General features: G+C 45.5%; 30 protein-coding genes, 6 long non-coding RNA genes and 1 other non-coding gene across 57 annotated transcripts; 16 read left to right on the forward strand and 21 right to left on the reverse strand.

Moving 5' to 3' along the window:
- Positions 1-14199: 14199 nt before the first annotated feature.
- On the reverse strand, positions 14200-147636 carry grin2ba (glutamate receptor, ionotropic, N-methyl D-aspartate 2B, genome duplicate a). Its single transcript, XM_076023587.1, has 17 exons — positions 147533-147636; positions 146691-146860; positions 135634-135741; positions 108676-109335; positions 69895-70038; positions 68316-68586; positions 61059-61251; positions 45085-45199; positions 41646-41854; positions 40971-41142; positions 33756-33909; positions 32998-33123; positions 28284-28513; positions 28034-28194; positions 26498-26685; positions 22388-22626; positions 14200-17194 (listed from the first exon to the last, which is right to left on the reverse strand). Exons 3-17 carry the CDS (start codon positions 135658-135660, stop codon positions 14909-14911), a joined length of 5175 nt encoding a protein of 1724 aa, XP_075879702.1. The 5' UTR covers positions 135661-135741; positions 146691-146860; positions 147533-147636; the 3' UTR covers positions 14200-14908.
- Positions 147637-147652: 16 nt separating this feature from the next.
- On the forward strand, positions 147653-149654 carry fmc1 (formation of mitochondrial complex V assembly factor 1). Its single transcript, XM_076023588.1, has 2 exons — positions 147653-147918; positions 149086-149654. Exons 1-2 carry the CDS (start codon positions 147790-147792, stop codon positions 149287-149289), a joined length of 333 nt encoding a protein of 110 aa, XP_075879703.1. The 5' UTR covers positions 147653-147789; the 3' UTR covers positions 149290-149654.
- A 2413-nt stretch (positions 149655-152067) lies between these two features.
- On the forward strand, positions 152068-159204 carry LOC142886584 (heme-binding protein 1-like). Its single transcript, XM_076023592.1, has 4 exons — positions 152068-152223; positions 156134-156272; positions 157452-157632; positions 158312-159204. The coding sequence occupies exons 1-4, from the start codon at positions 152146-152148 to the stop codon at positions 158487-158489; spliced, it is 576 nt and encodes a 191-aa protein (XP_075879707.1). The 5' UTR covers positions 152068-152145; the 3' UTR covers positions 158490-159204.
- A 470-nt stretch (positions 159205-159674) lies between these two features.
- On the reverse strand, positions 159675-164633 carry wbp2nl (WBP2 N-terminal like). The gene is made up of 8 exons (XM_076023591.1): positions 164438-164633; positions 163845-163953; positions 163594-163732; positions 163134-163226; positions 162788-162985; positions 162538-162651; positions 161913-161989; positions 159675-160967 (listed from the first exon to the last, which is right to left on the reverse strand). Exons 1-8 carry the CDS (start codon positions 164494-164496, stop codon positions 160911-160913), a joined length of 846 nt encoding a protein of 281 aa, XP_075879706.1. The 5' UTR covers positions 164497-164633; the 3' UTR covers positions 159675-160910.
- Positions 164634-164787: 154 nt separating this feature from the next.
- LOC142886581 (zona pellucida sperm-binding protein 4-like) lies at positions 164788-168568 on the forward strand. 2 transcript variants are annotated; one of them, XM_076023590.1, is made up of 13 exons: positions 164788-164961; positions 165462-165594; positions 165814-165938; positions 166197-166317; positions 166506-166640; positions 166759-166931; positions 167051-167127; positions 167214-167347; positions 167420-167603; positions 167788-167932; positions 168011-168080; positions 168157-168297; positions 168379-168568. In XM_076023590.1, exons 2-13 carry the CDS (start codon positions 165567-165569, stop codon positions 168525-168527), a joined length of 1482 nt encoding a protein of 493 aa, XP_075879705.1. In that variant the 5' UTR covers positions 164788-164961; positions 165462-165566; the 3' UTR covers positions 168528-168568. The 2 variants fall into 2 exon arrangements, with proteins under 2 accessions (XP_075879705.1, XP_075879704.1); XM_076023589.1 differs by lacking the exon at positions 164788-164961 and having other exon boundaries at positions 164969-165594.
- A 778-nt stretch (positions 168569-169346) lies between these two features.
- Positions 169347-171089, reverse strand: rrp7a (ribosomal RNA processing 7 homolog A). Its single transcript, XM_076023597.1, has 7 exons — positions 170952-171089; positions 170625-170767; positions 170395-170520; positions 170166-170289; positions 169877-169974; positions 169588-169795; positions 169347-169505 (listed from the first exon to the last, which is right to left on the reverse strand). The coding sequence occupies exons 1-7, from the start codon at positions 171013-171015 to the stop codon at positions 169420-169422; spliced, it is 849 nt and encodes a 282-aa protein (XP_075879712.1). The 5' UTR covers positions 171016-171089; the 3' UTR covers positions 169347-169419.
- A 689-nt stretch (positions 171090-171778) lies between these two features.
- On the reverse strand, positions 171779-177606 carry poldip3 (polymerase (DNA-directed), delta interacting protein 3). The gene is made up of 9 exons (XM_076023596.1): positions 177446-177606; positions 176811-176911; positions 176194-176648; positions 176020-176064; positions 175313-175537; positions 174548-174625; positions 174286-174415; positions 173054-173120; positions 171779-172884 (listed from the first exon to the last, which is right to left on the reverse strand). Exons 1-9 carry the CDS (start codon positions 177514-177516, stop codon positions 172668-172670), a joined length of 1389 nt encoding a protein of 462 aa, XP_075879711.1. The 5' UTR covers positions 177517-177606; the 3' UTR covers positions 171779-172667.
- Positions 177607-178038: 432 nt separating this feature from the next.
- On the forward strand, positions 178039-178192 carry LOC142887038 (U12 minor spliceosomal RNA). Its single transcript, XR_012926485.1, has one exon. It is a non-coding gene; the product is annotated as a U12 minor spliceosomal RNA (small nuclear RNA).
- A 521-nt stretch (positions 178193-178713) lies between these two features.
- fam234b (family with sequence similarity 234 member B) lies at positions 178714-188222 on the forward strand. Of its 2 annotated transcripts, XM_076023593.1 has the most exons (14): positions 178714-178928; positions 179854-180402; positions 181687-181800; positions 182774-182956; positions 183578-183693; positions 184411-184500; positions 184597-184747; positions 185080-185221; positions 185547-185741; positions 185970-186048; positions 186315-186482; positions 187061-187169; positions 187250-187482; positions 187575-188222. In XM_076023593.1, the coding sequence occupies exons 1-14, from the start codon at positions 178892-178894 to the stop codon at positions 187575-187577; spliced, it is 2169 nt and encodes a 722-aa protein (XP_075879708.1). In that variant the 5' UTR covers positions 178714-178891; the 3' UTR covers positions 187578-188222. The 2 variants fall into 2 exon arrangements, with proteins under 2 accessions (XP_075879708.1, XP_075879710.1); XM_076023595.1 differs by lacking the exon at positions 184411-184500.
- Positions 188223-189366: 1144 nt separating this feature from the next.
- Positions 189367-190403, forward strand: smdt1a (single-pass membrane protein with aspartate-rich tail 1a). Its single transcript, XM_076023599.1, has 3 exons — positions 189367-189642; positions 189866-190043; positions 190166-190403. The coding sequence occupies exons 1-2, from the start codon at positions 189487-189489 to the stop codon at positions 190001-190003; spliced, it is 294 nt and encodes a 97-aa protein (XP_075879714.1). The 5' UTR covers positions 189367-189486; the 3' UTR covers positions 190004-190043; positions 190166-190403.
- Positions 190404-190740: 337 nt separating this feature from the next.
- ndufa6 (NADH:ubiquinone oxidoreductase subunit A6) lies at positions 190741-192539 on the reverse strand. The gene is made up of 3 exons (XM_076023598.1): positions 192374-192539; positions 191493-191608; positions 190741-190962 (listed from the first exon to the last, which is right to left on the reverse strand). Exons 1-3 carry the CDS (start codon positions 192510-192512, stop codon positions 190831-190833), a joined length of 387 nt encoding a protein of 128 aa, XP_075879713.1. The 5' UTR covers positions 192513-192539; the 3' UTR covers positions 190741-190830.
- Positions 192540-193099: 560 nt separating this feature from the next.
- Positions 193100-208466, reverse strand: triobpb (TRIO and F-actin binding protein b). The gene is given in 12 exon segments (XM_076023600.1): positions 193100-194391; positions 195383-195469; positions 196005-196148; positions 196151-196364; positions 198235-198346; positions 199188-199452; positions 200958-201387; positions 202606-202715; positions 203606-203695; positions 203782-203850; positions 203996-204052; positions 208031-208466. Coding segments are annotated over 12 exon segments (1746 nt in total). The 5' UTR covers positions 208037-208466; the 3' UTR covers positions 193100-194229.
- Positions 208467-209511: 1045 nt separating this feature from the next.
- Positions 209512-214648, reverse strand: LOC142886591 (uncharacterized). Its single transcript, XR_012926432.1, has 7 exons — positions 214183-214648; positions 213491-213557; positions 213211-213353; positions 212811-212995; positions 210378-212433; positions 210165-210282; positions 209512-209735 (listed from the first exon to the last, which is right to left on the reverse strand). It is a non-coding gene; the product is annotated as an uncharacterized LOC142886591 (long non-coding RNA).
- A 1086-nt stretch (positions 214649-215734) lies between these two features.
- nol12 (nucleolar protein 12) lies at positions 215735-217622 on the reverse strand. The gene is made up of 6 exons (XM_076023602.1): positions 217449-217622; positions 216938-217043; positions 216799-216847; positions 216552-216697; positions 216343-216446; positions 215735-216228 (listed from the first exon to the last, which is right to left on the reverse strand). The coding sequence occupies exons 1-6, from the start codon at positions 217556-217558 to the stop codon at positions 216039-216041; spliced, it is 705 nt and encodes a 234-aa protein (XP_075879717.1). The 5' UTR covers positions 217559-217622; the 3' UTR covers positions 215735-216038.
- A 758-nt stretch (positions 217623-218380) lies between these two features.
- Positions 218381-237695, reverse strand: srebf2 (sterol regulatory element binding transcription factor 2). The gene is made up of 21 exons (XM_076023603.1): positions 237348-237695; positions 232484-232839; positions 231255-231441; positions 231023-231177; positions 230265-230414; positions 230020-230170; positions 229582-229730; positions 229352-229466; positions 228982-229133; positions 228651-228855; positions 228043-228218; positions 227489-227738; positions 226341-226504; positions 226060-226231; positions 225056-225173; positions 224715-224824; positions 224086-224218; positions 223576-223747; positions 222649-222849; positions 221223-221334; positions 218381-220700 (listed from the first exon to the last, which is right to left on the reverse strand). Exons 1-21 carry the CDS (start codon positions 237484-237486, stop codon positions 220483-220485), a joined length of 3585 nt encoding a protein of 1194 aa, XP_075879718.1. The 5' UTR covers positions 237487-237695; the 3' UTR covers positions 218381-220482.
- A 661-nt stretch (positions 237696-238356) lies between these two features.
- On the reverse strand, positions 238357-241735 carry LOC142886604 (uncharacterized). 2 transcript variants are annotated; one of them, XM_076023628.1, is made up of 2 exons: positions 241573-241735; positions 238357-240740 (listed from the first exon to the last, which is right to left on the reverse strand). In XM_076023628.1, the coding sequence occupies exons 1-2, from the start codon at positions 241580-241582 to the stop codon at positions 238936-238938; spliced, it is 1815 nt and encodes a 604-aa protein (XP_075879743.1). In that variant the 5' UTR covers positions 241583-241735; the 3' UTR covers positions 238357-238935. The 2 variants fall into 2 exon arrangements, with proteins under 2 accessions (XP_075879743.1, XP_075879742.1); XM_076023627.1 differs by lacking the exon at positions 241573-241735 and adding an exon at positions 240919-241509.
- Positions 241736-242919: 1184 nt separating this feature from the next.
- On the reverse strand, positions 242920-246045 carry LOC142886606 (GTPase IMAP family member 7-like). Its single transcript, XM_076023630.1, has 3 exons — positions 245737-246045; positions 244958-245073; positions 242920-244338 (listed from the first exon to the last, which is right to left on the reverse strand). Exon 3 carries the CDS (start codon positions 244317-244319, stop codon positions 243465-243467), a length of 855 nt encoding a protein of 284 aa, XP_075879745.1. The 5' UTR covers positions 244320-244338; positions 244958-245073; positions 245737-246045; the 3' UTR covers positions 242920-243464.
- A 4785-nt stretch (positions 246046-250830) lies between these two features.
- On the reverse strand, positions 250831-262363 carry ccdc134 (coiled-coil domain containing 134). 3 transcript variants are annotated; one of them, XM_076023633.1, is made up of 8 exons: positions 262216-262363; positions 261208-261302; positions 258378-258524; positions 258007-258128; positions 253982-254066; positions 253371-253552; positions 252641-252712; positions 250831-250979 (listed from the first exon to the last, which is right to left on the reverse strand). In XM_076023633.1, the coding sequence occupies exons 3-8, from the start codon at positions 258487-258489 to the stop codon at positions 250854-250856; spliced, it is 699 nt and encodes a 232-aa protein (XP_075879748.1). In that variant the 5' UTR covers positions 258490-258524; positions 261208-261302; positions 262216-262363; the 3' UTR covers positions 250831-250853. The 3 variants fall into 3 exon arrangements, with proteins under 3 accessions (XP_075879748.1, XP_075879747.1, XP_075879746.1); XM_076023632.1 differs by lacking the exon at positions 261208-261302 and having other exon boundaries at positions 262216-262350; XM_076023631.1 differs by lacking the exons at positions 261208-261302; positions 262216-262363 and adding an exon at positions 260796-260844.
- Positions 262364-262386: 23 nt separating this feature from the next.
- On the reverse strand, positions 262387-325317 carry mei1 (meiotic double-stranded break formation protein 1). Of its 8 annotated transcripts, none has more exons than XM_076023619.1 (33): positions 325198-325317; positions 324778-324934; positions 324447-324570; positions 322655-322753; positions 321751-321824; positions 321066-321171; positions 315929-316138; positions 313330-313493; positions 311834-311948; positions 311325-311444; positions 309652-309751; positions 306384-306518; positions 305259-305373; positions 304582-304673; positions 303732-303879; positions 302764-302875; positions 299916-299976; positions 298416-298513; positions 294810-294990; positions 292502-292652; positions 291720-291890; positions 291439-291546; positions 290014-290206; positions 283345-283461; positions 279973-280083; positions 277259-277437; positions 276860-276944; positions 275563-275747; positions 271863-271944; positions 271385-271491; positions 270186-270317; positions 264114-264229; positions 262387-263534 (listed from the first exon to the last, which is right to left on the reverse strand). In XM_076023619.1, the coding sequence occupies exons 2-33, from the start codon at positions 324916-324918 to the stop codon at positions 263486-263488; spliced, it is 3981 nt and encodes a 1326-aa protein (XP_075879734.1). In that variant the 5' UTR covers positions 324919-324934; positions 325198-325317; the 3' UTR covers positions 262387-263485. The 8 variants fall into 8 exon arrangements, with proteins under 8 accessions (XP_075879734.1, XP_075879736.1, XP_075879735.1 ...); XM_076023621.1 differs by having other exon boundaries at positions 322655-322705; positions 325194-325294; XM_076023620.1 differs by having other exon boundaries at positions 291439-291540; positions 325194-325294.
- A 2375-nt stretch (positions 325318-327692) lies between these two features.
- LOC142886594 (ankyrin repeat and fibronectin type-III domain-containing protein 1) lies at positions 327693-346649 on the forward strand. The gene is made up of 19 exons (XM_076023604.1): positions 327693-328167; positions 330254-330632; positions 331218-331482; positions 331582-331782; positions 333352-333465; positions 334782-334879; positions 335122-335212; positions 336073-336180; positions 336899-336998; positions 338731-338860; positions 339029-339148; positions 339360-339466; positions 340668-340782; positions 341535-341701; positions 342213-342381; positions 342478-342640; positions 343787-343953; positions 344063-344270; positions 344710-346649. The coding sequence occupies exons 2-19, from the start codon at positions 330477-330479 to the stop codon at positions 345423-345425; spliced, it is 3195 nt and encodes a 1064-aa protein (XP_075879719.1). The 5' UTR covers positions 327693-328167; positions 330254-330476; the 3' UTR covers positions 345426-346649.
- A 1466-nt stretch (positions 346650-348115) lies between these two features.
- LOC142886605 (GTPase IMAP family member 9) lies at positions 348116-349417 on the forward strand. The gene is made up of 2 exons (XM_076023629.1): positions 348116-348273; positions 348417-349417. The coding sequence occupies exons 1-2, from the start codon at positions 348240-348242 to the stop codon at positions 349415-349417; spliced, it is 1035 nt and encodes a 344-aa protein (XP_075879744.1). The 5' UTR covers positions 348116-348239.
- A 583-nt stretch (positions 349418-350000) lies between these two features.
- Positions 350001-354065, reverse strand: kdelr3 (KDEL endoplasmic reticulum protein retention receptor 3). The gene is made up of 6 exons (XM_076023634.1): positions 353875-354065; positions 353591-353734; positions 353056-353156; positions 352603-352761; positions 351937-352189; positions 350001-351227 (listed from the first exon to the last, which is right to left on the reverse strand). The coding sequence occupies exons 2-6, from the start codon at positions 353679-353681 to the stop codon at positions 351184-351186; spliced, it is 648 nt and encodes a 215-aa protein (XP_075879749.1). The 5' UTR covers positions 353682-353734; positions 353875-354065; the 3' UTR covers positions 350001-351183.
- A 7337-nt stretch (positions 354066-361402) lies between these two features.
- On the reverse strand, positions 361403-381545 carry LOC142886602 (uncharacterized). Of its 2 annotated transcripts, none has more exons than XR_012926435.1 (3): positions 381218-381545; positions 378985-379072; positions 361403-361496 (listed from the first exon to the last, which is right to left on the reverse strand). It is a non-coding gene; the product is annotated as an uncharacterized LOC142886602 (long non-coding RNA). The 2 variants fall into 2 exon arrangements; XR_012926436.1 differs by lacking the exon at positions 361403-361496 and adding an exon at positions 376645-376775 and having other exon boundaries at positions 378981-379072.
- Positions 365023-366943, forward strand: kcnj4 (potassium inwardly rectifying channel subfamily J member 4). Its single transcript, XM_076023616.1, has one exon. The coding sequence runs from the start codon at positions 365152-365154 to the stop codon at positions 366592-366594; it is 1443 nt and encodes a 480-aa protein (XP_075879731.1). The 5' UTR covers positions 365023-365151; the 3' UTR covers positions 366595-366943.
- A 1992-nt stretch (positions 381546-383537) lies between the features above and the next one.
- sox10 (SRY-box transcription factor 10) lies at positions 383538-390175 on the forward strand. 3 transcript variants are annotated; one of them, XM_076023615.1, is made up of 6 exons: positions 383538-383669; positions 386155-386586; positions 386619-387049; positions 388005-388273; positions 388404-388460; positions 388590-390175. In XM_076023615.1, the coding sequence occupies exons 3-6, from the start codon at positions 386622-386624 to the stop codon at positions 389246-389248; spliced, it is 1413 nt and encodes a 470-aa protein (XP_075879730.1). In that variant the 5' UTR covers positions 383538-383669; positions 386155-386586; positions 386619-386621; the 3' UTR covers positions 389249-390175. The 3 variants fall into 3 exon arrangements, with proteins under 3 accessions (XP_075879730.1, XP_075879728.1, XP_075879729.1); XM_076023613.1 differs by having other exon boundaries at positions 388404-390175; XM_076023614.1 differs by lacking the exons at positions 383538-383669; positions 386155-386586 and having other exon boundaries at positions 386596-387049; positions 388404-390175.
- A 99-nt stretch (positions 390176-390274) lies between these two features.
- On the reverse strand, positions 390275-390538 carry LOC142886601 (uncharacterized). Of its 2 annotated transcripts, none has more exons than XR_012926434.1 (2): positions 390363-390538; positions 390275-390321 (listed from the first exon to the last, which is right to left on the reverse strand). It is a non-coding gene; the product is annotated as an uncharacterized LOC142886601 (long non-coding RNA). The 2 variants fall into 2 exon arrangements; XR_012926433.1 differs by having other exon boundaries at positions 390275-390325.
- A 2875-nt stretch (positions 390539-393413) lies between these two features.
- On the reverse strand, positions 393414-394981 carry polr2f (RNA polymerase II, I and III subunit F). The gene is made up of 5 exons (XM_076023605.1): positions 394822-394981; positions 394549-394618; positions 394308-394438; positions 393954-394025; positions 393414-393871 (listed from the first exon to the last, which is right to left on the reverse strand). Exons 1-5 carry the CDS (start codon positions 394839-394841, stop codon positions 393781-393783), a joined length of 384 nt encoding a protein of 127 aa, XP_075879720.1. The 5' UTR covers positions 394842-394981; the 3' UTR covers positions 393414-393780.
- Positions 394982-395543: 562 nt separating this feature from the next.
- Positions 395544-398468, forward strand: LOC142886596 (uncharacterized). Its single transcript, XM_076023606.1, has 5 exons — positions 395544-395703; positions 396448-396549; positions 396648-396824; positions 397244-397369; positions 398151-398468. Exons 1-5 carry the CDS (start codon positions 395649-395651, stop codon positions 398333-398335), a joined length of 645 nt encoding a protein of 214 aa, XP_075879721.1. The 5' UTR covers positions 395544-395648; the 3' UTR covers positions 398336-398468.
- A 3034-nt stretch (positions 398469-401502) lies between these two features.
- Positions 401503-418543, forward strand: LOC142886597 (TANK-binding kinase 1-binding protein 1-like). 4 transcript variants are annotated; one of them, XM_076023607.1, is made up of 13 exons: positions 401503-401621; positions 409874-410114; positions 410254-410385; positions 410804-410908; positions 410992-411142; positions 411826-412019; positions 412676-412743; positions 412831-412937; positions 413382-413575; positions 413669-413965; positions 415651-415734; positions 415828-416010; positions 416960-418543. In XM_076023607.1, exons 2-13 carry the CDS (start codon positions 409884-409886, stop codon positions 417086-417088), a joined length of 1875 nt encoding a protein of 624 aa, XP_075879722.1. In that variant the 5' UTR covers positions 401503-401621; positions 409874-409883; the 3' UTR covers positions 417089-418543. The 4 variants fall into 4 exon arrangements, with proteins under 4 accessions (XP_075879722.1, XP_075879723.1, XP_075879725.1 ...); XM_076023608.1 differs by having other exon boundaries at positions 411829-412019; XM_076023610.1 differs by lacking the exons at positions 415651-415734; positions 415828-416010; positions 416960-418543 and adding an exon at positions 414843-414992.
- A 2982-nt stretch (positions 418544-421525) lies between these two features.
- LOC142886598 (oxysterol-binding protein-related protein 7-like) lies at positions 421526-433989 on the reverse strand. Its single transcript, XM_076023612.1, has 23 exons — positions 433798-433989; positions 432261-432481; positions 431999-432142; positions 431824-431877; positions 430937-431050; positions 430617-430784; positions 430180-430321; positions 429328-429446; positions 429103-429192; positions 428862-429015; positions 428550-428683; positions 427084-427176; positions 425762-425942; positions 425451-425525; positions 424925-425139; positions 424700-424837; positions 424388-424451; positions 424216-424294; positions 423525-423669; positions 423288-423438; positions 423033-423159; positions 422802-422924; positions 421526-422679 (listed from the first exon to the last, which is right to left on the reverse strand). Exons 2-23 carry the CDS (start codon positions 432438-432440, stop codon positions 422571-422573), a joined length of 2799 nt encoding a protein of 932 aa, XP_075879727.1. The 5' UTR covers positions 432441-432481; positions 433798-433989; the 3' UTR covers positions 421526-422570.
- Positions 433990-439706: 5717 nt separating this feature from the next.
- Positions 439707-448422, reverse strand: ube2z (ubiquitin-conjugating enzyme E2Z). The gene is made up of 7 exons (XM_076023636.1): positions 447498-448422; positions 446826-446898; positions 444746-444933; positions 444026-444137; positions 443535-443647; positions 443314-443404; positions 439707-442256 (listed from the first exon to the last, which is right to left on the reverse strand). Exons 1-7 carry the CDS (start codon positions 447956-447958, stop codon positions 442074-442076), a joined length of 1221 nt encoding a protein of 406 aa, XP_075879751.1. The 5' UTR covers positions 447959-448422; the 3' UTR covers positions 439707-442073.
- Positions 448423-449558: 1136 nt separating this feature from the next.
- On the reverse strand, positions 449559-453911 carry atp5mc1 (ATP synthase membrane subunit c locus 1). Its single transcript, XM_076023637.1, has 5 exons — positions 453762-453911; positions 452344-452391; positions 451507-451587; positions 451087-451265; positions 449559-450003 (listed from the first exon to the last, which is right to left on the reverse strand). The coding sequence occupies exons 2-5, from the start codon at positions 452380-452382 to the stop codon at positions 449889-449891; spliced, it is 414 nt and encodes a 137-aa protein (XP_075879752.1). The 5' UTR covers positions 452383-452391; positions 453762-453911; the 3' UTR covers positions 449559-449888.
- Positions 451183-451628, forward strand: LOC142886611 (uncharacterized). Its single transcript, XR_012926437.1, has 2 exons — positions 451183-451318; positions 451444-451628. It is a non-coding gene; the product is annotated as an uncharacterized LOC142886611 (long non-coding RNA).
- A 14680-nt stretch (positions 453912-468591) lies between the features above and the next one.
- Positions 468592-473078, reverse strand: eve1 (even-skipped-like1). The gene is made up of 3 exons (XM_076023557.1): positions 472861-473078; positions 472144-472400; positions 468592-469477 (listed from the first exon to the last, which is right to left on the reverse strand). The coding sequence occupies exons 1-3, from the start codon at positions 472862-472864 to the stop codon at positions 468986-468988; spliced, it is 753 nt and encodes a 250-aa protein (XP_075879672.1). The 5' UTR covers positions 472865-473078; the 3' UTR covers positions 468592-468985.
- A 20483-nt stretch (positions 473079-493561) lies between these two features.
- hoxb13a (homeobox B13a) lies at positions 493562-497169 on the forward strand. The gene is made up of 2 exons (XM_076023638.1): positions 493562-494589; positions 495560-497169. Exons 1-2 carry the CDS (start codon positions 493869-493871, stop codon positions 495805-495807), a joined length of 969 nt encoding a protein of 322 aa, XP_075879753.1. The 5' UTR covers positions 493562-493868; the 3' UTR covers positions 495808-497169.
- A 16405-nt stretch (positions 497170-513574) lies between these two features.
- Positions 513575-523293, forward strand: LOC142886542 (uncharacterized). 2 transcript variants are annotated; one of them, XR_012926423.1, is made up of 5 exons: positions 513575-514328; positions 517400-517641; positions 518214-518249; positions 520113-520189; positions 522445-523293. It is a non-coding gene; the product is annotated as an uncharacterized LOC142886542 (long non-coding RNA). The 2 variants fall into 2 exon arrangements; XR_012926424.1 differs by lacking the exons at positions 513575-514328; positions 517400-517641 and adding an exon at positions 517659-518070.
- Positions 523294-523421: 128 nt separating this feature from the next.
- On the forward strand, positions 523422-524170 carry LOC142886543 (uncharacterized). Its single transcript, XR_012926425.1, has 2 exons — positions 523422-523950; positions 524000-524170. It is a non-coding gene; the product is annotated as an uncharacterized LOC142886543 (long non-coding RNA).
- The last annotated feature ends 3330 nt before the right edge of the window (positions 524171-527500 follow it).

Here is a 527500-nt window from a genome sequence, read left to right on the forward strand (position 1 = left end):
GGAGAAAAAAAAAAAGCACCCAGCTCGCGCCCACATGAGCTTGTCACTCACGCTTACGACGCACATGCTTTCACACACTCCTCGCGCGATACGCCGATGACCTTAGACACTGGAGCTCCTTCGCTCTCCCTCCGTCCCCTCCGACCCCCCCCCCCTTCCCCCCCGTGGCTGCCTGTCATGTAAGGATGCGGCACGCAGATGCACGCATGACAGGCTCTGCGCGAGGAGTGAGCCACGCTTTGGCGCCGGCAAGAAAAACAACAGGGGCCACAGGACCGGATTGAACCGAGAGTTGAGCATCATCGTACCGTCACATCTGAGGACAGAGAAGAGTTGTTTTTTTTTTGACAAGGCAGACGGGGGTACAGTGATTTTTCATTTTGGACAGTCAGCCCCAATCACCTCTACACAATTAATTCTATATATATAAAAAAAAAAATCTCTAGCTTTCTAGAAAACAGTATATTTATCCCTCTGTTTACAGCCTCCTACTGAAAATGTTCCATTTTAGCTCCCCGCTGAAACTGATTCCCTGTTGATCTTACGCGGGGGACAAAAAAAACAAATAACAGCTGAACAGGCACCTGACTGAGAGTGTTTCCGCTAGCCCGGGAGAGGTGTCAGAGTCCTTTGTGACATCACCAGGGGATGATTAGATTTTAGAACTGTGCATTTTCTCTACAGCAGGAGGAGCAAAAGAAAAACACAGGCAAGACTCTGATCGTATCATTGTAAGAAAACGATGGTAAAGGAACATTTAGATGTGTTGAAACTAGGGCTGTCAAATAATTTATTTTTTTTTAAATCCCGATTAGTTACAGAATCTTCATAGTTAACTACGATTAATTGCAGTTTGAGTTGCATGTGTGAAAAAGTCTGTTATTTAGCATTTCAAGGCAGTTTTCACCCCATAATGTAAAGTATTTCTTACCAGAAACCAGAACCCGGCCTTACATTTTAAATGTGATTAAAAATATTTTTTTTTAAATAGCGTGTCATAGATTGTGTTTAACTAATCGCGATTAATGCGTTAATGCTGACGGTCCTAGTTTAAACGCAATGAGATCAGTGACCCTCCCATCAGCTGTCCTGTTCCTTTAAAGTGTTAGCATTCTCCTACAAATGCAGGTCAAGCGTCGATGCAGCGTCGCACAGAAAAAGTCACCTGCTGTATGCGCAATAGCATCAACAACAACACCCCACCCCCCCAAAAAAAAACATCAGCATCATGGCAACAACAAAACACGATATTTGATGAAGAAGAAGAAGAAGAAGAAGAAGAAGAAGAAGAAGAAGACAAAGCCTTTATTAAGCCCACATTGGGGACATTTTTTGAATTACAGCAACAATACAGTACAAAAAAAGGAAAATTATATTAATAACAAAGAAATAAAATAATTCATTTATAGACCAAGAAAGGGAAAAAAGCAAGATATTTACATTATATTGACAGTTGTATTGTTCAACAAGTTATATACATAATATTGACGTATAAATACGCTGAACGCTGTCTTTTGAAAACGTCAACCGGTTGATGACCGAACCTCAACGTTCTCACAGCCTCGTCAACAAAAAAAGGACGATTATCTGGGCTTGAGGATGGAAACCGGGGGTTGAGCAACCCTGGGACTGATATAACACGGCGGAGCTCATTGGTGGAGCGCACAGCACAAGCGGGCGTTCGTTTTCAAGAGTACACCGTGTGCCGCCGCCGCCGAGTGCTGCCACGGCAACAGGGCGAACGCATCTTTCCTTTTGAGGAGCTCGGAAGCGGGAGGAGGAGCCAAGGCACCGCCGGCAACTCGAACCCTGCACCCCGGCGGGCTCGCGAGCTGGTGGAGGTGGTGGTGGTGGTGGTGGTGGTAGTGGTGTGGGTTGTAGATGGCAAAATCTGCATGCGCGTGTTTGCTTTTCTTCAACGCCACGAAACGATGAAGCCGGTGATGGAGCCTCGCTGTGTCCCAGGCAACCGTCTCTTCTCGGCACCTCCATGTCACAGCCAACGCAGCTCATCTCGCACTCGTTTGTCCCGTCGCTCCATCTGTGCCTCTCCTGATCCTCACGCTGCCGTCCATCTCCCTCCCTCCCACCCGTCCCTGTTTTTTTTTTTTGCCACAGCACCTTCGCCCTCACGTCCAGCTCACCTGTGGTATGAGAAGCGTCAAGGGATACGTTTCTAACAGTGCTGAATTGTACTTTTGATCTGCAGGAGACTCAAAGGCATTTAGGGAAAATGGAAGGTCGGGAATTTGTGTTGTTGGTCTTGTTGGCTTCACAACTTGATGTGCAAAGCTTTCCTGGACAAAATTAAGAGCAACCCCACACTCAAATTTGCACTCTATGCTTACCCTCACGTCAGTTAAGTGAAAAGAACAGAGAGGCCACAGCATCGAGTTGATATTCCGAGCTGTCGAATCATCTCCGCGGCCTGTTGCAACGGTGCAAACTCTCGCCCCAACTAACCGCCAGGAAACTGAAAAGACACGTTAACGTGTCCCCCCCCCCCCCCCCCCCCGCACATTGAAAATGAACTGCACTGGAGCCGCGCCGCGCTATTGCTCTGCCTGGACCTCCCTCAACGTTCCAACTCTCCATTTGTGATCGTTAAGCTGAAAACATGAGAGGAGTTCAGTCCCATCTCTGTGAGATGATTCCATGGATTTCTGCCAGTTTCTATTATAAACCTCGGAGGTGAAGGAGGGGGGGAACGGCAGCAACCTTCCGCAGCTGCTGCGAAAGATCAATCGATATAAAAACAAGCTTCAAACCCCGTGAGCTACAAATTCTGGAAGACTCAAGGAAGCATGGTATGAATCATATTGTATTATTAACATAGCAAAATTCAGACACACAGCCTCAGCGTTCTTTTCCCTCCCGCTGTTAAATTCGCTGATGATCTTGTGCTGTCTTTACACCTCTTGGACTGCGTCAGCACTCTCAGACGTGAATGAATGAACATGAAAGGTTACGGCGATCAGCCAAGGCGAACCTAAAGAACGGTCAGTTTACTTGTGTTCTGTGGTCATTGCAGCTGCCGTGCACCCCCTCCCCAACACACACACAGACTTTAGCCGCCAGTCATTATCTTAGTAAATGAGGGAATTAAGTCCAATCAAACAGCGAGGCTGCCCCCGAGAGATGAGATTTAAGTGCACCACTGGCACGTAACAATATTACTTCAAATCGTAATAGCCTTCTTTACATTGCACCGCTGCCTCGCCGCCGTTTCCTCTCTTCCTTTGTGAAATAACATATTCTGTTGCTAGGTAACTGCTAATTGTTAAAAAAAAAAAAAAATGTAGGTATGTTCCGCAGTCGTAAATGAAGCGAAAGGCAGTGATGGGAGGGAGAGAGAGAGAGAAAAAAAAAAAGAGTCAGAGATGACCCGAGAATCGCAGAGTAGTGCCTGGCTTACCCAGGCACGAGGCCTTGTAAGATTATGGAATGGTTTGCAGAGGAATCAAGTCTTTTAAAGTTTCAAGGATAGGGTGAGTTCTGCCGATGAAAAGTGTTTTTTCTTTATGGACTCGCGGAAGCAGTGTAGCAGCTCCACTATTATCATCTGTCCTTTTTACCACTCTTCCCCCTCCATCCCGCTCCCACTTTCATTTCTCCATTATTCGCCGAACTCTTGCCCATAACTCACAGGCTCTGCCTCCCGTCGACGTGGCCGCGCTCCCTCTGCCGCCGCCGCCTCCATCCTAATATTTCAAAGTGGTGCGCGACAGAAGGGGGCACTGGACCGAGAGGCAGTCAAATGGAGATGGAGATGGTTAACGACGGGCCAGAGAGGGTGGAGGCGACGGAAGGAGGGGTGACAGTCAATCAAGACCCTTCCTCAGAACCTACCATTCAGGCGATCCGAAACGCTGAGCTCCCGTCTGCTTTCTGTCCTTTCTGTGACATCAGCAAAAAAAAAACAAAAGTGCAGTTATTTTTACATTTCGAGGTGAAGGTGGGGACATAACTCAGATGTTTGGGCCTCTATTTTACTAATATCTCTCATCCCATTCCCCCTCATACCTCACATCCACCATAAATAATTGAATAAGTCTTGCTTGCTGGCGTGACTGAAAAATTAATGTGCGCCAGGACTGATGGGGGCGCGCGCAGCTCAAAGGATGATGGATGAAGTGGTGGGTGTCATCATATCGGGCTTTGAGGGCAGCCTTGTGTAGGTATGGACGGGACGTTTACAGTGCGGAGAGAGAAGCGGGCTCACAAATCCAGCCCGAGGGGTACGTCTGTAAGTCAGTTACTGTCAGGCACCACTCACCCAGGACCGTCAGCAAGTTTATCTCGTCCTCCGGTGTGTCCTTGCGGTTAATATTGTGGATTTTTGTCACTCAATGCTTACATCACTGACCTACTTGGAAGGTGACTGGAGGGAAATTCTATCCAGGATGATCTATTAGGATCGACGCAACATATAGCAACATACATGCAATGTGTATTGCAAAAGCTACCCTTTAGCATAGTTGTGGGCATATTCATCCAGATATTGATAAAATTGATCCCGCGGTGATCTTGGTGTCAGGTAGGTATTAGCCGGATCCAGTTTTGTCCAAAAAATAGTCATGTCCAGTGCTCCCTTCATATCTTTCGTTGCACACCCTCCCCCTTCCCTTTCTGTTATTCACCTCTTTTGTCCTGTAGTCACTTGACTTAGCAGATGAGGGCAGCATTTAGGGAGATGTATGATCTGCAGCTTGTAGTAGAAGGGTAAAAAAAAGCAGAACCCAATCTGGAGTTGGTATTACTATAATTAAAACATTGATTTGATTCTCTCTAACATCAAGGTGGTACTTTTGTAAGTGAACAAGTATCTGTATTTATATCAGTATAAACAATACTGACTACTGTATGTGCTGGCTTCACATTTTTGAAAAAATTTGCACTTCTCTGCTTCATAGCAGACTTTTGTTCATCTCTTCCAGATCAAATATGCACAGATTAAAAGCAAATTAGATCCCAACTAATATTGGCAACCAATGATAATAGTTAAAAAAAAAAAATATCATTCAATATCTCTTATCTCCGTCCAGATAACATTATTGAAGTCATAGTAAAACCAAATACTTTTGCAAGGTGAGCAATATTAGGAGTCAGCTAAGGTGTGACTGTCCACACCTACAGTGCTAAGTCATTCAGCTAGCTTAAAAGTTTGCTGTCTCATGAAAGGAAGTAGGTCATCGGAAGTCTGACGTGATTTCATAAAAGCCATCAGTAGGCGTTTAGCAGGGCAGCGAGAACTAGTAACAGATAGAACAAATGCAGCATTGGTTGACTCTGCACAGCAAAAATGGAAGGAAAAACTACTTTTGATACTACATTACAATATATATCTTTGTTTCTACTGACCTTTTTAGCTTAGCTGGGAGCTATAGGTTGGAATGTCTCGCAATCTGTAAGACAGCATTGAAATTTAAATGCATTCACCAGATGATGTTTGTATTCTGTTTGAATTAAGGTTTAGTTCAATAGTCCACAGAGGACAGAGTCTTGGGAGGTTGAACTTTGTTAGTTATCTGTCCCACTACCGCAGTGATAATATATTATTACATCACAGCGCAAAGATGTCTGATGCTATTAGACAATCAGGAGAGTTAAATCTTCATACGTCTACTTATTTAGTCATATTGCAGCATTACACTTCCTGATGAGTACATCACTAATGTGAAGTGATTGAGCAAAAGAAGTGCAAACCTCTAAGCACAGAACTCCTTTTTTTTTTTTTTTGCACTTTCCAAATAGCACCAAGTACATTTTGTGAGACGCAGTCTTTCTTTTAAACCTTACAAGAGTGGCGACCTGGAAATTAAATGAATATTGATAAGCGTGGCAGAGCCCTGCTGACAGAACAGTGTCTCATCACATTGCGCTGCAATGTATGCTTGTGCACTAATCTCATTGTTACACTTGGAAGGAGGACAGCTATCTGGGAGGCGGGAAAGCCACAGACGCGTTGAGGAGATGATGTATCTTGACTCAAATAACACGACTTTGCTTTTTTGGCTTGGGACTGAGTCGTGTTCCTGGTTCTGGTCAAAACACGCACAGCAGCACTTTCTCCATCCGAGTCCATTTAGAGGGAGGGGAGTGGTGGATTAAAAAAGACTCGCTGGTAGTCACAATAGGCAAGTTGGCAAAGTCTATTCAAAAGTCACTGGTGTTAAACATTAATGGTGACTGATGTCTTTGCAACGTGAGCTCACCAAGTATCAAACGGCCGCATGGCTTAAAGGGATAGTTCAATATTTTGGGCAAATGCGCCCGTTGTCATAATCATGTATTCCTTTCATGTGTCATAATGTTACATAATGATTAGGGCTGTTAGTCGATTAACATCTTTAATCGCAATTTATCTCATTAGTGCCCTGAGTTAACTCGCGATTAATCGCAAATCAATTGCAAGAAAGAAGTTAAAAAGAGTTTGAGTCAACGTGTTAACTTCGACAGTCCTAGTAATGATACATTATTATTGTTTCGTATCTTGGTGAATGTCCAGGTCACAACTTATCCACAAGAGCATTTTGTTGGACAACAGTCACTAATAATTAAAGGGAATATACAGGGATTCTAGCAAAAGGGGAATTTGCCAAAATGTTGAAGGGTCCCGTTAAATGATACATATTGAATGTAGCTTACGTGGATATTTGATGGAAACCATGTTACAACAGCCCAGCTACTCACTATCACCTTTGAATTTCTCTGCTTGCTGTACAACTCAGTTTATTATTCATGTATGTAAATATATTTGCACAAGGGACAGGCCCAGGACAAATAAAGCATTTCGGCACTGGCAAATGAACAGCTTTGGAGGCTGCTGGTGGATAAATGCCCTTGTCAACTGTCAGCTTGATAGCAATGGCTGAGGTGGGGCCATCGCCATAAAGTTTCCTTTATTCTAACGTGCCTGATATATTCCACTGATGATCATGACGCATCCATCCAGTTTCTATCACCGCTTCTCCTGCCCTCAGGGTCACATGGGGGCCAGAGTCTGGCCCAACTGTCTTGTGGTGAAGGTGGGACGATAAACTGGACAAGGTGCCAGTTTGTCGCAGGGCCACAGAGAGAGACAAACAACTAGTTGCACTCCAGCTCACACCCACAGACAATTTGGAGTTATAAATGAGCCAAATGTGCACATCTGAGATGCAATTTGGGGGTAAACATTTTTATTTTCTGATTGTCAGCTAGGACATGCTGCAAATATTTTAAACTGATTGGTTGCAACGCTCATGTGGAAGACCAGACAAGGCAGACGTTTTAGCAGCAGAGAGCTGAAAGGGAGAGTTTTGTTGACGGATGTAAACGGAGGGCTAAATGCATTGCTGCCGCATGCCAATCTTATGAGGTCGTCCACAACAGGTTGATGGTACCATCGGGAGCGCTGTGGAGTAAAGGAGAGGAGGGAGGGCAGCCTGGGAGAACCCCCAAAGGCCTGGATGCCATTGGACAAGGCAGGGTGTAGTGCCAGCAGCAGTGCTCGCCCGTTGGGTGTGTGTGGGAGGGGGCTGGGAGTGACCCAGACCCAAGCACTCCAACATACAGTCACCATATGGCCCTCATTTCTCAGGCAGGACTTCCTGCCAGCCAGCCGGCACAGAGGGGGAGAGGAGGCCAGTTTGTGTGGAAGCAGGAGGGGATGTGTTTGAATCGTGGCAATGGAAGCGGGTGAGTCAGGGGTGCGGAAGAGGAAACAGAAGTGTGTGTGTTTTTGTTTCACGGTCAGGACCATCTTGAGTTTTAGGTCCATTTTGAAACTGGAAGATTAAACATTTGGATGTGTGACTGGTACTGGTTGCCGCCTCACAGCAAGAAGGTCATGGGTTCCATTCCAGGTACCTGGGACCTATCTGTGTGGAGTTTGCATGTTCTCCCTGTGTCGGTGCGGATTCTCTCCGGGTTCTCCAGCTTCCTCCCACAGTCCAAAAACATGCATGTGAGATGAATTGGGAACTCCAAATTGCGCGTAGGTGTGAGTGTGGATGGCTGTTTGTGTCTATGTGGCCCTGCGATGTCACCCTGCCTTCACTTTATGACAGCAGGATAGGCTCCACCTATCCACCTGCTGGTTACACGACTCCTGTAGGTGACTAAAGTTAAGCCACGCCCCACAACTTTGTGGCCATTTTTACTGAAAATTAGACCAAATCAGACTAAACAGACATTAGAGCCCTTTTGACAATGTCATTTTTTTAAAATGTAAATTTCAAGCATTTTGCAAACGTAAGAATTCCATGCTCCTTTCCGTATTGAGAGCCAGTCATGTTCTATTTTTTTTTTGCAACCAACTTCTGCAGTTCCCGCTGGCCAAAGGATAGAATGCAGGTCTATGGTACTTCCATCAATGCTCCTTTTCAAAACAGAATGCCTGTCTGTCTTTCAACACGGTCAGTAGTGTGCATGTACGTGTGTTTGTGTGTGCGAGTGAGAAAGACGAGGGGCATGAAGGTCGAGTACAGGGGGAAACAACGCAGCATAAAAAGACTCGGTGCCACGTGCCTGAAACTTAGTTTTTTATTATTAATACTCAACACTTCATTTTGTTCATCATGTACAAAGAGAAAGAATAGTCTTATTTGAGCACTTATAATCATAGATATCAGTATTATCCATTAGAAGTACCTTAGTGGGTTATCCCTCTTCTTTTTTGCAGTGTTGCCATGATGTGATTAATTTGTTATTGAGATAAAGTTGATCGCTTCCATACAAAAAAAAGGAAAGAAAGGTAAATGTAAGCCCCTCCCCGTCCCCTCGGTATTCAGTATTTACACAACCTGTACATTTATTTGTTTTTGTGTGGTTTTCTGGTTCGTTAGGTGTAAAAATCAGGGGATCGTCTCAAAGGAAAGGGCCACAGAAAGAGAAAAAAAAGAATGGCCAAGAATAAGAATATGTATATCGTTGTGTGCACATTTGATGCTGTTTGTAGCGCTCATATACATTTTGTATATTTGTCAACCCACAGCTAATTTAATCAGGTGCTCCGGTTCCATTAACCTGCCCGCTGTTTGAAATACATTTAGTAGCAACCCCTTACGTCAGTTAATGTCAGTCAAGCCTTGTTTAAATATGAAATAATGGAGGATGAAAATCTTCAGCATTTTCAAAAAAAAAAAACAAAAAAAAATTACCCACAAACTGTACACAGTTTAATAGGAAAAAAAATGTGTATGCATCAATATAAAGCAGCATCAATACATACTAATACACATACAGACAGGTGTAACTTTAAAATATTAGTAAGCAAGTTCTAAAAATGCATTAGGGTGATCCGCAAAATCAGAAGCAGCTAGACCAAGTGTCCCGTCACAACCAAGCCGTCACGCGGTGTCACAGTATAATTCTTCCCCCAGTGATTTTAAAAAATTAAGCGCGATTTGCGGTTAAAGTCGTTTTACGAAAAAAAACAAACGTGTCGATATTAATAATATTGCCACGCACTCGCACGCCCATATGTACATACATACATACATAAAAATGCATTTTCACAAGTCAGTGTCGTCGGTACACGGTTCCCTGTAGCTGATGGCTGTTATTTGGTCCCACGTGTCAGTTTTCCTGACAGGAAAAAACAAACAAACGAGCAAAGGAAAAAGAAAGCCCAAAGTCAGCTGACTTGATATTTCCATCCTCCAGGATGTTCCAGTCCACTAACTCACCACAGCCGTTTTCTTGTGTAGAGGGAGGGAAATAAATACACACGCACACCAACACACGCACACATGCTCACACGCAAAAAAAAAAAAAAAAAAAAAAAGACACAGTGTTTTCGCTCCTCGCGATGCATTTGAACAAAAATGTGTTGTGGCGTGCGATGGTGTGCACAGGAGTCGGGCCGGGACCGATGTAGCCGTGAGGGGAAATGAAAAAGGGGGAGGGAAAAAAAAAGGCTTCTGACGAGCCGTGTACAAAAACCCCTCCACCGTGGTCCCCGACCTGTGCATGGAGGCGGCACGACAGCTGCAGAGCACAACAGCTGGAGGTGGTAAAAGCCTGATAATAGCACGTTTACCACAGTGTCAGGTGCACCTTCCGCTCCCCACCACAACCCCCAACCCTCCTAACCTCAAACCAGCACTAGCTTGCCTGGCAGCGCATGACGATATAGAAAAAAAAAAAAAAAAAGGGAGGGGGAAAAAAAAAAAAGACAGGAAGTGATTTATTGGCACATACAGTGTACAGTAAGAGTGTTTTCAGCGTCAGCTGCGCTGCTGAAAACGACCAGGCAGCAGTAGGGTTGGCGAGGGGGAGAGGACGGTGAAGAGAAAGGGGGGGTGGGGGGGGGGTGAAAAATATGCAACCTAACAGAGTTTACACGTACACAGACACATTTTTCACTTTCCAATCAACCCTCAAGACATGAAAGCAGCTGAGGAGAGAAAACAGAAGAGGGATGAACGCTTCTCCCGAGGCCGGGGAGAAGATTATGGAGACTTATTGGAGTCGGTAACCGTTCCGAAGAAGAGCGCGCGGAGGAGATTCATTTCTAAACGCAACGGGGACAGAGTTGCATATGTACACGGCCAAAAAAAAAATGGGGAAAATAATATTAATAATAATAATAATTTACAAATTACACTTCCCGCCGCATCGGAGGAACAAGAGCGCACAAAGCTGCGCCCAAGTAGAGAAAAAAAATACAAATAAAAAAAGGAGCCTCAGCCGTCAGAGAGCACGCTTTAAGGAACATGTGAGCTAAAATACAGCAGCAGTAAATCCCACAACAATTCCCTCAAGCAAAAAGCCTACACAAAATGAGACATGGCAGAGGAACTGTTGCACCTTTTTTTTCCATCCTTCAATAAGGGGTTGCACAAATGCATTTCAGCCCCAAAATGGATTCCCGTCAAGTCGACAACATTGTGCTGAAAAATCCTCAGCAGTATAAACAAAGCATCAACACTGGGAAACGTCCAGTGTGTATTGTGTGTGTGTGTGTGTGTGTGTGTGTGTGTGTGTGTGTGTGTGTGTGTACATGTGTTCAACATGTATGCGTGTGCATGTGTACAAATGCACACATTATATATGTGTTTACATATATATTTATTTATGTATCTTTTTTTTTTTTCCTTTACCACAGTGATGTCTATCCCAAACACAGAGAGGGAACAGGATAGGCCGGGCTGACGATGGCTCTAAATTCTGTGTGCAATCACCAATAGAGCCCGGATTTATAAAAAATAAAAACAATCAAAAAAACAAACAAAAAACAAAAAACAAATAAAGAAATCCCAAACGTCAAAGGGCAAAAAAAAAGAGAAGAATTTTTGTTATGCCTTGGAAATGAAGGTTCACATTATACTGCCTCTATATGCAGGTATCATCTATGAATACATGTAGTATTGTATTACATAAATGTGTAGACAATCAAATTTTCATCTCAAAAAGCATGAAGAGTGCTTACCTTAAAAAGAGAGTCTAACACAATTCAGGGGTGGAAAAAAAATCAGCAAAGACCCCGACAGCTAAAACTTTCCCCCGTTTTTAATCAACAAACGTCTACACCTACAGTAAAATTATCCTCAGTTGTCAACACGTGAGTGAAATCATGAGAAAAAAAGCATAAACTCTTAACATTATCAGTATACGGATCGGTAAACTACCATAATTAAGTAAACGAGATCGAAAGAAAAAAAGAGGTTTAATTACATCACTCATGATTAGTAGTATACTTGTATCTTAACTATGTTTTGCATATTTTTCTTTTTTTTTCTTTATTTTTTTTAACAACTTTTTATTACCATTGTCTTATTTCTTAAATTGCTGTAAAACATATTGAAAGTTACATCCTGCCTGTCTGTTTACTATACAAAGTGAAAAGAGCTTTTTTTTCTCTCTCTTTTTAAATATACTGTATTATTTACAAGGAAAAGATTGGAACATACAAATGCTTAACACTGATTGATGCCCACTCCAGAGTCCTTCTGACTGCCCGCTCTTATTTCCTCGTCGCCACGCCGCCTCCGTCCGGCACCTGCCTTTTTATTAACGGTCGACCTGAACTTTCAAAGCGTGTGCGTATAAAAAATTCCAGAGATCCCAATTTATTCATTAGGAAGGGTGGCGAGGGGGCGGGATGGGTGGATGTTTGATTTAAGGCTAGCTCCGTCTGTCACGCTTTAGCGACGCCGTCTGCGAGGCGGCGGGAGGAAGAGAGGCGGCTGAATTCATGAATAGTCATCGGCGTAGTCAGCGGGGGTCGAGGGGGAGAGGGGGAGAGGAGGGAAAAAAAAGAAAAGAAACAGATGCTATCGCTTAGCCGCGAATCGCTTCCCCTCGAAACGCGGCGTCTTCGAAAACCTACGACGTCGGCGCATTCGGATCAGAGCGCGGGACGGTTTGAAAAAATGACGAAGATCACAACTCACAACACGCTCAAGGCCAGCACGTCCGTGCGATCTTCCTCCTGCAGCCCTTAAAAACTTCCCAACAAACCCGATCGACCTTTCGAAACAACCCCGAAAAAGAGGCTTCCTAATTCTGTACAGTAAAACGACGAGTCGTCATCAGACCGCTTCAGGGTGATGGGACGATATAAGGCATGTCTACTGAGAGCCAAAACCTACGCTGAGTCTCGAGAGGTGGTGGGAGGGGGGGGGGCAGTGAAGGGGTGTGTGTGTGTGTGTGTGTGTGTGTGTGTGTGGGGGGGGGGGGGGGTCCGTGTTCACTGAATGAGGTCTGTCTGGGTTAAAACAATAATAATAATAATAATAATAATAATAATAATAATAATAATAATAAAACAAGAAACTGTCTCTCTGCATCAGCCTAAGTAAAGCTTTCTGGAGGTGGCTGCCTTCCTTCACGAGGCTCGTCCCAAAACAGACTCGGTCCCCCCTTCATCCGTCACTGCCCTGTGGCAACTGCGCGGCATTCGTAGCCACACGTTTGTTAGCATTTTTTTTTTTTTTTTTTTTGCCTGTACAAACGACTTACATTTTATCACACACACACACTCACACACACACACACACACAGGCCAGACAAAAGCTTCTAGCGCGCGCGGCCTCCCGTCCCGTTTTTTTTTTTTTTTTTTTACGCGAGTGAAAAATAATGCCGCCTTCTTGCCAAACGCTAGCGAGAGTCTGGAAGAAATGGGTGGTGGTGCCCGGTGACTGTCGGTGTGTAAACCTGAATAAAAACAAGTGAAAAAAAGGCTGCCATGTAGTGTTGGAAAGTGGCGGCGCGACCTGAATGCTTCGTCTGTCCGTCCGTCCGTACTTGACGCGTCTGGCTGAAAAGAGGTTTTTACAAAACTTCTGCAACAGCATTCTTGTATTTAAACAGGTTTTGTTTGTTTTTTCTACACCGCAGTTTCATTTTTTTTTGGCTCATAGAGATGAGGAGACCCCACAGACTCCAAAAACACGCCGGTCCGCCCAGGGTGGTGGTGGTGGTGGTGGTGGTGGTGGTTGGGGGAGGGGGGGTCCCATGGTGCCAACTGGAGACCATTAAGGCACGTTCCTTCCTCTCGGTGTGTCCTCAGCTTCTGATGAAACGTGTTGTTCACAGTAGGGCGAGTTCAGGCCGACGACAACAAGAAAAAAAAATGAAAATGTAAAAGAAAAAATGCTGTGTTTTGTGGTGAAACGTGTGCGTGCGTGTGGGTGTGCGTGTGGGTGTGCGTGTGCGTGTGTGTGCAATTTTAACAATGTCTAGAAGAAGCATCAAGCGGGGGGGAGGGGTCTGACAACTCCAGATCCCGGCGTTCCACGAGGTCAAGGTTAAAATGCGCGAGCATCGAGTAAAATGTTCGAGGTGGAACGGAAAACGAAAAACAGGAGCTGAGGAGAATTCAGTCTTTCTGGCTTTGTCGGTTGAACGCAAAGGGAAAACAAGCTTCCCAGGGCAGCGCGGGGGGGCGGGGGGGGAACGAGTACAGATAATCAAAACAGCAGTGAAGTATCATACCAAACGGAACACAAAGCAAGAAGCAGTCTTATCGTAACCAGCACTAACATCTTTGTTATTCACAATGTTACCAATATTATTGTTTGTACTTATACCCTGTTGTTGTTTCTGTTTGTTTTTTTTTTCTATAAGAATATCTTATTTTCATCAATGATTGTATTTCTCATATCAAACAAGATCAGCTCTTTTGGCATTTGGGATGGGGAGGAGGAGGTGGAGGAGGAGAAGTAGAAGATGGGGCAAGAGGCGGGTGAGGAAGAGCGAGAGAGAGAGAGAGAGAGAGAGAGAGAGCAATGTGAGCAGAGCTGGCCAGGGCGAGCAAGCGAGAGCGAGAGCGAGAGAGAGAGAGAGAGGGCGAGGGGGAGAGAGAGGCACCAGTCGTCTCCCGTAAAGCGCGACAACGTCTCCTTTCCGCGGTGACACGTGGGCAGATGGGCAGTTCGCTCCTCTCTGGCGCTCCCGCCGAGCTCTCGGGGCGAATCCCGCCGCACAGCGCCGGGATCGCGTGTTCCCGCTTTCAAACCAAGAAACGAGGCGTCGCCTCGAACTCGGCGGGACTCGGGAGCTGAGAGCATGTCGAGGGAGAAATGTTGATAAATCAGCTGCGGGGGTGGGGGGATGGGGGGGGAGACATAAAAAGTAGAGTAGCTTTGGCCGTTTCTGAGAGAGGGTTAGCGTCACACACCTCCCTCAGGGTGTCCTGATTAGTTTATTTTAAACCCAGAATTCGCACCCCTACTCCCCCCCCCCCCCCCCCCCTCCTCGCTCTTTTCTCTCTTATCTTTTAGATTCAGCCTTTTAGTCCTCTCCTCCTCTGGCTCTGTCCTATTTTAACTCATCGGGCTGTCCCAATATGGGCTGCAAGTGTGTGGACAGTGTCTTTAAAATCATCCCTGATCTTCGAAAAAACAACAAAAAAAACAAACAAGCCTCTAAAACTCTGGTTCTCCTCTCCACACGGTCCATTCCTCCTTACCCGCCCCCCCTACACGTCCGACTCGATGCTGGAGAGTTTTTCGTACACATGGCCATTGCTTCCGTTGAAGGGACGAGGGGGTCCGACCCCCAGCATGGAGCCGTGGTGGTTCAACCCACCCAGGCTGAGCTCTTTCGGGAACCGGGGGGTCACGTTGGACATCACCCCGGCCGTGGCGGAGGCAGGCAGGTATGACGCCGTGCTCATCTGGCTCCTGAAGTCACTTCGGCTGTTTTTGGCAACTTGTTGCTGCTGCTGCTGCTGTTGCTGCTGCTGCTGCTGTTGTTGTTGCTTTTTCATGTAATACTGTTTGGCCCCATGCATCAAACACTGGTCGTCGCCAAACGTGGGTATAAAGGGGTTTTGGTTTACCCGGTCGGGGTAAAGAGATTTGGATAAAGAGAACGCTCCCCCTTCCATCAGAGACCTGTCCCGGTCTCTCATGTCTCTCTCCCCGATGGAGCGGCGGTGAAGCCCCTCGCCGCCCCGGAACAAGCCAAATGGTGAGCCGGGTCCTTTTCGTCCCTCGCCTCCGTAAAACAGGGGGTCCCTGTCTCTCTCCCTGTCTCTCTCTGAGCCGCCGTGACGCTCAAATATGTGTGCGAATGGGCTAGTGCCTTCCATGTAGCGCTCCTTCTCCTTCAGGCTTACACTCCGCGGTGGGGGCAGCATTCCTCCCAGACCCCCGCCCCCTATTCCGCCTCCCAGACCCATCAAACTTCCCATCCCACCTGAGTCCTCTTTCTGAAGGTCGACAAAAGCGTCATACGAGTGCTGCCGCCGAAGCGGTTTGCCCAGCCCTCCTTTCCTTCTCTGCTGGCCCTGAATTTGAGACTGGGGTCCAACGCCCATACCCCCTCCGCCACCGCCCCCTACTTGACCTCCTCCCATCTGGTCCAACAGGTGGTTGTTGTCCTCACTGATGTCATAGAGGTTCCCTGTCTTTTTACAGCCCTCGCAGCGCATGCAGGTGGCGGAACTGGGGCGGCTGTTCCCGCCACTCGTCGACCCGCAGCTCATGCCGCCATACCCGACGCCTCCGTGTATGGACATCTGCTTGCCCCCGCCTACGCCAGCCCGACAGTTCCTGCACTCCCACTCGCCCCCTGCCAGCCCAGATCCTCCCCCACCCTTGGAATCAGGCTTTTTAGGTTTACTCTTGAGAAAGTCGTCCACTGGTACGAGAGTGGTGCATGTCCCCACGCCTCCGTCTCTGCTCCCAGGTCCTTCTGTCAGATCAACGTGCTCCCACTGAGGCACACCTTCCTTGGGCCGAAACTGGTCCAAATAAAAGTCTCGTACGCTCTCCTTTTCTCTGAATAGGTAGTTTCCATCGTTGTTCCCGCCTACACCTCCACCTCTCTTCCGTTCCGAGGGTAGTGGTGGGGAGGCAGAGCGGTGGCCATGGTAGTGGTGGTGGCTGATGTGGTACGGTTTCCTCCTGTAGCCCAACTCAATTTCGTCCAGTTCCCGTCTGGACTTGGCAGAGGCCGGCCTCTTTTTCAGGCTATCGCGGTATTGTTTGCGCTTCTTAGCGTTACCCTCAAGATTTCCGTAGGTCACCGTGTGCGTGGAAATGTCGGAGACGTCCGAACGGATGTTCCCGTCGTCGTCTCCTCGCACTCCACAGTAGTTATGCCCTGGGATGTATGTGGAACTTGATGCACCGCCCTTGAACGAGAACTTTCCGTAAAGGTCCGGTAGGCCTCCCTTAAAGCTTTGGCCCGAGGGAGGAGTTTGTCCAGACAACAGGTCAAACTTACTCATGTTCCTGTGAGTCAGTGCTGAGCAGGGCTGGGTGGTGAAAATGGGAGCTACCGTCCCACCAATGCTGTCGCAATCAAACATGCCACCCTCCAGAGAACTTGCACTACCCAAACTATGAGGCCTGTTTGGGGGAGGTCCACTGAGCCCAAGTGTTGAGCCATGGTGATGGAGGTAGTGGTCCTGGTAAAGATTGCTGTCCTTCACGTGCATGTTCCCAAATGTCCTCTCCACCTCATTGATGTAGTCACTGAACATGTTGTCCTCGGGCAGGTATGGCGGCTTGCAGTCCGAGTGGCCCGCCAGGCTGCGCCGGTGTTCTGAGATGTCGTACACAGAGGATTCACGACGGATGAAGTCCAGGGCACTGTGCGGTGAGCCGTTCACCCCTGAAAGGGATGCCATGTTCTTGGCAGTACGCAAGAGGCGCATGATGTTGGAATGGGTGTTGTTCATGGTGGCTGATGGGGAGTTTAGTGCTGAGCTGCTCTTCTCTTCAATCTGCACTCCGTGGATACAGCTGTAGATGCCCTGTGAGAAGGAAGAGGCAAAAGTCAGAGTATTTCAAACAGCATACCAAACTGCATAATGTCGCAACAGAACGGAAGGCATACTCTCTACAAGAATTAGGTAACATTGGGTAAATAAGCTGCGGTAACGTAGTAGACGAGCGAGCAAAGACTCTGAAGAGCCAGTGAGGACATTGTGGTGGGATGATTGATAAAGGTAAAGGGGCTGTAAAAACCCTTGGGTCCCTCTGGTCAATACCTTAAATCAATGTGATTAGAATTCAGCTGAACAATATCCTCCGGCGGTTATTAAACACCTCTGTTCCACTAGTCAGTGCCACAGGCCACGGCGAAATCCCCTCCGAAGGGAGAGGCCACGCCAAGGAGACAGCGGCTGAGCGGCGCCCGTGACAGAAAGATAAACTGCGCCATTTGCATGCAGTGATGTACGATACAATATTCAGATAAAAATGGATGTAGCGTGGAACGCAGAAGCCGGCGTGACGGATGGGGACGGTAAAGGATGCGATCAATTCCAAAACAATGATTCCACAGCGTTTTTTTTTTCCCTGTCCCGCCTCACCCTCCCAGATGTGCCTCGATGACTGTGGGAAAACACACGTTTGCTGACCTGAGGCCAACCCACCTCCCTCCTTGCTGGACATCGCAGAGGTCGTGGCTCCGCAGAGAGGTCAAGGTTCAGCTGGTTGTCGAATATTCTGCCGCTGTTAAGCTACGACTTCTGTCCGGCCTCCTGATTTATCCACTAATATGACTCGTTGACCCGCAGCTCCCCTTTTGCGAACCACTTGTTTCTGCGAGATAATTAGCTTCTGGGCCGGCAGCTGCATTGCAGCAGGACGCTCGTCCCACACTCGCGCTTTGATAGATAACGTCATTAACGCTTTCAATTTCACAGTCTGTTAACGGCTAAGGATGCAAGTTCTGACAACAGTAAATAAAAGCGGGGGAAGCAACCATGAATGCAAAATGTCTCAAAAGTATCGGTGGAAAATGGGTGGAATCTTAAGCCCTATACCTCCGTCCACCCAGATTTTTCCAGTTTCATCTCCCACATACTCTGTTTGTCTTCCCTTCTCTGTCATCTGTGTTTCTCTTTTCCATCTGTCTGTTTATTCAATTTGTCAGCGCTTCATATCTCTTGTTTTTCTTCTTTTATTGTCCCAATTACGCCACACCTGCTGCCGAATCTGTCGCATCTCCCCTCCCGTGGCACTGACGACATCAATCCTGCATAGGACGGAATTTTACATCAGCGCCGACCGTTAATTACGGGTTGACGCTGCTCCTTTGTGGGCTTTACACGTGACAGCGACACAACAAACTGGTGCTCCTTTGGAAAAAAAAAGAAAAAAAAAAGCTAGCTCCCATCAGAGTAATGCACCGGCAGCCAACACATTAAACCTGTAGTGCATCAAATCTTGGACACTTAGCAATGCGACTGCTGCTTTGTATTCCACAGCAGATTTTGTCGACTCCACATGCCCACAGAATGTAACAGTTGGCAGATTGCTGCCGGCCCCCGGTGCTACAGTAGCTGATTATTTGGGCAGGATGTGTGAATAGCAATAACTGTGGCCTGAGGGTTCCCGAGAATTTTCAATCCACTGGGGAGGCAGGGCAAAATCTATAAGTGATTACACCACTACGGAGCGGCAGGAAATCAACAAACAGCTAGCAGCCTTCCCCTGTACGGCTGCGCCGGGCGCCTACTGTACATGCGGCAGCAGCGGCGGCTCATAATTCAACGCTACGGCAAAGTCGCACGGCGCTAAATACAATCGAACTTTGCCCGATGTGACACGGGGGGCTGTGAAAAAGTGACGTGATTAAACCTCTAATACATTTACTGTTCTGCAGTCATTAGAGGCCTTTTTTTTTAAATCGATATAATTAATTTCTTTCAGAGTTGCAGGTGGGACCCGGAGGAGCAGGTCACCAGGGGGAGAAGCTGCCCGCGAAGCTAACCGACCGAGACGCCATGACCCACGCCCACGTGACTCCGCCCGGCCGTAAAAGGATGTCTCACTCTCTCCTTTTTTTCCCACGCCGCCTTGCGAAAATGTTAATTGCTGCAATAACAATTAGGTTTATTGGATTACGCTATGAAATTAAAAAAGCGGAATCAATCCGAGAGGGGGGAACAGAGAGAGGAGGGGGGAATAGGCTGTAGATTGGAGACAAAACAATGGGGTAAATGAGAAGGAGACAATGTGAGGATGTGGCCGAGGATTATGGGCAATTTAGCCCCCTCTCATTGTCTTGCTACATGCAAAGCGAGGTGCTCGATATGTAAATGCAACTGCAATGAATATTTCTCCCCAAACATTCTAACATGCTGACAAACAGTGACAGTCAGCCCTAGGGGAGTAACGAGTTATATTTAACATTGTTGTGTTAAATACTGTGTTTTAAATACAAGATAAAGATAATTGTCATAATGACATAAATTACCAGAAAAATGTGAGATTAAATTACTATTACTTGTGGAATTATTCATGATTACAATTTTAATTACATCTTACCTGATCTGACTTTATGTTTAATAATTGTATTTTTGCTGCATGAACTCCGAGTGCACTGGGTGGTTTTATATTGTATTATTCTGATGCTTCTGATTGGTTCTGCTGCCAAGTCCTGTCTCTCTCTGCATCTGGAGTGATTTCGAAGTTGCAGCAACGACAATGTCGACTGAAAACGCGTTCCAGTTCTGGAAGTATGAAGAATATTTTGCAAATATTTTCCAATATGTCCATGTCGAACCTCAAGACGCCTATGACTGCATGTTGCAATCAAGCAGCAGCTAGTGCTCGTCGCATAAAAGAATATGTGGAAGATCCAGGCCTAACTTCTACATGCCACATTGGCTATGGTATATTGAGGATGTTATTTAGCCCTATGTTTTGCTTGGTGGATACATAAGTGGCTTAGCTATATTTAATGGTAGGGGGGAAAATGTGCAAATGAAAAATGTAGAAGATTGCATTTTCAATGGGGTTCACTCAGCGCTAAATGAAATGTTAAATGGTTGGTTGAGCAGGCATATCTTTGCAAAAATGTGGTAGATTTTGCTGATTTGAAAGATGGTAGGTTATGCTGCGCTGATTTGTTATGACTGGTGTGTATTGTTGTTGCTTTGAGCATTGCTGGAAGCTTAACACCGACAGGTCTAAACAGTTGAGCACATTGATTTAAAAATTTGGAAACATTATCCAAATGTAATCAAATGTAATTAGTTGCATAGCTTTGATAAAGATAGTTGAAATTGTTACACTACTAATACATTTCCAATAGTGTAACTTGTAATTGTAACCAATTACATTTGCAAAGTAATCTCCCCAACACTGGCGACTGTTGGTTTACGCCGCCAAGTCGGAGAAGAAAAGACCGAAATGGAAGAGAGGACTTTCTTTCAGATCCGGCATCCGTGCAACGACGCGACCAATCTCGAAAGAGCGACGCCTCCTCGGCTCTGGCCTCCTTTTTTCGGAAATGAGAAGTCAACTGGCGTTTTAACAACTGATAGTTTTACGCCTGGGTCGGCCCAAACAGATGCAGGCAGGCGCGCGCAGCCATAAACAAGGCCTCGGCAACGACGCAAAATTAGCACGGCGACAAAATAATCAAAGTTGAGCACTGGAGCGTAATATTAGAGCAGATGAGGTAAAGTGTTTTTTCTTTTTTTGTTGTTGTTGTTTTTTTCTTGCCCTGCTTTCCTGACACAAGCAGCTCTGGCACTACGGTAGCCATCACGAGGAGGCAGCAGCAGCAGCAGCAGCAGCGTGTGGCTCTCTGCTGTAAATTAGCCACGTGGTTCAGCCTGCAGCGGTTCACCTTCAGAGGCACACAGTTCATTACTCCAAAGCCATGTCAAAACAATTGGAATGCAAATCAAATACCTCGGGGGCAAGGAGGAGGAGCGGGAGGAGGAGGGGTGGTGGTGGTGGGGGGGTGACTTTGCTCTCCCGGGATCTGGTAATCTACCGTCTCCTGATTTCTGTGGCTGATGTTTTTTTTGGTTTTTTTTTCCCCTTGAGTGAAATATTGATTCGGGCTCAACATTTTGTAAATATTTACACGTCGGTGGGCAGAAGGGGCCTCCAAGTATCAAAGGGGAAGGGGGAAAAAAATGGCCCCAGTATCGGTTTAGACTTTGAAAGCGAGAGTCTTTGAGACACGATTGATTTTAAAACTGATCAAATCCTGGATAAAACCAGTTGGGAACTTCACTGATTTGGACGTTTTTGCTCGAGGTACATGCTGGTTTATGCTTCTGCAGGTAAAATCTGTCACCGTTTGTCTCTCAAGACCTTCACCCCCATTCCGGTCCGATTCATCGGCGCACAAAAAGGGATTCTGCGGAAAAAGAAGCAGGCGACGCTGGCCATTCATCAGCTGCTTTTCACAGAGCTGACGCTCCTGCAAAGTCGTCGTCGTCGTCGAGTGTCCAAACTGTCCAACAAGCTTTGCTAGAAAATGTTCCAAGAAGTACAAGACTTTTAAATGTGTCTGCTTGTTCAGGAAAGCAGACGCAGCTTTGCTATTCATTGGGATTCACTGGCGCTACTTTGTGCTACTACATTTTCATTCATGCCCGTGCACTATTTATAGTTTTGCATGTTCGCTCCTGTGGGTGCGTAGCAGCATGCTAAAAAGCTGTGTCACAGCGGCACGTCAGACTCGACCCAGTTATGCCAACGGCGGCGTCGCGACGGCCTCAGAGTGCAGCTTCTGTTATGTGAGCTTCAAAATAAAGTGCGTTGGGGGGGGCGGTTTATTGTTATCTTTTTCTAACAAGTCTGAAAAAAAACTCCCCCCCACCCCACTACTAATTTTTGAATTAGAAGGTTCAGAAACGTCAGAACCCTCAGATTGGGAAAATGCTGTAGCGGGTGGTAACATGATGATACTGTTCAACACGGAAAATGTGGCAAAGTTGAACTGCAGATTGGAAGACGAGTCTACCTGTGCGTGCTTTTACTGGACCATTGCACCATTTTTCCTTGATGTTCGAATCAAATTGAATCTCAGCATGACCAGAATGCATTTTTTTTTTTTTTTACATATTTTTTTCAATATCATTATATCTGTACATTCCGCACACCTTTCATGGAAAAAAAAAAAACAGGAACCTTTCACTTTACACTCCCAACCCCAGCCCAGATTCACCCGCCAGCCCCCCGCCGTGTCTCACCCTGCTGATGCTGAAGACGAAGCCCGGCTGGCCGGAGCAGACGCCCATGAAGCAGAAGCGCAGCTGCCAGTAGAACCAGTGCTCGCAGATGAAGGTGATGAGCGACAGGGCCATGGCGGCGCCCAGCATGTAGAAGACTCCGGCCATGTTGTCCACGTCCAGCTGGCTGGACATCACCTCGTTCTTCTCGTGGTGGCAGATCCCGGTCAGCCACAGGGACTCCAGCTCCTCCATCTCGCCTGGGTTGGAGCAGAGGCGACACCAGTGAGGGAGGTGGTGGTGGAGGAGGAGGAGGAGGAGGAGGGATAAAGAAGATGGAAGCGACAAAACAGGGGACGCGGCAAAGGGGGGGGCGGAGGGGGGTGGTGGGCGGCAGCGGTGGTGTTGTCACGGCGAAAATAGAGGAATTGGTTGGAACAAAGCGGGCGAGGGATGTAAAACATGAAGGAGAGGACGGGATGTGATGTAAGAGCGGGACGAGTGTTGGAGGACGCGGGGGAGGGGGAGCTGATGCAACCCAGGAAGAGGGAAAGCAGAGGGAGGCTGCAGTTTAGCAGAGTTCCAAGTCAAAGACGGACCCCAAAAAACGCCTCCAAAAAGTGCACGGGCACACGGGCACACACACACACACACACACACACACACACACACACACACACACACACACACACACACACACACACACACACACACACACCATAATGCATAATTGCGTACTATGCAGGTGTATATTGTGTGTTATAAGCTTCCAAAGTCTAAAGGTCCATAATAACAGAACTCCATAGTAATGATGGTTGAAGTTGCACCGGTCTCTGTGGGAAATAACAGCAATGTTATACATCATATTTTCCAACTTAACAGCCGCTTAGCTTAGCTCAGTGACATAAGAGTTGGCTGACTGCAGCAAACACCTTCTTTTTTTTTTTTTTTTTTTTTGGAGAGGGTTGACTCCATATTTTGAGGACTTGCACGATTGGATATCTTCCCCCCCCCCCGCTTCTTTCCCCTCTGGATCTGTTTGCCTGTTTTTTTGCTCTCTCTTGAGATTCACAGGTTTTTACCTCAGCCTGAACCACAGTCAGCTCTGCCTGCGGCATTCTGCATCTGTGTCCAAACGCCTTTACGAGAGCGCTCTTGGCACGGACGCCGACAGAATGGTGAAATGAAACAGGGTCCGCTGTGGACTCTCGCGGAGAAGAGAGCAGATTAGAGAAAAAAAACCTGCCTCTTTCAAAACGCGTTTCCCCAGGAGCTTCTCGCTTTCTGTTTCTGCGCGACACCGTCGCATGGAGGGCGCGCAACTTCGTCCCGAGGCGCCGCGTGCGCGCACTAAATCTGGAGGTTGAAAGTTGCATTTTGCAACTATGATTAGCCACCATTGATGAGGCTGATTTCAAAAATGACGCAACAGGTCTTTATAGGGATACAAATGATCAATTCATTCCTCAATCGTTAGTTGATTGACCTTATCGATCGAATAACGATTAATTGATCAGCGGCGATTTTTCCCAATGAAAAATGTGTAAGGAACACATTATTTACACATATATAGGTCTTTAATTTCGTCAAATAGCTTCAGGTTCAGCTGTGACATGTTTTTTGTTGTTGTTGTTTTTTTGCTCAGCACATATCCTGACGCCCAAACTTCACCCGGACCACCGACTGACAACTTTTCAGTTCGGCATTGCCGTCATCACAGGCGGAAAGTAAGAGGAGGACACTAACGAGGCTGCGTCTTCAACCGGGAGAGGCCGAGCGTCTTCTTGTTGTCAAGGGCCTGACCCACATTCAGGTTTGTGCCGTGCACAAGCCCGCGCACAGTGCATGAAAAACACCGGGAGCCATGCTGGCAACCGTAACTGGGACGCACTACAGCGGGCCCCGGAGGGCCCCTCGGTTCAGGATGCTCGCAACACGCTGGACTATGCCCAATTAAACACACACACACACACACACACACACACACACACACACACACACACACACACACACACACACACACACACACACACACACACGGGCGCACCAAAGGACCATCGCATTACCAAGTTGGAGCCAAGCTGCAAATGAAAAAACAGGCCATTTGGAATTGAGACTCGTCAAGTTGATAAAAGCAATCACAACAGTTTTGACTTAATTGTTTATGGTGGCGGGTTTTTGTTGGGATTTAAAAATGCCTGCGAGGACACCCTCTCTTTGACTTGATTGAACACCGCAATGCTCGAAAGCAGAAGGTTCGGAAGATGCTTCAGAAGGAGCAAAGGAAAGCTCAGCTCTTCTGACTTTCCTGACTGAAGTGGATTACATGCAGAGGTAGCAACATCGTTTACATTCTGTATTTAAGTAAAAGTACAGATACTTGTTTAAAATAAAAGATTCTGAAATGCAATTAAGTAAAATGTGAGTTTTTTCCCCTGCCATTTATTTGGTGATAGTTTTGGAAAATGAAAACGTTCTGACAGAATAATTTGGACTGAACTGACCAGAGGTCTTGCATGAGCATTGCTACTATATTTTAGTACTATACAATACTATATTCAGTACTATATTTTTTTACTTACTTATATTTTTTAAATATTTTTTTCTTTTTATAACTGCAGCACAATCAAACAGTAATTAGTGACCAGTGAACTATTGGATTAGGGAATATTTACAATGAAATTATTGAATATTTACACTTTTAATTATATTGAATTATTTTTCTCTGTACCGACAACAAGAAGTACGATCTTTTTTGTTATTTATCTCCACAACGTCATAGTTCAAATAGCTCCACTTCAAACAACTACAAAAATAAAATGTGATTTACTTTTAACAGAAATTTTATCTTTAAAAGATAAAAGTGACAAGCATGTTTTCTTTTCCAATGAAAGGAGTACAAAGTACAGATAACTGTGTACAAATGTAGGGAGTAAAAGTAAAAAGTCACCAGAGAAGAAATACTCAAGTCAAGTACAGATACAGGAAAAATCTACTGAAGCTCAGTAACAAAATACTTGTGCTTTGTTTCTTCCCACCACTGGACATCCGACTTGCGGAGCTAATTGACTTTTAACCGCCACGGTTGAAAGTTGTGGGCTGACAGAAGGGCAGTTTTGTAAGCGCCTCGACCAGTTTTGAAGAGAGGAGTGGGCGAAACCCTCAAATCCTCCTGACTGGGAGCGCTAGTATTTGGCACCGGCACAGATGAGAAATCAACTCAGCCCCTGTTATTTATCCCTTAAGCACGGCCCGAGGCGAAATTTGTTCATGCCATGCTGGCGGAGAGAATCGGGCACCTTTAATTAGCTCTTAGAGGATAACGCAGGTTAATTACACGTGGGATCCTGTACTTCATTTCTTTTCTTTTTTTCCTTTTCAATTTCACAGCGGCTCCACCGATGAATAAAAAATGAGCGGCCGGGGCAGACAGAAAGAGCGGGCAGATCTTTAGAGAGGCCGTCCCAGACCCTGGCTCATGGAAAATGTCATGGTCTATTGTTTTAGTATTCCCTGTTTTACTTTGATAGTCTGGTTCCCCCCTTGTGTTTTCTTTATTTTTTACTTCCTGTTCCCGTTTTCTGTACCTTTCTGTTGGACCGTGAATTTCACCTGTGTGGTTGTCGCTTCTACCCACTGATTGTTCTCAACTGTGGTTCCTTGTCCCTTTGTATAAATTGTCCTTATCTCTCTTTGTCGTCTCTTCCTGGTTATCTTATGTTGTATCTATGTCAAGTTCAGGTCCAGGTCCTGGTCTGTTCCTCTCGTTCTTGTTTCTTTTTGTCAGTGCCGGTCTATCGTTTTGGATTTGATTACTTGGTAGTACTGAGTACTTAATATTTTAATATGTTTCCTACACCTGGAGTTTGTCTGCAGTGGGGTGTTGGAGGCAGGACCCAAGTGCAGACAAACTGGAAAATGGATCTGCAGCATGTCAAGGTAGGACAAACAGAACCCATTTCTGAACAAAAAAGAAAGACCCAACCCTGGGAAACGTTTCACTTTGCACCTAAAACTTTACTGAACCGCTAACTGAACTAAATCCTCCAATCACCATTCAGCGTGACTCTACCTGACGAGTCGCACCATGTGTGACAAGCACCGGTACAAACTCGTGCTTGTTGGACTCACCGTCTCCAAACAGCTGCAGGATGGCCAGGTCCACGTGCCTCTTCCACAGCGACTCCTTCTGGATGGCGATGCCGTAGCCGGTGGTGGCGAAGATGTAGCCGCTGCCGATGGTCACCAGCTTGCAGCCCTCGTCCCGGCCCGCCATGTAGTTGAGCACGGCCGCGTCGTAGATGAAGGCGTCCAGTTTGCTGACGGGGGAGCGCCGGGAGACAAAGGATGGGCGGGGGGGCAGATAGGTTTGTAATTAATTAGCGGGTGGGGGAGTCGGACGTCGCAGCTACAACTTCCAATTAACCTGCTAAATAGCGGCTAAGCTGCTGATAAGTCTAATGGACTTCCACTTGGTTTGCCAAAGCCCGGCGCTGGCACGCAGGCTGGCGAGGAGCGGGGGGGCGGGGAGCTCACTCAAAAGAAAACCGAGGGAAAAGGAGGAGGGAAAGTTGTTTTTTCAGATTATTTGAGGTTTTCAGCAATTCTATCCTCAAACGGTGTCGAAGAAGAAGGAGAACAAGGGGAATTTTTTATCCGGTTCCCCTGAATAACGCGGACTCAGCGCTGGACTGATACCAAACAGCAGCGAAAACAGCATAAAAGACGCTAAAGACGGGGCTCCCCAAAGTGCATTTGTTAAGCCCGCCCACTGGTGTTGACTTGTGCGAAGCATTTACTTAAAATGTCAATGGTGAACGTGCCAAACAATCCACTTACAGCACCTTTTGTGTCATAAGTGGATTTCAATTAGGGAAATGATCAAAACCCTCTTCCACTTACCAGATTACCCTCTGAAGTAAAAGTCAAAGCTAATCCTTCTTTCCCTCGGTCATGTCAGAAGGCCTGAACTGTTAATCTACGAGTGTTAATCTTGTCGTTGGGAGGATGGACAGGATCAGGAATGAGGTGGTTAGAGGAGACAGAGAATGTTATATGTCTTGGAGATGAAGTCAGGAAGGCCGGACTGAGATGGTTTGGTCATGAGGAGAAAGACGGTGAGCATTGTGGGTGGTTGATAGTGGCAGGCAGGCGGCATGGAGGAGATTTATGGATGTGGTGAAAGACGACGTGAAGTTAGTTGGTGTGAGAGACAGATGCAGATTAAAGGGTCAGGTGGAGCCAGCTGATTGGCTGTGGCCACCCTTGACGGGATCAACCCAGAGGTGAAGGAGAAGAAGGTGCGTAAGTGTAAATTGTCCAAATTGAACTAAATCGAACCAACAAAGGTTTATAGACCCTTGTTAGGTCAGTTGTTTATTACTGCACTGGCATATGGAGACAGAGAAGGTCATATTTTTTCATTAGGTAGGGATGCTGTAGGTGAGTCCAGAGGTTGTCAGGACAGAAGAGGCAGAAAGGTGAATGTCTGGTCGCTGTCAATGAGGTCAGGAAAAAAAAGGCAGCAAAATACAAACTGCAGTGATCATCAATATCTTTAAGAAACAGTTTTTGTTCTCTTGTCAACCATGTTCTTCATCTTGCAAAAAAACACAACAGCTATTCTAAATTCAGACCAAACCTATAAACAATTTGCAACTTTCTTACCCAGCCTTGAGGCTCTGCAGGGCCTCGTTGACATTTCGCTGGTGAAACTTAGTCATGTAGGAGTGCATCTCCGGGTAGTTGTTCCTGATGTTTCTCTCGGTGCTCCCATTGGGGACAGTGCCGAAACGAAACGGAGGAGAGAAGTCGTTGGGGCTCTGGAACTGAGCGTGGAGAAGAGAGGATTGGTGAGCTAAAGCTGGGCGCCAAACGACGGCAACCCCAGGGACGGGAAATCTCCCCGCGAGCGTACCTTTTTGTCGGACAGGCCGGTCACCTGGTCCACGTACTCCTCCTGGATCATGAAGGCGGCCAGGTTGGCAGTGTAGGAGGCCAGGAAGATGACAGCGAAGAAGGCCCACACCGACACCATGATCTTACTGGTGGTGCCCTTGGGGTTCTGCACCGGCACGGAGTTGTTGAAGACCAGACCCCACAGCAGCCAGATGGCCTTGCCGATGGTGAAGGACGGGCCGTGAGGCTCTGGGTGACAAACGGCCGCAAAGCAGAACGGTTAGGGACGGAGCAGCGTTCGGCCGGGTCAGCGCTCAGCAATGGGCGACTGGACCTCTTCACCTGAGACCTGAATGCAAGACCTACACAGGCACCTAGGACACGCAGTTTAGCAGTTGGACAGATTCCGTGAAAAATCAATTAGCAGCTGTGTCATAAATGAGAATAAATATTATTTACTTTATTTCAATGTTTATTCAACAGGGACGATACATCCACCATTGCCACAGAAAAGGGAAAATTTGATGTATACAAGACATCTAGCTTTAGCTAATTTGCAGTCTTTGTCCCTGGTCAGGCTTTTTAAACTACAATGAGATGTACTGAAAAAACAGTTAATACAAATGCAGTGAATGATACAACAAAAAAAAAAAAAAAACACACATAATTGCAGTTATAAATTACAAAAATAAACCATTTGAATTTAGATGCTGTTATGTTGACAATGAATTAGGAAATTAATGTTCATATTTCTGCTGCTGATTGAGCCAATGTTTGACTTTCACAGTAAACAGTAAATTTCCGATGGTAGGGAATTCCATAGGAGTGGACTTTGCACTGCATCTCGGAATTTGACAGTTCAGCTTCAGAGTTGTCTATCTTTTTAAACACGTGACATCACTCATATTAGAATTCTTAATTTGATCAGATGAATTGTAGTTGAGTCAAATCATATTTTTTCTTCTTTCGTAATTTACAGTTCTTTTCCATGATTCCAGAACTTTGTTTAAAAAAAAAAACTGATTTCAACTGAATAGTGGAAGAAAAAAAAATCACCAATGGATTTATTGAGGATAAAAACAGTGTTTAGTTAAATGCCAGTTTTGTTGGAGCGAAACATAAATGTAAATGACCCTTTTGCGAAAGCACAATAGTGGCCGTTCAATTCATTCAGTACTTTTTGGTTCATTTCAGTCCTAAACTCTGTGATTGAGCAGTTGGTTCATAATGTCTGTGTGGGTATGTGTGACTGTGAGCGAGTGTGAGAGTTTGTGTGCGTGCGTGTGAGCGTTGCACGCGCACAAGCATTGTGTTGTAAGAGGATTTTGTTCATGGACACACACTGGTATTATGTAGCCAATTCTTTTCTCGTTTTTCTCTTTTTTTTTACCTGAAGTTTTGCAGGAAAGCAGTTAAAGTATTTACAAATGGAGCATTTACAAATGTGCAGCCGTTGAGCCATCGAAGCGCTTGCTGCGGCCGGTCCTTCGAGGCCAAACTTCGATCTGCACTCTTTGTGATACCAATCTTCCACAGCGCTACCGGCGGATAAAACAAGGAGACGCACAGAAAAGAAAAGCGCTTTGGGGAGCAACACATCTGCTCCAGAACATGAGGGATAAGAGGAACGGGAAAAAAAATGTCTATATATATCCACATCAGAGACAGAGTTGTGGGAAGACATTGATTTTTTTGTTTCTTCTTATCTCTTTTTTTGGGGTCGGAAAGATCTAACATGGTACTAACCCCTCGCTGTCAGAGCTGACACGTGATCCAGAGAAATATGGTAATGAATGCGAAAAGACTCGTCCAGCGTGCAGAGAGCAGCACTGGAGCAGCGTATTGAAGCCTGTGTATGGCATACCTGCAAATACCCTCTCTACTCTTCCTCTTCGGAAGACTAGAGGAGGAGGACGAGGACGAGGAGGAGGAGGGGTGAATGAAGTCACTGGGTCAGCAATGAAATGGTGCTATGGTTACTTCTCGCTAGTGTTTCGTGCTTTTGTCCATTCCTAAGGTTGGTGGACACACAAACTCAAAAAACGCAAAATCTTCTTTAATAATAATTTAAAAAAAAACGGTTAATCTTTCAAGGCTAAGAAAAAGCTTATTTTACCCCTTAACAATGACAAAATAAAATGTATCAAAGTGGGTGCCAGGATGTGTTCAAACATGAGTGAGAATTGAGTTTGAAAAGGTTAGAATTGTTTACGAGGTAAAATTATTGACCAGGTTTACAAGTGTAAAGGGGAGGAAGAATATATGAAAGGCAGAAAGGAGAGACGGTCCACAAAAGAAAACAGTTCTGCTCTTGGAGCAGAACAGTGAAAAACGGTGACCCAAGGAAAGAGTCAATGGATTACGCGACACAATTTCTTATTGTAGCACAGTCGTTGACTGGGGGAACTAAAATTTGAACAACAGATGTAAGAATATGTGATACAACCCAAGAGTGGGAGCACTTAGTTGAGTCCAATTTGCATAAAGCGTCGAAATTCATGAGTGAAAAGTTTGAAGGTAAGATTCCATCCCACTCGCAGCGATCGTTAAATGCGAGATGGAGGAAAGGAAACAGCCTTTGCAAAAAAAAAAAAAAAAAAAACTTCAGTGAAGGTCACATGTAAAGAAAGGGAGGAGACGCTGTGCGGTGCCGCTGACTCGAGGAGGGCTCAGCTTGCCAAGTTAATAGGCGAAAATGAATGAGATATGCCAGTTAATGGAGGATGGAGAGAAGACTTACGTAAGAGTAATTAAAAGCAAATTGATGATAAAATTCTATCCACGACTTGGAGACTTTTGCGAGTGGTGTACCGGAGTTGAAAGGACATTGGACAAAAATGCGTGAACCCGGTGAGGAAATGAGACGAAGACAGAGTGGGGTGGCTCGAGCCAAATCCCATCCAGTCCAAGGAATTTGTGGAGCACGCCGGGGGATTGGTTTGACAAGCTAAATCAGCACATGATGAATGCGGCGAAATGTGATAAAGAGGCAGAGCCGTCAGAGAGCATGTCCAATCCATCTGGGTATGCGGCCACCTCATCTTCGATGCACGGTTACAAGGCACCTGCCATATGTTCCCCTGGCTCATTAGCATACCCATGTTTGTCTGCCTTTCAGCAGGCATCGGTTCAACAATTGCTGGCCACCGGAGCATCAACGCTCAGGTGAAGACCATGAACGGGCAATCCAGGATTGAGAGAGTCACGTGAAGGGCAACGGTCGACTCACCCTAGAATGGGTTCTAACGTGGTCATTTCAAGCCAACCAAGACATTGGTAGAATAGGGTAGTAGACCTCCACATACAAAAACCGGGACACAGCCGGGAATGCACTTGGTTTCTGTTGAAGTGCACTTTAACCAAATCTTTAGGAATGTGTTTCTATCCAGTACTAAAAAATTCCCCAAATCCCAAATTAACTTCTTAAGTTGTGCAGAAGTTAATACAGTTAACATCATGTTCTCCCACTGGCACGGTCCAGTAGTGGCTCTGCAGCCTGATGGTGTGATACAGCATCTTGTGGTGATGCTGGCAGCTTCACATGTACAACTGATCCGAGTTCATTAAATTTCCCTGTCGGTATCAGGTCGTCACCGTCCCGACCGCAGCGGGGAAAACGCAGACACACCACGTCACTTTCTTTATGAATCCGTCTCTCGTCCTCTTTCATTTATGTGCGTGTGGGAGGTGCGATGCCTCATTTAAATTGTGCAACGGTCGTGGGAGCTGGTGTTGCGTGTTGAAAAGGAAAAGTTTAGTCTGCATCGCATGTTTTTTTGTGCTGCACAGTAAAAAGTCAGTCTGCTGTCATCTAATGACCGTATGTTCTAATTGAGAGATGGACAATTTCACTGCATTATGTATTTATATTGAAATCTGACTTTGCATTGAGTCCATGTAGCATTTTGATTAGCCTCACATTCATATACACTGTTCTGTCCGGGTCAAAACTTGATGTTTCAGCAAGATAATGTCTCTTTCTATAACACTCACATACAATTTAAGTTATTTTTTTGTTGTTAACAATAAACAAACAATCAAGTATTTTAGAATATTTGAGATTGTGTTCTTCTTCTACTTCTGTCACATGACAAAGAAGGCTGAAGTACTAGTGAAGAAGCTACGCAGTATCTAACTGTAACCACTGCATAAATGTTGTTAAGGCAAAATGCATTCAAGTAACAATAAGGGTGTTAATCCAGCTGCTACATCTGCTTTGGTGTGAGTGTGAAGTGATTATCACTTAAGGACAGAATAATTAAAACATTTCTTTTAGGTATTGTTGATTTTTTTTTTGAAAACAAGTGCATCACGAACCAACTTCCGGTAGTTGCATAAGCTCAGCGTGTCCGACGGGTAAGAAAAACAGTTCAAACTTGCTACCTGCGAGTGCTTCGCCGTCACAGATGATGAGACATTCTCTCTACGGCGCATCCAGTGCTGAAAAGTCTGACGCTGCCGACAAAGTACGAGATCACTTGAAGCGCATCATGCAAATGCGGAATTTTGTTGTTTTTTTCCCCCGCCACGATATTCAGCCTAACTGCGCTCTCCCATCTGCCGCGCTCGGAGGGAAAAAAAAGAAAAAAAGAGAAAGAGAGAAGCCTGTACATCGCCTTATATCCATATTCACTGACCGCGGTGCATTTTTTACCCCCTCAGAGGCTTCAGACCTTCATCTACTCATGCTTTTTTTTTTTCCCTCACGTGTGCCGGAGCTGAGTTTGACTCACCTTTGCCGTCGGCCAGACAGCGGTTGTAGCCCACGGGGCTGAAGTACTCGAATATAAACACGGCTATTGCTGACACCAGCAGCAGCATCACGAACATCATCACCCACACATCGGCACTGAAGGGCTCTGGAGAAGAGACACAGAGGGGGAGGAGAGAGGATGGAGGACCGGGGGCGTGGGGGGTGTAAGGGGCGGGGAAGGGGGAGAGAAGCGACAGCATAAAGGAAAAGGGTTGCGAGGAAGTTAAGGGTCGGGAAGACACGAGGGACATCAGAGGAGGTGGGGGGGGGATAAAGCCGGAGAGGGCAGCGGAGAAATGCAAATGCGGAGCGGGCAGATTGAGAGGAGGAATAGTCAGGGAAATGGAGTAGGTGTGGAAAATGTAAGAGGGCAAAGAGGCAGGGACGGGAAAAGAGAAGGCAGAATAAATAGTCGGTTAGCCACATTAGCATGCGCCGCGAGCCTGCCTCCTCCAACGCGCTTTAAAAGTTTGCCTCGAATAACCAGGCGCGCAAGCCACGAGACGTTTTGAGCTGGGGGTGGGGTGGGGGGGGGGGGGGGGGGTGGCGTGTGAATAATCTGTCTGATACTGAAATCAGATGCTAAAAGCAGCCAATCCAACTGTAACGCGACTAACGCTAACATTTAACGTTGAGTAAATCGAGCACAATGAGCACATAAAGATAATACGGCGAATAATCGTTACATAAGTCATGAATCAATATGAATGGGAATAAGACCCGCAAGGCGCCGCTCACCTAAGAAGGCTGAAGGGGAAACGGTGCCGTTGCTGCGGGACACCATGACGCTGATGCCGGTCTCGATGAACGGGACGGAGAAGTCGATGACCTCCGACCTCTCCTCATTGATGGTCAAGGAGCCCACGGCCATGTGGGCGTTTTTCAACACCACCTGCCGCAGAAGTTGAGAGAGAGAGAGAGAGAGAGAGAGAGAGAGAGGCGAGGATGAGGTTCATCCGTCACGAAACCGCCGATTTCTGTGAAGATTTGATTTTAGACGCTGGGGAAATCTTGTGTGTGCTTTGGAAACAACAAAAAAGTTAATGAAAAAAAAAAATCCAAAAAATGGATTCAGTCAAAGTAGTTAAGAATAGATTGAGTCCTAATATAGCACATCACAGCCTGCAATTTATTTGGACGTTTGTTTGCTGGAAGTCGTTCCAAATATAGACGGATCTTGTTGATAAGCTCAAACATCAAACCTTAGCTAGCGACTTTTTTCCCCCCCAACTACTTAATCAACCAGCAGTTCCACCATCACCCCTGGTCAGTGTTTCACTCGGACACTTTACAAGGCAGCTTTGATTGCTGTGATCTTTAAAGGAGTCAGCGCACCTTCAGCACAGCGGCTAGCAGCGGGTGGGAATAGCGTTGTGCGGAGGGCAGGACTCCTCCAATAAGGAAGGGCGGTGTAGTGGCAAATGCCATTGAAGAAATGACTGATTAACACGGGTTGAGGAAGTTCAATCAAATTATACGGCAAGTGTCTCACACTGCGTACAGGCTGTTTCCCGGTGGGCCAAGTCAAATATGTTTTCAGCATGTTTTACTTGGCGTGTCAGGTCAGTATAAACTCTCACTGGGCCGGATACCGAACCTCGAGTTTCTCTCCTAGATTCTCTGAAACGCGTGCGGCGCCCTACATCCTGTGGCACCCAAAAGCTTTTTTAAGATCGGCCCGGTGTGCCTCGGGAGTTTCTTCGGAACCACGGAGACGTACTGAAACACACGTCCACACACTCTCTGAGCCCTTTGGAATACTTCTGGTTCAATTCTAAATTCAAACTATTAAGACGTTTATGCCTGCCGTTTATCTGCCGTTGCTGCAGGAGGAAAAAATGCCAGCTGAGAAAACGTTGCACACTGAAGACTTGAAGCAAGAAGGCGGTCAGTCGTGAAAACTGTCGACAAATTCTGGAAGTTTTCACCTTGGACTGACGATAAGGTTTGGTTTATTTTGGTGCAGAACTGTGAGTGTGTCTGAATTTGCCCTTCTGGTCTTGCGAGAACTTAAATGTAACTTTTTCATTATTATCATTTCTTAAAAGGACAAACACAAACTTTATCCTAAATTCCAGCATGTCTAAACCTATAATCTATGTGCAGTAGTGTGTGTGTGTGTGTGTGTGTGTGTGTGTGTGTATGTGTGTGTTCATCTATATGACATATTCAGACTAGGGGTTAGCACGAACATTTTAATCATATTTTCAAATATCTCATTTATTTTCTCTCTCAGTTTTTTCATTGTCTTGCTTCCATGATTTTCATTTCTATACTACTACACTACTGAATGTACTGTAAAGATTTTACATTACATCACAAACAAAAAAAGACTGCGTTTAGCGCTGGGCTGAGGTGTGGGTTTGGGTTGGGGCTCCACGAAAAGAATGGAAAATGAACAGAAGTCAGTGCCAAGTTCTCACAAAGACGGAGAGAAAGAGAAAGCGCGCGCGTGTGTGTGTGTGTGCGTGCGTGCGTGCGTGCGTGGGTGAATGAATTTTAGGAGTCATTAAAGATGAAAGACGCCAGTCAATTTAACGCTTATTGTCTCCTTTGTTTGCCGCTGTTATTTTAAAGGATGAATGAGTAAGTGCGGCGGGCGGCAACGATCAAATGCATCAAAAGTGAGCATTAACTTTAAGTGACAAGCCTCATAAACACCGAACTTAAAAAAAAAAAAAAAAAAAAAAAAAAGCGGAACACCCTCCGCTAACACTGCGGCGTTCATGAAGAATTCATCGCAGGGAGAGAGAGAGAGAGAGAGAGAGAAAGAGCGAGAGAGCCGTTTTCCGGCAGTTTGCTCCAAGTTAAATGCCGTCACAGCTGCTCCCGCCTCCTCCATTAAGAGCCCGGCAACATCCAGACGTTTGTTCCCTCCGGTGAGTTTTGCTAAGAAAAAAAAAATCTGAAAAAAAAAAAAAATCGCTAAACGCAAGGAACAAAATCTGACACAATAGCGGCAGATGGGCCAGGTTAAAGGAGGAGGAGGGAGGGAGGTGAAAACCTGGGAAGGCCAAACAATGAGAAACTGGAGACAGTGGCAAGCAGCTGGTGCAGGTAGTGGGGGGGGGGGTCTCTGAAAAAACAGTCGGCCGGACGCTCGTGACGCTCGCCAGGGGAGACAAAAGGGGGGAGGAAATGGGAGAGAGAGAAAGAGAGAGAGAGAAGGGAGTGAGGAAAGTGGGTTAGCTCGCTGGGTTAAGGCTGCTGGAAATAGCCACTCCGACGCCTCCTCTCCCCTCTGCCCCTCCCCAACCCTCCCTCTCTCTCTCAGCACCTCGGCACAGGTAAAAAAAAGAAAAAAAGAAGAACATTAACAACAATTTAAAGGCCCACAGGGCAGGGGAGGAGTTTGGGGGGAGGCAAAGTGGGACGGGACCGTCTGGCCGCGCTAATCAGACCGTCTTGCGAGTGTGAGTCAAGGTAAGAGTGTTGCGGCTGCCTCCAAATGAGTCACAGAGGAAGAGGAGGGAGGGACGAGACGAGACGAGACGAAGGGACGAAGAGCCTTTTTGTTCTCCGACCCGTCGTTACGTGACGCTCACGCACCTGCTCTGCGCTTTGGCCCAGTTTCACGCGACGGCGGTTCCAAGGGTGAAGCACAAGAGAGACGCGAAAAGGTTTTGTTGCGTTTCGCCCCTCGCGTTCACGCGGCAGCAGCGCTTCAGGGAGCTGAGAGAGATTGTTTGTTTCGGAGTGGAGCTGCCTTCCAACCCAACAGCCTGTCGCATTGCAAACTGGAAGGGATGAGATTTTTTTCGCCCCCACTTTCAGGCGTGTGTGGAGTTCTTTCTGTGTCAACATGGTTTCGGATTTGTCCTGGCAAGTCCAAAAATATAAACAGGAGGCTAATTTGGAGCTCTGGATTGGCCGTGGCCCGCCTTCGTCCCAAAGACAGCTAGGATAGGCTCCACCACTCAGGCTTAGAAAATGTGTTGATGGATGGAAACCAGACAGTGACATTGCGATATACGGGGGAAAATGCTTTTTTTGGGCTCATTGATTTTTCTTTCCTGCAGTACTTCGAGTGGCCACTGGGGAAAATCACAGCGCCGCCATATTGCCAGTCCGGTATCCAGCTCTTATAATAGATCCATGGTCAAAATACGGCCAAGTAAACCAAGCCTGACTGCTGAAATGACAGCGACGGCCCAGAATGCATTGCAGCATGGGTGGCCAAACTTTTTTTGCAACGGGCCACATGACAGACCTGCATTGTGTCGGCGGGCCGGGGTGCTGGTTGGAAATTGCGCTAACGTCCAGGCTGTTTGTCGTTGACGGGGGGAGCGGAAGCACGCTATCGCTGTCGCGCTACGCTAACGTGTCTGCAAAGTTACGTGCCGCCAAAGTTTCGTTGGGGGGGCCGTAGTTTGGCCATCCCTGCTCTACGCAATCCCTTGTGGCCCGGCATGCTTACTACAGTGTTTCCTGTGTTAAAACTCCATCCGCTCCGTGGTTGGGGTAAATGTAACCAGGCAAAGGAAATACTTTTGTGTTTTCGAGTGAGTCGTCGTCGTCTGATCGGAGCCTCGACCAACCTGCAGTTTCTCCCAACGCGTCCGAGTCGACGAGTCCGACTGTGACTCCACTGTTAGGTGAAATTCCGGCGGAGACGGAGAACTTCCCGTTTTGTACGAGTTTCGCCTCCGTTTGTAAATGCATGCGCGCGTTTACAGCCTGCGCAACGTTGGAGCATCTTTCTCTCCTGGGAAGAGCGAGCTAGCGAGCGAGCGAGCGAGTTCATCCAGCAGTGTACTCACTTCCTCTCTCTCTCTCTCTTTCTCTCCCTTCGTCCGCTCCCTCCATCTTCCTCCTACGACTTGTTCTTCGCGTGTTATGAAAGTGACCCGTGTGGGTGTTATTGAGAATGAGCGAGCGAGGAAGCTGCGTTCGCGTGCGCGTGTGTGAGTGTGTGTGTGTGTGTGTGTGAGAAAATGCTTTTATGGGACCCTGCCAGCGAAGCCAAACTCATGTAATCAAGTGTATTGCCTCTAATATTTTAGATTAGGAGCATCAGGGGCAGCACAATTCAATGCGGCCTATGAAATTTGACACCAAGTGGCCGGATCGACTCGGGGACAAAAATTGCAAGCCGGCTTCCAGGCGCTGATAGATTTTTGCCTTTTTATCCGTTTGATCTCTTGTCTCTCCGGGGGCCGTGACAAATTGTGTTAAGGCACTCAGTGATCCCGTTGAGTGGCCAGGAGTGTGCACGGACACGTCCCGGACCCGTGCCACGGCGCGGGCCTCTATTACTTGTGGACGCGGCTCCATTAAGTGGCCGCGATATAGTAGAGATCTGGCCGCCCTCCAGCGCCGGGACGTGAGTCGAGTTTTCTCCAAGAACGCGGCACATTTGGACGAAGGCAGGGTTTCCGAGTTTCCTTTTCTTCACCTAGAAAACAGACCGCCAGGGTGCGTGCGTGGGTGTGCGTGTTTGAGTGTGTGTGTGTGCGCGCGCATACATCTCATTTCCAGAGGTGGGAAGTAACAGAGTACAAATACTACAGTGCATAAGTGGATTTTTTCATTTATCTGTACTTACTTAAGTATTTATCTTTCTGACGACTTTTAACCTATACTTCCTGCATTTGTGCACACATATCTGAACTGTCTACTTCTTACATTGGAAAATCATGCTGGTTACTTTTGAGTTTCAAAGTGTTTCAAAGATACAAATTCTGTTAAGTCATTCGCTTATTTATCATTATAGTTGAAGTGGAGCCACTTGAACGAAACTGTTGTGTAGTACAATATCCAATTAAACTAAACATCTATACATCCAATTGTCAACAGCCAATAATGGCTCATTGGTCAAAACTATCACTGATTACAGTTTGGTTGTCAGCAAATGTATTGTTTCATTAATGGCAAAAACCTTTTTGCTGAAGTACTTCCTCGCTTCCACTTAAGTAAAGGAGTTGAATCAGTACTTTTACCTTTGCACAAGTATCCATACTTCTACTCAAGTACAGGCCGTGAATACTTTCGCCACCACTGCTCATTTCTCTGTGTGCGATTGTGGGTCAGCGAGAGAGGGGACGAAGATGAATCACCCCCCCTCCCCTCTCCTAATGACCACTCGCTGGCGGACGCCAGACGGAAATGGCACATTACGGCACTTTTAGTCGGAGCGATGGAGTTTATTACAGGTGACCACAATTACGGCAGCGCGACCACTAAATACAAGAAAGGGGCCGACCAGCGGGATGGGGTCAGTTAAATGTAAATTGAAAAAAGAGAAAGTTTTTTTTTTTTTTTTAAGAGAAACTTCTGAAGGTTGTTCAAACTTGGCCGTCCGCAGCAGGAAGGCGAAAAATCACCAACTTGTGACCTTTAGTGGCCGCGATCGATCCGTCCGCCTTTCTGGCTTCATTATCAAAATAGCGAACGCCTGACGCGCAGCTCATTCCTCCCCGGGTTGAAGTATGAGGAGCGACAAGCGACCTTACCCTGGGGCCAATGTCGATCAGGAACTGTTTAGAGCCGAGAGTGAATTCTTGCAGCTGACTGAGCCGAGCCGAGCCAAGCAGAGCCGAGCCGAGCCGTGCCGGGCTGAGGCCGCCCTTGGGTGAGATGCTTTAGAGTTCATCTGACATTAAGTGCCAGGTCTGTTGGGCGGAGGGCTGACCCGGAAAGGAAAGCTCATAATTCAAGGTAGGAAAACACACTTGGCAGAGGAGGAAATGAGGCGTTCAGGTGGGCGCCCGTGGGTGTTAAATACAGTAGCGGGGGTGGAGGGGCTGAACGCAGGGGACTTGAACTCAGTCTCGCCAGATTAAGTGCTAAAAACAACAAGATTCATAGCATTACAACATTCCAAGGGAATGCGCTAGTCTCGTCAAATTCAGATGAATTTGATCTCCTGAAGGTGGCACTAAAGAGAGCAAACCCATATGAAATGATAAGCCTCTGACACTGTTTAAACCAGTGAATTACATGCAATAGAAAACTGCAAAAATATGGATTTTATTCTTATTCTAATCATGTCTGTACATGCTGCACGTACAAAGTCCTAAATAAGTTTCTCCTCGGAGACAAAAATTCAACCTAACTAAACCAGAGCACCAGGTAGGGCGCACTGACACTGACACCCCTAGGGTTCAGATGTACTGATCTTGCAATTGGCGAAGGTGTCAAGTAGCTCAGATAGGGGTTTGTAGCTTTGTCCAGCGACATTGAGTCTGGAGCGAATCCAGATATGGTTGGGGAGGTGTTCAGCAAATGACATCTGTATCCGCTCATTGTTTATTCATCTCATGCTCATGTTTATTCCGTGGTATGAAAGACTTGTACTCATGATGTTCGGTGAACAACTGCGTCGGACACCCGCTCGTCTCCGATACCCTTGTTCCTCTCGCGAGATCAAACACTTGCTTCTCATCAGCCAGACTTCAGAGCCATCCTTTCACTCACACCGCAGAGAAGCGAAACGCTCCACGACCACTATCTAATGTTGAGATCGAGTGTATTTTCTTTCTTCCAAAAACCCCTACATTGTGTCTCAAGAATCTGAAACTTGAGTTTTAGACAACTAACATTTGAATGTGAATGAACTGCACTCAAATCAGGCATGCAGTTGGATTATGAAGGTTAAAGGGGGCAAGAAGTTTTTTAGGAAGGTTTGTGCACGAACGTCTCTCGCGTCACCATTCAAAGAAGCAGGAAATGTCAAAAAAACAACAACAAAAAAACAAAAAGCAAAATACCACAACTACAAAAACAAACGTGTGACATAACCGGAGAGATTTACTCATACGCACACGCGACAAACGAGGCAGGCCGAGAGGCAGGTTTTCAGCGGTGGGAAAAAAGTCGAGACCGCCAGGTTGCGGCCTCGATCTTTTGTTGGAAACGGAAGCAGAGGAGCGGAGAAGAGGAGGGCGCGCTGCGACAAAGAGGCCACCGCCGGTCGCGGCGCGGACAAAAGACCTCGGGAGGCTCCTTCCTCACCTCTCCCACCATGCCGTTCCACGTCCCGTTTATCTTCTTGCCATGCTTGCCGTTGGTGACGAGGTAAAGGTCGTAGGTGAACTTGACCGTCTTGGCGATCTTCTTCAGGATGTCGATGCAGAAACCCTTGCAGCAACGCTTTATGTAAATCCCTGATTCCTTCGTCTGGTTGCTGCACGGGGGAAGGGAGGGGAGGCGGGGGGAGGAGGGGGTGAGACAAGGGGGTTACTTCACAGAATACACGGTTTTGTCTGAAAAAGATGTGATTTTCAGGTTGTTTCCCCCCCCCCCCGCCCGCCCTAAAATCGTGCGTCGCCGATTTGTTTGGTAGCCGTGTGTTCCTGGCTCCGTCACTCTCGCACAGACGAAGTGTGAACTGATTCTACCTCCGGCTCTGTGCAGCTGCCGTAGGAAATTAGCATCACTCGCAAGCAAAATTGAGGCGGTTGCCAGATTCTTTTTTCTTTTTTTTTTTTAATCCCCCTTTCATTTCTGCATTAGGTCATTTTTGCGGTGGGTGGATCCGTGATTTCCCGTGGCGGATGCGTGCCGTCCGCACGTTTTCCACATGACGTGCGTCGTAAAAATTCCCATTTTTTTTCCCAGACGTTTGGCGCACGCTCATTTTAACGCACGGGGTCGGAATGGGGTGTAGTCGGGCTTTCGGGGACTCACAGCGTTTTGATCTGTTTCCGACAGGGCACGGTGTTCCTCATGCACGTCCCGCTCAGTGGGTCCACGTCCTCCACGATGACGAACGGGGCCTCCTCCAGCGTCACGATGGACAGGTGGTCGTCCTCCCTGTTCGCTGCCCCGCCGTACAGTTCGTAGCGAGGCCACACGTGATACTTCATCGACAGGGAGCCGTTTTCCCATTTGCCCACCTGCAGACACAAGCGGAGCACAGTCAGACTCCTTGGAAAAAAACGTCACATATGGAATGGAATCTTGTGAGTGAAATGTGAGCTAGTTAAAGAGAGTACTAGGTGCTTTTCTGTGGGCCTCGCTTTCATTATGCGCTTCAAAGCAAAAGCAAAGCGAGCTGTTCATGCCAACAATTTAGTTGGATTTTCAGCCCCAAAATGATGGTTTAAAGGTCCAGTGTGTAAAATCTGGCCTCATTTATGAATCCTGTATTGGTAAAAGCTTAATTTACTGCTCATAAATACATTAATTAAAGTGTATACTTGCAGAACAATAAAAGTAATTTGGTTTTACTTCCAACACACACACACACACACACACACAAACACGCATAAACATATATATATTTAGGGGTGAGCACTCGTGTCCTCAAATAAACCAACAAAGAAGAAATTGGACGAGGTATCCAGGTTTTTGTGCGCATGCCACCATAGTTCACTGGCGAACTCGGGAGAGGGAGGGTGAGCGAAAGTCAAGGAAGCACTGCAATCTAAAATGTAACCACTGGATGTCACCATTTCTCCTCAAAATCTCCAAATATTACGCACTTAACTTTTGCCACCACGCGGACCCATTAGCCATTCTCAGCCTGTGGTTGCCTCGTGCTATCAGCATATGGTCGTGCCGACCCTTATTCAGTTCACACAGTCACACGCTGAGACGCAAAAGGCCACTGTAATAATGACTTGTTGGGGAAAAAAAAACAGAACAATTGCAAAACGTAAGTGTGTCATCGTGGAGGGCTGAAAGAGGCGTGGCCCAGTGGACACGTGACCCTGATGGCGAAGCGAGGACGAGGAGCATATGGTTGGACAGAAGGTATGTTACGTACAAGGCACAATGAAGCCTTGCGCCGAAGATAAAAGCTCTACTTCTTTCAGCTTCGGTCGCCGTGACCACAGATCACAGCAATATGTCGTATTTTCGATGCCATTTCTGGACCCGGCGCTTCCCTGATCGCTATGAATAAGTCTGGTTGCCTGGTTGCAGCGCTAGTTGTGTTAGCAGAGGCGAAGGGACGATCAAATAATCAGAAATGATTCTGGCACAGTACAATTCCGCTCCGTCTCGTGAGATGTGTTAAAAATGACTCATCCACAACCGTCATTCCATCAGTGCAGTATTGATCTACGCCGCACACCTTGAATGTGTTTTGTCTTTTTGTGCCAGATCGTCTGTATTTAGACGTGGATGTACACGTATCAGGTATTGTGGCACGAAAGCAACACTTCGGACAAACGATAGCAGCAGTTAAGTCACCGCGCAGGGCTTTAGAGACTCAAATCTCCAAAGAGTCAGGACACGTAGCTTAATTAATCACCTCTGAAGTCTTGTCCATCAAAAACAACCTCGGCTCGACGTGTAAAAATTCGGAGCGCCACGCCGAGGGCAGCGCGGGGTCTTATTGCTTGTCAAGCAGCGGCGCGAGCCCGCTGATTAGGGTTTCAAAAGCTCATTTTCTCAGTTTTGTAGGTTTTAATTGGAATGAGACTGTCGCTGAAAGAAAAGAGAGTTGCGGGATGGACGGGGATTGTTTTAAGATGAATAATAGAACGCTTATGTAAAATGCCGCCCGTGGAAGGAAGCGAGAGAAGAGGACCGGGGGACTCGGGGACCCGGAGTGGAGAACGAGAACAAGGTTAACATGAAGGACGGGACTGGAAGGAGGGAAAGAGCAGAATTCAGATGGAGAGGAGAGGAGAGGGGTGGGAGGGATGAGACAAAGAGGGTGGACGCAGAGAGAGATTAAAGAGGTCGAATGACATGATAAGTGTGCGCGCGCGCGCGCGTACAAACAAAGTGGACACGCCGTGGAGGGGAGGAAGCGCAATCGAGCTAAACTCGCAGAAGTAAAAGACTATTAATGGAACATAAGTCAGCTTGGATTCAGACGGAAGGCCGGAGACGGAGCTCATTCAGATGCAAAATGCTTCCGCGCTGCGCCCTAAGTGCCCCGCAGACCGTTTAAGTGCGGAGACGATGTGGGCAAGAGACGGACGTGGTCCATCACTTAAACGGACGGCTGAGAAGGGGAGCGAGTGCGTGAAGTTCGGGGTTCGCGCGACCATTAAATATGTAAACGCTCACGCGCCGGACTCGCAGCGGGGAACGCACCCCCCCCCCTCCGAGGGCCGATCGGAGCGGACAGACTGACGTAGATGCATAAAAATATGACGGTGACTTTGTCGAGGTGAAGAAGGGTCAAGAAAGCAAAGTTGGCTTTTCACTGGAAGGGGGGCAAATGTATCGTTGGGAGGACGGGTGTAGCGGCCCAAACTCATTAGGAACCAAGAAAAGAGGCCGAGTCGGGCTGAGAATTATACATGAGCGAGGGAACGAGGGGGGTGGTTGGGGCGGCAGAGGGGTCGGTGGTGGCTGCAAGGGCGGAGAGGAGCGGAGGGGGGTGGGGGGGACGGTAGCCGAGTGATTCACCTTGTTCTGCGATCAGAGGACGGAATGTAGATTAGAGAGGTGGAAGAAGAAGAAAGGGAGAAAACGGAGAGGAGGGAGAGTCAAAGGAGTCGGACTGCGGAAAACGGCGGGGGGTGGGGGGGTGGGGTGGACGACAGAGGCGATCGTCTGGGGACAGTTGCAGAGACCCTCACTGCCCCGAAGCCCCCCTGACCAACAAAGAACATGAATGTGTAACTCTTTCCGCACCTATGAAATGACATGATAGACTTACAGGTATCATACAAATTACCAGGGACCAACCGATGGAAGACTGCAGGTTGTCGACAACCAACCAATACAAGAGCGGACGACTCCGACACACCCGAGAGTGCCGCCCGCGTCTTTGTGCGTTTTCGCTGCTAATTGCTCCGTTTTCTGACAGGGTCCTCACTGTGGAGGCTGGTGCCGCCGCCGCCGCCGCGCAGCTGCTCAAAGGCACCTCTCATCTTATCAGATCATCTAATCGAGGTTGCACCTATAAAGAGTTGGCTTTAAAACGTTTCAAAAGTGGGGAGGGGGAAAAAAAAACAGAAGAAGAAGAAACAATCGCACGATCAGAGATTCAGATAACGAGTCGGACGGATGAACCAATCAGGCGGAGCACTTTGAGGGCACAGCTGACTCTGTCTGTGGCCTTACAAATGCCACATCTCCAGTGGGGTTTGTAGCAGTCAAACGCACTCACACACGCGCGCACGCACACGCACACGCACTCTCTCTGCTAGTCCTCACTTACCCTGTCCCACTGTCTCTCCTTGTTGAGCAGAATGATGACGAGCTTGGGGTGCATCTGGTATCCGTCCTCGCTGAACGACAGATTACGCCCCTCAAACGTCACATTCATCAGGTACCTGCGGAGCGAAGGAGCCAGAGAGGAAAAGTCACATTTAGGGAGGCGGGGAGAGTGGGTTGGGACGGTCGCATCCTTCCGCCCCCGCCTCCCCGCCGAGGGCGGCTCAGGAGAGTTTCACTTCTGTACAAGTGCCACGTCGCTGCACAGCCTTCCCCCGCTGACAACAGCGTTGCTCTCAGGACTGGAGGAAGGTTGACCGTCAAGTTCACTTCCTACACTTTCCTTCCTTCCGAGCATCGTTTTCATGGCTGACAATTACGGTTCTTTCCGTTGTTAACGAATGCTGGACATTCGTTGTTCAATAATTAACAATGGAAAGAAAATGAGAAAGAGTAATTGCACTATTTTGGTGGATTAAATGGTTTTGTTTTTAATTATGAGAAAACGCACTTAATTATGAGCTCAAGATCACACCCATAAATCACAAAAGGGCGGGCAGGCACGATTCTGTGTCAGCTAGTTTGCCATTAATGTGTGAGCCACAGGGAAATACTGATGTTTCTTTTGTAAAAATACAAAAAAAAACAGGAGCTGGATGGAGTCTGTCAACACTGCTTATGCCTCTGAAGTTACTTTTCTTTGGCTGCATGCCATGTGCAATTTATCAGAATAACAAGAATTAGAGTGTGTTGTTTATTGCTGATGACATGATTGTCAAAGAAAGAACAAAATTCAATGCAGTATTTGGGGATGTTTGAGGATGATTGTAGAAAAACTATTAGAGACAAACTTCTCTGTTCTTTATTTAGTTTCTACATTGGATTGTTGCACTTGAAAAAAAAAATACAAACAAGATCATAACATCAGAGTCACTCAACCAGAAATGACGACAGGTTCCGCAAAAAAAGCGGACAGTTGTCAGTTCTTAAATCTCGCTCATCCATCTCATGGACCTCTGGAGGCTCCACCCGGCCTTCAAACTGCACTTTTTCCACGACCGCATTGCGATCCCTTTAAAACTGCGACAGAACCACGGGGGCCGACATGCCGCACCCCAGAGGAAGACAGAATGGAATAGGGTGCAAGTGTGACAATGGCTGCCATTACCCCTAGAACAGCGCAAAACCTAAATAATAATAAAACAAACGTAAACATAATTCTCGTAATATCTTGCGGGACGAGATTTTACCAGAAATACGGCTTTACGCGCTTCACACCATTTAACACCTGCAAATCGCAATTGTGCTTGGACGAAATTTTAGAAAAATATCTTATAAAATATCTTCTGTTTGACTCCCGACTGGCTGAGTTGTAGCTACCTGGATAACTGGCAGGAACAAACAAACGCAATTGGTCGTGTTATTATTGCTTTGACGGCGGAGTCAACTTCCAAGTTCAGCCCCCCCCCCCATTCCAACGACTCCCTCCAGTGGGAACCTTTTTTTTTTTCCAGACGGATGCACGAAGTGGATTCAAAGAACTTCCATCCATCCGAGGTTACTAAAACCTATTGGATGGCTCCAATTTTACATTGGCAATTTTTCCGACCCATTAAACAAGCGTGATTCTTTTCCACTCGAGTGGAGGGGGGGGGGAGAGAGAGGAGGAGGAGGCTCTGGAAGGAGCGACGCAAGGGAAAAAGGGACAAAAATGGGCTAATGCAGTTTTGCTTCCAATACGTCACAGAAAGTATGATTTAATACACAACAGCACAACAACTGCCTGTCAGATTAGCGCTGCGCGCGCGCGCCGCTCTAGCGCGGCAACCGAGGAGAAACCGAGCGAAGGCAACATTGTTTCTGTCGGGCGAAATCACCTCACCTTCCTTCAACTCTGCGCGCGCGCACGCTGCGTCCTCGCACAGTGATTACCATTCGCGTGGGAGTGTGTGTGTGTGTGTGTGTGTGTGTGTGTGTGTGGGTGCGTGTACACGCGGATAGCGGTGTTTATGTCAGGTAAACTCAAATCGCTCCACTTTCATCCCACACACACACACACACACACACACACACACACACACGCACACACGCACACACACACTCAGAATCTCTTAACCCCTTCACTCCCTCACCCTTCAACTCTCTCTTCCCGTTCTACCTCTGACTGTTTCCATGGAAACACTGCCTCAAAACTGTGCACTGCACATACATGGAGATGAATATGAAAAAAAAATGTGAAAAGATGCACAAGTGTGCGTGCTTGTGTGTGAGCGAGAGAGAGAGAGAGATACAGTGTGTAGCTGGCCCGGTGCCAGCGTGGGGGGTCTGTGAGCAGGAGACTGCGTCATGTATCAGCACCAATAGAATCAGCGAGTCTCGAACCCTCCATTTCCTCTGCAGAGGACAATAAACGGCGACCTCGCCGCGGCACCGGATGACTGTTAACTAAATCACTGCGCTGCGCTCGCAAGTCAAGAGGGATTCATCCGCCTTGGCCAAATATTATTTATTTATTTATGTATTTATTTTTATTTTTCTCGGCCTCACAGGGACAAGCTTGCGACGGAATTTAGATCATGTCCAAACTATATCTATCTATCTATCTATCTATCTATCTATCTATCTGTCTGTTTGTCTGTCTGTCTGTCTATTTATCCGTCTGTCCATCTATCTATCTATCTATCCGTCTGTCCATCTATCTATCCGTCTGTCCATCTATCCGTCTGTCCATCTATCTATCCGTCTGTCCATCTATCTATCTGTCTGTCCATCTATCCGTCTGTCCATCTATCTATCCGTCTGTCCATCTATCTATCTGTCCATCTATCTATCCGTCTGTCCATCTATCCGTCTGTCCATCTATCTATCCGTCTGTCCATCTATCTATCTATCTATCCGTCTGTCTGTCCATCTATCTATCTATCTATCTATTCGTCTGTCCATCTATCTATCTGTCTGTCTATCTATCTATCTGTCTGTCTACCTATCCGTCTGTCCATCTATCTATCCGTCTGTCCATCTATCCGTCTGTCCATCTATCTAGCTGTGTGTCTGTCCATCTATTTATCTATCTGTGAGTCGATATATTTGTCTATCTACCTACCTACCCATCTACCTATCCATTCATCAATCCATCAATCCTAGTGTGCACGATTCACAGCAGACTTTTCCTCGATAATCCAGTAATCACTCTAATGCCAACTTCCTGCTATTTCCTGTATTAACTATTGACGCTTCCTCCAATGAGCCGCCTGCGTCCCGGCCGTCCTCAGCTGAGGCCACGTGTGTCCAGCCGGCCCGGTCGCTCGCTCGCTCGCTTGCTTGCCCCCCCCCCCGCGGAAGCCTTGGCACCGACGCACGGCTCCAGCTCGGGGATCCGCAGCATAAATCACAAAGCCATTTGCAAAATGACTCGACGCCGCGGCCGCCGTTTAATCTTTGCCGAGTGCGCCCGCTGCAACGTGCGACAATGGCCGCGTCGAGTGTGCGCGCGCGGATCCTACACAGGTTGTCGGGAGCGGAACACAGGCATATGTGTGCGTTGCCATGGCGCCCACAACCGCTGTGACTGCCGAGCCAATCTGCTGCGTTGCTATGGCGATGGTAATCTCGCCGAGGGTGGGAGAGCTGACAGAAAGAGAGGGGTGGGATTCGAAAATAAATAAATAAACAAATAAATAAACAAAAAAAGAGGAGAGAGAGGACGTGTTTACGACTTCAAACAATTCCACGTTTTTTTTTTTGCCCGTGCGCTCACATCGACTCTGAACTCCCGTTCGATGCTTGAACCCAAAGATTGGACCGAAAGGTTTAAGACGCTAGTTGACCTCAACCCACCTGCTGATAAAAAAAAAATAAGAAAACAAAATTTAAATAAAAGGCGCCGTTTGTCAAAGTGGCCATTAGCGCTGCTAATGAATTCACCGCTTTGGTCACAGCGAAGTTGATAAAGATTTCGATTTAGAAAGAAAGAAAGAAATGGAACTCAGTGAACTCTTCGCATTAGGTTTTTCTCAGTTATCACACATCGAAGAGGTTACTTTTCACATCAGGATCCCAAACCCGGCCCACAGTCACCTTCAGCGTCATTCACCCGCTCGGCCTCATGCAAACACGAGCGCCGCACACCCTAATCCCCTCCCACTAAAACCTCTTGTTCCGATATCCAGTGGAACGTGAGTGTTTTTTCCCGGCTCAGGATGGAGGGGAGGGAGGGGGGGCCTCGACACTCCACCGCGCAGCAGGTGAATTAAAATTCAAACAGCAGTGGCAACGGCGGTGGCGGCAGCATCTGTCTCCACCCGGCGAAACGAGCAGCTGTTCAGCAGAACTGGCAGGACTCCAGTCCGGCCTTCCCCTCCAATGACAGCCTGATGAGTGCGCTGACGTTTCAATCGGTTTATTTCAATCAATTTGTATTTTAGAGGGATTTTTGTCTGGGACTCGATGGGAGTCAAACCTTTTCAGTGACTCATCCCCCTCCACGCCTGTGGTGGCGCTGCAGGCGAAAATGACTGAATGAGAAGATGAGCAAAAACCGCAGAAAAGGGAAAAAAGATAAATGCTTATTTGTTTTATGGATGTATTGTCAGAACTTAATACTGGACTGGTAGTAGGGCCAGTATAGCGTCCATATAGTGGCCGATCGTGGTACTGCAGCCAAAAAAACAACAACATACAACCCCAAAAGCATTTTTCCCATAGACTGTAATACAAAAAGAAACACCTGTAAAACAGCTGACAGGATGGCTGCGACCTGAAACGTGGTTCATAATGAATATTTATATTGTGTATTTTTGAGTCATGGACTTTTAATCTTCATAAAAAATGTATAAAGGCCAGAAAATCCCCGGAAAAGGAGTTTATTCCTGGCGTGACATCACGGCATCGCACGTGCTGCTTGGCCTCGGCTCGTCGTTCTGATTGGCTGACGCGTCCTGGTGTATCACGTGTATTACAGAGGCACGATGGGAAGTAACAGCCACAGAATCCCAAAGAATCCGAAAACTTTTTCGGCATATTCGCTGGTTGAGCAACTACAGTGAAGTGAATGGGCCACCATACTGGCCGCTGGGGGCTTGGTTAGTCTAAGGGGTGCGCTTTTACCCACAACGCCCTGTGTCGTGGTCCACTTCCTGCATTTGGTTCTCGTGAAACAGACTACAAGCTGCATTTTTAAGCTGACCCGCTGTTAAACAGGTAGGCAGGCTGTGATTTTAACTGATCCCTCTGTACTTTGACCCCAACACCAAAAAAAAAAAAAAATACTGGTACTGTACGTATTGTGATGTATCATAGTCGTATCATAAAAACTCCCAGGTGTACAAATGCAAACAGTTTATTTTGGCCTCACAAGTGAGTAATGTGGGTTATTTACACACAAACGCACACACACACACACACACACACGCAACCCACGCCAACTGCATGGCCTGACACAGATACGTCCCGGCGCATGTTCTGCGGTGAATAATGGAGGAGTCGTGTGAAATATTGATAAGTCATTTTTAATAAATTAACCCCGGCATTAATTAGTCATGAATTACACTCCTTGGCAATTACTGTGTGGCGCAATGTACTTATTGGATTTGCGGAGGCAGGATGTACGTAGCGCATACGGGGGATGATAACATGCCCCATATGGCATTGTAGCAGACTGTAAAAAAAAAAAAAAAAAAAAAAAAAAAAATTACTGTATCCGAGCTTCAAGCGCTCGGGGGGGAGGAGGAGGGGTGTGAATGTGTGAGTGGGGTGTGTGTGATTTCGTTACATGAGCGAGCGTGCGTGCGTGTGTGTGTGTGTGTGTGTGTGTGTGTGTGTGTGTGTGTGTGTGTGTGTGCATGCGCGTGCGTACGCATCCTGTGGCACCCATGTGTTTTCAGAAAAAGAGAGTGGAATGTGCAAATTGTGTAATAAAGTGTGCTAATGGGATGACAGCTGAGAGATGACGGGACGGAGATGGAGAGGGGAGGCCAGGGAGCCCCGAGATGTCAGATCACAACACCGACATCTGATACGTTTCAGGAAGAGCTTTAAAATGCAATGACTGGGGGGGGGGAAAAACATATTTCAAGCACATTTGTGCATGTTACAGATAGATAGATAGATAGATAGATAGATAGATAGATAGATAGATATTTACTTACTGTTTCAGTGCAGTGCACTTACACACTGGACTCATAAAAAGGTAGCATAATGAAGTCAATAAAATACATTGAAAACAAACTCTCAGGAAGCGTCACATTTTATTGTTTTACTTTATTTTTGTTATGTTTATCTCTATTTTTATTTTATACCATAATTTTATCTCTCTTTACAATACAGTTTATATGTATATATCGTTTATGCTTTTATTTTATTACAGTACTTCCCCAAGCTGATGAAAATGCAAATTTCTGGAGATCAATAAAGTTTCTATTTATCTATCTCTCTGCCTGCCTGCCTGCCTGCCTGCCTACCTATCCATCCATCCATCCATCCACTCTCAGCGTCTCATTCGTTCAGTACATCAACATCCGTGCCATTGTGTGCATTGGGGATGACAAACAGAAATGCGAAAATACAAAGTGCAAAAACGGGTGCAGAGCAGCGTGAGGCTACAACGGTATCGGTCCAGCGCTGACAGTTTTCACTGGTTGCTTTTCAGGCCAGAGTTGAAGACGGCTTCGGGGTAGAAACTGTTCGTGTGTTCATCTGCTACGTGGTGCGCGTTTCGATGGACCTGCGACGCTTCCCTCAGGGCAACCGTTACAAGCGCCACGTCATTCAAAACTCACTTTTACTTTTCAGCCGTCTCCCGACGGCAACTCGCGTCTCCGACAAGTCACTGGCTGCGTTTCAAGGAGGGGATTTGCGTGAGAAATCGTACGTGGGCAGCAGGATTCGAAGCCGCTAATTCTACTAATTTGCAAATGAAGTGCGCTTGGCTGAAGGAGATTGGAGTGTTTTTTTTTTTTTTTTTAATAAGAGCTCACGTGAAGCGCAACATTTTTCACTTGCATTTCATAAAGGTGTAATAATACACTTACACACGTCACCACTATGTACATAACTTGGAAAATATTCCAACTGTCAATATAATGTAAATATATTGTTTTATTTCTTATGAGACTATAACTACTTGATTTTATTTCTTTATTTGTTTTAAGGTCGCTGTAATAACGCAAGTTTCCCCAATGTGGGAATAATAAAGGCTTCTGTTATTCTATTTATGGTTTCACCGAATTAACCCTGACAGAGCGAACATGTTTCTATCAGGAGCGATTGATGGATGTCAGCGCTGACAGGTCTGTCCAGATGGATGAGGAGTCCAAAGTGTTGCTCTGCCTCTTCCATGTAAAAAAAATAAATTCCATTGACAGCAGTTCCTGAAGCTTTATTTGTTTCACTTACTCCATCCCAAGGTGTAACCACTATTTATGTTGCCTCATCAATTCACATCAGTTCACTTAATGGAAATGAGGGACTGACTTTTTTTTTTTTTTTTTTTACTATTTTTTGTTTGTTTGTTTTTTAATTTTCAAAGTGAATTTTAAGAGACATTTCATGGAAACGCACCAAATAAACATTACAGTGATAACAAAAAAAGTTTGCCTTTTGCCTTTTCAGGAAGTCCAGGCTCAAGCAAATTCCTGGCAATCAGCCCTTTGTGATGTCACAGACCTCAAACCCCAGCCAGGAGCTTATTTAAAGCCCTCAGTTTTATCTGGCTCCCATTCCTTAACTCAACCATATCACCTAATCATCCACCATCTGATGGAACATTACAGTGCAATTTGACTACACAACACAGCATTAGGGTTTAATTATTTATGTATTTATTTATTTATTTTCAAATGTGTCGGCCCACATCTCGGCCTCATTGATTTGACCCTGACAGCAGAACTCGTGTTGAACGTAATGAACCATGAAAAGACATAATTTACCGTCCCGCTGGATGGTTCACCTGACCTCAAACGTGTCCAGTTTGTGCGAGAAGAACCCACACGCATCCATCTGCTCAAACAAAGATCAGATCCGCCGGGGGAACCAACAAAACAAACTCAAGACTCAAGAGTGATTCTTAACGCAAATGTATCACAACTGCACAGCCCGGCCGAGAACTCTTTACCGCCACTGCGCTGTATCTATGATATATGTGTTTACATCCAGAGCAGCAGCAGCAGCAGCAGGTTTCAAATCAGTAACAAGTGTTTGTCTGGCACCGAGAGCCTGGTGGCGGAGGCGCCCGCTTAATTTCACTGTCACGCTTCGCTGCTGTTCTGATTCATGACATTTTTTTTCCCTCCGCCTCACCTTTAATAAATGCCTTCGACATGCACATTAATATTTCATAATTGAAGTTACACTCGTTCCATCATCGTAAAAAGCGCTAGCGAGGAGGTTGTTAAGCTAATCCGTTTTGTTTCACCTTATATTTTTTATTTTCTTCATGCTGACTGACTGACCTGACACAAACGCGGCGACAGAGCGCTAGCCGTCTTAGCGCTAAAGCCTGCTGCAGGCTTTCAGTTTCTAGCTGGCCTACAGCAGGTAGCATTCAAGGGTTCATTTATTGAAGAAAACAGATTTGAAACAAATTAATCATTAAAAGGACCAAGAGCACAAAAGAAACAATAGCTAGTTTTTATACCTTGAAATTATAGTTCATCATATTATTGATTTTTGAAGGGGCGGTGGCAGGTAGCACCATGTGACCAGTGACATCTGGCTGACCTGTCATAGGACCGTATTACTTTGGCCGCCTGCCAAGCACGCCCTCTCTTTCTACCAGTACTTCACAAGCTAACATCAACAACTTTTTTTCCCCGTCAATGAAAAGTAAATCAACTAGCTCAAAGCTCTCCGTGTGCTTCTGAACGACAGAGGCGTCAAAAACAGTGCTTGAGGTGTTTGGGGAGGGTGGAGAAGAGGAGAGAGGACGGCCGACACGCTCCCGCGAGAGGGTGCTGGGCAGGCGACCAAAGTTACAGTCGCCCTGTGGTAGGGCAGCCAGGTGTGCAGAGTCAACAGCGGCGACGTCCATCTGCCCGTTACAAGTCAGTGAACCGTGTAGTGATGGGTTGTTCGCGAACAAACTGGTTGTGAGAGCAGGCTCTTTGAAGGCAACGAAGAGAGCCGGCTCCTGATTGGGCGGCGTTTTGTTTGTTTGTATGTTGCCGAACCGGAAAACAGGTTGATCCACTCGCTGTTGGAGTTGTAGAGTTGTAGAGAAATGTCAAAAATAAAATAATTATAAATACATAAATATATATATATATATATATATATATATATATATATATATATATATATATATATATATATATATATATATATATATATATATATATATATATATATATATATATATATATATATATATATATATATGGTTGGGTGATTGTTGGGGTATTTCATATTTATTTTTATAGCACTGCGTGCCATGTTGAGTGTATCAATAATACACATTTAATATTGTTGATATCATGAACATTAGTTATTAACTTTAGCACAGCATTTGGTCATAAAATAATACAGGCAACAAAAACAATCTAAGGAGCCGCTTGGGACCCAAAAGAGCCACTGGCTGTTTTCACTGAGCCGAAAGCCAAAAAAGAACTGGTTCTCTAAAAAAGAGCCGGAGTTCCCATCAGTAGAGCCGTCAATGTGTTTTTTTAAGAAGGTGTAATTTCACGTTGGAAAGATGCTGCAGTGTTGCTTTAAGTGACAGGGACCCAGGAAAAGCAAAGCGGTGGATGGGAGAGGAGGAGAAGAACGAGGAGCCTCCTGACCTAGATACAATCAAGCATTGTCACAAGTAGGTGACACACGCACGCACGCACACACGCATGCACACACACACACAGACCCACACCCCTGCAGGTGGCCACACCGTCCATCGAGCCGGCACGCACTCACTCGACCCCTTCGGCTCGATAAAGTCAAAAGCGTCACTCCGGGAGTGTCCTGTGGAACACACAGCTGCACACAAGCACGCAACCCTCCACGCAAAGACGGCAAAGGGGCGCAGACTCGCGCCAGCCTCGCCGGGAGTAAATTAAAAAAATAAAAAAAACGTCTGCAGAGCTTCAAAAAAAAAAAAAAAGAAAGTGCGCTTGACACCTTTGCCTCATTTGGAAGCCGTCCACGGCCGGCAAGGTCACGGCCGCTCCAGAGTCGCACCGTGTTGTCAAACACTCTTTCAGCTTCTTCTGCTCACCCGGCTCTCCTCCTCCTCCTCCTCGTCCTCCTCCTCCCCCTCCCCTTTACCACCACCCTCTCCTCCTCTTCCTCCACCAGTCAAGTTTTTATCAACCTAGAACCTGCTCTGTTTGCTCAGCTCTCCTCCTCCTCCTTCCCCCCCTCCTCCTCCTCCTTCTACTTCTTCTCTTCCTTCTCCTGTTCCTCCTCCCCTTTTTACCACCTCCCCCTCCTCCTCCAGTCAAGTTTTGATCAGGATGCTACCTGAAACCTGTTCTGTTCACTTGGCACCCTCTTCCTCCTCTTCCTCCTCCTCCTCCTCCTGCTCCTCATACCCTGGTCGTCCTCCTTCTCCCCCTCTTCCTACCTTTCCTCCTCCTCCTCCACCTTTTATTCCTTCTCATGTTCCTCCTCCCCTCCTCCTCCCCCAGCTCACCTTCCTCCTTCCCCTCCTCCCCTTCATTCTTCCCCTCCCCCACTCCTCCTCCTTCCCCTCCTTCCCTTCATCCTTCCCCTCCCCTCACTCCTCCTCCTGCACCTCCTCGTCCACCTACCCCCCCACATCTCCCCCTCCTCCTCCTCAGCCCCTTTTCTTCTCCTGTTCCTCCCCTCCTCCTCCTCTTCCTCCTCCTCCTCCTCCTCCCAACTCCTCCTCCACCCCCCGCTATCTTCATTTGACAGCCTCATACAGTGGCATTAGCCGGAATGTCACAGCGCCGGCTACAGTGGACTTAATTTACTTAGCCGAGCGGCGTGTCCTCCTCTTGTGCTCTTCCATCGAGCTCCAAGAGCTGGAACAAGGGGAGCGCTAAGCGGCGCCGGGCTCTCACAATGACTGGCTTACACAGCGGAGCAGATAGCCGTGACCGCGGCACAATCCTCCGTTACTAATCAGCGCAAGTAAATGTAAACTAGATAGGATTCAGACTGCGGGCCTTCAACGGGGGCCTCGCCGGGACCTCTGTCACGCGGAGGCTCGGGAAAAAACAAAGTCTCGTGCCGTCGCGTCTCGTAGTTCCGATCGCTAACAGAATTACGGATAAAACGATCTGCCACAATTTGGGTTTTTTTTTTTTTTGCTTTTTGCTTCTGTGTGTGCTACGGCTTTTCACGCATGTCTGCACGGGCGAGAAGGTTATCTTTCACCACTCATTTAGCTCCTCACGTTAAATGTTCCCACATTTTGCCAAATTGTGCCAAATTTATTTGAGCAACATTTTCTTCAACAACTTTGCGTCTCCTTCCTGTCAGCGAACTGGTCCAAAATAATGAAAGCTAACGTGCCGCTTGGTTCGCTCGCTAAACAAAGTGCGTGCGCTTTGCGAGCTTCAAGACAAAAAAAAGTTTATCGTAATTAGAGACAACACAAGGAGTTTTGCCGTAAGCCACAAACAGAGGGCTAAATGTCTTCATTTATGCAGCTTTCTACACAGTTGTGTTTTGTTCTTAATTCATTGTGTAGAATTAGTTGAAAAAACAAAGCATATTCTCATTTTGAAAATGGCAATTTAAGAAAAAGCGACAATAATACTGAGAAATATATATTGAGGAAAATGTTTAAACATTTAACTCATAACAAAATCTGATTTAAAGTAAAACTCAATTTCATCAATTCCTCTGTTACATCTGCTGTATTTTCACTCCAGCAGCTGGTTAAGGAGTCGGTTCTGATGCAAATGATGACACGTGAACATATGAATTAGCCAATACAAACAGTGATATGCTGTCATATTATTAGATGAGCCTTCCAGAGGCCAGTCCCCGCGGGGGTAATCTAACGCAGATGAACTCTTGCCTCCCGCCCCCAAACAAAAAGACCTCGGCCACCGACCGGCTGCCCTTAACCAGCCACCTTTTATCTTTCCATTCACTCACTCGCTCGAGCCGACCAGGCGGCGGGGAACGAGCCAGGTAAGCCGGCCACTTCATTGGCTCCTCTTGATATATAGACTGTAGCGGCCAAGCGCTAATCCCGTGATTGAACCCTCGACGATAAAGGTTATCGCCAAACAAATTTAGTTAAGGCGGCGGTGGGGGGGTGAAGGATCTCTGCGGCGCTCGCGGCTGATCGAATCACCAACAGGCCTAAGTTGATTAGGAAAAGTGTGGGAGACGGGGAGACGGGGAGACGGTGGGGGGAGGATGAGAGGATGTATGAAACGGATCGGGTGGAGGCTGAAGGCAGCGGCGGCGCTGGAGATGAACGAATGCACGCTCACCGACAGGAATAATCGGGCAAAGAAGGGCAGAGGTGACAGTGGCTGTTGTGGGGGGAAAAAGTTTCAGACACTTGAAAAATGTTTCTCAATCCTAATTATTGCCATATTTGCACGTGCCGTTATTTGCCTGGAGATTTTTTTTTTTTTTTTTAGGTGCATGTTTCAAAAAGTTGAAAACGGATGAAAAAATATTTTGTTTTTTGTTTATTGTGAAGGAGACAAAGCAAGAAAAGCAAATTCCTGTCGTCCCGTGCAACACTCCGGATGCGTTGCGAGGGACGACGCCTCGCTGAAACATCCACAGTTCTGAGCTGAGACGGAACAGCGCACACGTAGCATGTGGCTAAATGTTGTTGACTGCATGAAAACAAACACATATGTATATATATACACATAGATATACATATACATATATATATATACATACACACACATATGTATATATATACACACACATATATATGTATATATATACATACATACACATATATATATATTTATATATATATATATATATATATATATACATACACATATATATATATACATATACATATACATATATATGACTGACTCATTTCTGCATTGAACACCATTATAACCAGTTTCATAAAATAATCTACTGGAATGCTCCAAGAATATTACTAGTGTTGAAAATCAGGTAGAATGTGCTGAACAAACCATGGGAGAATGAATATCGAGCGTGCAATATGTGGCCATCATTACATGACGTCGGTGCTAAACCGCCGCTCATGATGATGGCGGAGCATTCGAGGTCATTATTTCATAAAACTGGTTATAATGGAGTTCAACGCAGAAACGAGTCAGTGACCCCAAACTTTTGAACGCTAGCGTGTATACATATATGCATACATGATGTTCACAGTGGATTATGCAAGCATGTGTTCCTCACTTGCTTCCTCACACTGCTGAATGAGTGTGAGCGCGTCTTTCAGGGAAAACAGGTGTGACTGGGATCAGCATTGAGTTTTGGGGGAATGAAACCCAGTCAAACACCTTTAAGGCCGCCGTGTGAGTTTACACACGCATCTGGACTTATCTGACGCTCTGCGTCTCTTGAGCACAATCAAAATACACACACACACACACACACACACACATGCGCACATGCGGCTGTAGAGCTGCATCGGGGGGGGGTCGACACACCTCCTGAATGTAATACGGCGGCTGAGGCTCTGGAGCACAACGCGACAAGGGCTTATGCTGGCCCACTGGAACGCCACTGGGACCAATTAGGCAGCGCTGAGAGCCCAGAGCCGCCCAACACTGCCGGTTCAAAAGAAGGGGGCTGCCGCCAAGGCGGACAGCTGAGGAGGCGGGGCCAGCTGAGGAGGCGGGGCCGACTTTCAGAATTTTGAAGGGGCGTGCGTTCGATGCCGTTGTCGCGCTGGGGTGGGGGCGTGGGGGGGTTGGAATTGGAGAGCCATGACAGCACGTCAGCATATGTGTGTGTGTGCGCGCGTGCGCACGCATCTGCTACACCCAGGATTGTGCTGATGGGAATGTTTCACCTCCTGAACGTGTGCCGTTTTCTTTTTTCTTTTTTTTTTTATTCCTCCCACCCTTTATTTACGAGCGCCGCGTGTGCGAGCGGCGGCAGCATCCATAAATCATTGCCATATTAATTTGAATACATTAGAGTAATCGCACATAAGTGACTGTAAACAAATGAGGCCACGGCTGAGGCGCACGGCCCTCTGCAGCGGCGCAGCCACTCTTTAATGGGGAAGCGCGGCGGAGCGCTCGGCTGCACAGGGAGCAGGGGGAAGAGAAAACATCTTCGCGTTTGACGAGCGAACGCGCGGCCAACTGAAATAAGTACAAAGTTAGCCGGAGCGAACTTGAGGTAGGCGAAAACTGAGGGGGGGAAGCATTACGGTTGGAGTTGAGGCCAACTCTTCGAGCCGTAGGTATCAAACTCTGGTCCGCAGTGTAATTATATTTGGCCTGCAAGGTGATATAAAATCACTACTAGAGCTAAGCCAGTACTACAAATCCCAGAATGCTCTGCTCAATCAGGACAGGATGTTCATTAAAGGATATTGCTATGACTTAATAAGTTTATTGTTGTTATTTTATTTCAAAATGTATTATTAGCCCGTTTAAAAAGCGTACTGTTGAACTTAGAATCGGAAGTCTGCAAACAAAAATGAGCAATACGATTTTTATTGACAGTTTATTTATTTTTGATGAGTTTTTCAAGCTTTGCTTGTTGCATATTTAGGTTGAAGCAGAATCTCTATGGGGTCCATATGAAAGGGTTCACTGTTATATTTTGAGGAAGGTCTTTTTATAATAAATATCAATTTTGGCGCTTATGCTTTAAGCTAAGTAGCTAAATCTTCTTGTACCGCCAAGAGTTTTTTTTTTTTCTTCTTCCAGTGCTGGACAAGCTGCATGGTGCCATTTTGAGTGGGTTGCGCTTTTATCAGGCTTCCTTTTCAGTCAAGCGCTTGTTTATGAGATTTGCTTCGGCACTTTTTCTTCTTTTTTTTTCTTACTGTACAGCTCCAAATTTATTTTTTCAGTCAACCAAGACATTTCAGGGTGGGAGTGAACAGCTAATGACTACATTTCCATTTCGAAGTGAACTGCTCTTTACAGGTGCATAATTTTTTTTTTTTTTCCTTACAAAAAACAACACATCATCCGTGGTTGGATTGTTGTCTGAGAGAAAAGCAACAGATTTTATTTGAGAGGGGGGCTTCTTGGCAAGTAATGAACTTAAAGGATGGATACCACTCTCCAGTCCTGGAGCGATTTCGGTCTTTGCGTTCAGCTTTTTGCCAACAATCTTGTTTTTGGCAAATGAAAAAAAAAAACCTTCTTGGAATTGCACAAAGTATATCAAACTATCATACAGTAGGTAAAAACTCTAGTTAACAACTGTATTTGAGCGCTACACTTCAGATCGGAATTTTGATTAAACTTGGCATTTAGTGTTTACACTCATGAAGAGGAACCTGAACATTGGTATGTAAAGTATCTGCCTACACGATGAATGTTGGTACGCTGGTTTCTGAACACTACAGCATCAGGCAAATGTTGATTATGTTGTAGCTCAGCCACAGCAGCAACAGCCATTTATCCCGAAGCTAGCAGGGTGGAGATGCCATGACGGAGATTGTGATTATCACAGCTTCGAAATTGTACACAAAGGGTGAAGTACAAAACTGGATGGGCCATCTTTTCCCCGGAAAGAGGGCTTAAAAAGTCAAGTAGCGTGAACTGGAAAATGACAACTTCTAGCATTATGCTAGTCTACACAACATGTTCATTCAAGTTCCCCGTCGAAGCTACGCTAAACCAGAGAAACTGACCTCTTCCACATGGTTGCTAACGTAGCACTGGACAGCAAGTGATCACATGACACTAATATCAAGTCAACATTAAAACTAGTTTTAAACATACTTCTTTTTTTGAGTTTTATTTAGTATTGTCACGCCATTCTGGATGCCATGACAACACCAGCAAACAGCAAAACACTGGCTTTCATTGTTTCCATTCCATGTCAACTGTACAGCCTTCGTTTTAGCTCTTTTTTGTTTTTACTCACCTGAGCACTTCGTTGGGGTTGCCTGAGATGGGAGTCTTCTTGTCGGGAGCTCCGTGGCACTCCGACTTGAGCAGCGTGTGAGGTCCGCGGTCCATCATCATGGTGGACGTGGCCATGGTGATGATGGCCACGCCGTCGCGCACGCGGGCCTCCAGGCCGTAGTCCCACTCGTCGTAAGACACCGACAGCAGACCTGCGTGGGGACGGCGAGAGAGAAAGAGGTGGCGGGTCAAACTCATAGTGCAGACAGAAAATAGGGCGCGGCGTCGGGAGGAAGGAGACGGTGAGTTTAGTACATGGATGGTCAATGGACTGCACTTATATAGCGCACCTTAACGATACCCCAAAGCACTTTACAATATTGTAATATTGTATATAATATTGTATACAACATTCGCTTACACATTCATACACCAATGGGAGGCTGCTGCCCTGCAGGGCGCTGCCAGCCCCATTGGGAGCAACGCTAGGGTTAAGTGTCTTGCCCAAGGACACAACCACAGACTGGGATGGAGCAGGATTTGAACCGCAAACCTTTAGGTCATTGGACAACCCGCTCTACCTCCTGAGCCAGCGTCACCTCCTTGATATATTATGGGAAGTATTATTGGCGGTTTTCCCCGGTGGCCACTCGAGGTACTGCATGTAGCATTTCTCCCGTCGATCGCAATACAAAAACAAACACCTATAAAATGGCTGATGCTGTTTATCATAAATCTTTCCATTAAAGACTTTTAAGTCGTCGACCCTTAATCTTAAAAAAAAAAAAACCCGATTAAGGCCAGAAAATCACCAGATTTTCCCAGCGTGACCGCAAATAATCGGACATGCTGCCGTGTCTCTCGGCTCATTCCGATCGGCTGCTGCGCCCCGACGCATCACGTGAGCTACAGAGGCATGATGGTAAATGACAAGACACTGCGACATCCTCCATGAGCCGCATAATTGCAGACAGCAAAAAACTTTTTGGGAATGTGCGCCGAGTGAGAAATGAATGGGCCGCCGGTAGCGGCAGACAGCGAAGGTGGGGGCGGTCTTTAGGAATCTGAGGTCCCCGTGGCGTGAAGAACAGGAAGCTGCACGCGGTGAAAAATACAAAAGACAAAAGGGAGAGCAGACAGATGGAGACTGTGGGTAGATGGAGGGACACGGGCTGTACAGAGTGTATGTTTTGAACCCGCTCCAACAGACAGAGCACACACTACGCGATGACTCACCGCCCGACCAAGAGTCTATCACCTTGCCGTGTTTGTCCATCTGTCTGTCTGAAGCTCTGTCTGTGTCTGTTTGCCGGCCTTTACCCTGCCTGCGTCTGCCTGCTAATCCGCCCTTCTGTCCTCTCTCCAAAACCGCCGCATTCATGAAAATTCGTTCCGAGGTCTCTCTCCGTCATAACAGTCGGATTTCAATTACGGTTTTGGCGTCCGACGGTGGGGGGAAAAAAACGCTAAGACAACAAAAGTTTAAAGGTTATTGTAGCATGCAGGGGGAGATAAGATGCATGCGCCACCAGTACGCCTCTTTCTTTGCTTCACTGCGTCAACAACAAGAACAGTAGGTAGCTTAATGTACATACTACTTTCGAAAAAAGGACCAAAATCTTGACTCATCCGAGGCTGAAGTGAGTTGATTATTCGAACGTCTGTCTCAAGTAAGGAAAAAAGGCAGGAAACTGTAGCACCTTTTGAGGCTACATGGATCTCTTGCTAGCGAGCATTAATTAAAAAGACAACTGACACTTAAAAACATGTTTTAGCCCATTACGCTGTGATTACAGGCAGCATGTTCCACTTGTGACAAATGGACTAAATTGAGCCCTATGCACGATACTTATCTAGTTGTAATCTCGGGTCATCTAGCGAACTTTAGCTTTAGCTAAGTTTGATTAAGACTTTTCTTAGCAGTCTAAGCATCGCGCCCCAACACATACATATACAGTATATGATAGATAGATAGATAGATAGATAGATAGATAGATAGATAGATAGATAGATAGATAGATAGAAAGATAGATTGGGAGGTGGATTTTTAAAAATATTTATGTGAGCAGTAACTGTAGGTTTTAAGTAGCCAAACGACTGTTGTCATCAACGTAAAACCCGAAAGTGCGGAGCCGAAGGACGCTGAACTGGTGGAAACAACCAGTACGTGCAGGGCAAATTGGCGGGGAAACAAAGGAAACGAAGGAAGCGTTTTTGACGGGAAAACAGTCACGAAATGCTGCAATTTACGAGGACGAAGGCAGTATTAGGCTGTCGCTTAGAGACTTGACAAGACTTTAATTTCGCCATCAGCTTTGTTTTGTTTCCCAGCCCACAACCTGCCACTTACACCGTTTGTTAAGTTGCGCAGCGCCACTTCAAGCAAAAACGCTCCGACCACGTGTTTTCAAAGCAGGCTTTCGCAAAAGCCTCGCCGAACTCAGTGGCGCCCCCTGTGACTTCGCAGGAACCGGCCTGTAGGTGGTTTTCATGTGAGGGCACACGGCACAGGCGGAGGACAGGTTGTTGAGGGTCTTTCATATTAGAAAAAAATGAAAAGATGTTTTGTGCAGTTTACGGTTGCTCCAATCGCTCTCTAACTGATGAGATTGGCTACGGTTCCAGGAAGCGGGCATTGAAAATGCATGGACGGATGAACCTACTGTCCATTTCTACTTCCTGCCCACCATCCAAATTCACACCCAGCTATCGGAACCCTATCCGTCCCCGTCTTTTTTGGTTCGGCTCTCCGTACCTCTGCGCCCCTCCCCCGCCCCCCAGACATCACCCCCGACTGCGTTCATCAGCTGGTGCCTGGTGTCTGTCTGACGGAGTATGACCGCATGTCAGCCACTCCACTACCATGTCAGCGTGTGCAGAAACAGACGGGCGGCCCCGGAAAAAGAAAAAAGAAAAAAAAACCTGCCTTCCTTCCTCAGGAGGCCTCGGCACTGACAGCTCCGGCCCTCCAGGACCACATCTAATGTCACACGCTGTTGACACGCTCTCAGCACTCACTCACTCACTCACTCACTCAATCCCACCAGTTGTTCTTTTTTATATCATCGTTACGATTATTATTTTTCACACTTAACCAGTGTGCAAAATTTGACTGGATTTATGATTTTTATATTGGAAAAAGCTTAACATGCTGCCCATAAATACATTCATAAAAGTGTGTAGTCCCAGCACAATAAATATTAGAGCAAAAAGGGTCTCGCTCCTAGTTAGCTGCCATCTTGCGCGGCCATTATTTAAGGAAGCCCGCCTGGCAGTCCCGTAAATACAATACTGTCGGGTGGGCCACCTTAAATACCCTTAAATACCAGACTTCCTTAAAAATCCGCACTGGACCTTTAAACGCGGCTGCTGTTTCCCCGGCAAGATTTCCGCGTGAGGAAGTTTGCAGACGTGCGCCGCGGCGCTAGGTGCAAGGGGTGCGGAGGTAAGGCGGGTGGCCGCGTGTGTTCCAAAACGTCTCTCGGGGCGTGTTCCGTGTCACAACACGGCCACGTCAACAGCAGCCGAACAGCGCTGCGCTGCAGAGGAGCCCTTTTTCTTCTCCTTATTCTTCTTCTTCTTCCTTTTTCAGGCCACAACCTCTGTTTCCAGGCAGGAGCCGTAACTCTGTCATGCAGAGACTGCCGACGCAGGGTTACCAAGCGGCAGACAAATTGATCGGAGGACGCAACTTTGGTGTCACCGGGTGGCGGAGGGGTTGCGGGGTGGGGCCGTTTTTGGAAAACAGCCCGTTCATGTCGGCGATGTCAGATCGGGCGCTTGCGTTCCGCAGGCGTGGGCTCAGGTCTCATCGGGAGGAAGAAGCAGGTAGTAAAAAGCAAAAGGGGACAGAATTAGGGGAGGAAGAAGGAAGGAAGAAGGAAGAAGAATTAGGGGAGGAAGAAGCGGAGAGACGGCAGCGGAGACACAAAGGAGGGAAGATGAAACGGGGGTGGGAGGGGAAAAAAGAGGGAGCTGGGAGTCGGATGGAGACGGAAAAAGCCCGCAAAGATGCAAGGGAACAACGGCGAGAAATAGAATGGGGTGGGGTGGTGGGTGGTGGGTGAAGGAACGGGGGGGGAGGTTGGGGAGGGGAGCGCCGGTTCCCCAGAGCGCCACTTAGGGAGGCGTCAGCCGAATTACCCGGGAGAATACAGGGCTCTTCATCACACACGGTGCAAATAATTAAGTACGCCGAGATACAAGTTGAGCCCACAGCCAGCTCACTACCCCCCTCCTGAACCTGCCGCATTCACTCACACACACACACACACACACACACACACACACACACACACACACACACACACACACACACACACACTCACACGGCATAGGCAGCGTGCTGCGATGCGACAAGCTCAGACGTCAGCAGGGTCGCCTGCCACCAGCAGGGTTGCATGGCTTTCACGGCACTGAACCTCTGAATTAGTATCAAGATGGATTTATTTTGCTTTGGTTTGGTTTTTAATTTTTTTTACATTTTTTTAAATCATACCTGACTGCGGTGAGGCCACACTGACAGAAGGCTTTGATAATGAGCACCTCAAAGACACTTTTCAAAGCTTTTTAAAAATCAACGTCTACTGAAAAACAGAAGTATATGAACACAGGAACCTGCGATAACACAGGATTCTCTCTGCGTTTTTCCTCTCAAGATTTATGCAAATTAAACAATGAGTAAATTAGGAACAACTGAATATAGACGTTGACCGATGATTTCTGATTTCGATTTTTATTGGCTCGTTTTTTTCGCGAGTTCTACTAAACTTTGTGCTACGTGGTGCCTGCAAGAAGTATGAAAAACTTAGTCAATGTGCTTTCTAAGAGTCCTATAAGGAAAAAGTGACATTTTTGGAGCTTGACTTTCTCCATCGCAAGTCGACGCTGATTGTCGTTATTTTAATGTAACAATCAGCTACGTTAAAGTGCGAGCAGTTTGATCGCAACGTAAAAAAGGGAGTTTTTTTACGACACTTCGCCCGTTACGGGGGGGCCTCCAGTCTCGTGCGATTAATTCTCGCTGCGTCTCGGGGGTTAGCAGAAAGAAGGGGCGCCGCTCTGCGCAGCTCCCACCTCGTAATCACCCGGGCAGCGCGAGAGCTCGTCTCAAAGATCTCCGTGGCAACATAAATCAAGAGGCAGGCTGTTGCGATATTTACATAACTGATAAGGTGATAAATCAAACAGTACAGAGTGGGACTCGAGATAGTAAAAAACACACACCCAGACACACACACACACGCGCGCGTGCGCGCTACTACTGCGGCGTTGCTCATCAACATCATAGCTAGCCTACAACTTCGGATACACGCGAGGAAAAAAAACACAATAATGCAACTCGCTTGAGGACACGTAAGCGTTTTTTTTCTCGTACGTATTCAACTGTGGCCCAATCACAAAGAAGACACGGAAAAGGAGCAACAAATTACGCAGGAATATATACACACACACACACACACACACACACACACACACACACACACACACACACACACACACACACACACACAAACACCCTTCTGTTTATAGAGTAAATCATCTGCGGGTGCCAACGAGGCAGCAGAGTGGTGCAAAGCGTGAGTTACGGTCGCGATCCCTGGTTTCCGAATGACGACTAATTTCCCCAGAAAGTGCTGAGGCGAACTATCTTCCCGATTCGCTGTACATCAAGTCGGCCAAACAACCAACAAATTACCACCCGGCTTAAAAAAAAAAAAAGAAAAAAAAAAAAAAAGGAAGGGTGTGGGGTGGGGTAAATTTAAGCTAAGTGTCAAAGTGTGAGTGGAGTAACACTGTGTTGAAGTTTTCACCAGCTAACAGCTAAATGTCTCCGGACCCTCAACCCCCCCTGCCAGGAAATGGCCTTTCCCCAAAAAAAAACAGCCTGTCCGCCCCCTCTCCCTCCTCCCCGCTAAAAGATGCTCGGAGTGAAGTTACGTGACGCGGCCTGACAGGTGTGTCTGGCGGACTTTGCGCGCGCTGGTTGTCCACTTGGTTTGACCTTCAAAGGTTAGGATGACCTCCAGTGGTGTTGCTGGGGAGGAGGGTCGGGGTACGGCGCTCCGGTCCTCCTGACTGCAAAAGGTCAGTTTGTTTGTTGTCTCGGGGAGGAGAGAAGAAAAAAAAACTGAGGAAGTTGAAGAGTTTAGATGCCGCCATGTTGGTCAACCCGGTTGAAATTTTTAGCTTTTGTCTAAAATTTTGAGTTTTGATGATTTCCAAAATCCTTTGGATTTATTTGACGCGTCCATCTGGTAAAGATCCCATAGAAAGCACTTTGGAACGGGGATGCAAAGCTTGGAAGGCGGACAAACCTTCTGTCTATAACAATCAGAGTGGATTAATCAGATTTTTTTTTTTTTTTTTAGAACTAACTTGACCATTTAGCCGCAGCCGGAGGCTTCCTGTCGGTGTGAGAGCGGCGCGACAGCGCTTTTATAAACGACCGCCCAGTGGGGAGCCGTGCCATGTAAGATCTTGCCAAAATGAGCCTCGGGTGACATCGAAGCGCTCAGCATCCAGTCTATTTAGCGTCAGCAAAAGCTATCGGTCACTTCCTGTTGATCTTTGTGTCTTGTGCAGGGGATTGATGGACTGCGGCAGCTGCTTCCAGCTGGTGGAACTAAATAGCAAGCGGACTGGCCCCGATCCAGTGGACTCTTGGAGCAGTGGCCGGCCGTGTGCTGCACGTCTAGGCCTTCAGTCATGTACTTAGTCCCAAGCTAAAGTCATGATAGCATCAACTTAGGAGGAGGAGGCAGGCGGAGATTCACATGTACAAAGATGCAAATAAAAATGTAAGCCAAAGGATAGAAAGGGCTCATAATCAATGGAGAGACAGAGGGTGAGGCAATGCCCCACACCAGACATGGGCAAACTACGGCTCGGGGGCCATATGCGGCCCATTAAGCATTCTAATCTGGCCCACCGAACAGAAATTATATTAATAGTAAGTATGTCATAAAAGCTTGAAAAAAATGTTCAATGTTTTAGGGCTTCAAAGACAGATATTTTGTTGTAACATTATTGTTCATTTTCAAATGACATGAAAGCACATGTTTTCTATACATCCCATGAGGTGGGTCACCAAAACAGTCCATCCATCTGCTACTGCTCCGGCCCCCCTTGGTCAATTTTTAGAACCCATCGGGTCCCCCACCAGTCAAAAACTTTGCCTAGCCCTGCTTTACAGGGAAGATGACGCAATGCTGCCACCCCAGAGTTTGTGAGCGTTTGAGTGCACGTCGAATCAGCGGAAGCCGTCTCCTCCTACCTGTGGGGAACTCGGCGGGCACCACCACGGTGTCTCCAGCCACCAGCGAGGGCACGATCCACGTGTAGCCGTAGCCGGTGATGCCGACCGAGTGGGCCACCTCGAAGATGGTGTTGGCCTCCTCCTTTGTGCAGTAGAGGAGGATGACGGGGCTCTGGAGCTTCTTCAGCTGGTTCTGGATCTTGGAGTCGCCGTCGTCCACCGACATGTCCAGCAGCAGAACTTCCTCCAGTTCCCAGCCCACAAAGCTGTTCTCGATGGTGCTACGGATCTGGATGGAACGGAAAAGAAGGCGGCAAATTTGACTGTTAAAGGTCTAGAGTGTAAAATTTGTGCTGATTTATGATTTTTATATTGGAAAAAGCTTAATATACTGCCAATAAATACATTAATTTAAGTTTATACTCGCAGTCATATACAGTACTCGTGTCATCTTGCATTTGTATTACTGTATATTTCTACGGAAGCCCAGTGTGGACAATCGAGATCACCTGACAACGCGTTTCACATTTAACGCTCCCGTCCTCAAATAAACCAACGAAGAAGAAGGTGAACGAGGTATTCAGGTTATTGCGTGCAGGCCACTGCAGCTCACTGGCAGCTCAGGAGAGTTCCCTTCCAGACCATGGAGCTTTTACATCAAAATTCGCTAGCATGAATTGTCTCATTGATAATTAAAAAAAAACAAGCACTCTGGGAAGGGCCATTGTTTCCCGCTGATGTTCTCGCCACCGCCGAGACAGTCGGTGCCTCCGCCTGCAGACGGGCTAACGTCCAACGTAACGCTGCTGTCAGAGTTCCAGTTGGAGGAAGACGTTACCGGTTGTGGCGAGCGGGACGAAAACGCGACAATCATCCAAATCTGCCAGTTGCATAAGCAAATAAGATGCAGGTTGCTCCTTCTGTGAATTTGAATCCGCCAGCAGAGCTTAGTTTTTTTTTTTCGGGGGGAGTCGTTTCCCGAAGATGAGGGGAGAAACCGACAAGGAGAACCGACGTCTATGTCAACCTATTCGGCTCTTCTTCGCTGTCATTTGACCTTTTTCTTCTTCTTTTTTTTTTTGTGAAAAAAACTTTTTAAAAGCAGCACACTTACATCAAAGGGAAAGCAATCCTTGCAGAGAACCAATCAAACTCCAGACGGTGTAATTTTCCCAAGTGCCACAGTAGCGCTACTTTAACAACCGATGTTTGATTTAAATCCGGAAAAATTGGGCTAAAAAAGCACCAGCTCATTAGCTGGCAAAATCAGAGCGGCCTTCGAACCCGTCTTCAGAGAGGCTCGCATTCACTTTCCGCATTTAAACTTCCGCTGGTCAGACTGCTCAGCAGAGGGTGGCAGTGAGCTCGACGTGACATTTAATGACAAGAAGCAGAAGCAGCTGATTCCTCTCTGTATATGTATGTATATATATATATATATATATATATATATGTACATACATACACACACATATATATATATATACACATATATATATATATGTACACATACATATATATACATATATACACACATATATATATATATATATTTTTTTTTTTTTTTTTTTTTTTTCCCCTGTGGAAGAGCTGTTACCTTGGTGACAAAGTCCTGGTAGCCGGGGTAGTAGGTGGTGACAATGGAGAAGATGTACCAGTCGTACTCCTCCATGATGTTGAGGATGACCGACGCCTGCTGCTCGATGGAGGGGCCGAACTGAAAGAACATGGAGTCGTCGTCCTGGAAACACACACAGAAACACACACGGTTACGCAACAACACTGGTCGGAGCATTTTTTATTTATTTTTTTTCACACACAGGAGAGCGGAGCCTGCTTAAAGAGCAAGCGGCGGTGGCAAGCGGTTCCGTAACATCGGCGTGAACATTAATTTTGCCGCCTTTGTTCCCTTGCAGGAGGAGGAGAGGGGGCGCCGGTGGGCTCGTAATGATAGCGGTCGTGATTTTCATTAGTTGACTCCTTTAATGACTTTGTACACGGGGGCAGGCCGGAGCGAATTCTGAGGCCGCTGCCATCACCGCTGCCATCATCACTTCAATCCCGTTCATCCTTTCCATCAATTTGTTTTTTTAGCCTCATTATTATTATTATTACAGATGTCGGAACAACACAATTTCGTTTTTTTCAGTCACGGGCGATAGATGGCATGACCTGCCTTCCCTTGGCCGCGCTTCACATGAGATTTGTTTTTTTTTATTAAGTCCCTTTGGTTGGGGGAGGCGAGTGGTGGATATGGCCATGGCCGCCTCTGATTGGCCGAAATATAGACAAATCCAATGGGCACATTGTGTGTGTCGCCATCCTGTGGCACCACCATTACTCTCACAAGCGCCAGTGGCAGCTGGCACGAGCTAGCATCGTGGCTAGTTGGGTGGAAGATGTTAGCGATTGCTTATGGAAATAGGCTGAAGGAGCGAAACAGGGACATAATTCATGACAATATTTGTTATCTGCTTATTTAGCAGGTAGCTAGCATTACTTTCACTAGCTAACATTTGCTAAAGTAAACTTAAGCCGAGGAGCAACCCATCAAGAAATTTCTTAACAAACATAAACATGTTCTGTCGCGCTGAGTGTATAAATTACCTTACTGTAAGCTAATGGTAGCTTCCAAGGGGAACACTTATTATGCCCAAACTTAAAATGATTCATTATTTATATACGCTTCACTGCAACATGTGAATAAAAGCTTAATTAATTCAGACATTTGTTCATTCCTTCCTTCAGAGGCATTCGCCGTGCAGTCGAGGCTTATGTATTTTGCATTCTTTCTTCTCCCACAGTTTTAATTTTTCATGCTACCATTAGCGCAGTTGAAAACGGCCCAAGTATTCCCACTAGACATCATCAGGTCAGTTTCACCAGATTTTCCTATAGAGCCCAGACAACAAGGTGCAGAACAGAAGTCCAGACTGGATTTTTTTTGCAGAAGCCAGAGATCAACAATGAAGCTAGCTGTGTTTTTACGACATCAAGGGCAGCAAATGCTAACGCAAATTAGGGTGGGCAAATAGGATTCCAGAGGGTTTCGTGTCTGACTGCGGACTCATGTTGGGGAGGGGGGGTATCGGTTTTAGCCGACAGCCGGGATGGAGTGGAGGGCGAGGTGAGGTGGTGTTGAAACCTCTGCTGGCTTCCTTAGAAAATTTCTCCCCGCTTTCACTCCACATCAAAGGCAGAACCTGCCGCTCCCAGGGGACGCGGCGGACGGGTTGATCCGTTACCTTGTTTTCTGCATTAATGAGATCAGGGCCCCATGCGCCACGCGCGGCGGCGCTAAGAGGCGCGCAAGCGATTTGCCAGGCGGCCTTCCTTGAGTGGCGAGCGCGATTGCGGGCTTGGGGAAAAAAAAAAACAAAAAAAAAACCTGTGTCATTATCACCTCCCTCCGCCTCTCCCTCCTTCCCCGTGCTGAGAGAAAGAGGGGAAAGGGAAGAAAGAAGAAAAATAAAAAGAAACACGAGCGTTCGAAAATACGCGGGCAGGAAACGTGAGCTACCGGTGGCGAATCCGAGGCAGAGGTTTTTCAAAAAAAAAAAAAAAAAAAAAAAAAAAAAATTGGGATTAAATAAATGGAGTGAAATGATGAACCAGACAGCAGTTTCTGTTTCTTGGCCTCCTGAAAATCCATCCTCCACACCCGCCCTTCATCAATCTACATTCATCTTCCCTCTTCCCCGCTCTGCCGTCCGTCCCATTTATACCGCCGGAATTACTGCCCGGGCACAGTTATAATTGAATTTCCAGATTTGCCCACCCCTCACTGTCCTCTGCGCACCCCTCCGCTCCACCCCACCCCACCCCCGCCCCGCATCTCTTTAAGAGCCGTATTAATGTAGTGTCCAACACGCTGGCTCACTCGGAGCGCCAGGGGTCTTCGCCGCTCCTCTTATTAGCCTTTGAGAAAACGAGCAAGACGGACAAAGCGGCGACATTATCGCAGGGGTTGGTTGGGGCTGGGGGGGAGGGGTGGGGGTGTTGGAGGTGGCGCGGGGTCACTGGAGGCTGCGGGCCGGACTGATAAGGCACCTTGAATGAAATGAAGTGCCGAAACACGGCTTCATTTACACCAACAACAATTAGAGTCTGGCCGCATTATCGCCTCGGCTGGCACGAGGCGATCGATTAGCAAGCATTAACGTTCCCCGGGGGAGAGGGGCCCGCTCAGCTCGGCCAGGCGCAGGGAGGAAGGGAATGAGGGAGAGAGGGAGCCATAGAGGAAGTGGTGGTGGCGGGGGGGGGGAGGAGTTGGGCAGTTGGGCCAAGACTGCGGATGGGAATCTTTTCTTTTTATCAAAAGAAAAGATTAAACCAACGGAAAGCGAAAGCGACGAAGCAAAGGAGGAGGAAGAGGAGACAGGCAAGGGGTGAGATGAGGGGTGGAAGGTTTGGGGGGGGTGAAAGCCGGGTTCCAGGTGGGGACGGAGGAAGGTGGCAGCGTGGGAAACAATGGGATGAATGGGCAAGGAGGTAACGGGGTTCCTGGATGGAGGCAGCGCAACCTGGGGAAAAAAAAAAAAGGAGGCGGGAAGCCAGCAGCGTGTGTGTGTGTGTGTGTGTGTGTGTGTGTGTGTGTGTGTGTGTGAGTTCCGCCATGTGTCTCGGAAAGTCAGCCAGCCATTCAGAGCGAGGAAGGCGAACCTAGACAGAGGGCCGCTCCTGTCAGGCAGGGGGAGACGGGACACGCGCAGCCACTGCAAAAACCGACTGTGTGTGTGTGTGTGTGTGTGTGTGTGTGTGTGTGTGTGTGTGTGTGAGTATGAGAGCCCGAGACTTTAGTTTAGCATGTTCCGTATCAGGTGCACATTTATTTGTCCTCATTTTGCCTCTTTATTCTGTTCTGTGTGTGTCAGTGTGCATTCGTGTGTGTGTGTGCGTGTGTGTTTGCGTATCTAGTCCACGGGCCGCCGAGTTGGCGCCGCTATCACCCCCTTAGCTCCCGCGGCTAGCTGTTTGACCGGGAGGGGAGCGCGAGTCAATAACTCAGGTATTTTCAATTACGCACACAGGGGACACATCAGCGGCTGCAATGAGAGAAAGCGCCACTTTCAATCCCGCTCCCAAACAACACAACGCGCGCACGTGCGTGCGGGTCGCAGCTTCCGGTGGATGAGGTGGCGGGGGGGGGGGGGGGGGGGGGACTAGCGCGCGCACGCACGCACCACTCGCTCTAATCTCGGTCGCGAGGCGCGGCGCTAATCGGCTGAGCGCGCCGTCGTGCGGTGACGTAGGACGGGCGGGGAGGTACAATGGAGCGCATCTTACACAAACACAGGCGTTTTGCATTCATTCATCACAGTCGCTCGTTGGCGACATCTGGGCGGCGACACCGGCGGAGGCACAATGCGCCGACGCTGGTTTGCTGACGTCATAGTGCGCCGCTGTTGCGGACGTATGCTTTGTCAGAGAGCGTTTTTTTTTAACAATTATGGAGGGGGAAATAAAGCTGTTTTAGTCCATTTCAGACAGTAGAGAAATACAGGTTTAAGGTCGGTATCCTCGCTCCAGTCGCTCGCCATGTGTGCGTCACTTTCCTGGAATAGCAACTCATTATAACCGTGAAGCAAACGCAAAAGAAAGAAAACATACTTAGAAATTGAAATGATCTTTTAGCTGTAAGTAGCTAAACTGGATGCAAAAGAAATCCTAACTTTATAGCTACAGCCTCAAAAAGGCCCCCTACAGGTGACATAGCAGGATGTTTTTTTGGCTAGCTAAAGACGGTATCCGCTAGGTCAGTGATTTCAACCACTGTGTAAGCCTAGTGCCACGATACACTATGCCAATTGGATAATTTTACACGGCACACCTGACATTATTTCACGATACACCAATGTGCCGTGTAAAATTATCCAATTTCACTGAGTGACTGAGTGACTGTGCTTTAAAAGGAACGCGATGTGTGCATTTAAACAGGCACAGGTTTCATTAAGAGACTATATTGTCATTATTAGGCTAAAAATGGCATTCTGGAATATTTTTGGTTGGTGGCGTACAATGGACTTTCAGTTTCAATGTAAAATGTCTCAAAAAAGGTTGAAAAACATTGGCCAAGACCCTCCTGTACGGGTGTAGGTACAATTTTTTTTATCATTGTGTTGAGCATTTGGTTTGTGTGTGGTGAAAATTGTGTGTCAAAATGCGGCAGAAGACAAAGAAGAAGGTTGTTGGGGTTTTTTGCGTTTTTTTGTGACGACATACGTGTAGATTGAAGAGTCAGCATCAGCAAGACGTATATATAAAAATTGTTGGATGCCACAAAAATAATATGACCGACCCCTGAAATTTTCAGTCCAATTTAAAGGTTAATGCTCAGATCACTGATAATCACTTATCCCGAAATACCACCGGGCAAAAGAATTAGCATGGATAATGTGGGGCTTACATCTTCATTAGACTCCTTTTTTTCCTGTTAAACACACATGCAGCCGTCCTTCAGCAAAACGAGCCAAAAATAAATATTTTTTTTTAAAAAAACGGCACTGGAATAAACCTTGAGTGCACCCCCTGCTGCGGCGTGGTGACTTTTTCCCTTTTCTTTCCTTTTTTTTGGGGGGGGGGTTGTTTTGTTGTTGCGAAGAAACAACAAAAGGCAGACAGAAACCGCGAGCGGAGAAGAGACAAAGGCTGAGGGGGGGTTTGGGTGGAGGGGGCGGAGATACAACACTCAAACAAGCCAAGGAGAGATGATGGTGTGTGTTGCTGGGAGGTTTTTTGGCAATGCATATTTCTATCCTTCCCATAAAGGAGAGACTCCTTTGAACTTGGCCCGCCGTGCATGTGTACGAGTGTGTACGGAGGACGGCGCTATTGACTGCCTGCCTGCCTGCCTGCCTCCACTGCCTGGCGGAAAGAAAAAAAAACGAGAGCTGGCCTGATAGGAGAGAAAGAGAGAGAGAGCGAGAGAGATGAAAAAGAAGAAGTGACTGAGTGGGAGGCGGAAGGAAAGCGGCAACAGCTGGCCTTCACTTGAATGTAGCGAATTTAAGAGGATGGAGGGCTGAAGGTTCGAAACTCAGCAGTCTTGGGCGCGCGCACACACACACACACACACACACACACACACACACACACACACACACACACACACACACACACACACACACACACACACACACACAAACGTTTTTTCTTATTGCACCTGCGAGCGCACGCAAGCAACGAGAGACCCAAAATGATGTATGTATTGACGGCAAGCTAGCCGCACCTTTGTTACTTCGCAGCCCTTCTGGTGCTTTACGTCTCTCCTTCACTTCACACGCGCTCGCGTGCGCGCGCACTTATCGTCTCTACCTCAATTAAACCTCCACTCGCTCGCCGCACGTCCCTTTTCCTCGCCGCGCTTCGCTCTCCTCGTTGCCTCATCATCACATTTCTTATCGTGGAAGCCTACTTATCTCTAATCAAGCACATACAAGCTTAATTAGCCGGCACATTTGTCGGACCATCATCTAATTAACGGTGACCTTATTCAAAGTACTATTTGAACCTCAGCTTTTTTTTCACACCCTTCTATCCCCCTCCCCACCTTTAGTCTTCTTTAAAAAAAAAAAAAAAAAAACACGGCTAGTTTTTAACGTATGGAGCTTCTTTTCTTTTGTGCCCGCGTGACTTTTGAGCCGACGCTACGGTGGACGGACGGTCGACGAATAGGGAGGGCTGTTTGGAAAAGGTGTTTTTCCTGTGGCACACAATCGCACCGCATCCGTGGCACTCAAACACAGCCGCAGGCGTGCCAAGGCACGGATGGTTTCTCTCTGGCCCGTTTCTGCTCTAACTATAGCCTCGCTCTTGCTTGTCCCCTGGTCCGTGCAGAACGGTTATATTTTGTGTGTGTGTGTGTGTGTGTGTGTGTGCGTCTGTGTGTCAAAGATACTAAATAGAGTGGCTGTAGGAAAGACTCTGAAAGATATACGAACACCACCAGGCTTTTGCAATTGCGCATTTGTCTGCGGTAACGTATAGATCGGACACAGGGGGCCTCAGGACCAGTGCAGACTGTACGGCCCATTGGAAGAAGATAATGAGATACTGGTACATGGTCAATATAGGGAGAAGAAGGAGGGAACGTTGCTCTCATAGCTTCAATTGGAATTGAAGGTTGTTTTTTTTTTAGTTCATAGGTTTGTAATGTATTGTACCAGAGCAGAAGGCATGAGATAAAAGCCTGATAAGAGAGCAAGTGTCAAACTTTAAGACAGTATTTCATCGGCCAAGCACGTCGATTTGTTTTTGCAACGCCAAAAACCATCGTACTTGCAAGCTGTTTGAAATACACGTGCAGAAATAAAGACAAGTCTGATACAACGGTCTTAAAAAAAAATAAATCCACAAGTAGCAGTTCAACATCCATCCATCCATTTTCTTTCCCCGCTTGTCTCACACTCTTTGTCCCCAGAGGTGTTGGAGTTAGCGCAGCCATCTCGGGGCGGAGGTGAGGTTGGACCCTGGACAAGTTCATTGCAGGGCCACGCAGAGACACGCGCACAACCACCCACTCTCGAGTTCACACTGCAGCCAACAGAGTTGCTAATTAGCTTAACGTGAAGAAGTTCTTTGGAAGGAAGGAAAAAGAGGAAAAGGAAGCCAGGGACACAGTGAGACGATGCCCAACTCCTGCCCAAAAAAAAGCCCCCTTGTATCAGGCAAACAAACCTACAACTGTTGTGTTATGATGAGGCGCAGGAGGTCTCAGGTCTCAACAGTGTTGTTGAGTGGGACTACTGGGAATTATAAGATGTTACCGGTAAAATACACAGCATCTGTTTAAATAAGTTTTAGAAAAGGTGAAATACGCACGCCAGGCCAGCAGTGGGCAGTGTACTGACAGACATCAGAGCAGAACGGAACCACTAACCGCATACGTAGATGGATGTCTCATGTCCATTTTGTCCGATTTTGTCTAATTTGTGGTAATTTGTTGTTATACTTCAGTAGCCAGGAGAAGTTGCGGTACTCGCTGCACTTGCGCTCCAATCATGGCTCACCTTGCTACCGCACTCCTTCAAATATGGATTTTTTTTTTTTTTTTCCCAATTTCACAAGGTAACTGGAAATTAGACACAAGATGGCACCAGCGGTGAAATTGGTCTCTCGACGTCCAAACGGGTATTCGTAAACCAACGGGTGACGCCGCACTGACTCCCTATACAAGACTGCAGCAAAAGATGTGAAATTACGTCTTAAAAGATGGGTGTTACCCATCTGCCTTTGTCACGTCAATGGAAGCAGCAACTTCTGTAAGGTCTACACCGGCTTTTCCTTCCAAACACTTCCTGTTTCTCTCTCCAGAAAGCAGGACACCGTCGATGTGGAGGTTCAGCAGGACTTCAAGGTGTTTCCGGGCAGCTGCTAAGTGGTTTAGGCAGGTTGGCAGGTGAGCGTGCCTCGGCGGCCTGAAAGCTTTTCTTTGCGACGGGCCGAAAGCGGCGGAGGGTCAAAGTTGACGGTACGTCACGCGGGAGACGAGTGGAGTGGAGTGGAGTGTGCGAAGACAACGAGGGAGGTTATTAATCCATTTAAGTCCTCTTCCACTCTCTGCACCTGTCCCCCGCTATCTCCTCCTCTCCCGTCATATCTGCTGATTTCAATCTCCTGCTCCGGCTCGCCCTCAACGCCGTCTCTCCGCCGGAGCGCTCCTCTCTACCTCTGCTCCACTCGTCACTCCTTTATCCTTCCCTTCGCTCTCCCCCGTGCCCTCCGTCTCCGCTCTTCGTCAATCTCTCTGACTCACTCCCTCCTTCCCCCACCAGCTGAGCCTCTCTTTCCCCTCACCTCTCCCCATCGCGGATCTCAAAATGCACCTGGACAGTGTTGTCAGGCGCAGGGTCGCGCTCGTACACTCGTGACGGTGTGCATTGCTATACCGTATATGTACCATACGGTATGACTCCGTACCATACCATATGGTATGACTCCGTACCATTCCGTACCATAGTTGTGCCGCCCTGAGAATATTGTGGAGGTTGTGGGTTCAATCCCCAGCCAACTCATACCAAAGACTTAAAAAATGGAACCCATTGCCTCCCTTGCTTGGCACTCAGTATTCGGGGTTGGACTTGGGGGGTTATATCGGTTAGTCCTTCGGGCTATGACAATCAGTGGGACTTTAGTACTACACTATACCACACTATCTAATACAAAAAGAGACAATGTGATACACTACCATACCACATTACATTGTGCCATTTGACACAATATGATACGGTGTAATGCAATCCAACACTATACGACACCACACTGCACTGTTTGATAAGACATGATACAATACCATACTATAGTACAGTATACCATACTATTTGATAAATTATGATACAATGCAGAACAATACCATATATACATACATGGTAGACATCATACTGCACTATACCCCAGCTTCCTCTTTGGTACGATAGATAATGATACTCTGTGATACCATACGATGGACATGAACGTATATCATAACATACCATACTGTACTTTTTAATATCGTGACCTTGTTCCCAAGGGGATTTTTTTTTCTAAGTCACATAAACAGAATTACATAACTAAAGTAAGTGCCTTTCAGAATGCACATATTGCGCGTGAAATAAATCATGTAAAATGCTCCAGCAAGCAAGCAAAAAGTACAAGCGCCGAAGCTTTATTGCAGAAGCTTAATGCAAATTAAACATCAGGGTTCTGTTGCGTCTCCGCCACCATTTACACTTAGTTGACAACGCGTTGCCCACTGCCTTCACCTCAACATTCACCAGTCGGTGGAGAAGAGGGAAAACGTGGGACCTCTAGGGCTTTTTAGAGGCAAAGCTATGCGGGTGAGGAGCTGCAGGAGGAGCGGCGAGAGAGGGGCGGGGGGGCGGGGGGGGGGGGAGGCAGTGCGAGAGGCGAGCGGCGAGCAAAGGGAAGCGGAGCTGCGAGCTCCGCTGATGTGTTGCGGCCTGTGTTCCTTTCCTGGCGACACGATAAAGGCACGCTCTCAGTCACTGTCAGCGGGCGAGACCACCCGCTCCACCTCCCCACCGCCATCACCACCACCTCTCCCAGTGCTGAGACTACAACTCTGGATTTCCTCTGCGCTTTTCTTTTTTTCTTCTCTCTCTCCCTCATCTGTCACCTCCCACGCTTGCACATCGGGCATTTGTGCGACATAACCGGCGAGAAGCCGTCTTCACTTTTTTTTTTTTTTTCCCACTCCTCCACCAGGAGAAGTGTGTGCGAGTGGACGGGTGGTGGTGGTGGTGGTGGTGGTGACGTGGCATCTCGCAGACAGATGTAACAAACGTTCCTCGTCGTGGAAAAGATGAGATGAGAGGGGGAGGGAGGGGGGGATTACAGGGAGGCGTGCCACCACTCTGGGGGGAACCGGGCTTATGTGCCCGCCCCCCCCCTTACCTCCCCACCACCACCACCTCCCACCAAGTACTGTCTCATCTCCCGGCCAGGCGGACCACCGCCGCCGCCGCCGCCGTCTCTCATCCCAACCTCTCCCACCGAGAACGCCTCCCGTTCGCTCTGATGAATATTAAAAATTCAAATCTGTTCCATTGGCAAAACACAACGGAACACGTTTAGAACGCGGGGATAAGACAATAAGCCAATCTGTACGCTCGCTCGTTCCAGGCCCCGCTCCCCTCCCCTCGCCCTCCTCCCCTTCTCTGCCCGCGTAAAGCCGCGCATCCCTCTCTCCCTCCCTCCGTTCTCACAGTTCCCTCGGGACACCGACGCTCAGCGACGCTGCCCGGTTGCGGCGCGAGCTCGCTCCTGGTCACCGCGCGTGTCGGGGAAGTTTCGCTCCACACCTTTTTGCGGCCGCGTCACCGTGCATGTTGGGCCGGTGGACGAGGCCGCACGCAGGTGTGTGTGTGTGTGTGTGTGTGTGTGTGTGTGTGTGTGTGTGTGTGTGTGTTTGGGGGAGGGTGGCGCTGTTTGGCTCGAGGACAGATGAAGTCACAGCTTGACGGTGAATATTTGAGGCAGAGCGGCGGCCAAACTTTTCAGCCTCGGCGCCGCTGTGCGTCACTCTCTCTCTCTCTTTCTCTCTCTCTCTCTGCCTCTCTTTCTCTCTTTGTCTTCGAAACGGATCGCATTTGCTTTCCTCTTGTGGACGTTTAAGGTTTTGCATTGTACTAAACTGACCCTGTCATTGTTTTTGGCGTGTCTCTCGTTTGTGCGGGAAGTGGCCAAGAATGAAGACGAGTCCGTCTTTTAATCCCTTTGCTCGCCCAATTTTTTTCATGACTCGTGTACAGTAACAAGCAGAAATGAGCCCTTTGTGATGTCATGAGGCCCACCGATGCCTCCCCATTTAACTTTTTTTTTTTAAAAAACAAACATGTCCTGAACACGTCTCAAAAAAAGCTTCATGCAGACGAAGTCGCCTTCAAAAAAAATGTTAGCATCGAGATGAAACCACTGAAAATGACCTAAACCGCTGCAGTACTTCTGTCAGACCTTAGGTGGCGCTGTAAAGTTACTTCCTGCATCATTCGCATAAGTTCAGAGCTATGACATAATCCCCCCCCCCCCGAAAAAAGAAAAATAGTGATCAGCATTGGGACGGCATTTTTTTTTTTTTAACTGAACTTGAACTTTTCCACTGAACGATAGAGGATTTCACATCTCACAGTGAAACCTGGCCTTGTGGAACAAGGCCTGAGAACAACATCCACGGCCACATCAGAGGGGAGCAACTGCAACTCTGATTGGAGGTGAGGACAGGATGCCTCAACAGTTGCTAGGATCCAATACCTTTCCAGATGCACAGCAGCCTGGCGTTTTTTTTTTTGTTTTTTTTTAAGCCCCTCCCCTCCTCTACCCACCCTCCGTTCCAGATCGCTCGGAAATGTCAACCCTCACAGCCTCCCAACACCCCGAGGATTAAAGAGCTTAAACATTTTTTTCCCCCTGCCTTTCTCTGCTCCCTCTCCATTCCTCTCCCTCTGCTCTCGCTGCTGTGTCCACTGCTCCCAAAGCCAGGCGCACCTGAGATTACACTTGACCTCTTGCTAGCAGACGGCTAACAGACGGGATGAAAAGTCTCCACGTGCGCACGTTTGGTTGAGTTGGTGTCCTCATCGCCTTGCACTGAAAGTTACCGTAAAGGCGAAGACCAAATGACAACGGGAAATTCAGCTGTGTGTTTAGGGCTTCCTGCTATAACTGATGGTTAGTTGGAAGTGTTTGGAAACCGGAAAAAACAAGGTGGTTCTCTGGTTGGAACCTGGAACCTTTTTATTGTGACGATGTGATGAGCTGTGTGTATGTACATATGTATATTAACATAAAACATGCAATTTAAAAATAACAATACTGTGTCATTCTGACGTATGCAACAACACTTGTGTCATAATTGTTTGCCCATATCAATGACATGATAAGAATATGTGACATGCCTTCCAGCTTCAGCAGCAATTCATATAATCAGTAATGAGTTGACACGGATAGAATAGAAAAGAATAGAATAGAATAGAATGTCTATATAAATCCCACATTGGGTAAATTTGCAATTTCAGCAACAATATAGTGCAAAGAGGAGAAAAATTATATTAATTAGAAATAAATAAATAAATAAAATATTTATAGTATGAGTAAGAAAGGGAAGATATTTACATATAATGGACAGTTGGATTATTTTCAAGTTATCAACACTGTGTACATAAATATACTTGGTAACGATACATTAAAGGGCGGCGTATGCACACAACTCAGTCGTGTGCGGACACACATTTTGCCTGCAGTGCAACGTCGAGCTGTTGTCGTTGCTCTTGCAAACATCATCTCATCAACTTGAGAATAAAACTATATACAAAAAAATTTGTAATTGGGGAGGGCACCTTTCTCCCTTCGCCCTTTCTGCCCTTCTACTTAGCTCGCTCGCGCACGCCACCCCACCACCACCACCGTGACAGGCCGCCTCTGGGGCTGCCAAAGCTTTTTAACCACAACAACAATATCTAAATGGCGCACAATGGCCCATTAGAGTCATCAAGCTGTTAAACCGGCAACCGGCAACCTTTCAAGCCCGGCAATTAGGAATATTTGATTCGCCCTCGCGACCCTTCGCGCACACACGAAGCACCGACCGACACGCCCTCTTCCTGTCTCACTCTTTCGTCCTCCCCGCTGCCATTCTCTTTCATCTCTTCCGCCCGGTCCCGCTCCGCTCGCCCTCCCCGTTCGCACGTGCACACCCTCGCTCACGTGCGCAACACCTCACGCTCAACCCGCCCGTCTTTCTCCATCCCTCCGGCTCACTCCCCCCTCCCCTCCCCTCCCCCCATCCCCCTCCCTCCCGCCACCACCTCCACGGCCGGGCCGCAATCAGTGTCAGCATCGATTAACAGCCTCGGCACCGCTGGAAGAGGATGACGTGAAGAGGAGGAAGCAGGGACGAGGCGACGGGCGACGGGAGGGGAGGCAGCGTTCGCGCTGTCGTGTCCTGCGCACGTGCGAAGGTGACGAGATGCCCCTTTCATTCAGATTTGTGGTTTGGTTCCCATGGTTCTCACGGCTAGTGATGTCCGATATTGACTTTTTTAACCGATATTCGATATCCCGATGTGGTCCAACTCCCAATCTCCGATACCGATATCAACCGATACCGATATATGCGGTTGTGGAATGAACACATTATGGCTAATGTGTATTGTGATGCCTCGCTGGATGATGACAACTTCAAGGTTTTCAAAAATAAATTTAAAAAACATTCTGGTCAAAATAATAGTCGGCAGTTGCGTACGAGCTATTTTGTTAGCAGCCAGCCACGACTGAAACCACTCTGTTTGATGACATCATCAAGCGTAGTAGAGATGAGTAAAGTAAAGTATCGTTATATACTATTTAGTGATACCAGGAAATTTGAGGAATTCATTCCTTGGCATCACTACTAAATTCGGGAGAATTTTTTTTTTTTTTTAAAGTCATATTTTTATATTTTTCCCTCCCAATACCGATATTTTCCGTTATCAATTTTTAATGCCTTTATCGGCCGATAATAGCGGGAGGCCAATAATATCGGACCTCCCTAGACACAGCATATCTTTTGGTATCAGTCACTGCAGCAGTGACTGTAATTTAACTTTTACGTGATTGCATTAATTTGAAAAAAAATGTATTAATAATGATTACAGCCGGACAGTGATATCATATCAACGCTCCCTGTGACGTCACAACTTGGCCAATTTCCATAGCAGAAATGAAGAATTAACTCTTTTTCCCCCCCTTTTTTTTTTAACTCTCTAAAAGTTAAATCCTTGTAATCAAAACTTTTGGTCACGAAGGCATTTTTTGAGGCAACATTCACACCAAATCATATTCATGTATTCATCGTATTCATGTAGCTGCCAAAAACACCTTCAGAAATTAAGCAAACGACTTGAAACCAAACAATATGTGCTGTTATGTAAAATAAATAAGACTCCCACAGCTCCACACACCTGCATTGGCTCAATGCCTCCGATCAGGCCTGATAGCAGTCTTAGAAAGATGAAATTTCTTATTTTCTTTTTTTCATTTAAAAAAGAATAATTGGTAAATACCTTCAATTGCTTACTGTTACAGATTCTAGATGAAGCTACTAGCGAATCTACTTGCTAATTATGAAGTTTTGTATTTTCATACTTTGACCAAATGAAAGATGCTAAAGTTTCACAAAGTTCCACTGGGTGCCTATAAATCGATGCTTCAGATCAGTTTATATTGCACTATACAGCAGTGACAGGCAAAGTGTTTTAGTGTGTAACTATGTTTATCTATGTGATATGCAGCATGGCATGTTCTCTATTTAATGTTTTAACCTTTGCCACGAGATGCAAGGAGAGACAGTTGGAAAATCTAAAAAGAAAACATTCATTAATATAGGAAGAAAAAAAAAGTCTACAGTCAGCTACATAATGTACAGGAAATATGTAAACATTACAAGGTGGGCGTATCGCAAATGGATTCTCACTTTTCTTTTAACTAAAGCCTCAAATTCTCGCAATGAAGCTACATTTACCACTTCTCACAAAATTCTGCTCATAAATTCTGCTCACAAAACTCTTTAAAAGACTCCCAGTAACCTGACTGCGGCATTTTCTATTCTTTTTAGAGTCTGTTTGAGCCACACGGAGCCCAGAGCAAAAAAAAAAAAAGCTAATTAATGAAAACAGGTTGTTGTGTTTGACCCTGTCGCACAAGGAGAATATAACCCCCCCCCCCCCCCCCCCAAACAATGGCTCTACTGAACGTTTTGAATTGGAGGCAGGTTTTAATCATCATGGATGATGATGATGATCATGATGATGATGATGATGGTGGTGATGGTGGTGGTGACGATGAGGACGATGATGATGATGATCGTGATGATGATGATGATGATGATGATGATCGTGATGATGATGGTGGTGGTGGTGGTGATGGGGACAATGATGATGATGGTGATCGTGATGATGGTGAGGATGATGATGATGGTGGTGGTGGTGGTGATGGTGATGGTGATAATGATCGTGATGATGGTGATGCCATTTCCTGGCCATAATCTCTCTCGCGATGTGATTTTCAAACGCACAAACCGCAGGAGGCGCGCGGTTTTCTACATCCGCGGTGACTTCACGCTTCGCGCTCTCATCCGCACCCCCTACTCACCCAACTCCCACCACCACCACCAACACGTCACCTCGCAACGTGCGCGACACCCCCCTAACCCCCCCTTCCCGCTTCATTCGTCTGACGGGCGGTTGTGGCAGCAGCCGCAGCAGCACGCACGCGCGTGTCGGAAGGTGCGAGCTGTATTCTCCCTCACACCGTCGCTTGCTCCCCTCTGCTGCGCGCGCGAGCGAGCGACACTCACGCTCGAAAGTTTTCCACGACGGACGTGCGTGCACCTGTGTGCGAGCGAGCGAGCGAGCAAAAAAAAACACAAAAAAAACATACCCCTTGCGCACTGACACGCGCGCACGCACCAGCTGTGGCAGTAAAAGCCAGCTTTTGGCAGTCGCATCTGCTCGCCTCCACACGCCAGCGCGCGCCTGCCTCACACAAACACACACACACACACACACACACACACACACACACGCTGTGTCACCGAACACAAGTTGGATTCCTGCATCTGGAGACTGAGCCGGTGACTCACACACACACACACACACACACATACACACACACATACACACACACACACACACACGCACACGCACACGCACACGCACACTCGCATGCCCACGCACGCAACACTAATGCACAAAGTGGCAAAAGCGTTTATCGGGCATGCGTGCAGCGCGCAAATAGGAAGCGGTTGTCAGAGAGCGTGTGTGTGTGTGTGTGTATGTGCGTGCGTGTGTGTGTGTGTGTGTGTGTGTGTGTGTGTGTGTGTGTGTGTGTGTGTGTGTGTGTGTGTAAAAAAAAAAAAAAAAACACCAAATATGGAATTTCAAGGGTTTGTTTTTCCAGCACGCACTCGTTATTACCTGCTCACCTTAATATCACTCTTTGTTCTCGCTCGCCTTTTGTTTTGCTTCAGCTTCCCCCCATGGCCCCCCGCCCCCGTTCCGCAGTCCCAAAACTCAGACTCTGAATGCTTAATTGCGATCTATTAATTTTGAAAAGATGCTAAAAATACCCGCCCGAAGACGGCACGGCGCATTAAGAGGCGCACGCACGCGCACGCACAAAGCCCATTGGGTTTGTTAAAAGAGAGCGCGTTACTTTTTAGAAAAAAAAAAAACAAAAAAAAACACAGAAACAAATGCTGCACACTAACCGCGTTGGCAGCCGTCGGCGCCTCGTTCCGCGATACGAACAGGGAGGCAAAAACACAGGTAACGGCATAACGTGCGTGTTGCGAAATGTGCGCGCCGCCTGCCCTTGAGCGTCATAAATGAGACGAGACGGGCTGCGCTCGCCAGACGAATCCCGCAGCGGGGCAGCGAGCGAGGTCCAGTGGAAGCAGGAGGAGGAGGAGGAGGAGGAAGGGGAGCCGTGCTTTGCATTGCAGTGGGTCTGCGCGATGACTTACCTCGCCCTCCGAGAGCACTTCCACGGTGCGAACTCGGAAAGCGGGAATAATATACGGCGCAATCAGCTGCGGAGGGAGGGGGGGGGGGGGGTAACAGTATTCATGGCGCAGGTAAACCCGAGCTTCCATCAATAGAGCGTGACACGTTAACGACGGCGTGCGTATTATGCGAGTTCTTTAGGGTTCCGCGGGGCTCTGTTATGGCCCCGTCAGCGCTCGCGGGACACCGGAATCGACCACAGGTTTTATGGAACACAACTATTTTTTTGGTCATTAGATTGTATTAATGGCTAAAAAAAAATAATAATAATACCTGAGTAATGTTTCTTCTTCTTCTTCCTGTCTCTGCTTTTCATTTTGATCAGTTGCAAAGTGTAAAACATAGCTTGATAGCTATTTAGCTTAGCCTAGCCCAGCTGACTTAGATCAGTTTATCACATTAAAGCAACAATTCGCGCTTAGGGACAATTTAGTTTATTCTTTGTGCGTTTCCCTGAGTGAGTTTAAGAAGACAGTTAGTCTAATAAAAAAAACAGTACATAAATTACTAAAATAATAAGTAAAAAGGCCAGCAAATAATAAAGAAGCTCACAGGAAACACACACACACACACACACAACATGGAGGAATAAGAGGACAAATCAGGCCATGTTACTCTCAGAGCCCATTAGCAGGTCAACTATAAAATAGCGTCTGACATTCTGCACTTTGATACATGAGTTTTAAAGCGGGATGACACAGCTCACACAGCTTCAAAAAGGCAACGACAAAAAAAAACATCTGTGGCCAAACGGCAGGTGCACTAACCGGGGGGAAAAAAATCTTTTTTTTATTTTTTTATTTTTTTAAAAGCTAAAGAGAACAGTATTCACACAGACAAGCGCATGAAAACTAGCACAGCCAGAGATCCAGAGACAGAACGCGAGGTAGGTTGGAGACCATCAGCCCAGTAGCCTGGCAGTGTAGCAAGCGTGTAGATCCTGCAGATTTATCACACCGACCAGCCAAAAGTGTTTACACTCAGGCTTGTGTACACGACACGTACGTGGCCTTTTTCTATGTACTTCCTCCACATGCAAACTTATTTTTAGTCCATGACAAGTGATGTTATCTCCAAAGGCAGCGGTGGATAAATGGCAGGTTTGTCCTAGAGAGCGCTAGCTCTTGAAGCAGGACTTACATTACATGTGCCTGGGTAAATGTATGTTTATTCTCTCACTAAACTGAGAGGCGTCACTTGGCCTTTTGCTGTGTTTTATTAGCATTGTATTCCAGTGCAGTACCGCAAAATAACTCAACTTTATTGCCAGTCGTTCCGGACATAAAGCTCCCTCAAGCGCTGCGCAATAGTTGCCGTAGCTGCTCAGCCTTTTGTGCGAACGGGGGCTTTCCATTGGCTGCCTCGTTTCCTCCCTCTGATTGATCAACACGACCTTTTATACTTAGAGATTATGTCACCATCTTTTGCTTTTGCGGCACCTGACAACCCACATACCGAGAACATCACTGTAAAACCCGCCTCGGCGTACGGGGATCCTGTTCAACTTGGAGGCAGGAAAAGGGGACGGGAAAAAAAAAAACAGCACAAGTCGTTGTCGACGACGCATTCGTATTCCGCAACTAATCAGCTTCTATTTAGTTGTAAACAAAGAGGCAAGCAGCTGCTGCAACCTCACGCTAAAGGAAACGCAGGAGAAGACAGAGGAAGCACGGGAAGAAAGTGAGGCTACGTCACCGGGGCTACGTCACAGATGCTGGGCTAGCAGCGGTTTTATCACCACAGGATGGCATTTCAAATCAATGTGGGGGTGAAAAGAACAGCAATTAAGGTTTAACTCGTCGGCAAAGACTTTTCTCACCCTGCGCCTTGATAAACGCTCTGTGCTTTTTACGGATCTGTCATTTTATCTTCTCTGCCTCTGCGTCCTGTATTCCAAATAGCTGTTTTTAGGTAATCTATCTGTCTGGGTTACTATCCAACAGAGCAATGCATCGTTCTGGTAGTACATTTTGCTTTTAAAATAATATACACGCATATGTATATACATACTGTATGTCTATACACATATATATATATATATATATATATATATATACATATACATACATACATTATATATACGTATGTATATGTATATGTGTGTGTATATACATGTATATATGTATATATATATATATATATATGTGTGTGTGTGTGTATGTATGTGTATGTATATATATGTTCGGCTTATGCTTTATGGACTTGTGTCTGCAATAAACTTCTTCATCTATTCAGTATGTTCATACATACAAATATACATGTATATACAGTGCACATGCATATATATATATATATATACATACACATACATATATGCACTTTACCCCAATTAGGGTCTCAAAGGAGAAACATAAAAGATGAAATGATGGTTAAAAAGAACAACTAGAGATTACGGACAAATCAATGACATTTCCGCGTCCACAGTCTCTAATCTGACATCGACTGAAATAACCCTGGCCGGGCGCAAATGGCCCTGGCTCCGCCTCCTCCTCTTCCTGCTTTCTCCACGGCGCTATTACATTAAAGCACCTGCGAGGGATTCTCATTAGACTAAGGAGGCAGGTGCTCCATCCTGTTTGTCGGCTGTAATGCGGCCGGCATGCGGCAGCGGAGCGTGACACGCGTGTTTGGCTTTGTTTGCCCGCCCACCCGCCTGGGCGGCGTGCAGTCACCCGGGCGTGGGAAGGTGTGCGGGGGAGGCGGAGGGGGTCACGCCCCCTCAATTAGGGTCGCAGGGGACGGAAGCCGAGGGAGGGTCTGGCTGTAGGTGGCGAAGGCGAGCGAGACGGTTTTTCTCCCCCCCCGCGTCTTCTCGATTTTACTTTTCTCCTCCGTCTTCCCGTCGCACGTCTCGTTCCTCCCGCTTCACCTCCGCCTCCCCCGCCCCACGTTCCCCACTCTCGTCTTTCCGTCCGCCTCCCGCCTCCGTCGTTGTACGCGGCGCGCACGCCCGCTCTCCTTTTCCCACGCTTCTCCTCCCGCGCCTCCCCTGTCCTCAAACGTCCTCCCCCTCCCCCTCCTCTTCCTCCTCCTCTTCCTCTTCCTCCACCTCCTCCTCCTCTTCCTCCGTCTCTGTCTGGACTCCCTCCAAACCCGCCGGCCCCATTTCTCTTTCAACTTGCAGCCGGCCGGCCCGCCTGCCTTATCTCTTTCCACCTGTTCCTGATTGGATTGTTATTACCCCCTCCCACTCCCCCAAATGGGTTTCTGACGACTCAGCATTCTGGGCGGGTGGTGGGGGGGTGCAAGTGGGGGTTTGGGTTGTATAAAGTGGAATTTCTAAAGTCCTCCAAATGGATTATTATGCACAGGACCCAGCTGGAATTTCTAAAGTGGAGTTTTTAGCGTGTTGGTTTTCTTTTCTTTTTTTTTTTCAATTTGGCAAGTCTTTGCGAGTCCCCTCAACCCCTTGATGCTCTCCCTCCTCCTCCTCCTCCTCCTCCTCCTTTTCCTCCTCCTCCCGCTCACGCGCTCCTCCCTTTTGTCTCTCCCCATCTCTCCCTGTCCTACTTCTGAACCCAGTTATTCTCCCTCTTTCGCCGTCCTCCCTCCAGACCCTCGCTCCCCCTCTCCGTGCCAGACCCCCCCCCCGCCACCACCACCACCACCACCCCCCGCCGCCTCACCCCACCTCACCCGTCGCCCTCCTTTCATTGCCTATTCTCGCTCTATCCCGCTATCGCTGCCTCGTCCCCCTTTTGCCCCCTCGCCCCCTTTAAATCACACCCTCCCCCCTCCTCCCTCCCCTGCAATGTTAATTCAGATTGCCTGGTTTGAGAGGACAGTACGCCTCCAATAATGCCGAAAGCACTTAGGAGGACATAATCAATCTCCCTCTTCGCTCGCTCTCCGTTCCTCCCCTCCATCTTTCTCCCGCTTCTCTCACCCTATTTTACATTCCCTCCATATGTGGAGCAGGACTCGGACTCGCTCGCTTCCTCTAATTTCGCCGCATCGCGACGCGCTCCTCTAATCAAGCCCTTACTTTTTTGGTCGGAATATTTTATCCCTGCTCTAAACATCTGTCTCCGGGTGAACTAAGCGCGATATTCTGCACTCGGTTGCCTGGTTTGCAATGCCAGGCAGTGGGTGCTCCACTGTGTTCTGACCGTGCAGGTTTGCATGAAAGAACTTGGTGTAGAAGACTCAATCTTGAATCTATCAGCTGTAACTCACACTGATAGACCTCAAAGTGCTGATACAGCACAGCACTGGTTCTGGCCCATTTAAAGGTTCAGTTTTTCCCCCAGTTTTTGGGCCTTTATTTTTAATGGCAGACCCCCGACAGAGTAGCATTACATGATGAATTAATGATTAAATGACTTTTTACCCCATAAAATATCTACGGAAAATTGCAGGCTAGCTCTCTGTTTACAGCCACCCACAAAAATATCAGATTCAACTTCCTGCTGTGCTTTGCTAAACCCTGCACAAATCAATAAGCATCTATATGTTGTAGGATTTTGTTGACCGTATTAGGCTCGATTACTGTTTTATTACCTTGTTACATTGCTTTTGTGTCAGCGTCGACATTTTTTCCCTACACTTTATTTACCCGCGCTAAGCCAGCTCCATTAAAAAACGTGTTTTCCATTTTTGCCCCTCACAGCTTCAGCCCCCTCCCGTTTAACCCACTGCTGACTTGCCAGGCATGCAGCTGCGTTTCACGATATTTAAATGGCTCGACGCAGGTTAAAAATCATTACCGCCACTATCATAAATGTCTGCTTTTATTTGAATTTTGATGGAATTGTGTTTCAGTCAAAAAATTGTTTTATTGCGACAGGAAGGATGTTGTCAAGCTTGATGCGAGTTTTATCATCCAAAGACCAAAGTGCCATACAGCAACAAATAAAAGTCTGTTGTGTCTCAAAAACATTTGTCTTTGAATTTAACATTTGTATTACCAGCTAAATAGCAGGTTTGCTGGTAAGGAGGTGACAATAATGCGCCAACGCATATTTACAGTAGCCCAGAATGTGGCTCTCCTGGTCATCACTTCGCACTGAGGTCACGGCTCACAAAAAGAAAAAAAATAATTTGCAATCTAATGAAGCGTCATATAATAGGGATTAACTTTAGCGACGTTTGCAATATGCTTTCCGACCATTAGATGTCACTACGTCCTACGCACCGGGACTTTAAGCCGCTCCTGAAGCGATTACTCATCCGCGCCCGTCAACCCGACAACTTTTGATCATCATAGTTCTCCCCGGTTAGTCACTGCGCCTTTCGCTTGAACACCTGGTCCACTGTTGTTCACCACCTCTCCGTCTTTAACTCCTTCTTCCTGGTTGTCTTCAGGCCAAAAAAAACCCCAAAAAAAGAACCCTCTAACTTATGAGCTCACCCTCTCCCTCTTGTCTTTCTTATCTGCTAGACAGCGAAGAAGACGAAGAAGACGAAGGTACAGGAGTCAGGGGAGGGAGGCGGTGGGGAGCGGGGGGGCGCGTGGAGAGCGCGGCAGAAAGTGAGAGATGGCAAGGTGGAGAGAGGAAGTGAAACGCGTTTCCGTGGCAACGTGGTTTCCATCGTAACAGCGCTGCTAAGGATGCCATTAGTTGGGGGAGTTGGGAGAGTTGGGGGGTGGGGGCACCGAAAGAGAAATGTCAGTCAGCGGCGGTGTGGCGCAGGCACAAGCGCACACAAACGAAAGAAGCGCGGCTCATCTGCGAGCATTTCGTACATCCTTCTGCGCTGGCAAAAAAAAAAAAAAAAATTCACAAACGCCCTGGAGATACCGTGCACACACAAATGTGTCCGCCGACACCCCCCCCCCCCCGCCCACACACACACACACTCTGCCGCCACTTCCCCGACTGCCCACACAGCCACTCGAACGCACGCAGACATATTCTAATCTGTCTCGCACCTGTGATGAATCCCTGCCGCCGCTCCTATAGAACGCGAGCGGGACGGGACGGCGCCACCGGGGGAGATGGGGGGTGGGGGGGGGGGGAGAAGTAGCGTCTGTGGCGTCCTAACGCCTGCTGAATCAAGCAACTAGCGGTGGATGGAGGGAGGGGGAAGAATAAAAAACGTCCTGGAGGGGACGTTAGGATCTTGTTGCTCGTTTTGCACCGCCGACCGCATGTGTTCACGCATTTGCATTCCACTCATCCGCCACTGCCACTGTTATCGGACGCAACAAGAGGAGGGGGGAGGAAGGAAGGGGCTGGGATGTGGGAGGGGAATCCAAGGTGGAGATTAAATTGAAGCGGACAAAAGACAAAAAAGGGGGGCCGCGAAGGTCGGCACCCAAAATATGCGAAAGAAAAGCAGACGTTCAAGTTTGAAGGTCGGCCTGGGACGGTTTCTTCGGCAGGAGTTCAGGAGACGGAGACGGCGATGGTTTAGGTTAATAAAGGGAGGCTTTGCACCCGGAACCTTTTGCGTCCACCTTGGGGATGCTCAGCAGCTCGTGTTGTAAGGCCGAGAGAAGATTGCGCGAAATTCGCCTTACCGACCGTTTTGTGACAGCAGCATCGTCAATGGACACTGGGAAAAATGAACACAAGTAAAAAAAAAGGAATCTTTTAGGTAGTGCCAGATTCCACCTTACAGCCACTTCATTTTCATCTCCTTCCAAATTGTTGAAGGTAAATCAAATCCCGATTATTATTATTTTTTTTTTAGCAGGAGGCTAAAACTGATGGCTTTGATGGTAAACAGAGGGAAACAGGTAAATGGGCAGAATGGGGGACATGTGAAGGACCACGCAGAATGCAACACCGCGAGACATAAAAGAAAAGTCGAATACGTACAAAAGTAAAAGTCTGACTCTTATTGTCAGAAAGCATAAAATCCCATCTCAATTGAAGAAGTTGCGATGCGACGCTGTTTAACGGGCTGCTTAAATCGACGGCGCGCACAATTACCCTCCCTGGCTCTCGATACTCTGCGGCATGTTGCGCTGCCATAAGCAGCAGGCATGTTGCTCACTCCCTGCTTTGCTCCGGGGCATCACAGGCAATAACCTAGTTTTCCACTGCAGGGCAGGGCAGCCAAGCTGGAGGATTTTTTGCTCATAACCTTGGGCACGTCCAACGCGGTCTCGTCCCAAAATAAAACGCGGTTTGTTCGTTTTCATTTTGGCAAAGCAGATCAAACAACAGTCTATTCACGCAGCTGAGCCGAGAGCTCTTTCTGAAAATACAGTGTGTGCCTTTGTGTGTGTGTGTGTGTGTGTGTGAAGTCCTGAACTGACCTGCATGTCCTGACAATGACATCGTACACAGGAGAAGTAAACAAGGAGCTGATAAATCACGGACTCCTGTGTTTGTCCTGCTGACGGCTTCACCTGCACATCGACACCCAGAGTGGCCGCTACACTCGTCCACACCGAGGTCTGGTTGAAAAGATCCTGCCTCTGACGTGCACGTGGAAACCACTCATGAAAGTGACAAAAAAAAAAATCTGATACCTATAGATCAACTCCAACGTGATATGCGCTGTGATCAGATACACCAGATTAGACATATGTATATACGTATGTATATACATATATATACATGTACTGCATGTATATACATGTACTGCATGTATATACATGTATATATGTGTATACATATACATACTGTATATGTATACATATATATATATATATATATACACACACATTGTTAAATCTATGTTTCCGTACCTTGCTGGTTCTCCTGTATGGTTGTGTTCGATATCAATAAAATTTAATGCAGACGTTGTTTTGTTTTTGTTTTTTTTCATAGGATGCAATGGAGCTGCCTTGAATTCACTGTGACACATCGGCGGTGCGGCGCCGTGATTTCATTCGCAGGACACCAGTGCCGGAGGAAGCGGCATATTCCTGACCTTCGGCATCTGTCCCTCGGGGGGGACGAGGGAGAAGGTCCTCACCCCCTGGAACAGACCGCGAGCCCAGAGTACACAAGTTCAGAACAGCAGGGCTGCGTTCAAGCATATGGGTCAGGTGTGACTGTAGTCGGCCGGCAGTCCACGCGTGTCAAGTGGCGAGGGAGTTTTTATGTTTTGTTTTGTTTTTTGCCGAGCGTTTCCCGTGAAGTCGCACGTGCCCCGGCCATCCATCATCGGCAAAGACGAGCCCGCTGATGCTGTTCACGGTTCCGTGGAGAAGGATGGGGGACCGGGGTGCGTGGTAGTGGTGGTGGTGGTGGTGGGGGGAGTTATTTTGAAAATAATGTAGTGCTAAAAAAAAAAAAGATACGGATGAATGGTTTCATATCTAGCGGAGGGTCCCGGAGGGCGCGACACAGACTGGAGTGAAGCTTGTGCGCGGAGATAGCCGAGCACTCCGGTCCGTCCCCCTGCTGACCCTGGATCAAACGCTGCCACAACTTTGCTCGCCCATCGCGGTCGGAACATGTCAACACGAATGCATTGTGTTTGTCTTTTTTAATGCTTCGGCGTCGCGATGCTCAGTGTTTCCAGAGAGGCGGATGAACCCCGAAAGGAAAATAATGCAGGTTGGGATTTGCGACAAGCCGACAAGACATGTGACAGTCAACGTTTTCGAGGCGCGATTTGAAGCGGAACGGCAAAAAATAGCGACGCAGCCGAGTAGATTCTATAGAGTATTGAGAAACAGCAGTTTCATGCGATTGTTTTCTAAAATAGGCAGTTAGGTTTCAAAGAAAAAAAAAGTCAAAAAATAATCAAATGTCTTTTTAAGAAGAGCAAGCGACTTAATATGACACAAGAAAATCTTCCTTTTAAAGGGGCCTTATTATGGACTTTTTCAGGTTGAATAAATTGGTTCAATTAAAAAGGTTTGTTTGGTCAAAAAAAAAACTCCTAACCTTGTCAAACAAGCATCTCTCTCACTCATCGTGAAGATGCTGTTTTGGCTTCCCCCTCCCCTACTTGCTCCATCTGTGGCAGCGTCTTGGCCAGCTGCACACTGCTAGCGCTAGCTAGCGGGGTAAACGGCTACTAGCTCTCACGCAGTGACACCTCGCACACAGAGGCATCACTCTGGTAATCAGATCGACTTGTGACGTAACGTAAGTCTGAAGTCAAAATCCAAAGCAAGAGTTGGAAAAGTCCATTTTCACAATAGGATTCTGAAAGGTCCAATCACATTCAGACTAACTGAACAAATGGTACCGGAAGCTAAAATTTGAAATCTCAGCAATCCGGCGGTTAAATTCCCCATTTGTTCTCGTGTAAAAAGGAATAAATCATGTTGCTCTACATTTAATTTTCTCTTTTTTGGCACCTACCAGTGCTGCTGGCACCTTGTACCAAGGATAAAAGATAAGCCGCAGTTTGTTGTGAAATCTACCTCATCAAATGCGAGGCACAACTCGCTGTGGGTAGGTGCTACTATCATCTGGCCTCCCTCCAAAACGAGCCGGGAATACAATGCAGGTCGGCTCCGCTACTTCCAGGTTCTTATCTGAGAAAATAACCTTGGCATATGTTGGAGGATTGCATAAACGCACCTGTGTGACAGCGTCGGCTGGGTCTCGCTGCCAACACTTTCATTGCAAAGTTTAACATTTTGAGCCTTGGACAACGTACAGAAGGTACCTACACATGTGTTGTTTTAATGAAGCAAGTTAAAGCTGACATGCTAATACGCACGTCTACGTTCCGTTTGGCAGAGTAATCTGCAATTTGTTGAAGACCTCCCCAAAATGTAATTATAGCTACATGCTAACGCAGATCACAGCAAAGGCTTTTTCGGAAGACGTTTTCAGGCTCTTGTGAGGAACATTGATGTGGCACTACTTAAACTCTAACCCTCATTAGACCTCAGGAAAACAGCATACTTAGCCCTCTGTTTACAGCCTCTCTCAAAAAGAGTCAGGCTCAGCTAAAACTGATGCTTTGTCCGACCTTCTGCTTGCTAAGTGGAAGTTGGAGAGGGGGGTGGGGGGGGGGCAGTTGGATGGTGGAACAAACAACTGGCGAAACTGTTCTCAGCAATCTGAGGCACCCAATGAGGCGTCAGCGCCCTTTGTTACATCACAGAGGGTTCATTTTCAAAGCTGCATGTTTTAGCACAAACCAAAAGATGGAGGGAGAAAAAGGAATAAAACTTGGTGGACTTTTGGCATCATTTATGGAAGTTCTTTGGTGGACAGCAGTCAAACTAACCACGCCATGAAACGTAAGGAACTGTCTTAACTGCATCTCCTATGTCAAAAAAATGGAGATGAAGTGAAGTATAAATGTCTCCTTAGCAGCGGGTAGCTGGGCAGGCGGCGGCTTCAGGCTCTGCGTGGAAATGTCACACATGTATAAATCAGCCGTGAGTCATCGTCCCGGCACTCACTTCAGTCGCTCGGTACTTGTTTTCTGTTATGTCCCCCCCAACCCCCCGTATCAACCGGCACCGTCAGAGCCTCGCCGCCTCCCGCCAATAAAAGTCCATCATTATGTGTTTGACTTTGCTCATGCAAATCAGTCATTGGCAAAGGAACGGCGGGGCCAAAGCTCTGGCCGCCGCCGCCGCTGCTGCGAGAGGACGGAAAGTCTCGTCACCGTTACGTAATTCTAGCCGGCCAGAAGTGAGAATGAGATTTTGTCCGTTAGCCCCTCGCCCGTCGCTCGGTCCAAGTTGCCGCTTCTGCCAAGATTTAATTCCCACGAAGCTTTAACACCCTAGCAAAGACCCATCACTCGTCGGCGGCGCTGAAATAACTCATCTTTCGGAGGGTTTGGCGTTTCTCTCTCGCTCTCTCTCCCTCTTAATCGAGTCACCCTCGCTGCGACGACGCCAAACTTCCTCCGCCGTTTTACAATTGTAAATACTTTTTTACTGCCACGTTTACGAGCTTCAGCTCTGCAAAAAAAAAAAGCTCTGCAGTGCATTAAATAAATCACATTTGCAATTTGTGTCCTTCCGAAATGTGAAACTCACGGAAAGATAGCTACTGATGTTTGCTTTTCACGCAACGCGTATAAAATATTTTTTTTTGAAAAAACTCCTGCTCGTCTTTGACACTGATTAATGTAACTGTCGGGTCGGGGAGCCGTCATAGTGTACGGAGACCGTCGGCACTGAGTAGCCGCCATACGTGCCGGATGCGTATCTCTAGTCTCGTCCGTTTTTTTCGAGTCTGACTCACGCGGTCTTGGAGCTCGCTGCGTGTGGAGCTGCAGGTAAAAAATAAAACAGAGCAGTCAAGACGGAGGGAGTGAGGGCTCGGGAAGGTGGTGGTGGTGTTTGCTTTAATTTAGGGGAACAAGGGCGGGGAGGGGCAACATTTACATTCATCGCGCGCACGCCACAGGAGCTCGCCTCGCCTCAACTCACATGACGCGAGGACGAAGGGGAAGAGGCAAAGGAGGAGAGCGGCGGAGATAAAGAAAAAAAAAAACAAGAACAGAAACAGGGAGGGTAGTCGGTGGGGTGGAGGAGGGGGAGGGGCGTGACGAGACAGAATGGGGTTGAGCCAAAAAGATCTTTTTTTTATTTTTTTTATGTCTCTATGTTTTTTCACGTTCCTCAAGTCGAGGCTCACGGCAAAGACGTTTTGTGGCAACAGACCTCTGGGCGCAAAGGATCTTTGTAGAGGAGAGCGAGAGAGAGACAGGGAGAGGGAGAGGGAGAGAGAGGGTGGTGGTGGTGGTGGTGTGGGAGGTCAAGGGGGGTGCTGATCGCACCTGAACGCACCGTTAGGTGAAGAACGCTGGGGGGGAAAAAAATAGAAAATGAGAATGGACAGAACTCCTCTGTCCGTCCGTCCGTCCGTCCGTCCGTCCGTCCGTCCGTCCGTCCGTCCGTCCGTCCGTCCTTCCGTCTCCGGGACGAAATCGCTACGAAGTCCTCACAATTGCGGAGTTTTGAACAATCACGGCACGCGGGGAGCAACACCGGAACACATCGGCGCGATGTCGCAGGCCCGCGGCGCGAGGACATCGCGCGGCACCGGTGAATAATTGAGCGAGTGCCGCGGCTCCCCGTCCTCGTCTTCATCTCGCTTCTTTTCTTCCTCCTCACCTCACCAGTCGCTCCCCGCTCTCGTCTTTTTGTTCTCCTGCCTGTTTTTTTTTTTTTTTTCTACCATCCCCTCGTCAACCCCGACATCCGTTTCGCCTCCTCTGTTCTCGCTGCTCCTTTGATGCGGCGGGGAATTAAAAGCGTCGCCAGAGAAAGCGGGAGAGCCGGCTGAGGGCGAGGCCGGAGCGGACGAACAAAAAAAAAAACAAGCCGAGCAAATACAAATGAGCAAAGAGGGATCGAGTTGGAAATAAAAGTGTCCCCCCCCCCCCCCCCCATGGAGCCTCCGACGGCATTTTTCGAAATCCACTGAAGCCATCCTGGGAGTTTCACCGTGGGAAACAATTCCTCCCAGTTTGAAGCCGACTGCAGCCAAGAACCTCAAAGTCTTGTCTCGAAACGGTGGTGTTTGCACTCGCCTAGGTATCTGCTGTAGCCAGCGACTACGTCCACCGAGACAAACTCAGTACTGTAGAGCCACAAGCAGCACTCTTGGCCGGAAAGCAACAGCTATTTTATTTTAAAAACGCACTGAACTGCGAGATTTTACTTGGAGGATAACACACGAGAAGTACAAACACGTTATATATATACATATATATATATATATATATATATATATATATATATTTTTTTTTTTTTTTTTTTTTTTTTTTTTTTTCCATTTACTATTTCTTTACATCTTTGACCATGAAAGACATCTAGCGGGTGGAATTCTTTCCGTCCGTGAAACTTAACAATGGTCATGTTGATTACGAAAAATCCAACAAGGTGAGTTCATGGTGAGTACAAAATGGGTGATTCTTTTTTTTATTTTGAAAAAATAAAAAAAACACACATATATATTTAATCTCCCCCTGTCAATTGATTTTGACTTACAAACTACCATCTGTACATGTACAACTTTAACCATCCAATAGAATTGTTTTAAAAAGTTATTAACATATTTGTTTTGTGAAAACTGTTTTGATCTTTAAGTATTTAGGTGAAACAGAACCTCAGGCACATATTAATAGTGACTTAAAAAAAAAACATAAAACAAAACAATCAATAAGCTCCCTAATTAAGATCAGAGTTGTGACAATACCACTGGCATAATTCCACTTTTTCCTTTTTACATATTTTAAAGTTAAATTGTTCGTCAAGGCTGCAAAAGCGAATAGAGCCTTCCGATCAGAAACAGCTTGTGCAATGGCAGTCACGACTAATATAACAATTGCCTCATTGGGACAGACTGATGCAAAAAAGAAATTGTGAAGAAAAATCCGACATTGACCTTTAAGTGGAAAACAGTCTTTTTGTCCATCTGCACTGGCGACACACTCACTGCGGGCCACAAAACTCCACCAACTCTGTCCAACCGCCCCCCCCCTCGCCCCGCCAAAAAACCCCATGGGCCTCACAGGCTTCTCGGATAAGGTTCGCAGTCGTCGCACCGTTGACACAAACTGAACGCGTCAACTGATTCCAGGAGGCCGGGACGGTCACAGTCGCCACCTTAAGGCGACGTTCGATCTGGAGTGGCTTACACTAAATTCTCACTCAATTAGATTCTCGCAGGAACAGGCTGGGTGTCGCGAGGGCTGTGACTGTGTCTTTACAGGATTATCTCGGCGCCCGCCACGGGACACACGAGAGATGGGAAAGGCCTGCGAGCGGACCGACGAAAACAGTTGGCGCTGACGCAGGCTTTGAGGGGGTTGAGGGTAGCGCGGTGTTCGTCCTTTAACCCTAACAAATTAACTAAGAGGCTATTTTTCTCCCCTCCACCCGCCGTATCTCTTCTCCGTGTGTGCTTTTAAAGAAAAGCACTGACTCATCTGAGCTCACGGTGGGGGAAAAAAGGAAAAGATAGGAGTCCATTCCCTCTTCACCCATGAATCAAGGTGGGGGGAGGAGGTGGAGATAAGGCTAATAAGGGTCCTGGCGAAAGGGCCGCTGTAAGGTCCCGGAGGGGATCAGGGAGAAGAAGAGGGTGTCTGAGAAAGGGAAGAAAAGAGGGCGGGCTCGCTTGTGTATCTTGACGGCGGTGGCATTAGCGAGAAAAATCGGCTGAAGGGGAGGAGAGGTGCGGACAGGGAGGGAAGGTGACGCCTGGGCTGAGTGTGACGGGAGGGGGAGGGGCAAAGGAGAGGTGAGGAGGAAGCGCCAGCTTAGCCCAAAAAAAGTAGCCGAGATTTGCGGGTATGGAAAGCAATGAATAGCTCATCCGCGTTCCAAACGGCTCGGCTCGCCCTCCCAAAGTACGCCCGGGCGGCGCAGGGCGAAGGAGAGAATCGGGGGTGAGGGATGGAGGAGGGTGGAAAGGGAGCGAGAGGTGCGGAGGAAAAGTTATGGGGGCGAGTTTAAAAATGGCCACATTCTAAATGGCCGGAGTAAATTGAGACCAACGGGGTTGGAAAATAGGACACATAAATTTAGTGCTCTTGATATGTTTCACTGCTTCTCCCGCTCCCGCTCCCCCCCTCACCCTCTCTCTCTCTCTCTCTCTCTCTCTGTCCCTCTCTTGCACTCAAATGCAAGCAAACACACACACACACACACACACACACGCACACACGCACACACGCACGCACACACACACATGCACGCACACACGCACGCACACACACTTGCCACATTTTCTAAACCAGGACAATAAAGAAGAAGTAAAGCAGAGACTATTAGTGGGACATCAGGCTATCTCCGACCCTGCAGTTCATAGCCTACAACAAGCACCTACAGACGTGGTTGTGCGTCTCCGAAGTTCTTGCAACTCCAAGTAACTACGCACATTTGCCCCCATCGATTATATTTTTTGCACCAATCGCCTCTGCGATGGTACCATCGGTGGATTTACTCGATGTGAATAAGGAAGCATGCTCCATGTGCTAACTGTCTCGCAAAAACGTGACATTTTAAGGGACAAGCAATCTGTGGTAAAAGACCATCATTTTCCTTGAGGTTTAGCTCCATGTGAAAGGAATCTTTAAATGGTAAATAAAGGGGTCGTTTTGTGCGTGTGAGTTCTATGTGCTACAAAAGTTTTAGCTTCTGACAGTTCGGGGTATTTTGGGCCAGGTAGTTCCTCAGGGATGTGTTTTTGGCCTCCTTAGTTTACGCGTCTCTCCAACTGGACACTTTATCTGACTTTTGTTCCACATTCCCCTCAAATCTGAGCTCTTTACCAATAAGTGAGCCCAATGCGAAACGGCTTGCCGACTTTACCGAGGAGCAGAGACTGGAAACACAACAGACCCCTGAGATTAAATTGAGGGGCAACAGGAGTTCTGGCCAAAACTGTCGAAAACACATGTTTCTCCAAAGTGCGTTAAACGTTTAATCTAAGTGGCGTTCAACGGAATCTACCCATAGAGCACTTGCACTATCCAGATAAGAGAATTTCCCCCTGTTTTTAATCGCCAAACCAAAAAAAGATAAGCAGCAGCAACGGCGAGAAACAAGGGAATTTGTTTGAGACTGTTGCCAGAGAAATTTGGAGAACATGTCCCAGATGAAAAGATAGATCACAAAGCTTTTTATGCAGGGTTTACTGTGTTTTAGAGGGGCGAAAAGATGAATAGAGTAAACAGCCGGGGAAGAGAGACGTGGCAGGGGCTGGAACAGAGAAATCATCCCAATAAAAAAAAAATAAAGACTGCGCTGCAAGAGGCGCCTAGGCACTGCAACACTCACTTTCTAGCTCTCTTATCATTTACAAATGCTCCTAATTGTCCCTATGTTTGTTTTTTTGGTTTTGTTTTGTTTTTTAGTTTTTGTTTTTTAAAGGCCGCGGTGCTGCCAAGCACCAAGAACTCCATGATTAGAATAACAATAGGTGCAATTGCAGGACATTAATTGGGAACATAAACACGGACGCATTCATTATCAAGGCATGGGGGGGGGGGGGGGGGGGGGATAAGAGAGTGTAGTGAGTGGACCCTGAACTGAAGGTAAAGCTTCTGGAAGTGAAAATACAGAGGGCGAGAGGGGAGGGGTTTTAGTTTAGTTTTGGTTTTTTCTTGTTGTTTTTTTCTCCCACTGGAAAATGATGTGCGGACGCTAATTGCGGCGCTGAAACAATCCCCCCCCCCCCCGTCCTGTGCGCCGTGATTAAACTGCACACGCGCACGTCCCGACGGCTAGGCGACAATTATCCCAGGACACAGTGCAACGACAACCCGACAACCACCATCGAAGAATGTCTCCTCAAACACACACACACACACACACACACACACACACACACACACACACACACACGTTAATACAAACAGCCGTGCCGGCCCAGCGAGCACAAAAGCTCTCGCTCGGCTCACAAAAGGCTGAGACGCCCCGCGGCTGGCAAGCCGGCACTTTTCAAACGGACGCTGAAACGGCCTCGAATTATTTGGGCAAGAGTTAATTGATCGCAACCTGCTCTTTGTGTCTTTTGTCCTTCTTTTTTTTTTTTTCGGCGGCGACGGCGGAAGCTGCCCAGTTGTAACAAAAGAGGGGCCCTTTTGGCGCGTTTGAGCGCCTGCAAAGAGCCCTGTGTGTGTGTGTGTGTGTGTGTGTGTGTGTGTGTGTGTGTGTGTGTGAGAGAGAGAGAGAGAGAGAGAGAGAGAGAGGGAGCGTGTGCGGCATTAGCATTGCAGCAGCAGCTCATCTTGTCGCCGTCCTTACATGTCTGCCATTATCTATCTAATATCCATCCATTAATTGCCCTTGTAAAGCGTCTTTCCGTATATTCATGAAGCCGTGCGCGCGCGTGCGCGTGTGTGTGCTTGTGCGTGTGCCCCTCCAAACGCATTTGCATGTGTTCGCACGTGCGTTCGAGTGTTGCTCATATCGTCGTCTATTTCCCTCAGGTCGCGAGGGCTTGGCTGCCGTTCCTCGCACCCTCTCGCCACCCCTCCTCCCCCCCTCCCCTCGACATTAATTGCCTGCGATCTTACGTTTTGAATCCGGCGCACAAGTGGATGTTATCCGTCTCCTCATCTCCGCGACGCCGGCGGCCCCCTTTCTGCAGATTAGTTCCTCTGTTCGTATTATGTAGCGAACCCCCGGGGGCGATCAGGCGACCGCCGCGGCTATTTGTACCACAACAAAAGCCACACCTTCCAGACAAGTGGTGGGAGGGGGGGGGGAGGCGGAGGGGGGCCCGCCGCCGCGTCTTGATAAGACGAGCATTAGCCAAAAGCTTTAGATCGGGTCCCCGATTGCCGCAGTCCAAGAAGAAAAAAGCGTGGAGCGGGGGAGGCGCCGGGAGCTGCAGCCACGTTGGCAAGGTAACGGCGGGTAAATATTCAACGAGGACGACGTGCGCGCCTTTTTGCAATTCTCGGATGTTCGTCCTTTCCTGGCCTGCTTCGCCATCTTCTGCCGATGTGGATCGGCTTTTTTTCTCCTTCACTCTTCCAAGGAGGCAGCCAACGTTTTTATGCGATTAGGTATTCATTATTCATATTTAATTACTATCATTATTATTAGTAGCAGTAATAGTAGTAGCAGTAGTAGTAGTAGTAGTAGTATCGTATAGAAGGAAAAAAAAGTTTTACTTCATAAATTAATTCCGTTTTCGTCTGAATAAATGAAACGGCAGCTGAACTGAATGTTGCTATATTTGCACCCTGGGTTTAGTCGTATTCGTTAGTCAGACAGTCCTTATGACTAGGAACCAAAATGGCTCCTTATGCCAGATTAGAAACACGTTGGGATTGCTGCAATTCCACCTCAGATCTTCCGTGACACTTGTGTCGGCCACCGCTAGCGCTCTAGCTAGTAGCCCTGCTAGGTCTACACAAGTGAGTAACGGCCGCTCGCGGGCCGATGCTAGCTTACCCGAAAGACCCTTTGCGCGCTGCCAGACAACCGACAAATAAGTTGAGTAAAGTTTACGCATTGAGGAGGGGAGACTTCCGATACTGTATGTTAAGAAATGTAGACATTGGTAGTCGTACATTGACCGATGGCATCAAGACACTCTTTTCATCATGACGCCGTTCCATTCCTATAGGCTGTGTTTTGGAGAAATGGCGTTCCATCCGGCTTCCCCCACCTCACTCTGCCTGGCTTTCTTTGTCAGCGGTGCACTCACCCTCTTGCTTCCTCACTCCACCATCCCCTTCATTGATATAAATGTCGGTGCCCTTTGCCTCCATCGGTCTCAGTCCGTCCCTGCTCTCCTCCCCTCCCGTTCCCTCCCCTCCCGCCCTCCGCCTCATCCCACATCCTAATGCTGGCTGTCGAGCTTTTTGCCTCTCCACCTCTTCATCTATTTAACACTCTCACCCTCAGGTTTACACACAGGTTCGCTCACTCTCTTCCCCCGGAGCGGTGACTACAGATAGTGCACAGCCTTCACGCCCTCCCCATCCCTGCCCCCGGCAACCTGTACAGATGCCACCAAAGGAGGTTGAGGCAGTGGGGAGCACGACAGCTGCCGTCTTTATCTGATGGCAAAAGGAATGTTTTCAGAAAAAACATACACAGATAAGATACAAATATATATGTATATACATATATACATATATATATATATATATATATATATATATATATATATATATATATATATATATATATATACATATATAAAGAATGAAGACAAAGAAAGGACTTCCCATTTTGATCTTTTGTATTATTTTTCCTTCCAAACCTAGACCCACTTATTGCCAACGCAATTTTACAGGAGTTCTAGTTTTGGTTCTTCCTCGGTGTCATACAGCTCTAGTTGGATTCTTCAGTGTACGTGCATTCACAGGTGACTCCCCACACTCTACCAGTGGTTTAGTTTATTTCGAACATGCATGTTGGTTAGATATTAGTTCATCACATGTCCAAAAGGGACGAGGAAGAAGAAGAGCTAGCTAACTAGCTCTGAAATGGTGGCTTCTGGCAAAGCGATGCCTCGCCAGTCTGACGGACGTCACCACAGTGACGCTCCACGTTGGACGCATTACGTGCAAGTGGAGAGAGAAACGGCCCTGATGATTCTGATTCGACTCGACTCTTCAACACGGCGCGGCTGCGGTCCACTCCGGCGGGTGCACTTTATGGAATTAGCTTGTACTCCTTCCTCCAAATTCTGCCCCCCTCTTATTCCGCCCGCACTCGAAATCAAAATGCTGTTTTCCCCGCCTCGTGCGTCGCTCCCTGTTATCATCCGTTGCTCGGATGGAGGAAAAAAAAAGAAAAGAAGGGGGAGAAGAAGAACGAGGGCTCGTCTCTCGCCGGCTGTAATAGCAGTTTGGCCTTCGCGCTACTTTTTTTTTTCCCCTATTTTCTTGATAGCAGGGGCATCTGAGCGGGGATTTGCACGGATGATGGAGTGAAGCCGCGGAAAAGATAAACACCTCAAAATTGTCCCCACCGCCGCCGCCGCCGCCTATTTCCCAGCGGCTCTCCGTCACCCGCGCGCCAGAATGCGGAGCCACGTTCCCGTCGTCTTTCTTCAGCTCACCGGGTCGGGCGCATTCAATTACTCTCCATCTAACGCCGTCCATTAGGAGGGAAAGCCGTCTCCTCTCCGATCCTCATCCACCGTGTCGCCTCACTTATTTTCACAAAGATTTTTTTTTTTTTTTTTCCTGCCCCACCTCCCTCCACTCGCCTCCCCTCCCTTCCTCCCCCACGATGAAGTGTCTCATTTTCCCGCAGCTGACTCAGCCCCTCTACCCTCTTCTGTCCGTCACCTCCTCGCCGGACCCCTCCGCTCACCCTCTCCTCGCCCACCCGCTCCCGCTCCAAGAGGAAAATTCTTCCGGCCAATCTCACCGCGGCGCCATCTCAATTTGTCCGCTCGCCGAGCATCCGTCTCTCTCTCTCTCCCTCTCTTTCTCTCATACCCTCTCTATCGTATTTTTGCCACTCCATTGTCTCGGCCCATTAGGCAGACACAAATCCGTTTGGAGTCTTAGCGCGGCCCCCTTCCTCGCTCTCCGGGGTCCCCTGGTGGCAGCCAGGAGGAGGCTCTCGTGACCGAAGGGAACCCTTTTTTTTTTATATATATAAAAAACCTCCGGCTGCAAAAACACGGCCCGTTCCGCCTGCCTGGTGCCGTTAGGCACGTGTGCTTTATGAGCGTTAGCGTCAACGCTTGAGCGCACGCACGCACGCACGCACGCACGCACGCACGCACGCACGCACACATGTACTGTTATCTGTTCTGCACCTCCTGAAAAAGAACATGCACTTACCTATGAGAAATGAGTGACGACGGGCTTTTAGGACGATGTTAGCGGTTTCCGAAGTACCGAGGTAAAGCGGATGCAAGCACATTTTAACTGAGAGAACGTGTTGGCGCAGCGTGGTGTGTGCGTGACGGAGCAGCAGTGAGAGTTCTGGGACAATCATCATATTGAAGAGACTCAGTCAATGTTTAGCAAGGTGCAGGAAACATGTTAACTATAAGGAAAAAGGCAGCTTTACAAGCGTTACCGTCACAGCCCGAACAAAACCTTTTTCTGGATTCCAATCTACTGAACAAAAAAAAACACTCACTTACCATTTAAAATTACAGGAATTTTAATATGAAATTGTAGGGGTTTTTTTTATCTTTTATGGTAAAATATATGGATTCGGGCACTACCTCCATATTTCAGGGTTTCAGTTGATATTTAGGAGAGGGTTTGTTATTAAAAGAAGAAGAAGAAGAAGATTCAAGCATTTTTTCATTACGAGAAAATGTTTGCGTAGCTCAGCAGCCTTTACATGTCTGCTCAGCCAAGTGCTTCCAATGTCTCCCAAAACCAGTGCACTTACCTATGAAAAAAGACATTTTCATACAAGATGCACAGAGCAGGGGTTTGACCGCTGGAGCGATGACGTGCTTTCAGGTTGCTAATCACGAAACTCGGTGGATATTTAGCAAAGCAAAGAAGATGTCAGAAAACGTTTTGCGCAGGTCAGCGGCACTCTTTTGGGCGGGGGTGCAGCGGCGGTGCAGATCCCCCCCCACCACCACCACCACCACCACCACCACCACCACCACCCTCTGCCCTTCCCAAATGTGAGCGGACTGCTCCCTGCCATTTTACTCCTTAATCCTCTAATAAGAAGGAGCAGAGAGAAGAGGTTCGCTGGCGGCCGCTGGCCTTGCCCTGTCGCCGCCAGTTACGTCTCCGCTGGCACGAGACCTGTTGACACCAGAGGCCCGGCGTGGCGGAGAAGAAACGGGGGGGCTTAGGTTGGCGCGGTTTGTGGCCGCCGAATTCAAACCCGCACAAAAAAACAAAAAACAAAAAAAAAGGTCCCACCCCTCCCTCGCCGTCACGTAACGACTTCCTTTGTCGCGCTTCTATTCATCTGCGGCGAACGCTGTATCACACAAAGCACAACAGTGACTGAGCTGATTTGGTAGGAACGGGGGCCCCTCGTCCCCAGTGGCACGCGGATAAAAAAAAACAGCTGTAGATCGCTTTATCCCATTAGCCGAAGCCCGGTCAACGGGCGGAGATCTCGCTCGCTTGATGCCCGGGCTCCCCGGCGCGGCGGACACTCAAACGTCAAAACAGACTCATCAAAGTCAAGCTGCAAGTTAAGCGCGGCAATTGATGGGTATTAGAGATGAACCGATGTATGAAGTGCGGCCCCCATCGGAGGACTAACTCCCGACGCGGCGCACGGTGATGTAATCCATCCTTGTCAGGAACGGTCACGGAGGCTGCCGAGGTAAATACGCCGATGACTGACAGCAAAGAGCGGCCAAACAAAATGAGAACGGATCCGCAGCACCGGGAGCGCAACAGGTTTGCGCGGGGGGCGGGGGAAGGGCCCGTTCGGTTTGAGGTCCGTCTTTGTGTCATTGACTCAAGTTTGTAGCCACAAACCTATCGCAGAGGTTGCTGGGCTTTGTCCTTCATCTTATTTGCAGGAGCGTATTGAGGCGATATCCGCGCAACACTGCCGTTCGCTGGGGGCACTGACTCATTTCTGCAGAGAACTCGATTATAACCAGATGGAGAATGGATATCAAGTGTGAAGTATGTCACCATTATTAAAGAAGTCGAATGCTTTAAAATTGCTGAAGAAAAATGTAAACATTTCCAAAACAAAGCTGTATTATTATCACACTTAGTTGTGTGCGCTAAGCCACAAAGGAGTGAACAAAGCATCGTGGTTTATATTTTACTCTCCTTAACACAGCCGACTCTTAGTGTGTTCACACGGAATTTTGCACACTTCTAATTAGACGTTGGAAATGCTTTTCATTAAACGCCAAAATGTCCCCACACTTGTTCAGCACATCTTGACTGACTCTTGTGCCCTCATAATGATGGCAGAGCATTCACGATCATCATTTCACAAAACTGGGCATAATGGAGTTCAACCAGGGAACGAGCCAGTGACCCCAAAACTTTTGAAGTTTTTGAAAAAAAAATTTTTTGTTTTTGGAACTGCTAAAAGCAGTGACACCCAAAAAAAAAAAGCGTCCTACCTTGGCAGCCATGATCATGGAGGAGCCCCCGCGGACTCCCAGGATAGGGATGTGGGTCTGGGCAGAGATGAAGTCGAGGATTTGGGCGATGGCCTCCTGGTCGGTGTCGTCGCCGAACACGACGCCCTGCAGCCAGTGCTCCGTCATGAGGTCGCAGATGCTCTTGATGATGCTCTTGGGGTCCGTCTCATTCATGGTCAGCACCTCCACGTTGGGCGCCAGGTGCAGGAAGTCCTCTTTCTCCCGGGCGCCGGCCAGCGCCACCTCGCTGGAGTTGCCCACCAGCACCACGGCGATGCTGAGGCCGCGCAGGATGTTGGGCAGCGCCATGTGGTGGGGAGGGGGCTGGGGGATGGGCACGTAGTGGCCACCGCCGCCCCCACCACCGCCGCCTCCTCCCCCGCCGCCCTTCTCTCGCCGCGAGTGGCAGGCCGGGGGCAGGTGGAGGAGGCAGAGCAGCAGCAGCAGCAGGGACAGGCAGCGGGAGGCACTGGTGCGGCGGTGGAGGGACGGCGGCGGCGGCGGGTGCACGGGTCGGACGCGCCTCTCCGCCGGTGCGGCCGAGGGGGTCGAGGTGGGGGAGGGGCCAGCTTGGCCACGGGGCGACGAGGGGCAGCGGTGGCCGCAGACAGGCATGGCGGACGTGTGGGAGAGTGAAACCTGGAAGGGGGGAGAAAGATATGAGACTGTGAGGGGGGATCCATAGGTTAGCATGGTTGAACGGCCAAGGGGGGCGACATGCATGGCGTGAATCATCCATCCATTGTCAATACCCGCTTCTTCCCGCACTCGGGTCAGCTGGAGCCTATCACAGCTGTCATAGGGCGAAGGCAGGGTGACACCCTGGACAAGTCGGCAGTTCATTGCATGGCCACGTAAAGACAAACGACCATTCGCACTCACATGCACACCAACGGTCAATTTAGAGTTTCCGATTCACTTCACATGCACGTTTTTGGAGTGTGGGAGGAAGCCGGAGAACCCGGAGAGAACCCACGCGGACACGGGGAGAATGTGCAAACTCCACACAGAAAAGGTCCGAGGCCAAGGAATCGAACCCACGACCTTCTTGCCGTGAGGCCACAGCGCTAACCAATGCAACACCGTGAATCAGTGCGTGTCAATGTCAGCTAGTCGGACTTGAGAGGACATGCAGCAAGCAGCGTATGCGTGCTGGGGGGTTAAAACCAAGAGGTCGTTCTCCATACGTATGAATACTGCATACGACACTCGGTTCACGCGAAATCAACTCGCGGGGCGTCAATAATTCATCCCGCGGAAGGATCTGAAGTGGCATCGCGCAATTGCTGGGTGGCGGGACGGGGGAGGGGTATTAAACTCTCCCTCCAGATGAGACGCCGGCTGCTCGGTAAAGGCAGGAAGGGAGGGAGGACGACGGGATGAGGAGAAAGGGCAGACGGAGGAAGGCGCGCGGAGGGGGCGGAGCCGATGCCGCTCGACTGACAAACAGAGCGGGGAAGCGTCGGCCGAGACTCGAGACAGACAGACAGACTGACAGACTGACTGACTGACTGACGGCGAGATTGATGGGGTGACTGACGCTGAGGCGCGACTCGGCAGCGCCTCTTGATATGATACCCGCCCTCCTCCCTCCACCCAACCCAACACACTGGCCTACTTTTCACACTTTGCTACATCCAGCCGCACCTCCCCGCGCCTGTTCTACTTGACCCGATCTCGCTCTCTCTCTCTCTCTCTCTCTCTCTCTCTCTCTCCGGGTCGCTACATTTCTCCCCACTCTGTGCTTATTTATATCTCTTCTCATCAACGCCGTTGAGGAGTGTAGGGCACGCAGTCGGCGGGGGGTAAAAAGAGGGAAACCATTAGGCCCCCTTGAATGTACACAAACACTCCAAGCCTAACGAGGGTGCGCAAATAAGACATCGTTGCAGATAAGCAGAGAGCATGGATGCCCACGGTCCCTCACCGGGTATTACGGAATATGGGCTTTTCCATTGTTCCGCTGTTATTTGCGCCGTTCCGCTTCTGTTGTCCATGACGGATTGCAAGGAATACCTGAGGCCAGGTAGTCATTCCTGCCTAATCGATGAACCAAGCTAGCCCCTGTACGCATCAAAGTCCATGTGCCAACAAGTTGCTTGATGCCTATGTAGCATCTGGGCATGTTTAAGGAAAACCCTGTTCAAGGACATAGGGAGAGGATTTTGTGCACTTGACGCTGACGTCCTGCCAACAACAGTCCAGTCTTCTTGTTTTAGTTCTTGGACTACCGACCACAATGGTGTGCATCGACACCACTGCGGGTTGCAACACCACAAGTAGGCATTATGTTGCTAGCATGCCGTCGATGCAACTGCACGTCAACATTTCGATGGGATGCTGATTGACACCGGCTTCGCCCAGTCAGAATCCAGGAAAGTCGTAACTTTGGTTGTTATTCAAGGGAAACTTGACAGACTAGCAAACGAACGGTCCCTCTGCATTTGGCTTCCCGTTTGGAGCTTACCAAAAGTGACATTCTTCCATAGATTCCTTTCCATAGACGCTACTTGAAGGGATCTGTCGAGTGAGACGGGCTGACTGAATCCAGAGGAGGCGATGCGGCGAGGAAGCAGACGTGTGTTCTCCACATGTTTACATCCCAGCGCGTGGGTGCGTCTCCTCCGCAGCGTTACGGTCGGCGGTAGGCGTGCGGCCGCTGGGGGACGGGTGTTCTCTTCTCGGAGTAGTGGGCAGAGACAAACCCATACCGGGTGGGCGTGCGGCCGCTCATAAAGTTGTCTCGTACGAAAGGGGGGAAACAATAACAGCCCAACAACGCGCATGGCGAGGGAAGCTGACAGCCGAGACGGGAAGTGACAGAGAGGAAGAAGTGGGGGGGGGTTTTGAGAGAGGAATATAAAGGGACGTGCAGTACGCGGACATGACAGAACAATTTTGCGAGGGAAGGGGCGGGGGCTTGCTGGGAGGGGCAGGGTGGTAATTAGCGGAAGCTCGTCAGCTCTAATTACAGGTCCCTGTGTTAATCGTCGAAGGACGGGAGAGGCGGGGGGGGGGACTTGGGCCCAACAAGACTTACGAGAGGGAAAGAAGGGAGGAAGACGCCTTTAAAAATCAAATTCATCGCCACAGCGTTCGGGAAAATCAGTTCATCAACACTGTATTGGATGGATCAAAAATGGTCCATCTCTTTGATTTCTTTCTTTCATTTTTTTGTAAACATTTGGGTCTCTGGACACTGTCAGACTTAGGTCAATTAAAAAAAAAGAAAAAAAAAAGTGTGCGGACAAGTAACCCCATATTAAAAGATGTGATTGATTTTTCTTTTTAAATAGGAGCTAAGCAACTGAGACCCACCTGGCACTTCTTAGAGGCAATTTTCAATTGATTGTTTGCGCAAGTAGCTAATTGACCAACCATACAGCTGCGGCTTAATGCATTCAGGCACATGGGGCCAAGAAGCTAAATAAATAAAATTAAGAAGGACATTAAGACGCTGCGGCGATGTAGCGGGTTGAATGGGGCCCGTCCAAAAATGCAACAACTACAGTACCATCAGATATGTGTTCAGATTCATTTCATTTGATTTAATTCCAAATCATGGAAACAATCGTTTTCATCCGTTTCACAAATAAATGTGATTTTAAACACATATTTTTCGAAAGCCCTTTTGACAAAAGTAAAAATCCTCCCTTTTTGAAACATCTCTTGTCGTATTTGCATCTTTCTGACAAGCGGCTCCTTGAAAGCCATCTGCTCGGCCCCCGGGCCACTATCACGCCACTGCCTTTGGCAAGGGTCGAAGATGCACAAAATAGAGATGTTGCCGGGCATCGGTGTGCATGTGCTTGTGCATGCGTGTGTGTGTGTGTGTGTGTGTGTGTGTGTGAAAGAGAGAGAGAGACGGGGGCCAAAATAAAAAAAAATAAAAAAAAATAAAGATAAATCAACGCCTTGAAGATTATCCCACTATTTTACCTTGGACCGTGTCTGGCGGAGGCTCGTGGGTGTGAAGGAAGGAGCGCCTCAGCGAGACACGGGAAAACATGAAAGCGAGTCGGGGAGGCAGGAGAGGGAGAGAGAGAGAGAGAGCGAGAGCGACGACGAGGAGAGGAGAGGAGAGGAAGGAGACGGCCTCTTTGAATCTGGACCCCGCTGGAAAGCTCTCTGTTTCCATGGCAACAATTAAAATAGGCCTACGTGCGCTTTATATACGGAACGCGGTTGATGGACGGAGAGATACAGTCACAGAGAGAGAGGGGGAGAGAGAGAGAGACGGGCACTTTTTATATTGGCCATTGATCATGTAAATGCGGCGCTGCAGCCCGGCGCAGTGCTCACTCAGCAGTGCGGCCCTTTACAATGGCTTTACATCGCACACGCTCACACACAGATTAGCGCCGAGACCTCTGACACACACACATACACACACACACACACACACACACGTCCCAAGGGTACAGATTATGTTAGCCAACGCACTGCGCCAGCGCCAATGATCACTCACAGAGACGAGGCCATTAGAAAATTCCCGCAGTCAGTCGACGGACGTCTCGGAGAGGAGACGCACAAAAAGGGCCGAGCGCCGAGCGCGGCCGGCGCCGGTGACCCCGTTTCCCCCCCGACGCCACCCGCCACCCGGCCGTTTGCCCGGCCCATTAGCCGCGCCAGCACAGGCAGGCGGGCGGGCGTTCGAGCCTCATTGCGCGAAACCACGCACACATGTAAAGAAGTTCTTAAGGGGCTCAGCGACACACTGACAGTGTGCGGCTGCAGGTTTTTTGGAACAAATGGGATCTATTTCCCCCCCCTCTGGTTGTGAACTGGTGAAAATTGTATTTTCCAAAAGGGAGGCAAAGAACTCGGCAAGTGATTTGACAAACCTTGTGTCTGTCAAAGCAGAAAAAAAAACACGGGTCGGCCACTTTTTTTTTTTTTTTTTAATGTCAGCAAAGCAAATTAGAGTCGGTGGCCTTGTTTGTTACCAGCCGACCCACGGTGTGCGACGACGGCGTGCATTCAACTGAACTTCGGCCTGAGGTGGGGGGGGAAGAGAAAAGCTTTTCATTTTGATCTCTGCTCTCATCTTAATGAGGAAATTGTCTCTGGATTTTGACAAAACTGCTGCTTTTCTCGGAATCACTTCCTATTTTTCTCACCGCGAGCCGAACGGCTCCCCCGAAAAAAGGCGCCGTCTGGCTCGGCCCGATTCCTAAAAGCTGGGTGCAATTCAGAAGACGAGTTTCCACCGCGGACCTGGAAGATTATCAGGGAGCTCGTCCCGATGACTCTTCGTCTCCCTTTTAAACGATCACTGAACAGACATCAAGAGCGGCGGCGCAAACAGAAATAAGGATCAAGGCTGACGAAAAGAAAGAATGATCACAAAAAAACATTTGCCATTGCCTCGTTATTTTTTTTATTTTTTTTTTTTTGCATGCATGCATGCATGCATTATCTCAGGCCAAATTAGGATTGGCAGGACAAATTCCCACCAACACGTCTCGGAGGGGAATTTTGATGATCGCATCTCGAAAAACTGGCGAAATCTGCAATACATCGTGGAACATCTCAGAGGACATGAGTAATTATTTTTCCGTTACGTGCAAAATAGATTTTATGTATTCCAGCCCCCATCCCCCCACTTCCTACACAAACACACACACACACCCAACCTACCCCGAGGTCATACATTATTGTAGAAAGCAACAACAGCAGGTCTCCCCACCCGACAAAAGGCAAGTACTAAGAAGCCCCGAATGGACAATAAAGCGGCTAATAGGCGTTAATGTCCACCACCGCCGTCTGCGTCGCTCGCTGCGATGCAAAGTTGTGAGCGCAGCAGTTGCGAGGATGCAGCATCCAGCCGTAACAGCTTCGGCCCAGCTGGCTGTCCAGCTTTATTTTTATTTTATTTTTTCCCCCCGAGTTTGTCAGTGATAAATTACACATTTTAACTACTATCCACCATCCACAGAGGACCTCCGAGCGTGCCCAGTGAGGACAAGCTACTGGAGGGCGCGTCGAGCAAATGTTGCAGTCGATGGAAAATACTTTGGCTGACCTTGCACACGCAAACGCGCACACAGAGACACAGCAGCTGCGTTTCCATTAGCCTCAGAATTGCGCGAAACCGAAATATCGCAATAAAAAAAAAGCTGGTGATGGAAACGCTTAAACTCCGAAAGATCTCCCGAGTGTCGCGGGAAAACGTTTTTACGCATCGATATCGAGGTATATCGCAAAAGTGTCACGGAAACACTTTTTTCACATTAACACGTCGCCGGGCGTGACGTACGTGGTCGCGCGACCAGTTGACTTCAAGCGAAAATGACAGCAAACAAACGTGAACGAGCAAAAGCAAACGCAATTCTTGCACAATATTGCGCGACGAGATTTTACGAGAATTACGGCTTATGCGCTTCGCACCATTAAATGGAAACACCTGTAAATCGCAATTGTACTTTGTTGAAATTTTAGAATGATCGCTTTTATTTGCGGAAAAAACTGAACGCAGCTACAGTCACACACACACACACACACACACATACATATATATATATATACATATATATATATAAATATATATATATATATTTCTGTATAGTTTTATAGTCAACTCTTCCTGGTGGCGACATCCTCATCCTCGGTTGAACAGATCATGCAATCTGACCTCTGACCTATACAGGTCGCTGTCAAGAGAATTGCTGCTAATCTAGAATTGCGTGCAAAAATATTTCAGAGGTAATTTGGTCCTAGTCAGGTTTTTTTTTTGTTTTGTTTGTTTGTTTTTTTTTAATGAAAAGTCACATGTACAACTGATCATCAGTGACAGCCACCGACTGTCATCACGTCTCATTTGTGTGAAACGATGACTGAACGGCACAAACTTCATCGAGAAACGCAACTTCGCATCGGCAGGCAGCGCGGGCGCCGATTTTCTAAACCGGGCGGCACGACGGGTCACTACGGCGCATGTTGATGAGCGGCGAGGTCAGTCGGCGCCCCCTGAAAGTGAAATCGCTGCCAAGTACATGCGGAATGTGTTGAATATGGAAGAGCAAAAACAAAAAAAGGCGAAAGTAAAAAAAAAAAAAAAAGAAATTCTAAACAGCTCCGATACATATTCATGCTGCCTGTCTGCGGAGCCTGCAGTGGAGGTGGAAGCAAGTGTGTGTGTGTGTGTGTGTGTGTGTGAGTGTGTGTGTGTGTGTGTGTGGGATGATGTGTTTGGAAACCCGCGTCGGTACACGGTGTTCCGGAGTGGCCACTCAGCGGCCCCCGCCAGGCTTCCCATCCTGGCCCCACCCCCTTAATGACCGCTAGGGGACACCGGCGAGCTCTTCGCCCATCTTGACGCTACCTTTCTTTCCTTTCCTTTCCTTTCCTTTCCGATCCTTCCTTTCCCTCTCCATCACTCCTCGCCGAAACAATGCCTCCTCTCTCAGTTCACTTCCCACTTATCTCTCTTGTGTGCTCACTCGCTCTCTCTCTCTCTCTTTCTCTCTCTCTCTCTCTCTGTCTGTCTTTCTCTCTCCCTCTCTCTCACTCATCGCCCTCTTATCATGTGGTAAGTGTTAGGTTTTCGCCGATGGTGTTGTTTCGCGGGGAAGGCGGGAAGGCTGGTTGGATGGTGATTTTTGTTGAAAAAAAAAAAAAGAAAGAAATCCCACATCCGACGCTGTGATACTCGAGGACGACGGCCAACGATGACACATGACAACGCAGGTGTGTTTGCCGTCCAATGGGATCATCGCGTGACACACTGTGCGAGGTGGATCCTTAAGACATCAAGTTTGATATGGGCCGACTGTACGATGACCGTTCACTCGTTTGATCGCAGGGCTACAACAGGCTACAACGCAATGCCACATTGTGACGTCTCCATCCAGCCAAACTACACTGCAACAACATGAAAACTCGGGTTCGAAACATTTGTACGGTTGCGTCCACGTGCGCGCCAAAAAAAAACAAACCCTCAAAAGTCGCCGCAACTATTTTGCTGGGAGAGTTGAAGGAGTTTGCTTCCACTCGCAGTTAGCATTTACGCTAGTAGCGGTTAAGAATGGCTCGTTACTGATATTTACCAACAGAAAGTCACCACGCGTATATTAAAAATAAAACGCAGACTTGAGAAGACTATGTCAATATCTACTCTATTTATCCATGTTGCCGTGAGCTGTCCAAGCTGCATTCCTATTGGTCGATTAGTATTCGTCAGTCGTACGGCTGTCGCATTGTGAGACGATCGACCCAAAGTCATCATGCAATTTTCGGACACTCTGAATTTTTTAATCGCAAGACGTTGGAGGACGGCCACCCGTGAACCAGTGTCACCGTGCAAGCTTAAATGAAATCGTAAAAAAAAAAAAAAAAAAATCGTAAAAAGACAATCACTGTTGTCTCCCCACACACACACACACACACACACACCTCCCCCCTCCACTTTTCATCGAACCAAGAGTCTGAAGAACTGCACGTGAGGCCACTTACATGCATAATTATTTTGGAGGTGGCAAGCTTGAGATTTCATTACGGGAGGCGAACAGATGGGGAGGCGCCGGAGCCGCGAGCCGCTCCGGAGGAGTCGGCGTTAGTGGCCTTTCCCTGACAGCTATGATCTAATGTGGCCTGGTCCGTTTGACACCGGCGCCCTCGCCGGCTCCTTTGTGTTTTGGCGAGGCGGAAGCCCCGCCCCGCCCCCAGCCCCAGACCAGACCCCTACCTCCACCCCTCCAAACCCACCTCGAGTGGCACTTTTTTTGCCCCCTGACCCGCGCCTGAGCGCTGACAGGTGATGAAAGGAAACGTTACCTGGACAACATCGCCGACTGCGCGGCAGCGAGACGCGGGGGCGGCTGATGGCGAGCGAGCGAGCGAGCGCACACTCAGGCAGCGGTGGGGGCGAGAGAAAGAGAGAGAGGGAGAAACACGGACGAGCCAAACGGGTCTCGTCTCTAAAACATCGCAGGAAAAAACTAAAGATCAGCGACGGTTGCACGTGTGCAGAAAACTGAAAAATTAGGCCTTTTTTTGTTGTTTTTTTGCTTCTTTTTGCGAAGTGAAGGATAATTGCACACGCAAGACGTATGTTACATAAGGAGTAATTACAGCGAAGGGAAATCAGCGGGAGGGTTTTTGCATAAGGTCTATGATTACGCCTCGGCACCTGCCCCCTCCTTATTTATAAGCCGAGCATCTGCAAGAGGCGCGACACGTTGGCTCTCGTGTCGCTCGCGATGCTCGGGGCCCCGAGTCGGGCAGAATGACGCGCTGCCTTAATCCTTACAAGGGCAAGGAACTAGAAATCATCACTCACAATGCAAAGCCTTTTGTTATCACACGGTACTGTAATACATACAGTAAATGGAACACTTATTGTTGTCTTGCTGACCACGAGAGGACATTTAAGTCTCTTTGTTCCAAAGCGAGGATGACTGAATCATAAAATCCAGAACGTTCAAAAGGAATTTAATGTTCAAATTATTTTATGATTTTTTTTTTTTGTTGAAATATACGTTTAGAAAAAAAATTCTAGATGGCTGTGCAACTGTATAATAGTGCAACTCATCTGAATCTGATTGAGCCCTGCAATGGAAAGTGTTTGACAGGATAGTGTTTTACGCTCCAAGATTTCCATTTTACGTTTCTAAATATTTCAGTGAGAGTCCGATAAAGGGAAGGGAATTATTCATTATTTGCGGTCTGTATTGTTTTCATCCGTCTTGGGTGTTTACTATGTACTGATACTGCATGTTCAAATTCAGCATCTGTGATGCCGTTGCTTCTTAAAACCTTTATTTTTAAGCTTTATTCCTGCCAAGCGACAGGTGACGAATGACCCGTATCTGTATCTTGTCCTCTCACAGCCCGACGTCAAAGCAGCTAGCTCGGGCTAATTACACTCTCCACTCAGGTTATACTAAGGGACACTTTTCCATCTGTTATTCAGTCTGTTGGAGTCTTACTGGGAAAAAAAAAGACGAAAAACAAAAAAACAAGCCGCCACTTGTTCCCGTCCAGAGTAGCTGATGCCAAGACAACAGAAGGCTAGCGAGGCGCAAAGTGGGTTCATTTATTAAAAAAAAACATTGTTGAACGCATCACAAGTCCTCGAACCCGCATGAACTGGGTTAGACGCTGACTTAATATGACGACGAGCTAAACGCATCCCGTGAGTCTCAACGTTTTTCCCAACTCCTTGGCGCCGTTCGAGGTAAAGCTCTCGAACAAATCCGGTCGCTCACCCGCGCCGTTCGCGCAAAGTGGTCACGTTTAATAACTTTCCGGAAAGTGGCAGGATTAGAGAACGGCAACTGGCATTTTGTCAACATCCCGTGAGACCCGATCCAAGAAGCTCGACGGCCACGCTCGGACCGGAACCTCCAATCCTGCGAAGGCTATGAAACACTAAATGGAACTAGACACCAAAAAATGTAGCTACGCCGGTTATCTCTTGGATGTTTAGCGTCAGCGCAATCTGTGAAAAGGGGTCAGTGTGAACTTCACCTCAGCAACAGTGTTTACCATTTGATTAAGGGGCTCAATCATGAATAGTTTCATGTACTCTAGTTGCAGCTGCACGTGACTGTTTAACAGCATGGCCATTATGTCCACTTGTCTTAAATTCCTGACCCTAACCTTTGCCAAAATATCTGCTCTGTATTTCCGGAAACAAAATATAATGTTAGGATGGGGCGAAAACTGCTGCATCTCTCTGAAAAAACAGAATAGAATAGAATAGAATAGCCTTTATTGTCCTTGTACAGGGTACAACGAGATTAGAATTGCCACTCCCTTTGGTGCCAAAAAGCAAAAACAGCAGCAAAGCAATAGCAAGAGCATGAAGAAAAACACAATAAATATATGCACATCTAAAACACAGTAGCAGCATGAGTGTGTACAGGTGCCAGAGTGATACGTGTCAGCAGATAAGAGAATGGTCATTGCACAATGAGTGTATTAGCTATTGACACAAAAGTACCATTTATTGTGTGGACGACGGTAGCGGAAAGCCGATAAAGGCGACAAAGGAGCAAAACGCTGCATCCGGATTACGTCCAGAAATTAAAAAGCTACAAATTTAAAGAGTGTCTGGTCTCCGCATAAATATTTTACTGCTCAGTAAAAATAAGAAGAGGTCAAGAACAACCGAGGACGTTTTTACATGGTGAGCAAAACCTACATAAATTAAAAAAAAAAAAAACTAAGATGATTACTTACGCAAGTTTACAGACACTGTGCTGCGTCGTGAGCGAGGTGCAAATTTCTCAGCCTTGCGCCCATTAAAATGCAAAAGGGAGAGGATGATTGGGGGGGGTGGAGTATGCATGGCGCTGGCAGAGCCCCAGACTTGTTCGGCGGGGGCAGACGCGATCACAGCGCCGAGCGCTCCCTCATCATTTTCCTGAGATGTGGCAGCTGCTGAACAGGTAAAAAGCCGCCTGCAGCTGTTTGATGATGGACCGCTGCCGCGGCTGCAGGACGGGCCGGGGCGACGCAACGCGCAATCAACTCACTCATCGACGCGCTTCCATCAAGGCGGGGGGGTCAAACGGTGAGGGAGAACGCTTTTGTGCGCAGTCTCAGGTGTCGGGTGTGTGCGAGTGTGTGCGTCTAGGCTTCTAGAGTTTCGTTATTTTTTTGTTGTTGTTGTTTGTTTTTTTTTTTGCATATCTCCTCTGCAGACACAAAGACACGTAAACATTTCAGGGTGACGAATGTGTTTTGCCAACACTCGGGCAGATAAGCGCTCCGTCTCTGCAGCATCGCTGCCGGAGACGCATTTCCACTCACACCTACACTCCCTCACGCGGGAGACACTTCAATCTTCCTCGTGTCCCCGCGCTCTGCTCCCTCCTGTTCTCCCATTCCGACCGTCCTTCCCACTTCCCATCTGCCTCGGCCGCTTTGCACGGCCCGTGTGACGGGCCTTTGCACGGGGGAGGGGCTTTAACCGGAGGGATTTGCTAATGACTTCATAACTTCTTCTTGTGTCCGCACAAGTGGGACTTTTTCACTTTTGGACGTATAAAAATGTCTTTGGTTGTATTGGGACTATTTCTTTTGTAAAAATATAAGGTTTTCTGATTTCCGTCTCAGTTTATCACTGACAACTGCTAGCTCAAATGTCTATTGTGTAAAATGTGGCTAGTTTGTGATTTATGTATTGTTAAAAGCTTAATATATTGCCCATAGATACATTAATAATAGCGTATACCCGCGGTACAATATCTATCTTCTACCTACCCTAAGAACATATATAAGAATATACATAGAGAAATAAGGGTGTTGCTTCCAGTTAGCTGCCATCTTGCGCCGCCATATTTCTAAGGAAGCCTGTTGTGGACAATCCAGCCCAACTGACAGCACGTTTTGTAAATAGTGCGACTGCTCAACGTCTTTAAAAGAAACAAACAAAGACGAAGCTGGATGAGGTATCCAGGTTTGGGTGCGCAGGACACTGTAGTTCACCGACAAGCTCAGGAGAGGGAGGGAGATTGAAAGACGCTGCAATCTAAAATGTAACTACTTGATGTCGCCGTTTCCTCTTTAAATTCTCCAAATATTACGCACCTAACCTTTAACTCGTCTGCTTCATTCGTAGCAATTAATAGTGGCTATTGAGAAGATTTGACCCCATTGTACCTCTTTTTTTGCCTGACACTTCAAACAGTCAGACACGCCTGTCACCTTTAGCGGTTTCATCCCAACTCCAGTGCAGGCAGGCGAAAAGTGCATTGACTACGTGTTACGTCGCCGCCGCAGTAGTTGTGTAAGTTGTCCAGCGGGCTGCATTGTGCGCGTGAAAGGTAAAGCCGGGGCTAGGAGCTACACGTATGGTTCACGGAGTGACCCTCATGCCAATAACAGCTCCATAATCACTTTAAATGTGTTTTATTGTCAGCTTTTCGTAGATTAGAGCCGCATAATCTGTCCGCCTCTATCCATCTCATCCCAAGCTGTTATTTTTGGCACCAGGATTCAGCCTTTTTGGATTAGTAGGTGTGTGTGTGTGTGTGTGTGTTGTTGTTGTTGATTTATTTTCTCTCTGTAGGTGCGGGGCGTGTTGTTGCACGGCAAAAGGTATCTTCTTCACCGGGCCCCATTGTGTGAGAGAGAATAATCTGGGGAGGATGTTGTTCCGGAGACTGAGACTCAGGTTCACGCTCGAAACGTCTCTTTGCGTGGAAACGGTGTTCCAGCCAAAAGTCTTGGCAGCAGTCTGGCCGTATCCTTGATTCTACTGCAAGGACAGCAAGCAAGTGCGTGTCCAAAAAGAAAAGAAAAAACACACCACACACTTAAAGGACCAGTGTGTAAAGATCTAAGGGCATGAAATGATAAGAACGTATAGCGTGCAAAAAATATTTCTGTATTTATTTACTTGCTATCTATTTAATTTACATTTTTCTTAGACCAGCCAATAAAATCACAAATGGCTCAGAAACAAACACGGCCAACTCCACTAGAACCCGCTTGTTATGTAAACGTAGATACATTATTAGCCAATTGAAATGCAGCCGGTAATTTACGTATTGAAGTGTTTACGCAGCTGAAATACAGGTGGACATTTTCTCCTCCACTCGGTGCCAATAAATCCAGAAAACTGACACACTGGGCCTTTAAAAAATAATGGAGAAAGCGATATTCTTTTAGCTAAGTTTTTGTTTGTTTGTTTGTTTTTTGTTTATAGGTTGTTCATATGTTTCAGATATTCTGAACGGCCACACGTGAATTACTTTCGCAAATTGTCAGGCCCATGTGACAAAAAAAAAAAGTCCAAAAGAAGGCGGTACCTTAAGCAGCGCAACTCTGATTCACACCAATCAAAAGAGTTCTTCTCCTCCGACTCCTCCACCTCTACTTCCTTCTGCTCCTTTTCCTCTTCCTCTTCCTTTTCCTCTTCCTCCTTCTGCCCTCGGGCCGAAATATTGACTGATGACTTCCATTTTCACCTATCAATTCCGCTGCTAATTTTACACTTTTCAATTAATTCCAGGTGCTCGCACACGGTGGGGGCCCGCTATGATTAGAAGGTGCCGGAGGAGAAAAGGCTTGAGGGTTTTTTTTTTTCTCTTTCTTTCTCTCTTTTTCATGTTGCCATTTCAAACAACATGGAGCACCCGTAACGTGCACGCCGGCCTCTGCTCGATCTGCCCGGTCATCACAATTTTCCTGCGGACTGACCTCTCTCTCTCTCTCTCTCTCTCTCTCTGGAGTGGCGAGCGCCAATCATGAGACCCCCCCACCCCCACTCCACAGGGATAACGACTTCCACGAGCGTCTCTCAGACGGATGTCCCCTGGATTAAATCCCACACAACACTTAAGCCCGAGAGAGTCGAGCGCCCCCGTTGAGGAGCGGCGAGGCTGCGGTGGACGGCCGCAAATTGCAGGTTTGCTTTTCTAGCACGGCAGCAGTAGGATGGGGGGGCCGGCGCACCTGCTGTGAAATGTACATTCGAAAACCGCACGGCGTGCAACCCGGATGAAAGTGTTTTTTCGGGCCCCACATTACGCTGACGTCCATGTACCTGTGTTTTCCAATAATAACGCCCGTCAGTGAACACAGAGAGTGTATTGCATTGATACAGAGCCGGGATTGAGTGTTCAATTTCTATTTCTATATTTCTATAGTATCTGTATGTTCATTTTGAAGCTAGCTTTATATTAGCTATATATGCATACACTCTTTGCCTTCAACTTGGGGAGATAGCATGGGGGAGGGGCATCAGTCCTAAACCTTGTTTCCTCATATTTGAGGAATATTCCCGCATATTTTCTCAGGGGTATGACATCCATAAGATTTTCAGAGTTGAATCAGGTCCGTGTCTGTTTTTTACGGAAAAATTCTGCAAGCAGGCAAACAGAATTGGGTGACAAAAGGGAAAACGCAAGAGGCTTTTGGGGCACTTCCACTTGGCCTAATTAGCCCTGAAGATACGTCGCCGTTAATCTTGCACACAGAACTTCAAGTTTAGAACTTCAATCCGTCGTCTGACGCAAAACGCGCAAGTCACGACTCAGATCCCGCTGCACAGGCGGATAAAACTCATAAAAAATCATCCTGGACGTCTGGTGCCGACGCGTCCCACCAACTCTTCAAACAGTACAGTGATGCACCAACTGCAAACAGATGACTCATGAATATTCATGAATGCAAATACAGCCAAATGGTGGCGCTGGGGCTGCTGGGAGCGTGCTTCAGGAAAAAAAAAATAAAATGAAAAAATAAAACAGACGATCCGACTCGGGCTCGGGTCAGCAGAACCTCCAGAGCCTGGACGCACCTGTCGCCATGGCTACCGCGGAGCCGCTCCGCTACCTTCAATTAGCAGGCCATTATCATTCATGAGTTTGTTTGTGCATAGCCGTGAGATTGCGATCGCAGTTCGCAGCTTCTTCCCTCCCAGCTGGGCCGGCGAGGAAGGCGGCGGCGGCGGCGGCGGCCTCTGTTAGCCCCGCCGCGCTCCACTGGGTAAATTTCTGCTCCGCCGAGGCTCCGGCTCATCCCCGTATCGCCCGGGAACGCTGTCGGTTGCGCTTGCATGACACGTAAAGGTCATAAATTAGCAATGGGGGCCCCTTGAAGGGGACACGCTGTTGCGCCTTCAACACGGCCGGCACTCCCTGAGAAGAGCTTTTAAGCCTCACCACTTCCGCCGTGAATACATACATACCTATTGGTTTAATCTATTTCGTTTAGGAGGCCGGGGGGCCGGGGGGCCACTGCGGAGGGCGACCCTGCGACCCGTGAAGCTGAGCAAGCAGAGATTCCTGCTGCGGTTTCCCGATCTGCCCGCCTTGTGTCCGTCTTAAAGAAGATCCCCAATCATCACATTGTTGTTATTCTTTGCAACAACACGCAACCTTTTCCGATACCCCTTATCAATTCTGACAATGTGCGACATTGGCAACTCTTGAATTGTTTACGGTGACGTAAGCTGTCCCCGGGATCCATCATGAATTTTCTAATTCTAGTGCTATTTTGTATTCATGTGTTATTTTTGTTGGGGTTAGGGTTTGTTATAATTGTTTGCGATTCGTGCCTGGCCTTTTTAAATTTCAGCACAACCATGCACAATTATTTATCCAGAAAAAAAAAACTACAATGAGGAAAACAGCACACTTAGCCATCCGTTTGCAGCCTTCTGCTAAAATATTAACACTCATGCTTTTGTGCTTATGTTTAGACGGAGACAGAAACAAGGCGAGTGGGGGGAATCTAAGGAGGCGGTGCGAAAAAACCCTGGATGTCACTAGCCTGGCAGAGGTAGCGCCGCCCTCTGTGACATCACAAGGGGCTGATTTCGAGTAAAACGTATTTCAAAAGAGACTTTTTGAAAAAGAGAAGAAGTGAGCTTTCTAATTTGTGTGGTGTTCACTGGCAGGCTGGAAAACATTCTGAATTCCGTGTAATAAGGGACCTCTGGCGCCGCCTTGGTCCAATATCACCAACAGACAAAACAACACTCCTCTTACGACTGAATGCTCTTTTTTCTTTCCTTGGATGGGACGGCCCAGCACGACAACGGCCTATTTTTACTCTCGCTATGACATAATTAAAGAAGTGGTGGTGGTGTGCGGTAAACAGAGCCGGCCGGCCGGCCTCTGAGCTTCGGCGTTGTGTTTCGTCCTCCTGGCTGTTTTGTGTAATATAATGGTGTTGACCCCGGTGGCACAAGAACCTCCATATTGAGTTATTAAATTTATGCAACCGCTAAGCTCCTCGACTATTTCATAATAACGGCAGCCGTCAGTGGCTTGCGCCGCGCAGCCCCGGCCGCCAACTTTCTCGATTTCTGGGGCGGGGGGACGGCAAGGGGACGGCGAGGGGGGGGGAATTGAGCAAGGGGGCGAGAGAGTGAGGGAGGAATGGACGGAGCGAGAGGAGGCGTCGACGAGGAGGAGCGAGTGTATATTTTATTCAGCGGCAGCCGAGTTCAATTCATAATCAGGGGCGGGTTGATTCACGGTTTTAATTAAAAAGTAAGCCTCACAGCGCCGATGCTAACATCTTGATTTATGAAGACCCCGCCGCTGGGCCCCATCCACCACAGAGACCGAGTCCGCTGCGGCGGCGGAAGTGGATGTGTTAGGGGGAGGTCTCATCTCACTCGTCCAGGTGGTTTCAGCCGTGCGCACGAGGAGGAGCGCTAGCACTAGCGGCGCGTCACGTGTAACGTTAAGACACACTTTGGGGTTGCGCGACGGCAAGTTCATTTTTCACAATAAACGTTTGAAGGGCATTTTACAGGGTTTTTGACTGCCCCCTACTGGACCGGAGTGGAAGACCGAGCTAGCAGGCTTTTCGTTTGATCGTGATCAAGATTTTTTTCTTCTCAAAAATCCTTGACCTCTTCTGAGCGCCTTCCTCGTGACGTCGTTCCCCTTTGTGTCCACTCAGCCTCTGTAATAGCCCTGCTACTCTCAAGCCCTTGATATGATCGAGCACGACCATCACTCAGTGCTGGATGTTAAAAAAAAAGAGGGAAGAAAAGAAGAATCTGCTGCACGGCCTGGTCCCTGTGTGGATGACGTAACGCACTTCACATATAGAGTTATATATAAATATAAAAAGCACTATATCCGAGGAGAAAAAAGAAGATGGAGTGATGTTATCGATATTGCTCCCCTTGAAATAAAAAGCCCGCTGGAAAACAGCCAGCGCTGCAAATTTAACCAAGGCTGATGGAATTTTGCTCCAGTCTGACAGTAATGTTACATTTATGGCAGCCCCCACCACCCCCATTTAAATCTACACTGTAGCAGAATTCCCCCTTGGTACAAAGAGGTTTTAATTAGAATTTTTTTTTTTAATTTTTATGTGCTAGAGAGGAGAGATAAATACAGAGGGTACACGTCCGAAAAATACGGAAAGATAAAGACAGGTGAAGGCAGAGGGAGGGAGGCGAGAAGGAGTGAAGCAGGAGGGGAAGGAGAGAACAGGAGGGACAGAAGAAAGGAGAGCGACTACAGTGGTGAGATTAGAGGGGAAAGACGCGCGGCCGCTTTTGCGTCAACGCGGAAGACGGGAAGACGTCGAGCGTCTCCGCTTTCCGCAGAACGGCTGTTTCAATGGGCCACTGCAGTCTTCCAGGGCTGTGCGTGCGTGTGTGCGTGCGTGCTCGTGCACGTGCGTGCGGATACTCCATTTACTCGTCACTCTCCGTGATTGAGTTTTTAAAGGTCTGGCTCACTCGCAATCATGACACAAAACACTTCTCTCTCTCTCTTTCTCTCTCTCTCCCCGTTTCACACACAGCCACAGGGTCACATGTGTACGTGCGATGGCGTGCCCGGCTCAGTCAAGTCACTCTCACACGCGCGTGGGGAGGACGAGGACGGCGCTGCGAGGTAATCCGTTGGTGTAGAAGGCACACGAGGCCGCCGTGCTAAATAATGAACACGCAGACAGACACCGTTTCTTTCCGCCGGATCAGTTCAGAGCGCATTGTAAGGAGCCCCGTGGAAGCGCCCATGCTATGTCAATGTATAATAAATGGAGGCGTGTTCGTCATGTTTTAGCCGCTGTACAGCACGTCATGCAAGCGTCACTGCTGGAAAGCTGGAAAAGACCAAATGAAAGTATTTGCAAGTGGGTAGACAAAAATTTGGAAGGTGCATCAGATTGTTTTTGAACTTGAGAGTCGTCATAGTTTATTACATCGAAACCCCAAAAGTTGCAAACAAACAACATCTGCGCTAATGTCTTTCACGTGTTTAGCATCCACTCGGCTCAGGGTCACTTCCCCTGCCTGTTGTTCTTGCTTTGCACTACAAATTTGAGCAACTAGTTTCTCGACAGCAACTGAAGTACTTTGCTCTAGTCACTAGTGTGACAAGCTACAGTTGGAAACACATCAGTTTGCCGCAGCTATGACCAACAATGAAGTGAACTACATTGCTGCTAAGTTGCTATTCCCTCAAAATGCAATGCAATCATTCATCGACATCGATGGTCTGACATTATAATTTATTTGCCTCTGGTGTACTGTGGAGTGAGTAGAGTCTTTCGTTTTTTTTGGGGGGGGGTAGGCTAGCAGAAACCATTGACTTGTGTTAGCCTAGCATCAGCGAAATCAGCTGAACTGACTTAACCAGCTAAACCACAAGCTAAACTGACTGGATTGGATGAAAATTGTTGAAACGGTCACAGCACACTGGCTAACTTGGGTCCGACGTCCAAAATTTGGAACCACCCTTAAAAGGGCAGTCTGCAGGAATTACTTCCTAGTTTTGATGAAACTAAAAGAAAGCAGCTAATGCTACAAACCTAAGCAAGCGACAAAAAAATGCTTTATATTGGAGTCTAGCAATAGGGACGATTTCTGAAGTGACTCTTTTAGTCACATACACTACACTAACAAAAGTGGTAAGTCATACGCTGAAACCAAGATGAACACGGAATTTTCAAACTCACAGCAGCTTTTGAGGGCGTTGCATTTGTTCCACATCATTTCAGTCGTCCTCGAGTTATAGACAGAACTCGCACTTCAATAATCTATGAGGCCTGGTGGGTGCACAACTAAAGTCTACAGCACAATTACATTTGATGGCTCCATTTCCCATGCAAAGTGCCTGCCAAGTCCTTTTTTTATTCTATGACAGTAACACATACTTACATGGCTTAAGTACTTTTCTCCGCGCAGCCTTCGAGGACGCGTCAATCATAATCTCACCTCCGTAATTGCGTCCCCCACTATCAGCGCTGCGATCGGCGCTGCGTCGCGTCACACTCGCTGTGCGGCTTAAGAGGAAGCCTTTGGGAGGATTTATGGGCGTAATTACAAGCTTTGCGTGACAAAAAAAATAAATAATAACTGCAAAGGAATCTGGGAGTTAATATGGGCTGTAGACGTCCTGTAGACCTACCGTAGACCTACTGGCCTGAGACGTTATAAGGCCGATTGCCTCTCTCTACCCTCGGCTGACTCTTATTATACTGTTAACTGCAACGCTGTATAAGTTTAATGGGGCGTCTCGCTGACCCAGCAGACCGATGTGCACGACGCGCACTCGAAAAACGTTTTGCAGGTTCTCTGCCGGCGCCGCGATGACGTCGCCAAATGTCTGATTTCTCTGATTTTTCAAAAACACCACTTGAGCGAATCCTCTTGCGGTGCTTCCCGGGTTAGTAAATTCAACTTGCTTATTTTGTCGCCTTGTTAATTGGCATCAGGACACTCATTGGAAACGGGGCACTCTTATTTTTGATTTCCTTTCTTCATTTCTTTAAAGACAACTTCAAACAACTTTAAAACCGCGTCAAATTCATTCGGCTCATTGTTTGATAAACAAACAAATGTGCATTGAGAGTAATGTGATGTCTTCTGGTTTTGTCGCTTGCTTCTTCTTCTTCTTTCTTTTTTTATGCCCTCCCCATTTTACAACACGTTGGCTTAATGAGACGAGTGGCGGTTGCAATTAAAAGTCCGTATCTTCGGGGGGGTTGGGTTTTATTAAAATCCCACAAGCCACGACTGAGATATGAGCGCTGACGCAGTTGTCGGGCAACTTTTATTCCCAGCATCTCTACCGGCGACGGGCCGCCGAAATTGATCCGTAATTGCTCCGTTTTTATGAAAATGTTAAGAACTTCCTGCCCCTCCTCCACACTGATGGAAACCAGAGCGAGCTCGGGGGGGTTGTTCCACAATTTCAACAGCTTCATGAACTTCTTCGACTCTGCCTTTTTTTTTTCCTCTAACAGGTCGATCGCGGAGGCAAACGGGAGCCGTTGAGCGAACGCGCAATCGTCACCGGGACACATTCTTTAGCCCCTTCTGCACCGGATGCAGTCCCGCTATTAATCGGCATTTGGTGGCAGTGGAGAAGGCTCACCGAGCCGCGCTGAAACCCGTCAAAACGCGTCAAACAACCCGGCAAGGGACCCGGGTTGAATTCGGCTCCGATCGGCTCGGCTCCGATCGGCTTGCGGTGGAATTGGGACACCCGCGACGACGTCACAGCTGTTACCTGCCGCACGGGATGACCGATCGATTGCGCGTCCCCCCCCCCGTCGACACCCTCATTTTAGCGGAGAAGAGGCTTTTGAGGCGCTTACAGCTTCGCATCGCACAGGTCGGCATCGTCCGGCCCCGACCCGGCGCAGAGATTGTGACCCGACGCAAGCGGGGTCCCGCGGAGAGACATCAACTCACATTTTCTAGCGAGGCCGAGTGAGAGACGCGGGGGCGGGGGGCTCGTCAGCGAGGCCAGACGGCGCACGGCGACCTGAAGCGAAGCGAGCATCGAGCGCTGACATTTGGACATTCGGGATGACGCCGCCGCCGCCTCGTGTCCGGGTCAGAGGACAGCCCAGTTTGGCGGAAGGAGCGGGGTGCTGCGGGAGCAGGGTCGGGAGGGGGGGGGGGTTCGCTGCCCACGCTTGTACCGTGGCAGCGCCTCAACAAACACAAAACGGGCCTTTTGAAAGGTCCAGTGTGCAATATTTGGCAAAAGCTTAACATACCGCACATTACTAAAAAGTCTAAACTCGTAGTGGATTAAAAGTAATTTGGTTTTCCTGCCCTCAGAACGGTGCTCATACACTGTAGATGGGAATATATACAGAGCAAGGGTCTTGCTGCTAGTTAGCTGCCATCTCGCGCAGCCATTTAATAAGGAAGCCCGGTATTTAAGGACAGTGTCCCAAGTACAAAACGCGCTGTCAGACGGGCTTCCTTGAAAAGATTTACACACTAGACCTTTAAACATCTTCCCATTTATTTGATTTTTCCCGACAGCTATTTTGTCGCGCATTATGAATACTGGGGAAGGGTGTAGCTGGCTAACCCCCCCGGGTGGAGGAGTGGTTGGTGTGGGGCCGGGGGCGGGGGGGCGGCGCAGCACTTCTGCTGCCGGCTGATTGATCGTCCGGCGAGGCTTTCGTAATGGGATACGCAAATGCCGCTCGGCGGAGAGAAAAAGAAAGTCCGAGCAGCCGCAGCTCCTGCAAAACAAGACGTTAATCAAACCGTCCGAGCGGGACATCAATCGCGCGGTGACACAGGTGCAATTATTCCGAAATTAAAAGATGGATTTGAGGGGGCGGGGGGGGCACCGGTAAATCAGCGACGACGTCTTCGAGAGTGATGCCAAATCTTAACTTTTGCCGGTCCCTCCCGCCGACCGCCAAAACGCGCACGTTCGGAGCATTGCGTCCGTTGTGTGCGATCGATGCCGCTTCAATCATTGTTTCTTCTTTTTAAACCGCCGCCGCATAAAGCAGGAACCCCCTCGCGCACTCTGTGTTATTACTCGGCTGCGCCCCGGAGGCGCACGGTTCCTGTCAATTTGCGGCCGTGCAGACTTGCTGACCTGTGGTATATGCGCACAAGTGTGCGCGCACGCACGCACACACACAAGCGTGCCCGCCAACAGGAATCATTCACCCTTTCCAGTGATGCAACCTCTAGGTGGCGGGCGGGGGAGGGGGGAGGGGCGGCGACAGCAACCAATCGGCAAGCAGCCGTGTGTCAAACAGGCATATTTGTCGAGTTGTTTTTTTCAGTCTCCGATCCGGAAAGATCTTATTTTTTCGGCAGCCCCAAGTAAAAGCTGTTTGTCTCATTGCGCAAAATTTGAAGTGAAGCATTTAGACGGGCAGATTAAAAAATGCTTGAAAACAGTTTCCTTCTGTTTAAAAGGTCCTTATTCTAAGTCCACACAATTCCATTCTGCAGAATCGGCATGCTGGTCTAGTGCCATCTTTTTACTCAGCGCTTGATAGTAAATAAAAAAAAATGATAAATGTGTTTACTCCCAAGTCGTGTTGCTCTAATTTATCCATTATATATAAAGTTAAAGTGCAAAGCATCCGTCATCCACACCCAGCAGATAAGCACTGACCTTGAGGACCGCTGCTCTTCAGACGGAGACAAAATAATATACTATAACTCCGAAGGCCGCTACACACTGTACTACGCTACGATTTTTGGCTCAGAGGAAAGGCGGCCGTTGTGGCGAAATCTTCGGCCGGGCCCCACAAACGGTGAGGTCTTACGTCGTACTTCGCGACACGTTCACGGACGGCAATCGTCGCGGTCTTGCGACCAAAGAATTTCTACGGTGACGTGACGAAGGTTGACCATCTCGCAATGGAATGGGATGACCATAGATAGATAGATAGATAGATGGATAGATAGATAGATAGATAGATAGATAGATAGATAGATAGATAGATAGATATCGCATGTAGTGACTGTTGGTGTCGAGAAATACTAGAAACAGTAGTAGTATCGTTAAGCGCTACTAGCGTACATGCTAATCGCTAGCAGAAGGGAATGAATACACACCTCCAACTCCCTTTGCAAAACAGGCCTCTTTTGCCAAGTCAGGACCGATTCCAAATTCTCCTTCTCTTCTTTTTGAAAGATTTTTTTTTCTGTGCACATGAACGCAACTACAAAAAGTGTTTCGAGCCGGAGCTCTCGTATCACAAAGAACCGCGTTGCCGGTGAGAAGGTTGGCATTGACAAAAAGACAGCGATGCCAAACGATTTACACTAATTGACGAGCCGTTCTTTTGTCTTGGACAAACCCTTTGATTTGCGTTATCTCCATTCCCGTCGGAGAATCTGCTCGCGCTATGCAACACTATTCATTTTTTTGTTTGTTGTCCATCCGCCAGCAACACACCGGGCCGAGGAAACAATGAATACGTACATCGGCAGTGACATTTTCCCGCAATTGGAGAATTCAAGTTCCAATAATCGACAAGGGGCGACGTCGCTTTCATTTCGGCCGTTGGTCTGAAGGTCCTGATCGTCTCCGACTTTGACCCCCAAAAAAACGGCCGAAGCCTCCTCGCAGCAGCGTCCCAGGACGTGCCGAAGAACAGCAGACGCCGCCTAAAGCGGGAAGTGATTTTCGGTACCGCGAGTGACTTACAGTACCGAGAAGGACGAGCGAAGCCGCATTTGACCCCCCGGCCCCCCCTTGCTGTTTCGCCAACCCCGATCAATGCCTTCCTCCACATCACCTCAGCTGCCTCCCAACCCACCACCCGCCCCCCGAAGGTAAAAGATCGGGTCGCCACACGCGAGCCCCGCCATCAATTACCAAAGCGTAAGCCCATTACTGCGGGATTAATGAAGAGCTTTCAATCGGAGGACGCCGACTCCGGCCGGGCGAGAACGAGAGTCGTCGAGGGAGCGAGGCGCCGTGGTTGCAGGACGGATCAGAAGTCGGCGCCTCCCTCAGAAACGCACAGCTGCACTCTTTCCACCCTCTGCTCCTTTTGACTCAAAAAAAAACGCAGCTTGCTTCGTCAAACCCCTCCCCCTCCGGACACCCCGGCTCGCGCATCTGCTCTGATTTGAAAAAAGCCAGTCAGAGGAGAGAGAAAAACGATTGAATTCCAAAAAGCAGGTTCGCTTTTTGTTTTTTGGGGTTTTTTTTTTTAAAGGAAAGAAAGAACGAAAAGTGCCAGTTGTGAGTTTCCTCACGGGAAAGCGAGAGCACGGTAGCAGCTCATTCAGAGAGAAGAGAGGGAGATGCAGCTCGTTTATCTCACGGTTGTGCCTCGATACATTAATCTGCCGTTAATTACGCGCGGCACGGCGACGGAGAGGCGGAAAGGTGAGCCTTAAATATTTCATACCACACGCTTCACATGTCTGAGAGCGCGTCGTCGACGCGTCGCCGCTATGAGCTCGTCGCTCCTGCCGTTAATTGGACTTAATTGAAACGCCATGGTAGGGAGTAACAGAGCGTGTGAGAGTACAGTACTTAGGTTGACTTACGTATTTTTTACGTATTACGTATTTCTCTTTGTGACGGCTTTTTACCTTTGCTACGGACATTTGTACACAAATGTCTGTACTTTCCACCCCTTACACTGGAAAAACACAGTCATTACTTTTGTATTTAGAATAATTTAAAAGATACAAATTCTGTTCAAAGTACTATTATTATTATCATTATTATTATTATTATTATCATTATTAATATTATTATTTTCGTTGTTGTTGGTTGAAGTTGAGCTATTTGGAGATTATTTTACTTCAGCTTTGAGGTACCTGCTCAGTATGTTTGCAGCACAAAAAATAGACAAGCAGGAAATAAGATTGTTAATTGATATTAAAAGCATCAACATCCAAAAATGGCTGACTGGTCATAACTATTGCTGACAACAGTTTGGTTGTGCTGCATTTGAAAATGAAAACAAAATAGATAGTATTGAGAGTAGCAGAGCTTTTAAGAACTTTTTAATGCTTGAAAACGTGTGTTGCTTCATTAATGGCAAAAAAGATTTTTAAAAACATTTACTTTTTACTTAAGTACATTTCAGAACCTGTACTTTTCCTTGGTTAAAGGAGTTGAATAAGTACTTTTACTTTTACAGATTATTTTTTTCCTTTCAAACAGGTATGGGTACTTTTACTCAAGTACAGAACGTGAATACTTTTGCCCCCTTTTCTGAAACATGAGTTGAGGGGGGTGGGGGGGAAACGTCAAGGCGCGTTTAATTAATAACACAGGTAGGGGAGGAGAGGGCGGTGACATTTAGGCTGGCAAACACAGCGGCTGGAGCTTTTAAAAACTGAGGGGACCTCATTATTTATTATCACTATTCCAACAGGTCCCCGTTTGAACCATTATTCCAGCCGGTGCAGCCCGTGTGAAAACACGACGGTCGGAGCCACAAACTCGTGGTCTGTAATGCCGTTGTAGCTCAACGAGGCGGGTGTGGGGGGCGGGGGGGTGAGGCTGAAGGGGGCTGCGCTCGCGAGCGAATCGATCTGCTGCGTCAGCGCTTGGGAGCGGGGGGCAGGGGGCTGCCGACTCCGAACCGCCGGTGTGGTGGTAGCGGTGTGACTGCAGCTGTTGGCTCCGCCCCATCTAACTCCAACACCCCCCCCCCCCCCCCCCCCCCGACCCCATCCCACCCACAACCAAGTCTGCAGCCCGCCTGCTGCTGGTGATGGCGGTCGAGTCCTTCCTGCTCCTCACGGCTGATCACTTTACTACTGGACTTCTTCATTTTAATAATTCCTTTTCTCTCTATGCACTTTTTATGAACTGATTGCCGATGACCGATTGTGCAGCTTAGAAACTGAATTTCCTTTGGGATAAATAAAGCATCTATCTATCTATCTATCTATCTATCTATCAAAAGCCTGTGTGGTGTGAGGAGCAGGTAAGAAAGGAAAGAAGAAGTTGGGGGAGGGGGGTGAAACGTCACATGGAAAAGATATTTAAAAAAATAAAAAGGGGCCCACCAGGGAGCGAGCAGATGTAAGTAAGTACAAGGAGGGAGAAAAAAGACAAAAGCAACACGGGCGATGGGATAATGGCCTCTCATGGGCCCTCGCGGCAAAATGCATTTTTGCTCTGCGTAATTCGTTGCCGGGGACAAAAGGAAGGATCGCGTCTCCTTTTATCTTATCGCGGAAAAACACAAAAGTCTTGCTCAGGCAGAAGGACAACGACACACACACACACACGCACACACACACGCACGCACGCACGCACACACGCACGCACGCACGCACGCACGCACACACGCACGCACGCACGCACGCACGCACACACGCACGCACGCACGCACGCACGCACGCACGCACGCAGCCACTGACGAACAAACAGCCGCGCGCCGCAAAAAAAATCTTATTCGACAAATCCTTTAAACGCTCGATCAATACGAGCATGCAGATAAACCCCCACGCCCCCCAACCCTCGGTCGATGGGGTGGGCGGGGCTTGTTCAGAGGGAGGGGGAAGCGGCCACCGGTCAAAGAGCAACAACAACGCGCTAAGAAGCCGTGGATTAGAGAGCTTCGTCTGCGGGCCAACACCTTGAACCGTCAAACCTGACCCCCGTCGCAGGAAAGGGGGGGCAAAAAAGAAGACCATCCATCACTGAGCCTTAGAGAAGGTGTGCAATAACTGGAGGTAGACACACACGCACATACACACACAAGAGTTTTGTCTTTCGGCCCGGCGGCCGTGCGTCAACTCTGTCTTACCGTGTGTTTTTCCAGCCAAAGTCTCATCCCAACATCTCAGAAGTGGCATGATGGTGCGGCCTGGGACTCCTCTCTCCCTCTCATAGCCTCAGACTGAGGGAGGCTCAACTGCAATCAAGCGGGGGGGGGACAGAGAGGGAGAGGGGGGAAAGAAGACACAGTGATTATTGATTGGGTCTTTAAAATTGCGCATCAAAATCTTTAAACATTTTTTTGTTGAAATCATCGTGTCTACGGTCTCTTTAAAAAAAGAAAAAAGACTAAATCAGATGGACCCGATTAGGAGTTTATACACGTAATTGCATTAGGAGGAAAAGAGGAAAAAAAATCTTGATGAAGATATTCTGAAACTAGCAAGCGCTTCTCCATCTCACGTCATCGGGTTTGAATTTCGAGACCAGAGTGTGTGTGTGTGTGTGTGTGTGTGTGTGTGTGTGTGTGTGTGTGTGTGTGTGTGTGTGTGTGTGTGTGTAAGTGAGGGACGCTCCGCTCCCCTGGGGTAGAACAACCTGTTAGCCAGCTAATAGAAACGGAGGTTTGATTTGTCTCCTCTATCCTCCTCCTTCTATTCTTTTTCTTTTTCTATTTATTTCACTCTTTTCTCGACATCATGACGGCCGTTCCGGAGACGTTTGCTTGAGGGGTTAGCGGCAGGTCGCACTCGCTTGGACGCTAATAAAAAAGAAAACAAGCTGCTCTTTTCCATCCGACCCCTCGCCCTCGCCGAATCATTAGGTCGGGGCTAAACGAGGTGGAGTTGGGAGGGGCGGGAGTGGAAGGGGGGCGGGGGGTAAGGGCACCAATCGGTGTCCCTAACAGGCGACCTGGCGGAAGCGTTTCGGAATTTGAGCTCGAATCCAATCCGACTCCCATTCCGGCTTTGCTGTGAACGCAGCCTTTGTCCTGAATTTGCTTCCACGCAAAACTCGCGCACGTGCCCGCGGACGACACTGGAGAGCGATGAATAAAACATTTCCGCCAAATGTGCCGTGGCGCCATATTATCTCGGCCTTTATTCCCCGGCAGCTGATCTAACCGCAGCATTGTAGATCAGAAGAATAATAAATGTCTTAACGAGAGTAATCCAGATTCTGCATAAGTCATGTATCGTGAGCACCGGCAGATGTGTATGTGTGTGTGTGTGTGGGGGGGTGGGGGAGGTGAAGGGGTGTAATCAGAGCCTTTTAGTTAAGGAGCCATCGACACGGCTGCGCACTTTTTGAAGCTCAAACTTTAATTAAAAAATTGCGGAGCGGAGGTCCAGCGAGGGGAACGAGTGCTCTGTAACGGAGGTGATGTACACCCAACAAGAGGAGCTCCCTGCTGCCTCAAGCATGAGAAGCTATCAAAAGGGTCACGACGGTACATCCATCAATATGACGTGAGGATTTTACAGTATGTTTTGGAAGTAAGGGCTTCATTTAAGACAACCATTAGTTCCAAGGCAAGCATTAGTTAACTTATTCTGACTTAACAATTAGTTAAGACAATTTGTTAACTTCCGTTTTCTAGACTTTACCAATAACTGAAAACATACATCATGGTAGGTGGGGACGTGGGGGGCGGAGGGGGTGTTGTCTATTAACAGGCACGACTCCCAGTCAACCTTAACGTGGACTTTTTAAGGCTTTGTGTTCTAAAGTAACTCGAAGTAACTTCTGTTCTCAGTGGCGCTAATGTTGTTAGCGAGCTCCTGCTTCTTTAAACACGCCACACCAGGCCTGGCATAGGTACTACATCCTTTCCAGTATCCGTGTAAACGGGATTTTTTTTTGATACGGCTTCGTGTAAACGGCCCCTAACTTTTTTTTCGAGAGCATTTTCGTAAAATGTGCGTTTACGAAAAAAATCCCGTCTCCGTGTGAACGGCCCCTAATTCACCGAGGCTGTGTGACGATTCAGGTGGCGTGCGACGAGGTACTTAAACTGTGTACTTACTGTAAGTACTTGAGTAAATGTACTCAGTGGAAGAAGTGTCAACACTGCGAGCGGGGGAGGATGGAGGGGTGGCGGAAGTGCGAGCCGTTCTATAAGTGAATAAATGATTAATTGAAATATGTCAATGAATAATAAAGCAGCTTCTGCAGGGTAACAGATTGCACCTTCCATATTTAATAGACTGATGGGCCACGCGCAATGCGCACACACACACACACACACACACACTGCCATGTAATCACAGGCGAGCATCACCCCCCCCCACCCCCAACCGCCACCCGCCATCACATGTCCGTGCGTTTCTCAGCCTATGCGTGCAAAACAAAAAGGAGGGGGCGAACGTGCAGCAGATTAGGACATCAAAGAGGCGTTCGAGACGTCGGGGACGTTTCGCCTTCTTTTTCCTCTTCGCTTCACTGTGATCCCACGAAGGAGCCTCTTTAAACGCTGCCTTTCCTCCCCGTAACCGGCCGCCGCCGCCGCCGCCGCCGCCACCCACCAACCCCACCGCCCCACCGCCTCCTTTTCCTGGCGGCCGGCGTCTGCATCGATACGGCTCTACCCTCTTAATCAGCTCGGATGAATTATTGAGAAGCACCCCCTTTTTCATGTCGGATCGTGGCCCATATTCCGCCGGCTCGACGTGAACGCGCTTGCCAATAAAAATTGAATACGTGCCTTTTAAGCCACCCCCAACTCCTCAACCCCCGCAGCCCCCGCTAGCTCATAAATGGCCGCGCAGGGTCAAGACGCGGGGAAAGACAATCAAAGCTTAAAAATGAAGGACCCGTGTCGTGCAGAATTGACTTTGCCGGAGTTTTCTAACAACCTTGCACGTCTCTAGTCTGTCAGCGCACTCATCACAAACATAGAAAAAGTCGGTCGTTGACTTCTTTTGTTCGCGCAACCGGTCAGAATGCGCGTGGCAAAACCTTTGATGAGGTCGCCAAGGGACACGATATCCCACTGACAGCGTTCCCCTAGCAGAGGTGGGAAGTAACCAAAGTACAAATACTTTGTGACTGTGCTTAAGTAGATTTTTCTCATATCTGGACTTTCCTTGAGTGTTTCTTTTTCTGATATATGTACAAAAATACATGTATTTTCTACCCCGTAGGTTGGGGAAGGGGGGGGACATGCTAGTTACTTCTGTACAACATGTACATACAAATTCTGTTCAAAGTAATTCACGTTATTTATTATCATCATTATTATTCTTGAAGTAGACCCATTTGAACTGTGCTGTTGTGTAGGCCAATATAAAAGTGGAGATTATTTTAAAGTACTCCTGCTTTGGTCACTGTTCAGTTCATTTCCAGTGCAGGGAAAATAAAAATGTGATTAAAAGTGTCAACATCCAATAATGGCTCACTGGTCAGAACTATTACTGATTACAGTTTGCTTGTCCTGCATAAAGAAAAACTAAAGTATTGAGAGTAGAAAAGCTGTTAAAATGATCCAGAAGCTCATTCAAGTCAGTTCAGGCCAGATTATTCTGTCCCAACTTTTTCAATTTTGCAAAAATACAATTGTTTTGTATTGTTTCATTAATTGAAAATAGAAAAAAGCATGTCTGAAACTGCTCTTTCTGCTCTTTCCTACTTTCAGTAAAGGGATTATATCAGTACTTTCACCAGAGTATTTTCCTACATCTGAAAGTATCTGAACTTTTACTTTCAGCACTATTCACTGAATGTCTATTTGTGTGTGAGGCAGCTCCACTGGAGTTCAGAATGAAAAACAAAGATCCGGGAATCTCGAACCGTGGTTTTCGCCGGATTGGTCGGGGCAGGTGCGAAGCTCAGAGCCAGACGGTGGAGCTGCACCATCGTCTCATTAGGCGGAGAGAGAGAGAGAGACGGAGAGAGAGAGAATGAGTGGGAAGAGGGGACGGGATTATGAATCTCCTCAGCGCCTGCTGTCTCCTCTCCTGGCCTGTTTATCAATGAAAATCTCTTAAGCTGCGGTTGGAGATTTGGGGGCAGGAAACGGCATCAAACTGTGTTTTTTCAGACTTTCACAGACTGACATAAAATAGGTGCCGAAGATTTCACGCTTGACAAAGGCCAACGTGGTCAAAAGTGGCCCGCACTTGTTTTCCTGCACCCTCACGGCGCTCAGACCCCGACACCGAAATTAGCAACGCTTTGACTCTCGGAATGGTCCTAACAGCGCGACTGCTCTGCAACTTCGGGCCGGGACGTGACCTCAAAAGAAGAAAAAAAATGTTGCCGTTGTTCACGAGTGGCATCTAGTAAATTGAAATGCGTCGCATCTTTGCCTTGCACGCTAGCGAGGCTCAGCTGGAGCTGCCGCGCTTCAACTCTTCATTTTTCACCGCGGCGGCCCACTCGGCCACCTGGCCTCGCTGTGAAGGACCGGCCAAAAGTTGTTGTTTTTTTCGTCCAACCGTCCACTTGCTTCCCTTCCGCCTCCTACATCCCGGGGATATGGTTACCGCGGCGATAATTTCTCCCCCCGCCCCCCCACGCCGCTGACGGCACTCGCCGTCCACCACAGTTAGAGAACAGCGGTGGGCGGCTTGTCAGCAGCAGCAGCAGCAGCAGCAGCAGCACAGGGACGTCCATTTTGCAAAGTGACAGCTGTGATGACGGCTCTCCGCTAGCTCTACCTGTTCTAAAGATAGTGGAGAGGGGAGGGGGCTCACACATGGTCAAGAGCGCCGAGCTCAGCGGGTAATGGTGCTAGCTTAGCGGGGAGGAAGGGTCCCAGGTGGGTTTCAAGAGCCGAGGAACCGCAACCTTGACTCTGCGCCCGGGGTTCACACACACACACACACACACACACACACACACACACACACACACACACACACACACACACACACACACACACACACACACACACCGCAAATTCGAGCCGGATGATTGGAAAGTTAATCAGAGAAAAGGGGTCAAACGCTGCCGTGCCAGTGATGGATGGAGAGACGGACAAAGTGAGCGTGCGTGCGCGTGTGTTTTGAAGAGATTGTGCGTTGAGCTTGCAGACCCCAAAATTACCCTCCCTGCCTTCCCCCGCGTTCTCCAACACACCCCTCCGGCAGGCGACGGCAGATATACTGTCGTGCCGCTCCGGTCAAGCACTTTCCCTTCGGTAGCAGCAGATTAAAAAAAATAATTGCCTCGAGGGAAAAAAAAAAAGTGGCGGCGCCGCCGATGCGGCCTGTGTCTTTGCGTAGATTACTTTATTGATCCGACTGTATATTTTCCTTTCGTCCTGCCGCACCCCCGCGCGCTCCACTCCTCCTCCTCCTCCTCCTCCTCCTCCACTTTGAGTGAGAGGACTGGGGCAGAGGCTCCAAAGTCGCCCGCAAATCAGGAAGAAGAGGCGCCGAGACGGAAGAAACGGAAAAAAAGGAAAAGGGGTTTGCGTCAGACCGAAGCCGACGAGCGAACGAACGCCGGCGGTTGCTGTCAACGGCGAGAGGATTAGAGAGCTAACGCAGTGGGGGGGGTGGAGGTTGGGGGGCGGGGGGGCTTCAAATGATGATGAGGTGTGAGAGTAACAGATCGGATCATCTAATGTGCCCCCGTATCCACTCAGATACTCAGCATGCCCCCCCCCACCTCCCCAAGATGCACTTCAACATGCAAAAATACCCCCCCGGATGGCAGAAAACAGAATAAATGAAAAATAAAAAAGAATCTAAATCCAGTCACCATCATCCAAATCATGCAGCAGCAATAGCATTTGTTGATGGATTTAAAAGCGCTGTACTCACCTATTTAAGCCTTATCATTAAGAGGGGGGCAAAAAAATTCTTTTGAGGGGGATTAAATCAACTTTTCTCAGGCTGGAGCAACGATAAAGGATCGCGGCTATTACACCGACTGATAGACAAAGATGCTTGAGTCGTTAATCCGTGTCAGTGAAATCCCATTAAGACTCATTAGTTGACAAGAAATACTAAAAATCAGTTTCAGTCCATTACAAAAAGAAGAATCAAAATGATTTTTTTTTTTTTTTTTTTTTTTTTTTTAAATAAATTGTTTGGGGCGGTTGTTGTTTTTTTTTCACTCCAAATCGAGTCCAGGATTTAAAGGGTAATTCCACAGGAAAGCAGCTAAATCCAGAGTGTCTTTATCATGGCGGCCGCACAGAAGTTCCGGCTCTTCCCTGTTTTTTGGTTGTTTTTTTTTTTTTATCTCCGTGTCGAGAGCGGGAAGCAGGCTAAATCTCCTCCGCGGGGGGGAAAAGGTGGAGGTGCAAAGGGAAGAGGAGATGGACGAGGGAATGAGTTGTGTGGATTTGCTTCACTTTGCTATGCATCTGTCTGAGTCGCCGTGCCCCTCTCCCTCTCTCTCTTTCTCTCTCTCTCCCACTCTCTCTCTCTCACACACAGCCACGCGCGCGCCCCAAATTATGCAGTCGGTCACAGGACCGAGATCCGTCCTTCCCCCGCCCCCACCCCAAGTCCCCTCGAAAAAGAAGGCGCGAGCGGCTAGCCGTCTGCCGAGCGCATCTGCAACCGGGGTCTGACGGGATCGTTGTTGGAAGGAAGAAAAAAAAAAAACAACCAACAAATTACGTCACCCTGATGCAAAATAAACGGCAACTCTTCGGAGTCGGTGATGTGCGAGCGGCGGCCCGGACCGGACCGGACGAGTAGTTTTTTTGTTTTGTTTTTTCCCCCTCTGTCGACGAAATGGGACGACAAATAAATCGATGGGCGGAATCGATTGGGAGGAGAGAGCGCGACGAAGGAGGAGGTGGAGAAGAAATGGGCCGATCAAAGAGAAGAGTGAGGGAGTGAGGGGGGGGGGGAGTGAAATGCGATGTCACGAGGTTGGGGGGGGGCTACTGGTGGGGGTCGGGGGGATTTGGGGGGAAGGTGAGAAATCCTCCGGTACGTTAAAGCCGGCTCTGTTCCGTTTGCTTTTCACCTGCCGCTTCCCAGTCCGTACTCCTTTGAGTGTCTGTCTCGGAGAGGGAGCATCAGTTCGGCCAGATTGGGAGAGGGAGGGGGAGAGAGAGAGAGAGAGAGAGAGAGAGAGAGGGGGAGTGAGAGAGAGAGAGAGGCTAATGAAAAGGAAGAAGAGGAGGAGGAGGAGGAGGGGCGAGCGAGCGCTTAAGCGGTGCAGATGAGCTCCCGGCAGGACGGACGGGTGCCGGCTTCAAGGCGACGGAGCTGCGGCTGACGGATGAAGCCTCGGCCCAGTTTGACCTTCGCCTGACAACATGACAACATGACAACATGAGGCCGGGTTGGGGGGGCAGGAGCGACTGGGTACCTGAACGCACCACGCGCAGCTCGCAGCCTACACGGCGGCGTCCAGGGCGCCTCTCGGCGGCGGGCGTGCCGGCAATGGTGCGACGAGGGCGGTGTTTCGTGTGTGTGTGTGTGTGTGTATGTCTTGGGAGGGGGGCTGGGGGGAGTTTTGGTGGGGGTTTTAGGGGAGCGGGGGGGGCCTCGGCCCGACGCTTCCAACAGTAAGAACAGACTTTGGCGGCGCAGACGTGACAATTTGGATCCCGCGACGGCGTCTGGAAGATTTGGGGGGGGATTTGGGGGGGTTCGATGAGTCACGGTTGGTTTTCAGGGGGGGGGGGGGGTGTCGAGGCGGAGGGGACGAGAAGAAAGTGAGAGAGAGGTGCGGAGGGAAACGTGGATCAGAGTGGCGCGGCGGAGCCAGCCGAGAGCCAGATGGGGAGGGGAGCCATGGTGCCCCCCCCCCTCTCTCTCTGTATGTGTGTGTGTGTGTGTGTGTGTGTGTGTGTGTACTTTTCGAAAATGTACACCCTACACATATATATATATATATATATATATATATATATGTAAAAAACAACAACCTCGCACACACACACACGGAAAAATGAACAAAAGACTTTGGAGACAAGACACTAAGAGACTCGATTGAACCTACCTATGGTTTAGAATTAAGAATCGGCCCCCCCCGGAAAAAGATGCATAGGATGGCGGGAGGGAGAGGGAGAAAAAAAGAGAGGTGGGGGGGGTCGGGGTGAGGCAGGAAATAGGAAGAGGTACAAAAAGTGGGAGGCAAAAAAGGCATAAAGTGGAAAAACGCAAGCAAGGCGGTTTAAAAAAAAATGAAGTCACTTAAAAAAAATGGAGAAGGGAGTTCAAAAAAAAAAAGTAGCCAAAGTTAGAGGTGGACAGTGAGTGGAGGGGAAGGAGGGGGAAGAAGGGAGAGGAGGAGGCGGGTTTGTTGGTGGTGGTGGGGGGGGGGGGGCTGGAAGTGATCGCGATGGAGAGGAGCGGGAGACGGAGAGATGAAAAGAGGGGCGTCTGGGCGACAAAAAGGGAATAAAAAGGGGGGAGGCGGCCGGGTGGGGGGTGGGGGGGTCCTGGGTGTAAAAAAAAAAAAGAAAGGAGAGAGGGAAAAAAATCCCCCTCCTCTGCTCTCCTCTCTCTGTGTCTGTCTTCCTCTCTCTGTCCTCTCCTCTCCCCCTCCCCCCCGCCAGCGCCTGGCTCATAAATGGCAGTAGAAATTGTTGAGCAGGTAGATGGCGAAGTAGATGAGGAGGCAGAGTACGGAGAGGGCGAGCAGGTGGACGGGCAGAGCGCCTCCCAGCAGCGCGATGAGGAAGAAGAAGAACAAAAAGCGGAAGATGAAGGCAAATACTCCGGCGGCCTCCGGCGTCTCCAGCCTGCGGGCGCGGGTGCGGGTGCGGGTGGGGGGGCGGCTCCCCTCCCCCCGGCCTCGGCCTCGGCCTCCGGACTCGGACTGGGTCGCTGTGGTGGCGGCGGCGGCGCAGCTGCTCCTCCTCCTCCTCCCGGAAAGACGCTTCCCATCCAGGTGGACGCGTAACCGGGCGGGCACGGCTCGTCTTCCTCCTCCCTTCCCCTCTCTGTCTCTCTCACTCTCGCGCTCTCTCTCTCTCTCTCTCTCTCTCTCTCTGTCGCTCTCTCAACTCTGCTGCTCTGAGTTGAGCCACTCGCACAGGTTAGACATTGTTGCGGCGGCAGCGGTGGATTGTGTCAGCGCTGCAGCCGGGTGGGAGGGCTAAAATGAAGGGAAAAAAATAACAAGAGACGGCGTCGGAGCTGCTGCTGCTCGTCGAGCACTGGCTGCCTCACGAGGGGAGGATACTGAGCTGGAATTGCTCTCTCTCTCTCTCTCTCTCTCTCCCCCCTCCACCATCACTACCTTCCCTCTCTCTCTCTCTCTTTCTCTCTCTATCTCTATCTCCCGCCCATCCCTGCAAAAAGAAAAAAAAGATGGGAGGGAGGGGAGGTGGGGCCCGCCCGCCTGCTCGCTGGCTGCATTAGTATTCATTGAAAGAGTGAGAGAGAGAGAGAGAGAGAGAGAGAGAGAGAGAGATGGGAAGGGGTTGGGTTGGGGGGGGGAGTAAAGGGGGAGTGCCACCCCCCCGAACAAATGTCGAGGAACCGAAGCGGTGTGTGAGAACTGATAAGAGGCTGGCTCCCCCTAGAGTCGGTCGTCAATAACCGCGGAAGCCCGAGCGACTGGCAACCAGTCACAACCAGTGCACCTGGCTGCCTCCGCCACCGGCGGGACCAACGCGCGACCAATTCTAGAATTCGAGACGCTGCATTTGTTTATTTGTTTATTTGTTTTTACGCGATCCGTCACAATTCGCAGCTTGAATCCGCTGCTCTCCGTCAAAGCCGAAGGTCCTCGCCGTTGGAAAAAAAAAGGGGGGGGGGGGATCGTCAGGCGTCGCGACAGAATAACGCAGCGATTCACGAGCCAAACTCAAGCTGTTGCCATGGTGACAGATGACGCCCCCCCCCCCCCCCCCCCATCTATGCCCCCCGAAACGATTCCAAATCAAAAGCCGGCGGCGCGCAGAAACGGCCGGTCGAACGTTCCCTTCGAAAAAGTTAACGGCTGTGACGCTCTCTCTTAAAAAAAAAAAAAAAAATTTTTTTTTTTTTTAACCGCCACGGTTCAATGTGTCCCGCCGGTTGGAAGGCGTCCAATTAGAGCGGGACGTAAAAGTTGCTTCTGGTTTGTTGTACACCGGCTCAAATGCGGCAGGGGTGCTTTGTTTATCCTTGTTTAAAACTATAAACTACTACTACTAAGGCCAGAGGTGACACAAATATTCACATTCTGTACTCCAGTAAAAGTGCAGATAGTGAAGAGGTGTAAAAAAAATAAATAATAATAATAATAATTAAAAAAAAAAAAAAAACTCAGGTAAATGTGAGAGTACTTATTCAAATCCATCACTCGGGTAAAAGTGATAAAGTACAGGTTTTGAAGTGTACTTAAAAAAAACTGCTACTCAGTTTTTACTTAACAGCTTTGGTACTCTCAGTACATTTGTATTGTTTCCTTATTTATTTTTTGTTATTTTCAACTGTAGCACAAATAAAACTGTAATCAGTTACCACCAGTGACCAGTGAGCCATTACTGGATCTTTACACTTTTAATAACATTCATTCATTCATCTTCTATACCTGCTTATTCCTATTCAGGGTCACAGGGGTCTGCTGGAGCCTATCCCAGCTGTCTTAGGGCAAAGGCAGGGTACACCCTGGACAAGTCGGCAGTTCATCGCAGGGCCACTTTTAATAACAATAACCAATATTATTTTCTATTTTTCTCTGGACTGAATAAGTAGTGGCCATAATGCCCAGGTGCTCTAAAATAACCCCCGTATTTGACTACACAACAGCATGGTGTGTTTACCCAATGTAAAAAGTACAGATATTTGTGTACAAATGAAGAGGAGCAGTCTTGCATGATTACTTCATCTACAGAAAACATCCCATCCAGCCCTCCAAAATATTTGAATTAATCTGCTTGGAAGCAAGGTTTAAAACAAGGCAACAAACATTTGCTTGGAGGATTGTAACTAAACTGGTGGAGGTATTGGAAAGGTAAAGGTGCCCTTTATGACTTCACAAGAGCCTTATCCCCTTGAACTGTGTATTTCTGTTCTCATTTCTGTGGGGTTCACTGACAGGTTCAAGTTACATATTATTGTTAGAAAATATGAAGTAAATTTAACATAACATGTCATAAAATGCTCAATCTTCAGTCAGGCTGAATTATAGGAGTCTTTACTGTGGCAAAATTGGGTGTTTTAGGTGGAGCTAAAAGTCAAACAATTACTCATCACCATCTAAACCACACAGACGCATGCTGGGTCATTATCTTACATTGAGCTGGAACAAGAAGTCGGTGTTTCTCGTGCTCTCTCCCTCTCTCTCTCTCTCTCTCTTTCGTTGCAGTTTTCCCCCTTAATTATGTGATGCTTTGATGAAGCCACCAAAACAAGCCTCCGCTTCATCCTGCAGCCTCTCAGTCGTGACCTTTTCGCAGATTTCATCTGCAAGTGCGGGTTTTAGATAAAAGATAAAATATTGCATAAAGTGAGCGAGAACATTCACTGGATAATTGCACTTGAAATGTCACAGTATTATTTATTTTTTTTACCATCTATGCGTTGAGGGAAATTACTGAGCAAACAAGTTATACATTTTTTCCCCCCTAATTGTAATTTAATGAGGAAATAAAAGGAGTGCAGAGACAGCACCTGTCTCAGCAGTGATTCCTGACCTGTTCTTTAGTTAAATGTCAAAAGAAAACAATGTGTCCCCGTCATCAACATCAATACTTACATCTCTAAATCACTCAATATGAAATGAACTGAAAGTGGGCATTACACGAACCGTTCAAAACTCGAGGGATATAATAATGAGTGTTACACACATTTCAGGTGAGTGAAATGTTACTGGTCATTTTTGTCACGTAGTCTCAAACCCAACAGTTCTTCTAGTGTTGTTATCAGCGAGCACGACAAACTGTGTTCACGTTTAGGTAACCTTTCTGTACCTATCTGTGAGATGTTACCATATGATATAGTTTTATACGATACTAATTGTGTCTTTCACAGGGGGGAGGGGGGGGGGAGAAAAAAAAGGCGCGACGTTAGCTTAATTCGCACATTGTTTGGTGTCATTAAGTACAACCCAACGCAGGCGCTTCCGTATCCACTCACGGTTGCTTTCTTTCGAAGGGAGGTACTTCGAAGAGTTGTTGCTATTCTTGTTCTTGTTTGGAGAAATGTACATGGTGTGTTCAAACTGTTGCAGCCGGCTTGAAGGCGAAACTCGTCGTCGTCTCCCATTGGGTTGCACCGCCACCTTGTGTTTGACTTTATACAGTAACTGAATCGACTGTTCTGGTGTAGATTAGTCGTGCCTTTGCTCGACGGAGAGCACCGAGCTGCACGATCACAACACCAGCGTTTTAGCCATGGCGACTCTGTCGTCGCCGCTACGAGTCTGCCGAGGAATTCTGAAGGAATTGCGTGCCATTCAAGGACGGAGTTACAAAAACTCATTGGCCTACAGCTATGTTATGGACCAGTTCCGAAAGAACAAGGCGAGTGTCCTCCGCCCCCTCCCCAGCCGAGTGCAGCTTGGTAACTGCCATTACAAACTGCACGTGAAGTGCCTGGCTAGCTTAGCTGTCATCGCAATAACGTTTGACATTATTTATAACATTACCAAAGCAAGTTTGATCACTTTAAAAGTGAATTCGCTAGAAACTTTGGGAATGCATTGAATGTACTACTCAGCAGAGTGTCAGAGCCAACCTTGAGGTATGTTTACATCCTAGGCAAGGTAAACACAAGGTTAGAGTGAGTCAGAAGGACAAGCTAACGTTAGCCTTGAGCTAATGAAGCATAGTATGTCCCAAAGCTGGAACCTGAGTGATAATGTTGCTGGTTCCGTCTTTTGAATAATTAACCAAATTGCATTGGATATGTGCTGGAATTGTTGTTGACATTTGGCCCTTTCAAGCGCTACATTTACACTTCAGTGCACTTGAAGTAACTTCAAAAATTGAAGCAATATGTATCATACCACCTGCACTTCCCAAAAGCTTAAAATGTTATTAATTTGATGTTCAATGAACCTCTTTTAGTCTACTGTCCCTATGAAATTAATCTCCTCATTCATTATTTGAATCTGTCCAACAATTTTTCTTTCCTAGAAAGACAGATTAGAAAATCCACACATCTAATAATAACAACAAACTAATCTGTTGTTTATATGTTTACCAAAACACAACCGTGAGTTGCACCATGAGCGCTTATTAGGCATGTAGGCTCAGAGCCTGTATTGCTTCTGCTTGGGAGAACATGGCTCACCAGGGTGGCTGGATGCATGTGCGGTCACCGAAGCTAAATAGCCGCCGGCAAATCTCGCTTGTCAGGGTTTATTTGTCCCAACCCTGAGTAGCCCTCGAGGCATTTCAATGTATACATGGAATGTTACATCGGATTGGAGCTAACACTTCAACTCCATGGAGGTCTGATGGATGTTGGAAGAAAAACCCACACACTGCTTGAAAAATGCTGTGATATAAGCACATTTGGTGCCTTTGCTGGTGGTTGGACAAATGCATTTCCTCATCCCCCTCTGGCTTCTGAAATGCTAATAAAATATGTTGGATATTTGACATTTTCAGCAAGCTGCATTTTCATTTTCTTATTTGTCCCACAGAGCCTCTTGTCAATCTCCCTTTTTTGTCTTCAATTTACAGGTAACAAGTGAGCAGTACTGCCGTGCCCAGCAGGAGGCCCACCATGACTCGCGCACGTACCTGTGTTTGCTGGCATCGACGAGGAGCCACCAGCTGCTGCACAATCTCTACCACGCCAAGGGAGAGCGTGACCCAGAGGAGGTGGCCGGCCTGGTAGGGCTCAGGTTGCCAAAACAGCCAGGAGGCAAAGGCTGGGAGAAGTGAAGCCATGGGAGGGCGTGATGCTGAAGGAAGATCGGGACTTTCCTCAGAAACGGCCCCGTTTGTGGCTGATTAATCTGCTCTCATGGAGCTCCGCTCATAGTTTTTTGGTTGTTGTTATTTTTGTTTTCGGAGTTTATTGCCATTTTCCTTCTGATACTGGAGTTCAAAATGAGAAAATGTGGTTGTAAGTTCCGTACGTCATGTACGTTGTGTGTTATTTAACTGGCAGAATGCTGGTAGGAGCTGCATTCGCACTCACTCAGCGTATGTTTTTCATTGTTTTCCCTAACATAACATTTCAATGACTGTATGTACATTTAATGTTTTTTTTCTCCCCCATTAAAATGTGACATGTTTAAATGTTATTGTATGTTACTCATTTCAAAAGCGCCATCCAATTTCTTACTTGCAGGGATTATAGCAACTAGGTAAAGATAAAAGGGATCGGACGATGATAAGCAAGAAATATTAAGAACATGCAAGATGGGATTCGCCTTGTTTTGGGTTAGTTAGCAATGTCTTTGACTCGACCATGTATCAATAGAAAATAGACAGAAGAAGGATACGCACATAATACGATAAAAGGAGAATAGTTTTTATTCAATGGCTGTAATTTAACTGGTCAAAAAGTATCCCGATCTCCAGAAAACAATAACAGGCTATGGTCATATCATCATAGAACTGCTATGTATGTTCTCATTAGGAGCTTGAAAAAAAACCTTTGCATTCAAAATTAGAGTGCAGATATTTAGGTCTGATGTTAAAGTCTCTGTGACTGAAAGAGAAATTTGAAAGACCTGACTGGGGTGAAACGCAGTTGCCCTGCACCCAGCCTGACCTCTCTGTCATCCAGCACCTCAGCTTTTCTCACCCACTATTATCCATCCTGCTCTTTTTTTTTTCCCTCCCATTACATCTACCCTTACTGCTTACTTTTGCTCTCCAGTGGTGACTAACGTTGCCTTCAGTGCGAGTTTAAATAGACTAACCCCAAAGCAAGCAACTCACAGTGACACGGGGAGTAAGACGGTGCACCCATGCGCTGCCCTGAACCCAGCACAAGCCCGGCATCGGAGGGGGAAACTCCGATGCGTAGTGACAGACCAACGGCTTGTGTCAAAATTTGTACAGCACAGAGGGTCGGACGTAAAAATGCGCTTTTCCACGGGCCCGCTGTTTTCCGCTTGCATCCTGGAGCCGAACGCACTGACGTGCAGAATTGTGGGATGGTTTACTCCCAGGGGAGTGGTTGCACTTGAAGGTTAGAGTCAAAAATGCAGAGTCGGGGTAGCTGATGGGGGAGGGGCTGGGGGCGAGTGGGTGATTCTCCAGGCTGCAATGCAATTTGAACTGCAAGTAGGAGGTCTATCGGGTGGGAAGGGGGGGCGGGGAGGTCAAATAAATGACTCGCCTCCATTAAGAAGTCCAGAAGGTAATGATGAGTAAGCGTTAGAACGCAGGTGTCAAACTCTGGCCCGCAGACCAAATTTGGCCTGCAGTGAAATTATATTTGGCCCACGATCAAATACGAAATCACTACTAGAGCTGGCCCGTCGGTATTACACAGCACACGTACTGCTAATACTACACAAATAATACAAATCCCAGAATGCTTTGCGGGTACTTCAATCAGGACAAGACGTTCACTGAAGGATATTATTATGACCAGTTTTGGCGAGTAATCTATTACTAAGTAATCCACTACTGTAATTAAACTACTTAACTACTACCTAGAGTAATGTAACTGGATTACTGTGGCAAAACTGGTAATCCTATCATAATTGCTTTATCAAGTCACGATCCCATTACTTTTCTGAAATATTTTGCAAGCTAAAAATATGTTTTCCTCAAAATGTCTGAAATTTAGAAAAACAACCGAAAACAACGATGTCGCAGATTGATGATGCAGCCGTGCATGCAACGTCATTGATGTACGACAACGCAGCAAAACCAGCATGACGGCCGGCGGCAAAAGAAAAAACAGCAACTGCGTTTGATAGCTGGAAATACGTTAATCTCGTCTAAATCAAAGAATACTGTGGTTCATTGTACGTTATGTGCAGGAAACAAGATGTTCTCAACTGTCACTTTATCTTTTTAAGCTAAAGTAATTTGTGATTGAAACAAAGTAATTTCAAGAAGTAATTAGATTACTTTTTAAGGCTCAAGCGAGTAATCAGTAGTTGGACTACTTTTTTGGAGTAATCCCAACACTGATTATGACTTACTTGGTTTATTGTTGTTAAATCATTTTTAAATTTATTATCAGCCTGTGGAAAAAGAGGCTTACAATTTTTTACTAAGATTTTATTTATTTTGATAATTATTTGAAATTAGATTTTGCATGTTTGCAATATTAAAGTTATTTATTGCATAGTATTAAACTTGTTTGGGTCCATACAGAAAGAAACTATTTTAGTTTTTCGATACATATCAATGTTGGCAAGCGACTTTGTCCAAGTTTTACATTTTGGCCCCACGGTGTATTTGCGTTTGACATCCCTGCGTTCGAAGGAGGGATTGGGGGTGGAGGGAGGGCGGAGACACCGTAGAGACTGACGCGCTCGCTGCTCACTGCTCGGGCCACCGCTGAGGAGAGGAGAGGAGTCAGCATCAGCTGCGAGCGAGAAAGAAATCCCACCATCACCTCTGGAGGAGGAGGAGGGGGAGGAGGACGAGGAAGCGGAGGAGGAGGAAGACGGGCTGCGCGTCGGAACATCTGGATCGCGGCGAAGAGGTTCATCGGGAGGCGTTTTATGACAGCGAGGGAGGGAGCGAGGAAAGTTGACTTGGACGTCTGAGGCACTCGGAGGAGGAGGAGAAGAGAAAGAGCGAGGAGGACGCGGAGGGAGCAACATGTTGGGCATGATCAAGAACTCGCTCTTCGGCAACACCGAGGAGACGGTGTACAAGCTGCTCAGCAGCGAGACCAAGGTAGGCGAAGGGGAGGCGAGGTGGAGCGGGGAAAGTTGTCTGTCGTCCTCCAAACGCCTTACGCGCCTCTCCCTCAATTCGAGGCTTTGATTACGCGCCCGTTTATCGCGCTTGTTGCGCCGTTACTTCATTCCCCGCTTTGGATAAAGGTTGAACAAAGGATTTGGCGTGTTATTGTTAAGTAAGTGAAAGAAAAATAAATAATAACAAATGGAGTAATAATCAATTTTATATCGTTTTAAACCCTCGTCACCAATAATAGGCAGTTTAAAGTGGCGAGCCAATGAAAACGGTCACAAATGAAGTCGGAGTGATAAATGCGAAAAGCGCGTGAGACTGTGCGTCCTCACGTCCTCTGACATTGAATTGGGGTGCGCGTGTTCCCCGTGCGCGCGTCAGAACATAACATCAGAGCGCAGCCGCCAGCCGACCCTGCCCTGTAAGAGGATGCCGGATCAATTAGTGTGTGTGGGTGTGCGCGCGCGAGCTCAGATAGGTCGTGGACGTGCGTGCGTGCACATCGCAGTGACAGAGCAGAGAGAGGGCACGACCTTTTTCCATGTCGGCGTACACACACACGCACGCACACGCACGCACACGCACACACGCACACACACCTCCCAGTTTATATTTACATAGGTTTATATGTTGCGCTCGCCCATACGCTGGCAGTGCTGGGGTGCGGCGAGCTCACTGATGTGTGTTGCTAAGTGAAGCAGTGCCTAACAGCCATTTCGAGGTCCTTCTCTCGTGCCCAGTTGACCCGCAGCGCGCCACTGTAAATGTGCACACAACCATGTAATGTTTCGCTTCGCCACGGGCTTTTTTTTTTTTTTTTTTTTGAATCGTGGCTTTGTGCGATTTATCTCTGAATTGGAGGTAACAGTTGACGGGCAGACGGGCTACACAGACAAAATAAAATAAAATTTTAAAAAAAGGGGACTTGTAATCCCTTGTGAAGCGGCCGGACGCGATGAGCCAAACTGACACTTTTACCCACTGACAGGCCGGCCGGACTCTGACTTTCCCCCGAAAATAACGAAAAACAACGGCTCTTGTCGTGCTTTTTTTCTCTATTCCAGCAGCTTCGCCTGACTCATTATATCAAAAAACATAGATCCTCAGAAAACGGCATATTTAGCTCGCTGTTTACAGCCTCCAGCAAAAACAATCAGTTTCAGCATCCTGTTAAAACGGACGCTTTTTTTTGGTTGTTGCTTCCACATGTTTGGAAAGAGACAAAAGCAAGGCCAGCTGTGGCCCAATCTCATAGGGCTGAACCCACCCTACCAGGCTGGGGTCTTTTGCCACCAACCATGGAAAGGTGTGACATCACAAAGGGCAGGTAGTGGCAAAAAAAAACACAGCCAGGTATTAATTTGGTCCACTGAAATCCCCAAATGTTTGTTTCCTTCCAACCATGCAGCTGATACAACAAACTAGAGGATAAAACTGGGCTTTTTCGAGGGAATGTAACAAGAGGCTAATATTTGTTTTTCTGGAGATCAATAGAATTGATTTTTTTTGTCCTTCAGTACAAGGCTCCCCAACAAGTCCAGAAGAAGGAAAAAACAAAGATCTGAAATGGGTATAATATGGGACCTTTAAGTCAGTGTTCATTGTGCACTTGACAGCCAAGAGAGGCCTTTTAGCAACATCCAGAACAAGTGGAAGTAGCATAAAATGACTTCGCCAAAGTCGTTTTTGTGATTTAAAGATGACTTCAAGTGAGAGAGAAAAAGTGGACCAAGACAATTCGAGCCACTCATTAGTCACTGATTCGAGTTGCATCACAATGCAGGTCAATGGAGTGGGGGCCCCGCTTCATTGAGCACTGGAATGAAGTCCGAGCTCCAAGCTTCATCAAATCTCTGGACTTGACTGGGTTTGTCTCAGACCGCAGGTATTGAAATCAGAGCTGGCCACCCGATCCGTGACGCACTCGGACACCTCGTGCTCTTAATTAAAGCTGACACAGAATACACACAGGCAGTCGGGCGGCCGAGCGGGGCCACGCCAACGCACGGAGCAGCCATGGGGGCGGAATTCAAAACGAACGCTGTGCTGCGACCCAGAATACCGAGTCGGAACACCCCTTGCGAGACAACCGCTGATTATCGCCGCCAGGCCTGACGCGAGGCTGCCGGCGAACGCACGCAGCCTCACATGTATGACAAGTAAATTAACGCACCAACTGCAGGCTAAGTCAAGGCGCACAATGCTAACGACGTTAATGACGGTCCCAACCGACAGGTCGTTCCGTAATTGCTGTGGAGGCGCCCGGGTACCTGTCACCAGTGTCGGGAAGATTACCTTGCAAATTTAACTGGTTACAATTACTAGTTACACTATTCAAGGTTCAAGGTAGCTTCATTGTCAATTGTACAATATATGTAAGATATACAGAGCATTGAAATTGTATTACTTGGCGGCCCGTGGTGTAAGGATAGCAACTACGTCAGTGTAGTGCAAATGAGGAATGAGAATGCAACATGTTATTGCAAAATGCCAAAAAAAATGTATCCGGAAAAAAAATGCAATGCAATGCAATAGTTGTGTAAGTATTTCAAATACTTTATTCAAGTAATGTAACTAATTACATTTGATTTCATTTTGACTACTTTTTCCAAATTTTGAATAAACATTCTCAACTGTTCGGACCCGACAGCGTTAAGATTCCACCAGTACTCAGAACACAAGACAGATCACAGATTGGAGCTTGCCGGGAGAGCCAATCAGAAGCTTCAGAATAGTATCAAAACTTTTGTCTGTAGAGGGGAAAATGAAAAGGACGGCTCTCATGTCGTGCGAAAAACATGCAAAGCAACAAGAATAAAATTAGAATTAACATAAAGCCCAGCCTTTTTTGTAGTAACTGGAATTTAATTACACGTTTGTTTTCCAGTTGCAGTTATCTTTATTTTGCACTGAAATCACTCAATGTTACACATAACTCGAAAATTCGCAGAAAATGCACAGATTGCTAAATCTTTCATGGTTTTGTGCACATGGTAAATCCAAGAGGTATTTTTCATTTTTGTTTTTGTTTTTCTCAGAGGAAGAAGGGAGTGTGCGCATTGGTGGGGGTTGGAGGGGGTGGAGAGGGGATTCGGAGAACACGGGGTGGAAATAATGCCCCCAGTGCTCTTTCTTAAGGTCGCTGCCGAACAAATCGCATCACGGGCAAACAGCAGCTTCCCAATAGATCGGCAGCGTTCAGGTGGAGGGACGGCGGTGACTTCGCAGAATTTGAATTCCGATGCTGAACGTCGAGCCAAAACAGTAAAAAAAAACTCAGCCGAGTCTGCATCGGTAACCTGTGGTGAGCACAGCGCCCCCGACTGAGGTGACTGCTTAGCAGCTGCATCAACAGACTCCACATTAGTCATGATTAATCATAGTTTTATGCTGAACTGTTGCATCACGTTAACGCTGTGTGTCTCGAGGTGTGTGTGGGGTGGCTGTGCGTGCGTGCGTGCGTGCATGTGTGTGTGCATGCGTGTGCGCGCACTGTTACGTAAGAGCGCGCCTCTATGGCCCATTATTCTCTGTAGGCTGACTGAACAACTGCAGAGCAGAGGAAGGAATTAAATCAAATCACTGTAAATATGTTTGGAGTGGCTCTCATTTGGCCGCCCGCATCGGCTTCACACTCCTCACACGCGCGCTGCACACATTCGCACGCACTGGAGCCCTTCAAGTGTAAGGGGCCTGCCATTTCAATGCGTTGGTGCTTTGGGAGCAGATTGTCAGCATCAGCGTGCAAGAGGTGAATCACGGGGGGGGGGGTTAAAATCTCCTCCGCCCGAATATCCACAGGGGGAAAAACAACTATGAGGGTGTGCGTGTGTGTGTGTGTGTGTGTGTTGTGTGTGTGTGCAGATTCTGATTTTGCCTCCTCTTGCTGTAGGATGGAGTCAGTTTTGAGGTTAGACGGTACGACGGAGCCAAATACGCCATCGTCTCGTCTGAGGGACGAACCTTCGACCAGGTTACTGGTGAGCTGGTGAGAAAACTGCTCATGTACATCGGCGGGAGCAACGAACAAGGTAAGCCAGTGTGATATAAATGGGGGAAAAAAAGTATGCAAAAAAAACATAGGACTACATTTAAGCAGTAGTCCTCTTCCAGTTTCTGTCTTGCTATTAGTCGAAGGGATTCTGGACAGACTGCAACAGCTCAACACTTATTTGCATGTGTGAGTGTGAGTGTGTGCGTGTAGTTGTAGAAAGCTCTATATTCACTTATCGCAATAACAATATGCAATAACTGCCATTCAATTTTTCTTTTTAAATTAAGGACTCATTGACATACAGCTGTGAGTCATCTGCGTAACAATATCAATTGACGGTTCAACACCTCATAACAAAGGCTAGCCCAAGAAGTTAAAATGAGAAAGAAAAGTTAGAAGAGCCCGAGGACGGATCCTTGAGGGATACCATGACGTTTCTCTGTCTAGGCTCTTCAATTCTAACTGACGGGAAGTCAAATGAGTCTTGTCAACTTGAATGCAAGTCATCTAACGCGAAGGCGGGGAGCCCTTGTCAATCTTTTTTTTTAGCAACATATCAGGGTTGAAAGAAAATATCATGTACAACTACAGGGAACCCTGCCACATGGACTCGGATTGGACTTGCTTTCAGACTCAAGACACACGTCAAGAAGGGAGGAATTAATATTGGAACCTTGCGTTGAGTGTTTGACTCCTCAGCAGACTTGTGACGGTGCAATTGTGGAAGGGGTACTGCAGTTACAAGGCAAAACAAGAACTGACTCAAGATTATAGAGCTACGGAATTAAATAGAAAAAAATCTTCATAAAGGTCACAGACAGCAGAGGCAGCAGACTGTCGTCTCAGGGCTTCTGTCTCAGTGTGTGGTGCAGCAAAGAAACAAAAAGAATGAAAAAAAAAAATTACATAATTACATTTATCTTCTTTCTTTCTGCCTTCGGTTTTTCTACCATTACGTGGCCAGTCATTCCTCCCCAATGCCCAACACCAAAAAACACCAAACAAGAAAAAAAACAAAAACATTCTGGCTGTCTTAGATGGCCAAGCAAATATTTTTCTTTTTGCAGCTTTGCAAAAATATGTAGAGAAATTCAGAGTGGGGAGACCTCAATGTGCTGCAACCCAAACTGACCTTTCGAGTTGCTCTCTTTGCTGTAGGGTGTCGTCCTCTGTGGTTGGGCTGTGTGCTTTAAACAACGCGGCTGTCTGCTCTTAGGTGAGGCGATGGGCACTGCGGCTCCGATTATCATCACCGTCTATCCTCGCAACGACGGCGTGCTGTCTCGCCGCTTGACGGTGGCCATCCGCATCCCCTTCGCCTACCAGCAGAGCCCGCCGGCCCCCAAGGACAGCGCCATCAGGGTGGAGGAGCGGCCCGGCATGACCGTCTACGCGTTGTAGGTGTTTTCCGACAAAAAATGTCATTTGTATGTACAACGTAAAAATACACGCAAAATACACATTGGGGCCAAAATTTAAAACCTGTCAATCAGGACAGGACGTCCTGTCCTGATTGACGTGCCAAAATACCAGCAGAGCATTCTGGGATTTGTAGTACTAGCGGTACATGTGCTGTAAAATCGCGGCGGGCCACCTCTGGTAGTATTAGTAGTAGTTATGTATGCATATATATATATATATATATATATATATATATATATATATATATATATATATATATATATATATACCTTTTTTAAGAAAAAAAAGGAGGGGGGATGTGTATACACGCTAGTCTAAACAGTACAGACACGATGAATGTTATTGGAAAGATTTAATTGGAAAGATTTAATTGCCAAACTACGCTCTTCAGTTTTCACTGGGGCTGTTAAACAATTAATTTTCAAAATCGCAATTAAGTTCTGAATTTCCATAGTTAACCACAGTTAATCGCGTTCTGATTTGTACGATTGATTTTTTCATTTCATTTCAATTTCATAATTCTGTCAAGCAATTATTACCAGAGTTTCTTAATTGGGAACCAAATGAACGAGTCTTTTCTTTCAAAGATGAAGCTTCTAACTTTGAATACAATCATCACTGACTGCCCTGGTGCGTTATCTGTCTTGCGTTCAGGCAGTTTGGAGGCTTTGCGGGCGAGAGCGAGTACCGAGCAGAGGCCTTGCGTCTGACGCGCACCCTTGGCGAGACGGCCCCCTTCCAGCGCAAGCAGTACTTCTGCTGCAGCTACGACCCACCGCTGAAGCCTTACGGACGCCGCAACGAGGTGTGGTTCCTCCAGGAGGAGCCCTAGGACGAGTTCGCGCTGAAGACTTGACTCAACGAAGAAAAGAAATACACATACATGTATATATAGATCTCTATTTAAAAAAAAATCAGTCATTTCATGAGTGGCAACCCTGTAGCTCTAACGGTATCGATTGGTGAGAGCAATCTTGGTGACTTGACAAACCCTTGAACCCACATGGAGAAGAATACAGGATACCCATGTTGCCTTTATTCCCCTTTAACCATCTGCTCAATACATGAAGCCTAGGACTGTTTGAACACACATGTAGTTTAGTATTTTGTTGTTTTTGTCGCATTCACATTCTAATCTGTGTTCTAATTTGATTTAGGCCGACATTGTCGACCAAGTCCCACTGGAGCTCTTCGCCCCCCCATCCTCCCGCTGAAGAACGCCAAGTGAGACTTGAATGACATGTAGCTATTAACTAAACATTGTGTGTACATGGTATTGAGAAGCACACTTCCTTTCCCCCCCCCCCCCGATGTATGGAATTGGAAGTCATTAGGAGCCGAGCCATAAAGTAGAGTTAGTCATTATGAATTAACGGATGGAGTGCCGTGAGTGGGTTACGATAGTTTTAGGTGTAAACAACGTGTGGTTACTTTTTGTTGTGTTTTAGTGCATGATAGATTCATTTATTCAGACTATTACGACCGTCTTGTAACATTTTTTTTTCTGTACAGTGTGATTTCCTGTGAAGGGGTGAATATAATGTTGCGGTTTGATAGTGTTTTACGATCAATATGTTATTCCGGGCAGTCTCAGTTTCGGGTGTCGTGCAATCCTGTCTGGGATATTTTGATTCCCGAGTTTGCCACAGTGTTAATCTTCTGTGTTGACCAATAAAATGAAGGGCATTAGCTTCGAAATGTCCACTATTTGTTGTGCAATAGGACTGAGGGACTAAGTCGTTTAATATGAGAGCAGCAAATGTATTTTTGTTATATAACTCAAACGGTAACAAAACCAATCAAAAAAGGAGAAACACTTGAATAATCAGGTTTAGGTGAAAACAAATACACATCATACAGTGAATCGATGATCTGGTCAATGTTGAAAAAATATCTTAAAGCCAATTTTATGAACTTAGTGGATTCACTGTTGGTTACAGTTAAATAATAATTAATAATTAATGTTTGAATAATTAAAAAGTCATAAATCCAACACAAAAAAAGCAAAAAGCCAAACTCAATTACTGGGATATTTATTAGATTTTAGAGAGGAAAATTACTGAAACAGAATATAAAATAGAGCAATCTGATTAACATATGCAAACCAACAACCCCTCAAAAAAACCTCTTCTCTCTCTCTCTCTCTCTCTCTCTTTCTCTCTCTCTCTCTCTCTCTCCACCACACCTGAGTGCAAACATTATCCAGGTGATGGGTGCTGACTGATCATCTACAATGAGGAAGGGGCCAATCAAACGACCAGCTGGCACCTCGATCAGTAATAAATGTGTTACGCTCAGATGTTTCAACGGCAGGCAAAAAAAAAAAAAAGAAAAAGAAAAAAATCCAGCGAGTCTGTTCATGTAACACGATGGTCCTGTAACCTCACACTGGTGTAACGACACACACAGAGCAGAGTTTCTGCTTTCAGCCCCGGCTTTGCATGCATGAATACAATAGAAGCTGGGAGCAGAGCACAGGGTCACTCGAGCAGCTTCGGCCCGTCACTGGGGGCTGAAATATTGCACGTATACAAGTTTTGTTAGTTAAGATTTCTAACCGATCCTCTCCCGCCTCCCTTCCAACTCAATTTGTCTTCGTAAACATTTGCCTTTGCAATTTTGGGCATCGGTCAGTGAGTGAAAGATGCCTACAAAGCGATGCAGTCTGACCAGAGTGGCACTAGCTAGTCGAGCTGGTTGTAACCGAGCTGAACCTTCTGGTCGTGACGTGAGGATCGGGGCTATTTGTTTTCTACTGGAGAAAAATAAGCAATGTACCATTAGTGAAACTGCAAAGATGACGTCTAATATCGATAACAAGAGAAACTGGAAGTGAAACGCTGCTGCCAAGTGTTTTGGTACTTGATCTGTCCTGGAAAGTACATTCTCGAAGCTGCCTCTCCCCCCCCCTCACCTCCCAACAAGGAGCGTTTTTGGTGTCCGCGCGTCTACATGGGGCCTCTAGGTGGAACGTCATTAAGTTCCATTAACGATTGATTCTAAGAAAACATAGTTACACACAGTCAATTTGGATCAAAGCAAAGCAAAGAACGCGGCTCTCGCCCCCCCCCCCCCCCCCCCCCCCCCCATCGCGCTCTCTCTGGTGGATCATCGGTGGCATCTTTTAGCCCTTCACTACTTGCGTTTTTGCTTTTCTGTGTCCGACAGACGAGTTAGTATCCCTTCGGTGTTAGTCCTCGGATTGGATTAGATTTTAAGGGACAGAGGAAGAGAGTGAGGAGTGTCGCAGGCTTCAGTTTTGTTTCTTCTCAGGGGTGTTGGAGTTCGGTGCGTAGGGTGGAGGCCGCTCCTGCATGGGAATAGAAAGAAACGGAATGCAAAGCTTGTCAAATGTCAACTCAACTGTGCGTAAAAAAAAAAATATTGGAGGAAAAAAACAAACAAAACTAAACACCTGAAAAACTTGCCAAAGAAGGAATTTGTCTCTGCTAAAAAAGATGCTAAAAGAGCAAGGACGCATCAGTGATTATGTAGTATGACTACAAGACCCTCAAACAATTGTGCTAAATTTAAATGGTCACATATTGTGCAAATCCAGTGTGTTTGTGTGTGTATTGTGTTTGTGAAATCCCCACAAATGACAAAAGTCCTTCCTGTACTTCTTCTGCTTTGCACCAATTATCAGAAATTGTGCGCCAGGAACCTCAGTTGAGAGAACCTGCACTTTGTGACATCACAAAGGGCACTGATACACCCAGCTCAGTGACTCCTTAAGTCATTGAGCCTCTGCAATCAGAGGGCTAATTCAACAATTTCTGCAAACCTAAAGGCTTTTTTCATTTTCATGTTGTCTTTTTGGTCTATTGTTATTGGCTGTAGGGGTGCAAAGGTCCATTGCAGTGCGATCCTGAAAAAAATATGGGACCTTCAAATATTCTCCCTAACCTCCATATTATGATAACAAATCTGACGTACGTTCAGCTAAAACAATTAGAAACTCACAATGTGACAGAAGTCAGGTTAGAAATGACAGTAGAAATATACCAGATATACTACAGAGGTGGGGGAAAGTATTAGAACACATATATTGGAATATATATTTTCATTAAAATGCTTATAAGACAAATTAGCTGTCTCCAAAGCCAATATGTTCTGCAAACCACAGGACAGAGGAATAAAAAAAAAAAAGATTGATGTTTGTTTTCATGCCATCAGGTGACTGCATCCCATCCCTAAATTGTTTTTTGAGGGGGAATTTATTTGGCTTCTATTAGAAGACCGTAGAGGTCCTTACCATGGGCATGTAGATGTTGTGTGGATTGCTGGGATTGTAATACGCAGTGCCTGCTGCCTCGGCTGCCTTGGCGTTGCCTGTGGAAAAAAAAAAAGAATTAGAAAAAAGAAAAAGAGAGGGACGGCTGAAGTCAGACAGGAGTTGCTCGCTGAACATATTTAGGAACAGACGCTCCGGCTCCCGACGTTGTTGGCAGAATTGATGCGAGGGAGTCAGTGTTAGTCATTTGAAGCACGACAACTGACAGCTCCAGGAATCCTCAAGACAAAAAAAAAACCCAACCGCCGGACTGTAGGGCTGCACGGGGGAGGCACGTGACTCAAACTCGCCGTGACATTTTGACAGAGGACAAAACCCGGCGCATGTGAGACAGTTTCCAACCGAAGTCCGTGACGTGTGAGAAAATAAAACGTGAATGGACGGGGTTGGGTTGTTTATCCTCAGCGGTTTTGACGTGCAGCCGATGAGACGTCGGCACCCTTCCGGTTTTTTTTTGGTGGCGTGATTCAAAGTGATTCAGTGGGAGACCAGACGGATGGGATGTGACGGGTGCACTGACGCAGACGGACGGACGGAGAGGGGAAAAGGGGAAGAGGGGTGGAGGGAAAGTGAGGGAGGAACCGACCTGGAGGTGCTGGTGCCGCCGCCATCCCGTTCTGGGAGGGTGCCGCCCAGTTTTTGGGAGGCCCAGGATAGGGAGGAGGCGGGGCCATGTAATCAAATCCAGCTGGGTACATTCCTGGATGGCCAAAAGATCAAAACACAGACAGAAAAAAAAAACAGTTGACTGAGAATTTATGAAGAAAGTACTTTAAAAAACAGTAATATATTTACTGAGGCGCTACAGAAATGATTAGGTTTGGTCAGTTCTTTACCTGCAGCGGCCGCTGGATAAGGGTATCCCATGTTGCCAGGGGGAGCAGCGGGACCCGGGTAGAACCCATTAGCCTGGACAGGTGGTTGGTAGGTATAGCCAGGTGGAGCGGGCGGCGCTGGGCCATAGCCATTCATCACGCAAGGTGAGGGGTAGCCGTAGGCAGAGGCGCCATTCTGTGCAGGAGCAGCGCGAGAGGCTGCGGCAACATCACGGTTATTACAGCGATTGAGATGGAACTTCCCAAAAAATGTAAATGTAAAGTTCCCCTCATCTGAGAAAACATTCCTGGATCTTCAATGAAGGGACTGCTTGTGAAAGTGATGCAGGATTTTGCATGAACTCACCATTTGAAGCAAGTTTGAAGAGATGCTGTCCCAGCTCGATGGCGCCACCGTGAAGAAACGTCATCTTGAACTGAGCCTGACCCTCCCAGCCGCCTGACAAGATACAGTAAATGAGCCCATTTGTAACAGAAAAAAAAAACTTGGATGTTCATTGTACGTTTCAGGAGAAGAACTTCTGACCAAAATTACCCAACTAAGATGTTGCACGATCTTTTACAAAATTAAATATACATCAGATCTCTAGAGCCAATCAACATTGCGTTGCTGATGACGCTTGGTATTGTTGGGTTAGCGTTTACAATGAAACGCTTCATCAACCCTATGACCATGTCTGTGGCTGGGTTTTCCGTGTTTTTTCCACAACCGTGGTGCTTCTGCTTTACACATAAAAAAAATACAAATGTACATCAACCACGGCAAAAAAAAAAAGTAGTACTGAAACAATAAAAGAGTCACTCACCACCGGCCTCAGCTGACACGATCCCTTTGATGTAGTTGGCTCCAAAAACAGGCTGCTCAATGCTGCAGCCTTTCATCAGATAATAGGGGAACATAGCTGAGCCCAGGCAGTCCTTGGTGTTACTGGACACAAACAACAACTGTACCAGAGAATCAGATTGGGGGGGGGGAGTGAAGAGTGTTACAGCAGGTTTCAACAAACTATAGCAACCAGAAAAATTCATAAAATATGAAAGTAATTCTGGCCTTTACCCTGTAAGGTGTGAGGTAAACTGTGCCCTTCTTGGTCCCTTTCAGCAAGTCCGTCTTGCTGGTGACGTCACTAAATGCCAGCTCCACGTTCTTACATTCCCTTAAAACACTGATAAAAAACAAAAAAAAACTATTATTATACATGTTAATATGAACGCATTTATATAAATGTTCAATTACCAACACGTGTATGTGTAGTCACCAAAGGACATGACACGCGTGTTAAGTTTTTACAACATGACAACATACTGCCCCAAAACTCTCAGCTACTTCCTGTTTTGACAAGACGGCTAACGGAACTAGCTAGTCATTATGGTTACGTAAACCGCTCAAACAACGGGCGTTACAAAATAGCCGACACTAAAGGCAATATTTCTGTTGACGAGAGGAACATTTTTGACTGTAAACCAGCAACAAAAAACGCAACATACGCAGGCTGTGCTAATGATAATCAGGTCAGCTAGCAGTTAGCAGCTGGCTAGCATTATCTTGACTACGCACTGGGTAGTAGAAGGTAAACAATGCAAGAGGAGATGCAAAAGCTGGCTAATTACTTCACATTTTTTTACAGATTGTCGGTAAAATAAACTCACCTTTCTCCGTTAGTAATCAAAACACCTCCGTTGTGCGAATGATTCCTATTTAGAGCCATGTTTTGCGAAACGTTTTCAAGCCCTCCTGTTGCCTGCGTTAAAATTCTGTCGGTCTGACGAAGGGGAGCCCTGAACACGTCATCGAGTAGCGTCACAGCATCATGTGATAACTTCTGATTTGCCTTGTGACAGACGGTCAACTAATTCAATTCACCGGGAGCTGCCACAGCCATCACTGTCAGAAAGCATCCATTGTCATTGCCGAAGGGCCTTTTAATCTCAGAATGTTGGCGTCCCGTTCCTTCAATCAGCGTATCAGATGATTATATCACCGAGACGTTGTGTCTTCAATGGCGAAAACTGAAGCCGTGTATTGATGATAGCAATGTTTTGTCCTGCTGACCAATTATCTCTCTCTCTCTCTCTCTCTCCCTCTCTCTTTCTCTCAATATATATATATATATATATATATATAGCTTGCGTAATGGCGATGGGTACAAGTGTCGCCACGGGGAAACCGGGAGGTGATGTTCGAAAGACCTTTAAGTTACGCAATGATTTAATTCCGCAGCACCCCGAGGAGGAGCGAGGGCTGAGCCACGGAAGCGCGCTATGTATTATTTAAACATCGACCTTTGGCTAATTAGTCGTCGTGAAACCCCAGTGTGTTCCACTGTTTTTTTGTTAATCATTATGAGGGTGGTCGTCTCTTAAATATGATTTCCAATCCGATTTATATTTATAAAAAAAAAAAAAAAAAAAGAAAGAAAGAAAGAAAAACTTTTCTAAAGTGCACAAAAGACAACAAGGCCATGCTCGCGCTCGGCTCATCGCTGCAGGCTGCAACTTAATTAGCGCTAATTAACAGAAGTCACGTGACCGCTGCCTGCTTCAAAGAAAGCGCCCGGTCGAATCCAAGGTTTAAATCGCACGAGCGAAAAACCGCGTGGTATCCATTGGCGAGATGAATTGCCTTTGCGCCAGACTATTTTTGATCACCCTCGTTTGTGCCTTCATGGAGCAGCGCTGTTGCTCTTCCTTGGAGGTCCAGGTGAAGGGAGCCTTTGAGCAGCTCGCCCTGCCGAGAGTCACCTGCTACGACCACAGGATCAAGGCTGTTTTCGGACCAATGGTTCAAAGTAATATACATGGTCAAGGTAAAAAAAAAATAATATATATATATATATATATATATATATATATGTGTGTGTGTAAAAAAAAAAAAAAAAATTTAAAGTCACAGCTGAGGTCAAAACGTCAGGCAATGACCTCATCAAAGTAAAGAAACTGTATTGTTTAATGTTTGAAACAGTTGAACGGTACCCACCCGAATATTATGTCCGTTTAGTTTTGTTTTTGATTTTTGTCACCCTCAGACATCACAGGGGCCACAATCAATGTGCTTGATTCCGAAGATTCCTGTGGAGTGACTCTGACCAGGGAGAAAAACCAAAGCCTCGCCTTCCTCAGCAGATATGACAGCTGCTACGCTCAGATTGAGGTAAATAAAAGGATGGAGTGTATGCCATGTACAGTGCTGTACTCTTTCAAAGGATGTTGTCTCTCCCAATGACCTGTATGTACAATGTGCAGACCTCTTAATTGAACAATGTTTATGATGGAAACAGGCTAGGCATAGATTTTAATGACTTGCAGCACTTCTTCACGTTGGTGACGCCAAATCTGTGATGCTTCCCTATTACAGCATAGCCTTGTTTGGCGTAAATGTAAATTTCATGCACCCCTGTAAAACCCTCAGGATGGCAAGCTGGCGATCCAGCTGCAGGTGCAGCTGAGAGGCGACCCTCGCTGGTACAAGGTAAAGATCAGCTGTCCTCTGCCAGAGAGACGCAGCAACAGGATTCAACTCATTCTAACTTGTGAGTGTTGGCAATTGGCCATCGAGTTGTTTTATGTTTCATTTGTTTCATTTCCTTCTCGTAACTCAGATCAGAGCTCGTACTCCTTGCTCAAAACTTGAGCAACTTGAGAAAAGTGTTCCATTTTTGGTTCATATGAGCAGTTGTTTTGCACCAGTTTATGACACCAAAACTGTAACTCCTCCCAGCGTTACCTGGAAACTGTGATCTAAAGCAAACCCAGCGAGTGCCGTGCGCCACTCAGGGCCTTTCTGAAGAGGCCTGCCTCCAAAATGAATGCTGCTACGATCCTCACGACTTCACCTGCAACAACAGACTTGATGGTAAGGCGAAGATGATGAATTGACCGTGAAACTTGATCAATGATATTTTAAAGTATTTTGGCCTCTTCCTATAAATCTTCTTACTTTCTTTCCCCATATGTTCTCACACGCTGCCCAGCCTGCTCTCTGGATGGGCACTTTGTGTTTTCAGTGATGGCCTCAGATACAGACCCACCCATTGATCCCAGAAACCTCATAGTCAGGGACCACCCTCACTGTTCCCCTGTCAAGGCCACCAAAGATGAAGCTATCTTCAAGTTTGGTGTCATGGACTGTGGGACAAAGTCAAAGGTAAGCAGACATTTTTCTTTTAAAAAACGAACTAATTTATGACACTTCATTGAGGTGGAGTTTGAATGTATGTGAGAAACCCTTTTTATATGGAGTCCTATAAATCTTTTGGCTTTCAGGCTGATGGAGATGCGATGATCTATGAGGTGGATCTGGTGGAGCGGAATAAAAGCGCACAGAGAAATTCGCAATTTCTGTGAGCTTTTCGTCCCCATGATGCAACTCAGTGAAGTGCAAAATGTAATTCACTGCTAACAAAAGGGTGTGCGTGTGTGTGTTTAGAATCCAGGTCCAGTGTGAATACAGTGCCTCAGACTTAAAGCGCGCTGCAGATTTGCAGTCCCTGTATGCAGTGACCAACCCACCGCCTGTGGTTGCACAGGGAGCCATCAGAGTGCTTATGAGAATAGCCAAAGGTAGATAAATTCTACTTCTGCACCATGTCGAGCCTCTGGCGATCATATTAATGATACATTCTGCTGCCTTAGACGCATCCTTTACATCGTTCTACCCCGAGGACCAGCTTCCACTGACCTTGCCCCTGCATAAAGCCGCATACGTGGAGATTTCCATCGCCCAGCCGCCCCCGGATCCCACGCTGTCCTTGCGCGTACAGGACTGTTTTGCATACCCGGAATCTCGACATTCTGTGTGGATGCTTCTTTACGATGGGTAAGGTTAAAAAAAAGAAAAAAAAAGAAGGCAAGATATTGATAAGTCTTAAGGGGAAACTCCATTGGACTTTAGCAAAAAACAAAAGTTCTGACCATGAGTATAATAGGCAATCTTTAAAGTGAGCTGTAGAAACTATTAAGTGACTTATTTTTTTGGGTTGGTTGTTTCTCGCCATGGACAGATGTCCCAACCCTTTGGATAACATGAGGAGCTCTGTCCCGGTGGACAAGCAAGGGCGGACCACCTCCCACTCCCAAGTAAGGAGGTTTGACGTCAAGACCTTCGCATTTGTGGACCCGCAAACAGGACTGCCTAGCGCAGAGGAGGTACAACCCCCCCCCCCAGCACGCCTCAGACACATGACTGCTATTTACCAAATGCACGTGCCATCATCTCTCTTCCAGATTTACTTCTACTGCTGGGTGAAAATCTGCACCCAGGACACCGACTGCGCTCAGCAGTGCTCCATCATTTGTGAGTGCATTTGTTTCCACCTTCCCCACCGCTGTGCTTGTGCGTAGCGTTCAGACCTGTGCTTCTCCTCCACCAGCGTCTGAAGGCAAGCAACAGAGGCATAGAAGAGCGGCACGGTCTGAATTGGAAAAGGTCCAACTGGTGTCAGTAGGACCACTGCTGATGGGACGGAATGGCACTCAAGTGGGGGAAACTCTGTGTGTCAAACAGAAGAGAAGTGAGCGCCGGTGGTAAAGTGCCTTTCCATGCAAAAAACAAAAACAGTGGAATATTTGATTGTCGTTTCTCTGTTCCTCAGTGTTTCAGGTGGCAGTGTACATGCTCTCTGTTATGGGAGCCACACTGCTATTGATCCTGATCTTCACCATATGGATGAGCTTCAGGAAGCAGAAGTCAAAACCAAAGCAGGATGGCGATGCACTGGATGGCAGTGATCAATCTCAATAAAGTTAACCTTCATTGTGAAGCATTAGAGTTGTTTTTCTGCTTTGTTGACGCCCCCGGATCTACCACTAACCAGCTCAGTGGTCTAGTGCTACAGTGTCCGCCCTCAGACTGGTAGGTTGTGGATTCGATCCCCGGCTGAGTCATACCAAAGACTGTAAAAATGGTACCCATTGCCTCCCTGCTTGGCACTCAGTATTGGGGGTTGGAATTGGGGGGGTTAGATCACCCAATGATTCCCGGGCGCGGCACTGCTGCCGCCCACCGCTCCCTCGGGATGATGGGTCAAATGCAAATTTCGCATCCTTTGGGATGTGACAATCACTGGGACTTTAACTTAAGTGTGAAGCTTGGACCCTCCAGAGATTTGTGATGCCATGATCACTTAACAGCCTGAACCTAAAGCACTGGTTCATAGTTGGCAAGCATTTCTCTTATTCAGCAACATTTGCATCATGTCATCACATGTCGGGGGCGACTGTGGCTCAGGAGGTAGAGCAGGTTGTCCATTGAAAGGTTTGCGATTCAAATCCCGCTCCATCCTCCTCCGTCGTCGTGTCCTTTGGCAAGACACTTGACCCTAAATGGCCCCCAATGGGGCTAGGCAGCACCCTGCATGGCAGAAGCCTCCCATTGGTGTTTGAATAGGTGAATGAGAGGCCTTTGTAAAAGCGCTTTGGGATACCGTGAAGGTGCTGAAAAGCACTATACGAGTGCAGTCCATTTACCAAATCACTTCACTAGATGCATTCTTCAACCAACACCGATTTTCCCAAAATTGAGAGGTTGTACAACTCCTTTAAAATATATATCACACAGAAATGCAAGTCAATAGTTTTATTCGTTGATATTACAATGCATACAAAACAAAAAAGAAAAATGCGTAGTTTTCAGTTCAATAAGGTCTGAACTTTCTTTGTGCCCTCAGAAGGGCTATTTTCTGTTTATCCTCTTCAAACTTTTTCCTTAGCTCAGCAATATCTGGTGAGGGGAAAAAAAACACTTCACTCAAGTTTCTATTGTCAAGTCGGGACCAGAAAAGAATTATAAATTAAACACTTACGTTCTTTCTGTGTATTTTTGTGCTGCCAGGAGTAGAAGTTCAAGAGCTCCTTCCTCTTCTTCTTCTTCATCTCTTTCTGTAAAGTCCTCCGGTTGGCTGCCTCGCTGTGGGGGCGGGCCTTGGCACCCTTTGGTCCTTTTGTGACCTTTGTCCAGCCCTCTTCATCCTCCTTTTGCTTGTCTGCCTCCTCCTTCTGCTTCTCCGCCTCCTGCCGCACAAACATCGCACAAAGCTGACGTGACGTGTCGCTCTAAGAGATGCGTGCGTGCCCTGCCGGGGAAGGTCTCACCTTTTCTTTTCGCTTGTCGTAGTCACCCATGAAGGAGTCAACGAGCTCCTGCAGTTTTTCCGTTTGAATAAAAGACGCCCTGTACTTCTGGATCCACTCTGGCAAGATACAGAGCCAGGAAGAATACAGCGGCAGTTGAGCGAGGAGTTTGACCAATTAACACAGACCTCAAGATTGTAAGTGAATATAAAGCAACACAAATGAGCCACAAATCCTATAAAAACAAAAACAAACAAACAAACAAACAGTACAACAATAAAAGTAAATGGACCGCTGTCGTGTCACTCACTTTGGACTCCGGTATTTACAGGATGTTGCTCTGTGGAGACCACCAACGGGACATTGTGTGGGTGGGATTTAACCGCTGTTAAACTTGAAGATGCACGGAACACAATGTAGCCCACTTTAAAACACTGCGGAGAACAGACAAGGAAGGGAAATGAAGACACCCGCTTCACTTAACAGAGCTAAAGGAGACATTGCGCATGGAGTCAGTTGGAATGGAAGGAGTTGCTCACCTGTTTTTCAGCAGGTTTGAAGTACTTGGACAGGTTGGGTCCAGAATCTCGAGGCAAGCCTGGGTGGTCGTTTAACTCCACCGACTGAACAGTGCCAAACTGCGAGAACAATTCTTTGACAATACCCTGAAACACAGGCAACAGGAGAGCGGTATGGCTGAGTTCGTCACTGGGTTGTGTACAGTGGAGTCTGTGCTAAACAACTAGCTTTTCGGCTACATGGACTGTACCTGTGAGCAGTAAGGGGGAATGTTGAGCACAAACAGAGTCCGGTCCAGAGGTCTATGAGAGCTGCTCTCGGCTCGAACCTTGTGCTCTTTGACATACAGCTTGTGCTGCGCGGCGCTGTCGGGAGCAAACTGTACGGGTAAAACTGCGAGAAGAGGGAGGAAAAGCAACACTGTGACGTTACTGTTGTTCCGTCGTGAGCGATTCCCGAAGGCAAACGGAGGGGGGAAAGCCGCAAAGACGAAGCAAAGGTTAAAATGACACTACGAATAAATGTACATTTAAGCGTGTGGGTATACAGAAATGTCATTTATTTCGGCAAATAATACCTGTAAAACCTCCAGGGATAACACAAGCCGCACTGGTGGCATGTTTCCTTTTGGACGGCGCCATCTTGGTGTGACCTTTTAAACCGGAAGTACTACTAACGACGACGTACAAAAACCCGTTATGATAGGGGGGCGGCGGGAAAGTGTTATTTCAAACAGATTTATGTTTTGTATTTTACCGATAATATATTTAAAGAAATTCCGAGCTTTTTTAAAATGATGTCTTGGCTTTTCGTTTTGTTAATAAAGCTTTCTAACATTTAGCCAAAAACAAATGATTTCAGGGGCGACGATGCCGCCTCACAGCAAGAAGGTCGTGGGTTCAATCCCGGGTCTGTGTGGAGTCTGCATGTTCTTCCCGTGTCTGCCTGGTTTCTCTCGGGGTTCTCCAGCTTCCTCCCAAAGTCCAAACACATGCACGGAAGGTCATTTGGAACCTCTAAACTGTCTGTACGTGTGTATGTGAGTGTGAATGGTTGTTTGTCTCTCTATGTGGCCCTGCGATGAACTGGCGACTTGTCCAGGGTGTCACCCTGCTATGACAGCTAGGAGAGGGTCCAGCACCCTGAGCTAAGGAATAAACGGGTATTGAAAACAAATGGATGGAAATTACTTCAGATTTCTACTGACTAAACAAAAATATCTTCCAACTTAATTTCAAGCACAAATCCAGCCCCCAAAATATAAAGTTCAACATTTTTACCGACTCACTTTTGGGAGCTCCTTTGTTAGTTTTAAGGCTCAAATCTATTTTGAAACGACAATGATATCAAAGGTTTAAAAAAAAAAAAAAAATTAAAGTTGAGGCAAAAATCTTTGACAAAATCTACAAAGCTAGATATTTATTGGCGACATTTCCCAGACAAGCCTGTTTTCTTAAGTCTCTTAGCGAATGACACACTGTTTAAAAAAAAAAAAAAGGGGGGGGGGGTGTCAGTCTTTTTGCAAGACAAAAAAATATCAATGTAACACATACATGAATAATACACACAATTTGGTTTAAAAAAAACTAAACTAAAAACAACCCTAGATTCAGGACCAAAACAAAACCGTGCACAATCATTCGAATGCCTTAAGGACTACACTGAATATGGCAGTAAACTTTTTTTTTTTTTTAAAGTTTGTTTATTAGCTTGAAGTCAAATTACTGATTTAGGGAGGGCAACTTTATTTTACAGCCTAATTAAACAGTGATATGTTTTTTTCCCATTTAATATGGCCCACATTAGTTTTTTTTTTTTGGGGGGGGGGGGGGGGGATCTCTATTCGCTTTAAAAAAAAAAACCCGGCATTAGTCATTAGTATTAGTGACCATTCAGTGTCATCTGAAAATTGAACAGGCTTTATCATTGAAACATGGTGGCATCAAATGAACAAAAAGAAAAAACAAAACAAGAGTAAACATCGCTAAATAGTCAGCTTTGTGTGGCATACCTCTGATCAAATTAAAACCTAAAACAACATGACAAATCTCTCCAGTCATCGTTCTACAAAGAAAAAAAAAAGGACATTTTGAATAGCACAAAATCAAACACACATCGTTGCAGATCCATAGAGTTTACGCTGAAGAATTGATAAGGTGTAAAAGTCGGCTTCTTACGCGAGAATGCAGGCTGTCAACTTGGAGAAAAAACCACAGTTTGTACATGAACGCTGACAATGCCGTTTGTATGGTCAGGGTATTCACAGGAGACGGTGGGGGGCGGCGTGGAGGAGCTATATTTTGATGCGAAAAGCGGTGGCCTGCGAGTTGGGGGTCTCGGTGGTGGAGGTGGTCTGGGCGGTGGACTTGAACAGGGCTTTCAGGATGGTCTGGGGGTCCACCTCCGGAGTGGGCTGGGAGGAGGCGCGCTGACCGCTGGGGCGGGACAGGGAGGAGGGCAGCCCGTCCTTCTTCGGGCCGCTCCCTGTGCCGGGATTATCACTTAGCCTCCTGAAACACGTCAAAGACAGATCAGTGGATATTCATTGGTTAACTAAAAGCTCTTTTTCAATTTCAGTCAGTCTGCTCAGAAGGACACCGCAGCGAGTGAAGAACACGTGCGCCCGCACCAAAAAGAAACAAGAGAGGTATTTGAAATCAGCCTTTCGGCCTTACTCACAATAGAATGGGCTGGTCGGAAGTGATGACATTTCCTTGAATGTGAAGGTTGCACTTCATGGGCTGGCCTGAGGTGGTGGGGGGGCGAGAGGGAAAGATTAAAAACATCTCGACGGCGACGCAGCGGGGGAGGGGGATTAACGGCCAAATATCGCTCCTTGAAAGACGCTCATCGGCTCTCCTGTTGCTTCCAGTTTCCAAGAATGTGGCACGACGCAGATTAAATCAGGGCAATATCACAATGACATTTGAGCACCGAGCCGCATCGAAGCACCCGTGGTGCATTTTATCTGTTATTCTGAAGCTGCGAGTGTACAACTGCTCCACTGTGTGCTGAAGTGACTTTGTCAGATTACTTAAATAAACACCATGTAATTATTAATGTAATCCTTCTATGGCCATCTTGTGGTGAAACTGATGTAAAGGGATTAAAAAAAAAAAAAAAAAAAAAAAAAAAAAAAAAACCCTCAGCGAGCACAATTATCTCATGTTCCCTCTTTAACATGCCGTCTATTCGCATATTTTCACGAGCACTCAGGCTGCGTTGAGCAGCGAGCGGAGATGACTCATATGGCACCACTGAAGGCGTAGCAGCAGGTGGATATTCTGCAGGGGTTTCAGTGCCATTTCTGTGTCCTGGTGAGCACTCGCAGTGTCACAGCTGATTACTGCTGGATTAGCAAAGAAAACCAAGGGATCGTTGGGTTTTACCGTTAAAAGGAAAACGGTGAAACCACTGGAGGCTTATTGTCAAAGCTGTCGAGCGACATATTAACTTCTTATCTAAACTCTGAACGTGACGCTTGTTGTGCTGCAGTGAAAAGGCTTTGGTGGAGACGTCAAACGCTGCGCTGCTTCAGAGTCCTTCTCTGTGTTGTTTCAAAGTGTTTGATGATTGCTTGGTTTTGCCTCTTGCATGTGACTGCAATGCTGCGTACGTTGCATTTAGCCACTTTTGTCATTTGGTCTAAAACAGTCAGCTCGCGTGAAGATGACATTTGGCCTCTAGCACCAAAGAGGAAGAAAGACCAATGCAAACGGATAGCTGCTGCAGATGTTCCAATACTGCCGCTCAGTTCCAAGTCCTAGTCAATAAGCATCCTGTTTTCCATCAGCTAAAAAAAAAGGACAAACTTCTCTCTTCACTCCACTCTGTCATTGACCTGCACATGGAACAGAGCCCAGAGCCCATTCTGCCATTTTGACGTGCGCGTCCTTGCCACCGGCACCTACCGTCCAGGCAGCGGTTGTTGTACTTCCTGTACGCGCTCACGGCGTCCTCTTTGCGTACAAACACCACTTCGGCCACGCCCACCTTCGCGAGACGAGCCCGCTTCAAGGCCCCGCACACGCAGAACAGCTCCTGCAGCCAAAACGGACCACAGACAAACACACAGGCAAGCGCACACACAGGATGAATCACGGCAGCGTCGCAGCGCAGAGTCCATTACAAAGACAAAGGGGGGGCCTCGTGGGATCGGCCAGATGCACTTACGACTATGTCCTCTTCGGTGACTCGGGGGTGCAGGTTGTTCACCGTTATTTTCGTCCCCTCCAAAGGACTGACGACAGGCTGGGGAGACACAAGGCACTGCGTTATTACACCTACACATTCAAACCAGCTGAAATGTGAAGAAACCAGAAGCATACTGGTTGTCTACGGCACGTGACTGCCTCTGTAACTCTAGCGAGCGCTCGTGCTGCTAATTCAATACAGTTACTTTAGTGTGATGGTCAACGCTGACCTACCGAGCACAAAGCTCACTGACTACGCTGGATTTCCTTCAAAAGGCTTAACTTGCATTCAAGAGATACACTTAATGAATCGAATTCCCGAACTCAGTGTTTCTGAACCACTGTGCCGCTGCACACTAGTGTACCGTGAGCTAATGTCAGGTGTGCTGTGAGAAATTATCCAATTTCACTTAATTGGTCTAAAAAAAAATAAAAAAAAACTGTGGCGTGATTGTGCCTTAAAAGGAATGATAACCTGTTTTCGTGCCAGGACATCAGCTTTGTGTGCATCGAAAACAGGTTTCACGCCGACTGAATATAAAAAAGTAACAACCTGCATTGTCATTATTACGCTAAAAAAGTGTCGATGATTGGTGGTGGTATGCCGTGTGAAAACAAAACCTGCCTGGTCTCAAAAACGGTTGAAAAACTCCGGCCTAACTTTGCTCTCAGACGGTTGCGGCTTCTTCTTACCGTGCGAGAGCTAAATGAGCACCGAGCCTGAATTTGGTGGGTGGGCGTTTACCTGAGTCGGTGTTGGAGCGGTCGTGCTGGTTTCCGCCGCATTCTGCTGAAGGGTTCGAGAAACTGGCTGCAGGGCTGTGGGCGGGGCCCTGCTGGTGGCCATGTGGCTGGCGGGCCTGGTGGGGGCCACGGGGACGGGAGGCCGCGGCGGGGCCGTGTACGCATCGTTCTTCACCACTTTTGTGATGGGGCCAGACATGGAGAGCGTCGAGGCCATCGTACTCGACTGCAAAGGGCGGACAGAGGATTTGGACAAATGTTAAGATTTTTTTTTTTTTCACTTGCACAGAGACAAGCCAAGGCTACCCTTCATTTGTTTCTCGGTCATTTGAAGGCAGATCTGCGACTTGAAATGACTTCCACTCCAAAATATGTGACACGTCCTAACCCAGGGGTGGGCAAACTGGGCAAACTACAGCCCGGGGGCCATATGCGGCCCGTTAAGCATTTTAAATCCGGGCCGCCGAACTTGAAGAAATTATACTAATAGAAAGCAAATCAAAAAATAGCTGCTATCATCCATTTTTACAGTGTTTAAGATTGATTTCAATAAAGAGCTAAAAAAAACAGTCAAACAGTTTGCCCACCCCGGTCCTAACCCAGAAAATGTTTATATAGCATGACACACTGGTGTAATGACCTGAAACACTTTGATGTGGAAAACAGGAAGCGTGAGGACAAAAAGAAAGAATAGAAAATTATGTCCACCTGTGGAGCTGTACGTATTCCCCCAGTCATTGCTATGGGGCGTTGCTGTAACAAAAAAAAAGCAAAGAAAAAAGTACAAAAATTTAGTTCACATACACTTACACACAGTAGTATTATGAGCAGGTTGCATGGCTGACCTTCTCTGAATTCACTTTAAATAACAAACGGCCTCACCTGGATGGTCTTGGTTATTTTAAGGGGCGGCGCAGCAGCTGTCTGTGTTCCCCCTATGCTCCTCTTCAGGCTCAGCCTATCACGAGCATCCATTATCCTCTTGTTGATGCTCTGCTGCGGCGCCACGCCGCCTCTGACGCTCAGTCCATGTACAGTGGGGGTGAACTGTCGCATGGCTCCGCTGGCAAGATTATTAACCGTTTGGATCTTAATCTGTGGCACAAGGTTCAGGCCCTGCAGCTGCTGTGTGGCAGCAGAAAATTGTGGGGACTGAGTCAGGCCGGTGAACGGACTCTGTCCCTGTTTGCGCGAGTTGATCATCTGACGTGCATCCTGCACTCCTCCTCCGCCTCCTCCGCCTCCTCCGCCTCCTGCTGCTGCTCCTCCCCGGCCACGGATTTTAAAGCGAGCATCTTTCAGGCCCAACTTGTCTCTGGCATCTTTCACCTGAAACACTAGAGATAAGACAGCGAGGAAATTGAGTTCCTATGAATTCATTGTAATAACTGGAACAAACAAAAAAGGAGCAGACCTTACATTTAAAAACACACACACACACACACACACACACAAAAACCATGGTAATATGTTTTGGATGAATTATTGCTGATCATTACCTGCTCCACCTCCAAGCCTTTGTCTGACATCGTTGGCCCCAATCTTTTGCCGTGCATCAAAACTGTTACCAGCTCCTCCTCCTCCGCGTCCAAACATGGGTCTGAAGGAAAGTAAAGCCATAACGCAAACATTTTCTTTCACGCCGCTTCAAAGACCGGCGAATTCGTGAAGTGAAATGTTAACTGAACTTTACAACACGCTCACTAACGCAAAGCTAATATCGCCAAGCTCGTGAGATAGGTGAAGTGCGTAGCGTCTACAATATGTTAGCTTGTTGGCTAACACCTAGCATTAACACGGCGGAGAAGTAACAAACACAAGCAAACTAGCGACAGCGTTCAATGTTGAGAGTGTAATAATACAAAACGGCATGTCGAGATGGCCGAGTCAAATTAAGGGCAAAACGATTTAACGAGTGAGGGATTTAACACATACAGTAGTATATGGACAAGCCTACCCACTATTACCCCAACACAGCGTAAGCGTTGCTACTGGTGAAATGAGCTAACGTTAGCTGAAGGAGGCCGAGCGAGCAAAGCGAATTCTTAATTCCATCAGTTCCTTCGGAACGTTGCTGAAAGTCGGCATCCTAATCAAAGGCAACAGCTGATACATGCACATGCCGTTCAATTACCGTTTTACTGTTGTTGGCTTTAAATTAATACCGCGCTGTCGAATCACTTCATCCAGAGAGACGTCTGCCATTTTCTACAATGATTCACTGCGCTTGCGTCCCCGCGAAACTATAAACGAGAGAACGGAAGCCTATAAAGGCCATACAAATCTACACTAACAAATCAGTCTCAAGTCACAAGTTCAATAAAATGTAATTATGTGATTATTTACAAACATATTATTTATAAAAGCGTATGCTTGTTTGTAGTTGAACACCTAAAAATATTTAGATTATGTTCCAAAGACACTTTCTATTATTCCAGGCCGGAAAGACAGTCTGCAATCGATTGCTCTTGACAAACTATATGTTTGTGACGTAGCCACACTACCCAGAAGTCTTTGCGGTGTAACCAGGTTTCGAGATATGAAAGAAAAATATTATTTATGAGTTGTGAAAGCCATTTTCGTATGTTATACAACAAATAAAACCATTGAATGCACCGAATTAAAATGTTTTGAAATTAGCGCAGCCAATTCAATACCAAAGGTTGACACCGTCATAGAACTCAGTCGACCACTACGACTAGCGCGGTCTTCGACGAGCAACTAGTCATGCCTTAAACTGATGAGTAAGGAAAATAACGACGCGGGGTGACGCCCGTGTCCTCGTTCAACTTACGAGATCAATTTTTGAGAGGGCTCAGGTCTGCCTTCAGCGGTGACTTGCTTACTTCGCAAGATGCCTTGCGGGACTAGGACCTGCCCCGACCCTGAAAGTGTGAAATAATAAATTAAAAACACCAACAGAAATGAGTAACACCATTGCAAGGGGATGTTGTTGAAATAAATGCTATATAAACCCTGTTGGATGGGATACTTAATGCTAACGTGCTAGGAACAACCATACATATGAATTCAACCACCATACATACCGGCGTTGCAAGTATCAAACGTTTTGAATGAGGATGGTTTTTGTTGTCCCAAATGTTCATAGTAACGAAACAATAGATATTTTGTCACATTTAAAAAAAAAAAAATAATAATAATATATATATATATATATATATATATATATATATATATATATATATACATATATATATATATACATATATATATATATATATACATATATATATATATATATATATATATATATATATATATATATATATATATATATATATATATATATATATATCTGCTATTTTAGAATGCACTTTATACTTATTAATTATCTCTCCAGACTTTGACCAGCGACAACGTTTCTTTCAGTTACTTGGTCTGAAGTATTGTTCAACTACAAATTAGTAATGCTGGGGGAAGACTACAATTCCCAGAATGCATCAGTGCAGGCGCATATCAAAAAAAAAAAAAAAAAGCAAGCTGCTCTCTCGATGCGTGGAGCTGCTCATCACCGCTACCTCGCATCGCTTTTCTTGCGGATCCATTTGAGGAGACATCAATGGCTGCAGCTCTGTCTCGCGCACTCAAACTGCCCGGTAAGACGCCCTTCACATTTATCATCAGCCACAACAAGGACGCGAACCATTTTAGCCGCTAATAAGCCTTTTGTCGCAATAATGTGAAGGTCTTTTCGTGTTGCGTTAAAAAACAAAAAAAAAACAAAAAGGTCTATCTGATTCGTATGTTTTTCGCCGTGGCGCAACAAATTCACAAATTGTCACACATCGCCTCCAGTTTCTTTGATTTAACACACACGTTTGCCAATAGTGTCATTTTAAAAATAACAACAGTTTTCCTCAGAGAGGCGCGTGCTGTCATCTCGTCCACAGCGCCCCTGCTGTCCTCTCCGCTAGCCGCTAGCTAACGCCAGTATTGCAGAGAGTGATGCGCTGCTTGCACAGTAAACAAGCATATTATAAAATAGTTATTATTTTATTGCGCCAAACGATGTTTTTAAGGTGTGTTTTTGTCTGCACAATGCTTCCTTAAGTCATCAATTGTTTTTTGTTTTTTTTAAAATGTCTGTTTGTAAGAGCAGGTTTCTAGATTTGCATTCATTTATCTTAAGCACTGCATTTGCTAGATATTGCATGAGATTATGGTTGGATATATAGAGACTACATTCTAAAGAGCGACGTAGTGAATGTAGACCAACTTCATTTCATTTGTTGTTCTGTGTAATAAATGTTAATTAACTGGAATGCCACCTGCACAGAATAGAAAAATAAATCCACAAGAAATTTTAATTAATTTGTTTCAAATATAAGAAATTATTTGAAGCAAAACGTGTTATATAACCCGGTGGCCCATATCCACTATGAAGCCACATGGAAGAATATCTGTTCCGAAGGAGGGCTGTATTAATAATGCATCCGTACAAACGACGCAGTGATCACTTGCCATATTTTAAATTAGAACAGCAGAAGAGTTGTTCTACCAACAAGCATCTCGTCTCCACAGGAAAGAAGGGCCCCGATCTGGGCGAGTACGACCCGCTGACCCAGGCGGACAGCGAAGACGAGAGCGAAGAGGACGATCTGGTCCTCAACTACCCCCGGAACGGCCTCGGCAGGGATGGCTGCCTCGGGTCAGGCTCCTCCAAGCTGCGGGGCGGCAGATCGGGGAGGCTGGTGGGGGCCGAGGACGACGCCCCCGAGGATGAGGAGGAGGAGGAAGAGGAGGACAAGTGGAGGGAAGGACTCAAATCCAAGCAAGCCGTGGGCGACCTGAGAGCGACGCAGTACTGGAGCAGCCACAGGGACGCGGGCAGGGACAGGTCAGGGGAGGACAGGGGTGGGTCCGGGCCTCTAGGGGGCGCTGTGCTGGGGGCGCATGGCGCCGATGCGGAGGCCAAGAGGGTGAGGAATGCTGTCCGAAGCGCATTTTTCCTGGTGCCGCTCGTGTGTGCCATGCTGCTCGTGCTGCTGTGTGCGTTTCTGATCCCGTGTCGGAAGGGGGAGCTGGAAAGGAGGATGCAGTGGGAGAGAGCACTGGGAGTGATCCCGAGAGGTGAGCTAAAGAAAAACAACAAGACAAAAAACTTCTCACATCCAACACCCTCGTTTCCCCCTGAATCACGGACGACGTTAAAGGCCAAGTGTGTGAGGTTTAGCATCACCTACTGGTGAAAAAACGTATTGCGAAAACCGATCAATCCAAAACCCAGAGTCCACTCTAGACAAGACCGAGACGAGACCAAGGCCCTTGTAAAAAACGGTCTGGAGACCGAGACCAACCTCGAGTACTGCAATGCTACCATAAAACACGTTAAGCGCGCCTCGCTCATTCTACGACGCCTTAGCGAGGAGCCTCCGCGGCGAGACACCACCAGCCCAACCACTCATCAGCCCTCGGTAATTACACAGCGCTCAAAGCCGCGCACGGGATTAGACCTCCAGCGACGTCACACTCTTTTGTGTTCTTACAAAATACTGTTGTCAGAAAAACACGACTCACGCTCTTAATTTTTTTGGGCCTGACTCACTTATTTTTCCATCTATCCATCCATTTTCAATACCCGCTTCGTCCCGAGCTCAGGGTCACGGGGGTCTGCTGGAGCCTCTTTCCAGCTGTCGTAGCTGCCATAACCACCACTCGCACTCACACACACTCCTACGGACAATTTGGAGTTTGAAATTCAATTCACATGCATGTTTTTGGACTGTGGGAGGAAGCCGGAGAACCCGGAGAGAACCAGCGCAGACACAGGGAGAACATGCAAATTCCACACAGGAAGGTACTGGAATCCACACAGGAAGGTTCCCGGGAATCGAACCCACAACCCTCTTGCTGTGAGGCGGCAGTGCCAACCACTGCACCACCGTGGGAGTGTAAGTCTATGGAGGGAACTCTTCTGGAGAGTCGGCGTTGTTACAGATTTAGAGCCAGTTTCATGATGTCAAAAACCCAGTTAGCTCCTAGCTGCTGGCTAACTGGCTAGCTCCGACGAGGGGGTCGCTGCAGGCGCAGGCATTAGCATTAGCATTAGCAGCCTCCGCTCCTCCCAAACGCAGTCGAAAATCCACTTTTCGGAGAACCTGAAATCGAACCCTATACACAAGGAGAGCATGCAAATTCCACACAGAAAGACCCCAGGAGACCCCGGAATCAAACCCACGACCCGCTTACTGTGAGGCGGCAGCGCTAACCGCTTGCACCACCGTGCCGCCCAACATCTTTTCAAAATAAACACAGGCCTGCCCTGCCACGCACGTACAGCTCCTGCAGTCACTTAAACGGAGACTTCGCTGATGTCATATTTTGGTTTTCCTGATGTTGTTTTTCTCTTCCCAGGCGGGTTTCCACCTGCCCTGGCCATGTGGGACTTGGACGGCGACTCGCTGCAGGATGTCCTTGTGGGCGTCACCGAATACACCAACAACTCGCGCGCCTCTAAAGACACCAAGGGTATGTAGGCGCTTTTGGCCAGGAAACAAACTCGCAGCCCCTTTTCAACAATTCCAGAAACAATGTAATTGATTACAATCACAAAATTACCCAAATGAAAATGTAACTGTTTCAATTACTTCATCAAAGTAATGTAACTGATTACATTTGATTACTTTTTCATTGTTCAGTGTTCTCAACTGTTTGGACCCGACAGTGTTGAGCTTCCAGCAGCAGACAAAACAGAGAGAGACAATTTAACTGGCTGGCTTGCAATGTTGAACTTGACAGGAGAACCAATCAGAAGCCTCAGAATAGAATCAAAGTTTTTGTTCGTGGATGGGGGGGGGAGGCGCTTGTGCCGAGCCAGCGCACGAGAAAACCACGCAAAGCAACAAAAACACAATGATTACACACACGCCCAGCCTCTTGTTTTTGGAAAAATTGGTCAGACGTAATTAAAATTGTAATCATGAATAATTCCACACGTAACTGTAATGTAATTACATGATTACTTTTTTGCAAGTAATGTAACAAATTACATTTACCTCCATTTTGTAATTACATTTCGTAACCCAGCACACGTAACTCGTGACTCTCCAACACTGGGTTCTTCCTCCAGCAGTTTTGAATGAGTTCTGACTTTGTGAGCAGTTTCCTGTTTTTATTTGTAACATATGTATATATATATATATATATATATATATATATATATATATATATATATATATATATATACATTTATCGAGAAAAACGTTGGACATTTATTTTGCAGGAGACACAATTAATTTCAATAATTTCAATAATTAATTTACTCGACATGATAGAAAGTAGGCCGGTGTTTATTGTTTGTTTTTTTGCTAAATAAATTTCATTGCTGTGGGACAAATTTGGGGTCGCGACTTCACGATAAGAAGAAAAAAAAAAAAAATGTGGGTCCTCATGAGCTTCCACCGGTCGAAAAGTCGCCGTTCTAACAGAAGCCTCCCTCCAGCTCCAGTCTACAGCGCTGTGGCCCTGTCTGCTTTGGGCGGCCAGGTGCTGTGGAGGAAAGTCCTGCAGGAGTCGGTCACGTACATCCAGTGTGGCCTGCAGCTCGGCACGCAGCAGCAGCAGCAGCAGCCCGTCGTCATCCTCGTCAGCAAGTCCACCGTCATGGCGGTCAACGGCTCCACGGGTGAGGAGAAGGGAAACACAAGCTGCCTGTCTATTACCCATAGAATTACGCAAAACCTAAATATCGCAATAAAAAACTGGTAATGGAAACAGAAGAGAAAAACATTACAACCATTCTTGATAACAAACAACATCGAAACGCCGATTTATCACAAAATGTTTTGTGCCTCCATCCTCCTCAAAGTGAGGTCTCACCGGACAAGATTTTCTTTCCGAGAATTACGGCTTTATTGTTTTTTTCACCGTTCAATGGAAACAGCAGCAAATCGCAATTGTACTTTCTCGTAATTTTAGAAATATCGCTTTTATTTTGCGAAAAACTGTCATGGAAACGCAGCCACATGTGGGTGGAGAAACACAGTGCAACACCACTTTTTGCGCGAATGCAACTACACATAATAATTTGCAAGACAAACAAAAGGCAGCATTCAGCTAAAACGTTTCAGTTCATATATATCGTTAGCCTAATAGCATAGTTGCCTAAGTCATAGTTGAACGTTTTCGGAAAACAAGAAAAAACACATTATACATCTATATATTATTCAGTTAATCCCATTTCTAATATAAATTTGGCACAAATAACACACAAAATCTCCGTTGAAACACGTTCTGCCCCCCGCAGGGAGGACGCTGTGGTCCGTCCAGCTGCGGAGCATCGAGTCTCAGGCGGTGCTGCTTCCAGACCTGCAGGGAGACTCGGTCCCAGACCTGTTGGTGGCCACCCTGCCTGCAGACGAGGTATCACTCTGACACTCTCCCTGCTTCGGTTTTGGGTTGGTTTTTTTTTTTGTTTGTTTTTGCTTGTGCGAATACAGGAAGTGACACGGCAGCGTTTCACTTATCAAATGTATCATGATTGTACATTTTTTTGTGGGGTTTTGCACACACACACGCACGCACAACATGCTAGGACTGTCCCTGCCTGCCTGCCTGCCTTGTCTGCTGTGTCATACTGTAGCTAACCAAAAGCCGTCAGTGATATTAGGACACAGGCTTTATGCAATTGAAGTGGCAGAGGTGGAAAAGAACCCAAATCCTGTTGGTTTAAGTTTAAGGCTAAATTGTTGCAGCGAGTTGTTGCGAGCTGTTATTGTTTCAGTTGCAGTCCAATTAGCGTGAAACTCTTGTTCACACTGTAGGGCTTCTTTCTTGGGGTGGAACATTGTGACAACAGTGAAGTGGTTACATTACAGCTCAATGTGTGTTCAGTCCATACATGCCTTCTTGTTCTTGTTTTTGTCTTCTTCTTCTTTTCTTCTTCTTCTTTTCTTCTTCTTCTTTTTGTTCTTCTTCTTCTTTTCTTCTTCTTCTTGTTTTCTTCTTCTTCTTGTTGTTGTTCTTTTTCTTCTTCTGGCTCTTTCCCTGGCCACAGCCAATCACCTGCCCCCAAGAATCCTCGTCTCTCACACCTCACATATCCATAAATCGTGAATCTCCCCTTTGCTCTTCCTCCAGGACCGCCCGCCTGCCACCTCCAACCTCACCATCCTCCCATCCCATAATATTCACCATCGTTCGTCCGGACAAACCGTCCAAAACGTCTCAGTCAGTGTTTTCCCTTCTTCCCCACCCCCGCCACCACCCCCAACATGCTCGCACACGCGACTCTGTCCCCTCACGCTGCCATTTCTCCCCCTCCAGGTAATGGACCTCTCCCTGAACCTGATATCTGGGCTGACGGGCGCCAAACTGGGCAATCCTGTGCCTTTCAACCTGACCGGCCAGGGGAAACTAGTCGGGCCTCTTCTGCACGAGACGCAACAAGGAGCTTACTACATCTTGTTCGGACTAGGTTAGAAAAACACCAGCAACTTGCTGAGGTTGGCTTGAAATGCAAGTCCTTCAGTGAACGTGACTTAAAAAGAAAAAAAAAGGGAAAAAAACAGAAAAAGGAAAAAAAACTAGGGTGTCGTATTGCAGCTGGGAACGTGGAGTGGAATAGAATAGAATAGAATAGAATAGGTTTGGGTGAATTGGCCTCATTTAACGAAAGATGTAAACCATGATGAAGTTTCAAAGAACAATACATCCACCTCCACAGTCAGATGAGCAATTGGCAAAAAAAATATGTAAGTGTCGTCATTTTCTACATCACATGAACTTCATCGCTGTGTCTTCCACCAGGCAACGTGGAGGCCGTCTCCCTGGGCGACGTCTACTTCGGAGTCACCGGCACGAAGCCCCAAACTCCGGCGCTGCTGAGGAAAGACCAAAGCTGGGAGAGACTCAAGAAAACAAACGCTTCCTCTTTCATTCACATTTACCGGTACGTCGCTGTTACCGCCGCTGGACGCACAGGAAGTCAAGTGCACTCTTGACACTTTTATACGTGCGATGGCTGGACTAATGTGTCCAATCTCTATTTTGTCATGAACTGGATTGTAGAGCGTAAATAATTCATGAGGAAATGGCATTTTCAAAATATGATAAGGATAATAAAGGAAAAATAAAACTTGAATATCAAGATATTAGATTGTTTTTGTACATGCACAAAAGATTTTCAATTTTCAATTGTTCACAAAATCAAGAGAAAAAACAAGTTGACTAAACTATCAAATAATCCGTTTTTTTCTTTTCTTTTTTTTTCTTAGAGGATCTGAGCATTTGGAATTCCTGTCCCCCCTTGTGGACGGTTTTGGCAACAGCCACGACTGCCTGGACTCGGCCGCCAACCTCAACTCCACCAGGAGCGACTGGGTGCTGGTGTACACCTCCGGCAAAGTGTCCGTGCTCAGGCAGAGCGACCTGCGCAAGGACTGGACCTTCATCTCGCCTCCCATGCACAGGTGCGACCAAGAGCAACATTGTAACACGCAGTACGAGTTACAGTGTGTTACAACCGAGTCCGTCGAGTCCCGTCCATGGGGTCCTTTGTGGACTTCCAAACTAGGTTTTTGCTCCAGAATGCAGTCTTAGCCATCGTCTGTAAATCATCCTTGCGGTAAAGCAAATACATTTCCACCAAGGTCCTGGAAGTAACGTAACAAATTCAGTCCTGCTATGATCTCTCGCAGCCAACCGGCTCCGGGACACTATCACGACAGCGTCGTCCTCGACCTTTTCATCCAGCACTCTGCAGGCGGTGTCATGCAGGTAAGGTGAAGAAAACGTCACGTTCCTTGTATATTATGGCCTTTACTGTTTTTAAAAAATATATGTTTACAGCGAAATTGTTGGGCATTTATTTCGCAGTAGAAAAGTGGCTAGCATTTTATTTCATTTTAATGTTTTTTTTTTATTTTAACTAAATTTGACCAATTTCGGTTTTTATGAGGAAAAAAAAACTGTGGGTCCCGAGATTCCACCAGTTCAGAACCCCTACCTCTAGCCTGTTCTCGTCTCCTCTCTCTGCGTCCCAGGCGCAGGTGGTCAGCGGGAGCACCGGCCGCGCCCTCTGGTCGGCAGAGTTTGTGTGCCCCGACCTCCGCCTGGGACCCTCGGCCATCGCCTCCTCGAGCGGGAAGTCGGTGTTCCTCTTCTGGGCCAGCGAGCCGATAAGAGGGCAGAAAAACGCCACCAAGACGACGGTGGGTCCCCCTTTTTTTTTTTTTTTCAGAAAGTGTGGTTCATTCTTTAGGGAACGCAAAGATCCAGTGTGTCAAATTTGGCTTGATTTATGATTTCAATTATGATTTTAACAATAAAAGTCATTTGGTTTCTCTACCCTTAGAACATATATATAAGATTATACATTGTCAGGCAGGTTTCTTTAAATGCTGAAATTCCTTAAAAACTTTACACACTGGATCTTTAAAGGTCCCAGATTGTGAGAATTCTCTGTGGTAGTCCCATACGCGTCTCTGGACTTGCCAGTGAAATCTCCAGAAATGAAGGGACGTCGATCCTCTACTTTTTCTGCGCGCTCATTCTTCGTAAAGAAATTACACAGATCTTGAAATGAGCCTTTTGTGATGTCATAAAGGGGCTTTTTTTTTGGTGACAGGGCGTAAACAGAGGGCTAAAATCAGCTGTACGGGTCTGTGTGGAGATGACTCACTGACTCACAGTTGTCCGGAGCCGCTCCACCGGAGTCCAGGGTGAAGAGTACAAATCTTGTCTGTGCAAAGCTAATTGCGCTTGTTTTGTTTTTTGGATTTTTAACTAGGTGGCGCCAGCCGAGCCGCGCATAAGGAGGCTTTTCCTGCTGCACCCCGCGTATCCCACAGTCCTGCTGGAGCTCACCAACACAACAGACACCATCAAGACTTCGGCAGGTGGGAGCTGCGAAACTCGCAAGTGTAGAACCATTTTTCCTGCCTGTTTAAACACCAAACAATCCCCCTCTCCCTCCCAGTGAGTTACCTGGAGCGCCAGAAGGACGCCACCTACATCACGGTGTCCTCCAGGCCCATGCCCGACCCCAAGCCCGACGCCCAGGTAGTCAAGAGCATGAGCCTGAAGTTGGCCGTCGCCCAGGGGAGGGTGGTGCGACTGGGCGAGGGCAGCAGGCCCGGTGGCGAGCCGCCCGCCAAGCCTGCCGACTCGGAGATCAGCAAGTTCTTCAGGCGTTTGTCCTTCAAGCGGCAGGTGAGACGAATAAGACGCCTGCTGGATGCGTATTCGGCAGAATGGTTTTTTCCGCCCGCTTGCCCTCATTAACTGTGTGCCTTCATTTGCAGTGATGAATCACCGTCGCCATCTCTGGGACTTGCGTAATCGGCGGAAAAGCAGAAGTTGCGGGGCAGCTGTGAGGACACTCAGATTGTTGCGTAAAAAATTAATTTAATTAAATACGTGGATTAATTTAACTTAAAATTACTTGAGAGTACATTTCCTGTATATACTTTTGGTTAGTGGTATTGTTTGCATTGTTTTAGGTTGTTTTTTGTTTTGTAAAATAATAATAATAATTAATAAGCTATTTTAAGTTATTGAACTTGCCTTTCAAAATTCCACTGAGTGTTTCGACTTTGTGGCAGAAGAATGATTTTTTTTTTTTTTGCTTTCGCTCACGATGTACAGTTAAGCATAATTATGCCGGCGACAGAGCGTGTACAGTGTTTACAGCGATGCATCACTCACACAACTCTTTTTGAAGGCCAGTATGTTCATGCGGTGTCATTCCCCCCGTTGCGCAAGTTTTATCTCGAGGTCTCTGTCTGTAAATACCGTTGTACAATATTTATCGAAATGCTGTGTGGTTTCTATTTGGTTGTTGATCAAGGGTCACCCGTCCCCTCCTCACCCCACTGAATGTGTTGGCTGCTGCTGCTACGCTTTGACGTTAAAATTGTAAGCTGCAAATTCACAACACAAAATAACGGGGGGGAAACAAAGACTGCCACCTGATTGTGTGTTGCTTGTTTTAACCGAAACTAACGAGGCTTTTCATGAGCGCCGGAGTTTCTCCTTAGAGCCTAAATGACGTTCAAGTGTCCCCCTCTCAGATTTTCTCTGAGGCGCCAGCAGACAGGGGATTATATGTTTGTTTGTTTGTTTGTTTTTTTAGATCAGAAAAAAACAACTGGAAATTGTGACACCAACCTCTCAAACGTTGAAAAACAGTTGGAAAAAAAACATGTTAGAAATGTATTTATTATTTCTGTTTTGTTTTCGTTATCATTGAGTTTTTATTATTGCTTTTTTTTGCAACCTGTGGGACATGGAATAAAGAATATATTAAAACAAATGGTCAATTTGGGTTAAAGTACATATGGAACAGAAGTGAACGCTGTTGTTCCTATTTTCATTAGCAGACCTTGCATGTTGTTTTTTTTCCTCAAGTGATTAATAAGATGTGATTGGTTTCAAGCTGTTCCGCATTACTGAGTAAGAAACATCTTCTTAAAAAAAATACCCATGAACCTCTGCTTCTTCAGGGAGATTAGAGTCGTTTTGTGAAAGTGTGGCTCCGTAAACAACTAAACAATTCTAAATTCAAAATTGTATTAATTTATTATTAATTAATCACTTCAATAGGTAGACACAAATAAAGTTTATGTTCGAATTCAATATAATAACCAACAAAAACGCGTAGACTGGACCGTGAACTGTTCGTCCGCAACGTCAACTTATCCTTCGAAATCAGATTTCGTTTCGAAAACCACAGCACAACTGTGTTGATACTCTCGAAAAAAAAAAATAAAAAAAGACCTCAGGAAGAATGTGAGCAACAGTCTGAGAATGTCTTGATACTATTTATATAGTTGCGTTGAGAAATTAATTAAAGCGTCAGTTTCCGGGGGAATTAAAACCAGTTATATCTGGTTGGAACCTGTTTACAGTAATCATCGAACTATATCGAATTTTCCTTAATTTCCAAGCAAATACTGTCGTTCACTATGGCTAACTTTCTACCAACCACCCTGCGCTCATAATATTGATGGAATTTTTTTTTTCGTTCTTTTCATTCAGTTGGCTCGAGAAGAAAACAAAATTGCCAAAGTGGAGTTGAACCAACTGCACGTGTCTGAAATTCGGGGAGTGCTGCGACGGTAAACCACCGCTAGGGGTCAGTGTTTAGTCACCATCCCACAGACAGTTGACACACCGTTTCCCGCATTGCTGCTGGTGCGTCAAGTCGCTGTTAACATGGCGTCGGCCCTCGGTCGCTTGGTCAGACTGTCGGCCGTCACGAAAGCCCGCTGCTCCCCGCGGAGCAGCGTGTCCGTGCCGGGGAGGACGGTGACACCGAGCCGGAGCGCCGTGTGCACTTCTTCCGGCGCCATTCTGCCCAAACCTAAGAAGGTGAGCGGTGTTGTGTGGGGGTGTCCGCCGTGTTGTCAGGAACTGTTGAAGCCAAGAGTTTGGGGTGTAGGCGGTATGCTGGAAATAGACGCGCCTCAACCGCAGTGTTTTTTCAATACGAATGAACGAACCACTCCCGAGCCGCTCTGGTGGACTAACTCGGTCGTCTCTGTGATTTTTTTCTTTTGGGGGTGTGTGTGTCGTCGGCTGGGCAACACACAAGACTCCATTCGGACTCATCCGCATCGCCGTGGTCGTGGTGCCCTTCCTGTACGTTGGGACCCAGATCAGCAAGAACTTCGCGGCGGTGCTGGAGGAGCACGACATCTTCGTGCCCGAGGACGACGACGACGACGACTGACAGGGGGCGGGAGATGTGTGCCTCGCCTCCTGTACGCCAGGTATCGCCCAAACAATGAAGTGAATTAATGTGTCTTTTTGGTGGAGAGGTGTTGTTGGAGAACGCATTCAACGAAGACGTAAATAAGCACTTGATCGTTTGCTCTCCCCCCCCCCCCTACAGGTTGCTTTGTCGCTAGAAATGGAATGAGTCTCTGAGACTTCCGAGCATGTAAATGCCTCCTGGGTGTTTGCTGTGTGTTAAAAGCCTGCGCTGGATTCCGTGGTGTTGTTGGAGGATCGTGTTCCTGGCCAGGGGCCCTTCAGGGCTCAGTTACACTGTATTGTACTGTACTGTACTGTACTTGCATGCACTACTCAAGTCTTAATAAAGGGAAATAACGAGTGTGAATCGCAAAAATTGCTGGGTCGGTGGGTTTTTTGCCAATCATTATTACAAATACTGTAAAACACAAAAGTCACTTCTATGACGGATGTGATCACCTAAATGCTCAAAATACATTTGGAAAGTAACCTCTAAACACTGGTTTATTACACTGGTCAATCGTCGATGCTACACTAAAAGTGACAGCTACGTCACAACTTTGTCAAACTTATTTGCAAGCGTCTGGAGAAATTTAGCCATTAGAATCAAAAGCCATTCTTCTATAAACACTGTTTTCTAGTAATAGAACTCTCCCTTTAACATCTGCCCTGAACAATTTTTTGACTCTGAATAAAAAGACACCACCATAGGTATGTGAGTGTTAGGTGTGTATTTACAGCAAACGGGAACATGGTCACATGCAAAGGTGGGCGGGGTCAGAGGCCAGCAGACAGCCACACAGTTCATGGGTTGTGACCATGGTAGAATTTGGACAGGAAGTCGGTGCCGCGAGGCTCCTCGCTCTCATGGAAATAGCGCATTATGTGGGTCTTCTGCTTCCAGACGTGGATCGTTTCCTGGAGCTCCATTTTGCCCTGGGGAGAGACGCCACAGAGGCGGACAATGATGTGCCACTGTAAGATTTCGTTTCTTTCCCTCAATGCGCTTCCAACACAGACAGAAACACACGGCCATCAACAAATACCACCTCTGCTTACCACGACCGACTGCGTCCACTAATATGAGCAAATGCTGATTAACCTACAAAACGATTGACTGCTTGACTGATCAGACCAATTCCAAATATACTCTGCACAGTGCACTGCTCAGGGGAACTGTGGTGCAATCTTCCCATGAAAGCCCCGCGAGGAAAACAAAGTTTTTCTACCACATTGTTGCTCAAATGTAAATTAATTTTTTAAACTAAATAAACCATACATCAATTAGCATATCAACAGATTGCCGCACAACTAATACACCAATATAATGATACCAAGTAAAATCTAAGAAATTAAATACAGATTCTGAGGAACAAACTATGATTTTTGATAGAACATAATAATAGCAATAATAATAACAATAACAGCTAATTGATTCAAATGAGAAAACTGAGTCTGTTTTTTACCTTGATGACCAGCATGTCAATCACGCGAGTGTCGGTGACATGCTTGTTCTTGTCGAACATCTCCCTCACTTTGGCTCTGCCCTGCCGCGTCGTGATGTCCAGCTGGAACATTGCCACTGCAAAGACAGAAGTGTAAACTGTCACCGACTGACGCACAGCATCAACAAGGCATTAGCAGTATATGTATATAACCAATACTGGTATTGTATTCCTTTGTAAAAAAAAAAAAAAAATAGAGCAAGCAAGGCATTTATCCATCTGTCTGTCATTTCAATACAATGAGGGTCATTGGGTTGGATGTGTTGTATGAGAGGATGTAACAAAATATCACGCACCTCCAACTTGAGGATGTTTCCTGCACTTTTGGTTAGACTACCAGAACTGCATTTAGTTATTTTATGCTCGTAGATGCTAAAGACGATTGGGTTGAGCCTAAACTTCTATTAAACGTCTGACATATCCCCACTGGGCAATACAACGTCTCAATAGACGTGCGTTAACCGAAGCTGCAGGTTTATCTTGGACTACTTACAAACTATTTCGTAGATTAAAAACAGTAAATATTGGGCTTTAAAACAGACAAACAAAAAACAATCCTGCACAATAACAACTGCTTTACGCGTTGAGCTGGTGGTTCAACGTATCACTGACCAGCTGATATCAAACACAAACACATGACGTGCATTTGCTGCATTCGTCATCTTGCACAGTGGTATTAAATCACTGTATAAGAAGTTGGCGGAAGCGACAGTGTTGCTGCATGATTACTGAGATATTAGCTCGCGGCTAATGTTTGCCTTTACACTGGGAGCCTCCGCGGAGACACGACCTTGACGTTTAGCTTCACGCCACGGTAGAGCGACCACAGCGGTGCTACATACCTGTGTTGGGGATTTCTCGGTACCAGGCTCGGTACAGCTCCCGAGCCCTGCGTTTAGCCTCGTTCACGTCCCTGCTCAGAATGGGTTTCACCACTTTGGAGGCAGTAGCCGCAGCTCTGGCAGCCGACGAGGACGCCATGACTGCTGTCGTTGTGAGGTTTCCGGTTGCACTTATTCGTTGGTGTCGCACTCCCGTCACAGTGCCACCTGGTGGGACACTGGCGCTGGAGCGCTTTATTTGTATTTATTTTGAGCGGTTGTTGCCTTTGGTTCCCCGAACTGAGACTTGAAATCCAACTACTTATGACGTCCTTCTAAAAACGGATTTAAAAAAAAAATGTTTGGAAGCATGCAAATATAAAAGGGACATTTTCGACACGTAGAAGTGAAGGGAATCAGAGGGAGGTAGGGAATACGGATAAGAAACTACTGCTAAACTCCTACGCAATCTTTTTTTCTAACGCCATTCTTTGTTTTGTTTTGTTTCCCTCTATTAAAGTTTTATTTTTTTATTTTTATTGATTATATATTACTTTTCCCTTTTGATGTTTATTTATGATATTATAAATACCCAGACACAAGCTCGGACTTTCTTTGTTCTTTGTCATTTTGGGTTGTATTTGATCATATGTTCATACAATCTTGCAACACTTTTGCATAATAGAAAATGAATACCGGTGCAATGAAGTGATGTATGCAAGATTCTTTAACTCAATGAAAGGGACATTTTCCAACAACTTTTTTTTATTATTGATTAAAAAATGTGCATAATTTACAAAAAAAAAAAGATGCCGCTTCCACAGTATATTAAATATGAAAAATATTTGTAAAAGTACACAAGTCTTAGTCATTATAATTTATATCATTAAAAAAATGGCTCATCAATGCAACGTGTTGTTTACTGTGATGGGGGCACATCAATGCCGGTAATATTATTGGTATTGGGAAAAAGTAGTTTCTGCTCAGCCAAAAGGTGCAAGAAGGAATCTATGCTGTGGGACAACATTCATTCAACAACTTCAAGAAGCATCAAGCCCACAAGGCCGGCATTCCAACCTGTCAGTGAAAAGAAAGGGTTACTGTCGCGTCCTGTGTTCGTCCCAAAATGTTTTCCCAAACGTTCATATTCACAAACCGCATCAACAGCCAGAACCGCGTACTTACACAGCGTTCCGGAAATACAGCAAATCATCAGCTCCCATTTCGAAAGAAACGTGGGCCGTTTTTTTTTCTCTTTTCTTTCCTTTCCAGAGTAAACAAAAGCCGCACGGGAGACAAACAAAGGTGATGGAAGCTCTCGTGCAACTTGACGGAGGCAATACAGTCAACCGCAAATAAAAGCATGAACTTTTTGCTTACCGATAGAAAAAAACTAAAAACACAAGTCACACCACAAATACTCCAGTTTCTAGACCAAAAGCGTACACAGTAGAAGCAGTAAAAGCAAGTGAAAGCCACCAATTTAAAGAAAAATAAAACAGAAATGCACTTTTGTTTTTTCCTCTAACATCGTATGTGTCCCAGTGTGATGAAACCTGCTAAATGCTAATCTGCGCTGCCCTTTGGCTTTAAGAATTGAAAACTAAGGCACTATTAGTTTGTTCTGAACCAGAAACGTACAAATCTAGCAGTTAACTCCTCTGCTATTCAGTCGCTGTGGTGTAGAGGCACCTGTGAAGTTTTACGCGCGTAGAAAAGTGGACCGTAAAATCTAAAAAAAAAAAAAAAAAAAACTAAGACTAAAACTCCGCCACCCTCTAATGCTGGCCACTCTCGGGGGTACTCGAACGCAGGGCTGTTGGCTGCTGTGTGCTGCTCCCTGCGCCCCGTCAGTCCGTCAGAGCTGCCGCGGACTCTCAGTGGTCCAGGCTGTTGCCCAGATTCTGTCCCTCCTGCAGAGCAGCCATGGCCAGCCTCAGGTGCTCCTTCAGATTCTGGATCTCTCGCTCGCTGCGGTCCTTCACCCCACCGAGCTCCTCGCGCATCTCCTCATACCGCTTGCAGGCCAGCCGCTTCTCCTGCACGGTGGTTCGACAGAGAGGGCAGCGTACGATGAGCAGTGCCAGTAAACAGAACTTTGCTATGTGTTGTGCTGCATTTGCTGCAAAGCTCCCATAAGAACAGCGTCATAAATAAGGCTCTGGTTTGAGTACAGAAGGCGTTCTGAAGTGTTTTCTTCATTTGGAAAAAAAATAAAAAAATCTAAATATAACACACACATTCATACACATATATTCATATGTATATATAACTATATATATATATATATATATATATATATACATGCACCTATATGCATATGTATATATACACACATACTGTATATGCATATGCACACACATATGCATATACAGTATGTGTGTATGTATACATAATGCAAAAACAATTTTTATTGAGTTTTAATATGTAGAGGTTGTTCAATCATTCTGTTGCCTAAAGTATGTCTATATTTCAATATATCAATTTAAATATTAATAGATATGTTAAAATATACCTACTTCATGTTTTTTTAATTTGGAAAAAAATAGATATGTAAATATAACACACACACACACACACACACTCATATGTGTATACAGATATGTGCATAGGTATATATACATTTTTCTCACATTATATGCATATGTATATATAGACATACAAATAACTGCATATATACACATATGCACATGTGTGTATAATGCATACAAACGTAATACAAATACACTTTTAATTGAGATTTTAAAATGTATAGGTTGTTCTATCATTCTGTTGTGTTGGAGGGGGAAATTCATTTCAAAGAGTAAAAAGCTGATGCTACAATGAATTATCAAGAAAGTAGAAAGCCATATTTAAGCAGAAGCATGTTGCACTCCTGGCAGCGGCAAGGCCAGCGGTGGGTTTACCACGACAAAAACCGTGACCGCCTCAATAACTTTGTCGCGTCACCCTATTTGCCAGGCGTCCTTCTGGTTTCACGAAAGCCAAGATGTGCCTGTGACCCCCTCAGAAATCCCGCGGCGTCAGTACCGTGTTGAGGAACTGCAGCTCGTTCCTCAGACAGCCGATCTCCTTGTGCAGGTACTCGATCTCGTTGTCTTTCATCCTGAGGAGGACCTGCGGAGACAAACGCCTTCGTTGAGAACTTCACGCTACGTGTGCGTTAAGGCTCGACGCTCCCAATTCAACAAATGCGTTTTTCTCAGTTCAAACTTGGCATCAATGCTCACAGATCAGTCAGATGGCTATAGCGGCGTCTTTCCACCGCTGTGCAGTGGGACACTCGTGTAGCGTGAGATAATGTCAGGCGTGCCGTGAAAAATGATGCAATTTTACTTAATTGGTCTGAAAAAGAATATGAACATTCCACTGTGGCGAGACTGTGATTTAAAAGGAATGTAAAGCCTATTTTCCTCCCAGGATATCAGCATTGTGTGCAACTAAACAGGCCCAGCCTTCACACTGAGTGAGCAGAATTAAATTAAGACACTATATTGTCATTATTGCGCTAAAATGTGTCATTTTATAATACTTAGGGGTGTGCCACGGGATTTTTGTCCGATGTAAAAAGTGTGCAAAAACACTGGGTTAGAGTTCGATGAACATATTGCATCAGCAGTTTTCCTCTCCCGTCCAGAGTCGGCTCGACTACCTGTAGCTCGCAGCTCGTCCCGTCTTTGGCGTCCTCCGAGCGCCGATCACCGACGGCAGCCTGCGATCGACCCATCTCCTCTTTCAAACGGGCTTTCAGGTCCTGCCAAATCGTATCAAATGGAAAAAAAACAAACACATTTTGAGCACGTGCGGCGAAAACGTTCGTCTCGTTCTTTTTCGTGCCCCGCTCAGACTCGCCTGGTTCTCCTTCCTCAGCTGCTCCATGTCGCGCTCCTTGCGGCTGATCTCTCGCTCCCTCTCGCCGTTGCTCTGCTCCGCTCGGTTCAGCTCCAGGCACTTCTGGGAGTAGCGCTCCGACAGGCCGGCCAGCTCCCTCTGGAAGGCCCGACTCTCCTCCCTGCATTCAGGAAAAGTAGGGGTACAAAAAAAAATAAAAAAAATTACTCCTTTAATCAAGCCAAAGTGAGAAAGTACAGGTCCTGAAATGTACTGGTGGTAGAAAGTAAAGATGTGTTTTTTTTGTTGCCATTGATGAAACAATACATTGGTTGATAATTTCGCAAAAAACTGTGATAAAATAATCTGCACTTGAACTGATTGGAGGTCAGAGGTCAAAGGTCTTGATGAGCACCTGAATCATTTTGAGAAGCTTTGTTATTCTCGACGCTATGTTTTTTTTTTTCCTATGTGATATGTTGACACTTTCAATAACAACAAGCAATGTTATTTTCGACATGTTTTTCCTCTGTAGTGAGAACTAAACAGAGTGTTTTTTTAATTGAGTATATTATTCCTATGTGCATAGTGTCTTTTTGCCTAACCCTGAGAGTTATGTTGTCCATGTATTGTGTTGTTTGTCTTCTCTCTACTGTTTGTATGTTTTACACTTCAAAACACTTCAAACCCCTGCCTGCGGTGACTTAACTTGGACATCAATGAAGTACTTGACCTGACTTGACCCCAGAGCAGTACTTTTACATTGAACCACACAACAGCAGAGTTCAAATAGCCCCACTTCAAGCAACAACAACTATAAATAAACAGTTGAATTACTTTGAACAGGATTTGTATATTTTAAACACAAGAGTAACGAGCGTGTTTTTCCAACGTTAGAAGCAGAAAGTACAGAATTTTGTGTACAAATGCAGGATATAAAACAAAAAAGTAAAAGTACAGTAACCAAGTATTTGTACTCTGTTACTTCCCACCTCTGCGGCGAAGTACAGTGAAGTTATGAGAGTGTGGTGTTGTCGCATTAACTCTGCGTGACACAAAAATGTGAATGAAACGTTAAAACCAATCGTGGTCAGAAAAACAAAAAACAGATGTCGGAAGAAGCTCCGTCGAGCCTCGGACGGCCCTCGATGCGACTCTGAATGTTATTCCACGTCCCGAGGAGGAGAGCGTTTCCTACTGCGGTTTAGAGGGGAAAAGTATCTCTGCAGCTCAAAACCAATAATCACAAAAAACCGAGAGGAGCGCGCTCAGGAGGGACGGAGAGAGGGAGGGAAAGCAAAAACGCAGAGTCGGCAACTTAGGTAAGCCCTGGAAATGGTAGGTTCCAGTGGCGGCCACTGAGACGGCGGCGGTGACAAAGACCTCGTGGGAGCTTCACAAAGAGAGCTAATCCAGTGCCACATTCTCCTGCATTCCTTGAGCGCCTGGCCGCGGCCGAGAGGTTGCCGCGGGAACGGCCTGGCCCCGGAGAGCCGAGCCCGGCCTGGAAGTCTGCAGAATCCACTCGTGCAACAAATGCTAACGTCAGATGCCCCATGATACTCAGACTGGAAGCGGTAACAGTTTTTGTGTGTGTCACTGGCCCGGCCGATCAATTCAAAAAAAAGAGGAAAAAGTTAATTTGTCGCTTCTTTAGCCTGCTTTGCTCGGGGCGCTTCAAAAAAAACACACCGTTCTGGGAGTCGGCCCTTTGTGACGTCACAGAGGGCACAGAGGACGGCGTTCGGCTTCGCACACTTAATTTGCGTAACAAATTGGAAATAAATAAAATTGATCGGAAAAAACGAAAAACCGGTCGTGTTAATGATAATCTGGCGCCGCTTTCTCTACAGGGTGCCCCCTGGTGTCCAAGTGCGGAATAACATGTCAAACGCCAGACATCAGTGGGCGTGAAACTGTAAAAAAAAAAAGAAAAAAAGAAAACTGCCCGCCGTTAACACACTTATCGGTGTCAAGTTCCATTTAGTGTGACTGTGGACGGCAACGTCTCTTTTCAAGCCTGGACGGAGCAGAACTTTAATCCCACTCACTGCTGCTGGGCCTTCAGGGTGTGCGAATCCAACGCCCCGCCGCTCAGCCTCTCCGCCTTCTCCGCCTCCCTCTCCAGCTCCTCTTTGTGTTTCTTCTTCAAAGCCTCCATCACTGAAACGCACACACAGGCACCCGCACGGCTCAGATAGCAGCACTTTTATTTTTCTTTGCACATTTATTTCATGGTAAAAGTGTTTTAAAAAAAAAAAACTGGCATCAGAATGAGGCCGAAAGGCAACGGTTGCGCGGTTGCGGAAACGGATGTCGAAGAGGCATTTCTGGACACGCAACCATCTCCTCTTGGGGTTTACACAGAGAGAGAAAGGAGGAAACATCCAGCGAGCGGCAGCTCCCTGGCAGAGGACGGCACGCTGTGGTCAGAGGGGAATGGGCCGACCGGGCCGACTGGTCGGAGATGACAGGAGGGCAAGAGTGAGTCAAGTAAACGCTGGTTGCAACTGAGGTGGGCAGAGTGGCGTCTGAGTTTCATCTTGGAGCAGGCGGGCCAGTCCGGGGGGGGGGAGTTGAGGGGCGGGGGTGGGGACTCGGGTTAGATCGTATTTGAGACAATTATTGAACATCCGATTCTCTTTTTTAGTTTTATTGTGCAAAAACGTAAGCAAATACACGATCGTCGTATGAATTGGTCACCAACTAAATTCTGCATTGAACTCCATTATAACCAGTTAGATGATAAATGTTCTTGAATGCTATGCAATCATTATGAGGCTGCTTATAATGGAGTTCAATGCAGAAAGGACCCCAAACCTTTTAACGGCAGCGCAACTAAGATTCGATATTTTATATCTCAGAATTATATGAATCAAAATAATGATTTCAGTCAACGAACTCGCTCGCACTGGTGTTCCAACCATGACAGAAACATTAGGAGAGCTTCTGATCCTGAGATGGACCCTGGCTGGCGGGCGGGTGTGGCGGTGTGTCAGCTGACCTCTTGCCGTGGCGGCGGCCTCCTCCCGCAGCAGCCGCTCCTTCTCGCCCTCCAGCGCCGCCGCCTGCCGCTCGTGCTGCCGCTGCAGCTCGGCCAGCGCCTGCCGGTGGGCTCGCTCCATGGCCGCCAGGCTGTGGCCGCAGGGGCTGACGGGCCCGCAGCCGCCCGCCACGCTTCCTCCTCCTCCGCCTCCTCCCTCTCTTCCTCCCCCCGGCACCCCCCTCCCCCCCAGCAGTTGCTCCAGCTGCTGCTTCAGTGACGCCACCTGGGGGGGGACGAGAGGGAAAGGCGGGAGGTAAAGTGAAACTGAGCAGCGGCGCGGCGTCCCTGCTGGGCTGGAGCTAGCGCGCGTCTGATGGCGCGCGTCTGCTCGATTTCTTTCCCGTTCGCTCGTCTGGTAGCCGCCGGACGTTTCGGGAAAAGGCAGCGACGACGCGCTGGCAGCAGGACACAAACCTCAAGGCTCCGTTTCAATGCGACTCTCTCACAAAAGTTCTCACAATGACGAACTTTGACCTCAACCGCTGCTGCGGACAAAAGCCCGATTAGCCTCGAGCTAAGAAGGAGGAGAAAAGAAAAGAAGCCGGAATGCAACAGAAGAATTTGACGCTATGCAAAACGGCTTTGGCCTGCAGGTTTACGGTCCGGTGGGGCCGAACTGGAGGTGCAGGTTAGGGCGGCGCTGAGACTCCATTTGGTTTTGTTCCTTCAGGTCTACCGAGGCAAACAAAAAAAAATAGCACCCTTAAAATGACAACGTTTTTTCCCCCTTAATTAACTGACGGTAGGGATGTTAACAATTAATCGATTTATCGATTAATCGACCAATTGATTCATTAAGAATTGAATCGATTAAATTAAATTAGTCGCAATTAATTGAAATTCTTTTTTTACACGCGTAGTCAACATTATTTAAGGGTCAAATCATGTGTTCCTTACACATTTTTCATTGTGAAATTTGGGTTGTCAGGAAAAATCGCCGCTTATCAATTAATCGTTAATCGATCGATAAGGTCAATTACGTTAATCAAGCGAGAATCGTAAAAAACCTTGCCGGGTTTCGTCGCCGCACCAGACCGAGTTTAAAAGCGCCTGTGTCCTGTTATAATAACACGCAAAGCGAGATCACACACACGGAAACTAGTTCATGGTTGTGTATTGGCTTTCTGTCCGTGCACGCAACACGTCTCATCGTTGCAGCAACACGTTAAAATGCAAATCCGCACTTAGCAAATGGCGTTGTTGACTGCGACTGCAAACAGCTTCAAAACAAAGATGCAAAAACCACAGCAAACGCACACGTGCACGTGCACACACACACACACACACACACACGCAAGGGACAGTCAAGACACTCAGCAGTACTTCCCATCACTTTTCTACTTGTTGCATTGAAGTGCAGGTTTTAAAGGTCCAGTGTGTAAAATTTATATGAAAGCCTTTCATATTTAGGCCACCGTCCAGGAACTAGGAGCAATATTCTTTCTCTATGTATATTCTTATATATATGAGAGCTGATCTCGTGCTAGGAAAGCCAAATTACTTTGGTTGTACTGCGACTATACACTTTTATTGACATATTCATGGGTGGCATGTTAAGCTTTTTCCAATATAAAAACCACAAATCAAGCCAATTTTTGACACCTTGGACCTTTACAGATGGGAAACATCTGCTGGTGAAGGAGCTTCATCCAAGTCGATGAAGAGTTAATTTGCACTTTGGTTTTTCATTTTGCAAATTAGGAAAAAAGAGCAAAGCCCACACACTACCTCCCTCTGCAGCGCCTCGTTGGCCGACGGGCCGGCCGCCCGCTGCCCGCTCGTCGTCGTTGGCCTGCAGCTCATCTCCTTCAGCGGCAGGCGCTCGAACTCCGCCCACTTCTTCTCGATCTCGTCCTCCGCGTGCAGCCGCCGGCCGGACCCCGTGCCGCCGCCGCCGCCCTTCCTGGACAGCAGGGCCTCCCATTGGAGGCTGGTGCTCTTCTCGTCCTGGGACTGGCTGCTGGGGTCTCTGTGGACAGACGACGCGGGGACCGGGGAGAGCTCCACGTAGTCGAAGCGGCGGCTTTGGTGAGCGTGAGGGGCGGAGTTGGCCGCTTCCGTCCGGGCGTCGGAGGCGGCATGGCGAGCGGAGGGTCGATGCGGAGGCGGAGCGAAGCGGGAGTGGGAGTTCTCCTTGTCGCTGCTGCTGTCGGGGAGCCTGAAGGGGTCGGACAAAAAAAAAAAATACAGGACGTTGTTTTTTTTTGAGCAACATTTTCTTTCAAAATTTCTTCTTTCTTCTCTGTATTGGCAATAACCACATCAGCAACATGCAAATCTTTTCATGAGCGGTTAAAAAAATTATACACTTTTAATGGACCAAATAGCGTATTAAAAATAACAATATCAAATTTCACTGACGGAGAAAATGAAACATAAACACCAGGAAAAGCTAACGAATGCTGTTACTGTGAGACAGTGTTTCTCAACTGGTGGCTCTGTGAGAGCTCTTTTGACTGGGTCACGGCTTCGAGGGCAGTTTCCCTTCCCTTCCCATTTTTCCTTAATTTTGCAGATTTTTTTTTTTCCCCTGGACAATCACTTGTTTTACTTGAACACAATAACGATAACGAAACAGAACAGAACTGGGCAGCGCACCACTTCAGAACACCCAAGTATTGCATGGGAAAGGAGGACAGGTTTGTACAACACCAAACGAGCACATTCATGTGAAATCAGATCAATTTGGTTTTACGCAATCAGTCCATTTGGACCAGACCCCATAGAATTTTTCCTTTTCAACTTTGAGAGAATAAGATATCTTCTTCATAACATAGATTTCATATACAATGTCAATCCAATCATCAATGGTGGGTGGTCCTACTGTAAACCATTTCCTCCTGATTTCTTACTGGCTGCCAATAGTGTAGTCAATAGTATTTTGTCTTTGATGTTGCATGTTTCAGACAAGATATGACCCAAATACAAATTTTCACAATTAAAACGGAAGTTTACATTTAATACATTTTCAATATAATTGTGGATCTCAGCTCAGTAACATCTTATTGCCTGGCAGTCCCCAAAAAAAATGGAAATGGCCGGCTCCAGTAGATCCACTGTCTCTTTATTTTGCAGGACACACAATTCAATTTGATAATTTCAATAATTCATTTACTAGACATGACAGTAAATGGGCTAGCGTTTGTATTTGGGTCGCGACCTTGGGTCACAAACTCATGATAAGGAAAACAATGTGGGTCCTGAGAGTCCACTAGTTGAGAACCACTGCTGTAAGAAAAAAAAAAACTCAGTTTATTTAATACATTAGCAGCGTGCTAGTGCTAAAACAGGAATCTGGGCACCAGATGCTTTAATTCCCGAATAACTTTAGTCAAGTTCCTCCATTTCCTCTATTTCACATTGAAGCACTTGTTACCGTGTGAGATCTGGAGAGGCGCTGGGCCGCACGCTCTTCCTTAGAACCTCGATCCAGTTGCGTCTGATCCCGGCCGTCATGGCGGACAGCGTGAACACGGCCTCTCGAGTCTGCAAGAGAGGAAAAACGGGTTAGGGGAGACAACAAAGGTAAAACAGCTAAGGAGGAGGCCGGGATGAGATGGAGATGATAAAGAACAACGGACAGACAGAGAGAGAGAGGAAAGTGGAGAAGACGCCTCGAGAGATGTGAGTCGCGATAACGTCGTGAATGAAATCAAAATAAAAGTAGAGCAGAAACGAGGCCATGTTTGGTCGGAGGTGATGAGGGACAAACTGTGGCAGCAGCTCAAATAGAAAAGGCTGGGCTGTGTTTGCTTATGGAGACTTGTTTTGGTGGGGACCCTCAGCAAAGATCACAGTGACTGATGAAACATCCGAGAAGAAGCCTTAAAATCACAGGAGAGCATCGCAAGTTTGCAAAACGTTACACCAGGAGATTGCATCCGTTTCCAGGTCTTTGTTTGTCATTCCCAGACTCCAGTGGAGCAGCTTCACACAATTAATCATCAAAAAAAGAAAGTAGGTATATTTAGCCCGCTGTTTACAGCCTCCAGCAAAGACTTAGGAGGTTCCACATGTTTGTAATGTGTGAAAAACAAGGCAGCAAAAGGGTGCGGCCTTAAAGGGTGGAATGTGTAGGAGTCTGCAGGGGAATCAATAAGGTAATAGGTGCCATTGGTGACATCACAAAGGGCTACCTTGTAAAAATGAGCATTTTACCAGACACTTTCTCAAAATAGGAGTAAGCAAAAGCAGGCAAGGAGGAACTTTTCTCATTTCTGGGGAGTTGACTGGCAGGCTTATTGTTGTTGTTGTTGTTAATATGGGACCTTTAACAAGAGGGCAGAACATCCAGACATGATTTTCCTGTTTGGCTGATTTGGGAAGAGTCCGCTAATCTGAATTACAATGGCCACTGGGACAGAACACAGCCTAACCTGTACTTGGAAGCCGTAGTTCTTCTCCACGTCAAACTCGGACACGTTCACGCAAGACTTGAGGTCGATCTCGCCGTCCACGTCGTCTTTCTACGGGGGAGAGACCAGAGCAGTGAAGGACGCCTCGTATCTGTCGGGACTGTAGGCGAGACGCGTGGGGACGGGCGAGAACGCACCTCCTCTGCGTTGGAGTCTCGGTAGTACTTCAGCCCGGCGTCGGTCAGGACGAACCAGTGCTTCTTCCACTGGAAGAAATTGCCATTGATGCCGTTCTGAATTAAAACTATGACTTGTTTTTCTTTATCGTGTCACAAGAAATGCACTTGGATTGTCGGAGCAGCTGCTGGATGAGATTGCAGTAGACAACTGCTTCGGACTGCTGGGTCTTACCTCTCCGCCTTCGTCCAGCTTGGACATCCAGCCCTTCTTGAAGTTCAGCAGGTCGGGCTGCAGAGACAAAGATCGCACCTTTTTAATAGCTGCTTTCTTTTCTTCTTTTTTTTTTTCTTAATACAGGATGCGAGACAGAAACGTTTCTCTGTGGCGCTCGGCTGTTGTGAGCCCATCGAGGTCAGAGAGCAGCAAGCAGGAAGGCAGCAGGTGAAGGGGGACAGTGGGTTCGACGCCGCGGGCTTGTTGTGGCGCAAACACGGCGAGCAAGTTACGCAAGAGGAGAATCTCGCGTCCCCCGGAAAATGGCAAACAGCCGAGCAAATGTTTATTTTTGTACTTGCGACAGGCATACATTAAGTTGCCATTTGTTTTAGAATCAGTCCAAATTGTACTAAAAAGGATTAGGGTCAAAAAATATTACAGGAAGTTTACATTAAGTTTACATTCTAAATTTTTAAGTTTACATTTAGAGTTTTAAGTTGAAATTTCGTGAATGAGGTCAAAATTTTGTGCAGAAGGCTGACGTAAAAAAGACCACATTTCGTGAATGAAGTCAACGTTAAAAAAAAAGGTGAAATTTAGTGAATAAAGTCGACGCAAGTAAAGTGGAAATTGGCAAGGTCATTGGGCGGATGGTGGATTAACCTTGTTACCCACAGTTAAAAGTAAACTCCCGAAAACAGGCATATCCCACAAGGGTCACCCACAGTAATCAGGAAACTGGCGAAAACAGAAGTACTCCACTTGACTTGCGTGCTGAGCCTTTCGACTTTATTCTCGACATTTTGACCTACTGATTTTCTTCACGTTGACATTAAATGCAAAATTTCGATTTCATTCACAAAATTGTCTTTTTTATGTCAACTTTAATCTAGAAATTTCACCTTTATTCTTCAATTGGAAACTTTGGAAATTCTATCTTAATTTTTTTTCTCTCCTCTTGTGGCCCTAATCCTCTCCCGTAAAATTGACTTGGCTCTAGAAACCTTTCAAACAAAAAAAACTCCAAACATCCGAACTACCCCGAAAAAGTGGACATATTTTCACTTACAAGTTCTATTCTCCTCGAAAAGGGCAAAACAACACAGTAAGAAGTGGTGCAACACGTTTAAAAATTCATTACATTATTATTATTAGGAGACATTAGGAGACATTTACTCCCATGTGCCCCAACGCTGCAGATAAACAAAGAGAAAGAAGGAAACAAATGCTTGTGTTGTGCAACAAAACATCAGGAAACAACGTGTGAGCGCATGAGAGGAGAGGAGGATCATTTTGACTGCACGAGGTCAGGAAGGGTGTTTGGTGGGGGGGCGAGAGAAATACAGAACCGGGGAAGATCTCTCCTCCGTCTTTAAAGCATCAACTCAGGCACGTGACACATTCGCTGAAACGCGTACGAGCCAAGAGCTGCCGCTGAAACTCGCTGAAACTCTTTCTCGCTTTCTCCCACCTGACCCGGCAGTGACGGGTCAGGTGGGGCGGTTCGTCAAGCCGCGATGATTCCAGGTTCAGATTAGGCAACTTCTCTTCCCGCCGCGCATTCCTGCCGCCGCTTATCTCCCTCTTACGCCAGCACGTGCATTCCTGCGTTTCGTCGTAGCCTCCTCTGTCATCAGCTCTCCCACCGCCGTCTCACTCCCATCACCTCCATCTTTTTTTCTTTCCTTTTTTTTTTTTTGAACACCCCGTTCGTTCCGGTTCTGTTCCCCCTCCGCCTTCCCTTTCGTCCGTGGCCGCCCTCGCCTCCTCCCTCGACGTGCACTCGGGTTCCCGTCGAGCCACAGCGCCACCCAGTTTCTCTTGCAGGCGGTAGGAAGGATCGCCGGCTCCTTCCGCGATCGTCTGATCTTTCTTTAATCTTCCTAATTTTAAGGTCGGGCAGCAGCCGTGCGAAGGAAGCAACGCCGCAATGACAAGAGGCTGCTGGTGTTGTGGCAACTTTAATGAGCAATAAAGTTCTGCCTCTGTAACACGCATCTTGAGCCCTTTACTTTTCATCACAATACTATGAAGTGGCGACATACTATACAGCGGGGGTGTCGAACTCAAATACACAGAGGGGCCCAAAATTTCAAACTCGGAAAAAGTCGTGGGCCAAAAATAGTTATTAAAAAAAAAAATCTTCTTCTAGATATAACAGTGAACCTTTTCCTATGGACCCAAACAAGTTTTGCTTCAACCTGGATATGGAACAAGCAAAGATTAATACTATACAATAAATTACTTCATGTTGGACACACGCAAAATTGAATTAATTTAAAGAAAAATCTTATGCCTCTTTTTTTATTTGTAGCCTTCTGATCTAAATTTCAACAGCGACCCTTTTCCCACGGGCTAATAATACATTTAAAATAAAATAACAATAATAAACCAATTAAGTAATAAGTAATGATAAGGTCCTTCAATGAACGCCCTGTCCTGATTGACCGTCCCAATACCAGGAGAGAGCATTGTGGGATTTGTGGTATTAGCGGTACTTGTGCAGTATAATACCGGCGGGTCAGCTCGAGTAGTGATTTTATATATTGCCTCGCGGGTGAAATATAATTACAGTGGGGGCCAAATTTGGCCTGTGGGTCAGAGTTTGACACCTACGCTATATAGTACTGGGATGAAAAGTCACACTTAGCAATCCAAAGAACTTTATAGATCTGCAATTAATTTAGCTATTGTTTACAGCCTCAGGGGAGGAAAACAACTAAATAAGTTCAATACGGTTACACATCGACTTCCTGTTAATAATCAGCATTTTGTTGCACCTCCTACATGTTTGGAAGAGGGGGGGGGCGGTAAAAAGACATGGCGGCCACTGGGCCGGGGTCACTAAACTGGCTGAAGTATCAATGAGGCGTCAGTGGCCTTCAGGACATGACCAAGGGCTGACTTCTAAAACTTTGTGTTTTAAGGACAAAACACAATTTAGCACAGAGACCATTCCACATTTAAGACGGAGCCAATGGCAGATGTTATTGACATGCTATGACAATAACATGCTAACATAATATGCTGTGGGACTATGTGAGCGCATAGAGGAAATAGGATGAAAATGCCTTTACTGTCACTTGTCCAATTACAACTAAAATGAAAGTGCAGTCCTTACAAGATCACGTGTTGGTGTTTTCGTAATTCTGTGATTTGCGAAAACTGCCCGTTGGTGACACCGTAAGAAGAGCTCATCTCCGAAAGTGCCCTAACTCTGAGCGTATTGCGACGTGTGTCACCCCTTCCTGTTGACACAAATGTTTCCTGAGCACTCACTCGCCGGACGCGGTAAGGTCAGGGTGGGGCCACCACCGACTGAAAGGCCGAGCAGGTGTCGGCACGGTGCTCCTCCGTTGGGCTACGTGGTCTCACGGGACTCAGGAGTCACCCCCGGGGGTCAAATAAAGTCCTTGTCGTTAGCAGGGCGGTGACGTCACAACCCCAACAGCGCTACACTCTACTCAGGTGAACCTTGTCTGTTAAAGGCCTCTGGACCTGCACTTGTTCCATTCCGCTTTATCAGCGGCGTCCCTGCCGTAAATAATGATTAACACGGGTGGCAACAGGGAAAGCCATTGTGTCTCGACGGTGGTGACACATTTTCTGTCGCGCTCAGCTCGTGCTGACAGCTGTCTGCGAAAAGAAAAGTACAGTAAGAACTGAGCAGCTGCTTTATGTCCCACGGCTACGCACAAAACCCGGATAGCGCCACGCCGAGCATCACACAGAAGAAGAACAGAGACAAAAACGTACGTAAGGAATTAGCAATTGAAGCTAGTTAAGTGCCTTTAAACACAGTTTCCGTGGTCAAAGTGGAAACGACTTGGCGGTAATTAGCCCCTCTCTTTTAAAGACGCTGTTCCAGCTACGTACGCGACGACTAAGCTAGGCCAATAAAGTTCGCAGCTCATAAAGGGTAAAAAAAAAAAAAAAAAAACACAATCTGGAGTTCATGAAATAAAACTTTTGTGTGTTGTGTGATGTTGAGGAGGAAGTAATGGCAGCGGGTGGTGGTGGGCGAAAGGAGGCTGTCAAGGTGCAACTTACCGTCATGATAACAGGATCCGGAGGAGGCGAATGATAACCAAAGGTTTTTTTTTTTTTTTTTTTTTTTTTTAAATAAGAATAATAAATACGAGGAGAGCCGTCCGTCACTTCACGCAACAAGCATAAAAACAACAAGCGACCTCGTCTAATAAGGTTTGCTTTTCGCCTCGAGCCAAAAGCACTTGGCCGCTGGCGTCAAGCCGAATTAAACAAACTCCCGTCATTCATAGCCACGCTATAATCTAATCAAGAGAACCGCCAACGTCCAGGGAGCAGGCTCGCTCCCCTAGCCCGGCTTCTTAAGGGGAAAGTACATCCATTCCGATCGACGCGGATCAAAATGTCTCAGGCGACCCTTGACGGGTTGTGTGTGTGATAAAGCTGCTGCAGTTTCTGGTGGCTGGCCAACGGCTCTCCTGGGTGAGACTGTGTGCGATTGCTGCTCTCTCTCTCTCTCTCTCTCTCGCTCTCTCTCCCTCGCTCCCTCTGCCACTTCCTGGGCGGATCCGCGAAAATCGTTTTAGAAAACAGCAGCAGCAGAGGCAGCAACACGATGCGACAGAGAGCCAGCGTGGTTGAAGTAAAAGTAAAAGTTGTCTTCTCTTACATCACCGGAGAAAAATTCGAAAACTAGAAGGTGCTTTGATGTGTTCCTGCAGTGGCAGCAGCGCCAGAGCCCCCCCTTGGCCACAGGGTGAGATTATTATGACTCGCACATAGAGTTTGCAATAAGTAGACACTACTACACTTCTAATTGTACTGCAGTTTGTCTTTTTGTATTTATTAAATGTTGAGACTTGTCCAGCCACCATTCCTATAAATTAGAGGACAGCGAATCTTCACCAATGTTAATATTATTAATAATAAACCTATAGAAGCTTGTTCCTACTGTCCAGGCCAGTCCTCAAGTCATAAATATGGTATACATATTAAATATATACATATATTAATACATATTTGTTTAATAAAAAATATTCTGTACATCGGTAAACAAAGATATGACTTGAGATGCTGTCGTGTGGTAGGTAGTCTATGGCTTTTTGTCAAATTGTCCCCCCCCAGCCACGGGGTTGCTCCACCCCTGTGTGTTTTGTTGTGATCTTCCAATCCCAGCGCACAAATGTCAGGAGCTTTCCAACGCTGCGGAACACTTCTGCGAACTTTTTAACTTAACTCGATTCACTATGGACCTGACAACAGGAGTAAGGAAAAATAACCCTCAAAAGTACTCCCCAGGTGGGTTCGGCTGAGGAATTTCTACACATGCCCCAGCAGCCCACAGCTGAAATATCTTAGTCATTCTTATGAAATAGCTGTAGGCTGTAGGTGAGGTCTGTAGACAAATAATAACCGGAGCTAATTAGCGATTCAAAGGAGCTGTAGACACCACACAGGTTTGTTGACGAAAAACGTTCAAGGTTAAACAGCCAAAGAAGAAACGCTCCAGACAAACAGTTTAAAATGTCTTGTTTTCAAGGCAGGATTCTAAACCGGGCGTTGCAGTCTGTAAGTTCATAGAGAGAGAAATGTCAACAGCAGTGCAACTCTTCATTTGGCAATTTGCAGGAGGGAATGTTTTCTCAGAGTGCAAAGCAAATATACTTACTGTAAACAGACAAGCTGCATTACATACCTGCATTTGTTCTGATCTGTGATGATTACCATTCCGGGAACTGCCCTCGTCGGCCGAGGGACTGCCAGACCTCTGAAAAGAACAGCTTGTTTATGAAGATATTCAAAATCCAGCTGAGTGGGCAAAGAAAAGCAGCATTTACTGATCAGCTGTCTGGATGATGAAAACATGCGCATGAAGCATCTATTTTACACATTTCCAGATCTTTATGTTCCTTACCAGCATCGAGTGGAAAGGCCTGAAACATTCCTTATATAAAAACAACTAATGTTTAGGTCTCTGGATGGGGGTGTTGGGTATAAACCTGGGACAGATTTTCAGAGCTCCATGTTTTAAAATGCATTTGCTGTAGAATTTACCACTAAACCATTTCTCAATTCCAAGAGGATTTCATAATTTTTCTGCTTCAGGCCGTTACCAACATATCCTCCCACTCACGCACACAGCTGAGGTACTCTCCACAATTTTAGAACATTGTTCTATTTGCTACGTCCAGCCTACCTGTAGCGAGGTGTAGGAGTGAGCTCGAGATAAGTTCCCACTTCCACCATGGCTCCAATCTCTCTCGAGGTCCCCTGTGTCATCCCACTCAATGGAGGGATGCCTGCTAAGTGAATGACTGAAACAAGGTAACGGTTTATTAGTGTGTCTAACAATGTTAAATGGCAACTTTTGAAAATAGCCCAAACCCTTGTCAATGTACGCAAGCCTGACCTGGCGGGTTTGAAGAGCTCCTGTCGCCGAGGGGGCTGGTGGTTCTGCACTCGTCCCATGTGGCTGGACCTTTCATTCTGATGAATAATTTTGACCTTTGGCACGTCAGCCAATATGGCATACTCCTCCCTGTTCCTTCCTGAGGACCCCAACGAATGTTGGCCTGACTCTGAGGACTCCATGGAGCTCTGGGAGGAGGTGTGCCTCCGCATTTGAAGCTGTTGTGAGGGAGAAGAGCTCCGTGCACGGTAGGAGGGCCTTTTATCAGCAGTAGGAGATTGGCAACGATCCTCACGACCACGTCTACTGAGTGCAGATCTGACACTGCCAGGGCTCCCGGGTTTTTCCAAACTTGAGAAAGTGTTTCTGCCGCTTCCTATTGCCGGTCTGGAGGGTGAAACAGCACGAGATGATGAAGAACTGCGGTGGGACTGCGTTGCCTCCTGCCGAGAGACTTGAGAACGACCAGAGTGAAATTTTGAGCCTTCATAAGTGTCTTTTCTCTGAAAAAGGTTACTGGAATCCTCATTAACAGCTTTTCTGAGGATTGAGAAGCCTTTTGGATTATGGTCTCCTTTTCGAGATGGAGAGTTGTTGCGACTGCTGTGATTTGTTCTGCTGGGAGAATGAGTTGGCCCATTTTTTTGATGTGAGCGGTGGTCATGGGTGTCATTGGCTTTCCTTGAAATCCACGGCTTGTGGCTGTCTTGACTTCTGACAGAACTGTTTACTTTGGTATTGTGCATTAAAGACTGAGAAGGAGCTTCGTAGCTTCTCCTTGAAGGAGAAGACTTGCGTCTCTCAGCACTTTGTCCACGTAATGAACCATTGCTATTCGCTTTCCTAAGCGGATATGTTGTCTGAGTCTCATAGCCCCTTCCTCCAGGGGAGGAACTGCCAAAAGCTCGCCTTCCACTGTGAGGGCTTGATTCTGTTTTATATAGCACAGAGTGACTTGCGTAGTTATGTCTAGATGGAGACAAGTTTGGACTTTCAAGTTCTTGGTTATCCAGACCATTCCCAGCAATTGAGCTACGCAGCAGAGCCTGACTTTCAATGTCATAGCCTTCTCTGATAGGGGAGCCGCAGCGTCCATGGTGGCTTTGCCCGCTTAGAGACAGGATTGATTCAGACTTGTGAAGAAGGCTGGATGAGCTATAAGTTCTCCTTGGTGGTGAGGGACTGCGACTGCCACCATTATTCAAAGTTCTCCTTGCTGGAGAAGAAGAGCGCCTGTCATGCCCAGTGAATTTAGACGTGTGAGAAGACATTTGAGCTGAAGGGTAAAAGTCCCTCCTCGAAGGTAATGAAGTCCTGCTCTCTGGTACTTGACTGCTCAAAGACCTACTTACTTCGTTTTTTCTCAAGGCGCTTCTATAATCAGCAACAGTGCTGGACTGGGTTTGGACTGAATTAGTGAATGACTTGAAGTTCCTTGGCAAAGTTCCTGACTGAAAACGTTGTCCATGTGTGCCAGGCGACAAGTTTCTGGACCCCAGCCCAAACCCTGCCGAGCCCCCAACGTCACAGCTACGCCTGCTGAGGGAAAGGGATGAGTCGCTACGTCTGAATGGTTCGTTTCCACGAGAAGGAGAAGACGCGCGAGATTGCAGAGTCGAGCCACGACCAGAGGAATCGAACCGAGTGGGCTGGTGGTATGACGAGACACTCCCGCGGCCGTACGAGCTGCCGAAACCCTTTCGCCCAGTGGAGGCCAGCGACTCTGCTATCTTAAAAGGAGTTGGACTTGGAGATCGTGGGCCCACCAGTGCCTCAACAGCGACGGAAGTTTCATAAGGGTCAGGGGGCGGGATCTCCACTGGCAGGTCGTCATTCAGAGCAGTCATTGTCTGCCTTTCGGAGGCCACCCCAAGATTGGGGTTTCTGAAAGGGACAGCGTCTTTGGGCTCCACGTTCCTGAAGCTGAAAATGGGATGTCCTCTCTCAGAATGGCGGAAAGGAGCAGGAGGGTTCTTATCGCGCTGAAAACAGCTGCCTGATGCCCTCCCCAAGGAGAAGTAGCCACTTTCACGCTTCTCCCTGTCTTCTTTAATACCTGGGAGACAAGTTCATACGGAAGGAGGATCATGGTCAGATATGTCATTAAACTTTGACAACTGTGAGGCTCCTTGACACAAATACAACTGTATCGTATTACTGATAATTGCTCTGCGACACCTCGGCTGGTCCCATCAAACGCCACTGCTAAGTAAAGAACACCTTTGGCTGAAACTGGATATGAAGGGTGCCATAAGTCACAGGTTTACTAAAGGAGCAAAGAACTACGTGTTCAAATGAAAGATCTGATGGCATTTGTTCGAGGCATTGAAGTTGTGCCTCTTGGGTAATTTTTGGGATATTGTCTTCAAAGGAAGAGTCAATTTAAACAGCAAACTAACAACTAGCATCACTCAGAGTCAGCTTTTTGCGCACCTGATCGACTCGTGAAGCTGTCTCTGCTCCGAGCTTCATCCATCCACGCCCGAGGGTTGGGCCGGTGTGGCGGAGGATCGAGCCTGGTCATGTTGAGTTTGGCTGAACGGCGGTGGATGGGCAGATATTCGTCGTCTGCGCTGCCAGAGCCGCTGAACTCGAGGTAGTCGCTCTGATCGCGACAGCTACAGGCACAGGAGAGAAGACTCAGGTGAGCAGAGTGAGACCTGGAAGTTATTGGATATCAGTACGTAGATGTACAGTATTGCAAATGACGCAGCCAAAAAGAAGCAATTGCTCTCGTATTTAAGTCACAAGCATTTAAATTATAAGATGAGTATTGCCAATGCTGCTGATGGAAATCAAAAAACATGCGATGCATGAGATCTACATTCCAAACCTGTCAGTGCTGTCGTCGTCACCGTCACAGATGAACAACTCACAGTCAGGGCTCAGGATGCACAAAGGGATCTCCTCATTACCCCGGCCACCTCCATTGACACCACAGTCGCTGCTCACCACCGACACACAGTCAGAATCCCCCTGATTGGGTAACAAGTTAAGAAACAGGCCAATCCGGTCACTGTGAGCAGGCTCGAAATCTCTCGCTCGCTCCACTTGAGTCGGTGCGGTAGATTCTGTCAAATACTTTCTTCGTCCACCCAGAGGGGTGACCACACCTTCAAAGGCCAGACAAGTCGGAGTGGTTCTGTCGTGTGAAGCTGAATAGCATCGTCCCAGTCTTCCCTGGCACACACACACACACACATTCTCAGTCTACCTTTGCAGTGTAACTAGACACGACTCGTGGCTTTTCTTCATCAATATTTCACGACTTTCCTATTGGCAGAAACCTTTCTGTTGCCTCAAATAGCATCTCAAACTATTTGACAAGGTCAAAAATTGGCACTGATCTCAATGGGACGTTCTGAAAATGTGCCAACAAAAGAAAAAATAAAATCTAAATTTTCATGACATATTCAAGTAAAGTCACTGACTGCTGCTCTAATCATGAGAATGCTAAGTTAAACATGAAAAGATGGCAGTGTTTTACTGCTTTTTCATCCATCGCTATATGTGACACCTCTACACAAATATACATAATAAATGTATTGATTTTTATCATAGGGAGCACTTAAATGTTACTATTATTTTTCAAACATTTGTTTACTTGAAGATTTTGGTCACAATAAGACTTTTATGTTCAGGACACAAAACACAAACTTTGTATTTAAAGATAATTTGTTGAACTTATTTCTGGTCAGGTAGAGTTCAAGTTCAGATCGCCTGAGTCCCATCACTCGTCATCCTCTGACCCTGCCTCTACTCGGAGCTAGCAGCTGTTTGCCTTGCACGAGCTCCTCTTCCTTACCTTGCTGCTCGTGTCTCTCTCATCTGTCTGGGATGGAATCGGTGTCAGAAACATGCCCTTGCCTTGGCCCATCTCAATTTTGTACCCATCTCCAGCCTCTTTTGCGGATATTTGCTGCTGTGCCGCTGCCCCGTTGGTGTCCCCCGCGGTGGCATGCAGGTGCTTCTGGCGCAGACATTCGTGGCAACGGGAGGGGTCAAAGATGTTGGGCTGGAACTTGGGGCACACGGGCTCATCGCTGGAGAGGGGCATGGCGATTCTGGGGAGACACTCAGCTCGATCATTGCAACCTCCCAGGGATGCTAGAGGTGAAGGGGGAACCGAGGAGAAGTACGACAATGAGTTGTTGTAACACAAACCATTTCTCCTTTCTACTGATTATAGTGGGTCAAAACTAATGGGCATTTAAAATGATGAACGATAAGATGAAAATTATGGTAACTTAACACTGTTCAGAAAACAGAACACGTGGCGGCAAACATGGATGGAGCGTCTCATATCTCTCTGTTACCGTGCATTTTTACTGGCTGCTGCAATTTTTATGTTATATAAATCTGAATACACTTTATAGAGGATGCTGTTGCAATTCTGTCATGCACCATGCATGATGACAATAAAGGAAATTCTATTCTATTCTAGATGAGGGTATTTTATTACACAATTGCCGCAAGGTGTAGCAATTCATTTATCGTGTTAATCATTATGTTAATTTATCATGTTTGAGAATAGCCTGAGCTCTACAAAAAAAAAAGAGGAGCAGCAGAATCAACAATAACATCAACATTAGAAGCCAATGAAATGCCCAGAAAAATACCATTAAATTGAAATAAGGACATGAGGATTACCTTAGAAAGAGGAGCTGGTTGTCACTCTGACTGCAACACCACAGAATTAAGGCAGCGCGCCCACCAGCCCCCTTCATCGTGACACATGCCTCCTCTCCCCCAAACCGCAAGTCTTGCGGGCATCCCATTGGCTGTTGTGACAAAAGAGGTGAAACTGAAGCGTCCCTCGCCGCCTCGGCGGCGCTCAGTTCACACGACAGGACACCCTGAAGCACACCTGGACCCGGAGCCAATGTGGCAGCCAGCGGCCTTCCTGCCTGCCCACCCACTCCTCAATTGAGCAGATGTATTAAATATCACGGGCTTTAGAAAGCGAAATGGAACTCTATGGCTAGCGACAGCTGGCCCACGCTGGCTCAGGTTAACGTAAATAAATAAACAGTGGCGAGGCGGTGGGGTGTGAAGGGTGTGTGTGTGTGTGTGGGGGGGGGCTTGGGGACAGTGAACGTGCAGTATAACTAAGAAACGAGGTTCTGAGGAGAGCCTCGGTGAGACCTTTAGGCCTTGCGCGCAGGTAGCGCTGAGCTGAGTAAACACAGAGCCACGGGTTGAATTCCGGGTGCCCTTAAGAGGATGTTGACAATACACTCAGGTTTCCTATCAAACAATGACAAGGGGAAAAAAAAAAAAAAATCATGCATGCACGCGCGCACACACACACACACACACACACACACACAATGAGGATGTGGCTGCATCCCCCCTGCTCACTTATCAACAAGATTTATTTTTATTTTTACATAGCATTTATCAAACTACAAAAAGACAAAAATGTTGCACTTGACATGATGCAGCTTCAGAGTTACATAAACACGGAGAGCCGGGTGCTGTGCAAATATTAGCATTTGAGGCGGTGTGACGCCAAACATGCACATCGACAGCGACGTCGAGCTCCTCCCGTTGAGGCTCCGCAGCACAAACACTCCGATAGATTCCTGTTGGTTCACCTTTGGCACTCTGGAATTCCAAGTTGCTTCACAGGTCAAACACAATATGAACTCGAACCCGCCATCAGTTGTCAGAGAATTTATTCCTGGGCCCCGTGTTTCTACGTCTCTGCCACTTGCTGGTCTTCCCGCCCTTCCTTTTGCTCTCGGTGGCACCGTGTCTCCTGTCCGCCGGCCGGCCTCGTCCTTCCTGCTTCCGTTTCCTCTTCCGCTTGCTGGTGAAGGCGCTGAGGGACGCCGTGAGGGAGCGGATCCTGTGTGCAGAAGCAGCAGCGGTGGCGGGATGAGAGAAACGCAAGAGGAAATGCAGCTGGACCGAGAGGAAGCGACGGATGACGAGGCTGAGACACGTCAGAGGGGCGGCTTACTTTTTGTTGGTGACCTGATTCCCGGCTTTTCTCGGCATCGGCGTCATTTTCTCCGGCTGAGGGTCGGCCTCGCCTTTCTCCTTATTCCCGTCCTCCCCTTCAGCCTTGAAGGAATTGAAAAAAACAAACAAAAAAAAACACAGCTTATAACCACAACTGTAATGCTGCTCTCTAAATGAACCATCATTTCAACGGCAAATCCAGCATGCCTGATTGGCTGGAGAGTCGAGGAGGCGGGAATTTGTCAGATCCAGGTCACTGATGGTCGTGACAGTGACAGTGTGGTTGGGGTGGTCGTACTGCACCGACTCCGTCGTGCTGATTATCGCGTCCTCCAGATCATCTTCGTCCTCATCTGCAGTGTGGGTCGTGAGACAAAAGCAATAAGCAAAACACGTGTGTGCAAGTGTTGCTGCAGCAGCAGCAGCAGCAGCAGACTTCCTGTGTTCATCTCACCGAGAGCTTCCTGCCTCTCTTTCAGCATCTTCACATATTCCTTATGCCGCTGAAAGTAAAGTAAACAAGACGCTTGAGGATGTCATCTTCACAGTCGAAGTAACTTTAACCTCTGCACACAGCATGGCTTCCCACTTACTTCTTCTCTGACTCGGATCTGCTCTTCCCGTATTTTCTTGCGGATTTCTGCCACTGCTTTTTTCCTCCTCTCCACCTTTCGCTTGTGAAACCCAGTTAAATAATCCCTGAGACAAAAAAAAGAAGAAGTCAAATCAAACTGTGTGATAGATCAGTTTGAACTTTACTGCATATAACTTACATCAATCTATCTTTCTAAATGTACTTAACGAGGAAATACGTTTTACTTTTAAAAGACAGAATAAGAAACAGAACACAACTAAAATTTGGAAAATATTTTGAGCAACAGACCAGAAAGTTTCGAATGACTTTGGTTTAAAATATTTCTACTTTTAATGTAGGTTCGATAAAATCCATCTCAAACTTTAAAACAAACCTCATAATAATCTGCACCTAGAAATACAGTGCAATGTTTCGCTGGGAGATCACGCTAACCTAAACGATGTTTGTCTACGGCTACCGTGCTAGCTGCACCAGCAATGCGTTACAAAATAAACAGGAAAAATACCTACTGTCTGATTTTGTCGTCAAACGTGACGATACATTTGTTTTCTCTTTTCTTCGAGCCTGGCTTAAACTTTGCGTTCTTGTTGGTCCCATTGTACTTTTTCTTATTTTTCATGTTGTACACGTGAGTTTTGGCAGCACTGCTTCCGACAACTCTTAGAGGTACGTCACTTTGCGTGTGTACGACTGGAAACGCGTGGAACCCGGAACGAAAATGTGGACGTCGGAACGCGTTTGTGGGGCGTACGTTTTTTATGCAACGGACTTCAGCAAAGATGTGTTGCAGAATGACACCCGTGATTGCTAAATTACTGGAAACGATTATTCATCCAAGTGGAACTTAAATAAGTCACTTTGACCCTCAGAATATTCTTTAAAATCAAGTTCGAGGGGTCCACTTTTATTCACGTGTCGAAAAACTAATGACTTTAAACAGGGCCGGCCCAAGCCTCCATGGGGCCCTAAGCAAAATTTGATTTTGGGGCCCTTGTCGGGAGCCGGGGTTACACTTTTTTTTTTTTTTTGTCTTGGCAGGAGGCACCGGTGCAGCGAAGCTTTAGCTACAGAGGCATTAAGAATCACTAGGTCTACATCAGCAGCTGCACTCTGTTGGAAGTGTGTTTTTGTACAATAATATATCTTTGATCATGTAGAAATCGTCATTTATACATGGGGTAAAAAGATAATAATATATTGCTCTTGGGGGCCCCCTAGAGGCCTTGGGGCCCTATACCGTCGCTTACTACGCTTATGCCTTGGGCCGGCTCTGACTTATACCATACAAATACCATATGATTGACACTTATCTGGTTGAACATATTTCTCGTCTTAAATTATAAAAACGTCTTTTCTCCCGAGTTTATCTGTTTCACTCCCAAGTTGAAGATTAATTTTATTTATAAAGTATAATAGTTTTGCCACAGAAAAATCTCACCCATCATATTTGTAACATTTTATTACAAAAACATCAAAATGAACAAAAAAAGAAAACAAAACTCAGCATACAGTAAAGAAAAAAACAGAGAAAAAAAAACAAATGCAACAACAAGAAAAAAAAAAAATCATGTAACATAAATCTAATGACAGTTCATTAGCAAAAACACCTGTCTTCTACCGAATAGTTGAGCATTGCTTTCTTCTTTGCACTTTCACCTTCGTGGAAATGAATCGAGAGAGACAAAACTTGCTGGACTCTGAAAGTCGCTGCAAGTTAATTGCAAAAATATGAGTTCTACAAATAGCTTAAAGCATACTTGTGTGTACTTTTTTTTTTTTTTTTTAAAGTAGAAGAATTAAAGCGCGCACAAGATAAACGCCTAAACTATCTGCCTAATTATTAAAATGTAGGCTTTGTTTCCTTAATAAAATACACAAGTGTATTACCTTAACCTGCTAAGTTCCTGCCACCAGGCTGACTTTAGGGAAAAACAATTCTGGAAAACTTCGGCCCTCCCCTTTTGCAAAAATAAGAATTTAAATTATTACATAACACAGCCATTAAATATGATAATCCGGCTACAGAAACAGGAAAGACAGAAGTGCAGCATCCTGAATAAGTCAACAATTACAAATAAATGACGACGTGACTCGGACAAAGGTCACACAAAACATGGATGAGACAAAATAAAATATTCAGTTTGTTTTTTTTCCTACATTACATCAAGGCCATTTTTCTTGAGAGCTTTACATTGTTAAGAGAGAGTGTGGGGGACTTGCCATCAAAGAAACACAGTTACTTGTATCATCTCCATTTTCACATGACGAAACATTTTACTGAGTGTCTTGCACACATCCTCCAGAACCTAAAATATTTTGTGGATTTTTTTCCATTCATGTTTTTCTGCTGTGAAATTGATTATGGATTCAAAATTCCAAGTCCTTGTGAACGATGATCTTTTTTTTATAAAAAAATCAACGTCAGGTGCAACTCGGTTGATCATTTTTATACTTGTCCTTTGATGCGCTCTCCTCTCAGCTAAATCTTAAGGACTTGTTCAATCTACCTCTGTGCATATAAAACACACAAGTTGCCTTATATACAATCACACTGCAAGTCTGGATCGACTTGTTTCTGCAAAAGCAACTGTCTAGGTGTGTGTGTGTGTGTGTGTGTGTGTGTGTGTGTGTGTGTGTGTGTGCGCGCGCGTGTAGGCGTTTTCCAAAGTTGCCAGGCCAAAACTGGCTGCTTCCCTCTGTCATTTAGATCTGATCATTTGTTCCCTGCATCTTGTGAGCACGTCAGCGCTGGCAGCCTTCACTCGGTCAAACTGCTCAAGCTGCTGCATTCTAACGCAAAACAAAGGCTTTGTTAAAAAAAAAAAAAAAAAAACAGAAAAAAGAAGAAGAAGCTGCTGCCCTGGACCAGAGCATCGATTCAAATCATCGCTTCATTTCAATTCAATATAAGTGACGCGGTGCCTCCGCGTTCTGTTTTGCTCCACTGTGCCGTTCGGCCGTTGCACAGTACATGAGGTAGATAAAAAAGACACTACTGAGCACTGTGCGCTTAAAAGCTAAATGGTAGACCTCAGAGTCCTACGCCCTTAATTAAGCAATTTCACGAGACATTACCCGGTTACTGTAGCGCTCCCACTGCAACGTGCCAATAGTGATTGTACGAATCTGTGTCCTGAAGTTGACCGGCGAATTTCTGCACTGATCCAAATCAGCTGCGAGACGAAGCCGCAGAACGGCTGCTTTTTCCCTTTTAGGCAAGTGAAGCCCGACTGTAATTTGTTCGCGTGTAGCGTGATTTGTTCTGTAGTGGGGTACCGCTACTGTCCAGAAGGTGGTGTGATTGTGCTGCAGCAATAACATCTAAGCATCAAAGAAGCAAACATGAACCCTTAATAGAGGGAGGGAGGGAGGGAGAGATGAGAGGCTGAGTGCTAAAAATTAAAAGGTAGCCGTGAAGAGCGAACCGCCGCTGAGCCGCTAGGAGGGTGGTTGGGTGACAATTACACGTTGTTGGTGTAGGGGGCAGCGTCATTTTACAGCCCTCTCGAGTCCGACGGCAGCTTTACAGAGTCCGTCCCTTCCTCAGGAGGCGGCCATGGTGGTGCCGCCGCTGAGCCGCAGCAGGATCTGCTGACAGTCCTGCAGGGAGCGCCGGTCGCCCACCCGCTCCAGGGTGCGCTTGGCCTCGGCCAGCAGGCGCGCCCGGTGCCCGGGCGGGGTTAGCAGGGGCATGGGAAGGTGGCGGCAGGCCAGGAGGATGGCGTGAGCGCGCTCCCGCTCGCCCAGGACGCACTCGCCCTCTGAAAACAGGCAGGAAGGAGGGAAGTCAACACTTTGACGTTTCATGTAAAAACATTATTATAGGGACTTTTAGAAAATGAATTTGCTAAATTTGGTTGCATATCGCACACTTGATATTCATTCTCTAAAATCACAATCAATTAGACATTCAAGGCAACAAGTCTCAAAGCCATCCCATAATGTGTTTATTACATCGGGACTGATTTTCAGGCGCTAGTAATGTTCTTAGAGCATTGCAGTAGATTATTTCATGCAGAAATGGGCCAATGAATCCAAACTTTTGTGTTATTGTATTTTAGTCTCAGATTATGTGTAGTAACAAAACATAACGTCAGAGTTACAACAGACTTTATGTATATGTCTATATGAACATATACGCCAAACTTTGCACTTGGAACTACTACAAAGTGCAACGCAGGTTTTTTTTTAATTTCATCATAAACTGACAAATCAACTGCGAGCTAGCGGCGGACTGGTCGCTGACCGCGACTGCGCACAGCAAAGGTGCAGCGTGTTCTCACCGGCAGTGTAGGCACTGTGTGTCCTGCGCCGGAGGTTGTGCTCCAGCAGCTGGTGCGTCCTTGTGGGACTGGCGCCGGCCATCAGCCTCACGGTGGTCTCGTGAAGAAACACCTGGCGGACCGAGAAAAAAAACCCCCCAGAGAGATGCATTGTCAGAGAGTATTTCCACTTCCCGTCTCTGCAGCTACTTATAGGAGAGTTTCAGAGTTTAGTCTGTTGAGTTTTTATGACTGTCCAGGATGAAAAAAATAAAAGTCTGAACAGGAACATATTTTGGTTGCAGTTTTTAAAAACAAGGAGCCCATCACACCAAATCTACAAACATGCTGAGCTTTTACTAAAGTCACATCCGGCACACTGCATAATAAACATTAAAATAAATCCACTGTAGTCTGATAAGAAGCATCACAAGCGAGTGTCTCCTAGTGTTAGCGCTCCATAGCTAAAACTCGGCGGCTCACGCGGCGGAGCGAGAAACGACCGGCGGCCGCAGTGACGGTGGCGGTCGTTAAAGACCTCCTGGAGACAATAACCACCACTATGACGACTCTAGTAAACCTCTTCCAGTATGATGGACGAAACGCTTTATTATGAGCGCTATCAGTGGGTCCTGCTGCCCTTTTATTATACACAAACGGCAGATAAATAATTCATGTGGCTGAAACGCTGAGGTTTTATGAATTATTATTACTAGACGGGTTTGTTGCAGCCTCGTAAATGCTTTCCATTTTGAAGCCGATGTGTTTATTTAGTGGCTCCGGGATGGAACAGCTTGGTGTTGGCACGGGTGCGGCGCACCACCGGCGTAGCGTGCAGTGAAGTAAATACACACCCGTGGGTGGGAATTTCGATGGCAACCGTAAAAGCAATCTACACGGAGCCTACAAGCCTATTTGTGTAACTGCCGTCATCGCGGGCGGTTTTGTTCGTTCGGAGGCCCAGTGTGAAAGATTTGGTGGCGTCGAATGGTGAGAATTCATATATTGAAACAGGAAGTTAACTTTAGTATGTAGGCGCACAACAGGGAATCCTTTTATTAGACAATACGTGTTTAAGAGAGAAAGTTTATCTCATAATTAACAAGGCTGGACTCTCAGGCCTAAAGCTGGTTGAAATACTAGTTATTAAAAATCTTAAAATAGCTTGCATTTAATAATAACATCATGTGGACGCATCCTACATGAATGACATTGTGAAAAACACAACAACACTTTGGTGGTGTCACTAAGGCTTCACTGGTTCTCCTGATGGTAGAATCAACCAATGGAATTAGGGGTGGGAATCGCTACGTACCCGACGATTCAATTCCATTCCGATTCAGAGGGCTACGATGCAATTCATCGCGATTAATCGAGAATCGCGATTAACCAATTTTTGTCTGGACTTCCCTACCGGTACCTGATCTGATGGGACCTATGACCTCACCTTGTGCTGAGCCTGTCGGTAGCACTGCGCCAGCTTCCGGAGGGTGCTGAGGTCCCGCTGGAATCCGGCCAGCTGGAATGTGGGAGCGGGGCCGGACTCCCCGTTGCTGCTGCTGCCGCTGCTGCTGCCGCTGCAGCCCCCGCGCTGCCACAGGCTGGTCCTCAGGGTCAGCAGGAGATCGCAGACCAGGAGCTCCACCCCCTGGGATAGTAGAAGAAGAAGAAGAGGAAAAGGTTGATAAAAAATAATGAGAATAATGAGAAGAGGAGACTAAAAGAAAAAAGATCCTTAAGGGTCATACAGGGTGTCTCGAAAAACTTTGACATCATTTTAAAAGCAATTATCTTGAAAAAACTACTGAGTCTAGCTCAATGAAATTGAACAGTTTAGGTGTTGAACATCATAAGTTTATTATGGAAACTTCTCTTTGAGAGTGAACGGCACGGCTCAACCTAAAAACAGAACATTCTGGGAAAATTTGAGCTTATTTCAACGAGAATTGCCAAAATTATTGGCCTGCGAAATGACGTCAACCTTTTTGGGACACCCTGCGTTATCGTGGATGTTGCACGCAACCATCACAATCCAACCACCTCCATTGCGACCCGCGCACCTCCATCAACGCGTGCGGCCGGGAATTATTTTTTCTTTCTCTCTCTCTCTCTCTCTCTTTTTTTTAAAGCGGTGGGTGTGGAGCGGGTGCGTGCAGTTCGGGGAGGCCTCTGTGCTGCACTGCGGACACATTGCACTCAGATTTCAGGATCATGCAATGCAACTACAATGCACCACAGCCACCTCCTGCCACCCACACTGCGCACGCTCTCACACACACACACACACACACACACACACACACACACACACACACACACACACACACACACACACACACACACACACACCCTTGTCCCTCTTGGTCTACTCCACCTTGTTGAGCCAGTTGCCGGGGTGCGTGAATGGCACGGCCACGCTGCAGCGCATGTAGCTGCTGGCCCGCTCGCAGTGGGACAGGCAGGCGGCCGCACCCTCCCCCTTCAGCGGGGACAGACTGGTCTGGACCGCCTTGCAGAGCAGCAGCACGGCCTTGGGCAGCGGGTGGCTGGAAAAGACAAGAGGGCGAGGTGGCACGCAGCTCAGTGTCAGAATCCTCAGAGCTGGACGTTTAAGCGAGATTGGGACGCAGCCAGTGGACAATTATTTTGTCTCATTAGCAAACACACAACAACAAAAAACACTATTTGTTTGTGTGACTCTGAAGCAGACAAACCTTTGGAGACATGCACAACAAATTATTATGTAATTGTTGTAATTAACATGTAATTACAACAATTCGAATTGAGCAGAAAACGTCCAGAATTTTTCCCCCACTGCTGTATACATATAATATAAATATATATTTTTTTTTGCAAAGAGACAACATGACTTGACTCCACTCACTCAAGGGTGTGAAGGGCTCTTGGCATCCGCTCAGCTTCGGCCAGCAGTGACTTGACTGCCGCATCTTCACCCTGCAGCCAGTAGACGGCAGCCTTGAGGACCAGAGCCCACCAGCGACTCACAGGGTCTCTCACTGGATGGCCAGGATGTGGATATTTTGCGGTGGGGGAAAAAAAAAAATAACGGGTAAACACAACGACCCCCCAAAAAAATCCACAGAATTGGCTGTGGTTGTGGGAGTTTAAAGGAAAACCAGCAATGACGCAGTAGTTAATGTAGCCCGACTGTGTCTGATCATATCAGTGGCTTTCCGTGCACAGCGGCTCAGTTTAGAAAACAGAAATTATGAAAACAGAATCTGATTCCCGGCACTTTGAACGCAACCACAATGAATCTCTCTGTGCCCTAAATTGACAATCTAATAACAGCGAGTGAGTTTGTTTCGGAAGCGGTGCTCAGCGAGGGCCGGGACACCAGGTCTATTCATGGTGAAGCAAACAGCGGGTTAATTATCCAGCTCTCCCCACAACCAACATCCAATGTGAGTCATCCGTTTTTTGTTCTTTTTTGTGCGTGTGTGCGTGCGTATGTGTGTGTGGGCAGGGTTGTGAAGTCCGTGCTATTCAAACCTGGTGTGGTGGTGTGATTGGGAGGAGTTGAGAAGGGAGCGCGAGGGGAGGACGAGTCCTCGGTGCAGCTGTTCAATAACTGGAGGAACTCCAGAGCGCTGGAAAACTCCCTGGCGGCCAAACAAAGACAGGAAGAAACAAATTAAAACAAAATAAGTCTATCTATCTATCTATATCTACATTTATATATGTAGATATAGATATATCTATGTATATGTATATGTACACACACACACACACACACACACACACACACACATTTATATATTTATATACATCCCAACTGCATATCACACGAATGCGTGGGAGCGATTTCCGCCGCTTCCTTCCCCGCCTCCTACCCGGAGTTGCTCTTGTGTTTGTCGGCCTTGGAGTCGCCCTGCGGCTGGATGAGGGTGTGCACGGCTCTCTCCAGCAGCTTCCGGCAGAAGCAGCGGTGCAGCTGGGCGATGGGGTCAGCTGGAAGAACATCAAGAAACGCCAGGGAAGGTTTACAAGTGGGCCGTGCGGGAAAAACACACGTTTTTGCGGGAATGCAAACAAACGACGCGGCCAAATGGTTTGTTTGATTTTTGTGAGGCATGTTTGCTGAGCACAACAACAACAACAAAAAAATGCAAAAAACTAACCAGTCACGTGAAGTACGCAAGTCAGTGAATGAACCGAAAACAACTACTTGCATTTCAGTGCTCACCGATATACTGATGCCGTTTCAAACAACTGACTGACTTTTATTTGAGTTGAGTTTGAGTCTGTTCCACTAAGAGCGCCCCCTGCAGGTTTGGAGCACTTCTGTTGTCGTGACTGATTTATGCAGCGTTTTTTTTTTTGTTTTTTTTTTGTTAGCATGTGTTTTCTTATTTTGCAATTGTTGTGTTTTGCATCGCTTCTCTGTTTGCATTTGATGATTACGTTTATGTTTTTTATGTCTTGCAGCGTGTTTTCTTTTTCTGGTTAGCGTCACGATCCCCATTTTGTACCTTGTTTAAAATTTGAACTCGTTTCCATACCTGCAGCTGTTTTTCGGCAACTAAGGCGCATTAGGCAGTTGTATTGTGTTTGGCCCTTGTCGGCCACCGTACCGATACCAATACTGAGTACTTAATATGGGCATTACAGAAAATTATAGAAATACTTTACATTCCTCAGCATGGTTATTTCCACAACATGGGGCGACTGTCGCAAGTTTCATTGCAGTACAAACACAAATGGAACAAAATAGTGATATAAATACATATACAACTAGTAACTAATATATTTCACAAGCCCGAGTAGAGCACTCAACCTCAGTATCGGCACGTCCCTAAAGTAAATGATGAGCCACAGTGGGAGAATTGGCAGCTACCTGGATCTCTCGGCGATGTGTAGACCTCGCCCGCGCTCTCGGAGCGCACCGACCAATCACAGCTCAGGAAGAACTGCCGACCCAGAGGCGTGAAGAGCCAGAGCAGGCCGTCGGGGACGGGTTTGGCGTCCGACTGGTTGGCCACACCTTCGGCGCAGTTCAGCAGGTAGCCCTGGGAGACGGATTCACGACGGCACTGTTATTCAATTGCAGTGTTTCCGAGTCTGACAGTCGTGACGTGTTCGCTGGGCCTTTGCAGAGACGGTGTGAGTGACACTTGCAGGCAGGAAGGAGAGGTGGTGGCCCAGGAGGACGCGCAGGGCCGTCGCCGCGGTGACGTAGATCTCGACGAGCTGGGCGGCCGGCATCTTGGCGCTCTCGCTGAGGTTGACGGCGCTCAGGGACAGAGACAGAGCCCACAGGCTGCTGCGCTGGGGGAGCTTTCCTGCAAGCAGGGACCGAAGGACAAGAACAGATTTAATGTCAAAGTAGCTGCAAACACAGTTCAGTCTCCAGTCAAGACAAGTTAAAAATCTTATTCTTCTGTCTTTCTCAAGGCCGTCTGCCCTGTCTGGCACTGATATGTTGCACATATATTCAGAAATTGTGCATCATTGAAATACAGGAAAAACTAATTTTACCATTTAAAGTTCAGTTCAGTTCAACTTTACGGTCATTACCATGTGCAAGTACAAGGTAACGAAATGCCGTTTAGCATCTAACCAGAAGTGCAATACAATCATTTACAGTTGATATGTGCACAGATCTGCTGCTATGAACATTCTACACAGTTAGATACAATATATGCGTTCCATGGATGGATATAGACTGAATATATGATGAATATAAAGTTTGTGAACATATACAAGTGGAAATACTATACGAATTGTATTATACATATTATACAGATGCAGATTGGGGTGATATGAACAAACTATACCAGAGATATTCAGGACCATGTCAGTTTTTCAGGTGAATGGGAGACATGTACATATCAATAAGTCATCCTAATGATACCGAGAATGTCGTGGCTCTCTCGCGTGTTGCTAGAGTCTGGCATGTTGCTCTCTCCTCGCTCTTGTCTGCACGCTGATCTCATTCTTCCTTTCTCCCTTTGGGGCCTCCACCCCTTCCCTACACCCTGTCCCACCATGGCCCCTGACACGCTGCTGTTATTAGAGGCTTTGTTCCACCTTTTTTTCTGTCCCACTGTTCCATATGTACGTTATGCAAACGGCAGGATTGCAGGTGGATACGTAGCACAGCTATCAAATAGTAGGGGATGAAGTTGGGGAAAGGTTTTCCCTAACAAAGGGACACATGAGGTTTATTTGACACCACACCGGCTTACAACATGTTGCCGTATCGGTTCTACTGGCATTAGCAGACAATGGTGTTGCGCTTTCATTTCTGTTGATCCGCCACAGACCTGTGAGCTGCAGCTGGCTGAGCCGATGGTAGACCAGCGCTGCGTCTCTGGCGCTGGTCCGAGCCTCCTCGCCCTCGTGCTTCCCCCTGACCTGGTGAACCAGCCAGCCCAGGGGCGTGGGCCGGTGCAGGACGTAGCGCACCAGGTTCCAGGAGACAGAGCAGACCAGGTCCAGTCTGGTGGAGGGGAGGGCTCGGGTCAGGACGGACAGGCAGGTCTCCAGGCTGGCCAGGGCCGCCGCGTAGTCCCCCTGCAGGAGACGGGAGACCACATGAGCTCTAGCTGCTTGAACTCTGCTGTTGAGCAGTTCAATATAAAACTCATATTTTAGAGGGACGTTATTTTAGAGCACCTCAGCTTTGAAGAACAATAAAATATAAGTAAAGTATCCATACTTTTACTTAAGTAAGGAATGTGAATACTTTGAGAACCGCGTGACCGTGACAATAAAGCGGCAACATTCAAATCAGCATTAAAAACAAAGCAGGCGAGCCGATCCGGTGCTGAAGCAGACACGCAAAGCGGCAAACATTTCTGAGGCGTGCGCTGCTCACCCTGTAGAGGTGAAGGTCAGCCTGCTTGCGGTGCCTCCAGAAGGAGACGGACTTGGGCGAGTGCAGCGGCGTGACGGGCTCCCACAGGTAGAGCACCCTGACGCAGCCCCAGACCGCGCCCACGCCGCTCAGCACCCACACCATCACCCAGGGCAACAGGCACCGCAGCCAGGAGGCTGCAGCAGAGAGGCGACATTCAAGATTCAAGAACTTTATTAGGCACGGTACATAGATGGTCTTATTGGTCTTGCATATATTTATGTAGGTTCATGTGTGTGTGTGTATGTATGTATGTATGTATGTGTATATTTAGAGAAAGGGGTGAGAGCTAACAAGCTAAAGCTGCTTCTCACTCCTTTTTGAATAGGTCACTTGTTTTGTTTTCATAATTTTACTTCCTTGAATTTTCTTTACATATTATATTAAATTTGGGAATTGTTTAATAGCAGTTAGGAATCCTTGTTCAATTTGCATATTCATTTTTTTTTTTTAAGTGTCAATGCTAGCCACAGCCAGTAATTCTGCAGCAAAGAAAACCAACTTTAAATCTGCTTTTTATGAAAGGTGGCTATTTTAAAGAATTTACACTTTTATTGTTACGTGCTCACCAAAGTCTTGCGTGTGATTGGGGAACCAGACAAGCGTCCTGGACGGGCCGTGGCCCGGGGAGAAGTTGGGGCTCCCCGAGGTCTCGGAGCCCAGCAGGGAGGGCAACGGGTTGAGGGACAGGCAGAAGAAGGTCAGAGCGCACAGGAGCAGCCGGGAGCCGTCCATCACCCCCACGGAGGAGGGGGACTCGGGCTCGCTCTTCAACTGGCAGGGAAACAGTTCAGAGTGATTAGAGGAGCATCTACATTCTCGCAGACGTTCATCGATAATAATTGCGAACAACTGGTCTTGAATCAAAAAAAAATCTTGAATCCGAGCTTTTGCATTTACCTGCTCGTGATCCAGCAGGGGGCTGCCCGGTTCCGAGTCCACGCAGTAGGGGGAGAACTGGGGTGGGGAGCCGGACCCAGAGTCTGAGGCCGGTGGTGACATCATCACCAGTTCCTGCTTCATGTCCACGTCTTCTGGCAGTATCGCTGGTTCTGAGGCGGAGGGGGGGAAGAACGCATTAAAAACAAAACAACACTTCCTGGACATGTGGGATTAATACAGGTGTTTTCTTCTATTCTATTCAGAGGATCGATCAGAAAGGCTTGTTTTGCAGCAGAGCAGAAAAAAAAAGAAAAAAAAGTCCAAAAAAAAAACCTAAACAAAAAACAAACATGGCAGGTGGGAGAAGGAAAAAAAACAAAACACTGACTGTTTTTCTGGTTGGCCATCTTGAGCGTCAGGTTCTCCTGTCGCAGCTTGTGGTTGACCTGCTGCAGGTACTTGATGTAGTCAATGGCTTTCCTCAGCACTCCCGACTTGTGCATCTGCGAAAGGAAGAAGCGAAAGAGAGCGCACGAGGTGAGGACTTTGGTGGGAACCTCGTCGCGACCGAGACCCCTTGCGTGACTTTTGCGGCCAAAGTGCAACACTGTGGCCGACCTTGGCGTCGTTGCCCATGACGAGGTCCCTGAGCTCCACGATCTTGTCGTTGATGGAGGAGCGGTACCGCTTCTCGATGATGTTGTGGGTCGTCCTCTTCTCCCCCTCCTTCACCACGCCGCCCGGCCCCACCATGCCCATGCCTCCGACTAAGGGTGGGGGGAAAAAAAATTGATTCTCAGATTAATCGCGATAACGACATTGCCAATTAAGACCGGAACGTTTAAGGTGACGCACGCAAGACACACAAGGGCGCAGATCCAAACCAACTCATGAGACGAGACACCGACACACACGGCATGTATGTATGTAGATGTATATGTATATCTATCGGGGCTGTAAGTCGATTAAAATATTTTAATCGTGATTAATTGCATTGTAGCCCTCTGAATCGGAATCGAATCGAATCATCAGCTACCTAGTGACTCCCACCCCTACCTCCGACACCGCCACCTCCCGCCATCATCTGGCACTGCTCCACGGCCCGGGCTGGGTGGGTGGAGCCCGGCTGCAGCTGCTTGATGGGCAGCTTGTCCCCTCCTCCCATCATCACGGGCACGGTGGTCAGAATGTTGCTGCTCATCAGCGTCTGCGGGAGGGGAAGAAGCGGCGGGATCACTGCGAGTTTTAAAGACGCGCCGTCGAGTACGAGAACGAGTCGCCAGCTCTAGCTGAGTGCTCACCGGGACTTGCAGGGCCGTGCTCTGGATGGGCGTGGTCAGCGTGGTGATGCCCGTGGGGCTCTGCATGGTAGACAGCACCTGGGTACCGTCGGGCTGCGTCGTCAAAACCAGCGAGTCCGTCTTGAGGATCTGAGGCTGCTGGACCAGGACCTGATGGAAAGACGCTCATTTAATTGGTTTCCGATAATGATATTTCATGACACTGATAATATTTCATAATTTTCATGTCCGTGGTCAGAAGGAAGCAGGAAGAAGAAAAACTTATTTTACCTGAACTTATTCAAAACTGAATTAATTAAACATAATTCAATTTTCCATAACTGTGAAGCACTATCAACAGACATCTTCGTAGTGCCTGAATGGTCTTTGATTATACAACTTTTTGAACTGAAAAACACTTGTTGATTACATAGTTATACAACTTAAATAAACAATATTTCCTCCTGTTATCGTCGTCCAATCGACTTAAAACAAACAACTTTTTTTGTTTCAACTTTTTCTCGAAATACTCTACTTCTCACTTTGTACAAAACTAACAGTGTCTGTAATTCAAATAAGTTTTTCAATTTGACTAACCCGCCCCCTTCATATCCCTCCCTGCCCCTTCCAAAAAAAGAAAAAAAAAATCGGTCTTTGTTTCTGTTTAGATCTACATTACATTTAATTCTTTCTGCACTTCTCTGCACTAAAAACACAGTTGTTGTCATTGTTGAAGGTTGTTGTAGCTCTTTTATAATCATTATTGTGCGTCTGGTTACCTGCTGGACTTGCTGTTGCACTGCGTGGACTGCCGTGGGCGCTGCGGAGAGCGTCTGGATGGTCTGACCGGCCGGGGTGAGGACCCGCTGGTGCTGGATGGCCACCTGCTGGAGCTGCGGCGATGTCATGATGCTCTGCACTTGTGGCTGCAGGACTGTGGACGAGCGGAAGCGTTACGCATTTACATTGCACGGATTCTTATCAACGCGGCGCGCCGACTCGTTCGGTCACCTTGGAAACTGGGCGTGGGGCTCTGGTGGCAGATGACCGGGTTCTGGATCAGGCGGCTGCCGCCCGAGGTGATCATCACGGTCTGGGGAGCCTGCGTCTGGATGGGCAGGGTGGCCTGGCAGTGGGTCTGCACCAGGGTGTGGACTGGGAAGCCCTGGGTCTGCATCGGGATCGGCTGGGTGTGCATCTGTAAACAAGACAAATAACTTTTTCCACAACAAACTTTTCCGGGATGAGACGCTGACAAAGTTTTTTTCCGGAAAAATGTCATGGTACAACAACAACAAAAAAAATACATGTGTTGTTTTTTTTTTCTACAGCTTTCCTCAACCATGCACTGGTGTTTGTCATGATGCTGATTCATCACATAGATCAGTTCCACAGCACCTCTGAGAGACAGCTTGCTCTCTATATCAGGGGTGGGCAAACTTTTAACTGGTGGGGCCCAAAATAGCTTCTAAAATCTGAAAGAGGGGACAGAGCAGCAGCAGATGGAGGGAGTGTTTTGGTGACCCACCTCGTAGGAGGAAAGAAATCACACCATGGGATAAGAAGAAAGGGTGTGCCTTAATGTCTATTAATAAAATGAAAAGAAGCGTTTCAACAAAATATCTGTCTTTGAAGCGTCACAGTACGAGTACTTGCATTTCAGTACTCAACTACGCCAATGCTGAGTACAGAATAAGATGACAGAATTACTTTTTTCTTCTTTTAACTGGTCCACATATGAAATATTTGAACTTTGAATTTATCAGAACGACTGTCACAAGTTTCACTACAGTACAAATACAAACGCAACAACATTTTCAAATATATACATATGCAACTGGTATCGGCGTCATGGTATATTGGCATGTTTTTTACAAGTGCGAGTAGAGTACTCCAACCTGGTATTGGTACTGATACCCAATACTGGTATTGGGAATCGGTGCATCCCTAGAAATTACTCTTAGGACACTGAAATAAATATATAATGAAATACATCTAATTTATGACTGACTTACTTACTATTAATAGAATTTCTTTAAATTTCTTTAAATAAATTTGTTTTCTTCTTTAACAGAATTTCAGGCCGGATCAAAAAGGTTAACGGCCCCTGGGCTGTAGTTTGGCCGCCCCTGCTCTATATGCTGCCTAACATGGCACGCTAGAAATATATTCTGATGACATACAGGGGATAAACTGGTGAAAGCACAGAACAGCTAAAGACCTGTGGCACTAGGTCGTACCTGGATGGCCGGCTGGGCTGCCTGCTGCGGCTGGAGGGGCTGGACCAGCTGCGGGCGCGGCTGGAGGAGTGGTGGGCTGCGGGTGATCTGCACGGCGGTGGGGGAGGGGGTCTGAGCGGGGGTGAGCGGAGGGGTGAGCGGCAGGGACTGAGGGGACAGTGTCCGGGAGGGGGCGAGGCCCACGCCGGGGCTCTGGTAGACCTGCGGGGTGGGCGTGCGCGGGGTCTGAGGGGCTGGAACGGGAGGCCGCGGGGCGGCGGTGGTGGCGGCGCTCTGCATGGAGCCGGCGGCGTTCATCTGGTCCTCGAACAGGTCTGGGAAATCCCCCACCTGGTTGCTGACAAACTGCAGCATCTCTGAAAGCAGAGAGGAACCAAACTATTTTTTAGTTTAGATCCCAAAAAAAGGTCTTGTGGTTTTTTTTCATTTTTAAATTTAACATCATGAAATAGCACTTTTTTAAAAGAAGTTCTGGGACTTGACAAAAAAAAACAGGTTTGAGCACTGTGACGACACTTTAAGATGAACATGTTGCAACAGTCTAAATCCCTCGTCTGGTCCCAGCTTCCTGCTCGGCTACGCCCTCTGCTGCAGCGCCACAATGTGACCACAGGCCCACTGCATCCAAGCGGCCTTGACCAATTCCATCGTCGAAACACCCCGACCGATCTCACTGAGATACGTCGGCGGCTTTATCTACCGACGAGATAAGACCAGCGACGGCAGGATTTCCATGGCCTTGAATTGACGTGAGCGCACGCGGGGGGAAGCAGCTACCGTTAACAACAGCAGAGAGCTGCGTGTCCTTCAGACAATTAGCCTTGAAAACGATGCGAGCAAACAAAACAAACAGTGATTCGCGCGTGTTGGGACACATCGGCAAGTTAATTTTTGATTTCCTTGTTTATTCATTATTTTACTTGAAGAAGGACCGCGAGCATTGCACAAGCCTGCCTGACCGTGCCATCACTAAATACAACACTCCGGTTCAGGATGTTAACAATTAATTGTTTATCGATTAATTGTCGATTAAGAATTTAGTTGATTAAATTAAATGAGTCGCAATTATTTGAACATTCTGTATGCAGGTAGTTACTATCATTATAACAGTGTAGTGGCAGGAAAGAGCAATTCACCTGTAGATACTGTGATGGTCATAATATATCGAGTTACTTTTAAACAACTTTTGTTTTCAGAAAAGTTGGAAATGTGACCCATTAGCAGTCAACTTAAAGCCAGAGGATAAATGTTAAGGGTATTTTTACTGTTCTCTAATGTGAAAATTGGTCACATTGGACCCTCAACATTATTCAAGGGTTAAATAATGTGTTCCTTACACATTTTTCATTGTGAAATTTAGGTTCTCAGGAAAAATTGCCGCTTATCAATTAATTGTTAATCGATCGATAAGGTCAATCAACTAACAATTAATTAATTAATCGATAATTTGCATCAATAACTCTTGTTGATGGTCTTTAAGGCAAAGACAGCAACAAGTTCTGCCTACGAGTCACTGACTGTTAGCCCGCAAAGGCAACGGTTTGATAGAACTAGTGCCTGTGTTCAAACAGGCCCTCTTACTGGAACACTGATTTTTGACCCCAATGACCAAGAGGAAAAAAATCAACGCTCGAATTCTATAGTGAAAGACAGAATAAAGTAAATAAATAAAATATTTTATCCAAGAAAGTCAAGAATCAAGAAAAAAATGAAACATTTGTGCCACAGATGTGGCAGCAAAAGATAGAAACATGACAAAGCTGATTTGGAGGAATCACTAATAAGATGGAAAATAGAAGTTTTGTGCCGTTAATGGCAATGGATTTTGTTGATTTTTCAAACATCTGTTTCATCAGACCCATACAGCACCTTAACCGTCTGTAATCTGACACCATTATAGGTTTTGTTTAAATTCGCACAGAAGCTAAATTGAATCTGGTATTGTATTAAGTTAACGCCATTAACACTGCAACTGTTATGGCTGAAGAACACAAGTCTGTGCGAGCCTTAGTTCTCTCGTGGTCCAATGGGACTTGGACTTCAAAACCCTGGAAGAGGGTCCGCTCAGGGAAAGTTGCCCTGGACGATAAGGGCTCAGCCGTAAAGGGTCAGTAAATGTTCAATCAACGCAGCGTGCAACCTTCAACTTAGACCTACAATTATTACAGGGACAAGACCAGACCAGCAGTCCACTGTCAGTGCACTGCTTTAGGATGCACAAGCTATATTAGAACAATGAGCACATGACAAGCAGAAGAACTTATTACAGAGGAACATCAGCAATGGGAGTCAACATGCAATGGTGTAGGAGGATTACTTCATAATTTCGCTTCATGACAAAATCTGTCAGCATCATAAAGGTGAGGGTAGCTAGATCAAAAACAACAACACTTCAAAATCGCAAATATTATCAAGACAATTTACTACAATCAAAACGACTACAACTAAAGTGATGGTTTGCATGTTCTCCCTGTGTCTGCATGAGTTCTCTCCCAGTTCTCCGGCTTCCACCAAGAGTCCACAAACATGCATGTGAGGCGTATTGGAAACTCCTACTATTTGGCCCGCGGGTGCGATTGCAAGCTGTCTTTCCATTGCAGGTTGTAGAAAACCGAGTGAAAACATATCTCAACGTTTCCAACACAACACTAACAGTGCAGCGTTTCTTTTTCTCAGCAACTTCAGCCGACACATTTTTAGTTTGTGTCACCCTGTTTGCAACCCAACCTTCACGTGCTCTGAAGAACAAAGCAAAAAACGAGAAAAACAAATCAAAAAACACCGACGCCAACGACAGCATTGTTGTCTGCAACTGCATCACTGTTGCCTATAACATGTTAGTAAAGGGACTTTAGAATGGAGAGTCGTTCAAAGATGTTTTTTTTTTTTTTTAAGTATTCAATATAACAAAAAAAAATAAAAATAAAAATAAAAGTCGAGGTTTATAAGAAGCAGAGTTGTCCACTGAATATAGCACACAGAGGACGTGGACCTTTCCACCGGATCTTTTCAACATCATCTCCTCGGCACCTCTCAGTCCATCCACTGTCACTGGTGCGATTGCACACCTCCAACGGGGGTCACGCTGTACACGACCAACAAAACAAAGGAACCTGAGGACCCCTCCCAGAGCCCACAATGAGGAGGGGGGCAGTTTCCTCCGCGACTGGTCACAAAGAAAACAGGTTATATAACCTGACTCGGTTGCTAAGTGAATAATTGGGGAACAAAGAATGTTCTCTGCGAATATAGGCTCAAGTGAATCAGCCTTTACGGAGGCGAGAGAGTCTGTCGATATGTTTTCGACGCCTGCGGACAACTGGCGGGCCACGCAGGCAGGAGCACCCGGACCCATTGTTACCGGCGCCTCGGGTTCGGGTGTGTTATTTGGATTGAGCGACGGTTATATTCAGAAGTTTGAGGGATTGCACATTTGAAAGACGTCGAACGCTCCCTCGCCCACGTGCAATGACGTGCCGCTGTTCTTTATGGTTTATTGCACTGAATGAAAGAGTCAGGCATGGTTAGAACAAAGAGACTTTTAACCATGTGAGGCCACAGCAACCTTGTGAAGAGTGCGGGGAAGCTGGCAGATCACAACCATAACAATCACGAGCGTTTGCCATTGAGTTGCGGAGGGAGTTAAACAAGGCCGAACTCAAGAGGCCTCGAAGTGACTGCCGCCTGCACGTAGACCCCTCGGTTGTCATCTCTTGTTCTCGCACAAAATCTCGACATTCCTCTTTTGACACGCTGACTTGGCGGGATTACATAACTGATGCCAGGGGCAATGCTGTCTCAAGCCTCTTTTTTTTTTTTTTTTTTTCCTCAAGGGGTGCTGCAAGACATTTTTAGACGAGTAGATGAAGGTAATTCTCCTGGATTGTGACTGTGTATCTGATAGAATATTCCGCTGCATATGAGCACGATTGTGATGAAGCCACTAGGGGCCAGGGCCGTGACGGTTCATCTCACTCCAAAACAACACATGCCGCTCCATCAGTCCGGTCTGGTGACTTGGTGCCGGGTGAAATTCCACCCTAATGGAAATCTGGTGAGTCTGCACTGCCACCAAAATCCCCGTCCTTTCACCGCGTGCCAAAAGCTAAAATACGTATTTTGATAACAAGGGACGCTGGAGAAGGGGGGGGGGGGGGTTGCTCAGTGAGCACACAACTAAAGTCAAAAGAACAACAATTACCTTCCACAAGTTGTTGTTCAATACATCTGCAGCGCGCATCAAGACTTCTGATTAAAGATGGCTCGATTCGTGTTGCATCAAAAACAAAGAACCATCACAATTTTATGGTGTGAAAACATACAACTAAGGAGCAACTATTTGTGACACCTTTGACTGGAAATGAACACTCAGACGACCAGTTTGCACCGGGTGATTCACCCACGGACCACAAAATTGGACAAGCTTGGCTTAATTTTGATCGCACTTTGTCTGCTCTCATCTGGGGGAAAATACAACAGTAAACACAACAACAAAAACTTGACCCGGCGCCCCAATTCGGTGCACAAACCACAAACGGAAATTCGAGCTATCCCAAATGATGATAATCAGTCATGGTGATGCTGTTCAGGAAAGTTGGGAACTATGAGCTACACTATGCATGAACTAGATATGAGTGGATTGTCTCTATTTGAGGGATAGGGAGCATTCTTATGTGTGCATTTGAATAGCAAACTCAACGCTTGTGCAGCTTTGACATAAATCCACCCGCAGAGACGTCGGGGGCTGCTTCCGCTCGGCAGGTAAGCGTGGCGTCCGCCGTAGCTGTCAAACTGAGCGGAAGCACCACCGACACCGGCCGGGCAGAGAAAACAACAAGACGCCACAACGGCTCAACCGACTCACCGTCGATATCCCCGAGTGTGAACTCGTCGCCTAATTCCGCCAGAGTCGGGTCCATGTTGTCCACTGTGGAGACGAACTCTCCGCTGTCCATCAGCTCCGTCGGCGCTTCACCTCCCCGGCTGTCACCGGAGGGTTGCATGTGAAAGGCGACGGAGAAAACGCAGGCTGGGTCTTTCGGCGACGCCTCCGAGACGCTTATCTAAACTTTCGCGGTTACTCTTTAACAGAACGGGCGTAGAACAATGGCGGGGCCTCAAAAGAGGCACACTTTCGAGGCGATAATATCAATTACATCGGTTTTCGCTCACGACGGCGCCATCTTGTTTTACGCTTATTACGTCATTCACAAACACAGTCGGTGGCGCTGGGAGCTCCCCGATTGGCCCAGGCGTTACAGTTGTTGTCGTGAGACCAGTGCCTCTCGTCCAATGAGAGGGCCGTACCTACCGTGGTCTGATAGTACGTCAACCATCAGAAGCTCCCGTGTTATTTGAATAACCGCGCCCCCTAGTTTCGTGGTGAAAAGATAAACAGTAAGAATAAGACCCTTGGGGAAGTTTGATGAATAACAAACGCCATTCAGTCATGTCCACAATAAGTATTAAGATGTGCGAACACCATCCAATATTATATTACTGTTGTTAGTTTAAAATTAATCAAGTTTAAAATTAATTATTTTAATTTGACATCGAAGCATTGACAGTCAACATCTCAGTCCAAAGCAAAAGCAGGTAAATACATTAGCAGAAGCTCAAGTTTAGTTAAAGCTGGAGTTGAAAATAGTTGTGTGCATGTGTGTTTCAGTGATAGAAATTCTGTAAATCCTATTTTGACAAAACAAAACAGGGAAGGAGGAAATATCATCTGACAGGGCACGTCCGTAACCACAGACATCTGGTGACACTTCTGAAGAAGACAGCTGAGAACTGCCTGGAGAAGTCCAATACATAATAAAAAGAAAAACTTGGGGGTAAAAAAAAAATAAACTCAGTCATCGATTAAGCACTGGCATGTGGCTTATTTTGTTTATTTCATTGCAACCAAGGAACATCATTGAAACCGTGAATACATTTTGAAAGCAGGTTCTATTACAGACTAGTCATTATCTGTAAAAACACTTGCAAGCATCTGCAACATCTTGTCAAGTTGAATCACTGCAACACAAACAAGACCGTTTAGTGTACATCATGTGTAATTTGAAAGTGCTCTGTGATGTAATCTATTCCCAAATGAGTTTGTTTACATAGAGTCAAGTGAAATTAAATGAAGGGCATTTCACTTAGATCTTTGGAATCCAACACAAACTTCACTCTTATATTTTAGAAAACATTATAAACTCTCTAGTTTATCTTTGTGTGCTTGATATCTCCTACTACAAAACACAGCAATTTACTCAGCTCATGAATTTGCATTTGCAAACATTTGAAGCTATAGTCAGACTGTATTTCTTTTGTTACTCGTTATATCATTCTTTTATTGTTATTTATTGTTACGTTTGTTGTTATTAATTGTAATTCTGCAACAAAATGAAAAAAAAAACAACCTTTATTAGAACCTTTACCCAAAATAATTTTACTGGTACTTGTATTTATTTGTTCCAGTAGATTTCATAGGACTTCTTTTCTGAGTAACTCGTCTCTGTCGTCGCCGTACCGCTTCTCACTTTTTCCTTCACCACCTTCACTACCAGACCGCCAGCCAGGGCGACACCTGCTGCCGCCTTGCCTATCTCAGTCACTGCGGCCAGGATCCTGGTGGTTGCTGCCACCGTGCCCCAGGGGTCGGACACCCCGCTTGCCACTATGCCACCGCTAGGCCCCGTTAACCCGCGCAAGGTGTCGGAGGCCGCGGCCACTGTGGCATTTGTGGCGACTGTGCCACCAGCTAAACTTCCCGCGCCAGCTGCCGCTGCAGACTCGGCCCCGCCAAGGGCTGCCGCGCTCACAGCAGCTCCGTCCAGGGCAGCGGCAAGAGCAGCTCCGGCTCCCACGACGCCTCCGACCCCGGCCGCCGCCGCCACCGCGGTCGCCCCCAGGGCGCCGACCTGCCCCAGGGCATCCAGAGCTCCCTCCCGGGGGCTGGCGGCCTCCGCGCCGGCGACAGCGCCAACCGAGCCGCCCACCACGGCGCCCGTGGCCGCGCCCAGTGCCATGGCCGTCTTCCCGGTGGCCGCGGCCACTATGGCGCCCACAGCTTTGCTGCCTGCTACGGACATTCCGGCGAGCTGACTGGCGGCGAAGCCCACGGAGCTGCCGGCGAGGGACGCGCCCGCCGCGGCAGCCAGGGGTGCTGCTGCCCCCAGCGCCGCCCCAACCGCCATGCCCGTGGCCCCGGCAGCCACCAGGATCTTGATCCTGTCGAGGACCTTGGGCGAGAGGGTGGCCTCCCTTCTCAAGCGAAGCGAGGATGCCCTTCCTGAGCCCCTGCTGCTGCGCCTGCCTCTGAACCTGTCCCTGCATTGTCGAACTCTGTTGGCGAGCATGCTGAGCGGGCTGCCCACAGTCTCCTCTGTCCACCTCTCCACCCTAAAAGCATCTTCTCTTCCCGGCTCCCAACCCCCTACCCCCTCCGCAGACCCCGCATTGCGTCTCCGTCGTTTTGCCATCTGCCCCTCTCCGCCGATGCTAGCTCGCCACTCTTCGCCATCCGCTCGCCCCCGCATCCTCTCCTCCTCCTCCCTGATGGCAGCCTCCGCTTCCGAGAAAATTACGCTGGTGTAAAATCCCCTGCTGGTCTGTTTCGCCATATTTTCCACTTTACGGATCAACCCGTTCACCTGCACAGAGTCACTGGGATCTCTGTTGTTGAATACGTGGTACCTGCCCCCGCACCTCTCAATCAACGCCTGAAGGCCAGGATTAGCCGTCTCCTTGAGGAACTCTGCGATCGCTCTCCCTTCCAAGTCGTCACCTCGGGTAAAAAGGACCAGCGTGTGGCGACGGACGGCCTCTTCACCAAATAATTTCGTCAACTCGCGGACGGCCCCGTCCTCATTTTCTGTGAACCGTCCTATTGGCACCACCAGCAGGAAGGCGTGAGGCCCGGGTGCAGAGAGAGACACGCATTTGGCGATCTCAGTGTGAACCTCTTCCTCACTGAGGCGGGTGTCTCCGAATCCTGGCATATCGACCACCACCACTCTTCTCGTCCTCCTCAGCGCGCCGCCAGCCCTCCCGTCCCCCTGAGCTTCCTCTTCCACGTCCAGCTCAGCCCTCCCGAGCTGGCAAACCTGGGTGACGGAGCTTGCGCTGGCCTGTGACAGGAAGTGTCTACGGCCCAAGATGGTGTTTCCACAGGCGCTTTTGCCGGCTCCAGTCTTCCCGATGAGGACCAGGCGGAGTTCATCACTCCACGTGGTGTCAGAGTCCTGGTCCTCCTTGTCTTCCTCAACGCCTGTTGGCAAAAAGAAGACTTTAATTACACAGGTGGTTTACAGCTACTGAAGCAGACCAGACATACTGATGACGGGCAGGAGTTGTTTTGTATGACAAGAGCCAAAAAGTAAACATTTTATTGAACAACCTGATAAATGCAGCACAACAACAATAATGTACCGAAAAGTAGTACTAACTGGATTTCCTGTCATCTAACCGAGCCAAGCTCGTCTCAGAGCCTGTGTGCAGTGTCATTTGCTCCCGACAACACAAAAGTTAGCAGGCTGGTGGTTACTGCCAGCAAGTGAGGTCATCTCTTGTTCTCGCCCCAAGGAGCGCCAGTGGCAGCTGTCGAGCGATGCATCGCTGCCATCCTCACGATCCACGACACAAGCAGGACGCGTGCATGGAGCAGGAACATTCATCTGAGACATACTTTCATCAATGTTCAGGCTTTTAAACCGGAGAACATTAAAGTCAAACCTCGGTTGGCGCTCTTAAAATACGACTGAAAGAACAACAAAGCTAGAAGCGTTAAAGTCCACGCACACAGCGTTCCGTTTAAAGACGCAACAGCACTTAGCTGCTGTGTAGCAGATGCTGTGTTCACTAACGCTGGTCTTGTGTCACTAAAATATAGTGGGATGAAAGCCGAGTGAAACGTTTATTTCAAAAAATAAAGTCCATGGGCGACTTTCTAATGGTTAGCAAGCAAAGTTAAATCAACAGTAACGGTAGTGAGCGAACCAAAACATTGTCTTTCATCGTTAGCAAGCTATCCTTAGCATGTCGCTAACCCCTGGGGCCGAAACACTAACAGTCACGATATAAATAGGATATAATGATCTTACCCGAATCCATGTCATGAGACTTCGCTTAATTCTCTTCAGAAAACGTCGTTGCTCACAATCTTTCGAAGTCGGTTAGTCGCAGTGCAATGGGTCCGTTGGACTCATTAATTTCAATGTCTCCTATCTGCAACTAAACTTTGAACTTTTTAACTTCTCTAGATTATGGAGGCTGTCTGCCCTCTGCTGGCTGATCTTTACTATTGGGGGGCGTGGCAACGCCGCAGAGGAAAAAAAAAAAATCCCCAAAACAATTCAAATGTGTTTCCCAGGCAATTATTTTATTTTTGACAAACGATTAACACAATCATTTTTTACTTTCCCTTAAATAAACGGTGATTCAACCCCAATTTACAACAATGAGTTTTTAAACAGATGAAAAAGAAATAGCCAAATTAGCCCTAAATCAACTTGGTCTCATCTAAAATATTAAAACAACAACACCCTTGCGATTATAAAACAATAGAAATCAAAATAATTTAAAATAAAATACAGAAACGAATGAAAGTTGAGGTTCCCCTAATTATTCACCATTTATCATGTATTATTTACTGTATTTCTCATCAGAAAGAAGCAAGCAACAGGTGTATAGTGTATATACAGTCTTGGGCAGCAAAAATGACTTTCGGTATTGAGTTTGCATGTTCTCTCTGACTTCGTGCCACAGTACCCCCCTCCCTCTCCTAAAAAAAAAAAAAATGCAATTTGGGAATGCTAAATTCTCCAGTGAATGTGAACTGTTCTTTGTCTTTCAATGTGGCCCTGTTACGAACTATAAATTCTTTCACCTGCACAAAAACCCTGTGGATCTCTGTTGTTGAATACATGGCACCTGCCCTCACACCTCTCAATCAAAGCCTGAAGCCCAGGAGGAGCCGTCTCACTGTGGAAATCTTCAACTGTCCCTTTCTCTTCATATTTATGTGGCCTGTGGGAGCTTAAAGTGATATTTAAGTCGATGCAGTGTACCATTGACCATGATCAACACCTCCCACAATGATTGTCGATTTTGTGACCCACAAAATATCCACTGCGAGATTCCAGTGTTTCCACGTTAGCATGTATTTCCTCAAGAAGTGGAGATGAGTTGACAAACGCACAATAGATGCATTTTGTTGATATAATATTAACTTACATTACCTGTTTTATGTCTTTCAATATTTCTTTACATGAAAAGTTTGGTTTGACATTAGATTTTACTAATGTGTTTTTCTTAACATGACAAATTAAAATGATTTATTTATTAATAAGGCAGGATGTTCTTACAGATATTTGTCTATTGATGCAGATGCATAACCAAATGGCCTTCTCTATGAGCCTTGTATACAAGTACATGGGGGATATGTTAGAAATGTTTCTCATAAAAAAAAATGATCACAATGAAAAAGAAGACAGTGGAAATAACTGGAACAACTGGCAAAGACCTAAAATAATAGAAAATAAAATAAAATAACAAGAAATGAGATATTGAGGTATTGCCACATGACCCATGAATACAAAACACATTGCAGCAGGTAAATACAGGTAGTTAGTTAATATAATTTTAAATCGAAGAAAAGCATTTTTTTTGGTGAGCTTTGCGCCCATCGTGAATTAATTCAAATCAGATCTAGATTTCTTAGCTCAGCGCAGTATGATTTGGAAGGTCACCACTGTGCAAACTACAGGACAACAGCTGTACTGCATCAGGCAGACAGAGTATCAGGATGAATGAGAAATGATCTCCCTGGTCTGTGCCTGGGCTTATTCTAATTACTTATGACTCTGTGAAAGAGTCTCTTCAGCGTCCTGGCCTACCTGCCCCACCAGACCACCACCCACGACACCTCCTACTGCCACCACTCCCCGAAAAGAAGCAATATTGTTTCCACTGTTGGTTTCTATAGCAAGAGCACCTACTGCCCCACCTGATGGCTTACGGCCCTGTAAGCTGACACCAAACGTGCTCCTGTAGCAACAAAAGTCACCATGGTCTTAATTATCTGAAGCACCTTCGGAGAGAGAGCAGCATCCAGCCAAGACTGCTGCCTGACAGACCCGATACTGCTGCTGCTGCCACCCTGATCTTCACCCCCTGGCTGCATTCGCCTCCTCAACAGCTCCTCCAGCTCTTCCTTGATGGCAGCCACTGCTCCTTCATATAATTTACTGGTGTAAAATCCTGTGGCTGTTTGCTTTGCCATCTTGTCCACTTTATTTATCAATTCTTTCACCTGCACGGAGTCACTGGGATCTCTGTTATTGAATACGTGGTACCCACCACCACACCTCTCAATCAGAGCCTGAAGCCCAAGAGGAGCCGTCTCACTGAGGAAATCTTCAACTGCTCTCCCTTCCAATTCATCACCCCTTGTAAAAAGGACCAGTGTGTGGAGACGGACGGCTTCTTCTCCAAATATTTGTGTCAACTGATCAACAGCCCTGTCCTCATTTTCAGTGTACCGTCCCAATGGCACCACCAGCAGGAAGGCATGAGGCCCAGGGGAAGAGAGAGCCACACATCTGGAGATCTTAACGTAAACCTCATCCTCACTGAGGTGGGTGTCTGCAAATCCTGGAGTATCAACCACCGCCACTGTTCTCTTCTCTTCTCCAGCGAGGTCAACAGTGCCGAGGCAGCAGGTCTTGGTAACGGAGCTTCCGCTAAGATGTGACTCAAAGTATCTTCTGCCCAAGATGGTGTTTCCACAGGCACTTTTACCAGCGCCAGTCTTTCCAATGAGGACCAGACGGAGATCCTTATTCTGCATTGTCTCTGACTCTCTTTGCCTACAAACAACACAGAATTCCTCATGTGTATTCACAAAACAATCATGACTTGTACTGGTGAAAGTGGTTTTGTTGTTCACATAAAAAACAATTAAAACTGTGCTGAGACTCTTAGGCCAACTTCATTTCACATTAGCTATTGGTTATTTCAGCAACACGTTTGTGCAGGCTCTGGGTGCACAGTGCATAAGGTGGCTTATAGAAAGGACACGGGAACCATCCCCATCATATTGTGTGTTCTTTAGTAACATTAACTGATTAACACAAACTGATTCAACTTCATGATGGTCAAACACAACCTCCGTGATGACCACTCGTTCACTTTCAGAAAATCTGATTTTGAACTTCAAAATAAAGCCACAAAATACAATTATAGCTTAAAATGGAGAATATTCAGTGAAGATATTCTTTTTACAGGAACATTTTTATACGTACACACATCACATTAAAGTGTAATCAGTTTAACCTAATCACCTAAAAACAGAACACCTCTAGTTGTCTTCTGTTTTTAAAAGCGATGTTGAGGAATGCGTCATTATAACCTTACATGTTATTGTTGACTGACTGAACAAAAGAAGATAACATATGCTGGAGGATCTGTAAGTCATTATCATAGTACCCTGTTTGCAGAGCTGGAGCCAACCACTTGTTGGCACGCTTCAGTGCTTATATGTCAGCTGATGATCCTGGGTAGTTTCTTTTTTAAGACTGGCAAAACAGGTTTGTTTTTGATTTCTGGGAAGTAAAAAGTGAAAGCAACACATCAACTCAAGACTGTTTGAACACATCAGATTACTGTGTTTGAGGAATAAAACGTTCAACGAAAGTAAAGAAAAAGATAATCGTGTCTCCTCACATCAGTCATCATGGCAAGTTTGACATATGAATTTAGATGCCTTGATTTCTAGTAAATTTGGGCAAGTAAGTGATAAGGATGAAGTCAATGACATCTGTCACTCAAATACAGTTAAATAAGTGTGACAGTGGCGTTCCTGTCACTATGCCTCCAATTGATCATACGCGAATGGCTATTACCTGGGAGTCTGACCTCTGCGCCTTGCCACATAAGCAGTGGGTGATCATGCTAAAATTGAAACCAGAATGCCACCACAATAAATGGTCATCGCAATACATTATGGAAGACAAAGCACTTTATAATAATATTTATTTATTTTTTTAGCAAGCTAGCCAGAGAAATGTACTACGTCAGATGAAAGCAGCTATGATATAAATACTTCTAAATATCTCTATTTTACCCTGGTCCATGTCATGAAGCAGCCCTTTAGTCTTACGAGAACTCTTTTTTTTCGGAAGGCTGCACGTGAGAGAGTTTCTCATGAGAAATACTAAGGCATAAATAACTAAATGGAATAATCAAACTGCATTCAATGTTCTTACCCCAGTCTGTGGAATGGGTCTTTAGTCTTGTAAGAAAACTTGGCCTTGGTGTCGTTCAGGCTACTCCTTGAAGATGTCTATCTGAAAGTCCTTCCCTCCCTCTTTTTGTCCTCCGTGATGAATCACAGCATTCCTGGAACCTTTATTTAGATGTGCACACCTCACCTGAGTCACCATCACAATAAAAACAAACAAACATTGCACTTGTTTCCTCAAGAAGCGGAGACGAGTTGGCAAATGCACAATAGATGCATTTCGTTCATAGTATAGTTTCCCAATTTGGGATCAATAAAGTGCATCTATCTGTCTAAGCACTTAAAGAGATAAAATAGAAAAGATAAAAACAAGTGAACAAGAATTATGAATTCAAGTATTGCTTCGTCATTGGAGTATAATGGCCAGAGTATTTTATTGCAGAAGAGACATTACCACATGACAGGTAGATACAGGACATCACAGCAGGTAAATACAAGTGTGAATATCAATTCAAATAAAGGAAAAGCATTTTCTCTGTAAAGCTTGGCGCATATTGTTAAATTGGATCAGCGTTCTTGATTTAAAAGGTAAATCCCAGTTGATTTAATGCGATGGCAGGGTTCCACCCTGGACAAGTTGCCAGTTTACTAGAGGAGCACACAGACCATTTTGCCCCACATGCATGGTGATGGACTGTGGGAGGAAGCCTGGAGATTCTCACAGAAATAATGTTGCAAAATAAAGTATGACAGTGGTAATATAAAATAGACAAGATAAAAGCAAGACAACAAGACATATGGATTGAAACATTGCTTGGTCATTGGAGTAAAATGGCCTGTGTATATTATTGCAGAACTGGTATTGCCACATCATGCATAAAAACAATGCATCGCGACAGGTAAATACAACTCTTGATTCTTGATTAAAAGTGAAGAAAGAGTAGCATTGTAAATGTAATATAATCTGTCTCCCTGCTAAACACTAAAGTCATTTACCAACCTTCAGAACATTTAGATCAAATCTTTTATAGAGACCTACACAACTTGTATATATTTGGATGTATATAGACACAATCTCGGCACTGTGCCTACTACAGGAGGAGAGCTGTGTTACTGCATCAGGAAGGCGGGGTATCAGTATGCATGTGAAATTATCCCACTGGTCTGGGCCTGTGTTTATTTCTACAATGACATTTTAAAAAATGTCTCCTCTGTGGTACTTGGTCCTGGTCCTTCACCACTTGTTGTTTTTACTTTCCGACACTTTAACGTCAGGCCACCACCACCACTCAGGACACCAACTACTGCTGCTGCTGCAGTCCCAATTCCAGGCAGACTATTCGTTGCACTACTGGTTCCTGGAGCATTCGCTGCACTCTGCATCACTTCTGCAGCTCCACTCTAAACAGTAGCATTGGCTGCACCTGCTGCCACACCTGATGCTGCAGATATAGCAACCCCTGCTCCCAAGACACCCCCCGCCACTGCTGCTACACCCAATGCAACCCCTCCCACCTTAACAAACTGCTCCATTGCATTCTGAGCTGCCTCACTGGGGCTGTCAGCCTCAGTAGCAGCAACGGCTCCCACAACACCACCCACAACTACACCTGTTGCTGCTCCAACCCCCAATGCAGTCGTCGAAGTGGCTGCAGTCACAACTGCCCCCACAGCCGTCCCTGCAGCAGCTGCTGCAGCCTTGCCCGCAAGCAGACTTGCAGCAACACCAACAGAGTTGCCCACTAAACTAGCCCCACATGCGGCAACCAAGGGGACTGCTAGCCCGACACCTGTTCCCAGAGCTGTACCTGCAGCTATAGCAGCCACCATGGTCTTAATTATCTTCAGCACCTTCGGAGAGAGAGCAGCATCCAGCCAAGACTGCCAATTAAACCCGCTGTTACGACTGCTGCCACTGCCAGGTTGGGCCTGTCTCTCCCTGCTGCTACTGTCACCCTGATCTTCACCCCTAGGTTGCCTTTGCATCCTCAGCTGCCTCTCCTGCTCCTCCTTGATGGCAGCCACTGCTCCTTCATATAATTTACTGGTGTAAAATCCTGAGCTCAAAATCAAAACCGTTTTTTGCCCCCACCATCTGGAGTCAACATGGGACCAAAAACAAAACATATTCAACATTAGAGACGAGTAAAGGATGAAGTGTGAAGCACTGGTTTAAAGGTCTAGGTGGAACAACTAGAGGCCGGCTTTTTCAGAGTCACACATAAAAACAGATTGAATCAAGAATTATTAGAAGGGACATCTAAAGAGAACCAAATATCATCAATATGCACATATAGTTCTAAGGGCAAACAAAACAATGTGGTGGGACTTGGGTCAGCAATATTAACTTTGCCCGTTTGTGTCTCTCAAACCTTACAAATATCCCAGTATTTGGACAAATATGATCCCATGCTATGTTTAGCTGTAATGAGCCAACTATGCCGATCACAGAAAGCTTGAAACCAACTTATTTGAATTAGGTAGTCAGTAAGTAATAGGAATTTTATATTTGGTTAGAAAAAAATCTAAGTACTTGTTGATCAACTCCAAGTGACAATTTGGTGGGATAAACCTGTAGAAAATAAAAGCACTTGTTTATTAACTTAACGGAAACAAACAAATGAGTTCTTACATTTGAAACTTAAATTGATCATATGAAGTCATAATTTGGTGGCATAAACCTTTAAGTTGTACTTCATTATTTCGCTAGGTGGCTCTGTAGCAAAAGAATTAAGGATCCAACAAGGACAACTCTCATGCACTGGGTGGCAGTGTTGCTACAAAAAACACTTAAAGCAACTCTAGGTAACTTTTCGACCATAACATTATTATTCCAAAACTCAGTAAAGCGGTAGATAAACGATTAATAGGATCAATGGTGCGGCCTCGGCGGCGAGAGGGGGGCGCGCCTGCATTGTGTAACTTTCAAGCACGACCCAACACGCCTTCCTTTGTCGTCATTACATATAGGACGAACCACTTTACGGCAACGTCGCACGTTTATTTAGAGGCGGTTTTACAGACTACTATTACAAACACATAAAATTGTAAAATGACGTAATGGAACCCAATAAGTAACCTCGAACAAAGACGAAGTAATAAAAGTGTTGAACGTTTGCTACGACGTTATTGTCAATGTCTGTTTTGCATTTCATATAGGTGTTTTTCCTGAACACATACAAGCGTTCCAGCTAGGTGACTATTTGTATTTTCCCACATCAATTAACTAGCGCTGCAGCACGTTTACTTCGTCACTTCTCCATTTCCACCAAAAGTTACCTAGAGTTGCTTTAAGCCAGGTTGGACTTGTTTGTGACTTTTGGGAAATGAAAAGTGATAGACATTCAGAGACACTTCTGCTTGTCATTATGGCCAGACTGGACAAAGGAAAAAAAAAAAAAGAAGTGAAAAGTGAAACCAAACACGTAAAACCCAAGACTGTTAAAACTGTTTGAAAAACTAAAACATGTAAAGAAAGTTTAAGGTGATAAAGAAAAAGGCCTATTGTAAAGTTTGAATGATACTTTTGACGCCTGGGCCTGGAAATTAGGTGACTTGGTTTGCTTCTTTTTTTTGGTTTAAATTAATTATTTCAGAACTTCCTGATATTTGTCACTCAAACGCAGTAAAATAAACAGCAGTTATAAATGCTAAAATGGAAATAAATGAGCTGCTACAACAAATAGCCAACACGCTACACTGAAAAAGACATTGTACATTCGACTATTTTTCATTAGCAAGTTCGACAAAGGAAGCTTTTTATCTCCGACGATAGGAGTCATGATATAAATATATAAATACTGTACTTGATGTTACGCTGACCTGTGTCAAGAGGAAGGTCTTTAGTCTCAGTAGTAATCTTTGCTGTCATTGTTCACAATCTTTGGATAACTTGTTGAGTGAGGGCCACCAATTTTTTTGCACTTCTATTTTCTGATCGATTAAGCAGCCGTCCCTGTGCCCTCTCTGTTGGCTTATCTGCAAATGCAATCAGGATAAAAGCAAAACATAAAATCAACTCATATGTATATCCATACATTAAAACATGACTAAATGGAGAAGCAAACTGGTGAAAACAGGCTTTTTTTGTGGCACAGACACATTCAACTTTTCTCAATAAATAGGCAAACAAGACCACACAACAAGATGAATTCAACAATTTATTGAAACGTAACCAAGTCACTTTATTCCTTTAAATTTTAATAACAAAATGGCTTTTTGTCTGAAGTAACAATAATTGTATCTGAATATACATATAGCTTTTAAACAGATCACATATTTCAAAATCCCAGCAATTTGAGCTCAAAATCAAAACCGTTTTTTGCCCCCACCATCTGGAGTCAACATGGGACCAAAAACAAAAGATATTCAACACAGAGACAAGTAAAGGATGAAGTGTAAAGCACTGGTTTAAAGGTCTAGGTGGAACAACTAGAGGCCGGCTTTTTCAGAGTCACACATAAAAACGGATTGAATAAAGAATTATTAGAAAGGACATCTAAAGAGAACCAAATATCATCAATATGCACATATAGTTCGAAGGGCAAACAAAACAATGTGGTGGGACTTGGGTCAGCAATCTAGGAGACAAAATCTATCTGACACCATCCAGAAGTCTTGAGTATAAAACTAATTAAGATAGTAAAAGCGTGTGGCCGATCTTTTTAAAGGACAACCGAGGCTACAGCAGGCCAGCTCTCTTTTGCGTTTGGCAACAACACACATCGTAAGTGAATGAGCCGACTTCGGAATCCTAGAGCGCACACACCAGTACCGTCGGGGAGTTTCGGGGTGGGGGGGTGGGGGCCGTTGCAAACTTATGGAGTCAAATTCATAATACCAACACTTCTTTTCGTTATTCCAAAAGCGAGTCACCTTCAACGCCTCTTTCTTGATTTCCTGGAACGCCTTCCAACGTTGCACACTCACCCGTTCCAGAAGGCCGTCGACGAGCAGCGATCCAGGCCTCCCGAGGAGCCGTAATGAACCCAGCTCAGAGGGAGGAGGGAGTGGGGGTGGAGATGGGAGGGGCTTCCTGTCGCGCTTTTCACATCATCGGGCTCGTTTGCGGCTCGCCTCGCGGCACCTGCGCCCCGAGCGGCCGCCCTCCTGACCACAGTGACCTCTGAGCGCGGCGCCGCGCTACAGTTCGGTACGGGATCGCGAGATGCGGGGACCCTTCCTGATTTCTTTCCTCTTCTCCTCTTTTCTCCTCCTCTTCTCCTCCTCCCTCAGGATCTTCTGGAACGCCTCGGCGGTGTGCAGCACCTGAGGACGAAGGTGGGACGTGACTTAAACGGTATTAATTAAACTGTATTATTCTTATTCTTCTTATTATAAGTATTATTATTCTATTTTTTAATGAAGGTCTCAATTGCAACTGGGGTGTGTAATACATGTATTACTGTGTTATTGTGGTTCTGGCCGTAGTTTATGCTCATTCTTGGGGTATTTATTTTTGACTCTTACTCTGTCAGCTACAACACACAAGACATAGCGGAGCCTAATTTCTTATTTGCAAGTAGAAACTAAACTGGGGAACCATAAACACCATGGATCCAGTGGTTCCCACATAGTTTCTTTCCTGTGAACGATCAACAGAAAAAAAGCAGAGCAGGACCAGGGGCCAATTCCAATTCCTCACTTAACTCCTCAATCTCAACCCTCGCCCTTAACCCTCAATCTTTGGCCCTCAAAAATAAGTGTAAGGGCTTAGAAATGGGACACCCCTTAAGTGCAATTACTTCTTCAGACTGTGGGGGGCGGCCTTACGCCAAAGCCACGTCCAGTCTGTCAAGAAGACGACAACGACGAAGAAGAAGGAGAAAAAGAAAAAGAGGGCGAAAAAGGAAGAAGTCCTCCTTCGCTACACAACGAGGTATACAAGTAACGTGAAGCCGGGACCGCCGGTCCGGTTGACAAACCTCGTAAAGTAAAAAAAAAAAATGTTTACGCAACAACGATGTCAATAATCCATAAAAAAGTCTTAAACTAAGACAATAAAATGGTTTCGTAATATTTATATCTTTATTAACTAAGAAAATACTTCCATTTGTAGCTCGCTTTCACATTGCGATCTTTTTCGAAGATGTCTTGGCGAAAATACGCAGTGCCTTCTGGGTAGCCCTTACTGCCAAGGGTGGTGCCGGAGAATCTCAATATTGAGGGCGATACAGCCCTTAAACTCCTCCCTCAACTTGACGTCCTTAGAATCGGGACAGCACTTGCACCTCGCGGGTGCGCGCATTTTTGAGATTGAGGATTGAGATTGAGGGTTAAGGGAGGAATTGGAATTCACCCCAAGTTTGTCATATTTGGACATCTCGAAGAAGAAACAGTGACATCAAGTGGTTACATTTCAAAATGCAGCGTCTTTCACTCTGGCTCCCCCCTCCTCAGCTTGCCAGTGAACTACGGCGGCCTGCACATACATACACACTTTTTTCTTCTTCGTTGGTTTATTTGAAGTCACACTAGTTATAAAACGCGGTGTCAGGCACCTGGATTGTCCACACCGGGCTTCCTTAGAAATATGGCGGTGCAAGATTGCAACCGGGAGCAATACCCTTGCAATACTACTTGCAATACATGAGAACCGTTCTAATAGTAGGAAAACCAAATTATTTATACAATTTCATTAATGGATTTATGGGCAGTATTTCAAGCTGCCAATATAAAAAAATTATAATTCAAGCCAAATTTCACACACTGGACCTTTAAACTTTAAACCTTAATCCCACTTTAGGGAAATTTGCAGAATGACAGCAACAATATATTGCAAAAAGAAGGAAAATTAGATGAATTAAAAAGAAATAAAATGAAATATTTGTGGAGCAAGAAAGGAAAAAGATATTGACATTATATGGACAGTTGGATTATTTTACAAATTATGTACATAATGTTGACGTAATTGTGCATTGTGCACTCACGTCGTCCCTTTCTGTGCGGTACGGGTTGATGAAATCAGGGGTCTTCTCCGTAATCCCCAGCTCCTGCGACATCTGAGGACGATGGGATGAGCCGAGGGCGGGGCAGCAGTGGGGCAGGTGGCAAAAGATGAGAGAGGAGGAGGAGGAAGAAGAAGAGGGCGCACGTTAGCGTTGCCTCAAAGACAGACGTGTGCACATCCACGGAATTGCGGGAAATTTGACGCATTTGCCGAGAAGACAAAACAAACAAACAAACAAAAGATTTACGTGCATTGTCTCTCGTCCTCAGCTTTACCCACAATGCAACGCAGAATGCTAGGCGCGAGAAGAAGAGCTGAAATGGCCGCCGAGGCCCGGACAAGTCAATGCTGCAAACTGCTGCTGCTGCTGCCGCTGGCCGCAGAATTAATCCACTTTATGATTCTCTTGGCACGTTGCTAAGGTCACCGGCTAATCCCGCAAGAGTTTGCTTCATTAATCCACATTAGAGGGGGGTGAAGTTGGGAGGGGGAGGGGCGATTCTTTTTTATCTGCTCATTTTAGGCTTTGGAAAGGTCGCAACGCTCGGTGGGAGAAATTCAATTTTTGAAGGAAAAAAAAAGAGGATGCAGAGACCAATGAGAGGGCTGGAAGGGGGTAAAAAAAAAAAAATCTCAAATTCGTTTGACACGGCGACAACCTCGCAGCCGCCCGGCGCGACCGAGGTGGGGTCGACTCGGTCGGGACTTACCAGCGTGAGGACGTGCTGGTGGGCTCCTCCCGTGAACACCCCCGTCAGGTTGCAGAAGTCCAGGCCCCAGCGCAGCAGGCCCCCCCAGTCCGAGTTGCGGTCGTAGTAGTGGTGGACGATGCGGGGGAAGCGCAGCGCCACGTCGCCGAAAAACGCTGTGTTCTCCACCACGTGGGAGTAAGCTGCGGAGTGGATCATTTTGTTGCAGCGCAAACAAAAAAAGGAAAACAGAAAGAAGGAGGAAAAAAAAAAATCAGCTTTTCGGTGATCATGCATTTGTGATATATTTGCATTGAGAATCACTCTTAAATCTTAAATCTCCAAGTGGAATTTCTTCAGTCCGGTCATCCACCAACCAGGCAGACGCACGAATCAAGCATAAGAATTCATTTTTCTTCTTTTTCTTGTTAGCAACAAGCAAGAAATACATCTATTTTGCTCCTGTTTGGTGCCCCCAGACCTTTTGAAGCACTCTGAAGATCTCCACCGACTAATATTTCATGCCAACGTTTGACACTGCGCAAAATGTGAAGGGTGTCGCTTCTAAAATGGAAGAGGTTTTCTGAAAAGCAGAGCGGGAGGAGGAGGACGAGGAGGAGGAGGCGGCAAACCTTCTTTGATCTTGTCGTCCATGGGGAAAGGGTCATTGGGCTGCATGTTGGCCGCGACCAAGATCTGCCGCGAATCCTCCAGCACCTGAGAGGTGGGAAGACGCAGGAGTTCAGTGAGAAACACACGTGAAAGCCAAGGCCCCATTTACACAAATACGGATTTCTCTGAACACGCACAAATATTTATGTGGTTCTGCCTTGCGTTTCCACGAATCTGCACACACCGAAAACGCACTTTTTCGAAAAGGCTCCTCAGGGTGGATACATTTGAAAACGCCGCCTTGCCCGGATTCGTGTAAATGCAGAAACTGACATTTGTTTTGGGAAAAGCTGACGTCGGAGCTGTAAACCCCTCCCTCCCACTCTGCAACCTGAGCCGCCGTGAGGTGCAGACGACCACTCATAACAACAACAACCACCACTTGGGTCAACAGACTTGTTATTGCGACTAATGACCAGCCAGCAGTCTTCCCGTTAAACCTCCGCTACAACAAAGCGCTAACAACGGTGAACAGTAACACATGGTGCACGTGGATCCATCGTGGATCGTGCGCAAAGTGAAAATAAACCCAACGGAAGCGATTTGCAAACCTCCCATTTTACTTTCTGTTGATTTTGTTTTGGGTCGGCGGACTGGGATATTGAAACAGGAAACCTGAATGACAAAAATGTTAGCAAACTTTTACTGGCACGACTCCCAGTCAACCTTAACATGGAGCTTTTAAAGCTTTTTGTTCTAAAGTAATTCCAAGCAGAAAGAACGCCGTGCGTCAGGTGTTCTTCTTCTTCTTCTTCTTCTTCTTCTTCTTCCGCATTCAGGGAGTAAATTTCAGGCCTGGCATAGGTGCTAAATCATTTTCAGTCGTATCTGTGTAAACAGGATTTTTTTTTTAATACAGCTGCAGCTTTGTTTTCCAAAACGGGCAATTTAAAAAAAAATCTGTCTCCGTGTAAACGGCCCTAAGAATGTGTTTAAAGGTCGGGCGGGCTGGCGCTGCGGCTAACAAATAGCTGCTAACAGCGTTTGAAAAAGCTCTTCTCCATCTAGATCAGTGGTGTCAAACTCATTTTAGTTGACGGGCCACATAGAGGAAAATCTATTCCCAAGTGGGCCCTTCCTGTAAAATCATGGAATTGTCATAACATCGTAAAAATAACCATAATCTACCCAATATCATTTTCATAAACATGGTATTGTTTAATATGATTGACAATTTCTGGAATTGTGTCTAAAACAAGTTCAGTTGCGTTTCAATGCGCAGTATCGTTGGCTTGTTAATTAGTGAAGAGGTTTGGCTGGTCGGAGTCTCACTGCTGCTTTGATGAGTGTCACATATCTTTAGCCTTTATTTTTAACCAAGCAATTTAAGAGGGTTGTGGATGGACTAAGTTCTTAGAATTAAGGGTTAGTAAGTGAATGAGGCTGTGTGAGTCAAAAGCAGTGATTTATTTTAATGTAACCATGAATAAACATGGACATTTACATCCCGCTCTGTAAGAAAGGGCGGGTTCAGCGACTCATTTGCTGCCTGGGCGCAGAGTGGTGAGGGTCTCCTCTCTGAGGGTCTCCTCTCTGAGGGTCTCCTCCCTGCTCCTACGCGCGGCAACACCCGCTGCTCGCTGACAACAGGAAGTGCGGAGGAACGATACTTGCTTTCATGTCAGTCTCCAAAATACCAGAAAAGTCTCCAATAACACCAGGAGAAGTCGCTAGATTTGTCGCATGTCGCTCTTGACAAAAAAAAAAAAAAAAAAAGTTGCCATGGTGAGAAAGTCGCCAAGTTGGCAACTGCTCTGCATCAACTTTGTCTGTTTCGACAGAGACATTCTGGCGCAATGAGAGTTGCGAATAGGAGACGCGAGTGGCTGTACTTGTGCCGACTTGCTCAGTCCCAACATTTAGTTTGTTTGCAGAAACGATATTGCAACATCAAGTGGACACGTTTAGAACAGCAGTTTCTTTCATTGAAAAAAATTTAGTTTTTAATACTTTGCAAAAATCATCTCGCAGGCCTGAAAAACACAGTTGGCGGGCCTGATCTGGCCCGTGGGCCGTATGTTTGACACCTCTAGATCTAGATTCTAGATATAGGTGAGGAGTGTGGAGGGGGGTCTTCCGAGGGACTTGAGTGGCGTGGCCATTCTACATGGTATTCTACATCTACATATCTACAGACCCTGTGTCTGCTGGACTAAAGCACTAAATGTTTTCATTGTTAAATTTATCTGATTTGGGGAGAAAACATTTGAAGGCTCAATGCAGGTCTCTCTCTATCTCTCTCTCTCTCTCACACACACACACACACAAATGCTGACCAGGTGTTTAGGCCGCTGAGGGTTGACTGTGCGAATCGTCCTTGAGGAGGACTCTCTGACGGCTCTCTTGAGGTGTGGGGGATGGTGGGAGGGAGGCGGGCCAACGTATGCAAAGCTCATCCAGCAGCGAGCGGCTCTCCGCCGCCTCTCTGAGTCCAAATTAACATTCAGATGAATGCCGGCACGCACGCGCACGTGAATCCAATCGGCGGATTTGACACATTTTTTTTCCCCTTCACTTGGCGGCACCGCCTGGTGAACCCGTTCGACATCTCTCTCCATCTACCAAGAGAGAGTGCAAGGCAGGCGCCGTGTGAAATACAAATGTTTTAGTTTTTTTTTAACGTCACTGGGAACTCGTATTAAAAACAGGTTTGGGCAAGGAGTTTTTTTTTATTTTTTTATTAGTGCAATGAAAAAGGAGAAACATATGACCTTCTTTCAATTCGACAGAGATGAAGAAAAAGATAGGCAGAGTAAAAAATATCCTAAGCACACACACACACACACACACACACACACACACACACACACACACACACACACACACACACACAAAACAAAACAAAACAAATAGAATAAAAACAGAAAAAGGGAGTGAAGTGCGAGTCCAGAACATTTTCAAGGTGCATGTGAATGATGTGAAAAGTACGAAGGCCAGACTCTTATGAAATGTTTAAAAAAAAAAAAAAAAAAGAAAAAAAAAAGGTCCAAGCCTTACCTGTGGCTGGTTGTGTGGACCACACACACACACACACACACACACACACACACACACACACACACACACACACACACACACACACACACACACACACACACACACACACACACAAAAAAACAACAACATTTCTCGCGTTCTTCATATTTCCACTGACTTCCATTCGCTGTCCAATCTGTCAGCTCCAGGCGCCCAGAGTCCAACATGGCAGCCCATTCATTTCAATGGAGTTGCTCACCCAGCGCATACGGCGAAAAAGTTTCGGACTTCCGCATTAATGGGCCCACAGAGCATGCGCAGTAGTCTCACTTCCCGTCATGCCTCTGTAACTCACGTGATCTATTTGGCCAATCAGAACGATCCTGGAGAACGTCACTCACAGACACGTCAGGACGCAGCCAATCAGAACGAGCTGAGACATAAATGAAAAATCTACAATAGAAAGATTTGCTATGAATCGCGTTTCGGTGTACGGTCGTCCTGTCAGCCGTTTTAAAGGCATTTATTTTCGTATTGCGGTCAATGGGAAAAATGCTTTCTGGGCCCTTGGGATTTTTTTTGCTGCAGTACCACAAGTGGCCACTGGGAAAATCAGCACCCCGCCATATTGCCAGTCCTGTATCCAGTTCTTATAATACATCCATGGGCAGCTCACACCCCGACTCCCGACCCGAGCCTTCACGGCGACTTTGAACGGATCGGACGACCTTGAAAACGACCTTGTCACCGTCTAACCGCCGCGCCTGCGTCTCGCGCTCACGCCGACCGCTTTCGCGCCTCAAACTGATCCCAGTTCAGCTCAGGAGCTCCCCTTCGTTCGCCACACTTCCTCGGCGGGAAGCTAATAGACGCGTGGTTAATTTGATGGCTATTGCCTCTCACCCTTTGATGTATTTACATTCGACAGTGCTTGCGCCAATCATGCCCACCTATGTCCTTACCCAACATGACACAAACTCTGCAGACGCACACGCGCACACACACTTACCTTGAAGAGACCTTTGAGCATGATGTCTATGATCTTGTACTGCTGATTGATGTCGTTCAGCTCCACCAGATTCTTGAGCGCGTTCAGCTGATCTTTCCTCTTGGTCTCAAACAACCTCTTGTCTGGAGGGCAGTTGAGGAGCAGAAACGCGCGCGCACACACACACACACACACACACACACACACACACACACACACACACACACACACACACACACACACACACACACACACACACACACACACACACACACACACAGATGGGCATAAATCATGTGGCCGCTCGCCCGTGAAAGCCGTCTGTCACGTTAACGAGGGATTGACGACGAGGAGCCACAGGTCCCTTTTTCTCAGCGGTGGCGGAAGGATACAGATCTCCAGGTTGGAGTCGTGTCTCGGCCTCTGCCCGTCCTGCTCAGCCGAGCCCAGAGCGACGACGGCGGAGGCGGCCAGCGCCAGGACCACGGCACACGCGCTCCGCATGGTCAGCAGGGGTCGGCAGAGAGGCGGCCGTCTGCCTGGAGGAGGGAGTCGAATCGCACAGTCAATTCCATGCTGAAAACATTTGTTACAGAGTTTGCGGCCATCAGCATTATTTATTTACTTATTTTTAATACATCCGAACAGGGATTCTGTTGAGGTGAAAAAAAACACTTCTTTCCCTGAAACGGTTTGCTTTTTAATTCATGAAGCAAACGTTCTCCTCCGCAGCGTCTTCGTTGCCCTGCCTCGCTGTGACAGAGTGCCTGGAAAAAGAAAGAAAAATGTGCTGCGCAGTCAATATCCGGCGTACTCGAGGAGGAGAGCCCCCTTTCAAAACGACACCTATACAACCTCCCCAAACTACCCACCGACGCTTCCCCGCCCCCGGGGAACTTTTTACAATTGCTGTACGGCGAATCTCTACGCCGAGTCCTTGCCCCCACTTTGCACCCGGAGCGGTGGCTCTTCCTCAACAATTTCATCCGGTTGCAGCTTCCTTCCTTCTTTCCCCTCCTCTCCTCTGGGGGCTCCTTTAAAAAAAAAAAAAAAAAAAAAAAAAAAAAAACGTTTGAAAGGCGGCCGAGGCGCTGATGAAAGTGAGAAAAATAAATACGGGGGGCTAAAAATAGAGCCTCATCAAAATGGAAAGCTGATGAAGGACTTTTCTCCGTCCCCACCCCCCCCCAAATCTCCTTTTAAAGAAAACATTCGCAGAAAACAAAAGTCGCGAAAGGGGGAGGAGGGAGAGCGGTGGAGATGGTGGTTCGTGGAAGAGGGGGAGGGGGGGGCAGTGTTGATGAAAAGCTACAAGACATAATTCACATAATTCATGCATAATTTAACGAGGGGCTCTATCGATGATGTGGGGGCAAGCGGAGGCGCTGGGGCGGGGGTGCAAGGCACGCACGGAGAGCCCGGTGGCGGCGGTTCAGAAGAGAAGAAGAAGAAGAAGGCCGGCGAGCCGCCGGGGAAGGGGTAGGAAGGCGAGGCCCTGCGGCGGCGAACAACAGCTTTCCTGGTGAATATTTCATCCCAACTTTTGCTGAGGTGCAGCAGCAAGAAAGAAAGAAAGAAAGAAAGAAGTTTGCACGGTGAGGTGGGGGAAGGTGGGAGAGAGGTCTGCGCCAGGGGATAATGAGTGGCGGGGACTTGATATCGCACAGGCAGAATTAATCTTTACAAGACCAGCTGCCGTTCACCTTGAATGTGAGGGAGTGAGGAGGGGAGGAGAGGAGGAGGGTGTGAGAGAGAGGATTCGGAATGAACGGATGTCGGACTAGTGCGATAGCGGGGAGGGAGAGGGCGATGTTCTCCCCGTCGTGCGGCAGACACCCGGCAGAAAACTTCTTCAAAAGAAGAACTTCTTCGTCTTCGTCTTCTTCTTTCCCGCAAAAGTCCCATTTTGATGCAGTATCCAATCCCCGACTCCAACATCCAGCAGCGGTTACATCCTCTGCTTTCTCTGCCTTTTTAGAAAGCAGCCTGTCTGAACACTCAGTTGGAAGGCTGCCCTTTGTGATGTCAGAACGGGTGAGACGAACTCCCCCGGCCAGCTTCGCCATAGCCCCAGGACGTTTTTAACTCCAGGGTCACGGAACGACCAACAAAAAACTGAGCACAAACAGAGGGCTAAATACGCTGCTTTCAAGGGCGACGTGTGGTTTTCTTCTACATCATGAATCATGATGGCCTCAATACGGGGCCTTGAAAACACGGCAATAAATCCCCACAGGACCGCGCCGTGCCTCTTCATTCATCGTTGCTGCCTCGGCTCCATCTTATTTGAAATCAAGCTGTCTACCCCCCCCCACCGCCACCCTCCTCCTTAACAGTTGGCAGAAACAAATGCTTTCCCGAGGCAGCCGAGTGAACGCGATGTTTGACCGGAGTCAATTTGCGCATCCTGAGATCGTTCTTCTGAGAGTCACAGCTTCCCAGCATCTTTAAGTGCCTCGGTAGTTTCCAGATAACAACCGGGGGAGAGGTAGAGTGGAAATGTTGGGTCGTGTTCCACCGTTGCGGCCCTTTTCCAGCAACGTACTCCCTGACCGGGCGGTTCTAATTGCGGGACGCAATTCAACGGAAACTGTGAAGGTTTTATTTCCGCGCAACGACGCCGAGTGCTCAGACTTCTAGAAGCAGGAGGCGGCAAAGGATGGGGGGGTCCATTAAGAGCCGATCAATCATCTCTAATGGGGTGCCGACAGCATGGGAATGAGTCTGAAAGCGTCTATTAACTGGGAGGCGGACCGCCGTGATAACATAGGAGGGCGATCGTTTTGGAAGGCTATAGGGGAAAAACCTACCTGTAAGTCGGGTTGGGCAACGAGCAACGAGCATCCATTGGAACCGGGATGAACGTTCCGAGTCTACCGGACTTGTTCAAATCTTTAAATTTCAATTCCTGATCCCGATGCCCAATCCGCCGAAGAAAAAGCCACCGTCCATGACCAACGAAGAAGAAGCCGCGGAGCGGTGTGTGTGGCAGCATTCAAAAGTGTGCCTCTTTAAAAGAATTGGAATTGAGAGTCGTTAGAAACGGGAATCAAAATGAGGAATTAGAATCGATGCCCAACTCGAGCAGTAAGTCAAAGGTCCTGTTGTCCCCGATTCGTTAAAGGCTTGGTTCACAGCCATGTTTACATGATGGTCAATTCGCTTGGCGTAAAAAATAAATTAAAAAAAAAAAAACACCCAAAAAACAAACAACGAGCCCACCAGCATCCACATGGTCCTTCACTTTCGGCACTATCCAACCGCTGGATCCAGCACCAGTCGAGCTTACGCACCGATGTGGGAGGTCTGCTTCAAATCTGCTCGGCGAGAGAGAGAGAGAGAGAAAAAAGGTGGAACTCTCATGTTGGCTGCCCATGGGAGGACTAACAAGCCGGCGCTTCTTGTCGGAGCCACGTAAACCCACGCAAACCTCCTCGTCCAGAGGACCCCCCCCATCCTCCTCTCGCCGCCAATAATATCTACGCTTTCCTAAAGGAAGAAGACAAAGAAGAAGGCAAAGCGCGAGTTCCTGTTTTGGGAGACGACCATTGCAATGTGCAATTAATCCAATCAACCTGGATGACAAAGATGATCTTTCAAAAGGGGGAGGTGGTTATCAGCTGGTGCTTTTTGGTTCGTTTAAAGATGCAAAACTGCCCTCCCCTCTCCAAAGAGGTGAGAGCAAACTCCATCCAGAGGCTGCTGCAGGTGGTGATGGTGGTGAAGGAGGAGGAGGTGCGACAACATCTGCCAGGCTCGCCGTTCACGCCGGCGCCACGGGGCATGCGTGATGCCGACGGTGATGATGACAATCTGGCTGACGACCGCTGCGTGCACCGTTGGTGACAAAACTGCTGACTGGTTGCAAACGCCCCTCGCAACACCCTCCCCTCCCTCCCCCCGCTCCGCGTCTTCCTCGAGAAGCGCGCCATCAAGTCAAAGAACGTGTGACTTTGCGTAATTTAACGCCGCCGGGTTGCGCGTCTTACAGGCGCGGATGAAGCACGTCCGCAGCATCAGCAACAACAACTCTGCTCTAGCGTGCAAACGGTTGATGTGGAGTTAGCAAAATAGATGCTTTTTTTGGAAAGGGGAATTAGGCAAGTATTTAAATCGCTTTCCTAGTCACCGCGGTCGATCGTCCCGCCTGGATCTCACGGCGGACACAACAGATTGTTTCAGAAGAAGAAGAAGAAGAAGAAGAAGAAGAAGAACTCGCGATGTACTCACTGTTTCCGTGGCGAGGGACGTCGGCGATCGACGGATGGACAAGCGTTTCGCTCCCAAAGTGGAACGCGTTAAACCTCGCTATCTCCGTCCAGAGGTCAGCTCGCCGGCGACGGTCGAGTTGCCCCGACCCGCACACACATGCACACACACGCAAACACACACAACCCTCCGGCTCGGTGATCGATGCTCGGCTGACGGCGACGCCAAGGTGGAGGTGTTCATTTACATGCGACTCTCGCCGCTCCGCCACTCCGCCAGTGCCACGATCGCACCGGCTGGCTCGCCGTGGACGAATGACAGCGAAGGCGGACGGACGCTAATCGTGCGAGCAGCGGGGAGGCGGATACTGTTTCCGCACGGACGGTTTAGAGGGGGACGCACCGCGAAGGCGGAGGAGGAGGGCGTGAGGGGCTGCTTTCGCTTCTCCCTCCCTCCCTCTCTCTCTCTCGTATTCTTCCTCCTTCGAAATGAGCACAAAACTACCCGTTTCGACCGTTTAATAACATTTCTTCCTATTCACTGTAATATATTTTACATATTTCCGCCTCATTGAACGCTATTGCTAATGCTCAATAAATCGTTAGATTAAAAAACAAACAAACAAACAAACAAAAACCCTACAACTATTGACATGTATCATTAAATTGCTATTGCGACCTGATGCAGGCGCACATGGCTTTGTGTAACCAACTGCAACAGCCAAGACGCTAGCCGGGTCCCTAAACAATTAAAACCAATTCCCTGCACTAATCTGTCATCTGCTTTTAGCAAGAAATGAGTCTATTTTTCAATTTTAGCTGCGTAAAAGGAAACTTGGAACGAATATACCTGCCACCAGCTTAACTTGTCCCTATTCCACCTGTGACATCAATCACAAGTATTTGTATTTCAAATTAAAGTCATCTTTTATTTGCATCGTCTGGGATGCAGAGTATTTGTATTTGTCTGAAAGGAGCCCTGCCCTGTATGAGGTCAGGCTATGGCTAATGTAACAAATGGTTTTAAAATGACAAATGTAAGGACAACGTTCACCTTGACCACTGTTGTCACCACGCAGCGGTAAAATCTCACGCGCAGCCATAAAAATCACAGGGGAGGTTGAACAACTGCCGGGTCTTTTTATTGGCGTGGGGCCGTTAAAACTTAAAACCGCACTCCAGACACCTTGAAACAGCAAATGTGCTTGACACCTCGGCTGCGAGCAAAAAAAATATGAACAAAAAGCCGAGCTGACGGCTGGATAACGGGGTTTGTCAGAGGAACAACGTCCTCATTTCAGCACAAAGTCAGACACGCAGAGGAACACGTCTCCAACGCGTCTGATGACTAAAGTCAAGGGGTTGTGAACTGTGGTGAGGTAACAGGCGTGACATAGACATTTTTTTAAACATAATTTCACACGAAAATCATGCTCTGTATGTCTAGTGGTTGGAACATTGACGGGTATTTTGATCTCCGTGTTACGTTTCGATTTATCCACAGTGATGGGACAAACCCCCTTTCCCATTGAAAGCAGAAAGGAAAGTGAAACCAACTGAACCGTTGTGGGCTGTGAAATGTGAACATGTGCGCGTGTGGGCGAGGCGAAGAACGAGCGTGTGCGTGAGTCAGTCAATCCGCTTGACGGATGCACTCGACCCTTTGGGTTTGCGAAGGGGGGCCGAAGCGCGGCAGCTGACCTGAGTTGTGTGGGGCGCTTCTTTCAGAGGGATGCAGACGTCCAAGACCCGCGTCTTGGTTTTCGCTTAAAATGTAGTGAGGTGCAAAACGAGAGCACTGCGCACGTGCTTGCAGCTTCTCACGGCCGTTGTCAGATACTCACGGAGGCATGTGTATTTGTAACGCGAGCTGTGTGAGCCTGTGTTGTGTTTGGTGCAGATTGTGCGGGGGGAGGATACAGGATGTTACTGGTCGGATTGGGACTTCTGGCCGACGCCTGTAGGGCCTCCAACACGATCCTCACTCTCTGCCTGTGCTCGTCTGTGGGTGGAGGATGCATGGCGCCGCTCAGGACCTTGGTGGATGGAAAAAAAAAGATTGAAAAAAAAAAAGAAAAAAAAAAGGATTACATTTTGCTGAGATGAAAGCAGACAAAAATAAGGAAACAATGGCATCAGAGAGATGGATGAGGAATTGAAGGGATGCGGGAAGATGTGAGGAAGCACAAGGCAGAGTGCCAACACAGGGACTAATGCTTATACTGCAGCAAGGGGGGGGTGCGATATGAAAGTAAACTGTCTGAGTCAGGGAAAAGAAAACAACAACAACTACAGCAACAAATCGTTGAATGGAGTTGTGAGGTTACAATTTATTTGCATTATAATGGATCTAGTTTTAGTGTTCAAGGGGCCAAAATACAGAAACTGGAACCTTCTCTCAAAAACTGAAACAAAGTCATTTGATCTTTTTTATGTACGTAGAGTTGGGACAGAAAATTCCATAAAGCGGAAAGCAGGAAGCTGATATATATATATATATTTTCAAAGACAACTAATGTGGAAAAACATCCGACCAACTCTGTTTTTGATCATCCTATTAAGATCTGTGAAGATTGTCTAGTAATGCTGGAGCAGTGAGCAAGAAATGAAAGCTGCAGGGATTAATGATTTCTTGCAAGGATGCTCCAATCAAGATTATTGGGCCAGACCACCCACCAGAACAATGGGACGCACTCGGTGTAGTTCACATAACTGATCAGCCGTCAAGCTGATTGTCCCGATCCGAACAGGACGTTCTGCCAAAATGGATTGTTTGCTCCATGTCTCTGTTTCAAAGAATGACTTCAACAGTCATTTTCCATTATCAGTAATGCGATTTCAGTTTCAGCTGTTTTATTCTGTTACTATTATCTGTTCTATGTTGGGGATTCTTTAATTATGCCTTTGATTATGCTGCAATGATTTAGGGACTGCTTTTGATTTTTTAAACCAATGTAGAACTTTTGAAATGTTTTCCTCTTAATACTAGCTTGTTGAGACCTAGGTCGTTTTTTTTTCCCGGCCCCTTCGCATGGCAAGGGACTTGCGTGTTCTCTAGATTTGAGAGAGTGTTACTGCTTCTGCTTCCAGTAGGGCCGATCAATCGAGGAGGTTCCTAACTAACATTGGATCGAGATCATCATCCTAAGGAGGGCCAAAAACACACCCAGGAGAACATCCAACTTGTTGCGACACCCATCAGACCTTATGAATACACAATATTTCATTTAAAAATGAAAGACAATATTTAAATTGACAAAATTTTTTAACAAACCAAGATTTATCGTCTATTTAAATAAATTATTAAAATTAGTCTAGTCCAGACCAGATAATCCAAAATGACTGAATTTTAGCCAGTTTAACTGTAGTTCAACATTTTAGGAAAATTCACCTTTTGTCATAGTCTATAGATAGACATATTAGTGGGGACATTGGCCTTTTAAACAATACATTCACTGAGAGGAAGCTGACCATTGCTATCCACCACCATGATCAGACATCGGCTTCTTCTCAACAAACATGTGCTTCGGAAATCGTTCCACAAAGGAATGTGGTTCCCGCTATGCATTTGCCTCAAAAACAACTCTTTCTCATATGTTACTTCATTATTTCATAGCGTTGTGAATGTGCAAGTCTAAGTTTGCCCACAATCATGTTTTGTTTTTGTTAGATTGTGTATTTGATGAGCTTTGAGGGAGGGTGACCTGTACCATTTGCCTGCCCCCCGATCTCAAAACAACAGGCACTGATAATTTAAGGGAATGGATACCTACATGTTGGGATTACTGCAATAGGTGATTTTACATTTCTCCAAACTTCTTGTATGCGTATGTCAGGACCAGTGTGTAGAGCACATGCAGCGTTTTAATTAATTGCAATTACAGATTCAGCAACTGATAATGACTTCTAATGACTGAAGGGTTTTGAAGCACTCAGCTCGGCGCACCAGGCAGCAGAAAGCACTTCTTGATTCGAGAAGTCTGCCACAGCAAATGTAGTTCTAGGAGTAACCCAAAAGAGTTTGGAACTCTTAAAAGTTTACAGCAAGACAAGTTTAATTGCTGGCTCCTTGCCGCTCTGCAAGCGTATACTGCTGCAAGAGCCGAAGTCTTTTTTTCTCCCCCCACCAACCGAGGACGGTATTTTGAGAACCAAGAGGGTGAAGAAAAGGGCAGGATCAAAGAGAGAGAGCTGTTCTAACACGGTTCAGTCATTGAAAAAGTACTAAGTGTGAAACAGAGGTGGATCAGGTGGATGTAAAAAAGGGTAAGAGCAATTTAGACCCAGACCCAGACCCAGCAGTGGGCTAAAGAAACAGATCTGACTGTTTTGGTGACAGAGTTGGGGAGTGGGGGCATCAGAATTCTACAGGCATCAGAGAATATTAAAATGGACCTTCCCTAAGGAAGCGGTTCTGACCTGACATGCTCAGTATGCTGTGCAGACTGCAGCTTCACTGACACCGACCCTTGAAAACTTTGGGCCAGGAATCAGCGTCTTGAATAAGTATCCACACCCTGAAACTTCTCCAAATTACTGATCCGTGGCCTAATTGACTGTGATGTATTGACATTGGTATATCAAGAACATGAACGGAAAACAATGTTTTTTAACACCCAATGCTGTGTTTAGTTGAGGCGAGTGCACTCAAGGGACATCTCATTATTTTGCAGGTTTCATTGACGCAATCCTCGGTGACAAAACACATTTTCCCATGCGTCATCCTCAACTTGGATTACTTGATAAGCCACAACAATTTAGGCACAACTCTTCAACAGGGAACAGGCAGGTGTTGTCCTGTCCACACCGCAAATGTGGATCTCTCCCAATCGATGTCACTTTTTCAATCCATCGCTCCAAGCAATTTGGACCATGAGTGACGGACCCAATAGCGTTACCATAAACTCGCCTTGTAGCCGTTTCTGGCACTTCATGGCCAATTTCTTCCCCAGCAAGCTCTTTGGTTTTCTTGGAAGAGCATCGTGAAAAACTCGCGGCATCATACTGACTCTCAAATGCCTGCAGTTGAAGCCTATTAAGTCCTGCAAGGCACTCACCAATCACCATCATCACACACGGGTTAAAAGCTATCGTCCCAGAGGCTGCCAGCTCGCCAGGAGCGATGCACACACCATGGGGAGCAGAGCGTTCAGCCGTTCTGATCCCCAACTCTGTAGCTCACTCCCATCGGCCATCCATAACATCGAAACCTCATTTGTTCAAGATAGCCTCCTCTCTCTCTCTCTCTCTACAACTGCGTTGTTCCATTTTGTCATTATTTATTGTTTTACTGTGGACAGTATCTTTATCTGTTGCTTTACTGCATTTTTTTTTACCTTTGTAAAGTGTCCTTGAGCGTTGAGAAAGGCGCTTATAAATAAACTGTATTGCTATCGTCGTTATTCACACCGGACAAGTGTGTGCTGTTGTGGCATGTACTCCAAGTTCCGTGTCTTGCTGGTCAGTGCGGGACTGATGCCCATCCATGGTCGCACACTCAACTACAGCTGCTTTGGGATGCGCGGCAGGGAGGGATGTATGATACGAACTGATCACTCAAGAATTTGCATCTCTCTGCAGTCCAGACCATTCAATTGTCACAGTCAATGCTTTGTGTGTGTGTGAGACAGACAGATCGAAGAGGAGAAAATGACAGACAAGAAAACTTGTCTTGATCGTGTCTTGAGACTGTTGAGAATATCCCTGTCACACTGAGCCCTGACTCCAGTCACTCTATCACTCCAATCATACACACACACACACACACACACACACACACACACACACGCACACACACACACGCACACACATGCACACACGCACACACACACACACACACGGTTCCCTGGTGGACCCTGGCAGCAGTATGCGCCATCACTCTGCCACTGCTCTGATTTTTTTGAGCCACTCTCAAAATACAGATCCAGCATCAGAGTCTCTGGTCATTTCCATGCTGCCAATAAAGCGCTTAGCGCCGTGAGAGCGTTGATATTCCATCTGCGCTTCCGAGATGAAGCCACCGACGTGAGCGGCAAAGCTAACGCCGCCGTCGCCGCCTTTGCCACAAGTAGCCGTGTTCAACTCGTGTCAAAAACAAAAATCTTCACAGGGAATACATCAATTTAGAAGCGTTGCGCAGCACCACCGTCCCTCCCACCCAAAGTCTGATGTGATGAGTAACACCAGCCGGGTAACGAGGACACGGCGGGATCAGCTGAGCTAGCGCTGGAAATCAAAGCAGGGGCGCAAGGTTGCTCTCATCAGCCACTCCGCTCGAAAACACGTGTGTAATTAGAGGAAAGCAAATAATTAATTCCTTACATCTGTAACAGAGTCGCTTGTTTCTGCCCTGGTTGAATGCATTTGGAAATTCAATAAGCTTAACATCCTCGCTCTGACAGCGTAACAACACGGCGGCCCTAGCAGGTAGAAAATGTAATTCATTATGTTGCCTGTGAAGCTCCACAATAAACTTCATCGCCTTAGGTTTTCTTTCTTTTCTTTTTTTCCCGGCCAAATTATTTTGCGCCTCTCAAATGAACTGCACAATCATTCCTCAATGCGCCTCCGAGACGGCAACGACCTCAGAGGGCTTCATTTACTTGGCAGCGTAAACAGCAGCACAGTGGCACTGCTACAGACAGATATTTGTGGGATATTAAAATGCAAATTTTCACCATCACACTTTGATAACTTCTTGTTTTGGTCAGCGGGAAGAAACGAACAAAGGAAAAGGCCATGCGCCGCCATACGAGACAAGCAATTCTGACTGCGTCAGCTTCCAGCCAATAACAATAACCAACTACGCTGTGTTTGTGTGTTCGACAGTGTTGGTGTGTTTGCGGCAAAGGTGGGTGTGATGAGTAGCAGAGACACTATTTCCAAAGTCCCGGCCATGGGGACGAGACAGAATCTTGCAAATCTTAACCTGGACTGAGTCTGAATTCTCACCAATACATCTTCATTTTGTGAATCACTTTGAGCCAAACTGAGTACTGCAGGACCAAACGGTGGTGAGGGACTTGCACAGGATGAGATGACGAGCCAGTTTTCTGGCACTGGAAAGCCGATAAAAACTTGATCCAAACAAGTGCCATGATAGGCAGACAGATCTTTTCTTAGTTGGAGAAAAAAAAGTGGCGACCCCACAGCGGGAATGGCAGACTCGACCGGCATTTTTCCATTTGAAAAGTTGTCCCACGAGCAATTGGGAAAGATTTGGGATTTGGGAAAATGCATATATAATTTGTGACGGCTCAGGGTAAGATTCTGAAAAGTGAAAAGTCTTTTCTTATGCGTTTTGATGCTCGTGTTGTACAGTGAGGCTTTTCGTAAAACTTACCTTTGTAGAAAAGCATTTTGAAGATTTTATTAGGTCTTTCCCACTTTTCTCTGATTTAATTGAGTTTTTAATTCATTTTTTCTCCCAGTTGGTTTATGATGTTTGATTTGTGTATGTTGTTTTCGCTTGTTTTTAATCTGTGTTAAACATAAAATTCATCGTTATTATCATTTTTCTCATCCATCCTTTTTTTATACCCGCTTCCCCCTGCACTCTGCTGGGGCCGATCCCAACTGTCGTGGGGGAAAGGCAGGGTACATTCTGGACACATGGGAAACATTAATTCACACTAATTCACACCCACACACCTACGGACAATTTAGACTTCACAAATTCACCTTAAATGCATGTGTGCTACTATGTCACCCTTAGTTTTATTATTATTATTACAGTGGGTTTGACTTCACCACCTGTACGTGTTTTTGTGTGCTGCGGCTAATATGCCGAATCTAATTGAAAAACAGTAGAGCGACAACAAGGACCGACTCTGTGGTTTGTCAAGCCTGGGGCAATGTCGTTCTGTTTGCTGCGATGCAAGTCGACAATGACGCTTCATTGTGATCACGTCAACGCGAAACTGACAAAATATCACGTGGATTTGGGGGTTTGTTTGTGTTTTTGTTTGCGGCGACACCGCCGGTGGCCGCTACCTGGGAGAGGAGCAGCCCGAGGGCCTGCGCTGCATCACTGCTGAGCTGCTTCAGCCCCCTCCTCTCCGCCGCCTCAATTACCCCGAGCACATCGGGCTCCAGCGGCACAGCCGTGCTCCCGTGCTTCAGAAGCTGCAAGAAAAATAACACTAACACCAACCAACCAACACTGTGTAATCAAGCTCAGGTCAATTAGGGAGGAGACGGAGAAGAGCGAAAAGTCAATTTGAGCGACTGATTTTTCTTTTTTTTTTTTTGAAAAAGCAATAATCTGAAGATGCCAATCAGACAGAGACGACCCTTTAGCCACCAATTTACACTAAAAGCGTCTGTGGAGCGTCTGGAAAACGCTCTGTGCCCTCTCACAAACGCCTTTCCAAGCAGCGGCGTCTCACGCAGCGGCTCCATCGGTGTACGCGAGGATTGCAAGATCGCACGACAACCAGGTAGTTTCGTTTTGTATTTAAAGAATAAAACAGTGAAACAAAACTCTTTTGGCCGTCCCAACTGTGACTCAAAGTATCACTGTGTGTAAAAAAGAAAAATAATAATAAACCAAACTGCTGGTATTTAAAGTTTACCTGCATTCTGTTCATCATTGTTTCCGATTTAAAGTGAAATCTGCTTTATCGCTTGACGGCCGAACTGAACAGCCTTGAAGCTGATACATCACATTGACGTGTCAAAGTAAAATTACAGCACACAGAAAAACAAAATCCTGCACATTGTATATTATGATGACAATCAACCGGATCCACCGTGTTTTCACATCGTCGACTTCCTGCCTGAACGACTCTACCTGCTGCGATTGCCGCGGTGGCGCCGCACACGCTCTTGGTGTAAATTCTGGCGGTTCTGGCCTTTGTCTCGTATTCATTAGCCAACAATCAGGCTTTAGGGTCGTCATCCCGCACCACGAAGCGGAGTGACGCGTCGTCTGTGTTTGTCTGTTCGCACGTGGTGGGCAGCTCTCTGCCAAATGTAACCCAATCCCCTTTCTAATGAGACAGGAAAAAAAAAAACTTAATCAACTCTGCTTTTCATTTCCTTCATTAACTTTTTATACTTGTCATATTAAATATTTATTAGTGCTCAGGACCGCCCCGCTCCCACCTCCCAACCCCGGGGGGGGGGGGGGGGTTTGCTTGATTCGTGTCACGCACGTGTTTGCGCATGCAAACGCCCCGCCCCCCACTTACCAGTGCGATGACTCTGAGAGTGACGGGGTGCAGGAGGCAGCTCTCTCCCGAGTCCAGCAGACAGCGGAGGAGGAATCGGCTCCAGGGCTGACACGACACGTAGCGCGCTAAACACACGCGCCCGCACACACAAAAACACACAGAAAAACAACCCCGCGGGTAGCGGAGAGAGACAGAGAGGATGAGGAGGGGAAAAAAATAAACAAACAACAGAGAGACGAGGCACAATGACTAACTGGGATCAATTTAGTCCAATTTTGCTCTGTTCTGCTCTGCGCGCTGCCTGGGGGAAAAAAAAAAAGAAGGTTGATGCCTGCGACCTGCCAAAGAGGCGGCCGTCAAGGCTAGCGGCGGGCAAGTGGAGCGTCGAGGAAAACAAACACGAGGGGCCTCGGAGCTGAGATCACTTGAAAAAAAAACAAAAAACAAAACAAGCAAACAAAAAACAAAACATACGCAAATGTGAACTGGTATCAACCTGTGCAGGGACTCTTCCGCTGAAGGAAGGCGAGCAGGGAGCCCAGACAGTTGACCGAGGCATTCAGCAGCAGCTCGTGCCTCTGAAGAACAGGAGAGAAAATGTGCTAGGGGTGAAAAAGAAAAAAATCATGTTTTCCAGCGCTCCGGTGCCAATAGCTACGTTTCCATTACCCCTAGAATTGCGCAAAACCTAAATATCGCAATAAAAAACTGGTAATGGAAACGCCCACATTTCGAAAAAACTCTCAAATTTTTTAAGTATCACAACAGAGGTACAGTATATTGAAAAAATGTAATTGAAACACTTTTCTCGCATTTATGCGTCACCGAATGTGACGTATGGGGGTCACGTGACCACTTCAATTCAAGTAAAGATGGCCGTTATGTTTGGACGGAGGAGAAGACAGATTATTTTTTACAAGTAATCAAAGAGAAATAGAAGGCTTTCTTGATGGCAAACAAACGCAAACGTAATTCTCGTAAATCTCGGTGGACGAGATTTTACAAGAATTACGTTCCGCTCGACGAGACTTTACGACAATTACGGCTTATGGGCATCACACCGCTCAATGGCAACACCTGCAAATCGCGATTGTACTTTGTCGAAATTTTAGAAACATCACTTAACTTTCGCGGAAAACTGTAGTGGAAACGCAGCTAATGTCGCGTCTCACGAGGCCCTCGGTGGGAAGGTGCACACGTGACCTCGGCAAACACTTCATATGAATGCGCAGCGACGGCCGGGAAGGCGCACCACAACAGTCTGAAGTACACATTTGCATAATCGTTTGATCTGTTTTCATTAGCCGAGCTGGAGCCAGCTCCTTGCAGAGATCATCGGTGTTAATCACCTTTGGATGTGCGGAAAAACTGAAAGCGACATTATTGAAATTACGAAATGTGTTGTCGAAATCCGTGACATTGGGTGAAAATGACATTGATTCACCGATTAGAATCGCACGCACCTGTTGCGCCTGTACAAATAGGTTTTTTTTTTGGGGGGGGGGGGGGGTTGGGGGTGGTGGCTAATGCTGTTTCAGATTTACCTCCTAATCCTGGGAGGAGTCTGACGGCAAAGCGTTTAAAGGGGATGAAAGCGAGGAAGAGGGCGTGTGGGGTGGGTGGGGGGAGGGTAAGAGAGAGGACAGGCGGGAGGAGGGCAGAGGAGCGGACGGAGATGAAAGGGGCAGGTCGGAGTGAGAGCGATGGAGTGAAGGGGAAGGAGAGGTGCGGAGGGGGAGCACTCACTGGTGTGCTCCCCCTCCGTGAATAGCAGCCGAGGAAGCCGAAGTGGCGGCCGGCTCTGAGGACCTCGCGGAACTCGCGTCATCCCGACGGGTGATGCGTTTCTCCCACGTCGTCTTCGCACCCTCCCACTGACCGAGCCGCGAGCTATCCCTTCAACAAAGTTGTTGTTGTGTTGTTGTTGTTGTTTTGACGAAACGGTCACAACGGCTTTTCATTTACATCTACTTGATTTATTATCACGGGATTATTTGACGGGTGCGCTTCGCAGCCGCGTCTTGCATGTGAATGAGCGGCAAAACGAGCCCGCTGGCTATCACGCTTCATCAGCCGGGAGTCTCTTCCAGCTTGTCAACAGCTTTAAAAGGTGTGAAAAATTTGGCTTGATTTCTGATTTTTGTATTGGTAATAAATAGCTTAGTGCCCATAAATACATTAATAAAGGGGTAGACTCGCAGGACAATTGCAGTAATTTGGTTTTGCTACTCTTAGAATGGTTCTCAAATATATAAGAATATACATAGAGCAAGGGTCTTGCTCCTGGTTAGCTGCCATCTTGCACCGCCGGGCTTCCTTAAAAAATCTTCACACTGGACCTTTAATTCAAACATGTCACAGGCTGTCCCGCACTCCAACAATGACTTTTCTGTGTACTTTTTATGTATGTATGTACAGTACGTATGTATCTATGTATGTATATTTGTATGTATGTATGTACCGTATGTATTTATACGTATGCATGTATGTATGTATGCACCATATGTTGTATGTATGTACTGTATGTATGTATTTATTTATTTATTGAATTGTTTGTTTTCTTTGGGGGGGCTCTAAGATGCAGACTTTTTTTCTACAGACAGTCAGGAGTTTAGGATGCGACGGCGGCCTATTTTGGCCATTTGTTTTTCCAAAGCTAAGTGAAGCGAAGCAGACAGGCTCCTCACACTCTGAGCAAAAGGGGTCTGAGAAAAACCAACAAGAGGGCAAACTTCAAGTCCACAGAGCCGAGGGGAAGCAAACAAACATCGCTGGCGGGAGGATTCCACTGCAGATCCGGCGGCAGGACGCTACGCGGTCGCACGACACAAGGTCCCACTTTGTGATGTGTGTTAAATTGCTGCACTTTGTGTTGCGCTGCCAGCGGATTTTTTTTTTTTTTTTCATCTGGACCTCTTCGTTGTGAGATACCGGTTTTGGAACGGACCAAAAACATTTAAAAAATGAATGGAATGACTGACTTTTTTTCTGGCCATTTGGTGAATGCAGCCTTTTTCATCTGAGCTTTGGCTAGAAAAACACTGTATTGACACTGCGATAGATCTGGGCATCAAAACTTCTAAAGCAAAACCCCAGCAGTTTTTTTTTTTTACACAAGTGCATTGTAATTTATTTATTTATTTATTTTTAGAGCGGCATTGATGCAACCTTGCCCCACCAGTGCACTGTTGTTGCTTTTGTTATTGTTGTGCACAGAGAGAGCTCACGGTGCACTTTCTCAGTTCTTGGCTTTTGGGATTTACGCCACACATTGTCGGTCTTTAATTTTTTATATGTATATTTTTAGAACTCGTTAATGCCTGGTGACACACACCATCGTTCAAGGTGAATCGATTGACTTGGTCATATGCGGCCTGCCAGTGTCACTGGTTTTACGCTGGCCGAGCCGGGTGAGGTTGCTCTCAAAACACCTGGAAAGTCTAGAGAAGAAAAATTAGCCTGGTGAATTCTGCTACATTTGCAGCTTTACTGCTGTTTAATATATTACTATTGTTATTATTATTATTATTATTATTACTATTATTATTATTAAAAAATAATTCCTAATTTTCCCGTCACTTTTATCCAAAGGTTTTGAGATGAGTGTTTCCTGTGTCTTGGCTCACTTAGGATGCGGGTTAAAACACATCTTGACAAATAACTGTTAGTCTACACAAACACTGCTGGTATCTGAAAATTTGTGAGGAACGTCAAATTGCCACTGTTGGTATTCAAATGGGATTGCCATAATAGTTAGGTTTTTTTTTTTTTTTTTTAATTTTCCATCAGGGGACCTTGGTATGAAAGACCTTGGCCAAATGGCCTTTAAGATTGTCAGCTCCCTCTAGAATGAGTCCCTCCTTCTATGTCACCGCTTTGAGCATTCAAAATAAAATCACAAAGCGACTACAGAGGTCACTACAGTAGATTAACCGCATTATTGAAATGTACTGATGCATGATTCTGCGGCGCTTCTGTCCTTCTGGGTGACGCTCTCAACCACATTTCTTTTGAAAGTTTTGCACGGAAAAGCCGACAAATCTGCAACTTTTAACAAAAGGGATTCAATCTTATAGTGCAGAAAGAGAGAGAGTCTACTTTCAAAGTCGCAGACGGTGGCCTGGAAACATATCGGTGGAAGGGCCCACACTAGCAACAGAGGCGAGTATGATAACAATGATGGCAACGTCTCAAACCTGCAAGAGGAGTCCGCTGATAGCGGCTGAGAGACACTGAGCCCCTCTGGAGCCCAGCGGGTACAGAGCGCCGTCCTGGGCCCCCAGGGGTTTGGGCCCGACCAAGCCGGGACCGCTGCTCACGCACACCACCGCCGACAGGAAGTCAGCGTCCAGCAGGGCCTGCAGCATCCTCAGGCGGCTGGCTGGGGGGAGAGAAATCAGTGGGAGAAAGACCGAAGGGGATTCGAGGGAAAACGGCACAAGTCGAAGGCAGCGAAAGTCAGACAAGACACTTGAAAAGAGACAAGAGCGACTTTTTTTTTTTTGCAGATGATACGTGACGGACGGGACGGGCGGAGAAGTCGAACGCGTCGAGCGAGAAGACGGCGCAGGGAGACGGTGAAGTGAGGCAGGACGGTCGAAACGCGTCCGGAACCTGAACGGAGAGCGGCCAGACGGCGCTTGAGCTTTTCTTGTACTTTTTTCCCCTGCCGTGAGGCCTTGTGGCGCTGAGATCAGAGCTGTCTGAGGGAGGCAGGACTCAATTAGCTGCGGCGGCGGCGGGGAGGAAAGAAAAAAAAAAAAAAAAAAAAAAAAAAGAGGCAGAGGAGACTCGGAGGAGAAACAGACGGACAGGACAGGGGCTGGGATGGCAGGGGGGGGGGGAGGATAAGGGAGACAGGCGGCGGTGGTGGTGGTGGTGGGGGGGGGATGAGTGAAGGGCTGCGGGGAGTGGGGAGGGACAGGCGGGGGGGGCAGATAGATCAGAGCGACCCCCCGACAGGCCACTTGTCCAGCTGAGAGACAGAGAGCCGGCAGAGACGACACTAGCTACGGCCCCATTGGTGGAATGAAAGCGCGTCGAACACACTTGCCCCAAGTTTTGGATATTACCAAAATGAGGGCAAGAATAATCAGCAGATGGATAAATAAAAAGACGAGCAGTGATCTGCACAGGGAACATTTGACCGCTGAGCCTGCTCTGTTCACGCAGCTGCAAAAAAGGCTGCATGTTTTGCATGCGATTTGGCACTGGGCCGCTTGTAAGGACCCACAAAATATTTTTTTTAAAAAAGAAAGAAGCAAAAACCAGAACCAGCACAAATAAATATGTATGTTTGATTCCCAGACCGCTGGAAAGAACATCGCTGTTCGCAGGATACGTCGCTCAAGCTTCAAACACAGCAGAAGCATTTTTGAAGAACTGTTTTTTCGTTTCTTTTTCTTGTTCTTGTTGTTGTGCGCCGTTCGCCAAGAGACAGAAGCGTTTGAAAAGCAATCGCCAAAATACGACTTCACAGCAGTTTGTTGTTACCCAGCAAGAGATCGTCGGTGTTTCTCTTCTGGAGGAGGAGCTGCTGCACGGCCGCCTCCAGGTTCCAGCTGACGCTCTGAGGGACCTTGGAAAGGGTTGGAGAAGGCGGGAGGCGGGATTAGGTTAGAAGAATACCAGGAACGGGCATTTAATTGCAAACAAGGGCTTTTTAATTCCTCCCATCCTCCGAGCGCAGAGATTTTGCCGCGCTGCCATGTTTTCCTATCAAGCGAAAACCATCATTGGAAATTCTGGCTGCGCACAGTGCACTTCCTCAAACCTCTCCCCGCCCCTTCCCTGCAGAAGACTTACACCCTGCAGCTCTGGATAAGAGCAAAAAAAAAAAGAAGAAGAAGAAGAAGAAAAAAATGGCACAAAACTATTAAGCTCCGCGTGCACCTGAGCCGGGTGAAGGCGCTGCAAAGTAATGAGGGAGGACAGGAGAAGATGGCCGCAGCACAGCAGGGCGGAGGGAGGATGGGCGGATGAAGCGAGGGATGAGGATGAGGTGGAGGTGGAGGAGAGGAGCATCTGCAGCTGTCCCATCAGTCCGCCGTTGGAGAGCAGCATGGAGACAGCTGGGGGCGGAGGGAGGAGAGGGCGACGTCAGAGCGATCGGCGAGCGTGAGAGATCCTTCATTGAAGAAAAGTCATCAAGAGTGAAGCGTAATGCTGCACGTGTGCGTCGACCGCAGTGCATTGGGAAAATTGATGATAATAATCAGTGTGCGAAATATCCGTCAATATCCGGGGGGGGTTTGGGGTCCCTGATTGTTACACAGAGGACCGGTTGGCAAAAAAATGTGAAAAATATATTTTTAAAAATTAACATTAGAGGTATTTTCATGACCATTGGTTATATATTGGTGATATTTGTATATATACACTGAACAAAAATCTAAATGGAACACTTTTGCTCCTATTTTTCATGAGCTGAACTCAAAAATCTAAAACTTTTTTCTATATGCTCAAAATAACTATTTATTTCAAAATTTGTTTTACAAATCTGAGATTTAGATATAAGATGATCTGAGATAATCCATCCCACCTCCCAGGTGTGGCATATCAAGGTGCTGATCAGACTGCAGGATTATTGCACAGGTGTGCCTTAGGCTGGCTACAATAAAAGCCCCTCTGAATTGTGCAGTTTTATACACACAGCACAATGCCACAGATGTTGCAAGTTTGGAGGGAGCGTGCAACTAGCACGCTGACTGCAGGAACGTCCACCAGAGACCGGATCGTCGGAGACCGGACACCCGGTGAAACAATTGGTTTGCATCATCAAAGAACTTCTGGTCAAACTGTCAGAAACCACCTCAGTGAGGCTCATCTGCGTGCTCAAAGTCCTCATCTGGCTCTCAACCTGACTGCAGTTCGCCATCGTAGCGACTTGAGTGGGCAATCTGTCACGCCTGTGAGGTGGGATGGATTCTCTCAGGCAATCTCAGATTTGTGAACAATATTTGAGATAAATGGTTATTTTGAGTGTAGAGAAACATTTTTAGATGTTTGAGTTCAGCTCATCCTTGAAATTTTGCTTTGGGGGCTTTTCAGGGGGTCTAATGTGTTAATCGGGGGGGGTCCGACCCCCTGAGGGCCCCCTGTCGACTTGAACATAAAATGTTGAAGATTTTGCCTTCAGATGTTTTTTTTTCACTCGTTGAAATCCCTCCACGGCCTGAGGTTTGAAGCAGTCGCACCATCCGCGGTGCAGATGCAGATGGTGACTGCGGGCAAACACGGCTAAAGAAATATGCAATTATTTTTCATATCGCTTTTACCCCAGCGCTGCGCTCCAGTCTGATCTCTTCCCGCCCTCATACGCTCTGATTCGCCCGATTGGCTCAAAACACTGACACAAGTCAATGAGTCGCGTCGGATGAATAACACACTAACATTAAAGGGGGGAGCAGTGCGACAATATTGCCAATTCTGTCTGATTAGTTTTCTTAAACAAACAATTGAAGCCATTGGTCTTTCCTGTTGCGCCTCCCCCCCTCCTGAGGACACTGTGTGTGTGTGCGTTTCCTGAGCTTGCAGTCGGACGCGAGGGACCACGCGGGTGCTGTGCGAACGTGTGGTTTCGACGCTGCACTGAAGACGTTTTCTGGTTTGAGCCAGCCTAAAGCGGTGGGTGGTCGGGCTTCTCGTGTGCAGACGTGCAAACAGGCCGTCGAGCGTCGATTGCGACCGTGCAGGAAGGAAACGTTGGGGGTTGTTGTTGCTGTTGTTAAGATGCGCGGATGTTGTCGACTTGCACGTCAATCGTTCGGTGTTTTAAAACTGTGTCCAAATGAACGTCTGAATGGAACCTAGTTGGAAGAATCGTGACTCAGTGTTGGATTTCAGTGCACAGAGGTAGTGACAGTCACAAAGTTGGTCTGTTATTGACAACAAGGACATAAAAATCTTGTCCTTTAGTGGCTTGAAAGGCGCCATAAATAAAATGTGTTATTGTTACATGACCAAAGAAAGACCCTGCGAGTCAGTCCGACTTGTCCATGGCTTTATCTTCAACAAACTGGCACTAATTTTATTCACGCAAACATAAGACACTGTCTATAAGATACTCAAACAACCGGAGGCTCTTTATTTGCACCGCCCACTCCCTAAGGATATCTTGTAGTTTTTATGGTTGATTTAGTAAATATCTACTATTTATAGTTAATATGTTCTAACTTTGTCCTTGAATTTCTTCTTTGATGTTCTTCTATGTGATACATGTGTGTGACATCACAAAGGGCACCTAAACCTGACTAATACCGCCCGGCGACTGTTCCGCCCTCTGCAGCTGTTTCCGTCTAAGCGAACATGTGGAAGCCGCAACGAGGCAACCGGTGCGTCTCCAGAGGTTGCGCGTAATTACTTGCCGCTTCCACCGGCGTCTGCCGTGGAAAACAAAGACGTGAAAGCGGGGACAATATGGGATCTCTTGACTGCCTCCTTAATCTCCCAGATGGCTTTTTTTACTGCGCGGCGCGACGTGCTCGCAGGGAGAGAAGTTTCCTGTCCTCATGTCGGTCGGCGAGCGCCCCGACGACGTGAAGCCAAGGCGAGCGGACGCGGAGATTGAACGGGGTGTGAAGTGGGGTGGCGTGGGTGCGCGTCACCTCTGTCCGCGCAGTGAGCGGGCGACAGGCTCAGGCAGCAGTGCAGGTAGTTGAGGGCGGGCAACAGGGTCCCCGTGTCTGCGGGCTTCAGCCGCCCTGCAACATTGCTCACTGACACACACGCACACACGCGCGCACACACACACACACACACACACACACACACACACACACACAAATGCACTCAGAAGTGGGAAGCAACATAGTGCAAATACTTTGAAGTACTTAAGTAGCTTTTTTAGGTATCTGTACTTTACCTGAGTATTTCTTTTTCTGAAAACATTTTACGATTTCACTCCCTACATTTAGTATCTGTGCTTTCTACTCCTTACATTGGAAAAACATGCTTGTTACCTTTGTGTTAAAATATGTTTATAAGATACAATTTCTGCTCAAAGTGATTAATTTACTACATTATAGTTGCTTAAAGTGGTAGTTGTTGTAGTTCAATATAAAACTGGACCGTATTTCAGGGGGAGATTATTTTAGAGTAGCTCGGCTTTGCGGTTACTGTTCAATACGTTTTCAGTACAGAGAAAAAAAAACATGTAGAAAAGAAGATTGCTTACTGCTATGACGAGTATCAACATCCAAAAATGGCTGATTACTAATTACAGTCAGGTTGTGGTGCACTTTTTTTACTTTCACCATTCAATAAATCAGTATCTCTTAACACTAGTATAAATGTTTTTACTTGAGCAGGGAGAGTGAATACTTTTGCCGCCTCTGCTGCTCTCTAAGGCTCCGCAAGCATTCAAGTGGAGAGAGACCGCAGACTGAGGCGCGGCGTGACAGACGAGCTGCATGAAAAGGCGGTGTGTGGCACTTCACTTCATGTGGCTCCAAAAGGAGGAGATGGATTTAGCCCAGGCATGGGCAAAACTACGGCCCGGGGGGGCCATATGTGGCCCGTTAAGCTTTTTAATCCGGCCCGTCGAACTTGAAGAAATAATATTAATAGTAAGTAAGTCATGAAACAGCTGTATTTGATCCATTTTTTTAAAGTGTTTTAAGAGTCATTTCAATAAAGAGCTAAATACCGTGAGGCTTCAATGACAAACATTTTATTGTAACACTTTTGTTCATTTTCAATTGACATTAAAGCGCATGTTTTCTTTTCTTTTTTTCCCCCTCCTATGAGGTGGGTCACCAAAACACTCCATCCATCTGCTCCTGCTACGGCCCCCTCTGTCAAATTTGAGAATCCATGGTGGCCCACCAGTCAAAAAATTAGCCTAGCCCTGATGTAGCGTGACCAGCCGCTGAAAAAGCCAGCGACGGGGAGCCGTGAAACACAAGCGGCGGCAGTGCTTTCAACAGTTACAGAGAAAAAAAAGAGGAATGAAGGACATGTTTTGACTCTCAGCGTGTTCATTATGATACTTCAGGTTTCAACTCCGGGAAGGGCCGCGCCTCTTGTAAACATCTCAGCGTTTTCATCTACAGCTCGGCGCCGGGGTCTCTTTCTGAGCGGACAGGATGACATATGCGGTTAATAATGCGGGAGACAAACGCGCGGAGAGTGACGCCGGCTAATGAAGACGGAGGCGGCGCGGGGCCGGTCGCTCGGCGTCATTATGAGGTATTTAGATGTTACGTGTCCCACTTCTCGTTAAATCTGCCCCTAATGACGGTCTTGTCTTAGAATTAATTAAAGAAGTCCGGTTAATGTTAGGTGGCCGCGAGTTGATGGGGACAAATGAGAGAGGAGCTGCACTTTGTGCGACCAGCTGGCAGCTGCAGGCAGCCGTTGAGAGGCTGTGGAACTCGCGAAAAATAATTGAATCGCATCTCATTTATTTATTTTATCGAGTTGTTTGCTATTACAAAACACTTTTAACGATTTTATCAGTCTTGATAAAGTCGTAATTTTTTCTGTTGCCAAGAAGCAGAAAGAATAAAAGCCACATATATCGTCAATATTCAAAAGAAACCTCAGATTTGTTTGCAATATCAATATAAAGATGTGCTCAAATGGAATTGAGGTGTGTTTTCTTGAAGAAAAAAGTAAGTATTGAAATAAGTAAATAATTACGAAAATTTGATATAATGAATCAATTTATTTTTTTTGTTTCTGTAACTTTCTGTATTTTTTTTTTTTTTTATGAAATAGAACTACTCATCCAGTGTCCCTTACTATAAGAGCTGGATAGCGTACCACCTTTCTGCCGGCATGCCGATTTTCCCAGTGGCCACCTATGGTATTGCAAGAATGGGGCCCAAACATTTTTTTTGCCCAAAGACCGCAATACAAAAATAAAAGCCTGCAAAACGCTTGACAGGACGCCACCGACCGGAGACAGGGTTCTTAACAAATATTTCTATTGTATATTTTTAAGTCATGGACTTTTTTTTTCTTTAAAAAAAAAAAAAAAAAAAGAAAGAAAGAAAATTCTTAGGGGAAGAAAAAACCCAGAAAACAGTTTCTTCTAAGTGTGACATCATTGGTATCGTTCTGACTGTGTGATACGTCACGTCATATGAGTCGCAGAGGCATGATGGGAAGTGATACTACTGCGCATGCTACAGCAGCCCCATAATACGGAAATACATGTAAGATGTCAATTTCAAGCGCTAGGCGAGCAAGTCCAATCAAATGAATTGGCCACCATGTTGGATGCCACTGGCTTTGGCCAACCACTCCCCAGTTCTGGCCATTGGAGGGGGGCTGAGTTGACTTGTTAGTCCCCAACTTTGAGGACAAAGTTATTGTCTTCCTGATGCTGATTACAGACTCGGAAAAAGAGATTATAAATAATGTATTATGCTTGACTAATTAGGCAATCAAGACGTGAGCTGTGCTAGCTGACTGATGGAGGAGGAAGTAAAAACAAAGACAGAACATGGTGAAAAAAAGTCCTCTAGGACTTCTGAAATGGAAGGCCAACTTGTTTATCTTTAAATGTTTGTGTGTGTGTGTGTTCTGAAAGCAAAGGCCGATGACGGCAACCATTGATTTTTCCTGTTCGTCTGCCATGTTTGTTTACACAAAAGTCCCAGTGAACCGCGTGAGATTTGGAATATTGAGCGTTACGAACCTCCGACTCTGCTGAAGAAAGGGCGAGCGTGCGGTGCCCGCTGCACACCACACGCTGATCTAAGAGAGAGATCTCGTGCGATTTGTCTTTTGCTATCGCAAAGTGTGCTGTGTCTAAATCTGAGAGAATCCTCTGCAAAGCCTTCAGTTTGATAAAGTCAAAGCAACACGGGGGGAAAAAAAACAATGCTGGAGCAACAGACGCTCCAGCAGAAGCTATTGAATAAGCATGATGTCCATTCAAATGACTGGATGAAAAAAAAAAGTTTAAATCTCACAAGTATCACTAGGTCTGATCACTTTGAAACAGTCCAAAAAATAAGTCTAGGTCTCACCGTGGTAGAGCAGTTTGAAGTCCACTCCATCCATCCTGCTGAAGGAAGAAGAGGAAGAAAGGTCGCTGGCCTGCGTCGCACAAAGCAGCTTCAGCACCAGCGGCAGTGAGTCCACCCCTGAGTGGAGACGGAGGTATAAAAAAAAAAATGTAAATCGGACTAAAAGTGCAAGGGGAGTCAGACGGAAATACATACATATGAGGACACAGCCAAGGTCCCGTGAGGCAGAGATGAGTTAACTAATGAAATGTAAAGAGAGACAACAGAGTGAAACGGAGAACGATGAGTAAGTGATGCACAGGGACAGCCTCATTACTTCCTGAGAAATTCGCAGCCAAGGACAAAAAAGAAAAAAAGAAAAACGAAAAACTGATACTCTTCAAAATTAAAACGATCCCGCTAAGACTTGAGGGACTTAATGGTTTCCAGCGAGGTGCCGGCTGGAGCCCACTTCTAATCAGGAGAGGCAGAAAAGAGAATAATGAGAGTAAAGCTAAAACCGCTTGTGGATCACCTGCAGATGATGTCCTTCAGATTTCTTAATACCTGCAAGTGTGTAACGTTTGAATGGGCGCCATTGGCGATCGGCCAATAAGCACAATCTATAAAGGCTGTCATTGATTGCAGATTCTGCCGAACAATATGCAGATTTAAGAATATTGTGTTTGAATATTGTAAAATGTCATGAAAGTTGGCGAAGTTCTCCAATGGAGCCATAGTTCCAAATATATTTTTTTAAAGGATGACTGATGACTTGAAGCATTCAAGAAAAGTCTAATTCGACTTTGCTTAAAAAACCCACCAGATTTTAATATGTATCTTTATAGAAGTCAGAAAATGAGGCCAAGAGAGGCCACGTTCCAGAAAAGACAAGCTGACCCAAGAAAAACACAACACACTGGTGGAGGCAATAACAAAATTCTGAGAAAACACATTCCGGATTTGAATAATGATAATAACAAAAGTGTCACCGTGGAAAAGAAATTACCATAGCGATGGAGGAGAGAAGAATGGAGGGAAGTAATTGGAGAGAGCAGCTGTAATCTGACTGAAAACATCAAAAAAATAAATAAAGAAAGAAAAATCCTGCCGAGCGAGTGCCGGCTCTCTTCCCTCAGCCCTGCGGCGTACACACATAAAAAAAAAAACGCCTCCTCCTCAGAGGACGCCGCTGCATTAGAGGCTAATATGAAGCATATATTAATGCAAATTGCGTTCAACTGTAATGCTTGCGCAGATAACGGGGCCTGCAGTCCCTGCGGGGAGGGAGGAATGGTGTGGTGGGGATGGGTGGGAGAGAGAGAGAGAGAGAGAGAGAGAGAGAGAGAGCCGGAGGAAAAAAAAAAAAGTTAAAGAGGTCAACTGCGACGTTTTCTGAAACCTCCAGCTGTAAAAACTCGGCCGCGCTCATTAACCTGGTGAAATATGGAGGAGACGCCATCTGGTGTGGAGACAAACTCCAGCAGCAGATGCCCGGTGCCGGCGACGGCCATCGGTTTGTCTCGGTGATGAACCGCTAAGCCCGGGACATTTTTTTTTTTTTCCCCCCCTGTGGTGGTGCCGCCGCCTAATTCGACTTGATGAGTCGAGCGCCGTGAAAAAGAACGACGACGAGATCGTCGACGTCTCCGGAATGAGGAGGAGGGATCCGAAGAGTTCCCGGAGAGGCCCTCTGAGGACGCGCGCCAGGAGATCCATTAAGGGCCGACGGTTGGAAACGTGTGTCCTCCGACTTAAAGGCCCGAAAAACGCTTTTTGATGCTCGCGTACAAAGCCACAGAGATCCTCTCCACCAAATCTACTTCCCCTCCACCCCCCACCCCCCGCTGAACCTCCCGTCGTCCGGGAGCATTTAACCGAAATCCGGCATCCTAATTAGTGGCAGTGGAGGCTCATCACGCCTCCAACCTTCAAAAGAGGAAGAGACACTTTGTCGCAACGGTTAAATTTCATGTCTCCCGAACTGAGAAACATCGCAGAGAAAATGTGTCCGTCCAAATATTGGAATGCTTTTTTCCGCCACGGCACATTTTTCACGTCGAAAAAAATCCCATGGCACACCACCAATGAATATAAAATGGCACTTTTTAGCCTAATAATGACAATATAGTCTCTGAATTTAATTAAACTCACTCAGTGTGAAACCTGGGCCTGTTTAGATGCACACAAATCTGATGCCCTGGGAGGAAAATAGGCTCACATTCCTAGTATTCCTTTTAAACTGTCCATCAATAACCTGCTTCTTTCTGCACTCAGGGTCAAGGCAGGGTGGCACCCTGGACAAGTCGCCAACTCAGACGGGTCAAATGTGGAGGGCAAATTTCACGTCCAATCAATGGGACTTTACCCAATAGGAATTTCACAACCGGTTTTAGCTAATTCACCGAAAAAACAACCAGAAGGAAGACGACAATGCCAAAAAAAAGCTTTCTGCCATCCCTTGATCAGCGAAACAACGACAACTGCAACATCCATGCTAATAGACTTAGCAGCAGTGAAGCTTCAGCCCCATCCTCTTGCTTCCTGGAGGACAACGACCGGCCGCGCAATAGCGAAGCCGACTGAAAACGCTTAAGCTAGTGCGCTCGGCAAGACGGACGCGAGACACGTCGGACCGATTCCGATAGTTTTTTCTTTTTAGCGTCTCAGTCAGGAAATACGACGGCTTCAAAGTAAAGATGTAGCGAAAGGCCCCTCCCGGAGTTTCGGAGCAGCCGGGTGTTATTTATTAAGGCGGCGTAACCAGAGACGCCGCTGTCAGTCTAAGCCAAATCAATACCGCGCGCTTCGCTGAGACTAATCATCCAGACAAAGCGGCTCTCTCTGTGACGGAGAATCCTCGGCGGATTAATTTAACCTGGGAATGAATGGTCTTCTCTTCTGACATTAATCACAGGCGACAGTGTCCCATAAGCGGCTTAGAACACCGACTCTCACCTGCAAATAAACCGGGTTTTTTTTTCTCCCAGAGAGAGACTTTGTGATTACGCTTTGGTTAAAACAAACTTTTTCCCTCTACTTTCCCTCAGTCGAAACAGAAAAAAAAAGAAAAAAAGAAAACCCACCAGAAGTTACCATCTTTACCAAAAACAGATCAATTCCAGGTACACAGAACAGCATCTCGGGGCACCTAAACACAGTTTTCCATGCCGGGAGACGAGTGTCGGAAGGGTATTTGCTGTAGAAATACCTCAGCGCGAGGTGTAAAGGAAGCAAACGGCTTCTCTGGGAAGAGGAATGCACGGCATGAGCGTTGGCACGAGGCGTAAAAACACCTTTTATCCCGCGTGTCAGGCAATAGAAGACACATCTTTAAACACGTCGCACGTTCATGTTCCTTTTGTGTTTTCTGTGCTTTTCAAAAAATGTTTCTCTGTGAAATAAAAAAAAAATAAAAAAAACTTTGACTAGGTTGAAGTGAGTTCGCCTCAGCCTTGACATCCGGCAGAATGAAGATGACAACAGCTGCCGTACAAAGCCGACCGACTCCTTGTGAAGTGAATGATGTGAGCGCTCGGAGCAGACGAGAGCCGAAGATACTCCAACTTCAACCCCGGGCGCGTTTCCCTTTGAATGTGACTCGGTTACGACAAGTGAACTCGCGGTCTAATTTTCAATATTCGGCAAATGAGTTGAGTAGAGTGCTGATGTTTCGTGAGATTTCACTAAATTCCGGTGGTTTGTCTTTACGGTCGCTGGACACAGTATTCCTTTTGTAATACCGTTGCGCACACATTTACAGTCTCTGCAGTGCATCGAGGTGCAGTGTTGTGGATGAGACGCAATTATTATCTTTTTCATGAGTTCTGATTGAATCACGCAGGTGCAGGAAAAGACAGCTTCTGTTTGTTGTACCGTTAAAAGAAAAAAAGAAAAAAAAAGAGAACCTGAACTCATACGGCAGCTGTGCTGACAAAGAAGTCGACGCTTTAATTAAGGTGAACCTTCCAGTTTGTGTTGCAGCTTTTGAGCAATAGAGCTCTGGCACAGTTTCTTTAAGCGCGAACCCGCCGTAGGGGAAACCTCTTAAGTGTTTGTTGAACAGATCATAAAAAAAATATAACATGCTCTTAAAGAAAAATATGTTTCAATATGTGAGAGCGGGGTTGAATAATAAATCCAAGGAAAAGAGTATTAACAACAACATAAGGCTGTGAAGAGGCGCCAGAATATTAAAAACAATGCTCAACCCAGTGGAGTTGCACTTCGTTATCGTGGCTTTAAAAGCCAAGCGGGCTTGTGCGTGTTTACAGACGTTTACACACTTTTAAATTAGTGTTAAATTGGCAAAACGCTTGTGGTGAAACTGAGGTATGAGGACGTTATCCGTTTAATCCATACATATTACCTGTACCGTGTATGCTGTCATTCCATTTGCACTTTAATGCTCTTTTAAGCATATTCATACCCACGTGTGTTCTTGTATGTAGGCTACATATTACTGTCATTGATTTCTTTCAACAGTTCAGTCAATGTCTGTTTGTGCAGTCGCTTGCGTCGGAATTTCTGCTTTTAATGTGCACAGCACAGGAAGTGAATGTTTTAAATATCAAAACAAAAGTCTGAGGTCTGAAGAAGAAGGTAAGTGGCTACTGGATAGTTTGACCAAATTAGAGATGCAAAAGTGACTAAACCTTAAGATTGTGCTGGTTTCAGTGCAAGTGGCGGCCTTGTGAGGCCGTGAGGACTATTGCTGTTTACGTGCACATTTGTTTGCATGCATTTGCTCTATTGTAATACCATTGTCTTCTCTGCCTCTCTTGCCGTGCGCCTTGAGTTCGATGCGTGTTTCCAAGATCTAAAATAATAAGCCGGCACTTTACTTTCCCCCAACTGGGAAACTTGGCCCCATGTGCCAAATTGAAACTGAAATTCTATCCTCGGAGGTGGAGAGGCTGTTTTATTCATCGTTTTGCCTGTGGTGGATTGTGTTTGTGTGTTACGGAGGACGCTGTTGTCTCATCCCAAGGCCAAGGCTGAGCAACAACAAGCCGATTCTCCGTGCGGCCGTCTTCATTCGCTCTGATGACAGCGAGGCCGCCGTTCGAAAGGGGGGAGGCCATACAATGAAATCTGAAGTGAACATAGCCGAGCGGCGTGAGTGAAGCGCGTTAAAGTTAAATGATGGAATCCATTAGTAGCGCGGGTGCGTGAACTCGCCGTAAAGCGCTCGCGCAGCATGATTTATCCCCGCGTGAACACGCTAAGGGAAGGGTCGATAAAACCACTGTTATGGACTCTATCGCCCCCCCCCCCTCTCCTCAGTGCTGTTCGGTGAGAAACATTATGGCAGTGATACCAAACTCTCCGCAGGTTCATGAGCTGCATTAGCACAGCGGCAGACGTCCATCACGCTGCAGCTCCTTCAGGTGAATGAAGCTGGAGGTGCTGCATCTTTTAGGAGGCCTTTTCCCAATTACACACACACACACACACACACAGACTGACACAAACACACACACACACACCCTCACAGAATCATACATACACAGACACTCACACACGCAAACAAACACACAGATACACACACACACACTCATAGACTCACACATACACAGACACACTCAACCGCACACACACATAGACACATTCTCACACACACACGCAGACTCACAAATACATACACACTCATTCGCACGCGTGCACACACACACACACACACACATATACATATACACACACAGACATACACATATAGGCACACTCACACAAACACACACATACACTCATAGACACAAATACATAGACACACTCACTCGCAAACACATATACATACACACAGACACATACACCCAAAGACTCACACATACATACACACATTAGTAATCTCGTGCGCACGCACGCACGCACGCACGCACACACACACACACACACACACAAACACAAATCTATATTTAGTTATTTATGATTATATAGATTTATTTATGCCTTTATGGTTTTTTTTATCTCTTGTTTTTATTATCAGTTTTGTTAATTATCTGATGATGCTCAAATGTCTGCTGTTGTTGACGCCATAGAAATGTATTTTGTTGCCATTTGCTCTCTCAGTCCCTCTCTCCTCCCCTGACCCCTCCACCTGGACCCCCTTCTATTCCCTCCTTCACTCCCTGTCCCTCCCTCAGTCCGGTCTTGGCCAGGACAACATTAATATCGTAAAACCTCTCAACAGGTAGTTGCTGCATGATTCACACTCCCTTTGAGGATAAACCTGTCAGCCATCATAAAGGCATCCAGAGCCGTTCCTGCTTGTCATTATGACCAGACAGGACAAAGGGCGCGTTTAGACTGCCAGCCAAAATCCGTTTTTTAACCCATCCAGATTGAAACCGGATCTCTCTTTAGTAGTCTGAATTGTCGCGAATCAGATGAAATTCGATTTTTGCAAAACGGATTGAAACCAACGTAAGCAGGCATTTGGACAGATGCGTCTCAGTGTGAACAGCTCCAAACACACCGATGGGTTTTGAATTATATGACGTCTCACACTATACGCTATGCTGGACGATGCCTCCGCTCCCACGTCGTTGCTACAGCAACCTGTCAGATGGGTCAATAATGGATTTGAATCCGATTTGCCCGCAATCTGAACGCAGCCAAAAGGGGGCAAAAACAATAAATAGATCAATAAGTGAGGGTTTCCCACTCTAGACTGGAATGAACGTCTCTCACCGGGCACCACCTGCTGCCCCTGTCCAACCCCGGGGCCCACGTTGTCCACGCTGAGCCTCTGCAGCGCCTGCAGCGAAGCCGACTTGAGACGGGCGCTCAGATCGTCGTCGTAGTCCCTCGGGCGCGACAGGAGAGCTTCCAGCGCGGCCAGAGCCCTGCCTGCCAGGAGGGCCTCGCCGGCGCAAACCGCCTTCTGCAAGTCAGACGCAGAGACGAGTCAGACGTGAGCCCCCGAAAGCCGCGTTCATTTAGCGCATTTACGCAGCAAAAGAGAGATAAGAGGCGCCGCGCGATTCCAGCAGTCTGTTGTTTCCCACTAAAAAGCAGAGACACGGTTGAGGGCGGATGTGCCTTTTAAATTTTAAACCTTGGCAAAAGGTAAAAAGGCTTCTTCTCATCTGAGCGCGCCAGGCTTTCATTCCTTTTCTTGCCGCCACCACCGAGGCTCTTCCTACATGCGTGTCAGGCGGTGCTTATTATTCCCGCCTGCAGTATCGTGCAAAATGCGGCGGAAACAATTTTTTTTCGAGGGGACAGATTTTTTTATGCTTCCCGTTTCCATATCACAGTTCAAAAGTTTGGGGTCACTGACCCATTTCTGCATTGGACTCCATTATAACCAGCTTGATGAAACAATGATCTTCAATGCTCTGAACGGCTTAGTGTTTAACCAGACAGCTACCATCATACATCGCATTATTGTTACACTTAAACTGTGTTTTTTTACATGCTGAAATTCCTTTTTTATTGATATCAACTTTAATCTTTCATTGTAACCCATGTTATTTTATTGATATGGATGATTTTTAGCTTTTAGCTTCAGTCTTCTTTTTACATTTACTGCAAATGAGGGTCGCCGACGACGACGACGACGATGATGATGATGATGATGATGATGATGAATAAAAATAATTTCCAACGTCTAATTAAGAGTGTCTAGGAGAATTCAAAAGGTGCAACATTCAGTGTGTAATGGGTCCAGCACACCAGGACTGACTTCCCTGCACTAGTGATGATCTTGCAGCATTCTGGTAGATTGTTTCATGTAGCTGCTTCTAATGGATTTCAATCAGTCAGTGTCCCAAACTTTTGAACGGTCGTGTACATTTCTGCTAGTTCTAGGTTTTTACTTTCGGTCTCTACTTTGTGCAGCCCTCCATCGACCCCACCATACATTTTCCGTCAGGGCATCATCATGCACGCCTGAGGGAGTCTGAGCCAGCGGTCTTGGGGGGGGTGGGGGAGTCGGCGGTTTCATTGCAGGGCCAAATATTATATTTGCCAACTGGCCAGTTCAGAGTTACCAATTAGCCCGATGTGCACGAGCGCTTCAGATCGTCTGGCGAGAGTTTTCTGCTTCTTCCCCCGGTCATTTAATTGATCTATGTGTTCACTCGGTAAAAACCGGCGTCTCTGTGTTCTCACCAAAAGCGTCAGCGTGGCGGTCGGGTGCTTTTTGATCAGACTCAGCAGCTCCTCAGTTTCGGCATCGGTCACCGGGTCCTGCCTTCCGTCAGCGCTGCCTGCCTGCACCTTGCATTCATTCCAGCGTTCACTCAGGAGTTAAAAGGGAATGGGGAAAGCCTCCGAAGCAACGCGCCCAGTCCGGTGCAGTAAAATCAATTAGAGCGGGCGCGGTGAGAAAAAGAGGGCTTTTAAATCAGAAGGGAGAAATTATTTATAAGGAGCCGCCATCGACTTCTCACCGCCGTCCGCTCTCCGGCCTTGATCAACCAAAGCTCCAAGACCGTCGATCCAAACTTGTCCGCCAGCTCGGGATACCGCCAGACTAAGAAGAGGAGCGCCGGGTGGTGAAAGTAGAGGGAGGAAAAGTTCTGGCAGGATGACATGGCCTTGCTGACGCAGTTCAGAGAGGCCTTGGATAGGTCGACACAGGGAAAATGAATCAGTTCTGAGGAACTAACACATAGGAAATAAAGACACCTGTGAACATCCTCAATTAAAGAAGCGTTTTAGCAGCTTTTAGCAGGACGTGTCAAATAAGCACTTCCTTTTTTATGTTTACAGATAAATATTGCTGAACAAAAAAAAATCAGATCTGACGCATCGAAAGAGGAAATAAATATTTTTGCCGCACATTATTTGGTGTGTGAGTATTTGGAAAGAGACAGATGGGAGTTCCAGTTAATATTCTCTGCCATTGAATTGGAACAAAAACATAATTTGCTGGTACGGACGTGGTAATTGTTGCTGTCACATTACTGTAGCACCGTGAACTAAAACTGACAAGCAAAGGACGGAATTAAGAATGAAGTGTATGAACTTTTAATTTTCCGACGAAAAAAACAACGAACTGAAGAGCTGAACAAAAACTGAAGGAAAGATAGAAATTAAAGATTAATTTAAAGCCTCTGTTTCAGCAGGTCTGTGTCTGGTCTTACACATAAAAAGATGCTGCAGACATGAATCTTTTCACTTGCATGCATGTAATGCATGACAGGCAGCATGGCCCTACTGAGAGTTTTACCTCATCCAGGTCAGGGCTCTTGTCCTGTGCGGCCGCCAGCAGGTAGAGGGCAGAGCGGAGCACAGAGCGGGGCGGCGCGCAGTCGCCCTGCTCCTGCACCGAGCGCAGCAGCCAGGCCACGCTGGAGAACACCGTCTGGTCTGAGAGGGGCCTGCACAGAGGAACAGGCAACAGCCGCGCTCGCATCAAAGGCAGCGGCAGAGGCTGCAGAGGCTGCAGACACCGGCGCCGCTGCAGTGCCTCAAAGACAGCGCACGGTTGGGCCACGCACCGGCAGCAGACATTAGTGCCGGCTGCGGCCGTGATGTCACGCGCTCGCTTTGCGATCTGTCGGATCAAACGCGCACGTACGTCGCAGACCACAAACGAGTGCGGCCCCACTTTGCGACTCTTAGGAAACGGCTCTCGTTAATCTCGGCGAGACTGCGGCGACTCGAAGCTTTCATTTCCTGCTCGGCGGGTGGGGTTGGTTGGGGGTGTTGGGGTTAATGCATAGCCAGGCCTTCGCGGAAGGACAGATTAAAACTTTCCAAAGAAGCCCCGTGGAGCTCTGAGGTTGTGAAATATGTGACTAAAAGCTTTGAGAAAAGCTACAGCGGCAAAGTGCAGAGTCAGTTCGCTTTCTTAATGGAGGTGGATTTATGTCCGGATTGTTGATGATTCATTGTTGTGATGTTTCTCAGGTTACCAAAGTTTAGTTGGTTGCAATTAACACACAGGCCTTTTTTGTCCATTGCACTTTGTCCATTTTGTCAAATATGACTTATAACTCCTGCAGAAATCAGTTTTTTACTGTGTTCATGGCTACTTTAGCAAGAGATTAAGAACGCCTGCATTTACCAGGCAGAGTATGTTGAAAAGTTTGCGCAGCAGCTCAGGAAGCAGCACTAAAAAAAAGGGAAAGGCGCATGTTTTTGTCATTTGTAATGCTGCCGCTTTATAGATAATTTTAATAACAATTTTGTTGTCCTGAAACCCAGCATTTGCCTCCTTTACAGTTGCAAAGCCTGTCAGAGCTTTGGCAGAGCTTTCATTCTTTGCCTTTATGTTATTTATGCATGCACACTTAGTGCTTCCTCAAGGCAGGACTGTCTGTCTGTCTGTCTTGAAACCAGGATTAGTCATCTCTGTAAGGCACGCTGCATAAACGTTGACATGTACTAACGAAAGGCAGCGGACAGCTGACCAAAATTTTGGCTCGCCGGCTGACACGGGAAAATATATGACGGAGGGACAAAACTGACGAATGGAGCGGAAAGGCAAGGACAAGTTGTCACGCGTGGCCTCCGGTGTAGGCGTCTGCATGCAGTCGAGAAACTAACCGAAATTGGGCTCCGATGAAAATGTGTTCAATTTGCCAAAAGCCAAAGTCTATGTGTCAGACACAGTTTAAAAAAAAAAAAAAAAGTATAAATTTCAAAAGAAATGTTTGAAGTGTACAAATTTTATCTGACAGCTTGAGATTGCCGAGCGACTAGAGAAGAAGAAAAAAAATTCTCCCCTTTTTGGATTTTTGTCGAGCAAATGGATGCCGCTGCGTGAGACAGAACTCGCTGCTGCGAAATCACACTGTGCTCTTTAAAAAAGAATAAAGGCAGTCGCAGGCGCTTGCTTAGGCTCCGGATCAGCAGAATATCCCTTTTTACTGACTGGAAAATTTAGAGGTTAAAACTACTTTCTGGGAAGAAAGAGCTCAGCGCATGAGGCGTTTTTAGTGCCAATTTTAAAATGTGCAGTGGACATTATCCCCGCGGTAGCGCAGCGACGCTCATCATGTCTTTGAACACTTCGACAGTTGTTTTTCTCCTCTGTATTCTGTTAGAATAGAATAGCGTGCCTTTGTTAATCCCACTTTGGGGCAAATTTACATAATTACAGCATCAATAGTGCAAAGAGAAGAAATATTATATTAATTAAAAAGAAATAAAGACATAAAATGGAATGAGATAAAACATGTATCTGGCGAGAAAGGGGAAGAAAAAAGGAAACTTAAAAGGGATCCAAAGAAACTGGACCTTTAAAGTGACTGAGGTGAAACTGCTGTAATATGTGTATATATATATATACATATATATATACATATATATATATATATATATATATATATATATATATATACATATATATATATATATATATATACATATATATGTATATTTATATAAATATAAATATATAAAAACAAAAACAAAAAACTGCTTTCCTTGTGGTTTTAGTGGTGCAGGGCTTCAGGTCTGACTTCTAAATAAATCATTTTCCTTTGCTGTTTCACGTCAGCGCATTTCAACTCTGCGCTGGCTGCCCTCACCTGTCTCCGTGCCGATGGGCCAGGTGCAGCACCGAGAGCAGGCAGTACTGAGTGGCTCTCGGCCCTTTGTACTCGCACAGCTGGGGCCCGGGTGCCTCACGCAACAGCGCGGGCCAGTCGCACGGCCGGTAGCACAAGGACGGAAGGTTGTACAGCAGCAGAGCCTCCGCCTCTTCCGCGTCTGGCGGGGGGGCGAGAAAGACCAAGAGGGAGTTTTGATCATCCACGTGATAGAACACAATAATGAAAAAATAGATATACAACAGGAGGCCAAAGCAATATTGTGAGTTGTATGATTCGGTTTTAAACGAAACACATAGGACATCTGTGCTCTTGTTTCAGCGGGAAACAAAAACTTTGTTCGATCACTTTTTTTTTTTTTTTTTTTTTTTGAGATTGCGATCCAGTAACAAGCAGGCCGCTCGCATCAAATATTCAAAAAGATCTCCGAAGTTCCATATCAAGAGGAAAGCGAGAGATGTTTCCTACATGTACAAATGAGGCCCCAAAAGAATAGGATGTGGCGCCACAACGCTTTAATGAGCGGGAACGAGGAAGGGAGAGCGCGGCGGACGGGGGACAGGTCGGCAAAACAGGCGACGCGGGACGGTCAAAAGGGCAATTAGCGCCCCCTGTGCCCAGGGAGGGCCGAGGGACTGCGCCGTCCTCCAAGATGACACAGGCAAACAGCAAACAAACAAAACTGAAAGAATCCGTCTGCGAGAGGGAAGACAGGAGATGAAAGTAGCAGGGAGATATAAAGCATAAAGGGATTTTTTTCCCTTTCTTTTTTTTTTTACCCTGCAATAGCTAAGAGACAAGCGCTACTCATATCTGCACAGTCCCCGTCCCTGGGCTGCCTTCGGGGAGCCGGAGCGAGATGCGAGGGAAGGAGAGACTGAAAATGAGATGCAGCGTATAAAGAGTGGGAATATGAAGAGAGAGAGAGAGAAAGAGGGAGAGAGAGAGAGAGAGAGAGTGAGGAGAAACTGCAAAGAGGGTCATTGAAACGTGGTGGCGAATAGCAAAAGGAAAGCTGCTGCTTGGTGGAGATGAACCGGGGGGGTTGGGGTGAAAAAGGGAGAAGTTATTCCACCTTTAAATGGGAATGGGGAGTGTGCGAGTGTGTGGGGAGGTCTGGGGAGGTAACGAAAGACAGGGGGAAAGGGGGGGTCACCAACTGGCAGCCATAACGAGCTTGCAGGAGCCCGCGGGGAGTCCGGAAGGAGAGGGAACGGCTCGGATAAAAAGAGGCAGGGGACGAGGAAAAGATCAAGCCGAGCGACTTGCAGGAGGCTGCTGATGGTGGGCTCGGTGGTCCGAGGTGGAGAGAGAGAGCGAGAGAGAGAGCGAGAGCATTGTTTGGAAATGAGAGGTAGCTGGGCGAGCGGGCGCGGGTACAGCTCATAGCCTCCAGGGGGCCCAGCGGGGAAAAGAATAGCCAGGCCGTCTCCCGAGGCCCAGGGAAGGAGGACGTTTGGGGGGGTGGGGGAGGAAGAGCAGATGGGAGGGAGACAACAGGAAGGGGGAGTAAAGGGGGGGGGGGGGGCGCACCAGAACGCCGCCACGCGTTGCCTGCTGTTCACAGTTTGATCAACAGGAAACAACAGACGACAGTGATTTGAAAAAGAAAAAGGAAAAGGAAAAAAAGGAAAAGGCACCCAGGAACAGCTTGGATGCAGCTGGAGTCGCTCGGATTTCGACCCCTGGAAAACTCAGCCGTCTTTGATGACCTCCAACAGACGACGTAATGATGACAAGAATATAAAACAAAATAAATCGTTTTCATTTATTAATTTATAAAATAAATAAATGAATAAATAAAAACGATAAGAGAGGACCGTGAGCTCTCGAGGTGATGATGATGATGAGGATAGTGATGATGATGAGGATGTTGATGGGGGTGATGATGATGATGTTGGTAATGATGATGATGATGATGGTGATAACGGTGATGAAGACAGTGATGATGATGATGATGTAGATAGTGATGATGATGAAGATAGTGATGATTGTGATGATGATGATGATACTGATGAAGGATGACGGTGATGATGATGATGATGATGTGAGTGTTCCTACGGTGGCAGCTTCATACAAAACTGGATGGAACATTTGGAGATCAACATAAAAAAGGCACAGAAGGTTTTTCTCCTCTGCGGGTGACGCTGCTTGGCTTCACTCCAGAGTTCCATTTGAACATCACGGCGCCCAGCGGGCAATGCTGCTGTGTTATTGCCTCTCCTTGCACCTCCATCATCACCTTTTCCTTCTTAGTATTATTCTTAGTATTATCTCTCAGTCATAATTTGCTGAGCTTGCTGGCCTGGTGTCCCAAAAAAGGGTCCCAAAGGATCTCTTGGTGCCCCCTGCTGTGTAGATGGTGTTAGTTGACGTTTATTTGGACCCTAGAATTTGACCTCCAGGCGCCTTTAAGACAGCCGGGTTCTTTCTTCCTCAAAGCCAGACCACATTTAATCAAAACCGGCTTTTCCGTCATCCTTCTCCATCTGACAAACGGGTAAATAGCTGGCTGGAAAACACGAGCGCGGCGGCGGGAGCGACGCACCGCAAAACCGTACTTTTGAAGCAGTGAGCACGCCGCAGAAATAGGAAAAGGTGCAACTCAAAATAGAAAAAGGGGGGAAAAAAAGAAGAAAAAGTTGGAGGCTGGCGCTGAAACAGATAAGGGTGATGAAAGCAGGGGAAATGTTGACAGACGGAGAAAGAACAGAACATGAAAGTGGGGTAGCGCGACGAAGACGCCGTTATTCACGTCCGAGAAAACACACGTAAACAAGTGCAGACGCCGCCACCGCCGCTCTTACATCCCATTACCTGATAAAAATGACTCTCATCCCATCGTATCTCCGGGGAACGACTGCGAAAAAAAAAGGTTCTGCAGCAGCAGCGGCAGCTTTTCCTTTAATTGGAAAATGCCACCTGTGCTGTCATAATGTGCTCTGACATTTAAGAGATTAGCCATCAGCTTTTTTCCCCCCTTCCCTTCCCCTCAGGTTCAAAACATCCACTTCAGTTCAAGTTTACACTAACAACAACTGGGTCCATTTCTTTTATTTCCTGCATAATAGAACGGAGAGCAAAGCCCTCCTGATTCTTGACTGGATCAGCTTGATGTTGGTTCGTCCGGCATCGGGTCGATATTTGTGTTTCATAAAGGGACGCTGCACTTTGTTAAAGAAACCTTTCAAGTTCAACTGGAATTGAATTGCAAACACACAAGAAAAAGATCAAGATCAGACGCTTGCGCTTGTTAATGACCTTGTTTGAGAAAATCATGCTGTGCAGTATGCACTGAGACTGTACGTAGACAGTCAGACCTTAGAGAAGGTCAAATTAAGCTAAAGGTTATAGTGTGTTTTCATGCATTCTGAAATTCCTCCCCAGCGTCAAATACCACTAACGAGTATCTTTTGACATTATACATCAGATTCAAAAACAGTGAGGTCAGAATATCTGAGACCGCCTCTCACAGGAGGGAAAAGCACTTCATCTTCTTCAGCCTTCTCCACCAAACACCTCAATGGTGTTTGCAGCAGGGCCACGCGGTGCAAGTCGACTGTCGAGCGAGCGTTTTTTGCGTACCCTGCTGACAGGCGCCCGAAGCCTGGTCCGGCTGGGAGAGCAGACACACGCTGAGTTTCTGCAGGAAGCCGCTGCAGGACGCGTTCAGGCCCGGGTTCCTGCAACAGAAAGACAAAAGGGCGAGAGGGAGGTGAGTGTGAGATAAGTACAGGTATTAGAAAAAGTCCTGCGTAGGATGTATGTCACATGGTGTTGTTCTTGCATTGCATTTATGCAGTGGCGGGCCGTCAGGGTTAGCAAGTCCTTCTCTGCTGGCCTAACCATACTTAGAAAAAGCACATTTACCCATAAATATGCTAATAAAGTTCCTGTCCATAGTCTGTTCTTGTAATATCCATATACTGGATGTGTTGTCGTATATTACGGTAGAGTTTTTATCCAATCATATTTCAGCTAGCTTGGGTTGCCAGGTGCCATGAAATCTGCCTGAGGCCAGCAAAAACGACATAGCAGGCTCCTGTCCGCTGTAAATGAACGGACCTCAGTTAGCTGCGATAGCCAATCAGAGCTCGAGTCTGTAGCTGTGTTTCCATTACCCTTAGAATTGCGAAAAACCCAAATATCGCTGTAAAAAACTGGTAATGTAAATGCCTAAATTTCGAAAAAACATACCGTAACCGACGTATTGATAGAGACGTCTATCAATAAGTCTCTATCAATACATCTATATCAATACGTTTCATGGAAACAAGTTTTTCGCATTTAAGCGTCACCGGAGATGACGTACGGGGGTCACGTGACCAGTTCACATCAGGTAAAAATGTTGCGTTATGTTTGGACGGAGGAGGAGACGGATGATTTTATTATATTTACAAGTAATCAGAGAGAAAAATATAACAACCATTCTTGACAGCAAACAAACAAACAAAGGCAAACGTAACTCTCGTAAATCTCGCGAGAAGAGATTTTACGATAAATTACGGCTCATGCGCTTCACGCCATTCAACAGAAACACCAGCAAATCGCAACTGTACTTCAAATCAACTACAAAAAAACGCAATGGAAACGCAGCTCGTGATGCCGACGCCAGCTAGCCTAGGCGTGAAATGCACGGCCCGCCGCTGCATTTATGGATCATTGCATCTTGTTTGCCATATACTGTCTGTTCACTGATGCTTCCAATTTTCTGCAATCCACTTTGCTGCTGTGATGCTGGAAGTTTCCTCGACTGGAAATTTCCTCTTAATTTATCTTATTTTTGTCTTATCCTAACCATCTACTGCACAAAAGGGGGAAAAAAAAAACAGGTGGCAAGACTCGTACAGACACACAAGGAGGAGCGCCTCGGTGGAATAAGCGAAGGCGGTGACTCAGAGCTGACGGTCATGTGACGCCATCTCGCTCTTCCACGTGCTCCCGCGGCGAGCGATAACGAGGACTGCACGTTTTCTTTCCCGAGCCTGCACGGGTTAACGCACGCGCACAGCAGCCCTGTGTTAATTGCACCGTGTGCGTGCGTGCGTGCGCGTCCTCAGGTTATCCCATTACGGCATAAAGTACCTGTTCCCCGCACAGAGGAGGCCTTTGTGTTCCAGAGCCAGCCTGTAGAAACCGGAGGACGCTGGAGGGGAGAAGGAAGGAAGAGCAGGATGAGAAGGCGGTGAGGAGGAGCTGCACTGCCAACAGATACTATTTATACGAAGAAAAAAAAAAATCGCAGCAGCAGTGAGACGTTCGATGCGACGGCCAAAGGGCGAAAAGCAACAACAAAAAAAAGTTGGCAGCTCGTGAAAGACGAGACGCGCAGAGAAGACGTGGCGACGACCAACAACGCCCCCTGCTTCCATATGACTGCTTTCAAGATTCTATTATTAGTTATAATACACACACATGGGCTAGAACATTTTTTTATTTTATTATTTTAGTGCTGGAATGCAGGGAGATAGATGTGGCTGCTTGTAATAAGGTGGCGCTTATTCATATTGAGTTGAATTCCAGTGAATAAATGAATAAATGAATGACTGGCCACCGCATGGGTACAATACTCTGCAAGCAGCACCAGGCACCACCGCCACTGACCTGAAGTGCTACACACTCAAAAATACATTTGCCAAATAAGCATCTAGCCCACAGGTGTCAAACTCAAATACATATGGACCCAAACAAGTTTTGCTTGAGCAATGAATATGGAACAAGCGAAGCGTACTACTATACAATAAACAACTTATATTGCATACGTGCGAAATCGAATTTCAAATTAAAAGAAACACATCAAAACAAATAAAACGCAAATAAAAATCTTTTGCCTCCTTTTGTATTTGCAGGGGGAGGGGGTTGGTTGGCTGTCACGCTACGCTAACGTGTCGGCAAAGTTACGTGGCGGGGGGGATTATGACTGCCTTCACGTGGGCCGGACAGAGACACGCAGCGGGCCGGATGTGGCCCGCGGGCCGTAGTTTGGGGACCCTTGATCTAGGCAATGCAAAACCTCTTTAGAAAAAAAATAATAATTCTACAAAATTTGTCCATGGTGCACGTAAGTGTTTTGCAGCGGCAGCTTTCCACAAACATCTTTTGCAGAACCTTCACCTGAGTTAACAAGCCGCCCCCTGGCATCATATATCAATGTTGCTTTGGCCCAAACTGAAGTGTCGGAGGTGCTGACTCACACCAGGCCGGCCAAAGTGCCACAAGTGTTGCACAGCGTTATCTGAGCAGAGAGAGGAAAAAAAAAAAGACCTCTGTTCTGCTGACGGCCCGTGGCTGAAGCACCAAACCTATATTCTCTTTATTGGCGTGAAGCTGCAGCAGCAGGCTTCCGTGTTTGTGCTCCTGCCTTATCACCTGGGGCCGACATCACCGTGATTTCTTTTTTTTTTTTTTTCCCTCCCGCCCGCACGGCGACGTCAAATTCAATCAGGTCAACTCATTCGGGCACTCGCGGCCCCTCTTGGACGGGAACGCAATTGAGAGTTGGCATGGCCGTGGCGTGCGACATTGATTGGTTTCTGTTGTTCCCACTGCGGCAGAGAGGAGAACCCAATCAGTTATGTCATAATGAGACAAAATTCATTTTTATTAGCTTGAAGCCGAGAGCCGAGGCCCTCGATTGAAATCCCCGCTGCTCGGTGCTGATTCAACTTTAGGCTCCGTGATGAACTTGCGCGGGCGTGCGCGCTTCATCAGCGCGCCCATTAAGCAATGTGTTGCGCTGCATTTGGTAAGGCCCGTCTGTTCGGTGCACAAAATGTCCAGACATTTGTGGCAGGAAGAGCCGTTTGTCGCTGAGGCTCGGCCGGCAGTGACGTGGGCGTGAAGCTGCTCGGCGAGGGCGGCTTGTCCCTGCGTTTGTGGCGCAATATAAAAAGAGGTCGTAAGACCTGACTAGTATCGGAAGTAATGAGTTTATAGTCGGAGAGTTTTGTAGAAACTGTGTTTCAAACGCAAGGCAACTTGAATGAAAGGGGTTAAAGGCTGTTTAGCCTAACCCTGCATCCTACTGTGTAGTTTGCAATAAGGGGGGAAAATACATCGATTTCTCCAAGAATCGAGATTCTTCAGCTGAACGAGTGAATCAAATGATAAACTTCCAAAATCGTTTTTTAATCAATGTTTCCTTCATCTCTCCGTGCACCCTCACAGGCTTCCGTACACAGCGTTGTAGTGGCATGTTGCAGCAGCTAGCCTAAAGTCTTATTTTGGGCAATTTTATTAAGTATTGGGTAACATTATTTCTTGTCCAGCCTGAGCATGAAGACATTTTTCCTTTCTTTTAGCCATAATGGTTCGTTATTGGAATCAGTTGGAATCAGTGGATAATAGCTTTCAAATTTAAAAAGCCCATATGATATAAACTGTATTGATGCTGTAACTTTTCTGATTAATTTCCTAATGTTTCCTAATATGCACTGTACCAATTTCGGAATTGAGAATATTGTGAGACATCCAAAGATTTGCATGCCTTTATGCCATTGTTCGGACATTGTTCTTATTTTTTCTTCAGTCATTGTTCAGGACAGTCATCCTGAGAATCATTTATTACTTACTTACTAAAACATAGCTGGACGTGTTGAGTAAAACTATATGAAACCAGTGTCAAGAAAACTGTAAATGTTGTCACTTAAGTATCTTTCAAGTTTCACTTCATTCCCAATAGGGAAATTTGTTTGCTATTCGTCTTTAAAAACAAAGATAAAATATTTGAAATTAATTATTCCATTGTCTTTTGTTGTTTTACCAAAATATTGAAATCGAAAATTGAGTTTTCAGAGAGAGAGAAAATTATTATTATTTTTTTTTGTTAAAAAATCGGCCAGCGCTACCCTCTATTCGGAGGACATCTGCAGTCTAACAGTCAGCTGGGAAACGTGCAGTTCGCTGCAAGACCGGCCGCTGCATTCCTACTCACCCAGCTTGCTGGCGAAGACGGGCGTGAGCGACGGGAGGAGGGCGAACTGCGACGAGAGGACGGCGTAGAAGTTCTGCAGCACCTGAGGGTTGGGCTCGCCCTCGCACATCCTCTGCGTGAGGAGCACAAGCGTGCAGGAAATCAAAGACAAATCTCTGCTCTTGCCGTATCGATCCCCCGCCTCCCCCAACCACCCGCGAGCAAATGTGAACCCACTTTAGAGATGACACAGGTAGCGATCAATAAAGCACAAATTGGCTACACGTTCCTGAGACTAATGAGTGCGGAAGATGTGCGGCCACGCTTGTTATTGCAGCCGTTCGGGGGAGCCATTGGGCTGAGCGAGGCCGTCGCCGCGACCTCTTTCTCTGAGAAAGAGACGTTGAGAGAGAGCGTTTCACAAGTGTCTTCTCTCGCGTGTGTGTGTGTGTGTGTGTGTGTGTGTGTGTGTGTGACAGGGACGGAAGACAGATGAGGCAGCGCAAAATGAGAACGCGTAGCGAAGAGTCAAGGGAAGAGGAGGAAGAGGAGGAAGAGGAGGATGAAGAAGACGAAGAAGAAGAAGAACAGGAAGAGGTGGATCCCTCCTACGGGTGTGTCTTCCTCTCAGCCGTCCACCAAGCCGACGTTATTTGGCACTGTGCTATTTGTGAGTTCTTGCTTCATACATTTGTTCATGCTAATGTTGTGGCATTCTGGTTCATTTGATTTGTGCTATTTATATTGTTTGCAATTGAATGTAACCAATGCTGAGTCAAGCCTCATTCATTTGTGTTTACTTTTTCGAGAAGACAAAAACAGTGAAACAACTGACAGCCACACATTAAACTGCATCCTGAACTCTGAGGATCTCGCTGTCTGACCGCACTCCAGTTTTGTTAGCCTATCTTAAATTCTCACCGGCGTAACCGAAGCAAAATGTAACAGAATGAGTTGGATTTTTTTTATCGCACGACGTCGGCTCTCACCAGCACCGTCGGGATCCACACAGAGTCGCAGCAGCGCAGCAGACACCCGCTCAGGGACTCCAGCGTGTCCTCGGTCGGGCCGACTTGAGATGGCGCTGTGAAGGAGTTCTCCTTTAGCAGAGGGTCTGAGGCGCACTCCTCAGCCAGCCTTGGATGCACACACACACACAACACACACAACACACACACACACACACAAAAAGGCAGTGTGCACAAAAAATAAAGCACCGACCTGCATGCCAGGGATTTTATCTAATTTATGTTGGGTTTTTTTATAGGTGTGTAATATTTGGAGATTTTACAGAGAAACAGACGTCAACTGGTTGCATTTTACACTCTCCCTCCCCCTCCTGCCTTTGCCAGTGAGCTACAGTGGCCCGGTCAAACCTGCAAACCTGAATAATTCATCCACCTTCTTCTTCATTGGTTTATTTGAGGACGCCAGCATTCACCCTAGTTACTAAACGAGCCGTCGGGGGATCTGGATTGTCCGCACCAGGCTTCCTTAGAAATATGCAAGATGGCAGCTAACTGGGAGCAAAACCCTTGCTGTATGTATATTCTTATATGAGAACCGTTCTAAAGGCAGGAAAACCAAATTACTGTTATTGTAATGTAGTTATACACTTTTATTTATGTATTTATGGGCATTAGTTTAGGCTTTTATCAATATAAAAACATTAATGAAGCAAAATATTACACACTGGACCTTTAATCTATGTTTATGCTTAATCAATGTTTATTTTCTAAGGGACTTACTCGGGATTAAAACATTTAGTTTAACAGTTTAAGAAGCAACCATGTCGTTGAATGTATAAAGATCTGCAAGCACGATGTGTAAGGTGCTGACCTGCAGGCGGCCTCGAAGGAGAGCAGGGCGCTGAGGAGGAACTCTTCCGGCCTGGAGGCATGAACGCTGGCTTCCGACCTCCTCAGACTCCCCTGAGGAGCAAAAAAAGACGGAGACAAGTGGGAAAGAGGGAAGAGAAGCAAGAAACAACAAAGCCACGACGACTATCAGTCAAATCTATGCAACATATCATTTAACACAGCAGGACGAGAAAAAGCACTTCAACTATTCAGAAGAAGACTGCTCCCTAACTTGAGTCTGCATCGTGCCTCGGCTACATTAATCTCGTCTAGTCTCATTTCATTGCCTGCGACACAGGCTGTCAGTCAGTCACGGCGCTCCAGATTCCAGACAGGAATCAGTATTCAAGTCTGTAAACAGACGTCAGCAATGAGGGACGGATATAAAAACAGACACAAAGCGAAAGGAACCTTTATTCGTTTTTTTTTTTCTTCCTGTGTTTCTTATGAGAGCGAGCTCTCTCCTCGGCGAACGTGTCAATCACGGATGTCGCGTTGGACAAGTTGCCGGGTGGCATCAGAGGCTCGCACTGTACGACGCAAGCAGACAGAGGAGAGACTCTCTGAGGGCTCCGCCTCCTCCGCAAAGCACCGGGTTTCACCTCCATCCGCTGATTTTGCACGCGTGGGCTAAGACAAGAGGCGGCGCCGACTCACGGAGCTCCTGCGGTGAGCGCGAGCGGGCAAAGGGAGCTCCGAGAATCTGCGAGTGGCGGCCTCGATCACTGCCTCCATCTCCCTGTACTGGACCGGCCTGGGCTGGTGGTTTAGTCTGGGGAGATGGGAGACACGGCAGCAGGTTGGGCAAAGTGACACCAGCATCGTGTAAAAATGGTCTGACGAGACTGAAATGGAGCTAAAGCTACAGCTCTGTGGATGACTGGGTTTGAAGTGTATGGAGTGAAGTAAATAGTAAATCCCTTTGGTTATTTTTCAAAGGTAAGAGACTTTAAAAAAGAAAATACATTCCCTGCTTCTCCAAAGCCACAAATACAATGTGTATAAAAATATAAATATATATATGTGTGTGTGTGTGTGTGTGTGTGTGTATTTATGTACGCATATACACATACATAAAATACATACATATATATGTATTTTATGTACATACAATGCATGTATACACAAAAATACAAATATGTATCTGTATTTATGCATGCAGTATATAAAATATATATGTGTGTGTGTGTATATATACACATGTGCTATATATAATACGTATATATGTATACATACATACATACAAACACACGTATATATATTTGTGCGTGTCTATATATATATATATGTGTGTGTATATATATACATATATATATACACAAGTACACTGCATGTGTGACGCTGTTCATCACTGGTGTATGTATATATACATACATGTATACATATGCATATATATATATTTATATATACACACGCATATATTTACACACATATACTGCATATATATATATATATACATATATACATACAGTATATACATTTATACATCCACATAATATATATTTTTCAAGTTTCAAGTTTATATACATACATATATGTATGTATATGCAAACACACTGCATGTGTGACACTGTTTGTCACTGACTTAGGTATTTAACCTCTTTTGTGTCCTTTTTGATTGACAGGTGCAGAAAGGAGGAAACAGCCTCCCAATCAGGCGCTCCTCCAAGCACGCTGATCACCGGAGCAAAGTCAGGAACGCTAAGGACGGCGAGTGTGGAAAAAGGTGCCCTTGGCAACGCGGACCTTATTTACCGATCTACAGCAGGTGTTTGGGTTTACCTGAAGAGGGCGGCGGCGGCGGCCGCCGCCTGCGTAGCTACCAGCAGACAGGAACTGGAGACTCCAGCCGCTACTGCCTCCGACGCGGCCGCAAACCCTGCACCGCTGGAGAAGAGGTGCACGCTGGAGGGCTGCCTGAAGGCATGCGCGCGCGCGCACACACACACACACACACACACACACACAAATTGCAGCAGAGTCTTCCTCACATAAATAAGTGTTAAAATGCACCCTTTAGCCCAGCTGCAGGAACTAATTCTAGGAGGGGAGACAGCAAGACGGTGATAAATCTTCTTGGAACGGCCGTTTGGGAGAAGAAAAAAAAAAAAAAAAAATTGCAGAAGATAACAAATGTAAATTGTCTGCCACGGTGCTTTGTCTGGAATCAGAGTCAATTTTGAGCAATGAGTCGGCGCAACCTTCACAAATTGACGTGAAATACGGCGACTGCTGTTGATTGTGCGTTTTGCCCAGCTTCTCGTGCCTCGTCTTGCGAGTATCAGCCAAGGCTGCTGCTGCAGAGTCGTGATCTTTATCCCCCACTTCCCCCCTCACTCACCTACACACAGACTCGACGGTGTCGAAAATGTAAAAAATAAAAATAGAAATAGAAAAGTCTTGCCGACCGGTGGCGGTGCAGCAGAGAGACACAGATTTAGTCTCTGGCCTGTGATGCTGCACCGCAGCAGCGGGCTAGCTGCACCGAGCATCCTCAATAATACATGCGCAGGCACACTCGCACACAATGCAAACGCACACACACACACACAGACACACCCCTGTGCTTAATCAGCACTTTAAGAGCCCCACTCCGGCTACTTTTTTTTTACTGTTCTGCTCGGCGTAAAGGACAATATTCTCTTCCCCGTTGAGGATCTTTTATCCCGATCATCAAAGCATCGAGACGAGCGCTACATTTAATTAAAAAGATGTGAGCCTTGCAGAAATGTGACAGTGTTTTATCGGCTGGTGATGTATTTGGACACGTGAGCCAGTGACCGGTTATGTTCTAATATGATTAAACAATCCATCGCACATTTGAATTTGACACGTTTTAGCAGGCCACTTCTCAAAGTCACACAAGCCAGTTTTTTTTGGGTGGGGGGCGTCCGTATTGCATCCTCGCTACGCAGATGGATCGCTGACATTTCAAGGCTGAGATCTCCCACATCCATCTTGCCAAGCTACACTCCGAAGAGTCTTCAGGCAGGACTTTTCACCCTCCCAGACAACTTCGGCGTTGAATGGCAAACGCTGCAGCAAGTTGCCCTGAGACACCCACAGAGGAAGACGAAGAAAAGAATTCAAATGAGCCACGGCGAGTAGCCGGCTGCTGCTGAAGACAGTTGGAAAAGAGAGAGAGAACAGCGCTGAATGCTTTTCTCAGCAGATGTTTTTGATCGGTCCCGACTAGGCAGCACCGATCTATACCAAAACGATTGTGTGACTTTGAATGTTACAGACAGGAGAGGGTTTTTGCATTGATTTGCTACCGCTGCCACCGACGCAGCGTGTCTGTCTGGGCCTGATGGAAGACTATTTAAGTCCCGACTGTCTGCCTGACAGGCACTAGTTACACTGCAGCGCTGTGTCCGGCCAGCTAGCAGAACGTGTCGGGAGCAGGTCTCATTCCTTGGCGTTACAGGTCAATGAATTGTAAGAAATTGGTTTTCATGGGAGGCTGACGATTTAACTGTACAGGCGTGTTGATGAGTAGCAATTTAAAGAAATAACAGTCAGGCCCCAAAACATGTATTTGTGACAACGCCTGCAAAGTTGGTGCGGTGATAGAAACCCACAAAAATGAAATTCACCACTGTGTCTGTGAACTAACTATCGAGCGTGGTTTGGTTGACCAACCTCAGTGAAACATGGCGACGCCTGGACTAAAGGAGGTTCAGTGGGCTGCACATTCCACTTGTCAATCTGTTTTCTGGGACGCTAGCTACTTTTTTCCCCCCTTGGCTGTGATTGACTGCCTGCACCGACAGCATCAAAAAAAGTTTAGAAACTTTCTAGACAGCGTCGCAAATTTGAGGACTTGAGACTAGCTTGACTAACACTGATAAAAGACTTGACTTGACTTTGACTTGGTCTTCAGGACTTGACCTTTTAAAATTAAATAAGTGCATTTTTTGCAAATTGTTTTTTAGATTACATTAGAAAATGTGTTTTATTTTGAAACGTGATCGGGTACGCAATGCCCACAAAGAAAGGTAAGCTACGTGAAGGCACCTTCTTAGCTAACGGTTCTGGCTGTTAGAAAGCTAATGTTTGCTAATAATAACAAAGCTTAACCTCAACATGGCTAGAAAGCTAAGTGAGGTATGTCTTCTTAATAAAATGTGTCTTTAGCTAACTTGTTGGCTGGTCAAATTGGTCAAACGTTAGCTAGAGAGTTAACGTTTGCTAATGTAAATGCTAATATTAAGCCATGTTACGTTTAAGATACGCATAACGTCAACCTAACGTCATATAAAGTAATTTTTCTATGACTTGACTTGTGACCTGCTTGATTCTCACAACAGTGACTTGGGACTTGCACATGTGTGACTTCTGAATACCTCTGAATAGTAGTAGTAGTAGTAGTAGTAGTAGTAGTAGTAGTAGTAGTTTGGAAGTAGTAGTAGCAGTTTGGAAACATTTTTATTTTATTCAATATCTATTTTCAGTTTTCCATTATTTTTCACATCTGGAAATGGGTAATATCTAATTCCAAACTTCTCATTATTTGTGTTGGAACCATGTCACCAAGTTTGGTATGAGATGGCAAAATATTTGACAAAAAAAATCTAAGACTAGTCGCTTTACATAACCACCAAGAGAGTCATGTTGCTGCCAACAAACATAAATTCCCATGTCAAGAGAAGCGGGGGATGTAATCTGAAGCAAACTGACCATTTCCTCTGTGCGACATTGGCTGATTGCGGAGAACAGAAGGAACCTTCCGATAGAAACGCCAGCCATCTCAACAACCGACTCTTCCTTGATGTCTAAATGCAGCCAAAATTGTTTTGTTTTTTGATTTTGTGTTTCCTACAGCAGCAGTGCCTTCCCTTCAGCCATGTGACAGGCCTGAGCCGAGGCAGAGTGAGTGACATCATTCTGGTCACTTGGCAAAGGCGGACGGTGCAAGAATTTTTCCCCGGGGGAGCGAGCGTCCACTTCGGTGGAAGGATTCTGGCGCGGGGGACGGCTCGTAAAAGCGTGAGAAAAAAAAAGAAGGAGAAAAGCGAAAAACAGAGAAGGCGGAAGAGTGCGACCGCACCTTTCCAGTATCTCAGTCAGGAGCAGCAGACCTTGTTTGGGAACCTCCAGGGTCGTCAGCCGCAAAGCCTCTTTCAGGCTGCGGACCAGGGAGTCGATACCTGACGCGCGCGCGCGCGCACACACACACACACACACATACACACACGCACACACACACAAATCAGACAGAACAAGTGACTCAGCTTTGCACATGATGGAGCAGACCAACAAGACCTCCCCCGGTTCCCGTCCCTCACATTTGTCTTACCCACCTCGGTGCCAGAACAGCGCCGGGGCTTTGACTGCTATCTAATACGCTGACAGCGACAACGGCCGCCTGTGTTCGAGTGACTGATGCCCTCGTAAATCGCGGAAAGCAAGGGGGCGCGGCGGCGGCGGCCGGCCCGCTCGCAAGAGCAACAGCGTCTCGAAAAAAACACCCCCGCGTCGCTCTAATTTATCGCCGCGCAAAAGAATCGCTGCGCTGATCTAATATTTACAGAGACGCCGAGCCAGACCTTGTGTCAGCACTGCGGCGTGCTTGTAAATTGTGTTTGCGCAGCCCACGTATCCCCGCGTCTAATAGGCGGAGATTTACTCTTGCATACAGATGGCGCCGCCGTGCATCACCTGCCATGATAATCCGTTTATTCACGGCGCGAAATATCGACCCTCTTCGTCTGAACGTTCCGACGGCGGCGCGCTGACGTTTGCCATCTGGGGCCGAGGTTGAGAGTGTGCGGCAGGAAGCTCCTACGGTTTCAGGATTAGAACTGCGAGGCAGGGGAGTCTCTGAAGAGTTGGAACTTCACTTGGAAGACGAGGCCAAGTGAAGTTCAACTTCAGATTGAGAAAGGTTCAGCGATTCAAAGACACACAAAGCCAGACAATTGGTACCCGGTGCTACAGAAATAGAAAAGAGGAAAGTAGACACTCTTTTACCAGTGGGGTGGGGGGGCGGCCGTCACAGCCAGCTAGGCCTTCGCTGCTGGTCTAAACACACTCAGAAAAGTTACTTTTTTTCTGTAGATATGATAATAAAGTTGCTGTCCATAGTCCTGTCGTAATATCCACTTGGTTGCGCTGCTTCCATTGTCGTATATTACACCGAAGGTCGACACGTGAAATTCACGGTACGCCGTTTACATATCGTTAGTCTAATAGCATAGTCATATTTGAACATTTTCGGTAAAAATACATAAAATAAAATAAACATTTTTTAGCAAACACATTGGTATTTTTTTCAGATATCACAATTTGGCCAAAAAATGTTCGGCTAACGTTATGTGAATAAGTGCGTCGGGGTGCAGCAAGGCAATGATGGCAAATGCATTAATAGTATGCAAAACAGGTACCCTGTCACCTGGATGCACTACTCCCCATTGAGTTGCAATACAACACTTCTACTTGTCTTCTTTCAGAGCTCCAAACAAACATTTTGCAGCAGTCGTTTCACTCGCGTGACTAGGACAAAGTCAAAAGTGACGACCAACGCATGTAAAAACCAGGATAAACAGAGGATTACACCAACTTGACGGTCAACAGCCTGGTTGCTATATAAAGATCTAAGAAGACGTCAGCCGTCTACAGCGGCGGGCCGGACGAAAGCGGAGATCCGTCAAAACATCTTCGAGGCACTAAAAAAGGTCATATGTAGCCTGTAAGTGTTTTGATGAGTCACTGCATTCCCACCGTAGACTGAGTGACACTGTGAGAAGAAGAGGCCGTCCTCTGTCAGCAGCAGTAAACAGCTGTAGACGGACCACAGCAGCACCTCATTCCCAGTGGCGGCCAGACGGTCGAACAGAAACTCTGGGAGGCAAGAAAAGAAAAAAAATAAATAAATAAAAATGACGATAATAAAAATTACAAGAGGCGAGGGAGACGTTTGTGTGAGAGCAGAGGGAAGAAAGACGCCAGGCTGTAATTTTCTCTTCGGGAAGTTTTCAAATAAAGGGGGTGAGAAATAAACAGAAGCAGAGAAGAGATAAATATAAAAGATGATGAAAAGGCAGGAAAGACAGAAAAAAAAAGATTATTCTCACAGCGTGACTAATAAAAAAAAAAGTTATGGAATCACACAACAAGAAAGGGCAGCGGCAGGGGAAATTATTTGCTGGAGAAAAAAAAAAGAAAAAAAAAAAGACTTGGATGAAGTCAGCAGGTGTTGCGTGGCCCGCAGTCACGTGCGCCATCATCACCGGGGATGTCGGCCTCAATGAAGGCAGCGCTGCCTCGGCCGGCCGAGTGGACCAGGGCGGCTGCGATGCACTTGGCGCTGGCTGTCTGCAGCGTCTCATCTCCACTCAGGAGCAACTGTGTGAGGAAAGACAAAACAGGCTTCTTTTTTTTCATCCCAAGATTGAGATTGTGTGCAGGGTTGTGTATAGTCTCCCTCCAGTCAGGCTGCTGATGACCAGGAACATTTCGCAGCCGTCTGGCTTTTGTGTTCGGATCTGTTGTCAGGCTGTGTGAGTCGGTTTATGAAAGTGTTTTGAGCAAAGCCTTTTTAACACCATCAATCAGGACGTCCAAGGTTATCTGGTCTGAATCACTCCGTTTGTAATTTTAATGGCTTTTCAGCTTAAAAATACAACAAAAACGGGTTTTTGTTGGGAATACAATTTAAGATGGAGGTGAAACGATCATAGTTTGACCTTCAGATTTCTAGATTTCAATATAAAGGTCCTGTCTTACGAGTATTTACTGACATGCTTCTATGTGTCAAAAGTGCTTCCTTTACTACTTCCTTTACCATTTACACATTACGATGTCAAAAAGCCCCGTAATATTCTCAGCCGGGTGTTGCTTCCACCTTTGCGAGACCAAATCTCGCTCTGCCGTGTTTTTTGGTTCTATTCAGAACACAGACAGAAAACTAACATTTTTTTTTATTATTATTCTCTAAAAGATCTATTCATCTTGTGAGACTGATCCACTGGGGTCCGCAATCAAAAATACAGAATAGTATTCGGTGTAATGCAGGATCCTCAGTTGTTGATTTTTTCCGGGCAGTTTATCATTATGTGGCAACCTTTATTGCTTATGTGAAGTCCAGCACCTCATGAAATCTTAAACAGTACCGTTAGAAATATATGTCATGAATTATGCCTTCACGAATGGGGTCAATATGATTGTACGCTCAGAAAATGTTCGACTCACTCCAATCCGTCTTTTGAGTGGAGTGAGGTGAGTTAAATATGCATTGGATATTTTCACTTCCTTTAAAATGGACTGCCAAATGAGTGTGCACTTAGTACCAAGTTCCAATCTATTCAGCCATTAATTACTCGGATGGCGTTATAAAACATTGCAGTTGACGTCCATCGGTTCGTATTCGGTTTGGATTGTCATTGATCCTGCCAGGCTGTTAGATTTTCAGTTTTGTTCCACGTGAGGGGGAAAAAAAAAAAAAAAAAATCAACAGTGATGAACTGGAAAATACTGCCGACGTCACGAGCTTGACCCCATTGTGAGCCGCAACCGAGAATATCTAGCGAGATGTAATCTTCGCATTAATTTCCCAGACATGTAAGGCAAATATTTGTCCAGTGTAAAACCCTCACAGAATCCCCATTCAAAGGCACATTAATCCAGGATTAGAATCTCTTGTTATGATTATCGTCACAACCAGAATGTGGGGTTTTGGAGGGCCCGGGGTGGCGGTGGGGGGGCGGCAGGATGTTTGGACAGGGACCTTTTTCAGTATGAGAGGCAGAGGGCAACGGTCAGGGGACTGTTGCTCTTGGTTCTGACTGGGCTTCTGGCCGCCCTGGCTCCCACCGGCCGAGTGCTGAGCGCCGGGACCATCCATCAGAACTGACACGGCCTCGCCCTGCTTGAGCAGGACCCACAGCAGGCCTGGGAGATGAAAGAAATGCGGTGGGAAATCATGAAAATATGATAAAGATGTATGTCCATAAAAAAGAACATTGGGAAAACAAAAACATAGATAAACTACTGAAGGATTTTGTCTGAAGGACGGAGAAAAGATTATTAATACTTTAAAGGAGGGCTGGGCAAACATTTTGACTGGTGGCCACAATGGGTTCTAAACGCCTAATGCTTTTCCAGCCACCTGGAGAAGGGAAAATACAACTAGCAACATCACTTGTTAACACAGCAAAACGCATAAGAAGAAAGAATTAGACTTAATTCAGCCGTGTTCTGCTGTTCTCACCGGCGGTGGTGACATTAGGGCTGATCCAATCTGTTCGAAATTCATTGGGGGGGGGGGGGGGGGGAGCAAGAGCTTCACCAACAGCTCGAATGCGACTAATGAAAGGATAAAATCCTTTCACGACTTCAGCGAAAGTCAAGGGTTAATCCATCCAACTTTATCTTTGGATTAATTATCCTATATTGTAATAAGGGCGCCGCACGCGGAGAGTTCGCTTGTCGGTATCGGCAGCGGCGGCGCGGCAGTCGTGTTCACGCGTGGTGTCTGAGTGCCATCCACCGTCCAAATTATTCCGAGCCGATTCTGGATCCGCGGCATAAAGGACGATAATGGATTATAAATGAGCCGAGTGAGGGGGATGAGACGGTGGACGGCCGGTGCGGCTCTCGCTCATTTCCGAAGGTGACTTTTTTTCTTCTTTTTTTTTCACGCTCGTTAACAGAATTTGGACTTGGCCCTGGACCGGCGTCGGTCCGCGAGGTCTGTGGGTCCGTCCCCGTTCCTGTTCACTCAGGGCGCCTGACGTTTTGACACGTGACACCTCGCGCTTCTAAACAGGGCCTCCTTACGTTGGCGGTTCTGCCACCTCATGTTGAATTGCAAATTGGCCGAAGACACTCGTGTGCGTACCCGCCCTCCCCTCCGCTAATCACAACAACTCGTGCGACGCCAGGTCTCGGGGAGGCTGTGAAGGAGAGAAACCGGCAAGGCAGTCGTAGGGGCTGCAGCGTGAGCGTGCGTGCGGCCCGGCCGTCCGATCTCTGCTGATTTTACGCTTGCACGGTCAGAGAAGGGTGTGAATAATTGGATGTCTGAGTCCGCCGTGCAAAAATGGTGTTATCGTCCGTGCGTGACACGCTCGTGAAGGGGGGAAAAGGGAATTTCCACAGTTTACGTGAAGGGGCTGCTACTCCTGCTATTCCTGAATTAGGGCTGAATGAGCATGAGCTGTTAGTCAGGTCACAGAAAATAATGAGGCGGCTGTTTCCATGGAAGCTGGGCGGCATGGATACAGCTGATAGCGTGAAATTACATTTTGTACCTATTGGAAAAAGAAACAATAATGTACTTTAGGGCTTTTCTCCTTGGAGCAGCAATCATGTATTTACAGAGGAAACCTTGGTGTTGCATGGAGCCGAAATTGCTGACACCTTAATGATTTTAGCTGACCCATGTTGTTGACCCATGCTGCTTGTCTGAAAACAGGCCAATTTAGGAGCATCGTAAATAAGCTTGCTAGTGGAGGCCAGCAAGATGGATGATCAAGATATCGTTTGTTGAGCGGTTCGTCCGTAGCTAAAGGTTGTGGAGTGTTAAGCGACGCTAGCGATTTGGTTGCGGCCTCTCTAGCTAGCACTAGCCGCGTTTCCATTACCACTGGAATTGCACAAAACCAAAATATGGCAATAAAAAGCTGGTAATGGAAACACCTAAACCTCTAAAATATTGCTAAAAGGTTTTTACCCTCTCAATATGGAAGTATGTCACGAAAGTGTAATGAAAACACTTCAATGGTAATCACATAGCTCATTCAACGAATCCCGGGTACATCCTGAAATTCTGAATCCACAATTCATCTGCGAATTCCTCGGTGACGATCCGTTCCCAGACATCCCTTATTCGTGTCCCATACATATGGACTTTGCCTTTGAACTGTCACCCCCGCTGCCTTCGTCACTTGACGATAACAGCGGCAACAGCAGTAGCGACAACTGAAACAACTGCTCCAAAATGCAAATGTTTGGTACCTCCATCCTCCTCAAAGTGGGGTCGAGATTTCACGAGAATTACGGCTTATGCGCTTCACACCATTCAATGGAAACACCTGCAAACCGCAATTGTGCCATCAAAATTTTGGAAGTATCGCTTTTATTTTGCAGGGAAAAAAAATGGACACGCAGCTAATGTCCTGCCAACCTTCCCTGCGGGTACCTTGAGCAGTTTCTCATAACAGGGGGTTGACCAAACTGGAATCTCAAGCGTCCAATGAGTTACTATTGACAAGTATATCTTAAAAGACCACTTCCAAAGGAAAGTCCAGTCATCTTATATATAGCATCTGGCGGGGGAAAATCATTTTCAACAATTCAGTGAGAGACGGTGGTTTTTCCCTCACCTACACAGCTGTGAATGAGCGGAGGGGAGCTGGCGTTGCTCAAGGTCTGCAGCAGCAGGACGCACACCCTGTCCCGAAGGACAGCGGGCAAGGCCTGCACCGCCGCGCCCTGAGCCGCCTCGTGGAGTCGGAGCCACACGGTCAGGACGGAGGCTTTTAACCCGTCGTCGGGGTGAAGCAAGGCGGAGCACAAGTGATCCAGCATGGGCACTGGAGGGAGAGGAATCCAAGGAAGCGGAGGAGGAGGAACAGTCAACAGCTTCATTTGAGAGGGGAAACACAAAAGGCTGCTCGCCAAATGATTACAGACGAGGTGGTCGAGGCTCTGTTACGCAAGCGGACAAAAAAAGAGAGAGTCTGGGAAGATGGAGAGGCCCCACTGAGAGAGCGGAGAGAGGAGACAATAAGAGGCAGAATTAGAAAAGACGAGACGGTGCAAGACAGATGTGAAGAGGGAATAGCGGGGAGTAAATTAAAGACTGAACACTGATGCTAACAGGGACGTCAAAGGATTTGATTTATGCAGCGATGACCTTGATGAAATTAACTTTTGAACTCAAAAACACATTGTAATTATGGTCCATACCAACATCTTTTTTCCCCCTTTTTTTTATTTTTGAACATGCGCAATCCATCTGATGGAGCTGCTGGCCAAATCCACAAAATCCACATGGGTTGGGGGGGTGGGGTGGGGTGGGGGGGGTCACATTGTTAATCGACAGCAGGAAACGTGCGATACGGAATTGCTGGCACGCCGTAGAGGAATACGTGAAAGGGAAGGAAAGAAAAAAAAAGACCAGAAATATATGTAAAAGCATCAAAGAAGGTGAGTCAGACAGACAGACGGAAATAGGAGCACCTTGGGGTGGTGGAGGAGAGAGGAGGTGGGGAAGGGAAGAGAGAAATCAGTGGAACAGATCAACTCTGAGGACGCGGGAGTTCGCGATATTTTTGCAGCCGGCGCGAGAGGACTCGACCGGGGTTGGATACGGCCTGGCAGAGGTAGAGAGAGAGAGAGAGAGAGAGAGAGAGAGAGAGAGAGAGAAAACAGAGTGACAAAGTGAGGGTGGCTGAGCAGGAGCAGCGGCCGCCCTGTGAAGCAGATCAAAACTGGTGCGCGCCAGGACGAGGCTCCCAGTCACGTCTGATTAAACCCACGTACGTGGCGGCGGCGCGGAGATAAGAGCCAGGGCATGACGATCAAAGGAGGGCGCAGGGAGGGAGAGAGAGTGAGTGAGTGAACGGTGAGGGCACACAAGCTGGCGGTAAAGGCTTTGGGTGGAATATAAAAAGCTGCGCTGTCCTTATGGAAAGAAAAAAACTAACAAAAAAACAAAGAAACAAGCAAGGAGTCAGACGGCGCATTTATGCTCCGCAGCCTTGTGAGGAGCCGACCAGAGGCTGCTCCTGCTTGGCTCCTTCTCTGATGCTCTCCCTTCTCCCCACCATGCTGTGCACTCTGCTCCTCCCTGTGATCGGCCTTAAACTCCCTCTTTCTCTCTCTGGTCTTCTTTCACTTGGAGACCTTTTCTGTTTTTCAGTTTACTTTCGGCCATATATTTTTTTTTTAATCGTCTGAAAACGCAAACGTGCATTTTTCGTTTCTGCTCGACCTAATAACTTCCCCGAGGAGCCGAAACAGCAAGAAAAAAATATTGTCTGTAAAAAAAAAAAAGATTGTCTGTGTTTGCCTTTCTTTCATAATAGCATGCAAATAAGGAGGGGGAAAAAAGGTGGAAAGTCGAGCATGACGAGCCAAAACGGCGAATTAATGCGTTGTCGTATTAGAGTAATTACGTCCTTAATGACTTAACCGTTGTCTTCGGAGGCTTTGATCATCTCAAAGAGCTGCGAGAGGCACAGCAGCCGAGACAATCGCCGTCTCCTCCCTTCATCTTCCTTGTTATCTTTCGTCTGCCTCTCCTCTGCTGCACCGTGTCTCATAAATGCTTCGTCTGGCCTCCCTCTTCCCTGTCTTTGGTCTGTATCTGCTCCTCCGTGAGGACCTGAGGGAGTGGGACAACAGCAATGCACAAAGCAGGTGCATCTGTGTGTGTGTGTGTGTGTGTGTGTGTGTGTGTGTGTGTGCAGATGGCTGGTCGGCAGCAGAGCAAACTGTGTCATGTGCTCCTGGGCAGCGTGTTGTCGTTGCCGTGCTGTTGTCATTAGTCCAAACAGCCCCAGAGAGACTTGATGAGTGACGGTGCCGCAGACGGACACACATAGTAAATAGTGGCGGCCCGCGTCTTGCATCAGCATCAAAACATGGCACCGCTACCTCATGGAAATACAGGGGGGGCTGGGAGAGGGGGTGGGACCCGGGCGGGCAGAATGAAAAAAAGAAGAAGAAGAAGAAGAAGAAGAAAAGAAGAAAAACAGAAAGTGTGACGACTGACTAACACGGCGCCACGCAGCGGCGAGTGGGAGGGATGGAAAAAAAGTTAAAAAGAAATTGGCGTCCTGCTTCCCCACACCTATATATATGTATGTATATATGTATACATGTGTGCATATATATATATATATATATATATATATATATATATATATATATGTATATATGTGTGTGTATGTATGTATGTATATATATATATATGTATATATGTATGTATATATATATATATATATATATATATATATATACATATATATATATATATATATATATGTATGTATATATATATATGTATATATATATATATATATATATATATATATATATATATATATATATATATATATATATATATATACACATACATATATATGGTATATGTATATATTTTATACATATATACACACACAAAACAATTTAACTGAAATAGGCTGTTCATTAGCTGATGATCAAAAGTTTAAGACCACATCTGTGCAATTTGGATTCCATGTCATTCATTATCTGTCAAGTAATCACTCTGTCAAGATCTCCTGATGGCAAAGGCGAGTGAGCTCACTGTCTTTGAACGTGGTCGGATTGTTGAGCTGCATCAGCAAGGCCTCTCACAACATGCCATCGCTGTTGAGGCTGGACACAGTGAGACAGTCATTTTGAATATGTTTTAAAAGGTCCTGAGGGTCATTAAAACAAAAAAGTCAAGCGGTGGACCCAACATTTTTTTTTTTACCGGCGCTGAGCCGGTGAAATTCAACTGAGAATATTTGGGGATGGATGGCAAGGGAAGTTTACAAAAACGGACATCAGTTACAGTTACAGTGGATGCTCTTCACCACTTGGCACAACCTTCCCACAAGCCCTCTAGACACACTCGCATCAAGCATGGCGAAACTCAAGTGTTTTTTTCTACCCTTTAATTTCTGTTTTGAGGGGTTTTTAGGGCTTTTGGTGCTATGGTCTTCAACTTTTGATCAGCTGATGAACAGCCTATTTCAGTTAAATTGTTGTTTTCAATAAATTCCCTGCTCAAAAAATCTTGGGTCTCTTGCTCCTGTTTCTTCTTTTAGCATTTTTGAAGCTCTACTTAGAACCTTTATTCGATCCAGCAGTGCAAGATGCAAATTCTTGCAATCTCTGGTCTCAAGATTTTGACGAGGAGTGTATATATTTACGGAGAGGACGTCCATTTATGACAAGTTAACAGGGGCAAAGGTTGGCTGAAGGTCCGCTCGAAAGTTCTGAAGCTGCTTTTTCCATTTTCAGCGAGGGGCTGCCGAGGGACAGTCTGTGTGAGGAGAATTTTAAGAATGGGACGCGGCCGGGGGTTAAGTCAATGCAGCGGCGCCGCCGCTAAAAAAAAAGGTCAAAACAAATAAAGAAACCATGCCGAGTTCGGAGGAAATGACACGCGGAATGAACTTTCAGAGGGTTTTTTTTTTTTTTAGTTTTCTCTGAAGTCGAATAAGGACTTTTTGGTGCCTGTGTGTGTATATAGAGACACACACATGAGAAGACCCATTTTTATGCATAGGATCATTATTGAGAAGGTCAAGATGGGCTGCAGTGATTAAACTGCCGCCATCCCTCGATACAGTGAGCAAGCAACGCTGTAAAATTAAATTTGCAGCCATGTCCTTTTCTCCAGCTCGGGGCGTTACTGTTATAGTTGCTTTTAATATACTTCTTGCACCTCGGCCCGAAGAGATAAATTGTTACTCAGGTCACTTTGGATTTAAATTTCACAGAACTCCTTTATTGACTCAAGTTCATTCGAGAGGTGTCTTCCCCCCCCCCCCCCCCAATCCCTACATTGTTGAACGGTTCCTGTTTCCAAGGGCAACGGCCGCTAATCAAAGTACGAGCAGCTTCTTGCTCTTCTTCAGTCATATTAAATATGTTGGTCGTGCCCATTAGAGCTGGAGGACAGTTTTAACACAGCCCAGATGCAGATCAATCGTGCGCTACTGACATGTTTGCATGATAGATAGCCAACACAGCCAGAGTTCGGAACTTTGTCACATTATCGATCTCCTGGAACTTTTTTTTAATTATTTTTTTTTTATTGTTGTTGTTGTTTTTGTTTTCGGAAGCCATTAGCTTGCGGAAGGTCAATGACGGAAGAAATTGATAGAGAGAAACAAAGCGAGTCAGACTGCTTCCTCGGCTCCCCCGGCGGAGACGATTCTGGTCGAACATAACGCAGTTATCAATTCCAGATTCCAGGAGCGCGGCCAGGATTTTGTGTCTGACAAAAAAAAAAAAAAACTTCATCGCTATCTCCTTCCCTGCTTCTGAGTTATGGGGCTGAGTAATGGCCCGAGACGCGCTGTGTGTACTGAACATTATGGCGTCAAAGCGAATGAAATGCTTCACCCTTCCAGACATAAAATGTTATCGCTTTCTCGTCCCTGTGAACATCCGAGACGCGCTCTCGTTGAATTGCGGCCCAGTCGTCGAAAAGCTCCGTGGCGACGGCTTCAAATATCAAGCGAGGTCTCTGCGACCTCTGAGCGTCAAAACCCCATTCAGCTGTCAGAACCACTTTGCACTCCGGCCGACGAGGACTTTTTTTTTTTTGACAGACGCGTCTAATGAAAATGCCTCCGGTCGTACATCAGCTGTCGTATTAACAATCAGGGCGCTGATCGCCGACTCTGGGAGCATTGGGAGGAGGGTTTGTGCGAAACAGCGGAACGTAATGGGGGAGCGGGGTGTCCTCGTGCGTGGCAGGTTGGCAGGTCTCACCGTACTGAGTCACCAGGCTGTGGGCTGCGTCGGGGACGGCTTCGATCAGGCTGCCCAGGAAGCTGAAGGTGGGCAGGAAGCTCTTGCCGCCGAGTTGGTCGCGCAGCTGGACAGAGAGGGCGCAACGAGTCAGAATTAACTCTGCAAAACAGCCGCTCCGGTTCATCGCTGCTGGCACTATGCACCGCAACCAGAGGTGAAGTAGGCTGCTTTAGGAAGGGTGTTGAAATGTGTGTATTTATTGATTTTCTTTTCTATGCAAAGTTGCTGTTTCTGTCTCATTTCTCCCACATATTAGTTCTCAGACCTACAAATGAATTCATATTCAAAGCTCAAAAGAGTCGCAACGTAATCAAAAATCCACACACGCACAACATTTTCCTGCCTCCAATTAGGCTCTATTCTAGTCACAGCAACGCAACCTGTTCCGCCTCTCGCTCTCTCTCTCTGTCATCAGACTTTCTACCTGCAGCTTCAGCTGCTGCACAAGCCCCCGCTCCCCCTGCCCCTCCCAGGTGACGCAACAGCAGCAGGAGGGAGACGGCGGGCCCACTTGTCTGTTTACCGAACAACCCTGGGAGGATGCGCCGCTGGTTACACAGGTACCGTTGAATATTTCACGCTGTTGGTCATGTTCCCGAGCCTGCGTCTGCGTTGTGTGTGTTTTTCCCCTCTCTCGTCTCACCTGTTTGTGTATCTCGTCCAAGACGAAGCGATGCGACAGGTCGCCCTGGAGCTCCGCGAGCAGCTGAATCAGCACTGGGGAGCGTCGGGACACAGGAAGAGGCGCAAGTCACTTCAGTGAATCCGAGCAACTCAAGTACATTTGCACCGCTTTCAAGGGGAGACACAAAATAACAGCGAAGGCTTTGATTAACTCACCGCATACTTTTTTTCTTCAATGAATTTAAATGACACGAGGGATTCTTGCGAGTGTCATGTTATTATTTGCGAACAGGAATTTCTACGGCGCGGCCATGAAGAGAATATCCGAGAATACGTCGAAGCAATTTTAACGCAATGGCCGAGCTCGCACTTGAAAGTTACGGAGGAGTCCTTCTTTTCAATTTGCGTCTCCACTCTCTTGCACAGGCGCGCGTGCACACGCACGCACTCGGGTACGTTATGGCTGCATTATTTATGAGGCTCGAATAAGATTCGAACGTCTTCATGACAAATTCTCTATGCAAAAAAAATGCAAAGACAGCGTCGGACTTTAAGCTCTCTCCTCACTATTAGAGAGCCGTGTTGCTCGGGGCATTTCGACACAGAAGGCAAGAAATCATCCTTCCATTTGCATTTGGCAAACTTTTTTCTTTTTTTCCAATTTTTTTCTTTTCTTTTTTCATCCTCAACACGCAGCCGTGGTGAGACAAATTCAAATGGAAAGAGAAGACAGCGTTGAATGGCTCCAGCAGTGAGAGAATATCAAAGTGCTGAGTGTAACATGAGTAGGGCGTATATGTATGTCTGTCTGAGTGTGTGTGTGTGTGTGTGTGTGTGTGTGTGTGTGTGTGTGTGTGTGTGAAAACGTGCGTGTGTGCTGGCACAAACATCACCCGAAACCACAAAGAGAGAGCTCGCCTCACCTTGGCCGACCTTTTGAAGAGTGTCTGAGTCCACCACGGTGCGAAACATCTCTGGGTGGCAGAAAACACGGTGAGAGGTTCGGAATTCACAAAAGCCGACTTTTCAAACAGACCGCAGCGTCCGGTGGCGTCACGAGGGTACGACAAAACAAAACCCCCTCGCCAATGAGTGAAGGGCAGACAAGGTTAAGGGGGAGAAGACGAGAAGACAACAACGCCACAAGTGAGGTTTCGCTTCTGTTTTTGGAACGTGAACAGGATAACGGAGAAAAATCGCAGGAAATGACACACGTTCTAAATGCAAGCGCACCTACGTGGGAGTGTTTGCAGCGCGGCAAATATTCCATTTCAGGCCGTGCTTGGCGGTGCTGAGTTCAAGGCATCGTTGCACATGTTAAGTGGGTTAACTTAAATGTTTCTTTTACTGTCAAGCTGGCCAGTGCTTTAATTATCTGCCCCTCTGGGAATATATAGTGAGTGCACTCAATCGATCAGCGCTCTAGGATTATAGGCCTAATGCTTCCAGCTACTCCGAACGCAGTGTTTTCTGATAAAAGAGTCCCAGAAAAAACTGACCTCCCGCACCACAGAAGTGGTAGCGTGTTTGAATTTTCTTTTATGAAAAAAAAAAAAAAAAAAAGGAAAAAAAAGGAACAACAAAGAAACACCATCAGCGTCTTTTTTTGGCCTTCTATGCTTACATCACCTCCGGGAAAAGAACTGAGTGATTCATCGCAGTCAGTGTTAAGTAGCCGGCCCAGATCAATGGAAATCAGCAATAAGGCCAAAAATAAAGCTTCCTAATAACTTTGACAGACAGAGACAGTGCCACAGGGTCACATTTCTATGCTATCAGTACTGACATCAATGACGGCACTGGCTGATTCATTTTCATCCGTTATTTCAGTTGCCGACCCCTCTAATTGGACGTGTTGCATTTCTCTCCCTTAGCAGAGAGCAGCGTACGAAATGGCAATGGTGTTTTCAGATGATACACGATTCAGGCAGATCAGCAAAAGCGGGCGCTCCCCAAGAATCCACATTTTCATAGGGGGGGGAAGCGACGTGAACGGATCTCTCGGCTGTCAGGAGCTAAACTGTCAGCTTGAATACCCTTGGGCTTAAGGCTTTTAGTAGGTCGGCCGGTTCAATAATTAATGGGATAATTAAATGTAACGACATTACGATTTCAAATCTGATTAAATCTGTCCGTCGTGTGAAAAAGGACATCACTGACGGCAAAACATAATGTAACGGCCCCGGGCGAAAATATCAGCCTGCTTCCTCAGAAAAAATGCACATACTGATGAAATTCCACCACAGATGGCGAGTGTGTACTTTAATCATGGCAGCGATCACAGACTCAAAAGCCGTGACGGACAGATTAAATCAATGAGACTTTCCAAGTCGTTTTAAGGTATTCCGCCAAAATAGTGTGTCTTTCTTCATAGCGTTCCTCAAACTGTATAATTGGATGAGATCATCTGACCTGGCAGAAAAGCAGAGACGGAAGCGGGCCACTCGACCAGCTGAATAGTGACAGCAAAATGCGTTCCAACAAAATGAAGGCGACAATAATCCGATTGGTGTGGTTATAATAACACACTGCTTGAGGTACACTTGGTTTTTATATTCTAAAGTATTGCTAAGCGACCTTCAGAGTGCATTTCTGAAGGACGATTTATCAGCCTTCAGAACTAACACTACGGATCAGATTGGGAGCAGAGATATGAAACCACAGGGTTCTTATCACTCCAGCTCGTCTCATTCGGTGATCATCGGCACTTCTCACCCAGCAGAGAGGCCGTTAAACGCAAGCCAACTCGATGGTCCTGGCGGAGCAGCTCCCTCATGGCTCCCGGGGAACACTTCAGCACCCCGCTGATACCAGATAAGGCGAAAGACTTTCTCACAACCTGCATGAGGATGGCAGCGCAGACAAATATAGTTAGCATGAGCACCGAGGGAAATCAGCGGGAGACGCGCACTCTCCATAAACGTTCGCTGGTCGCTCATAATCACAACGCGAAAGGATAACAAACGCCAATAAATCACAGAAAGTGGATTAGAGACGTTGGGTTCAGACGAGACTTTCGACAGAACACATTCATCATATTTCTCACCGCAATGTCGTCGCTCTCAATCATCTCGATGACGCAGGCCACGCAGAGCAGCAGTCCGCCTCCCTCCGCCGGACCCAGGCGGCCGCTCCACTTGGAGTCGTGTCGGAAGTGAAATTTGTCATACACGATATCTCCGCTCATCGTTTTTGGTCTTTCCCTTGAATAATACAAATTATCAACAAAACAAAACAAAAAAAAAAATACGTTTCATAAACAGTTTCTATTTCAAGGCGAAGCACAAAGAAATAAAAGCTAGCTAGGCAGCCATGGCACTATACATTTGACTGTGTTAAAGCTAGCTTGGCAGCCAATTGCTACACATTTGACTGTGTTGAGTTAGGGCTAATTTATTAGCATACGCCTACGCACTAAAATGAAGTGAAATGTATAGTGAAGGCCAATATCTTTTAAAATACCTACAGAACTTTAAAAACTCGGCTGCCTTCGTCAGGTGTATTCAATTAGTAACGCCAACATAAAAATGGAGGGAAAAGAAGCTTACTGTTCAGCAGCACAGCGGTTGAAATCGTCGTCTTTTTTTTTTTTTATTAACAAAACTTTATTTAACATTCAAGTAAAGCACAATAACAGAAAGGAAACCACTTGAAAAATAGCAAGATTATCGAGAATTCAAGTTAGAAGTATGAACATAGCCAGAAGATTGTGATAATTAGATATTTTTTTAAAGGAAATTTAAAAATATCGCATTTGATTTTTAGTTATAAAGACGTATGAGCAAAGAAGGGAATCTTTCAATAAGATAAGATCAATAAAATAAGAAGATTCAAAATTCAATTCAACTCCTCTATTGTTATTCAAATCATTGAATGAAAAGGTAACTAATAAAGATAAAATGGCACGCATGAACTGTGAAGCAACAATACTTAGACTTAATACACTTACAATACTTAAGAAACTTAAAACACTTATTCTTAATACTTACCTACAAATAATTTGATTTAAGTCGACAACTTTATTGTACACGTTAACTATTGTTATTATCTATTATAAATGACGTCACTAACAAAGAAAGAAGAACTTGTGGTTTATCAACTTAAATGTCACACTCTTGTGGCTTAATGAGGACAACTAGCACTCTAAAGTGCACAAAAGGCCAATTACAACAGAGTTCCATATTTAGAAATATTATTTTATCAAATATTGCTGTGTACCAGCATGATCTCAATACAGGCAAGCACAACAGGGGCTGTCCACTACAGTGCAGTTTAAGTGATGCAGCACTCAGAACAATTGCCTGGGGTTGTTGTTACTAACCTTGAGAGAGCTTTCAGTCAGGCATCAGTATGTTTGTGACATCACTTCCTCCAAAACATTTTTAGCACACATTTTTTGAAAAGTAGGTCAAACAAAAAAAAAATCCAGGATGAACTTTCTACTCTTTTCTGTGGAATTCATATAGATTGGGGGGTACATTTTATTGTTAAAAATATATAAAAAGTGAATTTTACAAGGTTCAGGCTGAAGAGGTCACAGAAGGTCACCACAGACTTTACTTGCACAGACTGGAGTCTAATAATGGAACCTTCAAGACCTGTAGCTGGCTGTTTCACGAGTTTCTAAATAAATAAATAAGAATCCAAACTCCATTATACAGCAGATAAATGTGAACTGAAACCATTTTTTCAAAGGGTTTCTTCTTCATCTGTAAAGTTCAAGGGCAAGAATACTTGTGGCAAAAATGAATGCGCGCTTATCTCCAAAACGCATACGTTTGTGTCCGTAGCATGCTTTGAGGAATGTCACTGCTGAATAATATATGTTGGGGTGCACAAGTTTGTTTTGCAGTGTCACTTTGCAGCGACGGCAACAGTTTGGTTATTGCCATGACAACAAAAACCTCTCGGCAACCGAGCAACATATCTGATGATAGGAGATGTGTGGGCGAGTATCAGCCACTACCAGCATGTCAATTTATAATCCCGCTCCACTTCCCTCCAAAACAGAGTTCACTGCACATCAAAGTAGCGCGTGACATCAAGTGTGGCCGACTCATCAGTGCAGCACAGGCGTGCGTCGCAGGAAAACCTCTCATGTTTCTCGGAGTCTGGTTCGCTGTGTGTATGACGAAGCCTGTGCAAGGTGGTGTGTACCGTGTTTAGGGGTCTGTGTGGGGGGAAGTGGTCAACTTGTTCTGGTTTCCTTTACTTGAACGAAAAGGCTGAAGCGTGAAAAGCAGTTGTTTCTCAGACTCAGATTTGTTCCATGTTGGTTCAACAACGCTGGCCCCCCTACCCCCGAGGTGCTTACTGAAAGAGGAAGATGTTTATAGACACAATATATTTGGCTTCACTCACATGCCTTACTTGTTTTCTCATAAGGCTTTAAATATCTATAAAGCACTTCCTGTATACAAACAACCCCCTGACCCACATAAACAAACACTCGCACTATCATTCATGTGTATTTCTTTGTTTATTTCATATTTAGTTTTTTTACATACAGGTAAAGAAATGTGACGTACAACACAGACTGAAGGTAGTAGTGATAGATTATGCACGTGTGCGTGAGTGTACCAAAAGCTATAATAATAAGTAATAATAATAGAGGCAACAAAACAAACACAAGAAAAATAAACACTCAAAAACTGTAGTTGTATTCCTTCTGATATTAGGGAGGAAAAGATGGAAATAATTTTTTGAAATTATACATTAATAATATAAATAATAACATAAAATAATAATAGGGTCAGTAATAGTGCTTCTTGTGTATTTCTAAATGAACCAGAAGCTGCGGATCAATGAAAACTATACAGGAATTGCTTCTTCCCAACACGCTGCAGCTCTTGCAGAGAAAAGAGCGTTCCACTCAGCTGCCCGCACTTCGATCGGCACTTCACTTTTGCTCACGTAGTTGTAACGCGATGTTTCCTGTGATGTAAACATAAGAGGGTCAGAAGCAAAAGGCAACACGGTTTTTTTTTTTGTTTTGTTTTTTTCTTACAGCGGGGGGTGACAAACACTGGCACGACGAGCCTGCGGGGGCAGTTTATTAAACGGCGGGTGCGTTTTGTCCTGCATTCAGATCAACGCGGCCTCATGGACGTAGTCAAGGCGCCGAGCCGGGGAGAGCTTCACTGCACGCGGACAAAGTGGGGAACGGTCACGTCGCTGCACGTTGCGCACACGTTCGGTTCCGTCTGTGTGTGCGAGCTCGGGCGCGAGCGAGCGAGCGCGCGCGGCTGTGCAGCGGCGGGCTCTCGCTCCAAGTGGTGAGACGTTCAGGTGCACTTCGGCGTCAGACTGGGGGAAGACTTCCTGAGGTCGACGCACCATGGATTTTGTTTGACCGAGACCGGGGCGCTTTTTTTAAAAGGAATTTTTTTTAAAAAAAAGTCGTCGACTGGCAGAAAAGTGAGAGTGTGGGCTGACGGTAAGTTTTCCACACGAAATATGATTGTTGTTTTTGTATGCACGCTTTTTTTTTTTCCATTCAACTTTTAGCCATTTGGTGTCATACCTTTACAAAGTTGGTATATTTACAGTTGTTTTTAATTGTTGTCAAAATAAGTGAGCATTTTTTAAGACAGACACGTCCTACTGTCAAGTTGATACAATACTGACTGAGCAGCAACAGGTTTTTTCTTTTTTTGCTTTATTGTTCTATTTTGTCATTTTAAATCTCCCAGAGTGACACAAAGAAAGTTTGTAAGTTTGTAAAATCTGCTTTTGTTATTATTTTTAGTCCTCTAAACCCATTAATAACTTGGCATACTGAAACATTGTTGTGTTGTGCACTCCAATTGCTTTGCAATTTACTTTGCCTATTGCATTTTGGGTTCTTAATTAATCACATATACACAAAGAGTTATCGCAATGGATGCCTATTGCCGCTTTGCTAGTACACTGAAATAATTGCCCTTTATGCATTATATCAACTCATGTAACTAAAATATGTATTTACGTCCATGAGCATTGGATTCGACTTGAAATTGTCACACTATGATGTGTTCATGTGTGAGCTTCAACATTCACCACAAAGCGCCTTGCAAATATGCAGCACATTGCTCATCTCTTAGCATGTGGGTTACATAGGCAAGGGGGGAAAAAACCTACAAAAAAGCACACGGCCTCAGTGTCACCTCAAGCTGAGATACTGTCACGCCGAACACACCAAACCGCATGGGGTCCGCGCCAAACTATGTCCAGCCTATAATGCAGTTTTTGTTCTCAGGTAAAACGTCAGTTCTCACAAAACTGAGATTCAGTTGCACTGCAGTGCCAGCACGTTCTGCAAACCCTCTTCAGCCCGCAGGTGTTTTGCCTTGTCAGAGTGATGCCTCTAAGAAAAAAAAAAAAAAAGCAAAGCAAGAGCTAATCCCCTCTCCCGAGTGTTTCATCAACACGGTTCCACAACTGATGTAAGACACCGTAAACAAACTGTACTGACAGCATGGGTCAGCACAGCCCCTATTGCCTCGACGGCATCATCACACACCAGCATGCAGACAGTGCAGGTACTGTGCACACCCATCACAGGTCACACTGTGAGGCAGCAGATGCAGTGTTGACCGGGAGAGAGGTGGCGTCACTATGGCCAGAGCTGCTCAGCTGGCACCAACCAGGGGAGTATTGACTTTCATGCAAAGGACAGTGGGACTCTCAGCGCAGCGCGAATCCAGTCGATTGAAACTGAATTAACAAAAAAGACAGAAAGAAAAAAACGAAACCTGACGCTTTCCTGTAACAGGAAAATTGATGTTGAGTCTGAGATGATAGAGTTTGAGTTGTCAGATCTCTGAATGCCCGAGGCATCACATGAGCCGAAACGGACTTGCGAGTCTCCCCATAACGTCGAGGGAGAAGAATGCGAGAGAATAGGAGCGAGGTTGAGAAACGATGAAAGAGGAGAAGGCTTGCGGACTGATAAATGAAACATGGCTGTGTGCAATTTGCTCTCAGCTTCAAAACCGTAAGGCAGATTTTCTATCATTATATTTTTTTAAACAGGCTCCAAAATGCCAGACTGCGGTGATGAAAAGGCAATTCAACCAATAATGAGGCATCATTATTGTAGAGGGGGTGATGGATCTCTCGCGCGGATATCTTTGTCTCTCAGCTGGTGATTTCAGACTTGTATTTATTATGGGGGACGGGATTTGAACTCTTCCCGCTCACGAGCACCTCCCTTGGCCTAATGAGATTGATAGGTCCTTCAGTTCGGCACTGAGAGATTCCATTCGCGGCCAGTAACACCCGTGGCACGCAGGAGCACAAAAGGGAAATAGTAAGAGGCACAAAAATAAATGCTTCAAGGCATTTTTTTTTCATCTGCCGTGTGCAGGCATAGTAACTGTTCAACATTTATCCACCCACACGGCAGCGCGCTCAGCCCAGCCAGCGCTCTCACCCTTCAAGTCTGAAGAAAATTGCCTTCCCTGTAGAAGAAGGCGCGCAAGTCTGACTTGTTTATTCTGTTCCTCCCTCCCTGCTTTCCCCACTTCCGCACGCTCCTGCAGGTTTCTAATGACTTTCACCCTTTTCCACACTCCGTTCACTTTCCCCCAGTTCTTCTTCATTTCACTTTCAAATGCCTCTGCTCTCCTTCCCGTGGCTATCAGGCCGAGAGTCGCAGTCTGCCTCTCAATGAACTGACCGCGTGCCTCCCCCCCCTCCGTCTTCAGTATCTGTGCGTTCCTTCCCGCTCTCCTCTTTCTACCTCCTCCTCCTCCTCTTCCTGTCATGTCCATGCGAAACCCGCCACAGCGCCGACGCTCCCTGGGTCCCGTTTCGCCCAAGCGCATCTACAGGAACCTGTCCGTCAGGCTGCGGGGCGGCGAGTCGTCTGTTGCCGGGGAAGTGGACGCGGCGAAGCACCTGAGCAAATCTGCAGACGCCGTAAGACCTTTTGGCTGTCTCATTTTTGGTTGAGAAAAGCCTTCGCTTTGTTGTTTCATCAACTAGTGTTTTTCAAATACCTGTGCTCTAATACACTGTTCAAACCAGTTTTCTGCACATAATGTATGCTATACTGTAAAACACACTCTCTGAAACACAACTACTATTTGTAATGTCACAAAAGGCCCTGACACCTCTCCAAGGATGGTGACAGAACCTTCAGTCAGATGTTTGTGCAGCCTTACAAATCAGTCCCATGGATGCTATGATTTCCCCTCCCCCCCTTTTCCAAACAAGCAGAAGGTCCAACAAATAGCTCGCTATCAGTGGGAAGCTAAAGCTCCGCATTTTAGCAGAAAGACTGTAAACAAAGGGCTAAATAAAGAACTGTTGTCTGGACAGCTTTACCCTGAAAATCTTTTTTGATAACCGGAGCTCGGGATGAAAATCTCCCTCCATTGCAAAAAAAAAAAAAATATATATATATATATATATAATCCTAAATCGCAAACCACCTGGGACTCTTTTAAATTTTTAGATCCGAGGGTCTAAACTCCTGCCCTCTTTTTCTACACTCGCCGTCAGTACAAGACCTTGTGGGACGCCGTGGAGAATGAAGACACCTTGGCCGTGCAAAGCCTGCTCTCCAGGGAGCACACCAGCGGAGGGGGCGGCGGCAGCGTGTGGGACCGCAGAGAGAAGAAGGACAGGGAGTGGGAGAGGGAGAGGGAGAAAGGAGTGAACCGGGTCAGCGAGCAAGGCCTGGTCCCCCTGGACGTGGCCGCCCTGACCCACAACTCTCCCCTGCTCCATGTGCTGACCAAGGCTGGAGCGAGACACAACCCCTTCCGTGAGTCAGAGTTTGTTTTCGTTTCCTTTGGACCACTGAGAAATTGAAAGAAAGGCATTATTTTTACACCGTAATTTCTTCATTTTTGTGTCCTCCCAGTGTGGCGACCGGCCGAGTGGCAGGCCAAACTGGACGCGCTGGTGGCACTGGCGGGGAAGCGCGTGGAGGAGAAGAAGACGGATCTGCAGAGGAAGGCGGGGCCGGGGCCTCCGGCGCAGGCTGAGGTCCACAGACACGTCCGCCTCTGGAGCCTCAGGCTGCAACTGTACTGCCGGATGAGGGAGAACTTCCAGAAAACAGGTCAGTCGTCACGGAACGGCCGGCGGAGACCCTCCGACTCGGCTCTTCCCTGTTTTCAGTTGTTTTAAAGCAAGGCATAATTCAGTGTCCGTCTCTTGGAGGAAAGCGCTTTTTCACAAAGCCTCATCACGGCGACTTCCTGATTCTGTTTAGATCCTTCCCAATCCCTTTTAAAGAACCACGTTTTTTGAAATCTAGCACACTTGATCAAAAGGTCAAAGGGTTTTTATTTGTCATAACTTGTACCAGCGCACAAAATGAAATTGTGTGCTACCGGTGCAAGCAGTGCATCATTCAGTCTCTCAATAGGATAAAAACATGTAGCTGTAAAAACATCTTAGCTCCAATAGAAACCAATAAAAATCTTGAGCAGCAGCCACAAGTTACACTTGATTAAAGTGTTGATGCCGTGTTTCCCAAATCCTTCGGAATAATCTCATGCATCCATCTGGTGAAGATCCCAGGGGACACATTTAAAACGGTGATTGCTGACTGAACATATATTCAGTCATCCAGCTCCAGGGCAACGTACTGTAAGATGCTTGTTCAGAGGCACCGTGATGATGTGTGTTGCACTGCAGCGTTTCTCTTCACTCCTTTGGAAAGTCTTCTCCAGTCACGAGTAAAAGTAAAAACGTGTTATTTTGCACTTGTCACTTTCATCTTTAAGATAAAACTGCCACTTTTCTTCATTGAGCTCCTCAGGGGCTTTGGACCAAATCCAATGTGATCCTACAAAGTCTATTGAAAGCGGTTTCTCTTGGAGCTTGGCAAGATGGATGAGCGCGATTCAGAGTTTGGACTTGATCTGCGTTTGCCTTCATCCCTGCCACCCGAGGCCCAACACATCTCACTGAAAAGCCTCAATCACTCATCATCGTATTGAGTCATATGAGAACTTCGCCTCCACACCACTTTACAAATGTGCTTGAGTCCATCCTCATGTCTACGTCGATTCGCAATCAAATTGTATCTATTTTTGTAATGCGGTGCTGTCCACTCTGCACTTGCAATAACTGCCTTATATTAATTTCTCTCATTTCATTTCGCTCTCAAGCCCCACTTCCCTGAGTGCTCTACGGCCGGTCGTGTTATTTGGAGGGTGATGAGGCACTGGCTATTTTTCCATAGGTGCAATTAGGCTCTCTCAAAGAGAGACAGCCACTTTGTCAAAATGCAGATTAGCGATGTGTTTTTGTCCGCGGGGGCATATATTTTTTTTAATCCCTTGATTACGTTTTACGGCGTAGGTCACAGTTCTTCAACTGTGCCGCAGATGGGTTTTTCTCGTTATGGCCGTACGATTGTGACAGATTGGAGGGGTTTTAATTGGCTTTTATTCATACGCGAGCGGGCCAGATAACAGCTGTAGAACAGCTGATGTAGTTAGTGAGTTGCTGAACAGCATGAAGACGCGATAATGAGATGCTGCCTGCTTTTGAAATGCACGGGTGACCACTATTTTTAGGATGTAAAAAAACAACTGTAATTTTTAATTCTATGTTACATTTATTTATGAAAGCTTTGCCGCTCGTATCGATTGACAGTCTTTCTGAATCTTTTACTCAGAGCTGCCGGGGCCTCCCAGTCACGTGTCCATACTGGTGACCAGCGAATCGTCTCTGTTTGTTGTGATCAAAGAGCTGGAGGGCGAGACGATAGGGCTCATCACCCGCTACAGAGGTAGGTGGTGACAGGGAAGACTTCAATATATTATTAATCAAAGGGTGGAGAGGTAGATAAATGTGGGAACACATGAATAAAGTCAGATGTGGCGAATATCAGATTTGTGGAAACAAGGTCACGTCATTTAGGCTGACAGGTGAAAGTAGTAAAGGTATTCACATTGTGTACTTAAGCAAAAGTATGGGTACTCTGGTAAAAGTGAAAGTACTGATTCAACTCCTTTACTTAAGTAAAAGTAAGACGGTTCTGAAATGTACCTAAGTAAAAAGTAAAAAATATTTTTTTGCATATCAATAGCTGCGTTTCCATTAACCCTAGAATTGCGCAAAACCTAAATAATGACTAAATTTCGAAAAACATCTCAAATATGGCTAAAAGGTTTTTACGCTCTCACGAGGTGGTTTTTCAGACGTATCGATATAGAGGTACATCGCAAAAGTGTCATGGAAACACTTTTTTCGCATTTATGCGTCACCGGACGTGACATACTGTATGTGGTCACGTAACCAGTCCACTTCAAGTGAAAATGGGGCGCTGCGTTTGCACGGAGGAAGAGCCGGAATATTTTTCGCAAGTATTAAAATAGGAAAATATAACAACCATTCTTGGCAGCCAAACAAACATAAACAAACAAAAGCAAACATAACTCTCGTAAATCTCGCTGGATGAGATTTTACGAGAATTAAGGCTTATGCGCTTAACGCCTGCAAATCGCAAATGTACTTTGTCAAAATTTTAGAAATATCGCATTTTATTTTACGAAAAACTCTAATGGAAACGCAGCTAATGAAACAATACATAGGTTGATAAGCCCAGGTACTCTACAACAATCTCCATCTAAAATTTAACAGCACAACAGCATAGTTCAAAAAGCTCCACTTTAAGCAACAACACCAATTAATAAGTGAATTACTTTTATGTATTTGTGTATGCTAAAGTCTTTTGCACAAAGTCCTCAGAAAAAAAAGAAATACTCAAGCAAAGTACAGATACCTCAAAAATCAACCTCAGTGCAGTAACATACTCACAACATAGCCACTTCCCACCTCGACTGACAGGGTATGAAAGAGCTGTATTTATTCCCCTGTGACAGCTTTGCTAGTTTGGCTGTTGCTCTTTACAGCTACATAAATGTCACTCTCCACTCAGCCAACGGCAGATTAGGCCGAGGTACTGCGTGTTCGTGAACGACTGTTGACGTTCAAAATCTTTGGCTCTCCACTCTGTTGGAGGTGCCGAGAAGGAGCCGGAGAAATAACCTGTCAGTGAGACCGCGTCTCTCTCTCTCTCTCTTTTTTTTTTTTGGGTCGCAGTGGAATGGAGCACGTCAGCCAGCTTCAAACGCATCCTTGGCTCGGCGCAAGTCTCGGAGACCAAGAACCCTTCGCACAGCATCAAGGGACTCACAGCGGTAAGTCCTGCCCAGGCACACAGTCAACACACTCACACACAAATATCAACGCTGATCGTGTTGATCGCCCGCCAGTCGTTCCTCCTCCTCCTCAGCGCCGACGGCGGTTTCCCTATATGACAACACCCCACCCCTCTTCCCCCTTGGCGGATGAATTAGTAATGAGAGCACGGCGCTCTGCGGATGACAGGTATGATGCACGGTGATAACGTGCCGGTTCCGCTTGCGTCTCCCAAATGCAGGGCGTGCAGTACTTTGTGAGAGCCAGCGCCTTCAACGTGCAAGGATGGGGCCCGCCCCAGAGCTCCACCCCGGCCTGCGCCACCCCCTCCAGTGAGTACACACACGCACGCCCTCCTCCACTGAGGCCCAGCTTTGATGAATGTGGACGCGCCTCCTTCCGGGGGCTCTATTATTTCCAAGTGCCGTCCGCGGGTAATGGAATGACTTGGCTGACGTTAAGCGCCATGTGAGAAAAGCAGGACCGGCTGCTGAGATGGATGGCTTAATAAGACATTGGGAATTAAGACGGCCAGCACCGGTGCCGTGCAGTGGAGTTCGGCCTGTGCATGTAGTTTCAAAGGAGCCTCAAGTAGAGGTGGACAAAGTATTCACATTCTGTACTTCAGTAAAAATATTAATAGTCTGGTAAAAGTAAAAGAAGTGATTCAACTCCTTTGCTCAAGTGAACATAAGAAATGTTCTCAAATGAGCAATAAGCAAAAAACATTTTTTGCAATTACTGAAAAAATGTATTTGTTGATAAGCTGAGGTACTTTTAGATTTAACAGCACAGCAGCATAGTTCAAATAGCTCCACTACAAGCAACAACAACTGCAGTTATAAGTTAATTGCTTTTAAAAGAATTGGTATCTTTCGAACAAAAGTAACAAGTATGTTTTTTTCCCACTGTAAGTAAGTAGTAGAAAGTACGGATATTTGTGAACAAATGCAGGTGGTAAATGTATAAACAAAAACTCAAGTAAAGAACAGATACCTAAAAAATCTACTAAACTTAGTTACCCACCGCTGGCCTCAAGAGTAAAACAACGCTGACAATCCATCTCAGGCCGACTGCAAATGACTTGTTTACCACTTCAACGATTCCTCCCTAATTGCTGAAAGGTGGTAGCAATTTCTTTCTTTTATTTTCCCTTCTTTTTTGTTTATGCTTGTTCGGCGGCGCCGTGCAGGTTGGAGGGAATGCGTGGGCGTGAAGTCCCAGTTCAGAAACCACGAGGCCCTCGTGCGGAAGCTGCTGGAGGACGCCAGGGAACCGCAGTACGGCGGCTTCTGCATTGGTGAGGGAGACGACATCGCCCTTCCCTTCCCACCAGGCTTTATTCAAGTGAAGCGAAGCAAAAATTCCCTCCAAATACTTCATTTATTCACTTTGCTCTTTTAGCTTTTAGAGTGTCTTTTCTGTTGAAAAGCATTTACTGAATTTATGTTTGTAATATTCGTGCATAATAACCTTTTCGGAGGCTTGATTTTCTTAATGAGTCTACTGCTTACTTGCACGACCACCTCTGCACACACTCTTCCACCATGGGAACAGATCATAGGCAATGTATTGAAGAATCTTTTAGGCCAAATTATTCCACATGCTCTGTATTCCATACCCTTAATTTTATGTACCTGTAAGTGTTTAACTTTCCATTTTATGTGTACGAGATATGTAATGTTATGCGACTGGATGTCTAAAATTTCCCTCTGGGATACATAAAGGATCCATCTAGCTATCTAGCAATCTATCTATTTATCATCTAATAGGTGTTTTCCATCAGACTGAGCAGCCGTTTGAGACACGGACACGAAATGCATTTCAATTGGCTCGCTTTAACCTATTTTGCAACCACTTGATGCCATTTTTATTTTTTTTTACGCCACTGGCAAAGCGCTGATTGCTCCATTTTCACCACGCGGCAACACTCGACTCAAAGGCGGCGGCGTGCGCGCTCCTTGGAGCGCTGACTCTCTCTCCCGCGCCGTCTGATCCTCCTCTCCTCCGCTCCACAGAGAGCTCCAAGCCCCAGAGTCCCGGCAAGCGTCTGTCTGTGTCCCGAGGCATCAAGCAGCTGTTCCAGTCGGCCACCAAGTTTGTCCGTCTCCTGCAGAGGTAGCTCTCCATATCTGGCCCGTCTCGCTCCACCTCCTGAGATTAAATGCGAGGCGACCGCGGTGGCGGCGCCATTAATGGCTCCGCAAGCTCGGGTTTTAATATCGGAGGGGAACGCCGGCGCCTTCAGATGAGTTTAGAGGTCTTTATGAAACGGCCGGTGATTGATGATGCCGAACCCTGGCAAGTGGCATGTGACTGATCGAGTCTTCCTCCCCGCAGTGGACCACAGTGGTGGATAAATGGATTAATAGGGACGCTCCTACACTTTGCGTCAAAGGCTGTAGCTGCTGAAATGCACACGAGGACGTGGTAACAAACAGCAGTAAAATTAAATGTGTGCATCCTGCCTGAAATACACACAATTAGTTCCCAGAATTGCATGGATGATGTTGACATACAGTCAGCCAAATATAATCTATACACACATCAGGAAAAGAAAAAACTTGCATAAATATTCAATTTCTATAAGTACTTGCAGAGGCTAAAGGTAACTTGTGCTAATTCTGTGGTGTCTGAATAAATTTTGTACCGAAATCTTTATGCAAGTTTTTCTTTTCCTGATGTTTGTATACATTAATTTGACTGACTCTTTATATTCGAATCCACAAAACCATCTGAAGCCCGTGACGGCCACCAAACGTGTGAATAAACACAAGACGCAAACGCAACATTTTCCCCCACTTGCTTGAAGCGGTGCCTTTAAGGTGTCCTGGAAAACTCGGCAATCCAGCTTTTTTTGTTTTTGTTGTTGTCTCTGAGCAGCGACATCAATGCCGTGTTTATTGCCACAATAAACACCGCAGCCTCCTATAGCCCCGGGGCCGTGTTCATGGCGGCGCTCAATTTCCGGTCGCATGCAAAACTCACTGGCCTCCTCACGAGAGGTTACGCGAACCGTCCGAGGGTATTTGGGCTAAAAACACGCCCCTGTTACGCGACAAAGGAGAAGCGCCGAGTCATTTGGATGACGCCGTACGAAACAGTGCAGAGATTTTTAGTTTTTTTTCGAAATGTTTTTTTGAAATGTTTTCTATTGCTGCTGTAGCACAGGGCCCAACTGGGTATTCTGTTGTATTGAAATTGGTTGGATTGCTCTTCTTTCAATAAATTCCAGAATGGCTGCGTGGATTAAACCACCAGGCGTCTGTGTTGACACAGTGGTAATTAGTAAATGAGTGAAATTTCAATTACGAGCAAAGCCAAGGGACAGATTATAAAAATGTTGTTGCCATGGTTTAATTGATAGCAGGAGTTTTGCCATTTTATAGTAAACACTGATTTAATTTACTACAAGAGACCGATTTTATCCTTTTTCCTGGATAATTACCCAATATGTATGCGTGTGTGTGTATATATATATATATATTTATACATATATGCAGACATACATATATATATATATATATGTATATATATATATATATATATATATATATATATATATATATATATATATGTATATGAATATATATATATATATATGTATATGAATATATATATATATATATATATATATATATATATATATATATATATATATATATATATATATATGAATATATATATATATATATACATGAATATATATACACACATGTATGTATATATACATATACAGTATGTATGTATGTATATATGTATGTACAGTAAACACATACATGTATGTAGATAGATAGATAGATAGATAGATAGATAGATATTTATATATTCAACCCTCTCATCTCCCCAGGGGTGTGTACTTGGCCACCGTGTTCTACCATAAGGAGAACATCCTGGTGACAGCTGAGGATCAGATCCCTCTGGTGGAGATCCAGTGCTGCTCCACCTCCATCATCAACAACTTCCCCTGGTTCGCCAAGGTGAGTCGTCAGTCCAAACAAACCAGCTGCCACACGTGAATGTGTTGTCTTTTTCTGTAGCTAAATCCAACAGTTTTGATAATATAAAACGCTGACCGATTTGTTTGTTCGCACTCTAGTTTTAACCAAATCTTCTGCCGGGAAACGAACGTTCCTTGTTTTCCTCAGTTGTCCTGCGCGTGGCAACAAGTCCCCTGGCTGCAGCAGGCCCTCTCCTCCGCTCACTCCTCCCCCTCATCGCTCCTCCAGAACAGGCACAACATTTTAAGAGCCGTTTCCCAGCTGCAGGTACGGAGTTAAGCAGCTTACCACGCCTGATAAGAAGCAGTAAAATGGGCTAGTCCCCCTACTTTTGTCGCTAATGCTTCCTTCTTTTCAAAAAAAAAATCTTAAAGTACTTAGAGGGCTGGCATTCTCAGAATCTGTTTGTTTGTATAAAAACCCCAAATCCTACTATTTGTGTTTTTTTGTCTTTTTTTTGTTGCTTCCCCCCCTTAAGTCCTCCCTGGGAACAGTGGACCTGGGCCAGGTGTACTATGAGCCTCTGAAAGACCGACAGGGCAACGTCTTATTGGTGACTCTCAAGGCCTTTCCAAACACTCCCAGGTGGGAAAGCATCACCTGCTATCTAAGAAATGCCCTTCTGATTTCGAGGGTGTGATTGACAAAGGCGGCTTTGAAACATCAAGCGTATATTTTTCAAAAATAAATTCCGAGGCATTCCTGATCTTTTATCATCTTTTGGTGATAAAAATGCCTCGGCATTGACAGTTTATTAGATATTTTTTTTGCGGCTGTGCTTTCGAGTTTCGATTCATGTGAGGGTTCACGCTGCTGTGTAAGAAGGGGTTAAAAAAAAAAAAAAAAAAAAAAAACGAGTCGTGCAGGTCTGTTTGTAAAATATCAAATCTTCATTTAAAGTCAGCGCTGTCAAGTCAGATTTACAAGGATTTGTTTAGATTATGTTTATAAACCCCCAGAGAAGGTTCTGCTCGAAATAGATTCCTTTGATGATGCTGTTGGAATCCAACGCGCAACTCAAACTTTTCGTACAAGGGCCTGTCAATAAACTCGAGAACGAGAAATGGAACCTCGCCACTTTTGCACCACCTCTTGAAGTGTGTCAGACAAAACACACATTTCTCATGTTCTATCCCTTTGTGAGGTCACAAGATACCTCTCTAAAGTTGGTGACATCCACAAATCAGCACAAGATGTCTAATAAAGCCGTGGTTCTCAACTGGTGGAGTCTCAGGACCCACATTTTGTTTTTTTGCTTAACATGACGTCGCTCACCAAATTTTGTTTCACAAAAATAAAACACTAGCAGACATTCTATCATGTAGTAAATAAATTATTGAAATTATTGAATTGAATTGTGTGTCCTGCAATATGAATGCCCATATTTTTTCTCTATCTATCTATCCATCCATCTATCTATCTATCTATCTATCTATCTATCTATCTATCTGTCTATCTGTCTATCTGTCTATCTATCTATCTGTCTATCTATCTATCTATCTATCTATCTATCTATAAATGTAGTACATGTAGTTTGAAAAAAATGGGAAACTACCCACAAAGCCGCAACCCGATCAAAACAGCTCCGTGACCCACTTTTGGGTCATGACCCACCAGTTGACAAACGCTGCAATAAAGCATTACACAACAAATAAGGACAAAAATATTTTAAAAAGACAAAACTCAATTTAATTATTAAACATCAAATTATAATGAAATGATTTCAATTAAAAAGCATGCGTTCAATTTCTCTAACACCACCTTTTCCTGCCTGTTCCTACCCAAGCCCCCACGAACCTCCCTTTCACTGGATGCCTCTGGCCCGCCTGGAGAAGAACCGCAGCAGAACCCCGCTGCTGCCCGAGCCCACCGCCATGGACATGCTCTACGAGCAGCTCAAGGTGAAACTGAGGTTTTGCTCTTTGGTACGCGAGGGGACACGCAGTGAGCAATAGCTTGGCAGAGCAGAATGTATTTAGCGGCGGGTGCCGAGTGATAGAGCGTATTGACTTTCCCTGGTTGATTATCGAGCTTTGTTTTTCCTCCTCTGCGCTGCTCGAACAACCTTGAAAGCGCAGCGGAATTAACGCCGGCAGCCTTCATCGGCAAAACAAATTTAAAAGGTCCAATTTGTACACGTGTTGCTCCATTGTGAATATTAGGATTTATGTTGTTCTACGAGAAAATGTTTTATCGGAATACATCAAAATGAATAATGCATTGCTACTGAAATGAGAATTACAGTCTGTTGTATGCCTGTCGAGTTCCACAGACATACAGTAGTGTGTGCTGAATAAAATTTTTATAAAATATGTATTAATATGTATGTATTTAATATACATAATGTATTTCTGACTTGATGATTGGCCTGGACAGCCAAGGACAGTAGGAACAAGTTGATATAGGTTTATTATTAATGTCAGCATTGCCGTAGATTTGCTGTCCTCTATTTCACAGGAAAGGTGACACGCCAACTGTTATCAAGGTCACCCTGAAAACATTTAATAAGTACAATAAAACTACAGCAGCAATTTGAATAATAAAAACAGTCATGCAGTCATTTCAGGTTTCTATTTATTGACACCCCAATGTGAGACATGATCTCACCCTGTGGCCTGAAAACTGAATGTGTGCGTTTCTCTTTGTTGCCTAGGAGAAGATGTCCTTCCACAGGCACAGTGCTCAGTGGGCCCAGCCGGGTCTGTACGTTGGCATCCTCAAGCTGTGGAGCTCCGTGGAGCAGATCAGAGTCCTGGTGCCACAGAGGCTGCCCAACCTGCTTTGCCACACCAGGGTCCGACACAACGCACACGTGTCCAGGTGACTGAGTGCAAATCATTGGCCTCCCTGCTGCTTTAAACCTAAATTTTTTAAGGAAGTCTGCCCTGCAGTGTGTTTCGTATTTAAATTTTAAATACCGCACTTCCTTAAAAAAAAATGGCAGTGCAAGATGGCCGCTAACCAGGAGCAAGACCCTTACTGATCTATGTATATTCTTACATATGTGAGAACCATTCTAAGCGTAGGGAAACCAAGTCACTTTTATTGTACTGCGAGTATACACTTTTAGTGATGTATTTATGGGCAGTCAATCATAAATCATGCCATTTTTTTCCCCCCCATTTCGCTGCACATTCTATGAGCATGTGACAAATCAAGTTCTTAAATCTTCTTGAATCTTGAATCAAATTTTACACAATGGACCTTTAAAGCATAGTGTAAGGACGATCGCTAAGTGCACAAAGTATCGTGCGTAACAAGCTGCTTCGGTGAGATGTCCGCGTCTTTTTCTCGCCTTGCGAAAACGGCAAATGTCGCTCTTGTGTAACAGGGAGGAGTGGGCCTGGCTGCAGAGCCATGTTTACAGCACAACAAACGGCGGCGGCCAGTCCCCGGAGGACGAGAGCTTGATGGAGAGCGGCGGCCTGGCCGAGTTCATCAGGTCCCTGAGAGCGGCGGTCACGCATCTCCTGACGAAGCTCAACATCCCCCTCTACAGGGTGACGTCACACTGCAGCCTCTCCGCGCCTGTTTGCAGAAAACGGCCTGGCGTGGCGAGAGCTCCCTAACCAGGGTCTTCTGTTTGCCCACGGCAGGCGTACCAGTACGGCGTGTACACCCGCGAGCTGCTGCAGTTCGGAGACAAGGTGTCCATGCTGCTGCTGCTGCCTCCCAGTGAGGACTTCAGCTCCAGCTACTGGCCCCTGGTGGGCACCAAGGAGCCGGGCCTCACCATGCCGCTGCAGATCTTCGAGCTGGGTGGGTGGAGAATTTGGGTGGACTTTCCCTCCAACGAGGATCAGCATTTTTTTTAAAAAAACGATATGTGAAGCTGCGTGGGGTGGGATTGGAAATAAACGATCCTCATAGTGATCTTTCTGTGAGGATGGTTTACTTTTTTTTTTCTTGCCTTTCTGTCGTTCCCCGTTTTTACAGCTCACGGGCTTGTAACAGGGAGAATGGCAGCCGTGTCATTGACGCACGGATGGCTGGCCCTGGTGGGCCGCTGGTCAGGCAGGCAAGCCGGGTGTGCCGTTTCAAGCCAATGAATTGTAAAATTTTCAAGGTACAAATAACATTTATTTCATTTTTGGATTACCCCGACGTGCCATTTGCCAAAAGACAGTGGATGAAAGTAAAGCATTCATTCTGCTGGGTAAGACCACAGAGAAGACATTAAGGAGGGAGACACCCATTCAAAGCAAGTGAGCAAATAAGCAATCATAAAAAATAAGAGTAAAAAACACAAAAACTAGTATAGCAAGCTCAATGGTTCCTCTTGGTGCGAGGGTCGCTGTGAAGTACCTAAAAGTAGGATTGAGTGCCATTCTGTGTGCTTCATTTCATTTCTTCATTTCAAAACTGCTGCTGCTGCAGTGTACTAGCCAACCTGTTTAGCAGCAGCTGGGCTCACAGTTGTTTCCTGTTTTTCGACCGCTCTTTTTTTTTTTCTACTTTGGTTTTTAAGGCTAGCTTGCAGCACCTGCATCTTGCTTTCCTCTGTGGTTTTGAAGGACCACTTGTAAGTCTCCTGCAACAGAAAGGAAACTCAGCTGTATGAACAGCTAAAACACTCTAAAGTGGATCTCGGTGAGATAAAGGAAGAAGTTCAGATTCGAACTTCGAAATTCAACCGTCTTGGAAGTTTAAATTGAGACATCTGCTGGTTGTTATTCATTAAATCACCAGAGCCAAATTAACTGAGAATAAAAAAGCTCTTGTATTGTTTTTCATTTGTTTTGTTCTTTTAGTCTTTTCATCTATACTTCAAGACTTGTTTCCAGTATAGCTGAAATCCCTCATTACAGCTGACCCTGCGTGAACTCTTACTATCCATGAAATGTTAAAACGCGCTAATGAGCTTTCATGTTTAATATTTACCATATTCCTTTTTCTTTTCTCCAGTTCACTTCTGGACGTATGAACGGGACTTCTTGTGCCAGTACTGCCAGGCCTGGGTGAGGCTAGAGCTGGACACCCATTTGGCCCAACAGGCCCTGCGGGAGGCGCTGGACACCAAGGAGGTGCAAGAGGCCCGAGAGCGCCTCAACCGCATCACTGATCTTTCCCATGTAAGGCTATGAAAGCAGAAGATCAAAGTAGCTGATGAGGAAAAATAGTTCCTTTGTCTGCTTTTCTCTTCTTTGACAAAGAACCCATTCGTTTCTCTGTTTTCCACAGCATCTTGATGTGGTGTGGAGGGATGCCCGCTGGATTATGGACTGTCTACAATGTGTTCGGTCCCGACAGTGGGTGGGGGCTGTGCCTCTTGGCCTGGTGATGGGAGGGGACCCGCCGGCACGTCCCGACGGTGAGGAGGAGGAGGAGTGTCTGACGGCCAGACTGACGTGGCCACATCGGATACAGGCTCAGAGACAAGCTATTGCAGGTACAACTGTGATGCGGGTGCTTTGATGTCTTCATTGAACCCATCAAGGCAATTTTAGACGTATTCAACTTAAAGGTCCTTTGCAATACGTCTGGTTGTGAACTTCTAAGAAATGAGAATGGTTCGGACTTTTCTTGACTTTTGAGAAATGGTGGCTGATACTTCTCCAATATTTTTGATAATACCCCTAGCCAGACTTACAGCGACCTTGTTTTTGTTGAACCTTTTACATGTGCATATTGTTCAGCAAACAATGAGTTTGTGCAGGGAGCTTATACTTAGCACTTCATGGTAGCTACAAAGACAGTGCTTAACGTATTGTTTTGCAATAATCAAAAGTGTGGCGCTGCACATTTTCAGTCCAGTAAATGCGTCTGAAAGCGTCTACAATTTAAGGGATTAGCATTTAATCTTCATTTCAACTGTCTTGCATTTTCAGACAGCTTAGTCAGCGGGACACCACCAAATGTGGTCACAGCGGAGGTGTCCCCTCCAGCAGGGGTAATGGCCATCCCCGACGAGCCTGCGCTAGCACTAACGGAGGGCATCGCCAAGGGAGGCTACCCCGTGGACATTGCTGCCCAGTCGACCATGGACTTGACAAGCATCGGCCAGTCAGAGTTGGCATGCACCAGCGCTTTAATCGATGCTGCACTGGAGCCTGCTGTGGTGGCGCAGATGGAAATAGCAGTTCTGGACACGCAACAGTCCTTCACCGAGGAGCAGGAGTTCCCTCCTAGCATCACCGAGGTCATCCGGCCAATGGAGATGGCGGAGTTGGTGCACATCTTGCCCACGTTGAGCCTCATCGAGGAGGAGACCCCATGCGACCCGACCACTCCGTCCGTCATGGAAATGCTGGAGAGCTTCGGACTGGGGATTATTGAGAACAGCACCTTGTTTAGCTTGGAGGACTCGAATTTGAACAGTGAAGCTGGGTATCTGTCGCCACTGGACATGGATTCTCGCAGTAGCAGCGTCAGAGAGCTCCAGAGCCAGGACACATCTTCATGTCCAGACACAGTAAACACAGCAGGAGGCAGTGTGTCCGTTAGCGGCTGGGACAAAGAGGCCGTGCAGGCCCCCATCAAAGCGAGAGGTTTCCCTGCTAGGAACCAAGTGGAGTGGGACAGACCTTGTAACAGCTCCTCCTGAGAACCACACAAACACCAGCCTCTTGGGACTTGCACATTCATTTTTTTTGTTCACGAATCAACAAGTGGTTGTCATTAACTACCGACAAGTTGATATTTAATCAAGTGTTAAAAGTTGAGCAAAGCCTTGCCACAGCCCTCAAGCCGAGTGGAACTGAGCAAAACAGACACAAGCTCACCATTACTACACATTAAGTTTTGCACGTCTCATCGCGGTTCATCTTCCGTTTGTAGCCCTACCGCCTGTGTCGAAAACTAAACCATATATGTTGAATATAGCGGTCACTACAGCACAAAGTTACTGCTTTCGTTAGGATAGATTGGCGTTTCCATTTATTGAACTTGCAATGCTTGTTTGTTTTTGTTTTTTTAAACTACTGCTTTAAGAACAACTAGAATTGAAAGTGAAATCATGTATCTGTGTTTGCTGACATTCGCTTTTTGGGCACCGGCTGGACGCTGATGAGGCATAGTAGGCTAAAAAGGTTCGCCTCAATTGCAATTCACGGGGAACTATACTGACGAAATCAAAGGGGGGCATTCGCTCAGTCGCAATACGACGCACTTACAGTATGTCGTCACTTCACATTGCCCGCGAACTGGTGGTGGCCTTGCTACAGCTTGGCGTTTTTTCAGAGCTCGGAACAACGAAAGAGGACGAGTACAAGAATCACACAGCGCTGGTTTGCGGTGGCGTACATGCAGTGCACGACTACGACACCCAGCGGTGAAACTGGGTACATAACTCCTTTAACCTTGAGAAGCAGTTAAGATTCGCTCTACAGCGAAGAGGAATCTTTTGTTAGTTTGTTTGTTTGTTTGTTTGTTTTTCTTTGGTTTACGCTCTGGCAAAGTTACCAATGCATAACGAAACAAAATATTTAAACCCCAGTCCATTTTTTTTTAAATCAATACTATTGCGCCGACTGTGTCTGTTCAATCTACATGAATGGCTTTATATGAAAATTTAATACAAGTTGTGCCTTTAATTGTTCTGACAAAATTAACTACACTTTCAGCTCATCTTATTTTTAAAGGTTGGATATCCTTTTTATGCCCTATCTTTCAACAGTGCAAAGCAGTTTTGTTTCCATTTTCCTTTGCCACATTTTGGAACATGACATGATTTCAGTAACTATATTTTAGGGATCATTTCAAAACAGCTTGAAACAAAAGAAAAAAAAAACTTGTGTTTGAATTCTAATAAATACTTTGTCACACATTTCCCCAGCATCCAGTGTTTAAGTTAACTTGTTTGCATTCCCCTGTGATATGAAATATAAACAGTTGGTAAAAAAAAACTTTGGACATTCATAGTGCAAAATAGTGCTGCCACTTAATTAGTCTCCATAGACCTCTCTGCTGGGACTGAGGAGTTTAAGTTTGATCTCATCCCTTCGATGAAGACAATAACATCTGAAAGATTTCTCTGAAAAGAGATATTAGAAAATAATCTATTAAAAATAAATGAATAAATAAATACAAAAAATCTGGTGAGTGTTGTCTAAGCTCAAGAAATACACATACTTTGAATTTGAGGGATGAATGGCCACTAATGTGATATTAAAACTTTAATTAAGCCAGTGCCAACTCTGCATAACATCAAATAGTCACTGATAAGAAACTCAAAGAAGGAATACATTAATTTAATCTTAAAGGTACGGCACCATTTCAATTTCTTCTCCTTCTGTCGCATTATCTGGAGTCGGGTCATGGGGGCAACAGTCTCAGCAGAGACACCCAGACTTCCCTGGTCCCAGTCACCTCATCCAGCGGAACCCCAAGGCGTCCCAGGCAGAGCCGAGAGACGCAGTCTCTCCAGCGTGTCCTGGGTCTTCCTCGAGGCCTCCTCCTGATGGTCCTGGTGAGTCCAGTCCACCAGGTGCTTGCATGTGAGCCCCAAGCCCGGGGCCGGCTCCAGGGGTGCCCCCGGCTGCACCATACCGGGCGACGTCACGGTCCATGTTGTGTGGCTACTCAGAGGGGTTCTTGAACTGCTCTTCATCTGTCCCATCGCCCAGGACCTGTTTGCCTTGGGAGACCCTGCCAGGGCATAAAACTCCAGACACCATAGATCCTAGGATCATTTGGGCACTAAAACTCCACCCCCATAATAAGGTGGCAGTTCAATTTGCCTTCTCTAATTAGTCCCCATTCTAGTCATGATTCTGTCACTTTGGGTCTTTATGTTTATTTAATAGCTATTCTTGTTTTAAGGCTTGTTTTGTGTGTGCTGAACATGCTGAAATATCTACAGTCAAATGATTTGACTGCAGATTTTGAATACATCAGTACGCAACTTTTGTAATTATATTTACTATGAAAGCTGTTGAAATTATAATATTTGAACCTTATATACTGTAGATATATATTAGCTTAGAATCAGATTCGTACAGATTGTGGGCGATCATGCAGTAAGATGCATGATTTCATCTTTTTAATTTAATAGACGTTTTACCTTAAAGCATGGAGCGTTTAAACCACGCCTACTTATAAAATATTGTTCTTGGGCGTACAGCTCTCCCTGCTGGCCATTGCGTGGAAGTACAATTTCTATTTTTAATACCAGCGCAACCTACCCGTGACTAAATCCATAGCGAAGCCGTCGGGATTCTGTTCGTAGACAGGCCACTAACTCTGGTTAATCTGTATTTCATGCATTCCCAAACCTCGCGGTAATAACTTATTTTTTGTGGGGGGGGCGACTGTCGCAGTTTGCTGTCCACTGCTCTCTGCGACCTGCCGGTGTGGGACAACACATACGCGGTCCGGACTGATGCATCCCTTGCAAGTGGTGCTGTAGTCTGACGGGAAGATGTCGTCGCCTGAAAATGCCGAGTCGCGTGAAGGTATGTGCTTCTGGGCGCGAGTTAGCACTGCTTTCTGTGTGAAGAGTGATGACCGAGGCTGCCAGGCCACTTTGTGCTATCCCATCACAATGAGCCCCTATTGCCGCAATTGTAATGATTCTGTTTTTGTCACATTGCCACAGCGTGTGAGGCACCATCCCCTCTAACGGAGACCGACCCCCTGCGGATTGTTCTGTTGGGGAGGACAGGAACAGGGAGAAGCTCCTCAGGCAACACCATCCTCGGCAAGCCTGCCTTTCAGGTCGACGTCTCTCCCAATTCCGTCACCTCCCAATGCCAGAAGAAGACCTTTGCCGTTGGCGGCCGCACCGTCTCCGTGGTGGACACTCCGGGTTTCTTCCACACCCGGCTGTCCCCCGAGGAGCTCATAGCAGAGGTGGGACGGTGTGTTGATCTGTCCTCTCCCGGACCCCACGCTTTCCTGCTCGCCCTGCAGCCAGGGAGGTTTACCCAAGAGGAGAGGGATGCGTTCGAGTTGATCAAGGCCATGTTTGGGCCCGAGGCCCTCAAGTTGACGATGGTGCTGTTCACCTGCGGAGACCAGCTTCAGGGCAAAAGCGTGGAGGACTTCCTGGAAGAGAGTGGCGAGCTGTCGGAGCTCGTCAAGACTTGCCGTGGAGGGTGCCACCTCTTTGACAACAGGGAGCGACGGGACGAGGCGACGGCGTGCCCGCAGCAAGTGGTGGACCTGCTCGGGAAGATAGACAAGATGCTGGGAGACAACGGAGGCAGTTGCTATAGCGACGAGAACTTCAAGGAAGCCGAGAGAGCCCTGAGAAACGCACAGGAGAGGATCCTGAGTAACGGAGCGGTCAGGTCTCGTCCGGGCGAGGAGAAGTTGGAGAGGAGCGAAAAGGAAGAGGAGGAGGCCCGGAAGAGGGCGGAGAGGCTTTTCTGGACGGAGATGGTGACCGCCGTGGGGAGGGGCGCGGCAGAGGGGGCGGGGATCCTGGGCAAAGACCAAGGGAAGGGGAAGGTTGTGACGAAGGTGAAGATGGTGGAGCGGGCGGCGGCCCTGGCGGCGTCGCCGCTGTCCATCCGCTCGGCCGCCAGGGTGGTGGAGGGAGCGGTGCGGGAGGGGGGCAAGGTGCTCTACAAGCACAGGAAGACCTTCTTGCAGTGAGGGGACGCCGCCGCACACCTGGCGAGGTCTTTTCAGTTGGGGTGTTCACTCACTGTATCGTCAATCTCAAAGTGGCCCAAAAGTGTTTTTGCATTTTATTCGTCCATGCCAATTAGGGCTGTGCGATTAATCGATTTTAAATCGAAATCTGATTTTTTTTTTAGTCAAGACGATGTTAAAAAGAGGAAAATCGGAAAATCCATTTTCCTCTCTCATGCTTCCGGGTCGCCGCCTCTAGGCTACCGTAGTCTTCCTCCCCCCTCGAGAAGCTGTAAACTGGCAACCTTTGTTTACTCGCATCTGTAGTTGTCCAAGCTGCGGTAGATGTTAAAACCCGGAAGTGATTCCGTATGCTGCCGTCGTCACTACCTGTTAGTAAATCATTCTCCTCCCAAGTCGCGTACGACACGCACTCGTCCCGTTTTTGTAGCATATTTACTGAGATCTACTCAAAAAATAAATAAAAGTAATCGAAAATCGAGTTTTCAGAGAAAAAAATACAGACTTTATTTTTGTCAAAACTCTCCGAGCCCAACTGCCAATCTATTAGCAGAGGATGGCCTCTGCAAGTTCGGAGTGGATGTGAATTTGATTAAATGTCACAATAAGTTTAATATCATCAACTTATTGTTGTAACATGAGAGTCTTGCTATCGTCACGTACCTGTGTTTGTAGGAAAAAAAACAAAAAAAAAAAAACAGGAAGTGCAACACACCCACAGGAGGGACATCCGGCTGGGTTTTCTCACTCTGTGCTAACGCAACCGGTATTCGTTGAACATCAGCACCAACACCACACCAAGTCACACAAATTGACCTTGCACCTGTGTTTGCAGTCTGCACTGAAAAGCAAATATCCTGGTGTGATGCAACCTTAGCAAGAGACAGAACAAAGCCACACCTTAAACTTCCCGGGTTAAAATAAATGTTATGTCAAACCACACACAAAAAAAAAAAAAAAAAAAAAAAAAAAAAAGGTATACAATTCAACTCAGTCTGCCTAAAGAACATGTCAAAACGCGGCTGGCCCGAAATTTCACTCTCAAGCGAGCAAAGGAAAAAGAATGAAATGTGTGAAAGGTTCCACTCCTCTCAGCAGATACTGTAGCTATGACATCTTTGGCTTTGTTTAAGACGAGATGTAATACTAAGCCCTTTTTATCCCCCCCCCCAAAAAAAAAAAATCAAAACATGTAGTGTAAAAGGTTACAATTAAGACTGGATACATGAGGAAAAGTGCTTGGCAAACACAAAAGACACAGACTGTGCGTCAGATTAAAGAGGAAGACAATTCGATTACTACTTCCTTTAGATCAACAATCATGGAAGTATTTGCTATTGGCGTGCATCTGTTATGTTAGTAACAATCTCTACCTGATGGCTGGGTGAAGAGGAAGTCACTGGAATTACTGAGAGCCAGAACCGGTTTCTGGCTCCTTTAAAAGGGAATAGGAAGGGAATTTCCTCTGCGATTCAGGTCCTACATTCAGAAAGGGGCACTTTTCCCACAGTCACATTTTACATGTTTGCAAAGACAGAAAGAAAACAACATTGACACTGAAATGTGCACACGCTCGAACAGGCTCGCACGTGAAATACAAGTCACGTGCTCAGATTGGTGTCCAGGGTGACGTCTGGCTGACAGTCCCATCGCTCAACCTATGTACATCTGAACGGTGCAGGGTCTGCGATCCGGACGCTGAACTACTGCCGCAGCAGCAGCAGCAGCAACAACAGGCACTGGTGGGTGGCTGGGCGGCGTAGTTTTTAAATGGGTATCGGCAGGGACATCTTCGCTCGCCCCCGGACCACTGCAGCAGAAACAAGCAACCATCACTAAGTTTGTCTTCACGAGATACAGAGAAAAAAGAAAAACAAGTGAGCCTGAACCAGATGAGCCCCTCGAATTTACAGGGTGCTGAAAGGACATCTGACTGTGAGAGCTGCATTGTGAAAAAGTGAATGTTTCTTTCTCCTCTAGGGAATTAAATTTGCTAAATAAATTTTTTAACTTGTCAGAATTGTATTTTAATATGGAGCAAAATTCGGATAGGCGGCAAACTGTTCAAATACATAAAAACTGTAACATTTGCAAACAAAAAGACTTGGTGATTCTGAAAGGATGCAGGATTTGATGTATTACCAGTCACTCTCACCGAGCACAGTCAGTTTCCCCTCAAGGCTGCAGCATATTCATATTAAAGTCATGCAACCTTAATGGGTGTTGGGGTGATTTATCCAGTGTTGTGTGCCAAACTGTGTGGTTCACTGTCTTTTCTGCACTAAACTGTTACGTCGGGCTGTTGTGTGACCTACACTGTGGCGCCATGACATAAAAAAAAGAAAGAAGAAAAGAGGCTTGTCGCAACCTCTGACACCACAGATGTCTGCAGTTTTTTTTTTTTTTTGGGGATAGCAGCTGTTGCGAAATTGTCTGAGGCAATAATGCTAGATTTGTTTTCTTTAAGCAGAGCCCGCCTCGCAATCCCCTTCCCCACCTCCGTGTTGGCCCGCACCTACCCTTTGTGATGTAAAGGTAGAAGAAGTCGCAGTAGAAAATGGTCTGCACGACGCCCGACACCACGGCGATCTGGTCGAAGACGCCCTCCGTGTGGTAGCGCCACACCCAGTTGGCGATGTAGAGTGCGCGGTAGAGGCCGAGGAAGAAGAGGTAGTGGGTGGTGATGGACTCCGCCTCGCCCGTCTTGGAGATCATGAACAGCTGTGGCATGATGGCCACCGACTCCAGGAAGATGGAGAAGGTCCACAGGATCTGGTGGAATGTGACACAACAACAATAATAATAATACACTCACTTTTTGAGATAATTTTGCTTTGGCCTTTCGAGCTATAGAACCTCCGGCATGTTAACCCTCTGTTTGTATACACTCCCGCAAAAAACAACTAGCATTAGCTTTATGCCAAAACTGACGTTTCACTTCCTTTAACTCGGAAGGGGCCAAAAACAAAGCGGCTGCAACACCAGGCGATACTGCCCTTTGTGACATCACAAAAGGCGTGCGTCAGAACACACAGAGGTGAAGGACGGACTTTTTTTTCCCATCATCTGTGGAGGTCTCCAAACAGGCTACCTTTGGTCAAAACCGAGGCATCCTGCTGGTCAAAGCTGATTTTGAAAAGCTCGGTGGGTTTCAATGATTCTGCCCGCGGTGGGTGCTTGCTTACCTCCAGCGGGGTGAAAGCATAGTTTTCCAGGAAGGAGAGGCCAATGACTGGCACCAGCAGGAACTCGATGCGGAAGGTGTCGTTCTCAGAGTCGTAGGTGTTCCTGAAGCGCATGTAGATCAGGTACACGGTGGCATAGGACATGGCCAGGAACACCACCTGGTGGCAGAATCACAAGGTTTGTAAGCTATGTAGATAAATATCTTGTTCTTTTGGACTTTGGACCACTTTTTGTTGCTGTAGTGCAAATTTCCCCAATGTGGGATTAAGAGAGTTGTTCTATTCTATTCTCCAGGCCAAAAATGGGATGCCATGTTGCGTAGTCTTGTTTCAACAGCTTATTTATTTACATGACCAAGGCTACTGGCCTTGAAGAACAGGCTCAATATTTTTGAATCTGTGAGTGACACTGTGGAAATTTGCATTTTTATTTATTTATTTATTTATTTTTACCTTCATGACGGTGTTATATGCCGAGATGTAGGTGCTGAACAAGTCAAGGTACCTGGTGGTAAAGACAAGGGCAAACAGCACCTGAGATTTCCCAGAGATGCCTGCAGGGGTTGGGGGGATAGAAAGAGAACAACAAGTCACATCTAGTCACAACAACGCACTAAATGTGAAACACTCAAAATTCGGCATCAGCAAGAGGGGATAAATGGCAATTACGACTTTTGTTTGCATTGCAAGACTGAGGCGTCATACGTGGTGCTGGCAGTGGATTGCTCCGCTAACATTGCCACGTCGCTGCCACTTTTTTTTTTTTTTTTGCACAACTATTATGCACTGCGCAACGCAAAAAAATACATGAAAAAACAAAAACAAAAAACAAACACAAAATACCAGTTCCAGAAACTACCAACATAACAAAAACCCTTCAAGCAGCTACACGCCGTGTAAACTGAGGATGTACATTATGCAGCTATGGACCAGGCAGCCTCCGCCGAGTTCCAAAGTGCAGGACCGTGTCAGTGTGTGTCTTGCCTACCAGCGCAGGATTTGGACCTCCATATCTTCACTAACAGGATAACGATGGCCAAGAGGTGGGACACGTCACCGGCCAGACGAAAGATATTCATGTTGTTGAGTTTTCTCCCTCGGGTTGGCTAAAAAAAAAAAAAGGGCAAGAAAACTTTGGCAAAGCAGGAGAGCGCTGGCTAGCAAAAAAAAAACAAAACAGAACACACACACACAAAGTATACAGCAAAAAAGCCGCAGAAGCTAACGGCTACCTCGGCGGTAATCCGGGGGGGGGGGGGGGGGGGGGGGAACTCGTTGATTAGTTTCCTGAAGAAGTCCGGGCGGATATCAACAACACGGCCGTGTCCCTTCCTCAACTCCGCTGATTCTACGCTGATGGGAGAGAAAAGTTCTTCCAGCCGGAGGAGGTGACGTGGCTGACAGCTCGGCTCGGATGGGGCAGCGGCAACTTAAATGGTACTCTCGTTTCTGGTTCTTCTTCTTTGTGTGTGTATTTTTTTTTTTGAGCGGCTCGCAATAGCAGCTGTAGGCGCACACTGCCGCCTACTGTCGTGAAGTACATAAGGCAGGCTAACGAGCAAAACAAGACAAAATAAAAACAAAAAAATAAATAAATGAGTGCAACACGATTTTTTTTTGTGTCTCTAAAATATTGCTGTAGTTTCTAAAAGTTGTTTCCTTCAAATACAATAAGTACAACGTATTTGGACGCGCTCAGAAATTTCCACTCTATTGCATGCAGGGCAACCTCGTGAGTTTGTTTTCCATTGTAGGACAAAACATTCCCACTTTTTGCATTCTTGCAATTGTGATTAAATGTTAATTTACTCAGAACCACCTCTTTCATCTCTTTTTCATTTTCTATTCTATCATCTTTTCAGTTCTGTAATTCTATTTCTGCTTTGGACCCTTTTGTTACAATTTTTGTTTAGATTTTGGTCAATGACCCAATCCTAACCTTTCTAAATGAAATGTCTGCCTTTTCAAACAATCCTGCCTGCATATGCATATCTTTTCTTGTCAACACAACTGGAACAGTAACAACATTCTATGATCATCCCCCATCGTCATAAATCACAAACAAGCTAAGTGCTCTCAGTCTGATTTCGCTAACTGCAGACTTTAAAGTGACGCTTCTGGGGTGAAGCAAAGCCACTCTTGTTGTTGAAAATTTTCATCTAATTTTTGAAACCTTGCCAAAATAAAGGCTTTGTGTCTTAGAATATTGACATGGTGCCTCAAAAATATTATCATTTCAAAAATAATGAGAACTTGTATATCAAAATATTGACATATTGTCTCAAAAACATTGTAATCATAACATTGGGGCTCCGCAAACTTGTGATAGGAAGTAAATAATTTTATTTTTTTTTAATATTTGTATTAAACTGTATTTCAACATACTAAGTTATTGCTTTAGTAGGAATTTTATCTGATGATTTTTTTTTTTTCATATATTTAAAATTTAGGAAAGCCCTGTTATTCCTGTCTCAAGTTTCTCCTGGGTCATTGACGTGTTTTACCCTGCCTGAGCAGCAGATGGCGACAAGCGACTGCTAATAGAAGTAAAAACTATAAACTGCAAACATAACATTCTGATACATTTCTCTCTGTGCATTCTTTTACGCCGTCGGTTAGTTGAAATGCTTCTTCTTATTTCAAAACACTTGAAAACAAAACAAAAAACCCGGACGATTACAGGCTCTGCTACATTGCATTTGTTCCTGAAGATTCAGAAGATTTTCAACTCATTGGGCAATCCTATAAAAGTGGCAGTGTGGGGAAAAAAATAAAAGCATTACAGGAAGGAAACCTTTTTCCCACAAATGCATCTTATTCACCCCATAAAGAGAGAAAACCAAGTCATAATTAATGAGATCATCTCATGACTTGATTGGTTCTCTCGCGCTTTGAATTTTGAGAAACTATGAAAACTATGGATCAAAGTCCGCTGTGCGCAATCTACTCCTCAGAGTTGAACTGGAGGGAACATCCTGTGTACAGAGATGAGCCATACATACAATACTATAACGGGCATGTGCTGAGCTAAAGGTTATGGGAATTAATCTGACACCCAGGCCTGATTAGTTACTATTTATACACATGCACACTGCCCTGTGGAGTCTGTCTACCTGCTTGGTCATCTTCTCCTCTGATGCTGTCTGATCAGTCTGTCTCTGTCACAACCATGTCTCTCACAGTATCTGAAAAACAACAACAACAACAACAACAACAACAACAACAACAACAACAACAACAACAACCTGCATTGTCCATACACTGTTGGGTTTCTGGTTTCTTGGTTTATTCATGTACGGCTTCCTATTATCCTTTTGTGTTTTGTGACGTGTCTCCGTCCGCCTCCTCCTTCCTCCTCTGTGAAAGATGCACATAGGTGCACACCCACATCTCTATTCTGAGGATGAGTATTTAGAATAAATGTCCCCCCCCCCCATTCCTTCTCTATAAGTTAGGGAATGGAGGACAGTCAGAGGAGCAAGGTGCTGGGAGAAGGTGGAGGGAGGCTTTGGCTGACGGCAGAGTGGGAGTTTCCATAGAAACGCTTTGGCTTATTTCATTTTTACTGTATGCCAGTTCTTGGTTCAGAGATTCTAAATAAAACTGGAAAAAAAATCTTTCTCTGGGTTGGTTTTATAATTGAGGCAAATAAGATCAGACAAATTCCAATTAGTAGATTCGCGGATGGGAAATCACTGGCTTTGCCTGTGGAATCACATGCCACATTCAGTTCGAGCTTTTTCAAAACAAAGAAGCCGATGAAAATTTTATTTTCAGCAGTATTTCTAGGAACGTCTTTTCTTCATTGTCCTTACCCTCGAGCGTGTGCCGAGACACACACTTCTGAAAACTAGCCCATTGTGATGTCACAAAAGACCACTGACACATCATCGTGTACCTACACCAGGTTAGCGATGAGTTTGTTTCACCCTCCGAGTTCACTTTGCAGTACTTTCTGTCCTCTTCTGAAGGTGGACCACGGATCCCTGCAGTGTTTTGTGCCTCCACAGCAGTTTTAGTCTTTTTTTGGCACTTCCCTTCCTTCCACAGCACATCAGCACAACCACACCGGACAGACTTAGCATTTGAAAGTTCTGCTTTGTTCTTGGATCCTATCGTCCAACCGGAGAAGGACTCATTTTGCAACCAACAAAAACAACAAAATCAACAGAACAAGTGGGACCTGCTTCAAAAACAGAACTAAATCACATCATGAGTCTGACTGTAAATGACAAGTGCAATTTGCCGTCTACACTCACCGATCCACAGATTTTAAATGGTGGTTATAAACACTGTAAAAACAGTGACTACTGGTCCAACATGTTGAATTCTTTCAAACTGATCTGGTATTAGACATTCTGTGTGCAATAGATTGACTTGTAAAATGAAAAAGAGCCGTTTTCCTTTCTAAATTTTCAAACAATTTTTGACTTTATCAATGCAACCGTCTTGATGGGAGCTGCCCAAAGAGGTGCAGGTCATAAAGTAAGGTAAGTCCCACTTTGCCAACTTAGCTTTTCTGGTCAGCCAAGAGGAAAAAACTGAAGCACCTTGACAACTTTAGTTCTGAGTGACACAGATAATTAGGCCCCATATAATATTTTGCAGAACTTGAGTCACTTCCATTTAATTATTTGATTTAACAGATGCATGACAGCGTCAGAACTTAATGGAATATAACAATGATAGGTATCACTGGGCACACCTTTCTTCATCCCACTAGTTCAGGGTGAATGTGTGAGTCCTGATCATTTGTTAAATCAGAAATGGTGCAGATGTTAAATCCCAACAGGCTGTGGAAAAGGACTCTAAACACAGGGATGCAGAAGAGCATAAAGAGTCAGATGACTCCCACTACTAGCCGTAGGAGGTTAGAAAAGGGCAGCGGTGGCCTGTGAGGATGTAAATACGACGGGGCGTATGTCGGACGGGTCATCACTGTGGTGATGGCAGCTAACTTGAAAGCCCCCACAAGACTCCCACCTGTTGCAGCATCCATGCAGAAGCAGAGACGGCCCCGGCGAGTCATGACTCAAACGAACCCTCTCCCGCTGACACCGAACGGCGGGTGTTATTCACCACCTACACGCGCTCAGAGTGCACTGCAGCCCATCCAGCACGCACTGCACAGCCTCAGCTCCTCTTCCTCACTCTCCCGCCGTCCCCCCTCTCTTTCTCCATCTCTGTCCCGCCACCTCTCCTAATTCCAGACGCAGGCCCCACAGAGGTGGACTGACACAGCGCTCTGAGCCGGAGGGGTGGGGGGCACGAGTGCGCACGGGAGAGCGTGCACACACAGACGGCGGGATTATAGCCGGTGAGTGAAGGAGGCTGGCAGGAGGACAGGAGCGGATTAAAGGAGACGAGCCGCACGGGGAAAGGAATGAAAAAAAGACGAAGAAGAAACTAAAAGCGTGAACTGGACCAGAAGTAGAAGAAGAAGAAGAATAGGAGAGGAGGGAGAGCAGGTGACAGCAGCATCAGGATGTGGGACCTTCACTCTGGTCAGTGAAAAGCAGGAGTTGCAGTGACAAAGAAAAAAAAAAAAATACAAGGTAAGTCAAGTTTATTGTCATTTTTGATCAAGTGTTTCAGTTTCATCAAGATGCATCTGTCATTATAATATCTGTTAAAACAATGTCAATCTTTTTTTTTTAAAACTTTATCTTCCTGATCACAAACATTCTGAGCTATAGCTGTTTTATTTTGAATCTGCGCTTTTCTGACAGCTGGAGCTCTCAAATCAACAATAAGCACGCAGACTGTCAGGTTCAAACATAATGGAAACAGTAGGATCGCGCAAGCCGGCAAACTTGCCCCCCACTAGCTGTAAATCTGATGAGGCCAAGGTCATTGTAAATAGCATCAAATGGGTCGGGGGGAAAACTGATTTCAAACATGTAAATGTTATGTGATATTTTTTACAATTACAATCTGTCCCAGCTGGAATAAAATTTGAGATTTCGCTGTGCACCTGTTGATCATCCTTCCTAACAACATCTCAGAATCCTTTGCAGAGACCAAGATTCAGAGGAAATGTTAGAGGGATGGTACAACAAAAAGAAAAAAAGTCCTGAAAGGAAAGCAAAATGTGTAACTAAAATTTAATGTTAAAAATGTCGAAACCTCAGATCAGATTAATAATCTGTCAATTTTCTTCTCACAGTAGAATCCATCAGATGTTTTGCTCTCTTAAAAGAATGCATTTACCCATGTTGACATGATGTATTTCTATTTCTCAAGAATCTGTCTCAAGACAATAACAGCTTGAAAAATTGCAAAATGTAGGCATCTGTGATGACTTTAATTTTCTAATTGTTTGAAAACTTTGTTGTAAAATCTGAAATGAAGCCAACATGGAGGCTGTCTGCGATGTGATGGCAGTGTGGGAATATTTCTTTGCAGCGGCTGACGGCTTCTCTGTGGGTTGGCTCGTGACAAGCAGAGGTGAAGCCAGTGTTGCTTATCCAGGAAGAAAATAAGGAAGTGAGGCAAAGCAAAATCTATACTCATTCAATTGACTGTGCTTGCATGAAAAATCGGTCTTCACAATTTGAATTAAAAGACACTACAAGCCTTTTAGCACAATTATTTCATACATTATACATTGTATGCCCCTTAACTGGACAATTTCCCTCTTCTTTTCACGCCATGTGGTGGTTTCACTCGTCCCTGACCGTCACAGACGCTCAAGGTACATTTATTTCTGCATCTTAATCCCACAACCAACCTGTTGTCCCCCATCTCTTTCCTTCTTTTGGGATTATCTGTCAGGAAATCTCCCAGGGGCCACGTGTTAAAATGATTTGGAGACATTCTCCCTCACTTCAGAGAGCGGAGATTAGGATGGGTTAGAAGTCTGTGATCCGGAGGATGAGGCAGGGAAACAGCAATGTAGTAAAACAAATAAATAAATAAAAAATAATAAATGTGCAGGTGTGCAGAATCAGAGCGTTTGCAATTTTAGCATGACGACTCTCAGCTGCAACTATGTATCTTGAATCAAATCTAAATCAAAAGAAATGTTGCTTGCTATGCAGCTTGGCAGGGGAAAAAAGAAGCCAAATTTAACCTAACATTGCATATACACTCTGCATAAATGTTTCTCTTTCTCTCTCGGCCACCCAGCTCAGGAGGGGAAGAGGTCCTTCTTGTTGCCGCCTCATTTAGAATCTACTTAAAATCAATCAATCACCCCTTTGCCCCCGTCTGTTCTTCCACGTCTGCCTGCCGTCTGTGACTCATGCTAAAAGAGCACTTAATGCCACGTACAGCTCGTCCGGTGAAGCCACTGCACCCGCGCCCTCCCTTTCCCCCGAAATGAGACAGCAGATGTGTTCCTATGGCAACTGGCCTCTCTGATGGACCCCAGAATTTATTTATTTTTCCCTTCCGGTGAACTACAAACTGTTGCTTGTCATGGCTCTCACAACACACAAATACCTGCCTATTTTTCAACTCTCTCTCCCATAATCAGTCTGACAGACTAATTGGATCCTGGACTTAAAAAAACATTTGAATGTATTTCTGTTACATTTTGTCCCGATCAGCTTCATAAACTTCTGATTGCTCTTGAATAGAATAAAACTAGATGGAACTATGCACTGAGGGCACAGAATGGTTTACAACAACACCAAAGTCACACCAAATGTCTGCTGCTATCTAGTTCCATCCAAGATAGCTAGCGAGCCAGCCAGCCAGCCAGCTAGCTTGCAAGCAAGCAAGCTGGAAGATAGATAGATAGATAGATAGATAGATAGATAGATAGATAGATAGATAGATAGATGTTTTGGGGAAAAACTGTCCTCCCTTTACAATCCAAAAAGTGGTGATTAATGATTTCTGGCTGCTTCCAACTTCCATTTATAGTTACGGCTCGGAGGTGGAAGAACTTTTTTGGCAACTGTGCTGTTCTGTTCTTGTTCCCGAACTAAATACACGTGCATGAGGACAGACTGAACAGAACAGCGTCATCAGCTCATGCACATATCAGACAGGAATAACCGCAGGGGTTCACTGGTTTTTAAGTTGCACATTATGTATATCATTATATAATATGTACTTAAAAACGTATTAATACTAATATTTACTATTTTCTATACTATTGTAACAAATATGTATGTAGGTTTAAATAAAATAAAGCAAAAGACAGAGAAAACACACACAAAAGTACAGAAATTAAAATGCAACTTTAATTCTGAGTGACAAACCGCTTTGTGTCAGGGCTTTTAGGAGAGTGAGATTATGTGGGAGTTTCCTCAGTATTTTGGGAACAGACAGTCTTACATAATTACTTAAAACAACTCCTGAGCTGTGCTCATGTCAAGATTAGACTCAAGATTGTTCTGGAAGACAAACATTATTTCCATGGCGCTGACAGAAAAGGAAGCACTGTGTTGTAACACAAACCAGGGGTTTGGAGACAGCCAGTGATTTAAAAAATAAATAAATAAAAAAAAAAATCACCCAACATGAGCCTCATATATGGGATACATTTTACATGGATGCTTACCTGAACTAGTATATCCATATTTCGAGCAATGTGTCAGTTTATGTCCATTAGAGAAAGAACTTGAAGGTGGTAGAGACAATAATGGGAACAACAAAGATCTATATTTTACAAAAGATCTGACATGATGCTGGATATGTTACTGTATTTGGGTCAAAATTCTGGCCGAGGTGACCATTTAAAAAAAAAAATCGATGTTAGCCTTTGTGCCAGTTTTTTTTCCAGTTCTCAGGGAGGTGGATACAGACAGTTCTTGACATGAATCTTACGGGGTCCCTGCAGCAGGAAGATGTGTAGTCAGTTGTGTCAATCAGGCCGCCAGCGAATCGTGACACAGTGAGCGTTCAACTTACTGATTAAGGGTTGTAAATTTTGTCCACATCACCTGCAGCAGACAAGAGAGAACAGTATTTTAAAAACAGTAGAAAGCAGGTAAAACTGTCATGAAAAGAGAAATATGAAGAATGGAGAATTTATTGAAACATGACCTCTGTGCTCAAAGTTACTGCGTGTAAGTTCAAATGCTGGCCTTTTGGTTTTATTGATTGGACTGATTGGGCTGATTGGATTAACTCCTTCCCGCAGGGTCCAGTCAGTGTCGCATGAACCCCACCCCCATGCAGAACGGAGTCTGTGCCTCAGGCCTCACCCCCTACCAATGAGCACTGGTACCATGGGAACAAGCAGGTGCAACAGGTGAGACCAAAGTCTTTGCGCCCCCCCAATCGAAGGCCATTACGGCCATTACGACAACTAAGCGCTTCGCATGTGATATTGGAGTACTTCATCTTGAATTTTGAAAGTCTTCTGCTATAAATCTGACTAACTGTCTAAAACCCTTCTCTCTATCTGTAGCCATAGAGGAGTTCAGTGTCAAAGTTCAAACACGAAAGTGAAGGCAAGTGATATTTTTTATCTTTATTTTCCTCTTTCAGTCTTTTCATTGTTGAATTTATCAATTGTTGAGTGTGAATACAATGTCTTATCTCTTAAAGTGAAATGACATGCTGCGTTTTTATGGAAAGGTCAGAAAAACTGACCTTAAAATATAAGGACAATTTAACAGGTCGGCATCTTACTGAATCAAATTTTCAATGAGAACAAAACAAGTGGATCAACCAATATTGTTTTTCTCCAAATTAGACATATGTGCACACCTCAAATGAACCCTAACTAGGCTTTAATTGGTTTGCCGTGTTTCATAGTTTCCCACCACCGTCTTTGTGACGAAAAGCCATTCACAATATTAGCATAACAGAAGAACAAGAGAGTAATTTAACAAGAGTTTCAGATGTAATGCATTCCGTGTGATACTAACAGGCTACAGGGGCTCATCCTAGCTCTTCTCTTGTAGAGCTGGACAAATGTTGCTCAATGGAATTCATCCCCTTTACAGAATGAATATCAAGACAAAGACAGTAGTCCAAACAAACTGTGACCAGCACGAGTAAAAATACTGACTGGCCGGACTGTGAATTTCAGGGTTTAATCCTTTGGTGATGTCGCCCTCTCCGGAAGTCTCGACATGGCTTGCACACTGAGTGGACAGCTGTGCTTGATAATCGAGTGAAGCGGTCAGGTTGAGTCATATCAGGACCAGCTCAGAGATATTTATGGCAGACAGATCCCTCAAAAGGCCAAGGCCATCCTCCATTGTCCTGAACCAACGCAAAGCGCTCTCTCCTTCCTTGGCAAGGTGCAGCAGAAATATATGACTGAAGGCTTTTCAACTGCGCAAGAAAACAAAGTGGTAATCTTGGGCACTGCGGCACAGTGGACTTAAGTTTTTGAAGTGTGATCGTCTTTTAGATTGTCTGTTGTTCTGAAAAAGAGGCATTGCTCTGTCATCGATGTAATGTAAAGTACTGATTTATGTCTTTAACACAGATTATGTGCAAGAAAGACTTCACCTTGGTTGTATGAAAAGGGTCTTTGTTATTGTTGTTGTGCCAAGGAATACCCACAAGGAGTACCCACAAGGAATACCCACAATTAGAATGTTGGCATGAACTGAAATGAACACACAACCCAAGGCTACTTTAGGGAAGATGTTCATTTGTTAACACAAAAAGCTAATCAGCCAATCACATAGCAGCAGCTCAATGCATTGCATGTAGACATGCTTAAGGTTCAAAGTGAGCATCAGAATGGGTAAGAAAGTGGCTTTGAGTGCGGTGAACATGGTTGTTGGTGAATGTGGTTGTTGGTGACAGGTGGGCCACGAGTCTGAGTGTTTCACAAACTGCTGCTAATCTACTGGGATTTTTACACTGGCACAACCATCTCTGGGGTTTACAGAGATCCACGCACAAAGAGAAAATATGCAGTGAGCTGCAGTTGTGTCAAGGGTAATGTCTCATCAGGCCAAGGAAGAGAAAGGGCAGACTGGTTGGAGACCAAAGTAAGGCAACGGGAACTCAATTTAACGCTTGTTACAACCAAAGTATGGACAGTAGAATAGTATATCTGGAAGCACATAAAACTTATGTACGTTACAAGCAAGGTGTATCTCAGACAGTGGAGGGTGAGTTCGCATAAATCCATGCATCTTCAAAATTAGTTGCCCCACTGACACTGACTAAGATATAATCCTATAATCTATGTTGACAGCTATCTCTTCTCATGTAGCTAAACTGAACTCACCTTCCCAGTTGCTAATCCGTCATGCAAAGGAGAGAGACAGCTGCTAATCTTAAATAATAGATTTTAATTTCTTGGTCAATTTTGGTTGTTACATAGCTTGTCCCTGACATACTTGCGGTCTGAGTGAGGTCAGTTACTCTTAAATGGGTGACCCTCTTAGTTATGAGGTTTTTATTTGATCTTAGTCATATCTTTCCTTGAAATAAAAGACTGTCTGTGCTTCCATATGTGTGAGTGTCCAGAACGTGGACTCAGACGATCAAGATTAACGGTTGTAAAAGCAATATTTGTGCTGTGTGTTCCTCTTTCCTGAGTTGCTCTGTGGAACCCTTTATTCATTCATAAGAATTCACCACTTCATGGAACCTTATGAAATAAAGTCCTGAATGAAGAAATAAATACAACTATTGAACCCTTTATTAAGGGCATTTTCTAAAACACTGCAAGCTTGAAAAGAGGTCTCTGTTTATCTGAAGAAACTTTTTACATTTTACATTGCAGGTGTAAAGGGCAGGATATTCCAAAACTGAAGTCAGATTGTAAACTAAGTCGTGGATGCTGTAAAAGACAAGCTAGTACACAAGGAACCTTTTGTTTTACAAAATGTACAGAGTGGTGTACCAATCTGACTCACCAGATGAAAGATATCCTTAATACTTTTGATTATTTCATATATGTTAAAGAATTGTAAGGCATTTGTAAAAACAAAAAAGGATAGCACAACGAGTAAAGTAACGACTAGAAAAGTTGCTTGTCACCTCCACATGGCTAGCTGTTGGCACTGCTGTATTTAAGAGAACTTTTGCAAATGCCAGGGAAATTTCACAGGTGTGAAACATCGTTAGTAATTACAGAGAAACGTCATCTTTGCCATTCATTTTTCTTGGTCTTCTTCTATGGTTCTTCATTACAGCTAAAGGAAGACATTTTTGGTCTTGTCCAACCTGACTCATTTTCTGCAAAATAACCTAAATAGCAATGTCAAGAAAGTTGAATTGTAAAGAAATTTATGAAACAAAGTGGACTCATTGAAAATGCTGTGCCTTGTCAGTTGCCAAAAGGGATAAAAGGATAAGATTTTAGTGTGGAACTCATAGTGATCCTGCTGAAGTGCAAAAGTTTTGGTGATGATTAAGTTTCAATCTCAGTTAACATGAGATATTTCATGACATGGCATTGAGTTTTTTTCCCTTCTGTGTTCACATCTCAGGTACAATATAGTGTCAGACGTCTTGCCAAAGGAGGGCCACCAGAAAATATCGAGCTCCAGACTCAACAACAGTCATAAGTCTCCAACTTCCTCTCCGCAACTGGCCTGTCAAACACAGGATATAAGAAGACCAAGAAGCAGTTCAGAAGCAACTGCTATCGTGCCCAGTGTGCACGAACAGGGAGGCATGGTAAACTACAACGGCAAGATTCTCACAAGGGGCTCCAATCAGGTACGGAGCCGGTTCGTAAAGAAAAATGGACAGTGTAATGTTTTATTCACCAACATGGAAGAGAAGAGCCAGCGATACCTAGCAGACATCTTCACGACATGCGTGGACATCCGCTGGAGATACCTCCTACTCATATTCTGTACCAGCTTTATGGTCTCTTGGCTCTTCTTCGGCATTATTTTTTACACTGTGTCATTAGCACATGGGGACTTTCAGGAGCAACCAATGGCGAAGGGTGATGCGCAGTTAGTGCTGGGGATGCACGGACCTACATCTGGACACACAGTTGCAGGGAAGCCCCAAAAGATACCCTGCATCCTTCATGTCCAGGGTTTTGTAGGGGCACTTCTGTTCTCCATGGAGACTCAGACCACCATTGGTTATGGCTGGCGCTGTGTCACCGAAGAGTGCCCTGGTGCCGTGATAACGGTGATTATCCAGTCCATCGTGGGCTGCATCATTGACTCCTTCATGATTGGCACCATCATGGCCAAGATGGCACGCCCGAAGAAGAGAAACCAGACCCTCATGTTCTCCAAAACTGCTGTCATTGCGATGCGTGATGGCAAGCTGTGCCTCATGTGGAGGGTGGGAAACCTGCGCAAGAGCCACATTGTGGAGGCTCATGTCCGTGCCCAACTAATTCGTTCATATGTCACCGCAGAGGGTGAATTTATCCCCTTGGAACAGATGGACCTCAACGTGGGCTATGATGAGGGTACGGACCGCCTGTTTTTGGTATCCCCAATAGTCATAGTGCATGAGATTGACCAAGAGAGCCCCTTGTACGCCATTAGCCGTGCTGATCTGGAGACGGATGACTTTGAGATTGTTGTGATCTTAGAAGGGATGGTGGAGGCCACGGCCATGACGACTCAGTTTCGTAGTTCCTACCTTGCCAGAGAGGTCTTGTGGGGCCACCGGTTTGAGCCTGTGATCTATGAGGACAGGGATCGCTACAAGGTGGACTACGCCCGTTTCCACAAGACCTATGAGGTGCCCTCAACACCCCACCTCAGCGCCAAAGAGCTCAACGAGGCGACGAGTCGAGCCTCTTCCACAGCATCGCCAGTCTCCGTGTGCAGAACCGCACAAGACCTGATCCCCAGGTCAATGAGCGCCTTCTGTTATGAGAACGAGATGGCATTCAGCTGCGGGGAGGAGGAAGGCGACATCTTTGAGTCTTCCCAGACTTTAGGCAAGGAAAGAACGGAAGAAAGGAGAACTTCTGTATCTGTGGACTTCCAAAACATGTTTCAGGACACAGCAACGATGACATCGAGCAACCACAACGTCATGTGCGTCCTGGACATGGACAACAACCAGATGGAGTTTGACATCTTACAGACTGCTATTCCTCTCGATCCAGTAACCTACAAGACTGAGCAAGAGATCTAACTGACAGATGGAGTGACTGGTTACATGTATGAACAGAATTGTGTCCATCCCCTAGTCTTGAAAGTGTTGTTGAACTTTACATTTTTCTTTACGTCTGAGGTCAGAAAATGGGGAGCCATGATAATCAAATGACGAAGGAGCCCTTACGAAAACTGACAGACTTCTTTTGGAACAACCGCAGGGGGAAAATATTTTTCAGACAAGTAATTTGTTTTGTCTCTCTGTAAATATCAGTGTCAGACTTAACAAAATGGCATTAGCACTTTAAATGTAAATCTTTACCATTGTATTGTGGATTTGTGCTCTGATAAACCTTTTCACAGATTATTACCTTCAAAACTATACTTTCACAAATCCAGGACAGCCTATTAAATATTTTCCTTTCAAAATGTTAGGAAACCGCCTTTACTGGCGTACAGAAGAGAATTTCTGAATATAATATCTCCTCTCATCTATGGGGACAAACCACATTACAGAAAATTTGAAAAAATGACCAGTTATTTAAGGATTTCTTAACTTTGTAGTAATATGTTTTTATATAATGTTTTGATGGGTGAAGGATGGAGGCTAAGGCGTTTCTGGAAATGTGCAATAAAACCGGACAGTCTTTTTTGGCAAAACGCAACAAAAAAGCTGCTTTGTGATTTAAAAAAAAAGGAAAAAAAAGAGGACCTCTGTTTTGTTGGATTTTCATTTGTTTCTAAGCCACGTTATTTGCAGATTATTTTTTGGATTCTTGAATTAACTAAAAACAAGTGATACTTTAACATCAAGCCATGGTGTCAACGAAGGTGAAACAATGTTTTAAATGCCCAACCTTGTTTGAGGATGCATTTCTGTTTCAGCGTGGCTATGCTCGAGAAAGACTGTTCGGGGAGTTATCAGTATTTCTCGAGCAATAATGAGCATTTTGAAAATATTCAAAATTAGTCACATTCACACGTTTCATTCTTATAAGTGTCTATATTGCTTCTAATCTAAAATAATTCTTAATTGTCTATTTCCCCAAAGTTTTGATGTTCCAGGCAGTGCAGTTAAAGTACCTTTGAGAGTGTCATCATGCTGTGTGTATATCTTGTGGCTCCCTTGCAACTGTTTGACCAGATGAAATGGACTATGGGTAATGTCATTAATAGTTCCACCTGTGCTGTTCCTGTTAAGTGAGTATGCCTGCTGAGACACGGACCAGCTGGTGTGCTTGTATACTCTAATTGGGACTCTGAAGTGGTTTTCTTTTTAAAGGATGTGTTAACTCATCTGCAAATTTTAATTTACTAAAATCTAAACGCAATACCCTGGATTAATCATATATGATTGGCAGAGTCCTTGTCATTGGTAATAATGGTTATTATTTTCCCATTATCTATTATGAAGGGTATTTTAATTGCAAAATGAAGAGACATTTGCAGAAAAAAAAATTGTAACTATTATGATGCTATTTGAACAACATTTAGGCTAATTTGCTTCCAGCTTTGTATGAATCTGATATGTTTCTGCTTTGAGATGAAAAAAAAAACCCAGCACAAACTATTGAATTTAATTAAATATGCCAGAGAGAAAAGTATGCAATTAAAAAGCACTTTATTCCTTATTCTTGTACATATTTGATGTTGCAAATAAAAATGTATGTGACCAAAGCCTGTTTGTTAGCTTGGCCTTCTCAAAGCATCAACTTGGACCAGAGGAAAAAAAAAAAAATTCTAAAACACATACAAGGGATGGGCCTTCAGAGCTGCCGAATGCCTCTGGGACAACTAGCCGTGCGCTCCCTCTAGTGGCGAGACTTGTAAGCAACACGGAGAGCTGCGAGTATTTGATGTTCACTCACTGAGAAATTCTGGCGGTGCGGATGAGAGGGTCTATTTTTAAGATTGCGGCGGGCGTGGCAGTTCAGGTCATTTTCCAGTTTAGTGACAGAATGACGTGCCAATCACTTAAAACAAACACGTAATTGGTCTGGGATTTCCCCACCCTGTCTTTTTATTTTTTTTATTTGCCACATGCAAGCTGCCTGAAAGCCATCACACTACTATAAGAAGCCAGCAAAATGGGGATAAAACTCTTTAGTTTTTGGCTTTAACTCGTCGAACTCAGGAAACACTATTAGAATCTTACATTTTTGAAGCGATCGATCTCGGTGGCTGCATTCAAGAATTTGATTTTGGTTCATCCTGGCCTTAAATTAGGTTTTTATCAAAACGTTATTAATGGTAAAGACTTTTTTTTTTTTTGGGGTATGCGATTCAAGCATCTGAACACACCTTTAGGCTACTTGCGGAGTGAAAGTTACAGTTAAAAAACGAAATTAGACATATGCAAATCAGAAACCCTTTTCATTAACAACCAAAAGTACATTAAGAAAAGTGTTTACTGGTAATACAAAAAAAGTAATTTGGTTTTCCTAGGCCAGAATCTTATGAGGGCAAATGCCGTACGCGGAACTTTCATGTTGCTGACGCCGTTGTGTCCTGACGCGAACTGCAAATTTACAAATACACAATTGTGATTTAAGACACGCTCTTTAGCGACAAGCCCCATCTGTTCATCGAGTTTAGGCCAGAGAAGAAAGCCCAGCAGCTTTACCAGAAAGTCCTAAATCACGGTCTGGGCTTAGCAGATGTTTCGGACAAAATATCTGGTGTGAACTGCTCAAAAAGAGCCCAAATGCTATGTCGCCCATGAAAAAAAAAAAAAAAAGGTCAGTTAACATAATAACAGCATTGTTGCCCAACACTCAAAGAGTCAGATTGGATTGGAAGTGTAAAGTTAGTGCTGGCACCTCACCATCATGCACCTCTGTAAATGCATTATGACAGAACTCGAAAGTTTAAAATAAGTACAAGAGAGGCCACCAAACAGAATTTTTTTTCAACGTCGAAAAGAAGCAACTTGTTCGAATTGCAACAAACATCTGCTGAAGACGGAGTGCATTGAGATGTCAACACTACTAGTAAGAGCTACTGCCTGTGGTGGGCGGTGAGCCGTTTTTTAAAGTTTTTCTTTAGATGATTAACAGTCCGTGGAAATCTAGTAAAAGAAGGGTATAAAATTAAGTGAAGCCTTGCAAAGTGTGAGATCTGCGACTTAGATATTGACGTATTTTGAGGAAACTTCTTCTCTTCCCAGGTTTAATCACATGACACGTCGCCAGCCTCTATCAGACGTGTTGTAAAAAGGGGTGGGAGGCTCAACTTCCTGATCTCTGACATAGGCTGCGCTCTGCCCTCACAGCTGTTTGCCCAGGGGCCCTTTCCCCTCACATGAGTAGAAGAGCAGTAAAGCCCCTCGTGTGTTATCTGCCATCCCACATCCCCCAGCCCCAGCAACCCCAATACCCTTCCCAAACCCTCCCGGGTCCCGTAATTGAATCATTTATGTCGGTGAATTTAATCGAGTTAAAAAATCCGCCTTTGTCCGACTAATACGAGACTTCCCCACCTTTCTCCTCCTTCCACACTCCCTCTCAGTCTCTTTGTGCCAGTCTGCTGCCGTTCCCACAAGAACTGGCAGCGGGAAGGAAAAAAAAAAACACCCGCCCGCCCAACCGTCTGCTCGCCCATCAGACCTCTGGACCTCAGGACAAGTGGAGAGGTGATTCTGTCGGAGGGGCGAGGACTTGAAAGGGGGGTCGACATGGGAAGGAAGCCGCTCGGGGACCACGGGCCTCGAGGCCATGAACTTTTCATTAGCCTCCGCCGACAGGACTAGCTGAGTGAGTGAGTGAGACAGCGGCGGGCGGGAGGAGCCGTCCAGGGCCCATTCGGGTGATTCGGGGTCTCCCACTGACTCCAATTGTGCATTGTCTTCTTAGTGAGCGAGCCAGGCGCAACACTGCGCCTTTGTGTCCGGACGTTAAACGCCTGTTAGCATGCTAATTATTGGATCTTGCTGTCCTGCTCCGTTCCTTTGCCCGGCCCGGCCCCCTCCCTCCACCACCACCACTTGGGATTCACGCTTCCCTGATTCCTATTTCCTTTTGCTCCTATTTGTCGTCGCCAAAAATAAAAGATTCCTCCCCCGAGGCGTTCTGGCCTTGGTGATTTTCACGATTGCGGCTTTGACCTCTTTTCTGAGCCGTTTCCTGTCGTGTTCCATTTGTCTTTGTTCCCAAAATCTGTGCGCCCACTATCGCTTCCATCGATCGATCAGCTGCTTCCATTTGGCTGTGCTGCCATCAGATTTGGCTTCATCCAATGTTTCATTGTAAATCCCCTTTCACTGGCGGTCTACAGTAATATTTGTAAAAAAAAATTCTTAGAACTTTCACCTTCCCTTCGCCCCCTCTTGAGCCAGTGACTGAATACAACCCCTCCAACCCCGCCTCCCTTCCGCAATCGCGGGATTATGGGTATACGATTACAGATTCCAAAAATATTTTTGGCCGAAGAGAAGACGACCTCCACAGAGGAGGAACTAGGCGAGGCAGGCAACCCAAGTTTCATCAGTTCATCAGTCGCACTTGAAAACCAATCATCAAAAAAAAAAAGAGCTGGCGACACTCTAAGGGGCCGTTTGCACGGTGGCGGATTTTTTTGAAACCGCCCTCGAAAAAAAACAAACACGTTTACACAAAGCCATATTCAAAAAATTCCCATTTACACGGATACGCTGGAAACAACCGAAAACAATGTAGTACCTATGCCCGGTCTGGTGTGGCCGCCTACAGGGAGTTTCCTCCCTGTAGGCGTAAGAAGAAGAAGAACACCCGTAAACAGCCCCTAATTATGTGTAAAATTGGTTTCAATGCGTGAATGTATGTCAGAGCACAAATAAAAATTTAGGGGGGGTACTCGGGGTGGCCAGGCAGATGTCAGGGGTAGCCAGTGCCACCCTTGCCACCCCGCTGGTTCCGCCTCTGGCAATACCCGAAACCCCTCAGCTCAGGACATCCGTCTCCCTACGCAGGCCCTGAAAGTAAGTACATTTTTTTTTCCTTTGACAAGCAACATAACCCCCGACACTCCCCTTGCCTTTTCCCTACCACCTCTTGCATCACTTGTGAGACAAGCCAATCAGCAAATTACATAGTTACAGTGTAGGAAAAGATGACATGAAAAAGATCAAACATCTCTTGAAGTTGGTTAAAATAATGAAGTAGTGGTTCCCAGTTTGAATAAAACTTTCTGGAGCAACCCCTCAGGTTGAATTTGATTTTTTACACAACCCCCCTTGACGCACTATGACAAACAATCAGTTTTTTGATGCGTTTTGAATTTCGCAATGACTGAAAAATGTGATGTTTGTCAGTTTCGAGGCCATTGACAACGTCAAAGAGTCGCACCTTTGTTGCCGGAAGAGTCGGGGACCTTGTGCTTTTAAAATGAAAGTGACCGCTGAACTACATCTCGGTCAATACGCACCATTATACTTGAGCAAGCGTGGCATTCCCTTTTGAAGGCTGTCCGTCCAGCTTTGGTAATACCTTTAGCGACGGGGTTCAGCGACTTCAAGTGATTTTAAAAAGCAAAAGGTCATTTTAATTCTACTGCGTTCAATTCAATCGATGCCACGGAAATAATCAAAAGGGATGAATAAGGGTTCACTTTGGAGTGATGTCTCATTAAAAAAGCAGCTCCATCAACATCCCCGACAGATTTATGCCACCCTTTGGCGATCGTGCTGGGTAACGTGTCCCAAACACACCCCAGCGTAGCATGACGTGAGTCTGACAAAGACCAACATGCCCATGGAAGATCGCTGCTGGCAAATACTAAATTTGGCCCGTAATAAAATGAGGCAATTACTTTGAGAATGCGAGCCGAGCTTACTTACTTTTCTTAAAGGGGCCCTGCTCTGAAAAACTGAGCTCAAATAAACACAAAGAAAGTGCGCATTTCAAGGTGGGACAACTTTTTCTGTGTTCCTTCGCTTCAACGTGCTGTTTGGATTTTGATGATCTGGCTCGACTTGTAGGAAGTCGAGCCAGATCATCATTGTAACGCCTCTTTCTATAGACTTTTTTTCTTAAAATTTGAAAATCCTGAGAGCTAGTTGCCATTTTCCCCACTGGTTAGCTAGCGCTAGCACTGAACGGCGCTAGCTAGCTATTGCAAGGTGTGTACAGCTCTAACTAGGAGTATTTTTTGTTAATTGTTGTACATAGACCACCAAAATGTATTTAATCAATCTGGAAATGGTTATAACATGCCTCCTTTACGTTTGACCCTGTTTCTGTAGCTTGTGAGGCTAATCATGCTGGTCAGTGTCTCATATAACCCACAGTTCCTCGCTGTTCCTTTAAAATGTTTCCGTACTGCACACGCGCACACACACAGACGCACACGCAGACAACAGCATCATGGTTTCTCGTCGACGGCCTTATCGGCATTACATCTTTTTTCTGATGGACTGAAGTCTCATGGTCGACGACCTCGAGCCAGTGACGAAATCTAATCATCAACAGATCTGGAGACGGATAAAGTTTCCGAAATACTTCAACGCTGTAACAGTCCTCCACCTGTCAAAGCCACAGTCAACGCACGCGTTGCACATTTACCTCTCTCGGCGTATTTTTTGTGTGTGTATATTTCTACGTTTTAGCCGTCGGTCTTATTTGTGTTGTCGTACGTGGACGTGCCTGCGCATGTGTGTGTGAGCTTGTGCATGCGTGCGCGCGTGCAGCTGCAGGCCCCGCGTTTGAACTCTCCCTCACATGGGCAGAGCGAGGGAGGGCTGCAGGGCGAGGAGGCGATGGGAAGGCGGGAGGAGGCGGTTGCCCGACAAACTCCCCATCCTCCCTCTTCCCCTTTCATCTCCCTCCACCAACATCGAACAACAAACCCTTTAATTCGGCCATCTTTGCGGGCAGCCACCCCCGGACCCTCGAGGCGCCCACCCGTTCACTCTGCCTAATTCAATGTTCCGAGAAAAACTCATGATTGGAAAGTGACTTTTTTTTTAATCCTCGTCCTTTCTTTCTCTCTCTCTCTCCCCGCCCCCCCCCCCCACCCCCCCCCACCCCCGCTCATCGCTCCCTAAAAACCGCGCCACCCCTCACCCTGTTCTCGCGTTTAGATTTTATTTTTTCCCTCCACTCCCTCTGGCATCAAAACCGCTTCTGTCCTCTGAAGCTCGAACAAATGAAACTCGGGAAAACAAAATCCGAGGATCTCGCTTTTGAAATAGCCAAGGCGCCATAAAGGCACCAGCATTGATGATGATGGGAAAAAAAAGTTCTCGTCAACTTATTTAAATCTGCTGCAATTTTACACAGTGACATAGCCAAGTCAATGCACTGAGCCCCTACAGTTGGTTAGTTTAGTTTCAGGTATCAGAATCAAACATACGCCGTCATCATCATCATCATCATCATCATCATCATCATCATCATCATCATCATCATCATCCCGACGATCCCTGTTCAACCTGGTTCGGTTCCTTGATGAAACTGCATGGCAATGAGCCAGTTCTTTTTCACCTCAGGAGCGCACCAGAAGGCAACTCATGATTCACAAATCACCAAGTAATTCCGAGAGTCCACACAATCTTATTTGCAAGATTTGCCCTGTAGGGCTTTCTCTTTTTCTGTCTAATGCCAAGGTTGTCATACCAACAAACAATAGAAAAGGGCTCAGTGAAAGCTCTGTCCAACAGTCATTAAGGTCTTATTGACGTGAAATTTGGCTAATTTCCTTAGACGGAAAACACGCTGCTGGCCCTTTTTTTTCTTTTTTTAATACAACGTGCCTGTATTGAGATTGAATTTCACTTTGGCACCAGTGTACTTCATGGCGCCAGGGTATATTTAGGTGGCCGCCACCTCCACTGCTTGGTTTTTAATGACACTGCAGGAATAATTTAGTTTTGGCAACGTTGACATGGAGGAAAGAATAGTTGCACCAAGGAACATAATAATTTAAAACAACGTTCTCAATGGAAAAATAAACTTGTAGTTTGTTTCATTGGTGTGTCACGTAAAAACAGCAGTGATCTCAGGAGAGAAACTTTAGAGGCCTTAGAACCATCTTCAACCACCAAGAACCAGTTCAACTGACTTTCGCTTGACTCCAGACTCCGACTGCGATGACCAGGATGACCACGAACCTTCACAACATAAAAGAGCAACTTGTTTTCCACTTTAATTTCCCACTGCATCAGATACAGTTAGACATACGTGCCATTAATAAATAAGTTCCTTTCTTATTTCTTTCTTATTCTTTTCACTTAAAAAGTTACATAATAAAAACAAACCCAGACCGAGGGAACCATTAGTGAACCTGTCGCTGACAACACGTCACCGCGCCCCCAGATTCCTGGATCTGCTCGAGGTTTCTGCCGTCTAGAAGACAATCTCCTCCCACAGCTGCCAAGACCTTGTTCATCCTCCAAAGTGAAAAACTAACACCGCAGGGTGAGTTTCAGTCTCACGTACCATATTTACTGTGAAGTGGCAACGTGAAAATAGAGTAGTCGGCTTGATTTGTCTTCTTGCCTCGATTCGCCTGGTTTTGACTCAGTGGAGTTGCAAACCCAAATTGTAGCGAGGGGCTGGATTCCAAAAATTGAAAGGATTGAAAGTGAAGGATGACAAAATATTGACATTCCCCTTGTTCACTGATGGCTCACATTGCGTCGTCTGCGACTTGAGATGCGCAACCATTTTATTTCAATTGAGCTCACACAGACCTGTTTCTCTGGTCTTGCATCAAGGGAAGACTTTCTGTTTGCAATTATTTTACAGAAGTGTTAAGTTTGACGTTGGATCATTACACATTGTCAGAGGGGCAAAAGAATTCCCCCTCTTTACTGAAGTGAAAGTATGGATACTTGTGTAAAAAATACTTTGGTAAAAGTAAAAGTATTGATTCAACTCCTTTACTTTGCTATCACACAATCAAAATGTAATCAGTAACAGTCGACCAGTGAGCCATTATTGGATATTGACACTTTTATTAAGAATAACCAATGTTATTTTTGTATATTTGTATTTTTCTCTGTACTGAAAATGTAGTGTGACCCCAAAACTGAGGTATTCCAAAATAATCTCCCTATAAAATATGTTCCAGTTTCATTCAATACAACACCGCATTTCAAATAGGTCCAATTCAAGCGACAACCACTGTAATAAGTTAAATACGTTTTAACAGAATTTCTGTAACAAGCATGTTTTTCCAACGTAAGGAGTCGAAAGTACAGGTACATGTACAAATGTGGGGTGCAAAATATGGATACAGATTGATAAAATTGAGTCGTAACAAAAGTAACAGAGTATTTGTACTTCATTAGCTGACAGACAAAAATGATAATTAAGTATCATGTAATCCATTGGCCTTCGCATTATTCTGAGTTGAAGACACTCAAGGCTCGGCTTTCGCTTAAAAAGAGCGTTTGTTCAAATCATTACACAACCAAAGAAGAAAAAAGAAAAGTTGTGACTTGCAGCAACAAACATCAAATAGCACAAAACGGAGATTCTCAAGAGATTTGGAAAATGCAGCACCGAGGCAGATTGCCGGGTAAATTTTGTCTCATCACATTCACGTTAATTTCAGCTACCAGGAAGTCAAGCCGGATTAGACCTTTGAGAACTTTGTTATCGTGCATAAGCGCGGGGGAAGGAGGGTGGGAGGCAGTTCGTTAAAAGTGAACATTTTTCGGGAGGCACATCATCTCTGTGTGATGGAGTCCCAGAACGAAGGCCAGCCAGACATGCAGCGGCAGCGGCCCTGGAACAATGGCCGCCCTTGTTCCCGGCCAGAATTCTTCAACATCATTTTCTGCATTTTCCCTGCAAATGACTCAATCCCCTCCCCCATCCCTCACCCCCCCCCATTATCATTTTTTTTTTTCCAAGCGCGGACACTCATCCCTAGAAGGGATGGCTTGTTTTGAAATTTTGTCATGGGTGGGCAACACGACGCACGGCACAAGCACCTTGGCGCTGCGTCTTGAGGCGTCTGATGAAAGTGGGACAGGGCCGAGTTTTTCCCGAGACGGAGGGACATTTTGCGGACGACGCAAGGCAGCGCTGAGGGTTTCCGTTTAACTTCCCGATTCACGTGGACCGGACCCCTTCCTCCTCCTCCTCCTCCTCGTCCTCCTCCTCCCCCTCCTCCTCCAACCCTTTTGTTGCCATCACAGCTGCAGCAGGGCTCGGCCACCCCCCACATTTAGAGCCTCGGTCGATGCAAAAGGCTCTGATGCTTATCAGTGCTGTGCACCTGTGAGTTTGCGGGAGTTTTCTCCTTCGAAGAAAAAAACAAAACAACAGACATTAATGATAAAATCCTGAGCTGATGAAAATCAACCAAAACTTTGCGGCGTTTTGCCCTAATGGTCCATATGGTCAACTGCAATCATTGTATATCACTTAATTCTCTCATCTGTATATTTCTAACCTGTTATATACCTGCACTTTATTGCAACAGTTAATTATTCATTTGCACTATGTACAGTATGTACATATAGTATATATAAATACACACACACACATTACATAATGTGTATATACTGTACATGTTTATTTAATTCACTGCTCAGCACTTCTGGTTGAATGCTAACTGCATTTCGTTGCTCTGCACTTTGCTCCTGGACTCAATCAGCCTTACAGAATTAATTGGGGGGAAAAAAAATCCACATTTCTCTAGGAAGCACCATGTCTAGCACTCTGTTTACAGCCTGCAGGGGTTCGGCTGACTCAACGTCTGATCTGATATCATTCAAGAGGAGCGTGTGAAGTCCACTTTTCGACAAAGGCTCTGATGTTTTCCACCGTCTGCTATGTCGACGCTACACAACCCTGGTCCTGTGGTTTCCTGAGTCGTCACTTTGCCACATTGCCAGTCGATCGTGTGATTCTCATCGAGCGTCACATGGTCTGTACTTGGCGCAAAGATTTTTGCCATGTCGCCGGCAACATGGCATCCCTCTATTTTGGCCGGTGGTGGGCAAAAAAAAACATCAGAATCTCCATCTGCGACCTTGATTCACGTGTTGCAGCCCAAACATGGTGTCACACAGCACCGGGCGGCAACATCAGTGTGACAGCAAAGTGTGAACAAGGTTTTAATGACGGTGGCAAAAATATCTCCACAAAAAACAACCCGAGGGTGGAACTGGAGAGAGTCAGGGGATCCGCAGTCATTTGAGCGGACTCCCCCTCCCCGCCTCGATGATGGAATAGACGGAAAAAAACCCCGGAAAAACCTGCTCCTGCGGTCGCTGGAAGAAGCTGATTGTTCCATAGTTCTCAATTCGCGCCGCCTGTCCGCAGCAGAGAGACGATGCTATTCAGTGAGCCGCGCCGGGGAAAAGTCAGCAGACCGCCAGTGCCGGTTAGATCCCGCTTCACAATATTTTGGCTGAGAATACAATGTTCCGCGGACGGTCACGCCCCACGAGGCAAGGACACAGGAGCTAAAAAGTCATACACATTTGTTTGCATCCTGACTCGTGCCGTATGCCTGTTCCAAGTTGTGCATATGCACCGTGTCATCAAACAGCATCGCAGATTTCAAATTCTGCAAATCACTGTGATGCAACACAACAAATGAGTTATTTCAGCGAATGCGACTTTTGATGGAGTGATGACAACCCGGTGCGTTGTTGTGTCAGGTTGGCTAAAGTACCCAAAACTACACTTGCATCATCATGACATTGTGCTGAGCACATCCAGGATTAACAAAATTAACATTCATTCCGGCGGCAATGATGATGAATACGACAATAAATAAAGTACTTATAAAGTACTTATCCATCAATCTATCTATCTATCTATCTATCTATCCAATCAACGCAATTGTGTTCACATTGCTCACTAGCGACTCCGTTGATGCGGCCGTTCACCTCACTGCACACACTAAACAGTGCAACCAACGAGAGGAGTTACGAGAGAGTGGAAGAACGCCACTGGGAATCCAATGGTTTCAGTCTGACTTGAAAAAAATCGGTCTGTCACTCTGGAATTGCTTGAAATGTCGTTAAGCGAGGAGTCGGCAGAAGACGAGCCAAACTCGTGAGTCCACCAGATGCCTCCAGGCACACAGTGCCCAAGCGACACTAGGCTGCTGACTTGCCAAGCTCTTCCCAACTCCTCAAACTCAAGTACTCCCCCCCCACCAACACACACACACACACACACACACACACACACACACACAATCTCAACCCCCCCATATCAATTTCCTTTAGATGTTCCCCCTCACACAATTGAAGTAACTAGATTCCCCTTCCCCTTCGAAGCAGAACACACAAGGGTCTATTCATATAGGTAGCAACTCTGCTCCCACACACACACGCGCGCGCGCAAACCACACACACACACACACACACACACACACACACACACACACACACACACACACACACACGCGCACACACACACGCACACACACACACGCACATTTAGCATAATTTGATGGCAAATAATATTGCTGAACTGTTTCGACTGACCGTTGAGCTCAGCAGTGGGCGAAATTTATGACAGCACATCACGGTGAGCGATGGTAAAGGTGGCCTCCTTCATTTCTGCTTTTTTCAGCTGAAAAACAGAAAGAAAAAAGAAATGCATGATTTTTGTGCCCTCACGGCCAGCTAACAAACATCAGCAGCATTCCACAGTTGTATGCATTACATATTCACACACGCGCGCACGAACGCACGCACGCACGCACACACGCACGCACGCACGCACACACTTTTTATTGGACCTCCTCCTCCAAGTCAGAGCAAGACGTGAACACAAAAGAACAGGAACTTTGGTGCTACGGACACAAAGCCAGGATTCACGGGCACTAGGCAGGGGGACCCATTAAAACGTAACACAGCTGCAGGCTCGTCTTGAGAAAGGGGAAGAAAAAAAGCCCCAAAACAGGAAGGTCATAGGGAAAAACGTTTTATTTATTTATTTATATTTTTTTTACTACCTGCTCCAAAGATTCATTCCCTTCACATTTTTACTTGCCGTGTCACTAAGATCAATTCCCGTAATGCTAAACTGCCAAACAGGCCGCTTTCCATTTTGGAATTGTTCATAAAACTGAGTTGGCCCGAGACACTGAGACGCTTCTTCCGTGAGACGGACGTGAATCCCTGCCGCTCGACTCTCTGGAAACAGGGCGGCGAATCTATCACGAGCTCATTATTACTGCCACGATCTGAAACAACAGAGATGCTGAATGACGCTTTAATCACAGAATACAAGGCTGCCCTGATTACATTAGTAATGGCTTAATAATGACTGCCCACCGGATCTCTCTGCATACTTGACTGATCCACTTCAATGTGGTGGGGGTGGGGAGGTTAGAGACACACCTGCTCTGTCCTGCACAGGTGCACACAGGAAGAGAAAAAGAGGAATCTCAATGAGAGGAGCAGGGGGAGGCGGAGGGGGAGGGGGCGGAGACCTGGGAAGGCATCGCACTATAGATGTACATGATAAAAGAAAGAGGAGGTTATGGGATATGTGTCAATAATGTGCCTGTGTCAATAATATGAAAATCGACAAATCTAAATCAAATGACTCAAATTTCAAAATGATTCATCTTTGAAAGGTAAAAAAAAATATCCAGGAACTGAGGTGATTTGGCTGCATTTGCACACCTAAACTTTATAAAAGTAACTTTCACATCTATATCTTAACATGTGAAAGTCGAACAAACACGTCATGTTTTAATTTTTTAATCCCTCTCGTTACCATGTAATGGATGTCCCTGCATGTTCACCGCTGACTGTCTGCTCCACGTCAAGCTGTGTCCTTTGTGTCACATGACAAGTTTGTGTCTGTGGGTCCAGTGTAATTTTGCTCTCTTTTTTTAAAATAGCAGCTGTGAAATTACACAGGGGGGTGGGGGGGATTAATCATGCACAAAGTAAGTTTGTTATTGTGTTTCTGTCTTTTTTTCCTCCAACAATTAAAAGGGACGTGACTGCTTCCTGATGATTGTTTAAAAAAAAAAAAATCATGATGCAAAAAAAAAGAAAATCAAGTTTTTTTTTCCTACTTTTTTGATTAAAAATAGTAAATAATAATAAACGAATAAAAATGACAGGAAAATTAGAATTATCACAATGTAATGAAAAAACACTGTAGGCTTTTTTTGTGAAAATGCTTTTGAATATACAAGCTTGTATTCCTAATGTATTTTCTTTAATAAAAAAAAAAAATCTAATGTAAATAAATTTTGAAATCACAGGGTTAAAAAATAAATAAATATAAATAAGAAATAGGCCTGCAAGATGTTCGATTAATCAAGAATTTTAAAGTAGGCTTCATGTTTGCTTTTGTTTGTTTTTTTACTTTTGCATTTAACTTTTGCGGTTTTAATTCGTTTTAATCATTAACTTACTATAAGCATATTGTCGCCTGTTTTGTCTCTCGCGATATTATCAAGCGCTAATGCAGTCTTTTATTTTGAAAAGAAATCACTATTTAGAAACGTTTTTACTGGTGGTTCACATCAACGACAAACGTCCTAAAACGATAAGAAAAGCTTTTTTGGGCTCTTGCGAGTCTTAAAAAGCTGTCAAGATGAACCTCGGTACTCGATTGGCTTTGTCAGACGAACGTCACCACGACGTGTGAAGATGAGGCCTCTTAATTCCGCTTCATTACGGAGAGCATCAAACGCACCAATCCCTCTCTCTATTGCACACGCACGCACACGCACCAAAACGCAACACTCACGTCAGGACCGAGGCCGCGGTCTTGGCCCTCTGAAGGTCTCCGATCCAGGGCTCGTGCAGCCCGGGCGTGTCCCTGAACGTCTCCCCAGTCCCCGGACTGGCTCTACCTCGCTGCTGGAGTGCGTTTCTCACAATATAGAGAGGAATCACTGATCGGGAGGGAAGAAGAAAAAAGGAGAGAGAAAGTGGCGGAGGAAGGAAAGACACAAGCTTTCTCATTCTTCTCCTTTCGGTTTTTTTTCCTCCCCCAAAAACACAGAAGAGATTCTGTTCACCCCATCATTTTTTTTTTTTTTCGCTGAAGTGAGGAAGTGAGGAAGGGGCCGCGCTTCACCTGAGTCGCAACACACCCAGAGAGACGTTTCAGTTTTGTCTTTATCGCATCGCGCGTTGAAGGGGGGGGGGGGGGGGGGGTGAAGAGACATGTTTTTTTCCTTCCTTTTTTTGTTGATCGGTTGGACTGCGTCGCACGAATTGGCGTGTGTGTGTGTGTGGGGGGGAGGCACAAGGGGGTCTTTGTTGTCGAAGAAGAAGAGCGCCAGTGTTTTGCGGATTAGCGTCCCACCACCACCACCACCACCGCCGCCGCCGCCCCCACTCCGTCTCTATCGTCTCGCTGCTGCGCATTTCGCGCTCGGCGCTTGTTTGGTTTGAGGCGCGCTCGAGGCGTTGATGCAATTATGAAACGCACACGCGGACGCGACGAAAAAAAAAAAAAAAAAAACCTGCGTCGTCCGAGCTGGGATGGTGGTGGTGCCCAACGCAATGCTGCGCATCGCACCTGCGGCGGCCGTCGGTCGCGTCGGAATTGTACGCAACGTGGACTTGATTTGGCACGCAGTCGTCATATTTCCGGCGCAACAAACAAAAATAGGAAGAAATAAATGAGTGCATTTTGTCGTGTTCAATTTTGTTGTTGTCACTGACGCGCAGTCTTCATTTTAACGCGCCAGTCTTTGTTGCCCCTCCTGCACTGCTGGCAGTGATCGGCGGCCTGATAGCGGCGCAGCGTGTGGAACTTGTGGAGCCGCGGGCGGCCGCAATGACTCCGAGCGTGTTCCGACCATTTGCGCTCAGTGCGCTCGTGACGAGTGCGCGGGCGGTGGCCGAATGCGCTCCGAGCGCATTTAAAGAGACCGCCATGTGCGCACGCTGGATGGAACGGGGTTTGCACGTTTTCCCTCGTAAATTACTTTGATGCGCGTGGTAGGCGCGGGGGTCCCAGATAAAGCGCTTCAAGGTTGGAGGTGTTGCACGTTCAGTGAAGCCATTTTTTTTTTTTTTGCAGACTGGTTGTTGTGACAGCCGGTTGTTTGCGTTCCCGTTGCCTCTCTGCGGCCTCCGACCTACTCTGGGTCAGTCTGACCTCTGACCCCGGCAGATCGGCAGTTTGCGAAACAGTCAGGCAGGCAGCCGACTACCGTTTTCGCTCGAATCCCCCCTTTTCTTCCCCAATTTGACTTTTGCCTCGAACTCCAGCAAGTCGTTTACGCCACCAACCAGCGAGTGGTTGCTGCCAATGCGATTGGCTGATTCATTATTTGTACGAAGGAGCGAATCAACCTAATAACAGCCTCCAGGTTAGAGCTGCACAGTCCATTGAACAGTTGAAGTCTCTCTTAAAAACTCACCTCTTCTCCCTGGCGTTTAGTCCCTGCTAGGCAAACTATCCTGGTTCCCCTTCTTTCTATTTTGTTTTGTTTTTTCAAATCTTTTATTTGTCTATTTTGTCCTTTTCTAATCTTGGTCTTAAATTAAGCTTTTACTATTTTATTACTACTTTGTTGTATTGTTGTATTCATATGTATTTGTGTACGATTAAGCCTTTTATTTATTTTTTTTAACTGCACAGCACTTTGTTCGTCTGAAAGGTCTTGTTAAAAGTGCTCTATAAATAAACTTTATCTTGACTTTGACTTGACTAATAAAGTGGCTGTACATTATATTGTCATATTATATTATTCCTCCATGAAGACGTTGAAGGATTGCAACAGGTGGTTAAAAATCATAAAATGAGAAACTGGGCACCGCCTCCTCAAGTCCAAACACTGTGTGTTTGCCAAAAATCGTGAATAAATCACGTATCATGTACTACAGTAATAGGTAGATTGAGAGATAAAGTGAGATTTGGGGCGGTGGACAGAGAGCGTGTGAGGTTGAAACACACCAGCCAATCAGAAACCTCTCAGCTCGCACCAACGCTGTCCCTTTAAGACGACTCCCCCCTCCCTCCTCTTCCTCCTCCCCAATGTCTTCCCCCCCCCCCCCCCACTCCCCTCTCTCGGCCTCATACAAGGAGCCCTTTAAACCCCGGCGCCGAGGCACAGAGCAGGCATTCATACCGGAGCATGCAGCGCGGGCCGAGGGGGCTGGGGATCGAGCGTCACTTTGGAACCACGGGAACTCTGGGATTCTCTCGCTAAAGCGGAGACCTCCTCTTTCTCCCTGCTGAAGTAAGGCCATCGCCGCTATCTCATTCCAATACCTTCATTCCTCCTGCATGCGGGTTTTTTTTTTTTTGTTTTTTTTTTTTTTTGTTAATATATTTACATTTATTCAAATGTTTATTTACTCATTTTTCTGCATAGCGTTTGTACCTGTTCGAGGTTTGACTTTGCGCGTACAGGGTTTGACTTTGGTGCAGCTCGAACTTTATCAGGCGCGTTTAGCCGTTGATCCAATCATAAATACGTGAACCGTCAGATGGTGTTTTATCAGAAAAATACTTTTCGAATCGCCACCAGCGGACATTCAACCGCTGTCATGGTGAATCTTTTATTTTATTGCAATAGGTGCTCCAGGGAGGGATGGGCTCGCTGTATTTATAAGGCATTTATATGGCTTCGTGTGGTTGAATAATCAAAGAATTCTCTATTCTCCGCTTCTCCTTCTACCAGGAGCGCTGGATTAGCCAAGCGCACACTATGGTGCGTTTAGTTGTTTCAATTTCAACATTTCAAAACTGTTATTTTCGAGTTGTACAACTTTGAGTTGTGGTTCCAAACAAGCAAATTAAAATCATCAGCTTCTTCATCTTTCAAACCTTCCACCCCCCCCAAAAAAAGCCCACATCGTCAGGCGTGTAAAGTTGGTGTTTTCAACCCTTTTGTGAGCCACGGCACATCTACGTTGAAAGAAATCCCATTGCACACCACCAACCAGAAATATTATAAAATGACACGTTTTAGCCTAATAATGACAATATAGTCTCTTCATTTATTTATACTCGTGCAGTTGATTAGATGCACACAAAGCTGAGTATCCTGGTAGGAGTTGAAGGAGGAAAATAGACTCACATTCGGCAATGGAAAATTATTATTATTATTATTATTATTATTATTTCTTTTAGATCAATTAAGTGTAACTTGGATAATTTTTAACAGCACACCTGGCATTAACTCACGGTACACTAGGGTGCCGCGGCACAGTGGTTGAACAACACTGGCATATGCCATAAAACACGGAGGACACTTGTTGCTACTGGTGGACTCACCCACCCTCAGCTGCGTCCGTTTGAAACGACCGTCTGTTCAACAGCACAACCAAATCAACACGCGTGTAGTGGTCAAATTCTATTATCAGCACTCGGTCAAATGACCCACGGTCGTCACTGATTGGTTTATTTGATTGAAAGATCAGAAGCTGCGCCTGCACGGTGGACGTCGCACGCGGCTTTAAGTGCGCGCAACGGGGTCTTTAGGGGCGCCTTGCGGGGGCGATCTGAGAATATGCGACAGGTGGTAAATGATGAGTAATGTGTCGGAGAGAAAAGATAAAAAAAAAAAAAAAAAAAATCTCCCGGCCCATCAAGCCAAAGAGCAAAATAATTAAATGCCCTTTTTTTTTAGGGTCTTAATTTCAAGACGTTGGGGACTAGTCACATCAATTAAGTTCTTTATTTATGGGCAAGGCGGCTCCTAAGGTTCAGGCCAAGATTTCGGAGAAGTGCCGTTTCCTCTCCCCTCACGCTTCATGCAACTTGCGCGTTAATTACGCACGTCCTCTCCCTCCTTGCCAATGAATACGCGGTCTGTTAAATTGGCAAGACTCCCCCAGTAATATCGCCTGTCCCGCCAGCTCGCTCGCGCTCTCCCTCGCTCCCCCCGCCAGCGGCGCGCCGGTTCACAGGAAGTTCGGTGATTTAGAACGCGGGAATTGGCCCAGGGTGTTGATTTAATGGACACAACAAGGACGCATTTTGCTCGCACGGCACCGACCAACAACTAGTCTGTGTGTCCCCACATGCGCGCGGTTTATGTTTCCAGCGCCAGCACGGTGTTTATCCAGGGAGGGCGGGTATAAATCCAACGACTGCTTCAGGTTATTCCAACAACTATCTCCCCGGGGAGCTTGGAAAAACTGCCAAACCTTAAACAGTAGCTTGTTTAGGTGGCTGAGGGATTTTGTGGGGGAGAGGGGAGTGTGAGGTGGGGGAGCGCACACCTACAAACGCATGCACTATCCCATATAACTCCACAAACTCACACATGCATGGTTGAACGTTTTTCAAACTTCAACGAAAACTTCCAACTTGAATCTTTGAGAAATTTTGCATTTTTACGCATGAAAGTCTTGGGAAATTATATATGTTTTTTCCTTATGTGTATGTTTGTCTAGTATGCAGTTGAAGTCAAGGTTTTCCTCGGTCTTGTCGGTCACAAAAAAACTCTCCAACATGTATTTTATATATATATATTTTTTTTTTTTACTGTATTTGTACTTGTTTCAGTGTCATATTGACAACATGGCCAGTTGTTTCAAACCTTTTTGATTTCTTTAGTGAAAATAAATAAAACCAAGTAATTTTAATTGTAATAATTTATTTAATAGATTATAGATATGTATGTAAAATAACCTCATCATTTGCACAGATTTCTCACGTAAATCAAAAGGCATCTTACCATCTCGCCCACGGTTCTAACCACTCTGCTGTTGCAGGTCCCCTTTGCTGTTGGATTTAACCTGTGGGAAAACCGGAGGAGAGAGAAGGGGGAAAGTCGTGCACGAAGTGACACTGGGCGGGTTTGGTGCTGACAACTGTGCCTTAGCAGGTAAACTGGGGTCCAAGGTGCGCACTGAGCCGCCTATGATACCAACAACGCGGATGGAAAGAACTTTAATGTGGAACCCTCACAGAGTTTTGGAACGGAGGCTGAGAGTAGAGACAGACTGGCAGTTTATATTATAACTTAGTGGAGGCCAAGGGACAATTCAGGCAGCGGTCCAGTCGACACTCCCCGTGCATCACCCCGAAGGATAAACAGCGAGAGAAGCCCCCAACAGGTAGAGAAATAAGGGTATATAGGAAGCGGCCTTGTTTACATCTGCGCACCTGGAGGCTAGTGTGTGTGAGTGTGTGTGAGTGTGTGTGTGTGTGTGTGTGTGTGTGTGTGTGTAAAAAGAAGATGTCCAGAGAGGAGCAGAGCCTGTCCGAGGTGGACCTCAGTCCGGGAATGTCGGACGACAGTCGCTCCCTGTCTCCGGGACATTCCTCGGGCGCTGCGGGCGGCGGCGACTCGCCCCTCCGCGGCCAGCAGCACGCACACCTGGGCCCACTGGACGACGCGGCGGCGGGCTGCTCGTCCGCCAAATCCGACGACGAGGACGAGCGCTTCCCCGCCGAGATCCGCGAGGCGGTGAGCCAGGTGCTCAACTGTTACGACTGGACGCTCGTGCCGATGCCGGTGCGCACCGGGAGCAAGTCCAAGCCGCACGTCAAGAGGCCCATGAACGCGTTCATGGTGTGGGCGCAGGCGGCGCGGAGGAAGCTGGCCGACCAACACCCGCACCTGCACAACGCGGAGCTCAGCAAGACCCTCGGAAAGCTCTGGAGGTGAGGAGGGGGCCGTCAACAAACTGCCTGCTTTACAGTTAGTCGACATAGACTAGCCGTTGATTGAGTAATTTTTCCAAAAATTGTTATATAATTAGAATTTCATCAGAAAAGTTTTACTTAATTGAATTAAGATAATTCAAACAAATATAAAACATGTTTCAAAGTACTCCAACAATATACATTTGCTTATGAATTTCAAATGTGCTTTAATCAGACATAAATACATGAATAAATAAATAAATGTAGCCACTAATTTCCTTGGTTCAATATTTGCAAAAATGACAATCCCCTTAAGTTCGTAGAAAAGAGGACATAGGCCATCCTTGTCCTTTTTTCCCAAGACAAAATGCTATTTACTTGTCAACAATAAGGTCAAAAAGTTTAAATTCATTAACCTTATGGGGACAGAACACTAATTCGATAAAGACTTGACCTTGGGCTCAGGCCTGATTGGTTAAGTGGCCTGGAGATGCTGCAAACAGCAAGGCACAGTGAGGTCAGGGGTTTCTCATGCCATTCCTGTTGACGTGATGCATATCTGGCCAGTTTTATTTCATTACGGCCCAACAGTAAAAAGCTACTCGCAGGCATGTTCATGAGTTTTCAATAAAACATCAAATATGAATAAAAAATGAAATACTAAAAAGTCAACGAAGCATAAAATTAGGACGACTTCAAGCTACCGTTGGGCTCTCTGGAGATTCCCCTAATTTCTCCCGAAGAACAAAATAATAACCTTAAGTGTGATGTCCAAATTGGCTTACTTCTAAATGGTTTAGTTCAGGGCAGAGAATATCATGTGATGGTCTCATATTCTGCATCAATAACTCATTCACTCATTAACCCTAATAAAACCCTGGAAAACACATAATAGATGAAAATTCAAGAGTTTCTTGGTGTGTTTTAAATAACAAGCCTGTCACTTAACATCCCTTGCAATTTCTCATTCAAGACTCCTCAACGAGAACGACAAGCGACCCTTTATTGAGGAGGCAGAGAGGCTCAGGAAACAGCACAAAAAGGACTATCCCAACTACAAGTATCAGCCTCGGCGTCGCAAGAATGGCAAGCCTGGCTCCGGCTCAGGAAGTGAGGCGGATGCACATTCTGAGGGCGAGGTCAGCCACGGCCAGCCTCACTACAAGGGCCTCCACCTGGATGTTAGCCAGAGTGGGCGAGCTGGGTCTCCACTGGCAGATGGGCACCACCCTCATTCTGCAGGTGGGCTGTCGGAAACCTTCCCCAACAAGCCACCAACACAGTATAGACACAAATACACATTTGGAATCAGAGACATGACTGACATTGCGTCCAAAAGTGCTATCACTGAATATTTCTTGTGTCTCTGCAGGTCAGAGTCACAGTCCTCCAACACCTCCAACCACTCCCAAGACTGAGCCTCAATCTGGTAAGGCAGGGGATGGAAAACGGGAAGGTGCCGGGAGTGGGGTCTCCCGTAGCACAATGGGGGCAGAGGGTAGCTCGGGTGCATCAGCATCTGGGAAACCTCACATTGATTTTGGTAATGTGGACATAGGTGAGATGAGCCACGAAGTGATGGTCAACATGGAACCTTTTGATGTCAATGAATTTGACCAGTACCTTCCCCCCAATGGGCACCCTGGGGTTGGGCAGACTGCCGGGGTCGCAGCTGCAACCGCCTCCCCCTCCTCGCCGTACACTTACGGAATCTCTTCCGCTCTGGGAGCGGCCAGTGGACACTCAGCAGCCTGGCTCTCCAAGCAGCAGCAACAGCAGCAGCAACATCAGCATCAGCAACAGCAACAGCAACAGCAGCAGCAGCAGCAGCAGCAACAACATCACGGTTCCTCCCTGGGTTCTGATCCCTCCAAGGCCCAGGTGAAGAGCGAGAGCAGAGGTGCCAGCGGTCCCTTTGCCGAGGCGGTCTCGGGTGGTTCCCATGTTACCTACACTCCTCTCAGCCTCCCTCATTACAGCTCAGCCTTCCCTTCACTGGCCTCCAGGGCTCAGTTTGCCGATTACGCTGACCACCAGGCTTCAGGGTCATACTACACCCACTCCAGTCAGGCCTCCAGCTTGTACTCGGCTTTCTCTTATATGGGCCCCTCCCAGAGGCCCCTGTACACTGCCATCACCGACCCAGCCAGTGTACCCCAGTCGCACAGCCCCACGCACTGGGAACAGCCGGTCTACACAACCCTGTCGCGGCCATGACAGAGAAAGAGACCAGAGGGCGCCGGTGCCGGTTCAGCCCCCATGCCAGACCCCAGGAGTGGCAGCACCAGCGGCAGTGTTGGCGGCAGCAATATGGAAGGCGGTCTGAGTGCGGGGGAGTGGGCAGGCGCTGGTGCAGTCGACTGGGGAGGCAGGAGAGGAGAGACCCCGTCCTGCTCTCACCCGGAGACGGAGAAGCTGTCCCACCTGATGGAGGACGGAGCGTGGTTCTTTGGACGGGCAGCTGGGGATTTGGGCCACGTAGGCAGAGAATGTAACACGGACCAACATCAACCCAGCCATTGCGGCAGGAAAGTTCCAGTCCAGCACAGTGGTGAAACTTCCAGTGCCAACGTTAAGAAGTGGTAAAGGATCGTGTACCCGTCAGTCGTAGGAGGTATATTGGAGCCTACGACCCAACTCTACCAAGACACAAGGAGCCTTTAGCAACAGGGACTACGGTATGCGCTGAGAATACTAAGAACTTGCTCTACATTGCGGAAGGCGTGGCTGAAATACCTACCCGATTGAATATTTTTGTTGTACCACAAGAATGGAGTGCTTGAGACAGTATTTCACTGAGCACCGTTTACTGCTCGGGCAACACCTTCCATTTGACAGAAAGTCAAGGGTTTGGTATACTGCTTTTGGGGATCAGTAGAACATGTACCAACACACACTGTTGATGTCTGGGGCACATGTGCCTATTTAGTTCCAACTGTTATGCTGTGTTCTATTACAAATGCTTCGTGCACCCACAACAAATGCACTGAAAGACAACAAGATCACAAAAAGGTTTTGTGAGGTTAGATGTCTTCATAGTCAGGAAGGTCATTTGATGACTGCTTTCAGGACACTTATTCAGTAGTATTCAGCAGTGATGAAAAGATACATGTTAACATGTGCGTAAAGAATTTAAGTGTTTGTGAAATTACCAAAGTTTTGAGACCAAAACTTGTAAAGAAACTGTTGAAACGGCTGTTTCTCCCAACGTGAAACTCAAGACTACCTTGCATTTATGACTTACTTCTTTTCTCTGATATGAAAAAAACTTACTCTAAACCTTAATGTCTCTCACTCACACACACACGCATGCACACACACACGCATGCACACACACACACACGCACACACACACACACACACACACACACACACACACACACACACACACACACACACACACACTTTTGCCTTTGTCACAGTCACGTTAACATTAAACTTGGAACATTTTCTCGCATGCGTTTGACAAGTTAATGACGGACATTTTCAGAGTGAGACCTTTGTATTTGATGATGGATTTCACTTACTATGGTTTTTGCATGTTACTTAAGAATACATCAGCGTTTTTTAAAAATGGCTATCTGCTACCCTTTTCCATCTCCTTCACTGAAAGACGGTACCACTTCATTTTCTTCTCCTTGATGTGTATTTTCCTATGATGTGCACACGTCGGATCTTTTAATTGTTGTTTCATTACTTTTGACAAATGTTAATTTTGGAAAAATGACTTTGTGTGGGACAACAATGCGGGAGACGGTAACACTGACAACTAATTACCAGGGAATGCGCAAAATGTGACTTTAAACGCAGTCTAATATGAATTAAAAATATGCCTTAATGATAAGTGCTTTTCATATTTGAAATTCACAAGATCTGTTGAATATTATTTTATTCCGGATCTTGAGCTTATGTGCCTTCCAATAACAATGTTCGCTCATTGCTCACCTCTAATTGTTCATTTAACCCCTATTTTCACGTAACATTTCTCCTTTATCTCCTAATGATGACTTATTTTCTCCTTAGGGAAGAAAAGTATAAAACCTGTTTTCATTTTATTTGATGTAGAGTCTAAATATTATTTTGTCACCACTGGACACAAGCAAAAACTATATGCATGCAGCACTGCTTATTTTGACGCTTGCTTCATTCTAGCATTGATTTTATTTTATTATCCTTTATTGTATCAACTCACCGACCGCCAGAGTTCATTGACTTTGCCCTCACTGCCATGTGCAAAATATCTGCAATGATACACACATCTCTTATTTATATTATTTGCTTTATGGTTGTACACGCTATCATATCCACAGTGAATAAAGATACTTGCTGCCATGTTTGAATTTCATAATTTTCTGTCCTTCTCTAACCGTCGACGGTAAACCCCAAGCAAAAACGACCTTTAAATAACGCCTGGAGTAAAATCCCGAACATGTGATGGTGGCTAATGATCTTTTACTCTCCCTCGAAATAAAAGCCTCTTTATTTTTTACGCCCAGCCCCTTTGGAGCAAACTTACATTGCTACAATATAAAAAGACAAGTGTGGAAATCTGGCATCCAATTATGAAAACCATGAAAATATCCTCTAAATGTTTTTTGTTTTGGTAGCTGACAAGAACTATTTAAAAAAAAAAAAATCCAAGCAGAACCTGTCCCAGCTGCTTAGCTACTGCTCACATTCTCAACATAATCTCTAATGGATAATTCATGTTGGCTGGCCGCAGCAATCCACAGCCAACATGAGTGATGGGGCCTGGAGTGTGTGGCGAGAGTGCCGGTGATTGTCATCATGGCTGCATTCATGCACTCCAACTTATCATTGATTACTGCAACCTAGGCTATTTGTTTATAATGGAAAAAGTTGATATCGGTGTATGAGCACACCTGCACATCTGAGGCCTGCCTATTTGAAACCAAGCTAAGGAGTGCATATATGCGTGTTTCTCTGTATGTTGTGAGTTAAGCCTCACTCCTAATTCCCTCTCTTTAATCGGCTGTGTGATACTTGGGGAAGACAAAGAGGGCCATTGAAGGGGAGCTCAGGGAGGAGGGAACCGGGGCAACGAGAGGGCCTTACCCATAACTGGCTGGCCTGCAGCTTCACCGTGATACAAAAGGGACTCTCATACTCACACCGCACACAGACTCTGCTGCCCCTGTTACCCACTACTCATTTCCCACACTTGCCCCATACTCACAAACCCAAAAACCTTGAAAAAAATAATATGTATTAAAAAATAAAATAAAAACCGTAAAAAGTAGTGTGGCTATTATTTCTGCTTAGGTGAGGCCAGATCCAAGGAGGAGGAAATGGCATGTGCAGCTGATACAGATTTAAATCAAGCTTAATCCTGGTTAAAAACTTAAATTTAGACTTAATTCTGAGGGACAACATCAGAAGAAGAAAAAAGAGAAGCAACAGTGGGGGGTAAAATATAAGCTTCAACTGTTAAAAACAAAACAAAAAAAACCCCTCCTCTTCATGAAACCAGAATCAAGTTTTGAAAACTTTGCAAGATCTACTTTAAAAAGAACTCAAAACAAGTGCATTGAAATCTGAATAGAAATTTACATTGACATTTTTACCAGGAAAACGCATCAAAGCGCATAATGAGCAAAAGAAGAAGTGAGAAGATATCAAACGCACCCCCCTGCTGGGTGGAGGGCCACCCGCTGGTGTTGTCGTGAATGTTTGCCGTTCGTGCTGTTGGCGCTGGCTGTCACATGGCTCAGCCAATCTGTCCTGTAAAAAGAGGTGCATCAACATTCTGCGGCTCAGGCTCCTGCAGTTAAGAAAAGGAATAATAATAAAAAAAAAAAAACATATCTGCAGCCACATACACAATGCTGGTTGGCAGCTAGCAATGAAGAGGAAAAGATAGCGTGCATGTTTTTTTTGAAATAGTTTATATAATTTTGTGATAAACAGCTTTTGTTAACAGGTTTCTTCTATGGCAGTTACTGAACGAGGGAGGGACCATCCGGCTTGAGTACCAGCCGAACAAAATTAGAAAAATAAAAAACCTGTGAACCTAAACAAACTGCAGTATCTCTCGTGACTCACTTTCTATCAACTCCTCTATTTTCTATCACCACCCCTCTTGCTCCGTGTGGTGGGGTTCTGGAGGCCATCCTAGCTGCCATGGGGCAAAGGCAGGGTTATACCCTGGAAAAGTAGCCAGTCTATCATAGGACTATAGAGAGACAAACATTTAGTGACTCGATAAACAGAAAGAAATAAAATTCCACTCACCTGTGCTTAGTTCAGAATTCAACATTTTGTTTGATTCTGAGAGGCTGTTCCAGCCTTGCTGTGTAATAAAAGTAATCCACTTTTAAATCTCTGCGTACTGGTTTGTTCATATTTCAAAAGAAACACACAGTTGTTATTACAAAAATGTTTATTAACAATAATAAAACTATACATCAAAACCAACAAATGGAATATTACAAATACAGAGAGTTCTGTAAAACAAACAGCCAAACGTAAAACTGAAGTTACATTGCCCTCTTGTGGCGCCACGTCGCATTACGGCAGTAAAACCCAGGTAATGCAGAGTGCGGACGCTGACTTGGAATTTTAACTTGATCTTCTTGTGATGAAGTAACACAACTGAATCTGCTTGAGTGGCGGCATAGTGCACAATGGTTGGATTCGCTCGAGGACCTCCGGTTGATTTCGTGCGACCGACCCGAGAGAGGCAAGTGTAAACCAGCGTGTGTTTTTCCTGTGCTGACCGTAGCGGTTGTTCAATCAGTTATTATGAGCTCATCACAGCCCCAGTCCTCGTAGCTCCCGTCAGGGAGGTACCTGCGGATGATGATGGGAATCTTTCTGCTCCTGTTGCAGAGAACAAACAAGACTTAATAATGTATTTAACCTTACAATACTGACAGGAGAATCAGATTTATTATCCACTTACTTGAGTTCTTTCATTGCTATCTGCAAGGGATCCGTCTCCCCCTCCAGCTCCACCATGACTGGGGCACACATCCTGTGAGAAAGTGTCAAAGTCATCTACTTCATAGAGATGCTTAGACACTGCAGGAACAAATACAGCATCCTAATACTGACACCAATGTGGCATAAATTAGGTCCCCCCCCCACAGATCAATGGAATTCATTCAAATCTGTTCATCTGGGACGAAGCAACAGAGAAAGAAGCGCTGGCACCTTTCTCCATTTTTAAATGCATGCATTATTCTAGAAGGTCACGTGTGGTTATTGGCCATTTTCGACACACATCTTTAGGTTCACGTATAAAAACAATACTTACGCAATTTGCAAAGCTCGTGTCCCAAGTACCCTGGCTCTCTCATACTTGGTCATATACGGTGTTGTGATCCTCTTCTGGTTCGCCTGTTGACCCTCTCCTGCCGGCAAGATCTGAACGTTTTCCTGGTCCTCCTGATTAAAAAAAAGGGAACATAATCAGCTATTGAGCTATCGTAGTGGGAAGAATTTGACGGGTTACGTATTAAATGAAATCTAAAGTAAATGATCCATAGGCGACGCACATCTTCCGCGTTCTCCAGGTCGTCTAACCCCTCGTCCTCTTCGGCATCGTCAAAATCTCCATCATCGAAACTAAAAACACAAGAAGGATCGAAACATTACAAGAATAGCAACAAAACGCAAGTGACGCTTTTCAAACTCTAACACACATTCCCACTAAGCAGAGCTAAAAGCTAGCTATTTTAGCTTTGACGTGAGCCCACGTTTTTGCCACAGTAGCGTTTCGATAAATGTAGCATAAAACACAAAACCTGAAAATACTTTTCGTGACTTACTTATCCTCGTTGTCGGACATGCTTAGTCTGAAGTTTGCTTATACGAATCCCACGTATCAAATCGTTCTCCGAAGAGAGTTATGTTGTCAACAAAAACCGGCACGAGCGTTATTTGCCCGAATCTTCGACTTCCGGGTGACGAACGTTATCCGGAAGTCGTTCTTCTTCTTTGGCGTTAGGATCAGATCTGTCGCAATAAAACGCCCTCTGCCGGATGGACAAGAACGTCGACATAAGAAAACCACCACTAACTGTGAATGTTCTCAGCCGTCCAGGTCATCTTAGTGTCGAAGGGTTAAGTCGAGGAAACTGGACTGGTTTTGCTATCTTGATGACGTTTCTCCTCTCACTCAGAAGGCTTCCACAGTTCTACAAAATAAAAAAGTAGAGAGTCCCATGTGTTTAATCACCAGGAGGAGGTTGGAGGTGGGCCGACAAAAGGCCGTCCTATTGGATGAAGGTGTTAAGTTATGTAAATGTTGTTCTGTACATTATAATTAGTTGTTTTCAAAAATAATTAAATTGTCCGGTGTTTCTGACGGTGTTTCCAAATGCATCAACAAAAACCACAAAACCAGAGGAGCATTGCATATCTAACATGTACAACTATAACAGTTTTTGGCTGTCCAGCCAGAAACCTGTTGATCAGATTAAAAGCAGTTCTACTAGTTAAACAACTCACAGTTCATATTAACTATTTAATGGTTCAACCCCTGGGTCACCTTCACACATTCCCAGTTCCTCGCTAGTCCCTCCGAGCAGCCCTACAGCATTGCAGAGATTCCGACTAGTGGCAATTACACCAAATCAACGTGCTGCGAGCCATCATGAAGCTGCTGCTGCTGACTGCTGTGTGTCTGATCTCCACTCTGATCCTCGGAGGTAATGTGTTTACTCTCTTGAAGTCTTCACTCAGACTAAAAACTTTCTGCATTATCATCTTTGTATTGTAGCAGCTACACTTTCTTCAAGCATCCGTTCAGTTTTTGGAGTGTCTGTTTTTTGTACATAGCCTGAGGCAGGTGACTTAGCTCTTGTTTTTATTAGTCATTAATGTGAGAACCATTACTTTTCTTGCACTTTACACTGTCTGGAAATTGAAGATGTGTCATTCTCATTTTTAACCAAAGGGAGTGATGTGATCAAAGTAAATCTTAAACCCAAACCCTTGACATGCATTCATCTAACATGTGAAGTGGTAATAAAACACTGTACGTTATATTATGATATAATCTGTATACTAAAGATTTCCCTTGGCATACTCACCTTCATCTTTACTTGTTCCGTTCAATGGTCATTCTATTGTTCATCACAAGATGACTCAACATTCACTGAAAATACAACTATTCCAAAGTGTATGAATAACTAGTGAAAGCCAAAGTAAACCTAGCCATAGTCTTAGGCAGTCAGAAGGTTTGAATGTATTTATGTTGGGGTGGTACAGGTAGGACTATGTAACATTGTGGAAGGGAAAGTAACAGGGGTATCTTTCTTTGTCAGACTAAGTTCGCGACAAAGAGCGACGACTATGAAATCTCGGTGCAAAGCTGTTGTCTATCTGCGTACCTGACGTTTGAAGCAGAATGGGAAGTGACTGTCACGCTTTGCACAAACTTATCTTTACAGCTGAGTCGCTGCAATGCCACGTATGTGGAAATGAAGAATGCTCCAACACAACCCTTGTTACATGCCCTATCTTGAGTACGGTCTGCTTCACCGTCACAGCAGGTGGGTTTCAGCACAGCCACTTAAACTCACATGATAAGGACAGAATGACAGCTTTATTCTGCTGATGTATTCTTTGACTGTTCTTCCTCGTGTCACAGTGGTGGTGACCGATTCGGTTTCCATAGTGAGCGTGAACAAAAACTGTTCAATGGCGCTGGCCTGTGTAACTCCCTTCAACACCCTGACTGAATGGTCTGTGAATCGAGGTTTCATAAAAACTGCCTTCAACCAACTGTGCTGCACGTCCGATTCCTGCAACTTCCCAACACTGGCTGGTAAAACTTTGATTTTAGCACGGACTTTCTTTGTTTTTTGAACTGTCTTAAAACATTTTTTTAGACAATTTTTAAAAAAAATTCTGTTATGTACACAAACTCACTGTGTAGCCCTATTACTCTTTGTAACAAAGCATATAAATGGTTTGCATGCATAATTGTTAATTTGTACTCCAACATTAACTTAGTAGAAAATCATTGGAAATCACATAGCTTTAGTACTCATGTGTGACCTGTCTTGTGTGTGGACAAGACCTCCATGTTCATTTCTCCCTCACACTCAAACTCCTTTTGGGAAATCAAGTTAGAGTAAAATAACAAATAACCGATCAAAGCAGGCAGCTGAAAACCACAGTTAGTCAGTCGACCTTTGTTTAACTCTGTTGCCCTCTCCATGTCCTTGTCCTACATGCCAATAGCTCCAAACCTGTTGGCCAATGGGAAACAGTGTCTTTCATGTGCCAGCGAAGCTGACAGCCAGGCGGGAACCTGCAACACCACACTGGCCTGTACTGGGGTGGAGGACGCCTGCTTCCAAGGCAATGGTGGGTCATCTCAGTCATGACAAGTCCTCTCTGGGTCTTTGTCAACAGAGGCCGCTGGTGATGATGAGCCACTTACACATGCATACAATTTGTAATGGGGTTAACCATCCATCCATCCATTTTCAATACCCGCTTCTTTCTAAACTCAGGGTTGCTGGGGTCTACTGGTGCCTATCCCAGCTGTCAAAGGGTGAAGGCAGGGTGACACCCTGGACACCCTTGGTTCGATCCCTGTGTCTGCATGGGTTCTACTATGGCTTCCTGCAACAGTCCAAAAACATGCATGTGAAGTGAATTGGGAACTCTAAATTGACTGTAGGTGTGTGAGAGTGCAAATGGTTGTCTTTCTATGTTGAACTGGCGACTTGTCCACGGCGTCACCTGTAAGCTAGTAGGAAGGCTTCCAGCAGACCCCCCCACACACACACAACCCTGCAGGAGGAGGCGGGTACAGAAAACGGATGGATGGGTACATTTGTGCATGTTTCCCTATTGACATGGACTGGTAATGCAATAACAATAGCGCAATAATTGTGACACGAGGTTGGCTCGGAAAAAAAAATATCATCATGCATACACGAAAAACTGGTTTACACGGAAACAAGGTGGTGTCATGCAAAAGAACATTTATTCAAAAGGAGGGCGTGACAGTATTTTGTAGCATTGATTGATGGTTCTAAATCCAAAACTAGAAGCATTGACGCCTACATCTTTTACCTCTACTTATTATTATTGTCAATCATTACACTCTTCTCTCCTGTCCTGTTTGCTTCCATTTTAGCCACAGTCAACTCCAGTCAGGTGCGGCGGCTCGGCTGTATAACCAGGAACCTCTGCAGTTTTCAGTTGGCCTTAGAGATCCTGCTCGGCCCAGAGGCCAAAGTCGTCTGCGGGGCGCCATGGGCTACCAGAATCAGCGGCGTGCTACTGCTGCTTGCTCTTGCAATGCAGAGAGTTCTTGTTTAGACTGAACAACTGCTGCCACGCAGCAGTTTTTTTTATCAAAGCAGACGATCTGAAGTAGGACAAAAGGCACACCCACACGCAAGCAGATGTAATCGCTCTTAGCTTGCGTCATGGAAACTCATTTGCAAACAAATTTTTTAAAAGAAAACCAATCACACGGACGCATTGTTCCAAAATTCACAGGGGGGGAAACCCATAACATTATTTCCTTATTACTTTTTTTTTTTTTTTTAATAAAGGTTTAAATTGCAAAGGACTGTAAAAAAAAATAAATAAATAAATAAATGATCAACAATGAGGGAGCTTTCTGACTACTATACTTTTCTTGGATCTGCAGACAAGACTCATCTGTTTTGAGACAATTTATAACATTTTACATTCACATTTAGTTACATTTCTTGTTTTCAATAGTTTGTACTGTGTATGATTTTTTTAAAAATCAAGTGAAAGATGTGCTCTGTGCCCAAGTCAACATAAAAAGGAGTCATTTGAACAGAGTAAGACACACCTTTACATTTTGTTTGAAAAAAAAGAGAAGAAATTGCTCTGCCTTCATTTCCAGCAGAAATAGTCACATTGACAGATTCGCTTGAGCCTCAACCTTCAACCTTTTAAAAAATATATGTTTAAGTCCAGTTCGTGTTGAATGATGAATAAAGGCTGGTTTCATTGACTTCTTTAGTCGCTGTTTTGTTCCATCCCCTGTGTTGATGTGCTAAACAACAAATGTGTGACAACTCATGCAGTCTCTGCCTCCAACTCACCTATCTGTGACACATCATGTCTCATTAGGTTTAACCTTTCAAAATAGGGTGATTCCACAAAGAGACCGACCCTCAGGGGGTCGCTCAACTGCTGTTTGTATCTATATATGGAAACCCTGGCATTTGCTTTGGGTCATGTAAGCATCAGGAGAGGGGCTTTTGGCCATTTTTCTGCCTGTAAAGTCAATTTATTTTCTGTTCTGCCCTGCGTACACAACATAGAGCAGAGTGAAATTTCCTGTGAATACACAAACATGGTTTAAAACACAAATACATCTATTCAAATGATGTTCCTGATGCAAGAATGTAGAAGGCACGTGAAGGGAAACCTAATTGATTGGCAGCATTACACAATGAAAGCATGTTGCAAGGCTGACCTTTCCAGTTTATCCAGATAATTTTTTCGATAAATTGATTAAACGGTTCAAGCTGGCCTGTCTGAAATAACGATCCCAGCTCACTTTCCAGAATGGAAACAAAAAGTCTGTCCTTTATGTGATATAGTATTGTTTTACTGTACATTGGTAACCCAGTTTGAGTGTTTGGCTGTATTCCATCCCATGTATAACAATTTTTGTTTTTTTGTTTTTTTTGGGAGGGTTCGGGTGTGCGGTGGGTAATGATTAAAATGTACCCTAGCAGCCTGGCAGAGTAAAATTGTTTATCATGCTTGGACATAGACTGGAGTCTTTGGGGGACCTCCACTGGTGTCTTTGTAACTGCTTCTGCTGTCAGATGAGGAAATCTCACTGGGGAGATAATTCAGCATGAGAGGGTTGTCAACATTAATATCGGAAGACGTTAGCATTGATGCTCTTTCCACGAGGTGGCAGTAAGCCAAGTGATAGGATTCACTTTCCCTTTGCCTCCACTTCCTTTTGAGGTTTTAGATGTTTGCGCTTTGCTGGAGAAATTCTGTCTCGTTAAAGAGTACGATGTCACACACAGGTTGTGCTCACGAACCATTTTAAAGATATCATAAAGTCATTAGAATGATTGCAACTAAAAACAGAACTTGAACTAATACTTTGAGATGAATATTCTTAAGTTTTTTTTTTATTCTTAATCTATGGCTGTAGTATTGTCTGTTTTTATTTTGTTTTTTGTTTTTAAAAAAGAAGACAAGTTAAAGTATGTCATTAAAAGTAAATCAAACACTCTCAATCTTTTGTCTGCTTTTCTTACACGTTGAAACGAGGAGGGGACACATTTGTGTTGAAGGGATGTAATCAGCTTTCAGAGAAGAGAGGGAGGTAGCCAAAATTAATCTGGTGGGACAATATCTGAAAAAAGACACAACCACGTCACGGGCACCGCAGCGCTGTGTGACTCTCCTGTTGCATTCATCACCAACCTATTTTCAATGCTGATGTCGCGACGTGTCAGTGTCTTTAAGTGGGGCTGTGTGCATGCACTCTATGCCTCATTGTAAGATGGTAAGGGCGATGTGACACTGCAGCTACAGCTCATGATGTGACAAGGAGGCATGCAGCCCAGCGGTGGCGGCACAAAACCAGCATCCCATGATGCATGACTTCTTTACTGGCGTTGGTGTCACATGGTAGTATTGCTACTTTGATGCTAACCAGCCTCATACAGTTTCAGGTGGCCAAGAGCAATGTCCTGTCCTGTACAGTTTGAATTTTTATTAGTTTTGTTTGCATATTTATCGTACCGTTTGCAGTTATAAAAGTATTCTTGTGACTTGATTCAAGCTTACATTTTGACTTGTGCATTCTTAATTTACCTTAACCCCTTATAGGACACTCAGTCAGTCACCGTTTTTTTTTTTCCCAACAAGAACAATATACTTGGATCAAAGCAGAAGTTATTTGTCATCAGTGACTATTTGTTGCTAAAGGCCACAAACATGTGGTGAACTTGCGGATTGTCCCTTAAATTAAAGGGGTTGCTGGGTCTTTTTCATGTTTGACCTAGAAGTTGAAAAGTAGTTGAAAAGCTATACCAAGGACGACTAAACAATACACATGCATTAAAAGTGCAACCAGCTCGCTTTAAAAAAACGACACGACTAAAAGTAGCTAAACTCTTTACAGTTAGAACTTTTAAGAAATTGCAAGAAATATCCTTTTCAATTCCAGCTAGCTAAGTTAGCGTTACTGACAATTACCACCGGTTGTTTGCTAACATTAACGAGTTTGCTAATATTATTCAACGGAGATGCACATCAGCCAGGACTTTGATGAAGTGATATTACAAATCATCGCAGCGTCACAAAAATATTCCCTGGTTGACGTGCTGGCCGTGTCAACCTGGCCAGCTTTAGGGATAAAGGTGAGAGGCGACCCCTGTAGGCTGGTAGGTATAAATGTTTTCCATATCAAAAGCGCTCATCTCGTCTCTGAAGCCCTCCCCTTCTTGTTGTATGGTCGGTCAAAGATGGGAGGGGGCGGGCACACACACACACACACACACACACACACACTGCTGATGTCAGACTCCAGTCATGTCGACCCTCCTCAGCACCGTCAGCTCCATCATCTTCACGCTGCCAAACAAACGTAAGTAAAACCGGCTTCACGCTCGCTCGCTCGCTCACTCGCTCGGCTTTTTTATCCGACGTTAACCTCGCGTTCCAAAGCTTCGTTTTTTTCCGGCGGGTTCAGCATCCGCGAACAGGTCAGCGGAGGCTGTTTTGGTTGCTGCCGGCGGAGGACGGGAGCTGTGACGCGGTGTCGGTAGGACGGCAGAGCAGCACACACACACACACACACACACACACACACACACACACACAACATTGTGGTTGTAAATGTAAGATTTCAAACATTCCCCAAGCCCGGAGGATAAACTCTCACAGATGTGTGCGGCAGCAACCACTGGGGGGGCGGGAGGGGGGAGGGGAGGGGGGGAGGCAGACTGGGGGTACATCAGATATTGTACATTCGGTCTCTTTTCGTTAGGCACATTGCACGGGAAAACAACCGCGTTAAAAGACAGCGCTTTGCGAACGCCAAGAGGGGCAGTGGCGGCTGCACGTATTGCGTTCAGGTGTCGCCGGCGCTGATGCGGTGATTTTTTTGCATTATAATTTGCGGGTCAGGAGGAAAGGCGGCTAACCTCCATTTCATACCCGCTGGTAGCAAACACCAGCTCCACTCAGTCATTCCCATCACGGGTTAACACCGTTACTGTCGACATGATTTACGGGGACTCTTGACAGAAGGCTCCGATCGCCCTTTTGAGATGTTGCCTGCTGACTAAACAAAAGTTTCTTCAGCTGGCTAGCATCCATGTTTATGTCAGAATGGAAAATACAAAATATGTTGCCCATGTTGCAGAATGTTTTGTCATGCTTAGTGTTGAGAGGGGTGTTGTCATTTAAAAAAAAAAAAAAAAAAAAAAAATCAATAGGCATTGTGTACAAGTGACTTTCATGCTATTGCCCCTGAACAAAGAATTGCAAGTTGGGCTACTCAACACCTCTTGTGCTACTCACATCTGGAAGAGGGTCACATTCGACAGGATGACAATACAACTCATCTTTGACTTCCATCACCACCAACATCTTAAATATAAAATATGAACCCAAGACTCGAGCTGCATTGCAATCAGTCTATGAACATCTGTTCAATAATACCTTGAAGGGCTACTTTGATTTCCATCATTTTCAAAGCTGTGCGCAGACGCTGCAGTCCAGGGCTATTTTATCGAAGATGGGTGTCGCTGCAAGAGTTGAGTAAAACCCCCACATTGCACGGCAGTTCACCACTGGGGCAGTGACACGCTGCTAATGTCGTCCCAGTAAGAAGCCTTGAGCTGTAGCCTTCTGGATGAAGTGGCAGAAAAACAATGATTCATCCAATACTGTAGATCGGATTGATTTCCAAGCTTTCCCACTTCTTTTGAAATGTTTTCTAGACTTTTTCCCAGATGGATGCAAACGATAAGTCTGAAGGATTTGGCTAATATTCTATCAAGTGTGGCTATTGACCATCGGTACGATCCCATCTTAAGTGACCCTAAACACCATGGCTAAGTCGAAGAACACCAGTTAATTCAATGGACTTTGCAACGGACCAAAAACAATCGCACTAATGATTCAGATATGATTTTAATCAAAATGAGCACAAGTTTGGCCACATGGACAGAAAACCTAGGACAGGATTTCTTTATCCCCATCTGCTCCCTCCTGCTGTCATTCCATCAGCGACCCAGACCGCCTCCTGTCTCCTCTTTGCTGTTTAGTGTGACTATTTCAGAGGCAGACAAGCTACTTTGTGCGATGACCTAATAAATTCGCTGCTCGGGCTGTGGTGAACAGAAAGAGCACGTACACAGGTCAATACGGCATACATGGGCTTTAACGCTGCCTTTTCACACATTGTCCAATGGTTGCGGGGGTTTTATCGATTGTAGCTGATTGTGGCAGTTCAGTGTGATTACTGCTGAATGATAATTCCAAAAAACAATTTCAAAAGTCACTCAAACCCTTGCTGCTACCGCAGCGTGTGTTTGGTAGTAGCCATGCTGGGCTGCAGTTCCAGTAAAAGCTACTTATAATGTTCGGTTAGGGATGAAGGTGCTTGCAGCAGTATGGCACCATTAGCTGTGCGTAAACATTTCTGTTACTGTAATAGAAATAATCATTTCAATGCTGTACAAATGAAAAACATGCATGATTGATTAATTGGATGATTCACATGCACACACTATGCTGCAAAGCAACACTTAATTTGCCTCTCAACATGGTCTTTCAAATGTGTTGGTGACTAACCATGGATACAATTAGTCGTCCTATAGTCCAATAGTTTGAAATCAGCTACAAGACCGTTGGACTAAATAGTAGCTCACTGTCGATAAACCATCGACTGAATATAAAGACAGACAGAGATACCGTGACCTCACCCACTGGTTTGCAGATACTCATTCGCCTGAGTGCAGGTATATACCCCAAACACTCGCCCACCTGCCAGTAAGACACTTTGGCAACTCCTGCTAGCCAAACAATACAATGTAGGGTTCCGCATTGTCCTCCTTTTGAAAGCGGAAGTTCGGTCCTTTTTTAAACAGAGTCGTGGGAAAAAACGCTTAAGTCATGGCTAAATGAACAAGTTTTGTATTTATTTCTGAATCGTTTCAACCACAAGATTTTGTCAGAGGGTTTTGCACGGGTTTCATTTAAAATTAATTGGTGCAGGTGACAGGGTTGATTTTGGGTAGGTAGACATGATACATTCTGTATTTTTTCGTGCAAAAGTTGTCTCAGCTGATCAGAGGCATACTTTTAAAAAAGGCCTAACAGCTTTAGACTAGAAGCATCAGCAAGACTTCAGGATCTTTTTCATCACCCAGTAACATCCATGGCTGGAGCAGCGTTCTGTTTGAGACCTACTTTGCGGTGCACTGGCATCTTGTCCTCCACTCACTCCACTTCCCTCCCCATTTTGAAAGCTCCAACCACTTGGAGGTGGGTGGTCGGTTCAATCACTCTCCAGTACAGCAGCTGGATAAAGTCCAAGAGGGCCAGGAGCAGCAAGAGAGCGTCCCCTCACGTGTTGCTGGATGTACCGGCAGCATTGTTTGCTGAAGAAGGTAGAGATGAAGGGCTTTTGAAAGCCAGTTCCAGGAAGGTATTTCTGTGTATCTGAGTGGGAGGAGAGGACAAAAGGAAGACGTAGCGCTTCACAGTGTGTACCCGGTACCGACAAATAGTAACTTCGAAAAAGTGAAGTCCGGCGAGACAATGTAGAATTTTGGAATTATGTTGTTTGGGTTTTAAATTGAGTTTTGCGGTCCCCATTGGCGAAATATCGAAGAAAAAGATGAGAATGTAATTTTTTCACATGTAAAAATACACAAAACAAATCAATTGAACTACACAACTGGACACGGGGAGCACCATAAACCATTTTTTTCTTACAAAATAGTACAAAACTAGGCATGTTTGACCAGCAAATCATGTTCGTTTCATCCTAACAACACTTACTAATTTCTCAAACAGTAAAATGTCAAGTTCCTCGCAACAGTAACCCAGCTGCAAGAATGGAAGCGTCTGCTGTGCCTAAATGCTTCTGGGCAATAATGATTTAAATACCGTGCGGCGGAAAAACATGCAAGATTGATTAGTTGGACTAATTTAAACATGCCATGCTGCAAGGGATACTTAACTTCCCTCTCGATACAAAAGATAGATGGTCCGTTGGAATACGTTTGGCGACATACGGCATAGCTCTAGTCCAACTGCTGCTACGAGACTGAAAGAAGAGACGTCTTATAGGTTTAAATGCTAAATAACATGGAAATGTGGAAACCATATAACTCCAGATGAACACAGCAAAAATAACTTTTTATTGGCAGAGGGCAAATTATTTTGGCAAACTATAAGAACGGAAGGATTGTGAACCTGCAACACTGTATGCCTTAAATCAAGCTGTAGTCTGGCAGCATCCCAGACTTGATGTGAACACGTGTGAGAGCTGAGACTATGGACCCCGAGGGGTTTTCGTTGGCCGCTGAGATGTACTGTCCGCCGTGTCAAACTGTGCTTTAGAATCCCTGGCATTCCTCCTGGCGGCTTCCGTCGGGGAAACTTTTATCTTTATTCCTCATCCAGTGATCTGGACCAATTAGGGCTGAGGTGGAATGGGATGAAAGACCCATCAGCCTGCCGAAAGGGCCCAAAGCAAAGCGACGCATGCCAAGTGGAAAAGGCCTGAGTCAGCAAAAAAATAATAAGTGAATAAATAAATATGATGTTCTCTTGGGAAAATGAGCACGGTGTCATCATTACTGCCGCTTTTGAAGAGGTCTCATGGCTGTCGGTTTGTCGGCAAAGAGATCACTTCCTGCACTTCCGTCGTTCTATCGCTTTTCTGATGTCCCGCTCGTCTATTCTGATTCTCTACAAGTCTCCGTCCCTCTCGTCTGAAGTTTCCTTTGTCTAGCTGTGGCTTTCCGGATCACCGCTCACAATGTGTACTCACACACACACAGACGCAAAACTCTGCAATCGCCCTCGGCTGTGTCCTCAAGGACTCCCTGTCTCGCTCCCTCTATCTTAATCTTTATTTGACTTCCTCGTTCATCACAGTCAGGCTTCTTTTCTTCCATCGCCCGACGAAGACACGCACGGCCCCTCGCAATTTCTTTGTTCTTCGCCTTGCGCCGCGTTCTCCCTCAGCGGCTACGCTTTTTAGGGGAGGACTCCTCTGAGTCATTAATTAGCTCCAAGTGCGTCAAAGGTTTAAAAAGGGGGGAGGAGGGAGGGGGAACATGACTGCGCACGCAAGCAAATTATTTGTACGAGCACTGAAATAGCAGAGTTTGAGTCAGATTGACAGGGGGACGGTGGGTGGACGGTCGTCCACCCTGAAGTTTCCACGCTCTAGAGTGCCATCATGTAATTATAATTTCAGACAATCATTTCTTAAGAGATTGTTCCCCCCCCCCCCCCCACACACCAGACCAGCATCTAAACAATTTGATTGGAGCCTTGATCAATTACGTTGGAAACAAACGGTAAAGTAATTTCTCCCTAACCATTAAAAGCAGGGGTGCACGATTAATCGTATTAACGTCTCAATCTCGATTTATACTTCTATGGGATTTTTTCTGAATGACCATGATTCTGCCATATTTTGCATGAAAACAATCCTTACTCCCGTAACTACAGTATACCGCGGGATTTCCTTTTGTCACGTTTCCCTATGCCGATAATTGCAATAAATATTTATCTTCTTGTGAAACTCGTGATCTCAGCTCCAAACAAAAAAATGTGTGATTTCATCCAGAATTGTGTGGAAAGTAAAGTTCAACAGGGAACCATTTAAAGTCATAAGTATTGTTTAGGAGGAGAAATGACCAACAACGCTTTTGTGAAGTTGTCAACTAATGAAAACACGGACAAAAACCATGATGACAATTCGCGTATCGACGCTACAAAAATACAGACGCGAGGAGGTGCAGTGGGGTTTGGTTTTTTTTTAATGCAAGGGGCTGCGGGTAATGCAGACCGCTAGTCCATTAATAAATGAAACAACCATGTGATGAAGACATATGGCCCTGCTCTGATCTGCCCTTGGCTGGTACCCTGTGTGTGTATGCGTGCGCGTGCGCAAATGTGTGTGCATGCATTGAAAGGTCAGTAGAACTAGATGCGTTGATTTCAACAATTGCGAGCGAGCAACGTACAGATAAATGCTCACAAGCAACGCCAGTGCCTTTTGTCTCCGGCCATTTGTTTGATGGTGCATGTTGCTGCGCGCATGTGTGTGTGTGTGTGTGTGTGTGTGTGTGAGAGAGAGAGCAAGAGAGTGGTGGGCTGGAGGAGTGGGAGTTATCTGCAGCGGGATGCTTTGACCTCCCAGAGACTGCTTAAGGCTGTGCGCTCTCTTTCTCTCTCTCTCTCTCTCTCACTCTCTCTCTTTATCTCTCTCGCTCTCACACACACACACACACATACACACAACTGAACTGAAGCTGCAAAATTAATAGTGATGTACATAATATATATTTCACTTTGTTTCAAATCTATTTTTTAACGCCCGTTTCCACACCATGCAGTTGTGCCGGTCACTTCACCGCGTGAAAACACTGTAAAGAGGCCCTGAGGGGTCTCAAACCCCGTGTCACACGTCTTCTGGAACGGCTGCTGGAAGGCAGTAGCAGTCATTTGCTGACGCAGCCGCCAGAGGTATGTTGTCAGGGAAACAGAGAGAAGATCCTTCACGTCTTTGCGCTCTCATTCTTCCTTCCGCCGAAGACCGTCACAGCCGGAGTTGTTCTGAAACACCGATGCGATAGCCGCGCCGGCTGCTCGGCCCGCGCCGCTCGCTCCGCGAGGATGATTTATGCATGCGCGTCCGCCGTACAGCAAGGCGTCAGGGCTGGTATGAAAATGGTACGGGATGTTCTTATATGAAATGTTAATGCGCTGCGAGAAGCGCACGCTACCCATCGCGCTGGCTCTGGTCTCAGCCGCTCCCTTCATCTGCATCTGACTGAATCCAAGTGGAAATCGTACATATTTAACTTTCTCACAGAACAGGGGGGTTTGGTTTGTGTGCTGCAAAAGCGGACCTTCATGTCACGCGGTGTTCGGGTTTGAGGCAGTCCAGTGGTTATCCCTCTGCTTGTTCAGCTGCTCACGCGCTGTGCGGCTTCAGCCAACTTGTGGACTAATGTTTGAGCACTGCCACTCGTTTCAGAATCAGACAGAATTCCCTTTTCATCAGGTGCCGTTTATCTGTTTTGCTGTTTGAACATCTAAAACTCATAACTTATTGTCAATGAACTTATTATCAATAACTTTGGCGGCATTCATACTGCAGGCGAATCTGTTTCAAATCAGATGCCCTCTCAAATCCGATTGGGAAACGACCTCCCTAAGGTGTTTCCAATCCGTTTTGCCGAAATCGGATTTCATGTGATTTGTGACTGTTCAGACTACAAAAGAGCCATCCGGTTTCAATCTGGATAAGCTAAAAATCGGATATTGGCCGGCAGTCTGAACGAGGCTTTATTGTCTGATAGCAGCCTCTATGTGGAGGTGGCACGTGTGTGCGTGTGGTTTGGTACCAGCCATCGCGCAAAAGGGGTTACACCCTGGACAAGTTGCAAGTTTATCGCGACTTGGTTAAAACAACCATTCACACTCAAACTCACTCCTACGGCCAAGTTAGAGGCCCCAGTTCACCTCATGTGCACGTCTCTGGATGGTAGTAGGAAGCCGGAGAACCTTGAGAATAACACGGGGATCGAACCTGCGACCTTCTGTTGCCACGATAGCATTAGATGTCACTGTAGCATTACATACCGTCAACGGCAACAGAAGTAGGAAGAGAATCTTTGAAACCGTCATGATACAAGCAAACTCGCATTGTCAGTGGCTTCTAAGCCATCTGCACACGTCTATGTGGCAGCCCTTCTTCGTGGAGAGGTTCCATGAAATAGAATTGCACTGGTGACCTTTGACTTATTAGCGTTATTGCTAGTGAACAGAACTGCGAGCTGAGCATTCATAGGACTGTTTTTTTTTTTTTGGTGTCAATGTCATGTCAACAGTCAGGCCAGGCAGCAGGAGCCAGAGGGGCCTTTTCACACTTCACACACAAACTGTCACTCAATTGGACAGTCAGGCCAATCAATGAAGGCAGATTAATCGCAAGCTTTAGCTCACAATGACAACTCACTCACAATTTAAACAGCAAGATCTATTAAGCCGCACAGTTGACTCACAGCTCTGGGACCAGCGGTTGCAAGAAACTCTCGGCTCAACCACTCCACACTAGAGTTGACCTTTTCTCATGGCAACTGTTCAGTGGCGGCCGATTAAGTACGACACCCTTCGCCCCCCCAGTGCAGACTTTCCTCTTACTTCCTCTCCTAGTTTGGCAGTGGGTGGTGTTGAGTGTGTTGGTGTCTGCCGTGGAAAGCCACCAGCGAGCTGCTGGAGATCAGGGAAGACCGGATGTGTTTTACACCAGCAGATGGAAACCATGAAACCTTTGGCTGGCAGGCTTGCCGTGATCCTGGCCCAAGCTTACACACACACACACAAACACACACACACACACACACACACACACACACACACACACACACACTCAAAGGCTGGCTGTCACCTCCGCCAGCTCCTTGGGCTTGGCAGGCAGTAACCCTCCCATTACTGCCCCCTGCTGTCTGAGGTGAAGAGTGCAAAGGGAGTCACTGGACTCACATGGCCGCCTGCTTCCCCCGCCAGTCCGACTTAGCAGCCGCGACACTTCTCGAGCACTAACGCACGACTCCTCCCCCACCTCCCCTGTCATAGGTAACTGACGATGGATCTGTTCCGCAGAGGAGAGCTGGGGCTGCTGGGAGGAGGGGAGGGGCTCAGAGACGACGTGGGCGTGTCGGGGATCAGCTGGTCGGCCAGCCGCCTGCCGGAGGACGTGTACCCGGCGTCCGGCTTGGCCCTGGCCGCCGCCTACCACGACATCAAGACGCGCTTGGCGTGCCTCGAGAGGGAGAACAGCAGCATCAAGAGGAAGCTGAAGCACTACGAAGTCAAGGTTGCGCTCTGACACACGACATGATGAACCTTTTATGTTTCTGCTGACTATATATATATATATATGTATATATATATATATGTATATGTATATGTACACAGCAACAGATTATTTTCCAACCTTCTGCCCTGTCCTGCAGTTTCCCATGATCAGTGAATTTGGGGAGGAGAGGATTCTGTGCTGCTCCTGTGAGCCCTCGATCAAAGACGCCAGCGTCATCCAATCGGAGACCACCAACTTACAGCAGAGGGTCAACTCGCTCACTCAGGAGGTACTCTGTAGCCACACTTTGGAGCGATGAGTCATGCTCAGTTCTGCACTTCAAAGCGTAATCAGAGAATTACATCTACCCACTGCATATGTAATAAAGTGCGTTAAGACTCACTCACAAGTCAAGGCAATTTCTTTTGTCACAGTTGCCTGCAACTAAAATCCTTCCTTCTATTTCATTGGATGCGATGTTATGCTAGAGCAAGACTCTTTGCCAGTAGTACTAATATGTGAGGAAAACATTATAAGAAAGTTGCCACGGTTGGTTACGCAACGTATCGTTTTTTCTACATCAGTACCACAGCTTTTTTATTTTCATTTACAATGTGTAAAATGCAAACAACAGTGTTTTTATGCACATTCACAGGGAATGCGTATAAAGTGATCAGTGGAGCAAATTGGATTTTCTCTTATTTCAGCTCCAGAAGAGTAAGGAGAGAGAGGAAAGGTTGGAGGAGGTCATCCAGGCTTACGAGAAGATCCACTTGGAGAAAAGCAACGTGCAGAGGGACCTGGATAAAATGGTGAGCTTTCGTCTCATTGCGAGTGCATGAAGCAGGCGTGTTTTGGTGCCGTTTTAACCTGTTCATGTTCGTGTGTGTGTCAGACTACTCTGGCAGAGCAGCACATGGAGCGGATCTGCAGCCTGGAGTCAGCCCTCAGACAGAGGGAAAACTCCCTCCAGAAACTCAGCGCTCAGCTCCGCAGCAAAGACTTGCAACAGACTCAGGTCCACGTCAGCCTGGATGTACCCAGAGGTGGGTTCGCCGGGCGTGAGCATTCATGAGAGTATGAGAGAGTATTGAGAAGTATTGAGAAAGTATTGCTAGCAGGAAGAAGCGCCACTGAGACGACCAGGTTTGCACTGGTGAATCTGCAAAGAGCTTCCTTAATATGGGAATTTTTTTTTTTCAGCAATCGTGTGCATGGTGGGAAATGACACTTTTTTTTCTTTCATTTTCATCCCAAAATTGGTAGAACAAGAAATGTAACCGTCGTCATTACGGTAGTAGTAGCAGTTAGAATAGCTTTGTAAAAACTTGTTAGAAAGTGGAATTCTTATGAAACCTAATGTTAATGCTGACGCATGGTGACTTTGCATGTCTTGCACAAGTAAGGCCTCAAACTGTGGACCAGTCAACCCAGTCTGGGTGACTCATATGTTTTTCCCTCATGTTACTGCAGCTGACTGAGCTCAGTGATATGTTAGAGAGAAGAAATGTTTTTTTTTCTTCAGATTAATCAGATTAATTAATTAATCAATATTTTCCCCACAATCAAAAATTCTGAGTTTAAAAATGAGAAAATGAGGTCTTACTTATACTGTGAAATAGCTATATCTATCTATCTATCTATCTATCTATAAACATAAACACATTTTGCCCTTTGTTCATTTAATTATTAAAAACAGAAAAACAAAAACCATTTCCATGTGTGTCAGAAGGCCGCGGGCCAACGCTGCAGAGCTCCCGCAGTCTGGACGCACTGTCGGACCTGAAGCTGCAGCGCCTGGAGGCGGAGCTGGAGGGGGCACGGCACCAGGCCGAGGGGGCGTGTCAGCGGGAGAAGGAGCTGAGGGCGGAGCTGCAGAGGCTGCAGCAGGAGGTGGCCCAGCTGCAGGAGGTGCAGAGACAGGTGAGGAGCTGCAGAGTCAGTCATGAAAGCCACTCCAAACGCAGAGACGGGTACATGTACTGTATCCACAGTGAGCTTTACTGTGGTAAATTGACTGTATACACTACAGTATTTGTTCACTTGTGTAGCTTTCAGAAGAAAAACGTCGCTTATGCACTGATTCAGGTTAAGTAAGTGGCTCATACCAGGAATGCTGCTGCTCCCTTTGTTATATTGAAGTCTTATTGTATTGGCTTTTTTGGCTCTGACATCACTGAAGTCCGGACCGATGGACAAAACTGCACTGCACTTTGATGGAGGGTGAAGACAGATGGCAAGCAGAAAGCCAAACCCGCAGCATCAAATCAAAGCCCAACACTTTAATGTCTGGCGGGCGCTTGGTGAAAAGTCTTAGTTCTGTAGAATTCATTGATGACACATTTTTAATTGTTAGAGAACGTTTCTAAAGTACATTTTAAATCTGTTGGGATACCATTTAGACCACGAAGATTATTCAGTGTTCAAGGCTGACATATTGAATTCTGACTGCTTATTCATAGTCATTATTCAGGGGGGGTTCAAAGAATGTTCAAGGATATTTAGAAGTCAAACCAAACAACGTTATGTTGCGAAATCAACGTGTCATAATATATGACATATACCTTCCTCCGTGTTAGTCACAGGACCTGCCGGCGCACTGCGAACACTGCGACGTGGAATGGATAAAGAAGGCCGGAGACGAACAGTGAGTGGGAGGATGTTTTGACGGAGAAAAAAAAGAAAGAAATTGTGACAACGACGGACCGATTCAGCCGCCTCCTTCCTGTCGCAGGGTCAACCTAGCGTTAGCCTACACCGAGCTAACGGAGGAGCTGGGCCGCATCCGCGAGCTGGCTGTGAAGCAGAGCGGACTGCTGCGACATGTCTCACCGGAGCCCGGTAGGTCGTCTCCAAGTGGCAACAGGTAGACAGAAAAGATCCGAATGCGAGCCGTGGCACCAGGTTGCAGAGCTGGGATCAAAACAAGGAAAACACTCACGCAGGGAAGATCTTGCAGGAACACTCGGCACAGGGCTGAAATACACATGAGGGAAGTGAGGCAGCAAGATACAGGTGAGACACATCAGGGAATTAACCAACAAAAGAAGTAAAGTCAGAGCAAACAGGAGGGAGGAGGAGGAGGAGAAAACTTCAAAATAAGATGGAAAATGACAGACAATGAACAATGACTCATGTAGTCATTGTGGACTACCTGGTGCCCCCTGGTGTAGCGCATCAAACCTCTCATGCTTCTCTTGTGCTGCTGTGTAGCATTGGAAAGAAGGCGGGCTAACATGCAGACGTGGCTCGTTGCTAACGCTGCTCTCTGCTTGTGTCCTCCAGTCCCTCGTCCCCCTCCCGCCCCCCAGCGCCTCTCCCCCACTGCCTCCCAGTGCGCCTCCCTCTCCCCTGACAGGCTCCTGCCCACCACATCTCCCCCTCTGACCCCTCTAAGCGATGGCCCCGCCTCCTACTCCAATCAGCCAACCAGCAGCCGTCTGCGAGCCAAGTTCCAGGGCCGCCGTAGCTACTCCGAGGTGAGGAGGTTCTGAATGAGACATTCCGACTTACCGCAGCTCCGTAGCTGACTACCAACCCTGCCACTCCCCTTTTTTCCCCACCTGTCCCAGGTCTCCGATCCGTCGGCCATCCATAGAGCGCCGGCCCGCATCATGAGGGACCCGGTGTCCACCCTCCCCAAACCCAGGCCCCTCCTGGGGGAGATGCACGACTACGGCCAAAGCAAGGTCCGCCTCCGAACCTCGGTGGTGGGCCTGGTGAGGCCGGCCTCGGCTCACGGAGCCGGAGGAGGTGGAGGACTGGGAGGCGGCGGAGGAAACGAGAGAGGTGGCGTCAGCAGCCTGAGCAGCAGCCCGCATCACTGTGCTCTGAACATGGGCTTCCCCCTCTCTGCTGCTGAGGTGAAAGTGAGAGTCCTCCCTAATTAGATGGCAATGCCTTCTTCCAATCATTCACGTTTTGGTGCGACGGTGGAGGGAAGAGAGCGATGGTTTTGTGTGCCAGGATCCTTGCGTTGTGTTCCTTCTTCCTCCTGAGAACCTGATGGATGCCGTTTTTGAGTTGGGATCTCTGAATCAGGGCCACTCTGGGCCATCCTGTGTGGGGGTTTGCATTGTTTCCTCTCCAGCTCAAATACTAAGGTCTGAGTGGTTGCATGTCTTTCTGTGTGGCTCTGCGACCATGTGGTTACTTGTCCAGGATGTAACCCCGCCTTTACTCCAAGATGGCTGGGATTGGCTAGTTAGTAAAGTAATTATTATTGGCGAACTTGACTTCCAGAACATGAACTGGCCTGATGGACAGTATGTGTAGCATCAGTTCTCTCATAGACTTTCATCATGACACTGTCACATGTCACTTTTCCTCCATAGTAACTCAGTGTTTGGGTCAAATCCATCCATCCAACCGTCATCCATCCATCCATCCATCTATTTGTCATCCATCCATCCATCCATCCATCCATCCAACCATCATCCATCAATCCATCCATCTATTTTTCATCCATCCATCCATCCATCCATCTGTCATTATCCATCCATCCATCCATCCATCCATCTGTCATCATCCATCCATCCATCTGTCATCCATTCATTCATTCATCCATCCATCCATCCATCCATCCATCCATTATCCATCTGTTATCATCTTTCCATCCATTCATCCAGCCGCCCATCATCCATCCGTGCATCCACCTATCCATCCATCCGTCCATTCATCCATCCATCCATCCATCCATCCATCCATCCATCCATCCATTGCCTACCACTGCTTCTCCTTCACTAGGTGTTTCTGCCTCTTGTTGAAGAAGTCACCAGTTAAGGAAGCCGGACAGAACCTGTACAGTGCGCAAACTCCACACAGAAGCCCTGTGACCTTTGTGCCGAGGGGCGACAGAATAACGGCGTTAAAAACACAAACAACTGGGCTGAGTTGCTGATTAGCAGCTGACGTTATGTTATCAGCGATCCGCACTCACAATCACTCTACCTCGAGTGATTTTGAAAGATTTCTATAGCTTCTATACCTTCTGCGTGCCACTCTAATTCCAGCACATCAGGCCACGCCCTGAGAGATCCTCTTGTGTGCATATTGATATCAACCGTAAGTGGCAGCTGGATCAGCTGAGGTTGCAAGTCCCTAATCTTGGATCTCGCCACGAGTCCGTCTGAAGCGGTTTCAGCTGATGATGGTGTAGGGAGAACAGGCGGCAGCTGCGGACACCAGGAGAAGCAGACTGGACTGGAGGCTTGCAAATGATAGTGATTGCTTCGACAGAGATTAGCGGAGAGCGGCCGTCTCGTCAAGGCCAGATGGAGGGAAGAACAAAGGAGGACAGCGAAGGCTCCTCTCCTCTGAAGAGATGTTTTCTCTCTCCTGCCCACCAGCTTTGATAAGAGTTTACTTAAAGGCTGCAGTAAAGTTCCGGCGAACGCTGGCGCCCCTCGCTGCGATTGGCTGCCTCGAGCTGTTGCTAAGTGGTCCAAGTGGTATTGAGAATTCTGACTGTCAGTCTATCAGTCTGATTTGTGCTTTGCTTTTCAAATGCTGCCACCGGCCTGGTGATTGATACAATCATTCTGCCCACTTTCAGGTGCACCACTTCTGCCACCTGGACGAGCCGCCCGAGCCCACACCGCTGGTGACACCCCCGCAGTCGTCTGACGACGAGGAGGCGGTAATGACATTCTCCTTGGCGGCGGCCGCTTCTGAGCGGGCTGACTTGTTGTTAAGAGGACGTCTGTGACGTGTGTGTCGCGCGTGTTTGCAGGATGTGTGTCCTTACCTCTCGCCGGCTGCCAGCCCGCCCCAGACGCTGGGGATCGGCGCCTTGTCTCCTAGGAAACAGCCCCGCCACCCCCCCTTCTCGGCCCCCGAGGGCCCTGCCACCCTCTCCTGCCATCTGCCTCCCTACATGAACACTGAGCATGCTCAGTCGTGGCCCTCCATTAACGTGAGTAGAAGACAATGGCGAGGAATTACATAAAGCGACTAATAGAATCGCCGCCCCCCCCCCCACCCACCCACCCAGTCCTCTCCCCCGGAGGGACGGCACTGCGGCCAACGGAGGATGGAGGGATGGAGGGATGGGGGGAGGTTGCATAAAGCAGTCAGACAGAAAGTGACACAGACGACACGAGGCACACGAAGCGGGAGGGAAAAGGTTGACGGGCATATATTGTATTCTGCTTCGCTTACATGTGTCTTTAAAAAGGGAAATGTTTCATTTTTCATCAGGAAAGCCCCACTGGGCAGCTTTAAGTGGATTAATGAAGCCTAACTGTCAACATCAGGCATCTGTCAAAGTTTGGCAGGTATAATACTCCCTCAGCGGGAAACAGGCTAAACCCAGAAGGACGGGCAGGGACTGTAAATTAAAGGCTCTATTGGCACGGAATGGAATTAAGATATTATTGTATTATATGATTTGCCAATAGCAAACACTCCCATGAGGAAGCAGGTCCACTTGTATGCAGCTAGTCCAGATAAAGATAGAAGAAGAAATCAAGTGGGCCATCAAAAAAACAGGGATTAGCATCAGCAGTGTTGCATTATGCTTGCTGGCCACTAGATGCTACTAAAGCTTCCACACTGGGCCTTTAAATACTTTTATTTGCAGCATTTTGACATGACAAGTCCAGCATCTACATGTATTGGATTGGGAGCAGCATTATAATAGGACTGTAGTTTGCATAAATCGAATGATAAGCAATGTATTCAACAGGTCGTCATCCTTAAAGAATTGTTTTTCTTTTGTTTTTTTTTATTGTATTAATTCTCATTCAAGGTTGAAAACTGATTATGGCCAAAGTGCATTAAACATTGCTGGTTTAAAAAAAAAAAACAATGTCCTGGAGAATTTTACCAGTGCCAACCTCTGTGCCATTGGCCTCTGTTTGCAGTTGTGGATGGAGTCAGAAGAGAGCGCTGTTCGTAGCTGTCCTCTCTGCCAGCTGGCCTTCCCCACTGGATACCCTGACGACGCCCTCATCAAACACATCGACTCCCACTTGGAGAACAGCAAGATCTGACTTTTTAACTTCAGAGAAACATAACAGAGCTCTTTTTTTAAACAAAGAAAAAAAAAAATCTAAGGTTACATCCAGAAATGTATTAATTGGCTTATTTTCTATGACGCCTGCACAGTTTTCTGATACATTTCCACACAACGCTGAATATCCAGGATTCCGTCTCTCTCTATTTCCAAAGCCACCGTCTTCATTTGTACATAGTGCTGAGTGCTATTGAAAACAGCAGACAAAGGCAAAGCAACAGCGCTGTCTCCTGGATACACAAGCGCCGCTGGTTGTGCATCAAAGGGACGTTGTGTCAAGCTGCCTGAGAACGTCACAGTTTTTTTCTTTAATCAACTTAGCTGCAGCTACTTTGTCTGCACATGGTACGAGCATGTGTCATGTAATAGTCAGTTACTTTTACACTGGCTGACAAGTACGGCAGAAATGGCCAAACACTGGAAAACGCAAAAAAATCATGCAAAACTTAAACACACAAACACATCAAACAAATGCAACAGAAAAATGACAAAAACATATAAAACCAGGATACAAAGTGACACAAAATTCCCCCCCAAAAACTCAAGCGAGAAATACCTCATTCAAGACAACGGAAGAGCAATGGCCACTAGGGGGACTTGACCTGTTGTATCAGTCCCGTGGGTCCAGTCCTTATTTAAAAGACATGGGAGGGATGCTTGGATGAAAGTTTAGCTCATTTGAGGTGAAGTGAAACAGTACGCTTTCATTTGTGTCATTTTTAAACACTTGGCTGTAATCTTTTTGCAATTTTTGAAGCTAACGTTAGTGTGCAAGAGACTTTTCAGGTCGAGTCCTCCTAGCGGTCTGGTGCACCTCCGTTTCGTTTTTTTTGAATTCGCAGCATTTCCCTCTTGCATTTCTTTTGTGTCCTCTTTTGTATCTGCTACGTTTTATCCTTTGTTTTCGATGTATGTGTTTGCATGTTTACGGTTTTGCATCATTTCTGTGTTTGCAGCATTTTTCCGTTTGCGCCGTGCTTGCCTTTGTCGGCCACTGTGGTTTTTCTCATATACGATTCTGAAGTTACAATAGTTCATGGTGAATGATGGTTGGATTGAAGGGACAATTCAAAGGGCCAAAACCAAATGTGAACCTAAGAGTGAGAAACGGAAGGAGGACATAATAACATCGGAGCAGACAAGCTTCCCTCTTCTGCTGTGGTGATGAAAGTGCCTTTGTTAAAACTTTGTTGTTTTTTTTAAGGCCATTCGAAGCACTCTGAAATTGATATTTTTTTAAATAGTCCTCACAACTTTTTGTCTTAAATATGTTTCGTCAAATTATTTAGCAGATGATTTCATCAAGGGACGTCTAATAGCTGTCGACATTGCAACGTTTTCCATTCTTTTGCTTTGTTTAGTAAGATTATTGTTGATGGGTGACTTGGACACTTGCATAGATTGTTAATAAATCATTACTATATATTTGGGATACTAGTTAACAAAGCATCCAGACCCACACTGTAATCAGTAGTAAGAGGTATTTAAATTTAGAGATTACCGGTGTTAAATGTATAAAATTTTTTGGAAAACTATTTAGGCAGTTGTGTATAACAACAGTTGGAAATCTGCAACTTATTTGGTTGATTTGTGGCCGTTATTTTAGAGGGGGAGTCGGAGAGTGAAGGAGGAAATCGGTCTGAAGACAAACCCGAATGAAAGTTTGAAATAGTTTGAACAATTACCTTGTCCAGGAGCACGTCTTCCTTAATCAGCTGACATGTATTTAGCTCATACAGTTCTGGGCCTATGATGACTTTGTTTTGCTCTTATTAACTTGAGCCTAGTGGCAGAAACATATATATAAGTATATAGTTTGCAATCTACCTCATCCTTAGATTCAAAATTATTGCAAGGAATTATGTTTGACCACTTGCTTTTTTAAGAAAAACAAAACAAAACAAATGCTTATTAAAATGTTAGGGTTTCTATTGTATTTAACCACATAATTACAAGATGGTAATTATGTCATATAATTCTATTGCATGCTATGTCTTATATTTGTGAACTTGTGTTAAAAAAAACAAAACAACAACAACTATAGCATGACATACCTGCCAGTGGTCAGGGCATTTTATTGTCAGATCAGAGGATCTCAGAATATTTTTTTTTCTGACCCGAGTCAAAGTGGAAGGCCTAACATGTCAGGATCTGTAAGGAAGCTGTAAGAAAAATACGACCTCAGCAAAGCCGTTTAACAATGCAGGTTACAAAATCGCCCACCTTCCTGCCACCTGGTGTGCATGCAGGCTTTTTGACTTCTTGCTGTTATACACTCAAGGGAAAAAAAAAGCCAAGCATACTAAGCAAAAAAAAAAAAAAAAAAAATATACAATATGAATCAGAAAATGTACAAATGACGAAGAATAACCTGTACAATGGCAGGGTTTGGTCACGGGATTGACTCTGGTGATGTGCAGCGTGCTCCACTGCTTTGCTCATGGACACTACATTGGAACACTTGGACGTGTCTGAAAACACATCACTGCTGCTGCTGCTGCTGCTGCTGCTGGAAGAGGATCGAGACACTTTGAACTTGCGTTGTTCTTCCAGGAAGAAATAGAGGGCTGTTGGGAAAATTGTATTTTCGGACTGTGCGGTACAAATGGATTAACCTTTTTTTTTTTTTTTTGTCAAATGTCTGTCAATTTGTTAGCCTCTTTAGTTCAATCAGTGTAATAAGATAGCTCGAACGAATTCAAGGTCATTCACAGACTTGGAGCTCACATCCACGCTAGCACAACTCGTCAGGATGTAGCCGACTTTTTGACACTGTGGTGCCTTGAGTTAAACTAGTCCAGCACTTTAAAGGTCCCATATTGTGTAACTTTGGAAACATTTCCCAAACGTTAGCCATCAGCAGACTCATTAAAAATTAGACAAGCCCATCCTTTTACTTCTTTTGATATATTCTTTTTTTTTTTTTTTTTTTTTTTTTTTAATCAAGAAACTGCACTCCAAAAGATGTCACAAACGGACAGCAATCTCACCTCACTGGTTAGTAAAAAGGCGGCCCAGTGTTTGTCACCCTCAAAATGAGGCCAGGCTAAGGACAAGGCAACCTGTTCATTCATTCATTCATTCATTCATTCATTCATTTAGTTGTGCCATCGTGCTCCAGTGGAGTTCATCATAAAACAAAAATACAGATTTGAAATCGGCTAGTATATGGGACCTTTAAGGCTTAGCTGCTTTTGCGGGTGTTGTATTCGCCAAATTGTTCATGCTTATTTCATTTTAACACGCTAACCAGGGGGCGGAAGTCTTTATTTGTGTTGCTAGTGCTAGTTTTGTCCTCCAGGGGTCCTCAATTCAGATGAATGTGTTTTGTCAGAACTAATTCGAGCAGGTGGGATGGCTGCTAATGCTGGTGGTTAATAGTGGGATCGGGAAGAAGTGCAAAGTTGCATTACATATTTGCGTCAAGTGTCTTACAGTTGAGATTAAGAATGAATTAGCAGGTTTTGTTTTGCTTTTTTTACTCAAGAAAACTAATTGTGTCAACGCTCATCAGATTGGACAGATGTTGCGGTGGTTTGTCTCTCTCTAGTGAAAGAACCGGGTATTACAAGGTCTACACATTCCTGTCAATTCATTTTTGAGTGTGTGACTTGTTCGCACAGATATTACGTAGTTAATGGTTCATGTAGTTGCAGTGAATTCAAAGCACCCAACATAACCTCCCTCTTTTTTAAAAAAGAAAAAGGAAAACTTCTGTCATACAATTACACCTGTATGTGTGTCCACTTGTCGATGTACATAGTAACATGTATATACATTATGTTAACTGAACTGCTATATTGTACATACTGTGGAAATATCCTAGTTTAGGGCTATAGCATTTGCTTCAGGATTGTGTTTATTGGTGCTTTTCTTTGATCTTTTTTTCACACTGGAAAACCTTTTATGTGACGACAGGACAGTGATTCTCTTTAGCGTTTTTTGGTGTGTTCTTTACATGTTGAAATGTTTTTTTTCTTCAAGTCTCCATAAACACGTCACCTGTTTTTGTCATGCAATCATACAGTCGAATTCACTTCAGAGTCTAACATGGTTTTAACTTTGTGGTTTGGGGGAGGGGGGTCATTAAAAAAAATGTAGTTTTAAACGACAATAAACCATTTTTTCATTAACAAAAATAGTTATGTGATACATTGGGTCAAGAAGATTGAACTCAAGTTAAAGAGAAAACATCATGTTTACGTCGCAGTTCCAGCAAGACAGAGTGAATAATAGTGTTTGTATAAATGATAAATGAGTAGCACAATTATCTCAGTTATCGTCCATCTAGACTGATAGCAGAACATCAAGTGAATTTCAGTCTAGAGCCTCTGGATGCTGTTGGACAGAATTAAATATTAACAACGGCACATCGAAACTAAAATAACAAAATAAAGAGGCAGAGCAATGTCAATTTATTTTTTTAAGGCTTTTATTTGAAACAAAATCAGTAAGAAAAATAAAATAACAAAACTCCACTGGTTTTTAACAGTACTCTCTTTTCCTCAGTAAAATCTGTCGTTGAAACATCAATAAAAAAATACTTCATTGTATCAACAGGGAGCATAAAGGTCGGCGAGGGCAAAGGCCGCATTGATTGGTTGGCTCATGAGTGACATCAACAGGTCATCCAGGTGAAGGGATGGGGTGGGGTTTGCCACAGTGCCAAGGGACTTTATAGAGAAAACCATGCATCACTGATGTGTCACAACAGGAAGTACTCACCAACTTTCAAAAAAAAAAAAAAAACAACAACATACACATACATATAATCTCATACATAAGGCTGAACAAGCAAAACAGCACTGGTTCGTTCACCTGGTATTAACCCCTTAAGTACCATAAAGTGTGTTCTGGACACCGTCGTCGCAACAAGTCTCAGCTCGCCATGATGTCGTTAAAATGAGCCCGAGTAAAAAAAATCTGAATATACAGTCGATACGCATGTGTGACGTTTTACCTCCAACACTTGCCCCACAAATACAAAGACACTATATTAACAAAAGAAAAAAGAAAAGAAAAACAGTCCTCATTAGTGACAGAAGTTGATTTTTTTAACACTTGTCCCCCCCCCTCTCAACGGAAGTAACGGCGGAATCATTCGGCTTCTGTCGTGCTTGCAGACTGCGGTGAGGAGGTCTCCATCATGGCGAGAGGTAGGCCACAGGCTGGAGAAACATCTGTCAGTCGTCATTTGTTCCATAGCGGCACCTCGCCTCTTTGTGGCGCAAAAAAAGGCCAAGCGGAGGTTTCATGCGTGCTTCCAGTGGCCACGCGCTCGGACCTCGACACGCTTGAAGCGGCCGTGGGAGCATTTTCAACATTGCATTACAACACCAACATTTAGGCGGTCTTTACAATTTTACCATTTTTATCGTGTGTTTTTGGCACTTGGATCTAGTCGTGTTGCCCCCGCCCCCCTCCCACCCCACCCCCGGCGCTGATCCGGGTGCCATGTTCTACCAGAGGTCCAGGTTGTCGGTGTAAGCGAAGCCCGGTTCCTTGCGGACTTTCCAGTAGGTTCTGGTGGAGAGCCACGCCTCCCTGCCGGCCTCGTCCAGCGCTTTCCTGAAGTGATCCCCCCAAAAAATAGAAAAACTGGTCGTTAAAAGTCAGCCCCTCAAAAATAAAACCGTTCATATGAAGTTTTCCTTGCAGAACGAGTTGGCAGCAGCTTGAAGGAACCTCACCTGAAAAACCGCGGGACGTGCTCCTCCCCCCTCTTGGCCATCTCCTTCCTCCTTTCCCTCTGCTTCTCCTCCACTTCGTCCTTCCTTTTGTCCCCCTCCGCTACCTTCCCCGCCTCCAGGAGCCTGGGAAAAAAAAAATGACAGGAGTCATTACCATTACATGAGATTATGAGGATTGTATCAAATCGGACACACGCGACATTTTAGCGTAGTCGCGCAAGGGTTTTTCACCTCTGGTCTGGCCTGAAGCGGGTGTCCGTCGGTGGCAGAACGGCCTCCAGTTCGGGCGTCAGCTCGTTCAACTCTAGCGCGTAACGCGAGAAGCCGAAGAAATCCATGTGGTCGTCGGGCTGCACGTCTAAAAAACAAAGCGACGTTATCAATCACGCTGCACGGGAGCTGCAAAGCTTTATTTTTTTTTTTTTTTATGCTTTGTTCTAAAAGATGAAACGATTGAAGAGGCTGCGCTCGGCAGAGGACACTCACTGGGCTTCCAGATGCACTTGGGTGTCGGCAGGGTGTCACAGAAGATGCCCTCGTGCCAGAGGCCACCAAAACGGTGGACCACCTCTCCGGCCCGGTTCAGGACCACACCCTGCACCTCGTTTTTACTGTTGTCCGAGCTCCAGTAGCGAGACTGGAGGGGAGGAAGTCTGTGTACATTATTCCGCTCTTGATACACTGGGAGTGTGTGTGTGTGTGTGTGTGTGTGTGTGGCCTGACCTTGACAAAGGTGATCTTGCACGTGCACACGTCGCTCTTGGTGTTCTTGATGACCACCTCGCCATAGTGCTCCAGCCAGCGCTGCGGACTCAGCACATTGTGGACGCAGGTCACCGCCTTGTTCCATTCATAGTGATCCCCGGAGCTGACATGACGGCAGTGCAATAGAAAACTTACTTACTGTACATCATGCATTCAGTTTTACCCTCCAGCATTATTTCCCCAAAACGTCTCAAACAACACACTTCAAAATGTTTGTTTTTTTAAATCTAAAATGGAATCAAATATTAAAAAGGTATGGATGTATTTTGTATGTAAATAATTAAAAAGTAAAAACGCACTGCTGATTTCTGCTGCTATTGCCGTTTCTGAGCACCAGGCATTGTTGGTCGTATCACTTTCCTGCGTTGCCTTTTCATTGTACGTTTGTGTCAAAGTAGGTGTGAAGAGTTTCGGTCTGAACATTTTGTATCACAGCCTCAGCCTGTAATTTTTTTTTTTTTAACACATCCATTGTGTAAAAGTCTGAGGGCAGATGGCTAAGAGTAGCTTTAAGAAAAAAACAAAAAAAAGTGCCATCCGCCCATCCAACGTTTCATTTAGCTTTGTTCCAACATTGAATTTTAAAACTTATTCCAGATCTAACAGACAAAACCATGATGGTCGTGGCAGAAAGGAAGTGCAAACTCACTTGGGCAGGGAGACATTGACCAGTCCGCCAGAGATGATCTCCAGCGACTTCCCCCAAAACTTGTTCTTCCATCTCTGATCTGAGGAGCAGGCGGAGCGGCACAAACAGACGGTCAGTCTCACTTACGGCACAGGATGGCCTCGGAGCTCATCGGCGGGCACTTGGCTCTTACCTTGCCAAAAAGTGAAGTTCTTTGACTCCGCGTGGCAGGCCGAGACGGGGGGGTGGTGGCTAACCTAAGAATTAAAAAAAACAAACAAACACAGACCACATCATTAAAGGTCCAGTGTGTAAAACTTGGCTTGATTTATGATTTTTATATTGGTTAAAGCTGCCATCTTGCACCAACATGTTTTTTTTTTTAAGAAGGCCCAGCCGACAGTGGGCTTCTTTAAATAACGGGTGTTCTCAAACATTTTACACACTGGATCTTTAAATTGCATATACTCCTGTATACTATTCCCGCTTCCTCTGCTGTCATTACCTGCTCGCTGACATAGTGGAAGCCTCTGTCCTCTCTGTGGCTCTCGTAGGTTTCTCCCAGAACTGGGTTGAAGGGTTTGTAGCGATACCTCCAGGTCGCCCAGGCATATCCAGAGATGGAAAACGCTGCCACGTAAACCTGCACCACAAATATTTGGCATCTCAATCTCGGCTCTGCTCGCTTAGGAAACAAACAAACAAAAAAAAAAAGAGTCAAAAATCGTACCATTCTCTCGTAGGGGTCCTCGATGTGGTTGGCGACGTCCAGGAGGTCGGAGTATTCCAGCTCCTCGCTGAGTCTCTGCAGCAGGGACAGCGGCTCGTTGAGGGCCACGGGCATGGAGACCCTGGACAGGTCCTTGCCGATGTTGTTGTACAGGATGGTCATGATGCCGATGTGGCTGTTGTCCGCGCACGGGGCAGGGAGGGAAGTGCGACCGCCTGTGTGGTCAAAAGTCCAGGAGCAGAAATTAGGTACAACTGAAGCCTGGTTTGTTCTGAGATTACCACATTTTTGAATATATTAGAGCATATTAAAGTCAGCAACCAACATGGTGAGGCTCTAACTCACTGTACACACTATGGGAGGAATAACAACAACCACAATAAAAACGACCCATTCATCCTGCAGGGGGCCCTACAAGTCTAAAGAACAGCAGACAAAAAAAATAAAAAAATAGAAAACTCCTTTGACTATGTTTACTGACACACCTTTGCCTTAAAAGATAAAGCCACATGTCAAATGACATTACCGGTGTTGGCAGGCAGTGGGCTGGGGGTTTGGGCGGCGCTGTTCAGACTCGCACGGTAGTTGCGGGTGGCAAGGGCTGTAATGGGGAGGGGGGGGGGGGAGAGAGAGAGAGAGAGGGAGAGAGAGAGAGAGAGTTATGTGTTTATTTTAAATTGAATTATAACCTGCTTAAATTGAGAGAGTCGGCCGTTTCTTATCCGATATCGATAGTATGGTAACAAAAATGGTAACTTCATTATTTAAAATAATTTAAAACATAACACTCGAATACCCATTTTGATGAAAGAGAAGCTGCTGCTAGCCAACACTCACCGTGGCCCTCCTCGGGCTCGGAGTTGCTGGTGGTGGTGATGTCACTGAGGCCAGACTCGTCTGACGCCTCCGCCTCCGAGGAAGTATCGATCGTGATCACTTCGCTGGCGTCGAAATACTCCGCCATGGAGTCGGCCACGGAGGGAGCGCGGTGGCTGTGGCGGCCCATAGAGGGCGTCCTCTGTGAGACAGGGGAGTTGCATCAGGACGGAAGACGTGACATACGAAGGTGGTGTTGGAGGGTTGTTGTTTGTTTTGTTTTTTTTTGTTTGTATGTTTTTTTGGGGTTTTTTTGGGTTTTTTTTTTAACAACCACACGTTTCAACCCTACTACATGTTGCTTGAAGTGACCGGGGGGCCTATAGTACGAAGCGAGTTGAACATACCCGGGGCATCTTCCAGTTACCTTGCAGCTTCCGCCAACTATCGCAATCACGCTGAACGCTAGCTCACGCGGCGGTGGTGATGACAACGCAGGTTTTCCCAATTAAGGTGAAAAGGGTTGAAAAAAAAAAAAAAAAAAATTAGGGAGGGGCTTTCGGCATCTGACCAATTGCGCACCGGGACAAGTTTAGCAGCAGCAGCGGTAGCGGCGGACAATTATCATTATTATTCGGCAAAATGATGAAGTGAAACATGTTTAAAATGTTGTGTAATTTGCCTGCTAGGGCAACCTCAGAGCACGTGACAACTTTATTGATGGCGGTGTTCTTACTTCCGCATTCAGCACCGAGCTCAAATGAAAACGTTGGCAAGATGCATCGAAGCCACAATGCAATGTAGAGCAATGGTGGGACAGTGAGCTCGTTTGTTCATCGTGTGTTTTTGGCCACATTCCACAGATAATACTTGAGCCCACCCCCACAAAAAAGACAAAAAACATTTTAGTTTAAAAAAAAAAAAAAAAAAAAAAAAAAGCTCATACAAACAGACATGAAATGCTAGAGCTCAAGTCAAACACTAACACAAAATTAACAGAAAATAAAATAACGCTCTCCAAGTTCAACAGGATTGTCTTCAAATGGTGAGAACTGATTAGTCCAGAGGTCAGTGCTTTATACCCAGTGATACGAGGTTTGCTGTAGATTCCCTATATGATGTGACACCATCTGAGAACCAAAAAGAAACAGGAAACCCTGAAGTTGTCTGGCTAAACTGCAACCCCGCTTCATATTATAGGCCCAAGTTGTGTTAGTTGCGGTCTTGTTTTTGTTCTTTTTGTTCTTCGGTGAGGAAGAGCCACATTATTATTTCACCACATTATTTGAACTAGACAAAGTCACAGTCTCACACACCAGCGTTAGACACAAGGCGGTACACACCTGGTCTGGAAGGACGGTGCAGAAGGATTCCTCAGAAGAGTCAGAGGACAGGGAAAGCGAGTGGACTTTGGTCAGACGCGACTGTATGTCAAGCTTTTAGGTTCACATGCGCATGAACACAGAGCAGCCATGCAAGACAGGAGGGAGGGGGAGACATAAACCGTCACATCCAAGCAACATTCAAAAGCATTTCGCCTTCAAAAGTACACGATGATCCAGCAGGCGATTGTTCAGTTTTGTACCATAACACAAACCTGGATTTGTGTTATGTGTTGTCTCAACGCGCTACGTACGGTTATGTTAATTTGGCTTGAAAGGTAATTACTGGGGGGTGTTAGCTTTGAAAGGTCCCAGTTTTGCAGTTTCAAAAGTTGGCAAGCATTAAAATGTCCCATACTATGCAAAATTTACTTTAAAAATGATTTTTGTCTAGTAGCACTAGTATAGTGACTTCTGGAAATTGTCAAAAAAGGGACCAATTACTTTGGCCCACTGGCTCAATGGTTGTTCTTTCCACTGTGAATCACAGCTGAAATGTTTTAGAGTCTTTTCAAACATGTAAAAAAGAGCAATAAAACATCAGTTTTACAGCAATTCTGTAATAGGCAGTGAAAAGAGGGTTAAATTTCCTTATTTCCCCAAAATATACATTTTTTTTTGTTTTTTTTTTAGGCAATCAATCCTGCAGGCTTTTCCAATATATTATGGGACCAGTAAAAGCACAATTACATGTAGCCAAAAGCTAAAAAGCTAATATAAACGCAACACTGCAGTTAAGCTTTTTTCGTGCCATTTTTGTGGGAGAATGCAGAATGACTGGCAGCTGGCAAGCAACAAACAATGACTCAACAGCCCACAAACACCAGATGAGGAGCCATTAGCAGAAAAAGACAAACAAGCAACGGGCAGCAAACAGAAGTGCAAAGGAAAAAAAAGAAACTCCTGCAGCAGCAAGGCAGGAGGATTACGGATCGCAGTCGGCTCGACAGCGGGAAATAATGAGCCCGTTGACTGACAGGTTTCAGCGTGTGACAATGCATGTTTTGTGTTTTGTTTTTTTTGTTTTTTGCGTGAGTGCAAATAGAGAGAGAAAAACTTGAGGTGTGTTCCTTCAGGAAACGCCTGTGACAACTGGTGCCTGTCCTGCCTGGGAACAACCCAAACCTGCTCGACAGTTTCACACAGCTCCTCACCAACAGACAGCAAGGGCTCGGCCCCTGCTTTTCTGCAGGGCTGAGACCAACCACCACTGTTTCAACTGAGGCAAGAAAAAGTGTGTGTGTGTGTGTGTGTGTGTGTGTGTGTGTGGGTGGGTGGGTGAAAAGGTGAGTAGAAGGTGATAGAGGGGTAATTGCATTTAAAACCACAAGTTATTGCCCCAGTCAAATTTTTTTTTTTTAAATAGACTGTTGGCCATTTCAAGATACTTGCTCCTATGGGGCCCAGTTTGTGGGAACGTGTGTTACCTCAGACAGGGTGCCGCACAGTGTAGCCAGCTGCTCTGAGGTGTTCTGCCTCAGCTCCGGGCCGGTCCAGGCCTGCCTCACTCTCTCACGCTCCATTGTCAAAGTGTCATGGATGGACTTGAGAGACATGTGTACTGCAGCGGAAAGTTTTGTTTGAAACTTCAGGACTTTGTTCAACATGATGTACAGTATGTATACATATATACATCATGTATATAGATAGATAGATAGATAGATAGATGCACACACACAAAAGTATTAAAAAAGAGTCTTAGTGTTTTGTTCTTTTGATTTCTCAACCACTCTCCGTACCCCTCTGAGAAGCAGTGAAGATGTCCTGGTGAAGCTTCTTGGCCTCTGGTGAGGAGACCTGGGGGCTGGACAGCTGGGAGTAGACGTAGTCAGGGATGGACTTCACAGAGGCCCCCAGCCCACCGCTACCGCTGCTCAGGTAGCTGGACGACAACTGCGGCGGGGAGGGGTGGAATTAGAGTCATTCAACAGAAGACGACTCATATCAAAGATGCGTGAGATGCGACTTCAGTGTCAGTACCAGTCCGCTTCTGGCTTCGAAATTGGACAAGGTTCTGGAGTGACCGAAACCTCTCCCCACCTTCTTCTTGGGTTTTTCTAAGGAGATGTTCTAAAACAGAGAGGAGCAGAATGACAACATTCATGGTTTGTTTAAAGCAGTAGCTTTGAACAAAAGACAAGTGCTCCGGTTCATTTAACTGGGGCAATATTGCAAAGTCGAACAGCCAGTTATGACATGACTCACATTCACGTTGATCCGCATCTCCAGGTCGGTGCTTGTGATTGGCAGGCCTCCTTCCAGCCAATGGAGACGCTGGATAAGTTGAGCCAGTTCGGAAAGCTCCGCCTGACACCGCACCAGTTCTAAAACACACACACGCACACACTATGAGACCATCTAGGACTAGTCTGTTTTTTTAGGGTTTTTCTTGATTTAGACACTTTTGTTCTTTCTGGCTACGGAGGATTAGGGCCACAAGAAGAGAAAAAAAATTACGATCGAATTTTCCAATTCGAGAAAAAAGTTGAAATATCAAGATTAAAGTCGAAATTTCAAGAATGAACTTGGCGTAAAAAGACAAAACTTTGTGAATAAAATCGAAATTTTGCAATTAATGTCAACATGAAGTAAGTCAAAATGTTGAGAATAAAGTCAAAAGGCTCTGCGTGCAAGTCCAGTGGAGTACTTCTGTTCTCGCCAGTTTCCTGATTACTGTGGGTGAACCTTGTGGGAATACACCGGTTTTCTGCAGCTTACTTTTAATGTGGGTAACTGGGTTAATCCACCATCAATCCAGTCTTCTCACCAATTTCCACTTTATTTGCGTCAACTTCATTCATAAAATTTTGTCTTTTTTAACGTCGACTTTATTCAGGAAATTTCCTTTTTTTTGACGTTGACTTTATTCACAAAATTTTGTTGTTTTTTTTAAGGTCCGCTTTAATCAAGAAATTGATTCTTTTTAAGTCAACTTTTTTCAATTAAACTTTAACTTTATTCACAAAATTTCAACTTAAAAATCGAAATGAAAACTTCAATAAAAAAAAACCTTCCTCTAATCTTTTTTTTTCCTCTTCTTTCGTATGCGACACTGACCATTGGAGGTTGAATCGATGTCTTCAGTTTGCTGCAGCCAGGCAGACACTTTGTTGGTCACTCCAGGTTGAGAGGCCACGGCGGGGGCGGGGCTGGCCATCTCCGGTTGGTACACCGATGCGGTGCTGGCGTACTGAGGAAGCTGAGTGGAAAAACAACAAAAAAACACAAAGGTGATCAGGTGAAACGTTTCTATGGTCAAATTGAGTGTCTGAGTTCCAGCAGAGTGGTTATAAACAGGTCAATATGACATAATATCCACTTGCCTTGTACCTTCCAATGATCTTTTTTTAAGGTTTAATTTTGAAAATTATTGAAAATTTTCAAATTTAGGCAATTTAACTGAGTGGCTTTGAAGACCACTGCACAATCTGTGGCTCTGCTAAGAGTTTCATTTGTTTGGAAGATATAGTCCAGGTGAAAGACCATCTACTGACCGAAGCTCTGTTTCTCTGGGCTATGGAGGCCATCGCAGGCAGAGGGTTGGGAGCCAGAGACAGCGCGTGGAGGACACCGTGATGAACGCTCAGGGCTTCATTCTTCTTGAACACGCGGTGGGCGCAGAGCTTGGTCAGCCAGATGTAGAAAATCTCCTCGCTCTTTGTCTGACAGGTAGGAAGACAGAGAGAAAGAGAAACCGAAAGCAAAACTTTGTTGATCAGTGAACTCTCTCCTAAAAGGTGTGTTTAATTATTCCTAAATCATCTAAAGGGATGATAAAAAAAAAAAAAATTGTGATTTTCCTTGTGCGTCTTACCTTGAGGTGGTAGAGGTTGTCCCCGGCGTCCAGGTCTATGCGTTTGTATTTCTTGTTGATAGACATGACGGCCAGGCTGACATCCAGGGAGCCGTGAAGTTTACCCCTCTGGATCTGTTCCACAACAGCAACAGCTGATCCAACTGTTTCTGGAATTCATTTTTTTTATACTGAAGACACCTAAAGTGATGCTAGAATGCCTTTTGTCCTGTACAATGTAACCTATTCAATTTTTATAGCAGTTATATATTCTATTACTTTGTCTCAAAGTAAATGTATAGAAGACCTCAATCTTTTTTTTTTAAAGCGCCTTCTTATACTTACATTATACTTATACTACACATTTGTTACTTTTGTGTTTAAAACACAATATAATGCAAATTCTGTCAAAAGTAATTTGCTGCTGTTGCTTGAAGTGGAGATATTTGAACTATGCCGTTGTGTAGTTGAATATAAGGTGGATCATATTTTAGAGGGAGGTTATTTTACAGTACCACTGCATTGGGGTTACTCCGGTTAGTTCAGTCCAGATTATTAGATTACTCTGTCACAACTTTTTCATTTTTGAAAAATTACAAATTACTGTAATAATACTGTTTCGTTGATGGCAAAAATATATATATATAAATTTTACTTTTTACCTTTCAGAACCTGTACTTTCGTACTTCAGTAAGTACTTTTGCCAGAGTATTTTTTACAAACATATCTTTACTTTTGCTTAAGTTCAGAATGTGAATACTTTTGCCACCTCTGCAGCTCTCAAAGTAACTTTCCACGGCAGAATACACAGGTATGATTGGAATAAACAACAGAAACCAAAATGCGTTATCACCATGTGACTCCGGGTGGATGAAATCTCGTTACATGGTGTTCTGTAAATAACTTACGTCTTGCTGTGTCTTTGAGTACTTCAGAATTCCTTTCTCTAGCAGGAAGTACCGCTGCCAAAAAACAACAATAAAAAAAACACGGCGATTACAGTCAAGCGCTGGAAAGAAAACAATCTCACGTTGCCGTCGGCCAACGTTGAAGGACGGGCGGCAGGGTTCAGCACGTGCTTACCTTGTGCCAGCCTTTCATAGGGTACTTCCTCCTCTTCATCAAGTAGCCCTCGCAGATTCCTGGGATACTGGGGTCGGCAGTTGAGCCGGCCACTGAACACATGTCTAGACGCTGCAAGTCGTCCAACACTTCCCAGTGACGCGACTGGAAGGCCAGACAATTGCGGTGCCACAATATAATGATTAGAATATTTACATTACAATTGGCTAAATGGAGTCAAAACCCTTCACAGCGGGCTGTGTTAAGTGTTGGCACCGGCTACCTGTTTGGTGTGTTTGGCCGAGCCGGTGCTGTTGCTTCGGGAGTGGCTGGGTCTGAACGTGCTGGCCGGAGATTTGTCCGCGCAGCTGATCACCGACTGGCTGCTGTTGAGCGGCGGCGGACACACTTGGGGATCCATTGGAGGCACGTGTTGGGGAAAGTGTTGCATGGAGTTGGTCATGGATTCAGAGCGGGTTGTATGGCATGGTAGAGAGCACAGTACTGAGGGAGAAAACAAGAACAAAACAATCACAGATCAATTTCAAATTTCTCGCAATGAAGGACAGTCTTCAATTTATTTTGAACTACTGCGAGTAAATTCATGGCTACATAACCTTCACCATGCAACATGAAAAGAGCAATAAATGTGGACCAATTTAAAATGATGTCCAAAAATTTTATTATTTTCTAAATACAAGATAGGTATACAAGAGAAGGTGAATGTGCCAATTGCTGAGTTTTGACTTGATTTGATTTTTGGATTTTTCACAGAATGTAAACTGAAATATTTTGTTTTTCTTTTCTATAATTTGTAATTGCGATATATGTCAATATTGGGATAGGACTAGATAAGCTCTGCTTCCTTCTATTCCATTTTGGATTTAAAGAAGCATTATATTTTGATAATTCTATTTATTTTTAAAAGGTTTTGTCTGTATCTGAAATTGTCCGAAATAAAGTTAAAAAATGATGTACATGTGACATGGCTTGTTTTTATTTTGGCTTTTGAAGAGATGTACAAATGAAATCTTAGTTTAGTGAACATTTTCACTCTTTTGTCTTTGGTGCCGCACAAAAAAACATCAACAACAGACGCTGTTGTACTACAGCTCTTTCATCATCAACAGAATCCTATGCCTCAAGACAACTGATGAGGTAACCTTAAAGTAGAACACAATGTCATAAGCTGTTTTTTTCAGCAACCATCGCACAATGTCAGACCCTTTCACCCCTTTCCTTTCCTGCTCGACGTGCCCCCCACCACCCAACCATGAGGTTTCACTAAGACACTGAAATGCATAATTAGGATGAAACCTGGCGCCCGTCAACCGAAGGCCCAAATGGCTTCCCTGCTACACACAACACACCCCACAATCTGACTGGCAGCCTCTTCACAGGGTGAGAACAGACCGGAAGAGGAGGAGGCTGATGTTGAACTTCCAGTCTTAACTTTTTGGGAAGTCATGGACACAAATTCGTTGGTACACGTTGCCGAGTTTTCCAGGAACATATTTAAAGAATGAAAAATAAAATTCCAATGACAATGCTGTCAAGAGTCAGATTTTTCCATTTTCCCAGATGTGCAAATCAATTTCACAGCTCTGACAGGAATTATTTGAAACCGATTTGAGGATTTACAAATGTTTTAACCCATTTATAAAGCCTAGTCCGTGCCTCTATGTAAAGTAAAAGTTTACCAAGTCTCAAAAACAACACTGTTGATAATCTAAAAATCACAAAAAATAAACCACAACACACAAGACACAAGGTCGTCGAAAGAAACATTTCCTTGATGTGATTTATCACTAAAAACACACCTGTGTTGGCCTGTCGTCATACAAGCTGCTCCTTCAGTAATCCACCGTCCTGTCAATCGCAGAGCTGCAAAGACTTCCCCTCGAAAAGTCACCGTCGCTATCGAAATATCCCGGGGGAAAACACCACCTGGGACGACTCTCCTCGACGTCGCACAAAGAGCACTGCCACACCTGACTGATGCCGCACTCGTCCGACGGGTGCATATCAAGGCTCGCAAGTATCTAGGCGGGGCTGAAAGTAGAGCAGCACTCTCCCTGCCCGGACAAACTGGCTCGCCAGCTCTGCCATGAGGCTGACATGACTTCTAAAAGCAGAGCCGTGCACAACTAGCATTCTGAACAACAACAGCAGACTGTAGCCTAATCTTAACACACACACACACACACACACACACACACACACACACACACACACACACACACACACACACACACACACACACACACACACACACACACACACACACACACACACACACACACACAACGTTAGAACAGGATCAAAATCCTGGATTTCTCATTTTCAAACAAAATCAATATATTAGAGATAGATGGTGGTTTATTGTTTTTTTTAAAAAACTAGTCGCAGTACTCAATAGTTGCCCAGTCATAAAAACACTGACAAGTCAATGTGTTGCTCTGAGTGACTGCCATCATTACCATGGATTAAACAAACTCTTGCTTCTCTTCATATTGAGGTAAAAAGCCTCATACTTCCTCCATGCATTGCTTTGTTAAGGGTTGACACATTTGACAAGTAAATCAACTGTTAAACAGCAGACTTCCATTCTGCATTGACTAATGATGCATTGCAGGAAATGTCGGACAAGAAGATCCATTTGCAACCACTGGCGGAAATGTCAGAGTAGTAAATGTAGCATCACCCTTTACCCAGTTGTCTACAGTCACATTTCTGACCTTCTTTTTTGACAAAGAATTATCTTCTTTTTGACTTCTAGCATCTCTGTTCTATGGCATGTTGCTCATCTACTCCTCTGTGACCCTGTTGGGCTGAAAAATCTCAGAAAACTAAAGCTGCCCTACATCCCCAGCTCCCCCCAAGCAACATTCAGGGCAGCAGCAGCAGCCGCATGTTGCTTTTGCAGTATGTGCCTGATACAGCCCCTTCACCGTTAAACAACAGAAGACAGGCTACATTTGCATATTCTGAAGTGTTTAAAAGTATCCTTGTGTCTGTGGTCCCTCACAATTGGTTAAGACATGATGATCGTCTAGTCGTGCATAAGTGTCAAACTCTGGCCCGCGGCCCAAATTTGGCCTGCGAGGCAATATAAAGTCACTAATAGAGCTGGCCCGCCAGTATTATACAGCGCATGTAACACTAATACTACAAATCCCAGAATGCTCTGCTCAATCAGGACAGGACCTTCATTGAAGGATATTACTAATTGGGTTTATTGTTGTTACTTTATTTTGAAATTTATTGGAAAAGGGTTACTTTTGAAATTTAAATCAGAAGGTCCACATAAAAAGGTTCACATTTATATCTTATGGAAGATTTTTTTTTTTGCCCACTGTGTATTTGAGTTTGACACCACTGGTCTAGTGCTTGTGGCCAGCTGGAACAAAATTGAAAACAGGAAAATAACAACAAAATAAAAATAAAAAACCTGCAATTTGAAGATTTTGAAAATATCCGTTTTGAACAAACCTATCATAGTTGTTTTTTTTATATATGTTATTATTTTAAAAAGTTTCTCAGAGTTGACATCATACGGCAGAAAACATTTCCCCAGTCTTGCATGTATCGTGGACACCCTCAGCTGCCCTAATGCAACAATTGAAGGGACGGACTGAGATGAAGCTGACCTGCCCATTTGTTTTTGTTTTGTTTATTGGCAACACCTCCGAGTCCTGCATTAAAGGAAGACAATACTGGTCATAGTGTGACGTATGTAATAGCTGACTAACTTTAAAATTATTTTTTACAAATTCTTTTAGCTTTATTATTCTAATTAATCTAATTAAAGAGGTTTGACTGGGAGAATGGTGATCTGGGTGCAAGTGCCAAAGTGTCTAACAGCCCTTTTTCTGTGCTAGAATATCAAATATAAAAGAAAGAAAGTATAAATTAAATGACAATCTTTAAACAATTTTGAGTATAACTGACTCGATGTTTATGTGAAGTTCTTTATTTTCCACTCAGTAATTATTGCCTTTCTATTTATTGGCCATTTAATAAACTCAAAACGCAAGATTGGGAGATTCCAGAACCTAAATGTGATATATCGTCCTTTAAGACAGATGCTTCAATGACTTTTGACTTATTTCCATCATGTGCATCCGCGGCTGTTTCTCTTTTGCCTTTAAGAGGCAAACAGTCGCTTTCGGCTACCAGAAGCAATGCTCCGTCGCTATCTTTAAGTTATGCTGCTCGTCCTGTTGGTGAGATAATCCTGGGCAATCTTGCTTAAAGCGGCATGAAAGAAAACTTCTCGCTGTGGAATGAGATTTCAATGACACAATATCTAAGCAATGCCAAGTCATCGGCGGGTACGTTCACACCAGCAAATCACCATTGTTGACATTTTTTCGGGTGCCAACGATCAATCAAGTAAAACAATGATGATGAATATTATATAATGACGCAAAACGGGAGAAAGCGTCTGGAACTTCATTTAGCGCAGAGAACTTAGTCCCTCAACAAACACCGCGTCTCCGCCCGCTGTAATTCAGCAAATTTGTATTTTTTTTTACAGTAAGAGAGACTTCTCTTCACAACAAGGCCTCACAGCTGATCTCACAGCGCAGATATGACTATGAAACTTTGAGTCACTGAGCTGGGGGAAGCGGCTCAGAACAACCATGACTGGTATGTGGTCCAACAAGAACCCAGAAGGAGCAGGAGTACGGCGGGGTGGGAGGTTGAGCTCGGATATCGGAGCGTGCGAGACTTCATCAACGCCGCTTTGACCTTGCCGAGAGCACGACGAGCTGTCCTGTGTCAGTCAGCCGTGGAAACGCTTTGTGTGAATTCTGTGGACTCACTGAGCGGCGTGTTTGTCGGGGCTCACCGACCGACGCTGTCTAGGCACGGCGCTCTCCGCAGGCTTCCGTCTGTCACGTTGAGACCTTTCGGAATTCTCACTTGTCTTGATTTAACTTTAACCTCTCAGAGTTGCGAAAGACCGCGCAGACGACTTCATTGTGGTTGGCCCCGACTGAGTTGATAAGAAACCGCGAGGGTTTGCTCAAGCTGTCACATCCATCTGAGCACGGCAAACAGAGATGTGACTTTTGATGGGGCTTGTTATGAACGGGACAGTGCAAGCCAGAAAATGCCTGGTTCCCATTGGGAAACAGACACATTTTGAAACAGTAGTGTCGACATTATGTGGGTCGTCATAATGTTGGAGTCATTGCCGTCTGTGCAGCAGCAGTACCGTATCTCATAATGGTAGGCTCACAATAACAACCCAAGTCCTGCCACCTTTCAGTGAGTCAAGTTCCATACCGAGCATCAGAATGGTAAAACAAGGCAATTTAAAAGTGATTTAATACACAGCGTATTTGTTTAGAGCGAACGGCCAGCCAAAAAAGCCAGGGGGACTGGTTTGTGATGACAGAAAGGCAACAGTAAGGCAAATAACTCCACTTCATTGTGCTGAAACGGCCCACGTCTTAAGTCCAGAAAGTGCAGTTTCAACATGCGGTGCAAGCAAAGACCGGCATCATGGATGCAGCAAGTGTGTGACAAGAGTTTGTCGCCAATTTTAAAGCAACAAATGCCACATTTCAACCAGCCACTCAAGCAAGACACTTGTTTTCTAACCAAAACTAAAATGGCTGCAGAGACAAGACAACACGTCTTCCTGCTTGATGTGCAGCCTGATACTGTGTGAACAAAAATGAAAACCGGATTTATCAGTTGTTTTGCATAACTTTTTCGTTATCTTTGTGATATTAAAACCACATTTGTTCAGTTACTTATTTCCCCCCTGACTATCTGATCATTGCAACAGAATGTGCATTTCGAATTGGTAAGTAATACTGGCAACAAAGTGGGGATGATTATAGAAAAATATACAGTCAGGCAGTTCACATGAGAGCACGTACAAATTGTATTTGATATGCCAACGTGTTTTGGGTTTAATGATGAGTGTCAGCTAGTGTGCTAATGCATAAGACTGAAAGGAAAGGTTTTAGCATTGACTAAACTATTTCGAAATTAGCATTTTTACTTGGACTGCCTATTTGCTTCACTGAGTTTGACATAAAAGACTCACATAGCGATGCTAATTGCTGTTTGCAGCCAGTCGCACGCGCTTTAAAACTCGTGAAAACAAAGTTGTGACGTTTGTCAAAAACAATCCTGACCGAAACTCCAAGGCACAGGTACCAGTGAACGCACCAAACACAACACTCGGCCAGTCCACAAACACCCGTTTTGGCTGCAAAAGGTGTTTTAACGTTTGATTCGCTCACCCGGTGTTATTGCGAAGTGTCGTCCGAAGCAACGTGGATGCGCACCTGAGCTGATCAAAGTCGGCCGCCCGCTCTGCTATCTCTGTGCGCGCGCGCGCTGGCAGCACGCGAGACGGACAGGTGCATCATGGGAACACCTATTGGAATTTTTACATGGATGTGGCATAGTCGTTGACGAATCTGACGAGTTCAGTTCATCGTGGGGTGTATTTCGCATCCTTGAATTAAACAAAGCAATCCGAATAAAACGAATATAAACGAACTAATGAATTAATCGGTTAATGAATCATGCACCTTTGACACAGTAATGCCAAAAATACATTCAAAACATAGCAAAAAAAATAGTTACAGGCTACCTAGAATAATAATCGTAGGAAATAATACTACGGAGAACTAAAATACAACTGGGGATTTTTATTTTTTTTTTTTTTTTTTTTTTTGCAAGATTTTGAGTTTTTGAGTAGTTAAAATCTTATTTGTTAGCCAAAAGGTCAACGAATGACTGTATCTGTGCTATGTATAATTCATCCATCCATCCTCTATCCTCTACCGCCTCCTCTCCCGCACTCACTGTGGATAATTATGTATAATTATGGTTTGCGTTAATTTTCCCGAGCATTTTGTCAGAAAAGCGGTGGAAATGACCCTCAAAATAGACTTGATGCAGACCAGGGCACTGGTCAAGTTAAGCGGGAAACAGAGTTTGGCGCCAATGACTGGGATTTAATGATTTAGACAATTTGAAACTGGAAAAATTCAGCTGGAAAAAAAAATAATCAATGAATCTAAATTTAGATGAAGGCTTAAACCGCCATCTAGTGGACAAATGGAAAACTAAAAGTCTCGCTCTTTGCCAGAAAGGCAGTTGCTGTCTAGACTTCACTCCTACGATACTCCAGCTAAAGAATCGCAGATTTTGCAAACAACAATTTTATCAGGAAGGTAAATTGGAGTCAAGGTTGCCACTTCTGTGAAACGCTTATAGTTCCATGGAGCAACAGCAGAGGACATGAGGTGAAGTCAGTTACTCTTTGTTTTTGTGTGAATTCATACCGATTAGCAATGAATCCAAAGCTGTATGGAATTTCTTTTGAAATATGGTACAATAGAAATAAAGCCTGGCTTATTCCTCATTCATTGGACATTATAGAGTTCCTCTCACGGGTAGTGCATTTTCTTTCAGAAACAAGAGGTACTTGGTTCCACCAAATTAGGTTGTTTAAAGTTGTGTTAAAGAGCAGGATATGCATAAAACAACTCTCACATTTTGTATGTATTTGACGTTTGACACATTACATTCAAATAATGTTAAGTTACTTAATGCCAAAAGTTGTACTTTTATCCAGCAAGAGTTGTAGGGAGCACTTGAATGTCAAAGTTTCATCATATGAGAATGTGGCCAAAATTGAATCAGAGGTAATTTTTCAGAGATGGTATAATCAAAGACAAAAACGACATGCATGTAGCAGGACTGAACATTTTATTTAATTTTCAGCACTTTTCCAAAACCTCTGTACAATACCATTTTTCCCATTGAATGGATTTTTTTTTTCCTTTTTTTTTCTTAAATCAGTAATGTCAGGTTACAGATCCACAGAACAACCCTGCTTTAAGTACAACACAACACAGCCAAACAGGGATAAAGTGTCTTCACTTCACTGCACTTCACTTCACTTCAGGAAGTTCGCTGCAATCGAGCGTTTTGGCAATCCCAATACACTATCTGTAACCAGCTGCTTCTCAACATAGCAACACAAATAACAAGGAATGCCCTGCGTTGTCGCCCCATTTTAAAACCGTTACAACCCTTTTGTGACTGGACCATGTTTCAATTGTTAAAAACAAAAACAAACATAAAAAACAGGGGAAAAATGCTCTCATTTCCAGTCGCAGTGCTTCAGACTGGACAACAGTGAGAGACACAGAGGAAGTACAACCAAGAGCAACTGGCATCCAACAGCCAATAGGCAAAATGTCGCCATATGTTATATTATTAGTTAATTTTCAACCGTATTAATGTTATCATTTTGAAGGAGAAGCCATTCATTTCACCTATAGCCCAGATAAACTTTTCTTGGGAATGGGAAGTTAAAGTAAAATGGTTCATTTTGACAGCAGACAAGACGACAGGTGTCACTCATCTCAAGTCTCAGCTAAGCTGCTTAGCTCATCTGCAGAAGTCCTTGAAGACTTCAGGTCCAGCTTCATTGAACGATACCTCGATAGAATATCTACATCCTGAAGGTACACTGAAGGACCTACAAGTGTTGGCTTCACAGTCAACCCCCCCCCCCCCCCTCCCGCTCTGCGCCCATAATCGCCATTATGAAAAAATAAAATTGAGGAATTTACATTGTGGACCTACACAGTACACACACAGACACACTTGACTGCTGAGAGGAATCAATGCTCTTCTAGATCTGATATATAATTCAGTGTAGGAGCCTTAAACCAGCATTTTTTTTTTGTTAAATTATTAATATTATTATTATTATTATTATTATTGTGTCCAGAAGGTGGAGGATCCAATGACTTTCTTGGCTAATGGCAGAGGAATCTCAGTTGGACCACGTGAAATAGTTAGAATGATCAGCAGCACTTTGGATGGAAGGAAAACACGGGTGAAATGAAGAATGGAAAAAAAAAGGGGTCTTTGCGTTGAGCTCCGCCTGCCAATGACGCCCTCAAACTTTGCTCTGGAGCAAATTCCACACTCGTGGCGGCACCCTGAGTCCGAAGGAGCCGGGGATGACTTGCATATTGTGACACAGGAGAGGCGACGCCCGCTCGGTTATCCCCGAAACGATAGGATGTGATGCGTGGGATGGTTTAATGGGTTTTTTTTTTTGTTTGACAAGATTTTTCATAACAGCCAGCAAACAAAAAATAAAATAAAATAAAAAGTAAACAGTGGGGCCTTCAAATAAACAACGGGGCCCCTCGCACGGCAAATAAACCGTCAGTTTCAGCACGAGAATGAGAAAGAAGCAGGACAAACGTGTAGTAAAAAGTCTTTTTTTTTCCTCTCTCTCTTTCCTAACAGTTTCATATCTGGTTAGACGGATTAAACGGCACTACGAGAACTAGAAAGCTATGTTAGAGCTTGCACGCTAACGCGGGAGTGGTTTGTCGTCAGAACGGCTGAGCTGCTGATTGTTCTGAGACGGGTGGTGGGTTGGGTGGTGGTGGTGGTGGTGGTGGTCCGGTCTAGCCGGAGGACAACAAGGCACCCGGGACTCACATGGCCTCGACCCTGAACGAGCTTCTCAAACTGCCGCTTGAGGTCCGTTCTGCTCGGCCCGCGCCCACCTCTCCGGTTCTACAGTTCTAGGAGTCTTCAGTCTTCTTCACGTTCGGCACGTTGCAGCTGTGATTGCGGAAAAAAGTAACTCTCCAACCCACGAGTGGCGATGGCTGGTTTAAGCTAGGTGGAGTTCCGAAGTTTCAGCTTAGGTGTCGCGGCGACTGCTGGTTGGCTGGACGAGTAGCTTCAATATCTAGCGCTCCGAGCCAAATTAGCCAGCATTTGGCTGGTGGATGGTGATTATGGTTTGCTTCTTTTATTAAATCAAGAGAGGATGAATAATTTCTCTCTCTCTGTCTGTCTGTCTATCCGTCCGTCTATCTGTGAACAGAAACTTTTGATTTCAACGTCACACCCCGGACCGTCAAAAAGCCTCAAACAATGTCGCTGAACGACCTCCTGCGAACCTGTCTCTCCACTGCAAACGCAACAAAAAAAAAAGAAAAAAAGAAAAAGAAAGAAAGAAGTTCCCTTTGCCTCTAATCTGTTGGCCTCAAGAGTCCAAAAAGCGTCCGGGCTGGGCTGGTCAAGGCTGGGAGCTGCCCTGGCTGTCCGGGTCCGTCCCGGAGGAGCTGGTGTCCAAGTCCGAGTCGTCTTCGTTGTGCTCGTCCTCCGCCAGGCTCTTCTCTCGTATCCGCCTGTGGGTAGCGCTGAGGCGAGCCAGCAGGCCCTGGTAGTCGAAGCGGCCGCGCTTCTCGCCAAATGGGTCCTGGTGGTTTGGTTGGAGGGTGGGAAGTGGGGTGGGAGGGGGGGGTTGAGACACGAAGAGCACAATGCAGGTCACGTTTTTCTTTTACGAAAAAAAAACAAAAAACCTCAACCATCCCATTATTAAAATATATATATATATGTATATATATATATATATATATGTATATATATATATATATATATATATATATATATATATATATATATATATATATATATATATATATATATATATATATATATATATCTCGTTAGCCTAATAGCATGGTCGCCTCAGTCATATTTGAACGTTTTCAAAAAACAAGTAAAAACACATTTTTTAGCAAGCACATTGGTAAAGTTAGGCAGATGTCACAATTTGGCCAAAAAAAATGACTTTGGCAATTATGCTATTAGGCTAACGATATATATATATATATATATATATATGTATATATATATATATATATATATATACATATATATACACATATTTATATATATATATATATATATATATATATATAAAGAATATTTAAATAAGATAAAATAAAACAAAAACATAGATGTGACATATTGCGACTGCCCACTGCAGCATACTGCACAGTGCTAATCCATCAGATCAGTGCAGTTCCTGTAGTCGGCAAGTAATCTGGTAGCGGCTAGTTAGCTAATCTTATTTTGTTTCCTTTCTCCAGTTTCTCGCTGTGGTGGACTATTGTGCTTGTGCACGCTGCATAACCATGAAACTCTCCTCAATCTCCTTGACAAACAAAGGGACCGATAGACTTTCTTTTTTTTTTTAACAGAAGGATTATCTCCTCCACCTGCGAGTGTGTGCATAATTTACGGCCTCCTGGGCAAAAGCAGAGAGCCTCCGTGCTTCCGCGGTGCTTTGAATGCGTCACTACGATGTAAAAAAAAATGCATAGACAGTGTAGCTGCGTTTCCATGACAGTTTTTCGCAAAATAAAACCAGTTTTTGATTCCGATATTTCGGTTTTGCGCAATTCTAGGTTTAATGAAAAACGCAACGAGAGATGCGTGATATGAAGAATTTGAACAAATCAAACTACCTGCATGTTCTGTCCCTGTAGGTGCAGCCTCTCTTTGCACACGCCCTCGTAGAAGTCGTAGTACTCCAGGAAGGACTTTTCCATCACACTCCTGGGGGGTTGGGGAGAAAGAAAGAAAGAAAAAAACCCACACGTGTGAAATGAGCAAAGAGAGGAAATGAAAAATAGAAATCAAGAGGAGGGAAATGACCGATTGGTGCAGATTATGCGGCTGGTCTCACCACAGCGCCTCCGGACAGGCGACTTTGCCCTCCAGCATGTCGCACACGGCCACTCTCATGGTCTCGTGGCGGATGCACTCGTTGTAGTTCTTGCTGTCCCCTGGGTGGCGCTCCTGCAAAGGAACGACACGCACAAGAAAAAGATATTAAGTCAAGTTTTTCCCGTCCGAAAAAGATCATCTCGCAAACTGTACACGGCTATGACAGCACAGGGAAGAGACTTTCAGTTCTACACAGTACATGGAAATCAAATGCCTGGAGGCAGGCCAGGTGCACTCAATTGGCAAGTCTGAGTCACAAACCTGGCAACCGCCAACACCTTAAGGACACAGCGTTCAAGATCAAACATTGTTCCATACAGGAAATGTCCTCGGCGCGGTTTGGCCGAGTTAGAATAACAACAAAAAAGAAAAGAAATGGGCGTGTCCATTTCAGTAGGTTTCATCCGGTTGCGCTCGCACACATAAAAAACACACACAAGCGCACGCTACCTGTTCGAATCCGGGTTCGTTGTGATAGGGGTTTTCTGTCATCAGAGACTGAATGGAGATGAGGACAGACGAGATGCTCTGAGCCGGACTCCACGCTGGACCCGACCACGTTCTGGAAGACACAAACCGCGTGGTTAGACTCTGGACCAGGGCTCACCAACACACAGGTAACCCTGGTAGTGGCTCTTAGGTTCAAAGAGGTTAGTGACTAGGGATGTTAACAATTAATCGATTAAATTAAATTAGTCGGAACTAATTGAACATTTTTTACACGGGTAGTTAATATCATTATAACAGTGTAGTGACAGGAAAGATAAATTCACCAGTAGATACTGTGATGGTCATAATATACCTAGAACAAGTTACTTTTAAACGAAATGTGACCCATTAGAAGTCAACTTAAAGTCAGAGGATAAATGTTTAGGGTGTTTTTACTGTTCTCTAATGCAAAAATGGGTCACATTGGAGGGTTAAATAATGTCTTCCTTACATATTTTTACATTGTGAAATTTAGGTTCTCAGGAAAAATTACAGCTTGTCAATTAATCGTTAATCGATGGATAGGTCAATCAACTAATGATTAATGAATTAATCGATAATTTGCATCCCTAGTAATTGACCCCTGCTCCAGACTGTCGACCTTTCGTTGCACTTCCTCCAGTGGACTAACTTCTACTGACAGAATCCAGCTGAAGTTGCACAGCAGCTAGAGCGACTCACCCAAGGATGCTGAGGCAGACCTTGCCATTGCGGTAAAAGTTGGGGTTGAAGCGGACTGTGTTGTGTCCTGTGGTGATCAGCTTGACCCGCGGAGGGTGGATGGGATAGTCCGGGGGACAGCGGAACAGGAAGAGGAAGAAGCCGCCCTCGTACGGCGTGTCAAACGGGCCTGTGATCAGTGCGTGGATCTGACAAGAGGAGAGAAAAAATTATTTGAGTGAGGAGACAAATAGGAGGGGACGTCAGACAGGCTGTCGTGAAATGAGTATCAAATATTTTCTGAACAACAACTTCCTCCTTCCTGGGAAATTCACCTTGGTCAAGCTGCGAGAAAACCACCAGATTCTCAAGAAGCTGCGCTTAACGTCGCTCTCAAAGCATAACATTTAACACGAACTCGCTCTCTTCCACATCAGCAGTCAGAGTTGTCATGGAGAAGGCTACGTGATGTGACATGAGCATGACAGTCGAGACAGACAGTGGAGTCATCCCCATGACAACTGCTGAAATCCATCTACGGCACCAACAGAATTGAAATTGTTTGCCCAAATTATGTACCGACCTCTACTTTCAATACAAAAGAAATACCACTCAGTTGTGACTAGGGATGTTAACAATTAATCGATAATCGATTAATTGTTGATTAAGAATTTAATCGATTAAATTAAATGAGTCGGAATTCATTTAACATTTTTACACGGGTAGTTAATATAATTGTAACAGTGTAGTGGCAGGAAAGAGCAATTTGCCTGTAGATACTGTGATGGTCATAATATACCAAGAATAAGTTACTTTTAAACAACTTTTTTTTGGAAAAGAAAAAGTTGAAATGTGACTTATTAGAAGTCAACTTAAAGTCGGAGGATAAATGTTGAGGGTGTTTTTACTGCTCTCTAATGTAAAACTGGGTCACATTGGACTCTCAACATTATTGAAGGGTTAAATAATGTGTTCCTTACACATTTTTCATTGTGAAATTTAGGTTCTCAGGAAAAATAAATTGCCCTGATCAATTAATCGTTAATCGGTCGATAAGGTCACTCGACTAACGATTAATGAATTAATGAATCATTTGCATCCTAAGGTGTGACTTTTACGGTTTAGACCCTAAAGAGCCAGGATGGGGGTCAAGGCAACGAGGTATCAAGACAATCAGGACAGAGAGGATATCACTGATATCACGGAACTCAACCTTTATTACTGCTATGATACACTAATAAAAGTACAAAGGAAATCAAGAATTTAGAAGGCCGCCTCCCATAAAACTGCCTCTGTAAGCGCCACACAAAGTAAAGCCAGATTGTGAATTCTCCGGTACAAAGTTTGTGAACTCGCACCTGGTGACGCACAGTGAAACCGGCTGCCATTCTGAAGATGAAACAGGTAGAAGGTAGGTTCTGACCCGAGTCAACAGTCGAGGTGCTTCAATAGACTTTCGCTCATTTCGCGATAGGAAGCGTCGCCGTTTGTATCCCCGCAGCACAGTTGCGACAACAAGCAAACATTGTCAAGGTGTTTCTTGCGTGGCCGCAATTTTACAGCGCATCGTCCCAGGGAGTGTCCACCGCGAGCGTCACTAAAGCTGTCCCCGGCGTTGAATGTAACCTTTACTTCCTGTTTACTTGCAGTCAGATGAGATGACAATTGTTTTAAGTGTCATGTGGTTCTTCTCACAAATCATTTTGCCCTATTATGTGTGTCGCGACGAGGCCACTTGACTTTTCAGCAGAAGTGTCCGGAAGGAAGTGAACCGACAGGAAGTGATCTGAAACAGATTTCTTTCCATCTTAAACCTTTTCCTGCACATTAATTTTAGCTGTAGCATCATTATTGACATTCCAAATTGCACTTGCCCCCAGTGTCAGTTATTAGTTTACTTTCATCACATTAAAAACATATGGCAGCTATTTTGGCAAACAAACCCCAGCATAGTAATCAAGAGGACTCCTAAGATGTGTTTTATGCTGGTAAAGGACAAAAACCAAAAAAACACTCAGTGTTTGTTACAATGTGGTTGACCACGAGAAACATAGCACTCGAAAAAGGGACTGACAACATAAATGACGGCCTGCCTCTTTACCTTGGTCATGTCTTGGGGATCTGGCACCACAAACATCCCTGGAGGAGGTTCTTTATAGATGGACATGATGTCCCTGCAGAAACAGAGATGGTGTGTTTAATAAAAACAAAAAAAATCCCTGCTATTAGAAGAGAAGAATTATTCTGAGGGCAGGAGGAGAAACAACTCTCATCCAACTCGGAAGTAACCAAGGCCACGTGAGGAAAGGTGCATGTGGAGAGACAGGAAATGGAAAGTACCCCTTGCTACAACACTAGGTGCATTTTCCCCCTCACTCTTGTCAGTTTAAAGTCTTGATTTGAATCTTACAAGTACTACTTATTTACTTAAATCGAATTCTTGTACTTCGACTTTGACTCCGGTTAATCATCATTCTCTCTACTTAGCCTTAAAGCAAAACAAAACGAGAAGTCAACAAAAGCAAAAAAGTAAACAAATCTGCAACTCGGTGGTAAAACTATAAATATATATATACACACTCAAGTATACATTAACATGTGCATTTAAAAACAAAACAAAAAAAAAACAGATACCTAAAATAAAGACATAGGTGCATCCTCAAAGTTTTAAAACTTACTCATTTAAACTTTCACTTTCGATTTAAAACACCCCCGAGACATTTCAGTGCGTTCACCGAAGACATTAAAACAACCTAACGACAGTTTTAGGTACCTCTTTATTCTCAAGATGCACTGCTGTGAAGCCTTCTCGTTGTCCCAGTCCGTGCTGACGGTCGGATCCCAGGAAGTGGCGTGGATCTGGGACAGGAGGCCCGCTCCTGCCACCCCGCCGACCCCGAGCCCTACGCCGGAGAGGGCGGAGGCGTGCAAGGTGGGTGAGACGGCCACCATGGGCGGCGAGGAGCCGTGGCTCAAGGTGCTCCCGAAGCCGATCGGGGCGACGGCGACAGCGGACATGGGAGGAGGAGGCACCACGGCGGGCAGGCCACTCTGCGCGGCCGCGGCAAGAGGAGGCGAGGCCGGGTGGACGCTCGAGTGAGCACCGCTGGTCGCCGAGTGTCCCACCGGCAGAGAGTTAGCCAAAGTCGGCAGTAGCGGGACTCCACTGCTCGGCGCAGTGACGCCCAAGCCAAGCGCACCGCCGTCGGACTCCTCTGCGAAGGTGTCCGCCATGGCTCCCGGGGGCGGCGCGGGGGGGGCTAACGACGGTGAGCGGCGAGAGGTAAACACTTGGTACGAGGCTTGCTCTGTTGAGGCTAGCTAGCCGTTATACGCATTGACAGTTGAGTTACGAAAGCGAGCCGCGGTTGTTTGGCCCAGAGAGATCAAAGTGTGGACGGGAGGGACCGCACCGAGCACGGAACCGAGGCCAGAAAACAGGATATTTCTTCCCACGACATGGTGGCTACGAATCGTTAGCTTGTGTGCGTTTCCTCCCCCTTCCAGACCTCCCAAAAAGTGTCAAGTCACCAGTAAAATCCACTCGTTCGCCTCCAGATGACGTGAAAGACGAATCAGCACACGGCTGTCCGGGTCTTAGCGGGGTAAATTGTCCGAACGTTTGACGCTGGAAACGAACACTTTCATGCAGCTCCGCTGACGCCGCGCAACTTCTGATTTCTCGCCAGTGAAGTGGCTAAACGATAGAACAACACGCGATATCCGCTTTGGGAGTTTCAAAGTAAAAGTCCCTCCGTTGCGTCGTCATTCTTTATCCCGTGTACGTTGCAATCGCTGGTAACCGGGTGCCATGAAAGCGTTTTTGCCCTCGAAATCGATGACGTCGGTCACTCAAATTTGTGAGTAATTACATCCAACAGATACCGTAATGGGAGCGTTCCGGAGTGGTGCAAGTGTCTTGTTTTGTTTGTTTTTTTGCCCTATTAATCCGTTCGTGCGCCTGGTGTATCACACGAAGGCTCTGAGGAACAACGCCTCCACAAACTTGTGTGAAGCCCCTGATTTGAATTTTAATTATAGTATTGTGCGTTAACGACAAAATCTAGTCTAGCCACAAATTATATATTTCTAACAACCGAATAGCAGGGTTTTTTCTCCCAGGTTTGAGAGCATTAATTTGGTCAGGAGTGTCATTTACACTGCACCACATGCCACTTCCAGGTACAGGTCAGAGTTAAAAATCAGTTTATTTTCTGGTTATTGCACCTGAAGGATGATAAACAATTAACTCAGAATTCTCATCAGTCCTCATTGTCATTGCAAAATATCTTGTGTTAACTAAACAGCTCTTCATAAGTGATTGTGACGCATTTCTAAAAAGGGATTTGACATTTTGAGGCACACTTTATTGAACGAAAGGAAAAAAAAGAATTATGATTGACACCCACCCAACTGGGTCCTGCAAAAAGAGGCTCAATGTGGTAAAAACATTTAACCAGCACATTACATGTGCACAAAGGTTACAATTAAAAGTAGGAAATAAATCCTAGAAAGTTCACTTGCCGATGGCACATCGAAACCTTTAAGCCCAGTACAACCCAATAGTAAAATATATTTTCCCTCTTTTTCCTGTATTGAAGGTTCATTTCAGAACTGAGGCTCTAGTTTAGATGAGTGATTACACCAATTCGCCAACTCTTGTTCTAGTTCCTTTTGCTTCTGACAATCTTAATGTCACAAGTACAGTGCTATTTGCATACAAATCCCCAGTCAATCGCCATTCAGAGTCACTTCTGACATTGAACATTTGAACATCAAAGCACGGGCAGCAATTGGTTTTCATTCTGACAAAAGATGACACAAACGCGAGACATTTAGTTATCCCAACCATTTATTTTGGACAGATTCTGTCAACTGAAGTGAGGTCTTACATAAAACTTCTGCAAAACAAAAATAAGCGCGAGAACATAAAAATGTGGGATTGAGGGCTTTTCGTACCCTAATATTTTTGTAAATATTGTCGCTGTAGTATTTTTTTTCTGTTGATTGGAATGGCCAACCAGCTCATTCTGGGTTCCCGCTCTGGAAACCCTCCCTCCGGATGAAGAAAGGGAGGGAAAGAGGAAACAAGGAAGGAAAGAGACTGGGATGAAAACGGGGGGGCAAGTGATGGGGGGTGGGTGGGAGACCAGGTTTCAGAGATTTACATGGCGAACAGGATGAGGAAAGCCACCATCAGACAGAAGAGACCCATGGCCTCGGACAACGCGAACCCCAGGATGGCGTAGGAGAACAGCTGCTGCTTCAGGGACGGGTTCCTGCAGGGGGGGGGGCAGAGAGAGAGGAAGTGCAGCAGGTCAAGTACACTGTGCAAGACGAAAGCCATGTACAAACAATACAGGAGAGCTGGCACAGTATCCAATGAGCAACAGCCATCTACACATGTTGGGCACAGTAAGAATGGAAATGCTGCAAAAACAATGCAGGCTTAAAAAAAAAATAAAGGGGTTAACTGTTCATCCAGATATGGGTGGATAAGAAATGTTGAACAGAAGTTTAAAACGGGAGTTTTCATTTGATATTCGTGTCCTGGCCATTTGCTTTTGAACACACGTTTGCTATTTTGTTCTCGTTTACATCTACTGAAGGCATTTGGGATGATTGTCATGTCCCCACGTGGTTTCATAAAACCCAACCCGGGTGACTTGACCACAAGAGGACAGTGAAGCATTTTATCTTCTTTCTTGACATAAACATGTTCGGCTGTACCCATTTTCTCTTGTAAACATGTTTTTAATTCATGGGGGCAGCAACGCACGAAACCTGCCTAGTTGACCAAAAGGATTAAAAGAATTTAGGCAGCAAATGAGAGCAAATGGTTAGCACAGATGTTTAAAGCTTTGGCCGAGGATAGTCACGGAACTCGGCAAGACCATCCACTCAACAGTCATTAACATTATAGTATCAATTTGTTTTGAATGGAGTAGATGTTCCCAAGGGAGGTCAGAAAGAGTAGATGGTCCTTCAGACTGACACTAGACACATTGTCATTCCCACTGCTCAAAGAATGCAACCAGTCAGTGTTGCCACTGAACTCATCCCAAATACACTCAAGCTGCATTGAGGATGCGTTCAAATGTAACATAAGGGTGTCCAGTAGTTGCCAAATCACTCAGGAGGACTTGTAAACTCAGAAAGGAAGTGGGACTTTGGCAGTACTTGAAGATTAGTTATACAATCTAAAGGTGAAAATATGTGATGCCTGCTAGTTTGCTAGTGTAGGCTTCTCTAGTACATAAACTAGAAACTTTGGACAATTCTGAAGCAGCATTTTTTTTTTCACATGTAGAAATGCATGTTCCTGCAGGAGAGACAGAACGTATGACAAGAAGTGGCCCTACCTGGCATAGCCAATGATCAGGCTGCCGAACACTGTTCCAATACCAGCTCCTGAGCCGGCCACTCCGACTGTGGCGGCTCCGGCACCAATGAACTTGGCGGCAGTGTCGATGTCCCGAGAGATGGCGCTGGTCTGGAAGGCGCGTGTCACGAGTGCAGACTGGCTGACTGGCAACAGGGCCTGAAGGAGGACACGGAGCAGCAGTCAGTACGGCAACCTGACCTGAACGCTGGGTTTGCTTGCTTTATGATAGTTTGACTCAATTGCAAATTAACGGCATCTTGGATAAACGACCTTCATTACAACAGCTAACCTCAGTAGGCTGTTAAAGCCATGTCTGTTGCATGCTTGTTTACAGGTGAATTCAAATGGTTCCCTTGAAACTGAAGAGTGCACTGCGAAGGACAGCTGAAGGACTTGCCTGCTTCTCCACTGTGGCTTCAGGTCTGTTGAAGACGGAGACGGAGACTGGCCGGGCGAGGACTCTGGACCCCCCACGCAGCTACAAGGAGAAAAAGAAAAATTAAAAATGGATGAACATACTCCAAGACCAGATACTGACACTCGTGTATTGCCAAAACGAGTAAACGATACAATTCTATAAATTACAATATAGCAATAATATGAATATGATATGACGAAGCTTACAGATATTATCTATAAAAAAATAATCTTTGTAATTAACTGCATTAAAACACATTTCAAACCGTGTGAATGGTTAAATGCCACATTCTGAGCAGCCACTAAATACCAAGAATTTTGTGTTATGTGATTATATGGCAACACAACTGCATGGCAAGTGACCCTAGTTTTTTTTTTAATCAAAGACAAAAGTGTTATTACCATGTTACAGGCCCTCAGATATCCATCATATATTTTATACCATATATTGATCAGCATTTCTGCACAAGTGTCGCAAATTAAAAATAATTCATGTAAAAATGTTTCAGAAAAACCTTGAATGACAGGTTAATGGGTCGTGCCTTGGCTGATACAAATGTAGAACCTGACCATGACCGAGATGCCTGACTGGTGCAGGGTCAGATGACACAAATACCACTATATAGCCACCGACACGAGAGCATGGCTCAAGTGTGGCTGTCAGTCGTACCTGTGTCCTTGACGATGAAGATGTTTAAAAAAAACTTTTTAGCTTAGCCGTCAGCATCGGAATTCCAAATCTTCACTGACTTTTCGACTCCCTCGATATAACGGAAACATCATCAAAGGGACTTATTCTCGTGTAGAGCTTACTTACCACAGCAGGAGAAGTGACGAACTTGGCGCAGGCGTACATGGCTGGATGCTGGAGAAAATGGAAATATTTTACATCAGTACTCTTATCATACATCAAGTCGTGCAGTTGATGAAGCTGCAGCAGACAGAAATCAAAACAAATACTTAGGCTTTTGCTGTAGGAAAGGTTTACAGAAGTGAGCCAAAACACAATACATGAGAATTTTTTGCACCAACTTAAAATTTGAGGGTGGTCAAGACGACTGGGCTGTATTGATTTTCAGAAGGGCAGCAGAACTGAGTTTCAGATGGGCTCAAATTTGAGCCCTACAGACCGTCTGTGGCTTTGAGAGCAATAGATGGACACGTAGTAAACGAGTTGCCGGCACAGAGTCAAAGTGCACATGTGGCTCCCAATTCCTCGTGTGTGAAGTTCATATCAATTTGAATTCAACAGCTCTCGAGACAAAATCCATATGTACTACAGGGCAGAATGAAAGAATCAGCATGGAGGTCACGTCTTTCAACACACTGATCGCAATGAGCTAGTGCCCCGTTCACCCAACAGGCTAATCCAATATCACCGACAACAGCGAGGATCATCTCCAGTTAAACCGCTAAAGATCCACAGACGATTCAGAATGAATGGCTGAAACACTACCTCATTTTGACGCCATTACCATATACAGCACGGGCGTTTCTGCTGTAAGATCAAATCTAAATAATTTTGTTATAATGTGCAGCAAGTGCTAAGGCAAAAAAAAACATTTAGTACTTGCAAAAAAAAATACTCTGTTAGATTTGCTGTATTATGCGGCTGACTGAGAGCAGAGCTTGGTTGACTTTCCTTGGACGGGGGTAGCGCCGGAGCTGTGCTAATCTGCTAAGCTAACCAGCCTGCAGACTTGAAGGTCATAAATGAGCCACGGACGGTCACATTGGGCCTGGGAAACATGGACTGTGCTCCCCTGTCCTATACACTTCGTTGCTAACATTCGTGCATGAAAAGCGAAAAACTCAACATCGTCCGAGTCAGATGCGGGTGTCCTTGCAGAGACGGCGAGAACGCAGCACGGAAGGCCCCAGACTGTCAGACATTTTACAAGTGTCTTGTCAAGGCAGCTTGGCCGCGCTGTGACCGGCGTCTGACCTGCTGCCAATGCCAACTGCACGACAACCCCGTTGTCAGACTGTTAACGGCGATTCAACAATACCGCATGGAAATCTTTACGAAGATCACATATCAGTCCACGAAATGTACCTTTCCACCGTTGAATTTCTGATCTAACGTTAGCTTGCTAGCTAGCGCTGAGGAAGGCTAGCAATGACAGCGACTGTATCACATGTACCTTGACAAGTGCAGAGCGAGGTAGAGTTAAAGTTACAATATTTGAACAGTTTCTATGAAGGAGAAAATGAGATATGAAACGTAAATATTACCGGTTTGTTTCGGCTCACGGAGGGTCCCGGGTTAGCTGGTCTCGCACACAGCGGCAGTCAATGAATGTAGGATGAGCCGATTTTCACCTTGTCATTTATAAGCTCAGCGGTTACGTCCTAAACAGCCATTGGTCCGACGGCGCACTCTTTCATTGAAAATGACCCGTCGCCATGTTGTTTCAGTTACACGAACCTACCAGTTGCAGGTTTATTGAACTACAATGTGTGTGATTGGCTTACATGTTTTTAAGGGCGGGACCTAGTTGACTTTTCATTAACCTGATTCGACAATGTTGCCGGGACCGATGAATTGTGCGGAATGACCTTTCAAAGCACATCCAGTGTCCTGTGTCGCCATTGGATGGACGGCAGGATGTCCCGCCTTTACTTCCGTACCTTCCCGTGATTTTTGGAGGGACATTGCCTGGGTCAATTACAGCTGTCACGACGGCTTTGAAGAGTCTTAAAACACTGTAATACTTTTATTGCTGCCATAAGAAGTAACTTCAAGGTAGGACGAACACACTTGCATTAGTCACGAGTTGTTTTTCTAAATGATGAACCATACCGAGAAGAATGCACTCAAACAGTCACAACTTTTTGAAGAAGGCTTTTCTTGTTCCATTCCGAAGAAAACAGTAGCTTAACCGTTTCCACTTTGTGTGTTTGAAAATGTTTAGTGTTTCGACAAAAGTATGGAATGACACAATAATCTCACATATTATCCCCTTAAACTAATGCAAAACCTTTAAAATGTGTCAATATGATATGCTGATGTTTGTGTCACATAAAGCACACGCAAAGCATTTGAAAGTCCATTTTAATTACTTTATAGATACATATGAGTGCCGTTTGTATGACCCTCAATCCTCATTAAAAAGTTGAGTTACTACAATTAAAACATTAAATAACTTCCTAATAAAGATTCTACCGACTCTGTATGCTTTATCACACACACACACACACACACACACAAACTCATTGAAAGTTTTTTTGTAAAATAAATTCAATTATTTAGCATGTTGAAAAAAACAAACTTAAATATTTAAAACAAAGAATGGTCTTTCAAATTCAAGCTGTACATTTGTTTACTTCCCTGTGTTGAACATGCCAGTGATGAACATAATGCTTTCTTAATTTAACAGGTCTCAAGGACATTCTTTGAATTAAACTATATATTTGATTATTTCTTTGACAAATAAACTATAAACAAACTATTTAAGAACTTATCAATTATGGGACATCCATAGCCTCCTTCACTTTCTCTCCGTCATCCCCTCCATAATCACAAACTATAAAATGTTATGCATACCCTTTACCATATTGCTTATGTTTATTTTTTTGCTGATACCACAGTGCCCCCCCACCCCCCACCCCCCACAGTCCTCCCCCATCCCACCAGTGCTATCGCTGCAGGTTCCCCCAAATGAAAACCTCAGCTAAATGTTGGAAATGAAAATGTAAATAATTTAGTGTCATTTATAGGCGCCAATGAACACGGATGGCGAGCTTGCAATTGATTTACGCTCACCATGTTGTCATGAGATTGGCTGATACCTGAAGGCAAAACTTATAAATATTCATTATCTACCTCGTAAAAAAAATAAATATAGAACATTCCTCTTTAGAACACACACGCACACACATACACACACTGCATTTACTCAAGTTACAGAACGTCGACCTCATGTATTTTTATCCACTGACAGCAGTGGGCGCCATTGCGTAAGAATCACAAAACTTTTTTTTTAAATGCACTAATTATTTAAATTAAATAAACTGTTTGATCTTTCATGTAGTTTGTATTTGCTCTTTTTCACACGCTCGTGTACAACTGTCAAGTTTCAAATGTTAATGTTCGTAATCTCTGAGAGATACTGTGTGCGTTGTGTCTGTTATGTTGAATGCTCATGAAGTTGAACGCTTATGAAGTTATGTTGCCCTTGAGTTCAGAAGTGCATCCACATCATTGTGTTCCACAGAAATCAGAGAAAACTGTTGCGTATTGATTGCGCAGCTACTTTGTTTACGTGTTGAAATGCTGCGGTCGGGACCCCCCTATCGCCATAAAGTCAAATCATGTTGACATATGTGTCATGTTTCAAATGTTTTTGGATGAGGCCTCCCAAATTTTGCCTCTCTACAAGCAATGAAGTTACAGTGAATGGTTAATCATTCATTCATTTTCTATCACTGCTTCTCCTGCACTCAGAGGTGCTAGAGGGCAGGTGTCCTCGGGCAAAGGAGGGGTTGCACCCTGAGAAAGTTGCCAGTTTGTCACAGGGACACATAGCAAGACAAACAACCATTCATGCTTGCACTCACACCCTACAGCCACTTTCGAGTTCCAAATTCACCCCACGTGCAGGGACTTTTCGACTGCGGGAAGAAACCGGATTACCTGGAAAGAACCCACGCTGTCACAGGGAAATCATGCAAACTCCACACAGAATGGCCCCAGGACCAGGCATCAAACTCACAACCTTCTTGGTGTGAGACATCAGTGCTAAGCACGGCACCACCACATTAGAACGCCTATCTGGTTATAATGTGCTTAACAAAAGTGAAGCTATGGGCATCAGCAAGTGCTACGTAAAAAAACAACAGATGGATTTGGCAACCTCATTATCATTTTCAAGTTTAAGGATGAGGATCATAAGGTTGATATGTGTTTTGATTGATATGTATTTTGGAGACGGTGCTGCAGACAAAGGTTTGAGTGGCTTTTATAAATGATCTCGACATGCACAGACTATGACTGGCTGGTGCAGGAAGGTTGAGGGTTCAATCATCGGCCTGAGATCTGGGATCATAAGGTTGATATGTAGGTATTTTAGAGACGGTGCTTATTGCGTTCCACAGAAATCAGCGAAAACTGTTGCGTATTGATTGCGGAGCTACTTTGTTTACGTGTTGAAATGCTGCGGTCGGGACCCCCTCAAGTTCACCAGCAACCCAAATGGCGAGACTCTCATCGGCCCAGAATGGGCATTCCAGCTCTATCCAGACTTCTTCCCTGTGCGTGGAACATTTGTTTTTTTGATTCTGCAAATTGGATGTCTTAAGCGGATGCTCCTTCTTGGTGGTTTTTGGCACGTTCCTCCAACTCTCCACCAGATGTCTCTCTAAAACAGGATACAGTAAGTGACTTATACTTTCTCCTGGCGCAGTCCTCAGTCACTGCAGAGCCATTCAAATTAGTGGAAGTAATTCAGAGATTGAAATCTCCTTTGTTGTTTAGTGAATCGTCATTTAACAGTGGAATACACTTTTTGTTTTATATTCTCCAATAGTTGGTAGGTTTTGATCCGACTGTTTACCATTCACAGTTTCACACAATCAAGTTCTTAAATATAACTGCAGTTATGGACACTGGAAATACACTCGTAGGAATGAGCTGTGCCATGAGAAATGGTCTTGCGTACATCTTTTTTGGGTACGATGGCGAAAACAAAGTAAAAACTCCTGTAGAGGACTATCACACCACAGCGAAGAAATTGACAGAGGTATGTATTTTAAAAATCTGTAATTAAAGAATTTACAAAAGAAAATGCAACAGGGCAAAATTTTCAGTACGTATTGGACTTTCCAGAATGACGTGCAGAATGAAATATGTGTAAATGGTTGACAGTGCATACAGACTACTCAGGTGCACCCACTCACTTATCAGGTACTTGATTGCCCACACATGCAGTTGATTAGCTCACATCATGGCAAGTGGAACAACTAGTCAAAGACATGACCTCAAAACGTGGTGTACATACCGTTAATCCAAATTAATATGGCCACCAGGTGATGGGAGACAGAAGGGAAAGTATTACTATAGAAGAACTTTGTCATCTCTCATGACCAATATGAGAATAACTAAACTATATGTAGATTAGACCATCAGGTACTTCAGTTTATATGTATTTAATTTGTCATTATTTATTTACAAACAAACCCAAGCCAGCAGGAATATATTTAAGCCCAAGATTATGTTAGTGTATTTTACCTTGTATTGCATCTTTCTGTTTGCAAGAGCTGAGAGAAAGAGAGAAACAAATTGGATTAGTGCGTATTTTTTTTTCCTTTCTGAATTGCACAGCTGTATTGGGACCAAATCCATTTAAATAAAAATAAAAAATATCCTCTAAATATCCTTTAACTTAACTGAATGTAATTTTGACATTGTTTACTTTGTAACACATTGACATATTTGTCACTTTAATATCTCTTAAACTTGCATGTCTAGTGTAGCTTTTCCCATAAATTTGAAAGTGATGATATTTAACCCAAATGAGCCGCCACCTGTTTTTTTTTTTGGAGGGGGATTTATATGTATTCAAAAATCTTTTTTTTTTTTTTTTTTACAGCTCTGCTGTAATTCTTCTCATTTTTATTAACATTTCAGTCAATTATGAAAGTATGAATTACTAATGTAAAAGAAAATAGATTCAAGGCCACTATTATACTTTGGGATTCAATTAAAAACTTAAAATTGGAGGAATGTAAAAGTGGAGAGTAAGTTGAGTAATGTAGACAACAACTGAATAGAGATGTCATGTTTTCTAATGAATATTGCGGTCGGGGCTGAATAGAAAGTAGAGTCCCATGCAAGAACTGAGCACTGTGAAATGCCATAAGGAAGGAGGACCTCAGGAGACAACACTGCTGAGGTCCCTTTAAGATTTAGGGAATACTGACATACTGGCATGAAGTGGCACTAAGCAGGTATTTGTCAGCACCACAGCAGGCTACCCAGACAAACAAACACCATCATTTGAAATGTTATATTTGTTATTTTGCTGTTTGTTTAAGTCTACCGCTGGTTAAATGGCAATTTTACCCTGTGAGCTTCGTAAAGTGCATTCAGTGCCTGCGTGGAGGTATTACACCAATCAAAGTAATGTAACATTGCAATCAGTCGGTGCCAAATATCGATGCACCACGATGCGCGAATATAGGGATGTGCTGTCGACGCAGAAAAATCAGTCTGTCATCTCAAATGTTTGTCAATAAGCCAAAAAAAACCCCCATGGCTCATTTTTCAGCTGATGAAGTCAGTCTTAATCTCCCAGACACACACGCGCACACACACACACACACACATGCACGCACACAGACGGCCATCTTCATTAGTGCTGAGTGCCAGTGTGGCCTCTGGATTTATTGGCAGACAGAGGGGAAGCAGACATGAATACACGCACGCACACACGCACACATACAGACCTCTTCAGAAAAATCCTCTTCATTGCAGGCCGTAATAATGACCAACCTCAGTGCAGGATCAATGGACGGGAGACCTATGAACCAAGTTAACAAACGCACATATGCACACTGTCGTTTTTTGTTTGTTTGTTTTTGACTTTTTTTGTTTATCTGTTCTGTCATCTGTTAATAAGGTTCTTATTACTCTAGAGCTATTTGGTATTATAACTAAACGGTGAGGAAAGAATATATACAGGTACTACCTAGAAAATTCGAATATCCTGAAAAGGTTGTATTTCTGCAATTCAACTTAAAAGGTGAATTTGACATATTATATAAACAAATAATATGCAAATCAATATATTTCAAGTTTTTATTTCTTTGGATTTTGCTGATCAGGTCTTGCAGCTTAAAAAAAAACCTCAAATTCAAAAACTCAGAAAATTAGTTTGTGGGTTTGTGGTTTTAATTAGGCTGAAAATCTAAATCAGCAAAGTTACAACAAAGAACTGCTTGAGATATGTCAATTTGCGTGTAATGGCTCAATACAATTTGTTGGTTTCATCTTTTATGTTAAATTGCCAAAATAAAACAACTTTTACTTGATATTCTAATCTTTCAGGTAGTACCTGTATATACGTACATCCGCAAATACACCTACACTCACATACAGTTAGATAGATTCTTTATTGATACCAAATTGGGAAACTCCACTGTTGCAGCACTTAAAAAATAGTACAAAAGATAAACTATACAGTAGTTCCAAAAACACTCAAATCAATGTATGCACAACAAACAACCAAAGGACATATGCAAAAGACAGTCAAATTGTGCAGAGGCAGGGACAAGCAAGGTTTCCTAAACCATTAGTGCATTATTTGCCACTAAATCTAGGAAGAATGTTCAGAATGCTATCTGTCACACAGCGGGGAAGAGTTACAGTGGGTAAAAACATTGTTGAAAACATTGGTAAATTGAATTGTTCACAATGTTATTGAAAAATCTTGGATTCCTGATGTGATGCAAGTCTGGAATCATTTCACCGCTAGCCATCTGTACCTGTGACAAATTAAACATCCAGCTGCAAAACTGGCCTCTCTTCTGTCATCTGCGGTCTGATTGCTCATGCTATCTATGTGTCCAAATACTCTAAACTCTGAATTTAAAACACAGATGTGTTTAGCTTGACATTCCTCAGTATGAAAGGATGGACACTACCTCTCTCTGTGTGTGTGTGTGTGTGTGTGTGTGTGTGTGTGTGTGTGTGTGTGTGTGTGTGTGTGTGTGTGTGTGTGTGTGTGTGTGTGTGTGTGTGTGTGTGTGTGTGTGTGTGTGTGTGTGTGTTGCAGTGAGGGAGTTTTACTGGCAATCTCTTTACTGCTTTGTGTGGTGCACACCTACTTTTACTACCCTACCACAGCGAAGAAAGAGCAGGAACACGCACGCACGCACGCACACACATGCACGCAGGCAGCTCCAATAAGCGCCATGTGAATAATATTGGCCGCTCGGTTTGGTATTGGGTTCACTCCGGTTCAGTTTATGAGGAAGCTGCAGGGAGGGGGGGTGGCGGGGGTGCACACATTAGTTTAATTGTAGTCGGGGTCTGAGACGTGAGTGAAATCACCTTGCCTCATGCAGCACATCAGCAGGGTCCCTCTAACACACACATTCTTTTTTGTTTGACCAAAGTTAACATTTAAAATCAGTCATAATGATGGTTCCTAATTCTTATTCCTGTGATGTTTGGTCCTTCAGAGTTCCGGTGGCACTACTTCGGGAGATGAAGTTCCAAACAGAAGCCATCTGTTTAATGCTTGTTTTTCATTTGAAAGCATCACTAGACGGCAACGCTTTCTAAAACAAGGCTCGGCCAGTAAATAAAAACAATAAGGCAGAAATTTTACACTGAAAAGTGAGGCTACATAAACAACTTTTAATGACCAACATTGGTCTCTGTGTGTTTTATCAGTGCGTGTGAATCCAGTTGAGATCTGTCAAAACATTCATCTCAGGATAAGTGTGAGGAACTGTGAAATGCTTTCTTTGAGAGAGTGTGAGAAGTTGGCAGACTAGACATATTGATTTTTTTTTTTTGTTTAAATCCAGTAATTTCCTGACAAAGTTGTCCTGAGCTGGTGTTGCTGTTGTTTTACTACCGCTAGATGGTCTGTCTCCTTTTCAATTATAACCTAGTTAATGTAGTTATCCATCCATCCATTTTCAATACCTACTTGGTGCACTCAGGGTTGTAGGGCCAAATTGTAATTACTCCACAATGATTTTTTAGTCACTTCTGTAACTGCATGGCAAATTCCACAGGTGAGTTTTAAGTTGTTGACCTTTGTGATGGAGCTACATTCTCAGTGGCTGATGCTCTTTCCCCCCACGCCTACCGCCCTCCTTTGGTCCCAAGTCTTTATGATCTGCATGTTTTGTTTTTTTTGTTTTTTTATGCATCTTTGATGTGGCTTTGGAGTCTGCACTTTAATTTGTGACAGGCTACTGCGGCTATAAAAAAAAAAAAAAGGCTTTTGATTTTTCAGTTCACTGTCACATTAGCAGAAAATTGTGTTTGCAATTTGTCATATTTAAATGTATCTAACAAGGTTGCTTAGAAAATGGAAAGTGATGCTTAATGATAATTATAATTATAATATATATCTTATATAAAATCTTATATATATATAATTATACATTATTTTTATTATGTTTTCCTGACTGTACTGACGTAAAACACTTGTATAATGTTGCAGTCCAAAATGATTTACACTTTTCTCCTGTGTAAAGGAGACAGAAAAAAAGTTTCTGTTGTGGCAGTGCAGTCCAATAAGCAGAGGGTGGCAGTATAAAGCCTACAGTCTGTAAGGGATCTGCCAAGAGCTGGAGTGGGAGGGTCCTCCTCTGCAGTTGGTTCTCTCATTGGTTCAGAGAAACCACATCCTTCTACCAGCAGCAAGGGAAGACTGTCTCCCTGTCTGTCTGCCAGTCACTCTTTGCTGAGGAGGTCATATAATGCCAAAGTCAGTCTTGTGGATTCATGATGGATGCAGCACTGATCTAAATTTAGCTCAGCTAATGCATTTGACCTGCACTGAGGACGTTTCCTTCACTGAATCCACATGTCAGCCTCATATATGAGCCTGTGTGTTTTCACCTTGAGTCGAGAGAACTCACTTCACTCGCCAGTGACTTCATGTTATATCGCTATAAAGTCAAATCATGTTGACATGTGTCATGTTTCAAATGTTTTTGGATGAGGCCTACCAAATTTAGCCTCTCTACAAGCAATGAAGTTACAATGAATGGTTAATTATTCATTCATTTTCTATCACTGCTTCTCCTGCACTCAGGGGTGGTGCTAGAGGGCAGGGACACTTAGCAAGACAAACAACCATTCATGCTCACACTCACCCCTACAGCCACGTTCGAGTTCCAAATTCACGCCACGTGCAGGGATTTTTCGACTGCGGGAAGAAACCGGATTACCTGGAAAGAACCCACGCTGTCACAGGGAAATCATGCAAACTCCACACAGAATGGCCCCAGGGCCAGGCATCAAACTCACAACCTTCTTGGTGTGAGACATCAGTGCTAAGCACGGCACCACCACATTAGAACGCCTATCTGGTTATGTGCTTAACAAAAGTGAAGCTTTGGGCATCAGTAAGTGCTACGTAAAAAAAACAACAGATGGATTTGGCAACCTTATTATCATTTTCAAGTTTCAGGATGAGGATCATAAGGTTGATATGTAGGTATTTTAGAGACGGTGCTGCAGACAAAGGTTTGAGTGGCTTTTATAAATGATCTCGACATGCACAGACTATGACTGGCTGGTGCAGGAAGGTTGAGGGCTCAATCCCCGGGCTGAGATATGTGGTGGTTGACAAGTCCAAATTAGTTGTAGGTGTGAGAACGGTTGTTTGTTTCTATATGGGCCTGTGATAAACTTGTGACTTGCCCAGGGTGTAACCCCACCTTCGCCCAAAGACCGCTGGGATGGACTCCAGCACTTCCCCAACCCCGAACACAGGAGTAGAGACAGAAAAAGGGTGGATGTTGGTATTTTTGATGATGAAGTTGTCAGAACTTGTGAGGAGAAAAATGCTTTTTAGCTCGAGCTACTCCTGCCAAGTCCAGATGAAGACAACATGTCCAGCCACATGTTCTTTGACTTCCACAATTTTAGGAATCCTATGAACTCCAGTTTCTCTTCACATGACTGTGTCCGACTTTAGTCAGAATTTGTAGTCAGCCGTTTCTCCACTGACCGATGCGGATCAGTAAAATATCTGCTCCGAGAATCCCTCCATCATTGTTAAAAGCTTGGGCTGGTTTCACGTCCAGCTGGTCTATTAAACTGGGGAGGAAAATTATTTTATGCATCGCTGAGTGGCGGACTTGCCCCTGACCCAGCTCAAGGTTAAATGCTAACTGTCCCGTTGTACCAGTCTGTTAATTACACCAAATTACACACTGGATCATGGCCCCTCCTGTTGATGGAGAAATATGGACTGTGTTGAGCCAGTTTCACAAAAAGAAGACACATGCATTTTAATTTTTTTTACATTTCCGAAACATCCAAATTATGATTTTCCTTGTAATGCAATGGCTGGGTTTTTTCTATTTGTTTTGGCAACTTTGCAATAGTTTTCCTGTAGGATTTCCACTTCATGTTAGGAGTCTCTGCTTATTTTGTGTTTGCACACTTAACTTGATTAAAACAACCATAAAGCAGAAGGTTGTTGTTGTTTTGATATATGTATGTATATGAATTTTTTATGTATATGTGTATACATGTAAATGTATATATTTGTATGTATGTGTGTATACATATTTTATATTTATATATAAATACACGTATATGTATGTGTATATACTAGCTATGTTTTCATAAACACAAATAACAGGAATAGGTCAGGAAAAGTATGACCCAAACAAAAATTACCTCTTTCAAAAATTGTCAGCTCGAGATTTAAGCTGGCCCATTCAGAAAGAACAGCAGGTTTGGTTTATGAAGAGTGCTGCTCAGTGTCCACGTTCACACTCCCTCCAATTGCGACTCCGTGGTTCATGTGAACTGGCCTAATTGCACATGTCAGCTCAACAAATTTCTGTGTTAGTTCCAAGTGGAGTTGATGATTTAAGAAAAAAAAAAAGAAGAGCAAAGCAGAACCGGTTTGTAGTCGACTTATCTTTACTGCTGGTGACTTTACAAGATCTAAGTGGTCGCATGACTTAAAACACCAGGCTGTGCAAACAACTTCAAGGACAGGATGCAGCTCCGTTTTCGAATCAGTAAAGTAAACCAAAGCAAAAAAAAAAAAGGGGGGGGGAGTGGGGGGGTTGCGTTTATAATTTCACATCTTCCTTTTTAGACATTTTTAATAAGACTGAAGAAACGTAAATATGTACAGGTCTTCTAGAGTTTTTTCATCACATTCTTAAACATTTTCTAAAAGTGACGGAACAACTGTCCCCTGCAAGTAAAGCGACCCAGTTCTGCGTAAGAAACGGAAGCCGGTCTCTGTTCAGACAAATGCAAACTGCAACCAGCTGTTCCCAGACATTAGCGCCTCCACCATGGCCACCAGACAGCAAATTATGTCACATGAGAGCCATTTATTCCCTACTTACCTCCCGACATCCCACCTGTGCCAGTACAGACAGGCCAGTCTGCCTCCCCCCTCTACTTATGGCCTTACCTGATTATACCACATCATTATCGTGGCAGTACCCCCTCCGTGTGTCCCGTCGTGCTAAGCCGGGCTCAGACGCGCTCACCTGTAATTAACCCCGCCTGTTTATTGTCCTACATCATTACGTGCGGGCCTGCCGAGGGCTCCTTGCGCCCAAGTATGGCTGTGACGGGGGGACACCTGCCCAGGTGAGTCGGGCGTCGCGTCCCGTGGTTTAAAGGCACACCTGCCGGCCTGGAATCAGCCGAGAGCCGTGCCCGCCGTCTCATGCTTTGCACTCTGTGGGAAGCCGGCGGTGGCGGCAGTTTGCTTTTAAAGGCTGCTGACGGGGATCTGGAAGTCATTGTGCGGAGGGGTGTGTTGGTGGGGAGGGTTTGAGGAAACGAATTAGGCCGCAAACCATCTTATGCATCAGTTACAGCTTTGTTTTGATTCTGTAAACCCCATATTGATTTGCCAGTGAAGAATTACTGCATTGTTAAAAGCCCCAAGATGAAGATGCTGTTTTATTACTACGATGAGTTCATTCTCTAACTTCTGAAACTTTAAGCTCCACTGTGTGCCCCATAAATACTCACCAAGACTTTTCTGTTCTTTAGATTGATGTTAAACAATTCTATTGCCATAGTCCAATATTTTTGACTTCTGACCTTTTTCTTTTAAAGTCCCAGTGATTGTCACATCCCAAAGAATGTGAAATTTCTCCTCCGCATTTTCCCTAAGGGAGCGGTGGGCAACAGCGGTGCGGCGCCCGGGAATCATTGGGTGATCTAACCCCCCAATTCCAATCCCGAATACTGAGTGCCAAGCAGGAAGGCAATGGTTACCATTTTTACAGTCTTTGGTATGCCCCAGTAGGGGATCAAACCCGCAACCTACCAGTGTCAGGGTGGACACTCTACCCCTAGACCACTGAGCTGGTTTAGCTGTGTACACTTTATAATTGAGTATGTACACTGGGTGCCCAAACCGCTAATTGTTTCACATTGTGTCCTGTATATGAGTTATCAGCCATAAGAACAGAGCATTGATAAGATTCAAACAGGAAGAAATCATACATACATACATACATACATACAAGTATTTAGTGCTTTTCCTCTCTCTCTCTTTCTCTCTTTCTCACTTACTTCCCCCCCTTACTCACACACACACACACACACACACACACACACACACACACACACGGAGTGATTCCAATCTTTTAATCAGTTAATTGAGTCGATGGAAAGATTTGTGTTTTCATTGTAAAACTCTGTCAGTCCGCAGAGAACTGTTGCAATGAATCAGTGTTGTTGCGCTAACATGAAGTCATGTCCACAGGATATTTTCGCTGTATCGAGCGAACATGGCAGATTTATGTTAAGAGACATTTACAGCCACGTCGGCTCCGTGCGTCTGTAATGGATTTTGACTGAAGTACGTCTCTATGCCAACGGTAAATTACGACGTGTTGCCTGCCGTTCGATCTCCGTTTAACAAAAGTTAGAGGATGGAGAAACACCTGCTCCTTAGCCTTTTCCGGCCCTACACTAACCTTTTATGACTGTTAACACTTCAATTAACAATGTTGCAAATTATATAATTAATACCTCTAATATGTTTTGCCACTCTTGAATACAGTGTCTGCAAACAGACAGTTGTCAAGACCCCCTCCAACAAACAATTACTTGACTGTTTTGCATGTGTAATAAAATTATTACTGATTTGCGTAAATACATTGTGGTCAGAAAAGATGTACGTAAAGTACCTCTTAACTTTTTGATAAACGTGATTATTCTTGTACAAAGGAGATTGTAGTCTTCGCAAGACAGTCCGTCATATTTTTGAGATCTTGCACATTCTTCTTGTCAAGTTCTAATAGAAAGTACTCGCTAGTACTTTTAGGGCCTTCCCTTTACAAAGGCTTTCTTTGGGACATACCAGGTGGATATATTAAATAAATCCTCTAGATTTAGTGAACCTTCCAGGTGGTACACGGTACTTCTAGTCACCTAATTCCAGGTTAACCAATGAAAATAAAGTCTAATCAAAGGAATATGTTAAAAAATATATTTTCATACTATATCTTTACACATCTAAACTCAGTATTTAATGTGGCGTCAAATTGTAGTGACTATTTACCTCTTGTAACAATAACAGGACAACATGAAAACAAAACAATCATCAACAATCAGTTTAAAATCAAACCAAAAATGTGTGCATGCACAAAACTATAAATTACACTCATAATGACATTACAAAATGCAGTCCCCAGTGGCTTTGTCCACATTTGGTCAAAATATTTTTTATTAAAGAAGAGTTATATTTGTTCTAAAATTTAACTCAATCACTAAACCTTAATGAAGAACATTTTTGAAGGTAAACACTTCAGTCAAGGTTCCTGCACTTGCATCATTGTCTGTTGTGCAACCTGAGCAAACATGCGATGGAGATGTTTGTATGTGTGTGTCTCTGGGTGTGGTTGAAGCAGGGAGACAAAGGCTGCCTCTGTTCTATAGACTTTTATAGCTGTTAACAAGGAATCACTTAACAGCTGGCCAGACGTCAGCCGAGGACAGGGCATTATCAGAACATATCTCACATGCACATGGATTTACACCGCTGCAAAACTGTTAAAGAAACGTTTAAGGCTTGTTCTCGAAAGCTGCATGCTGCAAAGTTGCATTCAACACTCATACTGGAATCTTTTGAATTATATTATGTCAATTTGTTAGGTTTGTTTAAACGTTACTTGATTTTGGAGTTTTGAAAAAAAAATTAGCTGGTGTTATACAGTTAAGGCACTGCCATCACAGGTAGATCGAGCAGTGTTTTTGTACTTCCTGCCACTACCAGAAGAGGGAGTTAAAAGTTGTCTACTGGGCATTTACAGTACAAGTTATAAAGGTCTATTGTTAAACATTTAGTGATTTGACAACTTTGGTTGACGCGCAACAAGATTACCATTTCAACTTGTGTTAAATGCAACTGCAGTCTGGATATTGTTAGTCTAGCATAACGTAAAGTAGCTTCACAGATGGTGGAGCCAGGAAGGCAGGAGACAAAACTAAGCAAAGGAATTCAGAATTTTGCGAGTGACTGATAATTCAGCACGTTTCTAAACAAAACCCTAAAATATCCAAATGTCAGTGCAGAAAGTTGCATTTTTGAGATGCGCAAATAAATAAAAGCAGTAGTCAAAAACATTACAGTAGAACAAAATAGTCCTCCAACCATCCATCCAACCACAAACCATTTGTATAAGACCTATATGGCTAGTATTCATTGAAGTCCGTGCCAATATTTCTTGCCACTACCATTTCTTAACTGGACAAACAGTTTACAGATTATGTACATGTACTCAAAATCAAATCTAGTGGTGGAAGTGATGGTGGCATTATTGCTTAATAGCAAATCGCTTTTAACAACAAATCTAACCATGTACTATTTTCCTAAAGGTTCTAGGTTTGTATACGAGAGAAGTTCCTGCATAGATTTGAATATTGTGAAAAATAATTATTGGAAAATGAAAATTATGGGCTGATGATTAGCATGTATCTTAGTCTGCACTGTCTTGAGTCATGGTAAGAGTGTTGTGTTCGGGGAGGCCTAACCCTGAATTTGGTAAAGCATTAAAGGTCACTTGTTGTTCTGCGCTATTATTTGATCTTATTTCATTCTGAATGTATTTTACCAATGTTTTCTTTCAATAGTTACATCACACTTTGCTTGCTTTATGTGCTTCTTTTACTTATTTTCCTCACTCAATTTTTCGCAAGAAACAGTAGGGCTCATTGTGATGTCATAAAGAGAACAACTGTCTCATGATAGCCAGGTCAGTGACAACAAATTCAGTCTGGTGCAATATTCACCTTGTTACTGTTCCGCTGCCACCCCTTGTTTTCATCTCCCTCCAAACATCTGGAAAGTCCAACAAAGCATCAGTAGACTGTTGCTCACCTGGAGTTAAGAATAAAAAGTAAAAACCTGAAATTTATGTAACATGGGACCTTAAATCGAGGTTGATCTTTGTATTTCTGCAGCGATTGAACAGTACAGTTTGTGCAGTAAAAAAAAATGCACTGGCTTTAAACACATGGCAAATTGTTTGATCTAAGCATCATTTATTTCCGTCAAGATTTTGTGTCTCAGACGATTACTGTAAATCGGCTTCTGTTTTGACAGTCTTACAAGTTTGCCTTGTCCTAAGTTGACTTACTGTTATATCGTATTTTGCATTTTGCCCAGATCGTTGATACAATTTTGAAGTCGTTGTGATCGTGTGTGTCATTTTTCTCAGAGCAGCTCATTTTGCCAGCAGCTTGACAGGGTTCAGGTAGTGTCCCTCCGACATCACACCATCTCCTCCCGCCGTTCTAACCCTGCAGGCTGGATTTTGCCTTTGGGACTCGGCGGTTGGCTCAGTCCCAGCGGTTCCCCTCTGGCTTTGAGCAGCTGTTCTGATCCCCAGTGCAGGCAGAGCGGACAGGGACACGAGGCGGGGTGGTGTACAACGGCGGTGGAAGGGTACAGAGCCGCTGCGGTCGGTGACAGCCCGCCCACTCTGCCGTGGTAGTGGGACAGGCGGATCGCGTCCAGGGTCCTCATGGGCGCCGCGTAGCGACCGTGAGGTGGGGAGGAGGCCGGCGACGGCAGAGCCAGGGGGTAGGGGTGGTGGTGGAGGGGGTGGTGCGGGAGATGGGGAGGGATGAAGGGGTACGGCAGGCCGGAGGGGGTCGAGGCGCGGCTCATCAGGAGCGCCCCCAGCGGGTCAATGAGGGGGTGCGGCCATGGCAGGGAGTGTCTCTGGCGTTTGTCCTTCATCCTCCTGTTCTGGAACCAAACCTGAGAGAAGCGAGGCCAGGAGACGGGGGAGGAGTTAGTGGGGAAAGGGAGCAAGGAAACGTGCTGCTTGTTCCTAATGATTATTGTGAGGGGTTTCAAAAGTGGGTATATGGACGTTGAAAGAAGAAACGGTTCATTTTGATGCAGCCATATCGAATTACCGTCTTCGGATTTCTTTTTATCCTGCACAGCAGTGACAAGCGCTCAGTTTGAGCTTTCTCCAAGCTTTGATGCTTTGGTGAAGCCTCTACATGTTCGGAATTACACCAAAACAAGGCAGCCATAAGGCGGTCTCAGAGAGGAGAACAAAGATTTGGCTTGGGGTGTTGCCACTAACTTGGAAAAGATAACACAAGTTGCTGCTTTCTTCTTCTATCAGAACCGTGTCATTTAGAGCACACTTTCCAAAAAGTCTTGTGCAGATGGGTTGATGGGGTTTTAATCCCAAAAGAACATCTGTAGCTAGGATGTCAAACTGCAACTATCCAGTTCACAGTCACGTGTTCAGAATTCAGTTGTTACTGCTTTAGTCCAATGTCATTCCACTGTATTACCATCGTTTTTCGTCACAAGCGTTATCTGAAAAGATCACCTGGCTAATGCTGATTCCTTGGTAGTTATCTGGCTCATTTTAACATTTCGCTGACAGTTTCACATTTTTGTGCATCAGTTGCAGATGCATTTTTTTAAATTTTTTTTGCATACTTTAACCCTATATGATGGTAACAAAAGGATGCAGAGACCCCGCACAATCTACATAGCAGCAGCTTTAGATGCCGCGTTGGATCTCCGGTAACAAGACAATGTGTCTGCGTAAGTCAAGGCCACTCATGATGTAATTTGTTCCTACGTCAGTCTCTCGTCTTACGAGCGTCCCACTTTTACAAAGTGGGACACTTGGTATTAGAGCACAGGTCCAAGGTGAAGGAGTAACAATACAAATTGGATTGAGTCATGTTTTATTGTTGGAAATGCAAAGTGGATTTAGCTGAACATGAGACCTAAAAAGGCAATCAAACAATTTTCAGAGGCAGCAAAAGTAAAGGTCGCATAAAAAGTTCAAAGTTCACATCTGCTCAATTTAGTCAAACTCTAGCAACCTTTAACTTAAAAAAAAATTAATGTGACTACAGTAAATAGCACTCCAAACACCATCCATGGATTTTCAGTGTGAACATATCCACTATTCTAAATCCCTGTGATTTAGGCTGCCAAGTTGCCAGAGTGTTTTTAGTCCCTGACTATTTTACCAGCGCACTGAATCCCCCGGAAGGCTGTCCTTCTAAAACGTCAGGTGGCAGCGTTTACAAGGCCTCGCCTCACATTCCTGCTCCTTCGTAAAAGACCATCCAGTGGTTGGCAGAGAGGTGGGTGCATTTACTGCGTATTAAAGAGGCTGCACAGGGCCGCTGGGCCTCTGCGTCAAATGCTAAGGCACCGCTAAAGCTGTCACTACTCAATCTAACATGCTGATTGAAATGTAAGAAGAGAGCTGATGAAAGCCTCGGGGGAAATGTTAAAGGGCTGTTGTTGTTTGGGTTAATAGCGCTAAGAGTTCGGCCCCTCCTCGCTTTCATTTTTGACCGCGGGGGTTTTTCTTTTGAAAGCTAAGACGATGGAAACGCAATAATACCGTGAGGAGGTTTTCGGAATTGGAATCGTACACCGTTACGTGTTCTCTTGCCCCAGAGGCAAGTGTTAGCTTAGCGTAAAAACTGTACGCACAGGGGTATGTAAAGACGTCAACAAAAGAATTTCAACTTTCAAAAATGTTTCATAGCTCGGGCTTCCTGAACTGACAGAAGCTAGATCAAGTGTTCCTTCCATATAAAGTAAATCCACAATTTAAGCAGCCTGTTAAAACAGTTTTTCATTACATGTTAATATAATTTGGAACTGAATTCTTCTTTTGATTAAATATTTGAAAATAATCAACCTAATAGAAACTGCAAGACTATCTATTTACTGCACTTCACCTTGATGAACTGCAATGTGAAGTGTCGGCCGATGAACGAGACAATGACGCCTAACGACATGTCCAGTAATACCAATATCTACGTGGCCTTAAGTCAATAACTGGTACAGGACCCGGCTTCATAAAATACTTTATTAGCTCCAATCCAAGACATTTGGCAGTGAAAGGCGATCCGCACTTCACACCACTCTTAGTGCAGGCCAATTTCAATTAAGTGATGCGTTGAATATTTCCGCTAGCCAAGGATCAGACATGTTAATGGGTGAAGTGGGTTGAAAATGAGTTGTTGGCATGTATATATAGGTTGGTTTCAGGATTAAGTAGCTCACTTAATTTATCAGCCCGAACCCAAAAAAAACCTCTCCCAGCTGTTAGCGGGCAAGAGACGCCTACTTTCTCCAACTGTCTTGGAACCACAGGAGCAACAGAGGAACAGGGGGAAGCTGGATGCAGAGCAACCCTCTGGGGTTGGGGGGGGGTCACTTCTGTTGTGAGGAGACGACCAAACCCACCAACCCACAGAAACATTATAGCTGTGCTGTAAACCTCCGTTATTGTCTTAAATTAATCCCTGGCATGTTACACCAGCCCTGGTGCGAAATGCCTTCACGGCCCTGATCAGCTCCTGGCAACTTCTACTAGTTCCACTCGCTGTGTGGCGGCAACATCGACCAGCTGGCTGTACCCGTACCTTTATCGTTGTCTCGGGTAAATTGAGCGCCGTGGCCAGCTCGCAGCGCCGCGGCCTGGACACGTAGCTCTCCTTGCCGTACTCCTGCTCCAGCCGCGTCAGCTGCTCACGCGTGAAGGCGGTGCGGTGCCGCCGGCTCTGGTCGAGCAGGGCGCCGCGCTGGCACGGCTCCGTGCGCTCCTCTCCGCCCGGGCCGTGCGTAATGACGGCGGTGGCGGTGGCGGCGGCCACCCCTGGTGTCTGTCTGCCCTCTGACACTGAAACGAGACACTCGGATTTACCCAGACTGCGAACACAACACAGCGGCGCATGGGTGATTTAAAAACAACAACAACACTTAATCCTCATTGAAAAATACTGAAATTATTATGATTATTATTATTGAGGGTGCAATTAAAATCATTTGTTTATAAATAAAGCCCAAAAAAAAGTATATAACGTAAATTTATTCAGCCCAGTAGTGATTTTTACAAGTGTGATGAGCGAATTTCTGACGTGTTGGCCAAAGGAAACACTCGCCTCACTCAACTCAGGTATTGATTACGTCAGGTCACAGGTGAGGTGCGGACAGTTTGAATTAGTACAATGAATTAAAATACGTCCCCTAAATACGTGTGCCTGTATAAGGAACTTTTTCCCGTCCTGTTTTTCAGCACCTTGAACAAAATACGCATCGCTGCGTTTAAAAAAGAAAAAAAAAAGAACAAGTTTACTTACGCATTGGGATGCAATGAAAAAAAAAGGAAAAACAACTAAACTCTAGTGTCCTTATTTTCCCCCCCCTCCTATTCCAGGATCTGTCCTGCGTAAATATTCCTCCGGTGCGGGCCGCTCCGCTCCAAGCTTGCGCGCTTTCGGTCACGCCGGTGAAGATGCTGCCGTCCTCTGACTAAAAAAACTTCCCCCCTTGTCACTTCTCGCACGCAACTTCAGCCAAGGTGTTTTTGTGCGCCCCCCCCCGCGCGCGCGCGCACGCACACACACACACACACACACACACACACACACACACACACACACACACACACACACACAAAGCACCCCCCTCTGCCCTGCACCACCCCCCTCCCTCTTTCTTCCCGCTTGTCTGTGTTCCCTGGGGCTGCGCTCCTCACCTCCTCCGTCCCCCATCAACACGCGGCTCCAGACGCCCGGGGTCCGTGGTGTGCGCGTCGGCGCGGCGCGGCGCCGCGGCCTCGCTGAGGTGTTAAAGGTGTTTAGGGATGAAGCCTTTGGTCTCCGTCTCGGCCTTTGTACTTTTTGTTATGGAGAATTAGAGACGCGCAGGCAGAGACGGCAGCCAGTCCCCTCATTGTTACCCTGCGTTTGATGTCGGCCCGTTTGGAAGTAAATCATTACAGGCCTAATGGCTCCAAATCGGCCAGGGTGGACCCGGTGCGCCGTGATAATACTCGTGTCCCGCACATGTTGTCATAGGCAGTTTATGATTTTTCATAGTAATGTTTCATATGTTTTTTTTTTTTTTTACATGAATCGGTCTGTTGAAATGAAACACGCCTCGTCATCTCTGGAGATGATCTTTTTTATAACTTTTGTTGGTTTCGTTAATTGTTACATAACACAATGTAGATTGAATCGAAAAATCTAAGGCCAAACTTCATTCATTCATTCATTCATTCATTCAATATACACCTTATTTTCATAGCCCAAATAACACTTAGGTTCTGCGGTAGTCTCTCCTCCGTGCTTGCATCAGATGGGTAAATAATAAGCACCTCCGCCGCAATAAGACTCGACAGGGGAGATTAATTGAGCTTTGCACGGCGGTCTAATATCGGTGCGGTATCAATCAGACGCCGATCCTTTAAGTGTTGCCTATAGCCTTAGCCTGGCCACACTGCACAGGCTGACCCTTGAACCTGTGTTTTGGAATCTTATTATGGCTATAATCTGCGCTGATTGTTAATCCAGCGGCCAGATGATGATAAAGAGGACAGGCGGAGGGCAGAGACAGACAGACGCCAGGTAGGGTGGAGTCGCCGCTCCGTGCAGGAAATTTATCATTATAAAAACACTCAGGTACTATAAAGGGAAACACGTTCAGAGCATTAGCATGACGAATGCTAATACAGACATCGTATAGATTTTTTTTTTTTTTTTTTTCAAGATAATGTTCTGTTATTAAGTGTACTTTGTGACATTACTTCCTCTATAGTCTCAAACCTTGTTATATTATTTTGGTAATTAATAGAAAAAATAATCAAATTGCAATTAACCTGAAAGACTCAAATGGAAGCTTTGTTAGAAAGCTTGTAAATAAAGATCTAAAACAAATGTAAAAGAAAAAAGATGTCTGATGACTGAAATACACTTTCTTTAACGTATGTATGTATGTGTATATACATGCATCATTTTATGTATGTATTTATGTATACATTTACATATGCATATATATATAGGTATGTATGTACATATGTGTATATATATATATATACATATATATATGTACAAATATATGTATACATATATATGTATGTGTATACATACTGCATATATGGATATATATGTGTGTATGTATAAATATCTGTATCTCTCTGTAGATGAATATGTTTACATATATAGTGGAGGTTTGCACCGTAAGTTTAAAAGTTTTTTGGGTCAGCATTGGTCCAGCTTTTTCCACAGTAAAGTGAGAAACCTTGCTGAGGTTTGTGCTCAACAAGTAAGATAAGATTTGCTTGCTGACATTGGTGAATATATGGCATCTCTGTCAGCTACAACATTGGAACTAGACTGTTGATGTCAGTCTGTTAAAATTCCAGAAACGCCTGGTGAAATCCCTAACCAGCACTATTAGCTTGAGCAATGGTTTCAACCAGTTACAAGTTGGATAGCTTGCTTTCAAAAAAATCTTCGACAGATTTCGACAGTAGGTTTGATTTTTTTTAATTTTTAATTCATGTTACAAACTCGAATAATAATACCAGGAAGACGCCTTACTTGACATGCTGTTTAAGTGCTGCTATTCTTGCTCTGGATTATGTTGCCCTCACAAGCACTAGCAAGGAATAGTTAGGCAAGAGTGAGTGTGACACCTACTGACGTGGAGGTATAAATCCACTCAAAACCAGGTTTCAGAATCTCTGAAATCCCCAGGCCAGGGGCAACTTCCTGAGTGGAGTGTACATGTTCTCCCCCTGCCTGGGTTTTCTCTGGGTTTCTCCCACTGTCCAAAAACATTGAAACATCTATGGTTACATTTAGATGGGAACTACTAAATACAGTCAGTGCGTCAGTAATAAACCATGGGAGCAGACCGGAACAAGAACAGACACCTCGCACCCTACTCACAGATTAGATGGTCTTCTTCTCGGCTACAAACAAACGCCGCATACCTCATAATTAAGACCTACCAACTGCTGTAATGCTGCAGCACACCTTTTCATGTACAATTCTCATCGGAAAGTCTGCCAGGTAATGTGCCATTGTCGTTTGTAGTCCTCCTGCTCATACATGTAGTTATTTGATTGAAAATGTGGACCATGACATCACAGCATTCTGGGCTCCCATCCCAGTAAATAGAGGGTTTAATTTTCAAAAGTTTGCTGGTTCAGAGGTGAGGGCAGACTGAAAAGTCAGTCAAGTTTCTGTTGCCTTTGCGGTCAGTGTTTCCTGTTTTTTCATCTTCACTTCCTGTTTTAGGGAAGAAGGACGTCTTCTTCCTGTCATACCTGACCTTGACTTTGCTTCTGTGTGCACACCTCTTTATTGAGCCTTCTTTGGCCTGACCGTCTTCACCTGTTACCCATTACCTTGTGTGAATATATAGTCTGCGTTCTCCTTTGTGTCACTTTGTCTTATGTGGTCATGCCAAGTCTTTTTCGTAAGAGATGAGAGTTTCCCAGGCTTAAAATTTTAAGAAAGTTGTTTGCAAAGTTGGAAACATTTTGTTTTTGGGTATTTTTCCTCCACTGAGTGTTTCTCTTTGTACTTGTACAAAGTAAGACTGATTTTTGTTTGCACTTTAGTTTGGAGTCATGCAGTTGAGTCCTGTTCTCCTATCAGTGTTATATTTTTTTTCTGCAGTTTACTCCTATTGTTTGTTATCAATCACTACTTTGTAGAAGAGCCTCTTATCCATTTTCCAGGAGTTTTGGTTTGTCATATGAATGAAAATCAATGATGAATAGCTCTCCAATTGCTTTCTCAAAACCGGGCACTTAATCCTTTGGGAATGAAGTTTCCTCTGACAAAAACTCAGGAGTCTAAGTTACATGCACCCTTACACACACAACCTCTTGTTTCCGTCTTTGTAACAGTGAGCTGATGGCATATCTTCCTCCCACTACCTCGGTTCTGAGTTTAACATAAAAAGGCCTGAAAACCAGGAGCTCAAAGCATCAGTTCCACAGCCGCTTTGCCATCACTAAAAGCCCAGTAGCTCCATTTATTGCCTTTAATGAAACCAAAGTCTTTCCTCTTCACTCTTTGTAGACACTTGGACTATGTGAAAATTGCTTTTGTGTGTCTCAAATGTTGGTGGTTAGGCAAAATGCTCTGAACTCGAGGAGAAGGCATGAGAATAGGGGGCTCGGGCATGGTGTCATTTATAGCCTCTATTCCCATGAACTGTCCTGTTCCGTCAGGGATCAAACAGTGATATTCACCATGGCCATATCTGAGGGGGAAAATGCACATGTTGCATTGCTTTTCTATGGAACATGTGCAGCGCACATGAAGGCGGCTGCATGTGTTCCTGTAAAAGTTTTAAACGCTCATTCAAGGACATGTGCATTGTCCTCAAATACACCCACACGCCGACCAGGGTTTGAAATGAGCCAAAGTGACGGACATCAATCGTAAGTAATTTTTATTCGGCCCCTCTTTGTCTCGAAGATGCACTTGAAGATAAGCTGCTGCACTATATTGTTTCCACTGTGGCCAAACATCAGAGCTGGTCTGCCTGCTAGCTATTAAATATTTGTTTTTAAGTGAGGATGTTGTTAAAGATTTAATCGACGTTCTTCTGGACTTTGACAGCCCTCATCCTGACAAGAGAACTCGTTCTTGGTCTGTAAAACATTTGCCTCCATCTTTTCCGTCGAGGCCACACAATTAAACATATTTTATGTGCACTTTGAGATATGTCATTCAGATCCGCAGTGCTCCGCTTATTAAGCGCCGTAGTTTATGGTTTCAGTTTTTAATTCAGATTGCGATGAACTAAAACTGATGTGTTTACCCTCTAAAAACATTACACCTATTAGTAAAATAATAATAATGTGAAATAATTAATAACGATCAAAATTAGCCATTAGAAAATGCATTACCAGTAGGTTGTTTTTTTTTTTAGCTTTTCTTTTTTTGCCAATGTCTCAAGCTACTGCTGGAACTTTTTCAGTCTAATGGAAGAAGCATGTAGCACACAACTTCAATACAGGGGGAAAAAAAATCAAAGGGACTTTTGCGGCAGAGTCAAATATTTAATCACTTCTGTATTCAGATATCGAGATAACGGCAATGCCTCTCAATTATATTATGAGAATGAATTTTTAGAATTGAATAAAATAGTATTAAAGTCTTGACGTACTTTTTAAAATTGGGATAAGTGGGATAGGGGATCAAAGGGTCTCAGGAAAAGTAAGTCATCTATTATTTTTTATTTTATTTAATTTAAACAATTTCTCCCTCTATTGTGTCCATTTAAAATGTCCAAATCTGGGAATATTTTAGATGTTGATTTAGTCAAATTTAGAAATACGAACCTTGTAGAGGGCAAAAAAAACTAAATCATCTGGGAACAATTTTGGCCTTTTGTCCATTCAACAGTTCCTCGTGTAAGGACATTGAGGAACCACTGCCACTGTGTGCTGTGATCGTCGTTAAAACACTGGTGCCTGACATGCTGCTTCCCAGTCGCCATAGGACTCTGATGTATGGCCTCCATCTTGGTCCCTCTTCCAACAGTCGCACATCTAATGTGATTAACTTAAGGATTCTGATGGGCTTTAAAACATGGATTTTACAACACTGTAAAATTAGCATTTATTTCAGTGGAGTCTGGTTGATTTGTGGACGGCGACGCAGCAGCTGTTTCTGGTTAAACAAAAAGGATGTTGTTTTTCAATGTAAAAGTCTATCCAGTGGGGGATCCATTTCTGAAATCTTGTCAGACACTTAATCCAACACTGTCACCCTGTTGGCTGGGGGAGGAAGTAGAAAAATAAATTATATATGAACCAGGATCTTTGCTTCTCGCTTACTAAGTTTGTTTTTCATCTCATCTCAAATCAAAGGCATCTTTCAATGCTGCTGACACTTAACACAGACTTTCAGAGCAAAATGACTGAGACTGGAAAATGATGCTGACATTTTTATATATGATTGCGTGCAAATCCAGTTTGGAAAGCTCCCAGCTGTATTGTTTTCTACATATTGTGGTCTACATATGACAGGACGAGATGGCTTTCTTTGAGGGGACGGAAGAGCTTTCAAAAAAGGTGGTGGCTTCAACCCGGATGCGACAGTGACTGCAGTTTTATCAGAACTGTCATCAGAACAGCTCTAAAGTCTTTGCTACTGACTGGATTTGGCAAGAGGATGGTTTACACATTGGATGAAAAAGGAACTTTGGCTCAGTTGGATGGATTAGGTTAATGCTTTGACACACCTACTGTTTGATTACTGTGTCTTTCTGATTGTTTGGTTTGTAAACAGTCATTTGTAGAAGAGTAGAGAGCTGTATTTGAGCCAATATAATATCTACCTATGGCATAGTAAATCTATAATATCAATATCTGCAGGCACCATAGAGGCCATACTCCAGTCTGCACAGTGTGGACTTCCTTCCTTGGGGATACCAGGATCGGATTTAGAGTGAGGCAGCAGCACTCGGCTCAACAAGAGGCAAAAACCAAAGGGGTCTGTGTGTTTACTGGAGAAACTGAACCCTCTGCTGTATCAGCCCTGCAAACTGCAGTTCATTGTAGTTTATAGAGCAAAGAATATATCAGAGTTGGAACACAATTCAAGGCAGGGCATGAGTTGTTCTAGGTTTTTTGTTTTTACATTCAAGGGCCAATCATCTGCCTCCATCCAACCCCATCCTTTTCTCTTACATCAACTCACTTCATGTCCTCTTTCACTACATCCATAAATCTCCTCTTTGCGCTTCCTTCGGGCCTCCCTTCTGCCATTTCCAACCTCAGCATCCTTCCACCCATATATTCACTGTCCCTCATCTGGACATGTTCAAATCATCTCAGTATGGCCTCTCTGGCTTTTGACATGCAATCTCTCCTTGAACATGCTATCCTGGTCACTCCAAAAGAGAAGTATTTTCAATTCTTCTTTCTTCTACCTCCAGTTCTGCCTACCGAGCTTTTCCAGTGCGCCACTTTCTCTAAACTATGCAACATTCATGCTCTCACCGTCTGAACTCCAACTCTTTTCTCGGAATATCGTTTCATTTCGGAAAATGCACTTGAACACAACTGTACAGTTATACTTTGAGAATTTGGCATTGAAAAGCAAAAATCACCATTAATAATTAACGCTGTCAGCGTTAACGCATTAATTGCGATTATCTAAATGCAATACATAACGCGTCAAGCTGGACAGGATATCGCTCAAAGAAACACAAGAAAAATCCAGTAAAGTTTCAAAATAAAAGTTTTCCACGATTGACAAATGCAATCATATTTGTGTATGTTATGTTTGTCAATATCTGAACAGAGTGCGAGAGAGCTTGAAAACAAACAAACACATATGCATGCACACGAAAGAGCTCAACAGAACCCGTAGTCGGCCCCTTTGGCCAATTTCTGGTAAGAAATACTTTACTTTGTGGGGTTAAAACTGCCTTGAAATGCAAAATAACTGAATTTTACACACGCAGTTAACTACGAAGATTCTGTGATTAATTGCGATTAAAAGAAAAAAGATAGTTTGACAGCTCTATTTATAACTAATTGATAGCGTAACAGATGCTGCTAACTATGATATACGTGGCAGATGCAATGTTTCCTTTTCAATAACATTACTAACCACTCTTCACTCTCCGTGCGTTGTGTGCCTCTTAACAGAGGTGAGACGTCTGACACATAGGGGATCAAAAACATTGATAGTTTGGTTTTCCTCAGACCTACGCTCACCATCTATAACACTCTGTTCATTCCGAGGCAAACACATCTGCTCCCGTGAATAGCCCATTGCTCCCATAGCTGTCAGCATAGTGACGAAAGCCTTATGAGAAACACGTGTCACGCAGCAGCAGAAGCAGCAGAGGCAGCCGTTACTTATCATACCTACTGAGCGCATATTTCCCTTAAACGAACGAGTGGCGTCATTTTTGTGACCGTGCATGCTGATGAGACTTTGTGATTGGCTTTGATTTCAGCCTCAGCAACGGGGACCTTCTGGAGACGTAATGCGTTCCATTGGTCCTCGATGTGAGGCCAAGGGCTGGTAGTTTTGATCAGACGATCAAAGTACACTGTTGTATCTGTAAAACACATGTCTGTTGAATCTGTTTTATCGCCGCAACCTCCCACACCCACAATCGAGCCAAGTCTGCCCAGCGCACTCTCGGTGACCCCGATTTTTGTTTAGTTTAGTTTTTGCATTTTCTTGCATTTTTTGCTTGTGGTTTTTACTTCGACAGCTTGCTGGATCTGCCTTTCTTTATCTCAGACTTGGTGTTGCCCCAAGAGGCCAGATTTGTTCTCCAACTTGAACTTTGACCTAACCTGATTTTTACTGCTTCCTATGATGCCGCAGGAATTGAATGCAATTTTCTGATTGACAGTTTGGGCTGACGTGATCTGAAAAGACAGGAAAATGTTTAAAATGCATCTGTCTGGCTGTGGTCCCTCTTGGTTTGTTACTTACCAGTTGTATGATAAAGGTTTCAGATTCTAGTTCTTTATCTAAGGCTGCTTGCACATTCAGGACAATAGTAGACTTCTGGAAATAATACAAACGTCTGATCTTGAAGTAGTGGGACTGCTGAAATTTCAAAGCTGAATCACTGCAGATCCATGTTGCACAGCTCCCTACCGCAGTATTTTAGGACCTTTCATCATTTCATCTTAGACAGGGAGGTAGTAGCTAAAGGCCAAAGCTGAGCTGTGAGGAAAAACTTGTAAATGACGGCTTCTGCAGCGTAGATCTGCCCTGGCAGCATTTCTATAACATCTGGACAGTGTTTCCTCATTTGAAAGAGCAGCGAAAAGAAACAAATAATCAGAAACAAAACCTTGGCATGAAAGGATTTTCTCTTTTTTGGACTGACTTTGGCTGGTTCAACACCGTTGTTTTCCACTGGCGGCGATGCACATCCAGTATGACTTCGCACACATTAATTGCAACAAGTTGTGATTAGCCCATGTTTGCCCAATCACCTTCCATGTTGTCTGAAAGACTTCACTTCTTCCATAAAAATGTTTTTTTTTTGCTCGATCCCAGAGATGCTTTTGATTTAAAGCTGAAGGTTTTGGGAAACTTTCCATCAGGTTGTCAGTTTGGCGAGTAGTTTTGATGCTTAAATTCAGCAGAGCTGCCGTTGAAGGAATGAGTGATCGCTGTGCCTGGCTCGCTCTGAGGGGGTCAGGGAAATCCAAAGAGCAGTTTCATAGTCTTAGGCCCTGTTTGCACTTGGTCATTTCATGCATTTTTTGCTGATCAGAATACGAAAAACGCATGAAATGACCAAGTGCAAACAGTCCAAATCCGTTTTGACATGCGATCACCAATCGCATCGCATAAAAACGCATTCGTCACGGACGTGCGAACAGAATGCACCTTCAGTCCACATTAACGACCGCCTACTCCACTCACCTCTCCCGTGTACGTACTTGGTCGGCGCCCCAACTTCCGCCGTCGTCATTATAAAGTTGCAAACAAGAAGCGAAAACAAATCATTTTTGTTAGACTCGTTTATTAGCATGCTAATAAATTTCATTCCGGATTCGCGTATTTTGTCAGCGGAGCAGCGGTCGCAGTTTCCCACATATGTGATTAAATGTGCGACGTTGCATCCCAAATTTGCCAGCCACCATTGATCCGAAAATAAAGTCGTCACCACTCTGTCCCACCAGTCGTTACTCCTGGTTCTGATCCATACGAGCTACAGTAGAATTAAAACGAGTGACTTGATATAGTCCGCAAACAGGAAGTTGATTCTTATTCGCTGTCATGTAAAACTCGCCGTGGTTTTGCGCTTTACTGCCCCCAGTTGTTAAAAACGGAAATGACGCATGTTGCATTTGCATAGGTTCGGCGGGGGGGGGGTTATGCGATCACAAATGGCACGCTCGAGACGCATGTTAATGGCTAAGTGCGAACAGATGCTACGAGATCCATTCTCGTGATCCAATCACCCAAAACAGTTACAAGTGACCAAGTGAAAACAGGGCCTTACATGCAACATGATTTTCTGATTTCAAAAGACCCTGTTCTGCATGCCTGCATGAAGATGCATTGCTGCTTTCTGCCCCCCCCTCCCCCATTTGACCTTGAAGAATAAGTGCAGTTTGTCACAGGAAAGAAGGTAGGAGGAATGATCCATCATGTTTAAACAGATCAAATTGCTTTTAGATCAGTCAACTGGGCTTTAATTTTGCCTCTTTTTTATTGTGAATCCCAGACAGTGACATACTAGATTGTGCCAAACCTGGACTTTGTGTTCTCCAACATGGGAGTTAGAAATAGTTTTCCATATATAATTTTGTTTTCGGCCACAATCCTCTGTTTATTCCCATTTAAATGCATCATTTATCCCTTTTGACCTGGTGAAATGTTAACATTATAAATCACCCAGGTGAAATGATTCATGTAAAACATATGTTTGGTGCAACGAAAGGACTGGTAAAAGCAATACTTTATTCCAACTTTATGCGCAACAGTGTAAAGCAGCACAGTGGAATCCTCAAAATGCTGAAGATGTTCGCCACTGATTTAAGATTTCGGCAGCATGGTACACAGGAAGTGTGTTTCTTTCTTGCCTCAGTCTTCCTGGCTTGTTTCTTTTATAGAGAAACTGGCCTGGCTGTTTACTGACGACTGAGGACTGCAAAGTACGAGTTCCACGTTTTAACAATAAGGAAAGCAGGGGGCGGGACCTCACATCCAAGAACATAGCCAGAGGACAGGCATGTCTGCTTAACACTGTATATCCCATTTTCGCCGCTGGGTCTCGCGCAGTAGAAGACGGTTTTCAAGCTGATAGACTTTAAGCCTGGTTTGGAATTGATCCTCATTGATGCCACATGCTGCTGATTTGCTTTGTCCTCTCCAACGTGGATAGTGAGGCATTAAAGAAATATTTCAAGATTGTGAAAGTTAAACTGGAAACGCCAGCTGAAGCATTTTATTTCAGTTGTTATTCGTGTATGTTGCTATGACGAAGACTTTCTTTTTCGTCTTCATCTTGGCTGTACCTTGCTTACCCAGAACCGCTGGCTCCAGCTGCAGATGTCGGCCAGTTGGTGTGACCCGTGGATGTATTATAAGAACTGGATACCGGACTGGCAATATGCGGCATGCCAATTTTGTTTCCCAGTGGACACTCGAGGTACTGCAGCAAAAAGAATCTGATGGGCCCAAATAGCATTTTTCCCCATCGACCGCAACACAAAAATAAATCCCTTTAAAACAGCTGAGGGGACGACTGTGACTTGATACGCGATTCATAGCAAATCTTTCTATTGTAGATTTTTCAGTTATGGTCTTTTAGTCATTAAAAAAAAGGCCAGGATATCACCAGGGAAGAGTTTATTCCCAGCGTGACGTCACAACATCGTACGTGCTGTGTCTCAGCTCGTTGACGTGTCTGTAAGTGACGTTCTCCAGAATCGATCTGATTGGCCAAAAAGATCATGTGAGTTACAGAGGCATGATGGGAAGTGACACTACTGCGCATGCTCTATGGGCCCATTAATGCGGAAGTCAGAAACGTTTTCGGCGTGTGCGCTGGGTGAGCGACTACATTGAAATGAATGGGCCGCCATCTTGGAGTCTGGGGGCCTGGTGTGACCTTGGCAGGCAGGCAGCGCAATGCATTCTGGGAGACTTACTTTATCTTCTGTCTGGCCGAAAAATGTGAGTTTCTGCTGTGTTTGCCCTGCCACGTCAAAAAAGTTACAGTCATTTCCGACTTTACGATCACATTTTGATAGATTGTTTATACAAGTATATATAGTTTTCTCAGTTTTTGTGAATTTTTGCATTGACGCTCATTTGGTTTAGTTTGACTTGTTCTGGAATCTGGCCGGATCATATTTCATCCAGTCACTTTTGTCGCTGTTGTTGTGTCTGAGGGGGGTGTAATGTGTTTTTACCATGCGATCATCTCACACACTCACTCCCCTTCAGCGCTAATTACATTAGTCAGGTGACAGGTTTCCGTCCGTGCCTTGCCTCGGAGAAGAGCCACGGTCAGCAGAGCTCTGTCTCATTTAATCACCGAGCGCCTCTCGCCGCATGCGTCGCTTGAGGCGTCCAGCTGTTCATTATCCGCCAGTTTGAGCTGACTCCGCTGCTGCCGATTTCACTGCCCGCCAGATGTTCGTGTATTGTTTGCTTCACAATTCTACGGCCTCAGTGAAAACAGCTGCTCCTACGCACAGCGCAGCATGAAAGGCTGAACCCTCAGAGTCAGAGCCCAACAATCAGACAATCCCACACAGTGTTTTACAGCATGTTGGAAATGGTTTGTTTTGGCCACTGTCAATTTATACGATGTTCCTCATTCTTTGGTACTTAGACTCGATCTTTTGTTGTGGCGTCTCTGTTATGCAAAATGTACGATAGCTCGTGCATACGGCTCCTGAACATAAAGCAAAGCACATGTCGACATGTTGCGTGTAAATTCAAATGTCAGGCGTAAGGACTTGCTGCAGCTTTTCAAGTTTTTTTTTTCTGGAATTTAAAATTTCCCTTTTTTTCCTGCATCCTCATTATAAACTCTGTTCTTTGCCCCTTTAAATAGTTTAGATAGATTTAGAAGTCCTTTTTTTTTTTTTTTTTTTTTTTTTTTAAACTGAAAAGTGCCCAATGAAGTCTTCTATGGGCATGGATGCTGCAACCGCTACCATTACTCATCCTTCCTCTTTTCCCCTCTACTATTCCCTTCGAAGGTGGCCGCCTAACCCTCTAATTCTCTGCATCCTCTTCTCTCGCGTCATCTAAATTCATGTCCTCTCTCACTGCACCCACAAATCTCCTCTGTGCTCTTCGTCCAGTCCTCCTGCATGTGTGCCACTTCCAACCTCCGCGTTCTATATATTCACCGTCCTTCTCTGCATGGCCAAACCACCTCACTCTGGCCTCTCTGGCTTCATCACTGACATCTCTCACATGCTCTGTCCCTCTGATGTCCTCATTCTGGATCCTGTCCATCTTGATCACTTCCGTGTTTTAATCTACGCTACCTCCAGCTCTGACTCTTCCGACTGTCTCTACACCAGACTAACGTCACATCAAAGTTTTTGCAACACCTCTCCTTTACTACTCATAAGAGTAACCATCATAATAAGAGGAAGTTTGAGTTCCATCATGTAGTGATCCTTTTCGCTGACCTTGGCTCAGCAAGCTTTGTCACTCGTTGGCCAATGTACCTTTTAAAAATATATATTCTTACACTTTTGTTGCCCAGCCACTTAGTGTGGTTAATTGTGATGGGCACTCAGCCGTAATGCTGCAGTTCCCCTTCCCAATGGTGAGTCAGAGAACAACTGCTAATGATTAGTTCTCAGTTTGTCATCTTTCTTCTGTTCTGTTTCCTGTCTTTTTGGATTTTTCTCCCTTTTTCCACATCTGTAATTTGTCAAGCAAATTGGACTTACGGTTGGACTGAAACACACAGTTTCAGCAGATAAACAGTTGACCTTATCAAGAGTCAGCGATCCTGCCAAAACGGTTGCACGGGTGCTACAAGATTTGACACATGGTTTTAAATGTGGTCACTACGATTCGCGGAGGGCCTTTTAACCCCTCGGTTTGTGTCTGACTGTGTGTCCAACTTGCAAAATACAACTGGTTCAAGAAACCAGCGTGTTGACGGCTAAATATTATTTAAGCCCTTAATTCAGATTGAATTAAGGGCAAATTTGTGACTTGGGTCCTTAAAACCTTTAAATAGTCTTGATCAAAATTATGTTGAATGGCTGTAATTTGGAACAATTGGTGTTGATTTTACAGTGAAACTATTTGAACTAGACATTCCGCAAGCACTTCCTACAACCACATCGACAATAATCAAATCCTGGTTTGTTGATGATTTTCTAACATGACAACGCGATTTTTCTCCTCCCTCAATAGTTTTGTTTCATTAACAATCACTTTGTCGTCCGCTATAGGCCACATGAGTCTTTTCTGATGAGTGAGACACTGAGACTTTTTTTCTTTTACTTCTCCTGCGTGTGAGCAGGAGGGTCACCTGAGTCGCTCACTGAGGTACAAGGCTCCCTCCTATTGGTGGCAGAGGGAAAAGAACATTCTTTACCCCCAGGTTGCGTTAACATCAAAAACTCTCACTTGAGATTCATTCATTCATGTTTCTAAAATCTTGGCGCTGTGGATTTTATGCTAATGAAAAATTAAGCATTTCAATTCAAGTTCAACAAAATGTTTGGAAACCAATTCAACAATGCTGATATATTTGAATGTTAAACACCTGCGAGATGCTTCAGGTTAAAATAATAAATGAATTTCATTGAATGTGAGACCTCTCTATTTATAACTTTGTGCAAGTGTTGAATACAATACGAAGAAAACCCTGAAGAACAAACAAGTGGTGAAAATCTGTTGTGCTGTTTTAAAAAGTTTCATTATCTCGAAATTAAAAACTGAACTTTGGTCAATTTAGCTATTTTAGTATAGACAGAAAATCAGTTTATGTTATTGTTATATTATTTTTTAAGAATTTTGAGAATTTTACATGTAATCAAAATAACAATCATTAGATCGTTTAGTTGTTAATTCTGCTTCCTGATCACACTTTGTTGAAATAAGTTTTTTTTTTTACCCAAAGGCCTGAAATATATAATTTTAAAGACATCGAACCTAAATTTGAAACTTTATATATCAAATCTCATTTTAAAAGCTGACACAAAATTCTATATAAGTCCTTAAATTAAGCAAATGCGCACTCAAACAATGACGAAGAAGTCAGTGTGGCAGCAATTATATAGGTTTGTCGCCTTAAATGCGCTTATTTCCTAGTTTCAGTGCACACAAGCAGAAAACAGAATAGGATTTTAAATAATATAGTTAAAGTCGCACCGTGGGCCTGCAGACCGGTGACGTACCTGAGGCGGGGAAACTGCTGCGTCGGCTCCTGAAGCGGCTTTGTCTCCTGAATTAATGAATCCCTTACATTCCCGCTGGTCTGGATTTTCTTTCAATGTGAGATTGTGCTGCTTCCCTTTGCCACCAACAAGCCCCTGTCACTGATGAGAGCAGACTTGGAACTGACGCGGTTAATTTAATCTTTACGCGTCACGGTATTTCTCAGCGCTTTGTCGAGCTCGTTTTTTCCTCTTCAGGTGTGAATGTTTGTCCAGAAATGTTGCATTTTCATTCAAGTGTCATCGCACAATTAGTTCCCGACAAGTTCATTTTACCCATTTATCCGCTGATTATATTGCAAATGAATCAAATTAACTTATCCGATGTGCAGAAAATAATCACCAAACTTCATTAGTCGACAAAAAACCTCTTTGAAAATAACTCCTGGCAACGTTTCCAGAAAATTCCCCCCTTAATATTCACTCCTGCCCCCAAATTACTGCATTTTACCTGTCACTATTAAATGCATTTAACGACAATTTCTTTCGATCTGCTGCCGATCCACGAGCCATGGCAGATTTTTGGATTTCGCCTCTGAAAACGACTCACGTCCGCAGCTGCTCTGCTCTTGTTAAATGCGCAAGGTCAAGCCTAAGGAATTAAGGGAAGGGTGGCTGCTGAAGTCGCAATCGTGAGCCGATGCGGGCGGCTGCGTCTGGCGAAAGGTCGTTCATTTGTGTTTGAAATGATCATTAAAAAAAAAAGAAAAAAAGCAGCTTTTTCATTATGATTGCTGGAAACGCTATTAGGTGCTGTTCATTGATGTTATGATACAACCAAGCCACCGACCTAATGAATACTGCCGCTCGTTCCATAGCCGTATTCATCTGCTTGCGTGATTGTATCATCTTATAGCTTAAATTAGACCCTAAGGAAATCAACCCTGCTCTGTCTAAGGGGCTGCTTAAGATATCGCCCGTGCTGTTCTCTCTGCCCTGCACGGTTTCCTCTTCAATTCCCCACAGAAAAAAAATTAAGCCTTAAAGGCCATCGGCAGCCTAAAAACGTGCTTAAATTTGCGTCATCAGTTTGCAAAAAAAACAAAAAACAAAACAAAAAACCCAACAACTCCGATCTATAAAACACAACATGTTTCACCTTCTGTTTGCAGCCTTCAGGAAGCTTTAGCGTTTGTGCTGAAAACGTTTGAAAAAGGGGGTGAGGCGAGGAGTCTCCGAGGGGTTGACAAACACCTGCCCTTGGGGTCCGATAGATGTACTGTTCCCTTTGTGACATCATAAAGGGTATGTCCTTTTGGCACACCCTTAAAAAAAAGCAGACGAGCAACTGCAGCGGGTTTCTCTTGGCTTTGATGAGTTTATTTATAATTAAGACATGAGTTGTTGTTGTTGTTGTTAGTGAATCTTCACTATAGTTGAATGTTATTTGTTCTGTTTTATTTTGGCTCAGACAGTTGACTCTGGTTGCTACTTTTTCTTTTTATTGCTTTTGCTCCAATTTCCAAGGTGCGCTTTGTTGTTGTTGTTGTTGTTGTTGTTATTGTTATGGTTTTTATTCGCTTAATCTCCAAGTAGATACAGTCTTTCAATATTACACATGTTGGACCTGAGAGCAAAATCGTCGACTGTTTGCCTCACATTAGTAGTATCTGATTATGAGGCTTTAACTTGCAGAAATCATTTTTCAAAAACAAACAAAACTGCAATTCTCGAGTCCAACTACTCTCAAAAACGATTCTCTCTTTGGCTTCTAAATCATAATTAGGCGACTCCGCAACGCTGAATCATAGGTTGACGCCTGTGACATCAGGTTCCACTCAGGGCAGCAGCCGCAACTGTCCCCCGCTGGTGCTCATCCCGGGGAGCGGCCTGGAGAAAAGAGCCGGACACCAGTTGCACATAGAGCTCCGATTTCTTGTTTCGTGACCTGGTTTCAGACAGGCGTCAAGCGCGGCTGCAGCCGCTTTAATGAGCCGCAGTAATAAGGCAGAGAGGTGGAGGGTGAGGCTGCATGCGTGGTGCACTCTGTGCACTCTGGCTGCAGGCCGGGCCGTGCAGCACGCAGGTTCACCAAGTCTTTTTCGCCCATGCAGACACGTCCTGCCAAGCAGCTAAAGGCTAATGCGCTCCCCCGCCTTTTTCTTGATGAAACTGACTTTTAAAAGCGCTCTAAACTGCACAGTGTTTGGTATTTAATATTTTATGAACCTTTAAATGAGGGTAGATTGTTCTAACCTGCAGAACTTGTAAAGTCTAATTAAGTTAAACTTTAAGCTACTGTACAGGGGACAAATTCACGCCAAATTCCCCGTCATCTCATTGGTCTTCTCTCAGGGCTGGTTGCCATGGCAATTTTGTTCCTCTTGACAGAAGACAAGGGAGACGCCCAACTGTAAACAACAGTAACAACAAAATAATCTTAATGATAATAACAACAAAACCCGTTTAAATCGAAAATCATGTAAAAATTAAATATAGTTTCTCCTCTCTGTCCACTTGTGTAGAAATTAACTGATACTAGGGAAACAAAAATGAGCTGCAGTTTAAAAGTTGAAGGTTACAATATGTGGTGCAAAGCCACGACCAAATAAGCACATTCTCCATGACAACTCTATTCTATACAAAATTAACCAACAGCAAAAGATATTTAGCAATTGATTCCAATAAGTGATTTTCATTTGATTTCGCTGAATTGTCTTTTGAGTGCTGACAGCGGTTGAAATGATGACATAGGCGAGGACGATCCGCTCAAATATTGCACTACTGATCTACTTGCGGATCAGTGGTTCGGTTCATGCTGCTTGTTTTTACTGTTATATGGCAGAGATGTATGTATTTAATTATGCAATGTAGGCTGAACGCATTAATACGGTTTTTCGAGATGAAAAGTAGTATTTAGAATATTATTAATTACCTAGCCTATTTGGGTTTGTGAATTCGAGGCATTACCTGCTAAAAAATGTTTCAGGAAACTGATCAATTATATAATATTTTTTTTCTCTCTAACGCTGTTTAGTTTTTGCGAATATCTTGCACCAATCACATTTTGCCTAAAAATTCGAACGTAACGAAAATTATTCATGCATCGCTTAAACCTACGGCGGTGCCTTCCGTTATAATTCAGTGTGCAGGCTGCTTCTTTAAGCATTTTTGCAAAGTTACGGTCTTAAAAAAAAAAACATTTTTTTTTTGTTTGTTGTGTGAATGTCTTGGGTGTATCAGGTTTCCCGTGTCACAAACATAATCCACAGCCCGGTAGACGGACGTAAAGTTCTAAAACATACAAAACATAATTATGAAAACAAATAAAATCGACATAATAAATGTATATATTTATAATTTTTGTTCAGGATTGAAGGTATTTTTCATTTTTCATTGATTCATTCCTGACTGCAAACTTAAAATGAAAAGGGTGTTCAGGTAAAATAGTATCTCGTATAGTATCACACTAATATCTAACAGTATTTCAATAATATCTAAACATTTACAGAATAATTCTCAGTCCGTCTTTGTTCGGGAAGTTTTTAATTTTAACTGACGACATTAAATCTCTCACTGTTACCTACCGTGTAAAAAGACTTAGCCGAATTTAGCCGAATTGTGAACAAGATGTTTGTAGAATCGTTATATTTGGTTTCAGTTTCCCCTCCACCGAATTTCTCTTATAGTTTTAGGTTAGTTGATGACTAATAGAATGAGCATCGTGTCCACGTTCATCCTCATGGAGATAGACGGTGCCATCTCCGCCACGGCACTGTTTGGCGTCTAGACGCACACAAACACACACACACACAGACACTTCAAGGTGTGTGGCAGCCTTGAACTTGAGCTTTTTACTTGAGCCGTCTGTCTGTCTGTTTGTTTGTCTGTCTGCAGTCTGTGTTTCTGGCCGCCCATCCCCCACCTCCAACATCCTTCCTTTGCCGTGTTAAACTTGACCTTGACTCTCAGGGGCCAGTCTGACCCCCACCCTAAAGAGGACCGCACTATGGGAGACGGACTGTCTGGGTGGGGAGTGTTGTGTGTTGTACGGATGTTTTGTCGGAATGGCCAAAGGTGTTTGTGTTGTGTCGTCGGGTGCGTTCAATGTCAGAACGACGGGAAAAGACCTTAACACTGGACAATTGAAATGATAGAGACTGTACAGTCTTACCTTGACTACCTCAGCACCCATTTATTATTTGTTTCAATAATTGCACAATTCTAAAACCCATTATATTGTGCATTTGTGCACGTGTTTTTAGTTTTCATACCTTTTAGTTGCGTATTACTTTCTGAGCGGCTAGTTTTGTTTTATTTTATATATCTTAAACGTGAAATTCCATCCTGAACTTCAAGCAGAAAATCTCCAACTCAGAGAGCTAGCGGACATCTCACCGTCAGGAAAATAAATAATAGGGCATTTTAAAAAAGAAATTGACCAAATTTTCTTCAGATGTAAGTCGGTTTTTACTCAAAATCCGATTAAAAAATGTAATACCCCCCCCCCCCCCCCCCATTCCTTTATGCACTTGCAGCACGTTGCTCTTATCAGATTGTTTTCCATCAATAGAAACTGGCTCCTCTGTCCATATGGTCCTAATTAGGAACCTGATAAAAAAAATTAGAAAGTTTAGGATGTCTCATCCTCAGCTTCCTTCTGCGTCTCATCATTTTTAAACCAAAAAAATCCGACTAAATTCTGAAATTCTAAATGTAACCAAAGCATGACGAAAGATGAAAATTACGTTTTCTTGTGTTATATTCAGTTGTGAAGCGCTTGTTTAGCCACAACACAATATTTGTCAGTAGTGTTTTTGATCTATATGATGCACTGTTTTTACTTCAATGACCAAAGCGACCGGCAGTTTAACTTAACTACCGCTGCAGCACACCCCGGCCTTATGAGTAAATGTACACGCATCCTGTATTTATGCGTCATTTTCAGCGTCGAACGTCCGGCAGTGACAGCAGTGCTGCCGATAGTCGTGTGGAGTGAATTGGTTTGCCCTAAAATCCCCCCAAAAGTTCCTCGTGAAAGAGGAGCGTCGGCACCTGGCGCAGTTTCACGCCACAGACTCACGTCATCCCAAACCTTTAAGCACGTGAAATGATGAAACGCAACCGGGGGAGAAAATAAAATTGCTCGGTGTCAGCGTGAAAACCTTCTCACGATTCTTTGAACCAAAGCCACATCTCCCCGAATCTTAAAACCCTCCAAATCCCGTCCATAAACCGGCTTTACGCTTCCTTCAAGCCCGGGTTTGCGAGGGTTTGCACGGAGCAAAAGCGCACATAAATTCAGCTTGGGGAATGTCCAAGATGGGGCAGTTATATGCATATTTAAATTCCAATGAAATTCAAATTTTTTTTTTCAGTGGAAAGTTTTACCTTATTTTTTTGATTTTTGATGTTTTAGAGGGTAAACGTCCTACGTTTGACTTTGCCGGTTAAATCTTTAAATGATTAAAATTCTATTCCAGGTGGAATATCAGAATATTTCCACCTAGATAGTTATAGGCAGGTTATCATGAAAAATAAGAAAACCATTAAAATACATGGGTTATATTCTTTCTCAATGATTTCCATTACGCAAAATAGGCTGCACTGCACTCACACGTGTCACTCCCCTCTTTGCGTCCACACTCAGCCAAATGTTGCTTAAAGACACATTTTACTGAACCTGAATGAACGTGAATTCAATGAACAGCCTTCATTGCGCCAGACAGACTGCACGTTGGAAAGCGCGCTCATTGTGCGCCCTTTTTCGAACACGTAACACCCAAAGACTTGCGTTCAAGTGGTTCATCCTTTCTCAACTCGCGCCGATAACGACTCTCTTCCTGGCAACCGCACGCACGTCACGCACTTGTGTCTGTCTGACAGAATGCAGCTGCTACGGGAGCGAGCGCAGGGGGGGCCGAACGCCTCACCGAGCTCGCGCGCTTCTCGTGCCACCGCTCGAGCCTCATAAAAATATTTTTCTTTGACTGACAATCCCCAACAAGTTTCGTCTTCCCTTCCTCGCTCTCTCTCTCTCTCTGTCTCTCTTTTTTTTTTTTTTTTTTTTTACCTCTTCCCCGACCCACGTGATCAGCCCGTCTCGTCCAATGGAAACGCGCCCTCCCTTTCCCCCCTCACACCCCAGGTCTCGAGGGCTTGTTGCGTCAAGGCTGCGGCTGGGATGTAACCAGCGCTCCCGCCGGTGACCGGGACTCTTTGCCACCGAGCGAGCCGCCGTGTGTTCAAAACACAGCGCGGCACGGCGAGGCGAGGAGAGGCGAACCCACGTGTGCTATGAAAGCGCGCGTCCCTTTGTGCGCGTAATAGCCGAGCTGCGCAACTGAGAGAGGTGGGGAGAAAGCAGCCGATGTTAGCCGCTTCTTTAGCGCCAAGCACCGGACGCGTTCTGAGAGGGAACCGGGGGACGACGAAAGGAGGCCAGACCGCGCCGAGGGGAGGGGGGAAGGAGCGCATATGACCGCCTCCCTGGTCCTAAACCCACGCTGGCCAGCGGAAGCGGTGATGTTTGTGTATGAAAACAACCTGGACGACCTGAACAAGAACATGGAGGGGCTGGTGGGCAGCGGCAACTTCGCCGCCAGCCAGTGCCGCAACATCATGGCGCACTCGGCCGCGGCGGCGGCTCTCGGGGGCCACCCGACCGGCCTGGTGCACTCCTCGGCCGGCTACTCCACGGTGGACATGTCCGCCTCCGGTTCCGGTGGCGAGAGCGGCGCGTCGTCGGCAGCCAAGCAGTGCGCGACGGGGCCGTGCCCGGGTGCTGCGGTGCCCCACCAGAGCTCGTCCGCCACCGCCGCGCTCCCGTACAGCTACTTCGGCAACGGCTACTACCCGTGCAGGATGGGGCGGGGCTCGCTCAAGTCGTGCACCCAGGCGGCGGGTGCCGCGCTCAGCTCGCAGTACATGGACACGACGATGAGCTCCGACGACTACACGAACCACCGGGCCAAAGAGTTCGCGTTTTACCACGGCTACCCGAGCCCGTACCAGTCCATGGCCAGCTACCTGGACGTGTCCGTGGTCCAGACTCTCGGAAATGGCGAGCCGCGTCACGACACCCTGCTGCCCATGGATAGCTACCAGCCCTGGGCACTCACCAACACCTGGGGAGGACAGATGTACTGCTCCAAGGACCAGGGACAGGCTGGACATCTCTGGAAGTCCGCACTGGCTGGTAAAATATTATTATTATTATTATTATTATTATTATTATTATTATTATTATTATTATTATTATTATTATTATTATTATTATTCAAGGTGTTCAGAAAACAGTCTTGGTTGGTGTGCATGCTGCGATAAAACATAAAATAATATGACACAATGTTATTGGTACAGGAAATTACAGACTCGACGTGATTCATACGCTCGGATAATTAAGAACAGCGCTCGTAAATTTGAGACGAGGCTGCATAGTTACTATGACAGCTCTCGTCACGGTGCTCAGCATGCTTTACGCAGACCTGCGGCTGATGTGCACTGGCTGTTCAAACAACCCCGGCATGGTATGGCAAGGGCAGGGCGGCAGCGGCGGCAGCGGCGGCGGCGGCGCTATGTGCAACTGGTGCGCAAAAGTAAAATAAATAAATAAATAAATAAATAAATAAATAAATCACGGTGTTTGTAGCGCGCAAATCAGGCGATGACAGTTGGAGTGAAATTGTAAAAACCTGGGATTTTTTCTGGGTCGTTTGCAGTGCTCCTGAAGACAGCGTCGCAGTTTATTGCTGTGAAGGTCTCCTCAGCCGACGCGATAATTAAACTGCTTAATTATGGGGGCGACACGAGCTCATAATGTAGGTTATTGTGAACATGGCGCGATATGATTCCATTGACTGTTTGCGCTCCTCCCTAGTAAAAATCCATCGCTCAAATGATGCACTGAAATAAAAGAAACACAGCTATTAAGCGGTTCGATCGAATAGAAATTAGCGCACGTTTGAGTGCGTTAAACTGGGTTAAACTGAGCTAGCAGCAGCAGCAGCAGCATCAGCGGCGTGGTGCAGCCGCTGCTAGACAACAGACGCCCACCATATTGCCCACCATGACGCACGGCAAAGTGAAGGGGGTTTCCCCCTCACAGTCGGGCCCACTGTCACGCAGTCACCGCCGACTCACGCCTCTTTGTCCTCCCGCTCGTGCAGATGTCGTGGCGCACCAGCACGACGGCTCGCCCTTCCGCCGCGGCCGGAAGAAGCGGATACCGTACACCAAGATCCAGCTTAAGGAGCTGGAGAAAGAGTACGCCGCCAACAAGTTCATCACCAAGGACAAGAGGAGGAAGATCTCGGCCGCCACCAACCTGTCGGAGCGGCAGATCACCATCTGGTTCCAGAACCGGCGGGTGAAGGAGAAGAAGTTCGTGGCCAAAGTGAAGAGCAGCGCTCCGTAGCGGGAGTTTTTTTTGTTTGTTTGTTTGTTTGTTTTTTGTTTTGTTTTTGTTGCGCATTGCCACGCGCAGGACGGTTCTGATTTTGCGTGTCGTTGGTTTTGAGAGTGACTGAAGAAAATGCGAGAAAATACGGCGAAATAAGCTCAACGTGGTACTTTTTTTGGTGGGGGCGGACTGGGGCGCCTCAAGTGGAAGAAAGAGACGAATCATAATAATAATGTAAAAAACAAACAAACAAAAAAACGGACAAAATAAGGTGCAAGAGAAAAAAACCAAAGCCTTCTGGATGAAGCTCTTCGCCTGGAGGCGACCTGTAAATACAGCACTTTCCTGCTTGCTTCTATGTAACCGTCCTGTCTACTGTCTGTGTTTTACTGTGTCTGTGTTGTCTGTGCGCATAACCTATAGCCGAAAAAAACACCTTATTATACGGTTCATATTGTTTATAACTCATGTAAACCAGTAATCCAAGTATAGTGCAACACTTAATAAATTCTTTTAATCCTGATGTAAAAAAAAAAAAAGAAGAAAAACCCGCAGATCTTTGACTGCATAACTCATTAATACAGGCGCCGTGAATATGAATTCCTGCGCGTAATTCGCCCTTGGTTATCTGCCCGTAAAACGCGTCAACTCCACACACATCCAGTTCCCATCAAACGTTGGAAAGTGACACCCGCACACTGGACAGAATCACCAGTAGGATCCTCTTGTCGTCCAAACGTGTTTACGAGAGCCCGAGTTGGGATTTACATTGGCACCCCACCCCGAAACAACAGTGATATCAATGTCTTGCTATCATCTCTCAGCCCCACGACTAGACCCGTGTGAACAAAACGTCCCACAGATCTACAAGCCGGCCTAGTATTAGCATTTAATTCTGAAGTGAACATCAGCGCTCCTTGGCGCTGAAGATGAAATTATGTAGTTTCTTAATGGCTGGAGAAAAATTGCAAGGGATTTTCATTTTGGAGTTTTAATTTAACTTTGTTTATTTTTTTTTCTTCAAGCTTCTATCTAACTCTTCCAAAAAAATAGTGCATGACCACTAAAATCCAAAATAGCTACGGAATGATTTAGTTTAATGGTTTAATTTATCTTAAGATAAAGTCTTCAACATATTACATATTTTACACCCTGCGCTTGGTCCGGGGCGAAATTCTGTTTTCTGAGGTCTTGCTTGATCTCACGTTTCAGCTGTTTGTAGAGTTAAATAATGAAACTGAGTATATCCATATTCTGGACATTTGCGAATATGTAGTGGTGCAATATACAGTCCCCATAATGAACTGTATGGAAATATAAATGCCTTGCATCGATGAAACCACAACTAAGATAAGTAGGACTACGTGAATATTTTTTTTTTTTTTTTTTTTTTTTTTTTTTAAACGTACAAATACCGGGCAATAATAGCCTACTATCCTTTAAAGTTAGACAGTGGACCTTCAAAATAAAAAGCCTCCCCTGATTAGAGAAACTGACATTAAATAGAAGATTATGGTCCCTTTATCTAGACAGCAACGATCTACAAACATTTACTCACACAACACAACACACTGTTAAAAAAAAAAAAAAAAAGGTGCACACACGCATTTTCGACATTTTCGAGAGGAACTTACACAGAATATTTTCCCACACATGTCAGGGACTTGGCAGGAAATGATAAAAAACCGAGTTGTTGTAATTAGGCTGCCGTTTGTTTGGAGCGCCTCCAGCAGCATGCGGTAGTAGTAGTATCTGTGTGTGTGTGTGTGTGTGTGTGTGTGTGTGTGTGTGTGTGTGTGTGTGTGTGTGTGTGTGTGTGTGTGTGTGTGTGTGTGTGTGTGTGTGTGTGAGAGAGAGAGAGAGAGCATTTGTGTGTAAAGACCTTGACCTTGACGGTCACGTGACCATCTGTCGGCGCTTCTCTCTTCCGCGAACACATTTACGACAGCAGAGCGTTTTGTCGTCTGCCCTTCACACACACACACACACACACACACACACACACGACGGCGGCAGCAGCAGCAGCAGCTATGGGATCTCGGCCCCCGCACGCCATTCATAAATTGTGTGGCGTTCACGGTCGCATAGACTGCAGAGTGACGGCTCGCTGCGTCATCACATTTCACTGAATTTTACGCTTCTCACGAACAAATGAAAACAAATAAATGGAAAACATGTCAACAGTCAGGTCCCATAGCAGTGATATTTTGGGGGAGAAATGCCTTCAAGATTTTCCTTAAAGCAGAGAAGAGAATTGTTCTGCACTTCCTCAATAACATAATGTAGATGGTGTCCAGGCCTGTGCTCGGACTTCATGACTGCCAGGTGCAGCCTGCGTCTGATTTAGTAGCATCACGGACGCATTATGTGGACCAGCAGATGGCAGAAATGCAGAGTTCGAGGGAGCGTCCAGAACCCGGAAGTGTTCTCTATCGCATCGTCGCTAAATTATGCTTGTTATGCTTTGTTTGTGGTAACTCGTATCCACGCTGCGTCGAAATCCACAGAGCGACAACATGGGTATGCGCATGCTCGCGGCTTCGACCGTTGTTGACTGGCCCTTGCTATGCTGATTGCTAAGATGAAGAAATGCTTGTCTTTTCGCCCATAAAACGTCTGAAGAGAAACTCGTCTTCCTCACGGACAGTCCAAAAATTATATTTTCAAATGTCCTGTTCATTACACCGTAATGTAAAGCGGTAAACAGAGCAAGCCCGCCTGCAGTAATGTTAATTTTTTTTTTGTTGCCTATTTTAAAATAAATATTATTAAATCAAATAAATAAATAAACGGTGGCTGCTTGGTGAATAGACTTTATTTATTTATTTTATTTATTTGTTGAAATACAGACAAGTTACTTTCGGTCCTCTGTTGTTTTTGTTTATAAAGAAAAAAAAATATTGCTTGAAGGAAATTAAACATAAGCTTTTTCTTTTTATGACAAGTGATGATTCTGAATATAGAAAGTGGAGTTTGCTTGCGAAATGTAATATATTTCTTAAGGAATCTGCGAAAAGTTTTTGATCCAAAATCAAGCTAACCCAAAACAATTGACTCTGGCAAGGAGCAAAATAGAACATCAATGCTAATATGACGTTATCCATTTTAAAAATGACCGTACGCTCATTGGAAATACAACACAAATGTCCATTTCCTGCGTGCGTGTCTGCGTTTCGAGTGTGTGACTGTTAAACATTAACATTGAACTTGACAAACGCCGGCGTGCTCTGCCGGCCTGTTGACTCTCTTTACGGCTCTGTCTCTGTCCTCCTTTAAAACCAACAATACGGACGGAAGCCCTGGAGCTCATAAAGGTCCTTCTCCCCTTTACTCCAAATTCCAGACAGAGGAGGAGGTGCAGGAGGCCTGCGAGCTGCTCCCCGCGCTCCTCATGTGGTCTCACTTTATTGTAGCAGCCCAGCAACATCACGCCAGCTCCTGTTTGGGACAGCTGAATATGTATACAGCTGAATAATAGAGAGGAAGAGAGATGGAGAAGTAGAAAACAATAGACAAAAAAAAAAAAAAAAGGACAATGACTGAACTGTTGAATACATAAATTAACCCTTTGTTTTTCTATATTTACACTCTGGCCACGTTCACTTTGATTTCAAAGATTTATGAATTTATTTTTTCTCTTATATATACATTTTATAGAATTATAAAATATACTAAATATTTTTTTTACCTTAAAGAAATTTGTTTTCACATCAGTGCTCAAATTTAGTATTAAGTATTCACCATTATCATAACATCATTTTTGCAAACCATCCAACAACAATCTGCAGCACAGGCTACATAAAGTAAATAACTGTGGGACAATTAGCAAAATTTCCAGTACTGGTAAAATGAAAAGATTGTAATATGCTGAAGGACATGAAATTAAGGTGCATGTCTCACATAGCTATTACACCTTACTGAAAAAAAAAAAACTGCTTCTAAATAACATGCATATCATCCAGTTTGTTTTGTGTGCAGTTGGTGCACCCCCCCCCCCCCCCCCATACATTCGTCTTTGCAAAGTAAAATAATTTAGGATTTAGAAAGGACAGGTTTTTTTTCTTCTTTTAAACAGTCTATTCATACACATTTGAAGTATAGCCCAATCCTAATATCTGGAACTGTTGGCAATTCACCATTATTATCACTATACTTACAGATAACATTGACCATATATTAAGTTATAGGAATGGAAAATATACCTCTTAATTTCAATAAGGAATTTACAGAATTAAAGCTTTGAGAGGAGATTTTCACAAGTAGGTCAACACTGGAACACAACATATCACAAAATAATCTCCTCTGATCAAATTACGCCATAAAATTCTTATTTCCTGGATCACAAAACATTTCTTTGTCCGATTCAGACTCATCCTCGACGTGACGAGGTAAAAAGCCAAAGTCCCACTCCCTTCCGGTGTTGCAGTGCTGGCGTGGTGGCGGAGAGGCCGTGCAGGCAGGCAGGCAGGCAGGCAGGCAGGCAGGCAGGCAGTGCTGTTTAACAACGACTGCCTCGGGCTCACAAGCCGTGGTTCTTAATCGTGGTTTATAGTCGAATGCGGCGGCAACACATCTAAATTAGACCTGGGTGGAAGCCGGCAGCTGTTAGGGAGCCACTCGCTTGAATGGCTTTCAGACGTTCTGGGAGGGGAGCCAACGGGGAGTGAAAACGGCAGCGAGGACACGAGGGAAGTGTGTGTAGACAGGACTTTAGTTAACTGTGGAGGATACTTAACACCACTAACAGCCTAAAGGTCTAAAATAACTCTGTTTTTTTTCCTCAAGACTGTCAAATATTTCAATTTTATCACACCCGTGATCCTTTTACACTTAGACTTCTACTACAAAAAAAAAATATATATATATATATAGTGTCCCTGTGTGGAGCACTTCAAGGGCTCTCCTGGTATGAAATGGAATGGAAAATACATTTTGCGTTGTGAGATGGCCAAAATCACCGGACAGAAATAAAGAGCTACATCGAGGATTGAAGTCTACATAAAGGACAGGAGGCGGCTGTATTGCCCCACAACGCAGCTACAGCAGCCAGAAATGGAGGTGAATATAGACCCTGTTTGCTTTCTTGTTTTGTGTTATTATAGATGCAATATATTGGCATTAAAGTAGTAACCTGGATGCGGAAGGCGGCATTCTACCCAAAAGGCTACAATCATTGATGATCACAAACAGTAGCAATGACTCATCCAGGCTAGTTGGTTCACGAGTTGTCATAGTTTAATGGCTGCCTGAATTAAAACGTATGAATCTAATAAATTCTGGATGGTTTTGTATCATACAGGTTTGACTTGAAATAGTAGCCTGATGCTCTGTGCAGTTCAAATTCTATTCTATTCTATTGGCTGGACAATAGTCAAGAAGAGGAGGGCCCACCTCCTGACCAGCACGCACTCACACACACACAGACACACACACACACACACACACACACACACACACACACACACACACACACACTGCTCCCCAGAGTGTACTCTGTGCCACAGACCTGGAATGCAGGACGAAGCTCGTTTTTCTGTCTCAAGTTCATGTCCATCAGACCCCCCCAACCCTCAACCCCGCCCACCAACACACACACACACACACAAACCCACACGTATACACATACACACAGTCGCACGCACGCATTTGCTCACGCAGACACTTTCTCTGCCGTTTTTACTGCCTCCTCGCCGCTCTTCCTCCTCCTCCTCCTGCTCCACCTCTCCGCTCCTCCTCCTCCTGTCCCTCTCCCTCCCATCCTTCCTCCCTCCCTCCCACCCTCATTCCGTCTGCATTGCGGACTGTCTTTTTGTTTTCCAGGTTAGACTTTTGCAGTTGAACTTGAGACAGACAGACAGCTTGTAAACAGTTAGTAGTCTGGCCCCTGTCTGGATTGGAATGGCCTGGAATGGCCTGGAGGGGGGAGGGCCAAAGGGCGGAGAAACGGACGCTGGTGGCGCTCAACAGTCGTGTCCGAGGCTCCTCCAAGGAGAATGAAAAGTTTGGACTTTTGCTGCGGGTATTCTTCCTTCCCAGGGAAAAAGACTTGCGCCACTGCAAATAAAGCCAATATAATAGAAGCAGGGAAGGCGGAGGATGGTGGAGATCCAGTTGAAGTGTAACTTTAGACATTTCATCTCTTTATAAAATCTAATTTTAAGGAAAAATGGGGGGTTGTAGCTGTTATGGCTTTTAAATGGGACAATCCAGTCCAAATGAGTAAAATACAGAGACGTGTGTGTGTGTGTGTGTGTGTGTGTGTGTGTGTGTGTGTGTGTGTGTGTGTGTGTGTGTGTGTGTGTGTGTGTGTGTGTGTGTGTGTGTGTGTGAGAGAGAGAGACAGAGAATTTTAACAACAGAGCAAAAAAGGAAATGACCACAAACAGCACACAGCTGGACAGACCGTCCACAAAAAGTGTGTGTGTGTGTGTGTGTGAGAGTGCGAGAGAAAGCGAGAGAGTGTGTGTGTGACTGTATGTGTGTGTGTGTGTGTGTGTGTGCGACATTCCAGACTGTTTTAATGTACACGATATCTTATTTACCTCAATAGAAAACTCTACTATTCATTAATTTAATTAGTTCATTTAAACCTTGTAATTACTAATATTTGATCCTAAATAATTCAACTAAGAACAATTTTCGTCAAACACAAGGAAATTCTCTGACACATGCGTCTCTAAACTGTCTTGAAGTTGTTTTCTGTTTTGTGAATTTGCCTTTTATTGTTTGTTTAACAATGACAATTTTCAAGTATTGGCATAATGGGAAGATGAAAGTGAGCAATAGTTTTGCTTTACCATGTCTAGTTTGACCCACGAGGCCTGTGTGAATATTGCGAAATTAAGAAATTGCATAAAAATAATAATAATGATGGAATTTGGTTGGTCAAATCCATCCTAAAAAAAATAATTCACACACGCTTCTGGCCGACGCAGCTCGGAACAGAGAAAAGACTCGAAAAGTCAATTTACGGGATTCTACTCCGCAGATGTGCAGACGTGCTGTTGTTTTGAGCAGAGGGCTCCCCCCCCCCGGCCCCCCCCCCCCGCCTCCTCGAAACTATGCTGCCGTTTGGCTTGGCTCGTTGGACATCACACTGATGAGGCCAGTGAGGCAGGTAAGCCTATGTTACATAAAGCTTAATTGGTTAGCAACTAGTCGGAGCCAATTCTAACCAAAGTCATTAAAAACAGAGGTGTGCAGAAAGAATGTATCTATTTTCTGCATTTTCTTTTGTGCTAGAACATTGAAGAGGATTGTGAGGATAGTTTTGTTTTTTTTTGAACTGTTGAAAATACAAAGATATAAAAAATAATAATGGCAGAGAAAAATCTGATGTCTGCAAAATATCATATACATCTGGGACTTTAAAATCCGTAGAATAATACAAGAAATCCGATAATGTGTGGCCCACTATATAGCAGTTTGTTACGTGTATTTATGTGTTCAACACACAAAATAAGAAATTAAAAATTCAACGTGGAACTCCATAGGCACGTCACTGTGTGCTGCAAAAGTAAAAAAGACCCCACTCAACTGCCTGCAGGTAGTAGTTAATTCTCCTGCTGGTCAACAGGCCTTAAGGCTGCAAGGTCTTGTGGGTGGCCTCGCTGTCCTGCTGAATCATGTTTTACGATTATATTTTGTATACCTTTTCTCCAGCAACTTCTTCTTCCTCAACAACTTCTGCTTGTGTTGGCATGATTTTTTATCTTTTGGTTACTGATTCATAGTGATGTAACTTTAGCAATGAATGCATAACAACTTGGCTCGGCAGAGCACCCGAAGTGCCCTAAATTCCACATGCTCTATTCTACATGTTCTACATATATTCTGCATAGTAGATATATTTGTGAAAATTTGGGCAATGTGTAAATTCAAACTTATTTTTCTTGTTATTTATACTGTAAAATTTGAAACGCCAACACATGAGTTTGTGCAACACTAATTTATTTAGTTTATTACTCATTCATACATTGTGATGATCCAATAAAGAACAAGTTTTTGAATTATTGTATGGATAGAAGTAGTGTTGTATATTAATAAGTGTATAAATAACATTGAACAATCACTATAGGGTTATGTTTTTTTGACAGTATGTGTCACATTAGTTTGGAGGTATCAATCAGAGCAGCTGTCAGGGCCGTTTGATAATAATGAAAAACGTTGAATAATAAGGATGGTGAGTTACATTCAGGGCCCTCAAATGAAAGTCCAGCACCATTCTAACCTGCGCCGCACACAAACACTGTGTTGGCATGGTGATAAGAAGCAGATGTGTGTGGGGTCAGCTGACCTTTGAATCGCTTCCTGCTCCAACTGCCATGTTGCTGCTGCAGTAAAACTGTGTTACAGGAAGAGGAGATCTCCACCTGGGTGGCTTTTCAGCACCTGAACAGACTTGTGCTGTGGGTGGTGCAATTGCCGCTATTCTTTTCGTGCTGGCCCTTAACGCTCCCAGTTGAAATTTGTTTTTTGGCAGAAGGCTTGAAACACGATGGAAAGGTGCACTTTCATTGAAGTCCTGAAATGTTATTCTTAAGAATTGATAAAATAATAATGGTAAAATATTGCAAAATGTGCATTTGCGCATTTAGTGAAGTTTAGGGGTTAAATATTTGTTTCTGCTTCAATAAGCAAAGAAAATTAAAAGAAAACCTATATATAAACAGCAGTACCAAAATGTGACTTTTTCCATGTCCAAAAAGAAGCCAATGTACGATTAGTTTTAGTTCCAGCTCTTTTCTAGCTTGACGTGTTTTGTTCTTATACCATAGCAGCAGGAAAAAATTAGGTATTTAATTTATCTTCTCATTGTTTTGAGTATACAGTAAGCATTTTTATATCCGATTAGTATGATAATAAATTGTGTAGTCTCTCTGAACACTAAGATGTAGATATGTACACATATGCATACATATGTATATAGAGATAGAGACTTATATCTCTCTGTATAGACACTCAGACATCAGTGAGGCACATGAAGTCGCAAGTATAAATTATTGCATGTTTATACTTGACATAAAATGCTTGTTTTGTTAATGTACTTTTCATCAATATCTAAAAACTAACAAAAAAAAAAACACCCACAAAATATACTGCACAACTGAAGTAGCACCAAATGCATCAGTCAAGTCAAGTCAGGATGGAAAGTTGGTGAGTACTGTGTCTGTTCCTCCACCTGCCACTTTCTTCACTTGAATCCTTCCCTCATTTGGGTTTGGAAAACTCATCTCATCTTTGCCAAAAACTAGCAAGAGGCCAAAGCATCAGCGGCACCATCGGCACCCACTGATGTCCTGCCGTGGGCGCCACCCCTTGCAGAATATCTGCTTCCCGTAGAGCCACCTTATCAAATTTAATACTCCATAGTCCAGCCTCAGCATTGCATGTTGTTCCCAGTATAAATACAGATGGCATCCCATTCTCTCTGTCATGTTGTTTGATTTTGCTATATCGCGCCATTTGCGTCGACCTTTACACCCTCGTCCCTCCTTTAGTTTCTTTTACTGCATATTTACAGCCTCACACAGCGATGTTGCACTATTTTAACACATCAGTCTTTGTTGTCGTTTTAGAAAACATTTAGTTTCCCCTGGTCTTTTGTTATTTGCTGTTTTTCAGATGATGTTTGTGCTGTCCGTAGCTTTCTGTGTGAACATATTTGTTGTGGCTTTATAGTACTGGAGCGTCTTAAAACAGAACTCGTATAAAGCTTCAGCCGTGGTTAATCAGAAACGACAAGTTCATTTTAGGATGTGTTACACCCAGTAGTAGTAGCAGATTGTACATTAAACAATCTAGGTCATGTCCTTAATTAGCACGATAGCCTGAGAATTTGCTGGAATGATGCAAGGTGGAGAATGTGTGGGCACATTCTATGTTGGCAAGTGTTGTGTATCAGTGGTTAACAGGAAATGTGTCTTGCCAGTCTTTAAAGCTGCTTTGACCAACAAATCTTAATATTCACTTTTCAAATCTCCAGTTGTGGAATAGCAACACCCTCATTGATTGTGTATGTGGTGTGGAAGGTGTGGATATTTATGAAATCATCCGAAGAATAAATATTGGTAGCTACATAATTTTGGACTTTTCATTGGTTATTTTAGCAAGTGAATGTAGAGGATAATGTGCTTTAGCAGGAATGAAATCAGAAACATTTAAATGAATGAAAATATGAAAACAGTGAGATCTAAATTAGAAGGGACACAATGAGGGCTCGCTGAAAACACACTGCTTTTACACTCCTAAAATATGTACTTGTGGCCTGTGATCTCCACGTTAAGAGCAAATGAAAAACTACTAACAAATTCTAAACAAACCAAAAAGCTAGTATTTGTGTGTCAACATTTCTGATAACATCTGCAGTGACGGCACTGCGTTATTTATCAGCTCCAGTGCTCCACCGCACGCAGACCGCAGCCTCTGCTGTAAAACAAGGCGGGAGACAACGAGTTAAAACTCGAGTCCGCCTGACATTGATTTATGAGATCCATCAGGCACGCGGTGCAATTTAGTCCTCGTCTGCCCAGATGGCAGCTCTTTTCTGCCATCTAGTGTGCATCAGTGTGCACTGCAAGCTCCCCAAGCGCAATAAAAAGAGGGGGGGTCTAGCTGTTATCTTCGAGGCTGAGACTTTCATACATTTTAATTTACCTTAAAATACTATAGTTCACAATATTGGGTATATGTACAATATATTAAAACAAAAATGATGAATGGTCACACATGGTGGTTATGATACCCTATGACAGCCTGTATCTCCGAACTAGCACTGTTTTTTTTTGTCGCTGATAAACCAATGAAATTCACTTCCATACCTTCTTTTCACCCTCTCAAAACAAATAGCCTTTTTGGCCCCAGAGACTCAGAATTATTGATTGGACCAAGTTGCCCACAATAGCAGATGGAACAAGTGATGTGGCAAAGTCATTGCAGCATACTTGCTAGTCAAAGGAAATAAAGGACAAAGATGGACTTTAATGTCTCCCAGTAGGGTGGAGTTGCAATGTGTTGCGAATGCAGGCACCACAAAATTACAGTCTGCTGTAGAAGCCAGCAACATAAATATCACACATGCCATCAGCAAAGTGTGACAGACTGCTAGCTTGTAAGGATTTCAATTCTGAACGTCCATTCTGACAAATTCCATTCCAAAACACTATTCAAGCTATTTGTTTTAGGATTCCATTGCCAACCACTGTCTTTGAAATAATAATTAAAGGAGGGAGCAATTGCTTCAAGAGTTTCCCTTTTATTTTTTAGGAGCAGTTTATTAAAATTTTTACCAGGAACGAGTGCTATTTCCACTTTTAACTCTAAGGATTTAGCGCAAAGGTTGTTTTTGCTGCACAACTTCCTTGCACACCTTTCACACCTTGCACAGGGACTTTATGCATGCAATGATGCCCATTGTGCCAACAAGAAGCATCAAGCTTATTGTTGTCTTACTCTCGTCATTCAGTCAATTTGCAAATTCAATTTCAAAATTTCTCCTCTTCCCAAACACTTTCTGTGGGCTCTTTACAAGATGGATGTGATTAGATTTAGACAACATGTCGGCAGGCTTTACAGGTTAGAAACCAGTCCGAGGTGTAAATGCTGAAAAGATCTTGCCTTGAGAATTTGTTGTAGGTGAGATGATGGTTCGGAGGGTACGAGCCTTCGTTGGCCCCTCATTGTGTTCCACCTGAAGGGGCCACCGGGCTGCATTTTGGCTCAGCTTGAAGGTCAAAAGAGGCCTGGTTTTAGGGCAGGATGGTGCAAGGTCTCCGGTTTTTATAAAGCTCCATATATAAATCTCATCACAGTGGGCTTTTCTATCTTCCTCCACTGCCTCTCAAGAGACGGTCACTCATTTTCACAGAAAGATGCTTTTTATGGAGCCGCAGCCCGCTGACGGGCAGCGAGCGTGTGTTCAGCAGACTTTAATTGTCTGTCGGTGGCAGTAAAAGTGTCGGTGAAATACACAACCGTAAAAAGAGCTGCAGGGCCGGAGCCCAGTGCATCCTGGGAGACGGAAATGAACTAAAAAAAAAAAACTAGGTTAAAGGTGATGCCAGGATTGGTGAGTGAGTTGCCTTCATATTAGAACAACTGAAGATGGAAATGACTATACAATAAAGCCCCAATAAGAGTGAACGTCAAGATGATGTCAGAATTTTAACGTTTTTATGCCCTATTAATAATACTTCTATCGTAATTGTTCTATTAAATAGGTTTGATTTCATAGAATTAATCAACCCTATTATTTAAACTGTAAATCTTACATTTTGATCTATTACAGCACTCATCATGACTCACTGCTGCATATAATACGTTTCTGATGTGCTTTTGTCTTTCTTTGTACTACAGTGCCACCTCCTGGTCGTAATTAGGAAGCACGGCTACATTTTCACTCCATGAAAAAAGAATGGAATAATGAAAAAAATACTGACCTTATTGTCATTATTTTAATTCAGTCCATACAAACCAGAGTTGTAGATTTCACTCGCAAACGATGAATTTATCTACAACAACTACTATCACGTTCGATTCCATTCTTTTGTCATAAAGAGGAGTTTACGTACAATCAAAGCCATTTCCCCCCCGTTTACAAACACGGAGTGGGTCTGACGCTGTCCGAGTTCACGAGGGAGTCTCAGATCAGCCTCTTATCAACATCTTGTGTACAGATGCACGACTCGAATTGCACCATGTGGGTCAAAAATAAGAAACAAACACATTGACTGAACTCGCTGTGACTGATCCAGATGGTTTCTTCCCCCCCACTTCTTCTGAGGATGTTGGAGAAAATAAAAGCGAGGAGTCGGGAGGGGAGGTGCTTGCGATTTTCGCAAATGTGACTGTGCAACTTCAGGAAAAAACGAAAGAAGAGAACTGATGCGGAAGCAGGCTTTGAGTTTCAGCTGAAATCTGTCTCCATGGTTCAGCTTTTCAACATCTGCTGGTGACAGGCGGCTACTCTTGCATTCAGCATTTGGCCTGGGATGAAATGAAACTGTCAGAATGTGGAAAGCGAATCGTCCCATAATTTGATAAATTTCCTTTACTCATTTATTTTACAGCAATCGTTTGCATCAGGCAGCATGAAGTGCCGTGGGCTAGTGCTGCACAGAAGGTAAGTTGTGTGTTTGATTGTGACCCGAGGCCTTTCGGCCTGGAGTTTTTATTGTGTCTCTGTGTCTGTTTAGTTCCTCTCTGGAAGCTCTGGCTTGCGCCCACAGTCTGTTGTAGGTTACATTAACTAGCAAATAGATGACTGAGGGAATGAATGGTTGTTTAACTCTGTTCGAGGCCTTCTGTTAAACTTGTGGCTTTTTGTACCTATTGACTGTATATACAGATGGTTTATGAAGAGGCATTTGGACGTTCTTTTTCTTGCGCTTCCAATTAATTTAGAAACTGGAAGATCCAATATTTGTATGTGTGGCTGGTAGTACAGATGAGCAGTGATTGGAGCGTGTGTCCCAACTCCCGCCCACCTGCATGTCTGCCAACTACAGTTGATAAACTTTTTGCCACAACTTTGCTGTTTTTATTTAAAATTAGACAAAATCACACAGAATAGACATTGTAGCCAATTTTATTGAGGCATTTAGACCAACATTTTTAATCAATTAGTGGTATCAATTCAGTTCTCCTGTACAGCCATTGTTTTTGAGTATTTTTGCAACCATTCTTGGCGGCACCTGGTGGCCAAACAATAGACTGCAGGCCCTTCCTGTTGGGCTCCCTTTTGAAATGGGAAGCTTTTTAGACAGTCAATAGGTGTAACTCTGTAACTCTCTTACACTGACCTCTACACTGTCAAGATTTGAGATGGGGTGAATTTAAGATGCAACTTGATGCAACTTAATGCGGCATGAAGGCCTTAGATCTTGTTGTAAATGAAACAATACTATGCAAAATTGACTTTACCATTGCATTTGCATTCTCACTCTGTCGTTTACCGCTTTTGCAGAACGCACATTTTAGTTTTGAAATTAAGTCCTTTTGTGATGTCACAATGGGCACAAATATTGATAGAGCACACAAAAGAGGTTGGTTCCACTTAATACTGTGAATTTTTGTCAGAGGGTGCAGTCAGGCCATGGAAGAGGCTGACCTATACATTTTTATTTGTTTGTTTCCTAATTCATCATGTCAAACTGATAACTAAATAGATTTAGAAAATTGCTGATTATGTACCTCAAGGAACCACAAATTAAGGATTCATTTTTGAGAGTCGCTGATCTGAGGCATGATTCCTCAAACCCCCTCCCCCTCCCCCCAAAAAAGCTACCGAGCCAAAACCGACCTGTTTTCGAGAAACCAGACCAAGGCCGACCTCGACCTTGAGTGACACGCAAGGTCACCGGGGCCCGCGTGATAAATGCAAATGGGCTCCAATAAACCTGTTTTAATTCCCCTAATGCGCTCAGTGAGGCGATTTAATGAAAAAGAGCCCTGTCGCCCCCGCGAGCTGTCTTTTATAGAAAACAACTTCTGGAGGCCTGAGAGAGAAAGAGAAGGGGAGAAGGGGAGAGCACAATCTGTTTTGACATGGATTCCGTTTCATCTCGGGTGACACACACACACACACACACACACACACACACAGGAAGAGAGGGGAAAAGGCAGAGTGGGAGTTTCTCGGCCTCTTTCTCTGCTGTAAAATTTTACAATGATCTGGGGCCTGGTTGTCATGGTAACCGGTTTTATACGAGCTTAACCGTTTTTTCTCTCTCTTTTGGAGGTGTAGGAGGTTTTGTGTGTGTGTGTGTGTGTGTGTGTGTGTGTGTGTGTGGTTCCACTGTTTGCAGAAGTGTGTGTGCGTCGGGCAACTCCCCTTCTTTGCTTCTTCTGTTTATCGTTAACAGGGGAGCGCGCGTGACTGACGGCCGAGGTGTGTGCGTGGGTAAAAAGAGAGACGGAGAGAGTTGAGTGAGGAATGCTGTTTTTTGTTGTTGTTGTTGTTGTGGTTGTTGTTGTTGAGACGTTAAACAATCCAGATACTGGCGGGAAGAGCCGAGGTCGACACACTGACGCACAGCAGCCAACAAACGCACCGCCAGAGCGCCAGAGAAAATAGTCCCTGATGCGAAACATGCCCGTTGCGCGCTGTGGGCTGGATCAACTCCGCGCGTCCTGAGTCCACGCGGTGAGTTAACTCCCTTCCAACGCTCCTAACCTAACTATCCATCTTACCGGCGATGAGCTCCCGACCCTTCACCGAGGCAGCGATACGTGGCCGCTCACGGCCACATTCGTCTCATTAATGCGCGGCGGCTAAAGTGGTATCTAGTATTTTCAACAAAAAAAAGAAGAAGAAGAAAAAAAAAGAGGCTTATCTGGGCGCCACATGTCCGCTCGCTCCGCAGATCAACGCGGTCTATTTTAAACCGCTTTTGCTCCCATCTGGGCTTCATATGCGGTGAAATCTCCCTCTGAAACGTCGTTCAGCGCTGCGCCAGAGACAGAAGCATGCGAGATATTTTCCCAGCGTCGTCGTCCAAGAAAAGAACAGATAATGGTGTTTGATCCAAAGGGCGCTGTTGATCGTCACTCGGGCCTTCAGCTCTCATGAAAATCATGTTAGCGGCGCTGTTTGAGCTGGCGAATGTAAATTAAACCCGATTGAACCTGACGTTATTTTCCCCAAATCGTGATCCTTACTTTTTTTCAAAGTCGATGTTTTTTTGTTGTTTTTTTATTTTAAGAGAGAAAAACAAAACATTCACACGCAAACACAAAGACAGACAGGACACTTTGTTACCATGTTTGAAGTCAGACGGTGATTGCTGATCACATCACAGATGCCTGGTGATCTGTTTGGATCTGTTTTAAAGTGCACTGTTGCACAAAATCGTGGCTATTGCGCCAAGGCTGCAGTATGTCTGTTCCCTTTCCTTCATTGTGTACTGAACGTTTCTGATAAACGTTAAACATGTGGACAATGTTTTTACATATAAAAGTTATATATGTGAAGTCACTTATAAATATATGCATGGTATAACTACATGGAATACAAACACACACTTCAATGAAAATTAGATGGTTGGATGTCATTAACGGAACAAGCAAATGAATCAGCTACATTTGTCATTGGTTCATGAAAATGCATCAAAAATAATTTGTGTAAATAATTCACTCAAAATGTCTGGTGGACTACAGAAAAGGGCTATTTCTGTTTGGTAAACAATTACCTTTAACACAATTTCAACAAGCGTGTGAAACAGTGTCGCCTAGAGGCAGAAATGATGTACTGCACCCTCACGCTGCAACGTCTTCCCATTCGGTCAGTGAACGTCACACTTGTTTTCAATTTGTGATCAAGCTTGAGCATCAGATTGTCTACATGGCAATCAATGAATCATACGAATTGAAACAGTAAAAAAAAAAAAAAAAAAATCAATCTGTAATCCTAAATTAGACAAACATATTAAACATGAAACACTTGTAATGTAATCTTTTTCTTACAAAACAAGCTTTATTTCTGAGGACTTATTGACCAATTACTAAACAGACAATAGATGTGACGAAAGATAAAATGATTTTGAAAAAAATAACAAAAGTGCTACTGGGGTAAACAATGCTATCTCACCTATAGCTTCCATAATGCCATTCACAGACCCATCCTGCCATTATAGAATCACACACTGAGTGCCTTCAGTGTCCTGCACATGTAACTACATCAGAGCTTTATCTTGGGGCCTGTGCAGCACCTTCTTGGTGTAACTGATGACCCATTTTAACCTCATTTCTTATAAAAAGAATAATCTTTATTAGTTGACCATATTTTAATAATGAGATTATATATACATAGGATTTGCTGTATATGTATAGTGCAATCTTTCATTTTGTGCATAGGCATATTGGCCTGGACATAGTTTACTTCATCACCTCTGCAACCTTTAAGTCAGCAGTAAAACATTGCCATGGTATTTTCTGTCAGTAGAATCAGTATTTAAACAGGAAGGATTACTTTTTTTTTTAAAAAATCTTTGCTATAGGTTACACGTTACGTCACATAGCAGCAAGAACACACACCCAGTAAGTGTTGCAGCCCAGCATTTAAAAAGAGAATAGCTCCCAGTTACAACAAGCCTTCATTTAACTTTTTAAATACAGTGCATTGCATTACATAAGCTTTTTTTTCAAGGTGAAATGCTCTTATATACCATAATCTTACTTTTCTTTCTCAACTCACCTTCATTTTTCAAAATCAGTGTTAAATGACATTGTCATCAAGTTATACAGTTTTGACATCACACCCGCTGCTACAGCATTTATGGTAATATTCCCAGTCAAACCTCGAAAAAGCTTCGTGATCTGTTCTCATCCATTATTTTTATGAAGCGCACTCGACTGGGCCTAATGGGACGTAGGGGGGAATTCCAGCGGCGTCCGGCTGCTCGAAATGGATGCACTGCCAGAGAGGTCTGCGCGAGAGCGTCGACCTCCTGTCTGCACGCAGGAACAGCGGCGATTTCCGCTCGGAGCGGCAGTGAAATTTAACAAAAATAAATAAATAAATAAATAAATGCGCGTTTGTGTCCATTGCGTGTGAAGAAAGTGAGATATATGCAGACAAAAAAAAAAAAAAAAAAGACTAATGACGCTGAAGCAGTCGTCAGGGGTTGTTGTGGGCGCGGCCTGCCCGTGAACCTCAGACTGCCATTGGCCCTTTGACCGGAAGCGTTTCCACCCAAAGTCTGCGCGTCGACACACATCCACCAAAACAACAACCCCCTCCCCCGCCTTCTTCTTCTCCTCGCTATAGATAGATAGATAGATAGATTCTACACTTTCAATCACTCCTGGGAAACCATTTACTAAAGTGGATAGTTGTGCATAGATAGATACATGTATAGATAGATAGATACTGTAGATAGCACAGTTTTCTGAACGTGCACAAGGATGTCGCGCACTGCAGGTGCTACTACTGCTACGACTTGTTGCGTGCGCACCTACATATCACAGGTTGACACGAGATGAGAAACGTTCGCACTGAAACACAATCACATTTAACTTGCGCAGCGTTCCAGCAGCATTCTCCCGACCACCGACCCCTCCCCACGCCACACTGGACTGGACTGGCGCGCATTCACGAGCTTTATAGCAGCACCAGCGCGTCACCATTTGGACGGTCTGGAGAATTCGCACGCGAGTTGGACGCAGTGGATCTATATGCAAGGATGGCGAGGATGACCGACCAGGAATGTCCGTCTCAGCAAGCCGTCTCTTTACCCCGAGACCCATCATTCACCTCGGGTTTCCTCGCGGATGGCGACCCGTCCTCACCACAATAAATAACGGCGGCGTCGAAGAGGGGAAAGGCAGGAATGCCACCGATGCTCAGCCTGCAGGAACTGAAGTTGCAGGAGGGGCGGAGGGGGTAACAAAAAGAGTGACGGGATGTCATCGGTTCCGCTTCGACACAATCGCACGGACAGCTGCGGCGGTGGAGCAAGCAGGAGCAGCAGCAGGAGGAAGAGGAGGAGGAGTAGGAAGGATCCTACCGAGGAAGAGGGAGGGAGTACCACAAACACAAGGTAGGAAGACAGAAAGAGAGGGTGGCAGGATGGGGGGGGGGGGGGGGGTCAGGCTAGATAGAAGAATAAGAGCATCCAGGTCAGGGGTGGGCAAACTTTTGGACTGGTGGGGCCACAATGGGTTCTAATATTTGACACAGGGGGCCGGAGCAGGAGCAGATGGATGGAGGACGAAAACATTGTGTTTTAATGTCAACTGAAAATGAACAAAATGAGTTACAACAAAATCAGTGTCTTTGAAGACCCACTGTATTTTGCTCTTTATTGAAATGACTCTTAAAACAAGAAGGGGGGGGGGGATTGGATAAAATACAGCTATTTCATTACTTATCAACGTACGGGCCGGGCTAAAAAGCTTAACGGGCCGCATATGACCCTCGGGCCATAGTTTGCCCACCCTTGATCCAGGAGAGGGGGGGTGCAGCGGTGGGGGGCGGGGGGAGGCTACCCACAGACGATGAGGAGCAGGATGGACAAGAGCTGAAGCCAAAATAAAAGTGACGTTAATAGATTATGAGTAATCTATTACTAAGTAATCCACGACTGTTTTGAAACTGCTTCTTTAGTAACGGAGTAATGTAACAGATTACCGTGGCAAAACTGGTAATTATATCATAATTACTTTATCAAGTAACGATTCCATTACTTTTCTGAAATATTTTGCAAGCTAAAAATGTCTTATTATCCACAAAATGTCTGAGACTTAGAAAAACAACCGAAAACAACAATGTCGCGGATTGATGATGCAGCCGGTGCATGCGACACACCAAAACCAGCATGGCGGTGGCAAAAGAAAAAACCAGTGATTGCGTTTGTAGCTGGAAATACAAACATTATTTTGAGTTTATCTCGTCTTATTTAAAGAATATTGTGGTTCCTTGTACGTTATGTGCAGGAAACAAGACATTCTCAACTGTCACTTTATCTTTTTTTTTTTTTAACTAAAGTCATTAGTAATTGATTACTTATGAAACAAAGTACTTAAAGAAGTAATTAGATTACTTTAAAAAAAAAAAAAAAACAACTAATCAGTAATCTGTAGTTGTATTACTTTTATGGAGTAATCCCCAAAACACTGAACAGCAGCAGGAGGAGGAAGAGGAGGTGGAGGTGGAGGTGGGGGAGGAAGGGGAGGCTGTTTGGTCTGCAGAGGTGACGCTGCTTCCTGGCCGCATCACACTCCGTCTCCCCGGCTCCCCTTTATTCCCCCCTTTTTATGGCGGCCCGTTAAAGACAAAGAGCGGCATTCTGTCCCACCACCTCCCCTCTGGCCCGAGATGGATTTATGGCTCTAGCAGGCTTCAATTGGCCTCTTCCCGTGTCTCGAAGCCGGACAGGAAGGAGCGACGACACACACACACACACACACACACACACACACACACGCACGCACGCACGCACGCACGCACGCAACGTATCCTGACATAAACCAAACGCGGTGTTGTTTATCCGTGTTTTTCTCGCGCGTGTGGCCAAGTAGGAAGCCGGGGAGAAATATTTGCTCGTAGCTCGACGTCCCTGAAAAATGACTATAATAGGCAACGAGGCCTATTATGACAACCGGAAAAGAAAGAAAGAAAGTCGCCAACAGCCAGATGTCAATATAAAACTCTGCTGGCCTACTGCTGCTGCTAAACGGCCCCGTTCGGACTCGTTTCGTCTGCATATAAAATAACATTTCATATGGCAGGTTTGTTTCATTCCATCGTTCGCGGTAACAAATTCTTCCGTTTTGTGGCGATTTCACAAAGACAGTAAACTATTCCAGAGCCGCCGCACGTGGGAGTAGCCATGTTAGTAGTATTTTTTTTAATTTTTTTATCCTGCCCATTGTCCACGGATTTTATTTATACGGTTACATTTAGCTCTTAAAATTTGGATTTAAAAAAAAAATCGCTGCGTGAGTATTGATTGATGCCATATTTTTATTTTTTGTTTTTTTTAAATTGAGCTACATGTTGGATCTTTGCGCGGATTCAGTGTACAGCATGGGCCTGCGGCGTCTCCTCACGGCTTTTATAGCAAAAATAAATGAATACATAAATACCAAACAATGCAATGAAATGCAATGCAATACAATACAATACAAAAAAATGCACTCAGTAGAGGAAATATAAATTCTTCCAGGTTACAAGAGTGGGAAATGACCAGAATTCATGTAGAATAACAGGCAATATGTGTTCCACAATTATCGGCGTATATGAATTATTTTAAACAACGTTAAATTCAAACTACATTCAAAGGCATGTTGCCCTGATACTCTCAGTTGGCCCAGAGTCGTCAGTGTAAATATTAAATGATCAAAAAAAACGTACAATGTTAGGCGGAATGTAAGCGGCGCTGCCCGCTGTGAAGGTGCGCTGGAGGAGCGCGAGAGAGCAAATGATTTCCTAGCTGCAAGAGTGCGGCGGCGACGAGGTGAAGTGATGGATGAACGCTGGCATGTCTGGAGACAAAATTAATCAAATTAGGAAGAAACCAAGTGAAGTACCTAGAATAGTTTGCTGATTTTTTTCTGTATATAATATAATATAATATAATATAATATAATATAATATAATGCATTTAGGACGGATTATAATTATAATCTCTCCGTTTCCGCCCCCATTTCTGTGTATGTATTTACACAGAAATACATGTAATATCTCCTCATTTAAGCTCTTAAGGAGATCTGTTTTTATGGATCCTAAATGTGATGGGGCTTTTATGGACACACACACACACACACACACACACACACACACACACACACACACACACACACACACACACACACCGTTTTCCTTTTCATGCATACACTTGCACTTACAAAATCTATCTATTCATCAACATAGATTATATATGTATACAATATATTTTACCTCATTTTAACAGCAAATGTAATTACTTTTCAAAAGGATAATATTTCCTTTTTGCATGGCAACAGAAAATACACATCTAACGTGCTGACGATATGACATTGATTTTTCTCTCTCAAAAAAAAAAAACCGTATATGTTTTTGGGAAAGCCATCTTTAAGGATTTTACTGTGCCGTAAAGATTTGCCGCTTGCTTGACTCTCTTCCCTCCAGGTGCCTCCCATGCAGCCGCGGCGGCAGCAGCTGCCTGCCTCGCAGCCCCGCAGCCCCGAGACGGAGACTCAGCCTGACCCGATAGCACCGCCTGCAGACCGGCAGGAACGCCGCGCTGACCGCCGGGCGGAGGGGACGAGATGATGGAGCCAGAGGCTCGTTTCGCCTCCAACACATGGCGCGGTGATGCAGAGGAGGGACGTCACTGCCCAGACATGCAGCGGCATGAAGAGGCCGGGGCTGTGAGTCGTGGTTAAGCTCTACGTGTGATGTCTGCAGCTTTTTCTAACGTGGCTGCCACACACAGTCACTATACTCTCAAAGCTTATTGGCTCAAAAAAAAAAAAAAAAGAAAAAAAGTATGTCCCCAATTACCACCTTCAAACTTTCCTCACTCGCATTTTCTTTCCTTGTTGGGGACAAAGTGTGAATCTGAACTGTGATAAATCATCCAGAGGATCTAAATATACGACCGCGGCAGAGGAAAAGGTGCTCATTTGGTTTCTCTGGTTAAACTTGACGAGCTGTTGAGGAGGGAGAAAAATGAATTAAACGTGCAATTTTAGTTGGTGGTGCACGCCGGCCGTGAAGTGAGCATCCAAGTCCCAGCTAGCAGCGGTGCAGGAGGAGGAGACGGCCCCGCAGGAGAACTCATGCGGGCTGGCTTTTTGGTGGGTGGGACATTTTTTCTTGGTGTTTCAGCATTTCTGTTGCGCATTTTGTTGTGTCCCGCTGCCTTTAAACCCATGTCGCCGATATCCTAATATAAATCTGAGTCGTCATTCGGCCTAATGAGATTTTCATTTCCCATCAGGGCACCGTGGGATGACGTCAGCATGTCTTCTAACCGGTAAGTGTGCGTTGTTGAGCTTTGTTTTGTTTGTTTGTTTGTTTCCGTGCGAAGCCCTGATATGAAGGCTTAACTGTTAATTTTTTTAAATTTTAAATGATGGATTATGACGAGAGGGCGTTGTGAAACTTTTTGTTGCACTTTGATTTGGTTATTCAACTCAACTGTTCACAATATTCTGGGATGGTGATGTCATAGGAACAGCGGTTATCCGTAACATTTATGGTTTTTGAGACTTGGAAACTGTGATTGAAGATGCTTAACTTGCTCTTTATTTTGGATTTTTTTTTCCCAAAGTGACACAGATCAACAAAAAAAACAAAACTAGAAGGGATGCTGCCTGTAATTAAATTCAAATCATGTTCATAATCTCCAGTTAAGACAAAGTGATTCACTCGTTTTTAGAATTCCGGACCACCACAAATTGATCAAACTTGTCCTTAATTATTTCTGAAAAACAGGGTTACTCAGAAAACGTTTATGCCATTATTTGTGAAGTTGTAAAAAATGTTTTTAAACTCCTTTTAAAACCCCACTTCCTTCCTCTATGGAAGCGTGTAACCTGCAACAAACCATTCGAACATTGTGCAAGTCTGGAAGCATTTTCTAAGAACAGTTTCCATAAATTCTGCAGTTAGTTTAGTCATCTATACAGTGCACTATCGCCCCCCACGAGGTTGGTGCTGATTATTTCTTATTTCGGAAAACTTAAATCAAAGTATGTTAGATTCGTGCAGCTCGCAACTCACATGCATGCCACTGTCTCTGCTCCCTGAATCAAAATCGCCAGCTGTGGTACTGCCTGAAATGATCCACCCTGCTTGTCAGAGATGATAGATTTGACTTAATACGCCAAGTGGAAAAAACATACAGTCGGCTTCATGTTTCATCAGATTCGAACATTGACTTTATTATACTCTGGCGCTATATAAAAGAAGCAAGCGGTACCCCGCCCCCCCACCCCCACCCCTAAATTGAATAAAATCTGTTAAAATCGGTTAATCGGTTAATCGTTAGTTTCTTCTCAATTAGTGCTTTAAAAAGAACAGGATATATATATATATATATATATATATATATATATATCCTGTATATATATATATATATATATATATATATAGCCGATATATATATATATATATATATATATATATATATATATATATATATATATATATATATATATATATACATGTATATATATATATATATATATATATATACATGTATATATATATATATATATATATATATACATGTATATATATATGTATATATATACACATATGTATATATATATATATACATGTATATATATATGTATATATATACACATATGTATATATATATACATGTATATATATATGTATATATATATATATATATATATATGTATATATATATACATGTATATATATATGTATATATATATATATATATATATATATATATATACACATATGTATATATATATATATATATATATACACATATGTATATATATATATATATATATACACATATGTATATATATATGTATATATATATACACATATGTATATATATATGTATATATGTATAAATAGGAAGGAATCACTGCGAAAATACAACTTGTTATGTAAACTTGTGCCTTCTTCGTCTCCGTATCGCTCTCTGGAGATCCAGCTGTGGCGGAAGTGGTCAGCGTCAACGCGCATTTCACAGCAAAAATCTCTTGCTGCTTTCTTCTTTTAAAAGCCGATATTTTTTTTTTCATTCCAGCTTATATGTGTGTGGGAAACATGAAAGTGTTCCTATCCGTGCGAACTTTCCTGTGAGAGTTTCTCTAACTTATCTATTTCTGGTTTGTGATGAACGTTACAGTTCCTGTTCCGAGGCAGTTGAAAAGGCGCAAGAGATGCAAGACGATCGGTGGGAGAAGGTTCTTTTCGGGCGAGGAGGTGACGAACGCGTTTCTCTGTGTGATCAGCCCTAAGACGGAAAACCTGCTGAAAGCTGCAGAATTACAGCAGCCATACAGGAGACCGTGGTGACAACTGATTCTGGGGGATAAGTGTTGTACACAAACTCCCTCCCCACCATCTCATCCCAAAAATGGCTCTGTTTTCCTCCACATGTTCCGCATTTGCATGCCGCCTGAAGCATCACACCCTTCAATGTGTGTTTTTTTTCTGTCAGATGCACTGATTTAGCCGCGGTAAACGGCTCCAGTCGTCGTCTCTCTGTATCTCTTCGCAGCTATTACGTAAACTATTTTCAACCCGCGACTGTGGAAACAAAGGCTGATCTCATCTCTGGTATCAGATCAGAAATCAGAACCATCTACAACAACGCGATTGGGTTTTTTGTGGGGTTGAGACGGTGTGTATGTGTATGTGTGTGTGGGGGGTGGGGTGGGGAAGGGCACGCTCGGACAGGGCAGCCCGCGCGTCATTGGCGCGGTCTCCGGCCCGCGCTACCTCCGCCACGTGGGGGCTAAACGGAAAAGAAAAAAAAAAGCGGCACTTTGAGCGTTCGCACAAGAGGGGGGCGACCGTACGGCGAGGTGGTGGTGGGCTCTGATCAGGAACACATGGCTGAACTTCCTCCGCGGCAACAGCCAGCTGCCGTCTGTTTAAATGGGGATGAAAAAAACCGAGCTGGCTGCAGTGTTGCTGGGATTACTCCGTAAAAGTAGTCCAACTACTGATTACTCCTTTGAAAGTAATCTAATTACTTCTTTAACTACTTTGTTTCATAAGTAATCGCTTACTAATTACTAATTACTTTAGTTAAAAAAGATAAAGTGACAGTTGAGAACGTCTTGTTTCCTGCACATACACATACGTACAACGAACCCCACAATATTCTTTGATTTAGACGAGACGAACTCAAAATAATGTTTGTATTTCCAGCTACAAACGCAGTCGCTGGTGCGTCGTCGCATATCAATGATGTCGAATGCACGACTGCATCATCAATCTGCGACACAAATGTTTTCGGTTGTTTTTCTAATTTTCAGACATTTTGTGGATAATAAGACATTTTTAACTTGAAAAATGTTTCGGAAAAGTAATGGAATCGTTACTTGATAAAGTAATTATGATATAACTACCAGTTTTGCCACAGTAATCCCGTTACATTACTCCTTTATTTAAAAAAAAAAGTATTTTCTTTACAGTAGTGGATTACTTTAGTAATAGATTACTCGCCAACACTGGCTGGCTGTAGCTGGAGTCGGGGGTTGAAGCGGCGGCGCCGTCGCCTGGTGGATCTAAGATAGTTTGAACACGGGAGTGAGTGAAAACAGCCGAGGAGGCGAGAGGGAACAAACAAGGGGCCGAGGAGGGGGGAGGGGAAGGAGGAGGAGGAGGAGGAGGAGGCCGTAAAGGAAGGAGCGCCGGTTCTTGCCTGCCTGCCTGGGCTGCAGGTTTTTCCGCGGGCGCCACATCGAGACGAGATGGGCAACAGCCTCGGCTGCGCCGGGCTGACGTCTCCGTCCGTCCGTCTTTTTGTTTTTTATTTAAATCTTTACTTAATCGGGCAAGCTATTAAGAACAAATCCTTATTTACAGTAACGGCCTGAGGGAAAGGGGCTGGAGGGCTGCAAAGTAAACACGTTAAAAACACAGAGAGCTAAAAAGAGTACAGGGGACAAACATTCATCTACACAGATTAAAACAAACATCTCTTGACAGTCAGGGAGGGTCGATGGGGTGAGAAACAGTGGCAAGAGTCCTTGAGAAAGACCATTCGAGACTTTTTGACGGTAGATTTCGGGATAAAAGGGTCCAATTTGAGTGATTTTTGCAAGTTATCCCAGTCGGTGGCTGCTGCGTCCGTCCAGCCGTCCGTCTGCTGGGTCTGCTCGGGCCCACTTCCTCCCAGTCCGCCCCATCTGTGCGCATCTCTCGCGCCCCACCTTGACTTTTTATCACAGGGGGGTTAATTGAGCAGCCCCCGTTTATTGGAGGAAGTGGAGGGGAGGCCGTCAGTGTGTGTTTTACAGCTGCCTTATTGCCCCTCATTGCCTCTTTCTGCTCGACAAAAAAACACTCCAAAAGGACGGATCCCCCTCCTGGAAAGCCTTCCCCCTTTGTTGGTCCTTCCTGTCTGCCACCCCCCACTCCTTTTTTTTCTCCACCGAGCGGCCCTTGTGTCTCGCAGATGCTAAATAGACATGTCTCTCCTCTCCCCTCCTCTTTTGTTTCCGCAGGGATCCTCGGCCCACGCCGCAACATCTGCTGAAGCGGTGCCACGTTTAATTATTTCATTTAATCGGCTGCGGCCTATCTGAACTTCGCCGGCGTTTGTCGCCCTCCATCAATCTGCGGACTCCGCATGAGGCGAGCGGCAGCTTCCGGGAGCCCTTCCAAAACTTCTCCCCGCGTCGCGCCGGGGTCGCGCTGTTGGATTTTCATTAAGGGGCCGAGCAGGAACCCGCTTGGCTGGAGGGGTTTTTACTTGTTAGATATGATTTAGTGCAGGAGTCTGACCTCCCGCTGCTGGATTTGGTCACATGCACTGGAATCATTTGATCATTACCAGAGGACAGCGATACTTTTTTTTTCTTCTGGCCCCCGCAAGTGGATTTGCATTTGTCAGTCTTTTGGGAGGACTTCTGACACATGCAACCCCCCGCCCCCTCTTGCAGTCCCCTGTCTGCGTTTCTTAGGGTGATTCTGCGCTGCAAATGTGAGCTGGATGCAAAGCAGAGCGTGGAGAAAACAAAACAAAACACAAGCACGCACACACACACGTGCACGCACGCACGCCTAACACCAAGCACAGTGATGTTGGAGAGGGACGAGAATCACACTCACGCGCAAACTTCTCCGGGTTTATATTAACGCTGTCTTTAAAACTGCAGATATTTAGAAGCGACTGATTTCCATTGTCTCTCACATGGCCTCCAGAGGAGGCCTGTGCCTTGTTGTCCGGCCTCGTTTCTTCACTAGAGCCATGAAGGAGTAGTAATAAGACTCGGAAACAACAATAAGGCTCAAAAATTAAGTTGTTTTACAGTGGAACGAGGCAACATTTTCACGGAACATGCATCAGTCCGGTTGTAATTTGGCTATGTCTTGAAAAGGTAGCTCATAATATCTCATTTGTGTTGCAAACAGTCCTTTATTACTGTATAAAACCGTCACGTTTGCATGAATTGGTTGTTGATCTATGAGATAAACCCATGTGGCGTAAAGTTACAGTTGCCCCTGAAGCTGGAAATGGGGTACGATAGAAAGAAATGACAATAAAAACACTGAGGCACTAACAGCAGCGCATTTGGTTTTAGACTGGAGGAGGCGTCACACCTGAGCTCAAGTATAGCAGATATTGGAATGTAATTGTTTTGAAAGAGTCTGTGTTTTATTGTGTTAACATAAAATAAAATGTGAGTAGGAACAAAGCAAACACGGCAGTTAACAGATGATATCAGATTCATAGTTTTTACTGAGTAAAATCAGAGTCTAGAGGCAAAGACATTACAATGACCTATTTTCGGCTGATATTGTTCCTTCTTTTGCAGGCATATTCTCAAAATGCACACACAGTATAGTCCAAATCCAACAGTGTCCTCTAATCTAAATCAATCAAAAGAGAACCAGCTAATTCTGGACCGACTCAAAGTGCACACTGATGCCATGGTCACGGTAAGTGATCGTACCGAGCAAAAGGTTCTGACAAAGGTTCTGGTGTTGGCAGCAACTAGAAAATCTTTGTCTTTATTGCCTGTGTCAAGTTTTGAAAATTGTGAAATGAATATTCAGGACTTATTCCCTTCGCCTGTGCCAAACACTGACATTGGACGCGAACAATAACAAGCAGGAGGATGTTATTCCCGCGGTGTGGTGTGACAGCGATGGCGACGTCCAACCAGGAAATGCTTAATTTCTAAACTTTAGAGGGATTAATGCCAATAATCTATTTTAGGTTCTCCCCCCCCCAAAAAAGGCTTTAATATGATATCCAGAATATATTCCAGATGATCTAACTACTGTTTTCTACTTAATCTCGGCAGTTTTTCCCCCCAGTGGTCCTGATGGATGGTGTTGTGCTGCGCTCTGTTAATCATGTCTGGCCCTTGAAGTGTTTTCCCAAGTTTCAGCCGCTCCGTCGGCCTTGGGAAGATTTAGCGGATCCCTGGCTGGAGCCGTGTGACGTAGGTAGTTTCAAGTTGTTGGGCTGAGAGCTTCTGATCACAGGAACCTGAAACTGCCTGACTCACGCGAGCCCTAACTGCACGACTGCGCGGCAACGGACCCAACCCAAACCCGGCTCGACCTCCACCATCTGTCTGTCTCGGAGCAGATTCCCCTTCTCCAGAGTTGCTTGTTGTGCAACGTGATGGAGACACAAACTGCCTCTTTCTCAACTTTGGTTGCCATATGCGAATGAGAAACACATGCGCTGTGAATTTGAATTTGAAAATGGTTGCGTTGTGGTTTTCCCATGTGTGACAGCGTCATGATGCTTCAATAAATACTGCTGTTTCTACTGCAAGGTGCTCTGAAATCCCATGTTGTGCGGCAATGAGCTGCTTTACTTAATTTTTAATGTAGATCTTTTCTTTTTTTTGTAGACTCAGTAATGCAAAATGCATTTACAACTACAGTGAGTACAAATTACTTAAAGTAGGTAGCCTAACGAAAGTAAAGCTACTCATTTGTTGCCTTCATGTAGTTCACTTAACGTACGTTTTACTTGAATCCAATTCATTTGAGTTCCCAGCATGAAAAGAAGCATCTTGGGCAATTAGCGCAGTTGTGTGGAACCACTTGGACCAAATCTTATTGTTCTGAGTGTGTTTTTCTTTGTGGTGTCTGGGGAAGGCCTCTCCTTGGCAGCCATTGTCTAAAACAATGTTCCCTCTCTGTAATCATAAGCACGCACATTAGCTCGAGCTGTTGCTCGTTTTGTTTTTTAAGGAAAGTTAGACCCAAGCTAGACCTAGGCGACTATCCCGGGTGGAAGTCAGGAGAAAAAAAACCCAATCTGGTCGTGTAAATCAAGGATTTGACAGAAAGACTAGCAACTGCTGACATTAGCAAACCACCGTAGTAATCTCATTCTTCTCTCTCTTCTCTCTCAAACATGGTGAAAAGAGGGAAATCAGTGACAGAAAGTGCGCAGCACATTTGAACTTGTCTGTGTTTTATAAGAGGATCCACTCAACTTCGTGCAGGCATTCCAGAGAAGTACAAGGTGCTGCGTTACAGAACAATATGTGTCAGAATGCACTGTGCTATTTAAGCCTGACCTAAAATATTGTGCAAATAATCCGGTGCAGATGTGTCGGCCGGCGGCATCGGCAGTGAATAAAGATCTGATGTCATCACGAGAGGTCTTTCGGAGTCAGCAGGTGCAGTGAGGAGAGAGAGAGAGAGAGAGAGAGAGAGGGAGCCGTCAATATGGCCGCGTGACGGGCCAGAGACTTTTCAAACATCTCTGTTAACACGCTGAGCCTGTACGCGCCCACACCGGGGTACGGGCAAGTTTTCCTGGCCAAAAAAACAAGACAACTGCAGCTGTGTTTGAATGCGTTGCGTTACATTTATTCTGCATGAGGTTATTTTTGCAAGGACATGGTTTAGCAGCACAAAACTTTCGTTACGGCCGACGGTGATCCGAGGGACGAACTTTTTCCAGAGCATAATAGCACATCTGTCTTCAGAGGGAGTGACGTGAAAAACGGTGTTGGAGCACTTGTTCAAGTGAAGGAGGCAGGGTGCGGTTCGCTTCGCTACGCATAAAGAAAAACAGTTTGTGTTCTTAAAAGTACTGATAGTAGCATGAAGAATATGTTTTTACTTTATACTTCGGACCAAGCCAAGCAAGCTCTTCATCTATTGAGGTTGACTTCATCCTCTCTGATGGGTTCTGACAAATGAATGTTTAGCTGGATGACAGTTCAAACACATCAAACAGCATGTACTTGCAGCACTGAGGCTGCTGACACCCGCCAACCCTTGCCGACGCCAGCCCTTGCTGATGCCTGCCACTGATGCCGCTGCCATCGTCGCCATGAACCCCCCCGCCCTCATCAAGCTTCCTGCGGCTGATTCATCAGTGAGTAATTCATCTTTGCATTGCTGGAAAACAGTCACACGAAGGTGGCGCTATAGAGCCGAAAGTGTTCATTCCTCATGTTTAAAGAAAGTTTCACCAGTCTGGACCTGTGTGGCGAATTTGATGAGTTTTAACGCGAGTTTAGTGAGTTGCACAAAGTGTGCACTCCAAGTTTGTTTTCTAGCTGAGGTTGTCATGTGTGATTTGTAGGCCTTGATGATAGTATGTTGGGGAAAAAACATTAAAAGAAATATTTTAAACAGTTTGAAACTCAAACAGTTTCAGGCTGTTTAAAGTATTTTTCTGTTGCCTCCCCCCCAAAAAATGACATACAATAGTATGTAGTTTGATTGGTACCACTCCATCCCATGCTAATCGATCATCATAGGCTCATTTCAGTGAGTTTCAAGCTGTTTAAATATTATTTTTCCCACTAAAAAAAAGAAAAATTGAAAAAAATCGACATGTCGATGCTTTTTCAGGGGTAACGAAAAAGTACTTTAAAACTCCCGAAACTTACCAAAATGACCGTCTGATGATAGTTTAGTTTCGCATGAAATGGAGTGGTACAATGCAAAGGCAAAGCAAAGCATGGCCAAAAATTGAAAAGAAGAAAACTGTCATTTGCACGAATTACAAAGTCATAGCATTCACTTTATTTCATGACAAATCTAGCAGATATTACTTTTGGCTTTGGCACTTTTGGCTGTCATGACTTCAAGATTTCAACTTTTCGCAGTAGAATCTTTTCTTTTGGTGGCGAGAAATGGGTAGAGGCAATGAAATATCATCCCAGTGAGTTGCAGTCATGGTTACACAAAATGTGAATTTTGTGCTTTTGATCAAATAGATGTTGGGGCCCTTGACAGAAGGATGGAGCCTCTGGGTTTAAAAAGGAGGCCAACATGGATGTACCAAAACCTCCGTCCATAACCTATTGTTTTAGCCAGCAGCTCGCTATTACAAACTGGTTAAAAAACACGCACTGGACTCAAGCTAAACAAGTCCCTCTTGTCAATGAAACCCCTGGTCTCAATGAAGTGTTTAACCCTAACCCTGTATAAATAAAGGTCAATAAAACAAAAATAAAGCTCTAATCACTGGTCACCTCTGGTTCCACCCACACACCCAAATGTGGAATCAATGGTTGGGGCCAAGTGTTAAATCAGACCTCTGGTGCTAGAAAGCCCTATGTATGTAAG

Source organism: Nelusetta ayraudi, unplaced genomic scaffold (assembly GCF_046127955.1).
Source record: "Nelusetta ayraudi isolate G7.1 ecotype Tasmania unplaced genomic scaffold, CSIRO-AGI_Nayr_v1 ptg000016l, whole genome shotgun sequence".
Classification (NCBI taxonomy): Eukaryota; Metazoa; Chordata; class Actinopteri; order Tetraodontiformes; family Monacanthidae; genus Nelusetta; species Nelusetta ayraudi.

Bases quoted from the DNA above. Each gene is read 5' to 3' on its own strand.
- grin2ba (XM_076023587.1), bottom strand. From the start codon at position 135,660: ATGAGACTTTGGCTGGAAAAACACACG. The intron at 70,039-108,675 runs GTAGGACGCTTT...GTGTGTTTCCAG, and splicing joins CCATGATCATGGCTGCCAAG to GACGACGACTCCATGTTCTT. The intron at 61,252-68,315 runs GTAGGAGGAGAC...GTCCCCACGCAG, and splicing joins GCCCGCCGAGTTCCCCACAG to GTCTGCTGTCGGTGTCTTAC.
- fmc1 (XM_076023588.1), top strand. From the start codon at position 147,790: ATGGCGACTCTGTCGTCGCCGCTACGAGTCTGCCGAGGAATTCTGAAG. The intron at 147,919-149,085 runs GCGAGTGTCCTC...TTCAATTTACAG, and splicing joins ACCAGTTCCGAAAGAACAAG to GTAACAAGTGAGCAGTACTG.
- LOC142886584 (XM_076023592.1), top strand. From the start codon at position 152,146: ATGTTGGGCATGATCAAGAACTCGCTCTTCGGCAACACCGAGGAGACG. The intron at 152,224-156,133 runs GTAGGCGAAGGG...CTCTTGCTGTAG, and splicing joins TGCTCAGCAGCGAGACCAAG to GATGGAGTCAGTTTTGAGGT. The intron at 157,633-158,311 runs GTAGGTGTTTTC...TCTTGCGTTCAG, and splicing joins GGCATGACCGTCTACGCGTT to GCAGTTTGGAGGCTTTGCGG.
- wbp2nl (XM_076023591.1), bottom strand. From the start codon at position 164,496: ATGGCTCTAAATAGGAATCATTCGCACAACGGAGGTGTTTTGATTACT. The intron at 163,733-163,844 runs GTAAAGGCCAGA...TCTCTGGTACAG, and splicing joins TTTACCTCACACCTTACAGG to TTGTTGTTTGTGTCCAGTAA. The intron at 162,652-162,787 runs GTAAAGAACTGA...TTGGCCATCCAG, and splicing joins TTATCCAGCGGCCGCTGCAG to GAATGTACCCAGCTGGATTT.
- LOC142886581 (XM_076023589.1), top strand. From the start codon at position 165,402: ATGAATTGCCTTTGCGCCAGACTATTTTTGATCACCCTCGTTTGTGCC. The intron at 168,081-168,156 runs GTGAGTGCATTT...CTCCTCCACCAG, and splicing joins TCAGCAGTGCTCCATCATTT to CGTCTGAAGGCAAGCAACAG. The intron at 168,298-168,378 runs GTGAGCGCCGGT...TCTGTTCCTCAG, and splicing joins GTGTGTCAAACAGAAGAGAA to TGTTTCAGGTGGCAGTGTAC.
- rrp7a (XM_076023597.1), bottom strand. From the start codon at position 171,015: ATGGCGCCGTCCAAAAGGAAACATGCCACCAGTGCGGCTTGTGTTATC. The intron at 170,521-170,624 runs GTACAGTCCATG...CCTGTGTTTCAG, and splicing joins TTCCCCCTTACTGCTCACAG to GGTATTGTCAAAGAATTGTT. The intron at 169,975-170,165 runs GTGAGTGACACG...GTATCTTGCCAG, and splicing joins TGTAAATACCGGAGTCCAAA to AGTGGATCCAGAAGTACAGG.
- poldip3 (XM_076023596.1), bottom strand. From the start codon at position 177,516: ATGGCAGACGTCTCTCTGGATGAAGTGATTCGACAGCGCGGTATTAAT. The intron at 175,538-176,019 runs GTGGACATAATT...CGCCCTTTGCAG, and splicing joins GAATACGTACAGCTCCACAG to TCGAGTACGATGGCCTCGAC. The intron at 173,121-174,285 runs GTAGGTGCCGGT...CCACCACCTCAG, and splicing joins CAACAACCGCTGCCTGGACG to GCCAGCCCATGAAGTGCAAC.
- fam234b (XM_076023593.1), top strand. From the start codon at position 178,892: ATGGCTGCAGCTCTGTCTCGCGCACTCAAACTGCCCG. The intron at 184,501-184,596 runs GTCAGTGTTTTC...CTCCCCCTCCAG, and splicing joins AAACCGTCCAAAACGTCTCA to GTAATGGACCTCTCCCTGAA. The intron at 185,742-185,969 runs GTGCGACCAAGA...GATCTCTCGCAG, and splicing joins ATCTCGCCTCCCATGCACAG to CCAACCGGCTCCGGGACACT.
- smdt1a (XM_076023599.1), top strand. From the start codon at position 189,487: ATGGCGTCGGCCCTCGGTCGCTTGGTCAGACTGTCGGCCGTCACGAAA. The intron at 189,643-189,865 runs GTGAGCGGTGTT...GCAACACACAAG, and splicing joins TTCTGCCCAAACCTAAGAAG to ACTCCATTCGGACTCATCCG.
- ndufa6 (XM_076023598.1), bottom strand. From the start codon at position 192,512: ATGGCGTCCTCGTCGGCTGCCAGAGCTGCGGCTACTGCCTCCAAAGTG. The intron at 191,609-192,373 runs GTATGTAGCACC...CTGTCTTTGCAG, and splicing joins CCGAGAAATCCCCAACACAG to TGGCAATGTTCCAGCTGGAC. The intron at 190,963-191,492 runs GTAAAAAACAGA...GTCTCTCCCCAG, and splicing joins TTGACATGCTGGTCATCAAG to GGCAAAATGGAGCTCCAGGA.
- nol12 (XM_076023602.1), bottom strand. From the start codon at position 217,558: ATGAAAAATAAGAAAAAGTACAATGGGACCAACAAGAACGCAAAGTTT. The intron at 217,044-217,448 runs GTAGGTATTTTT...TTTTTGTCTCAG, and splicing joins TTTGACGACAAAATCAGACA to GGATTATTTAACTGGGTTTC. The intron at 216,447-216,551 runs GCATGCTGGATT...AATTCCTTCAAG, and splicing joins TCGACTCTCCAGCCAATCAG to GCTGAAGGGGAGGACGGGAA.
- srebf2 (XM_076023603.1), bottom strand. From the start codon at position 237,486: ATGCAACCCTCCGGTGACAGCCGGGGAGGTGAAGCGCCGACGGAGCTG. The intron at 226,505-227,488 runs GTCTGTGGCGGA...CCCTGCTTGCAG, and splicing joins CAGCCAGCTGCAGCTCACAG to GAAAGCTCCCCCAGCGCAGC. The intron at 220,701-221,222 runs GTGAGAACACGC...GCCTGTTTTCAG, and splicing joins ACACAGTGCCTACACTGCCG to AGGGCGAGTGCGTCCTGGGC.
- LOC142886604 (XM_076023627.1), bottom strand. From the start codon at position 240,976: ATGACACTGCACACAGGCTCTGAGACGAGCTTGGCTCGGTTAGATGAC. The intron at 240,741-240,918 runs GTTAGTACTACT...TTTTGCCAACAG, and splicing joins GTTAGATGACAGGAAATCCA to GCGTTGAGGAAGACAAGGAG.
- LOC142886606 (XM_076023630.1), bottom strand. From the start codon at position 244,319: ATGCAGAATAAGGATCTCCGTCTGGTCCTCATTGGAAAGACTGGCGCT.
- ccdc134 (XM_076023631.1), bottom strand. From the start codon at position 260,829: ATGCTCGTTGCTCGTTGCCCAACCCGACTTACAG. The intron at 254,067-258,006 runs GTAAGTGTGTGT...CCCACCTCTCAG, and splicing joins TGCTCAAAGGTCTCTTCAAG to GTGCTGGAGGATTCGCGGCA. The intron at 250,980-252,640 runs GTGAGTGCACAA...CTTCGTCCTCAG, and splicing joins ACCGCACAGAAAGGGACGAC to GTGCTGCACACCGCCGAGGC.
- mei1 (XM_076023619.1), bottom strand. From the start codon at position 324,918: ATGAGCGGAGATATCGTGTATGACAAATTTCACTTCCGACACGACTCC. The intron at 303,880-304,581 runs GTCAGCACCTTA...TGTGCATCCAAG, and splicing joins TCCTTCGAGGCCGCCTGCAG to GCTGGCTGAGGAGTGCGCCT. The intron at 275,748-276,859 runs GTAACAACAAAC...CTCTCCCCCCAG, and splicing joins CACCGACGATCTCTTGCTGG to CCAGCCGCCTGAGGATGCTG.
- LOC142886594 (XM_076023604.1), top strand. From the start codon at position 330,477: ATGTCCATGCGAAACCCGCCACAGCGCCGACGCTCCCTGGGTCCCGTT. The intron at 336,999-338,730 runs GTAGCTCTCCAT...TCATCTCCCCAG, and splicing joins TTTGTCCGTCTCCTGCAGAG to GGGTGTGTACTTGGCCACCG. The intron at 339,149-339,359 runs GTACGGAGTTAA...CCCCCCCTTAAG, and splicing joins GAGCCGTTTCCCAGCTGCAG to TCCTCCCTGGGAACAGTGGA.
- LOC142886605 (XM_076023629.1), top strand. From the start codon at position 348,240: ATGTCGTCGCCTGAAAATGCCGAGTCGCGTGAAG. The intron at 348,274-348,416 runs GTATGTGCTTCT...ACATTGCCACAG, and splicing joins AAATGCCGAGTCGCGTGAAG to CGTGTGAGGCACCATCCCCT.
- kdelr3 (XM_076023634.1), bottom strand. From the start codon at position 353,681: ATGAATATCTTTCGTCTGGCCGGTGACGTGTCCCACCTCTTGGCCATC. The intron at 352,762-353,055 runs GTAAAAATAAAT...TTCTGCCACCAG, and splicing joins CATATAACACCGTCATGAAG to GTGGTGTTCCTGGCCATGTC. The intron at 351,228-351,936 runs GTAGGTGCGGGC...TTTCTGCTGCAG, and splicing joins CTACCTTTACATCACAAAGG to TGGTCCGGGGGCGAGCGAAG.
- kcnj4 (XM_076023616.1), top strand. From the start codon at position 365,152: ATGGTAAACTACAACGGCAAGATTCTCACAAGGGGCTCCAATCAGGTA.
- sox10 (XM_076023613.1), top strand. From the start codon at position 386,622: ATGTCCAGAGAGGAGCAGAGCCTGTCCGAGGTGGACCTCAGTCCGGGA. The intron at 387,050-388,004 runs GTGAGGAGGGGG...TTCTCATTCAAG, and splicing joins ACCCTCGGAAAGCTCTGGAG to ACTCCTCAACGAGAACGACA. The intron at 388,274-388,403 runs GTGGGCTGTCGG...GTGTCTCTGCAG, and splicing joins GCACCACCCTCATTCTGCAG to GTCAGAGTCACAGTCCTCCA.
- polr2f (XM_076023605.1), bottom strand. From the start codon at position 394,841: ATGTCCGACAACGAGGATAA. The intron at 394,026-394,307 runs GTAAGTATTGTT...ACTTTCTCACAG, and splicing joins ACACGAGCTTTGCAAATTGC to GATGTGTGCCCCAGTCATGG. The intron at 393,872-393,953 runs GTAAGTGGATAA...TCTCTGCAACAG, and splicing joins ATAGCAATGAAAGAACTCAA to GAGCAGAAAGATTCCCATCA.
- LOC142886596 (XM_076023606.1), top strand. From the start codon at position 395,649: ATGAAGCTGCTGCTGCTGACTGCTGTGTGTCTGATCTCCACTCTGATC. The intron at 396,825-397,243 runs GTAAAACTTTGA...ACATGCCAATAG, and splicing joins CAACTTCCCAACACTGGCTG to CTCCAAACCTGTTGGCCAAT. The intron at 397,370-398,150 runs GTGGGTCATCTC...CTTCCATTTTAG, and splicing joins CGCCTGCTTCCAAGGCAATG to CCACAGTCAACTCCAGTCAG.
- LOC142886597 (XM_076023607.1), top strand. From the start codon at position 409,884: ATGGATCTGTTCCGCAGAGGAGAGCTGGGGCTGCTGGGAGGAGGGGAG. The intron at 410,909-410,991 runs GTGAGCTTTCGT...TGTGTGTGTCAG, and splicing joins AGAGGGACCTGGATAAAATG to ACTACTCTGGCAGAGCAGCA. The intron at 412,938-413,381 runs GTAGGTCGTCTC...TGTGTCCTCCAG, and splicing joins ACATGTCTCACCGGAGCCCG to TCCCTCGTCCCCCTCCCGCC.
- LOC142886598 (XM_076023612.1), bottom strand. From the start codon at position 432,440: ATGACCAACTCCATGCAACACTTTCCCCAACACGTGCCTCCAATGGAT. The intron at 430,785-430,936 runs GTAAGACGCACA...CCTACCTGTCAG, and splicing joins ACAACCTCTACCACCTCAAG to ACAAAGAGCGAGGAGATTTT. The intron at 430,322-430,616 runs GTCAGTAGATGG...TTTTCCACTCAG, and splicing joins CCCAGAGAAACAGAGCTTCG to CTTCCTCAGTACGCCAGCAC.
- ube2z (XM_076023636.1), bottom strand. From the start codon at position 447,958: ATGGCGGACACCTTCGCAGAGGAGTCCGACGGCGGTGCGCTTGGCTTG. The intron at 446,899-447,497 runs GTACCTAAAACT...CTGTTTCTGCAG, and splicing joins TGCATCTTGAGAATAAAGAG to GGACATCATGTCCATCTATA. The intron at 444,138-444,745 runs GTGAGTCGCTCT...TGTGTCTTCCAG, and splicing joins GTCTGCCTCAGCATCCTTGG to AACGTGGTCGGGTCCAGCGT.
- atp5mc1 (XM_076023637.1), bottom strand. From the start codon at position 452,382: ATGTACGCCTGCGCCAAGTTCGTCACTTCTCCTGCTGTG. The intron at 451,588-452,343 runs GTAAGTAAGCTC...TTCTCCTTGTAG, and splicing joins TCGTCACTTCTCCTGCTGTG to CTGCGTGGGGGGTCCAGAGT. The intron at 450,004-451,086 runs GTAGGGCCACTT...CCCCCCCTGCAG, and splicing joins CTGATCATTGGCTATGCCAG to GAACCCGTCCCTGAAGCAGC.
- eve1 (XM_076023557.1), bottom strand. The intron at 469,478-472,143 runs GTACGGGTACAG...CGCTTCTCTCAG, and splicing joins TACCCGAGACAACGATAAAG to GTTTGGTTCCAGAACAGGAG.
- hoxb13a (XM_076023638.1), top strand. From the start codon at position 493,869: ATGACCGCCTCCCTGGTCCTAAACCCACGCTGGCCAGCGGAAGCGGTG. The intron at 494,590-495,559 runs GTAAAATATTAT...CCGCTCGTGCAG, and splicing joins CTGGAAGTCCGCACTGGCTG to ATGTCGTGGCGCACCAGCAC.